General features: G+C 40.6%; 16 protein-coding genes across 33 annotated transcripts; 9 read left to right on the top strand and 7 right to left on the bottom strand.

Moving 5' to 3' along the window:
- Nucleotides 1-123,383: 123,383 nt before the first annotated feature.
- On the top strand, nt 123,384-133,471 carry LOC139989109 (diacylglycerol lipase-beta). Of its 5 annotated transcripts, none has more exons than XM_072007082.1 (15): nt 123,392-123,528; nt 123,639-124,055; nt 125,327-125,425; nt 127,124-127,336; nt 128,448-128,764; nt 129,754-129,897; nt 130,026-130,194; nt 130,507-130,630; nt 130,714-130,857; nt 130,995-131,106; nt 131,726-131,818; nt 131,926-132,080; nt 132,187-132,333; nt 132,437-132,552; nt 132,658-133,471. In XM_072007082.1, the coding sequence occupies exons 3-15, from the start codon at nt 125,331-125,333 to the stop codon at nt 132,812-132,814; spliced, it is 1,986 nt and encodes a 661-aa protein (XP_071863183.1). In that variant the 5' UTR covers nt 123,392-123,528; nt 123,639-124,055; nt 125,327-125,330; the 3' UTR covers nt 132,815-133,471. The 5 variants fall into 5 exon arrangements, with proteins under 5 accessions (XP_071863185.1, XP_071863183.1, XP_071863184.1 ...); XM_072007083.1 differs by having other exon boundaries at nt 123,416-123,528; nt 123,917-124,055; XM_072007084.1 differs by lacking the exon at nt 123,639-124,055 and having other exon boundaries at nt 123,384-123,528.
- Nucleotides 133,472-134,110: 639 nt separating this feature from the next.
- Nucleotides 134,111-136,999, top strand: Tif-ia (RNA polymerase I-specific transcription initiation factor RRN3 homolog Tif-IA). Its single transcript, XM_072006477.1, has 8 exons — nt 134,111-134,285; nt 134,485-134,688; nt 134,788-135,007; nt 135,082-135,190; nt 135,372-135,524; nt 135,606-136,091; nt 136,164-136,342; nt 136,440-136,999. Exons 2-8 carry the CDS (start codon nt 134,485-134,487, stop codon nt 136,787-136,789), a joined length of 1,701 nt encoding a protein of 566 aa, XP_071862578.1. The 5' UTR covers nt 134,111-134,285; the 3' UTR covers nt 136,790-136,999.
- A 575-nt stretch (nt 137,000-137,574) lies between these two features.
- Nucleotides 137,575-152,092, top strand: LOC139989116 (uncharacterized). Of its 5 annotated transcripts, none has more exons than XM_072007092.1 (20): nt 137,575-137,766; nt 140,620-140,970; nt 142,723-142,847; nt 142,983-143,149; nt 143,220-144,113; nt 144,190-144,356; nt 144,430-144,469; nt 146,627-146,797; nt 147,013-147,151; nt 148,188-148,391; nt 148,518-148,652; nt 148,744-148,920; nt 149,408-149,559; nt 149,629-149,711; nt 150,031-150,363; nt 150,469-150,736; nt 150,830-150,912; nt 151,001-151,220; nt 151,309-151,742; nt 151,836-152,092. In XM_072007092.1, the coding sequence occupies exons 2-20, from the start codon at nt 140,729-140,731 to the stop codon at nt 151,963-151,965; spliced, it is 4,164 nt and encodes a 1,387-aa protein (XP_071863193.1). In that variant the 5' UTR covers nt 137,575-137,766; nt 140,620-140,728; the 3' UTR covers nt 151,966-152,092. The 5 variants fall into 5 exon arrangements, with proteins under 5 accessions (XP_071863193.1, XP_071863192.1, XP_071863194.1 ...); XM_072007091.1 differs by having other exon boundaries at nt 140,598-140,970; XM_072007093.1 differs by having other exon boundaries at nt 140,584-140,970; nt 149,632-149,711.
- A 486-nt stretch (nt 152,093-152,578) lies between these two features.
- Aqp (aquaporin) lies at nt 152,579-156,565 on the top strand. Of its 3 annotated transcripts, none has more exons than XM_072007106.1 (5): nt 152,579-152,906; nt 153,797-154,026; nt 154,317-154,591; nt 154,863-155,001; nt 155,998-156,565. In XM_072007106.1, exons 1-5 carry the CDS (start codon nt 152,863-152,865, stop codon nt 156,192-156,194), a joined length of 885 nt encoding a protein of 294 aa, XP_071863207.1. In that variant the 5' UTR covers nt 152,579-152,862; the 3' UTR covers nt 156,195-156,565. The 3 variants fall into 3 exon arrangements, with proteins under 3 accessions (XP_071863207.1, XP_071863209.1, XP_071863208.1); XM_072007108.1 differs by having other exon boundaries at nt 152,591-152,914; XM_072007107.1 differs by lacking the exon at nt 152,579-152,906 and adding an exon at nt 153,578-153,711.
- A 522-nt stretch (nt 156,566-157,087) lies between these two features.
- Nucleotides 157,088-165,826, bottom strand: LOC139989117 (1-phosphatidylinositol 4,5-bisphosphate phosphodiesterase). Its single transcript, XM_072007095.1, has 20 exons — nt 165,584-165,826; nt 165,260-165,319; nt 164,998-165,138; nt 164,825-164,904; nt 164,335-164,470; nt 163,816-163,916; nt 163,556-163,722; nt 162,778-162,988; nt 162,038-162,296; nt 161,355-161,540; nt 160,970-161,147; nt 160,398-160,555; nt 160,120-160,323; nt 159,660-159,858; nt 159,247-159,417; nt 159,023-159,163; nt 158,549-158,723; nt 158,232-158,435; nt 157,437-157,683; nt 157,088-157,201 (listed from the first exon to the last, which is right to left on the bottom strand). Exons 1-20 carry the CDS (start codon nt 165,752-165,754, stop codon nt 157,133-157,135), a joined length of 3,258 nt encoding a protein of 1,085 aa, XP_071863196.1. The 5' UTR covers nt 165,755-165,826; the 3' UTR covers nt 157,088-157,132.
- A 379-nt stretch (nt 165,827-166,205) lies between these two features.
- Ine (solute carrier family 6 member inebriated) lies at nt 166,206-182,161 on the bottom strand. 3 transcript variants are annotated; one of them, XM_072007096.1, is made up of 12 exons: nt 181,854-182,161; nt 180,197-181,001; nt 176,071-176,267; nt 172,112-172,246; nt 171,575-171,800; nt 171,109-171,376; nt 170,517-170,745; nt 170,055-170,167; nt 169,789-169,929; nt 169,378-169,578; nt 168,361-168,537; nt 166,206-168,269 (listed from the first exon to the last, which is right to left on the bottom strand). In XM_072007096.1, exons 2-12 carry the CDS (start codon nt 180,985-180,987, stop codon nt 168,099-168,101), a joined length of 2,649 nt encoding a protein of 882 aa, XP_071863197.1. In that variant the 5' UTR covers nt 180,988-181,001; nt 181,854-182,161; the 3' UTR covers nt 166,206-168,098. The 3 variants fall into 3 exon arrangements, with proteins under 3 accessions (XP_071863197.1, XP_071863200.1, XP_071863198.1); XM_072007099.1 differs by lacking the exons at nt 180,197-181,001; nt 181,854-182,161 and adding an exon at nt 179,802-180,113; XM_072007097.1 differs by lacking the exons at nt 180,197-181,001; nt 181,854-182,161 and adding an exon at nt 178,965-179,317.
- A 4,098-nt stretch (nt 182,162-186,259) lies between these two features.
- On the top strand, nt 186,260-189,448 carry Cpr17 (cuticular protein 17). Its single transcript, XM_072006487.1, has 2 exons — nt 186,260-186,466; nt 188,900-189,448. Exons 1-2 carry the CDS (start codon nt 186,455-186,457, stop codon nt 189,365-189,367), a joined length of 480 nt encoding a protein of 159 aa, XP_071862588.1. The 5' UTR covers nt 186,260-186,454; the 3' UTR covers nt 189,368-189,448.
- Nucleotides 189,449-190,657: 1,209 nt separating this feature from the next.
- On the bottom strand, nt 190,658-192,247 carry Cpr18 (cuticular protein 18). The gene is made up of 2 exons (XM_072006488.1): nt 192,088-192,247; nt 190,658-191,363 (listed from the first exon to the last, which is right to left on the bottom strand). The coding sequence occupies exons 1-2, from the start codon at nt 192,097-192,099 to the stop codon at nt 190,977-190,979; spliced, it is 399 nt and encodes a 132-aa protein (XP_071862589.1). The 5' UTR covers nt 192,100-192,247; the 3' UTR covers nt 190,658-190,976.
- A 7,326-nt stretch (nt 192,248-199,573) lies between these two features.
- Cpr21 (cuticular protein 21) lies at nt 199,574-201,214 on the top strand. The gene is made up of 2 exons (XM_072006655.1): nt 199,574-199,733; nt 200,473-201,214. Exons 1-2 carry the CDS (start codon nt 199,623-199,625, stop codon nt 200,857-200,859), a joined length of 498 nt encoding a protein of 165 aa, XP_071862756.1. The 5' UTR covers nt 199,574-199,622; the 3' UTR covers nt 200,860-201,214.
- Nucleotides 201,215-212,395: 11,181 nt separating this feature from the next.
- Nucleotides 212,396-214,810, top strand: Cpr22 (cuticular protein 22). The gene is made up of 2 exons (XM_072006475.1): nt 212,396-212,550; nt 214,094-214,810. Exons 1-2 carry the CDS (start codon nt 212,536-212,538, stop codon nt 214,472-214,474), a joined length of 396 nt encoding a protein of 131 aa, XP_071862576.1. The 5' UTR covers nt 212,396-212,535; the 3' UTR covers nt 214,475-214,810.
- Nucleotides 214,811-217,556: 2,746 nt separating this feature from the next.
- Nucleotides 217,557-219,067, bottom strand: LOC139988677 (endocuticle structural glycoprotein SgAbd-2). The gene is made up of 2 exons (XM_072006353.2): nt 218,954-219,067; nt 217,557-218,445 (listed from the first exon to the last, which is right to left on the bottom strand). Exon 2 carries the CDS (start codon nt 218,417-218,419, stop codon nt 218,033-218,035), a length of 387 nt encoding a protein of 128 aa, XP_071862454.1. The 5' UTR covers nt 218,420-218,445; nt 218,954-219,067; the 3' UTR covers nt 217,557-218,032.
- Nucleotides 219,068-222,374: 3,307 nt separating this feature from the next.
- Nucleotides 222,375-229,745, bottom strand: Cpr14 (cuticular protein 14). Its single transcript, XM_072006352.1, has 4 exons — nt 229,592-229,745; nt 224,672-224,805; nt 223,117-223,394; nt 222,375-222,785 (listed from the first exon to the last, which is right to left on the bottom strand). Exons 1-4 carry the CDS (start codon nt 229,604-229,606, stop codon nt 222,781-222,783), a joined length of 432 nt encoding a protein of 143 aa, XP_071862453.1. The 5' UTR covers nt 229,607-229,745; the 3' UTR covers nt 222,375-222,780.
- A 10,451-nt stretch (nt 229,746-240,196) lies between these two features.
- Nucleotides 240,197-241,608, top strand: LOC139989122 (dTTP/UTP pyrophosphatase). The gene is made up of 4 exons (XM_072007109.1): nt 240,197-240,604; nt 240,854-241,095; nt 241,173-241,319; nt 241,401-241,608. Exons 1-4 carry the CDS (start codon nt 240,515-240,517, stop codon nt 241,537-241,539), a joined length of 618 nt encoding a protein of 205 aa, XP_071863210.1. The 5' UTR covers nt 240,197-240,514; the 3' UTR covers nt 241,540-241,608.
- A 425-nt stretch (nt 241,609-242,033) lies between these two features.
- Fis1 (Mitochondrial fission 1 protein) lies at nt 242,034-244,561 on the top strand. Its single transcript, XM_072007112.1, has 4 exons — nt 242,034-242,279; nt 242,742-242,951; nt 243,032-243,137; nt 243,848-244,561. The coding sequence occupies exons 1-4, from the start codon at nt 242,235-242,237 to the stop codon at nt 243,937-243,939; spliced, it is 453 nt and encodes a 150-aa protein (XP_071863213.1). The 5' UTR covers nt 242,034-242,234; the 3' UTR covers nt 243,940-244,561.
- A 1,936-nt stretch (nt 244,562-246,497) lies between these two features.
- LOC139989123 (uncharacterized) lies at nt 246,498-255,327 on the bottom strand. Its single transcript, XM_072007110.1, has one exon. The coding sequence runs from the start codon at nt 255,325-255,327 to the stop codon at nt 254,809-254,811; it is 519 nt and encodes a 172-aa protein (XP_071863211.1). The 3' UTR covers nt 246,498-254,808.
- Nucleotides 255,328-255,438: 111 nt separating this feature from the next.
- LOC139989119 (uncharacterized) lies at nt 255,439-520,040 on the bottom strand. 6 transcript variants are annotated; one of them, XM_072007100.1, is made up of 5 exons: nt 519,398-520,039; nt 451,004-451,069; nt 338,675-338,758; nt 288,786-288,854; nt 255,439-257,112 (listed from the first exon to the last, which is right to left on the bottom strand). In XM_072007100.1, exons 1-5 carry the CDS (start codon nt 519,488-519,490, stop codon nt 255,439-255,441), a joined length of 1,986 nt encoding a protein of 661 aa, XP_071863201.1. In that variant the 5' UTR covers nt 519,491-520,039. The 6 variants fall into 6 exon arrangements, with proteins under 6 accessions (XP_071863201.1, XP_071863202.1, XP_071863203.1 ...); XM_072007101.1 differs by lacking the exon at nt 451,004-451,069 and having other exon boundaries at nt 519,398-520,040; XM_072007102.1 differs by lacking the exon at nt 288,786-288,854.
- Nucleotides 520,041-532,695: the final 12,655 nt, after the last annotated feature.

Genomic DNA, 532,695 nt, shown 5'->3' with positions numbered 1-532,695 from the left:
AAACGCGACGTATACGTAGACGTAGGCGTAGTTGTTACGAAGTAATCGTCGATGAAAATTTGTTGAACGTTATCGCGCGTATTTGTTCCACGTGGTCGTTTAAAAACGAAGACGAAAAGTACGCTATTAAAACGTTGGTTATTGTCGCAAACACCTTCGAACGTAGTTCGTCGTTCAAAGTTTCGCGAATGAAAGCCAAATCACGTTACTAGTAATTATACCAATAGAATACAAACTTGCACGCTCGTGCCAGCGTGTAATCTCGAACTTGCTGTAATTATATATTCGAAACGAATACGAAATCTCGGATGAGTTTCGATCGATCGTTGACAAGTAAAAGACCGAAAGACCGTATTTTCGCGCGTACGCCGTGCGCGTTGCGAATCAGGGAAAAAAGCGCGCGTCCTTTCGCTGAACAAATTCTTGTACGATTCCAAGCACGTTTTACACGTTTACGTACGTTTAACGCGTTATTTTTACGCGACGTAAACGAGAGGCGCGATCGCGTGACGAGCGATATGAACGTAGAGTATTTTCAAAAATTCTTCGCTTACCCTTAGAATCGGACAACTTTGTTCGATACGTTACGATACAAGGCGTATGCTTATGACGTTGGATAGCGGGGCAACGCGACTTCAAAATTCCAATTTCAACACGGATTATTACCTTCGCTGTTGCTCGTCTTTCCGTACACGTGATACCACGAGGGTTTTTCGACGTGGATCCGGCAACGCTCAACTTGCCGCAACATGTCCACTAAAACACTATCCACTTATTGTTCACCTCGTTGCGTGTAAAGAATATCACGAGTCACATCATCCTATTCGATACACGTGCAACTTGATAGCTGTTACGCGAGAAACAGCTATCACACAGAACGGTGCAAGTCGTCCCGTGACGAGATCCACGTTCGTCTCGGCACATACGACGAGCTCACCGGGCAAATGCTCGATCGTGATTTATCATCGACTGGCGTTCCCGCGGGGATGTTTTATCACAGTCGTGTCGGACGGCGTGGCCGATCGCGTGGCACGCGTCAAGTTCCGCAGGTGGTGGACGCGCTGCGTCCACCCTCGACCTCGGATTTCTCTGTGAATGTGCAAGATGGACACATGCACGCACACACGCACACACACACACGCGCGCACAACACGCGCGCGCGCGCGCGCCCGTACGCACGAGTTCACACACACACGCACGCACGCACGCGAACAAACAAACAAGCAAGCAAACAGTCGCGTAAACAAACACGCGAACAAACACACACGTACACACGTGCATGCACACCAACACGAATACGAATACGAATACGAACGCGACTACGAACTCGCACGTACACCGGGGTACGCGCGTCCGTAAATACACTATTTCCACACAGGTGTGCGGTGGAGTGGCGGCGGGCGGCCTGGCTCTTAGAGCAGTCGCGTTGTGACTGCCTCTTCGGACTTGCCACTGAAAGTGGAGAACGAGGCGAAGAGTCCCACCTCCTTGTGCCACCTCCAACTGGGTGGGTACCAGCCCATCGGACCCTCCCTCTCCTCTCTTGTCTCGTTCAACCTTTTGCTCCAGCGCTACGGACACGCCGTCCGTCCGAAGAGCCGTCGAACGCGTACAGCCGATTTTACGTGTAACGTGCGTGCCTCGTGTCGAACGTGAGCTACGCTACTGCCGAAGGTTCGCCGTCCACGCAGCCGATTAGTACGCCCCTTACCTACGCTCTTGAGATTCTCTTCTACCTGGTTGCGAGTGGAGGGGGGCATTTTGCTACCTACTCGGCTAAGACTCGTTAACCGTGCCCTGAATATTGCCGCCTTCGAGGAAGATGCACCTGCTCGGCAACCTGTGGCCTTTTCGTCCCTTTTCGCTCGCTGACCATACACAACCTTACGAACTCCGTTACGAGCGATTGTTTTCTAACGTGTTTAACTCTCACCGAAGGATTCGTAAGCAGGGCTCTTTCGCTAGATCCGCAGGATTTTCCTTGACGCTTCGCTAAGTCGCTTGTCCGTCGTCGAGGTACGCAGGTTGTTTCGGTAGATTTTGTTCCACCGAACGATGATACACGCTTCGGCAATTCTCTTAAAAGGTATATAGGTAAAAGTGTATAGTTACGGTATTTGTCTTTTGTCCGATGTCGTTCGTTAATCGTTAGCAACAGAACTGCCGGCCGAAACGAACCATTCCGATGCTGATTTGCGGCCAAAATCTGCTTCTACGTACTTTCGATACTTGCAATTTTATATTCTTCCATTCCGTTCTATTCCGTTCTATTCCGTTCTGATACCGCAAAGATTAATCAGAGTTTGCACGTAGGAGGGGTAATTGTTTCCACATCGAAAGCGTTATCTCGTTCTTTCTTATTTCGAATAAGATTCGATGCAAGTAACGACGCTTTTAAATTTTACGCGTTAGATGGACGACCGGTATGATTCAACGTATAAGAGTACGATTCAAGCGAATCGCTAAACTCTTTATATCTGCTAACGGCTGAAATCTCGGTAGAGGTTTCCACTAGAGTTACGACAACGTGTTGCATCGACATAGCCATGTACGTCAAGCATAATTATATTTTATATATTTCATTTGTCATGTCGAATGTGACACGTAACGCGGTTGTTGATATCCGTAATATCAGTTAGGTTGAACGAATTACAAGTATCGCGCGAAAATACACAAAATACGACGAAAGACGTTGAATATAGTCGTTTCTATTTTGTTATTAGTTACTTTTTGTTACGTACGCCACCAATTACTATAACGCATATTACGATAGGGTGTAGGTTCGCCTGAGAAGTTGTTGACATCGTATAATCCTGTTACGGAGTAACCCGTTACGTCCGTTGCTTTGTGGTAAGGTATTCGTATGTGCGTACATATTTTATATGTACGCTATAATGTTCGTAATTAAGGAAGAAAATACGTATATTTCGATTACTATCGATACGATAATCGTGCACGTTCGTTTCGACGATTGCTGCAACTTTTCCATTATTCAAATATATCAAAATGAATAAATATCACAGTACTAATATACTAGCAACACACGTATTATACACGGCACCGACAACGAGGTAGCTAATGTATAAATAAATTTGAACACGTATATTTCCAGGGTTGTAAATTTCGCGTTATCGAACAAACTTCCCGTGTTTAAATTTTATCAATGCCCTTCGTAATGCGTAATCGATGCGTAAAGGACGATAAATCTTTAACCCGATACGTTGTCATTTATTTTGCCGGCAAAAATATGCTTAAAGTTCGGATAATCGGTTCTTCGATACGCACCTGTTTCGATACACACGCGTATTGAATATTATCGCACGAAAGAGCGATATATAATTTTATTAATTTTTAATTTTTCGAAGCGATCTTCGTCACTGCACTGTCATCTTAACGCATGATCCGCCTTCAACGCTGTCAAACGCTATACGGTTAAAAGACGCGCGAAAAACATAGATATAAATTCCTTATAATCGAACGATATTTTTTTTATTAACGTTCAACGTGTTCATCGTTGCTCGTTAAGCGATCTCAGCACGACGATATTTACTACGTTCGACGATTCGATCGATCTCGATAATTCCGAGAATCGTGAAAAGCAAGAAAGCAATGAATTATCAAGTTGCGCTATCCATGATCTTAAGGCGATACGTTTGAAAATGCGGACGTTTAGCGTTAGACTGTCGGTCGTGTTTTACACGAGGCGTTCAAATCACAAAATTTCTCGAAAGGATGTACGACTTCTTCTACGATTTCTCCACTCTCTACGTTATATCGAATTTTTTATAAAACGCAGTGTCTGCGATTACGATAATATCGCGTTAAATATCGCATTAAAACTGTACTAATTTTCTTGCTTGTCTGTTAGACGGACTATCGTTTGTTTCGAGGCGCGAAATCTACGTTTTTGAATACCGATTTGTCTCGTGGAAACGCGTGTAGCGAATTATTTGCTAAATAAATTAATTAAATCTATGAAATAATGATAAAAAAAAAAAAAAAGAGAAAAAAAGCTATGTGCAAATTTTACACGAGAATCTCTATAAGAACGACGAAACGGTTTACGTTCGTTTCTTCGCGAACCGTTCTCTCGATGATTTCTCTACTAAAAACCGTATATCGTTCGTGTAGTTAAACGCGCGTGTGGACGTTACGATAAATCAATGATATAACTTTTATTTACGATAAACGTAACCTTTCGAGTACTGCAAATTATACAATTTGTACGTGTATAATTGAGTGTACGTAGAAACGAATACGAAATTATTGCGAATTTGTTGGGAATAATTTACGCGTACTTGGCCTGTAATTTATTACGTACGATCGGGCGTAAATTAAAAAGCTGTATTCGGTTTAAATACGGAGACAGAGATAACACGGGAATGTAACGTAAAGGCCGAACAACCTTGATTTTGGGCCGAACGATCTAGACGTTGATACCGATGTAACCGATCGAGACCCGTTTAATAACTTTTCATGGAAAACTCGCAAGCGTCGAACGACGGTATTTTTTAAGCGAAATTTTTAAGCTTTTCTCAAGCTACCGCTTTTTTAAGTATCCGTTATACGTGGAGCCGTGAAAAGAGATGTATCGCATCGCGAACAATTTACACGACGCACGATGCGTTTTATGAATTTTAGAAAATGTCGCCTCCCTAGCCACGCAGAATGTTATAAACAACGTGCGTGCGCTCTCTTCTATACCTTACGGCTTGCAAATTCACTCGCGCGAATGCTAATGCGTTAACCGTAGCTGCAGCAGATACGTAAAGTAACTTTCTCGAAACTTTCTAAGCAAGGAAACGCAAGATTTTGAACAAATTCCTTCGAACCTATCGTGGCGCGACGTTGAAGAAAAGTGCAGTTATCACGATTGTGTATAAAGTATCGTTAACCACTGTGGCGCGTAATTACGGCACCGTATAACTCGATCGAGTCAAAAAACCTTGTAAAAAATATGTTTCAGAATTTTAAGTAATAGTCCTTCCATAAAACGTCCGGATTCGTGGTTCGTGCAACGCTCTGGTCGTCCCCCGGAAGCGTGGAGCGCGGATCCGTCGTGTCCGCCGTTCGCTCGCGGTCGTCGAACCTTCACGAAATATAATTAACATTCCATATCGCGTTGATAATCGTGACGATCGAAAGACTCGCAAAATCTAGTTGGCCCGTCGTCGTATTTGATAGAATTTGAAGCGTCGTACGAGGGAATAGGTACTACGAGCGATGATTGTAGGGCGGGGGGGGGGGGGAGGGGGCACCGAGCAAAGGTGGGGCAACACGGTTAGCCGGAGGACAGGGGGGAGGCTGGCGGTGAGGGGGAGGGAGGGTGGCGAGGTGGTCGGAGGAAGTACCTACTTCCGTACCCATCCACTCGTCCTTGTGTCCCTGTTTAAGGGTCTCGCCAGTGCAGCCTGGTACCACTGCACCCCTCTCCCCCTAACGAGCCAGGCTCAGTCACCCCCTGCCAGCAGCGTTGCTGCCACTACCACCGCCGCCGCGTCTCTCCAAGCCCCGAGTCAACCCCCGTGTCGCCCCACTACCCACGAAGAAGCGGTGCCAGTGGTTCTCAGACGGCTGGTTGCCGCGCATACACCTATATAGATGTACAGATATATACGCGGAGAGGGCTGGTGGGGCGGGTAGTGCCGAGCACGCGTCACGAGGCGCTAGAAAAGCGAAGGTGCCCACGGATGTATTTTTTAATTATTGATTTTAATGACGAGGGGAGCCGCTGCCAACGCCATCTTGGATGCTGGGCGGAGTAAGAAGCGTCTCTCCCCCTCCCCCCACCCACCCACCCACCCACCCACCCACCACCCGCCCCGTCGCCCTCCCGCCCTCATCGTCCTCATCCTTCTCCGGTCTGGTACACTCTTTCCGTCTTTCTTCGCCGTTCGTCCAGCGCTTCCTACGTGGACTCTTTCCTCCTTCGTTCTTTTGCTCTGCACGCGTTCGCTCGCGCCCACCCACCCCTTCCTTCTGTCTTTTCATCCTTTCTCTTTCCTTGCCTCTCCCGCTCCCGCTCCCCCTCGCTTTTCTCTTTCTCCGCTTCCTTCTTTTGCCTCCTTCTACCGTTTCCTCGCTCTTTGTACCCCGAACGCTGCTCGGCCTTTCCTCCTGCCCTTTTCCCTTGCATCTCCTTCTCGCTTCCTCTCTTTCTCTCTTTCTCTCTTTCTCTCTTTCTCTCTTTCTCTTCGCCGGATTCCTCGTAGGTTTACCCCGCATCGTTGCCCATCTCCTCTTCTTCTCCTCGACTAATGCCGAGAGATAGACAGATGATGATTAAGAAAGCGCCGCTACGTGTGAGGACAACGCCGCGACGCTCTACTCCTTCTCTCTGTGCCCCGCTTCGCCCCGCTTTGGCCCGCTTTGGCCCGCTTCGCCCCGCGCCAACTCGCGCCGCGACACTCCGGACCCTCTCCCCTCGCTCCCTCCCGCCCATCCTTCTTTCCTAGCCCACACTCCGTTTCCGTCGAGTTTTCTTCTTGATTTTCCTACGCTTCCTCCGTCCGTTTTTTTCCTCGTCGCTTGATTTCCCTTCTAGTTCCTTCTTTCCTTTTTCATCTCGTGTTGCAGCGTTTTCTCGCGGTTGCGTCCTTCTCCCGTAACGGCCTGACGATTCCCGATGACGGTTTTACGTTAACGTTGGTATCCATCTACGATGGTACGGGACACGCGGGATCGGCGACGGCCTGTCGTTGTCCGCAATTCGTTCCGGTATGCGTTGCTACGTTGTCGAAAATCCAACGTTGACCAGGTTCGAGCGAAAAACGTTGTTGATCGATTTTATACTTAACCTTCTGTTCTGTGTAACTGCTGTCATTGGGTCGCAGCTAACCAACGACAGTTTGTTTGCGTTAAATTATGTTACGCCTGTAAAATATTCAGTATACAAATTAGAGTCGAATATCGAAAAACTTGCCATTTATATTTATATATCGCGACTTAACGATATCGTTGACGAAAATACTTCTTTCTTGCCCTATATTTGCGACGGAAATCTAATCGGAACAAAAATAGTAGAAAATAAACGTATCTTTGTGCGATTAGTGCGTATTCCAATTTTTTCTTAAAGTTATAAACTCTTAAAGATATCGATTAAGATACGATCGTTCGTGAGCTACGATCGATCTTTATTTACTTACGTCGAATTATTGATCGTGCATCGATATGTCGAAGATAAGCGTAAATCGTCGGAGACTAAGTCGAAAGAGTGGCAGTTTTAAAAAGATGTAAAGGTACGTTTTAAGAAGCTGCAGTCGAAACGTACCGAAAGCCACGGTAGGACTTTTAAAGCACGTTTCCGTAGCTCGTGTGGCAACAGTAAGCGGCCAAGCGTACGAGTTTACTCTGTACGTATTACGTACATACGGTGCCTGAAAATTGAGCCTAGCACGCGGCGAACGTGAACTACGCTATCGGTAAGCTTATGCGCAAGTTGTAACGTTTTCCTGCGTCACAAGCTTCTTTTCGCATCTAGTCCATACGTCCTCCGTACGTCGTACGTCGCTTCCTTTTTTCTACTGCTACGAGTATAATCGTATAATATATGTAAAATGTAAAAAAATGCCAACTTTTATATTGGAATTTATTCGTCGAAACAACAGTTTAATCGGTAAGCTTTCTAAAAGAAATACTATACTAAATTATTACCGAATTAACTTATTTCGCTTATTACTAAATTCCGAATTGATACGGTCGTCGTACCCTAGTGCAAACGGTGTACGGTAGTATCCACGGGACCCCGTGGACGTATCGAAATTTATAGATCACTGGAAAATCAGGAAGAGATTTTAGTATCGTGAATTATATTTGTCGAAAAATTGTTCGAGCTATAGATATCGAGTGGTTAGCGGATAGCGATATGTATAGTCGGTTGGCGATAGGTATTTTCTAAATCACCGCAAAAGTAAAAAATTATTTTTTACTTTACTACTACTACTTACTAGCGGATCGCATATTGCCATTCACGGTCTAAGAGACACACTTTGTTTGACTTATCCGAGCAGATACTAACTCGTCGCGAACGAAGCAAATAGGTTCGTACAAGATGGATAGACAGTGATACAGTTCGCAGATCGTGGAACATCGCTTATTGTCGAGTATGGCGCGTATTTAGAAGATAGCCCCGTGCTAGGACTTTAACGGCACGAGAACATTAATCATAACCGATGAGTGTTTCGTGAAAGTTACCGCGGTTGTTTACCACTTTTTCAGGTTAACGTAATTTCCAACATTATTCTCCGTGTTTAGTCATTGTGCATATACAAGGGGCAAACAGCGAATAGTCAAAGTTTAAGTATATATATATGTATATATGTTTTTGTAACTGCGTTACAAAACCGATTAAGATTATCGACCAAGTACCGCACCGATCGCATTTTCTTATAGTTTAAGCATCGTATGATTCATAGACCCTAATAAAAGCGAAGCATGTTTTTTCTTCGGATTGCGGTAGTTCTTCTCTGTTTACGATCGGCGCAAGTATGTTTATCTGCGCGTGCACCTAACCATACAACGTCCTCGTGCGCAACATACAGCTGTTACGAGTTTCTTGGAACATGGTCGTTGAAGAGGTATTTCCGATCGGGTCGAACGCTTTTGCGGATCGTTAATCAGCCTTTTGGAAATTCCTGTCAGTTTTCCGGTAGGTGTTGGAGCGAAGAAAGCTGACGATCAATTTCCAATCTTATCGATCGTTTTCTTCGATCACGGGTTACTCACGGTGAAGTTGCTACGGAGAAATTGAATTTCACACCTTCCGGTGGAAAGAACGCGTTTTACGATTGCACGCACAGTTCCTTATGTTTTTGCACGGTCGAACGCGGTACCGCAGATTTCTAAGGAAACGGTGAAACGCGTAAAGATACGTATTCGAGCGTATGGTAGAAACGGCCAACGTCGTTTCCTATTTAAATCGGATTTCTTATTATCATTCAGATTCCTTAATTTCCGTAGACAGCAGCGTTAAGTTAATATCAGTTTCGTTGCCTCGATCGCACGTTCCTGCCTTTCAAACCTGTTCCATCGATATACGTATCTAAAGTGTGACTATAATAGCGGAGCTTTTGAATCGTTAATTTCTTCGTGGAGCGATAGCTGCGGTAAATATAGTAGACATATTTCTTGTTCTCTGTGGCTGTAACATCGTTACGCGTTTCGTTAAACATGTAATCGCTACTATTCGCATTTTAATATCGTAAACTGTATCGTGAGCTAAACAAGCGCGGCAGGATAATATTCATTTACATGGTTGTGCTAGATGGAAATATTAACTTGCAAAATATTAAGCTTACTAATCCAACGTCTTAACGCACAAAGCAGAGACTATAGAATTGCCGCGATGTCCTAACGGAAGTGTGACATTAACCGGCAACATGTACGCGACGATACACGCGATCGATAACGTTCGATTAGAGAAGAAAGTTTTCGAAGTTCAACATCTTATTCTCAATTTATACCGGTGTGTTACGCGTAAACGTGAAAATATATCTTTTTCTTTGCGTTTTCTTCAGAAAAAAACAGTAAATCAGAAACGATTACACCAATGTATCGAGAAATACCTGACCATTATTACTATCTATAGGCTGTAAGAATAACCGAATCGAATTTCTTTGAAGCGTCCATGTCATCGATGAGGCGGCCAGTCCTACCTCCCTCCGTATCTGTAATTTCGGCGACCGAATTAAAAAAACGTCGCTCTATCGTAATCTGCGTGAAATTTCGCAGAAAATTCGCGGCAACGATCCTTCGATCCACCTAAAGCCTGTTATGTGTACGAATTGGCCGAGGGAGGTATTTAAACGTATGCAAGATCGATAGTAGCGCGAAGACGAAGATTCATACGCTAGGTATGCGGAGAAACCACGAGAATACGAGTTACCTACAAAGTGTATCACGGCACCCTATCGCCAATTAATTGACCAGAATCGTTGTAGGGAGAGGAGGCAAACGTATTCTTCTCACTTTGCGATAACGTCGAGTCGCGATGTTATCAACTTGTTTTTACAACGCGTCACCAGTTGTATGTGAACCGGATCCGGTAACTTCAACGCTGCACGTACAACAAACAACGCACGAACTTTCCTTTTGTTTATAATGTGGTAAAAATAACACGCGAAACGAAAAGATTTCTAAGAAGAAACGAATTCGGACAAAGAAATAGTTTTGTTTGTTTTCTTTCTTTTATACTTGTAATAAATTGTTTTATTAATTATTGCACTCGAAGCTAGTGGATTCAAAGGCCTGTCGTATTTTTAGTTAAAATTTGTCATTTTTTAAAAGTTTTAAGAGCCAAGTTGTCGGACGAACCACCCTGTATCTCTCAAAGAGACGATGAGAAATCATCGAATACGTCGTAAGCTCTCGCTTCGAAAATAATATTAAAATGTCCTTTCGTAAATAATCTTTAGCGCAGATTTTATTTTAAATGCAGATCATTTTGCATCGATGTCTCTCTATCTTGAGACGAAGCGTTTAAATTTCAAACTCAAATTTAAAATCCGTTTGTTAAAAGAGAAACGGGTAAGGCAGAGGGGTAGGGGGGAGGTGGAGAGGCAGAGATTATCTCTGTTCGGAAAGTTTGAGAGTTTGATAGCAACTTAACAGGTGTCCAGCTCATAACGCATTAACGATTTGCGAAGTGTTAAACAGAAAATTTGAAGCGTTGTACAGAAAGTTTCTTCGGCACTGAATCGGTTTACAGATTAATCGTCAGAGGGTCAGCGTTTATCTAATCCGGTGTCATACCTGCAAGTTGTTTTCCTTTGTGATATATTCGCAATGAGTCTTTAGAAATAAGCTTTAAACGAAGTAAAATCGTAGATATTGATCGTGCGCGTTATTTCTATAAAGCGTTGTATCTATATTAATGTATCACGGCAGCAAATGAAAATGTCAGTTGGCGAAAATTTATTAAAAGTGGAAACTTGGTCGAAACTAGTTTAAGAAGCGTCGATCGGTGGTTTCTACTTTGAGCGATTTACTCGACAAAATATTCGAAAGATTATTTTGCCATACGTTTCGTAACTCTATAAACAGTTCGTCGCGAATTACGACGAAAAGATGTTACGACTTCCACGAATTTGTGTCCATCGGAAAATATTTTTCCGCGTAGAAACGCTAAATTCTGATTTATCCGGCTGTATTTGTCGTATAAATTGAATAGACGATAGAATAGAAGCGATTAATTTTCGGATTTTCTAAAATTATTTTATCAAATCAATTTCATCGTTCAACGTAGTATTCTTTCAGGTATAGAATTTTCATTTAGACGCGAATAAACTCGACGATCTATTATTCGACTTTGTAATTTTAGAACCGCGTTTGTCTATTTTATAATTGAATCTTGCTCGATGTATGTGTGAAGAATCAACGTACAAGAATAATATATTTTTAATATGCTAAGATCATCGCGAAGACTTCTCTTTGAAAAATATCGATTTCTCGCGCGAGTGAGATTTTTACCCGTCGTTCTCGGGTCCAGAATCGGACAGTGGGAAATCAAAGAGTCTTTTCTTGATTCGTCCGGTTACACTTGCCAGCGAAACCTTTTATCTTCTCGCTCGTTCTCGACCGATACGAGACAGCGAGGGCTGATCGGCCGGAAAGAAGAAGCAGCCGTCGCGTGATGTGGTAAAGTAACGGGAAGTATGTTTGCGGGTGGAGAAGGGATCGGGAACGAGGTGGAGACGGTGCAGGGAAAGATACAGCGGGATAAGAACGGGAAAGAGAAGAAACGCACGAGGAAATAAAACGAAATCGGATCGCGGCATCCGCCGTGGCTTGTACGAAGCCTGTCGTGGCGCTTCGACCCTGTCCGAGCGAATTTCTAAGCAGCCTCGAGAAACCGCGTGGACCGGGGCTAGCTTTCCGTCTCTCCCCGTCCCCCCTTCCCCCGCTCTACCTGTATTTCAGTCGCGTCCTAAACTTTCTGCAAATAACGTCTCTCCGTTCATGCAGGATTTTACCGCTTTGCGCAGCAGCATACGAAACAACGGACGAGGATGACGAGCGTTTAACACGCTCACTGCCGAACGAATTTCTTTGCTTTATCCTCGACGCCGTGGTATTGCCGCTTATTTCACTACGATGTACAACGATCGGACTTGTAGATTTTTACGCGTTTATGCGACATTTACGCGACATTTATGCGACATTTAACGATGCAAAAGCTAGAAAAGAATATACGCGAAAGACGATGTGTACGATTCATCGAAGAAAAGAGTGGAACTACGTTATAGAAATAACGTTACGTGCGGCCGTAATATTTCAAATTCGTAAATTTTTCGTACGAAAAATCTGTCGATATCCGTCTTAATGAACGTTTCTTAAGGGAAATACGTAAGTATTTAATACAGGTAGGAAGACGTGTTAATTATCAATTGAGTTATGCTGTTGGGTATAATGTTCTCTCGATCTACCTGCACCCTTCTCGTTTCTATTAGCACGGTACGTAGCTTGGCAAGTGTCCAGCAGGGAGACTCTCCTACTTCTAATGGAAGTCAACGAGGGTTGCGAAGATATCGGTATGCGAGAAGATTATAAGTTACTTGTGCACATACTTTTGTTCCTTATACTTTGATTTTTAAATCGCGTTGCACGCTTTCGTGTATAACGAAGCTAGTTTTTATTATATTCTTTTATCGAAGATTAAGGATTTACATAATTATAATTAGAATTTACCAATGATCAAAGAATTAAAATATACGAGTAATAAAGCGTCGCAAGTGTATACTTGTTGGTAATGGAATATCGCGAAGAGCATAAGAAAAGCTTAAGCGCAAGTATATGGCATAGCCTGTTCGTAAGATGCAAATTGCATAACGGGGCTCGATTCGTTATTGAAAAATGTGAAATGATCGACGAGACGTCGTCGCGTTGCTTCGATCAATAGGTTTTCGTCGCGTCCAGACGACACTTTCGAATCTATGCCTGTATCTTTACGTCGGAAACGGACTATGAACAACGCGTTGCCACGTACGGGTACGTGAGTGAAGCGGAGGCGAAGAAAACGAAAGATCTGAACAAGTGGACGTTTAGAAGCGACCGATTCGATAAGAGGAAAGTCGTTGGAAAACAAAGCGAGTCGACTCGGTCGGATAATTGTAAATCGCTCTTGTGTCTGACTGTTGGTACCATGTGCTTTAACGAGAGCCGGAGTTAGATAAAGAGAATCCACGTTGACACGGATTACCGACTGGCAGACGCAAACGCGTGAAAGGAGCACAGGGTTCGAAGAAAGGGGATGTAGGAACGCGTAAGACGGGATAAAGTAACCGGGTAAACGAGAAAGTAGAAGGCGAATATTTACAGTGTTTCGTTGTTCATTTTCTTTTCAAATATCGAAGATCTATGGGAAAACTGTGACACAGCTATGGGAATATAAACTATGCACGAACTACGTATTTAGTATGAAAATCTTTTAGGAAGTTAAAGTGGCAAACTGAAAGTAGTGGAATTATTTGGCGGACGTTTGTTCGCGGACGGAGAGGAAAAGCGTGGGAAAGAAAGAGGCAGCGCGCGCCTATATCGCGAGAGGCGAATGTCGTGGCGAAGAGCAGGGACGAGAATCAAAGGTTAGGATACAGGACCACGGACGGGGTTCGAGATGACGCGGAGCAAGGACAGGAAAGGACGGTGGAAGGAGCGTCAGATTTTCTTAAAACGCGCCCTGCGCTAACTCCGGCGAAGACACCGCGTTGCGAGCGAGCTGTATAGCGGATCGTCGAATTCTCTTCGCCGCGCGTCGTCGTCATCGTCGTCGTCGTCGTCGTACCCTTCGTATCCGGCTGCGTGCTCTCATAGGCGCCGAGCGTTGATGAGTCGAGGCAGGAAGACGCGGAGAGGAAACGAGGGCGTGTAGGATAAGAGGGGGCAAGGGGGAATGTGGAGGAGTCGAAACGAGGCTGAAGAGAATGAGCGGGACCGAGAGGGTGTACTAAGGACACCGGCCAGAAAAGGAACGAGCCAGAAGGGTGGAATGGGTGAGAGACGGAGGTGGCGGAGGTGGAATTAATGCACGCACCGGGCCACGCACCCAAACCCCTTACAGTCAGCCAGCCTACTTCGTTATACGACAAGTATAAGAGGAGAGCATAGAGACTTTTATTGATCGCCTGGCAAAAACTCAGGAACCCTCATTTCGTGCTCCGTACCCCCGACTCTTACCCAGCGAGCTTCCACCAACCATCTACCCCCTCATCCTCCTTCTTTCTCACACCCCTCCCACACCCCCCCTTTCCAAAGCCGTTCCCCTTTTGAGGAAAAAGTGGGCTGCCGACGACGTCGTCGTCGTCGTCCTCCTCATCGTCGTTGTCGTCGTTGCTGGTGCCGCCGCCGCCGCCGCTGTTGCTGCTGTTGCTGCTTCTGCTGATACCGGTGCTCGGTGCTCCTCTGCCTTCCGATAATCTCTTACACTTAAGGCCTCTGTAACCCTTTCCCTTTCTAAGAATCAGCCCCGCTTATATGCCGTTCCCCCCTATCCAACCCCGTTTTGTCATTCGTTGTCCTCTTCCTTTTCTTTTCCATCGTCCTTGTTTCCACGCTCGTCTCCCGCCGGCCTCTCCGGACCTCTTGCTCCTTTCGTCCTTCGTTTCTCGTCACGCCTCTGTCGATGCTTCATACTTGCACCATTATTTAGCACCTGCGAGGCTCAAAGAATTCGTACCTGACCAAAGTGTACCGTATACGTGACACGCACGATTCTACGTTTCTTTCGACTCGAATGTATGCAAAGTCTTCTCGCTTTCCCTTCGCTTTCCCTTCGTATCGCTCCTCTTCTTTTTTTCTTTTTCCCTTTTTCTTCTTCTAACGCGATCTTTGCAGCGGCTCTGTTTTGTTTCTATACATCGACATCGGGCAACTTATGGAACGACGAGGACGATGATGCGCGAGGGGAGTGGAAAGTTTTTGGATGGTCGGGCGAAGTTTGAAGTTTTATCGTGACCGATTTACAGCCAAGCCGCGTAAAAGCGCCGATTATGCGTCCAAGTAACGAACAGATCGTAGTTTATCGAATTTTCGGATCGTCGGCTAATAAGAACGCGATTACAACCAGATTACAACGTAATTATCCTTTATCGACAACGACAATTCCGATAGAATAATTGACAACTTGCGTTATAAAACATATTCGAAGGTTCGTTCGAGAGACGTTATTCCGTAGGTGCGAGATCGCGACGATTATAAATCCACCATCGGAGATCCAGCTCGGGCTTCTATTCGTAATACCGATGGACGGAGCGTTCCGATTTTGCCGATCCGTTCGAGGAGAAAGAAAATGAGAATCGTTTCGCTGGTCTCGGCGATTCGATGTAACCTCGTTGCAAGCATCCCACTGAAAGAATATAACGTCGGATATGCTTTCGATTTCTGCTTCGTCGGACGATAGATATCGAGCGATATCGTTCGTGTTCGTGTCCATGCGGCATTTGCCGCTATTTAAATTTCCAATCCGCGTACTCGTGCCTTTTAGGACTCGATTATACGCGAGTTTCGGTTGTAATTTTCAATAAACAAACAAACGTTAAAAATAACGCGAGACGCTTTTATGGCCATCTGCCTACAGCGAGGCTGTATTAAAGATCGATCGTTAAGGAAGAATCTTCGATTACTTCTGTTTGTAAAAATTTATTATTTTTCTCGCTAATACGATAATAACGTTGTAATATCAATTTGTTAAATGATAAGTTTTAATTCGTGGATATAAGTTTTTGTGAAAACGTCGGACAGATGCGTAAGCTCGAGATACAGGGACGTTTTCTTGCGACCGTTAATATCTTTCGCGCGATCGTGTTCCAATGGACGAGTCGTTAGGTTCGATCTTGTTCTCTCGTACGTTTTGTTGTATTTTAAAAAAGGTTATCGACTGACACGAATTTGCAGACGCGAAGTACATATACGTACGTATACGTAGAAAGCGTATAGAGTATCGTCGAGAGAGCTCAAAGCGAACGATTATCGTTGAGGAATCACGCAACCGCAAATTTCAGTGGTTTACGCATCTCTGATTTAGATAGAAAAATTACGGCGAATCATTGCGAGTACGACTGCTGTCCACCCTATTGTTCCGGATTGTGTATAGGAGGCAGAGAGCGATAGAGCTTTTAAAGCTTGAAAACGTAAGTATGTGAAGTCCGGAGGAGAATGTAGCCCGGAACGATGGTTTGGCTTGTGCGCGAGGGGACATCGGCGAGGCGTAGCTTCGGCGGCGTAGGGGAGCGGGAGGAGGGAAGGGGAAGGATAAGAAACAGCGAGACGTGTTTGTTCCACACGAGCTATTGTCTGCCAAGACTACCTTTCCATTGTTTGTTACTGTCTCGCCCCTCTCTCTTTCAACAACACGTTCTCCCCTATCATTCGGTATCTTACATCACGGCAAGCTTTATACGCTACCCTTCGTGACAGATATTTCTAGAATTTTCTACGTCAAAAAAGTTGCCCAAAGTTTACCAGATCGAACTCCTATCGCGTCGTTTTTCGCTTATTACGTACACTCGTACGATCACGTTTCGCGATACGCTTAGTTACGATTAGAAATACGAAGGCGTTCGGTATACGTGCATTCGGAATGTCGTAGAATTTTAACGTTAACGGCCGCGTATTCAAAGGAGGAAAACATACCGACGAGACTAAGCAGGAACAAAGCGTCGAACGTTGAAAAGGAAAAGGCAAGCGAACGTTTCCCAAGAGAAAGTGTCAAGAAGGAAAATTCAATTCAATCGGCGACAAAAACTTTCCCCGGCTTGTCTGCCTTCGTCTTTGTCCCTTTCGCTGCGATGGTTCGGCTGGAACGAAACGCGTGGAGTTTGTTCTATGACGTCACGGTAACCGAAGAGGCGACCGCATGATCGCGGCACGAGCCCGCGAAACTTCGAAAAGCGTACCGCTCGCTTTCGACGGAAGCTTTGGCCCGCGAGACACTCGCGCGCCTTTACTCTTCGCGGCATATTATCCCGCGTCAAGCCGTACAAATTCTAAGCCGACCGATTACTTGATTTATTACGAGTTCAAAGCCCGAAAGCGTCCGTACGCTTTCCCGTGTAGCGATTCTAAGGGGCAAACGGCCACGAACATAACATAACGTAATACGGAAGGTAAGTAGCAAGACGAGAGAGAAAGATGGAGCGCGAAAAGAAAAGCACGTAGAAAAGCACGAAAGATCGCGATCTGTGAGTGTTTCGTGGGAGCAAAGGATTTGCGTGCGCGCACAGAGTCGCGTCGATTGTTCGCGTATGCGAGCACGCGGCAGCATACGCGTCCACCGGCCGCAACTTGTACACCTGCCCGAGCGAAGCACCGACGGTGCTCCTTATTGTCATACGGTCGGCTCGTCGGCCCGCTATAATAATAATTAAAGTTCCGTGCACACAATCATAGTAATGGCCGCCAGTGGCAACGGCGTCGACGAACGGCTAGACGCTTGAAACGAGAGGTACGAGCGCGAGTAACCCGACCGACGGCGCAGCCCAGTGCCGTCACACTTGAGTGCACGGACTTACCCCTGCCCTGTGCCGCGCCGCGCCGCGCCGCGCCGCGCCGCGGACCAGACCAAGGAGAACGATGACGACGAAAGGCGCAAGCAAGTTGAACGCGCGTTGTCGACGGTAAAGAAAGAGGAAGAGGAAGAGGGAGAGTGGGTGGGAGGGAGGGAGGGAGAGAAAGAAAGAGACGAATGGACATCGACAAGAGGAAAGAAGGACCGGTAGAACGCGAAGCGAGCGGAGGAGGGTGTAGTCGAAGCAAGAAGGGGGAACACCTCCTGGAAATATTCTAATAAGCAAAATTTTCGCTTTTGTGTTTAAGAAAAGAGAAAGAAGTGGCGGCCAGAGCACCGTTGAAGAGCGGGAACAGGAAGGTACGAAGCATAGGACGAAAAAGGTGAGAGCGAGAGGGAACGAAAGAAGGCTCCGAAGGAATTCTGGCTCGGCGTACTCTTCTGGTAGTCGCGATGCTGATGGTAGTGGGTGGCGATACCGGTCTTCAAGGGGTTAGGATGAGAGAGAGAGAGAGTGAGAGAGAGAGAGAGAGATAGAGGCAATGAGACAGGACAAGGAAACGAGCGGTAGAGAAAGAGAGAGAGGGACGGATGTACGTGTAAGAGTTCGACGGATGAAGAAGAGGAAGAAGAAGGCGAAGAAGACGGACCGTGGCAGGGGGTGAGTTGGTCGTATTGTCTCAGCGGGGTGGTTGCTCGCGGGCTGCGCGGATCGAGGGGACATCGCGGAGAGAAGGCGAGCGCGGGGGCTTGGTCGGGTTGCCGTCGGTAGGATGAGATAGATGAGGAGGGGGCAGAAGGTTAGGCAGCCGAAGGAACGAAGTGGGCGGAAGAAGAAGCGAAGGTAGAAGAAAGAGAAAAGAAGAGGGCGACCGGGAGAGGAACGGTGCGGGGTCTCGGCGGCGAAGGGGGTAAGACGCTGCATGAAGGGTTGGAAATGTAGATAGAATTTCTTCATTTCGCGTCCTTCGCCCCACACTCTCCCCGCTCACCCTCGTCGACCGCCACCGCGATCTCCACCGTCCTCCCCCTTTCACCCTCTCTCTATCCTCCTCCTTCTCCTCCCATACCCACCCGTCCCGCCGTCCTCTTCGTCTCCCTCCTTCTTCGTCTTTTCCTATGCTCCCTTTTCTCTTCTTTCCGCGCCATCCCTACCCACCAACACCCTCGACACCCTCGCCAACCCCCGACGCTCTCCTCTCATTTCACCCAACCCCGCCATTCTTTCTCTTAAGACTCCGCGGCAGAGGAATCGTTAAAATCTGGCCGTACCCTCGGTACCCACCCTACCTAGCCTACCCTCCACTGGCCTCTTCTCTCTCGCGCTTTTCCCTCGTCCCGATCTTTCTTCTTTTCTCTTACTGCCTACTGCCGCTGGAGCTACTGCCACCCCTCTCCCCTACCTCCCCCATAGTCACCAACCCTTGAATGCCGCTCACTCACTACTTACTTTCGCGGGTGGCTCAGAGGGGTTGTTCACGGGGGAGGTAGTAGCACCGGTGGGTCTGCCGAAGGATAGTGTTCCGGTATTAATCGGATGGAGAGGCTTGTATGGGAATTTTCGATCGGTTCGGTCGTCGTTACTCCGACGGCCGGAACGATTCGATTAGTAATTACTAATATCGGTTTATCGTCGTTAATAACGCGAAATTGATTTTTCCAATGCCGATCTCGTCTCTCGTATGATTCGTTCGATGATTATTCGTTTCACCGTTTCTAGTCATCGCGTATACGCCTGACGAATAAAGCGCGAAACAAAGACGTACGATTAATTAGGAATTAGGAGTTCAAGTTGCTTAGGAAGTACGAATCGAAACGCCGATAACCGTTGGATTCGCCAGCATCGATTTAATATATTCGGCTTTGCGCGAGTACAAGTATCGAATAAAACCCCGTTATTGGAAACAACGTTTTACTCTTGGCGAGAACAAGAGTTCGGCCAAGTAATAAAACTAAACTAAGATAGGATCGAGATACGTTTTCACGATTGTTAAATACCTCGGCGGAAATGTGTAATACGGAGAGCTAGCTCTGGTCGATATCAGGCGAAACTCGTTGCACGATCGATTCGTTACTTAAAAACGTATCAACGAACAATTATGCGGGGCAAAGTTGGTTCGAATCGTTCGACGAATGTTTTGAAAACTGGTGGCAGCAGTAAGCTTCGACAAACGTTGCGATATCATAATTTTAATTAAGCTGTTTGCTGGTAAAGGCCGAGTTGAACGCGCTGGCTGCCGAAGTAGTAAATCAGTCTCTGAAGTTCACGAGGTAGCGCACGGATTTAGGGTCAAAGACGATCGCGACGTCGGCTCTTCTTCCTCTTTTGCTCCCTCGAAGCAAGCAGCGGCGAGGGGTAACCAGAGTGTTTTCGAGCGACGCTCAAGGGTTATTGTTTCGGGTACTGCGAATTTACATTATTTCCTCCGACCGGTCTCATTGTTCGTTCATTTTTGAACGTTACATTCTCAGTCACGAATTCGTCGTTGTTCTTGCATCTCGTGATACATTTGTACAAGCGTAATTACCGGTGCGATGGTGCACCACGTTTTTCATTATTAAAATCAGAGTCGTCTCTCTCCACTTCCCTTCTTGCTCTTTTCTGTTGGGACGCATTGTGAACAGTGCGGCTCTACCTACGACTACACCTTTATTATCATATTCGTTAAATTCTTTAGCTGGTATTCCGATCGATCGAACCCTACGGACGTTGATTCTCCTTAGATCTTTTACTCGGCGTCGTTGTTCGCGACTTTACGTTTCAGAAATATCGTTTCGTCTGTCGGTATCTAAATGTGGCGTATTTTATTGTTTTCGTTTAACGTATAACCGTAGCGCTGCTTGTGGCCAGTCTTTGACGGTATAACGAATTCTTTAGGAAAGTAATTTTCAAAGCGAGTATTCGTTTTTAACATAACCCGTGGTAGCGTTTTGCCGACAAATACGTACGACGTATAATCCTTTCTAGACCGATATATCTTTCTATCGTATTATTTTCTACACCACTTTTTAAAAATTGGGTTAAACGGCTTCAGCTGTTTGTCTCTCTTTCTTTCTTTTCTTTTTTTTACAATTTCGAAGGATTAATTTACCAGATGGCGCGCGACAAAGGTTCGAGAAGGTTGCAATTTTCAGAATCGCGAAGAAACAGACAAAGATCGCTTTTTAAAACTTTTCCATCTGCCCCCGTAATGAAAATTTAAACAACACGTTTCGAAGATTTATATATATATACATATATATATGCCGAATGATTTGTCGATGTCGGTTAATACGGAAAGAAGCAACAGGCATCGGAAAGATGTAAGAATCTTTGGATTCGTTAGAGTTATAGACATAAAGTGATGAAAAATTCACCGTTTTTAACCGTTTCTAGCTCGTAACAACGATAATCGATTTTAACGTAATACACCTGTAGCTGACATAAATCCGCAAAACGGTATTATTTATAGTTACGTTACAGATTCCGATCAATTGCGATTCTTTCAAAATTTGTCTCACATATCGTCCGGTAAATTGGTCCTATTAACTTCTCGAAACACGCTCAAGTCCTTTAATTCCGTTTTAAGAAAGTTATTCAGTTTTAAATGATGCAGGAATATAGACGTGATCGATCGATCGTACGTGTATCAGAAACGTCACTGTTCGCTATTAGAACACGGAATTCTATAGAATTCTATAGATTCTATTATCGTTTTTGCACGATGCGATCCATATTCATCGTTGAAAATTTCGTTTCATTTTCACAGTTTCGAAGAAATTAGAGTGGTAATAGTTATTGTCTCGGTCTAATAGCGAAACGTGTTCGTCTATATCGATCTTAATAAGATAGATTGGAGAACGTAAACTGGTAACGTTAAAGCGATAAACGATCACCAGCAGTTACGTTTCCGTTTAAGTAAAACGAAGTTTTACGCGTAGCGACGAACGTTTGATAGAAAACAATTTAAGGAACGTTCTACAATTTCCTTCTTAAAAAGTAAGTTTCAAGTAAAATAAACGTATCGTCTTCGATAGGAAAAATCAGCCGTCTAGAGCTTGTGATTGTTAGCGGACGTCGATAATTCCGTTATAAATGTATGCAAAGCGGATGATATTAATTAAAAGGGTGCGTGTCGATAACGTATTCGATGGTTAGCGATCTTTATACACGAGCACGTTACAAAGGTAAAGTTGACGTGACGCGAACCGCGGATGACAAGATCTTTCACGAGCGTTCCGTTCGCGTTCTATTCGCGTGTGTTTCAGCGAGTAACGGTGGCCATTGTTTAAACTTTAACAAAGTCAATTCGCGAGTAAAAAGCCCCGGTGTCTGTAATTATTTGTGCGCACGTGTTATACGACGTCTGCTGCCGTATGAAAAGGAACGGAGGAGACCGTACGGAAACTTGTACGGGATCCAGGGAAAGCAACCCTCCAACTTGCGTGAAAAATATGTAAAGTATTGATTGCATTTTATAATTACTTGGGAGCCGGTCGTCTTAGCTACCCTATCCACTCTCGTTCCGTTCGTTCCCACCCTCTTCACGTTCTCGCACCCTCCACTACCAACCACTGCCAACGTTTCTTCTCTTTCTCTTCTTACCTCTCCTCTCCTCTCCTCCTCCTCCTCCTCCTCCTTCCGCCCCACCTCCTCCTTTTAGCTGTCTCATTTTCTTCATCGTTCTCCCTTTCAGACGTTTGCTTCTCCTTCGGTCGGTAAGAAAACGCGGCCGCACCGCCTGCCGCGTGTATGTTTCTATTCTTACGCGTTTACGCTCGAATAAGCGGAGAGATAGTCCGCACCGTGCCTCGCTGTTTCCTTACATCCGCGTCGTTTCACGGTGCGTCCGTGTTCGCTAGGGATCGAATTAAAACGTCCCCCCGTCGAGTCGCGTGTATTAAAAATTGAAAGCGCCCGTCGATTAACGCTTCGCAAGCGCATTACCGTCTACATACGCTTAATTAAATCGTCGAGCAACGAAATCCTTCGCAAGGATAAGAATATTTTTCGTTGAAAGTTACTGAAACATGCGTCTGAACTTGAAATTGATTTGTCGCGATGGGTTGGCGAGAAATTCGATCCAGTAGCATTCTGCACGTGTTTTGTTTAAACCGAGGGACTTTGGTTCGCGCCGTTCGGGTAAAGCGCGATGGAGCGGGATGGAGAAGGACAGAGATATCAGCGCGAAGCAATTCGAAAGATACAATTAAGATTTATCTAACGGAGCAAAGCGGATTGATTAAAAGTTGAAACAGGGCTTTACAAACAATCTGTTAATAAGCTCGGTTTTAGATAGATCGGCCAAGCGATTTGCGATAATTCTTCGGGTATAACCGACGCGTCCGTAATTCATCCTTGTATTTACCATTGAGCTTGTAATATATTCCTATATATTATATACTACTTATGACCCATAATAATAAATATTTATCATCCTTAGTAGTGTTGCGAAGGTTTTAGCTGGTAGCTAGTCGTTTACTAAAACGTTATTATCAAAAGTTTACTCGAGACTGGATAATTTTCCGCACGCTATTTACACTTAATAGAGCGCAAATAACCAAGAGCGTTTGTTTAGGAGACTCGAATCTAACCCACATCCGATTCAGACCAAAATCAAGAAGCCTCTTCTCCGCCTTCCTTTTTATTTATCGTACTACGGTATCAATACGCAAAATAGCTTCGCGAAACGTAGCACAGTTCTATTTCGTTTCATTTTCTTTGCTCGCTCGCATTCTCATTTACAGGATACGTACGTGCCGTTATTTACAAGGAAACGATCCGATCGTTCATCGAGATCAAATATTTCTTTCGATGTAGATTCTGTCAAATAGTGGTTAAACGCGTAATTTATCGATCTTCCGTATCCCGTATATACACCCGTATCTGGATCAGCGAAATTTTTTGACCGATCCACCGTGCGACATCGATACGCGTTTTTATCGATTCGTTCGTACGCTTTGCGGCAATCGTTATAGATTATCGTTCCAGGAGGAATCTTTTTCGAGATAAGAGGCGGCGACGCTTCTGCTCTGCTCGATAGAATCGTTCTATATCGTTGTCTTCGTCGAAAACCGATTGTCCGGTTACAAGTCGTTCACGATCGTACTTTCAACGTCCAAATTCAGCTTCATCGCTACTTCCACGATAACTACGTCTCAACCAATTTGGATTTCAACCATCGATACACGAGCTGCGCGATTATCAACGAATTGCTCGAATTGAAAATATTTCCCGATCGCGGACATTTTACCGTTTCGCGAATAACATCTTTCGCACAAAATCGTTCAACGACAAAAATTTAATTCGACGAAGGCAAACAACCAGAGATCGTGGAATTCGTGTCCGCTTAACGCATTCGTTGCGTGCGTCTCGCGTTCGAATTGCCACCTAGTTCTGCGAGACGATGTGGGACGTAAATCGAAAGGTTCGAAGTTTGAAAAAAACATTTTTACATTAATTTAGGTAAGTCGACATACGTAAGGTTTTATACGATATGAAAATAAATTTTGTACGAGAACGATGCGTTAGGAAGGACGTTGGCACACGATATACGTACGTATATACGTAAATGAAGTTTCTAATTCGGAGACGAGTCGATTAATGCAAGTAAAGTATTTTATGTTTTAGTAAGGCAGATATGTAGTATAAATGTATATGTATATATATTATAGCGTATTTTGTAGTGAAATAAGGAAAAGCATCGTTGCGAATTAGGGATGCAACGTCTATCCGATAATCCACGTGACAATAATCACGACGAATAAACGATCGGAGCGTCTTCTCGTACAGATATCCATCTTAATCCCCTGATTATTTCGTAAGGCGAAGCTCTACGTGCGGTTGTCCAACACGTTCAACGGACGATCCTCCAGTGGTCCACTCTGTCGGTTCAAGAGTTAGTAGGTATGGCGCGCAGCAGGAACAAACCTATAGCGTGCAATAATTCGTCTCTTTTCCTGAATTTAAGACGAACGAATCTTAGGTCTACGCGCGAGACTCTCAGGAATGGAATATCGGAAAGGTAAGGAAAAGGAGGAAATCGTAAGGATAGGAGAGCTAGAGAGAGAGAGAGAGAGAGAGAGTGTACGGTGCGGGTGAGCCAAGGGAGTTGCTTGAGAGAAACGGAGTAGCGCGGCGGGGGGTAAATTCGAGGCGAGAGAGAGTAGCGGGCCAGGAGAGTGGCCGGGGGTGGCAATGGAGGAAAGGGAAGGTAAAGAGGGCCACTGTTTTTACCAAGCAGCCTGCGACTGCCGCGCACTCATTTACTCTCGGTAAACTAACACCGCCTCGCTCGGCCGACGCACACCCTCGTCTATCCACTCACACGACTCCCTCGACGGCGTACGAGAGCAGGTTTCTCCTGTACGTATATGTATAGGCGATGGCTGAGCGCGGCTCTCGGACGGAGCAAACGTACGCACGCTCACAACCGCGCGAACCAACGCGCGTTACATGTACATACGTATACACGTGCGAGGTATAAAATTGAAACGAACGAAACTAAAGAACGAAACGAAACGAAAAGAAAGGAAACGAAACGAAACGAAACGAAACGAAACGTAACGATAGGAAGCGACGAGCGAGGCAAAGGTAGAAAAGGCCGCGAAAGTAAGTTTTGCCGCGGTCATATCGTACGAACTGAACCACGGGTCAAAATCCAGCATACGTACGATGGCGAAGGATACGTTGCATCGCGTTTACGTGTCTTGGTTAATGCGTGCGTGAAACTCGCGGAGCTCGCGAGCTGGTGATTAGGACGCGTAGAGGAGGATAGGCGCGGGTTTGCGAACGGGGCGCAACGTACACTTGCAGCGGCGAGTGGTATCACGGGGTGGTTGGGTGAGTGGTGGCGTTGGCAGTAGGAAGAAGGCAACGGGAACGCACGTAAGGGTTTTCTCGGTTTCTTACAGCGAAGGAGTGGGAGTTTGGCGGAGGTTGGAGCGCGTGGGGCCAACAGGCGGAGGGTGAGAAGGTGGCCAAGGGTGGGTGGGAGGGAGGGTGGCAGAGCAGCTCTGCCTAGAAGTTGCGCCCAGCATTTTAATCGATTTCATTTGCGCGCATGTGAGTGAGAGCGAGCGGCACGCGGGCTGTGAGACACAGAGAGAGAGTCGGGGGTGCTTTCGAGGGAGCGCGAGACGAGTAAGCGGAGTGGCGTGCAAGCGAGAAAGAATGAAAGAGGGACGGAACGAAAGAAAGAGAAAGGGGAAATAACGGAACGAGAGAGGAAGAGGAAACGAGCGAATCGAGAGAGCGAGTCGGTTGCTGTACCGAAAGGGAGACGGGGACGACGAGGACGACGACGACGACGACGACGACGACGAGGACGAGGACGACGACGACGACGAGGACGACGAGGACGACGAGGACGACGACGACGACAACGACGACGACGACGACGACGACGACGACGTCGACGTCGACGTCGACGACGAGAAAGAAAGAGCGAGAGGAAGAGAGCGCGCGCGCTTCTCCGGTGTATAAACCTTTCTTTGTTTTGCTTTGCTTGCGTCATTAGGGGTTGGGGATGGATGAGGCGAAGGCGGTGGTCGGGTGGCGGATGTATGGACGGGGGGAGGGGGAAGGCCTCCACAGGAGAGGGCGTGGTTCTTCTGCAATCTACATATAGGCATTCGTGCAGACGACTTTAGTACGTGTGTACGTATGTGTATATTTGTGGCGATGCACGTGTGTTTTCCGTAGATGCACACGGTACGCTTCGGAATTCCCTGTCCGTGAGAGTTGTCGCCGTCGTCGTCATCCTCCTTCACGTTGTTGTTGTCGTCGTCGTCGTCATCGTCGTCGTCATCGTCGTCGTCATCGTCTTCGTCATCGTCGTTGTCATCGTCTTCGTCGTCGTCGTTGTCATCGTCTTCGTCGTCGTCATCGTCCTCGTCCTCGTCATCGTCGTCGGCGTTGTCGTCGTCGTCGTCGTCGTCGGCGTCGTAGTCGTAGTCGTAGTCGTAGTCGTCGTCGGCGTCGTCGTCGTGTCTCTACTTATAATTCGCATGATGGGTCGACACACGCTCGAGTTAAAACTTTGTCGTGTATCTCGTGGCAAGGGTGCGCCAAGCCCCCTTTCCTATTCCTTGTAAAGGGCGGCAGCCATACGAGGGACCGCTTTATATTCGCATTTCGCGTCGAAAGAGACTGCGAAAATACGGCTACGAATAATATCACCGATACCGGGACGTTGGGAATTTTACGTCAACTTTTAATATCCACTACCTGTGGTCTCGGCGTTCGAGTTTGCGATTTTTAGCGACGGTTCACGCGGATTCGATGGATTTCGTTGGAACCGCGTTTGCAACAAGCTCGTAAACTGATTTACGGTAAATTAACGAAACGAAAATGTCGCTTGGACGTTGAGTTTACGACAGACTCGGCGGCCAACCATATTTCGTTCGCAAAGGTGGACGTTTCCGACAAGCGGATTGAAAATTTCGCTTGATTTTCAACGTTACCGGTGAAACGTTATCTCGTTGGCCTCGCATAAATAGATCGACACTCGGGGGAGAGTGATATTGCCGAGATCCAATTGCGCGGCAAGATTGTATATAAGTTGCGGCAACTTGTCCGTATTGGATGTCGAAGTCGATGGCCTTGGTAAATAGACTCTAAACATTAACCTTAATACCAGAGGATGATAGTCACGTCTCGTAATTTACGTACATGCGTGCCGCCGAGCAATTTAAAACCTCGGTAACTTCGAAATTGCCCGTCTTCCGCGGTAAGACGCAATCCATCATCGACTACTTATATAAATCGATATTCGGTATCGAGCTTGACAGATTATCCAATTAAAAATCCCTCCTCGTGGATTATGTCGTTATCTTATTTTCATTTGCGTTAAATTATATACAAACGTATAGATTATTTCGCGTCGATATCTGCTTGGCAAAGATCGTATCCTATCCCACGTAAAATATTTTTTTAAAAATCCTGACACTCGATGCAACTCGCGTTTTTCTATAAATTTCGACTTTATCGCCGGTAAAATCTGCCTAAAATCGATGAGATGGAACCGCGAGGTTGCGTCGAAACTTTGCCGCGCTTTTTCTCCCGAGGAAGAGACTCGGACATTTTCCGCCGCCCTTCCCATACAGATCGACGCTAAACGCGTGTTTCGTTCGCAACGCGCACACACCTAGCTACATTCGTCGAACGATGGTAACGAAAGTATGTAAGGTAAAGACTTACTTTACCTCTGTGTAAATCCAATATCGAAGATCAACGGTACGAGATTCAAGACGAAGGCAAAATACTTACGTGGGTGACACGTACCCCAATCCGATCGATAATGATTTCTGCTCTCGAGAACGCGGAGCAAAGTCGACTGGTTTTGTTCGATCGAATATCGCGAGAATGTGACAAGATTTACGCGTGAACGATACACGCTCGAAAACCAACAAGATTATTGACTTTTCATAATCGCGGTGTTTCGTTGATTAAGATACGTTGTATCGTTGCATAAAAATGTAACGCGTTGATCGTAAAAATTCCATTTTTGTAAACGTGCAACTTTTAATACGAGCGACAACGAGGTTTCCAGTTGGTCATAAATGGACATTTGGACTACGTTACATTTGACAAAATTAATTTTTCGACGCTATATTCCATATTATATGGAAGCAGAAGCGATAGTATTCACGGAAGATGATTCTACGAGTAAATGAAATATTAACGTAGCAAAGTATTACGCTTATTACGATAGTACGACAACTCATCCCCTTAACTCTCTCGCTTTCTCTCTCTCTTCAAATTTTATTTCATTCTCTCGTACTATTCTGCTCAACGTATCGCACGCCATTCGATCATTTATCACCAGAAAATCGTATATATTTCCATAAAAAGAGTTATCACGTCTCCACCTATGCGACGTTAAATTCTATCATCCCATTTCGATTCGAGATAATAAACGGTAGGAGAGGAGAAACGAAAGAAAGAGAAAGAAAGGAGAAAACGAAAAGAAAAAAAAAAAAAAAAAGAAAAGAGAGAAAAAAATAGCAGGCGGAAGAAGAAGTCGGGCAAACAGGTAGATAACGGTCAGCTGATGGGGTAGCACGAGCAGTAGTCACGTGTCGTGTGGCCAGCCGGGTCTGTTCGGGTTGAGTTGGGTGGCCGATGCCGGCCAACTGGCCTGCCCACGTGGCGAGCAGCAAAAACAACGAAAAGGAAGAAAGGCTTTCCGACGAGCCGGGCGTGTGGTATCGTGGCGTGGCAGCGAGTTCAAGGGGGGTGGGAGCGTGGCGGGAGAGTAACGCAGAGATTTTATTGGCGTCGGTACGGGATGGTCCACTGCGTGGTCAGCTGGCGTCGGCGCGGCTTTACGCGCGCGAATCTCTTCTGACAGGGTAGAGAGCGGTAGGTGGCTGTGAGAGGGGCTTCTGGGGGTGGGTTGAGAGGGTGCGAGCAGTCGTCGGTAGGAAGGGTGGGGCTCGGTCACCACGTGGCTGAGCACGTGGTCTTTACCCTCCGACAAGTCCCATCCTTTCTCTTTCGCTCGTCGTGTCGCTTCCTTCTCCTTCTCTTTCTCTTTCTCTTTCTCTTACTTCCTCGTTGCAGCATCGTCGACGATGTTACTCTCTTCGATGCTGCTTTCTTTGCCGCGTCCCTCGAATCACGAGCACCGTGTGACACACCTGCTCGTGCGCCTATCTCGCACGAGATGCGAGATGTCACGCACATGCCCGCGCGAGGTTGCTCCTTTGCGCGATCACCCGTTCTTTCGTCGAGAGTTTTCTCTCTTTTTTTCAGACTACGCTGTACGCTATGCGGATCTCGCGTACGATTCTACCGAAGCGATTCCAACGAAACGAACGACGCAACAAGCGGTGCAACGCGAATCGCGTTTACGTTTTCAATATGATTACGTTGGAATTGAGGATGAGCCTTGAAAAAGCAGTAGAATTTCGGAGTACAATTTTCGATACGTTGTAGCAGCGAAACGTATATCTGGCGATAAACGGGTAAGACGTTCGTTTCTTACGTGTTTCACGTAACGAGCGAAATCGGTTGCGTCGAATAATTCAATGGGAAATGCGTGAAAGATATCGCGGTTGAAATTATGCCTCGTAGGGTGACTCTCTGTTCGCGCGTTAAGAAACAGATAGATAGACGAACGATCGATAAAACGTATAGAGGGTGAGATGAGCGTTTGAGCGAAAACGTGGTACGCGAGGAGTTTTTTCGACTCGCGGACGATCGATTAGACGCACGAAAGATAAAGCTTGCAAAGATAAATGCAAAAGCGTGAAATCGATCCGCGTATAGGTTGAAAAATGGAACTGCGTTCAACAGCGATCGTGTTCTTTTGATGGATAATACGGGAACGATGGCAGATGCCGTGGCATCACGGAAACCAAGCTCGTTCGTTCATTAAGTATGAGGAAACCTGCGCGTCTGCCAAAATTTTCCCTAAAACCTGGCGAATCCCCGGTGTCGACTTTGCAGATACGCGCACACGAATGCCTCGTAAGAGTCAGGCGAATAAGCGTAGCGCGCGTCAGCTTATTAGTAAGGGGAGAAGATGGGGTGAATGCGCGAGTATTTTACGTGTATACGTATACATATATCTCTAGCCACACTCGCAGGTATGTGGCGCTTGAGCGCGAGTAAGAGAAGCTGAAAGAGGGGGTGAGAGGGCGAACGAGGAGGTGGGTACATGACATGTCATGCTGTGCCTGGCTCGCCTCCACCTTCTTCCAGCCACCTCGGCCCAGCGTTCACCAGCGTTCACCCATCCCCCCCCGGAGGCAGCCTCATCCCCTTGGCGCCGCATCCACTGCCACATCGATCCGCCTTAATGAGTGGAAAGAATAAGACAGCCTCCCCTACTGCGAAAACGGAGTTTCACCCTCCCCTACGACGGCGAACGACGCCGTGTATAGGAAAGAAGGGGTCGCGGGAATCGGAGACGAGCGAAGGAAACACGGGACTGGAGCCGAGCCGAGGAAGCAAGGCCGACGAGGAGGGAAAAACCGGAGAAAGAGGAGTCGGAAAGAGAGAGGGAAAAAGGGAAGGAAAAGAGGCTGGAGAAGAGCGAAGGAGACGGGCAAAGAGGGCTGAGTTTCAAGAGGTGAGGAGGTGATGGAGTTGGAGGCAGAGGGGTGGTAATGCTCCCGTTGTTTCGCGAGTGAGGGAGGCACGCACGCACCCCCGACTCTCATCCCCTTTTCGTCCGAACCCGACCCCTTCCACCGTCGGCCCCCCTCACGGCTCCGAGGAATGTTAATTCCCGGCGCTTTAATTCTTACGAATATTTCCCCCGTGTCTGGGGACGATCGTGGCAGATCGAGAAAAGGCGGCAGACGAAGAAGAAGAAGAACGAACCGACGTACCGACGAACCGACGAACGAACGAACGAACGAACGAACGAACGAACGTACCTACGCTGTCGGAGGGAAAGAGACAAGGGAGGAGGACACAGAGAGACAGAGGATTGGGCGAAGAAGAAGACGAAGAAACAGAACCCCTAAAGGCTCGTCGTTTCTCACCACCTTGGCGTCAGCTTCCTCTCTTTCCTTCTTATCGTCTTTCTTTGTTCGCATCTCCGTTTTCCTGTCGTTCGTTCTCTCTGTCCATACTCGGCGGTTCGTATACAACGCCACGCGGATTTTAAGACCGACGGTAATTTTCGGACGCGCTTCCTGCCATTCCAAGCTCGAACGTTTTTCAGAGAGAAATTGAACTCGTGACTCGAGAAACGCGAGTTTGATACGTTCCCCCAGGGGAACAACAACGTGTCGAACAACAGCGAATTTTACGTTCGATTACGCGATTCTGATCCAACGTTTGCACGTTGTTGGTGCATCGTTGTTACGGTATCGTTGTTATAATATTCTAGTAACGTTTGAAAAACGACGAACTGCGAGCACCAAGGTCTACGATAAAATAAAGTAGTAGATAAGTGGTAAGTGGTTGTAGTAATAGGGTCCCCGACGGAATTACTAACTTCGACAGCCTTCTTCGTTTCCCCTTTGTCTTATCTATAAACGAATCTTACAATGGCAATAATTATCGTAATTTCATCAGATTTTTATAAATTTAACACGTTTGCGTTTTATATGTAGGCAAAAGCTAGATCGGGTCTCTATTTTAATCGTCGACGATGTTATTGTACTCTTGATCGGTTCTGTTCCTCGTTCGTTGTATTTTAAATCTAATTATTCCATGTTGCGCGCTGATATTATCGAGGGAAAGAAAAAGAGCGTCATCTTTGTATTCCGCCGATATACATACGGTATACATACGTTTTGACTTTAATTACCAATTAAATTACCGCGTATTTTCAAAATATCAAGTACGCGTCGCTCGTAGGTCACTGATCGACATGGTTGTTCGATCGGTTCCGTGTCCGCTTTCGTCCTCGATTCGTTGCAAAAACCCTTTTATTTTGTCTAATTTAATATCATTTTTACGCTATTACGTTCGATTCCCTGATATTTCTTTCTTACGCGCGTTTATACTTAACGTAATGTAACGAACGAAGCTCGATTTCCGGGAATACGGATCACGGGAGCAGGCGAATTCTTCCTCTTAGCATGTAAGAATGTGACGGTTAAGAACGCGCAGGCGGCTACGTAACTTACGACGAATGCATGCCGTGCTTTTTCTCGGTCGTACGAAGAAACGATGAAAGATCGAACTGGATTAATGGGAGAGAGAAAGGATGTTGAGGGATCAAGGCAAAAACGGACGGGCAAGAGAAGGGACATTCGCAAATTATCGAGTGTAACGGAGAAGGCTGCGACCGATGAACAAAGAGCCGAGGAAGAAGCAAATGGAGAGTCAAATAGAAAAGCGTAACTACTGCGGTTTTTGCGAGTCCGTCATATCCGGTCATCCGTCTATCGTAGCACTTATTCCTGTTCAGGTCATGGCTGAGAGCGTGTTTATTCGAATAAATCATCGATATACTTCGATGCTTCTATATTACCTCTAATGGTTTCTGTAGATTTCGTTGCATTCGCAACTTTGAAAGGATGAAATAATTTTCAGGAAAATTATACACCGATTGGCACGCGTCTGAAACGTATGCGGTTAATGTATCGTAGAAAAAAAAAAGAAAAAAAAAGATACTCGTCGTAGCGGAGTTACGAAGAATTAGAAGCAAATTTTTCAGCGATTATCGAACGATATAAAATTTGCGTGATTTTGGTTTGTTGTTATTTGTATTGTTGTTATCGATTCGTGAAACTCGGCATGTTTTCCTTGTTTTTCATAAATATTTCCTTACGTTTCTTCGCGAAAAATCACAAAGAATCGCAAGATCTCGCAAAGACGGTGATAAAAGTCTGATCAGATACGCGGTACTTTAATCGTAAAGAACGAATACTGTTTGCCTGTGTAACGTGAAATTTCGTCTTGTAATTTTATATCATAGAAGCGAATAGAATAGAGATACGTATAATAAACATTTGGATCTGTTGGAACGATGTCACGATCGATGCGGGAAAGGTTATCGGCTTCGTTTCGAGAATGCAAATCCATTAAACTAGGTTGGAACATTTCAGCAGGAATTTCTTCGTATTAACATGATTTCTAATGTGCCTTGTTTCTGCTCGGCTTCCCTTACGGCCGACATTCTCTCGTCCCCCTTTATCTCACTCAATTCCACGTCTCGATACATACTCTTACCAGACGAACCAGGCCCGCAGTTTTGTGCGATATTAAATTATCGGGGGAAAGCATCCCCGCCTGTTTCATCCTTCGAGCTTAAATCACATATTACGTAATCCTTGCTTCGTAATTTCCCTGGAAAAGAATTTCGAATCAAAATTTATTGTCAGCCATTCCGCCATACATCGTTTATTTAAACATTCCACGTTTTAATGTATAAATAGTAATCGTAGTAATTTCATTATCAAGTTGAAATCGATCGTCGGATATTTATTAATTATAACGTACAGTTGCACAAAACTCTGTATTATCGTATACGCGTACGTATATATGTACAAATATTACCGACAACGAGCGAATATTTCAAACGCGTAGAAAAAATTTGAGAAACTTTCGTCGCACCGCGAATAAACATATAGATACCGTGTATAGCGACGGAAAGAAAGAAAGAAAATTGTATCGGATGTATCTAGGACAGACTGGACGTAACGTAACTTGTATCGAATAGATTTACTCCGTAGGATTCTTCCTCGTTTTAAGGTGATATTCTTTGAGCGGTGTAAACGTGTATCCACGTTGGAAGTCGATCGTCGATGACATACGATGATCGATTATCGCGGCGAGATACGCGTTATACCATCGGACTGAAGCGCGTTAAGCTGTATTACGCGCGTAGATAAATAATATAAGATCGTACGAACAGTTGTATGGCAGTATGAGCGGATGAAACGCGACGAGAGCGCGAGCGTGTATCCCGCTGACAAATCGGCGTAAAATATCGGGCAGTGATTCGCGTCAGCGGTGAATAGCATCTTAATCTCCACGGTGCAATCTCTACCATAAACAACGTGGCTCGCGATGGCTGCACGTATACACGGTGAGCAGACACGTTGCACGTATCGAAGCACGCCGTGGCCTGATCTAAAGTCACTACGGACGATAAATTCAGTCGACGAATAAAATAGATCTCGACTAATTGCGAGAGATGCACGACTCGCTTACTTGCACGCTCCAACGCTTGTCCCATCTTTATTCGTCCCGTCGTGTTCGCGTATCGCTGTCCTCCGCGGGATACTAGTTGGCGTCTCCCTTCGCTTTATTCTTCTCCTTTCTCTTTCTTTCACCTACACATCCTTGCCGGAGAGTGGCTTCGTCCGTTCGGAGCATGGTATGCGCTTCTTACACTCTGCACTGTCCTATGTGGGGATGATAGCAGAGGAACGAGAGGGAAATAGGCGGAGGTAGGCTTCGGTGCTTGGGTTAAACCTCTGGAAGATCGGGTTATGCACACCGCGTGTTCGTCCGCCGATTTACCAAGCGATGGCTATGAGCGATGGATCGATGTGCCGTTTTCCATACTCGCGCGTAACGATTTCATTGAGATACAACGTGGTACGTTAGAGGCAAGCAACAACTACGAGCAGGTTGATTAAATTAATTGGCGCTCTTTTTGTCCTACGTAACGGGACGATCGGTCAGGAGTACGTTGATCGTACGTCGTATATTACCGACTGTCGCTACCTTTTCACCTAATCTTTGTACAATGTATTACGATCACGAGAATAAGTACGTATCGTAACGTAACGTTTATTGGTATTCGATAGTTAGATTGTCAAGTTGTTGGTAAATATCGGTAGAACGCTCTCGTTAGTTATATGGGGTTCGCAGAACGCGCGGCAGATCGAAGAGAAGGTGGATATCGAAGGAACTGACCATTCTCACTTCTCTTCGACGTGTTCCTCCCCTTGAAGCGCGACAGAATGCAGAGGAAGAAAGAGCGCTAGAGCGAGCGAGATACGAGTTCGGACGCTCAGTTCCGCGAATCGTTGTTGGAAGGTGGTGGAAATGACGATAGTAAACGTAGCAGCTTAGAAACCGGTATCGTAATACGTTGATATCGATAAACGCGTGACAAATTTCGTAAGACGATCGATATTTATTCGATACTGCCTTTAGTTCCGTTCGCTTTGTTTAGGAGGTAGCAAGTAATTGACTAGGTTTGAGTTTCCTTCTAGATTTTTGTCGCGTGTCGAGTAACGATACTTTTGAAGTAACGTTTCATCCATATCGTAACCTTGGTGTTTTTGAAAACCTTTGCTACTTTTAATCAGCTTTATTTACAAATCTCTCGAGCGAGCAACTTCAGTTGGAAACGCTGCAAATTGAATTTTAATTACGGTTGGAAGTATTTTCAGAACGTTTCGACAGCAATGTTTCTTACAAACTATAAATAATACTATAAATTTATAAGTAAAACTATAAACATTTAAATACGTAGCGATTGTCTTTTCTCCGATTACCACTAGCCGGTGAACCAAAACGTTCGACGGTAGCCTAACGTTGTTTGGCTAAAAGAACGTGGCGAAAGTAAAGTTGTTTCGGAATTAACTAGAAAGGAACGTGTATTTATCGTAATTCCGTGACTTTTGAATCTTTCCATGATTATACCGTTAATATTTAAGTCGATAGGATTTGCCCTTCAAGAGTAGCAGTTTCCTCGTAGTTCGACGTTCAGTGAGAAATTTCGAAGGACGATCGGAACTCGGACAGCGACGTTGAGATCGTTCTAACGCGAATGAAAAGCGTGGATAATGCAAGAACGTCGTGTATATGTGCGCTATCGTGTACGGTCCCGTTCGTGGGTTAAAGAAGTCGGGACCCGACACGAAGAAACAAAACAGCCGGTCCCGTGGCCCGGCCAAGGCAAATAACCACGAACAAGACGTAATCGCGACGATGTTCGTAGCTCTCGGTAGGTCTCGTGAGGAACGAGAGATCGCACGAGCGCAAAGATCAAGCAGGATCGTGCGACCCGGACCCCTCGACCTGTATGCCTCGAACCAAGAGCAACGAAAGAACGAAAGAACGAACCGAACCGGCGGCCCCCTTTCGCCCTCTTCTGTCCCTCTCGTCTCCGCGGCAGTCGCGGAGTCTGCTTTTCTCTCGCTCTTTGCTCCTCGCGTTCGTCCACCCTTTCTTCCGCCCTTCGCCCCTCATCCACCCCGCACAACCGCAAGGATCCGCGCCAGCTCTTTGGCCACCACCACCACCACCTCCTCCTCCTCCTCCTACACCTCCTCCTCCACCCCCGCCTCACGTGGCAGAGATGTGATCCACGCCTGTGATGCAACAACTTGGATTGTGTTACTGCACCGGTGCCGGAGTCGAATTATGTCGGATACGGTCGCGGCCTCGTATATACGTTTGTTGCGATCACGTGTCCGCCAGTGCCGAACGAGTCTCCGGTCCGGGATTGGCGGACGGATCGTGGGCACTGGGATCGTCGATAGCGAATCTCGTAAACGGCCTAACCGCGGTTCTACTTTATTGCACCGGCCCGTTTATTAATCATGCCTTGACATTTTTCACCCGGTGTCGGAGAGGTGCGGGATATCGACGACCAGACCAGACTACACCGGCTTAGGTCAGCGGAGCATCGTCGATCCGATGTTTTAGGATCGATATCTTTCTGTACTTTCGCGACCGTCGTTCCGCCGATCCACTACTTGCTTATTCGTGGTGTTCGCGGACCCCGGATCTCTCGGATAGATCGATCACGCGTCGAATATGCGAGATCTTTTCGGTCGATCTTATTTTTAAGTAAATTTTTCAAGTTGCCTGTTGCTTGCACGATCGATGAAGAACGCGACATCGTTGCGTTCTAGACTCGTTGGTAGAGTTTCGTACGGTCCGATTTTAGTAATCAGTTCATCGTCACCGTACAGTTATGCGCGCATGTCGAGTTATTCGCGAGATCGATGCGTAATACGATATATTATCTATTTATTATTTGGTTATACGATTTCTTGTGCGAACATATGGAATCAAATTTTATCGTTCGACGCGGTAAATAAAAATTTCAGTAAACTACGATTTAACCTGGCTCGACTTAAATTTAACAAAGATGTTAGAACGAACGGAAACAAGAGTTTAGAGTTACAACGAATAATAGATATACTCTGTACCAATATATTCTGAATTATTTCCATCTGCATTTCCGTTGCTAACGAGTCGCTTTCTAAACTCTAAACTGTCGTAGGGTACCGTGCTCGTTTCTAACTTGCAATTCGATATAGTTTTGTAAAACAATATTTAACTTGCAAAATAGATAGGAAGTAAGCTATTTCGACCTATGGGCAATTAAATTCTTGTATTTTTATCGAACTTTTATATCATGTACAGCGCTTAATAATTTCGAAATATCGCGAACGAAACTTTTCCTTTTTATGATAATTTTGTAAGATCGGTTTACAGTATGACTTTTTAAGCGATATTTCGCAAAGGATTGCAATTATATATTTAAAATCATGCGTTTAAGGGTTAAACGTTCTCGCTGTTATTTGTATTATAAAACGCGAAAACAGCGAGAGAAGATAAAAATCGGTATTATCCACGTGTCTCTTATTTATCGTACTAGTCCATCCGACGGATGGGAAATTGGAAGTCAATGAAGATATAATGCGATTCATTTTCGTTCCGCCACGCTGGTGGAAAGTTAAAAACGGCGAGAGCGGCGAAGAAAAACAAAACGCGGTCGTGCAATCTTTGGCCGCGTCAGCGGTGTTTCAATTTTACGGCTGAAACCAGAGAGTCGTACAAGTCGTAGCCGGAGGCGTCGTCGCCTACGTAGCATCTCGCGAATGGCATTAATGCGCTGCAAATATAATCGCTTTTGCAATCTCGGAGGGTGGATGGAGGGAAAAAAGTGCGATTCGCGGCTCTCAACCCTCTCCCCTTCCGTTCGGAGCTGGACGCGCGCAGGTATACCAACGGCGGCGATCGACACGAGCAGAACGACGAGGACGACGACGACGACGACGACAACGAGGACGACGACGACAACGAGGTACGACGACAACGACATCGAGGACGAGGACGAAGAAGAAGAAGAAGAAGAAGAAGAAGAAGAGGGGGTGGAATGCCGGTAGTAGCGGAAGCTAAGATGGCGTCGTGTTTACTTCGTTAAGGAGTTAATTACTCCTGGAGTCCCGGGTCCTGCCGCTACGGAGGACGATGGACGTGGGAGTGGCGGATGGTGGAATTTGATGTAGATGCAGAGAACGTAGGTAGAAGGAGAAAATCTTTCTCTCTTTCTCGGTCTATCTTCTTCTGGCGGCGTCGCGGAGAAGAGGGTCGCGACTTAAGTGCCCCGCCGCTCGGTAAATCCGATCGAGGCTTTTCCACGGAATCTATTTATCTATTTATCCCGGCCTAGAGGTAATAAGCTGATATTAAAATGAGTAGGTAGGCACTGGCGTTCGGGTTAACTTAGCTAGCCCGACACCGCCACAGAACGATTTGCGGACTTACGGTGCCAATGAGATTTACCACCGGCCGTAGACCGGATTCGCGATCGATGCTGCAACGATCGCCGAACGTAGTATCGATTCTCGCCGAAGATCCATCGGTTTATGCTTGTTTTACGCGATTCAGGAAAGACTCTGGCGAACAGATGTTTTTACGCGTACGACAGACAAATTTTATCGTTGATATCGTCTTCTATCGACGGTTGTGGATAAAAGACGTTTAACTTAACGACGATGTTAACGATCTTGCTTGCTTGCTTATTTACTTACTTACTGGAAAGAAAGGACCAGACTCGTCTAGAAATGGTATTTAAATAACGAAACGCATTTAGTTCTAACGAAATCTTTATAGATTAGCGAAAGCGATGGATCAGCGAACGGTTGCGCGTTTTATCTTTGATATGGAAAGCCCGGTAACAAGTATACGACCGCGGTACTTGAAAGTATTCGAAACAAGGAGGCGAAATGCAGTACCTAGCTCGTTCACGGACGGCTGAATACGAAGGCAAGCAAGAGGGAGTCTGTAGTACGGTGGGGGTGTGGTGTAGCGCACTAGGCGCTTCTAGCTTCCATCAGCAAAGTAATTAATTTTTAATGTACTTTGCCTGCTTATTTCTTTCGTATCATGGGTTTTTTCCTCGTTTGTGCCTCCGGGGAGGGAGAAGGGGGCGACAGTGGTACGGAACGAGAGAGGCGACGGTTATGAATTTCTAATGAGATTCCGTGGGAGATCTGCGAGAGATTAGCGTAGCTGGAAGGTGGTACGCTCGAGGTAAAAGTGTGTACCTTGCGTGTCTAAGACCGCGGTAACGTTAAAGGACTGTTTCGCGAACGAAAACAAGATACCGATGATAACCCCGAGGACGAGTATCACGGGTAACGTAGTAGTACCGTCGAATCGTAACGAGTCGCTATAAAATCGCTCGTCGATGAAGCGACGATACAACGGAGCGAAATTCAAAATGTCCGGGTAAACCCGTTATACAAAATACGTCGGATACCAAATACGATCGAACAGAACGTAATGCGCGTAAGATGAAGAAATTGTTAACGATATGCAGGAAACCAGATAAAATATTGTCGGCTGAACGGCTGTCGGCTAACGGAATTCCAGTTAACGCGAAATTCAAAACGAATTCACGATTTCGGATTGTCGTTTATCGTTTATCGATGGTGATCTTTTGCGCTCGGTTCGCGAGGGTGCTTTCTTACAGGACGATTCCGATGGCTCGAGTGGAACGCAACGTTTCCTTCGGCGAAGATAAAAGAAACTTACGGTATTGTTTGACGGAATTTTTACGAAAGTAAGTTTGTACTGGTGGTAGTAAAAGAATACACGAAGCGTGTATTCTTTTTTTGCAATGGCAGGAACCAAAGTTTAAGCCGGATGGATTTTCTAAACAGAAATTAACGGCAGAGCCTGGCGCTCGCGAAGAAAGGCTTGACGTAAATTTTTGTTTTTTCGTTACGGTTACGTGATAAAAACGACGAATACGAATACATAGCGGATACATTTTCGTTGGATATATTCGATCAGAACGTAGGTATAAATAACTACGTGGACGTACGTGGAAGCACGAAATAACGCACGATGGAACCATACGGCTACAAACTATGCACTTTGCAGGCTACTTTCATAAATTTCCTCATTCAGCCAGGTAGAACAGATCGTGGTGACCACTTGCTGTAAGGAAAACAGGTAGGTAGACGTGCGTTTACGGTACTCTGTCCCTTGAATAACGTGCATAAGTACTTGCGCGGCCATTTACGCACACTTACATACCGGATAACAGAAGGAAGCAACGGCCTCGGTGCTGTCTATGCGAGTAACGACGCTTTAAGGATGACCACCGATCCGGTGGTCAAGTGCTCGTGCGTGAGTCCAGGCACCCTGATGGGCGCTCTCGACCTCCCGACAGGATCTTCGTTGGACTTTTCCTTCCTACCTGCCACGATGTTGTTACTGCAGCATCGTTAGAATGACTCGTATATTAGGAACTAATTTGTTCGCTCGGATGTACGGTCGATTTCGTCTTGGTTAACACGCCTACGAACATACATGTAAGAGAACGAGCGTTTCTAACATCATTTCTAACAGCATAACAGCATTTCTAACACAACGGTAACGTAATATCACGATCGTGTTACCTTTCTAAAAAATTCATTCGAGCAGATACCGCGCGCACCGTCCTTTCCTACGATTCTTTTACAAAGGAACTACGTCATTCTTTTCGCTAGTATTTTACACACACCTACGTATCTCTCTACGTTTCGGATAGTATTCGAAGGAACTTTCTTAAATAGAAATAATTCAAATCGATGGTAACCTAAAGTTTTATATGTGGTAGCACGCGAAGTACGCTTTGCATGCAATAAGAATGTGTCGCAGCGCAAGAGAAACGCAACATGGAACGAAAGTCTTTCGGTTTAGCTTGTCAGCGTAGGTAAGCGGTAGGCTCGTAAGCGGACGAATACCGACGATCAGGTGTTCGTGTATAAGCGCAAACATCCCAATAGCTCGACCTTTCGTAGGTATTACCGAGTTGGTCCCTTTACCTGCCCTGTTCTTAACGGTGTTGCACCGTTAATACGACTCATACATTGGGCGCTAATTTCATAATCCTCGGTACCGTGAAAACCTCCATGTATTTCTTGTCTAGTATATTGCACAGGTATATGTCTCTACATAATAAATAATAAAATAAAGCGGTTCGAAGGTTCGAGGCATTCTTTGCATGTCTATATATTATTTAAAGTCGCCCATTATCCTGCAGTCGGGTTTTTCTTTCTCGCAGTTGGATCTGTGCGTTAAACCATTTGTCATTTATGCGAGTGACAAGATTTGTCTGCTTTGCGTACGACAGGGTCGTACCGTTTGTTCCAGTACTTACCCGGATCGATGAAATCTCGACGATATACTAGCAAATATAGACATTGGCGAAACGCGAACTACATGGTAATGAGTAACGCCTGACGACGTGGGTGGTCGACGCGTGATATAGGAGAATCGTTGTTGCGCGGTCCAACCAGCGTGCAGAACGTATCGAAAGTTCCAACTATAACGTAGACCAATTTGTTCGCTATACGACCACTATAATAAACGACTTGTGCGTTCAAAATGGCTGTTTCGATCACCGTACCTGTTCTTATCGTTATTACGCAAGTTTAAGGGCGTTTATTTCGCACGAGTGACCCAATTGAAGTGGTAACGCGAGATATCGGTGCACGCTCGATATAAACGAGGAGTATGTGGAACGAACGAGACGAGAGCCGCGAAGAGAGGAAAGGGAAACGTAGAGAAGCAATTAATAAACGGGCGAGAAGTAGGAAAACGAGTTAAATATTTCCTCGATATCGACAGTTTGGCAATAGTTATCTAGTTTGCTCGTGCAACTGAGAAAGTCTTTTTTTCTTTCGAAAAAAGTTCTTTTTTCGAAGGTTTTTGCCAATTTCGGATGCCACCTATCTATCTAGACCATCTTCACCGACGATCAAATTACTCTGTGCGTATCCGTACGTAGAAACGAATTTATTCGACGGAATACGAAACGCTCCTTCCTCTTTCGTCATTAGACACCCGTGAACGATAAATTTCCGCGTAATTGCAAGTTTCAGCATCGAAACAACGTAAAAGATATCCTCTTCGCTCTCGTCGACCAAATTTCAATACTTGCCATCGAAGCGGACGCGAGAATCGTTTATTTCCTTCATCGGGCAACGATCTGGCATTTCCAGTGTGCCACAATACGTCATTCAAATATTTACCAAATACTTGTATCCGTATTACGGATGCAATTATCGGGCGATCTGGAAGAAAAGCGCGCATCGTGATTCCGCCGGCGCGGCGTTCGGTTTCCCTCGGGCCGCGATCCGCCCTCTTGCTCGCTCGTCCACGAGTCGTTTTCCACGATTCAGCAGTTCCAATCTTGCCACCCGGCCTTGCCGATCGGTCAGTCTTCGGAGAACACGTAAACCCTTTCTTTCCTCGGCATTATGTGTTTATCCTTTATCCACTTTCCTTTTGTTCTGCGCGCCTCGTTCTTCTCGTCACCGCCTGACCGTCGAACGCGTTTCTTTCTTCGACGTTCCATCATCCGCAAGCAGGTAGTAAACGCGGTTCGTAGGTACAGGTGCAGCTGCACCCACACGGACATTGTAGCCCCTTGGCTGCAATAGCGTAACCAGAGTTTTTTCGGAATTTTTTCTTTTTTTTTTTTTTTCTTCACCAAGAACACGAATCGTCGGTGTTTTACGAGCAGACGATGTTCTGGCTTATAAACCGTATTTTACAAGGGCAAGTCTGTCAATTGGCAAGTAACGACCGACCGACGTGTGCGTATGTCGAGTCGCGTCGAGTCCATAATCTCGTATCGTGTCTCGTTTTTAGCGAAGCTGTTTACAATCGGCTATTACCAGCGAACAGGGAATAAATAGGATATCTCTGACTTAAATCGTGCTTGATAATTTGACTGTATAAGAAATGTACGTATAAATCCGTTATATAGAGATATTCGTGAACTCTTATCGATACTAATCGGTCTTTTCGTTTTCAATTTTAGCGTAACGTTTGAGAAATGCAGAGAGCAGAAAACCTTTTGGTTCGACGTTCGAAAGGAAAATTGAGATTTATGCAGTTTGCGGAAAACCTTTACATCTGACACGTGCTATTTCGTCTATCTGTTCCCTGCGATACGAACATCGGGGCTAAGGGAACAAGTTAGCGTCGGACGTTGAACAAACAACGAGAATCGCAAAGAGTATTTTCTTTTAAAGTTTCTACGTACGATCGAATAATTAAATGTTTTCACGGTAGGACGTGAAAGTTCGTTTGACCGGGTATCGTTGATCAGGCGCAAGAAGAATAGGAGGAGGAGAAGCGAGCTACGCAGAGGGTTGAAACGAAGGTATAGGTAGCGTAAAGTAAGTAGGAACGAGTAATAATTATGAGACATAAAGTGACGAGCGCAAGCAGATCGTTCAGGGAATAAGACAGCCCGCGAGAACGGTGAAAAGATGGACGACGTACACGCAGAATTCCGGGAAAAGTGGAGGCCGGTCAGGACAATGTTGCGATTCTCTGAAGGTCCAAGAGCTCGAGCCATTAGCGCGAGTTTCATACCGGTGGCCGAATGCCAAGTGCCCTTCGTTTCACTAAGCTTCATGAGAGACACGTACCGAGCGACTAAAAGGTTGAAGGATGAAGAGAGGCGGAACGGAAGAAGCTGGCGGAAGACACGGGGTTCGCCCGAGAGAAAGAGAAGACGAGAACGAAAGAAAAGGGAAAGAGACGGAAAGAAGGGGAAACCTAAGGAGGGACGGAGAAGCCAAGCGCTTAAGGATGGCCCCAAGGCCTTTTGCCTTAACCTTACTCGTCGAGGCAATGCCTCGCTTCTTCTTTCTGTCCTCCTCTCCTCCTTTCTTCCTCCTTTCCCTTTCGAACGGGGACTTAAGTTCTGCGCGCAAGGCTTTGAACCCTTTCACGCACTGTTCCGCCACGGAAGTCGAGTGGACCGCTCCGATTCCCCAGAGTTTTTCGAATTCAGATCGTGGGTACTAAGTGGAGGAGAAGAAGTTAATTGTGTATTTAAGTATGCATAATTGCCGAGCTTGCGAATGAATGGAGATGGCTAATTACCACCGGAGGTGCCTTTTTACTCTTAAGAATTATATGCGTATTATATAATGGCTTTGTACGATGGTCCGTGTATCCGTGTGCAAGATTGCTCGATCGCTTTTATTTAGTACTCGCCATCGTTTCAGACCCGTAGAATATTTGTGCCTAGTCCGTAAAATATAACGAACGAACCTGGCCAAGGAAAATGACGCGCGTTGTCGCTTCTACTAATTTACCACGAATCGCTCTATGCCCTGCTATAATTTCTATCGTCGCGCTAGCAATTTCGAGCGTCGACATTAATCCGTCGTTTTACGAAAATCGTTCAAAATCCGACCAATTCTCGAACGATGAACCGCGAATGGCGGTAACCGCATTATTTTTTTATTCCTATGTACGCATATACGTACGCTATGTAAGTACGTGTACTGTAAGTACGTAAACATATCGCGATGCGAATTGTCTTTGAGATAAGAAAAAAAGTAATGAATTTCGAGAGAACAAGATAATAGGATAGCAAGTGATAATAAGATGATAGCGTAGGCATAGGTATACACGGTGTAAGATGGATAGGATGTTTCTAGAATAAATTGTATAATAATCGTAAGATATCGATCTGAAATTGTGATTTGAAAGTAGAAAGAAAATATGCGTAAACGTTTTGTATTATATGCTCGTGTTACCTTAAGAATCTCCGCAAACGTCTGACGTTTGGTTGAATACAGTTAGCTATAGGAGAGCAAAGGAAAGGAAATATCGAAATATGTATATATCAAGGTTAATTGATATGTATTAAAAATATATATTATATAAGAAGCTTTTAAAACGAATATTCTAAATAAATATTACGTGGAACGTATAATGAAAAATGTTTGACAACTACGAGCGACAATATCAATTTTAATGGTTATTATACCTGGTTTAATAATCCGACGTAAAATCGATGGCATAGTTTCGTTCTCGTAATTTTCAGTTTCTTTATTTTACTGCTGTTTCTATTATAACCAAGTCTTACAAAAGCTACGAAGGGTATGGAACGTAACCGGTTGGGTTACAATGAAATTACACGAAATATTTATGAAAATATGAGAACATATTGTCAAAGTTACTCGGAGAAATACGATACTTAACACGATTTTTGCTTGTAATTGTTTCCGCATCCTCAAGGTACTTTTCGAAGCAGGTAACGCTATAAACCGATGTACAGTTTCTTAGGTATCTGCTTGTCATTTAGAAGAATTATCTTTCTAGATATATGACTGACACTTCGTGGGATATTCACGAAAGCGAAAGCGAACATTTTATGCTCGGTAACATTTCTGACAATTCGAGTGTTTGCACAGCCGTTTTGTTAGAGATACGTTGTGAAGTAGCCCTAAGCTTTATTGTTTACAGATAGTTGTTATTTCTTCCAAAGAGAAATCGTTATATACGATCTTAATTTTTATTCGCCTCTCTATTAATTCCTATTAATTCGTTGATCGATGTATGTTCCGTGTCGTTGGATCACATTGCCGACACTCGAATAAAGCATTCGGCGTACCATATTTCAAAGGAAATGATTTTAGCGGAATTAAGGATCGAATGTTCGTAGATTTCAAACTAGTCTGTTAAAATATCAATGTCGAATTATTGATCGGACGAGAAAACCTAGTCAACGTGGAAAATTAATTATCGATGTCACAGGCGTCAAGAACCAACGGATAGTTAGGGAAATATTTGTTTTATTTTTTAAAGAGTCTTTTAACGCAGCAGGACACGCGCAGTTTCCGCGATTCGATTTTCTATGCCGTTGTATGGAGAAGCACAAAAGGGCTGTGGCAACGTGTCAAATGTTTCAACGAAACTCGGACAAACTTTGTTTCGAAAACTTATGACTTATACGTAGCTAGAGGTAAAAATGCGTAAAATATATTCCAGACGATAGCTACTATATTTTATATCGTTTCGTTTCTTTTTTTTTTCCTTTCTCTTTTTTCAAAGTATGTTTCGAAGGCCTGTATATCCTGCGCAATACGAAAGAAAACATGTACGATAGGGAATATACGAATCAACGTTGCCTTATACGGTGACACTCTCTCTCTCTCTCGCCTTATTGTTTATCGTCGCTGAAATATGTATACAAATTGCCTAAACGGAAGGGGTTGGAGGAAAAACGTAGATGGATCATGAACGAACCTTGACACGACGTCGCGAACTCGACGCCGATCCTTGAATGAATCTAACTATTCCCACGCAGTGTTTCATGAAGGTGCAGAATTTCCGTAGCTAGCTCCTATCTATGAATGAGCATAGGAATAGCCGTGACAAGAAGCGGTTCCGTAATAAATACTTCGTCTACCGACTTGCCGTGCTAGATTTGCCCCTTCTCCGTTCAGTTCCGCTCTTGTCTCCTTCCGAAATGAAAGGTCCTTAATAACGATAATGAGAACAACCGTTCCGTGTTTCTCGATCCGACTAATTCGATCGTCCAATTCCAGACAGGTCCTTCACCATCGCAATATTTCTGTATGCGCGTCGACGATATCGTCCGTTGCACGTCGCCTTGGAATAGCGTTGCCAGTTCCAAATATATCCGTTAACGGATGCTCGTATTTAAAATAGATTTCGCGACACGATCCTTCCCCAGGAAATACGCTTTTTAAATATTCACGAACCGCTGTCACTTTACGTACATGGACGTATTTAACGCGTGAACTATTTATTATTGATCTCCGCGAGCGATGAACTTTCGTTTCGTTCGATCGTCATTGATTCTTATCGGAGCTTTCCAACTTTACGGATGTCTAAGCCGATTAATCGAATTCTACGTTATAGGTCGCAGCAAGCTGTATCGCTTTCATCGCCTGTTATGCTATCAAGCGAGGCGTTTTTTCCGAGATCCTTGCGATCTCGACGGATCTGGCGAGCATATTTCCATGCAAATCGTATCCAAGTGCACGAGTTTCGAACAACGTGGACGTTCGCACGATGTTTTTAAGAATCGCAGCGAATACATCGATCGAACGATGGTCGTTGGCAGTTTATACGAGTGGATTCGAGTAAGCTTTCCGGCGGCTCGTCAGCGGACAATCTCGTAACACGGCAATACGGTTGGAAGGTGTTCGATGACTCGAGTCAGCAGCCCGCCAGTTGCCGAGCGAATTTATCGTTCGCAGGACGACGCGGCGTTAGAAGGTCGACGGCGGGTGGGTTTCTGGGGTATAGTTCCATCGTTAAGGAGTCGGAGTGGCTGTGGGCTGGATAGGGAGATGGTTTAGGGTCCATACATAGAAGGAGCCGGCACCAGCACCAGCATGTATAAGGACGGAACGTGTGGGGTATTGACTAGCCGGCTGGTCCCGGCAAGGGTTGCGGCTAAGACGGAGCAGAAGAGGGACGAAGAGAAGGAGCACCTGAAGAGACGGAAGGAGGTGGTGGATGGAAAGCAAGATAGAAATGGACGCGAAAGTGAGAAAGGAGCAGAAGGAGGAGAGGACGAGAGCAACGGAGCGAGAGAAGAGCTCGACAAGAGAGGGTATGTAGAGGGAAGGGGTGGAAGAGGAAGCGAGAACGCGAACTCTCTCATTGCTAAAGGTGGTTGGTAGGTTGGGAGGATGAGACGCGTAGGGTGGTTGGGTGGACTACCTAAGACTGATATGGATTGTAGATTATTCTGGACCTCGGGGTGCGGCTTGGCCAAGGGTTAGTATCTCAGAACCCTTGGCGTTCACCTCCACCTCCTCTCTTCTTCTGCCTCTGCCTCGTTCTCAACCAGCGTTACCAAACCTCTCGGCGGCCACCCATACTCTCTCACCCTTCAGCATCCACCGATCTCTTCGTGCTTGCTGCCAGTCCTCCGCGCGTTGCCCACCACCCATCTCGCGGCTCCTTCTCGCAGAAGTTGGTCCGCTCCGACGTGGCTAGGCCTGCGGCCGATTACATGCCTTTCCGTAATCCGATGTTGCGCGAATCCCGCGTTTCACATCGATTCCCTGTGTTCTCGACCATTCAAAACCTACGAAATTTCCTTACCGATCCCTCTATCCACGGTATCGTTGATTTACGCTGCTCGCGCATTTTCAAACCACTCTTGCGATCAATCTTCGAAACTTCGGGCGTTCGATGTCGCGTGAACGGTTGGCAAATCGACGATACGAACGGACCCTATATCGTATATGATAAAACGACGAACGGCGCGTATCGGCTCCAGGTCAAGTCGATTTACCGTGGCAAGTTTTTCAGTCTCCGATCTTAATTTTCTAAGCTTCCGAGCCTCGTGTCGCGCAAGTTTGTCTACTTCGAGGTACATAAAGTGCAACCGTTTACGTGTTCTTCCCTTTAATCCGATGTTGCGAGTAGCTACTCTCTGTTTCAGGCTATTCCCTTCGCGCTAAATACCTCTACCGCAATTTCCGCTTTCTATTTCTGATCGTACTTTGCCGTTTCACTTTTCAACCCTGCCAAACATTCGACGTTCTGACCGTTTCCATCGAATTGGAAATAACGTTGTATCCATCTTTACCTTTTATATAATTATATTACCCTTTGCCTTACTTTGAGATACGCGACCAACTCGAACAATGATCATGCGGATTTCCCTCGCGTATCCCGCCCCCCCTCCCTCCCTCCCAATTTTTTTACGACAGGCTCGCGAAGTAGCGGTGCGTTGTTAATGACGGTTAATGACAGTTGTTACAGCTTAGTTGGCGACTATTAGTTTCTCGTGTACCTGGCACGCCGCGGCACACGCTCGGTAATTAGCTGTACGTTCGGTCGAGCACTGTACTGGAACGTAAGGTTACCACGCTGGAGGTACCGTCTTTGGAGCAAGCTTATGTGTGTCAAACGAGATTTAAAAACCGTTTACGTAAGATTCGCATTTTTCCGTTAATCCGTGTACCGATCTCGCTTACGCAACATCGTTTGATTTCATTTTCTTGCTAGCCCCGTTGTTTTTACAACCGTATCTCGCAACCGAATTACAGATCGAAACCTTGCACGTACAAATGCTCGTGACGTTGTCAAATCGATGGTTGGACGACGCTTTTCAAGCCCCCTTTCATTTACGTACGTTTACGCGCGAATAATTTTCACCGATACCGTACGACGTATACATGGATTCGTTGAAACGTCGATGCGTGGCATAAGAAAGGGATCTCGTAGCGAAAGGGATAAAACGTTTCCAAAGTTTTCGTTCCGGTTATCCGCGATCGATCTACCGTTCTCGAGACCGCCGAACGAATTAGCGTAATCGCTGCATCACACGATCGTTGTTAGGTTCCAGCGTGTGCACCGTCGTGTATACCGAGTGTATATCGAGCGTTGTATGGTAATCGGGCTGCAGCCGGCGCGCAGGCCTATCAATCGAAAGCCAATCTACGAAAGTCTTTATCGCTTATCGCGAAATCGTTTATCTCGAACGATTCGTTCCGCCGATAATTCCTCCGCTTGCAACCACCGAATAACAATTAGTACCGAATAACGATTAATGTGTAAATAGCTCGGATATTCCGTGTATACGCACTCGCTGAGAAAGAAGCGAGCATCCCGTTGTTCGTTTGCTTTCGGATGTCTGGATTAATAACTGCCGCTGTTCTTTCGGCTAAAATTTTAAACGCGCGAACGCGATACATCGCCGCTTTCGTTGGATAACGAACGTTTACGAATCCGTCTAGAAACGTCGTAGAAACAGGATGGTGGTGTTATCGCGCGTATAAAATTCGACGAAGTACCATATTTCCGATTCTTCGATCGCTGAATCGAGCGCGATTCGGAGAAGATGTCATAGTAGTATAGATGTCGATTTTCGATGCCTGGTTCGAAACCAAACGATTTTATTTGTAATTTTTTTTTATGTAACGTACCTTTTAGGCGCCAAGTTAGACGAGTCACGTCGATACAAAGAATCGAGCGAACGCCAACGCGTAGCCAAAACGTAACTTGTAAAAAATTATATCGCGAACGTGTATTGTCAATTGTAAACGTAGGGGGACGAACGTAGGTGGGACGTACGCGACGCAGGTTCGTCGCTTAAAAACGGTCGCGTGGAGCGCGGTTCTCGCTCTTACTACGGGGCAATCTTTCACATTCTACGCATACTTGCGCCCACCCAGGCCATTCTAGCGGATAGGTGGTATAACCGAGGCGAGCTGCGGAGCTCGAGTCGAGTTCGAGCTACGCCGTAGGAGCCTTGGCAGTTTCGCGGAAGCAACAAGCTGTTTATGGCTGTTCCTTGCGCTCCTCTCGTATCCTCTTGCCCCCTTTCCCTCTTGCTCTCTTCTACGCTCGAGCCAGGACGAGGTTGTTGCTGCTGCTGGTGCTGCTGTCGGTGCTGCTGTTGCCTCTCGCGCGTTACGTCTCCTTGGTATCGGTCCTCGCACACCGGCAACCGGCGGCACTCTCTCCTTCCTACGAAAGGGTAGATTATGGAGAAAGAGAGCGAGCGAGAAAGTATAATAGCAAGGAAGACCATGGGGGAACCCTCCAGGGAGTAACGTTCGGCGCGAACAGCGTGCCAAGTGGCTGTTTACATCAATTTTATCGCCGATTTCTGAAACCCGCTGTCGGGACAGATCTCGCGTCTCGTCGCATCGAGTAAATCGTCGGCACGTTCGTTTTGGAGGTAGCGGCGATGCGATGTCGGTATCGAAGGTAAATCCCGAGCGGCGTTTCGTACGCGTACATACGAGAGACGTTCGCCGATTTCGATGTCGATTCTTTCGAAGAAATCGCGTTGATCCGAGTGACGCGCGTTTGACACGAGTAGAATCTCCTCTTCTTTCGATCGCTCCTCGATAAAAACGCAGTGCGGATCGCTATCGTTTCTAGAGAAACGCGCGTTTTGCTCGTGATAACCGAGGCACTGTGTAATAAATTCTTGTACGGCGTGCGAGACGGTTCGGCGCAGCTCGACCGTATAGAGTACGCTCGAGGCTGGATAAAATAATTAAAACGTTGGTCGCGAAACTTTTCACCGACCCTTGACACGAACGGCATCTTCGAATCACGCTTCTCGACACGCTGCACAGGCCGATACAGGGAAGAGTCTATTTGTCAAAGGAGGGAAACAGTCGGCGCGGAAGAAGGAAAAACGACCGAAGGGATTATCGGTTTGTATCTGGCGAAGGAATTTATCCCAGTAAAGCCACGAGAGACGCGACGATCAAAATCCTTGCCTGAAACTTTATCGATCGCGCGCCTCGCGTGATTCATGTACTCGACATGCAATTCCTGATCACCCTACGGAGCGTCCAGATAACAGAGGAAGGACGCGTCCGCGGTGTACACCGAGAAGCATGCACCGATGACCAGGAAAGGCGATAAAGGAGGACGAAAGGACACGTTGGAGCGGAGCGAGCGAGCGAGCGAACGGACGAACGAACGAACGGACGAACGAAGGAAGGAAGGAAGGAAGGAAGGAAGGAACGAGCGAGCGAGCGAGCGAGCGAGAGCAGCGAGTTCGGTATACGTTCGCATCTCTCCGTAACCCGTTGCATCCCTCTGTCTAAAGCACGAGCCATCCTCCCCTGGTGCTTCGTCCTGCTGTACACACCAGCGTCGGATAGAGGGTTGCTCGGGAGCCGATCTGGGACGTGTGCTGGGCAGAGGCGAATACGAAGGTGGTCGTAGAGTAGAGCGGGGTAAGTCGTAAGACGGCGAGCGAGAGCCAGCCACCGGGAGAAAGACGGAAAGATATACATGCGCGCGTATACATGTAATAGAGAGACGGAGAAACGGCGAGAGCGAGAGAATCGTAGGTGAGCGAACAGAGAGGGAATTCGAAAGACGGCTAGGGATCGGTGGTAAGAGAAGGGCAAGGAGGAATACAAGGCGGAAGGACGAGCGAGAGAGGGAGAAGAGAGAAGCAGTAGGTGGAGAAGCGGTGGAAGGAGGAGGTGGTGGTTCGGGTAAGAGAGCGGAGGGAGTACCGTTAATTCCCCGATACAATGCTCATATCACCTTCCCCTCTTCCTGACCACCCACCGCCGCCACCTTCGAATCGTCCCTCCCACCTTGCAGGTTCGCCTCGCGGACGTTCCTTGTCTTACTGGCAAACTTAATCGATATTTCACAGTTTCTTACCCCCTCCGATCCCCACCTTACCGTCCCTTTCTTTCTCTCGTCCTTAGACGTCCTCTCCTTCCAGCTCGAGCCGCTCTTCGTGTCCGGCCGCAGAAAGCGCAAGGAGGAGGGTGGTATCGTTGATCGAACAGAGAGCGGCAGAGGCATCTTCCTTCCCTCCAATCGCACTTCCGAGAGCAGCATGGGGCAGCGCCGGAGCGCGCCGCTGCTGCCTGCGGGAACTCTGTGTGCGAGTTGCAAATATCTATCTGCATATTGTATTACACGTCACGATAATGTACGCCCCCGGCTAAGACTTTCTCCCTGCCCTCCACCTTCTCTCCTTCTCCGTTCCTCTTACTTCAGCCTCCCCGTACCACTCTCTGCCGCCAGCTCGTTTTTCTTCCCATGCAACTTTTCGCCCCCGAAATAGCGTCCTCGTCCACCGTCTACCGTACGTAACATATCCAACCACCGTTACGCGCGTCCGTTTACGTGTCTCGCCTCTTTACTCGTCCGTCCGTTCGTCCGTCCGTCTGTTCGTCCGTTCGTCCGTCCGTTCGTCCGTTCGCGGATAATCCGCCGTTTGCCTCCTTCGTTTCTCATCGCATTTGTCGGTGGCAACGCGCGTAACGCGTAACACAGTCGTGTAAGATGGTCGAAACTCTTCCCTGGTTCGCTTCCTTCCGATCAACTGAATTTTTCACGACGATAAATTTCCCTTCCTTCGATGTCTTTCGCCGCTTCGTTTCAGTTTCTCTATACGGTATTTGGGTGTCGTAGCGAACGCGCTGCGCCGTTACGTTGTTCATCCAGCCGTCCAGACGATCCGTTTCATTCTTTACGACGACCGTGTCTCATTATCGTAATTGGACGCAACGCGCTTCCATCGGTCGAGTCACGCCGGCAATCGTTGTACTAGCTGCTGATTGCAGCAACTGCTTCTTCGCGGAGATGTACGTGTTGACCGTTAACGAAAAAGAAAGATAAAAAAAGAAAAAAAAAAAAAGAAAAAAGGGAAACAGAAAAGAAACGATCGTGAATGACCATCGTTTCGAAAGGTACCGTTCCTCCCGTTTGCGAGATATATTTGCAGAATGGAGACGATACGATTACGAAAGAGCAGCTAGCTTGCATGTATATTATCGCGTGCTCCAATGATGATTTAAGAAAGCACGATGGTTTCGTTCCAGCTTTATTATCTTTGATATATCGTGCCCAATAACACGAACTTGCGAAACTGCAGTTTTCTTACTCCACAGACGCAACGTTCGTAGTTTCTACGCGAAGGATGTATTAAAGGAACAACTTCCGGAAAGATTATTCAAAAGAAAATCGAATTACACAAATCGCGTCACATTTTTTTCTTCACCATGAACATCGAACCACGATTATCTCCGGTACTACGTTTATATTCTTACGTCTGTCCTATCTTTGAATAATTAATTTCATCCGAGAATATTTTATAGTCGATGAATTATTGCTCTTTCTATTGAAATATACCAAGTTTGGGACGTGTATCGTGACAGGTTAGAAAGAAATCTATCGTTCTAAGAATACACGTGTTATCTGATTTGACTGAATTATTAACGGGGACGGTTATTTGACACGTTGGAGATCGATAAAAGTATAATTTCGAAATAACCGTCCATAGACAAACGGAAAGTAGCTCGGTGGAGGAGAAAGCTCCGATTCAAGAGTACGAAAATGGGCTGACGACTGCGAGCATCATAGCATTAGCGTGTCCGTCCCTCTTACGCGTATCGATGGTACTTCATATCCCACGGGTCATCTCGGTGTTCCGACTAAGCTTAAACGATACTATACGTCCGACTCGATCGGTTAAATCTTCGTTTTTCTCGCTTCTATTCGGAGATTCGACTAATTTCCATGTACACCTACCTAGCGTGTATTCAAGAGAGGGCGATTCATTGGTTGGAATACTAGAGACGTCATCACCGTTTATGTTCAAATATCATGCGCATAAAGATCAATAATATAAACTATCTGCGTTCACGATGGCGAAGGTAGGTAGGTCGCTGTACGGGAATATTTGTACGATTTTGTATCATGCGACGAATGTTAATCCATTTCGACGAGACTGAACGCTGCAACATAGAAAACTACGAGAGGTTAACGGTTTCTGAAAGTTCTATAAAATATATCGGATCTCTTTGACTTTGAAACCAGATTTTGAAACTTTGATTAACGATTTGAACGTTGTTTGTTCGTAAATTCGTAAATTCGTACGCTATGACAAACTCTAAAGTACTTTTTAATAACTAGAAATAATAATTTAGTATTCAAATTATTCGGAATCGATACTTGGCTGTTTAAACGTTAACAACGACGATACAAGTATACGCGAGAAAATTAAATTCTACGAAACGTCGTAATCGCAAATTATCGTGCGTCGTGTTCCTGATTGATCAAAGATAGGCAGGATTCGGTCACGCGATCCACCTCGATCTCTCGTTTTAATCGATACGTTATCGACCAGCGAGAAAGAAGAGGCAAGTCGAAAGTTTTTGCAGCGAGGTCCGACGTAAAAGTCAAAGTGTCGGCCGGTTCCCATTCCAAAGCGTTCGATCGGACGCTTAAACGTGGCATCCTAGCCGGACTTTTCAAACTCCGTGAGAGACACCAACGGAAGGTACAAGCAGCTGGATGGTCGCGCGTTCGTCTAGGTATCTCGTAGGACGTAGAACGCAAGAGACGAAAGATGGTCGACGACGGAGAAGCGGAGAAGCGGAGAAGCAGAGAGGGAGAGTGAGAGAGAGAGAGAGAGAGAGAGAGAGCGACAAGGGGAGATCCGTTACTGTCAAACAGTGGCGGCCGTCGGTGCCGCTTCTACCCAAGCACCTTGTGCACGTGAATCAATAGCATTAACCCATTCCATCGTATCAAAAGGGGTGAGGTGGGTGGCCCGTTGGGCGAAGGAGGAGAGGGTGCAAAGGGGTGGCAATAGTAACAATCCTGAGGTATTTAGCCGCTCGCCCCCAGGACAGCGAGGCAGCCAAGATACCGCTAAGACCGTCCGCGTACTGTGTAGCATCCATCCCATCGCGCACACCACCCCTTTCTCCTTCTCCGTTTCTCCGTTTCTCCGTTTCTCCGGCTCCCTCTTTATCCCTCTATCGGTATCTGCTTCTATCTGCTCGTTCCTCGTTTCACCCTCTTCCATCCCCGAATGTATCGTGGTGTACTCTCATACGGACTCGATCTCCCCGTGGTTCTTGAACCGTGTGTTAGATGCGCGCAAGTGTGTCCATACCGGGTGATCAGCCGGAAAGCCTCGCTTCGCAGCCAGGTCAACGCTTCCGAATTCACCAAACCGCCATCGGTATTATCAAAATCTTCGACAGGACTTACAACAGGCTTGTTTCGCCTAATTTTCTGCGCCACGCTCGCTACTATCGACCGATACGTTCCACCGATGAAAATCTGCCGGACGCTGGCCAGGCTATGTTAAGAACGAAATACATATATCTATATATTTTATGTGCGAATAAGAACAAGAAACGTAGCGAATGCGTCGTATAACGAGGAGGTGTATTGTAACGTTGTTCGAACAAGATATCCTTTATTTCTCTCCGAAACAAACGTATTTATGCCACTGTAATCGAATCGTTGACTCGTTAGCGCCATATCGTTTGCCTTTGCTACCGATTACCTCGATAACAAGATTTTTACCGAACGATAGATTATTTGTAGAAATCGAATCGTGTCGTCCAATGAAACGACGATGAGACGAGCACAAAGACGATCGTTTGGTCGATGAACAGCATGCCTCATCCATAATCCTGAAAATCAAGGCGATCGTGCAGAATGTCGACGAAATGCGACGACTGCTTCCGATCTTTTCAATTAGTCGAGCACATTAGTCGTCGCATCGCGCTTTCGTTATCGTGCCGGCGGCCGATATTTACGTGTAATTTTTTGTATTACGGTTAGTTCGATTCGCGAGGGAAAAAATAAGGAGAACACGGGCACGGGGAAGAGAGAAAAAGGAAGGGAGACGGGAGACGGGGAACAAAACGAAAACGGGAGAAAGAAAGGAAGCAAGGAAAAATGTGAACGAGGCTGGGAAGAATGGCATTAATGCAGCGATCTGTGCAGTCTGGTAGAGCGGCGTTTCTGACTGTTGGTGCCGCAATACGCTCGCTTTGGTGCGGCCAGTAGAAGCGTGCTAGTCGCTTTTGGATTTAACCAAGACCTTCCTTGTTCTAGCGAAGCGGAGCCCGGCAGAGCCCGGCAGAGCCCAGTAGAGCGCGGTAAAATTCGCCGAGCATTCGGCTCGAGTAAACCACTCGAGTATGACATGAATTTTTTTGCCTCTCCTCCTTCTCTCTTCATCCTCCTCGTCCTTCTCCACCTCCGCTACTATGCGTACACTTCCACCGAAAATATCGCACGGGGCACCGCTTTTTTCCCCTCGTCGATGCTTCTCGCTCTTTTCTCCGCCCAGCTAAACGCTGAAAATTAATTCACTCTGTTAATTTCTATTCTTCGCGTATAATCTCTCGTAGAAATTGACAGGTTGCGTTTCCGTTACGTTGACACCGAAGCCACGTCATCTCGCGTCGCTTACCGATATTCGTTAGTCTCGGGTTTTCCATCTACCTACTCCAGACTCTGCTATTTCGATGGATCTACGATAAGAGATTAACGGCGAATCAACGACCAGAAGCACCGCTACTTGGTTAAGTATCGTTGTATCCGCAAATGTAAATTGTACGTCGCGAAACGTTCGAAGACAAATCGATACAATTAAAGAATATGGCGATAAACAAAGTGGAACGATGCGCTATAGAATCGGGAGAATCGAAACATCTTGACCGAAACGTCGTTTGAAAACTGTACGGATGATAATAGTGGACGGATGGTGGGAAGGCAGACGATCTGAATTTGCAGGAGACGGTCGATGATGCCGGATGTGGACTGCGGTCTGTGTCATGCATCAGCAATTCACATCTCTTTCGCAGTTTCGTTGTTTGTGTCAAGGCAATCCTGGAATCCCACGTCCACTAAATCCATTGGCATTACGAACAGTGCTTCGACATTCGTCCTATTCCGGAAATGCCTTTTTACTATTTTGCACGTGAACGATCGTTTTTCATCGTTTCCCGTAACACTTTGTACCCTTCGTCGCCTCTTCCGCTGTGCTGCGAGGTTTATCGTCCAGCGTTTTTGTTCTTCGTCTGTAACGAGCCGATCGAACGTTCTCGGAAGCGAACGAATCGAAATTTACGCACAACCGAAAGCGGTAGTAACTCGTATTCGCTTCGCCTTTGGTGTTTGGCGTAGAATTTAACGATACGTAGCCTTGAGATATACGTAATGTCCAGATATAATATGATTATCCGAAGAGAACAAGACGAATAGCATGGAACGATTTTATCTTTCGTACGGTTCTTTCGCGCGTACAAGCTTTTCACGCTACAGAGTGTAACAGAGAATTTAACATAGAATAATATCCTTCGTCGTACGAAGCGAGATATTTGTAACAATTCGTTCGTGCAACAATAATTAACGTAACATTCGCCATTTCATAGCGTACGATAATACTGGAGCGCGATTAACGGTCGAATTAAGGTATTTCATAAGCACGTGAAAATGAAAAATACGATTTACATAAACGTGAATTACGTGGATGTCGGTGACGGACGATGAAAGACGACCGGCGTGTAAGGAAATAACGACTCTCCTGTTCTGCGAATCAATTTCGCGTCGATAAGAAAGAATGTTATCTGTGCCGTATTAATTGATTCTTAGCGTTTGAATAATTTTGTTTTGCTGTCTGAACGAGAAAGAAGAAAAGGGAAAGAAAGAAAGAAAAGAAACGGTTCCGTGAAACACGAACGTCTCTATCGAATTATTCTCGGCAGATCGGAGATCGGTGATGCGAGCTTGTACGTTTGTAAGTGTAACGAAATCTGGCCGGTTAAACGAGTCGAGCAGTGAAATCGAAGTCGAGGAGGAGGTCGAGAAGGTTAATGGTGTACGCATACGTTAAATGTGTAATGGTTAGCACGTAAGCCCGTAGGGCTGCCAGTACGGAGTCCACACCGGGGGTGAAATTACACGCGAGGCGTCGAGCCAGGCACGCGAGGAAACGTTCGCGTGCGTTCCTTCTTCGCACATGTACGAATTAAAAAATCCAGGCTCTGCTTTAATCTCTTCCAACACCCCTGGTCCTCTTAGCCAGATACCTCGATAATTCGGCCGATTTCCATCGACCAAGTGCCGCGTACGATTATTACACGTGGTCGTCGGTCGAGTGTATTCCGAGATTTACTTCGCGGAAACATGTTACGTGGACGAACCGAATGCGTGCGAAGGACAGGTAAGACTCGTTACGAGCTACGGCAAGAAGGTTACCTAAGAGGTATTTCTGTTCCACGTATAAAGTAGATGGAACAAAATCTCGATTATCTCGCGCACAAAATGTTGCGTTTTCCAATCATCCTCGGTTGTAACGTTTCCAGAGATTTTAAGAGCGCTTCAACGAGTCCGTGTAATTTTCTAATTTCCTAGTTAAACGTTTCGTTATTTATATTGCCTATTTATAATTCTTTCGTTTAACGTATCTACTTGATTCGCGGCAACTCTTACGATTAAACGCTTATATCCAACAAATTTTGCACACGTACCGTAAGCATAGTAAAAAGGTAGCCTGAAACGAATATATGGCGTTTCTCTGATACGGATAATAGTTTACGAAAGAATTACTAAACGCTATCTATTGTATACGGTTGAGTTTGCCGTCCAAATTCGGGAGAGCGTTTCGCGCGTGTACCATGAAAAGCGCTAACGGTTATCCGAGACCGGTCGCCTTTACGTTTCGCGAAATACACGCGTCGACGAAATCGGATCGCGTCGATGAGATAGAGACGGACGCATTTTCTATCCGACGTTTTAAGGCAATACTCGCGCGTAGGCTGCCGTAAGTGTTCGTAACGACCATTTTACTCGGCTCAATATTGCGATTGCAAGGAAAGGTAATGGCAGAGAGGACAAACCTGCACGTGATGCGTCGCACACTCGTGAAATAACTCGCTACTTTTGTCACCCCTAACCTCGGCCCGCTTTCGCCCCTTCGTGCCGCGTTCGAAGAAACGCGAAGGGTGAACGAGCTCACGTGCACGCGTGTACGTGTGCCGGTAGCTACGTATGCGTGCATGAGTTTCAGCGGGAGTTGAAGAGGCGCCGCGGAGAAGAGGGCAAGGGGTGGAATCGGCGGGGGCGGAGGAGAACCGGTAGGAGGACTAGAGAGGAGGCAGGCTGCTTGGCATGAGAAGCGTTCATCAGCCCCGAGGTTTTAAATACGAAGCGAGGAAGGGAACTAAGGAAGAAACCACCCCGTCTCTCTACCCTACCAGTGACGGATTGATTAAAAATCTAAGGGGCGAAAATAACATCGGGCGCCTCTCCGTTGCGCCACGCTCTGTTTCCTTCTTACCGATCTTGCGACGCGAACATCGTGTCCCTGTGCCAAGTGTTTCTCTTTTCCTCTTTTCCCCTTACGCCGCCTCTTTTCCTCTTCTTCTCTCTTTCTTTTTTCTTAGCACGTTTCGATTCGCGTCGCGGGCACATCAATCGAACGGGCACCCGTTCGTCTTTCATCGTCGAAACGTCCCACGATCATCGGGTCGTCGTACAAGGGGAAGAAAAGCAGTTACGGTGTTACTAATAATTTCGCACGATAGAACGAAAAAGTAAATATATAATATTATAAATATATTTTAATTATAAATATAAATATATAACAAGTTATCGAGCTCGGTAATCGGACTTTTTAATTTCGAATATCGAATTTTGCTAAAATCGGATACCGTATTTCCGGATCGGAAGCGAGGTCGTAGTCCGTTTTCCTTAACGACCGATACCGTGTCCGATATAGATTTTATCAGATTTCCCCAAGACGAACGCGTTCGATCGTTCGCGCGATTCCTATGGTTCGAAGGACGACGATCGTACGCCACTCGGCTACGAATTGGACGGCAATACGTCCGATTCGCGATGCATGTCGATCGAGTTAGATTTGCATACGATAGATACGCGGGAGTGGCGGCTAACGCGGCCAAGCGGGACGAGCAGGCTTGCCTGCTGAAAAAGCCGAAAAGTAAAAATCGGCCGTGGCACGTTGGTGGGTAGCTCATTGGCTTACGTAGCGGCTACGTGCAGTTTTAAATAGTCCGCGAAGGGTGGGTGGACCGACTACGGTAAGACGAGTATACCCCACGCTTTCTAGGAATAGGGGTTGATGTGGGTAAGTTGGATGAGGTGGGCGAAGACTAGCAAAGGAACGGGTCTGGCGCACGAGGGAAATAGGGAGAAAAAGGGCGAAAGAGATAGAGGCCGAGAAGAGTAGACGACGAGGGCTGTCGGAGATAAGACGCAAACGAACCCCCTTTCGCGTGTCTCGATCGATAGCTCCACGCGGAAAATTCGAAAGTAAGATGCAATTAAACAGCGAGCGAGGGTAAGCAAGAAAAGGGGTGAGTTTTCCAGCCCCGTAGGCCCTGTGCTCCCCACCCCTTCGGCCCAACCAACCACCCACCCAACCACCCATCCACCCTCCTTCCTACCTTCCTCCGGTTCTACCTCTCTCTGGCAGCCCTCCGACTCCGTTGCCATCCCCGCGGTACACCCTTAACACACCCCCCCGCCCCCGCCCCCGCCCGCCAATCCACCACCTATCCTGCGAGGCTTTCCATCCTTCTTACCTTTCTTCTTCCACGATGTACACCGTCCCTCTCTGTTGGATGGTCCTTGCTCCGCTGTCTTTCTTTCGCGCTCTTCTTGAGCGTACACGCTTCGGCCGGCGTCGTCGGCCCGAAGGGAAGCAACCCTTTTTCTCAACCCCCTCTAGTATTTATATTGAGCGTCTTAAAGCATCTCCCTGTCCTCCCCCTTTCTCTTTCGCCAGTTTACTCTTTCTCTCTTTCCTGTTGCCCGAACAACCCCTTCCCCCTCGACTCTCCTCCGCCTCTTCTTCTTCCTCCTCCTCCTCCTCCTCCTCCTCCTCCTCCTCCTTCACGTTCTCCTCCTCCTCATCCTCCTCCTCCTCCTCTTCTTCCTCTTCTTCCTCTTCTTCCTCACCTCCCCCGTCCCTCACCGCGTGACGTCACTTTAAATACTCTTTTCGAGGGTGGTGGGTTGGTGGCTGGTGGGTATAAGGGAATTGGTAGTCGTTGCCTCTCCGGAGTAGAGGGAAAATCGTTCTATCTCGTTTCTCTTTCCCGTGTTTTCCTCTGTCCGCTCTTTCTCTCTACAGATGTCTTACCGCGATTCTTTCTCGTTTTGCGTACACCACTGGCTCTCTCCTTCTTCGCCGCGCGCGCTATCTCTACACCATTGTCCTGCCTCTTTCTCGTCCTCCTCCGTTACCTTGCCTTTTTCTTCCGCTTCTGCCGTTTTCCGGACCTACCGTTGGCCATCTCTTTCTTAGTCCGCTCGACGTCCTACGACAACCGGCTCTTCTTCTCCTCCACTCTCCTTCCAACGTTATCTCGCTACGCAACGGGAATTAGTAAATATTCTCGAGGTCGGTGGCAGTGCAACGCAGACGGTACGTGGTGCATCCCTTTTACCAACAGAATCCCGTCTTTCCTTGCTCGTCGGAGTGCATGTCGTTAGAAGCACACGGCTTCATTTAGGTGCTTGGTCCTACCGCGAGTTCCTCTCACGCTGAATTGCGGGGAATTATGGACAGTAGAGCGTTCAACTTGATGTGACCAGTTCCGGACGTGGTTTGCACGCTGGTGTCTTATCGATTCGTCCTTTCGTTGTACGCCGTGACTCTGCTGATATTGAAACCAAGTTGATTTTCTTTATTTTGTAATAATGGTATTTTACTTTACGGAAATTAACGAACATTTGGAATAACGAACAATCTCCTATAGATACGTGTACATTAAGATTTGAACGCAACAGAAATTATCGATATATTTGTCGTTGCTTCGTTTCCAAGTCGAACTTACTTATAGGAAATACAATCCATAATTTTCATTTCAGTTTTAACAAAGTCTTTATGCTGTCGGTACGACGTTACTGAATTTCATTGATAAATCGTATTTATAATTTCTTCCGTAAGAGTTTTCTTTCGTAACGTAACTTGGATACATAATTCGATGTTTGATATGAAATTAACTTCAACTTTACCAACGGTAAGTAGTAGGTGTAATGTAAGACACGAAATTCCAACATAGTATACTCCTAACACCTTCGTGTTCTGGAATTTGCAACAGCAGCGTTTGTTTCTTCCAAATTGCAAAATGTTCCACCCTCTTGCTATTTCTCCTACCAAATTGGTACTTTTGAGGTCGGCTGACTGTAGCGTCCACAAAAGGCGACACATTTTTTTTTGCCTACAACTGAAAGGCTGCAGGTTTCCCGCGCAACGTTGTTAAACGCATATCGGTTAAACACAGCTTCGTTTTGGTCCCTGGTAAAGTTACAAAGTTAAACGTCCAATAATATCTAATTTCGGACGAATGTAACTTCGTTGTTATTGCGATTTCAAGATGAATAGATGCTCGATAAACGTATGTGAAAGTTGGATGATGTAACGCTACAGCATCAACGGCTGTAAAGTCTCGCAGCGTTCGAGCCAGAAATTTATGGCCGTAATAAAATGATTACGAAAGAAATATGTATAAAGAAAATATTCTTATCGTTAGAAACTGGCTACTGTGGGATAGACTGCGAGCGGTATACCTACTTCTGTTACAAGGGGAAGTCTAGGAGGAGACTTTGCTCGGTGAACTCCGTGTCGTTAAAGACACACGGTTTCATTCAAATACATACCAAACTCTATTCAGTCTTGATTTCTCCTCTTTAAACTGCTACGTAAAAGCATGCTGCTTTCTTCGCCAGTGGAAACTTATATATACACACGCGCGCGCGTCATCGTTTATTTAAAAGAGAGTTTTAGTATTTGATATATATCAAACTTTTTGAAGTCCATTTTTTATGCAAAACCACGTCGCGAAATGTCGTCTACCTTTGCGCGAAAGCAATGGCCTCTTTGTTCGTCGTTTAATCGAAAACACGTATAAATGTTTAATAGATTTGAAAATTTCACCAACGATTATCGCCTGGCTGCGGATTTTTATGTAAATTCGTATCTTTGAAGACGCAAAGAAAGAGAAGCGATAGAGCTTGGATGGAAAATTGTTTTGCGCGCGAAATATTAGAAAAAACGCTGTACCTGTTCCCTACTATAAGTTTAATCATTATCATCCCGCAGCTTAATCATTCAGTCACTGTACTAATGACACGGATATAAAAATATTTCGATAGCGCGTCATTTTAGTCGATAGATTGCAAACTAATTGCGAAATAGGCTGTTTTAAGGAATAAGATTATAGATTGGATAATTTACATTTCGTTGTCGATATCCAGCGATAAGATATTTCACTGGAATCAATACGTAAGGTTTCGATACTTATGAATTTGATAAAATACGAATACCTTATGATTTATTCATCGTTGGAGAACAACGCGACAAACAAAACGTGATAAGATTTCTATGGCTGCGTTCGCTTCATAAAGTTTGATATAGAAAAGCATAGATCGGTGGTGGTTGTTCGTTTAGCGTTGCCATTCGTAAAACTTCTCACGTAAGAACGTAGATGTTCGGGGATGTTACGAAAGTTTTCGATGCCACGGATACAAAGATACGGCGGGCTTCTGGGTCGGCGATCCACAATGTTTGCTCCACTTTGGCCTCGATAACGTTCGGTATGTGCTCGCGAGATCGAAACTAAGCATCGATACGTAAGGAGCAAACTACGACGATGAATCATCGCGGTAAGAGAACATTGATTATCCGAATATTCGTTGTTCTTTTATCGTTGTCTTACGTTTGTCGTTTTCCGATGTTTCGCCGCTGCAACGTACTCGTTTCTCTCGTTGAGCATTTTTAACTGCGAAATACGTAATTTCGATATTGCTAAAACAAAAAAAAAAAAAAAAAAAAAAGAAAAAAACGAATTGTCCGTTTTTAAAGCAACGTCCAACGTAGGCAAGTCGATGGAAGAGCAAAAAGAAAGCGATCGAAGGAAGAAAGCGACGAGATAAATAGGTGATTGGAAATTTTCAAAGTTAATTATCGTTGAGAAGGAACGTCAACCAACTCTATCAGCGTAATACTGACGGAGTCGCTCATGGAAACGCTTTCTAGAGATTGGCGATCGTCCAACTTCGTGGAAGAACGCGAAAATATCAAGTCAATTGAGACAATACGATGGATCGTTCGGCGAAGAATCGACAGGTTCTCCTTGATCCGTGAAAGTGAACCGTGTGCCCGAACACAAAAGGCAGGCTGTAAAGGTTCGAGTACACGTATGATTGATGCAGGAAGTAAAGGAACAGGGGAATTTTACGACCTGCCATCGAGATTTTTGATTGACCGTGCGGCACGAACGAGGCCAGAGCGAATTCTTCGTTACACGTGCTACAAGCGAGGAATTCCTCTTCCATAGCGGACCATCGGGCATGTTTCCATACGTATGCTCCGGTAAAATGACTAGGAATGCTCTCCTCTTTCCGGGAGGCACGAGGTATGCGCGAACGTGGTAGCTGCGTTACCTGGTACTCGTGATTTATTCATTCCACATACATAATCGTTCACCCATAAACCAAACGGCAGATACCTCTTGCTCGGTTGCCTACATCCCAGCGAATAACTATCTTCGGTAAATCTCTATTTTCCCGGCCGTTTAAGTTTACTATATAGGAAACGGTTTTCTGACTTTTAATACGGCTCGTTTTTTTACGAACGAGATATTGCTTTTCTTCGCGCCGCGTAACATCCCTTTCGTTGATATACGCTTTACCGATACTCAGCCCCTTGGTAACACGTATACAGATATTTCCTACGAAATTAACATCGCGATAAAACATCAGCTATTACGTTACTACGTGGTTTCGCGTATATCGTTGATCGTACGCAAAGAAAAAAGTAAGCACGCGGGAAAGAGGAAAAATATTGCCTGACTAGGATGCAAAACACGCCGCCACATCGTCGGGCTTACCCGACAAAGAGAGAAACAAAGAGAGAAACAAAGAGAGAAACAAAGAGAGAAAGAAAGAGAGAAAGAAAGAAAGACGTGGAACGTGGCCATGGATGAATTATTTCATCCATCGGACGAGACTCGATCCAGGGACTTGGGCATTAGGCAGTTCGGGAGCGTTCGGGTCCGTGGCCGGACGAGACACGCTCCCCGACGAATCGGCACAAGAAACGAAACGAAACGAAACGAAATGGATCGCCGTAGACCGCTCCCACATCAATCATCTTTCGCAGTTTCGTGGTAGAAAGGATCGGTTGCGGAGCAAATCGTTCCATCGGGGGTCAGCCCCGGTTGCGCAACGAGTCAACTTCGGGCCGTGCTGTGAGACGGGATCCGTGGTACCGAGACGAGGAATACACCTCGAACGTATAACTGGTCTTGTTGACTTAACGGATCAATTTGATGCAAATCACTCGTTTGCGATATACACGCCGGGTTACAGTGCCCTCGGATTTCTCTATTCGACGTAATGCCACGTAGGGTGAGCGGCTCTCTCGGCAATGTCTTCGTCGCTTACCTATCGTTCGTCGTTGTCCACGTTCTACAGCCCTGCCGGTTGTCGTATCCGCGACGGGGCATTTGGAAATTAGCGAACGGTCCAATTATCGGACCGACTAGCTACGTTAGTGGGGGGGTGGGGGGGGCGATTGCGCGACTCGGCCGATCCACTCGAGCTACGCGACAGTACCGCGGGTCATGGGGTGACTGTGGGAATCCTCACGACGCGTCACGATCGTTTAACGGACCTGTGTGCTCCATCGATGCCCTATCTTTTCGTCGAATCGGCAGAACGAATCGACTTGCTTCGATCTCGCAGCGACGTATTTTTCCAGTTTGCATCGTCTCTTACTTTAAACTCGATGTCACTACGCTTAAAACGTAAGTTTCTTTTAACGTGAAACCCCTATGTATAAGTAATATATCGAATATCTTGATAGTATGTATCGTTACGTTTCAGATAATAACTGAACCGATATACTCTTACCAATTTATCGGTTCTCTGCTCTCTCTCTCTCTTTTTGTAAAGGTACTATCTACGATCAACATCATCCATACACATTTTCAACCGTATTTTTAACGATCATTTTCTAGTTGCTAAGTCGATAACGTCGATTGCGATTTAATTTAATCGTTCGAGCAACGGTACAGACCATTTTACGAGAAAATTAGATACGTCGTAAATATGTCGCGGTGACGCATATTTAAATATCGGAATGTTAAAAATGTAAATCTAGCATCGGCAGCGGATTGTTTCAACGTTTGAATAAGTCGATATGTCAGCGAAATGAAAAGAAATTGCGATCATTTATTCAAATATTAACTAAGAGAAAGTTCTATTCGTAAATCGATAATAACGGTTTGAGAAATATTATCGAGAACGATCCATGACAGACAGCAAGAAAAATAGCGCTTTCGACTTATTCGTTGAATTCGATAAGAAAAGTAACGAAAATGCACGTATGATCTCTGTATAAACGATGTAAGTTAAATGGAGTATAGTTTGCTCGACGTTACTTCAAAGAGGAGAACGGAGTCTATCCGATAATGATATGATTATGCGGTATGTCGAACAGTCGTCTGTAAGATTTATACATTGTCATTTTCCCCGAACCTGAGATTATAGTTACACGAGCAATGCAATGTTAATAACGATCGATGTATCCGTGTGGAACGAATAAGGAAAGAACCCGTGTTGCCGAACGAATCGAACAAAATGAAAATATGAAATTCCGCGACATCGATAATGGTTTCCTCGATTTTCTACTAATTTTTAGCGAACGAATAATTTTCGAGTAAAAAGCTGTAAAAACCGCGTTCAAAGAAACGTTTAATTCCGGGTCTAGGGTCGTGCATTCGGTAAATCTGCTGAAATATACATCGTCCTAATACTATGAAACCAGGTTCGTCCGTGTGCATCGTAAAGAAGAATCGAGCATATTACCGCAAATGCGTTACACGATGTAACGTTATTCTGCTAGATGTCTCGTTTAAAGTGTTGTAAATCATACGCTGTTCGAGATACAGGCAAAGCTTTCTGCGTGTATCGGAGCTCGCTTGATTTGTAAAATATCGCGTTTGATGTTCAAAGTAACGGAACAGAGGTCGCTTCTTTTTTAACTCGATTATAACGTACGTGTAAGAATAACATTTTCCGTTGAAAAATATCCCATATTCGACGATAAGGTGCTCGATACTACGCCTCGTTAAATCGTGGAAGAGAAATCGCCGACGACACGGCATGAAACACGTTGAGCAGGTCGCATTGATCTTTGATCCCTTTCATGTTTATTAATTAATCGTTTCCCCAACAGGTTACTTAACCACAGCGCGCAATGCGCCTAAACTGCTCTCCGATCGCGATCCTTTCCCTTAGCGCTTATAAATGTTAAAAATCACGACCGTAAGTTGCGCGTAATCTCTGTAGTCGAAGATCCCATAGTCGTACTACCGAGTTACTGTTTCGTATTAGCGAAAAAGTCGATGTCGCGGAAAAGAATGAGTCGAAGGGTCAACGGCGATGCGACGAACAAGCAAGAGAGGCAACGAGTATAAAGATGGTCGAAAAGTCGGTCGCGTGTGATGATGCGAATTCAAAGATGGTCTACAGCCGAGGAGTACGGAGTCGATCTTGAGTGGCCGTGGCGCGGAACAGCGTTCGATGGAGCGGAACTACTAGTCACCTGCTCGCTTCCGGCACGTCGCTGTGGTCGTCCTCCCTCTCTTCTGCCTCGTCCGCTATCGCGCGCGAACCCTCGGACAGTTCTCCGAACGTCTCCGCTATTTCCGTCTCCGCTAGCCTCGCCTCCTCCCTTTACCATCTACCATCTTTTTAATTTCGTCTAGAGATAATACGCGACCGATCTGTCAAAACGACACGCTTCTCGTTACGTACGTGTTCTCGGCTCTTTAGCAAGTACGCCACGGTTAAGTAACTGAATCGAGAGTCGCAGCACGAAAAACCAAGTCAGTCGTTGCCTTGAGACGAATTGGCAGCCTAACGCTAATCGCGAGTGGTTTGCGAGAGGTTCGGAACGTATATTTGCCAGACGTGTTTCGTGTAATAAAATCGAGACAATGTCGATGATATGTCGTTATCACGATACCGTTCATTCTCGAACAGCGTAAAATTATTACAGACCTCGCACCTCGCTTCGAGATTAGCGAAGCCTAGTAAAAGAGAGAGAGAGAGAGAGAGAGAGCTGTCGGATACAAAAAAAAAAAAAAAAAAAAAAGAAAAAAGAAAAGAAAAAAGAAAAGAAAAAAGAAAACTGCCATTAAAATCATTTCATCTTGATTTACGGTAAAATTTTGCACCTACTCCATACTGCGCGTCCTTTAAGTGTAGGCCATCGCTTTTCCGTCGCAACGATATCGTATTTAAAAAGTGTGTTTGCTCGCCGAGCTATTAAAATTACAAGAGAAACGGTCAATCACGAATTTGACGTATAAATTCCTTTGTAGTCCTTTGCGGTCATATATAAGTTGTTACGTGACTACGAAGCTTTGCGGGTATGTAGGTACCTGGATATTTATATACGTACATATATACGATGTATCTATATAGAAGTCTCGGCCACACCGCTTGAAGCGTTCCACGCCTGGGAACGTCGAGCATGACTAAGCGTTCCGGTTGCTTCGGATCTGGACTGGACAAGCAGATCGAACCATCGACCGATGGTCTCTCGTTTAATCGGGGCACATTCAAACTCGGAACATGGAACTTGTAGTAGGCGACGAATACCAGGATTTCGGACGGTCGGTTTATTGTATTCGTTGCTCTCTCTCTCTCTCTCTCTCTCTCTCTCTCTCAAGATGCTCTCTCGGATACTCATTAAGTTACTTGATTAAACTTTTACACGGCTTATCTAGGGTATCTTAGAGTATAGGATACTCTGAGAAACGATGTTTACGAAAGTGCGAAAAAGGCGCAAGTTTTAAACGAAACCTATGTAGATAAATATGAAATCCGACCTTCTGTCTCTATTATTACGGAAGAATCTTTTATCGTTTCTAAATACGTATTGTTCGAGCGGTACAATCGATTCGATCGATTTTACGAAATGTAAGCAAATATAACGAAATAACCAATTGTTTATTTTTATTTCTATTATGGAAATTTTAAGTATGAGTGACGCGTAAGAGACATAACGAAATTTACTACACTGATTCGTTAATGGTATTAAAAAGGTACAAAAATATGCATATCGGTTGTCGTATCTTAATTTCGGAAATTTCAAATTTATACTTTCAGCGGGAGACGTCCGAATATAAATACGATCGGAGAACATGCCCGAATAAACGGAACTTACTGTCGCTGAATGTCCTTTCCCTGCGTCGTTCGTCCCTGCTTGTGTCAAATTATCATGGTAGGTACGGTAAGAATCCGCTCTGTTTCGGTCGGTCTTCAATTAGCGCGTTTAAATGGAGGATTTAAAAGGATTTAAGCTGAGAAACGGTCTCGTTTAAAGTTTCGGTCTCGCCGACGTTGATCTTCGACCGAGGCTTAACCACACTAACCTTTCGCCATCCACTTACGATTATGCGTATAAGCAGACGGAAATATCGGTCGTCGAGGACACCGGCAAGTTATTTCATTAGGAAAGAACCGCGGCAACGGCCCGAATCGAGCGACGTCGAACGATGATGGGCAAAGTTCTCGATCGCGTCACCGGAAATCGTGGTCGATGATCGACGCTCGGCGATCGATTCGCGCGAAACGATCGCACGTGCGCTCTTTCCGTAGAAACTGGCTAATAAGATCGAACTTTCGAACCTACTGTTCTTGCTATTACCGCGGAATGCTTCGAGCTCTTAAGATCGAATTTATTATTCGAGGAAACGTTTCTCCGATCTAGCGAACATGCGCTTTCTCGCCAGGTTCTTCTACGGGTGTATGGTGCGAGACTGGTCACTTACTCTTTTGCACGACACCAATTCGTCCGATTTTATATATGTACGCGTTATAAAACTGTACGACTATCGTGTTTGTGCATGATTTATTTTATACGGGTGTAGAGAGAAGATGCAACGAAGTAAACGGCAAAACGTATCGTGCCATTGTCGAGAGGAAGCTTGAGATTCCTTCGAAGCGATAAACGTTACGATACCAATTAAAACGAGAACGATGTAAACTTGGTTCTCGATTAATGTGTTGCAAGTATGATTCGTATACGGGTGAAAGTTTAACGATATCGCGTAAAAACGGGAGTTAGATAAAATCGATAAAATCGATACCGTAACGAAAATCAGACGCTCGACAAGGCCGATTCGAGATGGTGGTAGTTTTGGCGAGCGCAACAAGACGCGTGCGTAGAAACGGAGAAAACGGCAGAGGTGAGCGAGGATATCGGGACCTCGGGTTCGTATTGCTGTGCGAAGGCCCGGGTAGAGAGGCTAAGGGGCCCATTACGCGGCCATAAAACCGTAGGCTAGGCCTCATGCACTGTTATACGCATCTCGTGGAACCTCCGCAAAAAAATACCACATTGTTCTACCCACGACACTCGCGTATACCTGGAACACGAGGCGGCCAGGCTATTCGGCAGGGGATATTAAGTAAAAAAAGGCTATTACAGGCAGCCATCCGCGAGAGAGCCGCCTCGAGCGTGCTTGATAACTTGGAGGATTCTGGAAATCGTGAATCGCGTAGGTACGCTTTGTATCCGTTCGCGTGCTCCGGAAGAATTATTTCGGATGTAAAAAGTACCAAGCGTTCGCGACGAACGGAGAAGTCCGTGAAAGAGCGAATTGCCGCGGATATTGCTTCTGAAGTATTTACTGTTTTGTAAACGTAGAAATATTAAACGAAACGAGGAGAAACAAGGAACGTTTGGTGAATTTTTTGGAAAGTTGTTACACAGACGTAGTCCCGTGTTTTATCGTGCCTATTGTAAGCGTCGCTGCCTCGTCTGCGATTTCGCCGGTGGTGCAACGACGATGACGAGCGGCCGAGCGAGCAGGTCCTCGGCATCGGGTTCTGCACCTGTCATCGCGAGCTATCAAACGGTCCAAGGGGGAGAAATCGAAATGCGAACACTGTGTGTGCGGCAAGCGTGAAGCACAAGCCGGCTACAATGCCGCGTTTCGTTGGCAATGTGCTGTACGACCTTCGATGCCAAATACGACGCGCGCCTGCATAAAGTTGTTTCCGCATCGTGTTCGCGAAATCATCGAGACGCAAAATTTAGCCAACCCGAGGTTCGTCCGCGGCCGATGCGTCGCTCTTATACATCACCTGTATACGCTCGACTATACGCGTATAAACATAGCAGTGGAATTTGTTTGCTTGAAAATCAAGCGAATCGTCGTGCGTCGTCGATACGATAAACACAACGATAACGTAGAACGTTCGTTACGCACGACTATTAAAACTCATACCGACACGATACCAATAAATGGATAAAATAGATTAAATTAGATGAAACTAAAATAAAGTCTAAGCTTCGATCGTTGCTCGTAAAATTGTCAAGGTAAAAACGTTGCGAGGAAACGGCCGTTGAGAAGATGTTGCGTCTCGATGCAACTTCGGTATCGTACGACGCCGCAACTCTGCCATAAATGTGCAACTATAAGAAGCACTCGAATCAAAGACACATGCTCGATAACTCGTTGGTATAATCGAGGCTGATTGTAATATCAAAGTTATATATAGAACGCCGAAGAAAGGAAAAGTAGATATAATGGTCGCGTGACAAGAAGGAAATCTTATATCGGTTACATAAATTATCAGGGATATATGATATTCGCAGGAATATACGGTATAACAGGAATTGTACGCCTCAAGATATAATCCTATATAATCGTATATAATCGTATATAATCGTTTGCAGACAAAAATAAGGTAAGATATTGTAATAAGGTATAATAATACTCGAATGGTTAGAGTACCACTTAATTTTTAATACAGAGTTCGGTCGACGTTTGCACGCGAATGTAAAAACGCGATATCGGGAACGAGCGTAACGAATCTTCGCAACGAGCCACGAGTACGTCAAGTGTCGTCGCCGAGTTCTTCTCTGTTATAATAATCCAGTGTGAACAATACGTAGAGCTGACAATCACGACGGTGGCTTGAAAAATATTTTTATTCTCCGCGACATGAGGTTGGCTGAGTTGCTTGAAAAATTATGCGCCGCTCTTGAAAAACAAAAGGAAATACCGTAACATCCAAAACCTACGACGTTATGCCACGTTAACTCGGGCTATCTCGAATAAAATGATTCCGTCCGCGACGAGAAAAGAATGGAGGGAAAGGGGTTGGGAGATGAGCTGGGATGGCACGGAGGTTAGGATAAGGGAAGCGGCGGGAAGCGGGCCGTCATCGGTAGGGTGCAGGCGCGAGAAAATCGCGGTGCCAGGTATCGCGTTACTAATTCAGCAACCCCTGAAATACACCCATTCATCGGCGCACACCAGGTACGCGGATGTATACAGGAGAAACCGAGGCCTCCTACTCGGATCTCTATTCTATCTCATCGTCGTCAGCCATGGGGTTCTGGAAACAGAACGACCCAGTGTGCAACCGAGATTCACGAAAAAGAAAGAAAAAAAAAAAGAAAAAAAAAAAAGAAAAAAAAGAGAGGAAAGAAAAGGAAAGAGGGTTCGCCGTAACGTCGATCGGCGAGACGAAGTCGGACGTAACTGCGAACCAACGAAAAGAGTGCGACGCGAGATGTTGAGAGAAAGAAAAGCGGGAAAGGACCAAGAGGGAAAGGAACGAGGGAAAGCCTGGAGTCTGGAATGAGAAGGAAAAACGGGTCTGTGTCTCTCTATGTATATGTATACGTATATACACGTATATATGTGTGTATATATATACACACACGTATAAAGCGGGAGAACGAATCGTGTAACTGTGTAGATAGAGACGAAAGGATGAATAGAAGAGCGGAGCGAGAAGCACGCGAGCCAAGGAGAAAGACAGAGCCGCCCGCAAACTAGAAAGAAGAGAGTGGAACGAGGAACGGGAATCGTCAGAGATAACAATGCGAGCAACAGAGAACCGAACCGGAAGCAGAGTCAATGACTGGAGCTACGCGAGTCAGTCCTTTCGAGGTGACAAGAAAACATACGCGTAGATTAGACGCTTCTGGATCACCGTCATGCCGTACAAGTTTGATCCGATCAGTCGTGAGAATGGAACGGAGATTATTTGAAGTTTGAAAATTATAAATAAAAAATAAAACACAATCGTATTACGCGATTCAGCGACCAAACGAAAGTTCTTTTTTCTTGATTTTTGCTGCGTAAGATGGAAAAACGAGCAACGATAGCATTAAGAACGTATAAAGAGTAAAAAATTAATTAAAAAATTAAGAGATAGTAACGTGGTAACTAAAGGTTTGATAAAAATGGAGAAAGTTTCGGTAAAAGCGGAATTAAGTTGATTTCGAAAGGAATTTGGCGCGTAGCTCGACGTAGCTCGGTAAAACCTTCCGTCATGAATGAAATCGTGGATAGGAGGTTGTATCGAGACGCGAATCAATTTTCTTCTTCAGCGAGAAAATCCACGATCGAGCGTGCGACCGTTCTTATCGAGGGAAAAAATGCCGCGCGAATTATGCAGCGAGCGGATGCGAGCGCAAAAAGGATATATACCGTGCTGTGAAAACGAGAAGACCGTCGAGTGATCTATGCGATTTTAACGATATCGCGACTCCTTAATAATCGATGACTTTACGCGTAAACGGTAAACGGGGGAAGAGAAATTCGATGAAATATTTTATCGTTGCTTGAAACGAATGAAAATGAAAATAAGTCCACGACATCGTTATTTGCACCGTTCGGAGTAACCTTCGGTAACATCGAAGCTGGTATTTCACCGATAATATCATCGGCGAGCGATCTTTGGACGATCCTTTTCGCGTACAACAACGAAACGCTTCTACACGTGCGTTGCGATGACTATAGTTTTATTGCGCGTCAGTTTTTCAGCGAGTACGCGTTTTTTTCCGGATCGATGGCTGTCGATCGAACAGAAGCTAGCACGGCTGTATCCCGAGTACTCTGCTTCCCACACTTGACTCGCACGACCCCACATTAACTTCATTCGTAAGTCGTTGGAAGCCGAGATGCGAGACTGATGCATGTCCGACAAATACAGAAGAAGAGGAGGACGCTGGAGCTAACCATGCCGGAGTGTATTACGAGAATCGATCGGCTTCCTTCTTGTTCTTGTTCTTCTCCTTCGTCCCCATCCTGTTCTTCGACCGAGCGCGGTGGTAGTTACTTCTTCTAACCGACGCGACGTCTCCCGAATGAATGCTGCTTCTCCTCGTCGGAACTTTTTGTCCCGTTTGTTTTCTCTTAGTCGTCGATGCTTTGTGCAAATTTTTCCTTCGATCGCAGAGTATACCATCCGATTGTTCGAGAAGAATCGCGAAGAACCGCGGTTAATTAATTCCATGGGTCATATTCGTTGCTCGAATACCCATTTCGATTTCACGCCCATGTCTTCGTTTCACCGTTTCGTACAGAATTCGCTTATGGTCGCGATAGAAGGAAGCAACTCTTATCGAGATTTTCGATTTTCTACTTACCAACGTGTTCGTATTTATTAAAAACTTTTGTAAGAGCAAAGTGGCCACCGCTTTTTTCCCGGCTTCGATCGTTCAGTCCCTGTGAAGATCTGCTAACGCGAACGTTCTTCTAGCTTTGCTAGAACTTTGGAAACGTCGGTTCTTTCCACGACTTGTGAACGGCACGAGACTCGAATTTTCTGAGCCTTTAACCCCGTAATGCGAAAAGCTCTGGTTTCCTTATTCCTTTGATCTTCAGCCAGCACAACTTACCTAACCCGTGGATCCAGTTCGAACATTTACATCAATAACCTCTGGCGACCGATAGTTTCGACTCCGAATTCAATTTATAAAAGAGATCTCGTCGAAGGATCCCGGGTATCGCGACGACCGATGGAAGAAACAGTTAAGGAAATCCGAGAAAAACCTATTCCTTTGTACCGTTTCTATTTAAATTTCAGTGAAAAATTAGGAAACTCCGTAAAAACTTGTACTATTTTCGTAGATTAGACTCTGACCAGATAGCCAATAATTAACGTTGCCCGTTATTATTATAACTATTATTTAAGTTTAATGATGTTCTTTGTACGATCGACTTGGTCATTACGTTATGTTAAACGTTATAATATTATGGATCTGGTAGGATTATAATTTGTTGAAATTGATCAGAGATACGCTTTAAACGAGTATCGGAATCTTTAAAAACGTATCTTCTTCGGAACTATACCGGACCTGCGTCTTTTTATTAATTAAATTAAATCAGCGGATTAATCGTTTTCAGCGCGTCAAACTCGAGGAGAGGCGAAACACTTCCAATTCTATCTCACGCTACTTGTTGTTTTAAATCAATATTTACAGCGGTTCTACTCTTGTCTGTTGAAATATTCTCGATTACGTCTGTGACGACGCGTACGTAATATAAAATTCCGTTTATCCAACGCCTAAATATACAAGAGAAGAACACAGAAAATACCCTAACGAAGACATGATTTACTTGGATCGCGTTCGATACGTAGGTAATTGGTTTTGTCGATAGAATTCGGGAGGAATCTGGTGGATATAACAAAACTGCTCCGTCTTTGTGTTCGCGGTTCGTATCCGTCGAGAGTTCACATATCCACAGGTGTGAAATTACCTGCTTTCGACGCGCTCCTCCTTTTTTCTCCGACTGCGATTTCACAGTTGGGCTGTGGGTATGGGCGTTTGTGCGTGTCCTGCACGGTTGTACGTAATCATGACGGATAAAATCCACGGATTCGGCTCACCGTTGCTGCCTGTTAACTCGTGAGAATGTACCGAAGGATAAAAACTGGCAGGATACAGATGTAGACGAGAGACGCGGGGAGAAGCAAGTTGTTTCTTGTCTTTCGTTCGACGAATCCGCCTACGTTTCATTGGCCACGCAGCTGGCCCGCACGTCCCTGTTTAAAGTTCTGCGCACATACCGGAACAAACCGCATCGTTTCATGTTACACGAAATATACGAGTTAATTACATGCGTTGGATATTTCATCGTAATGAATTTCCCGGTGGTACGTTGTAATTATTCTCTCTTCTCGATAACATTCTTCGAACCGATGAAAAGTAAGTACGGCGTTCATCCTTATACGAATATCGATTTTAAACTTTCGTAGCAAGACGCGGCTAATCCGAGAGTCATCGATCGTGTTTTAATTTCCAATCGATAAAGTCGATTATACGTTTAGATCGTAGAGTCGAGATCCTACAAATTTTCAAGTCTCATTCTGATTTTGAAAGCTGCGTTCAGTTTGTAGCAAAGAGAATTAGGCAGGTTGCGATAATGATTTCCTTTTGGGTAATCGCGATATTTTCTCAAAATTCTCGAACGTTCTGTTCGACTGAGTTTAAATTGCGTCGCGAGACGCAAGTCCTAAAATTTTTTGACCAGCTGGGTACCTTCTAGATTTTGTGCCGGCAATTTTTTCACGGTTGACCGATCGGTTTCTCGCTGTCAATTGTTTCGTATAAACGGTACGTGGTACTCGTGGACACAATAAATCATCGGTTAAAGATTGTTTCACGTAAAAAGCAAAGAGAGTGGCCTACTGCAAATTCGAAATACTCGGAACGAGGTGACTTACGTTCTTCGAATCGACATTTATACAGAATACTAGAGAACATTTTTAAAGCTTATAGGTTTTACCAAACGGAGTAAAAAGTTCTTAATCAAGGCAGATTGTAAAATCGATACCTTTGTCGTACCGTCATTTCCGATTTTTCAAATTTCATACTAATCGTTCTTAGAAAATAGCGCGATTCTATTATTAATTCTCTTTTATAAGATCGACAATTTTTACCGCTCGCAGTGAGCGCTATAAGCCTTTCAAACTGCAGATCCTTACTTTTCTACACCGTATAAATGACAAACAATCAATAATATCGAAATTATTCGACGATTCGTTCTTTTTAGTCATTTTTAGTCATTCGTTATCTTCGAACCCGACAAACTCTCATCTTACGGAGCGTTTCCAATGGTTTCACCGTTTGTCTAACAAATTCGCTTGCTCGCCGAGCAGAGCTACGCTGTTGGCAGAGAAACGCGATTACAAAGAAGCGATCGGCTCGCTACGATGCATTTACGCTGCGTTCCGTCATTGAAAGAAACCACAAAAATGAAAAGTTCGTAGCTAGCAAGCAGAGCCGTCCGGCAGAAGATTCCCTGACATCGCGGTAAGGCGTAAGGAGAGAATGGAAACACCGGTGAGGAAGAAGCAGGGCGAGCCGTACGGTTAAATTGTTATGACATAATTAGGGGAGATCCGAGTAGCGTCGGTGGTGGTGGTGGTATTGGAGGATGACGGAGTCGAAGACGAGAGAAGCGAAAGAAGGATCGCTGAAAGTCGAACTCGGAATCGAATGAACCTGCCGGCGCAACCATTCATTCTTCGCTCGGCCGTGGTACCATTTGACCAGTTCATTCAGGGATTTAAGACTTTTCTCAGAGCTCGGCCCCCTGGCTTTGTTTCGTTGCCCGTTTCTTTTTCATCCGTGGATCACCACCACTCTCTGTTCTCGTCTCGTTCTCTCTTTCGCCACGTTCTGTTCAAGACGCAGTTACGCTATCCGGCGTCACGTGAGCGCAATTTTCTGCGCCGATGACGGGTCGTGCAGATCGAGCTACGAACGCTTCGAACTTATCCGCATCGCGTTTTACAATCCAACTGCGAGTTCTCGGAACGCGGTCCGTCTCCTGTCCATTGTAAATCCATCTGGAAGCCCGGCGTTCATATTTTATTTCCAGTTGTCCTCCGCTAACCCTCCGCCGGGGTTAAACGAGGTGAACGTGTCGCCGTGCCACCGCGTAATGGAAATTGAGAGCAAGAGTTAATGACCGTTAACGCGAAGCAAAATGGAGGCTGTATCGACGTTTTTCTTTTTTTTTTTTTTTTTTCGCCACGAAGCGTAACCTCGAGTCGAAAGCGTTGGATATCTATCCGAATCGATAGAAAGCGTAAGACTTTGCGATTATTTATGGTGTTTTCACATAGATGTTTGATATTGCCTTCTCCAGGCTAAACGCTGACGACCTTGCGACACGTAAACAGGTACAGAGCTCCGATAAAGAGCTTACTACGAGAGAAGAGAGTATAATTTGCCTATACGTCAAACATAAAATCTTGCGGATTTTTAAATTATGTTTTACAGAGTTAAAACGCGAATGTTTTCGTTCTTCGGAATGTGAAAGGTAAGTGATTTTAATTTTTTTACGAAAGTGAAAACTTTCCGTGCAAGGAACTTTCTGCAGATAAAAAGCTAAAATGAATTTCATATAAAAAGGAATTATAAGCAAGCGTACGCCGCGGACAGAAAGTTTAGAAGTAATGCGACGCTTGAAGAATGGACCGCGAAAGATATGCATAGTGCTTCTGCTTTCGATAGTAAATTGTAATTTATCGATCGTTCTACGTGCTATGCAATTAACTTAACAAAACGTAGGAAAATTGTTTCTTCGGATATTAAAATTGTAGAAATGAAAAATCATCGAGAATACGTTAGGATATATTCCTTTTGTGTATGAGATTCAGTTTACCGAAGTAGTATCGAATATCATAAAGATACTAGAATATATATTATTCAGCGGATGATGAATTAAAGATTGTATTAATAACATAGTAATGTTAAATGTATCGACCAATTTTGATACCAAAACGGTACCTACCTTTAAGCGGTTCATTTAGTTCAGAATCCTTGAAAGTTGTAGAAATTTTAAACTGACCACTTGCCGGATTTAAACCTCATCAAATATTCGTGAAGTGAATTAGAGCATCGAGCGCGGAGACTCGATGTATTCAAATAAGGGCCAATTATTTCCATTTATTTAAAAAAAAAATAAATGTAATCGTATTCCAAATGACCTGATTAATCGATCGATCGAGTCTGTATATTTCATAGTATATTACTATTCTTTATACAAGGAGCATAGTATCTCAGGTAAGATGCCGGCGCGGTTGTAAATTAATCGGATACACCGATAGGACAGGATAGGAGGATAAACGAATACGTTAAAATGACGTACAGGATTCAAAAGCGATGGAAAGAAATTCGACAAGGTGATATATCAAGCAGTAACGGCGATTCGATTCGCTCGGTACCATACAGTATTCTTCGACGCGATATTCGACGAAAGAAGCGACTCGCGTAACGGTTACTAAATCCCTCGATGACTCGTGATATGTTCGACGATGCTGTCACTGTACTTATACGACTGGTAACGCGGACTTTTCTCTCTCTCTCTCTCTCTCTCTCTCTCTCTCTTCTCCATTATCTCTTTATCTCTATTACCTGGTAACGTAAATAAATACGAATTCGATATAAAAATGAACGTGAAAACGAGTTTCTATCCGTTGACTAGCAATCGAATCTAATTGAAACGATAGTACTCGACATAATGGGACTTAAACAATCTTCTCGCTAGTCACGGTCCAAGAGGTCTTGCCATCTACCGCTCGTGAAATTAAACACACGTTCTCACGCGAGTACGACGAATTAAGATCCATACGTGATAATCGTTCGTTCGGTCTTTTGCCCCGTCACTGATTTCATCTCGAGAAGAGCCTCGCGTCGCTCGCAAAATAGCTCGCGTGATACACAATGTAAAAGTTCCTTGTTTTCTTTTCTTCTCAATGTCGGGACGTTGCTAACGAGTCGTATTCCTGCGAGGATAGAATCGATCCACCGTACAAACTCTGGAAACGTTTCAAACGATGGTTTAGAGAGGTTTCGAGCAACGATCTACGCTCTGTTTTCCACTTACGACTAGACCAACGCGTTAACAGAAACTGAAGAAAAATCTAAAGTCCAAAAATCTCTAACAAACGAACAATGTTGGATATAACTCGATATCGAATGTAGAAATACGCTACGATACGGACGGCGCGGATCACGCGTCGTCTCTCGTAAATACGAGAAGAAATGGGAAATTTCGGTTCGCATGTCGGAGTTTTACGAGCCGAAAGAAACGTTAAATGTTAAAAGCAACAACGTATCGCGTTACACGTTCGAGCACTACTTGAGCGATTTTATTGGAGTTGAATCGTATTCGCGGTTTAATTCGAAGGCAATCTTCCGGGAATAGCCAATTATGTATTCCGTTAATTACCGAAAGTTTCGGCTTAACAATCGATTCAGTTTTTCCTCGATTTAGCTCGTATCCAACGGCGCTTGAAAGTTCAGCGGACTTTTTCACTTCGTTCCCTATAGCATACGCTGCCTCTACCCTTCGCAAATGGGAATCAACACCATACGAAAGTCAGTTTCGAGGGTAGAACGCCTAACCGGGAAAGTCAGCGTTTTCAGCGTCGACGGAAGAGCCCGCCAACAGCGCGGTACTTTGTTAACTTACACGCTGCCTAAGCTCTGCCATCGCTCAGCTATCTGTAGGGACCTTTGGCATGTAATCACATCGTGAACAGCATTGTACGACAAATCGAATCAGATCCAAGAAGGGAGAGGAAGAGCGAGAGCGAAAGAGAGAGAGCGAAAAAGAGAGTGAGAGAGAGAATACTTCTCGGCCGGAGAGGGTTGCTCGATGAATGGATAGAAGAGGAGGAACGAGAGTGGGATGAAAAAGACGCACCGATAGAACGGAGAGAGATGTTCGGAACAGACGGAATCGGCTCTGTTTATCGTATCTATACCGATAGATTAAGCTTTCTGAATGAAAAATGTAATAAAAAGGATCACGGCTACGGACTAATTATAGTACCCGCATGCATACATATAAAATGTCCTCCATTTTTGTTTGTTTCTTTTCAAGTGAAATTTTATACGTGTAAATTCTATATCAGAGAAAGGATAAAACGATGTCGTGAAAACTATGACGAGGGGATCGTGGGTAAATGGGTAAATGCGCGTGGCAAATGCAATGGTGGAACGTTCGAGCGATTATTAAGTTTTCGAGAAAGAATATTTCATATTCTTTGTTTATAGAATGGCCCGAGCAATCGATTCGTGCGAAAGAACTCGTACGATTCCGTTTAAAAAGGAAATTTAATTGCCCTTGCGGAAAAGGGTCGCTTCACAAATCGACGAAGCTCGTTAATCATTCTGTTAACGTATATTCGTAATACAGCTCGCATACATATGTGTCATACTGCGGACTGCGAATCACGATACCAGCGAAGCGAGAAAGATTTTCTAGCACGAGATAAATTAAAACGTCGGAATAACTTTCGCGATATTTGTTTCTCGGAAAACGAGCATTTGAAAGTTAATCTAATTCGCGCGTACTTTGCTGATGGGGATATCTCGGTGATGCATGTGGCTATAAACCGCCACTATGACACTTTCTGTACACAATGCGACGTTACAGGGTGTTTACTATCAGGATTGTCGCGCGTATTACTGGTATTAACTATCAGTTTCTACCGAACCGGCGACATAACACGATATAGCAACAAAGAGTATCTACATAGATATGCATCTTACATCGGAAACGTCTAGTGGAAATGCATCTGCTGCAACGTGTTATTATGTTATCGTGAACAATATCCTAATCCCTTCCATGCAGAGAGAAGGCTCTCAATGGATACGATTCTTTTCAGCTGCTGCGCGAAAGTCGTTACGCGAATCGAAGAATTCGTGATTCGACGTTTTCTGCGTAATACTAAAACTATACCGCGGGCACCACAATCTCCTTCGATACCGATCAAATACGATTCATTTATGTACAGTTTATTGTCACCCGTTACGTTCATCATTTTTACTCTGACATCTTGAGAACCAGCCGATAGATATGTATCGACAATGAACAAACTTTGATACTACGTTATGTCTAGGAACAGTCGGGATAATAAAATTTGCTTTGTAATCAAATTTATTACATCGGATATCGATCAGAAGGACACGCGAACTCGATCGGCATTCGAATATCTTTTTTGAAAACCGAAGCTGCGCGGTATAGAATGTCATTCTGCCGTTTCAACTTATTTTCAGCCGTAGAATCTCTCTCGTTCCATCGTGTTTCACGGTGCGCTTCTCGATCTAAAAGCTCCGAAAATATTCATCTAATTGTTTATCGAATAAAAATTATTAATCAAATAGCGAAATTATTTATCAAATAAACCTATAAATTACAACTAAGAAAATATTCACCGTAGCTTGTTATAAAGAATGCAGCGCGTTTCTATTAAAGGTAACAATAAGATCAATAATAAGCGAGTCTAACGCAAACCCATTAATAGAAATTTGCGATCTGGCAAATAAGTAGAATCACCGTCTATTCCTCAGATTTATTTTATCGGAACACGATTGCTATACAACGTATGTATGTACGTAGAATCGTTACGAAGAGTCCAGATATATAATAAGAGTTTATCTTATGGTTCGTTTTAACAGAAACCTAAAAAATACCTTGGAATGTTACAATCGTTCTTTCCGAAGCATACTCAGATTGTTATAAATATCGCTTGGATCTTAGCGTTCTACGCACTTACGCGCTATCGCTCAAAGGTATATTATCGCGCGATTTACAAAAATTCACCCTCTGCTACGAATTCACCAAAATATCCAAATACCTAGGCGCGATGGTGTACGGTACACCCGTTGATATACACGCAGAGACTGTGGAATCGGAATACGCGCATACATCGAAACACCTCCGTGGGGGTCTTTATCGCTGTAATTCGTTTAAAAGGAACTACACGGGCGGGCCGTGAATGCCCTCTTAAGTCATGCTACGCGAGCGAATGTGGTTACCTGTGCGCGTCTGTACGATACTCACACGCCGCCGAGTATAATTGTACGTCTCACGAGCGTTTCGTGACGCGGTTAAATACATTTTTCGGGCCGGATGATCGATGAAGCCCGATAAGCGTGTTCAATTAGCGTAGCGCCTTTGTACACGAGGGCGACTCACCGAATTTATTTATCACGATGATGCACCGTCGATCGGAACGGTTACACGAATGTTTGATATGTCTGTTTAGCGATTATCCACCGCATTGTCCCTTATTCTTTTCTTCTTCCCTTTCCCATCCTCAATCGTCTCATTGTTCCTTCGTGGACCGACGAAACCGAACGCACTAACGATCGAGCAACTGCCACGATTAAATTTACACGCGTGACGTTACACGCGTGATGCGTCGCCGATCAGCCTTCAAAGCGGTGAATTCGATTCGGTCGACGTGTAACTTACGGTCGGGCGATTTTTATTTGACTCGTCCGCCGCTGGATTTCGTTTGCTCTCATTCTGGTCAACGGATCGCAACGGAAGTTGCCGCGGTCGACGAAGAAAAACTTTCCTCGAATTTTCCCCTCGAAAATAAATATTCGGCTGCCCGACTGATTTATTCCGTTGCAGAATGCGTACGGACTTGCAACGAAAACAGGCCGGCGTTAACCCACTTTCCCGACTTTTCTGGCCAGCTCTATCCAAGTAAAACGAAAATTCCTGTCTCCTGTGTAACGTTATCGTTATCTATTAAAAAAGAAATTTTACGAGATTCGCGTAAACACCATACGGATTTGATCGATCGGTTGCCTGTGTACGAAGATCTTCAATATTTTCCACTTATTATATCGTTGTATATTATATTCGGCGGATAATTTTTCACCATAGACAGTTATACGATCGAATCGTAACGTGATGTTTGGATACATCTATTCGTTTAAAGAGAACTGTATCGCCATCGCTCCGTCTGCTCCGTCTGCTCCGTCTGAACATATAGCCTTAAATCGTTTCCTTATAGATGTTGGAATCGCCGCGGCCGTTGGAACGTTGTTCAACGACAGTTACGAGACTTTTTTTCGAAAAGCCGGATCGAATTGTCTTCGGCCATCGAGCCGCAAATAACGCCTGATCAGTCGTTAATCGCTATAGACAGCGGATATTATTAGCCGTGATCGGTAATCGGTGCGTTGGCGCGACCTGTATCGCGAAGGCAACGGCTCGTGAAGTTAGACATGCTTCGGTAGCAGGTAAACGCATATACCGCCGATGTTCTCTCGTTTCTCGTCGTTGTTTCTTCGCGTTCGAGAGATATTTATGTATATCTATCCGGGATGGACGAAGACGGAGGATTGGAAGCTCGATTTCCGTTGCCGATGCGTTAAATTACGATTTAAACTGCGAAATAGCTGATGGCGAGGCTGCCGATAGCCGAGGCTTCGAGATGAAATTCGTGACCTCCCTTTCTGCCCATTCGGCGCACATAGTTTTTCAGTCGATTCGTTTGACGAAGCGCGGCCAACGGTGGCAGATGCTCGGAAGTATTTCACGTTTAACTCGATTTATTTTTCTTCCCTCTCTTCCAGCGAAACTTGCGCCGTGAAACGTTTATTTTAATTATTGTTCCAAACGAAGGAACTTTTCGAATTATTGTTCTGGAATTGTTGCTCCTCCCTCTCATTCGCTTTTTTACGGCCAAACTGGACATCGAGTAAATCGTTTCTGTTCCAAGCGTTGCTCTTCTAGGTTTACCTAGCAGATTTCACCGCGCTCGAACGGTCACGAATTTTTTTTTTTTTTCCACCGTACCTACACGCCGTGTCATACCTTTTGATACGGTGAAACGAGAATCGTGAATTAAGAGAGTTTCTCGCCGCACGAAGTTTTGCTCGTTCGCGGACAGATACCTATCTCGATTTAATATCGCGTGTTTACATCTGAATATTCATGTTTCGCGCGAGATTAAATTTCAACGAATTGAAACGTATAATTTTGTCGATTTTCGGATCGTCGGTTAGTAAGTGCGAAACGTGCGCGCACATAGTTTTTATGGAAGAATCTGTGGATATTTTTAGAAACGACGCGGATGTGTCTCGTTTAAACGAAAAGCATTAAAACCAACAGGATCGTACAACTACAAACAGACATCTTTGCCGGTAACCGCAGAGAGGCATTGCTTCCGTATTAATCCGCTACTTTGATCATAAAATTTACATTCACGTACCTCGAGCTTCTTCCGTATGCGCCACGCCATCGTGAATTTTCCCTTCCTCCTCGTCCTGGCTGGCCCCGAATCCACCAGATCCGACACATCTTACAACCCTTTTCCTTACTTAAATCCAAATAAAGGTTGAGATTCTTGAGTCTTCTCTTCCCTGTCCTCCCCTCGCGATCCAACGTAGGCGGCGCGGCGTTTTACGAACCCCTCCGGATCAGAACTACATTCCTGTCTCTGTTCGTCGCATTTGCTTTATAGCCCTTTTCTTCTTCCTCCTCTGTTCTCCCTTGCTCTTTCTCGCTCTCACTCACTCACACACTCTCTCTCTCTCTCTCTTTCTCTCTCTCGCTCTCTCGCTCGCTCGCTTTATACCTCTCCTCGTCTTACACCACTGCCCACCTTCTTCCGCCGTTCCAACTTCTCTCCCTTTCTCGCTTATCCACTTTCTCTCTTTCTTTCTTTACGATAACCTTCTCCCGGTCTATCCATCTTTCTTCGACTTTCGACCGGCTTTCATCCTTTTCCGTCTTTCTCCATCTTTCCATCCCTGTCCCGCCGCCGCTTGCTCGCTCTCCGGTAACGAGAGGAGAAACACCCTCGCTACTTTTAATCGACCCGCGCTTTCTTCTGCTTATACATACCTAGCCAACCCAGCCCCCACCCCATACTCATCTCCATTCTCCTCGTTCCACCTTCGAGCACTCCCAACCCCCTCGCTTCTTACGTCTCATCTTTACCACCAACATCGTATATAAGTACCTAAGGGCGTTGTCTTTGGTCTTTCGCGTATTTTGCGCTCCGCTCACTACGAAATACGCGAGGGTAGTTCCAGGATTAAATGCGAAATGAAGGCCGCCGGGAAAGACGTTGAGACGTTTCCGAAGGACGGGTGCTCGACTTTACCGTTCTCCTTCTTGTCCATAGAGTCCGTCCACTCTTTTCCCCGAGCTTCTGCATAATTTCTGTATAGGAGAAAAAAAGAAAAAGGAAAAATAAACGACGAAACAGGGCATCGATGATCATCAATTTTCGTCGATACTTTAACAGATAGACGTCTGACTACGACGGTATAGGGCATCGAAATTAGAGACAGCGACCGATAACGTCGATATTCTTTGCAAGCAAGTAGTACGAATTATCCGGTCTGAACGTCGTTCCTTCCGAGTCACGCGATTTTCTATCCAGCAACGTATAGCTTTCGAACAGAACAGTCAGAACTTGCAGCCGCCGGAGAAGGAGTAAAATTACAGTAGCGATCGAAGCAATGAAAATTTCTAACCGGCGAGTCCGCCGAACGACTTTCAATCCCGACGATCCGCCTCGATCCGTATACGCGAACCTAACGCGGAGGACAATGAAACGCTTTGTTCGCTGACTGTGCAGACGAAGAGGCGCAAACTCCTTTCTTACGTTCCGCTTCTGCCGGTATCCGAGAAAACACGACGATTCCAATAAACAAAGATCGAGTGCAGGTGCAGGATGGCAGATGCACAAGCATCTCGACGCGTATGTAGAGATAGTTTCGCGGTTTATGGCCGATTACCATGGCGGTCGTAACGTCTCGTATGTACATAGATACGTATGCGCGTAAAGTACATACACACACACACATATATATATATATATACACATGTAAGACGAATGTACGATGCATAGTGGAATAGAACCGCGGATCTCCGTGTATCCGTACATGGTGCAACTCGCGACTTGCGTGCGTGTGCGTTCGTTTCTCGTGCGGCCCTCCTGTACGAGAGTCGGTAGAGATACATCACCTTGCACACAGGCCGTACACTTCAAATACACTGCGAGTCAGTCAGTTAACTCCGAGTCAGACCTTTCACTTCGTGGTCCAGAGAGCACGGCATGGTGCACGATGGTTCCCACAAGTGGGAGCCTTCGCTGTCCGATGCTACAGTTTGTTCCTTGTTTCCAAGGAGCATGGGGAGATGGGAATCGGCCAGCAGTCCATGGACATCCATGGTCCCTGATCGGTGGACTTACGGTTCTTTCTTTCCTTTCTTTTTCCTTTCTTTCTTTTTCTTCGCATAGACATTCGCACGACCGCTCAATCGTGAATCACAGCGAGACAGTTTAACACGTAATATTTTCTTCTTAACGACGGAAAATCTCTCGTCGTTTGAGCGATGTTTCAAATGACCCGACACGGAGCGTTCTAAAAAATTGCTCGCTTTAAATCGTACTTCAATCGTAAGCATGCTAGTTGCGGTTAAAATTCGACGTATTCACGTGCGATTAGCGCTTAACCGTAGCGAATTTTTCTGCTAGCTTCCTTATTTTCTCCTTTCCAAGAAGCAGACTCGACGTTACGTTTCTGCTAACTGGAATGTCGATAGTCGAACACGTTATATGGGTCGAGATACGTTCCTAGTATCGACGTACATCGATTTCTTATGCACACGCTGTTATTTATCGATACGTAACGAGCTTGTGGAATGTAACTTCCAAAATGCTATTTGCACGAATAAAAATCGTACGACGATTGGCTGTATGAAACGAACGAAAGAAGCGCATTCCGATCGATTATTAGTTTCGTAATTCGGTCCATGAGTAAAATACGATTGCCTTTCGTTGCGTACCGCGCGGGCGAATATTTTAATGGAATTTAATATTTCGATTGTTCGTCGATGTTCCCGATGTAATTATCGAATAAACGGAATAAAGACGTTTCTTCTACTTTGTTTTTATATCCAATCAAGCAGCAGTACGCCGATGCATGTTTATATCGAAGATAGATTTTATCGTTGCGTTTGTGGTTATTTCTTATTGTCGATATTCCTTTGAATAGTGGTTACGTGTAACAAACGATAATTAAAAAAGGAAAGAATCGTTCAAAGTTATTACCTTTGATGAAAAATTCCAGCGTCGATTATTCGACGGAACGTATTAAACATAGTAAGAGAGAATAATTATTGCCCTGTTCTTCGATCAACTCGCGCACTCGCAACAAACATTTTCGCCTACTAATTAGTAAAATTAATTCATCTTGTCAATTTTTAATCTAGAAAAGCTGGCAATAAAACGCGATATTTATCTTTCAGACACGAAAGTCCGTATTTCCTTGGTTGGTTTACTAAAATCAATATCTTAACGTAAAATACGTTTCCATTTACATTTTAACGTATCACGTAATGTTTCGTGGGAAATCGATTTAATAGGCATTCGGAAGAAAACGAAAATCGTGTGTTTTCTTACATCGTTCTTTACGAGCTGCACGGTTATCTCAATGAAAGTATCTGTTTCTATCGACTTTGGCGAGGCACTTTTTCCCTGACGGCAAACGAAGGCGTGAAAATTCTGATTAAAATCCAACGAACGTCCGTGTCAAAGAAGAATCAAGAATAGAGGACGACGACCGCGTCATCGGTTCGGTAAAGAACAAACATCCACCGATACTTTATACTTACACGACTTTATGAGCAATCAGCTGGTGCTGCCCAGCGTAAATTGTTTGTTCCTCAAACCCATTTAGCTCCATTCCGTGAAATTCTACTCGAATAATCACAGCTTCAGTGCCTACCAATTACGTTTTTGCGAGCAACGCCGTATACGCGTTGTTGCTCGTTTCAAAGAAGCCTATGCTCCGGATGTGAATACAATACTGTTCGTGCTCCAATTCGTCGAAGCTCGCTGCCTAACGTTCCGTGGCTGTACGTATGGTATCTTAGACGTTCGCTCCTCTCCGAATGACTCGACGTTATCTCGTCGGTATGGTTATTGGTACACCGCGTATCGTTGTAGTTTCATCGTCTACCGAAGAAGCATGTACCAAGAAATCGTTCTTTCGGACAGCCGGAATGTCTTTTGCACGCGGTCATCGATGCGGACTCTATTATAAATTATAATCCTACGTTTCGAGTTTGAAAAGTAATTTTCAGTTTGCAGTTTTAAAGCTTATCTCGTAACTATTAAGATTGTATCGCGTCTTAATTTAAACGCTGTTTCGACACTGAACAACACCGGACTACGGAGCAAAGTAACAAATATATACTGTATTTCGTTACTCGGATTCGTACCGATATTATCGAGTATCAAAGATATCGGTGAATTTGATTTCTGAAAAATATGAAAAAATTGAATGTGCGGTAGATAGAGTAAGCGAATAACGACGAAATACAACAGCAAGATACGATAGATCGATAAATGCGATTCGGATAAAAATGTATCGAGTTAACTCTCTAGAAGCGAAAAGTCGTTTTACGAATGTAACCTTGCGAGAACAAATTCAGGGCAAAAAAGATTCGAAATTACAGGGCTTCGAACATTTTTGCCTCTAATGTTCCCGCCATCTAGCTAATAACAAGGTCGATAATCACCGACAATAATAATCACGCTCTCGGCACTTTCGTACACGCGTTTCAGTAAATCATTATATCATCGAATCGCAACGCACTTATCACACACACGACGTACATGCGAAAGGAAAAGCGGCGGTAGAAAAATACCTGTTGGCCAGAGAAATACGTGGCCGAGGAAAAGGGGAAGGTACGAGCTTGGCGAAAGAGTAGGCAGAAGGCAGATATGGTGGGGAGGAGGAATGGGGAAGCGAAGAGGTGCCAGAGAGGAGAGAGAGGAGAGTCGAGAAAAGAGGAGCTGTCGCGCATTGAAGTCTCCGAAACGGCAGGGTGCTCTCGCCAAGAGTAACACGAACGAACGAAGTAGAGTTGAAACAGCGTATGTGGGGAGGAGACGATGCCTCTCACGGCGGAGGAGGCACAAGGGGGAAAGAAAAGAGGTGGTACGAAGCAGAGCGGAGCGAAGCAGATCGGAGCAAAGTCGAGGCATCGAGCCATTGACCCGTGGAATGAGGGGGTAAGCTCTGGGTACACCAAGAGTCCGTGTAGGATATAGAACGCTAACACGTACATGATCTGTACCTAAGTGTCCATATAAGATGCATAAATACGTATGTAATGGACGTGTACCGGTGTTGAAATTACGGTACGGATAGATCGAGAACGATTAAGAAATACGTGACGGGCGTTGTGTTTGTTCGCTCACGTAACGCCCGTGTCTGCACCGCCGAACCGTGTGTGCCGCTTGATTTAGTTACATTCGCTGTGTTGCCTTTGACTCGAGCTTCGATCGGTAAACGGCCGCTATTCGACGCGCTCTCGAGAATACGCACCGTCCCACCGCGTTACCGATGGCTACGGGCTATTCGCCAAACTACGCGAAACAATCGAGTTCTTACGCAATCCGTGTGAAATTATTCCCAGGCTATCGATATTCGCCTTCGAGTAGTCATCGTATGTCGAAATCGTTACAAGATTAACCGTATTTTTATGCGTATCCCTTAAACGATTCGAACGGTGATCAATCGGCGTTAAGCGTATTTCTAATATACATATATCTTTTATAGTATCGTAGAACAAACTTTTAAAGAATAAACAGTCGATCGTTCAACGATACCGTCAACTACGATAACGCGTATTTCGACTAAAAAAAATACTAAAGCATCGCAATAGCCGTTTGTCTGAACGGGGGTGAAGCTGTTAATACAAATGGAGTATAAATAATTAAAATTTGTACAGGATGTCGTTTAATCGGAAACTAATTAAAATTACGTTCCAATAAATGAAGTTGTAATCGTAAAAATGGCTATATCGCGATAATAAAAATGTCACCAGTGATATGCAGTCTTAACGAACAAAGATGGGTATTAAATTTTCCGCAGAATTACGAGATGATGTGAAAATTGACGCCATTTCGACGAAAAAAGGTACGCAAGAACGAACGGACGAGAAAGTCGTGGAAATTAAGTTCTCGATATAGGTATCCTTCCCTGTGTCAGAAAACGAGTAGATCGAGAGCGATTAAGAAAGCCGTGACGGTGCATTGTGTTTTCTTGCTCTCACGAGACCGCGTGTGCTCGGTTTATGCTGTTCGAGCCTACATCGTTCTTGCGGATCGGTGGTTGAGCAAGGCGCACGTGTGCGTTGCACGTGTGTAGACGTAGGAACGTGGATGGTGGCGGCGAGGCTGCTGTGGTACCGATCTTCGTGGCCGCCCAGGGTCATGCCCTACCCTCTCGCGCTACACAATAATCTTCTTCCTCGTCGTGTGTGCTCTGGTATCTCTACAGCGCAGACGACTCCATAGTCGCTTCGTTTTTCTCCCCGCGAGCCTCTGCCCTTTCGCAAAGGTCCCGTGATCGGCGTTGCGGCCGTACGCTTGTCCTTCTATCGTTTCTCTTCTTCTCTGCCCTGTCCTTATCTTCCCCACCTGCTCTTTTCCCGCTCGTCTGTCCAATATGTGCAACTCTTTCTCTTTTCTTTTTCTTTTTCTTTTTCTTTTCGGTTACGCTCGTTCTCCTTTCTTCGAGGGAATGAAACGGATTTATACGAGGAGACGTAATGTTCGCTACCTGAGACGACAAGCTGGTAACGTTCCAATAATTTTTTCACATGCAAATTAGATCGTGTTTGGACAATTTTATTTCTGTTTCATAGGTAAGAGGCTTTACGTAGCAACTTTATGATTCCGGTGATAATGCATGCCAAGATTTGCAACACGGCTTTATAAATAACTTGGCGCATGTTGCGGTCTCTCCTTTTGCAAATCTCGTTCGATCGACATTGCGGCGGCGCACTGGCCCTCTTTTCATCCTTTCCATTTGCTTCGTTTCTTTCTTTTCTCGTCCTTCTTGTTTTACAGCCTTGTCTGGATTTTTTGTCCGCGCGGGCAATTTTGTTCGGCAATTCGAACTGTACGTGAGGACGCAATCAGTGGTAAGACGAGTGGCTCGATTCTCCGAGTACTACATATATCAATGTGTTAATTTTACTTTCGTTCTTTTCTTCCGTTTGTGTTTCGTGTATGTTGATCTAACAACAGCGGTGTGTCTCGCATTTTCCTTGCCTATCGTGAATATAGACTGTAACGTATCCGATTTTACTTATCAGTAACGATCGTAGTTGCGTGAACCTCATCCCGAGTTACGAGTTTATGTAAATATTTGAACGTGTATACGGCGAACAATAATTGTAATAAATCGTGACCAAATTGATCTTTAATTCTTAACTTACGTTTATTTAAAATGTTACGCCATATCAGGATAATATTTTAATTTGCTTTTGCCTTCTATAAACAAATCGTTTATTTATGTATTTGTAATAGGATGTACTCGATCCTATTTCCGTTAAGAGTGAAATTTCTAATTCTTACTGTAACATCTCGATGGGTTCCTTGAACTATCAAAGCGAATATACATAAAGTTATTCTTTCACAACGAAGAGTACGCGTATGTCTGCATATCCGATCGAATGGAACGAGAAAGACGCATTCTTCCACTTCTTGTCGAGTTCTCGTTATAGCGGAGATTCTTTGTTATAATAAGAAGCACGGCTGCTTGTACATAGTACGTCTTTGCTTCATAAATTTTCTTCGTACGATTTTGTTTTCTCCCCTGTAGGAATAAAAATACTTAACAGACGGAAACGTTTGAAAACCGTCTACTTACAAATTTTTCTTTACTTTAATAAGTTTGCCACAGCAAGATACAACGACGACTGCGTCTTTCGACATTTTCGTTTCGTATTGTTACAAATATCTTACAACTTTAGTTTATGATATTGCAATACTTGAAAAAAATTCTTTGATCTTTATACTCGTGTTAATTTTTCTCCTTTGTGTATATTCTACTTTCTGTTCTTCGCTCCTTTCTTCGCGCTTTATCCTCGTCTCGTACTTTACTTACAATGAAATAGCTTGCAGACAGTAACAGTCGGTATTATGACTTACGCTTTCTTCAGCAAGGCGCCCCCATTGATCAAGTAGTTCATTAGCAGAATAGTACCGCCTATAACTTACACATTGAAGCTATATCTTTACGTTAAATCTTAACCTTTCGGTATACCTGCAAGTCCATATTACACCAGGATAAATCAACGGGACGAACGAAGAAGGTACGACGAGCATCGTGTAAAAATATGGCTACACTTTATACAGCAACGAGGTTCATTATGCGGCAATCCCGAATTTCAAGTCATACGTACAACGACGCGAAAGCTCGCGAGAAAGTAAGTTGAAAGAAATACGGACGATCGTTTCACCGGTCGCGTGAAATGGAACGACGCGCGCGGCTTCTCGAGCAGCAAAAGGGAAGATAGAAAGCCGAGACACCCGTAGGAGCTCGCCGATTAACTCTGAGGTCTCAAACGAAAAGCAGTTAGGTCGTCACGCGTTGCGGTTTTGCAGATTCGCCGGCGTTGTCGCGGAAATTGAGCGGATTCGAGCTTGAACCCACGATGGAACGGAGTTGACAGAGCAAAGGACGGAGTAGAGGATATCGCCGTGACGGAAAAGAAGACGGGGGAAGGAGAGGTGGAGAGAAAGAAGAGGAGAAAGAAGAAAAAACAAGTAAACGGAAAGACGGATAGGTACGGTGAAACGGGGATAGAAGGGAGAGAAAAGAGAGTCGAGGGTGGTAAATGAAGGAGAAAGGAGCAACTCGATGGAGCAAAGGAAGAAAGAAGAGGCAGCAAACGGCAGAAGCTTCAACAACCGTCGGTGAAGCGAAAGGAGACACGACGGGCGCCAGCCCAAGAGACACACAGGTGGGCGTGGCGCCTATCCCTACGCGGCGCACCGGGTCGCCACGATATGAAATTATATACGTTGGCTAAGGGTATATTCGTCTTTGTTCCTTTCCCTTTTCTTTTCCCGCCGTCTCGTTTCGTCGTTCGTCCCGGCAGCTCCCTGCGTCCGCATTTGCTTGCAGTCGTATCCCGGTTGCAGTCGCAAAGCCAAGCAAGAGTGCGGCCGCCTAGCACAATACGAATAAATAAGAAAAACCTTGTGCGCGCTTGTTCCGTCACGAGCTGTGGTCGACAGGACGGACGCCGCCGTCTCATCTCGCGGCGGCCAATCAGCCTCGTAATCACTGAGCTCTCTGAACGTTCGTTGTTGCCGGTGACTTAGGCTCTACCTACTGGCTTAACGCGCCGCACCGCGGCGACGACGACGACGACGACGACGGTGGCGGCTCGATGGTTCCTTCTTCCTTCTACTCCTCTGCCATCCTCTCCTCTCCTCTCCTCTCCTCTCCTTTCCTCTCTCGTCGTTTATCCTGCACGACTTTACTCCGATCTCCGATCTACCGGGGTTACCTTGCGTACCTATCTAGTACCTAACTCAGCCTCTTACGTACTCACGTGCCCGTTCGTTACTCGCCGCTGCTACTCACAACCGAGCTTCACCCTCTTTCCCTGCCCAACGAGTAAGGAACGAAAGGAATACTTTATACTTCTCCGCTGTAGCTTCTTCGGCAGACACGAATCGACACAAGGACCACGAGTTTATGTTTTAGATTTTAACGATTTCAACCGAGTAATGCGTGCCTCTCAAAAAAATCGAATATCGGTATGGTTCTCCAAACTACACTCACACGTACGTATCCGGTAGAATGAGATAAAAATGCTTGTTCAACAAGGATGTAATCTTTTATCTTTTCTCTTTTATCCAAACTCCATTTACTCGAACAGAGTAGAATCAAATTAAAAATAGAGGAGCAAACTGTTCCATGGTTCGTAAAATTCAATTATTTAATTTTAATTCCTGATATAAGAGGAAAGATGAATTCGATATCAACGGTACAATTCTAGTGTCTAAACTGGCGCTAATGTAACCCGACAAAAGCCACGAGTTTTGCCCTTCGAGAGGACAACTTGGGCAATAAGTAGGCAACTTGAATGTCACGGTTGTCCTTCTCGAAAAAGCAGAAACAACTTTCGAGGAAAATGAAAATCCAACGTTCGAAGGAAGGACCGAGAATCGAGCCAGCAAAAATTGCGGATAATCGAACGCTGGAGCTTTTACGATTTTTTCAGTAGAACGTAGATTCGATGGAATAACGGAGGTTCGACCTCCTCTGGAAGACGAACGGTTTGTACGTTTAAGAATTACGAAATGTTTCGTCGTCTTGTTTATATTTGGTATTTGAAAAATTTTGAGCATTTTTCGCCATTAAAAAGAACTTGGTTTATACGGAAACGAATTCCGTAAGAAGCTTTTTGCGTACGTAGATTCTTGATTATTGCGAAAGCTTGTCGTAGAAAGTATTAATTATATAGCCAGCATCGTCACGGTAGACGTAACCATTTCACATCCTTAGTAGCGAGTTTTCATACGAGCAAGCATTGCTTCATGCTTGGTATGCCATACAATCTCGAAGAGGAAGGTGACAATTAAGGCACTGCGCCTTCTGTCTGTCTGTTTCTCTGCTACAAATGTTCAGCGCGTCCCCAATTAGCGGTGTTACCTTTTGAAAGGTGCACCTATTGTACCGTATGCATGTGACACAGGAAGAATACGAGTGTGCACGCTGATAGCAGTGGGTGGGTACGAGGGAACAGGAAAAAAACAATAGACGAAGACGGTCGTTCCAGGTGTAATCTGTATGTGGAGGTAGCCCAACCCTTGCTTTACGAACCGAAGCACACCTGCTAAATAGTTTGAAACACAATCTCGATGCTCGACCGTGTGCGCGAATTTGCAGCTGCGTTCGACCGGGATCAACCTATCTTTTGCTTAGGGAGTCGATAGATGCAAAAAGTTTCCTTTCTATCGACCACTTCCATTTGTTTCCCTCTTCGTCTCTTCGGATGACAGATGACATTTTCTATTATCGACTTACGATCGAGTTTCTCATGGAATAGATAATTTATTCTGTTTGCGAAAATACAATAGCGAGATATAGTTCATATTCGACGAAACCCGTGTTACGGAGATTGGTGTCTGCGTAGAACCGCAGATGGACTGATATTGAAATGGAATCACGCCCTCGACAGATCGGACTACGTTCCATCTCCAGGATCTTACACGCTTCAAGATAGCGTACGTATTTCGTGTTACAGCCACCACGATTCTCCTATCTGCTATCGTATATTTCCATCGATCTGTCTTGCGCGTTCTCTACGTTTTTCTACGTGTCACGATGTACGCACGCCTTTTATCGCGTTTTATCGCTATTTTACGCAATTTGTATAAGCTAAATTTATGCGATATAAAACGCTCGACCTCGTACAGTTACTGAAAGTAGCCGAATACTTTTCTTTCAACGATCAACGTCGGAAGACGAAGAAAATAAATATTCACATTTAATGATTTAATTAAGCGGCGATTTAGATTCATTCGTTACTATCATATAATAGATGATCGATGATTCGACGATGATGCAGCATTTCGAATAAAAGTTTGTTTGTCGTAAAAGAATGGAATAACGCCGTGTCTTTGTGATAGAACCGTATATTTTTTTTCTTCTTTCTTCTTTTGCACGCTTTTACGATTCGTTTGTGAGTTGCGCGAGGCCCATGAATATGTTGTTCGTATATGTGTCCAAATAAATGAAACGTTTGTACGCGCTTTCATTCGCCTAATTCCACTTCCCCGATATTTGATAAACATCTTGTATTTAACGGGTCGATAACTGTTTGCAGAGATTCACCTTTAAGCTTTCATAGTTATTTACATAGACGTATAGCGCGATACTACTTTGGCCGAGCGACTTGTAAATTGCAGGAAGCCTGGCAGTTCCGAGTAATTTAAATCAGAGGATACGTGTATTACCATCGATACCGCGAGATATGCATTCATTTGCGGTGGAAGCTCGTGGTCGCAGCAAATCCTCGTTCAATTTGCGATGTTACAGATGAAGATCTTCCGTTACCCCTCCCTCCGTTGCTACCTTGCCATCCCGCCTATTATCTACAACCTTTCCAATCCTTTGCCTCGCTTCGTTCTCCCGACCGCGTGAGAAAACGCATCGAAGGTAATACGTGACGCGTGGTTTCGAATCAGCTCTAGCGCCAAGAATGCAATTCGATCAAGAGTTACAAGGGGGGAGCATTGTCATGGTCGAAGATACAATTTCGAGACTTTTAACTTATTACGTGCCGATCTTTCGGATATCGTAAAAGAAGCTACATCGTATATCTTTATTAAATCGTACGACCGGCTTCGTCGTCGCTTACCATCGCATATCTTATTAAACGTTGAGAAACCTACGGAGTTGTCGATGTAAATGAGATAGATCGGAGTAACGACAAGTTTGTTTTTTATTATTAAACGTTGCTTTCCACCAAATTGAATTCTGTTAAATTATTTTTCTGGTAATCCATACAAGCGTTAACAGTTAGAATCGCGTTGAAATCAAACCTATCGATATTAATCACGATACGTGTAATTTCTCATGGTAACGCTTCCCCGCCTATCACAGTTGATAATTTGCGAAACGATACAGGTATCGCACTGATCGTACCGAAGAAGCGATAACTTTTTTTCGTCTCCCGCGTACACTTGCTGAACAAGGGGAAAGACGACGATCGAGCCCGATAATAATTTTTATCGTCAACGGCCCGGCTAAATTTGTTTGCTCGGCTGGTTGGTGGATGATGATCGCTGGTAGTGTGATCATCGGGGTAACCGAATGCCGCGTGGAAAGTCCGTGGCAGCTTCGGCCAGAGATGTATGTATAACGTGAGCGTGTATGTCACGGGCAGTCACGACCGCAGACACGGCCTCGTCTTTCTCTCGGCTCTCGGTGCCTCTCTTTCCTTCTCTCGTTCGCCGATGCACCAACGTTCCAATGTATCTGCCGAGATGGCCAGCTCCGCTCGGACCTCGCCGGCGCGTCCGTGCGGTTGCATCCGCACGGTCGCGTTCAAACGTGTTACGAATCCCTTATACGCGTATATACGAACAGTTTAAGGTGTTAAGTTACACGTGCCGGGCCCCTTGATAACCTTTATGGCGGGTGAAAGAGTTTCGCGGATGATGCTGCTTCTTCTTGCAGCCAACGCTTACCCATGGTCGAGCTTTGCTTGACTTTTTAACCCTCGGCCTCGCCTCGAACTGATACATCAGCCTTTTTTAAAGCGATCATTAGGAGCGTGGCTTCCTCGAATAAGCGAGAAACGTAGCTTTTTGGAAGGCGACCGAAAGAAATTACCGAATCTTATCGCTGATCTATCGTTATCACTGTTTGCTTAATTTTTTAAATAAAATAGGAAATAGACAATTTTTCGTGATTTAAGAAATCGTGAAACTTGAGAATAATTACCACGTAACAATTCTATATACGCGTGTATGTTACAGCTACGTTACAGCGAAATGTTGCATTAATTTGTCTTTTACGTTTGAAACGTTTAATTTTCACTCAAATCCATGAGAGACATTTAGGATGTATACGTAGGCAGCAGGTAGTAATGCGAAACTGGTAGGTAAGCGTATAGTTCATTGTATGTTTAATGTGTTGTTATAATCCAGACGTACGATCATTCGTACGAACATATATGAATTTAAGGTGTTACGTTACACGTGCCAGAGTCCGTTTATCGTAGATAAACCGTTTTGGCGTTGCTGCTGTTTGTCGTGATGAATGCTCCCGGTGCTGCTACTCATTATTTACACATGTGATATCTATACCCACGAATAACAACTCTGAATTAATCCCTTCAAAATAATACAGAAATTCGTTTCGTACGCTCTTTGTTGTAAATACAAAAGCGGACCGTTTTACAGAAAATAATTCTCCAATTTGTCTTATTTATTTATTAGATTATCGCTTCGCTTCGTAGAGAATTTTGTCGCAACAATCGTAGTACAAAGTTCTTCGGTTTGAGTAAACGTTCAGTGGCGCGATATTTGATGACTTTTTGACGAAGAAATTGGTCTTTGTCAATCTGTACATCGTCAAAGTAAATAGCCCTTTAACCATTGCGCGTATTACATAAAAAATCAGTCTGTCGTAATTTTGTGTTTTGCTATACGTTTTTAAGGATCAATCCGCGTCTTTCTTCGCACGTACCACTGTTCCGCAACAGTTTGCGTAAAAATTCCGTGCGACGTTCTACGTATACAGCATATATAATAAAATGCAATCATCGAGGAACGTGTTAAAATGTATACGAATGGCAAAATTTCGATTCAGATGGGTGCATAAAAATTCACTCGAGTGTAAGAGTAAAATGTAGAATAGACGTTGGAACGATGCATCGGTATCGAGTGTCTACGCAAAAAGCGTAACTGCGAGTATGTACTTAAGAAGCGTGCACGCACCCATCTTCAGGTGTTAAGTTACCCCTGTTGGGTCCGGTTCGGTTGCTATCGCAGATAAAAGGTCGGTTTTACCGTGGCTGCCGCGGCGCGATGCTCGACGCGTAAACGTGCGTAACGGCTCGATGAGATACGCCGACCGTTAAACGCGCACACGATATCCAAATAAAATCAAAGAAGAGCCTATGCGAAATAAATATTAGGTAGACGATCGTTTGGGATAAGAGAGGCACGAAGGAGGGGCGGTCCGGGTGTAAGAGGCCTTCGGGTCGTGGCCGCGGGAGATACAAATGATATCGGCTCGAAAACCTGCTCGGAGCCACCTTGCCTCCTGGATAGATATACGCGATTCGTGGCCTCCTCTGGATTCGTCGACCGCGACTACGCGTGCAAACAGCCAAGAGTACTTTCGATCTTTCGGAAAAAGCTCGATGGGACGGGAAAGTTGTCGGTGATTGATCTCGCGCGGTTTAACCTTTGTATCCTGATATAGTACAGAGAAAAGCAGCGTGATTCGGGCAACGATCATTGAAATCTGTACAGATTACTAAATTCCAGGCCATTGTAACAACGCCCCGAGTTAATCTTCTCGTTGATCTCGCTGTTTGCGAGATAAACGAGTAACGTTGCATCTGTTTAGGAAATAAAGGTTCGCTCGAAGAAACTTTAAATTCCGACTATTCGACTTTTACTATGTAAGAGTTGTTTAAAATCTTATCATATCGGATCGTTGATTTAGAATTGCTAGAAATTGGTGTAACTTCGACTGGTTATGAGTGTTGAAACGCGTGATAAAACATAACCGATATCACGATTCCTTTTCTTTTTTTTTCTTTTTTTTTTTTTTTTTATATAAAAACATTGATCTTGCGATGAAATACTTTGAAACAGAGATATATGTAAATGTTCCGTTTAAATATCTTGTACGTAAAAAAAAAATTCGTCTAATTTCCATCGCGTTTAATTCAAAGTACGTCACAAACGTTACATTACGGATACATACCTATAATTAGTTCTAATGTTCCGATCATATCGTATCCTGTCCGACCGCTATTACGTAGCAAAGATGTAATTGAAGTAATTTAAACATCGTCAGGCGCTATTAAAGTAACACGTATCGTCGGTAGGATCATCGACGACTGTCGTTAGGACAGCTAAATGTTCAATTAGCACGTAAAACGTTAATTATGCGAATGATGAAACAGCCAAAACATTCCGTGCGATGAGCCATTCTAACGACTCTAATTAATAAATCCGCAACACCGGTGCGCGGATTGTTTATTCGTACGAACGCTCGGTTAAATCTGAAGTGTCCGAGTTCTTGAAGCGTGCATAAGTCCGGACCCCACGCTGGCCTGGCCTCAACATTTTTTACCCCGTCCGGTGGAATAGGTGCACCGTACGGAGGAGCTCCAGTAACGATGGATTCGAACGAGCGTTCATTCCGCGCGATCAAACCGTTCCTATTGATCCCGATCTAGCGGTAAATTCGCGAAGATCAAGAAAAAATAAAAATCTTACGTTATCGCGTTGTCGTGTCCCGTTTGAACTAATTTGTTAACGTAGCGCGAACGATAATGGTTTTTCATCGAATCCGATCTCAGACTCGAGAGCGTTAAAACCAAAGTTTATCGATCTCGTTCCGTTGAAAAAGCAGTGCTTACGTGTGCCAGGTGCACGGTAATATACAATACTTTCGGCGTGATCGTGCGACGGTACGTGCACATAGCGAACTACGCCAGAGATCGATGTAACAGAAGGGCATGTATACCTACGGTAAGTAGATACGTATATACCTGCAGCCTCCAAATACACTTTATGAAATTCCATTTTATGGTATCTTGTCGGAGTCGGGGCCTTCGATTTGGTGCTAAGAACTGAAGCAACAGGTGCGACGCTCCAGCCTTTACGCCGTTACCCTCAGAAGCTCAGGTAGTACGTACGTTGTCGAGGCAAATCATTTTAAGAAATCTTTTATTCACCTTGTTCCTTCCGTTGTATAGCCGCGTGTATCTATTGTATTCCTCTATATACGATATATCCTATATAGTAATTTTATATATGACTGTCCTTAAAATGTGCATAAAATTTCAAAAGTATCTCCAATTTATATATACATATATATATAATAATTTTCTTTGGTGATTTAAAATCGATACAAAGATTCCACAAGCATGTTGTAAAATATCAGTAGTTCAACGATAGCCAATGAGAAACGAATTTGTTTATTCGATAAGTAAAACTAATATTTATTCGATCGTATTGTTTGGACGAGCTTGCGCGATGTCGTGGAGCCATCGCTATGGCTATGCTTCGGATCTTTTAAGCGGCAAGCAAACCACTCACGCAGCGCAGCGGACCGCGAAATCGACGCTCACATATGAACTGGGAACGAGAGAGTTTCCTTTTCTTCTCTTTCGCTTCTCTATCTTGACGTGGAAACGAAAGAACAACGAAAGAACAACGAAAGAACGGATCGTGCACGATCTTTACCGCCAATTTTCCACTTCCATTCGTACACCTTTTCACCATTCTCTTTATCTCTTACAATTATTTCTTAACGCCGACCGTTTCCTTGTATATCCTCCGTGTACGTTAACAAAAATTATCCTCCTATTATTTACGCATATGAGATTCTGAATTTTTCTTACGATATTTCTCTCTTTGAAATATTATCGTCTGAAATATCATTGTACGATACTTTCCCGTATCGTTGATCATTGTTGGGCCGTCGACGATCCGTAAGACTTTAGATCGAGCTAATTTATACTTTTGTTTTACACGGCAAAAGCCACAAGTGACGATTATTACGTAAGATATAGGATATAGATTACAATTAAATATTCTAAAATTCAATTCAAAAGCTGGTATCGTCTGTTGTGCCAATCAACGATACCGATCAAGGGTTTCGGTTAATATCGTTGCGTATATGTCTGTGACCGGTTTCTTTTATCGTTCTAATAAAAATATTTTGTAAAGAAACAGCTTTAATTAAAAATCCGCAGAAACGGTTGTCGATTAGGAATATACAGAGTGTTTGTAATTACGTATGACAGCACGGGGAACATCCGTGCTTCAGGAGGTGAAAAATTCATTGGGGGAGAAATTTTATCTGATCGAAACACGCCACAGTACTCGTGACACCCTTCTGGGGTTGCTCCGAACAAATTGCTTTCCCTCGGACCAATATGATTAATTAACGTGGAAAACTAAATCGATATAATGGCGCGTATGCCAAGTACGAGCCGAGGAGGAATGTCAAAATTTAACTTTGGTCTAATTTTCTCGTCCGAAGGTTATATATAAAAACATCGCTATTTCCAAGTTGATTAAACGCGTTTAATTCTCCAGCAATTTTTAACAAGTCGCTTTGATAACTTGCGAAAAGCATCTATCAAGATTTACGTCATTCGACATACGATTGCACGTATTAATTTATATCAACTGTATCTGAATTGTATCTCACTTGATAAATCAATCGGTAGAATGGTATTGGTATGTAGCGTACATATAACAGTGGTATCGATTCCATTACAAAAAAAGAAAAAAATAAAAAAATAGTTTCTACGATATGGCAGAGCTCGTGATCGAAGAGGAACAGGCTCGTTCGAAAGACACGTATGCGAACGTTTCGTTCGAAAGAGGGAAGGGAAGGGAAGGGAAGGGAAGGGAAGATAGATTTATGCTGGATCGCCAGGCACCGCCGTGTTCGTGTCACCCCTGCAGGGAAGGGTGACTAAGAAGAAGGAGTGGAAAGCAAAGCAGGGTAGGGGGGCGAAGAGGGAGTTTTAATGTATGCCTACCGAGAGAGGCTATAAAAATCAATACCTCAAATTACCAGGCAGTACTTAATTTTCTTGGAGCAACCAGCCCCGGCACGCTGCCTCTCTGTAACTCCCCCTTTACCACCACCTCCCTCCTCTTTTCGCGAAACTCTGTTCCGTCGGCGGTGGATCGACCAACGAGACGGATTTCCCTGCATTCACGTGCATTTTACTTCCAGCAGGTCCTGCAATTACGCGACGCGGAAGTATTTTTAAATTTTAAAGGGAAGAATGCGGTATTAAAAATGCAGCAACGACGACAAGAGCCACTCTCTCTATCCTTCTCTCTTTACTCGTTTCGTTTTTCTTTCCTATGCTCCCCTCTCCCCCCCTCCTCCTCCCCAGCGCCTCCTCCGCGCTCGTCTTAATCATTAAACCATGGAGAAGGGAGGGCCAGAAGCGGATCTGAATTACTTACAAATAAGTGCCGATCTCGGATGTTCTTAAACTCGTATTGAAAGCCAGAATTATCGGAGATACGAGTGGAGAGTGCTCTTGTGGCTTATTGAATTACAGAAATTAAAGTTCATTTGCGCCAGTGGAAAGATAACTTTTGATATTGGTTGGAAAATTACTCGTGTATAAACCACTGAAAGGTTGTGCGTTTCCGTTCTCGTAATTCTTCGCGGCTCCTCTGAATATCGTGCTTTTTATAACGTACCGTCGTTGTTCCTGGCGATCGATAAAATCTTCATATCGATTTTAACGGAGCTATTACGCGCATGATTAGGGGAAAGAAAATAAATTAAATTACAAAAAGCTCACGTATTTCGATCGATCGCTATTTACCATGTTTACTTTCGCACGGATCGGATATTCAACACGCAACATGTACGTCGCGTGATTTAACAGAGTGACGCTAATTAATTACCCTGGCGGAAAAGAAAATGGGATCTCGTAGGCCTCGACCCTTGAGTGGCAAGCAAGATTACGACTCGACTCTAGCGGAAGGGTTGAAGCCCTGCCGCTTGATTTTATTGTCCGCTTTCTCTCTCTCCTTTAACCACCCTCGATTCTAGCCACCGTCGCGTCGCGTTGCGTCGCACCGTCCTGCTTTCCTTCCTGCCTGCCCGACCCGTCGTAGCCTTTCGTTTCTTTCCCTTGCTTTCCCTTTCGTCCAGTATACCGATGGTTACCGATGGTAGAAAAATTTTTTCCGCTTACTCGGTTATGTCTTTTCGTCTACGATCGTGCGCCGATGTTAGCTTGCCAGTGTCTGCGATCGACTGACCCGCTGCAAGGCTGACCAGAAGAAAGTGTTTTTGTACCAGAGGTCGATACGCGAGACGTCGAGATTTTTGAAAGTTAACGCGCGTTATTTTCCCTTCTATCGAACTTTTGCGTTTAACGCACGGTCTCTTAATCGAAGCTTATACAAGATGTTGACGCCTGATGTTACGCGAGTAGATAATTTCTTCTACAAAAGTAGACGAAAAATGCGTACCTGCGGTAAAATGTTTCCATTTGATGTTCAATTTTTATGCAAAAACACGTGCGCTTACAACCGCGTTATATCTAAAATTCGATTTATCGGGCAGTAACGTATTTTATATTTCTTGATCTCCTGTACAATGTTTAGAAAGTTATCTCAGAAAATACTGAGAATCTCGATCAATTAATTTAATAAAGAGTTAATTACGCGTTTAAAGACACACGATCCTTGATCGCAGAGGGGACCCGAAAGTGTATAACACGTATACGTAATTAATTTATAATTATACAAACCGTATAATTAATTTAGCACGTACGAATCGGATTTTTAGGCAAAGTCGGTGCTAAATCGTAGATCGCGTCGCGTCGTTCCAAGTAACGAAATACGAAACAGATCTCGAAGGTAGGATAACTTTTATCTTTAAAAAATTGAAAACAAAGTTCGCTTGCCTTCGTTCGGGCATTCGTAACGTTTCCCGATGAGTCGTAAAAGCGAAAATCATGCACGTCCTTGCTCGTCTATCCTTTTTCGCGATCAGAATCGTTCAACGTAAACGGTTCTCCTCGGTGCTCGACGAGCCAAAGAGCAAACGGACTGATCGCGACGAGTAGTACATACAAGCTATAATCCTACAGCGTGAACTGACCACCGCTAGATTGTGCTGGTCATGGTTGTTTCGACTCTGTTCGTGTTCCCTCTTTTCTCAGAGTAGTCTCTTCTTTCGTGGATCGAAAAAGGATGAAAGAAAGACAGATAGGGGAGACAGGGAGGGGTGCAGAGGTCAAGGGAGAGGTTGGGCGACCCGAGAAAAGAGGGAAAACGAGAACGAGGTCCGAGAGGGAAAGTTGCGAGGGTGGGTGATAAATTGATAGTGGACGTGCGCCACGCGCCCTTCCCTAGGCCAACAGACCGACAGACCAGCGGACCGAATGACACCCTCACCCCGATCGACTGCCCCCGACTGTTGATACTTTTCCTCGACTGGAATTAAATGATCATCGCGGTCGTTCAGTCACGTAAGCTATCACACTGCTTCAGAGTCGGGACATTTGATAGAAAGCATCTAATTCGGTAGGGTCAATCCGTTTCCCTTCGCTTTTATAGCATCACGCTTCTACGGTACAGGATTTTTTTCGCATGCGTAGATTTAGACACGTTTGCCATTGGTATATGACTTTACATAGCTTTGTTAAAAGCCACGAGCACGTGACGTCTCGAGGTATTCGCAGACTCGCAGATATATGACATACTGTGAATCGTATTTGTATCGTTACCAAAAGCTATACACATATGTACGTACAAGTACAATGATGAGAAAATACAAGACACGATAAGCAAAGCATGTATTTGCTAATTTTCTGATTTCGATGTTACTTTATGATTGGATGGAAAGCTTTTGATAGGACGCGATTAAACGTGAAAAGAATCCGCGAGGTTCAAGATTGATAATAATAAAATAACAGGAGAAAATGCGCAGACTCTTCGCAAACAATGTTTGTAAATCCATGTATACATATAGATATGTATATGCGTGACGATGATTTCGTTCGATATATGGATCGAGTAATGAACGTTTTAAGGTCGTTTAGAGGGTGGAAGGTTTTGCTTAATTGATTCTGGGAGGTCATAAAATAATGTAAGACGTGTTACGTGTAAAAGCGACGAAAGCTGAAGTTTCCAGTCAGTGAGAAAGGATGAGGTCGAACGGGTCGAAAGGAGAGAAAGTGGATGGTAAATCCGAAGCCAAGTTTCTGACCTTGTTCGGCTTATTTACATAAAGTATCCTTGAATAGACGTAACGTACATAAAGAAATAATCGTGTTTAAATCTGAATGAGAATGCGAAGAAACGCAGTGTAATCGTTGTTGAATATCATCGTGATCGTCGGAACTGCAGAAAAACTAAAAAGATCGATTATCGTAATCGAATTACCTGTTCTCTTTAACGAATACTGTGAAAAAATGAAATTTTTTACTCGTTGATCCAGAAGTCGATGCGACGCTAAAACTTTAAATAAACAGAGAAAGAATCGAATAATTGCAGTTAATTGCTAATAAGTTTGTACGACGGAAAGAAAATATATCGTTTATATTACAGGGGGGAAGAAAATTGCGAATAGATCTTTCACGTATTTTAGATTAGTTTCGAGTTTATCATAGAAGAATAAATTTATGGTAAATAAAATCAAAATTTTGTAATAAAATCAAATAATACGATATATTCGATGCAAACGCACGCTAGAGGAATTATTATTGTTATTGAATATATATATATATAGATAACGACTCGGCAAGTTTCAACGACGTATTTTCCTTTCTTCTCGTCTTTTCCCAATCTGCCCGCCAAATCTCTCTCTCTCTTTCTCTATCTCTATCTATCTATCTATCTATCTATCTCTATCTCTTCAAAAGGAACACGGATTAAGAAGGAATAAATACACAGAGGCAAAATATTGAACTCACCCGCTGCCGAGTAGCAACGGTAGGCTGGTCGGAGGAATGTCGGATGCGACCTCCGTTTTAATCAGTACGAATCCGAGTTATTAAAATTCCTGCAGAATTTTCGCGGTTGAATAGAGTGGGTGGCCGAGGAGCGGCGCGAAGGAGCGCGGCCCGGCCGCTGCGAAGGCAGCAGCGTCTGAAAGAAAAAGAAATTCATTCATCGCGATAGACGGAAGATATAGAGAGTAGAGTGGAGCCGAGGCTGCGTCGGACAGAATATCGGCAAACTAAAAACGTTAATTTATTCAATGGTAAAGGGGCACGAAGACACGAGAGTACTGCAGCCTAAGAGACGAACCTGAGAACGAGGAAGAACATAGAGCGAGGAGGAACTCTGGAGGAAGGCTGATTGAGCAAGGACTTTCGGTAGGGTCGAACAGGGGCGAAAAGGGTGGTTTCACCGGAGAGGAACCGATGAGAGGGCGGCAGGAGGGGGGGGGGAGAGGGTGAAGGGACTTTGGAGTCAAACGAAAGCCTCCGGCAGTTTTTCTACCAGCTCCGTTGGAACTCTTGAGTTTCGCAAGTTTTTTCTTTCTGATTTTTCTAATTAATTATCGGTATTGATTGGTTCTCGATTTGACTGTGGAACGCCTTTGGCTACAGAGCGAAGAGATGGAAATGACCGCATAGAATAACCGTAAAAGAGAGGAGAAGCCAAGCGAATTAACTGTCCATAATTTGCCCCGAGTCGTGATTAAAGAGTGGCTTTACACTGAAAGCCGAGCGAAGGATTTTTCGATATCTATTCTTTGCTTTTTCTTCTATACTTTACGAAGAGCTACACCATTGTGCCAAGTCTTCCGGCTCGTACGATTGTATTTCCTTGTCGTAATTACGATACGCGTAACTTACGCGCAATGTACACGAATCACGATACACCTGGAATATCGTAAGTATCGGATTCGTAAATTTAGTGACATAGTTTAGCGTAAAATAATTTAATATAATCGATCATCGACACGAAAAAGTATAATAGGAAGGAAAACTTCTTTTCTAACTACGCTAAAATTTGCCATTTGTTTCCCTCGAGTTAAATCAAGAGTTACCGTTAACTTCGAACGTAGAAAGGTAAAAGTTGTTTGAAATGCAGTCAGTGCATCGCAAAAAGGAAGATAGATCGCCTCGGATAGTTACCACAGGAAGAAACAAGAATAGTATAATGGTGGGGAAGAAGGAGTTGGCAAATATTACGATTTCGAAAGAAATTGAAATATCGAAATAACACAGATGTATCGTTTTGTGAGAATATCGATATCGGGATATATCATCGATACTCGATAATCGATACGAGCTTGTATGCTTGTACGGTTAACGAAGAAATGATTTATTTCCGTGAAATGTTGTTCGGTTAAACTTGCATCGCGAGAACACTTGGAAGGTGAGATGTGCGAGAAAGGGGATGGAAAATGTTTGAAAAATCGAGCTGCGAGCTCTGTACGGAAGAATCGAATCGTACGAGACAAAAGGCGAAGAGAAGAGATTTCGGTGAAAGTAAGCGAACCCGTTCGGTTGGAAAGTAGAACAATTATTTCGACCCTGGTGAAGCACTGTTTCGTCGTTCGCAGCCCGGGACAATGGCAAATAAAGCAAAATCCAGTGCAGCGTTGTCCGCAGAACCGACGATTAACCATTCACGACTTTTTCCTCAAATCCATCTAGCCACGAGTGCCGGTGGAAGTTTCTCGGAAGGTGGTCAGTACGTTGTAAGACGGAGGATTGATTGCCTCGGAGGTTTCAGGATGAAGCGGCGGGAAGAGAGGGCGAAGGGGACGGGGGAAGAACCGCGAGCGAAAGCAAGAGAGACAACAACGGAGAGTTAAAGCGGACGAGTGTGGTGCAAGGTGAAGGAGAACGAGAAGGAGATAGGTAAAACGACGAAGGGGTGAGCCAAGGGGTGAACCGTGGGGCTGAGAATGCGGCCAAAGTACGTGAGCGGGGGGATGACTTGTGGTTGTGTGTCGCAAGATAGGGTTGCTATATATAGCGCGTGCTCTGTCCTACGTCCGTCGGTCCGTTCGTTTCTCGTCGTACCGTCCGTTCCTAACCGCTTCTCTCCTATCCTCTTGCTCGAAGGTCCTTTCCAAGACTGCCCTAGGAGAGGATGGACGAGGTGGTCGAGGGTGGCTTGCAGGGATGTTCTTGCACTTCGGACCGTTAGTTGTGTGCACTACCGTGCCGGTGAAATTGTGTGTGAACCCGCACGTGGCTTCACCTACGGTGTCACGGACGCGCGATCGTGTGTGCGAAGAACGAAATACTGGCCGAGGAATTACATACTATCGCACGAGTCTTGCCATTTATTTCGAATAAGAGCGTCAGCGAGGCTCGATCTATCAGGTGGCACGACCGTTCCAACGCCACGCACGATCGTTCCCCAGCGTCGACGCGTTATGCGCGTTACGCGTAGAACGTAGTACGTAGGTTACGCTTCTGCGACTTTGTTTCCATCTGACGAGGCTGTTAAAGGTTCGCGTGTCGACCTATGTAAAGCAGAATTTTAAAGCGTGCCCGTTCCACGATCCAACGATATATGGTAGAAGGATTCTAGTTGCTGAAGTTAGTACAATCGATGGTATCGAACCATTACGGTGTAATCGTGCAACGATTTCCAACCACTTTGTCAACTTTTCTTCCAAATGAAAGAAAATAAACCGATCTTATTGTTAGATGTTCGGTCTCGCGCCTTCCACTCCTTGAAAGTGTTTACCCCGTAAAGCTTCGCGAACAGCTGTTCTTCCATAGATATCGTTAGCCAAAACGAAAGTTAAAGTCGAGCGTTCGTTACGTAAATTCTTATCTACGGAGCAGCTTCCATTTCGCGCGTAGTCCTTATTGCGACCCTCGTTTTCCTCTCCGTTCGAACGACTCCGTTCCACGGTTTATATTTATAAAGTTCGTATTTACGAAGAGAGTGTAAGAAACAAGCGTGGCAGAGAGGAGTGCGTGCGTTCTGGGAAAATTCGCTAATTAGCCACGGTCAACGAGGAAGAATTTAAAGAAACGGTGGCCGGCGACTCGTAGAAAACATTTTGCCGGAACGAAGTGTCGGTCGGGACGGGTACGATAGGACGTTCCGTACGGGTTCCTAACGAATGGAAGTTCGCTTTATAGGATGACACCCGTTAAATGCCGTAGCTCGCTATAGGAACCATCGGACAAGGCACGTAAGGAACTCGGATATACGTGTACAGGGTCTTTTGCAACGTGTGTGCGCTCGCCCGCACGCATACCATCTTGCGCGAAATCTCACGACAAATACACACATGTGAGAAGCACAATAATTACTATAGGGGTAGTAAGGAGGGCACCCCGCGGGGTAGCTTGGCCAGCAATCGATATATACACACACGCATGGGGGACACGCGTACACATACATAGAGAAACCGGTAGGTGCCAGTGTGAACACACGCGGCAAGCGAGCGCGCACACCGTTACACGGTTTACATAAGTGAAGTTCCTTGGCCACCACCCTCAGTCACCACCTCTTATATACCCCCATCCAGCCAGTGCCACCCTCTCTATCCTCCCACGCTACCCTGGCCCTCTTCCTCCTGCTTTCTGCCCAAGCGTTTCTAATTTGCATTCCCCTCCGTTTGCACTCCTCACCCTTTCTCTCGCTTTCTCCTTCGCTCGTGCCAGCTTCTCTCGCTCCCTCTTTCACTTTCTCTCCTTCGCCTCCACCTTCTTCTCATCCTCTACACCTTCGAGCCATCCACCCAACAACCCCGTTGTCCGTCTTGCGAGGTTTCACGCACACGCGTGCCTTTCGTCCGTGTAGCACGCATACGATGGGAAAGAGGAGGGCGAAGGGGCGAGACAAAGAGACCACCCTTAACTTCGGGCCAGGGAGTAAGACGGCCACGGAGTGTGGGTGTAAGGAGGATGAGGATCGGTCCAGGGCTGCTGCAGTTAGGTTAGGGCTGCCTGTACCTTCTTAATACCTTTCGTCGGGCTCGCTTGTATACCTATACGCTTTGGATCTTGATCGTTAAAGGTGCCGGGGCGATCCGTGTCTTATATAACTTCCATGGACACCCTTGATCTGTTCTAATCATATTTTCGTTGGAAAGATGATTTGCCCTTGGGGGAGTGTTCTGATTAGTCCGTGGGAAATGAAGATTGTATCGATAATTCCATCGGATGTATGGCGCGACTCAAGTTTGATTCGTTACGAAAACGGCTATGACGTTGTTGCTCGTCGCTTTGTAATTTTCACGGCTCCGACTAACCAGTCGGCTCTGGGTAACCAGCCGAATGGCAAAATCACGAAACAACTTTTCAATTTACAACGACCATCCGTTCCTTTTTTCCAATGTAAATTCTCCGTAATATAAACGTACAGCCGACGCTTGTTTGGCAACAAAGGTTCCACCGTGGGCTCTTCTATAGCGATTCGACGCTATAGATGCCGTTCTTAACCGCAACTTGACATTCACGTTTGCATAAATTGGAAGCTGATAATTTGGATCAAGGCGAATTCGTTCGATCGCGTCCAGATTACGTATAACGTAATTCGCAATCACGGAAATAATTTCGAGTCGTTGCGCGAGAATGTATCCTAATCGCAGATATTCGTTACCATCGTTCGTATCGTTCGAAGGAAAGATGTTTTTCTATCTCGTCGAACAAACCTATGCACGACGATACGACGATATAATTGATCGTCCTTTTACTCTGGAAGGTTCGATGCATGTCCAAGTCCGCTTAGAAAATTCAGCGAGGAAGAAAAGTATGGAAAATCAACCGCGAAGGAGGTGCGTCTAATTAAAGTAATTGATACGCGATTCACGGCAACATTGACCGAATACGGAGGATCTTGGACGAGATCGACGAGAACAATGGTAGGAATGGAGATAAAGAAGGGTCGTGGCGAGCATAATTCCCAAGTATGTTAAGAGATCCGACTGACTGACGTATCAGTCAGGGATGGATGGCAGTAAGGGTTACGAGCATCACTCATCAGTAGCGGCCATATTGCCTGCCGGTACCCCCAACCCTTCGCGAAGAGCGCGAGCCCTGATAATTCCCCGACCCCCTTCACTTTCTATCTCCTTTTCTTCTCTCTCTCTGTTTCCCACTTCCTCTCGCGTTCGCTCGCCTGCTCACCCTTACTGCCTTAGTCTTACCGGTTTCTTCTCCTTTTCTCCCTTCTTCCACACACATACACACACACACACACGCACACACACACACACACACACAGCAACGCTTCTTCTTCTTATTTAAACCCCCAGAGCGCGGTGCCCGGGCTGCTTAATGAGAACCTCCACCTCTTCGTACCACCACCACCACCACCATCACCACCATCACCGCCACCACCACCACCACCACCACCACCGTCGCCGCTGCTGCCGCCTCCACCGCCGCTGCTCACCACTCTTACCACCCCCTCTCACCCCCTGGTCGCCTGCCTGTTCTCCACCACCCTCCCCTTTCAACCAGTAACGCGGGGTTCACCCAACTCCCAACGTCGAGCTATGACCCCTACACGCGGCCAGCTTGCCACACACGCTACACATTTTAGACTTTTAATATCGATTACACGCTAGAGATAAACGCTTCGTGTTGGCAACAACGATGATCACCGCGAGCGTCGGATCTCGTGGATCGGTTTCTTCCACACGCGAACGAGTATCATCGTCCGAGACATCCCTTCACGCCGCCGATAAACTAGACGCTTAGACCCGCAGGTGGATACGAAGCGCGATGGAAATTCGAAAGTAATTACGCGTGTCCATACTTTTGACAAAACTGCTTGGTCGTTTTTAGTCGCTGTTAATTTTAGTTTGTATAAAAATTGAAATTCCCGTAATCGGCGATAAAATTTCTTTTCGATAAACAATAAACGACAGACGATATTTTTATATTTATTCTGTGTTATAAAATTGTTCGATTCCGTGACTCGCGAATGCGATAAAAATTTGTTTAACGACGTTACGTTCTCTAGCTCTTATTTCATTGACAAGAATGCCGATGATCGGAAAGTCGAACAATGGATCGGAGAATTAAATTTTTCGTCAGTTTTATTAATTTGTAACATATTTTCCGAATAAGCGAAATACGAGGTTCTGGAAGTAGCGTAGATCAATAGACCATAGTTCCTATCCTCTAAAAGGTTTATCCAAATTTAAGTCAATTCGTAGCAAATATATACAAACTGATGACATATTTGGCATGGTAAGTTACAATAATGGAACACGCGTAATAGACACACGTACGATCGGTCACAATAATATTCCGACACTCCTTGAAACAGGAATGACGTTTTTAAAATTGGACCGAACGAACTCGAGCTTTTATCGAAAAGCGAAAGGGTTTAGTTTACTAAATAACGCTTAAGGAAAATTTTGAACAAATTCGTATCGTACCTGAGTGTGTAACGAAAATTTTAACAAAGCTCGTGTCAGTTAGGTATTGTAGGTGCTGAAAATTTCATCGAAATCGGTTGATACGGTAACACGCAATTGGCGTCGAAAGATGTAAGAATCTTTGGTCTTTATCGCAGTTATCGACTAAAAATGACGAAGAACGCGTACACGATTGACGTAGATCTACAAAACGTATCGTGCAAATTTTCATTATAAGCACGGATAAAGGTAGTTGCAAAAAGAGGCGATCACGAGCAACCGCAACTTTTTTCAAAAATTTTTCTTAGGCATAATCTAGCAAACTGATCCTGTTCATTTTTTATAAAAGCTTAAATCGTTCGATCCAATCTTAAAAATGTTATTCGGTTTCGAACAGTGTCCGAGTATCAATGCGATCGACTGTACATAGTGATAGAAAAAAGGGAAATTTTTGACGTACCCTTTTTGAAATACTCTTTTGCCAACTGAAGTTGGAAAAGTAACCGAGTATCGAAGGTTTTCGTTAATTTGAAATTTATTATGAAAAACGGAAACTAATTTGGCAATGGAACGAAGCAAATCTCAACGTTAAATTGAATTGTAATATTGTCAATAGCGACCTGATTACGAAGTACTGCAGGGTGACGCATATTAAAAGAAACACGACGATCGTTGACTTTCGGGTTTCGTGATCGATACGATCCCTCACGGTGCCTTAAATTTGACCTAGGAGGGGTTATTACTGTTTCGTGTGTAGTTAACCAAATCAGAGTTTTAATCTGATTTGTATGTCTTGGTCATTGATTACGTTCGGACGAATTAGGTCACATGTAAATGAAACTCATAAATCTCTTCTTTCCCTTCGCCGACTCTTTTCCTATTGTTTGTAAGCATATTGCTCGAAATTAACGACGAACACGACATAAATCATTTATCTCGAACCGTGGCTCGTTAAATGCTAATATCGCTAAAAATAGTATACCTGTATTATGGCAAATAACCGAAATTTATCCGACTCGTATTTAAGTCGAAAGATAAATTGATTTATCGATATATCGCACGATAATGCGTATCTAAACTATCTTGCGTCAAACGAAACAGTCGTGTACGTTCTAACGACATCTTTCGTCTATTCTCCTAAAAACACGTAAACTAACTCGGATGACTCACCGAGATTTTAATTAGATGCGCTTTTTCGCCTAACATTGCCTCGATAGCGTTAAATAATTACATTTGTCCGTTGCGAACCGATCGACCAATTGTTTTCTTACTTTTCGCTAAGATTATTTCCTACGAAGCACGAAAAACACGAAGAAGGAACAAGGGGAATATTAATTGCGAAAACTTTGACAGAGGTCTACAGATGTATGTAAGAGTCACGAGCAATATCTTTCTCTGTCCACCTACTTGCATAGTACAATATATCTAGGACATATTTACGACTGTTTTCTCCGTTGGCAATTGATCAACGGTCTAACGGTTCATTGTATAGCGTACTAACAAATAACTAAGGTTTTTCCTTGACACGAGAATTACCTATACATATACTCGTATACATATACGTAGGAAGATCTTCGCTGTACGAACGTAGACGACAAGGGAGAAACGATACGCGGCAATAATCGTTGCGTAGCTTCGTCGTATAATTTCGTAAAGGACGTACATCGATTTAGATGTCAAACGGGTGGGATGGTAATGCGTTGCAATTATAGAAACGTACGTGTGCCGATTAAAAAATGTTTAAGCCTTTATAACCGCAATTCCGTTTGTTTGCGAGAGAAAAAGATGGTAATTCGGTAGAGTTTGTCGTTTGAATTTGAAATTTAGAAACGAATAACTATTGTTATTAGGAAGCGATCGGTTGATGCCAGCGCGACGCTACTAACGAGATACTAAAGAGTACGATGGTAATGAAAGAAAATATCGAAACCGAAGATACGTATACGCGTCAGGACGTTGGATGCAACGGCGGTAGAAAAGAAGACGATTGGATCAGCGATGACCGATGTAAATATCGCGGAGAAGACGCGTAACGAATAGATGGACGCGTAACGAATAGCGGATCTATGAATCGATGGAAATATAAAACGAGATTAAAGGAAAGAGGGAAACGTTGGAGAATGTCGCATAGAAGAGAGAAAAATCGCTAACGAGCTGTATCGTTTGATTAAATCAGCTTGCCGAAACTGCAAGGGAAGATGAACACGTGTAGTAGAAGCGAGCCATTTATCGTATTAAAATCTACACAACGACGTCATTTCTGTCTGCATTCTCGTCTAATCGCGGCACCGAGCCATCCCTTCGGCAAGAGCCCTCGGTTTGCATGTATACATACATTCGCAGGCTATTACGGGAACGGCATTTGTATTTCTTTGTGCCGGGAAAAGCGAATAATAGCAGGGACGTGGATTAAGACTGTACGGATAAGATCGTTTCAAGGATCCACTCGAGAGCCAGGACCATTGTCCCGATCGAAACGATCTACTAACCGATCGTCTCCTCCACTCGTCAACCCTCTCTCGTTTCCCTCCCCTGTCACCGTTCCTTCTCCGTCCCTTTCCGTCCGTCTCTGCCACTCTCTTGCTCTCTCTTGACACCGACTAGCAGCATCGTATCCCTCTGCCTATGGTCTCATCTCAGCCGTGCAGTCACGTCTTCGAGAGAGCAGAACGAAGAAAGACGGAGAGAATCTCGGCTGAGACGAGGAAAGAGAGGCGGCGAAAGTTTAAAGGACAGAAAGAAAGAGAAAAGAAGATAGAGGGATAGTGGGCGGGAGTGGCAAGGAGGGAAGAAAGAGGGGAAAGAAGCGGAGAGAGAAAGGAACGTTAAAGGAAATAGCGAAGGTGAAAGAAGGAAAGACGGTACTGCCGGTGGGTCGTTATTTTTGTGCCTGCTTCGTCTTTAATTTCTCCCCTCCTTTTGCGCCACGGCGCGGACGCCGCGCCGCGACGCCGAGCAGAGGAGCTGTGGCTGGTTGGTGTGCGGTTGTCTTAGTTCGTATGCATATCTCAGTGCCTCACATATTGATTCAGGGCGTCATTACGCGTCTTAGCTCGGCCCACTCCCACCATCGCCTAAACCACCCTCCCCCTTCCTCTTCTTCATCCTTCTCTTCATCCTCATCCACCTACTCCGGCAACCTCCACCTTCGCTTCTACCTCCTTCTTCACCTCTAGTCCTCCTGTGGCTCTCCTTCGCCGACACAACCACCCACCTACCCTTGCCCGAACCTTTACCATCCGCGACTCCAAGAATCTTCTTGCGGACCGCTTCTTCCCTCTCTCTCTCTCTCTCTCTCTCTCCCTTTCCTTTTCTCTTTCCCTTTCTCTTTTCTCCTTCTCTTTCTTCTCCTCATTCTCTTTCTCTCACTTTCGCACCTAACGACACACAACCGTCCTCATCTCACTCTTCCATTCTTCATCACCTCCCTTCTCCTTTGTATATTTTTTGATCTTCAGGTTTTCCGCGTGCACACGTAATACGCGTGTATACATGTTACCAGTTGCCACTTTTTCACACGGACGTGCCTCTGTCGTCGCCTGCTCCCGTGCAATGAAGCGCGTGTACAGTGTACACACGTCCGAGCGTAGCACGATGTTACAGGTTGTACGATCGATACTCGGATAGTTTCGATCGAAACTGTAACTGTACGAGCCGAGATCTACGCCAGAGTCTAATGCGAAGCGTTATCTTTTAACTATGGTACGGCGTGGTTCCTTAAAATTCGCCAAAATTTAAAACAGATGAAAAAAAAAAAGGAATACGAGTTCATTTGTCGTACATTTCGCGCGATACAAATCGGAGCTTTTGTCCTATTTCGAGATTTTTATAATCGCTGCGACAGCCGCTATAAAAACCTTGAAGCGCGTGCACTGACTTTGCCGAAGTAGTTCGAATCTGTAGCTAATCAGACCAGTGACTTTGGTCTGACTTCGGATCTACCGCTTAGTTACAGCATCGTGGATTCTTTTAAATAATGGGTAGATATTTTTTAATAATAACAACAACCGTGTATTAGACGTAGTAAATAGACGTGAAACGTGTATAACGTTTCGAATATACGTACATTATTCTAAGATAATATATATATATTATCTTACTATAAGATTGAAAGTAACAGCGTTTTTCAAATAGTCGATCGTTGTTTGCTCTGTCATTCGTTTGCCGCGTTAATTTACTCTGTTAATAGCACTATTGATATCCAAGTTTGTACACACTGTGTTACAGATAATACCAATTGTTATACAACGATGGAACTAATCGTTTAAATCGATCAAACAGAGTGCTGTTTCAAATGAAAAGTATTAACTTCGTATCACTTCTGAACTCAAAAACAATTTATATAATATATTTAACAATTAGTTGATAAAAGCTATTATTTATGTTAATTAAGTATACTTGTTTTTTAATCTGTTCGTTATTTCGCGATTACAATTATCTGTTTGTCGAAAAGAATTAAAATCGAGTGCTCTCTCACTAATTTTCACATAATATTTACATATATATTTGTATAATAGAAACTATTTATTTTAGCATTATATGCATCGCGCGCGTTACGATTCAATCGTAATATACCGTTTATATTCTCGATGCCCATGGAGCCATCTATCAGAAGTTCCATTAACAAAAAGCTACTCCGTATATAATTCGAAAAATGTTTAACCAAGTTCCTTACTTTTGCAAATTATTATTTTTAATAGTAAAAGAAATTTATGTTCAGCAGATCTTTTCGATTAATTTGTATTTTTACAGAGGCTCGATCTCTGTTTCCGCAGTAAACTATATTGTAACGATTAATTGTTATAAAAATAAACTATAATAAGAAACAAAAATGGGACTATAGTAACGAAATAAGAGTTAGGACCTAAATTCGTATATATGTTAAACGTTATGCCGCGATTTGCTAATTATCGACCGATGGTAACGTTATCGCCATAGAATAATTATTTAATATAGCGTTATACTTTCCTCTTTTACTCGCGTACCTTAAATTTCTATCGATATATATGTTATGTAGAATCACGAGATACGTAATGATAATATTTTGATTTGTAACAACCAAAGTTGACGCTTTTCCGAACGACTGTTTTTGGATTTTATAAATATTAATCAAATTGTTTAATCGTCGGTCCTTCTATAACCGATAAACTTTATTTATGTCTGATTCATATGAAATTAAACATTTTAAATAATTATCTAGGATCATCGAATCAATTACTAATGATTAATCGTTTAATCGATATTATAATTAATTCATAGTTAGGGATCGATTAATTTACTTTGCTCTTTTATTCTTTATTTTATTGTAACGTATGACATTGTAATATAAAATTTTACTTTTTATATGTATATCGTTCGATCGATGTAAAAATATTATTATTTACGTAATTTCTGCATAGAAAGAAGACAATTCTGTTTCTAACATCGTTACCGATAGAAATTGGATTAAGAAGCTGTTCTTGTTATATCTAATAGACGGCATAGTATTAATTGTGATAAATCGATAGAATATGACAAATATGTATTATTAATATAGACTTTCCAAGTACTAAACATGTTACGCAAGATGATTTAAGACCTTTATACTTTAAATATGCTCTATACGACTCGACTACAGATAGGACAAAGGAGACTTTACGATTTGACGGAAATAAAGATCAAACAAAACGAGGCTGCGTTAAAAGTATGATTTTCCATGGACTTTACAAGATTTCGTGATTTATCAAGATTATACAAATTATATAACTATGATATAATATAAACAACGTACATGTATGCATATAGTAATAGTAATATAATAGTTATATAAAACGATTCTTTTTTTCATGAAAAAATATAGATTTGTTCGTAAAATTGACCGAGTCGTTACCGGGTATTACTCGGATTACCGGGAAGTAGGTAGTATTTGAGATCTACAAATAAAGTCGAGATTACATTACACCTGTATCTATATGACTATGTAGAATACTATCGAACAGTTTGGTTCGATGATAATCGAACTCGTTCCTTAAGCTGCCACGCATATGTTATTTATCAACTTTTTAACGTCAATATTATTTTAATTTTGTTGCGTTGTTGATCATACGTACCGCGTCAAACGGATTGCGACTATTCTAACGCCATATTTTCTTAGCTCGCGCTATAAAAACACGGTCTACACGTTACATTCAATTACATTACAAAAATTGAATAGTCGATTACTTTCGAGTTCGTTTATAATTATTTATTTGTAACTGTCGAGGTTATTCGACGTATGTGAACAAAGAAACGCGTGGATAAATTGTAAGGTGAAAAATATATTTTAATACAGAGGTATAAATACAAATCGAAATATAATTGAGCTGGTCCAGATCCGCGCGTTAGCAGCGTTACCCGATGACCGAAAGCCCCGAAACCTGTCTACAATTTATGGTCTGCCTTCGTCCCAGTCATTTGTCCATACGCTATCGATGACTTCGGTGCTTGAGAAAACTAAACGACCAGATGTACAGTTTTCTTAGAAGTGGTGACCATTTCAACGGTAATTAAATACGATAGGAAGAAATAATGCCGGTACAATGTCACGTTTATGTCACATTACCCATTACACAGACTTTTTCATATATATATTTTTGCATCTGTGAGATTATAATTAGTTTCAACAATTGCATCATATCTCTCCTACGTTTAATATTTATTGGTTGATACGAACTTTTTTTTTTTTTTGGAATTTGTACTTTTAATGTATTTAGAGACTGTTTTCGTTTTAACGCTATATCTCGTTTGCTCTACGTTTACTCCAAGTTTGTATACTTTTGCTTCCAACGAAAAAGGGTATGTAATTAACTTGAACACATTGAAGTGATTCACAAGAGGTACAACAACGTTGACTCCGAGGTCTACTTTCGTAAAAATTGTGTTGCATCCTGTAATTAAAGTAACTGTAACGTAGCTTCCTTGTAACTCGTCTATCATAGTTAACGTTATAAAAGCGGTCATTTTTCGTTTCAGAGCGAAATTTAAGAAATACGTGAACTCGGTGACCTCGTGAGATAGCGACAGAAACAGGACACATGCCAATCTTATTCCATTACGATACGATATCGTATTAATCGAACAAGGGAATATTATACAAAGAGTATAATAAACATTCTATAAAAAATTTAACCGGATAAAAGCAAACTTGTATATTTTAATAAGAAATTATGCTTCTAAATAATGAGATCTTTTTGATAACGAAAACATATACGTGATAATGAGAACATTTTTATTTCGAAGCGGTGAAACGAAGTTTGTATTCGGAATTATCCAACGAGATATTTATAACAAGAAAAGGCATATGGCAATGGAATAATAAAATAATAGAAATAGACAATGCTTTTGTCACAGTGCATTTAAAGATAGTCCGATAATACAATATCGTTTTAAAAAATTCAAATGTCGACGATATTTTCATTAATTAATTTTGAAAAATTGTCGCGTCGTTATTAAACTTCATTGATAAAACCCGACTAAAATATTAATAACAAGTGTAAATCGCTAAAGTTCAGTCTGTATCATTAGATGTGCGTTGCTGATATAAGATTGTAAAATATAACGATATAACGAGATAATTTATTAAAAAATAAGATGTAGCAATTACATATATCAAATAATCTTTTCCTTGTGTCGTAAAATATTTTTCTGCTCATATATACATATACATATATATATATATATATAGGTATTGAATAGTTATGTTATTATATATCATGTAAATTATTTTTTAATCTACGCAAGATGATATTTGAAAAATTAATATTAAATAATGTATATTATTTTTAATTCTATTTTTATATATTTTTATCGATGGTTCATATTGAATCCTACCTATTGAATTCTTATTGGATTTCAATATTGAAATGCATTATTAATAACCGGACTAGTGAAAAAAGAAACAATTATGCATCTGACGTACGATATCTGTCACCATTTTGGAACTAGTTTTTCATTAGCTTCACCACGCTGTTTACTTATAGCGCTATATAAAACGGATTCAATAAAATCAAGGCTATTTTATAGTATTACACTCGAGTCCACGTATCTTTCGAAGCAATTTGTTTTTTTTTTTTTTTTTCTTTTCTAATTTCTAGCAATAGACGGATATTTGTTAAAATTCGTAAACAGATATTAACGAAAAATATAAAAGTTCGTGTTCCTTAATTCGTTTAACGTTTTAGCACATTTTTTAAAGGATTTGTTCAAATCGATATTACAGGCTATACGTATATACGTATATAGTAAAATATTCGTAGGAATAGTTAACGAGCGTAATTTATACATGCACAACAATCGGTGTAGTTAAAGTGAAATATGCATATGAGATGGAGAAAAAAGAGAAAAAATTAAACGAATGGAATATTCATTAATTACTTATAAATACGTGTGTGGACGTTATGTAGTCAGACATTGAAAGGAAAATCATGTTTTATATAGAAAAATGTATAGTTTCGTGGCTTTATTCGTATTTTCTTTTTTGGTAGACGATGATATCCTGTCATAGCATAATATTTTTATCTCCGTTTCTATAATTAAACTCTTTATTTTTTACACCGATAAATTACTAAAGGAATATGTAAATTTTTTCAATTGCCTTGTTGAAAGTTGTCTTTTAAAGTACTAAGCGAATATGTAAATCTCTTACACGACATTAAATTACATTTAATGAAAAAGTTGATTATAGATTCTATGTTAATTTAATGCTTTTTACACTTCTTATAATCAATGTATCGTACAATAGAAATAATTAAAATTCTTTGTTTTCTGACATGCTATAGACTAAATTGTATCTTTATTTTGCTAATTTATCTTAGGATATTCATATGTTTTCACGCTGTTTTTTTAGTTGGTAGTTTTCAACAGATAATTTACGAACAAGATAATCACAAATGCCGTTTATTTACGTGAATCAATTTACATGGAAATTTATATAATATTGCTTATAAGCGGATGCTGGACTGCTCGTATATAGATACGTAATCAATGTGCATAGAAAATGTTACATCTTATCGTTTATTCTCCAACAAGATATAAATTGCTTACTAAAATTAATTATTATTTATTGCACTGGATATACTTTATTATATTATTCAATTATATTTTCGAAAATATTTTTCTGCTTTCTTCCGTCGCGTAAATTGAAGGAATCCGCAAGAATTTTTATAGTTTTACGATAATATTATAAACTTTTTTTTGCAAAAGAATACTATATATTACTAAACGCAGCAAAGATAACTATTTATGCAAAATTTCTTCTTCCACCTTTCAAAAATACTTTTGCACACTAATCCGGAAAAAATATACACGATATCGATTAACAAAAGGTTCGGAGAAAATCCATGATATCGCACAGCTTCTATTTTCGGGACTATAGATAAAATGAAAAATGATAAATAAAATTAAAGCATTTTAGAAAAGCTAGATCGTTGGTTTCGTTTGTCTCTTTTACATGAAAACGTCACAAGGATTTTAAGGCCACTAGCCTTTCTCGTAAGTAGAACAGTTATGCTTTTAAACGTGTGTAAATCCCGTAGCTGTAGCGAATTCACGTGTAAAGCATAAAAAAGAGACGCAAAGAAAGTACGCTAGAATATTAAATGTATTTTGTTCTATTAGAATATTAGTTATTTTCGAGAAAAAATATTTGATCCGATTCGGACTGTTACACTAAGCACTGATACGATTAACGCTGTTTCGTGGAACGCTGTTTGAGGCTTCCGGGAAACGGCCGTGTCCAGAAAGGAAAGAATCGGTCTCACCGATACTGATACTTATATTAATATTATTATTATATCGCATATTAATACGGCAGAAAATTTCATATAGGTAAGAAATAGTAGAATATCGATCAAACGATATACGATACACATACGCAGGCAGAGAGCGAATATAAGTTTTATACTTTTTTCTAAGAACAGCCATGCGTCATCGGAAAAAGAAACTTATATATTTACCGCCGTACCGATCACAGAAATCGGAACGTATTAAAACTTTTTCATATGTTATTTATAAAAGTCGAATATAATATAAATTATAAATATCGTTTCACAGTTCTGGTGAAAAATCGAAGCGCTCGGATTGTCGCAATCGCGGAATACTAGGGACACCTATATCCCTACCGTTACCGTATATCCCCATGAGGAGCTATTGGTTTTTTCGTAAGCGAAGGAACGTGTGATCGAGAGGAACGAAGGGAAAGTTGTGGCCGTGCTGGACAGTCACCGCCAACCAGCTCGTGAGATTCGACGCGGGATGCTACGAAACAAGGTGAGCGGGTTACGAGTGTATTGTATATGCATTTTGCCGATCCAGTGTCGCGAGCCGATGCAATTTTCTACCAGACGAGCTCGACTCCATTTCCTTTTATTTCGCGCTAGCTTCGCAGCCAGACGAAAATTCGCTCAAGGCGTCACATTCCTTGCGAACTGACCTCAGCGGCTTTCGACGCTATCTCGCGTTTCGCGTACGCGGGATCATTCGGAAACCATTGGATCGACTGGAGCGGCTGGATCGGCGTATCGCGATCGATGGTTAGATCGTGAACGACTATGGATGTCGGTGCAAGCGAGTCTTATCTTTTCCCTCGTTAGAAGAAATTAAAAACTCGTCGTGCGAGTAACTAAAACGGTAAATACCGGACTGCATCCTGTACCAGGTTGGCGACGATACTCTCGAATACCGATTGTGCTTGTGGAAAAGTGGCATGTTGTGAATGAGCCGAAATTCTACCGAGATATCGAGACGTTTTGTTCGAGAAGCGAATATATCTCGAAATTCAAATTTTTCTCCAAAAGGTGAATATATCTTAAAATTCGAATTTTCCCAATCGATTAAGCGTTTCTTTCGTTTCACATCGTATTTCCTGAAATTTCCGCATAGTATTGTCAATTTATTGCGCCAATAGAATATTATGCTTCTTTCTCAAGGCCTTGCACGCGAGAGCGACGCATTTAAATTAGACAAAAAATCGAACGACGGCTATTTGCTGTACGAGGATAGACTTTGTTACATAGGATGTTGTCAGACTAATGAAAAACTGTTTTTGCGCAATTTTAAATTCATGTCAGCGTTTACGATACGAAAGGTAGTACGAGTTGCGATAGAATTATTTATTCCAACTATAATAATTGAGTGTAAAAGGAATGTTGCATTCCTTGAAGATCGAAGATGTAAGACCGTAAGATGTTTCCGGAGTATATTCTTGGAAGAAATACTATAATAAAAGAAATACTATATCTGGCATTATAAATATCTTAAGATTCGGCATGTTTATTAAAGAAGCGTGTACGATGATAAGGCGTATAATTAGTAACTAGCGTGGTGTGAAATTCTAGTTATAACAGTGTCGAAGAGTAACTATAAAATCACTTAAGATTTCGCTCACGATATATCACCGACAAATTGATTCGATCTATCGCTAAATGTAAGAATATATAGAGCATATAAGCATTTGCTTATCGAAAAGATAGTCATCCTATCTAATTAAGCGATGCGATGTAGAAAAAGTGCTGAATCAATAATATTGAATTGAAAACAAGAAACGTCACGCGACGAAGGAAACACGAGTCGTCTCTCTTTTAAACGAAAGATGTGTTCGCGTGTGCAGGAAGATGTGTGCAGGTGATTCTAAAAAATTTGGGACAAAGATTTGATGTTCAACAGGGTCAGGGTCCAGTTACGATTGCAGTTAAGTTATGTCAATAGTCTCGGATGTAGGATAGACAAAGACTTTCTCTCGGCGCTTTCTCTGATCCGTAATTTACTATCAAAGAAATAGGTGCGTCGCGGTATACTCGGTTATCCAAATCCTATGAAAATTTATACTCGTAAAAATATCGTGGTCGTTATTGCATGCTGCTTGAGCCTGCTATGTATATTATAAAACGTTGATCCGAACATTAAATTACACGTTTATTCGTTCAACTATATGGATAGTAACTCGCAAGAGTAAGAAACGCGTATCGTTTCGTTCATCTATTCCTTTTCGAAATATGTTTTACGCGATACAAAATTCAGTCGGCATCGATAAAGAAAGTAATCTTACAAATCGCGATATGTTCCACAGAAAAATGCCTGCGATAAAACTCTTCGGCAGAACGTGGCTAGCTGCGAGCGACGACCTTGTTTATCCGGGTATCTTTGAAATTTTCATTCGATCCATTTGGTAAGTAGTTCGTCTTCTTTCAGTTTCAGCGCTAGAATCTTGAGAATTTCATCCAACGTGCAACATTGCTACAGATTGTATATAGACTCTAGACTATAGTACTCTAAAGCCTCAACTGGTCGACGTATTTTACTTAAAATCCCATATATTGTAAATTAACGTAAACTTGCAAAGAAATAATGCTTTTAAATGATTAACAAAACAGTTTAACGTTTAACTATTGTATTATTATGAAATTATGATAAACGGGGTCATAACTTTGCTCTCGAGGCGTGGCGTTAAATTTAACTATCTTATATCATGCCTCTCAAATAAAATGTATAACTTATAAATTCAGATTTTTATATTTTTTATCAAGATGTATCAAAACATCGTTGATTAAGAATCAATGAAAATATAAATATATAGTTTCTTCTCTCCTTCGTGCAAATTAAGATTCATAAACAATGATATCGTGATTTCTTAAGAACTATTCGTATATAATTTGCATAACTCAATATCTTAAAATAACACAGCTAGAACACTTGGAAGAAATAATATGTAAAAATAGCGAAATAACGAAAAAGAGGAGAGTAAGAATAATCAAATTAACCACATTCAGAATCTTAATATCGGATAATTAATAGCTTTATTTTCGACGTGTATCCTTGGCAGAAATGACGATCTTCCTTCAGAGGAACAGCTCTTTCCCCTGTTTGTCTATTCCTCCGACATATAAGGAACCAATCCTTTCTGTATTTACACATTTTACTCGATTCCTTTCCATTTTGTATTTATGCAAATTTTACGATCATTATAGATTTTTTACGAATTGGAGACTCCCAAGTCACCCATAATATCTATGTATAGAGCGACGGTTAGTCGGTTAAATAATGCGTGTATCTACACATATAACATTATTTAAATTTACTCAATTATTCCAGGAAGATGACGAAAATGTACGCAATACATTGTACATAGATAGAAGTATTCAAGAAATAGTTTCATGTTCTATAAATAACTAATCGTCTCTCGTTTTTATAAATTCTATATTAAATGATAGATTTTATATTAAAGAGATCTAATTAAGGATAATATAATCATATTTCTTATTTGTTAAAATAGATTATGGTATTTTACATGTCACTGATATATAGTAAAATCCCTTTTAAAACTTCCTGCAGAATGGTTAAATCAATGGACGACGTTTACGAATAATAAAAAAAGGCTTAACTACATACATTGCGAGATGTTTAGAAACAGAAACCAAACTTCTCTCAAATCTTTACTTTCACACGTCGCATATCGTTCACAGATCGTCGAAGTCGAAAAATTTGTAAATGAATCGTACGTACATTAAGTATGCTACAAATATAAAAGATAGTGTTTGCTAGGAGTGTGCGGGTACCTAAAACGCGTATAAGTAAGATGCCTTTGCTTAATTTCGCGATCAGACTTTGTACCTAAACTTTTAGCTTCAGAATGATTTGCACTATTTCACTATTTCGCTATATAATAAAAGATACGAGACCGCGGGTATCCGAACGTTACAAACTTTCGGGGTCCTAATACGATCCCGAGTAAAATTCCCGACAGTTCCCTATAATTATCCTTGATTAACATCCATAAATAATTATCCTTACTACTAGGAAGAGTTTCTTCGTTTATTAAACGAATCTGAATAAATTTTAATTCTTACGTAATTAATTCTGTTCACAGGTTATCCTTGATTGTAACCGTTTGTGTCAGATATTACGAGCATACATGGAGTTGTCAGTTAGGTGGAGAGTTAGTTCGCGTGTATCTGTTAGGAGAGATAGCATTTCTTGTCGTGTCTATACTTTTCATGCTCATCATTACAAGACTGAGCGCAAAAGGATCTATCTTGGAAACGCACGCTCGTAAACACGTTGAACCATTATTGACAGTTAAGTAAGTAGACGTTTGAAAATTATACTGCAATTTACATATCGTTGACGAACAACGCCATTCATTATAAAACACCGCTGAAATAAAACAATGTTCTTCGCTCTGACATGCATCGCTTCACGAACTACTTCGTACTTTTATTATTCTTATTATTCATTTTCTCATTGCAAGTACAAACTTCAACCACTATCATCGATCATAAACGGCATCGTTTATCCGTAATTATGTATTGCCAATTAACGAATTACTATACAAAATAAATTCTGTTTGCGATGTCTATTGACGTAAACTCTTTTCACTTTTTAGTACTGATGCATTATACTTTATTGACGTGGATTAGTAACGATTGATAGGTACTGTAACATACACCATTTCTGAATGTTACAATGCGACATTATCGTCGCATATAGTTTATTATCGCAATAAGATTGTTTTTCGTAGGTTCGTTGCTTGTAATAATTCGATAAAACTTGACTGTACTATCTTAGCGCGAAGATATAAAATGTGCACGCGTTGTAGAGATCTCGACGTTATTCAAGAAATTCTAAATCCAACTTCAAATTAATACGAATAATAAAGTTTTATCGCGCAAATAATCTTAACAATTAGTCGATCTTTTACTTCCCGTTAAATTCAAAAGGCAGATGTTCTAACATGCAGGATGTTTTATAAAGGATCATACAATCGAATAGGAAATACGATTCTACGAATAATATTTTTCCATTCGTAATTTTCTTTTATTCGGTGTTCGAACCTTTTTTTTTTTTTTTACAAAGAATCTTTCCTGCGGGCAGTCGAGTTTGACAAATTTTCGTAACTCTCGACCCATTAACCAGGTTAAATACATCTACTATAACGGTTCGGTCGTCGACAAAGTATCGACGAGTACTATCGCTTCGAACCGAATTTTCTTACAAAGCAACTTTCGAATGCAAAACTTCCGTTCTACGTTTTCGATCGATCTTTGTTGGTAAAATAATTTTCTGATCGGTATTGTATCATTCGTCTTGAGGCAGCTTGTATACGCGTAACAAAATTCCGCAAGAGCGCGTTCTTCCCAAAATTGATGTTTCTTTTCTAAAATTATAATTAAGATATTATTATGATTTTACAGAATATTGTTCCTCCTACCTGAGATATCATGGAATATTTTAGGGAGTTTATGGTTGTTCGGATCAAACGTCAAATGTACTTACGAACATTATACGATCATGATAACCCGGGCCTTGGTGTTCTTCGACTGGATCCTTATAGGTCTCACCGTTTTCGGCTTGGCATTGATCTTCGATCCTTTAGGATTATTAAATAAGAAACATTTAGAAACCTCTGTCGAATATGGCAAACTCTCGAGGAACTGGCAACGGAGATTCAAGTTTCTCTGGTGGATGAGAAAAGACGAGAACGCTAACGAGACTTTTCAACATGTTGCTGGTGAGACATAGGTACGACTGGCCTTAAAAAGGTTCTGTCGTGATTGAAATCGAAACCGTCATTTCTTCGTCATATATTTTTTAAAAGAAAGCTTTCAACGCCGGAAAAAAGATCGAACCAAACGAACGGAGATTTGGCTTAAACTTGTATCAACTTGCAATACATAAAAATAAAAAGTCAAGACGAGAGCTACACCAAGTGGAAGAGGATAGAAGGTCGTTGATTAGTGTAAATATTGGCGGTAATTTTTTGTACACATTGATAAAATGTACTTTGTATATGTAAATAGTTTCCTAGTAGAGATTTTGAACTCTTATCTAGACACATAACATATATATATATATCGGTACTTAAACTTCTACGTACACTTCCTTACGAACTGATATGAAAAAATAAAATATGTTTGTCCATTACAAGGCATGTAACGAATCGCGTATCTAACGAATTAAACGCGACAACTGCGGGATAGTAAAAATAATTTGTTGTACCGTGCGCAACGCACGCGTTTTATGCGTCACGATATTTACAATTCGCGGCGTTGATCTCTTTCTGTTTATGCCGAACTTTTGAAAGGCAGAATTTTCTTCCGGAGGGTAAATGTGCATAAATAAATGTCTACGACGTACGTCTTAGTATACATATATATAGAAATTAAAGATTCTTTGTTTTACTAAACAATTATAGCTATCGATAGAAAGAAATATGTATAATCTTTGTAGAATCTAACACAGTTTGTCAGCATTTCCTTTTGTCGTGATTCCGTTACCGACGATATTACAAACTTTTAAATACAGCGAACAAAGTAATTCTTCAACATTATCGCATACCTCTCCGTACAAAACTATCTATCTTTGACTATATTTGCCATTTAACGCTTCGCCAAACGTCCAACACATTTTACATTCTTTTTTTATTATAGGCTATCTTATATTTATCGTCTGTCATAGGAGTAATTTTGACACGATAAAGAAATTATCGCTTTTTTATAGGTTTGCTAAGCTCTCTGTACCAGGGAACAGATTTAGTTCCTTCAGATATCATCGCAGGCTGTATCCTGCTAAGAATTCGGCAAAAGCGAGAAACTCGTGAATTGCGCCGGCTAAATATTCTTCCTGTTCCAAGATATACTTCCGGTATATATTTTAATTATAATAATTCTCTTCCAAAATTTAATTCGCGGGAACTCGTGTAACTAAAGAGTTAATTATATTATTTCGAAACTGTACAAATAATACAAACGATCTTAACATTATTGTTCTAGATGCAACTGTAATTTTTAAAAATGCACCGAGTTGGATGTCTTTGGAGAACGCGGCTTACTATATAAAACTTTCATTAGCTGCTTACGGATGGTTATTAGTTATGTATTTACATATATGCACCGGGTGTTTTCATATTCTGCCGAATTTGACATGTTGCGCTTGTTTTCGGTAAGTAGAAAGATCATGACGATTTCTCGAAGAAATCAGATCGATTATTTGCAAATTTCTGTCAAATATTTAAAATAAAGCAGAGTTATTACGATTAATCAAAAGGAAATTAATTAGGAGAATATTAAATAAGATAAAAGAAGAATAGACTCAAAGTTGAAATACGATTCGGTAAAATATTATTTTAAATAAAATATTGCGATATAGAAACGATATTATACTGCGCTTTAAGAAAAGAAAAAAAGTATAAAACGTGTACTACTTTAACTAATATTGCGAGACCCTATCTTGATCAATTCATTGTAACTACAGAACAAAACGTATTCCAATTATCGGCGACAATTGTTGCTACTGTTATTTAGCCGGTATGAAAACTTTATCAGATTTATCGACGGATGACATCCTGTATGCGTCGTTTAAAAACTATTTATGCGAGGTTGGTATTAAAAAGGAATATCGTATGTTTATGTATTCAATAAAGAAACAGCTTTTTTAATCGTTTTTATAAAATACTTTTAGATACCGTTCTGTGTAATAGCAGATCAGAAGAAAAATAACATTGTCATTGTTATACGGGGTAGTCTCTCGATGCGTGATTTGATAACCGATCTTGCCGCAGGTTCTAACGTTTTTGTATGCGAAGGTGTTCCATCGAACAGCCATGTAAGTATCTCAAGTCCAATATGAAACTAACGATAAGAATATTTTTAATCGTACTATTTACAAAGAAAATTGTACGCTGAATCGCGCGTTATGTTTCCTTTTAAATTATTCATAACCGTCGAATGTTACGTGTATAGGCACACAGTGGTATGATAACGGGTGCTAGGCTGATTTTCAAGAAATTAGACGATAGCAAGATTTTAGAACGAGCATTCAATACATATCCTCATTACGATTTGGTTATTACAGGTAAATAGGAATGTTATATATGCGCTAGAAAATTTTCCTTATAGGTTTACACGTATTAGTCTCTATAATAATTAAATGTTTTCGATATTATGTTACGAATACTTTTTTGCCTTACTCTTTTCGGTTGCACGATCAAATGTTTATTGACAAGAGAAACGATGAATTGAAAACGATCGTATTTTCGAGGTATCAAATATTTTAATTATGTAGACAAAATGTTAGAACGATATATGCATTGTATATTACCAGATTATTAAATTACCCTACAAGATAAATAAAAAAGGAAATAAAATCTGTATAGAATTGAGCAGTCCTCTATATTTTAATTCCTCGTTGATATTCGCGTATAGATAACAAATGACACGCAATTTACTTATTTGTATCGTTTTCGTTAGTCATCTTACAGATATACATGGTTATTCTTTGAACGATTACGAAACGATTTATTTCAATTACGTTGGAAAGATATAATTTCTTAAAAATGCCATCGTGCAAAAATAATAGATACTTTTCAAGTATTTAACAAATAATTTAAAACGAAATCTAATTTTACCGATAAACTTTTGTCTATATGTTTAAGATAATCTTTTAACAATTTCATGTAAACAAATACGTGCAGGTCACAGTCTAGGTGCTGGTATAGGTATTCTGTTAGGATTTTTATTACGTCCACGATATCCATCGCTGAAAGTTTATGGATTTTCCACACCAGGTACGAAATCTTTGGAAACTTTGATTCTTCCTCTTTATATGGTTAATTGTTTTAATTAATAATAATTATTATTAACGAACCTTTACCAAGAAAAACTTTTTGTTCAGCGGGTCTTCTCTCGAGGGAGCTTGCCAGAATAACGGAAGAATTCGTTTTCACAATAGGCATTGGAGATGACCTAGTAATGAGATTGAGCGTCGATAGCACAGAAAATCTTCGAACGTCTTTGCTCATGGCACTTCGTGTTTGCCCATTACCTAAGGTGCGATCCTCGTCCTATTTCGAATATTTTACATTCTCACATGTCTATTTTACCATATACTATCTGAAATATTTTCAATTTTATTTCTTTAATATTATTGTTGCAGTATAGAGTAGTATTAAACGGATTAGGTTACATTTTATTCGGCATTCCTGAGAAAGATCTTGAAAATACATGGAATGCCTATAATATGATTACCACTGTATCGGGGGAAACACCTTTACTTAACGACCGAGATATAAATACGGTGGAGGTATATACTTACATACGTGTCGATATAATTTAAATTATTCATTTTTTTGTCTATCCACATATAAAACCTAATAAAAAAAAAAAAAAAATGATTTATATTATAGGAAAATAGGATTTACGAGCGAGATATTTCGAAAAGGAGATATTCTAAAGTAAAATTATACATAGGTGGTAGAGTACTTCACATAATCAAACGTAAACCCGAACAATCAAAAAACAGGTTTGCTACTTATTTCATATTTTACCCATTATTTATTTTCTCCAAAGTCGAAGAATATTTTAGAAGCGCCAAATAATTAACCGTATATTGCATTTTCTCTTGCAGCAAGAGTCAAAATAAGAAAGAAAAGGAATTCGAGATGCGATGGGCGCAACCGGAAGAATTTACGGAATTAGTTGTGATGCCACGGATGTTATTGGATCATTTACCAGAATGCATAGACAAAACTCTGACCGCCTTGTTAGAGCAACAAAAAGACTAGCTACAATAGTTTAATCCTTGACATAAGTGATAAAAAATAAATTGGTTTGTCATTGCATTATATCGTTAGTAAAATTGTGCAATTTTCCAAATAGTACGGGACGGACAGAGTTTTAAATTTGAATATTTTCTGACTTAAACATAACATAAAACATGTATAAGACGCAACACCAAAAGATCGAATGATAAATGTAACACTTTAAAAACGTCTAGAAAATGTTTGCAGAAGAAATGAAGATTGAATTGAAAATCAGTTATGTTCACTTCATTATGATGATTATAGTCGTTTAATATGGTGATTATACATATGGTGCAACGATGTCATGGAGTATCGCAATGCTTGCGATTAATTTCTGATCACTTTGTAATTACTTTTAATTGTTACTTTTCGTTACTTCAAAAATCCCAATCGTGTGATTTTAATAGATTATATGTATATATATTATATTTTTTCTACTATAATAATGGTGGTAAAAATATATAATACAGAATACGACTTGTTCTTGGTTGTAATATTTTAACATGCCCACTGTGTTGCACTTATAAATTGGTTGGTGTAATTAATTATTTGCATTGTACTTACCCAAATGTAACCAAATGTAAAAATGGTTACGTTATATTTTATTATTGAATACATTCTTCTGTTCTGTTATAGAAATGTAACACATTTGTAAACCTTTAATCGTTAAAAAAGATTTGTTTTTTTTTTTTTTTTTTTTTTAGTGTAATGATATTTACTTGATAATATGTTTTCTTTTTATTTCGCTACGAATTTTATAAAAATTTTATACAAAACGGATAGGTACATATTTACTTCCCTTAAAAAGAATTAATTATTCAATGTTCCTAGTTAAAATAATCTTTTTTAAAATCAAGTTAACGTAGATAAAAAAGAACGACGTAGATATGTATATATCACGGTCATGTAGTTACTACTTACATAACATTAATAATTACGACTAAGGATAAGGTACGCACGACTAAATAATACACGACAAAGTAAATACATATGTACATTTCACATAAGCATACGCATATGTATATACGCATAGGCAGGTACAGAATATCGGACTTCCTGTCTCATGTTTTAAAAGACGGTGTCTGAAATACCGACTTCAAACAATCAGAGTGTTTCTTATGCCCTCTGTGATTTGTTACGGTGAATTATCATTTACATTCCACTACTATACCTAATCGATAATATCGCATGCAATACGAAAATTATAAGATGGTCAAGTGGCTCCAAAAACGTGAAAACGGTGAAAACGTATTGAGTATCAGGTCTATCTTGTACTTAGTCAATGGTACGTATTCGGTGGAAGCGGTTGTCCAGTCACATGTAGGAAGGAAAGGCGAGTGAGAATACTTAGTCATATTTATACAGTAATACGAGTTCGAAATGTAAACAGATGTATGATTTAAAATTATTAAAAGTATTATCACGTTAGAAAGTTATAACTATAATTGTAAAAGTAAGTATCGTTCAAATTTTCTCGTACCATATATCATAACCTCCTTACTTTTCAGCATATGTGTGCTTGGTAGTTTTAATAAATATTATAAGCATTACGTAGTGTTTTTTAAACAATTTTAATATTAGTACATTTTGTGATATTAGAATGATGCTTTAGATAAATTACCTTAAACGATAGATATATTATTTTTCAACAGATGTCAGTTGTATCTTCAAGAGTTAGCAGTGTCTCGTCGATTCTAAAAACTCCTGGAGTTAGATCACAACTTATTAGACAATCTAATAGAGTACATTTCAAACTTCCAAAAAATCTCAAAAGTATTATCTATAATTTTGAAGCTGGTAATGGGACAAAAGATTATGAAGATTTAATATGTATTCTACGAGATTCAAATATAAAGGTATTTAAGTAATTATTGAAATAGTTTATATTATCCTAGTTTTATTCGATCGAAGATTATTCGATATTTCTAATTTGAATTTATTACTTTTCAATTTAGGACAGAGATTTAATAGGATTTTTATCGAATGTAAGACAATGTATATCGTTACTTGGTCCTATCCACAAAGTATTTGTAGAAACGCTTCTACAAATAAAATGGACAGACCGTTCTATAGATGTCACATCTGCTTACAAAGCATTTATCGAAGATTTAATTTGTATGCAAATTCATTATGCTAAAAATACAATAGACAATTTAGTTGAACAATTTAAACCAGGTATATTTTAAGAAATTATTGCTATATAAGTGGCTCTAACGATGGATTGTAACTAAAATTTTTATTTCGAGTAGATGAAGATAACGATGCTGAATGGAAAAGTGAAGAATGCAAAGAAGAAGATATTCAAAGATTAAATCATATACATAATGTCCTACAAAAAATTTTAAAAGTTGTACCAATGTAAGAATTTACTATCTTGTTTTTAGTACTTTATAAAATATGCTCTCCACCCTTCTCTCTCTCTCTCTCTCTCTCTCTCTCTCTCCCTCTCTCTCTTTCTCTCTCTCTCATAAATAATGTATGTACATAATTCATAAGTAAAATTTAAAAATATAATAATTTCTATAAAAATCTGTTTAAGGTCGAGCAAACTTCTATTGCAATCTCTTAGAGCAAGGTTCCCATATATTGTTCATGGAACTCGTACGCATCAAGTTTATGTTTATGCATTGATTCAAATAATAAGTTACGCGCCACAGTTACGATCTGATATTCTATCTCTAATTATTAACAGGTAATATCGCTGTAATCTAATTTTATCGTTTTAGGATAAAAAGCAAGTTCTTTATTGTAAATGATTTCTGTTTCATAATAGGTTAATGGTATTAGATGTAAATATACCACGTTTAGAGATAGAAAATGAAGAAGATGAAGACTTAATGGATGATAGTGAATGTGACAGTATACTTGGTAATGTGAATAATGTTGTTGAAGAAAATAATATAACAGAAACAGATAAAGTACATCCAATAGCTCATAAATTGGACATGTGTATGGAACTGATCCTAAAATACATGTACAACTGTTGTTTTATTAACGGAGTTTTACAAGTGGAATGTTTAAGAAGTCTCTATTTTGATATATTGCAAATATTTGAAACAGTAATATTACCCACGCATGCGAGTCAATACGTGCAATATATTATGTTCTATATTTGTAGTTTTAAAACAGCTGTTGCGGAGGCTTTTGTAGATTGGTTATGGCGGAAAGCATCCAATCCTAATGTACCTTCTATTATACGACAATCATCTGTAGTATATATCGCTAGTTTACTTGTTACAGCAACATTCGTTACAACTGGGTATGTTTTTAATAATATAACGCATAATACAAAAGGTATACATATAGATTTTATATATTTTATTTTTATTAGGTTAGTAAAAGCAGTCCAATTTAGAATATCCAAATGGATACATGATTATATCAACATGCAGGATCATTCAAACTATATAGAGGATGAAAATAAAGAACACGGTGTATTTTATTCTGTTTGTGAAGCACTGTTTCTTATAATTACTAAAAGGCATAATGATTATCCTGATTCGAAAAAATGTAAATACATCATTTTAATTAATATTATCATTTAATTAATATACATCTTTTTTTTAATTCTACTAACGTTCGATATTATTTGTTTATTTACTTTCAGACATGTTATATTTACAAGAGTTGGATCTAGCGAAAATTGTAACTTGTAAACTGAATCCATTGAAAGCTTGCCATCCTGAAATTGCGCATAGTTTTGCAGAAATTACCCGAATATATCAATTGGCATATTGTTATACCGTAATTGAAAATAATACACGGAATCAACTTCCTCTTTTCGATAGTAAAAAGGGGACAACACCTACAGTTGAAATCTTTTCCCCATTTAGTTCTTATACGTTACAACGAAGTGGACGGAGGATAATTCCTGTATTGCGTGATAACATTAATAGCAGGCAACATAGAACAAGTATGAAATATAGAGAAGATATTGAATACATGACTGAATATTAGATTTAGTTCTTAAAATTTAATACAGAGTGTATTTTAATATACTCTGAATTCATTTCTGTGTAATCATCATTTTAAATAAATTGAATATTTATAAAAACAATATTATACTGTTTTAGATCAGACAAATATAATATTTCTAAAATAAATCTCGAAACTTGTATAAAATGTAAAATTTTAATTTAATAAATAAGTATATGAGATTTACGCAAATTTGTTGTTACACTTATAAATTCTAATATGTAAAATAAATATTAATATGCAAAATTTCACAATTATAGAAGTAGAAAAAATATAATCTATAATTTGTATTAAATTTCTAATTACATTTAAGTACATTTTAGGTATATAGAAATATAATATAAACGCATAAAATAAAATACATAATAATATAAACGCATCTGTGAATTTTACTTCCTAGTTCCTTGTAAATTTAAAAACATCAACAATATATTTATCTTACAATTCATTTTCTCTAAAGATATTAAAATATAGAAAATAAATCGTTTGTAATAAATTGTAGTATTATAACGTGGAATTTATTATAAACTTTTGAGAAATTTCCGTTAGAAAGGTTTGACAATTATTACCTATATTCATTACTAACTCTATTCACATGCGTGAGTGAAGTAAGATTTTAACAATATAACGACTGTATCACTAAATAATGAACACGAATTAAGTATACGTTGTATTGGCGTCTCACAGAAACTGTAGTTGGCATAACATACCAAATTTCGCGCCGTTAATGTTTTAGAAAACCGGACCCGGAAATTCTACTTCAGTGACGCAGTGGCGTAATCTTTTGCGGTCTATCGGTTGCTTTGCGATTCTTTCACGTAAACGGCAACGTAAAATGGCGAATTGGAATTGTTATTTACTTGCGCGAACTATAACGAAATAACTAGAATACAATCTAAGGAATATTTACTACTGCTGAACTCGGAATTGTGTATTTATTTCTTCCTCCACAAACAACTGTAAGTATCACGGTTGTCAATTTAATAAAAAATTTATAACGTGTGCACTAGACGTCGGTTCATATTCAAGTCGGTAATTCCGCATGTTTTTTTATATGAAATTGACAATAAAATAGCTTTATACCATAGCAAAATGTAAATGTTCTTGGTGCTATTTCATTATAATTTTTGCTTAAGATAATTGAAATTTTGAAATAAGGTTATGGTAAAATGCTCAAACAGTTCTACCGTCATTCACTTCGCACGTTTCGATGTTGAATTGTAAATATATTTTATTATACATAGTAATATGTGTATTTCTAGTGCACGTGTTTACTTTTAATTTATCATTTTAATTTCTTAACGGATATATGGAAGCCAGGTCGATTTGTTTCTTTGTTTTCTAGGTTATGATTCTGTGAAATTTAACTATTTCTCATAATTGAGATATTATTTCAAATTCTCATTTTGTATTTACAAGTGTAAAAACAATAATAATGTTAGAAATCACACACAACACACACGCTCACGCACGCATGCACGCACGTACGCACTCACCTACACACACATAGTAGAGATAATTTTTACATTCAATTTTATTCTGTATTTACATACTTACATGTTATAATTCAATATTTCATATTAATTATTAACTTATATCACATGTGTTATAAAAACTCCAATAATTCGTTAGAGATTTCCTCATCTGAATTTCAATTTATCTCTTGCATTTAAATCTATTGAAAATTTATTGTAACTGTAAAATATATATTCAAATCATGTATTTTTATTGCATTGAATAATAATTATTATAGTTATTGACTATTTACAAAGTGATAATAAAAATATACAAATTTTCAAACAAAATATCTTAGAAACACATTTTTACTACAATGTTTATTTTATTAACAATACTTTATATTTTATTAAATATATTTTATTAACAAATTTCTTCTCTGTGTTCTACATTTTCGATGATTTTTTATACTTGATTAGATTTATATGGTATTATACATGTATGTTGTAAACTATATTACATTTATTCAGAAGTACTCTATGAGATACTCTATGAAGTATTTGAGTATATTAATTAAATTATTATTATTATTATTATTATTATTATTAATATATATATACTAGACAAGCTATTTCCTTAACTTAACTAGAAAATGTTTCATATGAATTTGATTTTGGGAGAGAACAAGATTTTTTTAGTTTTTTATTTAAAGGGATTTTCAATGCCAATATAATGTTTTTTAAATTGAACTATGCATTTTTTTATATATCACCTGATGCATTCTTTAACTCTCTATAAGAACAAAAGTACATATTAAAGTACTTGGGTTGAAAAATGATTAGTTTAAAAGATATTTTAATCTTAATTTTGTAAAACTTATTGTTTGGAAGACAAAGAAGTCAAACAACTTTCATATGAAATATTTTTTAGTATTTTCAATGATTAAGGAAATGTAGCGTATGTACAAATAAACAAGATATACTGTATGTATATGTGTTACATTTTTGTAAACAGAAGATATATATAAATATTTTATATTAGCGAAAATGCACAAAATTTTGGAAAATATTTAGACAATCATAAAAGTTTTAATTATATATAAATCAAACTATTATGTAAATTCTATTAGTTACTTAATGTTATTAGAAAATAGTGAAATCATTACTTTTTAATAATATAGGGGTTTTGTAGTAAACCTTTTCTTTGTTAATGAAGTATTTATAGAGGACATTAAACATCATATTCTCAATAATATATTATTTACATTTTTATTAAGCTATTGCTATTTATATGAGAATACGTATTATATATCTGATAATAGGACGTATCTCACAATGTGAAGTAAAATAAACCTAAATATATTATAAAACTTCTTAAACATTGTATAGTACAGAAAATTGTGTAATCTATTATTCACATAAATTTGTTCGTATGCTACTTAAATAATTTCAGGATCATACAAATTCTCTTTCTTAAAATTTTGCATGCTACTATAAATTAGAAAGATATTTTTGTCTATAAGGTTTATTAGAATATTTTCTTTACACAAAGAAAATAATAGCTTTTTATTGTTAAAATTGAAAATCTTTGAAGCACATGTTGTACAACAATTTTTATATAGTTTGATTATGCAACAGAAATTTATGTTTAGATTTAATTTTTGTGATAATTGCGATGTGATTTAAGGTAGTTTTACGCAATATTTAAAAAGCTGCGTGTAGGAGACTACTTAAGAAGTTTAACGTTTCACTTTATGTCTATTTATAAATAAAATAAAATATTTTTGGTATGGTTTTTATATTTCTTAATGTTATGTTTTGTAGTTCAATAAGATCTTGTTCTAGTTTCTATATACATATATAATATACACCTATTTTAAACATCTATCATAATACATGAAATGTAATTAAAAAAAAGATTTTATAAAGTGAATAGTAAAGTATTAATTTAAGAAAAAGTATAATTGCCATTAAGTTTGGGAATAAATTACTTTTTGCAAATATGTGATTTTTTATCTCTAATTGGTATATGTAATTCTTTTGATATAGGTAAACAGTTTTATCATCAGTAATGTTATTATTCTTTGGTTTTACAAATGTGAACAAAAATTTAATATGACATGCATTCCAAAAAGCAGAGATACAAACATATATTATCATTAACCAAGGTTAATTTAACCTGATCTAATATTACAATACATTTTTATTTTTAATGTTTGTTTATGTATTTTTATCTTCACATTTTCTATGAAGTAATAAAGCTTAACTTATGTAAACATATATCATAGAGAAACACAAGTAATCTTAAATTACTTTTAATAGGTTTTATTGTGCAGATACTAATTCATCGTTCTACAGATATGATACTGATGGACTGGTGTAATTTGGCATAGTAGTGACATTGATTCATTTGATCTACATTGATTGACAAAAAATCATATTTGCAAGCATTTAAGTCTTAAATACTATGGCACAATATTATAATTTCGTGACCAATGCCAGTGGTACATTAACACTTGAAGAAGTGCAGAGAATTTGCTCTGTTGAGGGACAAAGTGTACAATTAGTTGTTGAAGACATAAATAATGGTGGTAATGGTTCTCAACAATTTTTGGCTTATACCACTGCACCACAAAACAGCGGGCAAGCGATATTTTCACAGCAAATTAATTTAGGGAGTCAAATTTCTGCAACACAATTGGATCAAGGGTAATTTGTGCGCATGCATTTTAATTATCCAAATATTGAAGTAGCAGTGTAGTATCTTCGTGCTTTTAGTCTTTTTTGTGTGTGTCTGTGTGTGTGTGTGTGTATATATATATATATACACACACACACATCACACACATTAATATACATATTGCAATATAAAAACTATTAGATACTCGAGGAAAACAAAGGGGGTATTGGTATGTGGTGCTTATTATGAAAATTAAATATCAATTATTCAGCATGTTATTAGAATATAACAAATATTTTTATTCATGTTGCATTGTGAAAATATATTTTATAGTATGTAATATGATTGCAATTATATAATAATTTAAATAAATTATTTTAATTACACACAATTTTGTAAATAGATCTATATAATTTCATGTATATGTATAATGTGTTTAGAATAAAATTATATTCTGTCAGCATTTAAATTTGTAATTCTAACAGACAATTATGTCTGTTTTGATATGTTTTATAGAAATATAGCATATTAATAAAAACTTCTTAAGGTTGTCTTCTAGTTATATATGTAGAAACATGATGTATTAAAAAAATTATGAATTTGCTTCTGTTAATAAAATTATTAAGAATAATAGTGCATTGTTTATTTGTAACACTGAAATGTAAATTTAAAATATATTACACTAGTATATATATATACACACATATATGTGTATATGTATATGTATATGTGTATGTTATGTATTGTACATGTGTGCCTCAAAGAAATCTTTTGTAATTATACAGTAGGTTTTCTAGCTGATTTAATAATGAAATATTGTATTTAGGTGATCTAAATCATAGTAAATTTATATAAGCATGTGAAATCTGGGCATATCATATCAATTCCATTATTCACTTTGTATCACTTCAGGAAATGAGTAACAACAAACAAGTATAGAAATGTAACACAACAAGTAATTGTAATTATATCATTCATTCACTGAATATCGAATGTATTAATAATTTGCTAAAATTATAAAATATCATATATTTATAATCATATAACATGATAGGAACACATAACTATGAAAGAATAAACCAATTTCAAATATAAAGTATAATATACACTAATAAACCAAATATTTTTAAATAATAATATGATGATGAAATATATGTTTCTGAACTTCTTTATTTTACTAAATATTAACATATATTTGCCATTTGTTTTGAAATTTGTTTTCCTTAAATTTTTTTTTAATGATTTATATGCATCTGTTAGCTCTATGGGTTCTATAATTAATTGTTCACATAACAATAATATTACCAAACTCATCTTTAAAAGTTCGTATGCAATAAGCTTTAATACAAGTACACTAAAATGTACTTTCTATTAATATAATCCATTTAATAGTATTTGCGTTAAAGTATCATGGTACTGACCTTATAAAATTAAGAATTTCGTATTTGGTAATATAGTATTTGTATCAGAATATATATGAAATGGAAGAATTAATTATATTTTATAGAATGCAATTAAAAATATAGCAATGCACCCCTTTTTCCTCGTGCTTCTCACTTATAAACATTATACATATAATTGACATGTAGGGACCATAAAACGTATCTTTAATCGCAATTTATTTATGTGTTATCAGAACCATTCATTAGAAATATATTTAGTTGATTTATAAATGTATTCTAATGACTCAGACAAGTAGTTTGCACTATTTTGTTAAAATATTTGCTATTTTGAGTTTTCTCATATTTCAACTTATTGGAATGATGCATTTTTACTTTCAGACAAAACGTTTTTATAATCAAAACAAATACAAATGAATTAACTTCACCCCAAGGTATATTAAAGGCTACAGCAGTAAATGATAATACTGTAGGAGGGAATATTGTAAACATTGTGGACAATAAAGGTAAATTTAATGAATTTGTATAGTATCTTAATAGTATATTAAATCCAAGAATTTACAGTAATATGTAAAAGGAAGTGTTTTATGGTTACAATGAAAGAGTAAAGCAACTTATAAGAACATTGTATTCTTATTTAGGTTCTAAAACATTTATAGGTTGTAATAATGATGGACAACAAATACAATGGATAAAAATGCAAGAAAATAGTATTAATGTAAATGCAGTTTCAAAACAGAATGCATTGATATCAGAAAAAATTCAAACTGGCAATTTAAATGAAAATCAAAATAATACTTCTTCACAAGTAAGTGTAGAGAATCATAATAGTTTTATTTTGCAAATTATTAAGTGCAATAACAGTTATATATTTTTAGAATTTTCTACATGGACTTTGTGAATTATCTTCATCGAATACTGAAACTGTAAAAAGAAAACCACTTAAATCATACCAAAACAGAAATCGATTATCAACAAATAGTGTACAAATAGGAACATCATCCATTGACAAGGTGAATGTAACAAATAACATTGGAACTCAAATACCAAACGCTAATGCGTCTATCAGAGCATCTACACCACTTTGTAATAAAACAATTAGTCCCATTGGACAGAATGTGACACAAATTTCTACACAAGTACATTCTCCTTTGAGTACAGTTCATAGTAGACCTCCAGCACCTACCTTGCCAAAAAGTTCCTCAAAAGTGCAACAGCCTAAAATGGAACAAACAAGATTAAAACAATTGCAAAATCAAAGACAAGTGCAAAATGATCAAAGATTACAAGGAAATAATATGCAGAGATTATCAAATATTGCTTCACAATCAGTGCAAAGTTCATTAAATAATCCACGGCAACAAACAACTACAAATTCAGTACACCAAAAACAAATGTCATCGTTATCACAATTACAATTTCAAAAACAAACCACACCGCAAAAATCTCAGTACGAACCATCACCACGTTCACCTCCATCTCAAAATGTGCTTAATACTATGGATGTTGAATCTCTGGAATCTTCATCACTCAATGAAAAAGACCCAATAAATCAACAAAGTTTTTCTTCGCAAACTGATTCAGAAAATGGTTCTACTGAAAGTATAGCTTATCTTGAGAAAGTTATTCATAATCCAACAAATACTAAAGTTCAACCTCAAATACAGGGAAATACTGCAAAAATGTTAGTTATGCTTTCGAATGGTGAACAGAGATTAATTACATTTGACATACCTAATGAAGATTGTACAGTTCAAGATTTACTGGAACAGGTATGTTTAATAGTTACCAAAAGAAATTTTACAAAAATTATTAATTGAATTAATTAAAAATCATTTGTATTTGTAGGCAAATATTGTATTTTGTGGAAAAACAAGTGTCTCTTTAGTTTCCGATCCTATGTTGGGTATCAATTACATTGTAGAAGCTGGGCCTGGTGCAGTTGCTTCGTATGATACGGGTGAAAATGATAGTTCTCAAGATAGTGCAAATACTAATTTAGACAATTCTCATAGGTAAGCTTTTAAATATATCACTGATTGAAGTTAACACATAAAATATTTTTATATATTATATTGAACATTTCAGTTTGCCAGATGAGAATAGTAATCCTGTACAACAAAATGAGGTAAGTTGTAATTTTTTAGTTTTATACTGGTTTATGTAACAACTTCTCATAATATATAAAAAATTTATTTAATTCTTGGTTTGTAGTAATAGAGTTTATATAAACATTTTTATAATTATGTATTTTATATTTATGCATAAAAAGCAGTAACACAGTAAGCATGTTTTGCTTAACTAAAATGAAATCATGCTAGAGAAGTATCCAATGTCTTTTTGAAGGAATAATAAACTAAAAATTATTTTAATTTTGATCTATGAAATAAAATATATTACATAGATGTATATATTTTTTAAGCCTAGCTTGTAAGCTAGTTTGTAACTGCACTAAAAATCTATAAAATTTGTTACGTCGCGTGAGTCGGTACCTGCGACGTCCCTCATGGTCAGGCCGCCGAGGCCTGCACATCGTCACACTGACCCGCAATAAACCCAAGGAATCACCATAGCCCACATCTGTTAACAATAAAGTTATATTCTTTGCACACATTCGGTCTATGAGTGGTCCCTTAAATGGGTCCTTAGGTTTATTGCACGCTCGTACTCATTACGGAGAAAGCGAAGGTTTGCCCAGCGAGGTAGTGGGTTTTTCCCAAGGACAGAAACAAACGTGATTCATATTTGCCGAGGACTGTCCCCTCGTATTTAATTCATTAACATTGGGAATACCCAATGGGCATCGCGGATCGTTACCCTCACTTTTCTATCGAAAAGTGTGAACTACGAATCCGCGTTCTTAGTTCATCAAGGATACACCCACGACGAGCTTTCTTCCTAAATAGTACGAGACGGGTCAATCACTGTTCTACTAACCCTCAGACAGTCAAGCACTGCTCTAAGATCCCTTGGACAGTCAAGTCCACCGTTCCACTAGTCCTCGGACAGTCAACTTCAAGTTCTAACATGTCAGTCAAGTTCTCGCCTCTATAACTACCACGTCTAGCAACCTTCGGGTTCATCAACACGCTTTCCAAACACGGTCTGTTCACATCAAGTAGTGTAATCCAGTATAAATAAATATATATATAATATAACTGTGAAGTCCAGTTATATTCCAATCCAATCACCCCTTATTCTCCCACAAGAAATAAGGGGATCGTCTAATTCGTGGTGTTGATTCGTGCAATCGTAGCGGGAATTTACGACTCCCGTTGACGCGCTATAACGCGACCGTCTCCCCGCGACTGGACGAAAATACAAAATTTCTATGAATGTTAACGTCATAACTAAGTTATATAACTTAGTTATAGAAACAATAACAAATCAAATTATCATAAGAATTATATGAAAAATAAATGTCATAAATAAGTAATATATAAATTTTGGTTGATACATGAATTTTTAATGCAATTAATACGTGAATTGATTGAACCATTTTTTCATGGAAATGTTTATATAACACACCTCTTCGTATTTGTAATGATTGATATTGCATGCAAGTAACAAATTATTTAATATTGACGAAACAGTGTGTAAAATGCATGAAGCATCTTTTTAAATTGCTTATATATTTAAACATTGAAAAGCTACACATAGAGATTAATTTTAGGGAGTAATTACATATCAAATTTCTCTTTCTAAATCTAAATAATAAATTCTAAATTTATTATCTTAATTTCAAATCTACGTATAACAATATAAGTGTAACATCTATCATGTATTGTTAAATCTATATATTAAATGATATAGTTATATTGTTAAGTATAAGTGTAAATTAGATATTTAATTTTTATATTTTGGCTGAGAATGTTTTTTGCATGAAATTTAAATTTTTATTTCATTAAAGGCATATACATAGCATTTCTAAAAATTTTAACGGAATTACTGACAAAAATTATAATATTAATTAGAAACATCATATAAATCATCATTTACATACATTATTTGTCATACAGACAAATACTATTATTGAAACGATTAAATGAACGAAAATGTAGAATGTAGAATATTAAAATTATGACTACAGTGCACACATTGAATAATCCACGTTTTTCGTAAATTTTAATCATTCTGTTATCATAGTACAATTATATTTATTTATAATACGGTAACATATTATATAACAATGAATTTTATTTTTTTTTATATTTAATAAAGATATATTTTTAATATGAATGTATTTTTCATATCTTTTATTTATTATTTTCGATATGTATTGCAGGAACCTATATACATTGATGGAATGTTGGCTGTCTGTTCTCATTGTGGTATCAGTTCTATTGACTTTAATCGATGTCTAAGATGTAAAAGAAAATTGCCCAAAGATGTGAAATCTATATCAATGACAACAATGGGTATGCAAGAAAAGAGAGAAACTATGCTAACTATTGACGTAAGGATTATAAGGCTCTAAGAAATCAATATTCTAGATCTATCTAAGATTAAAATTTGTGATATTAACTTGTCACCTTTGTGTAAATTTAATTTAAAGTCCATTGTAATATCTATTGTACGAAATGTAATATAAATACTTTATGATACAAATATAATTTATAATATAAATTTTTAGGTTTATATTATTATGTTTTATTTTATAATTTTTTATAGACTTTTTACAAGAAAAATAACGAACGAAATTCATCGGCAAAATTAGAGAAATTGGAGCGAGATGGGTCTGTGTATAAACGTGGAAGGGGAAGAGGAAGAGGCGGCGTTTCAAGACCAAGGCCTATTCATAAAGAGCCAGGTAGAAAAAATAATTTATATGATTTTATTCAACGATACAATATTATCTTGTGTAAGTTTAAACAGTATGGCTGAACATCTCTGTTGCATCTGAATATAGCAGAAAGAAAAATGAGCAAAATAACACAATTTTCCAAAAGGAAATATGATAGTGGAAGGAATATTTTTCTCAAGGTCATCAATATTTTTTTAAATGGAACCATATGTTTTGTTTAGTGCTTGAACTAAAGAGAAATTAAAAACAAAAATCAATGGTATGTATTTACATTGTATGCCTAACACATTGCGAGATATTTGATGTGAAAGATATATAGAAATAAATGCTTAAGAAATACTTATTTGAATGTACATCCTAACTTTACTACTTTGTATATTTGACACATTATTCAAGTAATATCTACAATACAATCATGTCTACACAAGAGATTATATTCATGATTAAAAGTGATTTATTGTTTAAAATCATAATAATGTGAAGTAACATATTTAACTTCTTTTGATTACTTGTTAAATGATCCATGACGATAACACTCATGTTAATAATGACATAATTTATATAGTAAACACTACTACATATACATATGTATTAATTTTCATTATTATTATTGTTATACGTCTAAACATGCTAAACGTCTAAAATATTAAGAAGTTTATGTTTCTTTAAATTTGTAAATTTTTTTAAACTTTATATTTTCTTCTTTTTTTTTTTCGAATTTTTCGGAACTATAAATGTGTTGTAGGTCTCGTCTCATATATTATTTCGCGATGTGTCTAAATATATAAATAAGTTAACACTTTCTTTTTCTTTTTTATTGTAATGCTAGAGGTTTGAATAAAGGCATTAATAATTTAGAAAAACATGGAACGAATGACCTTGGGAAAAATACTGTTTCTATTATTGTATTTTTATGTCTTACAATTAAATCGAATAATCTTTATTGCTATAATTATGTTTATATGTAACAAAAATTTCGAAGTGAATTCTTTTAAATATCTTATGACATACAGACAGCTCAGACATGATATTTCTTATACAGAGTGTCTGACAATATCATCTGACGAAGAGGACGAAGGCAAAGTTAAAAGATCGGACGGCTCTAGGAACAATATATTTTCAAACGACGCAACTAATAGTTTTAGTGAAGAAATGGAAACCATTCTTGAGAAGGAACCAGTAATTACGAACAATTCTACTTCCAGCATGAGTTCTGATTATGCTATGGAGAGTGAAGATATTAAAGGTATCTTGCAATATGCTTTATATTTTACGTATTTTACAATTTATTGCAATTAATACAATTCCAATTTATTGCATTTTGAATGTAATTATATATAAAATGAGAAAATGTGAAAATAAATATTTTCAGATAATTCTCTTCAATCTCCACATACTTCTTTGTTGTGTCGAACAGTAAGGATAGGATCTTATAAATATGTTCCTCGAGAGAGAGTCATAATCTCGCAAACTGGAGTAAGATTTGGTGTACCCCTATTAGAGGATGGTAATCTTTTACTAATTATTATATGTTCATAATTATATGTTATTTTGATAGGTATTTGTCATATAAAAATATTGGCGCATTTTTATTACAGATAAAACTTTTGTAGCATTAGAAGTTAAAATCCAAGATATAGTAAAAGTGCTAATACATTTTGGCAAAGCAATGCCAGTGCTTTTCTTTTATACTTCTACTAATACTGGAGCTATGATTCGCGAATTATTAGGAATGCAAGATCCAAAAGGGCCATATTATGATCCTGCTGGAAAAGGTATCAGCTTTAAAATATATTATAGTTTATAATATATTTTACATACACGCGCGCGCGCGTGTGTATTCGATAACGAATACGCTGTCAACAGGATGACGATTGCGATTTTGAACTCGACGTACGTGTTCACTGGACTAATCGAACTTATCGGATTGAGAGTCCAAGCGAAACTGCCCTTGCATACTCCTCTCCGTATCTCTCTGTATCCCTCGGGTCAATCTTTGTTTTTAAGCAGTTATTTAATTACTTTATTTTACCTCTGTTAGATACACGTCTCTCCCGTGATCATGGCTACGTTCAGTGACCCGTTATGTCACTTCGAGCCCAAGTTCACTGTCATAAATCTCGGACAATCATAATTGACTTAACTCATAAACAGCTATTTTTCAGTTTTATTGTTTAAGTACGGCTATAATAAAAAGTCTGGACTATATATATAATTATAAATATATTGTTAATTATAAATAGAATGTTAACATTTTTACAGACCATACACATAAACGGATAACTTTGCTACCAGAGAAATTATCCGAAGAATCGAAAGTTGTGCTAAAATCTTTGTTTTCACGAAGACGCTTGTTAGAAGAATTAAGCTCAAAGGAGGCAAATGATATTCTTGTACGAGCATCGCCGAAAGATGTGTGTAATATATGTTATTGATAAGTATGTAAAATTACTATCTCTCAAATATAATTTGTTTTCTTTCAGAAGCTAAAAATACAAAGTTCATCTAGAAAGGAAAATCAAACTGGAACGACAACTAATTCAAATGTCAATGGTGGTATACAAACGTAAGAAACAAATTTAATTATAGAATTAGAATAAATAATCATATTTATACTATTTCTTTTTTCTTTATTTTTATTTTACTTAGGAACAAGTTGATAGTTACAATTAATTTTTTAAATTGAAACTTCTACCTTTTATTATATTTATAGTTTCTATAACTAATATTGAAACTTCTTCATTCTCGGGATATTCTTCAAAGTTGGTCAAATAAATGTTAACATAATCTGTTCCTCCTAATATTCTCCACTTTTGTTTGAAACATTTCCTTTTTACAATTAACAGTTTTCACTTTTCGTATAATGTACGATTTGTTATTTACAGAATAACTGTATATCCTCCACCACCTGCAAAAGGCGGTATAGCGATTAATACTGAGGATTATTTATGTCTTGGGGAGGATCAGTTTTTAAACGATGTAATTATAGACTTCTATCTAAAATATTTGACATTGGAGGTGTTATCAGAATCTGATCAACATAGAACTCATGTATTCAGTTCATATTTTTATAAACGATTAACAAGTCCACATGCTCAAGCAGGTGAAAGTAATGTACCTCTTTCACCCGCTGCCAAGAGACACGCAAGAGTACAAAAGTGGACGAAAAACGTTAACATATTTGAGAAAGATTTCATTATAATACCTATAAATGAACAGTAAGTAGTTATCTTTCTCAAATGCTCAATTCCGTTTCTATGTCTCTATTTAATCTAAAATATTTCCAAATGACATTTATGATGTGCCCATTAATAATATTACAGTGCCCATTGGTTTTTGGCTATTATCTGTTTCCCTGGTTTAGTGGGTAAAGTTTTTGCACAGCCAAAACGAAGCGACGAAAATGATGTTCGCAAGACTGTACAAAAAAGTAAAACATTAAAGGAAGTAAAACTACAAGCTGTTACGATTGGAAGTACAACTCTCAAACCAGTGACAACTACTGTGACTATAGATCAAGGTGATGATGGTTCAGAAAGAGACGAAGCTGAAGGTGATGACGAAGAAATGGAGATGGATAGCGAAGATGATGTAAGTGTGCCGCAAACTAAGTTATGTTTTAATATAGATTATAACAAATTATAAATGTATCAAAGTATATGCTATTGGCAATTTCTAATGTAGGATGAATCAGAAAATGCAGAAAATAAAGGTTTATCTCCGAATGTCGAACCAAATATACAACAGGAGAAAGAGAATATAAAAGTGTAAGTATTTGCATATACTTTTGAAACAAGTGAAGTTTCAAATAGGATACTATATTTATTTCATATTTTTATTTTATTTTTTTTGTAGACCCTGCATATTAATATTTGACTCTCTTGCGGGGGCAAGTAGAGCACGCGTAGTAGCTACGTTAAGGGATTACTTAAGCTGTGAGTATGTTGCAAAAATGGGAAATGAGAAAGTGTTTTCGAAAGATACTATTAAAGGAGCATCGTTGAAAGTTCCTCAGCAATCAAATTTCACTGATTGCGGATTATATGTATTACAATATGTAGAGAGCTTCTTTAAAGTAGGTTTATTTTTTTAACTTATATCATTGGTATAATTGGTAGACGAGGTAGCATTACAAATTGTACAATAATAAATTTTTATTCCAGAATCCCATTAAAGATTATACGTTGCCAATAAAGACACTGAAAAATTGGTTCGAGGAAATAGTTGTAACAAGGAAAAGGGAAGAACTCTCTAAACTATTGATTAACTTAATGATCGCAGGAAAAGGAGATAGAAACATAACAATACCAACTGTAAATTTTCCCACGCAAGATGGTAAACTGAAAACTAAGGCTGAGAATCACGTCGATATAAAATCTGTGAAAACAGATGTCGAAGATAAGAAAAAGCCTATACTAGATGGGGAAAATCGTATTAGTAATAATATGCCAAATCAAACAGAAAATACAGAACCAACTACTGAGGTAGTTGGTAGAACTACATACCAGATCATTCCGTATTCTCCATGTACAAGTTCTAATTCATCCGAAAGTAATTCAACAGAAATGTTTACTGAGACTAAGACTCCGCATCCAAGGTAAATACAAAATTTTACAATTTAAACTATTGTTAAATACATATTATTCTGCGATAAAACCGACAAACTTTGATTAATTAATTTTTATCGTAGATCATCAAGCGAAACAATGTCCTACTTAAAGTCAAAACGGATTTCCAGGTTAATGATAAAAACTGAGAATCAAGATGATTCTCAAGTGGCCAAAAAGCACAAAGGAGAGTCATTTGATTCTTGTAAATAAATGTTACTTTCTTTTTTACAATGATAAAGTTAGTCCACACTCATAAATAAACATGGAATCATTTACCTATGTAATAAATGTAGTTTATACTTCATAAAACGAATAAAAACATCCAATCATAACTATATACACTGAAAGTTTTATTTGCTTTTATAACGATTATCTTTGTGTTAATCAGAAATAGACAATCGTATTATAGAATTTATTTATCATTTGCGCTTTAAAGATATTTTTGTAATCTCAAGTAGTCAAAACATTTAGTAATTTAAATACGTAAAACTAAGTATTTAGTTGATCGGTTGAGCGTTAAATTCGTACTTCCATTCGGGCATACCGATTTCATTTCGTTACAATTCAGGCCAACTAACTGTATCAATGTCGTTATGGTGTAGAATTTACTGCATTCGGTAGTCTGAATTGTTTGGAAACAAACGAATGTTACGAAATTAAAAATTTATAACCCATCAGATCAAATTATTCTTTAAAGGTTGTAATTCTTCTACACGCGTACATAAATTTGCTTTTCGATTTTTGAAATACGAATCAAAGTAACGATATGAATAAGTAAATTGAATAAATAAAACGAATGAAATGCTTCTAGTTAGTTGCAAAACAATCGAATAATACTTGGTGACAGGTATAATTGTTATTCATATTTACGAAAAATTGTCCCACTGTTCAGTTTCGTCATAAGATTATTTTGAAACATATTCGATATCTAACGTGATGCGGATGTACAACCAGGTAATTTGGGAGACCAGCTATTTAAAGCTACGCGACATATTCACACAAATATATTCAATTACACTCGATGGTTTTAAATAACAGCTAAGCAAAATCTTACTGTGCGCGAAAGAAAGGAAGAGATCGAGAAATAGATTTACAAGCATTGTGTGAATGTTTACTCGGGAAGAGATGAGAAAAACGAATGAAATTTGGTGGTAAATATGTAAGTTTATATTACGTTCACTAGAATCACTTGAAACCATAGTTTGTCGAATGCTGTTTTGCGTAATATTTTGCTGTTGCATAATGTTCCTATATTTTGTATATACATACATCTATTATAATGTTAATGTGTAATAACTTATAAACTTAAAGTTAACTATATTTTGATGCTAAATACATTATTTTTCTAAATCAGAATACACGTAACAATATACTCGCGCATTGTTACTGCAATAGTACGACTAAATTATTGTGGTAGATTGTTTTTAACAACTTTTTTAGTATACGAAATATCGACAATAATTGCATTATGATTTCTTGTTATGCTTGTAGTTTGGGCCACGATATAGGCAGCCTGGATTAAAAGTATTCGTATAGTATGAACGTGAAAATGGGGAAGACTGTGTTCTTTGTGTTAATAATTAAATTGATATACGGATGATCGTACGTTATACAACAATGTTAGCAGTAATAAACGTAACAAAATGAAAGAGTTAACTGCGGTACTTTGTAACTTATGACAATCGAAAATTCACATTACGATAGATCATCAATTTATATTACAATTAATATTTTGTAAGATTGCCCTTTCCACGAATAATCGTTTGCATTCTATTTGGCATGAAGCGTATTAAGTTTTTAACAAAATTTACCGATATTATTCATTTACTTTACTCCGTTGCTCTCGCAGAGCCTCTTTAAGATATTTTTTTACTTTCATATGGTGTTTTGTTATTCTTTTTCCCAATTCCCACTATATGTGCGCACGTTTTAAGCTCGACGATTACGGTCGTATAGGTAATGTATGGGGTGCATTATACCAGCAGCCATTGACATATATAAACATTTATTCATGATTTTGTAATTTTGTTTTTTCTTTTAGTTTCCGTTTTACGATATCGAGCTTGTGCATACTATATTCGATCAACATCATGGCTGCAACGATAATTGCTTTGGCAGTTTCTACACTGTACATTGTATTTACGAGTCTCATAGCTTACTGGATGAGAAGATATACCAACTATTATATACAGGATCCGTTTGTAAGGTCCCTATTTTTAGAAGGTATTGCTACCGGTGAACTTTGCGGAGCATGTTTCGAATTAATAATAAGTAAGTTTATAGAATTTATCGTCAATAATTTCTAATTGGTAACTCTATAAATTTTACAAAATTCGATACGAAATTTATTAAGCTAATAATGTTTTTACTTATGTATATGTATACAAGTATCGAATTTTATTCTTTTTTCTTTTTTTATGTGTACCCGTAACAGCTAATATTTTTTAATGGAATACTATGTACAATTACAATTCTATTAGCGTCAAATTATGAGAACGTTATATTTTTTCGGTATAATTTTTTCAGTACATATTCTCTGTTTTAATTATAATGTACCTTAGTTGCGGATAACTGGGGTGTTTCTATGTATGGCGTATATTTATTCGTACTGACGATTTGGTGGTCTATGAATTGGGAAGAGGCCACCGCTTGTCCCTACACGCACATCGAAGACGTTGTCAATGGAACGAAGTCAGTGCGCGATGCTTTCCTTTTAATATGGGCTGAACTTGTCGGCGGTCTTGCCGTTTTTAGATACGTGCAATTACTTTGGGCACTGGAAATTGTTTCGACGCACAAACACAAAGCGTTCGAAGATTGTACTACCGATCTACAAGTAAGTGCGATAATAAATTACAAACTTTTCCCAACTGTTTCTAATAGGCTCGCTTCTTTCGTTCGAAAACGTAACGAAAATAGTCTTTTCGCGATAGTGACGTATGCAAGAACATAAGAAGACTATTACAGTACAATACGATACAATATAATACAAGACTATTATAATACCCTCGTTAACGTTAGTACCCTATCGGGATATATGAGATTAAAAAATCATAGTTTTCATAAATTCTAGCGAAAATTATGCGAGCGTCTCTTCTATCTTTAAGGTGCCTGTAATATTTGGAGCATTTATAGAATGCGTGGCAACTTGTATATATAGGGTGGTCTCGCGTGGCTTGAGCGAGATAAATTCGAAGATTAGCGTTATTCTTGATTCCTTCGTTGGAACAACTTTGGTTATTGCAGGTTTGATTAATTTATATCACGATTCGTTTTGTAACAAATTTTTTTCATTCATTTACCTACGTTAATCTTTAGTTATTTACATATTCCTTTTACTTTCCTAACTACAGGGTATCTAAGCTGTAAAAAAATAAGAACTTTCATTCGTTCTTGTACATATATTCTTTCGCGGTTTATTAACATTTAGATTTAGACGTTTGATATGACTTTAATAGGTCAACGCAATCGCCTTTGACAAATTAATATAAACTAATGGGAAGTAACAGCTGAATCGATCCATATTTTTCGAATACATGTACGTACGTTGTACACGTGTATCCTTATATAATATATATTTCTTTATTCACTCTTGAATTCTTTCAACTCTTTTCTTTAAATGTGGAAATTGTGTATAGACTTTTCGAGCGTAGGGATATATTTGAATTATTCGAATATATTCGGATCGTAAATATAATCTTTTTCGTGTTTAAATATACAATAATGTAAGTTTTCCATCGAAAATTGTCTGCTTCGATCATTCGAAGAAATTTCTCTTATCGAGCAATAATAAGTACGAACATAACAACACTTTAAAGTCCTTTGAATTATTACATTTTTTATTATTTTTACAGATGCGAAAAATAAATTCATAAGTTGTTTGCTTGCCCAGAAACGATTAAAAATTTGCTTGGAATAACGTTTAGTTTTTTTCACATTTTCCTATATTTCTGTTATTCTCGTTTGATTTCCCTTCTTATTTCGAGAAAAATTTCTTTACGATTTCACCTCGCTACGATCCTTTCACCTTAGTAAATCTGGCATCTTAAAGAAAAGGTATTACACTTTTCGCAATTTAAGAACTGAAAATATTTGCGAGTAATCAAATCCGTTCGTTGCAAATATTAGATACTCTGTATTATCGTATCATGGCCATAGACTAGACTCTTGTTTTCGATGCGAACACTTGTTGATGATCGTGTTGATACGCTTATACTCGATTTATTTTCACGCTGATTTCAGCTTTCGATTATTCCGGCGGCTACTTCAATCCCGCGCTGGCTACCTCCTTGAAATACGGATGTTTAGGAACTTCCTTTATGGAGCACGTGATAGTCTATTGGGTGGGTGCGTGTGCGGGTTCCATCGCCTCTTTACGAGTATATAGGCTACCGTTTGTTCAACGATATGTGGAACAATATAAAGAGAAAGCGCTTTAAGTCACCGATAGTGAAACATCGGGTCGTTGCACGAGTTTGTTGGTTTTCTGTTTGCCCGACTTTCCCGTTGTTTGTTTTATCTTATTCCCTGTTTTCTGTCTGAGTTACCGTTCTATGAAGTAACGTCTAAGTTTATACATACTTGTATCGAGTCTCTCAGATTGTTACAATATTTGCGCACAAACAATTTCTCGAAAGCGGTCCACCCTCCTCGCGCGTTTACAAAGTAGCAACATTTTTAGATATTGTAGGGTGATGATAGTGTTACGATGATTTGAGTTGAAATTAATGTAAAATTATCCATAGCGAGCGATGCGTGTAATAATGCGAGCATAATGTATCATAACTGTACGATAAAAGTACAAATAAAAGTTTTTGCGAATAAATTGGAAATATTACATTTTGAGATATTTAGCAAAGCGACGGTATATGTGTTAGACTTTTAAAGAATTTAAAAAAACTTGAAACGCAATAAATAATCTCACAAAGGCTTACAGTAGTAAGCAAAATTTAGTCATAATTACAATAAACTATTTCCAATAAAATAGTATTGGAAAAGAAATTGTTTGATTTACAACTGAAAGAATATTAAATGTTAAAAGTTAATGTAAACCAATATATATCGCAATATATATCGTATAATTTCGAAACTTGGAGGTATATATAGTTCGTAATAATTATCCTTTATAAAGGAATACAAAACGAGTCGCGCATCCGTGAATTATATGTAAATGTTATTATAATATTTATCAAATAATATTATATAAAGAATCTTAGAGGTAGTTCAAAATGTGATCGAAATGAAACAGTGCATAAAGAGGAAGAAAAAATTGAAAGATTTAATAAATTCTACAACGGTGCCAAGGTATGTATATCGAGCAAGTATGGGTAGAAAATTAAGTACAAACTTTCAAGTAGAAAACTTCGAGATCTAATAATTATACAAAGAATTCTGTTTTAGACGACATGTCCAAGTGAATTGCTTCATTCTTGTACATTTCAATGGTCTGTAACAAAACGATAATCTTGTAAGTATTATCAGCTATTAGAAAAAAAAAAAAAAGAAAAACGAGCTTGACACGTTGGTGAAAAAGTACGAAAATAAATATGCGTCACTCGCATGCGATATCAACGATTGATTTAGAAGAAAGATGTGCAATTTGTCGATTATCTTGTTCTTAATAAATCTTAATAAAAGATTAAGAAGAAATCATCTTTTAAAGTAAAATTATGAAGCATTACCGCGTTAATATTGCCATCTAAGTCCGCTACTTGTTTTTCGTGAGAAGCTTTCAATTTTTCTTTTTCACGGCCTTGCTTGATTTGCACGGTTTTCCTTTCTTGCATAAATTTCTTCGTATTTTGTTCCTTCTTCTCACGAAGTCGACGATCCTTGTCTCCTTTTGTCTTTAACGCTTTGTCGTTCATTACTTCTTTAGCCGTTTCCACGGATACTTTTACCTGATTCGCATTCATATCTTTAATATCTCTGAGAAGAAAGAAAAAGGATATTATCGTAGGAATAGCAATTTTGGACAACTAGTTGGATTACTAGTTGCGAGTTTCAAGTAAAGTAAAAGAAGAGTGGAAAGATGGTTGTCGTCTAAACTTTCCGATGAACGTGATCGAACATGCCATGAAAATGTCGGAGTAGATTGTCTAAAATGAGTGAAAGAGATCGTAAAATGTACGGACAATGTGCAGCTGAATTATTTTGTATTGTGCTGTACTGTTGCAGCTTACAGTTGTTTTACTATATCGAATCGTACGTTTACTTCGATGTTGAAACTGCTTCACACGCCTACCTTCCATCATCCCCGGAATCCAAAATTATATTACCCCGGCGGTAAGGAATAATTTTATAAACCAACTATCACATGTCAAGTATAAACTTTGTTCAATTTTACGTATGCTTGAACATTTCTAATTTTACGATAATTTAAGAAGTTTCTATCTTTCATTTTTCAAGCCAAAATTTCGCGTGAGAAGCGAACGAATAAAAATACTAGAGAGAAATTAAAAATAGAATCTACACACTTGTCGTGTTTTGCCTGTAGCTGTTTAACCTGCGAGGCCTGTACAATTTCGATTAATTTTTTGAATTCCTCCCGACCGGCCTCCGTCTGATTCTTCAACATCTCCCATTCCTCTTTTCGTTGCCGTTCTACCATGGCGGACCATTGCGCGGTTTGTTCGCTTATAACTTTTTTCACGTTCGCGTCCTGGAGCAGCGCGCTTTTGCTGTAAATGCGAGATTTGTCATTTCCATGTGGGATTAAGTGCGATAACGACGTTAATCGCGGCAATTCGGTAATTTCTAGTTAGCGAAAGTAATGTTTTAGTACACTACGTACTCCTTTCCCTTCACCAATTTATCAATGGCAGCGCAATGATTTTTTTGCATTGTCTGTCGTTCCTTCAGATGCTTCTTTCTCATTGTATCCAAATCCTTCTGTTGTTTTTTCCCCAATTTGTACGCTTTCTCCTTCTTTAGCGTGTCTATCGTAATTGGCTCTGGCTTCCATTCCTCTAAAAATTTTGATAACCAACAAATATTTTATAATTATACAAAATATGGTATCGTATAGTCTTACGGTTTATTATACGGAATTGACTTACAACTGTCGCCTTAATAAAAATATTTCCCAATTGTTCACAAAAGTTTTACAAACTGATTAGAATCTTAATAAAACTAACAGTTCGAGCAAACGATTTAATTCCGGGAGCGATCAAAAAAGTTTACCGGCGACAATTTCAAATAATGGCACGTTAAACGTTCGTTTCCCGTTTTAAGTTTTATGAATGAAAACTTCGAAAAGAGGGTATACCCTTCTTAGCCTTTTCCTCTTCTTTCTTCTTAGCCTCGGCCTTCGTGTCGGTTTGCTCGATTCCTAGTCCCTTCATAGTTTCGGCTTGTTTCTCTGCTCCTTTGCTGAATCCACCCGGATCAGACAAGGCTGCCATGAAGTCTACAAGTCGAGAAAACGGGCTCGCATCAGAGGCATCGTGATACACTTCTATTTTTGCTCGGCGAACTTGCTCAAGAGATTACCTTCGAATCCATCGGGTACGTAAATCTTCAGCTCGATGTTACAGAACAACATCGGCAGTGCCATGGGAAAATTCGCCTCGGTTTTCAACGAAATATGTCTATATCCAGCTTGAAGGCCGTCCAGTGGTAAAATTCGTTGACCCAACAATTTTCCGCTCTCTTCGTATACACCTATGCGAACAACCAATGTCAATTTATGTCGTTGTTGCAGCGTGAAATTGCATTCTTTGAATCGGTGAAAATGTTTAATAGAACGCCGATAGAGTTGGAAACTAACTAATTAAAGACGCTTAGCTGATTAATTTTTTGGAAACAATGATTCTTCTATAGATAAAAGTAACGATAGATGAATTTATTAAAAATTTATGTGCTTTAATATAAATCTGTCAAAACGATTAGAGTCATAGAATTACCAAATCTGAGTACAGCCAAGTCGGGAAGCACAACTTTACGGAATAGAAACGGTTCTTCGTTATAAACTGGATTCAATCCGTTCCCAGGAACCATTCGTGTTCGAAATTCTTTCTTAATTGTGTCTGCTGGCAAACCGTACATATCCACTTCGACGTAAGTGCCGACCTTTTTGTCGGATAAGAATTGTCCTGCTATTACCTGACAAGTGGAATTTATCAACGATTAAACTTTTCAAAATTCAATAACTCCATTTACTTAACTAATAATGCGTATTAATATCAATTAGTTTATATTATTATTTCAAAGATGATTAAAAATGTGATTAAATGTTACTCGTATCGTTACTGTGATCGCTTGTATATAGTAAAATTAAATTTTTATTCGAATAAAACAAATCGTTTCACAAATATCCTCTAAAAATATTCCGACTAAATAAAATATCGCATATGCAAAGTTTACTTGAACGGAACATTGAGCTGTGATAACACCGTCTACGTCCTCGGAGAATGGATCGAAAATTTTATCCGATCTTCTCATAAAATCAGGCTTTAGTAGATATCCGGTTGTTGCGTTATACTCGAATTTTCCTTGATTTAATTGCATAGGCAAATCGGGTGTTTGAAAATTTAACGCAACCATTTGACAGCCTGCGTTCCAAAAGACCTAAATAAATACAAACCCGATTGATGTACCGAATAATATCAATTTTTCCTAGCTATAATTAACGACTTACTTACTTGTGGCATGTAATTCGACGAATCAGCCCTCGTACCTTTTGGGTAAATTCGACTCATCTGACGTTTGTTATAATTAACAAACTCCACGGCATTCGTTTTCAGGTAGTTGAGTGCCGCAGTCTCCGAAAACGAGGACATATTATGATGTATGTTCTTTTCTGTAACAATAATAGCGCTTATATATCTCAATAGCGAATAACGATATATCATTGTAATTGTTACGTGTATGTTGCATAACCGATTTTACCTAACTTTAGATCCAAACTCGTAATGCGGATTACAATTTAATCTTACATATTAATTTTACTTACTTACTGCTTAATTGTCTTTCGTGATAAATATATTATCGTAAAAATTCCAATAGTACTTTTGTATAAAATTAAAATAAAAATACAAGTACGAGAATCAATGATACTATTCGTTTGTTGTATCTCTGGTACAATGACCAAGATATAAGATATGGCGAATACGATGATAAATATGCGTAATTGTACTTTCTTTATGAAAAGACTGAAATACGAATATAACGCTTGTATGTTAATATAAATGAAAAGAAAGCACGCTTCACATACTTTCCGCAACTTCAAAACTTTGAAATTTCACTGGCTGTGCGTAATTAATCATAGAAGAGAGCCATGGATGACACGCCATCGTACTGCCGGTATATTGAACTGGAGGCGCTTCTCCTTCAGCACCCGCTTCACCTGGTGCAGCACCTTCGGCCGGTGCAGCCTCGGGTGGTGGTTCCTCCTAGAATGTCGTCAAGATTTTGTTTTCGAAAAAAAACGCGCTGTATGATATGGCTGTGCGGTACGCTAATAATTTAGGAACATGATTATCAAGAGAAAATTTTCTAAAGAAAATCTGGTAAATCGTAAATAAATTATATCTTAGTTATATTCTAATAGAATTGAAAGCAAATTTTTAAATAAGCGATAAACATAATAATAGGAACACCTTTGGCGGTTCCGGTGGTCCAGAAGGTGCGCTGGGATCCTCCACTACTTCGTCTTTCGCCTCGAATTGCCCGGAGCGGAATAACTCGAGCTCCACCTTTTCTACCTCCGGTTTCAGTCTTTTATTCTTGATTAATATCTTTCGCTTCAGTGCACTTGGTGGTGGAAGTGGATGCCCGGGTTCAAGCTGTGCCATTTTATTTACGATTACAAAATAAACGTATTTCTCGCGGGACATTCATCCGTGCGATAAGCACGCTCCTCATATTTTCATTTGATCTGTTCCCTCTGAATCGGGCAAACTCGTATTTTCCAGCGGGCGTGTTAAAAATTTATAAAATTCTGCTGCTACTATTACTTGTCCGTTCGCGAGGAAAAACGCGAGTTTATCGAGTCGCACGAAATACGAATGGAAAAATGTTTTCATAAATTGAGACAACAGGAAACAGACAATTACCGACTTTCGTTTTTCGAACAAATTCTTTAGTATGTTATTCGAGATAACTTCTAATTCACTATGTGAAAACGAAATTATTTACGATTTTATAAATATAAGCTATATGCAAGAAGAACTTGTTAAATGCGGAACGAAGATTTATCTTTTATATGACGATATTACATATTACTGTTTTATTCAGCGTCGTGTTAAGAGATGCAAGATATTTAAATCCGAGTATCACATACCGGATAATCTTTCAGAGGCTCTTTCAGTAGCAAGTCACCCAATATTTCATCGCAGTATTTGGCTAACTTATATTGCTGTTTCAGGCAGCAATGATTTTCGAAACTTAGAATTATAGGATACTCCGATGTGACGAACGCTGTGTCCCTTAAAGCGTATATGACATCTTTGAAAAGGATATCGGTACACATAGCTTTGCCGTGAGTTATGATAGGCTCTTCGTCTTCACCCTTCCCATCCCAACAATCGAGCTCTACACATCTGTCGGGCAACATATTTCATTATCCTTTCTCAAATTGTCCTTACTCCCTCGATAACTTTATCAAATATCAAAAATTTCTCCAACTTACACAAAAAACAGTGTGATCGTTATCATTCGCAATATGTATCGTGAAAATTACGGAAATCATAGAACAATTGTCCTACGTATAAGATGTAAAGCATTGTATTTAACATACAAATAGTCCTTATAATTTTTAAATATTTTTGCTATTAATTTTTAATCATAATTAATCAAATACGTTTAAAATAATAATGATCACAGCAGAATCTTTTATATAAGCAGGTAGAAATTAATTTCTCCTACTAGTGACTAGATTCAAAATGTAAAATATGTACAAAAGATTTAATCCGATTTAATAAACTTTACAGTTTAATCTGACGTCTTTAAACATTGATGATTTATCGATACGAATAGAATTTATATCGATCGTATTAAGAATTACTAATGATTAATAATTACCTGCAACCAGCTAACAAGACTTGTCTGTACATCTCAACGGTACTTTTACCACCGATTTGTCTGCCACTCAGATAAGTATTGTGACTGGAATTAATATAATAATGGGCAAGAGGTTGATCCATGTCCATCCATTCTTCCAATTTGTCCAAAAATACGGGTGCATTTTCATCAGACATTAGGTAACGAATGAAACCCTCCTTGGTTAAGGACTCTACACACGGAAATAAAGAAAATAAAAATGCATCAAATAAATATTGCGCAAGAAGGAGAAATTAAAAAGTAATTTGTAATCATATATATACACGCATTAAACTTTTAAAATGATATATACATAATAAAAATATAAATAATAATAAATATAAATAAAAATAATTATAAATAAATAAATATGAATAAAAATATAAAATTATATGTACTTTCTCTTGCTCGTCTAATCCTCTAATCGTACTTTAAACCAATTAATTTAATCTAGATTTATTAATGTTTTTTTCCAGACTACATCAGTTTTTAATATTTTAAACGATAGGATTAAAAATACAAAACGAAACTGCGATGTACGCATTTCATAAAAAAGAAAATACATAAATATCAATGGCATTTTATTTTGTAAGTGACTTTGTAATAAATCATAGTTCTATATACTAATGATTTCGTGACTAATGACTACATTGATGTAGCCTAGATGTGACGTTAAAACCAATTAAAAGAGAAAGAGGAAGGAAAAGAAAAAGAAATTTGGTGATTCTAGAACGTAAATTGTTTTAGCAAATAAACTTACTGTCATTCCTTGCTTTCTCATCTTGTTCGTAATCGTTGATTATTTCTGTGCATCGTTTCTCATCGTAAAGGGGATACAAAATTTCGTTCAGTCGAGGGTCTCTTTGTTTCTCGTTCATAAATTGTACTAACTGACCCAGACTGATCGTATCCGATTTTCCTTTGGTTCTGAAATATACCATTAGTACCATAATAAACGTTATTTCAGAAGATTTATGACGCCATTCGCAGTAATTTTACCTCTATGTAACTAGTACTTACATCGATTGGAATAATTCCTCGATATCGTTCCGAGGGCAAATTTTAAAGTACAAATTCTTAAATTTCTCGAACGTAAAATCCTTAGGCTCGATTTTATCGCTCTGAAAATGATAATATCTATATAATTATTTCTACTATTTCTTGTCTAGATTAATTTTTATTATTATCGACTAATTTTTACTCGTAAACTTTCTTCTGTTCGAAGTAAATAGCTTTAAAGAAATTATCAACGTCTTGGGAAAAAGAACTTTTGTTCAACTAATCGTTTAACTTTGTTGCACGGATGGAACAGGATATCGTTAAAATTGAGAACCTGGTATTTCTGTTAGTAACGTTTGAAAATTCTATGAGACATAGCGGCAAAAGGTTTAGTTCAAATAAACCGAACGTATTATTAACACGCGTAACATTCACGGTTACTTTACTTATTTTATTTTTCATAGGCTGAAAATACTTGACATTGTCTATATACATCTTTACAAGGATAATAAGATTGCTCGTATCGAAGAGGAAGCTTACCTTTCCACTAGGTAAGCCCATGTCTGCCAGCCCCTGATAAACTAATTTCTCTGTTTTCCCAGAGGCAAATGTCTTTGATATAACTTTCACTGGCACTTTTCCTTTAGGATCTACTTGAAAGCTCAATCTCATCCAACTGGTAAACAAATATATAATTAAAATTATAATTTAAACTCGTTGGTAACACGCGTATACATCGCCTATATCGAAAACATGCTAAAATTTATAACGATATTCGTTTCGAAATAAAATTCTTAGCTAAGAATAAAAGAATTATCGTAAATGTGTATTAGAGCGTAAAAGTTTTAGAAGCGTAAAGGGTTAAATTTCGTGAACGGGAACTCTCGCAGCCTATTTATAACGATTGCGAATGTGTAGCAAGTACTGTAGTAGTAATATAGTATAATCTAATAAAAGTATAGAAAAAGGCTAACAGCGACTAGCTAGATGATAATGCAGAGACGATTAAATTAACGTAAACGTTACGTACTGCTTCATTAGTTGTATCGTCGGGCAAACATTCGAAGCTTTCGTGTTGTGCGTAATTAATCGTAACCCAACTTGCCAATCCTAGACCAGATAAATGTTCAATTTAAGAAATATGATTTAAATTCTCGATTAAATCTAGAAGAAGAATAGCTTATTTCTTTTCTGTTTTACTACCTTAGCCGTTTTTGCGTCTGCACAAATAACATGCTGATAATGAATATTAGTGTAATCGATACCCGAGCATATAGTTAAACTCTTCTGGTCTATTTCTTCCATTGTCCCGTGTTTACTTATTTTATGGCACAATTTAGGATCCTAAGCAATTTTATCGTCGATTATTATACAGATTATATCTAGTATGTATAAAAAAAAATATCGATTTGATATTATACAATCCTTTCGGATACCTTAAACAAATAGTTGTCGTATTATTTACCTTTGGCGTGCCGCCATAACGAATATCACTCACTTGAGCCAGTTCTATTACATCGCCATCCTGCGTAAGAAGATTTATGATTGAAATATATTTATTCGAACGAAATATCGTTAATTAAAATAATTATAATAGTCAGCTTGTGTTTTATCTTTTAATACTATTTCTATTTTCTTACTGTTATATTTCTTATTTTTATCCAATTTCATAAAAGAAAATATCTTTTCATAATACTCGAATCTTCTCTCGAAATGAACAGGTATGCAAAAAATCTATGCAAAATTTGTGTTTTAAAACACGGGATAGACAGTAACTTGGAAAATCTACCTTGCCGTCGCTCTTCCAATAGATAAAAAATCCATATTCATCGACTTTAAATAAGCAGTTTGGTTCGTATTCGGTGTTTTCCTTGTCTTCGAACCAGCGGTCGAACGTCGAACCATTTCTCAAAAGTTCCGGTACCTCGATTCGCCAATTGAACTCGAACTTCTTTGTCATATTGCCGACTTTTCCGGTTTGTCGACAAAGTGATCCAGCTTCTGACTATTTTGAAGCGAACTTGGGATGGTAGAAGACTCGAATGGCTCGATTCTGTCGCGAAACAGTGCACGAAGGCTCATAATGCGATTAGGCAAATCCAATTTAGCATTATATGAGGATTCGCTCGCGACTGTGTAGGGAGATCGTCGCGTAACAGATTTTTAACTTACATAAGATCGATGCATCGGATTTTGTAAACTATCAAGCACAGCCAAGTGCATCGAAAACCAATTTTTCTATCTTATAAAAAGAAAAGGCGAAAGAACGGAAATAATTCTTAATCAATTCTTAAATAATTGTTAATTCTACCTTACGGATAGAGCGTTTTTAAAAATAAGGACGATAATACATAAGACTCTTGATAATAAACTCTTGAACAGATTATCGTAAATATATTTGAAAGTAATGGTAACGTGGCAATAGGATAATTTATTATAATTTTGAACGATTACAAATTAATGTGCTCCATGTCTTTTTATAATTGTCAACTTAGTTTTGTACACTACTTTATTGTCTTTTAAATTTTGTACACGACGCATCACGCTCGACGATATTTATTCTTATCACGTGTACAATCACGTTATTAACGAGCTTACGCAGTCGTTCTTTGTCGTCTTCGCTTAATAGTCGCTCCTGGCGGCGCTACTTACCCAATAAAATGAATAAAATGTACAATTACGACGAAACGTTAGCATTTGTACTCATTATCGTTTAACATGTTCCTCTAAATATACGTCTATCGTTAATCGTAGTATATTAAACGATTATTGTTTTACCTTTTCGGTGCGTTTGTATCGTATCTTATCAAGGTACCCTTCTATTATGAACGATGTTAAGTCGAACGATGATATTCTTATTATTACGTAATAGGAATGATTAACGATGGTAGTAACGGTGCTCTGTTTCGACAATTAAACAACGCGTATACGACTTAATAATTGTAAAGTATGACGAAATATCGAATCTCTTTATATATACGAAGCAGACAAAAGTTTGTAAAATACAGTAACGTGTCTCTATGCCGTTAGACGTAACTACGATCTTTTCTAACGGTAATTTTTCTTATTCTAGCCTACCGATATGATATTATATTGTATTACATCCAATTTATTGCGCTTTACATTCATCGTCAGTCCTATCGAAATAACTAAATATCGATTGATTTTAAAACGTCGTGTAAAAATATGAAGTGATCCTAAAAGTTATGGAGTATAGTGGTTTTCATTTAAGTAAACAGAAAAACGGACAAAAAATAATGTTGTATTAATTAATTACTGCAACAATACGTAACCATATTCATGGTAACTTACTTACTACGTGGTAAATACTTTCGGTTTATTATGTTGTGCACATTTCTTTATTCACTTTACGATCAGCATACACATAAATGACATCGATCTAGTTTTTATATGGATGTATGAAAAAGTTTTCATTTCAAAATGACATATTAAAATGTGAAAGCAGAATATGCACTTGAATGTTTTCGGGAACGCGAGTCAGTTTAAATATCGTCCTCCATCGGCTCTGTGGAGTATCATAATTTTCTTTTTAATAGAAAATGAATAATACAGCGTTTAAATATTATAGACGTTACACGATATTTTGTTTTGACCAGTGAAATACAAAGTGCAGACCACAAAATATTTGCGATACGAATGTTACATTTCAGATGTACGTATGCAATTTTCCAAGAAATAATTTAAAAAAAGAAAAAGGAAGGGGGGAAAGTGACACTATATATCGTAATATCGTAAATTTACTGGTAAACGTGAATGAATGTATTTAATCTTATCATAAATTCACTTGTTTGCTAGAGTATAACGTCAACGTTGGTAGGTTTGAGCAAAACAATACTATTCTACTTTAATCGTTTGTTTACCGTAAAACCATGTATCCAGCTGCCGCGCTAAGTGGCTCGCGAACGTTCACGAGCCTCTCTCGTGGTTGGTGGATGCGCGTAGTATACAGAGCGAATTTTCTTTGAATTACTACTATGTATTATCTTCGGCAAACGTAAAAAAACGGTTTTACGTATTTGTGACACTTTTCTGCGACTAATGGCAGAAAAAGTCAGAAAGAATTACGAATTAGGCAATTTTGATACTCGTAAACCATCTTACCGTCGGTTTTGATAGCTTTTGTACGTTTTACAAATTTTTATTAATAAACTCACGCGTGATATTAACGAAGAACAAAAAATTAACGGATATCGATTCTATCAGCTAAACGCATCGTTCATCTGTGTAAACACTTTATAAGACTCGTAATGAGTAATTTCGAATGATTCACGTCTGTCTGGTCGTCATATCTGAGATTTCGACAAAGGAGTAGCGATGCTCAATTGTATCGGACTGCTCGCGTCCTGTTGTTCTTTGATCATGTTGTCCTCAAAATTATGCAAGGACTCGTTACAGTATTCTTGGCCACAAATTTTGCATGCTTCGAAATGCGGCTTAATAGAGTTCCGTAATTTCTGAAAGACAAAGTAGGCAAATTATGGAGAGTGATGGCGCGTGGAATGAAATTTTAATCGGTGGCTCGCGCCATGGTTCGCGTTATCGTACCTCCGCACAAGTGTTGCCGTTGGCTCTGATGAACTCGTAGATAGCGAAAGCGGGAATGCAAATGAGCGAAAGAGAAGCTATTCCCCAACCGATCGCCTCTGCCCACCACGGGTACTTGTATTCGCCGTTGTGGTAGGTCGGTGGTTCATAATCAATTACGCTGAATACCCACACAGCCTGAAACAGAGATTTATGGGAATTTGGTGTGCGGCCGACGGTGAGTTTTCGTACAATTTTAAATTATCACGCGTTTATAACGTTGACAATTGCTAACGTTCAGACGAAAATATCAGATGCGTTTCCCTGACCGATTTCTTAATTATATATCTATGTATATTATTTTTATATAATTAATGCATTGAAATATAGTTTCAAGATAAAATATTCCACAATTATCTATTCTATATTTATCGACCTACATTTACATGTGATTATTTGTGATGATTACTATCAACATAATCGATCTTGGGGACATACATATCTAAGATTTTAAGATTTATGTTTACGATGACAGCTTGAATCGTTGAAAGAATATTAACGTTTCAAAATGAAACGTGTGATTACTACTTCGTAAAATTAATAAAATGTTGACAAAGAGTTTCTAGCTTCTTGAGTACATTCGTAAAAACAAACTTCAGATGAGATTTATTTCTTTGTCATAAAATATGACTTACAACTTTATCTTTTAAATTATCTTTATATAAAACATCTTGATAATATATTATTTAAAAGGATGACATTTAAAAAGATGACAAAATCATTCCAAGAAAGCACATGAAATTGTTTTCAATGTCTATATATAATTATATATAATATTTTTTGCTAGTCATAAAATTATTTGATGAGGAGATTACGAATAACGACGACAAAGTGGATGCAACGAAGGAAATCGATACGATTGATTAATGCTAATTTCCATCGTTGATTCTTATTTCAATTTAGGTTTATTTTTACGGTTACTTGTTCGGATAAATTTAGTCGTTTACTTATTTTTAACAACATCAAAATTAACTTTACCATGATAAGAAGAGGTGCAGCGATAAGCCAACAAAACCAGAAATATGAGGACGGTGCACGTCCAGTCATTTCTTTTACGTTATTGCACAGTCGTCTTACGCCGTAACACCAGGATATCGCAATTACTTCGAAGAAAGCGAGAAACATTATCGATATCGAGGCAGCATAGTGATCTATCAGTTGAAAAAAGTAAATGCCTCCCTGGAAATAGAAACGATACGAAAAATTTCGTTAGTGTAATTTCGATTATTATTCGCTTAATATTTATATAACGTTTAAAAAACAGTTCTTTTCTCTGTCATGATAGAAAAGTATAGATTTTTATAGTTAAGTTCGACGCGCAAATTTTCAGAACCAACTTATCCTACCATTATCGCGAATTAAATTAACATTATTAATAAAGCATCTTACCTGTGAGATATTAGGCAGACCAAATAAAAAGGATATGACGCATACTAAAAGTACTAATATTTCGTGACACAAAAGATGACGTTTTACCCATTTCGGAAAACCATCTTGTATCGACGTTACAACCACTTCCACTATTGCAAACTGAAATTGTCGTAAAATAAAAATATTATAATATAAAAGGTAAAATTATTCGTGCATTTACCGTCAATCTTTGTAAACTTAGTGTTAATCTTTCACGCTATAGTAATTAAATAAGTGATCCCTACCTGACTATTCAAAGAGAGGCAGACTAGCATAAAGAAAAATAACACGGCCCACACTTGCGATGCTGGCATCTTGGCTAACGCTTGCGGGTAAAGAACGAATACGAGGCCAGGTCCTTGAACGGAAATTATGATTTGTCTATAAAATTGTAGGAGAAGTTAATCTGACATTGATTGACACCACCCAGACGAAAAAAATATAGAATATTTTAGTTATATTTCATTAAGTAATCGATATTTTCACGCGTCGTGTGTTTTCAGACGATAAAATTTTATTTCTATCAATAGCGATACGTGTTAAAGAAATATAGAACGTTACAAGAAACGGTAATTTCATTAGCGTCATCATATTCAAAATAGTATACATATCGCTGACATTAAAACATTTTACTAGAATATGTTATTTGTAACGTAATATTAAGACTGAAATTAATTGCTAAGTACGAGATAGATGTTTTTACGTACCATCTGTTAAAACAGCTTCGACAGACATATTTTGTTCGAGAGCGATGTTGCCGATGGTTGCGAATGAAAATATTCCAACGAGTAGGCTACTGAACGCGTTTATGAGAGAAACAGCCACGCTATCCACTAGGATGGTGTTATGGAACTTGTTGTAACTGGCAAAACATATCATTGAACCAAACGCTATGCCTACAGAATTGAAAATTTGAGCGGTTGCGTAGATCCAAACCTATATACAACACAATAATTTCATGAGAAAGATACCATAATTTTACATTTACGTATGTGGAGTACACAAAACTAAGATTGTGATATAAAAAATGTTATATTATCCAACTTGGTTAATATCGATAAAAGTATAGCTAATGCTTTTTGTCAGAATGATTTTTCTAATTGAACGATCGACAGAACAACGAATACGAGTTAGAGTATTAACGGTGATAAAGATAATTAAAACACGTAAATAAAACGAGCTATATTCCTTGTTAGCTTTAAGACTGTCACGTTAAAATAATTCGGATCTTGCGTGCATCGTCAAGGCGATGTTATGAAGTATATTTTAAAGAGCGAAGAAAGAGAGTTCTTGGGTTACCTTTGCGTCGCCAAGCAGCTCCCAACGAGGGTGAAAGAAAAATTGCAGGCCCTTGTCAGCACCTTCGAGGGTAAGGGACCGCATGAGAAAGACGACGATTAAAAGAAGTGGCAGAGTCGCGGTCAGATATCTCACTTGTGCCGACGATTTTATAGACTTCCAAACGGAGAAATATACCATAATCCAGGCAGTAATCAGGCAAGCAACAAGCTCCCATCTTAAGGCCCCGGAATTTTCGATTCCATTACTAATTTGAAGAACTTTGTTGCTAAATTGCCAAAGACAGGGCAAAAAAAAAAAAAAAAGAAACTAATGAATATTCACAATTTACAATCAATTCTAAATGATTATAATTAAATATTCTGAACAGTTGCTTAATATTGACGAAACTATTCTGACCTGTAGGAATTTACTTAAAAGTCAGAAATACGTGACCGATAACTAATTTCGTAACTAAAAAAATTACTCAAAAAATTCTTCGGCCGGCGTTCTAGAAGCGTTTGGTCTTGTTCTATTATCGATGGCACTGTAACTAGGTAACCAACATGCCAGAGTGTTCCATGAGTTGCCGCACTCAGACCACGGTTGCTTTGCTTTGAACGCCGCAAAGAAATAATATATGGCGTAGGCTATTATCACGTTATTGTAGGTTGACATCAAAAATGATATTACTACCGAAGACAAGCCAGCCCCTGTTTTAAAAACACAAAATCGATTTGTTTTTGTTCGCTTTCTAATAGTATGGAAGGATTAGCGAATAATGATCGTGCTACTGTCAACAAATTTCGGTATAAATATTATCTTGCAAATGTGTACTGACTCCAAAGAAACGACACAAGAAGTATTCAAAATGATTTCTGTCACTAAAATATTTATATCTTATTTAATCATTTTTCAGCTTTGAAAGAAAGCGATTGTTTTATTAAAGAGTTACTATATCTTTGTCATAAATAAGACTAATGTTATAGAATTCTATGATAGAAATAAACTGTTGATACGATACCTTTAAATAAGGGACAAATTTGACCGAGAGCACCGATCGGTCCTCGTCGTGTGAATTGTCCAATACTAAGTTCCATGTACAATAATGGTACCCCGCATACTATAAGTATTAGGAAGTAAGGTATCAAGAAAACCCCTGAAAAATTTTATAAAAGATATCGTTTAACTTTAGTCGATCGAGACGTTTAAAAATAATTTCAATGTAGCGATTCCATTCCATGTAGTGCCATTTATGGTACGCATTATTTTCCTAAACGTATAACGATATCGAAAAATGTTTCAGATACGTGTTTCTTCTATGTGTCCATTCACAAAGGAACTAATACCAGTTCAGATTATACGTCGATCGAAGCTTTTTAATTTATATCTGAAACTGTTTCTCGTATCGTTAATAGTTGCGAAACTGGTCGATTTAAATGGGGTACTCTATATAAGTTATATTTACTGTTACAAAATAGAAAAAACAGCAGGCTCTCTATAACTCCGTTAATTAAAAATTGTTGAAAAGCCTGAAAAAATCCTATATATTTCAGCCAAACTTTACAAACGAGATAAAAAATCTATGAGATCAAAGTTTGACGAATTTATCTAACAATTTTGTAACATTCTCTGCCCGTATTTTAAGCCGGCGTTCATGACAATGACAATGATTTTGAACTTTAAATTTATTTCGAGTTAAAAAGAGGCATATATCGAAAGGATTTTATCCAAGTATATATTGTTATTAATTATATCAATGTTATTATTTAAGCATATATTATCGTACATTCTATAAAATGTAATTACGTATAATGTTTATAATTCGTCATTATAGTGTACGACCTGGCATTCCCGTGGATTAATCCTACCTTTTCTAATCCTTTTATATGTTCGTGAAATAAAAACGTTGTTACTAAATCTGCGTGTAATGTGGATATATTAAAGGTTGCATTAAACACGACTCATACGTAATAGTACTCCTCGTTAATCGTCATTCTGTGGGCAGTAACAAGGTCACTGGATGTAACTCTTTATTCGTAATAAACGACGATCACAGTCCGGTGGATTACGACTTAATTTGGGAACAAGCATTTAGTTCGGCCAAATTGCTGAAACGCGTTATTGCTTTTTACGACAGGTTGTATACGCACGAATCTCGTTTTCAAAATACTGTCATATTTCATATCGATTAACTTCGTGAGCGGTGGCTCATGCCGCGAGGTCCTACAATTTCTCCAAATTTATTCGCTTCTTTCTCTCAACGAATGCCGTAATAGATCCGGAAGCACTTTTCCGTGTTAGTGCAGTGTTTCAGACAACGAACGTTACTCGTCCAATTGATTAGAAACAATTAGACAAAGTTAGAAACAGCTGAAAGATAGATGATTTAACTAGATGGGTTAAGGATATTAGAATATGCATATTTGTGTTTTCTCGGAGGAAGGCAAAAGTTCGCGACAGTTGATCGCTCCTTTGTCTCAGCTCCTTTTTCCGAATTCAAATTTTTCTCGTTAATTTTTTCTAGAAAATATTTTATAACAAATTTTAAGAAATACCTGTTGCAATATTTCGAATTCATTCTCTACATACTACAGCGATTATCGTTTCCGGTTGTAGCACTGAAATAATTCGTGTCGTATCATTGCATCTCACGCACATGTAAATTAATTCTACGAATGTTGTATCGTGCTAGTCGAACGAATCAGGCAGCAGTCTGATTTGACTTCGTGATTCACGCTGCAATTTAATTAATAAGATAATCGTTCTATTGATTTATCTTCAATTGTGATTTTTAAAAAAAATTCTTCATTTTTTCATATCTATCTTTGGCGTCCACTAGCTGAATATTCGTATTTCGTTAATTTATGAGCGTAGGGATAGCCTCGCAAGTTTTGGTATTTCATTCTTTGATCAGAAGCGGATATTTGAACGTGAGAATTCAGCAGACACTGTAAATATATGTACCTGTCTAAGTAGAAGCGATAACGTTAATTTTCGTCGAGTTTTTCACTCCTTCCTTTTAGCGCGGATTTTTCCATGAAAACGTAAATGAACACCGGTCGCATAAATGCGCCACGAGCCACATGCAAATCAGTGTACTTTATCTCGTGTTCTATGAATCTCCGTTTCAGTCAACGCTTTTTCAAGATTCTTTATATCTTTTTGGGAAAATAAAATATTTATATGATGCACAAAGTATGATCTCTTTCATAAATAAAAAATGCCACGCTTCTCTATCTTTATTAAGAACTGTTATTTCAAATCTCGTGCATAAATAAATTTTGCATATGTATAAATTACATATCTATTTATTATTTTTCAATTGCGTTATTACATTTTATTAGTACCTCGTTATACTATTTATTTATATTTATATCATTTGCGGATTTGACATTAAAAACAGAGATTCTATCTCTTTTTGCTATAAGTAACCAAACTTTTAATTATAGATGGATAGTATTTGAAGATATCGATAAACGATCATTCCGTTATAAACGAAAATAAGCAGCAATAATCTCTCGAAAATCATTATGTCTAAATGTTAATTCGGTGTTCCAACTTCCATCTTCGATTTAGAGATGCTCGTGACAATTAACCGAATCTTCTGGTCAGCGGGATCGATCGCCGTTTGTTATTAAAGGAGGCATGCTAGTTGACCAGGTTGAAATCAAACCGTACCACACGCTCTGGTTTTCCGGTCGTCCAATTTAACGAGCGGTTGGTCGAAATGATACTTGACCGATTATTTCCATCGGTGTCATTGAAATCATTTACGATGCTCGCTGGTTTAGCTACGTTCCGGCAAGGTCATGTATCAAGTTCCGCGGGCGAATTGCTCCATGTCCGGACTTGGTCGAGATGGTCTCGGACTTTGAAAATTACCGGTAACGAGATACGCACTCGTGTTACGGCTTGCCGAACAGAGAGAATGCATGTCCTTGCTCTGAATATGTTTGGTATAATGTCGCGCAAAGGGGGATGTTGCAGAAAAATGGCCTCGAAACGCCCTTGACAACTGACATTCAGACCATCCGCGAGAATATTTTTATGGAAAACTATCGCCTCCTTTGTCTTCTGCTTTACAATTAGAAAGCTAATACTTTGGTATTTATTTTCTTACTGTTTTAGGTACACGTTTAGAGAAAAATGATTCCTTGCCGCGATAAATATTAAATATTTCCATACAAGTTTTAATTTGAACGTGTGACACCTTTATTGTCATGGCATAAGATATACGATATATCGCGCGCTAATGCGCGCCTCTGTACGGAAAGTCAGTTATATATTACAGGAGAATAACATTGAGTATATCGAAGTTTATATTGAAATAAAACAGTTATAGTCTCGATTTTTTTTTTTACTAAAGTGAACTACGAAATGAGTAGAAAGTTACAAGCATACGTGAAATTTTAAACGTCATTTCTCAGACAGCGATATAAGACCGAAAACTCATACATATTATGTAACGTATTGGTTTAGAAAATTTTCTTTCGATAATTATTCGTTCGTTCTTTATTTAAGTGTCACCAGTGTCACGTCTAGCACCAGCAATAACAATACTAAACACGTATTCTTATCACTGGCACACTAATTACAGCGAGCGTATGTATGTCACAATGACGACGATTTAGCACGTACAAATTTGTTTTAAACTATCTGCTTGAAGTGTTGTCGCGAAAATAAATACGCGATAAAAGCATATTTCTTACACGTATCGTGCATATTGCGAGAGAGGCGATCAAACTTATTTGAAGTAATTGCGATTATACTTGCCTGATTTTACTATTCATTCTAGATCCTATTTGTTTATCTCGACTTTTACTTAATTTTTTATCGCTATTTAGAAACGGTAGAAGATAAATCTATTACAGACTCTACGTTACTAGATTTCGACTCGAGATAAAAGTGAAATTTTCTCGAAGAGAGAGAAAGCTTGTTATCCTTCCGAGTGAAATTATGTAAACGTATGCAGATACTCACCACCGCCACTTTTGTAACATAGGTAAGGAAACCTCCAAACATTTCCGAGACCAACGGAGTAACCGATACAAGCAAGGACAAATTGAACTTTGTTGGCCCAGTGTGGGCGTCTCGATTGCCTGTAGTCCCCGGGGTCTTCAGCGTCATCTTCAGCATCATCGAAGCTGGTACACACGGACAGATCATCCTCGAACGATCTGAAATCGGATCGACATCCACATGTAGATTATTATGTAGAAATATAAACTTTGATGTGTGAATTACATTATTCAGAGGTACAAATCACATAAAATTTTACAGTACAATTAATCGAAAATGCAGGAAATCGACGCCTGCCTTTTTTTAAAAGAACAAGATATTTTCAAATATTTTATATAATTTTAACTAGAGAAGCTGATTATTTCTTATTATTTAAGAACTATCGTAGATTTTAGAAAGTAGAACATAGACTTATATATTTTTTAGAAACTGATTTTAGAAATATAATTAAATATTTTTCATCGATTATTAACAACGCAAGTTTACATTAATATAATCCCCCTTGTTTAACTGCTTTATTAAAAAAAATAGAAGTAATAAAGATTGTCTGAGAACAAATACAGTATCTCCATACTGTATATACGTATAGTTTTATCATTGAAACAAGTCATATTCTAATTTTAACATGCTATTGCATTACACGTACATCGTTAGAAATGTCAAAACAGTTCGAACGCACTTGACATAAATTAGATATTGGAGGGACAATCAGTTTACACAGAGCATATAACGAACGACGTTATACGAGTTTATCAATCTCTCGATATACGTTCTATTTGTCGATCTGAAGACCACGTGCCTTCTGTCAAACATGTCAGGCATAATACTAATTGACATCATATTTTACGAACATTTATGGTTAAAAAAGCGATGGAAAGTATATCGTGTTCCATTTAAGCTACATTCAGAAATTCTTCTCTTCTCCATACGTGCTTCTATGTACTTACGAAACATATGACAAACCGGTTATCTTTATCCGTCGTTTCTTCTAGAACCAAGGATCCTAAACCAACGGAGGTTTACGTGTTTGATTTATCATAAACGTTAGGAGGACGTGAAAATTTATCGCGCATTTATTTTGATGAACGCCAACGAAAAAAAGAAAAAAAAAGAAAGAAAGAACGAAAATCGAGCCACGAGGGGTCCTTATTATGATTAACGATCGTGCGAAACAGGGGTACCTACAACCGTAGCGACGAACAACCTTGATACCCGTGTATTATATAAGCGGCAAGAATGAAGAAGAATTTTTACGAGTATATCGTGTTTATGGTATCCGACGTAGTAGATGCAAAAGTGATGTCGTACTATGACGGTGAGAGTTATGGCAATTGACAGAGCACGATAATACATACGACACACCTGTGTAAATTCCCCGGGCATTTCGTAATGTAAAAACAATGCGTAATGGCTATGCGACCTGCAGGGCAATAATAATAAGTTATTACATATATATATATACGTGTCATAACTAAATTACAAACGAAGACACAACATCCATTGCAGCATAATTCCGACGTTGTTTTGTTTGCAAGCGCGTTAACAGCTATAGGAACGGTTGTCGTAAAAATAGAATTCTAAATCTTTGCCTTTTTCGTGTGAAATTTAACCTGCAGGTTCGCCAGACGTGACAACGAATTGAATTAACGATTTGCGCGTAGATGGAAAATCTACGAATGTCGACGAAAAAGAACCGTACAATTACAAAAACTGAATTCGCTTGTGTAGCACTTTTGAAAAATCTAGTCCATGATAAACGAATTTATTCTAGGAAGAATAATAATATTTAAATACGGAATGCACGCTATTGATCACAGAATAATTAACAATTGTGTAACGATTACAATTAATTTTTATGATATTACGAATCCAATAAATTTTATTAACCGTGCGTCCTATCCATACAGTAAATTTTAGCGGATAACAAATCAAACAAAAAAAATAATATTTGGTTAGCATATCACGGTGATTAAGTACGTTTATATAAGGATTGTACATGACATAACTGAAATCGGAATCAATCGATTTATGATATGTAAACTCGTTTATCACGCGTCTAATTAAACACTTTCTTATTAGTGTAATGCTTTGAAGTTATTTGGATATAAAGGCAAATATTTTATCCCTGCAGCCGTTTTCTTCTCGAATATTTCAAATGTTTTAATACCGAACTTAGCGAATCCTGATTTTTAACTCGAGAAAAAAGTTTAAACGGTATCCTACATGATTCTTCGTCTCTCGTATTTGACCTCCTAATGGATGATTTGAAAACTGAATTTAAAAATTTGTATGAATTTTATCTAGATAATTCTTATAACGAATCGTAAAGACGAGGACAAGTTTAATAGAATAAACTTAATAAAAAATCTATATTAAACAGTGTTTTAAATGTTACCGATTGTTCAATGTTCAAAAACTGTCAATGAAACGTATTAAGGAATAACTAAATAATTCGACGAAAATACAAACTGCGCTCTAACATTCGACCAAGAGATTGACTTTCGATGAGAATTAAAGCAAAATACCTATCAAATTTCATCAAATTCGCTATACGTTAGCTACAAGTTAGATTCATTTTTCTCTAATTGCAAATACTTGCTTCTTAACGATAAATAGACCCGTTTAAACTTTGCTAACTGCAGGTGAAGTCAACACGGGCAATTAGGCGAGTCGTTTCGCGTTGAATTCATTACCGTGGCCTATAGAAATTTCGAATGTGGAACAGCAATTACGACTCTTTAAACGGACCACTCGGATTTCAATGGAGGAAGCGAGGCAGCTACAACAATATACCGCATGAACACCTACTTATAGCAAAAGTATGGACTTACATTGTACACCTATTATCCACTTACTTCTCTGGGACAATACGCTGGAATTGCAGTGCCTGGATGACGAGACCATGCTTTACAAGCAGTTCGGATGTACGCGGCATCTCTTGCCACCGAAATCTTGACTTAGACAAGCATAACAGCTTGGTTTATATCGCCAGCGCGTTTTAAATAAATTTCCGAGATAAGAACTTATATTCGCACTGCCTCTAACTTACGTGTTCCTAGATCCGAAGTGCAGTTCGCTCTTAACTCGAAATGCAATTTGCTGGATACTACTCGCCAATATTTGTCTAACGAAGAGAAGTTTAAGTACGCGAAGATAACTGAAACGAAGGTTATTGGTTATCGAGAACTATATATCGCGAGATGCGTGTTACGAGCCAACTGAACCAAATGCATCGCAGGTCTTACTTTTATGGAGCTAAGCTACCGCAGGAAAAGAAAACAGCGTCTTCTGTTGTTTGTCCTTATCGTTAGGCGGCAAATGTGAATCATTCGAGAACCATGAAAATTGAACATTATTTTTTACTTCTTGGAAGTATTCCGACTTCTTTTGACTTGCGATTCGATCCTTTTTTCTTTTTTTTTTTTTCTTTTCAGTATATCGATGAATCATCGAAATGTAACATTTAGTGGATATCTTCTGTTTCCTACATCGTACAATCCACGTATAAACTAAACTACGTGAGAAACGTATAATCTACATATAACTGGAATAAGCTGTAGCACAACGAGATTTTTATCAGCGTAATATAGACGATACCTTTTACCGCTAGATATATTGTCGTCGAATACTTTGTTAAAAACGTTCGTTGGAAAAAGCACGGTTTAAACAAGTTTTAATTAAAGTAAACTTACTTCATCGTTAAAACTATCTCTCTTGCCGATTTCGTCCGAGTTACTCCGTTACGTAGAGAAACAAACAATCACAATCAATCATCTGCATCTAACATCGCCGATTACCAATTATCACTGAACAACATCGTAATTATAAAGTAGCTAGCGGCAAGATAACGGTTATCTTATCAAACTCCATCAGCCTAGCCTAATCTTGCCGAACCGAATCCTCTTCCGACCAACGAGCGGTAATCCTCGCTATAGAGCAAAGCGTAAGCTCCGGCAAGCGTAAAGGCATCGAATGAAAACCGCATGCAGGAAGTTGGAGAAGGAGGAACTGCGGAACATGATTCATAGTTCGCTCCTTCCGACGCTTCTCGCCGAGACGCGCACGTTAGATAATGTGGCTCACTTACGGCGGCGGATGTACCATGTTAAGCAGCTCCGACGGCGAAGTGAGAACTCTACGTATCGTGAGCTTCCGGCCGTTGGAAGAACCCATGCCGATCGATGCTAGAGAGCGTATAGAGACGGAATCGGGAAGCGTTCGCACGTGGGTTTGCCCGTTTCCATCAGAGAACACGATCGATGCCCAGCTGGCCGCCGGTGGATGATACTGGTGCTGATGTTCATCCATCGTCGGATTAGATTTCACCGATCTTACGCTGGAGCAGCGATGTCGTGTACCATGCGAGTCGATCTCTCGAACGGGTCTAAGTATACCCTGTGGAGTATCGCGATGCAGCCTATTCTCCGTTTGACCGACCTGGTCCCCTGACTTTGATTGTTGAAGTCGAGAGTACGTTTTTTCGTGGATGCTGTTGCTACTGTCGTTTCGAGGGATGGTTTTCTTTACAGTGCCGTTACAGTGCAGGTTACTCGAGCTCGTAGGGGTAATGGTGATCTTTCGAGCGGTCGACTCGGTAGCACTTAGTAAACGACCCCTTTCCTCGGACGGTGAATCCGAATCGACGTCGTGATGCTGATGATGCTGATAGTGCTGGTGTTCTATCCTTATCACATCAGGATCCATATCGTCCGAGGTATCCTCCTCCTCCGGCATAGTGCTCATCTTGCGCACGCAGCTGCTCTGCTTGCCGATCACGCTCTGCAGACGAACACTGTTGCCGTGCGCATTCGTCTTGCCCGCGATCGTGTTGTTGCTGTCGTTGCCGTTGACGCCGCTGTTGCTGTCCGTGGCATTCATGATGGCATGGCGATCTAATGGAAGAAAGAGAGAAGAGGAGAATCACATACAGACAGCAGACAGAGAGAGAGAGAGAGAGAGAGACAGAGAAAAACATACACACACACACACAGAAGTAGCGATCGAGTCAGCTCAGGTGAGAGAGGGAGAAAGAAGCGATGTGTGTGTAGAGAAGAGTCTACACAGAATACTTGCACGAACTTCCGGTAATTTCATTGATGTAAGGAAACGCGAAAACATTCACGGACAATTCGTTGAAAGATTCGATCAGATTTGATTCTTACCTTACACGATTGCAATGAAAAATTGTTCGAGACTTTTGCGGATTCTTCATGTTTGTATCACAATCGCTTGAAATTTCGAATTACCAATTTTTACGATGATTTATTATTACCAATAAAGATTTTAATTACCATACGTGTAATTATTTTTATCTCACGCGATGAACCCATTTACCAACATACATTTGTACTTATAACGCAACCGTACACAAAGATAAAGCGTATGAAACACCTTTAATCGCGTCGTATTAAGATTTACCGTGACGATATCAAAGACCGTACGACGTGACGGCCTCCAGTTGCGACTCAGAATCTGTCGTCTTTTCTCGAAATTTATAAGCACCGAGTTGAATGAAAACATCAGCTCCGAATCGATGCAACGATTCATTCAAAACTAATTCGAACAGAACGTTCTTCTTGTAGCATGCAGTAAACACAGCAAGCACGTTGCAAACGAGAAACAAAAATTAAAACGTATACTGTTGATACTTTTAGCGTAAAATGTCACACAAAAATACGTATTATGAGACAAAGATACGCGTACATCAACGAAGCTACAAAGATCACGTGTTATCGAGTCAGTACCTGTCAGATCGAAGAGGGCCCCGACCGGATCGATCGCATTCCAACGAAGTCACCGAGATCCATCGATGTACAGAGAGTTGATAACAGGGATACGCAATTGTCCACGTAGAACTGTGACGCTTTGTGATTGACGAAAGTTACAGTGGTCGTTTGGGAACGTGAAATACGTCCCGGTGGAATAGTCGCGAAAATCGGAACGACCGTTGTCGCGGCTGCACGCGATTACTATACGTCGACGTCGCGTCACAACGGCGTTGTGTATGCCGATCTTGCGTCAGCAACCGTGACAAACACATGCATGGCTATCGCGTTTTCAATTGACAGTGCCTTCTTGTGGACATTACGAGTACTAGTGATACGAAAGTTGGGACTCGGACCTGACGCACCTCTGTCGGAATCGTTCGTGAGTTTTCGTCAGGCTAACACTCCCACTACATAGCGATCTAACTTCGCTACAATTTTCTAGTAGCTGAATCGATCGACGCTCTACGCGATTCTTGCCGTTAGTTGATGCGATCGATGGATCTTCCAAAGTGCAACGGATGGGAAGAAAGTCGGTTTGCAAAGGCGAACGATGGAAGATAAAGCGGTATTTTACGAATACTATTCGATAACTTAATTAGAAAAGGATTCTCTCGTGGTAATCACGACGAGGATGAGAACGACTCGAGTGAATGTAAATAGGAGAGATAGATAACGAAAAAAGGTCTTTCAAAATCTTTGTCTCGGTGAAAGTTAAGATCGAACAGCAATCTGATAATTCAATGCTTTAGAAAATGCGTTCGTGCGTGAATATTTTTTCAAACCTAACCGAATTTATAAAATTCGACTGCAAATTTGGTTTCAATCAGTCGTCTGGAAAAGATAATTTTTATGCGATAGGGATTACCTAATTAAGTATATTTATTTTAATTTGTATCGTTTTTCTATAATGATTTGATAATAAATTAGGAAACTCATTATATATTAATTTAAAAAAAATTAATTTACGTAATTTTATTAACGATACAGAAAATATTACATGTTATTCTTAAGGAATATTACTGTTATTTATTTCATGATACGTAATGTAATTTTTTAACAAGGAAACGTTGATGCTCAAATATTTAACAAACAAAGGTAATAAATAATTCTATTAGGTATAATTTTGTTCTGTAAAGTATAAATTTTATCTATAATAGAATGAAGACACCAATCATTATTAATCGAGCAGTGCTACCGCCTGTAGATAGACAACCTATGCTACTGCAATGTCGTTTGTACAGCAATGGAATCAGTGAGGCAAGTCAGACATGGTTTACTATTAAAGTGGTTCAATAACATTGAATGATAGAATTAAACAATAAAATATAATAAATCTTATTATTCGAAAGATTATCTAATAATTTATTTCAGTACGTTCCTGTTTCGCAATTTTGCTTCACCACAAATATCACGATTAAGCGCACGAGGTAAGGATGTACAGTAGTACTATAACGTAGAAAGTTAAAATGTCAGGTACAAGTTAAATGATGTAGTTCGTGTCGTACTAAATCAACAAATCAATGTACCGGCACGATATAATGTATAATAATAAGTAAAAGGTCTCAAACGTTTGACGTCAATTTACCACGTTAACTTCAACTTACAGTGTCTGATCAAGAAACGAACATAAAGTATTTCTTAATTTACTTTTCTACGTTATTCACGTAGTTCGTAAAATAACAAGGTTGAAATATAAAGTTTATTTCGAAATTTTATAAACTTTAGTAATCTTATATATATCAGAAAATCTTGTAAAGTCATCTAATATTTCGTTCGATAATTTTATGTACGTATATGTCTAGAAATATTCATTACAATGTATATGTACATACACACACATGTACCAACGTCGTGTCTAGTTGTCAATTAGAAAGAGAATTTGTGATTAGTTAACTGCAACTTTTATGACTGCAATAACGTTTGATATAACGTGAAATGTAGTAGGATCAACAATATCAATAACGTAAAGTTGGTTTGCTCGTAAAAACTAAACAAGTATCAACAGCTTGTCGAGTTGGACATCACCGGATAATGTATACTACTAACGTATACTACAATACTACTACCCGCTCCTACCTTTTTCTTACAGTAAATTGTAATATTTGTTTTTAAATAATCAATTTTTTCGAATCGTAAGTTAAATTATATATATATATATCTTGATAAATGTTTACTATAACTGTAATATCGATCTCCGTATGTTCCCTGTGGAAGATGGTGATTTTATTCTTCCATTTTTAAATGCAAAACCTGTCCTCCCAACAGTGTGTTTTACATTGTCGAAATGTATCGACGAAAGTATCTTTTCTTAAAAATTTCCTTGCAGTTCCTGGTATGCAGATTTTAGCGAACCAATAACGAAACGCATAAATAAATATGAAATCGTTATTGAAACAAGATTCAAGAGGAATGAGAACGAGTTTGTAAATGTTCATTACTTTTAGAAATCGTTTTTATTTCTTTTTATTAAAAACGTACAACGATCTTTCGTCTTTCGTCTAAGATCTTCCATTCGCAAAGATAAATATTGACTTGCATATATTAGGAAGCGGTTAACGCAATTATATGTACGCTGGTTGTCGCACGCAGCACGCCGTTAGGATCACTGTGCCAAGGACTTGTATTCGTAGAGTTCAATTCCCACAGAAGTGCAAGTAACGGGCATTCGAGACGTCGAGTCGATGTCATTATCCTCCTGATAAATAACAGGTACAGCCGAACGTAACATTTCTTGCTTACTTGTAACTCAATAATGTGAGCTCAGCGTATTTTACGACCGAGTAAACAGTTTCGTTTTCTGCAGATTCTAGTTTCTAACGAAGACAAAACGATCCTAGTCGTGTGTGTTTCGCAAAAAGGAATATTATTGCGTCGAACTAATTTGAACGACTCTCAACGAACAACAGCTTCCAAGATCTTTATCATGTTTTCCTACCGTGCTTATTATATTTATCTTTGGAAATTATTTTCAAACTTTTAACAATCAGGATTTGTGTGTTTTCGAAGAGTGTTCCATTCTGCTTCTTCAAAAAAAAAAAAAAAAAAAAAAACAAAACAAAAAAAGAAAAAGGTAAGCAATTTTTAGTTTAGCGATCATCGTGTAAAACGATTAATTCTATGATACATAAACTTCTTATTCAGTATTGTGAATTAGATAAAGCTATGAAAATGAGATCCGATGAAGAAATCTCAATTCGTTCTGCTACTACCTTGCGATTGAATCTTTGCTATGTAAAGACAAGCACAATAATAATCCCGATGGAATGTAATTGTCTTTGAATTTTTTACTCAGAACATGGCGTATCGAATTATCATCGTTTCTTCAAATATGTTGTCGGTCTTTTTAATATAATCTGATACTCTCGAGGATCCTGATATTGTAATATAACGCAATACATATAAATCACGTTGAAAGAATTTAACGATGGCGACGCGCGGTATTAACCAAGATGAGAAATTTATTTATCGTGTCGTTCACGATGCACACTAGATTGTAACTACAATACCATGAGATTGTGAGTTAAGATGTTTTCAAGCTAAGATATAAAGGTTCGTTTGCATTTGACATTAAAGCCCACACGAACATATATCAAGCTTTTTTGAGCGCATTTTGTTTTCATCTTTATCGATAATCCGAAATATTTCATGAATTTATTCATAAAGTCTTATTAAGCGTCTGACGATGCTTGCAAAGTATTTACATAGAATATAAGTACGGTACTAAAAAGGTAGCGTCGATAAAAGTAGTAGAAAGCTTTCTTTACCTTTTTTTCCACTGGTCGGGTAACCGATTAAATAACCACAAATATCAACGCTGTACCATTATCTGGTTGCGATGGCTGTCTCGATCACATTGAAATTACATAAATCTTCGTCGTTTATCGAACCGACGTTTACCAGAAAGTTTCGTCTCTCGAATGACGCATATGCGCGAACGGACCAAGAGCGGATCTCCAAAATCGGTGTCAGCTTCATTTCGGGTACAAAGAAATAAACCATAATCATTTTATCTTCCGGTGCATTGTTCGGGTTGGCGGGAAGGAAAAAGGAGAAGATACCAGAATACTCGCGATAATTACGCAAGTGAGAGATTACGCAAGTTCTCCTGGTATTGGACTGGGACGGGAAAAGTCACGGATGACCGTGGTGCGGCGAGTACAGTGGCCGGTGAAATCGCGTTAAAAAGCCGCGCGCAGGTACGATCGAAGGACCGATCATTTCTGCTCCTTTATCTTTTTTTGTATTTCTACGGGGGTGTGGATCGTTCGCTGTTAGAAGTGGTCTAGAGCGAGACGTGGGTATCCCGAAATAAACTTTCTCGGGTTATGTAAAGGCTGGCAACTGGCTTGTGTAGACTCGCCGGTATAAAGGTCGGCTGTGCCCCCAACAGTCCAAGAGTTGCTCACGAACTTCACGCCGGCAACCATCGGGAGAACATCGACGCTCTATATGTGACGTTGCCTTTTTATCTGACGCAGACTTATCTCCATCGTTCACACGCATCGTAACATCGCACTTTCTCGAGAGAGCGTTGTGCTGTTGCACAGGCACGTGTCCCGTCGCGTCATTTCGGCAACATGCGTTCTTTGGTAAGTATCTTCTTTTGCCTTGTGCCACTCTTGTCCTATCCTACGCTGTGTTCAACTTCCTCTTTCGTTTATCGCTTCGTGATGCAAACCAGGGTTCAAGTCGTTCTTGAACCTCGCGTCTTTGTCTCTTTCGCAGTGAATCCCGACAATTTGAGACCGAAATTTCAAAAGGTAATTAATTTTTAACGCGACGAAGTCAATGATATCGAGTCATTTGTTTAAGTGTTTTATTAGGCGCCCAATTTATTTGATATTCAACGTGAATCGAGCATGTCCTAAAATTGTATTTACAATTCGTGACGATCGATAGAAATTTTCCTCGCTCCTTGAATGTCCAGTATGATTCACATTTCGAGACGAATGCTGTCGATGCATACGTGGTTCGATGCTTCCTTACGTGACATACAATTCTACTAGGAAACTTTGCACAGTTTTCAGGATTATTATTTAATTATTTCTTTTATTAATACGATGTACGTAACAATGTCTAGATCTTTCTACGAAATCTACACGAATAGCGTTTTAAATACAGTCGTTGAACGTCGACCAATTTTCTTCGTTAGTTTTCGACAATTGGTGTAAGAAATTACAGAAAATATTGAAAAATGAGAATTTTATTGAGAAAATAAATAGAATATATCTAGAGATAATATACTACATATCTAGAGATAATATACAAGTATTAAAATTTATATAGTTAATTTATATTCCTTGTTGATAAAGTGGTCGTACTTTCCTTTTTCTGTGCTACTTTCTCTATCATTTTCTACAAAAATTTATAGACATAAATATTTATTCAAATTACTCGATTAATTATAAAATTACTCGATACTTTAACTTAAATTATGTATTATACGACAATGAAAATGTATAACATAAAAAGGGAGTCTACGAAAACAGTTTCAAGTGACGTAATGAATATAAATTTTCTATATTACCGCATCTCTCTTCTAACAAATTTTCTTCCAATTCGCACGGTGAATTCAATATGACTATAAAGTACGCAACAGTGATTGATGAAACGTTTGAAGAAAAATATTTGAGAAAGAAAATATTCGAAAGAAACTATAGATATTGATTGAATTAGGTTGAACAATTTTTTACGGATAACGACATTAGAGCCAGATTTCCTTCGTCCCTTTTACTGCTTACAATCGTAATGACTATTCTGACCTACCTACGAACACATTCGTCTTGCCCTGACCTTTCACGGGGAAAGGCATTTCAATGGATTTACAGGACAGACGTAACGAGGATTAAAGCATAGCTGTATCGACTTTTATTTCTTAACGTTCCATAGTTACGCTTTAGTTCGATCACTGAGAATCGGATACGAAGGACGACTGACAAGAACAAACGAATACGTACAGACAAAGGAAGATGTAAAAATGTAAACGAGAAAAAATAGAGTAGAAAGACAGTGAAGCGAGTGGCTCGGTTCTATTTAACTTTACGGTATCATACAATATTTCAAACAAGAATCGATATATAAAGATTTTAAGTAAAAATTATTGCCGATTAAAAATTTAACGATTTTTCAATACGTTTGACGCACATGGATAATACGTACAACCATTACGATCTTACCGAGCTTTCTTAGGCAATCGTTGTGTATAATGCAGCTTGCCTACATCAAACATCGATGCGTTCGTGCTAACGATAACTCTCTATAATTTTGCTACTGATTATCCACTTGAATAAATAGCTGCTATCAGAATAGCATTGGCATCCTGAAAGCGAACATTAAGAACGTCAAGCGTGTTTTTCGACTAACCGAACATTAATAAAATGATTTGACGAGTGTGCGACGAAGAAAGAGAATTTCAATCAACTTTGTGAATTGATGTCAAAGTAAAAGGAAAAGCATCTTAACGGTAAACGGATTTAATGATTTGAATTTTGAAGAAACAGAGAATTTGCTAATAATCGATATTATAACTGGTACAATAATTAATTAGAAAGTAGTAATTCAATCGAAATACCTCGTAATTTTGAATATTTTCTCATAAATATATTTTACAATTTTGTCAATAGACATTAGGCAAATCGTTTTAAACGTGGCAAAATAGACAGCGTTTCTTTCGAAACAACGTCATTATCGTTAAGATCAGTCGATCTGAATCGTTTGCAGATATTTACTTGTTCGTTAAGTCTGCAGGGTGTGTTCTTTTAACCGAATACTTCACGCGGGATATATCGATCGTATATATTATTGACCGACATTTTTCTTGCGATTGCCGGTTACCTCAGTGCGACGAAGTTTAGGTCTTTTCTTATTTCTTCCTTTCTAACGAGCCACGAGGCGTAGGATAAGTCCATATGTAGCGTCAAATATTTATCCGTGATCGTTTAGGGCACTTTGGTATCGTTTAGTCCTACTTCTCACATTCGACCGTTTCTTAAGGCGATTCTGAATGTACCTTCACTTTTCAGGTCTTCCTTACGCTTATCGCGGTGGCTCACTGCCAGGAATATTTCCGGCAACCGGAAAAGATCGTCAGCGAAAACCGGAACCTTGGTGACAATCGTGGCCACTATTCGTTCACTTATGAGACCGAAGGCGGTATTGTGCAAACAGAGACCGGAAGCCGAAAGTACGCCGGCACGCCGTCTGAAACTCAGCTGATTCAAGGATCCGTACAGTATAATGCTCCAGATGGTACTCCGATAGCAATTAGCTGGACCGCCGACGAATTTGGTACTCAAGTAGCAGGTACTCACGTGCCAACACCACCACCAATACCGCCAGCCATACAGAGAGCTCTTGATTGGATCGCGAAACAACCCTCGACTCCGGAACCCGAGGAACTCGCCAAAGACTCGCCGAGTCAACAAAACGCCGTTCCAGCAGCCAACACTAATCGACTATACAAACCGTTAAGGACGAATCAACGAAACTGATTAATTGTGATACGAGCGTTAGAATAGTTTGCATGTTAGTTTTTATAATGTACAAAATAAACTTCGTATTTTCGTAGAAAACTCGTTTGTCACGAATTAACTCGTTTCATCGACGATCGTTCATCTTCAATTCGCTTCCAAACGCTTTTATTCGGCAACTTTGTTTAACCATCGACGTATCACGGTCTCACGAATAAACGTAGGAAATTACTATCGTGAAAATTGTCTGTATGTTTTCTAAAGATCTATTGTCGATTTTTTCATGTATTCGTCTTTTTCTTCGTACGCTAATGATTTTCCTAATGCCGTTTGATCGTTCTACTTTCCTTGTCGAACGATGTTTATTAGCTTCGGGAAAAAATTTCGCTTCTCTATCCGTATCGCAAACACGCACAGAATCGAACGCTTACACGCTCCACAGAAGCGCTTTTACGCGTTAACTAGAAAATAATTTATCGACATAGAGCGCAAAAAGGCGATGGCTGCAATTGAATAAACACGTGCAACTTTATACTTAAACTCGCAACACGCGTTGCATAACTTGGACGGAATTTGAGGGAATCGCTATTTCTGTGATGCTTAGTCGCGCATATTTTCTAATTAAAAAGAGGGAATATCGACGAAAGTTTAGATTTTAATTTTTAATTTTCTCGCGAAACTTGCTTATCGATAGGGATATTTCTTAAAAAGTTTATGATACTTCTACGAGCTTTCGATCTTGAAAATCTGCTGATATTATTTAATCGTAAATCAGTATTATGTTCCTTACATCGTAAGATTTATAAGGCTTATAAAATAATTCGAATAATTCGAAACATGTATCAGACTATCGATTAAACGAAATAATTTCATATAGAATTGGGAATTGTCATTTTAAGAAGATATTTTAAATACTTGGTATTGCCCGTCTATGGTCCTTCTTGATGTGATTTTGCTTGTGAAGTTATTTAAGCGAAGGAAAGGAAGACGAAAAGGGAAATCGGGTCTCAAAAATCAATTAATTAAATTCAAGCATCTTGAAAATATCGTTAGCGTCACGGGAAGGGAAAGTTACACGGAAGATTAATTACGTTCTATTGCTTCACTCGAAACGTCTTTGATTTCTATTTCTTTGCTTTACTATTTTCTAAGAAATAACGATGAATCGAAACAACACCGAGAGGCAACGGACCAAATTACAATTAAAATAACGCCAATTCTTACGTACTTCTAATAAATACTGATAAGTAATAGACAAGGTATCTAAATGATACTGTAAAATATTCTCTTGGATCGCTAAAACAACAAAGATAAAGGTATCAATGTACAATTTATTTACAGTAATCCTCCTTAACGTTCTCTTACAATCTCCTTATTTAAAATACAAAAAAACTGAATCGTAAGCAGTATGCACAAATACGAAGCTAACGTACGAATCGAACCTGAAGACTCCGAATGCGAAAATTCGTAAACGAATTTCTATTCAAAATGTCACTAAAACGATCGAGAGTCGTGCCGAATAAAGAACAACGTTTCCATTTCGTACATCCTCGACTTTGGTTCAGATATAAACGTCGAGAGACTCGAAGACCGCTCTTCTTGTCGTATACGGATCCACGTTTGTCTCCTTTCATTGAGCACCGATATGCTCCTCCCGATGGACGGCAATGTATTCGAGTGCTTTGAGAATGGCGGGTGGAATGGTCGGGATATGACTACCCTGGGGTTGGAATCCGTTCTCGTTAGCCACGTAGGACACTTGGATAATTTCACCGTTTGGCGCGGTGTAGCTGTAACTGCCCTGAGCCTCGCGAGACTCAGCCTGGGTGCCTGGGTAGTTGAGGTAGCCGATCTCCTGTGCCTGGATACCATTCGCCGTCTCGTAACTGTAGCTGTAGCTTCCGTCTGGATTTGGGCCGTCCGCGCTCTGCCTCAGAATGGGAATCGGCGTGGTAGAAGAGTACACACCCAGAGGAACGGCGGCTGCCACGGAAGCGAAGGCGCATAACACGATCGTCTGAAACGTACGCATTTTCTTCAAATAATCCAATATTTTACTTATAAACAGGTCAGAGGATTACAATGGATCACGATGGATTCGCGTTGCTGCAAAGGAGCGTTTAGAGGAAAGCAGTGGGTCATCGAGGAAATTGATCGTAAGTTCAATCGCATCGAAAGAAAGACATCGCGACGAACGTAAGCGGATGATTCGGCGAACGATCGTCAAGCGATGAAAACACGATCGTTTCTTAATTTTACAGGGAGAGAAGAACGAACGTTCGCTCGTTTGATCTTATCGCGCGATCTACGATAGAAAGTGACTAGTTTCGAATAGAATTTTTTAAATATAGACAACGTAGAAAATTTTCAGAAATTCACAAAAGATATAGTCGTGTAACGAACGAACGATGATCTCAATTTTCTTCGTAACTGCTGAATTTGAATACGAAAAAGAGTAAGAAAATATATACTTTAGTATCCCACTTATAAAAGCAGTAACACTATGTCGGAGCAAGAAATTCTAGAAATAAGCGGTACTCTATATGCTTATTACTTCTCGGAAATTTTCATACGGATATTCTGAATATTCCCGGACACACCGGTCATCTCAGATCGTGTAATTACGCAATGGCACCGTACCACGCGTTATGATATAACATCGAATCTTAAAATTTCATATCTACCGACCACCCGTTAAAATGAAACCGAACACCATGCACCGGCACTGTTACTGAACTCACCAACTGGTTCATGATGATACCTCGGACTTTTTGTTTTTAGTCTCGAAAGAGAAATTCTGGTTCTTCCACAAGGAGGAAACTACACTGACTCGTAACATGGGGCACAGGATCCCTTTATATATCCATCAGCTGAACATTCGGTGAATTTCTGGCAAGCCGGTGCCTTATTTAATCCCCCTCCATCCCTTTCTCTCCCACTCTGTGAACAGGACACCTTCAAATTTTGCGGATGATCCAGACACGTGGCCCGAGGATGATAAAACGGTTGGCTGATCCGAAAGTCGAAGTTGTAAGGTAAGCCTATATCTTTTGCATTCTCTGAATGCCCTGCTTAGAATATGCAGAATAAGCGATGACAAATAACTCGATATCTTTTTAGGAAGACACGTGTAATGCGAAGACACGATATATTCTCAATGAAAATTTTTTTATTCGAACGGAATTTCGTATCGGACGACGAAATTTCGTTAAAAGCGCTCAAGACAAGTCGTTGTTACGTATCATCGATCGATAAAAATAAATCGATTTGATCTCATAAATATCTCAGAATGCATCTTCGTTTATGACGAAATATATATAATACCGCAGTGTAGATTTCGGCACATTTGCGTACTTGCGTAACGTTATATAACAGATCTACAAGCGCGGTATTTCGATATTTTAAGGCTGTAGGGCGAATTTGTAACACGCAGAACCTTTAATTCCGAAATTGGTCGAAGTAAACTGCAAAATTCGTGGTACTTGCGATGCATAAATTTCATGCGTCTTGATCGCCTGTACATACGGTTACGGAAAAGAACATCGCTGTTTTCCGTAACACAAAGTTTGTTACGTCTTTCGGTACAACGATCTTCGTACTGCAATTTATGTAAATTTTATACTCTAAAGTTTTACCGAAATAAACGATAAATTATACTATTGATAAACGTGATTGCATTTATTTTCTATCGAAACTACCGTTTCTTCGTTTCGATACGTTGCACCCTGTCAGTTGTCTCGATAAGAATTTAAATTCGCGCGGATACGTCGATTATTCGTGCCGACAATTAAAAGAAAATTTTATTGTTGTTATTATAATTCGCGTGTTATAGAAAATTTTTCACTTCTCTGCTGGAAGATCGACGATAGGATGAAATTTGATGGACGATACGTTAACTCGTGAAATTCAAGCTCCGGTGAAACGACATTTTATTTCAACGTAATAGGATAGTTAGGGATATTTGACGACTTTCTTATACCGAAGAAATAATCGTTTAAATCGCAAGTATCTTTTTAAGAAATTTGTATGTAAAATGGTATAACTTTATTTCTCGACGAGTGAATAGGTATATTATATCGACCAAATGATCGGTTTAAGTGCATTTATGGAAATCGTATACGGCGATATCTGTAGCATAATTATTCTACGATTATCGTAATCATTCGCATGCTACTGGAAGCAAGTAACGAGAGAATAACGATGTACGTTAAACGGTTGAACATCTTAAATTGTAAATTTATACGTACGTGTGAAAACGCGATGAACTTGTTATCTCTTAATTCGTTAAAAATTGTACGCAGCGATCACGATACGTAAAGAATTCTTTTGCATTCATCGATGTTTCGAAATGCTATTCAAAGTGTGATTTCTTGTAAAATTTAACGATCAAGGGGAACCGAATGAATCGATATCGTAATGAATAAATCTTGGCTCTGCAAAACGATCGTTACGACGTTATTTTTAGTTGCATTTCTCTGCTGCAGCTAAAAATTTGATAGTTTTAAATCATTCGATCCACGCTGTGTTGGAATAATAATTAAGTGGCTCGTAATTAAGCGATTCCATCTTTGCAGGGACGCAACAACGTTTCTCGATCCAAATATATCTTTGGATCTCCGTGAAGATATATGTGAGCGACTTGACGACTCGAATGATTAATTAAAACTTTTAATAAATTGAAATTATAGATCTCGACACGCGATTCAATTCCGAGCCGATAAGATTCCAGATATTTCGAGATAGCATCGTATCGCGAAACAGTCGTATTGAAACATCGTTCGCTCGTCGCGCTCGGTTATCAATTATCCCGATTAATAACAGCAGCGAAGAGTACAACGTGGTGAAAGTAATTTCACTTGTTATGTATTTAACAAACGTACGATCACGAGAAGGAGAAAGAACGAAGAAGGAAAAACGAAGAAACAAGAATGACAGGATGAATTATACGAGACAAATTACAGAATTATTAAAACAGCCAGTTATATGCGTGTCCGGTACACGTTGCTCGATTACTAATAAATACGCTCATCGTCGTCGAGACAATTTACGAGGCACGATAATTAAAACGCCTTCGGTCCTCCCTGTTCGCGCTTTTATTCTTTCCGGCCTTACGTGCTCCAAGTAGGTCCCGTTCGGCTTGCACGCAACGAAAGACGAAGAAGACATCGTAATTCGTACCGAGCAGCTCATCTCGCTAACCTAAATACTACACGATGTTCTTACTTTCACAAGGTGAACGAGCCAAACTCCCTTTAGTTGGTTCAACGAAAGTTACATAGCCAACGATTAAGGAGCCGCGTACGACGAGTTATGATAATTTATCACCTTCGTTCCGTGGATCCACCTTCGTCCAACGAGACCTCCGCCTTTATTACGACTTAACGACCATGAGAAATTGTCTTTCCCGATTCTCTTATCAATTTTCACTCGTACGCTTAATTCTGAAAATGTACGTGATATAACCGGCGCTCGGAATCACCGTCCTTTCCTCCAAACGTACCTGTACAATGTAGATACAAAAATTATAGCTGCGCGCGTGCAACAAGAAATCGAACTGTTTTCCGAAGAAAGAAATGATTCAGGTTGTCGAGATACGCGTTCGTCGGATATTCCGTCGTGCCAAGAAAGATAATCTTGAGATTGAAATAAAGTTTTGCCCATGTTAATCAAATTTAGTCTGATAAATGCTGATGTAAAATTTATGTATGATCGTCAGATTATGTCAGCTTCAAGGATAGCGAAACGGATAGTACGTATGCATCACGAATATACATAGAAAACGGACAAAGTTCAAATATACGATTCGGATGTCGGTACATTTTCTACCGCAATAAAAACGGTGTTTTACCGTTGTATCGGCATCGGTATTTGCATACTTGCAGTCAATTAAAAACCGGACAAAACATAGTAATTTGTAAATGCGTCGCTACTTCGTATCTGTGACTATGTTATCTCGGCAATATACAAAATTATCCGATTTTATATAAAAGTGTCGGTAAAAAAAAAAAAAAAAAAAAAAGAAATTTCTAACAAACATTCGTTGTTCTACTTTACAGGGATGATCATACATACATCTCTATCGACATATTTGTAATTGTTGTTACGATTAAAATTTGTCTAAAAATTCTTAAAATCTGTTTTAAAGGTATTCGAAAGAGTTTCGAATCTTTATTGCATCTTAATAGAACGATTCGATGGTACATTTATTTGTAATTTTTTTCAAGTTCAGCGACAATTATTTAACGCGTCAAGTCGCGTATATAGGTGAAATTATAGGCCGTGCAGGTTTTAGCTCGGAAGAAAGTCAGGGTCGTAGGTGGAATTCTCACGAAGGTTTCTCGTTAAGTGGTTTATAACATGTTGGGGGATGACAGGAATATGAATTGGGATCCATTCACTTTTTCCTTAAAAGCTAGGTTCTGGCAACTTCGTTCTCGTATCAAGGTAATTTATAGCATGCTTATTATCGTTACCACGATAATACGAAAACGAAGAACATTTAAAAGCCTTAGGAATCATCGGTATCGGAATAAGATTTGACAGAAACGAATACCTTGTTTTTTTCTCTTTTTTTTTTCGAAATAATAACGGCAATAAACCAGGTGTTTTACGAATCGTTAATTAAAATCCTAGTAAAAAGCAGAAGCTGAATATTAAGATGTCAGATTTAAAACGTTCATGTTCTCAACGAGCAACCTGTTTTTCCCTATTTGGAATTTTTGTAGATGTTATAGAATCGTTTTATCTGTTTTACGATGAAGGGAATAAGCTATTTTAATAACTGAATATCGTTAGAAAAATAGTTGAGAATTTAGATAATTATCACGAAAATTAACTCTTTTCTTTCCAATTGACTTCTTTTAATAATTGTATCGAAAACATCAATACAGAATTCATACGAAAATACTGTTATGTGAAAAAATAATGAGACGATTGTACCGAAACGGAAGGACGATGCTGGATTTATAATATAATAAACAATTAAAAAAACAAACATATTTAAATGGATTAAAATTAAAAAAAAAATTAACGAAAAAGCACGAGTTTCGATCAACTTAACAAGCTTAAGTTTCTTCTAATTCTAAAAATACCGAAGCCTTTCTTTTCTCTAACGGAAGCTAAAAATATCTAAAATTTTGAAGAAATCGTTGGCTTAATTTCCCCTCGACCCCTTTCTTACTTGCAACCAGATTTAATTTTCTATCTTACCGACGGTAAAACGAAGATTGGCGAATAATCATACGCAGAAACTGGTAGATGACTCAAAAGCATATTTCTCGGTGTCCGCTTCCACCGTTCACCGCGTCTCTCGAGACGAGAGAGCAAAGCGTATTGATTACCGATCAAGTAAAAATCAGCGAAGATAGCTTGTAAATTTTATACAACATTCGCGATCGAATCTTTGATGTAGAAATAAAATAAAAAAAAAAAAGCAAGTCATAGATCTTCGTAACCATGGCGAAATAGATAAAAAAAAAAAAAAAAAAAAAAAACGATTTCACGTCGTATACTAAGTTCATTATCAACCAAATCGCCTCGGATGATCAAATTCCACATTTCGAATGACCAAACATAGGAGGATGACCTATTACCAAATTTTTGCCGAACCTTCGTTTTCGCGTAACCTTAGAAAAAGAAATCCTATAGCCGTGGGTTATAAGGACATCTGGGCGTTCGCATCTGTTGCGCGCGATCCTTCGCCTCTCTCCTATCCTTTTCTCCGCGCGAAGATTTATTGCCGAATTACAGAACCATAAGACGACGTGCATTTGCGCGGCATGTAGGCGTAACACGAAAGAGAAATGAAGTTTCGCTGTTTAACGGCGAAATTTGAAGAGCAAACAATTTAACCATGTCACTGTGCGTTTGACGAGTAGTTGCGAGAGAAGCGGGATTCACGCTTTCGTTTAGGTTCGTTGGATCGCGAACGGAGATCAGAATCCGCAGATGAGCGAGAATTCTTAATGGAAGTTAAATTTTTCATTTCGATCATTTAGCTTCTGATTTTGAGATACCGTCTGCGGCGAAACCTATGTGGACGCGTGTAACTGTTCAAGGTAAGATTTTATTGAGACGAAGAAGAAGAAGAAGAAGAAGAAGAAAAAAGAGTATTACATGGTGGTTAAGAGACGCGGGAAACACGCGAAAGCGGAATAATAACGAAATAAAAGTTTGATTTCGAGATAACGTGTCTATAAATTTTAGACTCGATAATATTATGCCAGCCTTTTTACTATTCTGCTAGTTTTTACATATAAGATTTGGTTAAAAATAAACGCAACAGTTCTAGGAAAGAAGTACAAATATAACGTATTATTGTGTAATTATGAGAAACGGCGCTTGCCACGATTGATGTACAAACGGATAAGCAGACATTTTTTATTATGCTGCGAATGGTTTCTTGTTAAATATATGATTATACGACTATATAAGGTACACACGTAGTGTAACGAAGGTAAGGTATAAAATTTATGAAGAAGTAAGGCTATGCATAGATTACAAATTTATAAAGATAGCATCGAGATGTCATTGGATTTCGTGTTTGTAATCACAATTTCGTGATTCGTTTCGTCAACGAGCAAACTTATTAAACAGAGATGGATTATAGGAAACGTAGCATAGACGACTGAAAAGCGTTAAATAAAACAGAGTATAGTGAACAGAAAAAACAAATTGTAGAAACGCGCGAAAAATTGATGACGGTCTGAGAGAAAAAAAAAAGCGACGCAACGGTGCATGCCTTGATAAATAAATACCGTTATGTCGGTATGTATGCAGTTGGTCAGAGAGACGTCAGAGATACTTCCTAAATGAGAAAGAATTTAACAGTGATCCCCTTGCCACGATGAAGATGGATCAACTTATATATTCGGTTCACGTGGTCCGGCCAAGGCTCCAGAGATTCGTTACACGGCTGAATTTATAATCAACGCGAAATACGAAAATTCGCGCAAAGAGATCACCGGGTCAATGGAAACATCGAAAATGTATTCCATATTTGGAAAGCCTTTTACGGATTCGCCTTACGTGCAAACCTCAAAAGGCATTTAAAAATATGACACGCGATCCAATCGTCCTTTCTTATTCTTTTAATCCATGACGATTTTTGGAAACGTGCGTTTCTCGTTAAAACTTAGAAAAGACGAAGTTAGAACGCGCGAGATAAAGTTAAAATAGCTTTATCAGAAAGAACGGTGAATTTATTAACTGTCATTGACATCGATGATTATAGACACCATCGATGAAATAACATAAATTAAGGTATTTATGATTTTACGAATAAAGTCCCACGAACTACTATAATGATAAAATAATATTCGAATTTAGAGCTCGTTTAAACATAACGACTTTGACACCTTTATTATTTAATGGAATAGCAACGAATAAGTATCTTATTATGAAATTTATGGGCATAATACGCTTCGATTAAGCTCAAAGAACATTCCGAATTCAATTTTATTCGTGTTAATCCAGTTTGAGCGCTTTTACGCGAAACGTAAAAATGTTCGAACTTTTCCTTAAGAATAGGAATTTTATAACAAATCGAACCGATCAATTTTTCAACTGTACGCACGATCGAACGTTCTCGAACTTTTACAAAAACTCCAAGCAATAATTCTTGTAGAATTTCCAAAAATTCTCCAGAATTTTTCACGTACTTCTACGTCACAATGGAACGCGACGCGCTATTTAAAGCATTATGTAATAAAAATTTAGGATAAACATAAACGAAAGTGCCGCGACTACGCTACAATCGTTCCGATATTTGCGATAATATTAACGATCAGATTATCAAACTTCGCTCTTACTCTACGTTCCACGCGAATCGTACGAACGCGTATCAACCCCTTCGATAATATACATCCCTTTTCTTGCTCGCGTTGATCGCTGTTGCGTCGACCAGACGCGATCGCGCTTTCAAAGTAACGTTGTAACGATATCGCGTAAATTTGATATTCCTCTGATCTTTAAAATACTCGCAAGAAAATTTAAAACCTTTTTTCCTTTTATTTTCTTTTAAGTTAACCATCTATATTATACTCACGTAATACAGTGGTTGGAAACTTTCTTCAACCGCGAGTTGTCGAGCCGACGCAAACGTAAGTATTTTTTCCAGGAAGACTCATGAACATGTCGCAGGGACACGGTGTTATGCGTTGAGGAGACATCGCGCGTCTGTACTGCGGTCAGCACTCTGGTCGCCCCCCTATTCAGACCCCTGTCTGAAAATTTCGTAATATTTGCCGGTGTCTAAGCCTCGGCCAGAAATCTATCAATGAGAGAGAGGTCCTGGCACCTTGCAAGGTTTCGGCAGCGCTATATAAACGCGTCCATTAGACTAGCTCTTTACAACCAGAAAACAACTCCGATCAACATGAACGCTTTGGTGAGTTCCACACGATATCCAGATTCACGGGCCACCCAGGCTGTCGCGGAAATCGTGTTATCGTTTTACAAATTTTATTACCTTCGTATCGAACATCTTGCAAACATTTTTCTTATCGTGTATTATTCGACTCGTGAACTTGAACGATCGGTGAAAATTTCAAAGTAAATCTCTTGTAAACGATTCGTTGCTTTCTGATCGGCTTTTTTATTGCGGTGTCCTATATCCTTTATATATATATATATATATACACGGGAGAAGACCTTTTTCATAATATCTTTACAGTTTGTAGTTTTTCCTTATTATCGTTTCATCGTTTTACGCTCGTTTTCTTCAAATTATTATATCTTTTAAACGTCATAAACTATATAACGTTATGTCACCGAGCAAACGTTTCGCGTACTCGACGACTCTTTTCCTTGAAATTGCAATCGTATTTTCACCGAGGAATCGGGAGAAGAGTATTCGCAATTAAATATAATCTATGCAGAAATTTAACCTGGCAATTCTACGAATCGCTTGTCGTCTGTTACTTATTGCAAGCTTATGTATCGTTCGTATATCGTGGCAGTTTATAAAATCAAGTTCGCTGTCCGTGTATAACGGATTTACTTTATCGTTACAAAGGCTACGCGATGCACGCGCAAAGGCTTTACTTCTACCGAATTTATTCGCAAATTCTTAAAATTTATTTCACAAAGTCATCGAATAAAATTGCAATAAAAAATCTGTTTTCCAGTCTTGCGCTGTTCTCGTCATCGTCGCGGCTTCCGCGTACGCCGCGCCGCTGGACAATAACACGCCGGTTCCGATCCTGGCGTACACCGCCGATGGACCCAATCCAGACGGCTCGTACGCCTTCAAATACGAGACTGGAAATGGTATCAAGGTAGAGGAACACGGTCAACTAAAGCAAATCAACGACACGAATTCGGCGATCGTCGTTCAAGGATCCTACGGTTATTCGGATGATGAAGAGGTTCCTGTTGTCTTGAGCTACGTCGCCGACGAGAATGGCTTCCAGCCACAGGGTGAACACCTTCCAACCCCTCATCCGATCCCCGCTGCGATTCTGAAAGCCCTGGAATACATCGCCGCACACCCCGAACAAGACAATGCACGCTGATCGCTCGTCACGCGGATCGTACAGTAGAGATAGGACATAATTGACGCGACGATACGAGTCAAGTGCGAAAGTTTTGCTACTCGTCACGATGCAGTGTATTTTTATAGACTCGTTTCACCTACTTTCTCCATTTTCGTCATCGAATCTTCGTCCAACGTTATAACGATCGTAAGCGGTAGCCGTGTAACAACTGCAACGCAAAATCACTTGACATTTACGTTTTATGACGATACAGCGTAAACATCGCGATGTTGTACCACTTATCGTTACTAGCATTGATATACAACGTAATATCTGTGTAAAATATGTCGATCTCAATTGTATCGTGTAATAAATGTTTAGACGTTCAAGCTGATCTTACGAGACTCGTGATTCTTCTTGTTTCCTCGTATCTCACTGCCAATCGATTTTCTACGAAGAAATGCGCGTCGAACAATTTCCAATACACCGAGAGACTTAGTCTTACCGTTTATGTACGTACGTCAAATTTTGTAACATACGTGTATAACGCGTGGCTTCCGTATCATAGAACAATATCGCGTAATTGCATAATCGGGTGATAAATTATCCTTGCTTTTAGACGCATGAATTCGATTATTCATGCGGATTAGTCGGATCTTTCTTCGAGGAACTGATTAACGCTTCTTACGTCACATATAAACGTCGTTCGTAAACAAAGCTGGAGATTTAGATAATAATCACCGAAGCAAATATCAAAATATTTATCTAAATTATTAAGAAGAATATGATGGAAATTAATCGGTAATTCGCGAAGGTACAAGTTCATAGACTTTACCGAGGATACAATTCGTTTGCCTCACCGACGAGTTCAAATAAATGCAGCTCTGTCGTATCGATCATTGAAACTAATTAAGTTTACATAGGGTGTGGTGATCGAGCAAACGCGAGTCGACGAATCGATATGGTTGCAGGGGTACGATGATCGAAAAGCGTAAACAGAACGATCGGCGAATACGCGGAGCGAATGCAACGGATCATTCGCGATGATCGAATTTTATCGCACGACCGATTTTCGCGTAATAATTGGATTGATAGTCGACAAAGAGAATCTCGTTCTTCCGGTTCCGTCGAGTGGAAAATTATTTTCCAAATTGTTCGATTATCGATTATTACTTTCAAAAAATTAGAATCGGAATGCGTTTTACGTGCCGAGCTCCATTTGCGAAACGGTTGTCGGCACGTTCGTCTCAATTACGTTGGCGTATTTTGGGCGTTCGAAACGAACGACGAGCGAGGAACAAAAATGAAGGAAACCAGGGATCCAAGCAGGAGATATACGGCTGCTATGTCCTACGGACGTGTTCGGCGTACGAGACTGATGATGTCATTAACCACTGACCGACATCGGTTCAGAGTTGTCACACATTACGCATAAAACGACAGTGATGCATAGCTGCACAGGGAAAAAGGCGAGTTCCACGAAAGTCGCGCGTGTTTCACGTGACGCGCGTTGTTCGTTGGAATTATAATTAATACGGTCACGGTTGGAGTTGACCTGTACGACACGATGTGAAAAACAGGATGGAAATAACGTACGGATTGAAATTCTTTTCGGTGATCGTTTCCGACCATGGGTTTGCCAATATGTAGATCAGCGTATCACGATAGTTTGTATCGATATATTTAAGTAATATATTATTTCATCTTCAAGGAGTTGAAGATTTCCGAAAGAATTCCGTATCGTTTTAGACGGTATACACGATCGTAATTTATAACGATATAAGCAGTAAGGTGTACTAACCCGAAGTAACTAAATCGTCTAGGATTTAAAAAGCGACGTTCGTAATTGAAACGAGCAAGAAGGAATTGATTAAATTTTTTCGCTACGTGTCTTTTCGTATATTTATTTTTCTAAAAGAAAAAATTTGTACAGTGTGTTTCGCGTTCATCGACGTAGGAAGATTAGCTTAGAATCAGCGAGAAGAAGCAACGAACTCCTATCGTATGATGTTATGCGAATTATTTGCTCGACGACGAACGAACGAAGTTCTATAGTAGTTATAAAGGAACTACGTACTGTAGCCCTCCTCTGGACACTTTGTGTAAGAAACGACTAATTAAGCGAACAATATTTGAACGAGAAACCAGTCTTCGTAACTACTCGGACGATGTCCTTGGAATTAATGTATTAGTTATTTTCCATATTTAACGTATCGTCGATTAAGCCGATTAAATCGTCAATCTGTTAACTGCGGTTAGCTACTGCATGGTATTCGTGGAATTAATCGTTGAGCGTGGTACGAGATTATTCCTGCGGATGATTCTTCTGCTTGCGATAAACGTTTTATAACGCTTATAAGAGAAAGATGGGAAGAGAGAGAGAGAGAGAGATGTTTATTAAAATTTTGTCGACAAAGAGAAACGCGGTAAATCGATCTACTGAAAATTAGAGTAGGATTAGTCGGGAGTAAGATGTTCCTTTCGTGTGGCAAGTGATTTTAATATCGATGTTAATTTTAAGCGAGATTATGACAAAAGTACGGAAGCCTGCGTTTGGACCGAAGAATTAGTCGTCTCGGCTAGGCTGGTAAATTCGTGATACAGCTAAATGTCGGTAAAAATATATAGACGGCGGCAAGAGAGTTTTGCGAAAGGCGAACGCATAATTCACCCTTCGATTAGCAATCGCGGTCGTGCAATCCATTTATCAAGAACTAGCCGTGCTCCCTCGATCCGCGCGCTCTTCGTAGAAATTCACGTTCCAAGCTTCAGCCGAATTTACACCGCGTCGCTTTCATCCCCGATGAAAACAAGGATGAAAGCAGCGTCCGTTCGTCGTGTTCCCTCAAAGCGAAACAGCGTAAATTCGGCTTTATGGAGTTGCGGGTTACGAGTATCTTTGCACGAATCTCCAGTGGTCGGGAACACGCTGAACGCGGAACAGCGGAGAACTCGAAATATCTAATCGGCGCGGCGATCATGCCGCGTCCTCTTCGTGGCTAGGGGTCGCGTCATTGCACGGACAGAATAGTCCCAAAGGTCGTGCAACAAGCTGGATGGCCAGATTTCGCAACCGCAACTAGACCGGTAAATCTAATTGCTCGTATCGAGCGAGCTCTTCGATCGTAGCAAAGACACATAGCGACGGAGAAAGTCTTCTATTTATCGTCCGCATGGTCGAGATGCGGCCCGTTCTTCGCTTCCTTGTCACGACACCCGCGGAATTCCACTGACGAGAAAACGTCGCAAGAATAGCGTCGTGGATATATCGGTCGAACGATTTACGTCGAATTTTTCTACTCTGATCACGATGGCGTGACTGCGTATTGTTTTGAAGCTTACGTAAATATCGTGATATAAGCGTAAATACACGAGTTAATTCTATGCGTTAGGAAATATGCTAGAGCAATTGAAATTAACATGGAATAGAATCGATCGATTACATGGATCAGGGTAATTAAGTTTGTCTTAGGTTCGAGCCCACGGATTACGTAAAAAGGAGTATCGTTCGCGCGATTAACGATGCTCGTACAACCGCTGAGCATTGTTATCGCAATCGACACGAGATAAGAACTTATTCAGCGAATCGTTTCTTAAATATCACCTGTACGTTGAAGTGAGTCGTACGGGGGGAAGAGCCGAAATTTCTTTGACAATCTCGAGTTATAAATCTCGATGGCTTTTACGACTTCATCTACGAAGTGATTAAATTTGAGAAAAAAAAAAAAAAAAAAAAACGAAAACGACGGAGATAGTATGAAAAAGAAAGATATTTCTGATTTCTCCTCAAATAAATTATTGGGTTTTGATATAATAATCAGATAAGAATATAATAAAGGAAGAACGAAAGATCTTTTCGACTGCTTATTAAGGGAATCGTTAGGCTTTGATTATTAAGAAGGAAACGATACACGAGAGAGGAAGAGAACGAAGAGAGATAGAGAACGAAGGAGCGAAGGAAGGCTTCTGCCGCTCTCTCAAATTTTTCTACACGCGCAAATACGTTTAAAATATAATGACAGAGTGGCTCGTGGCTCGTCCATCGTATTATGTAACGGGAGGTGCGTGGAAAATCATTGTCATGTTATGCAACAAAGTAAATAACGCGACACTTTAAAGATACGAAGCCTTTAAGCGAACTCCTGCTAGCTGCTCGTCGTGCCTTCAAGCCGAATAACTCTCAGCCAAAGGCGACGACGAAAGCTGGCTGAAATTTCAGAGTAATTTTATGCGAGAACAGAATTTTCGGATTTATGCGCTTAAACGCGGAACACGTAGTAAAGCTGATAGCGCATACGTGTCCCGTCCGGATAAGAACGTATTAAGTAAAATACACATACTCCGATATACTAGCCAGCGGCGGACCGAAACATTATTTTAATGCTAGAAATAACATTTAGAAACAACTTGTTACGAACGCGTTGCGCTCCCTGTTCCCTTTGTTCCGGCCATAATGAACATGTACCGTGAAATATCTCTGTAAACATCTGTAAATATCTGTTTTCTAACAGCGTTAATATTCTAATACATCTTTCATGATATATTTGAAAATGCGAAGCGAAAGTTTGAGAACAAGAGCTAGGTATTTTTTTAAATTTCAAAAACTACAAGTTAGACGAAAAACATTTTTGAGAACCGAAATATTTCTAGTCATTGAACGATCCTCCGTTCGTGTCGACGATTTACATTGCTCTTTTATAATTAGCAGATAATTCCTGTTGTTTCTTACGTTCTTGAACTTCTTGTATCTTTCAAGACACGGTTAATGATCGAAACGAGAGATGCGAAACGAATCGTATTTCCCCTCGTAATCTTTGACTAATTATAGCGAAAATAAACAGTCGCGCGAGTGAGCAGTATCGGATTATATAAAGCGGTTTTAATTAATAAAACGTTGTTAATGTACTCCACTCGAGAACCGTTAATTATCGACTGTGTAACATCTTTTCGTAGACGTTTCCTCCATAACGGAGAAGGTTAAGAGAATCCGCGATATCTTCTCGACTATGGCGTTCGAACGTCGCGAGCCTGGCTTCGCGATTCAATTCGCGCGAAAGAGACGCTTTAAATCGACCGATAAAATAAAATGTTGCATCAGGAATTTCCAAAGGAGATGATCGATAGCGGCTTCGCGCGAGTATGTCGAGCCTCGGGGAATCGAAGATGGTAATGAGCGCGCAACGCAAATAAATCGTAAAACTGACGAAGAAGTTATGGTAGAAGACGACCTTGACATATAAGCGTATACCGCGAGCATTCTAAGAGAGCGCCTAGCCGCAGGCTAGAAGACGTAACCCGTGCCAAAATCAATTTCACTTTCATCCGTGGTGCAGGTAGTGCGACGAACGCACGTGTATCTTTGTATACTTTGCCTCGAGGACGATTCTCGTAAAAAAATCCTGTTGGGAAAGTCACCGATCGACCTGTGTTTGCTCTCGTGGGCCTAGGCTCCGCGAGAAAGCGATTCGACCGATCGTTACATGGCAATCGTCGATCCACAGCTCCGTAATTCAGCAGTCGACGATGCTTGAAACTTAATAATCGATTGGGCCGCCTTTCCAGTATTCTCGGAGCATTCTTTCTTTCTTCATCTTTCCTGAAACCTCGACCATTTAGCAATTTAAAAAACGCTAGAATTTAGAAGAAAAAACGGAAATAAATTTTGTTCTTAGGCGTTGTAACTTACGTATACTGTTTCGATATTACACCTACGAAATAGTTTAGGGTACGTGCGAACATTAGTGAAGTAATCGACGATGAATCAGACGTCAAATTGAAAGCGTCAAAGTTCCTTTCCAACTTCTTAAAATATTCGTGACTCGTTTACTTTTCTATGTACCAATGTACTATGTACTATAATATTCTATGTAATAATCGTAGCGTGTACTCTACGTACTACGATTTAGCAGGGTAGTTGCTTGAAACGTACGAAACAAAATAAATCAATTAATAATTTTTTTCAAAATTATAATCTCAAGGATTGGTATCTCCTTCTATCGGAGTTCTATTTCGTTGAATAAGCAAATCGTTGTAATGTAGAAAGAACGTAATTTGCGTAAAATATTCCATTTTCTAGCTACTCTATCTGCAAGTATTTATGAATGTAAATTGCTAATTTATGTATAACTACTATAATCTATCTGAAACGTAAAATTACATTTTTATCTCAAGTAGATACGCCTTTACGCTTTCTTTCGGCATTTCATATGCGAAAAGTATAAAAGTTAAGAAAAAATATACAGGCTGGTCCGAGTAAATTGTCGTCAAATTACGTTTCTTTTAAAAAGTTTACGCTCCGTTACAAAGGAAGACTTGGTAACTCACGAGAATAAGTACAACGAGTGCCAAAGAGATTGTTGTCAAGGGTTCGATCGCACGACTCCAAGAGTCTGAAACTACCGCGCAGACTGCTTTCGAAAGTTCGCAAAGGAAGAACAGCGAGGAAATTTAAAATATCAGATGGCAAGGTAATGCATTTCCAACGGCCTTATAAGTACGATACGCGGCACGGTTGTTGCAATAGAGGTTTTATATTTACAGAAAGGTTACACGCGGATGCACTTACGAGCCCTGCGCATTCCGAAGAATGCGCACTTGAATGAAAACCCCACGCGAATGTAGACGGATAGAACGAGAGGGGCAGTGGGATGAACGTTGAAACGGAGATGGAGATACCGGCTTGGCGAACGTTGTACGTGACACGAAAAAGGATGAAAGGAGAACAAGACACGGAGAAAGAGGCAAGGAGATGAATTAAAATATGTATGAGCGCATAAGGTGAAATTTATAAAAGTCGATGAGAGGGAGAGAGCGAGAGAGAGAGAGGGGGGGTGGGGCGGAGGAGAAGGAAGATAGAATAACCGAAGATTATGAATCAGAATGCGAAAGAATGTGAAAGAGAGGAAGGGAGAGGGAGAAAGTCAGAGTGTATCAGCGACATTCGAACAAACGAGTCAATGAAAGCAACGAACGGTCGAAGAGAATCATCGACTTTATCGCTGGTCTGTCGTACGATTACCTTTTTTCGGAGAGTCGAACGACTTGGTCCAACGAACATCGGAGTTTCTATGTTCCGTAAATATGGTCGGCTCTTGACTCTCGGGCAGTTCTCGTATTCATCGTTGACATTTTAACGATGATCAATGCCTTCGTTTATTTCTTCCGAGGAATTTTTTTAAGCCAGGTAGTCCCCTAAAGTAAGAAAGAGGTTCAAATTGTTCGACCATCTGCTTCGTAACATCGGGAATTTGTTTTTTTTTTCTTTTTTTTTTTTTCTTTTCATCGGACAGGACTATCATAGATCGTCGTTATCGTTCACAGATCGAATCACTTTATTTTTTGCTCTATTACGAAATTCGAATATCGATTCCATTCGTACCTTCGCGTATTTACCGCGAAGATGCTTTCTGCCATAGGAACGCGATTTTACTTTACAAGAAAGGAAAACAAACATCGTAATAGGATAAGGAGCTAACGGATCTGTCTACCGAGCTATAGCACTTTATAATAGTGACAAATAACACTCGTTATTGTTTTTAAACTCAGTTTTGTCATTCGCTTAATCGATCGCTTCAGGCCATAGAACGTTATTAATCGGGTTTGTACCAAAGTGTAAGCAAGATGCCGTGACGCAAGTACATTTGATTACTCTATACATGTTGGTTATTCCCTCGGAAGACAAGATAATGCTCGAGCTATTGCATCACTAAACTATTATATGTTTAAGTGTATACGTATAACCTTTCGATCTACCGTTGACTCTTAAATTTTAATCTCGCATTTAGTAAATATTTTGCGTAATATCGCTGAACGAGGCAGGATATAAAAAGAACGTTGAAAGAGGACGGCATACTAATGAATAATGGAAAGTGAAAATAAGTGTATGGTAGGAAACGAAAACAATGTGTGTAAATATCGTAGGTTCGCTAGGAAGATAACGTGTTTACAAAATCGAACAGATCCTTATTAAAGATTTCCAAGGTAGCGATCGGTCCTCGCAAATTCTCGATGAGTCGGTTATTTCGAAACGAATTTTGACAAGGGACAGAGAGAAAAAAAAAAACAAGATAAAAATGAGGGAACGCGAAAGCCTTCGCCGCAGCGAAATAACGAGAGACTACCGAGCATGTTTAATCACCAATTAAAAAAAAAGAATCGCAGCGCTTCGTTAGAGAAACGAAAATTCACGATTCCTTCGCATCGATGGGTTTCGTGTCGTTCAGTCTGTGGCTGTTGCTTGCGTGGGCTGGCATTCAAAGCGGTATAATTTACAAACCGTGAATTCAGCTCCCCGAAGTCCGGGTATTAATCTCGAGGAAGAAGTTATTCCGCGAACGAGTCACGGACGCGGTGTACCGAATACAGAATAGTTTGCCACGATGCTTTTTGCTCGGAAATTACAGTGGTATAATTTTCGATGCTCCCTTTCTTATTCCTCAACGTTTCGTAATACGTATCGTGTGAAAGCGGCAATTGATTTTCAATTTCATCGAGGTGTTTTATCGTCATAAAGTGGAAATCTAGCTACTTTTGTAATTTATCTATCCGCTTCCCGCTGCTTTATCGCGTCTCCCACATCTGTGTTGTACGATATCCGCGAATACAAGATCGAACGATTAAGATTGTAGTATAAATTTACCGTATTCGTCGTACAGCAAACGTTCCGTGTAAAGTTATTTTTACATCGATGCGTTGTTACAAGCAGACCTGCTTGTTAGAAAGTTTCTTAACTTCGTACGAGAAAAAGTAAGCTACGGAAAGTGAATTTCTAACGAAGTAAGAAAGTAGAAGAACGCAGATGTAGAGACGACTCGGTTCAACCCCTCGAGCCACGCTCCGGTCGATACAACGATATATTTTCGAAAGATGGTACCTAGTCCGCTACTTTCACGAGTGATACTTACGCGCGTATCTTTTGTTTACACTGGTCGTATTACGTAAGCCGGCTAATTAAAACTCCAAACATATCGCGACAGACTTTCCCCTATATTTGCCACGCTACTATCTGGTATCTGGTGAACCGGTGACTATTTGTTTTGCATCTTAACGTGTCAATCGGTAAATCGTGGGCGTACACTGTGATTTACAGCTTTCGTTGTTCGTTTTGTTTAGAGTGCCACACCGAAAGACTACGAAGTACGAAGATTATAAGACTCTACGATTATAAATTACAATAAATCGTAAAATAAAGAGTATTTGTTTTATTAAAAAGCAGAAATTTTATTTCCCCAACATATAAATTTCACTTTACCTCCAATTACATTATCGTACATAGAAATTCTCTCGCTACAACGAAACAGCCGTAATTTGTAGTATTTTTTGTGTTACTATATCTATACTATATCTTAGCGATTAAGTTTTACGAAACTTTCATAGAAACGAAACAAAATTGTCCTCGTGAAGCATATGCGTGTTAATTATGCGCGATGGACTCTAAATGTTAGTTTCTTCTGGTTTCAAAGGGTAACGAAATAGAAAAACGTACGAAAAAGCGTTTCCATTGGTCGGGAAACCACAAGTTATTTTTTCTCGTAGTTGCTACCTCGTGTAGTTAAGAATGCCTGCATCCGGACAGAAGCATCGCTCGAAGAAGATCGTCCATAGATATCGATGACGTGCCTCGGTGAATCACGCACTATCACGACTGACGTTTCCAGCAGGGTACTCGACATTCCTAAGAAAACGAGAATTTATTACAGCTTCGCGTATTCCTTGTATTTTCCATAAAAGAAGCGGAATAACGTCTTCTGGTATATAATTCATCGTTCTTTGGACGATTTAGTCGAGTGATTTATCAGTCGATTCGATTATAGTCAGGTCTAGCGATCGTAGAAGGAAGATGAAAACTTTTCTTCTACAAGTGGAAATATGATTAATATCATCGAACACGATTATACGCTAGTTTTTAAACCGTATTTACGCTTTAGTACACGTCATTAGAGACAATCGCTCATTTTTCTCTCGAGAACATCTCCGAGGCATCGGAGAAAATTAATCGTAAAGGTAAATATTCGATCGGATTACGACCTTTTGTATTTCATCGCGTAGCTACATATATCGTTGATTAAACGCAGATTTTAAATGCCACGTTCTATTACAACGTGTACGGCAAGTACCACGGTCAGATTAGATTAACAGAAATTTTTCTTTATGCAAAGCAAATTTGTATGGAAAAATATTATAATTAATATACAATCGATTAATATCTACCGACGATCAACTCTTCGAGTTCCAATCGGGTAACATTGATTAAACAGATGCACGCCCATACTTAATTCAAGGTAATGGTGACGCATCTGGTATGTTTCAAATAGAATAGAAAGATACACGGAAAGTGTTGCAAAGTACCTTCACTTTGTCCAGAAGGAACGAAAGTGAAATGCATGGAATAATGTCGAAGAAACGAAATACGACGCAAACGCGAGACATAAGAATTATAGAATGTAATTGCGCGTTAAACGCTATTTAAACAAAATAGCAAAACAATATATGCTATTACGTGTCACGTAATTATCGTCATCGACGTAAAATTCTATCTACGCATTACGTGTTCGATTTAGGCGTTTTACTCCCGAGGAGGAAATCAACGACGATGTAAATAGTTGGAACATCTTACGCGTACTATCGCGTATGATTAAGGGCAAACAACGAAAGACCACCGCTAAACAATTCGCGGTATAATATTATATAATATTCAGATAAGTAAGATTTATTCGATGGTATCGGTAACGTAGTGTCGACTTTGTAATTCAATCAAAAATACGAATAAGAAAAATTTACACGTTCGTCAGAGTACGAATCGTCTCATCGGTCTGTCGGTAATAATAAGTTATAAGTAATAAAGTCGGTATTGATTGTGTAGATAATCGTTATACGATAATTTGCATAGTTTCGATTTTCTGGATACATTGAAAATATTTTTCTAGTTAAAAAAAGATAAACTTATTATATTATATACGAGTATGAGGTGCGTCGGGAACTAAACTATATACATCGGTATCTTCGGACAGTCATCGTTGTTACTCGTTGGTTGTACAGTATCAAATTATACGATCGAATCTTAAGCTGCACGATTTCCGGCTCGACTGTGCCAAATTATAAGACAGGGCCGATATAAATCATTGTCCAACGTACTTCTATTAGAGCTCTTATCTTCTATTACGCGTCTCGGTTACCAACTCGTAACCCTGTCCGAATCGGTTTGACGCGAATCGATAGATCGCGAGTCAACCCTCGAACTCGTCTGACGAACGTCCACCTAAAGGGTCTCGATGGCATGGTGGCGCGTCGTTAAAGAAATTATGACAATTGAGCAAGCATCCTTTAACGGGGACCCGATGACATTTAGCGTAATGTGACATGCTGATCCCCGGCAAGGTAATCTCTCTCCGGGTGATGTACAATGTGTTGCTGTCCCTGTACGTTTCCTCGCATAGATACACACGAACGCGTATCGTGCGCGCGTTAAACGAGGATCCGTGTAACCCCTCTTAAGGTACCTCTGCCTCTGTGTCACTATCGTTCCCTCTCTGTTCCTCTCGATCGTGCCTCTCTGTCTGTCGCCGTGTCGCCGTGTCCCATGTGCGTCCTCCTAGGAGCACGGTGGCTATCGTTACTTGGCCAAACGATCGTATTGGTGATGCCTCCAGGGGTATATATACGACGAGCGCTGCGGGGCTTGATAAACACTTGCCCATCAGCGATTACTGCTGCAACATGTACACGTCACTGGTAAGCGTAATTAAGAGAAAAATCGCCAGCGGAAAGATCTCGGGACGAGGAAACCTAGGGTGAAACTCGCGGAAACGAAAATCCGGACCAATCGGAACGTCGTCGGAGTGAGCTCTCTGATCCACGGAGAGATTCGTCGAGTGATCCGTCGAGACCACGATTTTTTCGTTTCTGTGCGTGATACGTTTCGGGATACTGTGATACGCGTTGCCTGTGCCGTTTGATTCGCTCGATTCGGGGACGTATTGCGATTTCCTACGCAAGTCTAACGAGACGAATGGTCGAGAGGTGAGTAGGGTGAATGTAGAGAGGCCTGCGGTTTTAACAAGGATCGTGCGCGCTTGGTGTACATCCGTCTCGAACTTTAAGATCTCTAAATTATCTCGTTAGATAGTCGATCGAAGTTTTCTAACTCACCGCACAATCTAAATAAACACGTACGTTCTTGGCACGCGATTAATCCTTTGGTACTTTAGTTAGTAGTTATAGGTAGTATTCCCTGTTTCACGTGTTTCGTTATATGTTCGTTATCAACTCGAAAGCAGTCTCGGTTAATCTTTACTTATATATTTGTCTAATTACGTAAAGAGTTAGCAGTTTCGATGTTTACGCGGAAAGGTATTGATAGCAGAGAAGAAAATGTTATTAACGCGATAAACGTTCGAACAGTTACGAAACGCCGGCGACTACGTCTGACTTAATAACCGTCATACTACCATTCGAGTAGCGGCTGACTCGAAACGGTATCGCTACTGCGGCAAGCTTCCCGCCGTTTTCGACAATACGAGTTACTCGCAGTGTACACGACCGGATTAAACGACGGGTAATCACGCAATCGATTTCTCGAATCGATACGTGATCCGTTCTACCGTTTAAATCGCGCTTCACAGGCGCGTAATTACGTGAAAATCGATCTTTCGCGACGTAATTTATAGGTGTTTAAACGCAATAACGTAAACACCGAGCGAGTATACGTATACATAGGCGCGCGCGTTCACGACAGTATTCCACCCCGGTCCATTTGTCCCGACGTCTTTACGCGAAATTACGTGTCGCGTTTGTTTTACCGCTCAGCTATAATGACCAACGTTGCGTTAAGGACTCGAGCAAACTTTGAAATCGCTTCGATTAAACGCGTGTCTGCCGGTTCGATGCTGGTGCAAAAGCTAGACGCGTCATTTGCGAGCTAGAGAGTGATTCGCGCGGGACGTTCGAACGTTGTTTCGTAATTTTGTTCAAATCGAGGCAACGTAAACGTACGCGAGTTGATAGCGCGTTGGACGAATCGGACGTCGCTTACGATCGTACGAATTCGTAGAATATCGTATAAACGCGAAACCATATCGAAACGATATCCGAAAACCGCATTCACCCTACTGAAACTGTATAGATTCGACTTGGAAATAACAAAAGTCGGTTTCCTTGTTCCGAGCAGTGTTCCAACGTGAAAACGGACGATAACAAAACGGAAGAACAATACGGCGCGATCGGCGAGAAGGATAAAGGCAAAGTCGCGACTTATTTCTGTTTTTCGGATGTTCAGGTAGCCGTGATCGCGCTGACAAGCTGCGTGGCAGCTGCCCCAGCGGAGGACGTGATACCGATTGTCAGCCAAAGTCAAGAGGGTCCAAATCCGGACGGCTCGTACAAATGGAGCTACGAGTCAGGGAATGGGATCAAAGCGCAAGAGGAGGGTCATCTGGAGAACGCTGGCCAAGAGAACGAGGCGATGAACGCTCAGGGTAGCTTCAGTTATCCGAGCGACGACGGTCAACAAATCTCGTTGACGTATGTTGCGAACGAGGAAGGTTTTCAACCACAGGGCGCTCACCTACCTACCACACCGGAAATACCGCCGCTCATTCAAAAGGCGCTCGAATGGATAGCGGCGCACCCGAGCAAGGAGGACCAGAATCAGGTATAAAGGATGAGACGTGTACCGTCAGTGATCTCAAAACGAGCTACGTTCAATTTTCTTCTAACGTGAATTACGATGAATCGCCCCGTCGTCACCTCTTGCAGTCCAAGCTCTAACGAAACGCGTACTACTCTGGTTCAATCTGTTGTAAATATTTATTGTATACTTTTACGGACGTATATGTGTATTGTATATCGATATATTATGTCGTATTATATATGTATCGTGTATTGTAACACATGCAGACGCGAGTACGTACCACGGGCAGCGAACATGTACACGATCGTTGCCAGGTACGTACGTATTACGATGCATACGAAATAAATGTTGCAATTCAAGACACACCCTCGTCTTATCTCTTTGCCTGTCTTATTTACGTATTTTTATTCCCGTACATTTACCTAGAAGGTATACGAGAACGATACAGAGATATCGAGACTGATTTTTACCTTAACCAAGATTATCACAAAGTAGAAACAACTAACGTTACCTACGTTGTTGCGTCGAGTTGTACGAAACGTTTCTCCGATTACCGAGACGTCTCGCTTACCGGACGCAGCTTGAAAATTTGACGACAATTTGCTTCTCCGCTTGGCAAAACAAACTTGTCGAACTGACAACGTTAACTTCAATCGTAACTTTGTATCAAAACAGTGTTTATTCTTTGGCCCCGAATTTGTCCACTTTGGCCGGAACTGTTAGCTGGATCGAATGTAAACGCAGATCGAATTAAGGCTAGTTTACAGTCGCTTTAGGAAAAGCTAGGACAGAACGGGTCAACTACGGGTGCAGCCTGCAACTACAGAGTCACGTTGTAAATGCACGCGAAATTCTCTTCTCTGTTGACACTTCCTTGTCATTATTTACGATTCCGCTCCAATTATTCATATCAACGCCGGCTCGTTTCCACGAAATAATCCCGCGGCACTGCAATCGTAAATACAAAATACAAATTCCGAGCGCAGTCTGAAAGAGGAGCGTAGTTTCTTCGAGGAATTTGATTCGTTCTCGTTTGATCCGTGCACTCTAAGGTACGCGCTGATTTACGATAGAAAGTTTCAGCACGACGCGACGTAGTACAACGTTTTAAGCACGTGCTCGCTGTAGAATTGCCTCGACATCGTTAATCAATCGCGATACCGCGGACATAAAGGACGTCCTCCGGTAATTTATTCGAAGACGACGGTCTTGTGGATAACGCGGTCTCGTTTGCCTTTTGTTGCATTTCCTTGCAAATGAAACAGCAAATTGCCGTAACTTAAGAATTATATTCCACGCAAAGTTCAATCAACATAGTAGTAGTAAAATTGATAAGAATCAAAATCTTTATAAAGGGAACACGCGCGTTTTTCTATATGCTTGTATCGGGTTATGCTTAACGCGTTCGCATCGTTTCGTTTAAATCAACGGTACGATATTATAAATATAAAATGTTAAAGAATAGGAAGAACGATCGAGTAACATTAGCGTATTTCGTCCTCTATTTTCTTAAATCTCGTCGAGTTTGATAGACGCGAAATATCATGGAACGATCTTAATTATTACTAATTGCTGGCTTGATCTAAACACGTGTTAGTCAATTAGCTACACGTAACGCCAAACTTTCTCAACGAATCGTCTTATATCGGTCTGGTGCGTCAACGTCTCTTCGATGACGCGACGAAGGATTATCGATTGTGTCTGAAACTTTCGTTGAACTTTCACGAACGACAACGTTATACGCTTCTATTTTAGTATACCTGAGATATGTTGCACGTTTACAATGGAATTACATAATGCTTGGCCGTTCCAACTTCTGTCATCTATGCAAAACCATCGGTGAAACTTTTATCTTGGTATATACGATAGCCTTCCGAGGGCATCATTAGAGTACGTGTCAAGAGTCATAAATCACGTCTTAAACAAAGATGAATTACCGAATATATTTTCATACCTTCCTTCGTGATATAGAATAATCAGCTTCATTTACTATATCTTAGAGTATCGCGAAGTTCGAGCTAATAAACTTTATATATTCAAAGCCTATCAAACTATTAAACTTTAGCGTCGGGTATACTAAGAAACTTTTCACCGAATCTACCGTTTGCGTTATTAGAAAATCAAGATTTTCTAATAAACGCAACAGGACATTTTGCCATCTATAGCATAATGCAATTCGATAGCATTGGATGATATTTTATTACTTGTCGATGGATACATAAATTTGATAAAGATAGCAATTATTCTTCTTCTCCTCGTAAGTATCTCTTCCGACATAAATTATCTTCTTTGTATTAAGTTTCAACTTATTGTTACTTATTTAGTCGTCGACTAATTTTAATTACGAGTTATGGTAAGTGATAAAATATTAACAACAGAGGGGCGTTTTCTGACAACGCTGAAAACATGATAAAACAACATCAACCTTTTGATCGAAACGAATCAAATGTTCAAATACTTATGAACGCTAGTTTACCTACGGTACTTTTGTCGCTGTAACCACAGTACGTAAGACGTAAGAAGAAACGAGCACCACTTATCGCACTTCGACCGAATGGCATTTTCGTATTACAGCGCGCATGAGTCTATAGTATTTTCATTGTCGCCATGCTAGCGCAAATAATTTAACGAAATAATCTGTAAATAGGCGTAACGATGGGCGCGTGCTATTTACACGGTTAAACGGTTTTCTGCGTCTACCAAGGCGTGTGTAATCCAAACGAACGAGGACAACATCGTCGACAGCAACGATGCAGGTGCTGCAACGAGCAACTTTCGTACTCTGACACTTACGCCATATTTCTCTGTCTCCTTCGCCGCAACGGCAACCTTCGACCTCGACTTCCGTGCTATCGCGTTGCACCTGTCGCGAGCTATTTTGCTTGCAAATAGATCGTCTACGAAATCCGCGTGTTGTTTCGCCGAGATTCCAGTGCCACGACAACTCGCAGAACCGACGTTCGCCTTTTTCTTTTCAGTTTGTCATTTATCGTACACCGAGCTAGCATTATAATTCGGAATGTCGTTAATCGCAGCGTGTGAATTTTACTGCCATATTTTTGTCAAAATATTTCACTTAAATGGAATTAAGTAACGACGATGGATCATCTTGTTTGATGATCTTTTATATTTTTAGTCCATTTTCCACTTAATTTTATACAAACACGATTTATTTCTCTATTACCGTTGAATACCCGTCGCAAGAACACGAACGACTTTATTAATATAAATCGACTGTAAAAGTACTATATTACTTACGTTATTTACAAAGCAATCTTTTAATTAATCGATAGAGAGGTACGAATATTTTATGGCGATCAATTAATAACATCGGTTCGTTAATCTATAATACGTTTAATCTAAAGTTTTTACATCTTAGTTCTTACGAAATGCTTTTCTTCGTCGCATATTCTTCGAACAATTTCCACACGAATAGCGTAGTTCGATGAATTCCAAGAATGAGAATTCAAATTTCCAGAGAGACGTACGTACTTAAAGTCAAATTCTTTAAATCATTCGGAGACTTCTTCTTCGCGCGATATTGTCCTGTTAAGAACGAAACATAGTGGAAAACTAGAATCCGTTTCACGCGTCTTTGGAGGGATGAGCGGCTATCCAGTCGAGGGCACGCTGAATGAGAATGGGTATTGGTTGCGTGGGTGGTGGCGTTGGCAGATGCGGCCCTTGAAATGCGGCACCGTTTTCGTTAGCCAACCAGCCGAGGTTGATTCTCGTACCATCCGGCGCGGTCCACGAGGCCGAGCCGCGAACTTCTTCGGCTTCCGCGTCCTTTTGACCACGATTCTTCAAAACACCCTCTTCCTCGACGGCAATGCCATTAGCGGTTTCCCATTTCGAGTAAAAGCTTCCATCCGGATTGATATCCTGACTTTGGCTGACGATGGCGATCGGTTTGTCCGCGGCTAGCGCCATAACTACCATACTCAGCAGGCAAATTGTCCGAAAGTGCATGATGCGAGCGATGGGTGGAAAAATGTCTGAAAAAAGTCATTACTGTCGTGACGCGTTAAGGTACGTTATTCTAACTCGACTCAACAGCAGAACTTTGTTCGTCCCAATTCTATTTATTGCAATTTTTATTAAAATTAATTAAAAAGTTAATAAAAAAATCCACTAAAATTCACTAAAATTAGAAAATAAACGATGACGCGTGTATGAACAGCTATATGTCGATCTTTTTCATATGTACTGTATCTCCGACGAGTAGATACGCGTAATTCTATCTGTATTGCGTATTATACTTTCGTGTCGGTTAATTATCGCGTATCTCGTTAAAACCGTGACAAGTGTCCGATCATAAATCTAAGTAACGAAGTAGTTATCCGTTTAGGCCGGTTAATTCAATTAAGTGGTTTTGCGAACGTGATGATTAAGTTAAGCGTTCAAATGTGGCGTAAGTAGTTGCAACGATACGCCTGTTAATCGGTAATCGATGGAACGTGCGCGCGCTAAGATAACGATCGAAAGTCTGTCTATCGATCATACTTGGTTATTGACGGTGTCGACGCGATCGTCCAACCTCGTTTTCTGAATTTCCAGATAGCGCGTGCGAAACCCTACTGGCGAGTGAACATCTATCGCATGCACCTTTTATAGTTTGAAATACTCTCCGCTATCACCGACATTTTCCGTTCAAATGTCACTCGGTGATACCGGTTCAGCCTTCGTATGACCGGTATCGCGTAATAAAGAAAACCTCCCGGCTGGATTATGGCACGAGCAACCTGCAATCAATCCACGCCTAGATCGTCAATTATAATAACCGTTACCACTTGCTATAAATATACAAATTGCTTGGAACTTGTATTTTCTATCGCATTACTTCTGGAGCTTCCTTCGAGTAGACTGGACAACACGCGCAAGCACCGTGTCAACGAGTTTACGTCTCTTCTCTTTAAAGAGCGTGAGAAGTCACTTTTACGTACTTTATTCGTTGTTTATGTATCGCTTATTACCTTTATGAACTACCAGTTTCATATTTTCTTACGCAATATACGAACAAAACAGATTCCTGTTTTCACGTTTCCATGTTTCCTTTTATGTCGCTTGTTTTTATACAATACAAAAGCAAACCTCTGTGCGTTGGACTAGCTTGAAAAAGCAAAAAACCCTCGCTTTTCGATCGTACGATATATATACGTATGTCAGTTTTAAATATATACGCGTGATCGTTCCTCTAAGAGTATCGAAGTACGAGAGGTAGCGAGAAGTATTTCGAATGAAAGTTGTTTGACTTCATGGACCAAACTTAACGAGATATCTTGATTTCTCTTTATGTTCGTCTTTAAAGAGGCTTCAATGCCAATGTAACATTTTTTAATTCCCTGCAAAAAAGTACCAAGGTACTTTCATCTTGCAAAACATGTCGTACCAAGGAAAGACACCGTAGTACTTTTATGTTTATGTTTTTCTTGTAACGTTATAAACAGAAGGTTATCTTCGTGCGTCTCGAAGCACAACCTGAACGGAGAAGATCCAGCATCCTCTGAACACAAAAATCGATTACTCGCTCATCAAGAAAGAAAAGGACATTTCGGATTTATAAGAACCAACAACAGTTAAGAAACAAAAGTTGTGGAAGAAAGGAATCATAGATGGTATGTGTGCTTATCAGGAAGAATATATTGCGGAGCACTTGCAAGAAAGTTGTACGTACAGGGTGCAATAGAGGGGCGCTCGAAGACTGTAGAACAGAACAGAAAAACTTGACTATCTTCGATTTTATCGTTGTTAATTTACTTTAATCGCTAATACCGTACAATGTATACGGTTTTATCCATTCCAGAGGTGCAAAATCGGGAAAAAAATAGAGCTTTCGTTTTATTCTTATTTCAAGTACTAAAATGCAATTTATTAGTTCTATTTTCTTTTTTTCTCTTTCTTTGTTTTTTGCTCGTTATAAAAGTATTTGATAAATACAGGTTTGCCCTATAGTAAAATAAAGTACAGTATGCTATACGACACTTTCCTTGTTATCGACGTATCGTTATTCACGTTATCAATCGTATCGATAATGCTGCTACGTTTTGACAAATACTTGCTGTCAGCTACCTCCAGATTCGAAAGAAGAGTATTACATCATAACGATGTATATCTGACGTCGTCGACCGTTAATTTTTTAGCGACGGTACGCCTACGTAATGGTTCAGAACGAACCTGAATGTAGAAACATTTTTTTTTATAAAAGAAAGATATATTTGGTAAAGGTATATTTGCGAGAGGAAAGAATGAGATTTTAGCAACAACGAAAGTTTAAGAAGCGCGCGTGTCTCAACAAACAATGATACATACGTGAAAATAATTAATCTCGTGATTTACGGTGACGTTTCGCACATCGTGGACTGGTTCCTTTAAAAAATGATCTGTCAAAGGAAGCACAATTCTAATGAGCGGAATCAGTGGCTTTTGAACATTTCGTACAAGGTATTATACTGTCCGACAGCACTACCCAGGATTTTTCATTGCGACAAGTGCAATTAGTCATCTCTTTATTTAAATATTCGACGCACTTTAGAAACCGGGTAACTCGTAGAAGGAAAGAAGAAGATTTAAGAAATATGTGTTTCTTTTTTCTTTTTCTTTTTTTTCTTTTTTTAGGAGTCTGTGAGGCAACGATGGGTCAATGTCGAATGAGTCACGGCTCAACCACGGTTATTAGAAATTTTGTAATTATTTCACGACCTTTCTCGTTCTAACTATCAGTTTGCGTGCTTCGAACGGTTTCGAAACTTCTGACGAACCTAAATTACGCGGGGTCCTAGGGAGAAAAGAATTCTCGATGAGCTAGAATTAAGAATTCTTCTAAAAGATACTAGCAAACGCGAGGACGTATTGCTTCGAACGTAACAAGCTAGAAATATTTTAAGGATAAGATGATTAATTCTACGAAGAAGATTTGTGATTTATAATTTTAAATCGAGTTTGGAGGACAACGCGTCTTCCGCGCGAATAACCCGTACTTATGCGATCGTTGCTCTCTCCCAAAGTTGAAGGAAGATTTTACAAGCTCGCTATTTCGGTTCTATCAGGTATACGCTGTTATATAATTTCATTCAGGTTCCTAACAATAACTAATTGATATAAGCATCGACACGCGTTCAAAGTTGTTACTTTAATTAATTAATAGCTTGTACCATTAATGGCATCGACAATGTCTTTCGGTTCCTTTCACAAAGTTACTGCTTCGGATGTTGGTTGAAGCTTCCATCAAGCTTGACGCGTTCGCCGCAGAGTTTCGACATGCTCGCTGTCTTGTAATCGATATCCTTCGAGCGATAACATTTTCTTCCCGTGATAATTCCCGTGTTTTACTCCTAGGCAAGAAGCAAAATTACGCCTGACTTTCGTAACTCGCGGCTACGAAACGATGTAAAACGAGCGTGCTACTGTAAAATTTGGGGCGATGATCGGGAATTATTAAATCTTACGTAGCAATTGACTTTAAATATGAGAAGAAAATTAGAAATAATCTTCGTATTCTTTTTTCAATGTTCAAGTACATAACGAGAAAAGGTATGTAATTTATAACATGTTATCGCTTTCGGAGCCAAGTCACAGCAAAATATTGTATAAAAATTTATTCGATGTACGTGTTTCTTCAATTAACTAGACTTCGTTGTCTTCTTTTTCTTTTTATTTCTCATATTTTAGAGCGATTTAATTATTTTACACGTTTTATTTCCGTTTACTATACGGTTTGAAAACACGCAGTAAAATTGTATAAGAACTACCTGCAGAAGTTGCCGAGATACAACAATTCGGACCGATAATTGTTTTCGTGATAATCTGGATTAATTATCATCGCACGATGCGACGATACGTATAAACGAGGGCCATAACACGCTCGATGAGAAGGAGAAAGGGAAAGTGTGAATTTCTCGAGGCAGATAGACAGACAGACAGAAGATTCTTCGGCAAAACGTTTTTATTTATATACAAAAATCACAAGTTAAAGTATACGTATATTATTATGTACTATCGACGCTCGATACGCGTCTTCGCAGCTGCGATGGCGTCGTCGTGTTTTCGCGTTTTACGTTTGTGAAAGCAGCGTGCGCGCATCGGCACGATCCTGTCGTAAACTGTTGAACAGTGCGCATTACTTTCATCTATACAGGTAAGATAAAGAATCTCGAAGTATACAGTTATTATATACCGGCTGGCTCGCGCCTTATTTTTTTCTGTTATGTATAATCCTAGATTAATATACCACACTATATTTATTTTTATGGTCGCATCGAAGGCTCAGGGTCGGTTCTGTCCATGGCAAGCTGGCTCGAAATCAGGTCACGTTTGAGGTATAGTTGGGCTGATTAACCTACGGGACGAGAAACCTGTTAGACTCGATCGTTGGAAAACATATATTTTGGCCGCTATAGCCGAACGTCACCGCGTATACTATCACCGAGAAATTTCATTTTAGTCGACGAATATATAATACAAGCATATGCCAGTAAAGTAGAAAATGTAAAAGCGTGCCAAAGGATAAGAAATACTTTTTGCTCTAAAATTGACATTTTGTAAGAAAAACCAAAGAAATAAATAAACTGCGCAACGTACAAATTCGAAGCGAATGTAAAATGTGAAAATCGATCGTACAGAGAACGTAAAAGCGTCGTTAATCATTAGGGTAGGAAAAGAAGACGCACCTCGGCCAGGTGGTCGTGGTTGACCACCGTCGTCTTCTTCTGGGTGAGCCGCGTTCCACTCGAGCGCCCTTTGAATCTCTGGTGGTATCGGTGGTGCCGTGGGGATGTGAGATCCTTGCACTTGGAAGCCATTCTCGTCCGCCACGTACGTGATACTGACTTGCTGACCATCCGGCGCCGTGTAAGAATCAGAGCCTTGCGAAACAACCGGTGTCTCGTTGTCTACTTGTTTAGGTTGTCCCGATTCTTGGTGACTGATTCCGTTGCTTGTCTCGAAGCTGAACAGTAATTTGTAGTTCGATTAACGCTTGACGCTGCTTAATGTCCGCAGCGAAGGCTACGTCCTTTCGGAACAGCAGATACCTAATGTTTCATCGGTACTACATTTAGCTTCGTTAACACGATGCCGATGCTGTACCGATGCCGCGTCGAGACGTCGAGCGAAGCTAAATACAACGCTGACGTAACGCTAAAACACTCTTCCGAAGAGACGCTTTAAACTTTCATAACTTGGGACGGTATTCGTTTTCGGACCAGTACCGAGACATTTTAAAGAATGACGCTTTAATTATTTTATCAAACGCTTGTGTAGATATAATGTTATTTAAATATCCGACTAACGAATAACATATATAAATGTTCGGTAAAATTTCTTGATCGATTTTCGAACGAACGAACCAATTTGACGAATTGAACGAATTCGATAGAGAGAAGCTGAGAATCCAACGGCGTTAAAAAAAAAGAAAGAAAGAGGCACAGCATTCTAATTGAAAGGAAAACATTCAGCTCGGTAGCCCGTCACTCCTACTTATGAATAGCTACGTATTTATGCAAAACAGAGATTGCAGTTGGCGACAATCGCGAATCGTGTGAATAAGCCAGTACCATTGGACTCGAATACCTGTTATCCTCTGTCTATTGTCTTCAACGTCTGTGATTACTTTGTTCGTTGCACGTTCGCGTTCTAGCAATGATCAAAGGTCTCGTTTTGACTCGTTACATGGCAAAGTGTCCGGCGGACGATTCAACTTTGAACTCGATTTTCTTTACGCTTTCCGCGAGTTGATCGTTTGTAATCCACGCGACTGGTCCGGTATGAAATTACGTTTCTACCGTGGCGAACGAAATAACGATGAAAACGAAATTCTCTCGAAAAAATGGAAGCTAACTTCGTATTAAATGCTTTAAGTTTTAAGAACTGGCACACGACATTTATCCGATACAAAATATGTTAATGAAATCGAAACTTAAATTTCTAAAAAGAAATCTAGCTAAGAAAACTTCGTTTATTATATTTGAATGTTGCGTATTTGTCCGTAGAAAGCAAAAAATATCGTCGCCGTCTCATTTAAATTAAAAACCTACGATATAATTTCTCTTATACAGAAGCTACGCCTTTCTACGTTTCCTGCGTTGCCCTGACCTACTTTTGTTCTGTAAAACTAACGTCCTACATTAAGAAATAAAACGACGAGATGAGTTAGCTGTAAACCTTTTTGTAAGAAATCAGTCGCGACAAATTACTTCTTTCGACGATATTCTCCCATGAACTTACTTATTGACGTAAGTGCCGTCAAAGTTGACTTCGAGCTGCTGAGATGTAATTACCGCATCTTTGTCAGCGCCACCGCTAGGTCGTTGAGGAAGAGCTAATATCGCCGTCGTACAAAGTACGACCGCCACTAACACCTGAAACAATCGTGTTTCTCGTTAATATATTTTTCAATTTCGAAGAACTTATATATATACATATACATATAAAATAATCGGACAAAGAGGGAATATGTAATCGATCGCTGTATCGATAGGAGACGGAACGTCGTATCTACACGAAGTATGAATTTTGTAAAAAAAAGCAAGAATAGAGGCCGTTTTGTGAAAAAATAATTTCAAAAAAAAAACAAAGTGATCGCAGCTACACCGACCACGCTACGAACGGGAACGGAATATACAAATGGCGCGAAATCTCACATATCCAACCTGCAATTGTCTTAATTCGATGAATAATCGTATTACGAGCACTCGCGTTACACGTTACACGGCGTACATTTACAGCAAAGCAATGGCAAATAAGCGCGATCGAGCGAGCGTGGTTCTTGAATCGGCGTCGAAATGGGATTCGCACCAATTAAGTTTAATTGGAATAGGAGTTTTTAACTCGCATTGTCTCTCGTGACTGGCAAAGTGGGGTAGCGCCTGGGAAATCCGTAGACCATGAGAAATGCCGATCGCTAACACCGTTTGTAAAACCTTTCGTTCAAATATTCATAGAATTCGTGAAAGTAGCGCTTGGCGACGATGGCGTGGCACTGTGTGGTGCGGCTGCAAAGGGCAAGCGAAGACGATAATGTCTAGAGACTGCACGACGCGGTTACATCAGTTGCAAATGACATTATGAAATACAACGTAATGGCAGGACGAAAGCGGTATCCGTGTAATGTGCCCGTTTTTCTCCGCACGACCGTGGAACGTGTAATTTCATTCAAGAATTCCGTCAACCGTGAATCTGCTCGAGGAAAAATTCGCGAATTAAATGTCAGCCCGATCGGATCGCTTTTCATCGTTCACTCTTGTCTTTTACAAGTATGCACGGCCATCTTCGTACATCGCACTCTATACCGGTCTTCGAACACGATGAAACATTTTCACTTCTATTCACCGTTAAACGTACAATCCGACGAACTTTCACAAAATTGTTTCGCGAAATACAGAAATTTTTGTCGACGTCCGTCCGCGACTGTTTAAACTTCCACTCGTGAATGACGCGCGCAAATGACAAGGTGCTAGTCGTGCAGCACGATCAAAGATCGAATTACGGTCCGTAACGCGTTTCTAATTACCAATCCCGAGCAACAGCGCCACATCAATGAAACGCTATCCGAGACGAGATTTCATTCTCGTAACAATGTAATCGATATTTCGATTCTCCTTGACCGTATGACCGAGCTGAAACAAGCGATCGCTTCCTACGTGTCGTGTTCACCGCGTAGACAATGGAACGCGCGGAAGGCCAAGCGAAGCCAGTCACCAAGGGGGAGAGGACATGGAAGGAAATCGAAGAGGTATGCCGGAGTGTACAAGCGGACGTAGCCTGTCTTCGTTTTCCTCTCTTTCTCTCGATCGATATCGGCCGTTTCTCGCTCGCGATTCCTTATCACGACGCGCGATAAAAACATCTCGATACGAAGGAATCGCTGCTCGAAATGCTAATTGCACCGGAACCCGTTGTTACGCGGTTCAGTCGCGAAAATGACAAGGCGTGGAAAGTTTCACAAGTGTCGCGCGGAACGAAGGAGGAATTACCAGTGGCGGTAATGATGCGCCGCGTAACGTGCAATCACACGGATTATGAAAGAACCGGAGAGACGCGAAGGTGCTTCTTCTTTTCATTCATAAGGTCAAACGATCACCGAGGAGACCCTGTCTGAGAGGTGCACCGACGCGTTTCGATACGTTCGTTGATTGTCAATTTCGCTCCGCCATCGCTCCGCCATCCGTCGTAGTTGTGCAGTAACGATATTGGTATTGGATTTCGAATCGAAAAACTAATTCAAAACCATTTTTGATCTTCGACGGTGGTACCTTTTTCGTATTTACTTTTAAACGCAATCGATGTTTTTGATACGGATGCATATATCTTTCTGTCGAATTTTATTCCTTGTTTTTCATCGAACATTTTCCCTTAGATTTTCTTTCCCTTCTTTTTTTGGAAGTTTTTTTTTTTTTTGCGATAAACAATCGAAAACAACGTGACTAACGAGAATCTATTGTTTCTTTCTAATCAATTTTAGCTATTCAAAATTCACAAATAATACTATTTGCATTACTTTTTCTGCTGTTTCGTTGATACTTTGTTTCATACTTTACTTCCTTGGTATTCGTTCGTATAGTTATCTATATATTATACGTATATATATATGTGTGTGTCTGTATGTATATACGCATATTAAAACTAGTTAAGCCGCCTTTGAAATTAGCTATTATTTTCTTGTCACGACTGCAATAAGCAATCATTTGTAACCTCGATAATGCGGAAGAACGATTTTGCGCTATTGAGACTCGCGAGAAATTTTATCGTCAACGTGGAAAACATACATGAGATACAAAAGATTTTAGTTAGGATAGCGGCGATTGTTTTTCTTTTTTTTTTTTTTCATAAAGACTATGAATAATATTTCTTTCGTTGCTCGATACCCGTTTGTCGAGCGTATTACCTGGCCCAGTTAAATGGCAAAATGGCACGAGATGACACAATTGGAATGCACGCGTGTGTGTACGCGTACACGAAAGTATTCGGGATGTTCGTTGGTGTCATGGTTTATTCCATCGCAATTGTCCTACCTCGAAGAAAAAGGTGTCGACACGAGTGTAACGTGACGCAATCGTGCTAGTCGTTCGTCGTTCGTCGTTCGTCGTTCGTAATTGTTATGATAATTCTATTCTTAATTTCACGCCTGTCCTCTGTTCCCTCGTTCGAATTCCGTTAATTTTGATTGTATGCAATCGCAACAGCGATTGCTAACGAAGATCTTCGAACGCCTCCTTTTAAATCCTGCATCGAGAACGAATCGTTGATTTGAAAAAAAAGATACGCACGTAGCGTAAGAGAAGAATAACGAGCTTATCTCGTCGAGTCTGAATATTTTTCGTATCATTCGCAGAGTATTATCTGTACACGTTTGACTACGAGTTCTATTAATAAAATATATTTTCAGCTCAATTCGATTAACAGGTTCGTTTCAACTATCGTCGAGAGAATATGTTATGTACAATTTCTACAATTTGTTGAATAAACGAAAAGCAAGGACGATTCTGTTACGAAAAAAAGTTTCGAGTGGAACAACTGTGCGTAGAATATTCTTGACAATGTATGTAAAAATATCTTTAGCTCGATGCTAATAAGGCAACAGCGATACGACGAAGACACTGCTATACGAACGAAAGAGAAAAGTCGTATCCGTATATAAGTGACATAACGACAGCATCAAAGTCGCACGAGCAAGTAATCGGCTTTAAAGTTATACTGATGTAACACCTATCTAATTGGAAAGTTACACGGAGCGAAGGGATAGTAACGACTTCTGTCAATAAGCCAGTACATGAATTCAAGTTTCAAAATTCGATTCGGTATTTTTTTTTTTTTTTTTTAGAGAAAACCATAGATATTAAGGTTTATCAATGACCATTTGTCTGTCTCGTTGTTTCTTTAATAGAACAGTATCGATTAAAATATTTTAGGTATACGTGCAATTCCATTTGCGCGGCACGAAGATTTTCGCTATCGTTGCAATCGCCGAAATGAAGAACAAATTAGTACAAAGATTAATAAAACGAGCACGTAAAAAATGTCACCCACGTTGCGTGTACAATCGATATTGGTATTGTATTGCTGTGGTTATTGTACGATACAATACGAGATATTTCATGAATTATAAAAATTAATCGGATCGGTTCACGCGGAAGAGCTTCCGTCATCATCAAACTCAACTCTTATCATATAAATATACAATATTTATATACATTTACATTTTTTATTATATAATATTAATATACGTTTATAACACGAATATGGAATTTCGCGGGAACTTCGATGTTACAGGTACATATGCCACAGGTACCGTCGCGTTTCAAGCTTTCTATCCCTTTTATTTTTTTAGAAACACGTTTCGATTGAGAAAACCGTTTCGTTACACGCGCGTTCTGTGTTTATCCTTCGTGTTTCGTTTCACAATACGTAGATAATTTTGATAGCAACGCGGTATGGCGAGTCATTATCCCATTAATGAAGGGCGATACAACGAAAAAAGACAAATTATAAAAAATTATACGATTCGAAATGCGATATTATGTCACTCGGAACAAACGCGAAGGGTTTTCTATTCTGAAATAACCGTGTTTATCGCTAGCACGACTATTTCACGACGGAATACTCGTTCGTCGATCAATCCTATTAATTCGACATTGATCGTTCGCATGTACGTCGCCGATATATTTCAAGAATAAAATAAGAATAATTACATAATTCGATCGAAAGTAAAGTCCAAGATTCCAAATAATCGAAAAAGAAAAAACACCTACTTGAATATTATTTCAGGCTTGTCAAACTACAAAGGAATAAAAGAAGAGTATATAACAGTTATTTCATAGATACAAGTAACAACGAACAGTGACTCGAAATCAAGTTGAAATCACGTTTAAACGATATCTCGATATCCATAGACGTTCCTCCGTGCTTATCGTTAGAGTATTACACCGATCGCGGGAAACGTATGCGCGACGAGGGACACGCTACCAACGAGAGTAGCGAATTTTTCCCCATAGCCAGCGTAAATCAAAGCTCCGACTCGTGTACCTAACACCGATGGTAATTCACGGCCAAGTCGGTGGCGTTCGAGTCGGAGGACTTATCTCGCCGTATGAAAACCGTGTATCGCGGACTACCGTCGAGCGCGTGTATTACGGACTGAGTACCTACCTTGATAGTGAACATAATCTCTCTGTCACACGGACACCGGCGATGAAGCGGTTAGGATGCAGATGGGTTGGTACTTGTGCTTCTTCGTCAGATGCTTCGCCTCTTTATATACACGACCGTAGCAACGTGGTACAGTGAAAGGGGTCATCCCTGCCCTCTTCACAATGCACTTCTTCTGACCAGTGCATCTTCGGAAAAATGTGCTCGGATGAATCGAGGAATTGGAATTTTTTATCATGACGCGCGATACGTACAACGATGATCCATGGCCCGTCTATTAATTTCGGTACATCGAAATTATCCGTTATATGACTCGTGACTACGGATGATATCATCTTCATGGCGGATTTATTCTTCGCTCGTTCTCTGCAAGAGCAGCGCGTCAAAGAATTTCGGACGTTTCGAGAAACATACGAGGACCAGAGATCGAGTGACGGTTGTCGCCTTATACATTGGCGAAAGATTTTTTAAAAGCTGCTTTTCGACGGTTTAAACGAATGATTTACGGATAAAACATTTAAGGATTTGAATATCGGATAAAACAAGGTGATCGTTAAAATGTGAAAGCAAATTGAAGAAACTATTTGTGCGTATGGAGCAAGCTGTAAAATTAATTAAATAAAAAATGCCAAATATAACGACGAAAATTAAAACGAAAGGTCTTCTTATCGATCTTGGATAAAAATGTACTAAAGAATAAATTATTTTATGAACGAAATAAGATACGAAGTATTGTTCAAAAACGAGTATAATACAAAGAATAGATTATTAAACAAAATCGAAATTTTAAGTAATTACTGGTAACAATAATGAAATAAGAGAGAAAGTGAAAATTCAGGATTAAATAAAAAATTACGATAAAAAATTACCGTGAAAATTGTGTTTCAATGAACAAACCCGAGTTTATGATTCATAGCACAGAATTTTAATTTCAATTTCGTCGATAGCATCAATCGTGAAATGCGGTAATATAACAGAGAAATACAAACAAGAAATACAAAAGATACGAGAGAAGTAGGAAGATAATTGCCATTTGTTGCAAGGCTCTACCGGATATTTGTTCAGAATTTTTATAAAGTCAAACAAAACAGGCTATGATTGAATGTATGAAGGGATGCAGTGTCTAGGTCACGTACAATTGTGTTAGCTGCGATTATAGAAGAGGAAATCTTCGTTTCCTTGAATCGTTTCTGCACGCACGGCTCATGACACGTTTATACGTATAGATGTACGAGTTATATACATATAGCGTCGTTTATTAACATTGCATTTACCTGACGCAATATTAATTTCATTTCGATTACTTTTAAAAGCAATTTCGATATAGAGTTCGCGCTTTGCCATTGCTTTTAGCAAAATTAACACGAATAACAGCGCGCTTTAACGTTCGAATAGTAATTAAGAGTTTTAAAATGTTGCAAAAAAATTACGAATCGTTGTTATAATTTATTTAGCAATTTTTAAATTTCATAATAAATTGCATATTTGATATAATATGATATTCAAAAGACAGAATTTTGGCTTCTTTTCCTTAGTAAATTTATTTAGCAAAAATCTTCGATAATCCAACAAGTGAAAGTCTTTTAGTATCTGAGTAAGTAGAAACGACGTAGTCTTTTCACTAGAACTATTTATATCTACTACCTAGATTCCCAGAATTAAAACCTCCTTTTGAGGCTTCGCCGATTTAAAATAATATTTAGAATCCTTTTGCCGATCGATCGAAACGACTTTTAACGACGATGAAATTTAAAAATTGGCAGGAATCAACGTAAAGGGTCGACTCTTTTCCCTATCGTTGCACTTTGAAGTTTGTTACTTCTCCCGTTTCTTTGTCTTAATTATAAAATATTTTCAATATGTACATGCTGACATTTAACAACTACCTATCAGCTCTGCTATTAACATATTTGCAACGTTTCAAGCACGCGATACCGAAACAAAACTCGAACGAAATAAGAAAAGTAAATTACCCAGAATTTCCCGCGATATTGGAATATCGGTGTTCTAATGCAACGGTCTTTTGCTTAACCCTGACATTTGCGGCGTAAGTTACAATCGGCGATAATGCATCAACGACTATTTGAACGTAATTTTCATAAATTCGCTAATAATTGCCTTTCTTGCCTCATCAAGCAGATACGATAATAATTACAAATACCTTTTCCTTTAATAGAATCGTAACTTTTCTTGCTTTATAAGTTACCAAATACAAATCTTCCTTCTTTCTCTCATTTACTACAAAGTGAAATATGCAAAGTGAAAATTACATCTAACGCGACAATATTTTCTAAATAATATCAAGCAAATTTGGATAAACCTAGCCGAATTATTTATTTATTTGTTAATTGAAAACATACTAACCGATGGAAGATCGATTACGCTTGGATAATGAGAAATTTACCTAATATCGTTAAAAACTGTAATATCGCTTTTAATTGTGCCTTTAATAGAGATTGATTTCCTTTCAAGAATCACGGTAATTAACGGCATTAATTTAAGTAAACAACGTTTGTAGTTAAAAAATTACAACTTTGCTCTTATCTGAAAAATAACCGCGCGTTATCTTAGATCAAAGCCCCTACCCGCATGTTATTAAGATGTAATTTCGCGTATTCCGTGCATCGGTTTTATTTTTTTTTCTATCTTTTTTTTTCTTCGTCGCCTTGAATAGCACGAGTAATCTGTATGATGCTTCTTCGATTTCTTGTTACGTGATAGATTTGATCTCGTAATGATTAACCGTTGCAGAACCATTGTAAGACGAGTATAACGCAAAAAGGTGCAACGGATTTTTATTAGTCTTCGTTTCCTGCGGCAGACATGAACATATGTACATGGCAGTATGCCACGAAACAAGAGAAAGGTACATACACACTAGGTATATTGTTTTGTGAATATGAAAATTAATGGTTCGACCATCGATTCGTAACTTAATTATTAGAATTCGCGTGAATCCAAGTATAACGAACCGAATTGTCGGTTCCATGGATATATGTATACGCGGTGAATATGGTATGATCGTACGAATCTCTTGTTTGATTGGGAATTGTACCGAAATCATAATAAAAGAAATTCACTTCGTAGACACGTTTTTCATTCGTGTAATCTTTTATTTTGTTAATTATTTGCATAGAAACGAAACGTAGGACGGAACATTGAGAATAATGTAAAATATTACGTGTTTGACGATGTCGTAATAATACCACATTTTTTATGTACATATAAAATCCGATTTTATGTCGAATGTCGTATTATTGCGTAATTAAATTGAACGATGTAAAGTTTATTAGCTTTTGCGTCGTAATTTAAAGGATAAATTCTAATACGAGATTAACTAACTGTTTTATTTATATCGTTAGCAATCATCGTCGACTTCGCATTATGAATCACTGTTATATCGTTCAGTGATTCGAGGATCGACTCTCGCGACAAAGGCACATTTTACTTGTATCCGCTTTCGTATCTCTTATCTCGACATGTAAAATCGTCTTACCTCGTACAGGTATTTTATATGGGTCATCAACATGCTCGGATAATGCTAATTTCATGTGTATATAAATATCGTAATATGTATTTTCAAAATCGTTGGTAAATATATTTTAGTAATTGTCGTGTTTATTTTATTATCATTCGATGGAGATTTCGCTAACATACTTAAGATTTAGAAAACAAGCTCGAAATAAATTGTAAAATAAAGAGGAGAAATTATCACGCGCTATTCAACTACAGATAATTTGTTTAATATTTTCAAATGGTAATAGTTTATTATGTAAGTACGTTGAGATTTTCTTAAACTCCCCCCTCCCCTTATGATGTTGTTTAAAAATCTTTGAATACAAGTTGCTAAAAATATCATACAAAACTTTAAATAATGAAAACGATAAAACAAATTATATCTTCCATTTCTATTGCTCGTATCTTTCCTTTTTTAATTAAATCGACAGCGATCACAGCTACCAAAGTTGTTCGTTAAATTGTTCGATAGAGTCAACGATCAATCACTTTCATCTCTCGTTAGATACGTGTTTCGCTGATATCTTACACACTTGTCTTCGTCGTACAACTTTATGCTTTCAAAAATTCGGCGCGCCATCGACGTTGATCGCACGAGGTCAAAACGGGAGCATTCGTTACATAATTTGTCACTGAAATATGTACGGTACGAAATCATCGCGTGGAGGTTTTCGGTGAAATTCATTTGTGACGTTAATGCTGACCGGAGATCTTGATTTGTTATTAATGTTCGGCTCGAATGTACCAGCCTTTCTCGTAGGATTCCACGGCCATATACCGACATTTACATCGTGTCATTCATGTGGCGCGACACGACGTCCTACACTATACCGTATAATCGTACAGTATGCACGATCCTTTGGAAAACAATCTGCTTCCACGAACTAGGGAAATCGTGTACGCTTAATAAATGTAACAAGTTCATCTATTCAGCTGTTGGACGCAACTAGGCTCCTGGTATACGTCTTTTCGAGTGGAAATCATCAGGGCGACAAACGAGGACGCGCAATACCGTGCGCTACCGTGATGAAAAGCGAAATTAGCTCGCCTCATCGACAATACGATTTTTACGGTATGTACATATATTAAGCGCAAATAAACAATTAATCCTTAAAAATCGAGAAGGCCCGCTGTTAATACATCTCACTTGCGTTATAGAAAACAAAAGAAACGAAAACGTATGAAGAATTTCTTATATTTCGGTACATTTTATTTGTCATGACTATAACTCGGAATAACATTTCGCATTATATTGTATTACATTATTATAATGTCAGTCGCTAATAAGATAATATTAATCACTATCCGCTATCAGCAATTGCCGATCGTTAAGAGTCGATATCTTATCGTTTTAAATTCAGTTCTAAAAAAAAAAAAAGAGAACGTTACTTATGGGATGACCTGATAGAATGGTAGGACCTTTTCCTTGAATCGTTGGAGAAACAAATGGGAACGAAGGGTAGACAGAGTATATCTGTTTGAAGATTGAAATGCCAGTGTTTTCAGTCCTTCGCGGCGGTCGACCGCTGCTTTGAAACTAGTCGAACCGCAATTCCGTTTCACGTCAGCCGAGCTTCTTCTTTCTTTTTAATGACAACTGAAAGGTCAGAAAAATACTCGCTATTGTGACAGAAGGTGTGTCATGTAGATGCTCGGAAAGTCTGCGAATGCGCCTTTGAAGTTCGACCTATCTATCTATCTATCAGAAACAATGGTGATAATGTGAAATGTATTTATTTATTCATTTAGTCTTGAAATTTTCGGAGGAATCATAGTATATTGGAATACGTGTACACGTACGTTTAATATCGCAATTATCGTGATGGTAAAAGTAAAGAAATTAGTTAATAAATATTTGGCAGTTATCTTAGTTGCGAATGCAAAGAAGTTAATGAATATTAAGAAAGAAAGAGAGAAAATATACGTGATATCATTGATGATGAAAGTCAGGTACAAAGAGGAGGCGCGGGCCGTTAACGCATAAGCGAGGGAAGATTCTTCTATCTAACAACCCTAGAAAGATTAGGTTACCAACTATGACGAAAAGAAGCCTGATGCTGCTTAAGTTACGTGTTATAGAGGAAGAGGCGGTAATAAATTTATGTGTGACGCTTAATATCTCGTGATTCTATCGCAACAATTCGTTGCAACAAATCATTCGTGATTTCAATTTTTGCGCTCTTTTTTTCATTAATTCCCATCGGTCTGTTGCCGATGACAGTCAAAAGAAACAACATCCATCGATTGGATGAACCGCTCGAAGACTACCGAATCTCTTTGGTCACGGTAGCTTTTAACGATCAGAGTTAGACCAATTAAACGTCATAATGTGCTTTGAAATGTTAAGTTACGTAGAAAGGGAAGTGGTAAATTCTTTCAGTTTGTTTCGTATAAAGAAATTATAACAGATATAGCAAGTGTATGTAGATATGTAACGTCTCTGTAAACGAATATTTTTAAACAAACAATTCGGTTATTTATTCTTCAAATCCATTTTACATCACTTCGTAATTATTTTGTAATATTACCTAATCGTATGACTGCAGAATTTCTTTAATGACTATATTGCATTCTTCGCTTGGAGATATTTTAATCCATCTTCCCGTATTCGAAAAGTGCAATTTACATTCCATTTCTATTTCAAAGTAGGTATCGATCAAGCGCGACTGCCTAACGAGACTGTACACGCAAGTATGGACAAATCATGCAGCTGTCTATAGCCTGTAGAGTCAGCTGAGAGAAGATGAGACGATCAGGTAAGTTATATACGAATAGATCTTTCGTGTACATCATGCAAGTGCTAGTATCGATGGATAGGAGCGGATTAACAATAATTATTTCTTATAATAATTTCGATAATCTCCGTTTGAACAAAATGCCATTAACTAATAACTAAAAAATTAAAAATAGATATAACAGATCGTTCATTTGTTCTCCTTCGTTCGTACGTTAATTAGGACTTTATCCGTCCTACGTTAATTCTTGCATCGTTAAAGTTAAAACACCCTTTGAACCAATGGTTTTCGGACACAAGTATTTTATATATATATGTTTTTCATACAAAATTAGGGGATACTTTAATCGATATATGAAAAAATTCCATTCCACAGCTCCGTTAAAAAAATTTGACGTCCTTCAAATATTTGAAACGCCTTCGGAGCAAACACACACCTACACTGCGTAATCCATCATTTGGAAGAAAGAAGTTATCAATACACAGTTTTCAATACGAAAACTGTAACTTAAAAATTATAATTCTGCTGAAAGTAAACTGCTATATATGTGTAAACGATGACTCTCTGGAACTACCTACGGTATCAAATTCCGCTGGAAAACTTATACTAAAATAAAAAACGACGCAATAGTATCCAGCTTAACAAAGTGATTTTATCATCCGCGAGCTTTAATCGCGGTACAGAAAAAAAAAAGGATCTCCGTGTTCCGGGATCGAATTCCGTCTGAATACGCCCCTGTTCGCAGGCGTATTAGCTGTAATGCTAAACGCAGACACCTCGAGGCATGACGTAGCGCCCCATAGAAACGGCTACGTGCCATAGTGTCATAATGCGCGTCCTTTGAAGCCACTTTTCGAGTTGCGTAATCACATTTAATAACGACAGCCTGGCGATTACCACCGCATCTCGACTCACCAGCCACGATTTTACCTGATTTTACCATACGACGCCTTAAGGCTTAAGGGATGTCGGGAAGGTGAATCTTTACTGTTTCAACGTCGAATTAAATAATCATAAATTGTTACGAAAAAGCACGTTTCAAAATATGCTGACCAACGACGATAACTCACAAACGGGATGAGCAGTAAGCGAACTCGTAGTAAACAAGCGAGCAATTAATGAAACGAGCAATGAAATTATTCGGAATCACCTTTTTAAGTAATAACGAGATTTTTGTACAATGATTTTGAAAAAAGTTAATTTTGCTTCAATAAAATTATCCGCACTTTTTTCTACGATCAAAAATAGTATCATCGGCGAAGTTTTACAAGTCACAAGGTATAAATTAGCAATGCTGATAAACTTGCTTATGTAATAGTAACTTTCGTAATAAAATATGTAAAATTCTACGAATGAATTTTACGAATTGCAAGTTGATCGTCGACGTAAAATTACCGTACAATCATTTACTTAGCAATCTGTTCTTTGGTATGGCGATCGATAGAAGAAAAAATTAATAATTTTAGAGATAAAACTTTCAATAACTTTGATCTAAGCGTAGGACGGTGTCTAAATGCGAAGAGATAAAACGAGAGAAAAAGAACAGCGATAAAACCAACGCAAGTTGTTGGAAATTTGTATCAATAAAATTCGTTATTTGTATTCGATAACGTTCCAAAGTCGATATATAATACTGTTATGTAATGTCCAATGCAGAAATGCGGTGCAGCGTGGTGATAATTAATTACTCAAACGATTTTTACGATATCCACGCAATGTTTCATCATACGCGTAGAAATAGAGGTTGACCTATACCGGTAATTTCACTTATTAGCTAATTCACTAATTTCACCACTTTTAGTACACGACTTCGCAAATCCACCAAACTGGACGAGCCAGAACATCTCACTTTCTTTTCCAATTGTCGGCTCAAGGATTGCATACCACATACTTATGATGCAATTCTTGTCATCGTTTCATAGTTTTTAACCAAAATTGTCTTATTTAACTTAATTTTCCTATTAACCTTGATTATATGGTAAGGAACAACTTCAGGATACGGATGAGGCAAATTCAGACTCGGCAGAGATAAGAAGGATATGTAAAGTTAGTGAAAGTACGAGAAGACGCTTCGTGCTTATTAACGTAATTTATTTCTCCGTGGGACCGAGAATACTTTCATAATTTTTAATTTTCATAATATCTTACGATCATTGGTCATTCATTGGAAGTTCCAACGTTCAGAAAATAAATATATGAAAAACGAAAAAAAAGAAAGCGACATCTACCTATCATATTTTCTTGTTTCTTTCTCCTTCTCTTTTAATATACATATATTATCGGTCGTATTGCGGTATTGTATATTAGTACCGTATGATATATATTAGTATAATATTTAGTTTACAGAAAACGAGATCCTATATCTTATTGTTATGCGTTTCCTTAACTAAAAGTAATAAAGAACAAAAGGATTCTAAAGCTTCTTCGTTTTATTCCTTTTTTTCAAAGATACACCTCAGATTTGATTATTAGGAGCTACTTTAGCAGAATTTACACCAAGTTTCACTGTTTTTACAAAAATTGCAACAAATTTCCTCTTATTGAAGAATGTTTCCCGCTCTCCTAAGATCTTTGTTTCCATTTACAATTCCGTAAAGAGGCAAACGTATGAAGTAACAATAGCGTACATCATCTACGTTTATCTTGGCATTCTGTCTATGAATACTCTTTAATAACTGGTTTTTAATATCCTGCTCGTCATAGTCTTTGATTATGTAGATCTTCAGATAACCAATGTTGTTTTCATGAAATCATCTTCGAGAATTCCGGGTAATTTACATCTTCAGCTGCGATCAATACGTTTCCGCAGATTTCAATTTCTTTGAAATTATAGTAGTCTTTGTGCGAAGAAAGTACATATTTTAATCGGTTCGAATATTTTCCGTAAATGAAATATAACTATATAACTGAAAGTTTCTTAATGACTTCAAAAGCAATATGATTCTAGACGGAATTAAGTACGCAAGTAATTTATTCACAATGAACTCGATTTTATGATATTATCTCGAGTACGGTCGATCAAATATCACCATGAAATGTCTGTTGTAAGATAAAAATCATAATGAAATAAAATAATACAACAGATAAGTATTACAGATGCTGTTAGAGGTAATTATAAGAATCGTGACAACTCCCACCCCCCCCCCCCCCGCCCGCCCGCCACACTCAAGAAACCGTTTTGAATTAATTAATGTAACTGTTAAGATCGTTGCACCGTCGAAACAATGCGAGGTATGGCGAAAAAATGCCACGAAATCTTTGTTCAGTTGGAAGGCTACGGCGTAAAGATGGGTCAACCTTTCGCCTTGCGATTATGTAAGACCTCGGACTGACTGACCTTTAGGTTCGTTCATGGCATGCGGCATTTACGTAATTTACCGATTACGATGTATTAGAATCTTCTGTGTCTAGAAAATAGTTCTCCTTCCCGCTTTAATATTTTTAAGCTGCGCTATATATTCACCCTATTCCCCTTTTACTTACCCTTTACGCTTTTAATCATCTTCTCTTTTGTCATCCACGTTCAATTACCATCCCAACTTCTGGATCATTCCAGATTAAAACGCGTAGGCTTAACACTACGTTCTCGATGTTAGTTTTAAAAAATTCCATCCATTTTTTTTTTTTAATTGTTAAATTTTTTATGACAGTATATTTGATTTACAAATTAAATATGTAACACTGAAAATACGTTTTACGATAGCAAGTAACAAAAAGGTATAGTAAGGTGTAAGACAAAGTTCGAACGATATGAATCGTCCGCTTATCCTTCACTTCGCTTTCTCGTAACAGCCGTTAATGAATATCACGAGTGCGTGTTGCCATGCCCGTCGCTTTTACGCACTTTTAGTCGATTTTAATTTGATCGATCTGATAAAACGGTTTGACGATATCTTGTTATATGCCACCTCGTTTGTACTTCTGAAACTGTTTTAATGTAACCGGCGATATCTCCTAAAAGTTCAACATTTTGTGTACTTTTATTTATTTATGTAGATATATGTTTAATTAAACGTATGTTCCTCCAATTATTACTGATTAAATTTAAAATGTCCAATTGAAATATAATTTTGTATAAACATAGTCTACTTAGTAATAAACAAAATATTTTTATTTTTCTATGAATGCTATAAATTAATATATATATATATAAATACTATTAAACCAAACTTAGATAAGTAAAAGATGTATTCTCTGTAATCATATTAAGATAGATAAAGAAATAAAGATCTTAAAATTGAAAATTAAATTTAATTTGTTACAGTGAAAAATAAAATGTTCCTTTCAACTCAAAATGCCAAATAGTTTTCTATGGAGTATTAAACTCAGCAGAAAACTTCGTAACTAGCGACATCTGGAAACATTGCATTTATCTTATCGCGTAACAATAATGTGACAGCATTGACTAATTGTAAGGACAGTTCTGTACGTCTGTAAACTATGAGTCAGTACCTCGTCGGTTGACCCATGCAATGATAGGTGTATGTATTCTGTATTCTGTACCTCATGAGTGGTTATATAACCATGTTGATTGAATAATAAATTAATTTGTATTCTTAAAAATGATAAAAAGATATAGGTAGAAAGATTACATAGGAAACATTAATACTGAACTTTTGCAAGGATTTATTTTTAAAGCTGGTTCATTAATGCAGTCTGAAAAGAAAAAATAATGTTTGAACAAGTAGTGCAAGTCTTGACAGCAGGTAGAGTTGTATTAGCCAGTGGATCTCCTAGAAGATATGAAATAATGAAGCAATTGGTAACTTCTTTATAATATTCATAAACACAGTTGCTATAATATCAGGAAATATTTATGTATTATTGTAACCTTAGTAAATAGCATAATAACCTATTTAAAAAAGCAAACTTTACATGAGTTTAATTTATTATAAGTCTTAATATATATATACAACTAAAGTAATATTACTAATTTGTGATAATACTATAACTATACTAATATAACTATACTAGTACCGTAGTACATGGATATATCTATTTTGTATGTTAGGGTATAAATGTAGAAGTAGTATCATCGACATACGATGAAAATTTAGATAGATTTGCGTATAAAAATTCTGGTGACTATGTACAAGATTTGGCAAAATATAAAGTGCAAGAAGTCTATGATAGATTAAAGAAAGATGTTAAGCCACCTTCCTTAATAATTGGTGCAGATACTTTGGTTACAATGGGTGATGTCATTTATGGTAAACCAAAGAATAAGTTACATGCATTTGAAATGTTATCAAGGTAAAGTATAAATATATATTACTTTACACATAAGTAGTATTAACGTCGACTTAATTTAAATAAAAATATGATTTTAGTTTAGCAAATAGGGAACATATAGTTTACACCGGAGTATGTTTAAAAACGCCGAAGGAAGAAGTAAATTTTTATGAATCTACAAAAGTAAAATTTGGTGACATATCGGAAGAACAGATATGGGCATATATAAAATCAGGGGAGCCACTGTTAGTAAAATATTTCATCCTTTTGTAAATGTTATAATCTTAATAATGTGAAAATATTGCTAATTGTTTCTTTTTTTGCAGAGATAAAGCTGGAGGTTACGGCGTACAAGGTCTTGGCGGTTGTTTAATTGAAAGAATAGACGGTGATTTTTATACAGTAATGGGCCTGCCATTGTATTCATTGACAAAACGATTAAACGAAATGTTTGGTAATAACTAATATGAAAAAAATACATATTAATGAATTACGACTAATTGATTTCATAATAAATGTTTAAAAAACAGGATAGCTTGTGTTATTTGTATCTTCTTTCGTTCAGTCTCCCATTTTCTTATTTATATTAATTTTAACACAAAATATACATTAGGATTTTATCTACAGCAACAGCGTACATTTCTTTTTATATCATTTTTTATTTTTTATATGAAACGTTTTTTACATATAATTTATGAAAAATAAATTAATTAATTTATTTTTAAATCAATTGTTAACATTTTTGAGTTACCACCATAGCGCATGATTAAACGAACTTTTTCTTTCCTTTATTTTAAGATTAAACATATACTTATTGTGTTAAGCGAAAAGTTTTATTTTTTAATCTAGAGACGTTTGGTTTACTTTGGCACTGCCAACATCTTAAAATCAAAATGATCTTGTTAAAAGAACAAAGTCCGATATACATGTACACCTTTATGGTCGTTTAAACCATACATACAATGACGCCTTGCTATTCTTACCAATAAGTAGCGACTGTAAGTGGAAGCGCATATGTGCACTTGCTTGTTTCTTTGTCGTTGACAGCTCAATTGCCGGACCGAAGTTGGTAGTTTTCTAATGAGTTCTTTGCTTTTAAGGTAGAATTTAGAGCAGGATAAATTGTTTTTCGTAGTTTTCTTGTGGATTTGTATTAGAAGATGGAGGACGTTCTTGAAGAGGTTGTTTCTTCTGACGATTTAAAGGTACATTCTTTTGATAAAGAATACACGAAAACCATTCTTACTTGTCGACTCCTTAATGTCGTGTAAATCACATATTTTAAATATATAATAAGTAATATAATAATATACAATTAAAATATGTAGTATGAAATATTTTTAAATATTTGATTATTAAATTTGGAAATAAAGTTTTCATTTACTTATACTGTAAAGTAACACTGAATGTGTCTATATAATAAGAAAGGTTATGCGATTTCTATTCATTTTTCTTTTGATATAAAATCATGGTAGGCTTTCTAAGGAATTTAGTAATTATATTTAATACATAATATTTTTGTACGAAGCTTGTAATAAGTCTATATATTAAGCTCTAATCGAAAGAAAATGACAACATTATTCATTGGTTACTCATACTTCAGAGATACACAAAAGTATTGCGTTATAAACCGAGAGATTAAAAAATGATTTGTCTGTTTGTTTCAGAAATTTGAACGTATATATAACGAACAATTACGTTCATCTGTTATAACACAAAAAGCACAATTTGAATATGCTTGGTGTCTTGTTAGAAGCAAATATCCTGCGGACATCAGAAAGGGAATAATGTTATTGGAAGATTTATATTGCAATCATAACGATAGCGAGAAACGAGATTGTCTCTATTATTTAGCCATTGGAAATGCTAGAATAAAGGTATGGACATTTACGAGCCTACTGAAATTTTTCAAAATAAACAGCGCTGTTTAATTAGTATTTATTTATTTTCTTTATAGGAATATACGAAAGCTTTAGCGTATGTCAGATCGTTTCTTCAGGTTGAACCTGGAAATCAACAAGTACAACATCTGGAAACGTTGATCAAGAAAAAGATGGAAAAAGGTGTCCCTTTTACAAATTACTATTGCTTTAAACAGATACAGCTTGTTATTCGTTCCAATATGATGCTTTTACAGAAAATCGTTTTATATTCATTTTATACAGTACTAACACTTTTATGGGTTAAAAGTTTTTACATTGCCTTTAGTCAAAATTGAGCGACATTAATTTCATTTAATATCTTATACCTCTAAATAACTTAGTTGTTATACCATGAATGAATCAAGAAGTCTGCACATTACGAACATGATAATTTCATTATGTTCTCTATATTAGAAAAGTACAAAAGCTCTGTACCTGTGTATACATGTATACATGTATGTATTAAATGATATAGAAATTGCATTTTGCATATCTTTGATCTGAATTATTTTAATGAAACGAATAAAGAATGGACTTGCGTATTTCTAAAATGATAACAGATAACAGATAATTGACCTTTCCTTATTAATATAATTATATTAGCTCTTCGTGTTAATGCTATAAAACTGTGTTTTCTACACTTTCTGTGTGTATATTTTACATGTTTAATAAAAGTAGTATTTATATGAAATTTTTTCAATACCTTTACAGTATTCAACTTGTGTTTGTTTCATATACTTTAATTCTAATCGCAAGCATATCTTTTTCTTTATGATATTTTGTAATATGAATGAAGCAAAAAAGACGAAAATGTTAATTTTTTAATTATTGCGAGACTTTTCTTTTTACAGAAGGTCTGTATGGTATGGCCATTGCAGGAGGGGTTATTATCGGTATTGCAAGTATTCTCGGCCTCAGCTTTGCTATGGTCAAAAGAAACTAACTCATTCACGTGAAAAAGCTTATGACTATTGTGTGATATGAAATAGTTACTTTGTACAATGTGTTGTATACAATTTGTTAATTAATATCACCAAAGATTTTATTCAAAAAAAAGAGACAGGACGAAAGAAATAGTCTTGTGTTCAAATTAAGTAAACTGCAATGCGATTCGTAATGTAGAATGTCAAATTTATTTTTACAAAAAAAACAAATACGTCATATAAGCAATATACAGTAATAAATATGTATGTGTATTATTTTTTAGATTTTCGTAAACTTGACTACTCTCTCTCGTGTATCATAAAATCATATGTATCCTCTTTTTAGATTGTCAAAAATAATTTTTTAATAATATATACGTTAATTTATAAAAGAAAGACATTCCGAATGTTTCGTGTTTTGCTCTGTGTTTAGTTGTTTATAAATAAGATATATATATATATATCAATGATTTAAAGTTTTATTTAATTTAAATCCACATACGTCAAAAAAATATATTTATGCCAAAACCGCAGTGCAGATAAACATAGCTTTTGTATATAAAAATAAAAGTATTGTATTGTCTTATTTATGTGTATTGTTACTTAAATCTTTGATGAAATAAATATATTACGTCTATATTACATCTTACGTTCACTGATCTATATTCCATAACTATGCCCAATGCCTACGTTACGCCTTAAATATTTAAATAAATATTGTATTATTTGTATAATACGATTAACATATTCTCACACATGAGACACATCACAAACTATATACCAATTTTTCCACAATATATGTTTATTAATAAATTTAATAGGTTTGAAACGGATCGATCTAACACTTTAACGATCTCATTTTACTAATCCGATGTATGGAGCGAGTATATTTGAGGAACTATATAAAATAGGGGAATAGATATGGAAAAGAAAATTATACGGATTGTCTTTTTATATGTAGATTTATTGATGACTTCTTAATATCCGTTGATAAAGTTGTTTATGTACAAAATAACGCTGAGATATTCCTATAATATTATTATATTTAGTGACCTATGTTATGGCCCAGGGACTCGCTAAAACCACTTTCTTCCCGTTTGGTTTTACGAGTTTACACGTTCGCTTAATTTTTACGCCAAAATACGGAGCGCCGCTACTATTTTTCTCGAGCACCGTCGTGTTTCCCTCGGCCTCCTCTTTATTTTGTCTTTTCACGACACATATTTACATGTTCGACGGTGTTGAACCGCGGCAAAAGCGGCGAAGAGGAAGCTGATGGAACCGGGACTGCACTCACGTTTTCATTATATACTTTAATAAAGATTCAATAAGTAGGAGAAAATTGTATCGTATAGGCGATGAATAATTTTTATACGTACTATTTTCGGTAGTGTATTTACATACGGGGTGGAGAGGGCTTTGACTGCCGCCCACGGTAGCGAAAAACGCCGTTTCATTGCGAACGTGAATACAAGTGTAAAAAGTGAATATCGAAGTAAATATTAACCCAAAACATTGATAAATTATCGTATGAAATGGCCTTTATAATCAGCCAATTTATAATCAGCATAATCGTACTGGTGTTTACTGATCTTTGATACAAGAAAAAGTATAATCTATTCGTCTTTAAACACACAAACGAACAAAATAGCTTATCTTTCGTAACGTACTGTTCATAGGCTATATATATATACATAAATATATATATAGGTATGCAAATATTATATTACGCGATATGATATAAGCTTCGTTTGGTACGTTCGAAAAGAAATATTAAATTTGGTAATTTTTTGTAAAAGTACATAAATAGTGAAAAGATTAGGTGGCAGTGTGAACGATCGAAACGACCAGTTGGCTGTGAAGAAGAGAATGTACGTATAAAGAAGTTTGAAGTGCTATCCGTGGGTTGCATCGGTGGTCCTCCAAAAAGGTGATCTTCTTCGGTCAGTTTCGCGATGACGAAGCCGCAGAAGACGATCTCCATTTTTCGAGAATCCACATTGCCTCGATATTACTTAGCATAGGAATTAATTATTCGAGTAGAATTAGCAGCTTGAAAATACTTTAAGCAGTTTTTTTTTTTTTCTTTAAGGATGCATATTGCTTTCTCAATAAGGCTCCGCTATGCTTTACACGAATGTACAGTGTGTCCGCGTGCATGTTAGATTTCGTTTGCCGGCTGATCCTCTAACGCGTTTCCTCGCTCCTTCCTTCCCATGCTGACAGTTTCGTGAAGCCTCGCGAGTCCTTTAGTCTTTCTGTTTGAAATTGGAAACGATTCAGAGTGCACGTGGTCGAAGAATTGGGATGGACATCGAAGTCAGCCGCTACTGCATAGATAAACTAGCCAGAGTTCTTACTTGTTCCAGTGTATTATATCTTCCTTTAATTCTATTAATTGCCGTTTCAATGATAATACCATCTTCGTGTATAAAAAGTCTTTACGAATGTTTATACGAAGATGTACTTGAAGAAATCTTGCTAAATATAGTCAAAATTTATCTCCACGTATTAGAGAGAGAAAAAAAAAAAAAACGAGAGAGAAAGAGAGAAGAAAGGAAAAAGAATTTGCTTTCTGGTGGGAATATTGTCATCGATCGTGATTTTTAAAAAATGGTCGGTATAAAATACATTGATATGATCCTGTGTTACTATCTTTTAAAAGCTACTTAAGTCAACTTTAGCTATTCGCTGTTTCAACACCATGTTAGATATAAAATATGAATAAATTATCATCAAATTATAGTTCAAAGTATATTCTGTTTCAAATATTATATAATCTGCGTTTGTTGAATCGGAATCATAATGCGTACGATAGTTAAAGAAACTTGGGAACCAGTCAGAACTCCAGCTTGTTTCTCGTACGCGAAAGGAACGTGAATAAATCGTGTGCATAGATACGAGTTTACGCGCCATTCAACTTAGCACGATAGTATCGAATAGGTCGTACGTTATAAACATAAATGGATCTCGTACAAGTAAAACGATAGGCCTTACAAACTATCGGCATTAAATTTTGTACAATAATTTAATATTTGTGAGATGATTAATTTACTCGATCTTGCTCTTTACACCACTCTCGCCGAATCGTCGTTCCTTCGTCTTTATTTTTCAACACGTGTCGATTGACTAGCAACACGATACGATACGACGCAATTCGTTTACGTAATTATTTCTTCTTTCTGCTTAATACGACAGCCATATCCTAAAATATACAATTTTCTTCGCCCATTTTTTTTTCTTTTTTTTATCATAATAGAGTAATACTCTGTTTTTCTACATATTTCCCCGTCTATCTACGATATTTGACCCGACATTTACAATATATTTAATTACAATCGGACATTCTACTTAGGGTTCTTTCAATGCATTCGCAGATTCGATCGTGGAAAACACAGGTCATGAAATTCAGACATCGGTTCCCTGTGTTTTCTTACATTCGCTCTCAAGGCGTCACACCTTTGCGCCCGCAAACTCTTGCGTTGCTTAAAAAATAAGATCTGATATATTTAATGCTGGCTTATCACTACATTAATTTTTGAGTTACTTGAATTCGATCCCGACCATCTCGTCGGAATACGTTGGATAGGATATCAGCAGTTTCTCCCTCGTACAGAACAGACGTTAGGGACGTTTTGCGAACACGTTTCGTCATTTCTTCCACGCCTGTTACGCGATCTCTGCGAAGAAATTTCACGAATTTATGAGCGAATTTTTACTACATTTTCGATAACGGAGACGATCGATAAGATTTACATTCGCGATTCTATACGTTTCACACGACATATCGCGCTCAAACGAACTTCGCTACGTAGATAAACGTTAGATAATAATGCGTTCGACGTATAGAAAAGAACGTTCGAGATAAATATTATTCTGCCAACCTGATGTAGACATATATATCCGATATTAGGTATAAAGGGAAGGTGATTACGAATGAGGTAAAAAACAACGGTTTAACACGCTCACAGATCGTGTCTCGGATTCAAATCGGCGTAGAGTTCTTCACAATGCGTATGCAAAATTTTCTACGAGAAAAAGATATAATTTTACAACGTAAGATTATAGTTTGGCAAACAGTGGCATCGACAATGGAAATTGATCAACAATGAACGCGTTCATGCCGATTTCTCTATACGATACTCTTTCACCGGTGTTAGCGAACTTGGGCCACTGAAAAGCTACGCGTGATAAGATTTGTGCGAGTATTTTGGAAAGCGTCCAACTTACGAAACTAGATGCATCGTTACTCACGGTTGATCGCTTTTATATGGATTTAACGCGTATGACGATCCATTTGACAGTTCGAACGCGAATCACCTTCGATTTGCTGTTTTCGTATTTAGTTCCTTGATTTCTCAGACGAGAATCGACAATGGATAACGAGAAACGGTCGACACTCGAGATTCTGCTTACGTTCGAATGACAGTGGCGATTCGACTTCGCGTTAAAATCATTTCTAAAATGCCGCGAAACGATGATTCTTACGAACACAGAGGGTGTCGGATATTTCGGTTAAGTGGCAGTACACGCGATCATACAAAATTGAAAGCGAACGGAGCAAATGCAGGTTTTCATGTAAACTTCATTTATCTTTCTTTTTGCTTCAACTAAACATGCTATTTTTCCCGTTAGAATATAATGGAAGAAAATTTTGTAAAATCTTAAATATCAAAGGCTTTTGCCTCGAGATAAATTTTCTATCTACTTTGGTGTGTGCACGTGTAAAGGCGATCTGTATTCGATTGGCACGGATTCCAGATTAAGTACGAAAATTAAAATACGGACGTTTCTAAAAAAAAAAAAAAAAAAAAAGAGTTTCTTAAAGTACGTATGTCCGCATAACAGATGCTTACGAATGTTTTGTTACGGATATTAGGTTGTTTCGTAAAATATGCCGCAACTTTGATTACTTATTCCGTTTTCAATTATCTCTTAACCACTTGTTGAAAACGCGTCTTGACACGCTACATCGAGCTTTTATATACGCATATCTTTTTCCTTTATACTTCTATTGTCCGTTTCGCCGTCTCAATAAAATAAAGTTTTAAGATGTTTAATATTTTCGGAGACACATTAGCAGTTAATTGCTGATCTATAACAGCGAACAACTGATCATAACGCTTCTCGAGACATCGATCGAACATATTTTTGAAGAAATAGTCGAAATTTTAGTAATTACGTTGGATATTTAAATTACGTTACGGTTACGTTAAAAGAAATATATATTGCAACATAAAAATACCAATTTAGTATAAGATAAAATATTTTAATTAGAATAAATAGATTAGCAGGTAAAAAAATATAGAATAGAACGAAAGACTCGCAATCTACGTACGTATTTTTCAAATACGTTGGTAAATTGCAATGGCACTCGATTTCTAGTATATTTAAATTTATAATTTAAAGGATCACGCGAGAGGATCGAAGTCGATTAGTTTGAAGAACTAGGTATATGACATATACGTTGGTTTTACAAAATACAAAATTTAATATATCCGTTATTTAATCTCGACTATTCGAGAATATAGATTCGTGTGTTTAATTCAATTGCCTTCGGTTGTAGAAACGAAACGAAACGTTTGTAATTTTAGATAATTGGTTTAACGAAATCTATGGGATAACTTTTTGAATTGTTTAATTATTTTTACCATTTTGTCGCAAGTTAAAGCAAATGGATATCGGTCACGATTAAACGAAACATCAAACGTATCAGGTACGCATATCGGTGTGCAATTTTTTCTCTCTCGTGTATAGAATTGGGAATCCTCTAACAGTCATCGATTTAACGTTCCCAACAAACAAAATGTAAAATACTACGTACACGCGTGTTAATCCATTTTCGAGTTAATAAATGTTTTTCACTGACGTTTATGAATGAAAACTTCCCCAAACGCGATAGTGCGATCGAAACGGATGGGTCAGACTGGCATGTACCGGATAGATACTGAATTTTTAAAAGCTACTTGTTGCGAACACAGATACTATACTGACATATACTGTCGGACAAAGTTTGTTCAATTCTGAATGAAGCGTTGAATGGCGAACCGTTTGAATCGCTCTTTGCATTTACCAGCATCCACGCAACTGATCGTACCGCGCGTCTATCGCTGTATTATCGTTATTCGATTACGGATCTTCGACGAACGCTCGATGATTCTTAATTCTTCGAGTAAACGAAATTATTAAATATCGTCGATTTAAAGCGAAGAAGCCCGAAGAAGTAAACCTTTCAAAATGTTCGTTTGAAGTAAAAAATCTTAAATAGGGAATTTGCAAGCGCGTTTTCTCGCATGAAAGCGAGCGATTAGAAAACGCGCACAGGATTTTCTCGTTCTTCTTCGAAACAATAGCTGGCGAATGGTTGCTCGAAACCTATTCCGGAATCGAAGCTCGTTCAAAGGCCTGAACTGGAATTTAGCTTCTCGACGGTCGGGATCCGCGCGCGAGAGCCGATTCAAGGTGCAGTCACCTTTCTCGACCGGGGTGACCGTGGAATTCCACAGGGTACACTCGGCCGGAAAAATAATCTCGCCGCGCGAGCTTCTCATCTTTTCCAACCGAGCTCCGCGCCGAGTTGCGGCGCGATACGTGCGCAAGATCGCGTACAATGTGCAATCAACTAGACCAGCTAAACCGTCTAAATATATCTTTTGTACGATTTCTATGTTCTTTCGCGTTGCCGATTTTATTATAACGAGATTTTAAGTAATTTCACTCTCAACGAGCCCGTCTATCGATCGTAAATGTCAGTATAGCGTCTTTGCGTTCCGTAACGTAAAATTCGTTCGTCGCATGTATCTTATCATAAATTTGCCTTTCTGTATTTTCGTAAGAGACGAAATGTGTCTTCCAACGTCAGCGACTGAAATCGTTGACACGAATTATTAATTTCAGTACACGAGCTAAGTCGACTAAAAATTTGCTCGCTTATTTTACAGAGCATTATATATAGTTATCGATTATTATTTCAAAGTTGGCATTTCTTTTCCGTTTTATATCCTGAATAGAAAAAAGTTTGCGTAGACTCGAACTGGATAAAGAATGTCTCGAGTATCGTGTCAGCAACGAGAATGCTTAACGTTGTTGGTTGGCCGATCGAAAGAGAGATATCGTTCGTGCTGTTTGAAACAGGATTTTGATGGCTATCGAGGGACGAATTTAAGACGTCTCTCAGTCACGGAACGTCGGTTACTTTCGATAACGAGCCGAGCTATGGATCGTGGTTTTTCTCGTCGAAACTTTGACTTTAGAAATTAGAACGACGTTTCTGACAACGTTCGATCGAATACCGATAAACTGTTTTTATCGTATCGTAGTCACGTAATTGCAATCGCGTAATTAGCAAACGGCGAGGCAGCGACAAACTCGAGACGACGAAATACCGGTAAACTGAGTTATCCGAGCGATACTCCGTACTTGACGAAGATACACTGTATCGTACGCGACCGCGTGAAAAATACGTATACACCTGTTACAACCAAAGGAAATCTTTACGAGCTGTAAACGATATAGGTAATGTTATTTACAATCTTGTGATATAATATCGCATATATTCTTTCATACGCGAGTTTGATTCCGAAAAACAGCGGACGAACGAACGTGTCCGAAAAGAAATCGAGAGCTATTCGAATATCGTTAGCTTACACGATCGTTTTTCAATGCCTGTGGCTCTATCTCACCGCGGTCTATCATTGTTCACGATATTCCGTATCTACACGGAACCAATAATTTTGCATCGAGATACCGAACACCCTACACCTTTAATGTCCACCTATGTCCCAGTGGGATAAAAACGACCGCCAGCTATTCTCAAATGTACACGGTTCTGAATAACAACGGAAAAGTCTGCTCGAGCTTCGATCGCTATCGAGTTGGCGGTGAAACGATCGTGGTTAAAGTACGAGAGTACACGTAAATCGTAAAATACGTTTCAATACGTTGATAAGTTTTTGCTTCTAGTCGGTTAACAGCTGGTCCGGGCGACCAGAATCGTGTATAGGTATCGTGTCTTGCCAATCGATTTTCACGACGGGTACAGCGTTGCACGACAACCGAAATTTCTAGCTTTATCGCAAAATTCTTTACACTCTGAGGTATTTCCTTGCCTTCTTTCCCTTTTTTTTTCTCTCTCTCTCTTTTTTCTGGTCGTTGCAGTGAAATAGCGAGTTTAAAAAGCAAAAGTTTAGCAGCCAGGGAAGCTTACAGGCTGTCGAGACGCTTTGATCAGCGATACGGCAGCTTCGAACGGTAATCTTTATATTCGACGTTGGCAACGATGTACGTATCTTCATCGACGAGACGCTACAAATTAATCCTTAAATTTTAACGATCGAAGAACTACGACTCGTACGGTTCGCTGAACTACGTCACGCGTCTACGTATTCGCGTTTCGTTTGGAAAATAAAATTCGCATCGTTAAAATATACTATATATGGTTAGGATTCTACGTGAAACGAGAATACATCTCTTACGATACGCCGTTTTAGTTTCGTTCTGCACAAATGAAAGCGTTTTCTAACAGTTCAATTTGTTAATGCAGCCATTGTCCGATGCCAGAAAATCGAAGGATCTCTGGATGAACGTTCGATCGCATACGCGTAGCTTTAGCTGTCAACTAGAACGTCGACTCGTCGTTTAACCGGGGCGAGTTTAAAACGAATAAGCGAAATGTACGTTCTATCGAATGAAACGCATGGAAATTAACATAGAAATTTCTTCTGTTCCGTAGTTGAAACTTTTCTTTAGAAGCAGAGAATAGAATAACAACGGTAGTAGTACGAATCAAAGACACACGGACTTAAATAGAAAATTGTTTCGAGCGCTTGTTTTAAGTACGATTGGATGGCGATCCGAAAGAGCGTGAGACAGTGTTGTCGTCCTGAATAGTTGAAGCCTAAGTTCACGATCAAGTTCCAGTTTCACGAAAGTTCCTTCCGGTCCAAGAAAGTTCGTTATACATTTATGTTCCAGATTGGCGAAGGAGAATATATTCCAGTCGAGCGATTATTCTCGGTAGTCAACTTCGTCCAAGTTACTTTCGATCTTGAAGGTTCCTTTGATTTCATCGCGTAGGTTGTGAACTTGAGACCGTCCTTTGTTGTGATATTTCACGTTTTAGGTATAATTAAGCGGTCGACTTTTTATTAGATGTCAAAGTACACGGGTACATGCAGCGGAGTTTCGTGCGAGCGTTCATTTATTACGAATCGTACTCAGAAAATAGGTGTTCTATTACAAATTCGTACATTTTTTCTTTGTACACGACTAAATTTAAAAAATATCTTTACAATAATTTACAAGGTTAATCGGCTCGACTCTTCCGGGAGAAAAAATGTACAAATCTCAAGGAAATGTGAAAAAGCAGTCGATTCTTTCCTTAAATAATACAGAAAATACAAAGATAGATATAAAGTTATCTAATACCACGCCAATAAATACGAAATATATGATACATACGTATAACGTATGATAACAGCCGGGCATATACGATACAACGAATGATCGAAACGCTTGGTAGAGCATTCCGAATACGACTCGGCGTCTTTCTTCTCAAGTTATTCGCTTTCTAAGGCGCTTGAAAATTCATCGCGATTCTCACCGTGATCGCGGTATAATTCCCGAAATGATTTTGTCGGATCGTTCGCGAACGACAGCGACGAGAAGGGAGCGTAACCGACGAGTCTCGTTTCTTTGGATTTCGATTCGGTTGTTTCGCTCTACGAACTTTTCAGAATTACGTTTACAAACGAGGTGCCATTTTACGGTTCGAACATTGGCACACGTTCGTCGAACGTCGTTCTCAGCAAGTTCGTCCGCAACTTTCGTCTTCTCTCAACCTTCTTCTCTTCCGCTTTCGCCTTTACGAATTCTTCGCGAAAGATCTTCAAAGTCATCGATGTGTCGAACACGCGATTTTCTTCCCGTTCAAGACGAAGACGACCGTTGTATAGTCGCGCGTAAAACCATTGCGGTAACGTACACTGAACTCGTCTTTCGTCGGTCTTTTCGACACAGTTCTAACACGGACGTTTCACACGCGGGCGTTCCAATCTGATCCATCTTGCTTCGCAGAGTCCGGTTTTCTTTTACCGTGAAGTCCTTGGAGCGCTCTTAGCGTCACTGAACTACAACGTCCACGTCTAGCGAAACGTATCGATACCTTCTGATAATTCTCGATAGCCGGGTAGGCCTTTCTTCCTATCGACCAAGTTTCTTCGGCATCGTGACGTTTTCATTATCGACTCTCTCGTTCGATTCGCACGCGCGACTAATCCTTCTTTCTCTTCTTATTTCCATCGGATATACTCTCGTTCTTCGTATTCCTCGCGCGAAGCATCGTTCCCGTTAAAATAACTCGCGTATCTTTCTATACGTTCCTTTCGGTTGTTCTTTTTAGCAAAAATTGGCGATTTCTCGTTGAGCCGTTACAACGACGCGGTACAATCGACGTTCGGAGAAACTGTATCGACCAAAACGTTGTAATTTGATTGAAATTGGTGTTGGCCGATCCCAGCGAAGACTGGCAGACAGGTGATTGGAATGTACCGGTATCGGTTAATTACTTGTCGATATTGTTCACCGATGTCCGTCGTAATCAGTCTTCGATTTGATTTAGTCGTGAGTTGGCCAATTCCATCGCGATTGCATCGATATCGTTCGCTGGCTAACGCTTCGATGCATCTTTGCCTCTTCGACCGTATCACGTGCGTGCGCGAAAATCGGACGGAGACGCGTAAACTGCGGACTATTTGAATCTCGTTCACCCGTCAGATAGTCTCTATTCGACGTTCGAATTCAGTCTTCGATTCAATTCGCTCGGCCTATTCGCGCCCTGGCCTTCTCCGAAACGAGTTCACCTTGTTCCCGTTTTCGTGCTGCGCGTATCTTTACGCTCGATAAGTGCCTATTTCGCCCATGTCCAGCCCGTCGCGCATCTCCATCTCCATCTGAAGATCTCGGTGCTTGTCGGACCGATGAGGGACGGATTGCAGGCCTACGTCCCGATCGCGACTCCTCTCGCGAGCCGACGATCTGTCTTTCTCGCGTGGGAAATGATGGAACTGGTGAGTCGCGTGGCCGTTCATAGGCAGGGTAGGGTAGGAAGATTGGCTGCAGGACGATTGATGTCTGGAAGGAAGGGGCGGAGGCGCACGATGGTGTCCGGGTATACCGTTTTGAAGCCTCGAGTCGTTCTGCGTTCTTTCCGAGGAGTTGTCGGTGTCGCGAGGTGGCAGATGGGGCGGTTGCGGCGTGCGGCGTAAAGAGTGATTGGAATAATGTAACCTGGCGCCGGTCGACGAGCAATTATCGCCGGCGACGCTCAATGGCGTGGTGCCGTCCTCTATAGAGGCGGCAGCACGATGACCGGACGTGCCGGAATTGGGCAGCGTTCCCGGACGGCGCATCTGACGCGCCGTCTCCCCGTCGATGTAGGTGAAGCCTTCAGCGAGAGTAGTGCTGCCATGGGGCAAGAACCAAACACCGCCGGTTCCAGGGCTCGCCGCCCGAAGTTCTAGCTACAGTTCCGTTACAGGTATAGGTTTAATACCCGCCGCTATCTGCGAATGTTGTTGCTGTTGTTGTTGTTGTTGCTGCTGTTGCAGCTGTTGCTGTTGAAGATGATGATGGTGATGATGAGAAGGGATCTGTTGCGACTGAGGTTGATGATGATGGTGGTGATGGTGGGTGGACGCGGATCTCACCATGTACTCGTCCTCGGAGAAAGTCTTTTGATACTCGTGTTCCTTGCGGGAGATGCCGCGATTCTTCCATTTGTAGTCTTTCAACGCGTCCCTGACGTGTCTGCGACATCTGTAGTAGAGAATCAGGGCCAAGCCGGTGAGCAAGGCAAAGCCAGCGGCGCATAGAGTCGCTAACAGGGCTTGTTTCCGGGGATCGGAGAAGGCGCAACCTAGTTCGTCAGGTGTCATACCCTTGATGGGTTTCCCTTTTGATTCCGGAGGTTCCGCGCATAATACCGGACTAGAGTTTCTCGGGACGAGAACCTCGGCTAGCCAGAGCAAGCTACAATCGCAGACCAAGGGATTCTCGCTTAAATCCAGTCGACGCAGTTCGTTCCAGGCTACCAAAGACTCTGAGAAGCCGGTGAACGCGTTGTCACGTAGCATTAAATGCCTCAAGTTGGGTAAACCGGCCAGAGAACCGTCCTCCATTGTAGTCAGCCGTTTGTTGCTGTTCAACACCAGAGTCTCTAAATTGGCGTTGTCCGAGAATGCTCCCCGTTCGACGGTGGTTAACAATTTCGCCGCGGATATATCCAGCTTCTTCAACTTGGATAGACCTTGAAAGGCTCCGGATCTCAGAGTCGTGAAGAAGTTTTGACCCAAGGTGAGTTCTTCGAGGCGAGGCAGAACCGCCAACTGTTTCGTCGGCACTTCTCGTAACTTGTTTCCATCCAGTTCCAGCGTACGCAGAGCGTTTAAGCCTCGGAAAGCGCCGTCGCTGATGTTGTCTAAACCAGCACCGGTAATATCCAGCACGGTCAACTGTTCCAATCCCTTGAACGCGTCATCCGGAAGCGACGAGAAGGCGTTCCAACCTATATGCAACTCAGCCAAGGCGTTTAACGGCGCGAGAGCTGGCGACGGGATGGTTCTCAACTGATTATCGTCCAGATGCAACACTCTCAGCGTACCCAATTTCTGAAAAGCTCCTGGCTCTACCTTAGATATGCGATTCTTTCCCAAGTCTAGTTCCTCCAACTTTGATAACGAGGCAAACAGACCGTTCTTCAGACTTTCCAAGTAGTTGTCCCGTAGGTTCAGTACCGTCAGAGATTTCAGACCTTGAAACGTCTTCTCGGTCAACGCTGAGATCTTGTTGTGTCTGAGATGAAGCTCCACCAGTTGCTTTTGCGCGTCGAAACTCCCGTTGGGAATGGTAAACAGGTGATTGCTCGATAGATCGACGTTTTTCAGGTCCCCGTAGAATTGAAACGCCGCCGCGTCCACTATCTTTATCCGATTTTCCTTCAACACTATCCGCTGGATACTCGGGTTCAGGGCGATCGGTATGACGTCCAAATTCGCGCCTATACAGGATACCACGAGGTTGTCGTCGTCGCAGATGCAGCCGTTTGGACAGATCGCAGCCGTTCCCAGGGCGAACGTGACAGCCAGGACGAGCAGTTGCAACAGCGTAGCCGATACGGTCACACGGCAGCGTGGCCTCTGCGAACGATAAACAAGAAACTCTTTATTAAGTAGGTTCACTGACTACGGCTTATCGTCGAACGTAATTTAATTTATCGTCGAGTTTTCTACCAAGACTCGGTCAAACTATCGTAGAGCCGCGATCGTCGACTACCGTGATCGACGCAAACGAGCAACGTTGTCTTTGCTTCGGCTTAAGTTTAGAAGATCAACTTTTATACGTTACGCCTTCCGCTTATTCCTTCGTACGGAGTTATTCGTTTTTCAACTATACAGGCCAGTCGGATACATAATTACGAAGATCACGGATATTTTTCGATCCACCCAATACTGTCGGAATTTGAAATCTATTTCGAAAAATTGGAAGTTTCTCAGAGAGGATAACGCGCGATAGAAACGAATCCTAGAGAAGATTCGTTCGAAAAGCTAGGTGGGTTGGGTTCAACCGCGATGAACGTGAAATTAGGCTCGCTGTTCCGCGTACGTACGTTAATCTGTACATGAAATGCGCGGAAAACACGAGAAGGCTTGCTTTTAACGGTGCTGTACGATTGCGACGTGTCAGCCGCATTTAAGGCTAAAAACGGGTGCGTCATTAGGAAAGGATTATACGCTCGCAATATCGAACTTACTTGCGAGGTCACCGCCGCACTCGACTCCATTACTCATTTCCCATTTCAACCGTATCACGAGATTCAGCCGCCATTTAATAAATCGAGGTCCTCGAACGTGCTCTGATATTATTTATTCGAGCATTTCTGCATACTTGCTGGCAGCACGCACGTGTTTCGTGTGCAAATCTTTAGCGGCGTGTGTGCTGAATAAATCGACGGCACGCTCGCAGATGCCGAGTATGATTAGGCGACGTTGTAATTTCATGAAAATATCGCCAAGACTCTCAACCTAAGTGACCATATTCGACCTCTTTGTTATCCGCTCTAATCAAATGTAATATGCAAATATCATCGCTTTTTGGTTTTTATTTAACGAGCTTTGCTAGCGTTATTCGATTGTTGGTTGGTGTCGGTTAAATTTGATCAAAATTTTTATAAAAACAATATCATAAATTCGATCGATTGACCGTGATCGCGGGTCTACCATCCACATCTACCCTATCCCTATCTATCGTCGGTTCCATGCTTAAATAAATCGTGCAAATGCGCAAATAACGTAATACCTTCTAACGATATATAATTAACGAAAAATTGATCGCTGCTTGCGACTTGTATTATTTCCGAACGCGTGATGTACGTAACGATACAAACACACGTTTATCGCAATACGTATAATTTCCTTTCGATATTTTCAATTTAACACGGACCGAATTGCTTCTATTCGTGTATTATTTACTGTTCAGCAATCAGTCGACCGTATTCCATGATTCAACATGATTAAAATTAATACCATACTTGTAACTACAATTATAACATAACGTAATATAATATCGGTAAAATGTATCATATTCGTAAACATTTTTAGGTGTTAAGTAAAGGACATAAAAGAGATGGGAACATTTCGAAATAATTAATTTCAGTACTGTTTTCTGTGCAACGAGTTTTAAAAAAGCAGCGCAGTAGCAGCTACGAGTCGAGAGCAACTCGTTAATTTAGAAACAGAGCTTCCCTCTTTCATTAAAAAAAAAAAAAAAATAAATGGAAAATAACGCTTTGAATTTATATTCATATAAATAGAGCGCTAAACGAATTGGCTCTCAAATTCGAAAGAAGCTCTTCGAACGGCTGACTTTTCGTATTCTGATGCGATCGAAAGTTGCACGGGATCGAACTCGTTTTGATTACTTTAAGACCGGTAGACAGCTTTATTCCTTCGAGGTCAGCTGTATTCGAATGGGAAGAAAAACAGCACTTCGACGTTGCGGCAGGTCGATACAATTATAAACTCGACAACGAACAAGGGGGAAAAGAAATTATGCAGTGTGTATGGAAGAAACGAAAGCGTTTCGTATTCGTGGAAACTTTGGCCGTGGAAGGTTGTCCGCCGTGGTGATTATTAGGAACGCCGCATTGCTCGAGTTATACGTAGCGTTAACGACATCGCTGTCGCGTTAATCGGGTGAACGACGTGTTAATCAATCACAACGACAGTAATAATAGCGACGTTTAATAGCGATAGGGGAGACGGGCTTTTATCGCGGCGAGAAACGAGCCAATAAAAATGTGACACCTGCTAAAACAGGGTGAGAACCTCCGCTAAAAGCGGCTTTGCAGTCTGACCTAATACGAATTATAATAGGGTTAGCCAGAGATAACGGTGCGGTTACTCGGTGTTGCGTGAGTTCACGAGCATATAATTACGATTGCGTTGAGATGCTAATGGCGTATTGTTTCGGTCACGGAAGCAACCGGCAATATTATCGCGGTATGTTTGGTTAAATTATCTTGTGTTAATCCAAAGTCACGTACAGGAATGATTTGAATTTCGATTCAAGAATCATGTTTATCGACGATCGTGCCAACGTGCACGTGGAAATATATTATTTCTACTGATATTTTATCGGCTATCGATCGTTGCGTCTTAGCAAAGTTAATAAAACTTGCTACAAAAAGAGAAGAATATACGTAATGTTCGTTAACGCTTATGGATAGCGTATGGCAGGTTATACGCTACAAAACAACCTGTTATACAACATTGTTTTGCTATGTATATATGGATATATCGTAACATAGATGTATTAGCTTAACAAATGTTTTGTTATTGTGGTTTATCGTGGCACGTGTTTGATCCTCGTTGTTGGTTGTATTAATGTAAAATCATATGCGTCCGGTAAATTATTATGGATATCAGATGAGCAATTAATCAGAGTAAAAATAATAAGCGTGCACGAGGTTGTATGAACTTGCATTGCTCTTGTCACTGCTGGCAAACAACGGCAACGATCGTTAATTCTGTTGCGTGAAATTACCATAAATGCGGTGTCGGAGTGTCATCGAGATTTTATCCGACTGTCACTGTTTTCTCACATAGAAATTTAATCGCACGTTACAAGTAATTTATCGTTTTCCAAGATTTATCGAACGCTTTCGTTCCGAAGTTAATGCGCAGAACGATAAAATTTGCAAGAGACTCGAGAAGTTTCTACCAACGTAGGCCATGGTAAAAAGCCGATCACACGACTTCTCTCGATAAGATGAATTTTACGAGTAGCGATATGATCTATACACTCTTAAACGTATCTCGTACAGAGGATTCTTTTATCATAGATTACTTCTCCTTTCTTAAATTAATTAACTTTTTTACGCGGTAAGCATATCGCACGTTGTATCACGTTTTAAGCATCCCTGTTCTATTTTGCCCATTCTTCGTAATTTTCATAACGATATAGCGCTATTAATCTGCATTAACTAAGTATCTACGATCTAATTAGAGTCGCGTATCGTATTAGATTGGTGTATATGAAATGTAATTTTTTCAAACAGGACGTGAAAACTGTACACGTAATTTGTCCGCATCGTAAGTTCAAACGGCTTCGTCGTTCTTAACTTTTATCGCTATATATATTACGTATGTATACGTGTATCTGTTACAAAATAAACTGAAACCGTCATATTATTCCAATCACAGTTTTGAAAAAGAAATTACTCTGATAGAAACACTAAAGGCTAGGAACCGACACTGATTTCGATCGATCGCGTCTAACGTACGTTTACTTCTCAAAATTCCTCCAACTAATAGCTACTAATTACGCTATACTCCGATCGTTTCTGTACGTCGATCACCAACACGTCAAAGGACCCGATGCTAACTAATCGAGCAAACGGTCGATCAACAGCGAACGCAACGCAGACGCTGGACTCCTCGTGGATCTCGACAGCCGCTCTAATTCGCGCAGTCTGTTTGAGAATAACGTGGCCGCGCGTTCTATCGCGATAAAATCTTGGGTCGCGTAACGAGCACGCTTTTCCAAGACGGGCCCCAGGGTCCACCGGACAACGGCTCTTCGGACGAAGAACATCGCGCGTCGATATCACGTATAGCGTGACACTTACACGAGAAGTTTTTGTCTTAATTACGCGCGGTGTTCCACGCAACTAATTACAGCCAGATAACAGCGCTGAGAATACGTCAGACGTCTCGACTTATCGTTCGTACTAATCATACCGACCTCGGACGGTGGCAGGGTGAAAGGGCTGGAACGGAGGGTGGCTGCGAATCGGTGTTCGGGAGAGGGATAACGTCACGCGTACCACCGCTTTCGGGGTGAACACGTCAGATTTAACTGGATGTAATTAGCGATTACAAATTACCCTTTTGTCCATTAGCGCGACCGCGATACGCGCGGCAGATTTGCACAGCTGCCGCTGCGAATGAACATGCTCTATGGACAGGAGCTTCTGCAACCCTCTCCCTCTTCGTCTGTCTCTTTATCTCGCACATACACACCAACTGCCTTTTTCCGTTTAGACGTACAACGTTCTCCAAGTTACTGAAAACAAGAGTCGGAGTTGTGAAATCCGTGGGAGCTTTACGAAACGTCAGTCATTTAGCACAACGTTTTCATCCCTCTGTGTTCCTCTTTTTCTGTTCGACGGTTGGATCGCGGAGAAGATGAACGGAAAATTGCGAAAACCGAACGAACTCATCCGTAAACTGTGACCATTTAACGCGTTCACGAAACAGTTGAAAAGTAGGCCAGCGGTAGCATCGTGTAAAGCTGAAAGCGCGGAAAACGTGTGTTTGAGTTTCTTTTTATCGCGATAAAGCGAGGGCGGCTATGGCAGAGGTAGAGCACGGAAGGTGATACTTTATACGCGTGTACCTTTTGAGATATCGAAGGTGAAAACTTTCAATTTGATGAAATTCCGTCTTCCGCCTTTCCTGTTTCTCCGTAACAAATGTTTTCAAAGCAACTTTACAACGTTATGGAAGAGAAGGGAGCGTTTATGTTACTCGCACCGTAGCAACTCGCGCGAGTACGAGAGTTTGCTTTTTAACTCTTTGCCTTTAAATGACGCGTGATTTATAGCGTGGCCATTCCTTTCGACGTCCGAATTGGTATCACTCGTTCGAATTAACTAAATCGTATCGAGCTTCGTAGTAGCTATTCAAAGTGCCGTTATTATTCGGTCAAAATTATGTATTCGTATAGCGAAAACATTTACTTTCGCGTAATATCTTCACCCCTGTACTTCAACGAACATGAAATCGTAGTTTCGCGAAGCCGAAATATTCGTCCGTCGTATTGTTTTTCAAAAACAGGAGAAAAAAGCGAGATGCGGAGGATGGTAAAGCAGAGTTGAACATTGATTTTCTGACTGGACAATGGATACACGTCCAAGTAACAAGCATCGACGATTTTTTGAAGATACTGCTTACAAACGAATTCCGTCAGCTTTGTCCGCATTTCATTTTTGTTTCGACTCTTTCGAATTTTCCAAGCGACCGTTTAAAACATTCTGTAACATCCGACGTATTTGCTGTGACAAGCGAAATGTTATCGAATCGACGATTTTCCAGGCATGGATAAAAGTTTTCAGGAACGGATCGCAAATCGGTTTATCGAACAATTTGTTGTTATTTGTAGGTTTTCACTACGAGAATCGGGCGTTGTTGGAAAACTTTTGAATATCAACGCGTGTCAGCACGCTTCGGTGTTTCATTGGCTTTTAAGTGAGAGCATATGTAACCTTCGCAGATGTAGACTAGTGTTTATATAGATTTAGAGAACGTAGACGAAATACCGCAAAAGGAAGAGATACGCTATTATAATAATTCTATCAATTGCGATTCAGTTTGATTTTCAAGCTCTCAAGCCTAGCGTTAGGCGAATAGGACAAAGAACGGACGATTTATTCGCACAACAGGTAACTTATCCCAATTACGAAAACGAACAGATTGGAGTAAGCGTATCGATAAAAGTAAATGAATAGATACAAGAAATTCAAGTTGTACAACGTTGTCGATGTTCGATCGATTGTAAGCAGTAAGTTTCTTATATAATAAAGACATTTAGATATTGTAGCCACGAAGCCAGTAGACCCGTTGTTCATATTTTCCAAAGAAAGTTAATACAATTTAAGTAACGTTTTACGTTTAATTGCAAATTCTGCTATTTCTATTGGTTCATCTTGGCCACTTCAATTATACCGTTTCTCTCGCAGAAACTACGTATCGCGGTGGCAGCTCCTGTCTAAACTCGTGTTTCATTCGCGTGGAAATTAGAGTGACCCGGCCTGTATCGTAGAATTAAATAAAACCAGGTTTCACAATATATCCTGATTACGTTTCATCGAGCTGGTGTTCGTGTTGCTCGGTTGGTTTTTAGTAATTCGCAGTCGTTTCCTTTTCACCAGAAATGTACAAAACCTGTATGTCGGCTACATCGACGGCTCAGTTACGTGCGATAATCAACGTAACACTTTGGAAAAATAAAAGCTAAAGTTCTCCTCTATCGTGACCAAAAAATGGGCAACCCGCGGATGATACAAATTTTTCGTATTACTTTTCTGAACGTACAGACGGAAGATATCGCGGTCACAGTCGCTAATCCTCATACGTCCGTATATTTTACATATTTTATGTGGTTCGACCGATAGACTGATCGGATATACTTACAGATCGAAAGTTATCATTGGCTTTAAAACTACGAAAAGTAGGATTCGTGTCGTGTAACAGGGACGACGCGGGTACCACTGACCGCATCGTTTCGTTTCGTTTCAAACATCCAGTCAAAAACGATATATCGCCAGTCCGCGCTTCTTGGATTCATACGGCCTGGCGAGGTTCGTCGTAGAAACAGCTGGAATTTCATTCCTCCCATAACAACGCCGTGCAACATATTTCTCTCTAGAATTGGCTTCGAAGTTTTCAATTTGGTTTCCCGACAAGTTTCGAATTCGCAATCGTCGCTAGACCAGTCACCATGTAAATGACGACATAAAGTTTTCTACACGAGTTTTTATGATTTTTAAGCTTTATACAATGAAACTAAGTTTGCCGAATTCCGAAATGTTCACAATATTGCAAGTTGGAGAGTCGCGGAACTTTGAGTTATAAGATTCGAATCGTTTTGGATTTCGAAGGCGAGCGAGTTCGACAAGTTCGATCGTAAGGGATTAAAGCGGGTTCTACTTTAAAAATTAATCTAAAATCAGTTTCAGACTTTTGACACTTTTCACCGAGATATTCTTGAAGAATTTCTAGGTGAGACAGAAGTGCGAAAATATCGATAAAGGCTTTCGGCAGCGGTTGCTGAATGTTGTATACGCCCTGCATAAGCTTGGTGCACGGTCATAGAATCTATACAATGCAGCGACGTTGCTCATACCCCTGACTCGGGCGACTGGTCAGCGGTGCCACGATCCTTGTCCAAAGTTTCACGTTCTCGAAGGCTTACGATATGTAAATTGTCGTATAAAGTCAAAAGATTGTACATCCTTCGAGTTTCCAAAAGTATTTCAAATTTCCAACAATATCTTTCGTTTTCCAGATATATAAAAGCGAAATTACGCTTACGTCGAAATAGATCGAAGGGTACTATCGGAAATTTTTTTAATTTTTTAATAAAAAATTATTTTTATGACGCGAAATTTGCCTCTTCGTAGAAGGTATTTTCGACGTTCGACGTTTTCTCTTCTTTCTCTTGTTCGAGATAAGGAAGAGTAACTTGTATCTTGATGTTGAGCGTTAGGAAGTTTATCCTGTACAATTTAATCGAACAGAACCATAGATAGTGAATACATAGGTAAGGAATTGCGATAATAAGAAGATAACGTAGTCATTTTATACGTTAATTTCATACATCGACGATATTGCTTCGGTTTAGAAGAAAAAAGGAAATTCTTTAAAACGGATATTACCTTCTTGCAGAGACATGTACGTAAATCTAATTGACTCGACGATGAAATAATCCTGATATACGCCGTATATTGCATTTTAACAGATACTATAATTAACAATAGCGCGCGATACAATTGCCAACGAAGTGTTAACCTATCGAGGTCGCGAAGGATATTAATTCTTAAATAGGTCGTAATGTACCAACGTACAGTTAAATGACTACAACTGCTGTACGACTGTTGTAATAGCAGTAATGCATTTTCAGTAGTAGTTACGAATGTTTACCCAATACTGTTATATTAATCATTGTACATTAATTTGATAGAAAATTTGTATATTTCCTGTTTAATGGAACGAAAATGGTTAGCGAGTATTAATCGTTATTTCTATTATCAAACAAGTAATTTCACGATATCTTCCATTATCGTAACAGCGATAGAGAGTTAAAGCGAGCGAAGAATATGCGATCGTTGCAAAAATTTGAACACATTTTGTAATACGTACACGCATCATAGATACCTATTTGTAAACGCAAGATTCTACATTTTTAGCTGGTTAGATGGAAAAATGTTGTCCGTTGAGGGGTTAATTTTCATGCTGCGCACAGGAATCATTATGTAATGAAAGAGTGGCTCGTGCTTGGTTGAGAGGAGCCTGTCCGTCCGGCGTTCAATCGTGCACCCCTTATACACGAGTCGTGCACACCGACTGTTATTCGCGCTGTTCTATCGGCGATGATACAGCCGAGCTGTTCCATGGCTGTCTCCCGTTCCATTGGATAACGCACCGTCTGCTTCGGAAATCAGCCGGGGTTCGTGGCATTTCGCAGTTTTCTCGTTGTTGCTTCGTCTCCTTTTCCCTGATACGAATGAGACGCGTAATGAGGCTAACGGAATCGCGGAAAAATAACGAACGGTCGCGCGCAACCACTTGTTCAGACTTCCGGCTGACTTGCTCGAAAATCGTCTTGTATTTCCTACTGGATATCCACGAATACGGTATGGAACTTCGTTGCGGTTGTAAAGGGATTTATTTGGCGAATTTTGCTTGCATTCTGCCGCAGACGTTACTAGTTTAGTAGGAGTCGAGTACTACTTTTAACATAGTTTTAGAAGTAGAATGGTGTTGGGAACAGAATTGCTTTACAGCTAGAATAGCTTAGGTGCCGGTGAGCCGCGGCACAAAGGTCAAATCGTGAGTTGAAAGTAATTTTCGTAATTTATGTTTCGTAGCTTCTATCTTTTTGAAGGAACAGTTTCAAAGGTGAAATGCGTAGGAAAAATCTCATTACAGATCGCTAAATCGCGTTCCAATTAAAGCGAAACAGGCGAATTAACCGGTTAAACTTGGGATTTACAATCACATATCTTTGTTAACCGATTCTAAATGAATTTTTATAAGATTGCATATTTCACGATACAATTGCTGGCATATAGCGCCTATCTGTAGTAGATAAAACACAGAAACAGAGAATTTAATATTCGTTTCATTTGAAAGTAATTAAGAAAATTCGTCTCGTGCTACTTTATTGGAGGGCGAAAAAGCGCATATTTCATAAATATCCTGCGTTCACCTGCTATAAAATCTTTTTCTCAGTCGTACATCGCAGATCTTTGCATTTCGTTTTTCTAACGCGTATGAATAGTCGAGAATAATTTGTCTCGCTATTATTCAGCGGGATGCACTATATTCCGAGTTCTCTTTTGCATATGCCCATTTAATACTCTAAATAGCACGAGCACTTTAAATTAATCTAACGCACGGATATATTTTATCAAAATATTCTGCCGTGTTTTGACAACTAAAAGCGGTCAAGGAAGATTATTAGTCCTGGCGTTTTCGCATCCCTTACAAAAATAAATGATAAAGTTGTTTTACGTTTTAATGAATTTATTCATAATTTTTTCACAGCAAAAGGATAGTTTGGACACAACTTTCCCTGCAGATAGAGCACCAGTAAATATGTATAATGTAAAGCATAAAATAGTGGGTCAAGTAATATACCTTGCTGTATTTTCAGCTTAACTTTTAAAAGCTAATTTATATGGATTAAACGGATTAAGATTAAAACACAGATGATTATTACTTTCTCTATTTGTCAGTATCATTCGGTCTTCATTTCGATTTAAATAACATTTGACTCGGCATAAATAAACGGTGTATTTACCTTTGTTATCCTAATCTCGAAAGGGAAGCTACGATATCTAACTACCGAATGAAAAGAGTATGCTGCTTCGAAATTATTAAGACACTTTAGTTCAAAAATATTTACGAAGAAATATCATAAAAGTAAACTTTTATATCTTGATATTGAAATTTTGTTTCATCCCTTGTAACTGTCTCAACCAATAAAAGAGAAGAACGATATTTGGAACTTTCACGTAACGGTAAACCATATTTCAAAGCTATTGAAATTTAAATATGAAACACGATTCGTGCGGCTCCGCTATTATTCTCAACTTTCTATCAAAATTGTCCATTTAGTTAATCGCCTCGCTTTTTCTCGATCCTGTAGTTTTTGAAGAAAATCTTTAATAACTTTAGCTCGCATAGGTCGATACCAATTAATGTAGCTGTAAGATCGTTTTATTTTTTTATTTTTTGCTACCTAACTGCATGTAGTTAGACTACATGTCTAAATGCCATTACGCTTTTACAGAGGCAAAAAAAGCGAAAAAAAAGGAAAATAATAATAATAATAAAATCCTACCACCTTTTAAATTTTTAACGAAAGTAGCTAAAAGTCATTTTAATACCTCTATTATTAATCCTTTCGCCATTAATAAAACATACATGTGATTTACCACGTCTTTGCCTCGAGTTCTCTCTTCAGTCGATTACTCAACGATATTCTCTTGCCCACCGTGAAAATCAATTCGGTCCTATTATTCGTTGTTTACTCATATCCGTTTCGGAATTCAACTCGAGACTATGGATCGGTAGATTAAGGAAATCGACGAAAATTAACAAGTGGAAAACAGCAATGGCATTCGAATCAAGTATTTATCGTTAATCACTCGACGGAATTCCCTCGTTAACGACAATAATTATCGTTATCCAACGATCATAATAACACGCCTACTTGGGTAACACGGTCCGATTGTTCCCGATACTCTTTTGGTCGATTGGTTAACGATACTCCTTGTCTCTCTTCCGGAAATCGGCTCCTTTTAACGGATGGCGTTTTCTTGTTTGCTCGTCACTCTGTTTACGTTTTTATCACATCGAACCAATTGGAACGTCGAATTTATGGAAACTGGTTAGCGAAATGTTTAATTATTATATACACATTGAAACCGGAGGAAGTTGATTTATATTTTCCTGCCCATCGACGTTTCGCTCTCTGTTGCAAGCGAATACGAGGAATCGTGCGAGAGACACAAAGAGACATTATTGACATATTTCATTGAAATATGTCAAAGAATAACAATCGAACAAATTGAAAAGATAAAAGGTTGGTAGCCTAACGAAATGGTAAATTTTGTGCTATTATTCGTTTATAACTGTGACTCTTCGAAATATCTATCTACACAAAAATTCTTATGATTCTGAAGCTGCTCTTTGTATTTCTTCCATATTATTCGATAAAATTATTAACGTCGTGATAATCGTTGTAATTATTAATCAAGCAAAGTATCTTAGTTTATCTCGAAATATTTGTTATTATACACGGTATAAATATCGTTTCACGATATTAAGTTACTTAGCACGTCGTTCTTATCACCTTCATGCCGTTTAATTTCGCTTGACAAATAACGCAAAGATTCAAAACGGCGGTTTCCTTTTCGTGCCTGTTTTCGAACAAAGTTGTAAGAGTAAGTATGATATCTCCGTTATTTTTACGAGTTGCTGCAAGCACGTATTTCGACGTACGCGTACTGAAAACCTCGAGGAATTGAAAGAAAAAAAGGACGATGAGAACGGCAGCGATTTATGCAGGTTTTTAAATAATTCGTTATACGATTATAACCGCGTTTATTCGAACAATTGTGTAAAATCGAGAAAGACTACTGTTAGAACCATGACCTAATAATTTCACCAATTACGTAAAATATAATTAAACTTTTTTCTCCTCTGTAACTCCATAACTATATCGACTCTTACACTTTTGTCATTCGTATTATGAAGTCCTTTATTATACCGATTGTTATTTGATTCTATAGATGCTGCAAATGAAAATGTACAAAATACAATCTCGATATTACGTTTAAACGTTTGTTTGCTTTATAATTGAAAATATTGATTTCCAAGTTGGATAATTCCGAAAAATAAAAGGAATATTATAAAAATGATATAAACGGTGCGGAATAAAACGTCGATGTACGATTCTGCGATCCGACTGCGTCTAACTCAGAAATTTGATAAAAGCGCAAAGTGATAAAAAGTCGAAACGATATCCTCGTACATTTTGAATTTCTAAGTAAACGAAGATCGCTTTATCGCTTTGGCCGAAGCGAATCCAGCTGGAAAACCGTAAAATCGAAGCACGTAATAATTCAAATTGAAGAGCTACTGGAAATTATGGAATGTATTATGAATTACGTTTTCTTCCCATTAATTTTTTAAGCGCATTAGTTCGTTATGGATCCGGACAAATATTTGCGTTAAACGATATAACGTTAACCGAAGCGATCCTTGTATATCGTTTTGAATGTTTATCTTGTTTTCATTGCATTAATCCCTTGCAGAATAACTATCGAGCAGCGTAAGAAAATGGAGAGACAGTATCGTTTTAGCAAGTACTTTAATTAATTTGCTTTTTCATTAAATTCCATATCCATAAATTCTTTATACGCAGATCTTATATTTCGAGCGATTGTCGCTTTCAAAACGTTCCATTTACGGAATATACTCCTTTATACGTCGAGTTTAAAGTTCGGACTGATATGAAATAAGCGTCAAAGCGGTAAGAGTGATTACGAAAAGTATATAACGATTGGAATATCGGTCGACTGAATTTCAAAACCGAGATTTAATTTATTTGCTCCGTACAAAGTACTTCTAAAGTAACATTTTAAATACGTAAATTCCTTTAAAATATCATACATCTGATTAACGTAATTTTCATGCCATTTTATTTCGATAATTAACTAATTTCATTATTTAAAATTCAAAAATTATCGCAAAACTGTCTTCGTAATTTCATTATTACGAAACAATTTATTCAGCCCTTTGAAGTAACAAAAGGCTGTTTCCAGAAAATCTTGAAACGCGTCATTCTTGAAATTTTATTATCAAGTACCTACGCTTCGTATACGGGCCGATCTAATGTTCGTCGCTTTTTATTCGTTCAAGCATTCCGGTCAATCAAGCTATTTAATCTGTTAGATGTAAATTCTTCCCCTTTTGTTGGCTATCTCGCGAAGAATAGGTATTCGCTTCGTAAATAAAACGGTACAGTTCGCAGCCGAAGAGAACGAAGGACGCTTTGAAGCGATTGAAGGCAACCGTACCTACATATTCCAATAAATACGCATAATAAATGGAGCATGTTGCTTTTATTTCCAACTATGTGTCCGTACCGCGTATTGAAAATAGCTACGTGTTTCAGTAATCGCATGAACGATCGGAAAAAGAGGAAAAGGGTCGCGAGACTCTCGGCGAAATCTGGCGTTCGTGAAATTCTTTTCGCTCGGACGACTGCTTCGCTTCCCGACGGTTCCTGTCTTTCGATCTTTCGGTCATTTATATTCATCGACGATTATCGTCGTCGGCCATCGATTTTCGGCGAAAGCAAATCGCGTTCGTCCGTCCGAAACGTATTTAAATCTTTGAACGGTTTCAGTACCCTGAGTATTCAAAAATTATCTGCCGCGTGTACATGTTTCCTTTTCTTTCTCTCTTTTTCTGCCAACCTTCTGGTATCGTTTTTCCATTTATATTATCCGCATTAAGTATTATTCGTAGCTTCGAACAACAGACGTGGCGCATTCGAATCGCGGTCAGTCCAGCTAACGATTCGATCGTTGTTCCGTTTTCCACAACGACAGTTTTTTCTCTTCTCTCTTTATTTAACTTTCGATAAAAAAAATCGCCGCTTCACAAATTTACTCCGAACGAGCGAAACGCGTGAATATTTTTCTCTTGAACGAATGTTTCGATGTTCGAGGAGCTACGTTTTCCTTGTACCCATGGGTATCGTTCGTTATTTCGACAACGATAATGGTGTTTCGACTCAAGAATTCGTAGATCCTTAAATGGTATTTGTCGAACAACGCGTGGATGGTGTAAACAAGAAAAATTGGTTTTATGGAAAAATTTAGCAAGTACACCCGTATATAGTTGTGGCTTGAAAACAGAGAGAGAGAGAGAGAGGGTAATAGAAAATTACATGATTTTAATGCATCTTACATACATGTATAATTAAATGACAGGTAGGTAGCATATGTGACCGACGATTACTTGCTCCTTGATGCTGTGTAATTGGACTTTAATCTAATGGAAGCATAAGACGTTAACTGATTAGCTGGAGATTATTCGAAACCTGGTTACTGCTAATGAGGGTGAATGCACAACGTTCGAGCTACTGATTTGGCACAAATTTAGCACGCGGTTAATGTACGCCACGTCTACCAGTGTATTACGCAGAGGTGCGAGGTTCGTTATTTATATTGTCGTAAGAATATACCGTTTAATATAATCGAATCGATAGCTAGCAAATAACGCTTAAAACGCATCTTCTGTCTTTTTATTTTCACCTTATTTTCAGTTGCGAAAGTAGCTTTCCAACTATTTGTTAATTACGGCACACTTTGCGTATTTAATATCACACTGATCCACAAGATTCGCGTTAACAATGTGCAAAGTTTAAACCATATTGCTGACGCGGACGTTGCGTATTCTCATAAAGCTGACTTTAGAAGCTTAATTGCTCGTGTAAATAATTCTGTCCTATGTCTAATTACTCAGTTACCAGCTAATTAGGTTCTAATCCTCTCCGACGGAACTCAAACCTTACCCGTGTCATACCCTTGGTGCATTTTTCGCGAGAAGGCAACGTAAACCTATTGTAGCATGTTATGAACCGTGCATGAAGCTTTGGCAACGACGCAAACTTTCTTTTAGACTTTAAACTCTCCGTCAAACGTATCGATTCCGGCAACTGTTAAAAAGTAATTTCTATTTTACGGATTTTACGGATATTTCTCTCTACGGAGACTGCCGAGTTTATCACGCCTCTGTTAGCTATCGGTGGCGGCAAAAACGAAATTTCTACGTTTCAAGCGATGAATTTTGCTTTCCGTCGCCGGCCAACGATCTTCGTTTCGTTAAACATTTACGTCGATCGTAAATAACAAAATTGTTACATTTTTAGATACCTATGTAACGTTAGTTCGGTAATTTCGCTGGAAGAAAAATTTGTTGCCGTGTAAAAGAATAACGTGGAAAGTGTGACGTCGAGGAAAAAATTTAATTAAAAGTAGAACGACGAGCTTTATTAAAAAAAAATATCTGCAGTCGATTAAATATCAAAAGCAAGTCTCGCGTCTTTGCCGGCGTTTATATTTCGCGTTGAACCGCGAACGATCGAATGAAAATACGACCGATATCATTGGTTTCGTTAAACAATTAAGTGTCTGCGTGCACAGTTTCGACTTTCGTTCGATCAAGTTCCATGTATTCTTTCCAACCGAACGAATCAACCAACCAACCAACCAACCAACCAACCAACGTCTCGAAAAGTTAAAAAGCTTTGCATTTACAATGGCAACAATCGCCCGGCGAATCATAACAATTTTGACCCATTTTCCCGGCTGTTTCTCTCGCTGCAGATCGCCTGAAACATTAATGCGTTCGTTGATTGAAAGCCACGTCGATAGTCGGGCTCGGATTTTCGTTTTAGCCAAACCATTCGGGTGTAACGGTTCCGGAAGCACGTATAATTTCGCGAGATCGCCACAAATCTGCTAACGTTCGTCTATAAAACGTGATTTGAACGAAGTGTTCGCGAATGACGAGGGCTATTTAGCTCCGTAGTAATCGAACTACCCTCGTTTCGCGAAAATCTTAGTCACGCTTTGATACCGTTCGATAAACGACGAATCGTGTTAGTTACTCGCGTTAATTATCACATCTTTCGAGTTTTCTTGAATTTCCAGTTGCCTGCGCAGCAATTTTAAGAAATTGACCAAATTAATTTGCATCGCTTAGAGAAAGAAATGAGACAAGAATAGGGCATTGTTAACCGTTAAGAGATAAGTTTTTTAAAGATGTAAGAATTGCTAAAACAGCTTTATATCGTTAGCCGAGATCTCGTTATACGTACATATTACGTTCAATGTATAATCATGCAAGATTAAGGTGACACGTGACGTGTATGCTGCTATTGCGATCTACTTGCAATCTACGCAACAACAAACGGGGCAGAAATTAGAAGTCGTATCTTGTACGTTATTCGCATTCTTAAAACACGAATAAATAACAATAACGCGAAACGTATCTATCGACGATGTATTAATTGTAGCACGACGTTTCTTACTAAAAGCTTTTGATGCGAAGATGAACGCGGAAGCTTGAACTTAAATCGGCCAGTGATAGCAAAACGACAAACATCGACGTCTAAATGTCCTACTAAATGAAAAGACGTGTATATTCAAGGGGATAACTTTTTTTTCGGAGCTTTTACAAAAGAAGAAAAAAAAAAAAGCCACGCACTTGGACCGGGGTTTAATTAACCTAATTTGCAACTTATTTGCCGGTGTCGAGGAAAGCAAAGCCGTTGAAACTTTTGCAATCTCGCATAAACTTTCTAACCAAACTACGCGTTTCGATTGGCGGGAAAAAAGGACATCAAAGTGTCGTTTTTAATTACCGGTTAAAACACGGTCTCTGTTGCGCTCTCGATGCATCCGTTATTCTACGAGGAATCAATCTGCCAAACACAAGTCGAAAAATTTTTGGAAATCTCGAACCTCGGCAATTATTCACGATGAAACACGGGGAAGAAGGAACCGGCGTAGGAAAGCGAAACGGCACGTGTTTTCGTGTATGTACGCGAGAGAATGATAAAAGAGGAAAATAGAAGAAAAAGTAAGGAGAGGCTTTGTACACGAGTACCGGTATTTTTATGGCAATATCGTCGCCCCGTTTGTATTCCGACTGTCAGGCAACAGTCTATCGACATTTGGCCGATAGTCGAGCCAAGCGTCCGGATATGGATTCGAGGGAAATGGCACGTTGCTTCTTTTCCGATGAGAATGAAAAACAACGTCACGAATCCGTTTTGTGCCGCTAAAAGCGATACATTTCGCCTGGCTTCGCCGAATCACCGCCCGTTACTCCGCCAATCTGGCCCTCGGATTTCCCTCTTTTTTCGTCCCGGATTTGCCATTTTATAATCGCGATCAAAGGGGGTGTAATTGCATTTGCCGCGAATGCGGTACCCTACGTTCGTGTTACGAATCCTCCAGTCTGACCTAATGTAATTTAACCTTGACGAATTTATTCGGTCGAGACGCGACCGACCGCTATTTATTTGTTAAAGCTACCTACCCCTCTGACTCTCGCACGTGCGACACCCTATGTCCGGCATTATCCTTGTTATGCCATTTTCAAAAATTTGTACGCAAGTATATTTGGGATCGGGCTTGCTTAAGAAGTTGTACAAACTTGGACGCAATTTGTACAGAGAATAATACTAACAGAATCGAGCCAAGTTTATCTTTATACGTCGTCTTCGCAAACGCGAATCCTCGATACAAAGTTCAACGAATGACGTGCAAGTTCGTTCCTTTGTTTCTAATAGAATTTTATGCCGATGCTTCAAGCGCAGAAGGAAAGACAAAAACGTCGTTTGTTACGGAAAAATTAGGAAAAAATAAATAAGAGACGTACGACCGACAATTCCGTATTCCTAATTTATATTAACATTTAGAATTTTAATGCTCCCTTCCTCGGGATATTTCTATATGAAATTTATTTATATCGACGCAAGAATTAAACGAATGATTTAAATGCAAATGTATCAGATTTACCTTCGCAGGTTTTACGATATATGAAAGGTCTGAAATATCTTTGCACGGATCAGGAGAACTGCGAAACTGGTCGACGAAAAACCGTTCGTGCTTACGAGAAGGTTGGACGTGTGACATTTCGGCGAGGGAAGCACCGAAAAACGGTCGATACGAAAGTATCGGTAGCTCGCGCCAAGCGAAATATGCGACGACACACATAGCACCCCACGCTTCTATCCTGAGGAGACGGTAGACAATAAACCGAGGAAATCCATTGCAGCTGCTTCGATCGTACATAAATATATCCGAGTCGTGACTCGGGACGAAATTAAATTTCGCTTTCGTGCAAGTTGAATCACTTTGGCGGCTAGGTTGGGTACACGTCAATTAATCCAGCCTGATACTTGATATAATTCAAACTAGAAGCGAACCGCCCTGCATATCTGTCCCTCCGCGGCCGCAAATTCCGATCAATTCCGTGAATTATATTTCCAACGCGCGTCACGCGTTTAGAATATTATTCAGATTCTCCTGTCACTAGCGATTGCACGTTGTTTTAGCGGGATTATGTTTGTCCACGGATGAGATTTGCCGAATGGAATGTTTGAATACGCGTTTCTTTTTTCCTAACTGTTGGATGTATGCGGAAATAATGATCGTTATATAATATTTGTGTTGGTATCGTTGACTCAAGATTTAGTTCAAACACGGGAAAACGTTAGTCAACAACGTCGGACAAGCACCGGTAACCAGATACGAGGAAGAAAATTTTAACAAGGGAGAAGGTGTGCCTGATCGCGATACCGGATCACGACGAGTAAGCACATGCTTGTCGTTACAAAGCAGTTTCTTTGAAAAAGTTGAAAAACTTTCTGCGAAAAGTTGTAACGAGCGACGGGGGACGAATGCATTCTAAGTCAAATGTCTACATTTATGCCGATGCGATACGCAGTAACGTAGAAAATGTACGTAGGGACTATGTAGGAGATATGCTATATGCTATATACGCGGTGTGGTGTTTCATTTGTCTCAATTTATTATCATTTAATATTACAATACGTGCGTTAACGGTATAACACGTATTCTAATGATGTAAGCCGATACCACTTGTTCCTTGATTCTTTCATTTCCAAATTATCGATTATTCGATATTTATTATTTATTGTTCGTTATAAATTAAAAATGTACGCGACTCGTTCTCTGTGAGAAAATCAGAATAACGAAATAGGAAGCTAACGAAAAATTGTGCAAACATCTCGTATCGTAACACCACGAAGAATACTACGCAAAGTATAATATTTCGTGAAATTAAATTTTTCCACTTATTATTTAAATATATTTCATCACGGGAACGCCATCGCTTCGTACTTTCTATGCACGAATATTTGCAGAGAAATAGCACCGGCACGAGGAATTTATTAAACAGGCTAACGAGACGATGTTACCAAAACAAAGTAATTAGCAAGCTAGAGAAAAAAAGAAGGGACGATTTTTGCAACCTCGACGATTCGAACCTCGAAGCTACGCCGAATATTTCTTTCCGTCACGTGACTTTGCATTTTCGCTCTTCTCACCTTTTCTCATTGTTTCGATGCACCCTTCCTTCGCTGGCCGGAACTGAACCCTCGTGAGAAGCTATCTTTCCTTGTATCTCGTTATGACGGGTCGTTGCCACGCACGAAGTCGCATTTCCCTCTTCCACCCACGAAAGCTTTTCCCGCTTATCGGCTCGAACGCCACCAACTTTCGACGATTAATTCACCGACGAGTCGAAACCGCCTCGTTTCCGGCTCGTCTTTCGGACCTTTTTTTTTCTCCTCTCTGCGTCAACGATTACCTCCGCCCATTGTAATTCAACGTAAAGCAACGCTTGGCGCGAAAGGATTTTTCTGCTCGTCCGATTATATCGTTTGCTCGATGTATTCCATCGATAGAAGCAGTAATTACCGAGGCGAATGCCATGACATAGTATCGACAGGCAGCATTGTTGCGAACTCTATTTATTATGCAATTAACCTGCAAACTAGATTTATAAGTGAACGTGCCACGGTAGTGTAATGGAGTTATCAATCGTGCGATTGTAATTACGACTATCGAATAATTGTGGCATCGTTTTCACGGACTTCCGACAGGATGCCATTATATTTTTCGCTTTAAATCACTTTTCCGACAGTCTCTTAAAATCTTTTATGCGCTCGCTCCGAGTTAATATGTTACACGGTTCGCGTAGAATTCGAATACGGTGTTTCAAAGGAAGTAGATCGTCGTAACGTTATCTTCTCGAATCGATTTCAGATATAAAAACTAGTTTATTAAATATACGTCCGAAGAAAGTGGGTCATGGGGTCAGAAATAGAAACCGCAGACTGTTATTTCAGAATTTGCAATTTTGTTTAATCTCTTCACCGCGATACTCGTTTCTCATATTCCGAGTGTTCATTTCTCGGTCCACGCTGGTAACGTCACGCGCAGAAATATATTTTCGCTTCGCTTCAGCGAAACGAGTTAACGAATCGGGAAAATAGCGCTGTGCGAATAGTGTTACGAATTTAAGCATTAATCGCTTGGATATTTCCACCAAACATGCGCTATATTTAATCTTTGTTTTTATTAAATATAATGCGTTATAAAAATATACGATTAAATTAAAAAAAAAAAAAGAAAAATAGAGGCTATCTATCTCGTGCTTCTCTCTCCCTATCTCTCTCTCTCTCTCTCTCTTTAGCTTATAGAATGCTTTAAATTTATCAGTGAACTGAATTCATTCGTAAAAGAATTTTATCAAGAGAAATTAGTACATCTTCGAATCGGCGGAATAGAAATATTCGATCGACAAAAAATCGCGAGTCAGTGTGCTTCGACACATTAACGAATGCAAATTTTCAAACAAATTGAGGATATTATTTGTGTCATACGGAAAGTAGGTACGAGGTCGTAAAGATAAGAACGCGCGTAAAGGTAAATTTTCGGCGTATTATCGATATACGTGCTTCGTTTATGATCTTGTTATATATACGAAGGAGTGAAATTCTTACCAGAACGAGGAAGGGAGTGACGAATAAACGGGGTGATAAATTCTTTGGTAAAAAGGGCGGCAAGTTTGAAAGGAAAGAGAGCGAGAGGCGAGAAGCGAGCGAAAGGAAAACGAGAAGGAAGAGGTTATCGACAACTCGTCACTGCCAAGGACCAGGGGGAGTACGGTGATAAAACAAACGACGAAGCACCGTAGCTTCGCGGGGCGAAATATCGTTTCAACAGCCAACGAGAGGCTGTTCAATATTTCGAGAAGTTCTGGCTACGAGGAGCAAGAATTTGGCAGGTCGTCTTCTCTTCCAAGTGGTATACAAGACGTATCAACGAGAGCTTTTGAAACATTTTTTTTCTGAAAAATTATATATGTATGAAAATAGAGATATCCAACTATATCGATCTACACCATTTCTATCCCGTAGAAGTACGTTAATTGCGCGTGCTGATGATCACAAATATCATAAATAAATAAGATAAATAACAATTTGTATGATTATTCGTTTGATATTCCTTTTTTCTTTCGCTGCTTGAAAAATAAAGCGTCTTTAACAAAAGTGCAAAGCGACGGACCTTTCTTTCACGTTGCCGATGAAGATAATTCGTCGTAACGAATTTACAACGTTCTGTGAAACATCCTGTACATCGCGATTCGCTTCTTACCAGCTGTTTGTCAAAGTGTGACAGAATATGTGACGGCAGGATTGCATTTCGTAGAGCGTCTCGTGGAAAGCGAGAAAACAAGAAGAAAGAAACGCTCTGTCGACGAACACGGAATATACATACGTTGCTTCGTGACGTCAACCAAAACGCATGAACGCTCTTTCCCTCTTTGCTACGAGAGCCGAGAGTTACTTTTTCTCTTCTTTTATGCTTTTTGTAAATGTTCTACATAAAATATCGGCCGCGCTACAGTCTCGTAAATTCCTAACTCCATACCTACGTACAGTTGAACGGAATCGAAGATTTTAGTGGTATTTTGTTAAAAAATGAACTTGGTAATATCGATACCTATTCAATCGCTACTACGCTGTTCTTTCAATCTTTTAGATGTCATCGCGAAAGATGTCTAAAGCGAAAGAATTAATAAAATTCTCTATTTATTTCATTGTTTAATTATTTATACTTTAATTCGAATAAAATCAACAGAAATTTTCCACAGAATCCAATTAAATGCCCCTTTCGTACCGAAAACATGCTACGTTTCCTTTGCTGGCGGCTGTTTCTTTCCGTCGGCAGGAAACGTTTCAATCAGCTTAAGAAGGATTACTTTCCTGATTCGAAGGCGGTGGCAAAAAAAAGAGGGTCGCATCTTCTCGTCTGTGACAAAAAAAGTAGCTAGATACGGCCATAAACGGGACACTATATCTTGATACAAGTCCTTGGGCTTGTATCAGTAACTGAAAGGGATATGGGATAAATTATGCTCGCAACATTGCTAAAAGATATCTATCGGCGATAATAAAAATAGTACTATACTTTCCGTATCTAAGAGATCTCGATAAAGAATACTCGCAACTTGTTCGACCGTGGAGAACGTATTTTTCGCTCTTTTCTTCGTTCGCTCGCTTCTTTCGTATTCTCGTTGCCGTTCTACGCGAGAAACGCTACAGCGGCATATATTCCGTTACGATTTAATAAGTCACTACCGCTATATCGCAGGTTGCTGTATTTTTCAACTTGCACGAAGAGGTAAGCAGCCGATCCGTGATTGTGGCCATTTATTCGAATCGATGTTAGTACCACGTACCAATTAGTTAGTCTACGTGCATCTAAAAGGGCGTCTCTTTTATTTTGGAAATTTCATATCGTTGCTCGTTTTGCGCCAAACGGATAGCAGTTAGGTTACTTAACAGTTAACGTAATCACCTGAAGGCTCGCTATGTTTGCGACCAAGAGACACGTAAACTATAACGGTACACGTAGCATGTAGATATTTTTCGTAATATTGAAAGAAAAATTGACAAAATCGTTTGTACAATTTCTCGTTATAATATAAAACAGCACCGAAGGTATATAACAAAGCAAAATTGTCTTTTTTCAAAGTACGGAAAATGTTAAATCTTCTCTTGAAATTGCGTATTTGCCTGTGAAAAGACATAAACGCGATGTTAATTTCGTTACGTTTTCATTCGATATTTAGTGGGTTTTTCTTTATTTTCGATTACTTTCATTAGTCTGTTAGGTACGCTATCCACTAACTTACTCGCAGTTTCGTTTCGACGAATAGAGAATATTCGCCAACGCGTATCTTATTCCTCTTTTAAGTTCACCGATATTTTCTATAGGTGGCTTCTCTTGACCGTAAACTTTTCTTGCTAAAATTTCCTACAGGTTCTCGATCGAGTTCGGGTCAACGGTTCGGGACTCGATACTAGCCATGGTAATAATCCTATTCCGAAATCTTAAAAGCACATCTTGCAGTGGCAGCTGTACGAAGGGAGAAAAATGGTCTTTTATTTCAATTGCGAAAGGCAATAATTCGCCATGTACCATCTCCTGATATTCTATAGCGTTCGATTTACTCTTTACAAAAAGAATTTCATTTAACACGTTCAGGCATGATCGGTGGTTTCTTGGAAATATCGAGGAAATTGTGTTCGAATCGATAATTATTCACAGCGTCGCCTGCGAATAACATTAATTTGCGGTTTGATGAATATGAAATCGCATAGAGTGAAATTATAGAAAAATCGCGTTCTATTGAAAGAGAAACGCTACGAAGCCACGACGTTGTTGTAAGTTGCTGCTCCTCGGAAGGACGGGAACAAGAGAATTTTTCGAATTTCCATCGGTTTCCTTAACTTCCGATTCTCGTTTCCAGGCGAAATTCCGGTGAGCAGAGTCGTAGTGGCGCGCGAAGATCCACCCCCGTTGCACCTTCGACAAAGCGTTTGATGAATTTCACCGAGATCGAAACGTGCTTTATACAAGTAGCGAAAAGGTATCAAAGTCGTCGCGAGAAAGGATAGCTTAACGTTTCACGGGCAGATCCGCGCCATCCAAGCCAATACTCTCTCCACAATCGGACGGTTTTATTCCGTTTCGCGGTACGATCGATTGAAAATTAACCGTCGTGTAAGTTTCGCCCGAACTCGAGTAGAGCAACGGACCGAATTCAATATCGGCTTTTAATCGTTCTGAAAGCGTCCGAACTCTTCAAGGGCCGACGTTCGCGGTCAATCGAGTTGTACGCGAGTCGAAGATCGATGGTGTTTAGCGAAATCTCGCGATAAATAACTTGCCGGAGGCAATTTGGAAGATCGACGAGCGCGAAAAGGGATGGAAAAGCGACGTTACGCGACGACAGTTCCGCTCGTAAGAAATGTATCAAAGCGTTTGCAACGGTTACATCGTTTCGCCGAGATCTCGCTTGGAACAAATTCGCCGACTGGCTGGAATTTTACGTGTACGAGTTAAAGTTTCGAACGTTCGGTTAACAGCGTTAATCCTCCGCGACAGGGACGATTGCGCTGAAAAATAAAGGCGAGGGGGCAAAAGAAAGCGGAAGTTTTCGCGAAAAGGGGAAAAAGTCGGGCGAGCGTCAACGGCGAGTCGCTGAATTTAAGAGCCTCGCAAGATAGAAGAAGCTTTGATAAAAACTCGTCCCGTCGACAGGAAAGTTCGCATCGCCGATAAAGGCAGACTGTATTAAAATAGTATATAATTAAAACGAAGTTTCCCGGGGATGGTGCGATGCTTATCCGTGGCTTAAACCGAATTTAAGCAGCTGGCTTGTCAAACTAAAAAAAAAAAAAAAAAAAAAAAAAGAAAGAACGTCTGAGTGGAATACCCGGAGTCTCGGTCTCTTTTCGATCTACTCTCTGTTGGTAAAAACAGCGGATATAACTGAAAAGGCGATTTATAACTGGAAGTTCCTTTTTTCGTTTTAGAGAACGGTCTGGCGATTTGGATAGAATTTAACCGATTCTCTGTCGTTGAGCGATTCTAATCCGAAATAAAGATTTTTCTTTATAGAAATACAGTTTCTTTTTTTTTTTTTTTTTTTGTATTTCTCCTCTTAACTGCATAAGTGTAATCCTTACACGTATTCGAGAAATAGAAATATTATATTCGTCGTATCTTGTACGTTATTCGAATATTCGCGAATTTTTAGTTCGCCTTATAGCGATCAAAGTTTGAGTAAAATTGAAAATAAGTCTGTCGAATTCCGTGGTGTAGAGAATTACGAATAAAAGAAATCTAGGCTTTTGAGTTGGAGGATTCGGACGTTTACCAAGTTTCGTATTAGACGAGTTTAGCAAGTTGAGCCACCAAAGTTTAAAACGCATCTGACCCTAAAAACTGATCTAAGATCGTGCATAACTTTCGAATATTTCCTTCGAGATATTCTCGAAGGGCTGTCGCTAAAAATAGAATCGCGAAGAACGTAGATCGTGCGATCTGTCGTTTTTCTTACATTTTATACGCATTCTGTGCAAACTTTTCGACGAAACGCGTATATTTGAAACGAAAGCACGGATCTTTTATTTACGATTCCGTATGTGTATGCGTCTCCCATGATATCAAACTCCATATAATTAATTCCAAACAAAACCACTAAAAGATATTTTTAGCTAAATAAATATGTATGTACCGTGACACGGTTTCTCGTTAGAATAATTATTTTATAACGAAGTCGTAACAAAGATTAATATTAACAGAGAATATTTATGCAGGAAATATTCTTGAAAAGCTTTTGAAACAGAAAAATGAAAAGTTTTAAACCATTGATAAAATGAAATATAGTCAGGTAGTATCAAAATTTCAAATTTCGAAGCGAATCCCTCATTCGGAATATGTAGGTATATCATTTTTTATCTCGTCTCACACCTGTCAGCATTCTCAATATATGTATACACATTAATCGAACATTTTTCACTCAGCTTCGCGAGGATCGCACGCTGCTGTATTCGTTAATCCTAAAACGAAATAAATAAGTAAATTTCACTGTTTATTTTAAATCAGCCGGTAATTTAGAAGCGTACGAGGGAAATATTTATTGGTTTAACGTGTCAATTCTTATTTACGGAACAACGCGATAAATATTTTCGTTAGATTCGCAAGTTGTTTGACGGAACGTAGGACTCGAATAAGAAACTGACTGTTTTCTCTCTGCTCTCGACACTTCCGTGTTTCCTATCCGCGAAACGTTTCGCGAAAATGCAATCGTGTCGTATCTCGCTTTGTAGACGTCACAGTTTGACAGCTGTCACGAGATTCGGCAATATTATAGCTTATATTTTTCAGCCGAGAACACCGATTCGTCGCAGTTTCATCGATCCGGCGCGGCGTTTCCATTACAAGAGTAATACGCGTTTATTTGCACGCGTCGTTTTCGCGCACAACCATTACGCTGAAAATTTACGACATATTTCGAGCCCTTCGATCGATATGCCCCTTTGTTGTACTTTCCCGTTAATAATAAATGATCGCGTTGCTAGCGCATGGTTTTACAGCATCGCGAAATCAAGTATCGGTATATACATATCGAGACGTCCAGTTATAAGGTCTATTATAGAAATTTGTAGTCAAAATTATGTTGCTTTTTATTTAAACCGCAACCAACTGTATGGAAAATTTTGAAATTTGACGGTATCGACGTATAATCAATAGTAAGACAACGATCGTATAGCAGGTATAATATTTTTCGTTAGCATCGATAAAAGTTTCGCGCTATACACGTACTTCTTATTTGTTGGTAACGGAAGATTAAATTAGGGCGTGATGCTGAAGATTACTGAAACCAACGTAACGCTAAAAACATTAAACTCGCACGATCCTCGAGAGTACATGACGCGAAAACAAGTTTGAACCTTGCCGTACTCTCTTGAGACTGACTGCGTTGCAACGTAGTGAACTGCACCACTCTTGCTCGGACTTTGATGCCGCGTGCAATGAAGGAAAGTTCCGAGCGACGATGTACAACGACGATAGACAGATACTTATTTAGAAACAATTTCGAGATCGGTAACAAACAAAATGTTTCATCGAATAGGCGTCTTTTTTCGAATGCAAGAAAATGAAGATGAGCACCGACTGAGAAAAGAGGGAAAAATTCTGACGAAAAGACATTACGTAAATTTCTAACGTGTAATTTCTCTTTCTGCGTAGGATATTATACGAATTACTTTTTATTACCACTGTCCTTGGAATTTATATTCAAAACAACGCACACGCAGATCCGCACAATTATTACAGCAGCAATTCTACGTAATTTATACGTTCCGTGTAATCGTTACAATCGTTGCGATACGATTGTTACGAATGTTACGTATTACTCGGAGCATATTGGCATTAACTCGTGCAACCACTTGTTTACACGGATCTGTGTTATCAAATATATTTATTTATGTTTGAAAACATAAGTTTTACTTGTATGTGTGATCTGTCAAATTATATTATTTGCAAAGGGAATTTAATTACTCGTGACGTCGAATCGTACAAATACCGACACATGTAAGCGATGTATTTTCAGCAAAATATCATGTACAGTAAAATCGACGATTGTTTTTGGTATTTCCAGACGATCACCGATATAAAACGATAAATGACACTCCACCGACGCAAACGATTCAACAGAATATCGTTATGAAGTTCGTACAATTTCGCTGTGTAATTAAATTAATTGTATGATATTTCATTTACTCTGAACAAGTTTTAGAAAGTGGTGAGAAAGTCTGCCTCTCGAATTAACAAATACATAATGGACAGGTCGAATATTTTGTTTGAATATTTGCAAGTTTTTACGCCTCATTTTACGAACCATCGTGTTTTGTAAAGTGCATTAAATCCAGTAAATTTCAAAGTTCCGGAGTAACAAGTTTGAAAATTGTAGAGTTCAGAAGTTGCAGGTTCCAGAATGTAAAGTTCAAATAGCACGGGTTCGTAACAGGCAAGTTCAAAAAATATGAAACTCACTTTTGCTGTTACGATGCTGTAAACGAAATAGATACACAGGATCGCTTTGCGCGATACACGTGAGAAATCGCTGCATAATGCATATAACACGACCGATGGATAAATTTCTATAAATTCGTATAAATAGTTAATGAATTTTTCTAAAATGTAATTTTGATTCGGAGCTAAATATAGAATTACTTATAAAATATATGTTTTTAATTTTCCCTCTTATACACGACAGGTTTCATAGATATTCGTGTGAATTTTACCGGGGCTTCGTTAATTCAGGAAAAATTGGAACGTTAAACAGTGGAAATGTTTGATTACTTTAGAAAGCGGGAAACAAGCGAAGCATAGTTTTATTTAAAAGGATTGACAAACGCTCGGTTTCATCGAAACCGAGGGAAATTTGGGATAGAATCTGCAAGTGATTCGATGGCGAATTCTGCTGCAACGCCTCTCTCTCTCTCTCTCTCTCTCTCTCTCTTTCTCTCTCTTTCTCTGTCTGTTTCTCTCTGTATCTCGCCCGCGTCTCCGTTTTCATGCTTTTGTGAAACGCAATTCCGCTCATATGAGACGACCGTGCTTTGACAAGCCGCAGATACCAGAATGAAAAGTGTGAAATTTTTTAACAATACCCTTTACGTTGTTTACTCGTGTTAACGAAACTTTATAATGCACAACGTATCAAGGAAATGGTCGATGTCAATGTTGCAAACGTTAAAGTGATTGTACAATTAAAAAAAAAAAAGAAAAAAAAATAAATAAATAAAGAAAAAAAGGAAGAACGAAGGAAAAAAGAAGAAAAAGAAAAACGCAAGAAGTTCTCTTTATTCGATAAATACTAGGACAAGAATAAAATAAATCGAGTAACAAGGATGAAAGATCTAAAATTGAACGATAGTATACAACTGTTCTTATATATCGTATTATTACACTTACTGATATCTGTAATTGTTTATGGCTATTTATGTATTGGATAGCAAAATATTTATGAGCAATCGAACCTTACGAAGAATTTTTACTATAACGTATTACGAACCAAAAAACTCAACCGCAGCGACCCTTCGTTATATCGTACGAAACCTTTAAAAGGCGTGTAATATCGCAGATTTAAAATAAATTCAGAATTTGAAAATTTTTTATTTCGTTGTTTTTTAAAATAAAACGTAATAAATCGCCGCGCACGATAAATATCTCAACATGGAGAACAATTCCTAATCGTATTTATTAAGAAAAGACACGAATGCGGTAAAAATGAATTGAAATTCTTGATGTATACTTTCTTTTATTAAATAATCGTGCTGCATTTTAATAAAATTTGTCGTGTACGTTATGATCGTAAAATAAAGAAAAGTATCGCACAGAATGCTCCGCATTAATGTTAAATGAAATGGAACAGAATTAAATCACAGCGGTATGTTTTTAACACCGAAAAAGCGCGTGCAGGACGTGGTTTTACGTTATTACGAACTTTCATAATTATTCAGCACGCGGTAAAGGTAAAAAGATGAAATGTAATGGAACATAAATATAAAATGGATAAATATTTGAAACAGAGGGGCATTTCAATTAGAAATTTCTAAAGAAAATAACTCTTTACATTGTGTTTCTTTCGATGGGACAGTGCGATGAAATATGAATATACCATCTTATAAAACCTGTTATTGTCCTTACCGTGTTACTTTCACAATGATAATAATAATTTTTGTGATACGCTTTATAATTAGGCGAATACTTAGGTACGCAAGGTACGACGAAAATTTCAACGGGAATGAAATATATACCTCGACTCGATATTCCAATAATTTCATACGCAGCAATGCGAAAAGTTGATACTCACGAAATAAACGCAAGCCAGTGATAGTGTCATAAGAAATCAAGAAGAAACATAAATGCGAGAGACGAGTGAAAAAGTTGAGTAAAAGATAATGGTCTCTCGATAACAAAATACTCGCAGAAACCATATTTGACGGTAACAAAATTTTGCGCACACCGGGTACAACCACTCACGGGTCCTTTTGTGCAAAACGAATAAAGTGGTCAACAACGGCAGCTGTTCTGAATTTATCCGGACCTAAAAACGCCCCTCGTTATTCTATGTCGACCCTAACAAGCACGTAACGAAACATTAAAATGTAAAAACTATCAGAAACGTAACCATAATTCGTGGCACGGTATTCATCATGGTAATGAAACCGCTCCTATCCGTAAACCTTTCACAAGAAGAACGGATCTAAACCTCCCTTTTGTTCCTACTGCGTGGTTCTAATATACGTTGCGGTAACAGTGTAATTAGCTCGTCTTTTTCTTCTTTTTTTTTTACAAAAGTATTCAGGAATGTTAATATTAGCAAATGGAAAAGACAGTAAATCGCGAAGAGTAAAACTATCTTTGAACAATTGTGACCATTGATTTCGCGTGTGCGCATTGTGCAAATGTATCGTTGCCTTTGTACTCCGCATTTTTATTACATATAACATTTTTTTTTTAATCTTTAAATGGTCTCCTATGTTCGTATATCTTTTGTTCCGTCATCTACGTTCTACAGAATGCAACTACAAAGTTTAACTGTTAAACCCTATTATGTATTTACATTCTCACTGTGACATCCACGTACAGTCAACGTAAAATGTATTCGTGCGTTTTTCAAAGCGGAATAAGTTTTTCTGAAATTGGACCAAACGACACGATTTCCCATTTTCTTTTTGAGAATTTTTAACAACAAGATAGTCGGTTGATTTGATCTGCGAGCGTTTAAGAATGGCAAAAATTACAATTTTTCACGAGTTTTGGCTTATAACTCTAAAAATCTACAGATTTCAACATTTAGCGCTGTTCCGGTTCCGATGAAGTTTCCAGCACGTATATAATTGACATAAATGTACAAAACGTACCGTATAAATTTTCATTATAGACTCAGACGAGAAAGTTATAACGAGCGATCTTTGCTATTATCTTTACGATTCGGATCAACTGCGATTTTTGTAGAATTTACTTTACGCGTCAACTAGTGGACTAATCCTCCTATCTTCTCGCGAAAGACTCGAGTCGTTTGGTCGAGTTTCAAAATAGTTATCCCATTTTAAAGGTCTTACAAATACTTTCTTCACTGACCGTATAGTATCCGTGCACACGCAATTTCGTAACTGTTAGATCGTACTTTAACGAATTTCGAGTAGAAAGAGATGCGACAGAGAAGATAGAGGATGGATGGGGGTCGGAAGAGATATCTCGGAACGTGTTACATTTTTTAAACGATGACAAGGCACACCACAGTCTTCGGGTCGGCCGGGCACGCTTTTCGCGAGAGACAGCCCGCACACCAACCGGAAAATCGGATTACGTGCAAACGCCAGCACCGGGTTAAAGCCTGGCCGAAGTTGAACGGGGTTGCATCGCTCGGTGAATCGGCATCGCTTCAAAGTAACGTCTGTAACTAATTACGAGCCTTATCTATAGGCTATCTAAAAGGCGCTGATTAAACGTAGATTCTCGTTTCACCAAGACGATTCGATTAGACAGCTGGCCTTTTTTCATCTGCTCGGAAGGACCTTGCCCGCAATCTACGAGCAAACGTATCTTTGGAGCGAGCCGCTGTTTGAAAGAAAAATTGCGATACACGATCCGTTGATGTTTGTTAGGAGATTTACGTGTTTTCAGTTTCGTGAATGGAAAGCAGACTCTTTTCTTTCCTTTTTTTTTAGCCGATAATGACAAGGGCAAGCAAGGGGTAAAGTCTGTAAACGAGTTGAAATTTAGTCGTCAAAGAGAATCTCTCTTTTCCAAGGAAAAAAGAAAATGCAAATAATGTCTCGATCTGCTTGCGACAAAAGCGCATCGCTTGAAGTGTTTTAAAAGGATATTCGTTTGATTATACACGCGTTACTTCTCGAAGAGACGATTAATAACGATATAATACATCGTTAAATCCGATCTTTCTTTTTCGTGGTTTATCGCTGTCCGAAATAACCGAACGTAATAATAATATATTAGAGTCGAAATATTTACCTGTAAATGAATGTCCGACAATCGGCTTGATCGCTTCACACCATGATACGTCGTAGCATCTGACACAGCCTGAAAAATAATGGAAAAAATGTAAGGAACGTGACTTTGAATTTTACTTAAATCGCTAGCGCAAGTTTCCGTTTAGTTGAAGAATCCGTGATTTTTTGACAAAAGAAACGCGTCTATTTTTAATCCCAGAAAGTCATGAAACGAATTATAAAATAACATTTACTGCGACGAATAATCAGATATTACTACCGGCTGCTAATAATAATATTACGATGTATTAAATTGCACGATTAATGTTATTATAAAAGTCTCGTAATTGAATTATATTTGTCGAATCGAACAAAGTAAATGTTATTTAAATTTGAGTAACATGGCTGACCATCGATAAAATAAAAGTTGAACGATTGTTCTGGAGCATGTGCGCAATGTAAACAATTCAGTAGAGCGAATCAATAATTTTGTAATAAACATAGGAATAAATTAGATTTCTATGACGTTCGTTCAATGAAATCGACAATTACGTCCGTATCGATATAAATTACTTTCGTTCTTACCAGAGATATACTATACTTAAGTCAAAGATGATACATAATAGATTTAAATTAAAGATATGCCAATTCGCAATGCCGCGCGTTCTGTACCTTGCGGAAATTGAATAAAATATTCAGGCCTGTTAAATGATATTTGACTGCAGGCAATTTCCCCAAACAATATTTAGAGAGGGAGATGGTATCCTCCCTTTTGAGCACATCCGGCCCAGCGATGTTTAACTGTTGACTGCTGACTGTACGCTGACTACTAGTAGCTGCTTGTTTGTCCTACTTATGTACTCTAACTTGTTTACATTTTGACATTCCGTCTGTTATATAGGATTTCAGGAAATTGCTTTTTACTCGTTTTTTAGATACACTTTTTACGTATTCCATTACTTTTAAAATATATCGTAAAAGATATACATCGTAGAATACATACACATATAGAAGAATAGCTTTTTTCCTTTTCCAATAAAATATATCTACTTTCTCGTCTTATTTTTCTTTTTAAAGAAAGCGATGCGTTCGCTTCGTTCTTCCCCTTTCAGAAAAATTAATGTATTTTATTTGTTCCTTTCTTTTACGTAACGATATACAGTTTCTGTACTTTGAAAGTAGAAGAAGGAGAAGGAGAGCAACAAGAGATATTTCATATTCTCTTCTCCAATTAGAAAAAATAATGTTTAACTTACTTTCTGTACGATATATAAAATGGCTGCGTAGAAATAGCGATATTAAGATTTTTCCAAAAAAACTGCACTATTCCATGCAATAGATACGATGTAATTAATAATTTCAATCTGATTATTGTAATATTCGAATAATCAAATAGATGTTATTATTAATTCCGATATGATTTCCTAAAATTTACACGAGACACAGGTCCTTTGTGATCGTAATTATGCTTTATAGATTATCCAGTAGGAAATCTAAAATCGCAATATCAATTGTAATCATATACCTGCATAACAAATTATTTAGATACCTATTTATATCGTTAGAGAAGTTTTTACCACGTTGATAATATTCATCTGTTACATTCTCGCATACATATTACATACATCTATCCATTGTACCTATGAATGGTAACTTTTTTATTGTAAAACCATGACGATGATACGTATGCTACAAGTTTCAAGGCAAAAAGATAAAAAACTCAACGACGTAATACGATCGTCAAGCGTACGCCGAGTAGCAACGATAGCAACAATAACGACGATATCGGTGTACGTCTGCGTTTTCAAACAAAGACGAAACACCTAGTTTCATTGGTATAGCTTTATTATCGCGAGTTTAATTGCATTAAGGTCGCTCGCCACGAAAAGTGACAATAAGTCAAGCGTTTTCAAACTGTTGGCCAGCGGGATGCACGAACGACGCGCCGTAATTTCGTGCTCGCTTAAAGTGTTTATTCGCAAACGGTTTGAAGCCCGTCAAGGGTTCCTATGCAGAAAACACGAACACGCCGATACATCGACGATTTACTTTCGCAGAGCAACTGCAAACGAGAACGCAACTTTCAAGCTGAAACTGGCTTTACTGCTCGCTCCATTATGTGGGTTAATCGGCTTTCATGCGCCAACATACGTATAAATACGATTTCGCGGTAGACCTTCGACAACGCAATTAACAAAATATTCGAGAATATCGTCAAAGTTTATACTACGAAAATGGAAATCTACTATTTCGCAAACTTTTCGCATATCGTAAAAAAGTACTACGGAAGCGATAGGATTTCGTTGAGCGGTCGAAGAGTCTTTGGAACAGAGCGACGAACGGTGTAAACGGTGCGTAACAACCAATCAAAATCTATCTCTTGAATCATCGTTGTTTACCTAAATTTTGATACTTTACGAAAACGTACGTTCGTGACACTATAGCGACGAAAATAAATAAATCCTGACGAATGAAATTACAGTTGACTATTGTACGCTAACATGTATATACCATACAGGCAATCCCGAAGAGGAACTCGGAGGATGGACAATGCGGATACAACGGTACCGAGTCGTCATGAAAACCCACCCACCTTTGTTGAATTTCCGTACAACTATGAGGCGGTCGTGGAATCGATGATCGATCAACGTGTACGAAAAGGAGCCACCAATCGTAACTACGGAAACCGTACTCTCAAGAGATGCAAATTTCAACGTCAGCGTCTAATCAAGTCTGAAGACTAGAAGCGGCTGATAGTAGTAACGCGATTAGTTTCTTTATCTTGTTTCGGTCAAGAGAGAATTCTTTGGAAAGAATTACAACAAGTACAGTTACGCTTATGATTATACATTCTTTTAAAAGCAAATATTTGGCAGGAAAAAATTTCGACTCGGTTCGTTGGGAGAAACGAAATTTTTGTCACGAGTTTGCCGTGTCGTCGACAGAGGAGAGTCCGGTAATCGTTTGTTTCGATTGTAGCGCGTTAAGCGTCGACGGAAAATCGAGAAACAGAGTAAGGAAAAAAGGTCGGGAAGAACGTGTAGCCGTGGCGAGGCAATTCGGCGCCTGGCGTGGAACGAAACAGGCATCCGTGTAATCTGGAAGCAAGCAAGGAAAAAAAGTTCAATTTGGCGCACACCTCGAGACTTGGCGAGGAATCACCGACCTAGCCATTCGGAGCGGTCCTAAAAATCTGAAACAGCATTCGCGTCAGAATCTGGTGGAGATGGAAGATGCGTGGAAATTAGAAGTGTCGAGTCGATCGTGTCGGTAAATTGGAACCACTTCTCTTGAATTTTCAGGAAGCGTCGAGAATCGAATGTTTTCCTTTAAATAAACGTAAAAAAAAAGAGAGAGAAAAGAAAAAAGGAAAAGAAGAAGAAAGGAAGAAGGAAAGAGAAGAAGAAAGGAAGTAATACATACAGAAGAGAAGGGAATTGGGAAGCGTGTCGGCAGATATTGAAAGTATTAGCATGTTAAGAAGTTTTAAAGAGAGATCACGAAATCACGAGCGCCGACATCCCACGCCCAAGGATAATGAAAATCTCTTCCTCTTCTGCTTTTTTCAATTTGTTCAAATTGATGCTTGAACTCGCTCCTTCAGTATCGCCCGTACGAATCGAAGTGGGAAATCGGATTACAGAGATGGACGAACCGGAACAAAATTTGACATCGTTGTGAACGCGGATGTAGGTAGTACTTACATAATTTGCTTCGGTTCGTTCAATTTGTGCGAAAAGTGTTCGAGAGATTGGCAATCGAAACGAAGAGGTAAGTCGTAAGTCGACGTAGGTGTCGATCAACGGATTGATAATAGTTCCAGTCCCGTCATAATTTCTAACAACATCGTAACAACGATATAGAACATTCTGAAATGATAATATTTTATTTAAACGCTGTATCACGTACTTTAATACAGAATGTTATCACAATTATCTTCAAACATTTCATCGTCAATTTACAGAAGGAATAATTAGACGTTTAGACGATGCGTAAAGCTGATTATGTTGTCTCACGAAACTCTGCATACAGCAAGTGCTAGATTTAAACCTCCTGCAGAAATTATTAGATCATTTTGGTTGAAGATCGAAAAACTACAAATACTCTTTTATCCTTTGTTAATGAAACGTTTCTCAAGATTTAACAGGCAATGACGAGACTCTTTTATATCTTTAAACATTAATCGTCGACACAGGAGAAAAGAAATTTTTCTCTGAAAAGAATCAGCGACGATTTCGATATTTAGAATATTGACGAGACAAGAGCAAAATATAATATATTATTATAACGGAAATGAAAAAGGTATTACCGAATATTCTTATCGAAAAATCTGATTAGCGTACCATCTTTCTACGGAGATATAACGACTATATGAGAATATAAGAACTATGGTTTTATGGTACAGCATAAAAATGCAACGGAATCTAGAAAAAAAAATTTAGAAAGAGACTTTATTTAATGGAATTACGTGATGTTATGGTAGAATCACATTTTACACGGAAAACGATTACCATATGGTAGACCAACTAACAGCATTATGCAAAAGGTTCAACAAAATTATACGAATGGCTCGGCAACTCTATGTCCTCTAAAATTACGAAAAGGGGCACGCTGTTTTTTTGTCTATAAACAAAAAATGCAAACAACGTTGCTGAAAAACGTAGGTAATGGATTTACGTAGAACATCACGAACAATGAGTCACGTATGTTAGAATTTACAAAGGAAAAAAAAAAAAAAAACGGATATTATGAACTTGAAATTATACGTATATTACATAAATTTCGTGTCCCAGAAGCGTAGCGGATATTTTGATTTTTACGAGAAATTAAGGATTGTCAATGATCGTAAACAACGGGAAGGCTGTGGCAACAGCTATGATAAACATTCTTTCAAGCGCCTACGATACTGGATGAATAACAGCGTGAAATACTAATCGCGCAATGAATTTCTTGTAACGGACCTTATAAAATTGAAACGATACGACGCTGGGATCAAAATTACGCGCGCTTCGAGCGTCGACGCAGAGGCATAAACTTTTCCAATTATTATGGCAAGCGAAGCTCGGTCGAAAAATATCGCCGTGTCCTTTACGCGAGCACTTGGCGAAGGCATTCATCGCGTAACGCAAACCTATATTTCCTCGCTTTTTAGTTCGCTCGTCGGTTACCCAACACCAGTCGGAGTAGCACGTAGTCGGAGGTTGGTCGAAAGCGGGCAGGATAAGAAAAGGGCTAAGAAAGGAGAGGAGAAGAGAACGAGCGAGAAGAAAGAGAGAAAAGGGAACGAAATAGGCAAGCAGAAAAATTGTGTAGGTTTTCGTGCACGCATCTGAGCGCAGCTTAAATTTTATTACATACAGGCCGGGTCTTTGGTGATTTACATAAATGAATTTCCTTTTGCAACAACATCGCTACCCTCCACTTCGTTACGCACTCGCCCGAAAAAAAGAAGGTCGACTATACGAACCGAGTTTCGACACTCGTTACACGCTAAGATGAGATCAGCTACTTATATTGCAAATAGCTTGAAATTTGACTGAAAAGTTTCGAATACCTCGAGGGAATGAAAGAATTACCAAATAGCTGGAAGATAATCAGAAACAACGACAAATATTATACTAAATACCGTTGAATAGAAATTTCATATTCTTTAACGGAATAATAAAGACAAAGACGGAACGTTCCGATCGATTCAATTATATAAATACATTTTCGAACGTCGCAGGTATCGTTTGCGTGATGCGAGCAACGAAACGTCACCTTTTAACGATAGTAATCGAATTGTACAAAGTGAAATTTTTGAATATACTGGAATAACTTGAGGTAGTAAGTTTTTCTTACAAACGAGCTTCTAAACAGCGTCGCCGACAGCTACGATTAAGATGAACATGGAAGAAAAACCGTCCAAAATACAGGGGCGAAGGTGCGTGGTAGAGGAGAATAAGGTGGAATATTTCCCCGTTGTCGATTAACGGCTTCCATTCGAGGCGTGGGATTCGATTATTCCGCGACGTCCGCTGTCAAGCAGAAAATCGGATTACAGCTTGCTGACGGACGGGACGGGGTTTGGAAGAGTGGGACAACTAATTACGCCTAATTACTCGCCTTATCCCGGTAAAATGCGCCCGCTAAAAGACTATCCGTTGTGGAGGTGTCGATCGAGCGTCGAGTTTGACGCTCGAGTTTCGTCGATAAGGCTTTTGAAGAGGAAAAACGGGACTCGAGAATCGTACGCGTGCGGCAGTTCCCAGTGTGACCGATAAGCAATCTCGCCAGAAACGACCGAGACATATCTCTTCTTTGACGCACGAACGGCCCGCGATTGGAGAGAATCGGGCGAAAAAATCAAATTTTCAAGCGATCGAAGCGATGCGATCGGCAAACTGTAAAGAATTCCAACGATTGTCTTGGTATAAATTTTTCTGACGATGAGCGCAGGAATTGCTTCTGGATGTTTCGCAAACACGCGATCAACCGTGTAACACCTTTTTGTTTGTCGTAATTCTTTCTTTTATTTTAATCGCTCTATTAATCGATGCTTGCGGATCTCTAAACTACGTATTAAATTATTTACTTTGGAAAAGATATATCGTATCCAAATTATTTTCCTATTCGCAGAGAGAGAGAGAGAGAGAGAGAGAGAGAGAGAGAGAGAGAGAGAGAGAGAGAGAGAGTTCGAAGGGAGAAGATAAAAATAAGACAAGATCGTTCGAATATTTGTTACGCGCATCAACACATATGTCGGCGAATTCCAAACTGTAGTAAGCTTTTAGTAGTTTTGAGATACATGTGCGTGTACTATAGAGGATGAAAAGTTTCACTCGGATTAGTACGTATAATCGGAAGTATAAAGTTTCATTAAAAAGAATGAAGCTATAATTACACTTTTAAAATGTAGCGATGCGTTAATAAATGCCAAATGTATATTTCATATCCGTTTCGAAGATACAGTCTGCCCCAGTTGCGCGAAACACGCTGTGGTTTAACTTTTATTCGTTTATAAAGTTTTTAACAAATGTATTATATTTATCTGCGAAATGTGTAACACGATGAGAGGATCAACGTTTTCCAGCTGATGCACGGTGCTCCGCTATTCTATGCCAGATAGCGAAATTTCGGTACAGTGCCGTTAATCTACCGGCAAAAGTCACGGTATTTTTACATGTAAGCTTTTCCATCGCCATTGCGAGAAACGTACCGGCGTGTTTTTATTTTCTCGACAAAAACGTTCTAGCGACATTCGACCGGTAATGCATCCCGACACGTTCCTCCATTGTTACCAACCCTAAACCTTTCCATCGTCGAAATGTTCTAACGGTTCCGCCTACGTGTCAGCCAACGAGTTAATCTTTCGGAATTTGACGGAAAGAAGATCAACGTTTCGATTCTGACCTAGTTGCTATCTATCGGTTTGCATATTGGCAAACGTCGACGCGCGCTTCATCGACCTGCTTTTTCTCGTTTTGCCTTTCGAGGGTGCTCCAGGTTACTGTATTATTATCGAGACGAAGCATTATTTCGCCTTGGAGAAGGAAAACGCGAAAGGGAACGAGAATTTTTAATTAATAGAAAAGAGGGAACGTTTGCCCGAGTGGAGGCAAAACATTTGCATTTTATTGCTTCCGATTCAGTCCGTTAATATCGATAATTAAAAGGGAAATGCTGTCAACCATGGCAAATTGTTTGAACTTTTTAGTTTTCAAAAGGACAGCACCGAAAATAAACTCGATCGAATAATATATTTGGCCATCCGATCGAGTTATATGCAACGTATGGAGAAGACGGAAAGATTCTATTTCTGCGTCCTTTATATACGATGTTGAACGACATACTCGATGAAATATCAGGAAGAAAAATTAAATATCTGTTTGACCTGATTTTCTTTAATGTTGCGAAGCTTTTCATCGAGATCGTAATTTTAATTTCGATCCGGGAAACCGCGTATCATTTGGAGCGCGTTTCTTCGTTCCGTGCTTCGCCATGTATATCATAAATATACTTTCCGCGTTAGCTTCGTGTTCACCTTTCAAACGAGTCTCTTGCATTATACGTGACGCCAGATTTACTAACTTTTCTACTATGATAAAAAATCGTTTCGAATAACAAAATTTCTAATCCAGGTAGCGTGGTAAACGTCAGAGATACGTAAGTAAGATCTTGAGAACTTTTCTTCTCTTGAAAATTTTCTTCTTAGCATCGTAAATTTATAGTCTGTTAGTTAAGAAAGACGCTGATTGTCAATATCATCGTTTTATCATGTACCGTCTGTGTTGCGTTTAATCGTTATATCGACATGTATCGTACGTCCACGGAGATTCCTATCTAATTTTTCACGGTATAATGATAATTCTTACAAACAAATAAATATTCCAGATATCTGTTACGCAATCGAAGAAAAAGCTTCGGGAACTGTCAACCGCTTCCATTACCGTGAAATTACTCTAATATTAAGATACGTCGATACGGTTACTGGAAAATTAATTCACCATCTACTGAAAACTAATTACGTCAGGCTGGTGAAACTAAAATACATCGATACAAAATTCGTTACCTCTACTATACTACCAACTACGCGTTTCATGTACCACAATTGTAACTCTCCCTTTTGAGTCTGACAGCTAGTCGATTCGAATCATTATTTCCTGCGATACGTTTCTCTCTCACCAGTGGAGACATATCGTTGAAACGAAACCGCGGAAACTTAATTACATTTTTATTATCGTCTTTCAACTTCGTTATCATGCAACGAGATACACGGGGAAATGGATACAACGGAAAAAGGAACGGGCGACCGATAGACATTTTTTCCTACTTTATTTAAGACAGCTGTAAAGCTCGTCGATTAAACGAATATTCGTTTCTTTCGTATCATCGGAGTATCGATACAGGTAGCTAACTTTGTTACGTTCCTTCGCCCTTTTTGGGCTATTAATTTCCAATCGCTTCTCTGTGACGAAATGAGAATGCGCGGTCCCTGAATCCCATTGAATCCGGACATCGTAAGCAATAAAGGTAACAAGCAAATATTTACCCGTACTATGTACTGCGACCAAGTTGCGGCAATTCGATTTTAAGGAGTATCCGCGTGCCCTTCTAAAGACGATTCCTCGTACAGCTACCGTTTATTCGATACCCTTATATCGAGGCAAGTCGAAGCTTCCTGCGGTGAAATATGCTGCAAAAATATCGACTGTTGACCTGTTTTCCTCTGTATTTGATCTCGTGTTTCGGATAAAGAAATTTGACAAAAAGGTCGGTCGGGGTTTGTCCGTCGGAGAAGGCACATAAAATAATCTATTGGAGCGAACCTTTTGCCCATAGAACGACTTACACGTGTTCTAATAAAGGTTTTATTCTGATCTTTGAATGTATCGCGGCAATGCGAAAGTATCCTTTTTATTCGTATACGATCGCCGAAAAGTCATCTTTGGTCTTCCTATAGAATTTGATGGAGAGATTTTGCGACACTTGTTGAAATGTGTATGTGCGTGTGGAAATCAGTTGCTGCGAATTTTATAAAGCAGATAGTCGCTTCCCATGAGTTGCTCCGAGAACGGAGAATTTTTCGCGAATACCGGAGCTACCGAATAAGATTTATTTTTTTGCCGTTTTATATTTTCGCGTTCTCCAGAGTGTCGAGTATTGTACTTATGCCTTGATTATGTTTCTTCGAATCTTACGTTTCTTTAAAAAACACTCGGTGTATTACAATTTACTTTTAGTATTAAGTTTGAAGCAAAGAGCTTGAATAGATGTTTTACAAAAATATGTTAACCACTTCCAACCGAATTGTTTTCCTATCGTTCGGATTACTCAATAGATCACCGGAAGTATATCTACCAAAGCTCTAAAATATAGCAGAATTGTTTAAGTATCGCGTGTATTAATACTTTGTATTTTGATACTTTGATATTCAATTTTCTGAGATAGATGTACGTAAACTCGAATTCCTATTTGCGAATGAAATATAATGTGTTGACGATAAAGTTGCCCGTGGAGTTTGCAGTTAATTTTGTGTCACAGATTTCAGATTATTAATGTACATTTAATTTCCCACGAGGAAGATTGTGTTAAGAAAAAGTGAAAACTAATTTAAGTTTATGGGAGCTTTTGGTCGGGATTACTCGAAGACTAATTTGCGTGGCTGCATAAAACCGATACTGGGTAAGAGATACGTATTTATCTAAGGCGTAAGTTTCCTCCGATGAAACATTTTAATGTAATTTCACCGAATCGTACAGAGACAAAAGATCTAAAGATCGATAATTCGACGTGGGAAAATCGATCGGAGAACGAAACAAAGAGATGCGGTAATTTGAAAAAATTGAAGAAAAAATTGAAGGCGGCGTTCTAAGGAAATTTTACGGAAATTCGACGAGCAATTTGCGACGACACGCGAACGTGGAAGAAACGTAGATTCAACGAGTAGTAAGAAAAGTAAATCTAATAAAAGAACTAGTTTTTGTCGGTGAGAAACCAGCAACGAAACGACGTGGATTTATAATCGCTACTCTGTCGGAGGATGTAAAACGTTACCGTGTGATGTAATCCCGGAAACGACAGGGATAACGGAGCCTTCTATACCCTCGTATTTTCCCCATTTACGGCTTTAAATTTATCTCGACCTGCGTCGCTTAAATCGGATTACAAAACGTCATACCTGAATCGAGCGGAGATTTCGTCGCCAGCACGATAAATAATAATCACGTGTAATTATGTATTTCGTGTTCGCACAAACCGTTTGCGGAAGAGCAATCTTCAGAACGAGAAAATGACTCGATCGAACGATTGTTTCTCTAGATTAACTTTCGCTTAACGCTACATTTTATTGGTATGAAATGCAGATGAAGCGAAGCTCGAATGTTTTCTTAAACATCTTGCGAGAAAAAAATGTATCGTATAACGCGTATCTTGCAATATAAGGTTTATGCCGGTTAAGAGTATAAGATGATATCACTGTATTTCGTACGATATACATATTTCACAAACGTTAATAATTTATCAATAAAATGATCTTTAGCTTTCTATTATTTCTTATTGTTATTACGATCGTATTTAGAGATAATTAATACAAGAAATGGTTTTGCCTCTTATTACGAACTTTATTTCTTTTTAATTTATTCCATTTATTTAATTAGAAGTTATATCGCGTAGTTTCTTAGGAAATATATTGTCAAGAACGTTATAACAAGTTATAAAGTACGTAACTAGATTTCATTCCTTGCAGAATCACGAAGTCTATAAATCCGTAAAGGTAGAGTTCAGTATTTCGTGATAAGTGAAATATGACCTGCGTGGAGAAACTGCCTGAATTTGTCAGATAGATACATCAAGAAATGGATTTTTCTCACAGACGTTTGAAAATTATTCCATCTAAGAATGATATACGTTCGTGAGAAATATTACAAGTTATCGACAATTCTATTAAACACGTTCGGATGAAAATCTACGATAGATGGTATTCGAATAAGTTGGTACAACAGCTTTTACGTAAGGGAAATGTAATCGACTTTTTATTACTTGCTAAAGAACTCGTACGCGAATAAATAAAGACTTAGGACAGACACGGTGAGGATATATTTTATATCACAGAACCATTTCTTCGCAAGAAAGTATTTATATGATAGAGAGTTTTCATTTATGCATATAAGGAAATTGAATAAAAATGATAAAAAGGTAAACATTTAAACATACATTTAAATTTAAAATTAGCGATATAAACAATTCGGTAGTAATAATTTAATATTATCAGTTCAAACAGCAGACCTGCACGAGTAAACTGTGTAGAATATTAAATTGCTTTACTGTTATTATTTAAAATATAAACAACTTTACAAATATAACTCTATAAATATCTATTAATAATTTTAAAACAATACGATAAAATAATATTATTGTAACATGTACTTTAAAGAAGGATATTTAGCAATCCCATAATCCTTGTTAGATGAAAACACAACTTAGAAAATAACCTCGACTACAGCCTGATTACATAATATACGTAGATAAGAGAAATAAAGTTATTTGCATAATAGGGTACTCACTTTTAATAGGGTTACATACTATGATAAAACTAGGCGAACGATATATGTACGTACTCATTATTTGCGGCAACTTGCACTGCCTGTAAATCATTCTAATAAAAATATAGATTTATAAATATCGTTATTATGAAAAAATGATATCCATACCAACGCTTTTTATCGTTACTTTTCAGACGAAATTTTAACGATATTCCTTATAAATTTGCAACTTGAAACGATACAAAAAAAGTTTTCGCAAAGGATTTTATTATTTCTAAAACACAGAAATCTCATTCAATCGAGAGGAATCTATAACGAGGATCTTTTAAAATCTTATCGCGCAAATTAAGTTACGTTAGCGGATAAGACATATTCTAAACAAGCTTGGACTAAATCCAAGCGGGACGAACAAAACACGATGAAAACTCATCTCTAACTTTGAAATGCTGCTAATTTCTTCATTTTGAACTTCTTGCAACGGATTTAGATCCATTTTCGCATAAATTTAATAAACTACGAATTTATAGCTTCGTCTGCTTAATGCTATTCTTACTGTTATATTTCTTTTTTTTTTTTTTTTATCATAGGTACCGTATCGCAAAGTAGAACCGGTTTAATCAAAATTCCCGAAAATAATGAAAATTAAATTTTTCTTTACTAACAAAAATATAGTTTAACGTTCGATATATTAATTTCGTAGCGCAAACCGCTCCGTGAATATCGTTCTTCAGTTTTATTTTAAACGGTGTCCGTTCAGGTCAACGCTTCTCTTCGAATCATAGCAACAATGGACAACTATCCTATGCTATTATATCGTTGTCGTTTCTATACTTGCGCGTATTATATGAAGTTTAGTAGGTATAATTCTTTATAATCGTGCGAGATTATTCTACGCGAGAAAACCAATTGAACCGCGTATTTCCAATAAGTAATCTTGGTGGCTATAAAAGCTTAGACCGTTTGAAAGAATAGTCACAAAGGGCTTTCGGCAACTAATCATTTCGATTGGAGGTAGAAGCGGCAAAGAATCGGGGCAGAGAAGCGTTGTTAGTGCCACGGGAAACATGAATATTCCAGCGGAGAGCGAACGAAAAGGGCGGGGATGGGAGGGAAACCGCTTTCGTAAATTTCAAAGCGCACCGGAGCCACGGACGTTTCGCATCATCGTAGGAGGCGAAACTTATCCCGTTCGATCGATTGCCGGCACACGTCGGTGGCCGGCTTCCAAAAGGTAAAAATCATTTGGACCAACTGGTGGCGCCGACATGCCACCAAGGAAAAGGGTTTTCCACGATCGAGCGCCACGGCAACCGATTTATGGAACCGTCGTAGCCATAAAGCGGCGCCGATAAATATTTACGAGACTTTCGAGGAATCGAACAACGGCCGGCGAGCTCGCAATATCGGTTTAATTAATTAATCCTCAGGCTGCGCCGCGGCGTGCCATTCGATCACCAGTCGCGTTCTTTCAATCGTGCCGATTTAATTTATTTCGTCCTCCTTTTTCGAGCCTTCGCCTACTACCTTCCCCCCTCTCGCTTCCCCTGCCCCTAACCGGCCCTTGCGCCGCTGCACCCGTTCTTTATTCCCATTATGGACCCCCACCAGTTCCTGAACCGTAGACGAACTTCTATCCATTTGCTTTACCGCTTCTACGTCGAAACACCACGGTATTACGCCTGGAGATGCCGTTGCCGCACAATTGCGAACGGGCCAATTACTCAGTTCGAAAACACGCGTATCGCTTCGAGACAAGAACGTGATAAAATAAACCCAAGATCCGATTACGTTCACCTATCGGTACCAATCGGCGCTAAACGACCGATTGCGGGCTATCGAGAGTTTTTAGAAGAACGACGGATCGCATCGCGTTCTTTCGTTGTACGTTTGATTCGACGATTCGTTCGAAACGATATGAATCTTTTAAAATGTTCGTCGTAAGTGTAGCCTTCGATCCGTTAGGGTGAATAAATGGTGTTGGTAGGTATGGTCGACTCGAATGGACGGGAGATATGAATAAGACCCTTATACAGCATGAATTATGCAACTGGGACAGGTGATATCGATATTATCCCTTTTTCGGATACAGATAGAAGAAGAACGAACCGAAGAAAAAGTTGAATTTTCAAGAGGCGAATCCCTGAAGGACATTTTCCGATCTTACATTTCCACACTGACACACATACATAGATTTAATGAAAATACAAGTTGCTTTGCATAAATCGATATTTACCACTCTATCAAATAGTAGCTCGAGTCGCAATCGTCGTCCCAGTTTTCTTATTTCAGGCCGACTATTGCTTATCTGTATTTAAGAACTTTTCGAAATGCCGAAGAGCAACATGGACGAAAATACCAACGAACATTGAATAACACGGTTAAAAGTTCCGTGTTATCGCAAATCGTACTATACGGGACTTGGAATTCGCACAAATGTGATTTTTCGATATATTATTTGATATCCATTTATACGTCCTTTCTCGTTTCATTAAAAATAATTTTAGAAAATTAATTGTCCTCTTCCACGAACAACGTGATAGCTTAACATACTTTACACACGTATATACGTACATCTGACAGAACGTCGAAAGTATTATCTACGAACTATACGAAATTTATAGTTTAGCAATTAACGGCAACAGCGTTAATAACAGCTATGATTATATACTATGACATTCTGCCGCTATTTCATTAGCATAGTATTATCATTAATTACTGGAATCAAACCTCATTTATTATCGTTATGATCATCGTTTATGCTTCATCCCTATTACTATGTCCAATCTATAAATCCAACTTCCTCTCATTTACTTTCAGTCAAACGTCGTACAAAGAATCGAAACGGATAAGAACATTCTTATTCTTGTACTTCTTTCATCGAATATTACAAAGACACTGGACGAAACGAGCACGGAGAATAAGTCGCAAATTTTCCCTACTCGTAAGCAGAAACGGTGATAAGTAGAGGAAGAAGTAAAAATAAAATAGAACGGACGTAAGGGGTCCGCGAAATTGAAAACACGAGCACGGTTTTCGACTCTCTCTCTCTCCCTCTCTCTATTCGCAAGGCAATTTCACTCTCTCGTGCACAAAAACCTTCCAGTAATTTCACAAAGCTCGGTACTTGACCTGTTACCGCTAGATACGATCCGCGTTTCTGGTTGCGCGGACTAGAAAGTGGTACGGCGTGATCCGGATCCGCAAATTGCCGCGTTCATTCGACTCATTAAACGCAAACGAGGTGTAAAAGAATAATGCAGACAAGAGCGGGCGAACCGACTATACACGTCCAAGTAGTACTTGATTCGCCCAGACATTTTTTTCCCTGAACCGTTCACCGAAATTCCCACGCACCAACGCCGACGTAGCATTTTCGCCTCGACGCTATCCCCGAGCGTTTGCATTAACGCGGACGTAGCTCGCCGAGGATACAGCAATAATATAGATTTCTCCCAGCAAACTATCACAGATTAGGATTGGATTAGGTTTAAGTATCCTGATATCTGACGAATAACCACACGGGGAAAACAGGCGTTGTATACACAGGTTGTTTCTACTTGTCCCAACTGGAGAATCGAATCGACGTCGAGATTAGACGACTCGCGACGTATCTACGCGTGTACGGTTACGTTTATTATCAAAATTGTAAATATTTTGCAATAATTCCGCGCTATCGCGTTTACGCGTAATTGAAGTTTATGCAACTTTTACTCGCTCTGTTACGATTATCGGAGTCATAATGCGAGCAGCGAAAACTCGTAAATCTGTAGCTTTTCGTAGTAGCTGGGTCAAACTGGCCTTGAAGAAAAAAGAAAAACAAAGGTAGTACCTAAAATTTTATTGCGCGAACTTATCAGAATCATATTTAGGAACAAATCCGACGTGTTTTCCTCTCGAAAAAGAGTACACGTACAGGTCGATGTTTAACAATAAAGACGGTATTAAAAAAAGAAAAAGTTGGTCTTCTTTACTTCAGCGAACTTTACTTCCACTATTATCGATTTTCCTAAAGTCTATCAAATACTTGGAAAATAGCAGGATCCTTTCGCGTAATATTCGTATTACGCAACGTTGAAACGTTGGAAGTTAAAAATTTATTTACTTTACTTATCAGCACTGTCGTTGACGATAAATTTTAGACAATGCAGCTACAAATCTTCTATATAATATAAAAACGCTGAAAGATGCATGAAGCTATTTTTTACGTTTTAACAATCGGACATTGAATACATATAATCCAAAGAACTGAGCAAAAATCACGCGCTATTGTAATATATATTCAAAGTAGTTTTAATAAATGATCGAAAAAAAAAAGATAAATAAAAAGACAGAAACACAAGGGAAAAGAATAAAATTATGCACTGCGCGAGAAGTTATCGTGCATCGAATGATTTATATTTCCGCGACATTCCGTTCCACGGTCTTATACATAGATATATCGTCGAAAACACGCAGTATTCGAAAAAAAGTCGTCCTTTCGCGCGGTTTAGTTGTATTTAGATTAACAATAAAGGAAACTTAGTAGGGCTCCTTCGTCAGAGGCAATCCGTTGAATGCAACGCGACATAATCTTTATAATGTACATTATTCGCGGAATCTGTTTATTTATGAAGTGGAAATAAAGGTAGCACAATTTATAAAGTAAGAGTACCAGTGATATTTTGTAATTAACGTTATTTCTTCAATGATTTTTAAAACTAACAAATATCAACTATTTCGTTTTTCGTACTACCTTTTGCGAGAGAAACGACGCTTATCTGGAACATCTTTTATATAACTTCGATATTTTTCGTTTCATATTTATATCTTGTATTTATAAGTGAAACACCGATACGCAAGAATAAACGAAAACATTTTTTATACTATATCGATACTAAAATAAAAGCTGGAGATTAACGATCGTTTTACGGTATCGTTTCCATTACCTGCCACTTACTTTCATCTCCAACTATTACGTTATATTATGTCTGCGATCTCGTTTCGTAAAATTTCAGAAACGAATTAGCAGTAGTCTCCGACAGCGTTCGTGAGAATAAGTCGCAACGATCTTTCATGGAATAAACTTAAGGTAAAAGAGACTCGGTAACGAGCGTGCGTTGGTCTTTTATCTGTACCAAAGAACATCGCTCCAAACAATGGATTTAATTCTTCAAAAGCACACCTTTGTCACCCTTTTAGTAAACGCCTCTCTAATTTCCGAATAATGAAACGTTGCGAGTCTCGTTTACACGCACGTACTATCAATTACTACAGCACGGAATAGGTCGGCAATTTCGCACAACCGAATTCGCTAAAGTTTCGATCGAAAGTCAATAATTGCGCAAGCGGATTTGAACTCCGTGTAATTCGACGATGAATCGGATGACCGCTTTCGTACTACATTTTCGCTTTATCTTCGCGTTACTCGACCTTATACGATTCCACTGTCTGTCACCGGACCGATTAAAGCTATTACCTTAACGCGGTATCGATAAACGCAGACTCCTATCACAACCATCGTATCCGCATTCGAATCAAAGAATCTGTAGAACGATCAGCATTTTTATATCTGGCATACGTGATCCGATCATTCGACGTGTAGTCGGTTCGTTGATTCAACCCAGTTTCCGTTCTTTCTTCGAAACACGTGTATAGGCATGGAAAATTTCCATGATCCGTGACGTTTAGTTGTAGCTTGGTGAATGCCTGTAACGCAAAATTGCGGCGCATAAACCAAATAAAAGTACCGAACGTGAAGCGAATGAAATCGAAATTGAAAGTTTATTGTTTATCCGTGATGCGTTCAGTTGGATTCCATTCACGGTACCGGAGATGTTATGTGTCGGACGTTCGTATTATTCGGTATGTTGGCAGTTTGACGCAGGCGCTAATCAGTCGGTGCTGTTAACAACTTACACGTCTTTAACGTCAATTAATGAAAGCCGTGATTGGTAAAAAATATCCGTTTCAAAAATCCTTACACGCGACAATTTTTGTTATTTTTCTCACTTACCAAGAAAAAGAACATCTCGATAGTGTTGAATCTGTTACGGACAGATACTTAATCGCATTTTGCGACGCAAATGTATCTTTATGCCAACGAACGATCCAAGATGAACACGTATTATCGTATAAGTAATGAAATCAATCGAATACGATATTACCATAGTACCAAAAATCCGTTTTTATAAGTATCTACGTTTTACATACTTTTTGTACATTCAAATGAGTTTTATTTGCATAAACGCAAATTACCGTGGAATATACCGACCGGTGATTGCTAACACTGAAATAATTTTTCATTTTCATTGCTCGGTGCATGCAATTACTTGCGTAATAACGTTTAATGCATTATAGAGAATTAACTGCATTTAAAAATATTGTCGTTTTCAAGAATATATTTTCGAATTATTTTGAATCTGAATCTGAGCAACGAAATAAAATGTAAAATAGGTTTTCTACAATGTATAATATTAATAACTGTGTCATGATAAAAATGAAAAGGATTAATAGTATTATATAATTGAAAGCGCGTAGCATAAACTGTTCTCTAATAATAACCCGATCGCATCTGATTTTAACCATGTGCAAAAGAAACGTAGAACAAGCCAACAGCGTATTTGCCAAACGTTCTTCTCCATGTAAAAATACATCTGTATAAAAAATAATTATCTGCGAGTGTACTTCGAGCTCGATGAATGGTTACGTTTTACGCGATCTTCGAAGAAAAAGGTATAATCGCTTTTTAACGAAAGTCTTCGCAACGTTTTGGAAATCACCTCTTCAATAGCTCGTAATAACTGAATGGGATCATCGGTGAATTACCATTCGCTTAACGACAAAACGGTTTCTTTTTGAGGTAACCTGTCGTTTATGGACGTGACACGGCAAAAATGGGGGACACCGAGGCCGCGGGAATTGTTCCCTGAACCCCGAGGTCTTCGTTATCGAGCTCTTTCTTCGGGACGTTCTGATATATGCTTCTGAAAAGTCTCGAAGTCGGTCAAGCGAGAAAGGAGAGCCGTAAAAAGCCCCGGTTCATTTACTCGGTTCGTCTCTGTCCGTAATTTTTCCACTGCGAAGATCGACCAGTTTGCTTTCGTCCAACGTTCACCCCGTTCGCTTCCTGACACTTTTTCGAAAGTTTCGACCGCTGAAGCTCTCTCTCCCCCCCCTCCTTTTCTATCCCTTCCTCCTCCTCGTTCTTTCCTTTTCCGAAAAAACTGTCTCGAAACGTTTTCGAAACTGTTCCAGGATCGTTGGTCCGCTTCTCGCGTAACCGTCCAACTTTGCGCTGGACCCTTTTTCTTTCTAGTCAAGTACAAGAATCATCGATCCATACTCTTGACGCTCGCCTTGATTTACGAGACGAAATGATAAAAAAAAAAAACATAGACGGAGCTTTAATTTACGCTGATTCTTTACGACTAATAAGAGACAACACTCGAAAAAAGACATTTTAAAGTCAAATAAATGACTGTGTTCGTAGGTGCTTAATAATTCAGATAATTCGACTGATCCGAACGGGGAACGCGACCTATCTCGTGGAAAGTGTCGCGTGGACGACGTTTCGTCAGAAAATATCTTACCTAAAGATATAGAAGCGAAAAGATTTCAAAATACAAAGGGACGATCGTAGTCGTTGTAATACTCGAACCGTGGCGAATAAATTTTGTATTCCCGACGTCACCAGGCGTTCTCGGCTATTCACGTTAATGAAGTTAATCGATCAACCCATCCCTTACTCTGTGTTACTCTTCTTAATTCAATACGCTTTAATTCCGGCAACGAGCAGGAAGAACTATCGTAAGCGGATCAGGGCCCGTCAAAATCGCATTACGCTCGGCTTAAATAATGATAAAATAGGCTCACAGCTTGTACCATCGCTTCGTCATTCATAAACGGGCAACAAGATTATGTATTTTCGATAAACTATATTCGATGTAGATTTCATCAGGATCGAGGATTAAGCTGGAAGTTAGTCGCGATCCGGGAAACAAAGAGACGAGTGTGTTTCTCGACTGGAAAACCGCATCGATTATAATAGACAAACCTTGTCGAGCCGATGAGATTATTCGACAGTCATTTGTCATCCCTTCTGACAGACGGTTACTTCCGCTTAATCCATAGTCGTTAAGATTAATTTCGACCATTTGCTTGTTAATAGTGAGATATACAGGACGTAGGACGTTGCAAAACGAAAAAAAGAAAAAACAGGTCTAAGATTTGGCGAGTTTAATATTTCTTCCCATACCTCGTATCTTATATAATTTATCGGCGATGAATCTATCGAGTAGCGTTTGTGCTTGGATGGTATTCGGCGATGATGGCCGTACTTTGTTATCCGTCAAATTAATATTGGATGATTAGTTCGGGAGTGAGAGTAGCGGATTCTCGACTGTTACACCATCGAACGATTAACGAGAGATTTTACGATTCCTGTTACACGAATAATTTTACTTTAATCTTGGACAAGATGTTGAAAAAATCGGACGATCTTTGATGACCACCGACCGTTCCGGATATTCAAACGATTCTTTTCGTTCAACTGCTCGAACGATTCTCCCCGAACGTCGAGAGATGTTAACAATTTGAGAACTCGAACGATTCCTATAAGAAGATTATTCGTTTAAGCGGCCATTATTTGCTCGATTGTTGGCGCAAATTCAAGTTCGTTGTAACCGTAGGTAGCTTCGTATTTTCCGACATAGCTCATCATCGAAGACTTTGAATAAATAATCGATCAAATTGTGGTAACAACGTATTCACCTGTATTCTGTCTTATAAATATAGAAAATAATACAATTGAAATATAAATGCTCTGAATGGGCACTATAATCTCACTAAATCATAGATTCTCTTTTTGTAACGCTTTGTGCGAAAACGGGGTAGGTACTCGTAAATCGCGTCCCACCGGCGTCTAATTGCAATTCACACTCGACCATATACGCTAAAGATGTCATTTACACGGACGCGGTATAATTTGCCAGCATTAATAACAGCTCGACGCGGCTTGTCGAGATACAAAACGAGAGACGACTGTATAAGAAGTATCAACGGCTGCGCATGTTAATTAGTCGGCTCGTGGATCATCAAATATTGTTATCACGATGATTACGATTTAATCTAGCCACGTTTGGGTTTGTCGTACGTTATCGTACCTTTGTTTGTTTTACAGATGAAATTGATAACATCGATAGAACGTTATATCGTGTAACTCTGAGTAATTTGGGACGAACGCGAGTTGGTTATTTATAATATTAATTGATCGTAGCAATCTTATCGTTTTATCGATAAAATTCAATTTCCCTCGTATCAGCTATGCGATATCGATTTTAACTTCGATACGTGAACATATTCATAATGGAACTTTTTACTTTACGTATCATTTATTCCTAATTTTAACTTTAAACGTGGAATCAAATATCAACTGACTTTAAAATCACTGCGCTGTGCAATTCAAATATATTTGTAAATTTGCATACGTTCAATAAATTGAAATTACTTTATATAAAAATATCGTTCAAATATCCTGTTATTCAAAATATAAAATCGAAAATTATATTTGAAAATATACGTATTCGCGTAAAACAGAGAACACGTCACAGAGTATATGTCTAAAACTAAATAAAAAGAGATATTTGCGAATGCGAGAAACAAAATTGTTGGCCAGTAATTACAGGATATAGGCATGCCTTCCAACACACGATGTAAAATAAAAATTTCCCAACTCAAAAATTGCAAAAGTTATGAAACGATAGAAACGCGTGCAAATTGTTATCACAGTCTAGATAAGATAAATTCCATTATGTAGGTAAAATAATACATTTACAGAATGAAAAATGAAATCGGCTGAATGTGAATTACGATAACAGGTAAATATATATCCGTGAAAGCATGTTATAACGTATACAAATCAAAAAGAGATAAGATATTCCAAGGAATTTATATTTATAAAGTATTATCTGGTATTTCAAGAAACCGAAAACTTCATTTTTAACTTTCTTTGTAACGAAAAAGAAAAGATTCCACGCATTTCGTATGCATTACTCGATAACGGTATTAAACGAGAAGATAGAAATTATTAGACTAAAAATTATCAGTTTGTATACAAAATTTACATATATTTGATATTCCTCTTTTTTCCTCTCCATTCGCTTCTTATATTTTCACTATAAATTTTATATGACTCACCTCTTCCAATACTCTGCACGTGACATGTTAATAAAATTCAATATTTCCACGAAATATCGAACTCTATAAATTCTCAATGCCTTTGAAACGTCTTTTCTATATTCTCGAAAATCGCGAAACTTTTGATTTTTCAAAGCCACGATCTTTCTTTTCGCATAATAGCCGTTTTCGGAATGAAAAAATATTAATTATTTCGAAGTTCCTTTCGTGCTACGTGACACGTCGTTCGAGTGAAAAATCAGTCTTTATATATATTTTTCGAAATTTTTCGGAAAAATGAGAAACGTTCTTCCGTAAGGTTTGACGATTGGCGTGTGCCGATCACAGCGTCGAAATCGCTCGAAAAACGTAACTGTGCGCGACGCGAATGGTATCGTGAAAGATGAGCACATCGGAAGGCTGGCGGCCAAAAAACAACCGAGCTTTGAGAACAGCGAAAGATGCGTGCGTAATAAACACAGAAACGTCCGTTCAAAGCTTTCCTCGGCTTCTGAATCGCGCGAACGAGCACAAAGCTGCACGCCGATCAAAAGACTGCGAGATCGATCGGTCTACGCGAAAACCAACTGAAACTCGTCCGACTCCTTGCATCTACGCGACCATCTAAACGGCAAAGACTCTTCAGGAGCACCGTTTTATCCTAAAACGTATATTATGTAAGCATAGGTCTGTGGAAATTTGATCAAAAGCTTGACCAAAGATAACATATAAAAAAGATCGCGATAACAATTGAAAATAGTTTCGTCCTGTTAGTAGCAGAAGATGCAACGATATATGTATATACAAGGCCAAATACGTCTGTCTTGCTTCTTTCGTGGAAAATTCTCGGAAACGAACAGATCGTCGTCGGATGCGGGTCGATAAAGTCAAAGTGTTTTCATCGCCAGTAGTTTGTCTTTGTACTTTCAACGGCCAAAGTTTAATCGTTCCAGCGCTGACCATTCTGCGGAAATGTAATCGTAAAGATACAAGTACGCCAATAGGACAGATAATCGCAGTTAATGCGAATTCGTATTACGAAAACGCTTAAAACGCTTAAAACGCTTTTGAAAAAATAGAGGATATTCGTACATGAACCAACAGACGTAGCACATATATCACGTTGTTGACTATTTGCAGCTAGAGAGCAGCTTTTGTTTCTTCGCATAAAGCAGCTATCTTTTCTAGGAATATAAAACGTCGCGTCGCTGGCAAAAGCTCGTGTAATTTCAGTTTACCTGAAACGACGAATCTATATTTCACTTTTTCTTTCTCTTATCCTTTCGTTTTATCCGTTCGCGGTATTTTATCTTAATTGAAATAAAATTAATCTTCGTCCTTTATTGCGTCAATTTGATACGTCGCGACATATTTAAAATAGCGATATACCCTGTAGATTCTTTTACTATTCGCGAATACCGCGAACAATTTTATGCCCGAACGTACAGAAAGCTCGTTCCTCGCCTTACGATAAAAAAAATTAGATATTTATGTTTTCGCTGCGTTGATCTTTGCTCGTTGCGTAAGCGTCGAAATCGAGGAACAAATTAAATCTGGCAAATGAAGGCTGCGTGAGAGACGAATACGATGGAAAGACACGATTCGTTTGGCGTGAAACTTCGATTCGAGTTTCAAATTGTTTCGAAGAAACGGTTTATCTCGGATAAGACACAAGAGCCTATCGAATCGCACTTGTTTCGTTATTTGCCAACTGTTTTCGCAATTATCCTCGATTATCGATCACTCTTGGAAACGTAATCGATAAAACCGAGTTCGTCGAAAGAAACTCTTCGAATTTAAGACTATCCGATGCCAAGAAATCTTTGATACAAAGTCGCTCTTTTCCTCCTAGCTAAACCACTTGTACGATATGAAGGAAATTAAGCGGAAGACGCTTAAGAGAGAACATCGATCGACCCGGTGTTTCGACTGGAATTTGCATCCCATCTGGCGATCGCTACGCCGTCTTTCCCTCTGAATTCTCTGGGGAACAATTTCCTCGGGAAACGTTCGCGGAACGGTGGACCCTGGTCTCCGAGTGACATTTTCGCGTTATCCCGTGCTTTCCGCGGAACGAGCTGGTGAATAGCCGCGAAACGGAACGGGGAAAAAGCTAACAACGTCGGAGAGAAAAGGAGGTGGAACGCGAGAGCGAACGAAGCAGGGAAGAGACAAAGGCAAGGTGGAAAAAGCCAGACCGAGTAGCATGCTCGCGGTGAGTTTTCACGCGAACGTCGCGACCGTCGCGACCGTGTCCCCTGCGTCGACGTCGCGACGCATTTTTCTCTTCAGACCTGTAGCAGGGAGCTGCTATCCGCAATAACGATCAGAGCCGCACACGAGCGTATATACGTGTCAGTTTAGTTGCCATGGGAAACCGGGGTCGGGGCTATCGAGCAAGAGATAGACCTCGGGAGGCGTCGTGGCGCCAAGACCAGGGGCATCCTCTGTTCCGTCACCGGCAGGCTTTGAATTTTCCCGGAGACGCGGATGAGAAGTGACTGGTGCAGGCGCGACTCCGAAGGGCCGTTACTGTTATCCCCGATGAAGCCCGGCCACCAAGGGAATAACGCGTTAAAGCTCCGGAGGAAGTCGACTGGAAGTACAACGAGAGCGGCGGAGTGGAGAAGCTGCTTTTGACTTTCCAGTTTCTCCCACTCTCTTCTACTCCGGCCATTGGCGAACGAAACCGTTTCATGCCGAGTGCATCTAATTTTATGTATTATTAAAGTTAAAGGTTGGACCGTACGATTCGTCGGATGAATCCTGCTGCAGGGGCTTCTCCCTTCTTTCGGCGTTCACCGCGATCCGAGTGTTCCTTTGCGAACCTTTTGTGCCAGGGAATAGAACGTTACCGTGGGGTGTCTCGAAAATGCAAGTCTCAAATTGAACGGATGAGTCGAACGACGATGATGATCGTGACGTGGGTAAAAATGTGTTCGTTGTTCGCTGTCTGTGCAAACTCGCCGTTGTATAGACCGAAATAATCTGGATCTCTCAGATTCGTGTAATCTTGTACGGTTAGCGCAAGTGAAATATATATATATATAGCGGAGTCTTGTTTTCGAGACATCGTTTAAATAACGTAATTACCATCGCCGTGTACTTTCTTATCGAGATTCGTTTCGGACAAATCTCGGGACCGTCTTTCGAAAAATGAAAAGCTGATCTTTTCAACGTTTTATCAACTACCGATCATGGAACATGGAGTAAGAGAAGAAAAAAGACGGAGCGTGAGAGCGTCGATTAATATTTTTATCAGAATTGGAAATTGATTGTTAACAGTGACATAATTCGTAAAACGATATTATATCTAGTAGCTGTAACTATCGATATACTGGAATATGCATCGCAGCGCAGCTTCGACCTTTGTATGGTTAATAACGAAATACGGCATGGTTCGGTCTTAAGCAAGTTTGGTCTCTTTGGCTAGTCACCTTCGCGACCTAATTACGTTTTAGCTTCCTGACAATTTCGTCACGCCTTTAAGAGAACCTCCATTCCTTTCGATGGAGATGGTTACAGGGGATTTGCATTCTATCGTCCATATATTTTTATCCACAGTTACGTTATTTCAATTAAGAGGTTTTTCGAACGTAAGATACATGAAAAAATAACTGTATCAGATGCGATGTATCAGAGCGTATTATTGTTACTGGTATTATCTAATCCTATTCTATGAATACTTTTATAAGATTAGGTACCAAATATCTTATATTATATATAATATAATATAAGATATTTAGATTTCTTATATTTTTCCTATAACGTCTGCCAGTAAATAAGTTCGTATTGCCGACTTTCAAACGCTGCGGTCGCATTGATCGAAACGATCGTTTATTGCAAATTGCTTTCGTAGCCAATTCCGCAAACTTGTTATAGAGAACACGTCAGTTGCAAATACTGCATAACGCATAATATGTATGTAATTGTAGAAAGTAGATTTTACCGTTCGTGTGAAATTCGATAGCATCGCGCGAGGATTACGCGACGTATATAAGACAATTTTAATATTCGCAAACTCACCGATACAGGTAACGCTGACGGGTAAAATGCTTTTGGGAAACAGGTTCCGTAATAGAATCGGCAACGGCTATCTCAATTTCTCCAATTTCCCTATCAAAATTTCTCCTAACCCTTATATCAATGGCACACAATCGCACGTAGAAATCAGTTCCATATGTACCGTTCCGAGCACATTGTACGTGTATTTGATTGGAATTGATCCGATCGTATAACTCCACTAAAATATAAAACGAAAGATAAAGCGAAATCGTTACTTACGTTGTTTGTAACGTTCTACAATTTCCAATCAACTTTACAGAGAGTATATAACAATATTTTACACTTGGCAACTGACAATTTCACAGCCAAGTTATACGAGGAAAATTGCAAGAGCGAGTGAAAATTTTATCTCGATTACCTGTTACTCTGGTTCAAGGGAGTCGTTTATCAGCCAAAAACTCCTTGTAACTCGAAATTAAAAATTAATGAGGCAAAATTACTTTTAGCCGGTTTAGTTTTCTTTAGAATTTCTATTCTTGCTTATACAAGTGAAATTTTTGTAGCGAGTAAGATTCTTTCCGTGTCTATACGTTCGATATTAAATTGATAACAGCCAAGTTTATTAAAACGATCTTTCGTGTGAAAATGGCGAAATATTTCAATCGATCGAACATACGGTATTTTAATATGATTAAGATTTTCATGTACTCGGGGGAGTATTTAAATCGATATATATGTCTCGAATACACCGCGAGTTTGTACGAAACTTTCAGGCCACGAACTCGCTGGAATTAATTTTAGCTAACTAAGAACTCCGTTTTATAGAATTTAGATGTTACTACGAGCAAACGACATTGCATAATTCATCTAATTAAAACGTAAAATTCCAAATAATTGTTTCCCCGAACCAACGAAGCTTAAGAAATATACGTATTTGTCGAGCAACATGATCCAAAGAGCGCAAAGTCTCGTCGAATTTCCATGAGTTACTTTAATCCTCCTAATTGTTCTTGCAACCGAGCAAGAACTGCAACTTTTCAGCTCCGATGTACAGAATCATTGGCGGCGGAACAGCGATGGAAACGCTGGCAAACAACAAGCTAGTGCGTGCAGCCAAACCATGTATACGTTTCAATTTCAACGTACGCTCGTTACGAGGAAAATTAGCTTCGTTAAAACGGCAACGCCCGAAGAAACAACGCTTCCGTCCGGGCTGGGGCGTAAGATTAATTGAGAATAGAGCTTTGAGACTGCAAAATTGACTCGGTGATTCGCGCGAGTTGCAGCTAATGCAGAAAGCAGACTTGGAAGGGCCGCCAGAGTTGCATTATCCCCTGGCAAATGGAATCTGAAGGAGTCGGTACGAATAACACAAGCCCAACTAACGAGTCGAACGTATTGTTATTTCGTTAGTTCGTGTCAATCGTTGTTCTATACGTATATCGACATTTGAATCAACGTTTCAAAGATATACGTAAGCTTGGTGAAACGAAAAACGACGTAAAAGGGTTCGACGAGCGTTTAAACGCTTTCGCGAGCCACCGTACCTGTATCTGTATCGCATCGTGGTACACGCTTTCAAAGATAAACCAATAAATACCTTCGCTTTCCTTCGTCGTTAATAATTCCGTATTTTGCTTCCTGAAAAAAGAAGATATCGGATAAAACGGTGGCAAAGTACGAGTTGGTCGGGACACTGTTCGACCGTGGATTCGTCCGTGGTATGTTTTAAATTTGAATCGATGTCCTAATGGTCGTATAAACATGGCGCAAATATGGATTGTCGGTCGACCGTAGTTGGAACACGTGGCGCGCTTTATTGTCGGTTTAATCTGAAAACGCGGTTACCGCTCGAAAGAGACTGCCTGATAAATTCGTTGCGAAGCTTAGTGCCTATTTACCGGAGCAACGAATAAATATACATATCGAGGGCAAATAACAAGGCCAGGGAGGGCAGAGAGCGAAAGACCGTGGCTGGTTGGAAAAATCCTGGCGAGAAATCGAATATCTCTCACGGATATTCCGGTACGCGGTAATAAACGACAAACGAGCACCGCCCAAGCCCCAAGAGATACCTGCTTCTTACACGAGATCGAATCAGAGTTATTAAAAAGCGGCGGATATCTCTCTTATTTATTTACCTTTCCTTCTGACTTTTTCCATCTTTCTTACTACTACCGTTCTGCTGGTGGAAGCGAGAAAGGCAGGTCGAGACAGCGCAGCTCGTAATTTTCGACGCGCATTTCCGATAATACACGTGATTTTAATAAATTACCCGAAGGGGATACGTAGGAAATTACATCGTGCACCGTCACCCCGGATTTACGGAGCGCGTTTAATTTACAAATTTAATTTCAGGACAGGAGGGATACTCTTAAAAACAGGGAAAAACGATACCGGCAGACAAGATATTGCTGACGATGGAGTAGCATTTCAGCGATAAATCTACGGCCACCGCCAACTATGGAAATTAAACTCTCCGAGTAGGAAGGAAACGTTTCAATTATTTCAATCTTCAGAATGAGAACGCTGGTAAACCTATTAAGTTCTAAGTGTTCTAACAAGCCTGTCAAATTGTAACACGTACAACGTATCCGAGTAGCGATGTACCGCTGAATTCGTAACAGGAAATATTACGTTGTTATATACAAAAATAGTACGCTTCTAGGAAATGCCTTCGGATCTTTAATATCCCTCGGCTCGTTTTACTCCGTGTTCTTCCATTACTCATTATCGCTAAGCGTATCGTGTGAAAAACTCAATCGAAACGCTATATCGTATATAACGATAACAGCGACGATAACAATAACAGTAACAATAGCGGTAGCAATAGTAAAAGTAATAATAATGAAAATATTCATATTTTATTTGTAGCAGTCTGCTGGAAAAAATATTCTCCTTTCGTATCTTTCAAAAGGGACATTTTCGAATAGAGAAATAAAAGCGATTTAAGATCAGCCACGCAAAATATCCAATGCTTAACGTTCCACGGAAGCTGTTCGTTCTTTCGTTTTCTCGTTGCACGTGAATCTCCAACCAACCACGCTCCACAGACTCGAAGATGATTAATTAGAAATTTAAGAGTTTCGTGCGATGTTCCCGGTAGTCTGGAGGCATTATTGAATCACAGCAAGTAGTCTTTGAAGCAGTTGCAAGAGGATACATTCCCAAGAGGAACGAGCACCACGCCCCTGCCGCGGGCTAACTTGAACCAGAATAAACGGGGGAGATTCTCCGTGGATTACGGAAACACGCCTTACCCGTATATCGAGATCTGTGATGAAATTGCGAAAGAAAGTATGAAGTAAGTAAGTACAATCGACTCTATGATAAGAACGAGTTACGACGCCTAACGAGCTGTAATAACAGTTCGACCGTATCCTCGCGCTTTTCCTTCCACGAGAGTTTCTCCTCTTCCGTCGTCCCATTTATTCCATTCCAATTCGACATCATTACATAAAACACGATAACAACGAATCAACGAGAAGCACCGGTTATTTACGTAAAATAAGATACGATCGGTATTATGGTCGCGTTTCGTTCGATCGATCTCCGTAGTAAAAGAGTCATGAAAGTCAAGATTGAAAACATAATCGTGCACCGCTCGAGTTTCCGAGAACGTCGTCTAGCTCGGTAAAAAAGCGGTCAACAATGTGTTAATATCATCGGCGGAAAGAAGGTATCGCGTCGCTCGAAAAGCACATTTCCGGCAAAGCGATGATCCAAAGTTCACCGAGTCAAATAGAAGCTGGCAAGATTGCGGTTTCGTCTGGCGGGAACTTTCTTAAAACCGTAGAAATTAAGGTTTTCCACGGGAACGATAGCTTTCTGTGCGAAAACGTTTAATCGCGTTTCACGGCAAGTTGTCACGGTGCGAGTAATTTCGCGAAACTATCGCCGAACCTGGCAATCGAGAAAAAACAAAATTTCCATGGTCGAACCGTAAAATGGTCGGTTTTCATACTCGAGAAAGCAACCACGTAAACGAGAAGCAACGTGGCTTAATTCGATCCCTTTTCAACGGCGATCGTTCTTAAGAACCTGACGAGTATTAACATTATTAAATTCTTACGGTTCGCGTGGCGCGTGGCGAATCGCGTTTACATTCGCAACGATCGTCTGACCGGAAAAGAATTAATTGGTAAACTTGGGATCTTGTAAACCGAAAGATATTATTATTGGATCGCCGTGAGTCGCGTACCTACGCTTCCAAGGACTTGCAACCTATCATTCCCCAAGGCAATAGGTACTACGAGAGTAACATGGCATGCGGAGAAGTCGAACTGAAATAAACGACGGAGACTCGGACATGGGATACGAGAACAAGGTTCAGTTCTTGGATATCGGTGGCGAAATGCTAAGGTAGAGAACAAAGCGTATTACTACCACTAGGAATTCCTAGTCACCTCTATTATTACGTAACTGTGTTCTCCCAAATTGGACCGAGTATTTTGATGTGTTCTATTCGGTCGTGTTGTCAGACGATATCAGACATTTTTTAACAATCCCGTGTTTCATACGATACGCTATTAGCCATTCGTCTTTCGTTTCCCATTTTCGATTAAAGGGCAAAAACGGATTCTCGTATCCGTTTTTTAACGAATTTATCTTAAACCTCTTGTCGTCTCTCTTCGTATTTCTTACATTTCTTAACATTTTTAACACATTTAAGATCAAAGGACATTTACGCGATAAATAAATTGCACAGTTAAAAGGTGCTCGTACTATGCAAAGGTTAACGCAATTAGTGATTTCAGCCAAGTATATAGAATCACTGAATGCGAATATCCACGTTATATCAATTATAAAATACTATTCATACGGATAATACAGGATATTATTTAAACATAGATAATTTAATTCTAAAATAATATGCGTATATATAATTTCGTTTGGATATGGTGTAATATACATAGTTGATAATGAGAGGTAAAATTTCAGTTGAAACGTTCCGCAACCGTTCTATTCAATTTCACTTCCATTATTTTGCAAGTACAATAATTTGAAGTTTTAAGAAAAATAACGTTATAGTTCTACGATACGAATCGGGGGAAAGACGTTCGGAAGAGCGGAAGATATTTGTAATTTCTAAAAATCACATACAATACTCTATATTTTCTTTAAAATTACCAAGATTTCAAAAGCGGAAGCCGATTTCTGTCTCTTGTTATTCTTATATCTCCATAACCGCAATACCGAGGAAATACAGTTCGCAACTATTTCTCACTATTATTTGTCACGCGTATAATGTTAAAAATTTTAATATCGCTTTTCCCTATCAATTCATCCCTTTTGTTATTTTTCTCTGTGCATACGCGGCGGACTAATTGCACATTATGTTCGATAAAGCCGGGAATCGTTTTAGACCGGCGGAAAAAGGACATGCACGAGCATTACGAGCAGCGATGACGGTGGTGGCGCATCGCCGCAATTTTACCGATCGGTATGGTTCGCTTTTAAAAGCGATTCCGTCGTTAGTTCGGACGTCCCGTCGAGATTCGACGAAATTTTCATATTTAGAAGAAGGCTGTAATTAATTTCATTCCAGATGTCGATCAATAGCGGAGCGGTTATTAAAAGCGCTAATGAGGGTCTGAAAAACCGAGTGACACGGTAACTCCGTTATCGCATTATCCAAGGTTTATCGCGACGTAGCGAAGCGAATTTAAGGTGGCCGAAAAAGTAATTATCGGTTCCCATTAGCGGTGGAGTAATATTAAGTTCTGTGGTACGGCGCGCTTTCACTCTGTCGCCGTTATTGGAAGATAATGGCAAAGAAAAACGAGAGAGAAAGAGGCAGAGGAGGGAGGGCGGGGGTTGGTAGAAAGCGGAAGCAAAGAGAAAAAAAGGCGCGATGCTATAGCTTGCAGGAAAAAAAGAAGGAAAAAAAGTTATTTTCCAGGTATTTTCGTTGTGCGATAACCGGAAATATCTCCGTTGGTCCGCAGAAGCATCGTGTTCCATCGTGCGAGTTGCTTCGCGATATATCTGGTTTGTTGGCGTAGTACGAAGTATAACACAACGTTTGTCAGACGTAACGCAGAATTCGAGACTTCCGACCTATGCAGTGACCGAAAAGCATGGAAACTCGAGTAACGTCCACGGATTAGCATAAACGGTATTGCCTTTGGAGGATCAAGTAACAGCTATAGTCAGCAAAGGACTCGATAGGATTCGGAGACTCGGTTGAAATAAGCAAGCAAGCAAGCTTCGATCTAACCCTGTGGAAACACACTTATACGAAAGGTCCTGGACGTACGACGAATCGCGGAAAAACAACACCAAACGGACCACCGCTCCTATTATATATAACCGCTGTATCTCGCCCCATAGTCCTTTGCCTTTCGCCAGGATTGCTGCTAGAGAAGAGGAAGTTTTGATTAACAAAAATAACTGATGGATAGCGGTACTGTCGATATTGTCCGAACTTTCTTCGGTGATAGTTTTTTCGGATAAACTAACCCAACCAACGATAAAGATCTATAGCTCGTTTAACGTCGAGATTAAAACAATTCTCGGATTACTATATTCTTGTTATTAAAATAGTATAATGTAATTGTATCGGATGGAAAAGCGGTACTCTGATCCTACGAAATAGTTCACTTTTACGATCACCTTTCGCGTATTTACGATTTTTGAAATATAGATGTATGTCAGTCTTCCAGCGAACCGACGATACATATATTCGTGACAGTTTCGGGTGATCGAGACAGAATTTTCCGTTTACGTCTCCAGGTATATCTCGGCGCACGATGGGAGTATCGAAATTGCGTACTACATGATCTACATACGTCATGGGTCATTCCACGCTTCGAGATGAGTAAAAGAATGTATCGCAACGTCGATCGTGACCTTAGAATAATGTTCTCGACAGAAGCGGTGTGTGTAAACGTAAGGCACAACACGGAAGAGACAGCGGAGGTCCCAGGTATTTCCATATCGCTTTTATATTATTAGAATTTTCTAACCGAGAATCTCGTAGACGCGGGAGCACCAAGCTCTTAACAGAACTCCTTAACAAAACTGCAAAGTCTCGCGGAATATGGTAGCATCCGAGATGCTCCTTTCGAGAGGGATATACAATGTATCAGCTGCGACGTTCGTACAGATATTGCCTGTTGTAATCCAATAGTTCGGATCCTGTGCGACGTATAGAGTACGTACTGTAGAACTCATGATGCGAACGGAATATGAGTCGGAGACACTCGCAGATCCCTGGGAATTCTGAGATTTATATAGCGTACCTACGTACAGAGATATTTTCCCTTTTTCACTTTTCCCACGTCAAAAGTCAAAACGAGTCTCATGAAATATTCCATGGAAAGCTACGTGGCAAACAGGATTAATACAACGACGATATTTATTCCATAAATTCTATCGCTGGTTCGGCGGAAAAACACGATAGTTAATCGATCGAACGAACGGATTTTGTCTCCGAATGTGAACACGTGTTTTGACGCTTTCGTCAACGAGGACACAGGTATCGACGAAAAATTTTTCTCGTTTCCTTCGATCGAGAAAAAAGAAAATTATCGTGACACAGGATAAAAGCTTCGAGGACTTACAAACAGTCGGGCTCCCGAGAGACGCGAACGCCACGGGATCCTGCGTGTCTGGAAAGTTGAGCGAAAATAAACGAGAGACCTTCGATGTAGGTTGAGGGAATGAGGTTAAGTTCTAGGATACCGGAATCCACGATGGAGGAACAGGTAGAATACAGACTTGGACGAAATTTATGCCTCAGACTTCGTCCAAATTTATGCGTCAGACTTCGATGAAATTTAGCCTTCGAACGGGACGACGTTCGATGTCCTATGGTGTGGTCGATTAACAAGCAATGGAATTTTAAAAACAATTTTTAACATTCCGTAATATGTTGCTCGTTGTCGAATGTATTTTTTTACAATGTATTTCTGGAGAAAAGAGATGTGCAAACATAAACCTATATACTTATCTTACACCTTCTACTCTACGTGCTAATACACGCATACCGTGGTAAGTGTGTAAAAACAAAGCGATGCATTTTCTCGTAGTCAAAACGATATCGTTCCATTTACGAGCCTTATACCATAGAACGCGTGTATCTTAGTCTGAAAGCATCATAATGTTAGATATAGCGTTCAAAGGATCGTCATGGTTTACGACCGAAGTCTCGCGACGAGTGAATAGCATTTCTTAGCGCACAATTTACAATTTCTATCTTCTCCTTCTTTGCGATCTCAAAGTTGTTACATTTGTTTGAAACACGCGCGTTGTATCTCTTGTTGCGCAGAGTTTATTCGAACGTGGTTAACGATCATCCGACAGTCTATAAAATGTATTATCGTTTCTTATTCTCAATGTCGACGATTCGACGAAGTTCACAAGTACGCATGTACGTATCTACTATGTTTTCTTTTAACGAATGGCAGATCTTTTAACGCATATAAGTATTTAAATAGCTGCTATAAGAACACACGTTCGTCAAATTTGCGGTCGTTTTAACAACTTTTTCAAGAAAAGTTTGAGGAAAAAGTAAAAGATTATTCGTTTCTTGTTTCCTCGTCTGACGTGTTTTTATTTTGACGAACAGCTGCCCATCCCTGCGAGAAAACACAAAAATCGTCGATAGCGGCTTACACGCTCAACGTCCGTTTTATTCGCAAACGACACCAGAGGGAAAGTGCAGCAATCACCGATTATCGGTTAATCGAAACTTTCACGATGAAACTGGAAGAACTTATCGCGGAATTGGATCGAAACTCGATCAAAAATATATTTGACGGACGATGTGTTCCTCGGAGTTGGGAATTGACCCGCTCTATTCATCTCGCGAGGCTCGTTGAGAAAAGAGAGGAACTTTCCGCGGTTTAATTCATAACGAGCTTATACGACAAGCTTATTATTCGGTTGGTGGATGACGCGTTTCTTCCTCTCGAATTTTTCCCCTCGGAGAGACATTTTCGGACGGTTGATGCACGTTATCGGATTAGAGGGCGAAGCAAGGCGAGCCGCCGACATGCGCGTGTCACGCCGAATATATACGTATTATCTGGGAAAAGTGCAGCGGTCTAGTCACCAAGCTGGAAACTAGACGAGAATAAACTGGAGAGCCGTGAAATGGATCACGGCAACAGGGTCAAGTTTTCGCTTGTATCGGGATTCACGGCAAGGTGGAATCGAAACGAGTACCGAGCACCGGGTACCTACCAGTGCAAAGGAAATGATATTTTTAGAATAATCGGAAAAACGCGGCAGCTGGAGGCAATACACGACGTACGGATGAAACGTGCCGGGGACGAGGAGAAACAAGAAAAAAAAAAGTTACGATACAATCGTACAAACAATTTTCATACGAGTATTCGTTTAGAACGGTATTTTCCTTAAATACCATTGCCACCTGCTTAAAAATAGGAAACTTGTACAATAGCGTTTTATCGAAACGCTAGAAAGTATCGCGAAATTAATTCGACTGTAAATCTGGTACGTTTGTTTAAGCTGTACAATGACTTCGTTAACGCAGATCTGTTTTAATGAAAAAAGAGAATCTCGATATTCCCGGAGACGATGTCTTTGAACACGTGTCCATTATCCCAACGTAAAATCGATTTATCCATTCTACGTATACTCTGCATTGAAAGCATTAATCAAACGGAGCACGATTAACAGTCGCGTGTTCCCTCGTGTCGTGCATCTCGGAATGAAGGGAACAGTCGTTCCACCGCACTACACAATACCGCAACGTGGACACCCAGAAGCTAGGACGTATTCCCGTGGAAAAAGCAGCCTGTGCGAAGGTAAATGTCAAGCTGGTATCGGGTAAAGCGACTGGGAATAAAGTAGGAAAAGGGACACGGGAGACAGGGAAAGGGTGCTTTGAAACGGGGCTGCGGGCACAAGGTTAAGTACTGAGATATCGGAACGGCTGCGTCGGTAGAAAAGGGACACCGTTTGAATACCAGATGGTAGCCGAGCGAAAACATCGAACGAAACTGAAATCTCGCATGTTCAAACCGCGGAATTTAACGTTCAAATCTTAGACCATGATATAGGGTAAATGTACACAATGCGTACGATGATTGTCGATAAAAGAAGAAGGAATAAATGAGTAACGGGCAATCGTCATTGTAAATATTTCGTTTTAGTGTGATATGTAAGTAATTTTCCTTGTGCGTTTCCGTGCCATTAATAGACGCTTAAAGAATGCGGAAAGCAAGTTTTTCAGATTCATTTTCCATTCGGTATGGAACAACGAATGGCGACTGAATTGAAATTTCACTTAATCGCTACGATTAACGTTCGAACGTAAAAGGGTCGGACGTTGCTGAAACTTATGCAGACTTGCAAATACCTTTCGAGCGTAACCGTGTTGAAAGACGATGGGAAGAGCGGTAAATGAAGAAAGTTGCGCAAAGATTGGTAGGTACGAGGAACAGGGCCAATATACAAATTAGTTTAATAACACATTCCATCGATTCGTAATTTGCTGCCGTCCGTCGATATAGGACACGAACTACTAATATCTTTCGATGGGAGCACCTCGTTGCCTTTTGCAGCGAACCGTAACGCGCGACAGATTTTGGAGAGAATTCAAGAACGTGATTTGTTCGATTGCAAATATCGCGGCAAGAGTGTCGTGTAACGACGTCGTACAATAACAAGACTGGTGGAATTAATGCCAGCTGAACTGCTCCTTACTGTTTAAAAAGATACAACGGCAATTAAAGCGTTATCGTTACTGCACGTCTTGTTCCATACCTCTGCGTTGTCTTTTACTTAGCAGACGTTTCTGCAAATTGCGAGTCATCTCGTGATAGAAAACGTGCCCTTGGAAGGCGATCCTTTTCTATCGTTAAAGTACACATGTACGTATTTACCTTGACAACTATTTTAAAAGGTACCAGGAGATTGAATTTTTGCGCGTCATCTGTACTTACGTTGTTGTACCGTCGTTTCAATCTCGCCGATAATTCAACGTTAATTCTTGTTAACCGATTCTGTCTCTTCTGGCACAAAAACCTTATTATATTTGACTCGATATAATTTCTTCGAACAATTACGTATGAACGTTGGTCTTAGAAAAGAAGGGAAGAGAATAAAAACGAAGCCGAATATTTCAATATCGTTAATTCCATACGATTCGATCGACGAAAGAATTTGCCCGAACCAATTCCCAGACTCGAATGTAATTACCGAATCAGGAATACTTAAAGTTCCCGAACAAGAACGCGAAGACAAAGACATTGAACGGCATGCCGCAATTCTATTATCCTGCCGTGAACAACTGGCACGAGAACTCGCGGCAGCCAGTGAAAACCATAAGACAGTGAATAAACAAGCAAATAGATAGAGAGGGAGCCGGATCGATAGAACGGTAACGATGTAAGGAATTCTCGTCGGAGATTTTTGGTTAAGTTGATGCTCGAAGCAAATACGTTTCCAAAGGATAGAGCGGTGCAGCCGCGAATATCGGAATTCACAATACACGTATAGCCGGGTGAACCAAAGTAACCGCGAGAGTGCTTTGAAATGGGTTGCGGGAACAAGGTTGAGTTCTAGGATATCAGAATATACGGCCGAGTAACGGTGCAAAGTACGTGGCACGATGAAATTTATGATACGAACGGAAAGAGCTCTCTTTCTCTTTCTCTCTCTTTCTCTCTTTCTCTCTCTCTTTCTCTTTCTCGCTCTCGTTCAACCGGCGCACTCCGTTCTCCAACGCCTTCGAACAAAATTTTTCGGTCTTCGTTGCATTTCTGCCGTATAAAATCTAGGATCTTTACATGCCACGATCGTAACTTCTTCGTTGAACTGCTCCTCCTCGTCGACGGATATAAATTTCTGCCGGTCGAAACGAGAAAAATCTCGATACTCTTGCTCTCCCGCGAGAATCTCACGAGCAACGCGCCGATCGTCGAGATAATTCATTTTAGAATACAGAAGACGATAACATCGCGCGAGCAAAAATTATCATTCGATGGCGATCCTTTTACGTTCGTCCACACTTTCATCTGGATCGGAGAGATCCACGCAAAGACAAAGTGTCAAAGTCTTCGACCAATCGAATCATATTCTTCCTGTGAAATACGTTTTCCGATACTTTGGTTGCTGCTGAGCTTTTTTCAGACGTATACTATACATTTTTTTCTTATCTATACGTTTATCTTATCGTATAGCATCAACACCTGTACGTTTACCCCTTAGAATCTATTGCCATTGATCGCGTAGTTAAGGTAACTACGAACCGACATATAGATTTGCAAAAGATTATTCATATAGACGATAACTAGATATTCGTGTATATCCGATACTGGATAACATCAATGTGCCTATTGGAAACCTACTCAGATATCGGTTATTTCCAACTGCCTATCTTTCAAGCTTCGAAACGAATAAACATTTTATTCGACATCTATGCGGGAAGATCGAACACATTTATTGCGTAGTCAATACCGAACGCATCAAAAACAAATAAATACTTCAATCAGAACGTATATAATAAGCGTTCGAAAAGTTTTCCTATTTAAACGGAAACGCAAAACGAGCTTTCAGTGGAAATGGAATATACGCGTGCGTCGAGAACTCTTCAAAAAAAAAAAAAAAAAAAAAAAAAACAAATGTTGAATCACATGAAAACTTTCAAAACAATCGTTGCATAAGGGCAAACGAAATGACAAATATATGAAAATTAAAAATGTTAATAGATATCAGCGGAAAAGAAATCGTCAAAAATTCATATTGCACGAGTTACAAAGATTTTGACTTACAAAATGAACAACGTACGAAGATCGAAGTATTCTTAAGCAATTAGCATCGTTGTGCGAGAAAGTTACCTAATTAAAAAGCTAAATTATAAAGAAAACTATCGAGTCGTTGATTACCGAATAACAGGGTACACATTAACTTTATAATCGAACTGTTCTTCCCAGAATTACCTTTAATAGATTCGTGTATGTTCGTGAAATGTTCAAACTGTCCATAAAATGACACGGCAAACCCTGCGTTTTCCTAAGACATTCGCGTTTGGGAAAAGAGATTTCCTTCGAACGAACCAACAGTCTCGTGGGAAACAATGGGCAAGTTGCACCAGACAGGTTTTCGGAAGTTCTCCAATAACAGCCAAGTATTCGGTATAAATATTTGACGAACGCCACGTTCGTTATACCAGGCAAGTTCTATTTAAACTCGAACGCGACACAGCCTGCTTCCTGCGGAGCAAAGACCGGAGCAGACTACGGAAATTTCCATTTCAGAATATCATGGTTCTTATTACATATTTGAGTATTTGAGTAGACGCAGACAGCTTGAGACTTTCCAGATAATGTTTGATCCTCGCGGCAACGACGGAATATTTCCTTAGCGTCGTGTATTCGCGCGGCTAAAAAGCGTTCGCGATAGTCGAGTTCGAGCAACGAATTATCCTATTTATGACCAATAAAACGACACTTTGAATTAACAAAATCTCCCACTTTATCCTGTCCGCTACTATTTTCCGCCCCTGTGTAAATCTATTTTCACCCTTTTGAACTTTTCTTCCCGGAAACCTCGTAACACGTTCCTCTGCGAAATAAACACCGAGGATTTCAATCAAAAAGCGTTAACTGTACCGAGGTGATACCATAATCGATACCATAACCAGCCATTCGTTCGTACGCTTTGATAAAATTAACATACTACTACTACTACTGCTACAAGTCGTAGAGAGCGTAGAAAGCTTAGGAGCGGTTATGAGCGATAGCGTAAATTCCAAGGAGACGAGGAAAACGACAACTTTCGTCGGATATTTTGCGGAAGAAAAAGTTCCAAAAGCATCGGTCACGAGCAACGCTGGAACTTTGCACGTGCAATTTTACTCTCACACTCGATTACGTACACGAACGCGCGAATATGCTAGACACATGATAACAATTTCATCGTGGCACCATGTACAGTTCTGTAATTTCAGCGTAGCATAAAATATCCGTGATAAAACGCGTCGAAAAACGGGAGTCTCGTGAGTGGAGGCAATTATAATTATTTTTACAAGAATTGCTCCACTCGCTATCCACTTACTGGACAATTTTGCGCGCGCTATTCGACTATTATGGACGGGTATTAAAACGCTTTATTTTCGCCAACCCCGAAAATTATTCGATATGTACCGCGCGTTGAAAAGAAACTTACAGCGCGTTTAATACTACCTTCAAGATACTCGCAAATACGCGATAAGGATAAAAAAAAAAAAAGTTTGGTCGTTTGAATCGGAGTGACAGAGTTTGAACGGTAGTTTCAGAGAAGAAAGCTCCGAACTGATTCCGATCCACCGCAGGCCGATTCCGTTGAAACGCAACCAACTTGCAACTATTCGAAAGTATCGATCAACATCTATCAATGGTATCCGAGTATCATTTTGCAGGTTCTACTTACACGATTCCTCGATTATTCAAACACTAGGTATCGCACAGCTCGCGCGCAAGATCAGTAACTTTGATAGAAACTACCCAGTAAAAAAAAAAAAAACAAAAAAAAACAAAAAAAAAAAGGAAAACAAAAAACAGCGGAACTGCTATCTAGAATTACTGCTTCGTCGAAATAAAAAGCAGGTTTGATTGAAAATGGTCAATTTTATGTAGCTCGGGCACCGAAAATATTTATAGGACTTCGATATATAGATTTCAAAGAATTGTACAAGTACGATATTTTGCCGGCAATATGATGGAAAAGTTGGAAAAAAGCAGTTGAATTATGAAGCAAACAGAGCGTAAAATTGGTAGTCGGTAAGTTCGGATGATCGTAACTTCGTAACAAATAGATGAAATTCAAAAACACAAATTCCACTGATATCGTACGTCAAATATAATTGACAAAAGTATTTCTTAACGTTCCTAGAAAGAGACCTTAGTGTCTTTATAATTCATTGCATGCTACAGAATAATGTCCTATAAATATTTTTGGTACCTGAACGACACAAAAATTCAGCATTTTCTATCATCCTCCTTTTTGTCTGCGAACGAAATACGTAGCTCGCTAATGTTACATTTAAAACTAGCGGTTCCGATGGAAATTCGTATAACAAGACAGAGAAAGGTTGAAACTTGATAATTTTGGTCCATTTTAGCTAAGACACGTGTTATGGTTTTTAATATTGTCCGCTTGCAACGAAACGTTTCTTCCAACTATATGATACACTAGCAAAACGTGATCCCACCGGAGGATACGAAATTACACGCTACGTTTCAAATAACACGTTTCGAATAGCAATAAAAAGTCTACTTTATGCGATTCTTGCTTCCACTCGATGTTTCTTCTGCGAGGAAACCTTTCAGACGAAACACAACGTGTATATCTCGTCGCTCCGATTACTAACAACTATTTTCAATTAGTAACGATATATCGAATTAACGTCTGTATTCCTGTGTTTCGTGCTAATCTGTACTAACATTTTCTGCAGTTTTTGATCGTTTCTCGAACAACGAAATTTCTTCGACCAGCAACTTCCAAACTTGCAATTTACGCAGATATAAAATTTCGAAAACTTTCGTTTTACATTTAAATACAAATCGATTAACCAAGTAGCATTATTAGCTAGTATTTTCAACGACATAAGACAGTTTAAAGAAAGATAGCTGGTACTAGTACGTATAGTACGACGAACCAGTCTTAAAAGGATAACGATCGACAGATCGATTGGTAGAATTTAAATCGCTTTCCATTGGATTTTCCAAACCTACGTAAAAATTATTGTAAAAAAAAATACACCAACGCTTTAACATCAACGAGTATTTTATACAAATTTTTTTCTATACAAATATTTTATATAGAATACTTCGCTTCGTATCTAAATACAGCATGATTGGAAAAGAGGAGCAAGCAGCTGAACAAAGCAAAGAAAAGCAGCCAAGGAAGCTTTACTGGTGTTCGTTGCCCTAATCGAGGAGCAAACAATGATCCTCGATTCGATCCGACGGCTTTCTAAAAACGCGCGAACTCCTCTAAGACAATGTTTCCCGACTGTCTGCACGGTAGCGGCGCAACAAGAAGATTGCCGTAAATTGCCGTAACGATCCTCCTTACGACGGCTCGGGTGGCTAGTCGTTCCAAAGAGGTGAACGAAGTACCGCGAATTGGCTCTGGTTCAAGTTGAAACTCGAAACCGACACGACGAAAAATGCACGTGAGGGCGCCGTCGAAATCGTTGATAAACGCTTTGACCGCGTTCGAGAAGAGCGAGCACGATTCTCCAGATGCAGTTCGCCAGATTTCTTTGACCTCCGCGCGTCTGGCTATTTCTCGTCGAGGCGAATGATCGGAGCGACCAGGTTCGCTCGTTTATTCGGCTGAATATTACACATTCCGTGATTAGCCACATTTTTTAACCGATACATACTATATTAAGGGAATATCGTAAAGGATAGCGTCGTTTCGAAACGATCGATTTTACTCGAGATATAGGTTTTCTCGTTTTCTAACAGAAAGTTCGCGTATCTATGAAACGGAGAAATCGAGATTTAATGGTTGCAGTTTGGCGCTTGCGTTCCTTCTACGCTCGAAGAGAAAGCAAATATGTCAGAAAGCTAACACTACCGGAGGGCAAAGCAAATTAGTTTTTAATGATTGTTGGAATCGATATGTCTGGTGCTGGGAAGCTGAAGTTCCACATCGTTATCAAAGTTTCGTCACCACAGAACTAAGGACAAGTACTACCGCGATCCTTCCTCGGCAAAGACACGATATCGCAGACAACGCGTCCTCGAAACCAAGAATCAGTTAGATCGGTAACAAACTGAGCAATTTATCTGCACAACAACGATCACCGACCGATCCTGATTTGTTCCGTAGCGATAAAATTTCAATCGTAGTTAAAATAATCGAACAATTTGAACAATCCGTTCTTAGTGATCTACTATTCGCATCAACTCGTCGGGATATCGACTTATCGTCAGACTCATTTTCGCCGAATGGTCTCGAAGATTAAACAGGTTTCCCTGTAACGATAACTAAGACTATAATAATTTAAAGCCACTTCGTTTCTTGAAAAGGCACTTCGCTTACCAACCGGTAGCTGGCATTGATTTTTTCGCGGTCAGAATTGAAATGTCTTTCAAGAAGAACTGTGTTCTCTTCACGGATCGAGGTAACTCTCGACGAAATCGTAAATTCTCGCATTTCGCATGGAAATAAGAGGGGAAAAGAAAAAAAAAAAAAAGAGTTTAACTCATTCTAGTTCCGGAACCGACAACTTCAGACTTTAGGGAGAAAGTTTTCCATTATGGACCCATAATTTCGACTTTATCGGTATTCGGAAGCGAATCGCAACTCCGGCAAACTGAAAGTGGAATCAAAACCCTAATTTTTCTCCGCTATAAGCTTTATCTTAATCGCGAAGTTTTACGGAGAATAGAGAAAACCACTTTGCAGCGTTCTACTTCAACCACGTGCGCATACATCGGAACGATCATCCACGGATTACGTATAACGTGTCAAGATCACAGCGAAGAAGCTTGCGATTAGTAGATTTTTTTTTTATTGATTTCGTATACTATGTATCGAGGTAGGCCCGTTTACACGATCGACCAATACTACTACCATAGTAGTGCTACATTCGCTAATACTATCGGTGAATACTATCAGAGACTTTTGCAAGTCAGAAACCACACTAACGCGGAGGATACTTTTTGACTTTTGCGAAGCAAAACTGCCGTCTTCGAATAAGAAACATCGCGATTAGTTTCACGGTATAAAGAAACGGATTTTCTTCGATACGTTTCGACAACCCTCGAGCAAATAACTGTGAGACAGTATGCACCGATAACAACGTTATTCTTCGCGAGCGTAAACGCCGGTTCGCGTTTCGTTTCGGTTCGTGTATCGTTCCGAAATTGCTTCAGCGATTACAAAAGATGGATCATTCGCATCGGGGTTGTCGTTATCTTTCAAATCGACAGAAAGTGGAAAAGCGAAAAAGAGAAACCTCTTTCGAGAATCGAGTATAACGTTTACAACGGAACGTCGATTATCTAGATATATCGATTGTCTCGACAACTACTATTCAGAACGTCGATTATACGGAAATTGATTCTCTGATTATCGATTATTGGGGCATGTAAATTGGAATTCCAAATCAGCACCAACTGTACACAAACCAATAACAATATACAATCGTAGTAATACAAGATTACGTGCGAACATTTTTCCCCTATAGAAACGATTCGATAATATTACAGATTAAACGTTCGTTAGATAGTCGACTGTTTGTTTCCTTGTACCAGTGCCCGCTGCATGATTAACCTACGATACAAACGTACGAATCCTCTGTATCGCAGTACGAGCAATCATAATACCTACTAATTACAAAGCCCACTTATCAGTCCGTTTGATGAGCCGACTTTGTAATATTAGGCACAATTTTCAATATCGATAATACTGACAATTTTTGTAAATTAAAAGGAAAGCAAACAGAAGGAGAACGGAAATGTCCATCGACTGTTTTCAGTTACGGAATTGTTCCCGGAAACCGATAATTGACTGTGACACGAGATATTGGCCGAGTAATACGAGTTGATTGACAGAATAATGATATTCTTGTGTCGTCGAAAAATTAGTTTCGTCCGAGCAACGAAATTTTATACCCGTGAAACGAGAGGCGTGGTTGTCATTTTATTAGGAGCTGCAATTCCCGTCAAAAAAAGCATCGCACCAGACATCCTTGCCACGTGTGGTATTAAGGAGATATTAACGTGCCTCGTATGTAGGCTACATTATCGCTAAAGGAACATTTTTTACGTCACTCTTTTCTTTTTTAAATCCTTTTTACTACATTTAGGATGAAATTTATCTACTAAAACATATTTTATGAAATATGATGGTAGGAATCTTCAAGATAGGAATATTCTACTTTGCGCGCAATCTGTCGGAAGAAACACTCCGACTAATTCTGCGATACCAAGATAAGGACCGTTCCGTTGTCTTCGACAACCTTTCGTTTCCATTCTGACGAAACGCTTCTTTCAATTTCATAGACTCGTTCCAATAGCGAAACTTAGCATCCCAGAAACTCGAGCCTCACGATGATAATACATGACGTTCGTGGCAGAAAATAAACATAGTTATAATATCACAGTTATCATAACAATAATATCATATAAGGTATCATAATTATATCATAGTTGTAAACACGAAACAGCGTTGTATACCCTTCCTCTGGTAAACGTGAAACGAAGCTTCGAACGAAAACACAAACAACTCCATCGTGCTTTGTACACACAGCGTGTTTAAAAAACGGCGTATCGATGGGCAAAAATAAAAGAGAACCGAATGAATCTTAATGAGCAAGGATTAAATATACCGATGAAAATTTGCGTCGCGGGGGTACGGGTGCGCGTGAGTCTGCAAATAATCGACTAATTATCGAGCCGATATATTCTGTTTCACGAACCGCGTAAATTTGAACAGGAAAACGTTAATAAAACAACTAATGCGATTAATCATACGCGCGTAGACCCCCGGCACTGTCGACCTAATTCCAGTCATCTCTTTTTCGTTTTTCGATCATGCTCGGTCTGTGTTATTTAACGTCATGGAGAGGACAGTGAGCGTATAAATAACAGGAGGATTTTGTAAAATCGTACGATAAAACATCGTTTTCGTTGCAGTGGAAAAACTTCCTAAACATAGATACGGTTTCTGTGACGAATGTTTCCTACGTTTATCGATGTAACGATCGATCACGTACACGCGTTCTATAAAATACCATTTTCAATCAAAGTAATGAAAGACTTGGAAGAAATATTCACAAGAAGGGCGATTAATTCGCGTCAGAGATAAAAAAAAAGAAAAAGAAAAAACATGATCCACTCGACAAATAAATCGAAACGTTTAAATAAATTATCTACATAGAATGTTCAATACAACGATCGGACTACTTAGATTATCGGTAAATAATATTGCTCGAAAGTGAATGTTCGATATGTAAAAAATATTTTCCTGATGGATAAAATAGTTATTACATAGCTTGTAACTGGATTTTTTATTCGATTCGTTACATATCGCGACAAATTACAGTTTTGACCGATGTAACCTGCCACCCATAATTAACGATAAAGTTATTATTGCCGATAATAATTCTTTGGTAAAAATTAAAGATTCGATATTTTTATACTTTCTACAATTTTGCATCGAACATTTTCTAACCGTTAATTTACAAATTAATAGCAGCATCGTTTCTACAGAAAGCGCTTTTCTACTAACGCACGCTCGCTAATCGCTTTTATCGGAATAATATACGATTTTTCTGTTTCAGTAATACAAATTATACATGTGCTTTGCTTGCCAATCCCAAAGCTATAAATCAAGAAAAATAATGATTTGTTGCATCAAACTCTTTTGCTGTTTTCTACGTCTGTTTGTACGATTGTTTTCACACGACTTTTGTTATAACACGATTGTTGCTTTCTACCGCTTTCGTTTCCCGTAACAAAAGAGAAAACGAATGCCCTTTTCTTTTACCGAACAAAGAATAGTGCTTTGAAACACTATATATTGTATTTATAGATTTTCTGATTAACTACATAAGATCCTACGACCTTTAAAAATTTCATTCGTAAAACCTTAAAAACTTTCTACTTAACGTTATATATCTATTTTCCATGATATACTAAAAAGGTATATGCAAGTAAATCTAACAAATCTGGCTTCTTTCGACTGTCAAATAATAATAATAAAATATCGAAATTTTTTAGCTAATTTCGCAAGATTCCCAAACTCTCAAAACTTGAGAAACCTTCTTTTTAATATTTTAAGTATTTACCGTGATTCCTCCTGTTTCTCTTTCTATTAAAAAGATCGTAATAAAACACAGAAATCAGAATCTGTCGAGACAGGACATTAGCCAAATTAATTGGCAGTGCCCACCGCGTTGACACGGTTCGTTTCTTCGCAAAAACGAAACCGGAGGTTAATAAGCAGTTACGTACCGCCGAAATTGGCATGCGTTCAGCATAAAACTCTAAGGACTCTGTGAAACGAGTACTCGGGTCATCGAGAACACCGCGCTTTCGTTGAGATTGGCGTGCTTTCCCCCAAGCATTCTCGAACGCAAATTTCTCCCATTTATAAATTTGTTTCTTCGTTTTTTTTTCTTCTATTTTTCACCCTGTATCGCGGGTATTATCGACTAATTTAATACGACGACAACCTGGCGCGTTGTTAATCGAGCCGAATGCGATAGTAACCTACGTCGATTTATGATGTATTATTCACGCGTTCACGCATCGTATCGTTTTTTCCCGAACGATGATAACGTAATCCAATGGATCCGACAGGATTATTAACGTTCGTAAAATTGCCGAGTTAAAGTTTTGGTCGAATTCAATGTACCCCGCGATGTGCATTTGCGTCGTGTAGCTCTATCCAGTTGAAGTATTTCCGTTATTGCAAAGAGTACGCGAGAACGTACGCGAGAGTGTTTAAAGTTAAGACAAGCAAAATCGTATCTCCTGTACGTATCTACTTTCAAGAAACCGCTATCGCTATATTATGTATTCCGTTCAAATTTCTGATTTTTAACAAACACATTTTCGCGTATTGCTTGAAACAACGAAGATATTTCAGACGGACGAAATTGTTGCGACACGCTGTATGCACACGTAGCTATATTTTATCCTCCAGACAATCGGAAAACTTTTTCCTTTCCTCGTACTTCAAGCTAATCGTACGATATCGATGTCGATCAACGCCTTTTCCCTCTAACGACGGTTAAGATTTTTCCAAGATTCACTGGTGGTACGTTATTAGTAAATATGGCGCTATTGCGGTCTAATCGACGTGGCTCGTTTACCTCATCAAGGAGAAACTAACAGCTGACATGCAGTTACACGTATACCAGAAATTGGCCAGCGTTCAAGTCAGGTCTCGAAACAATATGCCCGGGAACATGGGACGCGAGATCATTCGACGACACGACTAACTTCCTCGAGTGTATTTTCGTCACTGTTCGTTCGGCAAAGTCGAAAGCGACTTTTAGACAAATACGAAGAAATTATCGAGCTGTACGCCTAACGACGAACATTTTGTTATCACACTAGAAGGAATATTCGACGTATCGAGCGTTGCGAAGAGAATTCATATCGTAATCCGCAGATAGAGAAGACGAGAGAACGCGATTGACGATAGATTCGTGAAACGAGAGACGCGATGGATGCAACGGTCGTTGACTTGACAGATTTAGTCATTTCTTTCGAAACGTCTTCTCGCGATCCTGCAAAAGGTCGTCTTCGTTGATTAAACCCAACGCGGAAAATACAATTATCTGCAAAACAATTGCGAAAATTAATTAAAAGCCACTTCGTCGATAAAGCATTATTTTCGTCAAAATTTTAACGTCCTGTAACGTTAATTAAGTTAATTGGACGGCCCCGGCCGAGCCATTTTATCCTCGCGTCTCCGTTTATTGCGAATCGCGCCGCCACGTAAATGAGATCGACTCCTGAAGATACAACTTCGACGGAAGCTTTCGTTAATTTCCAATTAAATCAGCTCCTTCCCCTACCTCTTACCCTTCTATCATCGATAGAATAATAATTCCACAACGCCGTCGAGGACGATGAAGGCGATATTCAACGTTTAAACGAGCCACAGCGACAAACTGAACTGCCGACGATTTCCTCGGGTCTTCTATTGTTCCACGCATCTTCTGTTTATACCGCCGGCAAGTCGCTCACGGAAATGGCGACCCCACTGAGCTAACTCGGACAGATTTACGATAACGTTTCGACTTTCCGCCAAATCCTTTCAACCCCTTATAAATTTCCTTTTGCGATCACTGCTGCAGCTTATGGTGGTAAATATACAGAATTTTCAACGACGCCATCTAGTCGTACGCCATTATGGTTTCCTATGTATGATTTAAATCCGCGAGATATTCTCATAAAAGCATAAACTCGCGGTTCGATAAATTTCAGTACACTATGAATATCATGAATACAATTATGGAAGACACAAGTCAAGTCGCATGTAAAGATGGAATCCTGTATTACCTTTGTATTAACGAGTGCGAAGAGCTCACCAAGTTTCGCAAGATATCGTACAATGGAGATATCGCGTAACTATTCTTCTTGGATTAATCGTCCAACTCGGAAACAAGGGAGAATTATTTTAAAAATTTGCAAATTTATAGATCTGTTACGAGTTCGTTCTAATAAAAGCCGAGCCAAGTGTCGAAAGAATAACCGTAAGAATAAGAAAATTCTTCCACCGTACATATACGTAATTAGCTTAGATTGAAAGATTATTTAAAATCAATTTTGAATAATTTCCTTTTTTCTTTTTCAATGCGACCATAACGTATAAATCGCGATCTATATTCAAATTTTGTAACGTTAGTAAATTTACTCGATCCTTAAACTATATCGATAAGCAGAGCGATTAAAACTAGGGACGAAATATCGACTATTGAATTTAACGATGAAAACACAGATGGAAATCTTTATCGACTATCTCGTGGCGTAATGTATCGAATCCTTGATAAGTGACTCGGTGTTAACAAAAAAATTGTGACATTCGACGATCTTCGACTTGAAATTGCTGACTTTGTTTCTTCTTTTTAAGAATACGCTACTGGGAAAGCATACTCTCGCGTTGTAACGGTTAACTGAAATATTTATAATATTGCGGCGTTTTCTATTCACGCGAGTAGAGAGACAATCCTCTGTAAACGCGATAAAACGTTGTAAAAGACTGTTTGAAAGCGCGATACAACATTCCGAGCTCGTCTTACCCTTTCTCGACACAGTCGAAGAAATCCTTTCATCCCTGTTACCTCGGTTCGACTCTCTGTGTTTATTCCGCAGAATGCGGGCATCTAAAACAAAAAGAGGAGAAACTGTTAGCTTCTATCCCATATGAGGCCGTATCGTGCAACAACGAGACGATAAATAACGCAATTCCCTATCGTTTACAGGTTCGTAAAGAGCGAACAACAAAGACGATGATATTCAAATTTTATGTTATTTTTATCCATCCCTCTCCAGCTAGTTTTCAGTTGAAAACGACGAAGCAAATCTTTTTATTTTCCTCGTCGTTCCCTGCCCTTCCCGCTGTTCTTATATTCGTTCTCTGAAACGTTTCCGTTAAAGAGCAAAGGCGACACTAAGCTTTATTTCGTTCAAATCACAAACGGGCCGTATATCCGCGATATTTGTTACCGAACGCTTGTCACACCGATCTTTTATCTTTATTCGATCCCCCTCTCGTGTAGCACAAAATAACATATACGCTTTAAGCTGTCCCTTTCCTGCGTCGTTCTCTCCGTACACATGGAGGAATCCGAACGATCAAAGTTGCAAGTTCTTCTGCCCCGTTCCTTTTCTCGATAACGGAACGAGACGATTTGTCACTTTCGTCGAAGAAATAGGCCAGCCTGGTACTTTGGCAATTTACAAACGTTGTTTTAAGCTATCCTTAGAATTAGCTTTTAAAACGATTGAAACCAGTAGAGAACGCTAGACGTAGCGCATTAAATCTCGCATGAAAATTGCTGAAAACGCCACTGTTGGCTCTCGACTCTCGCTTTCCTTTTAATTCTATTACATTCGACAGGGCGTGATTGTATTTTCGGCGTGATTTTCGCGGGAAAAATTAAACGCAATACTCGTGAGCACGCGCTCGCAACGATTAAAAACACTAGCGTAGTTCTCGTATGAAACTGTTATCGACGCAACATACTTATTTCGGTAATTATTATTATTAGGATCGCCGCGTTCAAATTTCTACGGCTTATTTTCGTCGACAAAGTTTGTAACAAACCGGCGAAACAAAAAAAGAGAGAGAGAAAAAAGAAAGAAATTGCCGCGCGTTAAACGTCCGCCGTTCAAAATTATTTACTCGCTAATTTTCAACATGGTCGGAAACTAGTCAAAAATAATTACAGCCACGCGAGCAGCAACGTATAGAGGGAAATATCCGTTGTGCGAGCGGCAAGCGGGTGTGCATACTTCCAGGCAATATTTAGCTCGGCGTCTAATGACTATTTATACAACGATTAAGGTACAAAGTATCCTCTAACCCAACCGCTATCACGACGCCCTCGTCCTACCGAACTCCGTCAAGGCAACAACGACGATATTCAAATTTCATCCAGCTCCCGCCCTCTCGCTCCTCCTACCCTCGGTCGCTAGAAAGCTCCAAAACAAATCCTTTTATCCTTCGCGTTCCCTCGACGCTGCGTCTAACCATTCTGTAGGATGTGTTGGAGCAAAAGGAAGCGCTGCTGCATTTCCGTGCCGAGAGAACACTTCGTCAATCGCCGGGAGGAAGCGTACGTACGTATGTTGCGCAACAACACGGTAGATACATCCAAGCAGCAGCGTGTTCCATTGCGATCCGATCCGTTCCGTTCGCGAGCACGAGCAGACAGGCAGAGCGAAATGGTGTGAAAGCCAGACGATATGTAACGCGAAGGTTACCATTCACCTCCGGCACGCTGGTAAATCACGCATAAACAAAGTACTCGTCGTTGTTTCATCGAACGGTCATTGGATGGTTCAACAGGTACGTTCCTCGGAACGATACGCGCGTTTCGAAACTGGAGGAAGCGGCGAGAAGCAAATAACGAGAATTAAAAGAAAGGCGAGAAGAAACGAAAGAGGGAAGAAGAGGTTACTTAGTAGCAAGGTGCGCGCACACTCGCTGGCCCTTATTCGCCATCTTTTTCTTCAACGATACTGAAACGAGACAAGAGGGGTTGAACATCGAGAGCCTTCAGCGGAACTGGCCCCAGGCCAAGGCATTATTTTTCGAGTGAACGGCAGAGAGAAAAGGAAGGAGAACGATGAAGGTACAAAGCATGAGCGCGTGACAGGCGAGAGAGAGAGAGAGAGAGAGAGAGAGAGAGAGGGGAAAATGCAGGAGACTAGGGTTGGTAGCCCAAATGAATATTTAATTTCTGCATATCTCACCCCGACTAAAGTTTAGCACGACGAAGCAGCCGTCTCTCCCAAGGGGGTGAAAGGAAGCTACGTATCCCTTGTACCCGTGGCGCAACCCCATCTCGTGATATAGGGTAAAGTCCTTGCGGAAATCGTGTGCCCCTTCGTTTCAGTTTAGGAGACCCGTGCACAGCCTATTTTTCTTTATCGCGTGTTTACTTATTTTGCTTTCTTTGTTCTTTGCACGACCACCTTGCTTTCTCTCCTAGTTTACATTTTTTAACCACTTCCCCTAGCTCACCGTGCTTGTCTTTCGCGCAGTTTCTTTTCCTTATTTTTAACCCGTCTTTCTACCCGTACGCCTTTCTTGCCGATACAGTTTGCGTTTTTACGTCTCTTTCTCCGACCGCTCTTTGCTTCCCTTCCGTTACTCTTTTATAGACGCAGTTTCCACTTTCTTTAATTCTTCATTCTCGTCGCTGCTCACGTACTTTCTCGATTTTTTACTTTCCCCCACTGCCGGCTTTTCCTCTTTTTCGCACATAATTTCTCTTGTCCCATATTTCTCTCTTCACCCTCTCGAAGTTGGCCATTTCTTCGTCCCTTGCTTCTCCCTCTCTCCCACGCGCTCTGGTTTCTTCTTTTTCCATTTCCCTGTCCCCCTCTCCTGGTCCGGCTTTTAGCTCCCTGTTTCTCCATTCCCACCCGCCCCTCACCCGCACCCTGCTCTCGTTCCGTTTCACCATTTCTCTATTTCAAACTCTCCTTATTTTTCCCTACTTTTTTCCCCGCCAACACGAACTTCTTTTTGCACCCCTTTCTTTACCCGCTCCCATTTGTCCACATAGTTCCCCATTCCCTGCTTTTCCTTTTACTCTTTTCCTTTCCTAATTACAGTTTGTTGTTGCCCTATTTTTCTCTTCACTTTCTCCCTCTCCGTCTCGAACCGCAGTTTTCCTACTTCCACCCTCGTATTACGCCTCCGTGTTCTTTCTCCATCGATGCAAATCTTTCTGTCTGTGCCGCCATTCCCTTTTTCGGTTCCCGTCCTCGCCTACTCGTTTCTTGCTTTTCTTCCTCTCTTGTCCCCCATCCTCCACCTTCCATTCACTGCCCGCCCCCCCCACCCCACTCACCGATTTATACAGTTTCTTCCTCGCTCTATACCGACGCTTTTCTCCTCGTATCTGTCCTTTCGACTTCTTACTTCTCCGTTCGTCTACCCCCTAAACACGGGTAGCTTCTTCGACTACTACCCTCGGCTCGCTCGACCCTTACCCATTCGCCGCTCCCTTTTCGACTTGCCCTGAGGGCCGGTCGCGGTCCAAGGGCCAATTACGAGGTTCCTCGCGATAGAACGTGGCAATGTCGAGGGCGGAAGAGCGCGGTAGGGAGCGAGAAAAAAAGGACCAAAGGGGAGGAAAGGTCGGAAGATGAGACGGTGGCAAGATTCGCAAAGATGGAGCTGCCGCTTTGCCAAGAACCAAGGAAAGTGAAGTACAATTGCGAGGGGACGGTCGATTCGAGTAGTCGAAGGTCGGGCAAAGGTACGACGAGAGGACGTTGTTGCTACTGAAATCCGTGGTCTGTGAGACTCACGCTGTCCGAGTTAAGCTTCGGCTTAGGAAGCTTCGCCCGTTCTCTGTCTTCGTTATCGCGATATAGGAACGCTGCGCCGTTTTATAGAAGAAATACGTATTATCTGGTGAACGTGTTTGCTTGTCGTAAGAACGCGTTGCTGCTACTAATGACAAGCGGAACGAGTCGTTCTTCTTCGATGAAATATTTCTCTGTTTAAGTACTTGTTCGTTCGTGCTATTTAATTTATTTATTTCGTTTAAGTTACGCGAAATAACGGTCTCCTTTAACAGATTTTCGATTCAAAGTTGGACCATTAATTACGCAGAGAGAAGCTCTGTGTATCGTTACTCTCGGCACCACGACCACCATAACGTCGTTTAAAAGAAACGCGGTTACGTTGGCGCGCGAAAGCATTTCCTTATAAGATAAATAGCATTTCGTAGAATGAAACGCGTTGACATAACACGCCTGCATGGTCGGGATGAAAAGTGGAAGAAAGATTAAAGCGGTGAACGAACGCATAAAATTTAAACAGGCAGATTGAAACACGAAATATTCTCCGTTCAGTCCCCTTACGTTTGTACGGAGATTAAATAAAGAGGGGGAGGGCAGGGGTGACGAAAGAGCTGGCGAGGCCAGAGAGAATACAAAATATGCACCACCGTGAGACGAAGTTGGGCGATAGATATAAACCAGCAATGGAATTAAAAAGTCCAAAGAAAGAAACACGGAAAAAGGCGAGAAGATAAGATTGGACGAATGGACACACGGGAAATTTTTTTTTTTTTTATGTGTACCTACAGGGAATAGCAAATGTCAGACAAGGAACGAAGAGAAATGATAACGACTTGATCGAGGGTCGATAGAGAATAGTCGCTACGAAAAGAAAACGGGAGATATATGCGGGAGTTTAACAAAAATACGACACTGCCAAAGATAATGAAAGTACATATCTATATGTGTGTGTATACGGGTATTGACTGAAAAAGAAAACAAAATAAAAAATATAAAATCTGAAGGGGAACGATCGTACGTTTCGATCGAAGGTCTCTCGACGTTATGCTATTCGCTGGTAAGAGTATACGTCAATCTCGTCGAAACTTTCGGAGAAACGAAACTGTATCTGTATAAACATCGTGTAATACTAAAATGGAAGTGGGGTAAAAATCATCGAGAAGGATTAAAACTTATACCAGGGAAGATGAGAACGTAGTTCACTGAAAGCAAGAGAAACGTAGAAGAATCGAAGAATGCCGGTGAAAGGGAAAAAGAGAAAGGAGAAACCCCGTGGTGGGTAATCCGGATTTAGTCGTCTATTCGCTCGAATCCAAGACGATATTAACGGCAACCCGCATACATTCGTTTTTATCAAAGTCTACGTTAATCATCCAAGATATTGTATCAAAAGTTTCGTGATTCCATTGCGTTTCTTTGCGCAAGGCACGTTTCGTTGTATCTTTTACATGACAATGGACACACGAAGTAATATAAAAGATGGAAATGTTAAATATTTGTTGAAAACTATCGCAAAGAGTATAAAATTGACATCTAATACAACGTATTACATTCTTGATACTCGAATAAGTCTCTATCCTATTGTAGTTAAAGGATAGTAGATAGATCACGGCATTTAAGAAACCCAAGTTCGAGCAATCAAATTTTATGTAAGAGAATGTTCCGAAAAGCAATAAAATCTTTATATCGTATCGTAAAATACTATACTATAGTGTACTAGACAAATTTATATATTACGCTATAAATTTTTATAAATTTATTTTAATATTTCACGTTTAGTATGTTATAAAAATTCGTATATACTATGTTGTATAAAAGTTTATACCTCTATAAAGAGCGAGACATACGTAAGAGAAAGGTAAATATCGCTATTATTAAATTACTATAAATTACTACATTCACTTATCGATCCTAGATAAGACAAGCTAAGAATAAGAGAAAGATAAACAAACATGATCGGACACCGGAACTTACGTAAAAATATTTTAAAAGTATTTTTGAGATACTTTGCAATGACCAAATGCAATAAAGACAACGACGATAATCGATTTCTTATTCGCGAGTGGATCTCCGTGAAAAGCGATAAGCAGCGTAAACGTCGTCGATCGATAAATCGTTCTTTCTCGGTCAAAAATGCTGACAGCTGCGGTGCTGGCCAGATACAGAAATCTTCCTCGGATATGCCAGTGTACGATCACCGATACCCATATCGTGTAATATTAAACGCACGAAAACGTATAACACCGTTATACGACGCGTATGTACGTACGTAAATTTCCAAAGGGTCAGTGAAGTGAAATTCAAATAAAGAATACTAACGGCGAGGCGGTATTTCCAGGTAGCGCGCAAGAGGGACGAGAAGTTAGACAAAAGGAGGTGGGCGGGCTGTAGCAGACTGGAAGAAAGGCGATACGATGGTCGAGAGAAAGTAAAGAAGAAATCTGGTAAAAAAGAAGGACAGGGTTAAGAGGAAAAACGCAGGCGGCGAGAGGGAAGAAGGAAGAAGAGAAAATGGAGACCGGTAATACTGGCCAAGTCGACCGGTTTAATTCAAGTTGCCGGTGGAATTTAACGTGACCGTAGTACCGCGACTAAAGCCTGTGTACTAATCTGCGTAAGCAGACACTTCGAAGGAAGTGACACGAGTATAATCTGAACACCTGTATCCGCGTGTATGTATGTATCGCTCGTAGAAGGAGCAGCGTCACGTATAGGTGTGCCTCGGATACGATGTCTTCTTCCTTTCGGTAACGTAGTCGAACGACGTCAGTCGATAAGACGGAACGTATTCAAAAAGTACGGGAAAAAGGTAAAAGTTGGTAAAAGCGGAGTGGCGCGTACCGGATGAAATGAAATCCGGACGAGCGAAAGAGGAACAAAACGATGGGTATATGGTAACGCGAAGAGAGCAAGGGATCGTGATAAGCAACGGTAAGAACGGCCTAACGAAAATAACTAAAGAGATGAATACTACGTCCGGCCAAATTACCTTGTAAAGCAAAACCGTACGATAAAATTAGTGGAGGAATTAGTATTCCCTAGGAAAAAGACGAATATTTCGTAAAGCTGTCTGACAGGATTATACGCGGAGATAGGGATATCCGGCGAGACCAGGGGCTATATAACCGTACGTTCAATTATAAAAATTATAGAAACGTTGTAAGAAGAAGGAACGTAATTATCGAGCAAGAAATACAAATAGCTCTGAATAGAGAAAGAGCGCCAAGAGGAAAGAGCTTCTTCTGGAAAAAAAGAAGAAGACGAGCAACGATAAGACTGGAGAAGAAATAGAGGAAAGGATGAGAATGGAGAAAAGGTAGAAAGTGGAGCCTAGTAATTCGGACTGAAGCGACCATCTACTTTGAATCCAGGCTACTACCGAAACCGGGCTACTATCTACGGGGAACCATTCTTGCGCTCCTTCGTCCTTTCATCACGATATGCCACTGGCACATCTCCGTCCTCGTCGACGTCGTCGTCTTTCCAAGTACCCTAGCTCCCATGAGAAGCCCCGGAAATTGGAATCTTAAATCGATCTAAATCTTCTTTATCGCCGAAGGAGTCAGCGACCGATCACGGACGAATTTTCTACGGTTCCAGGATTGCCTATATCGTCGCCTGCTACTCGACCTGTAAATTTAACGCCGATTGCGTCCTTCGATCTTTTATTAAAAGGGCTACTGCATCGTGCGCGACGATTCTTCCGTTGCGTCTGTCAAACTGCGGGAATTTAAGGAATGCGACGCAAACGTTCTTATAATTCGATTTCCTTGCCGATCGATCGTCGTTCGACGCATCCATTTGCGTCGATTGTCCGTTCGCAGCATAACGAAAAAGTGATTGAATTTATGCTAGCGTTCTAAAACTGTCTCTCGCCATCTAAATTTTCATGCACAAAGTAGGTTAAATCGCTGGAACGATTGGGCAATTCGGAGCGATAATTCGATCGATCTCGATCACAGTCTGTTTTCGAAATTTCAAGTTAGACAACGAAATACCTACTTTGGAGAACTTTCGCGTTTGTACGGGGATATCCAGGCGTTATCCACGACAGTTATAACAAGTTGATATTTCGATGTATGAGAGGTTTACTCCAGTGATTTTCGCGTTTCATCTGAAATCCTATACTCTGCTATCCAGTAACAGATGGTTACAGTTGCCAATTTGATTGTAAAAGTGCAAATATACTCCAAAATTTATACTTACGAAGAAGTATCCTCTTTTGAAACTATCTTCGAGTTGATCTCTCACAACGAGCAAACAAACAATAATTGAACTTGGCTCGTTATATTCAATTTTGTACGTTTACCTCGGAATAAGAGATACAAAGCGTAAATGAAACAGAGTATCTTGATATCTAGAATCGCGTGCTATAAATATCGCCTATTTTTTAATTTCTTGTATAGCAGCTAGAAAATCATTAAGAACCATTTAAATTTTTATTCCGGAACGATATCGTCAACAACGCGTCGTAAATAAATAACTTTTAGATGAAATTTAACGAGACTTTTTTTACAATTGACCGAAGCTAATTAAAGATCAACTAATTAAAAAAGACTAGGAATCGCGTTTGACTTTACGCTTACCAAACGGAAACACGGTGAAACGCAGATACTAGAGATTCGCTGCATGATTTGCAACGTGTTCGTTCATAAATTAATATCGATATTTCATCTAATACTTCGTATTTCCCTGTATTACTCGCAACACGCATCCATTTGCCTCGTTGCGGTCCTCGTAACCTTGGCGTCTGCCACATTCTCATCTAGTACACATTCCCCGTTCCTTCATCCAGTAAAATCATCACGAAACAATCTACAGCACCGGTACATCGCATCAAAATACGCAACTGAATTAGGTATGAGTTTAGGCTTCGCAACACCAAGATACTTGCTTTCTCCGAAATTACACTAGTATCTACGTTGGCTTTCGTTGGCAAACTAATCGAACTTTTCAAAGACAGTTTGTCAACTCGTCAAACCCGGAGGTCGTTTGACAAAGAGGAGGACAAAACGAGAGCATTTTGGATAAAATTGAATTCGATCCGTGTAGATCGGTTTGATTATGAAATAGCAGCCGCATAGCAGGTACATTCTCATCTTACGATATCTGTTTGTCTCCTTATATCGGGCCAATGCGTTTTCACGTGTAATGTGATCACACCCTTGCCCTCTTAAGCCGGAACCACCAACGCTATATACGGAAACAACCACAAACACGGGTCGAGGGTGAATCGATCCACGTGAAATGTATCCGCGCGTCTCGCGTCACGCTGGAAATTTCGAGCACCGCTATCGACACGTCCCGTACCTTGAACACCGATAATGTGATAGATTTGCCGATAGAGAGCCGAGCTTCGTACGTATACACGCGAGCGTGTAGGGTACCGAACAATACGATCGATTAATCGTTCTTAAAGACAGCGTCTCGTCGTTGCGATTGCTTGCCATTGCTTGCCATTCACGGGACGATACCGTACCACTTTGGAATCGTTGCTCCGGGAGCCTCTCGCTTCCATTAATCGATCAATCCACGTATCGTCTTTTTTCTCTTCTTTTCTTCTTTCGTTTTCTTTTTCTATCGGTTCTATCGGTTTTGCCATTGATCGCTAAACGACGCTCTTTACTACCGTGATTTTTACTCGAAGGTTTGTATTAAGCGCGAATACAAACGTCTACGTATATTTTAAAAGCGTTCGTTTTAATCGAGTTATCAAAGACACGCTTCGACCAATTATCGACTTCGTACGTCGAGTTCCGATAAAAATATACTGTACGGATCGAGCCGACTTACGGGCGGCATCCTTGTTATTTCACGCTTGTATTCAGTTCGAGCCTTTTCCCAATGCAAATAAGCTTGAGCTAGAGACTGCATTGTCCACGCTGTTTGACGCAAATATCACCAGAAACCGTTTGCTTACATCGTTGTTGTTCCTCTCTCGCGGTTAAACCGTGTTTCATGATCAAACGAAACTAACCCCGTGAACCAACCTCGCGCAACGGAGTTAAAATAAAAGCAACGCGGTCGGAAGAGATAAAAGGAAATGCGCGAACAGCCGACCACGTGGATATTTAAGTAATTGCGATAGGAGGTGCTGGAGGATGAACGAACTGAACCGAAACGCAGTGCGAAGAACGCTGTAATATGGAAAATAAATATTATATCGATCGACAGTTTGAGTAACTGGATGATGGAATCAGGACAATCGGGCATGACGCAAGGTGTCGAAGTAGATGCCAATCGTGTCTAACATCGCGTGTCGCGTTGTAAGCGTCGAGGATCACGATCGACGCGTCAAGCATCTTGAAGGCTGACAATGTCACGAGAGAGTTACACGTTACAGAGCAAACAATATACGGTCGAGTTTGAACAGCGCCGGATAGGATGTATCTTATAATTTTCTACCGTATCTAGACGCTTCGTTTTATTTCACTCCGGCGAAGGTCTGATAATATTTGCGCGTGTGCTGCGATGCATATAAAACGCGATTACCGCCTGACAAAAATATCGATTTATCGTCCTGTGCCACAAATACATTTCCCAGCAAAATCATGCGAATATTTCGCGACGGATACTCGCACGCGAACGCCTGTTTTTTCCTTTCTCTTTTTCAAAAATATCGGATCGCTAAATGAGAATCCATTTCGATCGAACGCAGTGCGTCAGTGGTTGTTCGAACATTGCGAGCCAATTTCGGCAGAAGTCGTGAATCGTTTCCTCGATAACGGACGAAGGCTAATATTTCAAATATCGTCCATACATGTATATACGATGTATCTATCTTTTTGCTCTTTATCGTCGCACCAGAGAAAATTCCAACTTACATCTACTTTACTGTTTGAAGAATAAATAGAATCGACGTTATCGCCACACTTTATTATTTTTGTCTCGCGATATTCTAATTCCGCAAAACATAAAACGAAAAGTAAAATACAGCCAACTGTCTAATGTCTCTGATAAAAAAACGCAGCTCCGCCCTCGTCTACGTTTTTAAAGCTTATCGAAGTCTCATGCCCGCTGTACGAATGAATTTGCATAGCAACTTGCGACAATTTCGAAATCGAATTTCCTGTCGCGAGAAACTTGTTTTCCAGTGATTCGTTTAATTAAAAACACCTCGGTCTCGTAGCTAATTACGCGGAATGCAGCTATAAATTGCCAGGCCGAACGGATATAAGCGCGTTTCTATTATTTTCATAATCGACTGACTCGCTTCCATCGCTGTTTCGTCTATTCGAGATCTTCCCGTCGTGTCGAGCCGTTCGATCGATAGAATTTCGCCGATTAAGCTTTATCAGACTTTCTTTTAAAAACACGTTCGATATTTTCGTTCTGTCATCGAAACTCAGTAGTTTTTTCCGCTCGAATACGTAACAGATCCATCCTATCGCGTAATCGGATTGAATCGATCGCGTATCGAACCACGCTTCCGAGAATAATACACGTTCCTTGGACCATTTATTACGCGCTATTAAATATTCTTGAAAAATTAGGAATCTTATATCTTTTGGCATATTATTTAGTCGTTATTGAAAATATCGCGTTCGTATCTGCAAAAAATAAAACCGACCAAACTGAAATTTATTCGTCTCTGTCAATTTTTAATTCTCCGATTATAAAAGCTTGTGATTAAGAAACGACACGGATTAACAGATTGAAACTGTATCGATTCCTCTACTTTTATTACTTTTACTTTCAACTTTGTCTTCGTACAACGCGACGAGATTTCGTTCTTCCTTGGAATTCGCGTGGACGAACGATTCCTCGTCTTCGTACCCATGTTATCACGCGCAGTTACCTTCTACAACCGGACTTAATAAATTAGTCTACTCCGCCCACACTCCTTCCTCGCATTGGCCCCATCAATTCCGATGTCGAGTTTTATGCGCTGGATATGTGCATACACGCACGCCTTGGCAATACCTAATAGTCTGTGCCGAGATGAAATAAATTACAGCCTTCCAGGGAAACTATACCGGACTAGGCAATTGGCTAATTACCGTTACAACTCTCCTCTGCAAAGTGTCAATCAGACACTTGGCAGAATTTGCGATCGTTAGAAGCAGACGCTTCCTTGCGTTGAAAAACGTGTCCCTTGTTCAACTATCCCGTTTAATGTAACGAAAGTCAGTACCTAAGCAAGTTAATTTTTAACAACAAACTGCTACGATCGGTACAACGGAGGATATCTCACCGATTTCGACGATCTCGAAACACGTTGTCAAGATGAACGTTCTGAGTATTCTTTCCTATACGTATAATAATCGTCGCACAGCCTCAGTTTCCAAGATATTCAAAATAGAAAACTTTGATTTTTTAAATTACGATTGCGCACAGATATCCAATGTATTATTCCGATTGTTAAGGTGCCGTTCATAATAACTTGTACGTGACAAAATTAGCTCCGAATGAACGGAAACAAATCACGCAGATAATTTGTTTGTTAATCTTCCGTCGTAAATATTTTCAATCGCTTTATGAAAACCTATTTCAAGCGTGAAACTTTTAATTACTATCTGACTTAACGCACGATAAACTTGATGATCGATTAGAAAAGATTCGCGTCGTTTCGTACAGCTGTTGCGAATAAAATGTTTGTATCGAACTACGACAGTCAGGTACTAAACCTAGCGGCGGATTTTTACCACTGCTGCGAGCGAATCGCGTTAAACGAGATGCGTGCAGTATGAAAATCCTGTACCAAGACCAGACAAACTACTCAACTAATTTTCCTCGAAATTGCGAGTTAACGAGCTTTGCCTGTGCAACAACCGGATGTCTTTCTACGACCCGAAATACCAAATTTGCTTCTCAGCACGGCGACGGCTTTATGATGTCTATAGACGTCAAAGCAGGAGCGCGAAGTTTTAATATTTAACCTTTTCGCATGTACGAACGAAACAACCTCACGATGAAATGTCATTCATGCGAGACTAGGGATAAAATATTTCGCATAGGCATCTAGCTTTTTCTTGAAAAAATGATTTTATCCCGACTAAATTTTGCAGAAACCTACAGAGTTTCCCTGCAAATCTATCGATCTTTCTTTCCTTTTTTTTCTTTTTTTTTTTGCGCTTTGTATACAGCGTACAATCAATGTTTCAAGTAATTTTATGCCAATATAGAAACATACGATAGAAATATATGTATATGTAACGGGTGAACGTAAAGGTTAACGTATCTATAGATAAAAGCTTCCACAGTATGTAATATCGTAATTTATATTTAATATAATTGTTGAAACTTTTTCTGAAAATATTACAAATACCTTTTTGTTCGCTGAAATGAGAGCAAGACTGAAATGTAAAAAATTCAAGTATATTTCATCGAAATATCCCTCGTTCGTTCAAAGCGTCGCGTTAACGACATCGTTGCGACGTATTTCGTTCGTGGATGCAAGGTAATTAAAAACTCGTCTATCTCGGTGTGTAGTTATTTAATCCGTATAAAATGTAGTAATATATAGTTCGGTATAAAATGGGATTAACGTCGTCTGTAAAATGTAAAACCACAACAGAGAATTCGATTTTGATAGGAAAATTTATTCAAGTAGATTTGTTCGAGTGTTAAACTCGTCTCATCGAGATTACGAAGCCCCGTAAAATATTTCTGTTTATTTGCGAGTGTTTGAAAGAAAGGGCTTTTTGCCCTTGAATATAACAATGTTCTTCCTCGAACGAGGTTTGCTACAAGCTGCTTGAAAATTCTTTAATTTTCTTTATCAGACGATAATTATCAAAACATTTTCCTACTTTGCATTTGATAATTTTCCGTGAAATTGGGTGGTATTCTAGTTTAGGTAGGATGTGTATATGTTATAAACGTATTATGAAAATAACGACATAGAGTTTCGGATGTTGCCGTTCGATACCCAAAACACGTTGAGAATAAAATTCACCGTGTCAATTACTTTCTCTTCTGGAATCATCTTTCTACGCGTTCCAGACACCTGATTCGAAATTCCTTGTAATCAAACACGTAGTAGCAACGAACGCACGGAGCACAACGGTTTGCAACGGCGAATCGAGTTTCAAACGACTACCAAATGTTAAAACACGTTCGGCAACGGTTGGTGCTGTTGTTACACCAACAAAATCTCCTTGTTTTCCAACATCAACTACGTATGTCGGAGAAGAATGTCAGGCGCAGTAATCCGGTATCTGGTTTGTTTAATCCAGGACATTAGGTAAAATCGTAAATGCGAAGGACATGATATACCGTCGATGAATCGATACTGTATTTTACTCCGAAACGTTTTATTTCTTACGATGCAACAATCCTAACCGAGTATTCAATGTACCACCTTGTTCGATCGGCGAAACCTTATCGTCCGAGTCATGAAATTCTCTTTTCATCGATCCAAAGAGGATCGATCACGTCGCGTGCATACATACGTTCAATTCGTGTAACAAAGAAGCTCTTTGAGAAGACGGGGACACATTTTTCCATGATTTCCGACGTTTTATCCGCAGCCGCTTAAGAATTGCAGCTCGAAAAGGTTTCGAGCGTGAATCAAGTCGACAACATACGCGATGACAACGCGACCGGTAATCGTCGAGCATAACGGAGAGAAAGAGAGAGAGAGAGAGAGAGAGAGAGAGGAGTATAACAGAGTCGGAATTCGGTGGTAACCGAGGCTCGATACGGGCACAGACACCGACCATGTACATTCGCCACACAGGATTTACTGCCAGATAGTCGATTACATGGTTCGCTTGCTTATTGCGCTTTGAACGGGCGAACCTTGCCGTCTACGCGTATAAATGCTGTCTCCGCCCCCTTGATGTTGGCAGAACTAAAAGATTCCGCGACTTTTCCGAAAAGGGGAGATAAAAAACGCGACTGTGCACGAATTTCGACGCTGCGATACGCCTCCTCCGCCTCTCGACCGTGTCTACGTTCCCCATTGTGTTTCCTGCTCCTTTTCATTCCGTGATTCCCTCTACAGCAAGAAGAAAACTTGAATTTTTCTTTTGTCCTTAATTTCCTGCCGCTTTTTCTTCGTTTCTATGTACTTTTCCTTCCTCCTTTTATCTTCTTTTCTTTCCTCTCTTGTCTAGTTTTCACGAGAATGCACGGCCAGACGCAACGGACGTATCGAAGTCGAGGATCGTCCCTTTCATTTTCGAACGCCGAATGACACGTGGCTGGGACAAACGTTTAATCGATCGAAGATCAATCAAGAATCGTTAACCTGGAGCGAATCTAGTTTCGGGACCGTCGAAATTCCGTTAAATGCGTCCATCGTGGTTTCTCGTTATTCCGCGTTCCCGCGTCGAAAATTCGTTCGTTTGGTCTTTCTTTGATTCACCGCCATCCGCTTGAAGTTGCGAATTAAGGACAGGTTAACGAGCTAATGCGGTACTCGCGAGCGTTTCACCGAAAGAAACAAAAGCATATGCGCTTGGCTTTGCATCGGACAGCTTTCACAGCGAGCGAAAAACTCTTGCGTTCAAAGTAAATTTTAATTACGTGGATAAACCTGCTGAAAAGAGGCCTGTATAATCCGCGATACGAAACGAGAAAGGTATCACCGTTCTAGTTGTTCGTACATAAACGTTAAGAACGTGATTCAAAGTAACATCGATCAAACGGTTCTTTTCGCTCGTAAATACCCTCGATTCGATCTTCGATCGACCGTTTTAAAGCATGGAATTCGTTAATTTTTCTTGTAACATTCCTCGACACTGTCTCTATCGCGTTATGCCAGGCAAATTCAAAGACGAAGAAAAAGAAGAGAGCATGGCAGAAACCGATTTCATTTGCAAGAAGGGACGAGTTAAAAGAGTCCCTCGAGCCCAGCGAAATCAGTACTCTTAGCAACCAGAAATCTACTTTAAAAGTCGACCATAAAAATTCTCTAACCGAAGAAAGAAAAAGAGAAATAGAGAGACGCCGTTTAATCCTTTATCCTTAGGTTACTACGGTAACTTCAGAGGCGGCCACTGCGGTGCAACATCGTGCACTTATTGCAATTCCGAGGGACGGAAAGATGGCCGTTCAGGAAGATATGCAAATTGCGCGCCACAGGGGTGGTTAAACGTTCGTGAGTTTGAACGTAATAGGATTGCATCGATTGCCTTTGGCCAGCGGTGTACTTTCTCTCTTCGTTTGCTATCCGTCGGATAGAAAAAAGGGGACGCATCGAATGGGTGGCGATTGTAATAAAGTTGGCGTGCGTCTGGCAGCTCTAACGATTTACGTGCAAGTATCGCGAATTTATCGGCCGTCTGGCCGGTAGATGGTCAGATTTTCGGAATCGCCGGTTTAAAATCACACGCTGTATCGATGCGGCTGATCTTATCCGGCTTTTAACGAAATCCAACCGTTCGTCCATGCGGGAATCGGCCAAAAATTGATAATTAAAGTATCACGGAAATTGAACCATTCCGCGCGTATTTCCTCCGATGTATTTAAATTGAAAGCAAAAATCGCACCATGAACTTTAGCGAAAGAGTTCGCGCAATTTATTAACATATATGTGTATTAATTTTTCGATATAGATCGTTAAAAAACGAAAAGTAGTTTTGCTCTCGTATCTTACCTTGGATTCCTTAGGTAGATTTTACGTGTAATATTTGAAAACTCGATCTCTTTGTTCGCGTAAATTGGTTTTAAGTATAAAATTCTAAATCCTAAGCTGTTAGTCGCGCGACCAATTTAAAGCTTTAAGTTCTTATTGTCTAAACACCTTATATCCTTTTTCAGAACGATACCGTATCCGCTATTAATCACGCGGAGGAAGCCCGGTGTTTTATTCACGAGTTGTAGCCGTCGCTTTAAAAGTATTATGTTTTGCGATTTGTCAAACGTTGTAACGGGAACAAGATTACGGCCGAATCTAGGGGAAGCTCGAACGAAGCAATCCAGATTGGTAGCTCGGTCAAAGTAATGCGACGGACGCGAGGATCGGCAAGTTTCGTAGAGCCGCGACTAACCAGACAGGGGACAAATAGTTTTCGCGTTGCACCGCCGGTAATCCTGTTTACAATAGCTGATTGCAATAAAATTTACATGCACCCGTCCACTTTGCCCTTCCCTTGGTCCCACCGCCACCATGGCCGGTGCGCCTCTCAAAATTTACATGCTGCCCGGTTAAATTCATGCGCGTCCAATCCTCCACGATTTACATTCGCCATACGCGGTTGCGAATTTTATGCTACGCGTACCGTTCACACGTGCTTTATTTTCCCTGCTTCTGGCCAGGTTCAACGCATTTTCCCCCCCGCTCTGTTCGCACTATGCCCTGCTACCCAAACGGATAACACATACACGTGCGTGCATTGCACAAAAAAAAAAAAAAAAAAGAAAAAAAAAAGAAAAATAGGTTTCGAATCGGAGGGAAACAATTCGCGATACCGATACACACGCGACGAAACAACGTCCAACGTGACACGAAAGTGTCGTCGACGATTCGTTTGCGTCCATCAACAATGACGTTTATTACTCTTTTTAAGAGCGCGAGAATCGCGTGAACGGTATACGCTTAATGGATCGCAATTAAATCGACCTGCTGTCTGTCGATGCTCTTCTAACACGCGTGCGTTAGATATAAAGCGTTCTCGATATATTTTTGTTTTTCTTTCATTATTTTGCCGATCGTGTACACGTACGCACGAGTCGCGAGGAGGTGGCGGTAAAGCATGGAATGGATATCGATTGGGTGATATGTTAATTCAGGAAAAAACACGAGCCGTCAAGCTTTTACGGCGAGATTTCCGTAGAACGACGGTGGAAAATGTTTGCCTCGCGTTTTGTTGACTCAACATAAACGCATTTAAATTTCGACCGTAATAAAAAATGGCGCAGGTGTGCCGAATGAAAATTTCAAGCGAGCTTTATAATTTCCTGGCCGGTGTACGACTATCAAGGGAAAAAGGTAGCTGGAAACGTTGGAAAATTGAACGCGCGGGTACCCTGTGTTTATTCATCGTCGAATATTAGACAAACCGGCGTTGTAATCGAATAAACTATTAATTCCGCCGAGAGACTAATTTGAGTAAAATTCATGATTAAACGGTTAACGATGCCGAAATAAGAGAGAATCGAATCGAGTTGTACGGAGATAATTTTGCAACGGAGAATGCTTTTTTTCAACGCTGTAGCTTCCATCTACGGAAACTACATGGAAATGCAGATATTACGATTCTTAGAATTTCTATTTAGAACTCGTGTTATGAAATCGGAACGATAGATTCTATATCTAAGCTACGTTTAATTCTATTACGAGCAAAATTCGTTCAAAGTTTCGGGTAAGCTTTACCTCGATCGTAGGTAAACGTGGAATGAAACTTTTCGCTTTCAATTTTATACTTTGTTGCTTCAAATTCATCGCTTTAACGCATCTACGGTGCAAAAAATTCAATTTCTAGCACAACGTATCGTCCAACATACCGAAGTAATGGTAGATAATTAAAAATATCCACATATTTACGTAACGTACAAAAGATGGCGTTCTAAGAAACTCGACTAGAAGAATCACGCTCGAAGCGTATAAATTCGAGCGTCGATTCATTCTGCTCGCAGCTAGGTACAAGGAATTTTTTCCATTGCAGAATCATAAATCATAAGTAACGATCGTCCCTTTATTTCCTTTCAATTATTTCGAACGGATCGTCACGGACCATCCTTAGACGATCCACTTCCTTAAGAATACATCCATCCTTTGATACATTCATGACCTAGATATAACCGATATCCGGGCAAGAAATTTTATTATTTCTGCCGTAAAGTTTACCGTTCGAGACACGTAGGACTAGGTGAACCAGGAGGTCTATCCGCCGTCACGAATATCGTCGTTAGAATGGTCACTGCGGAACCGTGTCAAAATTGCGCTCTATATTTGTAAAATTTATTATCAAAATTTTATTGCCATCGATACGACGTCAACCTTATCCGTATCTCTGGACAGAAGATCGCACGCATCTTTGTTAATGGTTTCCCCTTGGATAAAGCGATACCGTCTCTTTCTACTTTCCTTTGTATTATCGAGTACATTCGTTTCAGACAATTCGAAAATTTAATCGAAAGAACGACTATAACGCGGGAAAGGAGAATAAGAATGCGAGTAAATTAAAACAGAGAGAAAATAGCATTTCCAGAGCACAAACAGCTTTTTAATGTGTAAATTCCATTTAATCGTGCCGGATACAGAAATCTAAACGAGTCACAATTGTTTCGCGTAGTCGTGGCTATATGGAACATCGCGATTCAATGTACTAGTATCGATTCTTTCTCCGGCAAACACGAGTAACCTTCTTTTCTATTTGTATTTAAAAGAAACAATTTTAAGAAATATATATATATATATATATACATGCAGTATTTTTTTTTAATTATGCTACTATAAATGCTAAAAAACGATATTACACAAAGTTATAAAACAAATTATAGAATACAAAGACTGAATACAATGACCTGTACGGCAATCTGGAAACATACGAGAAGAAAAGTAGACGAAGAACAATCGTGCAAACGCACGCTAGAAAGAAGCTTACGTTCTTTCTTTCGTCACACGCCAAATTAATATTATGGAAGTACTTTAATGGTAGGTAAGAGGACACGTTCGTGTTTCAAACGAGAGTAACGCACGCGAGAAGTTACTTTTTTCGTACAAACTTATTTGAGGTATAACTGCGTTAATTTAAAGCATAAGATACAAATAACTTGTTGAAAATTAAAATATAACTGGAGTCAACGCGTGCTCGAAAGAGACTAATTTACTTACAAAGTAGGATAGGGTAAGTTTTCGAAAAATTTCAAAGATCGATTGTTGTTACGTTGCCATAGCAGAGCAAAATGTCATCCCTTCGTACGTTACGTACATTCTCGCAAGTTATTCGTGTAAAAAGTTCTACTATTTAACTAGGAATTACGCCTACTTTTAAAGCATCCGATGCATACTTGACTAAATGTAAATAAATAAATAAATAAATAAAGTATTAATTTGTCTACAGAATTCTATATTTGTTTCGTTGAACAAATTCGTGAGAATAAAATCCAAGAATTTTTAATACAGGACTGAAGCAAAGGGAAGCTGGCGTATCGAGAATTTGAAGAAATGATTCGATAACTACAGCGCGATTAGTCCTTTAAATCTCTTTTCGTAATCAGTGGCATTTCGTAAACAAATGACATTTGCGTAAAAGTCCGAGCGAAGCGCGAGTTTTGAAAAGCAACGAATATCGTTGGAATACACAATCGAAAGAATAACAGCGATCGTGGACTTATCGCGATCGTATCAATCGCGGTAGCGCATCGATCATCCAGCGACCTCTGTTGATCGCATTTCGGTGGCGGAAAATGAACAGTCCCGTGACAGAATTGGAAGCTTCGTTGGAAAGAGTGGCTCGAGCTTTCGAAAGACAATCTCGTATAGTCTCGTATCTCCGCGACGGAGAATGTGGAAAAGAAGCGAAAGATGGCGAGAGAAGGGAAAATTGGGCAAGCAAGGCGAAACAAACTACGCCGTGGAGAAAATAGGGGAACGCTTCGAACGTTGCTACCGCAGACTGTTACTGCTAATAGGTAGCTATACGGGCGCGCGACAACGACAGGATTTCTTCTATTTACTCGGAGGATTAAAAGTAACTCGCGAAAGGGGAGCAAAGACATCGACAGCCTCTATCTCCCTTTCGGCCCTCCGTCGTCAACTTGAACGAAAACAAGCGAAACATGCGCAAGAACCGGCCGAAGAAGCTAACAGGGCATACCGGAGAATCCGTCGTAGGCCACAGACACAACGAACGGCAGCAGCGCGATACAGGATGCGAATCCTATATTACGACCACCAGGCTGTTGCCTCTACTTCTTGCGCAACGTGCATAGAAGCATAATGGGCGCATAGTGGTTGGCTGACTGTTACATTATTAAGTAGTTGAGTTCGCGTTAGCTGCGAAGTGCTGTCAGCTTCGATCGAGATGCGAGCCAAGCAAAACCAGTAATTTCGCGCCAACCACATACTCGCGCCTTCCCCATTGTCTCGCATCGGTCGCCGACTTTTATTTTCGGCGTTTTTCTGCCCCGGTCGAGAAGTTTCGAGTTTCCACGCACCGCGTACGAAACAAGTCACTTGGCTTATCTCAACTAATCCTTATTCATCCACGTCGGAAACGCCACTTAGCGTATTACAACGAAACAATCGTATCGCGATATATGTACGTATCGTATAAACGTTCAAAACGCTTTGGCCCTGACAAAATTGTAAAAGTGTCTCGTCCATAAAACGTTAAGTTCCCTGTAATCGTTATTTTCTCTTTAAATTATTTTTTTTCCGGGTAAAGGCAAACTCTTGGAAATTTGTAAATTTGTCAATTCCACCTACGCGTATATCGTTCTATCGATTCTCGTCTTGAAACGGCAGTTAGAGAATTTCGTAACGAACTTTCTTCCTTTATCGCTTTCGTTCTATCGTAGGTCGTTGGAAACAGGCAAGTGAAACCGAACGCCGCGGCGCGCCGTAGGTTTCCAATTGCCAATTGTAAAAATTATATTTGTCCTTCAACGATTATTCGCATCCCTCACGCTGGAGGAGTAACAATCGTTTTCCTCCAGAATTTCGTTACGTTTGCTCCTTTTTCACGCTACATTTGTAGCGAAAGTTTACGTCGAATAACATTGGTTTGATCGAATTATTTCACGCCTAAACGACGTTCTTTTCGCAATATCGGCCGCGATATAATCCCTTTGAAAAGAACGCTGAATATAACGGATGCATTAGAGAGTCCTCTGTCCTTATTAAAAATTCTAAAAAGTGGGCATCTACTAATAACTCGGCGCTAGTAAAAGACAGCATTTGCGCAAAGAAAAAATTAAAACCTTCGAGCTTTATTAAGCTTTATGAGTGATATTGGAGAGCTTTTAATCGTCTCTGTATCCGTGAATTTTTACTTCGAAACCGGAATTCGATGAATATCTTCTTTCCAGTAGATTTTACGCGTAAATTAACAATATCGTGGAACGGCGCATAAAAGAAATATAGCAATTCTGTGATAATAAATTATTCTTCTTAAATTACAACTCGAAATAACAACGCAACTACAAATAAAAATATTAGCATCGAACGATACGAAGAGAATCATTTTTTCCCATGTTTCCTCGCAAAATGTTGATTATAACGTTTAAAGCAACGCGTAATATTTGAGTCGGTAGAAGTATATGCGTACTATCTGTTGCATAAGAACGGTATAAAAGCATAATAACGTATCGATATTTTTCTTTTTGTTTTTTTTTAATTAATCAATATCGCATGAACAACGTGGTTAGTAGCGACACCTTAGGGAGCGCGGTGCGGAATAACGTTTTACATTAAACTTATTTATCGACCAATCCTATTTCCTTCGAGAATTTTAGTTGAATCGTGGATTGTTCCATCCCCTAAGTTTTCCTCGAGGCAAGACTTCCACAAATGTTTCTCGCGGAGTGTGTTATGCTTGCGACAGTTCAAGATTAAGCGTTTTATCGTGATTCGTGTACCGTATTCTTTTGCTAAGGACTGGATAGGCGTCTGGGCGTCGGTGATCTTGGAACGCCGTATTCGAATTCGGCTGATAACTGTTTGATCTCTTCTCGGCAGTACAATAGTCGCCTTGTATTTTGCCATCGATTATTATCGATGTATAGAGAACGTGAAAATATCTCGAATTAGATACTTGCCTTGGAGGCTGCGAAGTTGTTTTATCGGTGATGATTCGCGAAACACGTGGAATGATCCCATCGTACCTTATTGAATCCTAATTATTCTCTTCGCCGTCTGTTCCTCGTAAAGGGGCATGGGACGCGAAGAAACGAAAGGAAGCATCGACGTACCGACGACTTCCTGAACGAATTCGCGACAATCAAGACACGGATAATAGAACATCGAGGGTCTGTGTCGTTCGAAACAATCGTGGAAAGCGATTAATCCTGTCCACGACTCGGGTAACCTGAATACAACAGCTTCTACGATGCCACCCTTCCTCCTTTTCGACGTCCCTTTTTACACGTAGTCGAAACGCGATAATTTCTCTGCCAATGCACGTACGTACTTACATAAACGTACAGCCATGCACGAGTGTTCGAGTTGTCGTCGACGACGATAGAAACAAAGTTGGTTATCGATTTAGCGACTGCTGACTTAACTCGTTCGTTGCGCAACGTAGACATCGAACTACGACCAAGCTTATCTCTCGCTCGTATTATACCAGCCCAGATATGTTTACGCGTCGTGGATTCCATTATGTTCCCCTTAAGTACGTTGCATTAAAGTTCCTTGCCCCGCCTTGTCGCGCAGAACGTCTCGTCTCATCTCGTAAACGCAGGATTCTCTTCGTCTGGTCGCGCAGGTGGATACGCGAACGTACAACAAACGTACGTACCGACATATTGGAGGATCTTGCTGCAAGAAGGAACCGCAACTTTTTAAACGCGCTCCTTGACGGGTATTTAAGTGGACGACGTGACACGCTTCTTCCACCGGAGAAGATTCCTCCGATTTAACGCAGGGATCCAGCAAGCATCGGAAGAAACTACGCCGTCGAGGCTTTTCAATGGAAATTCAATCTCGCGCAGTAACTGGAAAATAGTTCCATGAGCAGAGCTTTTTGCCGTTCCCGCAGCAGCGTTCTTGAGACGCGAGGATTAATCCTTTGCTGCTTGACGAGCTGAAAGCGACAGTCTACGGTATTCGAGTATAATGTTTAAATGACATGCTTATAGGTTCGGCTAGAGGCAAACTGAAGTCCGAATGAACTAATTTAACGCGCAGAATTTTTATTAATTTAACGCGCTGGCGACGCTTTAAAGTATCACTTTCATTTAAAAATGTACCTACTACTATCGTATAGTTAGATTCGCAGTACCGTTGCTTGCATCTTGTAACTGCATAAAAATGCAAACAATTCTAAAATCTGCGTTTTGGCATTTTTGCGAACGTTGCGAAATACTGTCAGAAATGAAATCAAAATATTTGTTAAAACGAATATTGTTTCGTGAAAACGGTAGGAAAGAAAATAGAGAATAATTAACGACCGATCATGTTGAAATTTGCCGATAACTTGTGTTCCTGTCGTTGATTGAACGAAAACCATCAGAATCGTCCAAACGTTTCTATTTCCTTTACGAGGGAAACTGTTGTGCACGAGGCGGTTTCTATGTCGCGTTGAATCATACCGCGTGCTAAAATTAGATGCGGTTCGCGCGGTTTAACTGTGGTTCGCACAGTGGATGGAAAATATGTCCCACCCGAACGAACAATCGACATGGTTAAGACTTTAATACGATTCGATGAAGCAAAAATAATCTTCTTTCTTACGAAAATCGACCATCCTTACGAAATTACAGACTTCTCGTGAACGAATGAATATTCTATGGTTGGAAAAACTAATTTTCCGCAAACGCACCACCTAAATTCAGGAGTAATATTATTACGAAGAAGATTTAAAGCACCCTTCGACTTTCCAATTTCGTGCAGCGCTGTTTTTCAAGTGTATACGATCTTTAGCCATGTAGTATGAGAGAATAACAATGTCTTTGAAGCGACGTATAAGATGAAAAAGCATCGAAATCCAACGAGTATCCCCTAAAGCCGAAGCAGTAGGGAACAAAGAAATCTTTCCGGGGTTTTGAAACGCCGCTTTCAAATTCCATTCCAATCGATTAGCCGCAATTACACGGTAGCCTATCGAAGGGCCAGCAACTCAAACCGATATTTATCATGGCCCACCTATCCACCTATCGACGAACGAATGTCACGAACAGCAGAAAACGGTGGATCGTCGGTGGACAGTCTCGTTGCATCAATTACGGATATCCATTAGCTTAATTAAGCTCCGTGACACCCGTGTAGAGCGATTCGGTCAAAGCGAACAGAAGCGATAGAAAGAGTGGATGACCGTCGAAAAGGGAAGGGAGCAGAGGCGGAGAAAAATGCATTTTCGATCGCCGCATCGAGATCCATGCTAACGGACAACTCGATGTTACTTTAAGAGATGTAACGACGTAGACGCTGCGCTCGTACGAAACACACAGATACAAATACGTTTGACAAAAGCAAAGTACAAGCTCTCGATCGGTCTTATGGGAAATTACAAGACGAGCTTTGCGGATTACTCTAACCTCGTCTTCGTAACCTATCTCCGTTCTACGGCTTCTTCTTCACCCTTCAACGAGCGGCACTCCTATCGTCTAACCTCTCCCTTCCTCCCTACTTATAAGCTATTCCATATCCTTCCAGTTCTATCATCTCTTAACGCCCGCCACGACTTCTCGCTAAGCATATTCGAAAGGTATTGATGCGATGCTTAAGTAAAAGTGATAGCGGCAGGAAGAGAGGAAGGAAGAGGGAGGAAGAGAAAGAGGAAGATGGAACGAAGATGATAAATTCGGAGATCAAGCCAAGACGATGGCAATCCCGAAGCGGTTGTCTAATTCGAAGTAAGCCTTGGAATAAGGCTTTAGGCCGTGAGGCTGAAATTCTCTTTCTTTTCCTTCTCCTCTTTATCTAGGCAATTTACTTGGGAATAAATAGAAATATGTGCAATTGTAAACAAAGTTCTTCTCAGTCACAGAAATTCTATAAGATGTCTAAATCTAAGATGTAAGTGAGAAGCGATGGAATTAATAGGAAGTAAAATATCGGAATAACCTTATTCGCATCGAGATATACACTCGTACGTTTAATCGATTAATTAACCGATTTTGGACATTTTACTGGAAAGTGCAATCAATTTCCGCATCGGATATTAGCGAAATTCTCTTTTCTCTGCAGTGAATCTCCAACCAATGGCACTTGATTAAACGTACTTTCTGCTCGGATACGAAGCTAGTCGAGTAGTTTGAACATCTCCGATGCTTAACCTCAGTCATTTCAAGCATCCTGCATCCCGTAGTATTGTCCCCATGAAGCATCGATCGCGAAGTGAGATTCGGTCAGCACAACACACGCTTCGAGTTCGATATTTGGGCGAGGTAAATGCACCGCTTTCGCGACATCGAAATGAAAATACCGAGAAAGGTAGCGTGTCACAGTTTCAACGAACAATCGTTAAAACATTTAAAAATAATATGTATCCGTTTGAAAACAGAAAAATTAAACAATAGCCAACAAAATCGCCAACAAGGAAGACAAAAGATTTAATTTTATTGGCGAAATTCTGCTGTCCAAAATATTTTCGATATTTTCATAAAATGATGAAATTACACGTATATACGTTCCCTTTGTTAATGACACGATACCAAATCCAATATCCGAATTCTTTTACCAACAACTTCGGTTTGTCAAAATTTAATCGTGTTAAAACATATCGTACTACGCATAACTCGATGACGCCGAATATTTTGCGTTATATTTAAACAATTACACGATTCAGAGAGTTCGTTATAACGGAAAGAAGAGACGATTCTTCGCGATATAATATCTTTTTCAAGCGATAATCGTTCTCATAATTGGACGTGTACTTTCGACAGATAAATTGCGAAAGGAGGAAACAAGGGAATATCTAGGGCCCAAAGTGTTTCCAGACGCGTCGACACGAGTAATCAAAACGACGATCGGAAGAGAAAGAAATCGTAGGTCCCGCGTGGACGTAATTAGAAGCGCCACACGATGGCAGGCACCCTCGCCGATGAAACTTAGGCGAAATCAGACGATGATCCTCCGTTAAGCCCTCTTTCGCTTTTGCGACGAAGCTGGTCGAGCAGTTCGACGATCCTCGATGTTTAAACTCGCTTAGTCCAACTGGCATCCTACATTCACAGTGCTTGTGCAGCCTAGGGCGTGGCGGACGAGTAAAACAGAGGCGGGATGAAAAAGAGGAGAGATAACAGAAAATCGGAGAAAGAGAAATGAGGAAAACAAATAAAGGCAAGGAGAAGAAAAAGTGTGTGTGTGTGTGTGTGTGTGTCAGGCAAAATGTGTTAGGTATAGGTACTCTTCTCTCCGAATTCGATCTGTGGTCTAAGCCCTTAATACCTGCTTATTCGCTCGCCTGGAAGAGGATCCCGAAGAGGTATCTAAACTTTTCGAATGTTCCTCCGAAGAGAGCTAAACGGCGAACGATTTTGTAGCTGCGAAGGCGGAGGAAATACTTCTTTTGATCCATTGACTAAGTCACGGCAATCGTCCGAGTCGACGGTACATTTTTCCCAGGGCTTCCGAGGACCTGGTATATCGGCGTTTCTGTTTGATGCGTTCACCGAACTAAAAACGTAAGTAAAGTGGATTTTTGACCTTGTTTGACCGAATTTCAGGAACTGGGAAAAGCAACTCGGAAAGATTTCCAACGAGTTTATCGTATCGATACGCGCCGACGTGTTTGTCGAACGAGGATTATACGTAGAAGACGAGCGCTGACTTCCGTGTGTCTAACTGCGATTTTCACGAAAACAACGCACGCGGAACGATATGCATCGAAGTTGGATACGCGAACGTACGAGAATTTCGCTCTTCATCCTCGAACAACGCTAGTTTCTTTTATTTGTTAGTCATTATATCACGGTAGATCAAATACGAGACTACGATCCGGTATAAATGTCAAAATAATGGACAAGTAAGCCGATTACGTCCGGAAGAAGAACGTTTATTTTCTCTATAATTTACTATTCCGTTGACATAGTATAACTGCTTTTACCTAGTTTTTTACCGACTGCGGTAGCACGCCGCAAAACTGGCACATTTTTCATTACTACAAAGACAAACGGTGGAAACGTCCAATAATATACAACGCTCACACGATAATAACACGACGGCATATTTGTTTCGAGTTTATCTAGCGCCACGATAATGCGACGACTTAGAACGTTAAATGGTGTTATACATTGAAAAAAATTCCTCGCTTATTTTCCGCTACGTGTTTTTTTTTTTTCCGATAAAACTCGAAACTGGGATCGTCTCTTTTGTCGGAGGTCAACGTTGGACGTTGTTGAATAATGGGAACGCAAGTGGGAATAGGGCGTTTAAAAAAAGGAACGAACAAGATTGCAGTAGTACTGCTAATGAAAATGCTTCTTGCTGGATGAATGTTTTCTCGCATCGCAAAAATATCACTGGTATTAGAATATTTCTACCAAACAACGGAAAACTGTTTTGCGTCGCAACGAGTATTTTGATTAAATTGCATCTTTTGTATCAACTCCGTTGAACGAAAGGGACATTTTTTTTTTTATCATTACGCGACACGAAAATTATGATCGAACGAAATAATAATACAATTTTTTCCTCGAAACTGTAGCATTCTTATACCGCCTAATGACGTCGTGTTAAAAAACGATGGAAATACGAGACAGCATTTATACTGTAAACATCGCAACTTTCGATTATCTACCTCTATGTTTACCCAATTAATGTATACCGATAAATAAAAGCAAATATAAACAAATAAAAATAAATATATTTTTTAGCGTTTTTTAAACTGTAGCGATCAAATAGAATGTTCGTCGAATTCGTTCGAACCAAACGGAATTATCGTTATCTCTAACCCGAAGCTCGATCATCCTCCCCTCGAAACTCTCCAACTCCTATCAAATCTTATCACGCTAATTAAGATGAAACAATCAACATCCCCAAAACTTGGTTACTCTGATCTAATCGTTACACGCGTCCACCATTCGCCAATGATCGGGATACCAAAGCGGTAACTTGTAAGCAAGAAAGATTCAGAGCCGGTTCTACGCTCCGTCCCATCCGAAACGACACGTCGATTGCCGTTTCCCCTATCCGCCCCCTTCTCCTTCTTTTTTTTCTTCTTTTTATCAAAGATCCGTAGCACACTGGTGTTCACCTACACAGCCGCGCTTTGACGTTCGGCCGAACGCTTATCGATCGTGGAATTTATTTCTTTTCGTATCTCTCGAGTCTACCGCTATTGTCCGCCTCTATCACTCGCAGGTTATTCCGTTTCTCTTGCTTTAACCCCAGCATCCGCACCACCGTCGTTCTTCCCTCTCTCGTTTTCTCCTTCTCAAATGCTCGGTTTCTCTCCGGAACGACCTCTCATCCAGCCACTATCACCGATCCCGCTCTTTATCCCGAATCACCGAGAGCCCGGTCGGTCTCTCATTCCCATTTTGTTTCCCACTCCCCCATGACTGTACAGATAGGTGAGATTAAGCTCCACAATGACGCCGCTGCGGTTATCAGGAGATTGCATTTTAGCATAATAGGTACGAGGCTGCATTGCAGCCGTTTCGAGCGACGCGCGTCGCGAGAGTGATGTGCGTCGGGCATTTATCATGGTCAGGTATTCCACGTTTCCAACCGCTCTCTTTCTCTCTTTCGTCCCTTCACCGAACCAGGATTACCGCTACGCATACGCGGAACTCTATGCAGAGGGGCACCTGACGCGTTCATCCCCGATGCATGGCTACTCTCCGTATTCGATGCATTTTGAGAGCATAATACCTGATGGAACACCGGTGTACGCCTTATTTATGCAAATCGACCTGTGTGACGTAGCGCCGCGCAAATCTTGCGTTATCTTGCCGGTATCTCTCGGTTCGAGCCAAGTCGCGTCAACCTCGACTCGCTAGACGCATTTCCGTAGAATTTTGAATTCGCCTGTCTTCCTTTGTTTTCGTTTTGATCGTAGATATAGAAAAATCGAAATTTTCATTCTATACGAATTTACGCCATATTTTACTTTCTAGGTTAAAGGATCTCGTTGTACTCGAGATTCAAAATTGTCATCTTATCGCAGCCCTTCGAGAAAGAGATTATCTCTCGTTCTTTCATTTTAATCAGAGCAAAATAAACAATACGGCATTCGTACGGCGTCAAAGTCTCCATTCGCTCATCCACGTTAAAATCGTTACGACATCCATATCGCTATAAAATTCTCTTATTCTATTTTGCTTTATTTCGCCTCATCGGGTAATTAACTACATTCAATGTGCACACGTGCCACCGGAACGACGCAATTTTCGCACTTTAAAAGCTTGCTTTGGTTACGAGCATAGCCCGATGACATGATAATGCGTATGTAAATAAATCGCGTGCAACATTTTAACTTATTTACACATCCCATAACTTTCATACGTGTATTATTAAACGATATTATAAAACGATCTATCAAGTGGTAAATTTCACTTTCTCTTGAACGTAAAATATTTCTACTCATTAAATTGTAGGTTATTAATAAAAAAAAAAAAACTCGTTTAAATCATTAGTAGTCTACAAATCCAAGATCATCTAAAGTACAAACGAATTAAGATCCACCGAAGAACGATATCGACGAGCTGAATCTTTCCATCATTTTTATTCGACAAGCATCCGTGCCTCTCGTCGTTGAAAAAGATATCATCGACGACTCGTTGATGTCCACGTATCGTATACCTGAGTTTAATTAACTCGCATACGTATAGCAGAGACTGATATTTTTTTAATGGCGGCATAATAAATTTCTCACTTTATCCCATATACATACACGACCGTACAGAGAGACACACGCGCGGCACAGTCGCGAATACGTATACAAGATGAAACAAGAGTGGCCTCGCCGCGCGTCGTTTGCCTTTGTCTAGTTAAGGAGCACTCTCTCCTTGCTGGCTCCATGAGAACTTCACTTCGGCGGTGGAAACAGCCGTGTTTCATCGTTATGTAAGCTTAACTTGGATTAATATTTCTTCCTTTTAAAGCCCCCGTCGAGGTCCGTGAATTCTCGGGGCCATCAGGAGACTACGTGACAACGACGTCTTTCGTGCCGCACCCTCATCTTGATTCTCCGAAAGCACTCGTATTCGCATCCATATCGCGACGACTTTCCATTTACCTCGCTGCCTTCCAATTTCTTCCCTCCGCGATACACTCTTATTAGCCGGGAAACAGACGCGTTGCCGGCCAACAGTTCGTGACTCGACTTTTTTCTCTATCCTTATCGTCGGATATTTTTAAGGCCGAACGATAATCGTAAAATGGGTTGCGTTGCGATCGCATGGTATCAAGGTGTTTCCAACTTCCTACGGATCGGTTCGTTCCGGGCTAAAGTTACAACGTACAATTTTTATATAATTTCTACCGCCACTATTCCAACGAGTCTAAAAACAATATGTTTATCGTTGTAGCTTGGATAGTAATGCCTGTTTATACCTGTTATATACTGTTTACGACGATATCGTGAAAATGATAAAATTTTGAGAAGTGCGGATGCTCGGAAGAGAAGGACGAATGTGCGAGCGACAAGTACGTATCTTTCAGTTCTTCCAGTTGCTGTAAGCTTTTAAGTAAGAAGCCGTATATCGTTTTATGAGATTCGCGTTTATAGAGATTCGCTTGTAGCAAATTATTGGAACATCGCTTATAAGAAAGTGGCGCGAACTTTCCGGATAATCGAGTGCCTGGCGCGTGTAGAGTGGAGTAAGATAGTCGCGCAGAGAGAGTTAGTTAGAAAAGTTACCGAAAAATTAGAGGTGGAATCCGAGTTAAGAATATAGCGTTAGTTTGAGAGAGTGGAGAGTAAGAGTTTTGCGAGATCGTATCTTTTACTATTTTATTTAACGTCTCGCGAATAAATGCCTGTCCGCGCGCAGCTCGATCTTTCTATTCTGCAAAAATGAAAAAGTTTTTATGACTTCGCGAGTAAGCTTCTTATTTTTCTTCAAACCTATTTCATACTACTTAACTTTCTATCTATTCGTTAATCTCTGCCTTCAGACTCTAATTAAACTTACTGCTTCCATCTGTGAAACTATTCACGACTCAACCTCGTTCGAATGCAAGCAGTCGTTCAACTTTTTCAACTCGTTATTTGAAAAATTCAGTTTACGCCTGCTCGAATACATTCACCTAAATCGTTAAACTAGGCTAGTAAATTCATCGATGTTTTTTTTTTTTTTAGCTTTTTACAACACGCGCACCTATCTTTTATGTTAATGAACCGTGTTATTATTGCTCTCAGAGAAACCATAATTGTCGCTCGACGCGCCATTTCTATTTCAGAACGATCAGCACGTAACATAACCCTTCGTTTATCCGACTTGACGTCTACCGACTGTTTTTCGCGATGTCGCGTAGCGTCGCGCCGCGTCGCGATAATTTGCTTAATTGCCACTGGCTGTTAATCATCTTGATCGTAGTAAAGCCAGATTTCGAGTGCCGCGGCACGATCGTTTCCCTGCTTCGTTCAACGATGATAATTTATTAACCATAAATACAACGAAGTAAAGCTATTTTCTATAATATCCTCCGGACGCGACTCGAATCGGCACACATTGACGAGCGATAGGATAACAAGACGAAATAAAAGGCTAAACTTGGACACCTTGGAGCCGAGCTTCCGAGGAAAGTAAGATTTTCGAAGGACGAAAGAAACGCGGTAAGAAAAACGAAACTCGATAAACCGCGCGTAACCAGACGTGTATATCTAAAAGAGTCACGTTCCTCGCGTACCTCAAACACCGACACCGACGTTCGTCTCTCTGTCTGCAATTTCAACCTCAAAAGACTTGTAAAGCAATCCCCGAGCCTTCGTAACCCGTGCGAAACAATCTCTACTTCCAGCGCTTGAAACGCTGCGGGAACCGGCCTCCGAGCATTGCCCGACTTGATACTTGCGACGTTTGATTCTTTACACCCGCGTAGCGAACGAGCGACGAACGAAACTGCGAAGAATCGGCCAATTTACTCGCAAATTTTTGTTCACCGACAGCAACTATGTCGATAGCTGCAGGTGGTATTGGAATAACATCGGGGAATTGCAGTTTTTCTAGGAAAGTAAACGTAATAAAATCCTTTGCCTGAAATTAGATTCGAAGTCTAATTTTACGGATAATGAGTTTTGAAAACCGAGAATATCGATCGGCACGTAAGCGGCGACTGACGAACGCGAAACGCAGCGTAGACTGGATTTACTGGTGATCGGTATACGCGTTAATTGTACGTTTCGAAACACAGGGTATGCGAATAAAAGAATTTCACTGAAACGACCGTACGATTCGTTTCTACTTTTTCCGTCTCGCTTGGATAGAACGGTGAAGCAAACGTTGTAAATAATGAAAATCGCGCGTCGATAAGGCCGTGCGACGATCGCTTTGCATCCCTAATCTTCGTGGCTCATTACCGCTTTTATTAAGTCCTGGAATTAATTTCCGCTCGAAGCTTTTTCCATAAGATTCCTTGCGAGTTCCCGGTTCGACCAGGTGCAAAAATTTAACATCCATTTGCAACGGAAAATGAAATTTTACGACCGATACCGCTTGATAATTGCTAGAAATTTAATTAGATATACGAGATGCGACTTACATTAGGACAAAGTGTTCGGAAATTCAGAGGATCTAGCGGAACTCGTCATTTTGCAGTTAACGGAACGGGCAACGTAGATACAAGTAGATACGCGCAATTACATTAACTAAACAAGCAATCTTGCAAAAAGAATATTTATCTTCTACGTTTACTTTTTCTGCTCTCATTACGGAACTGGTAGCGTAAGTTAGAACTACCACTTCATATAATCTACTTTTACTATGACAGACTTAGAAAGCTAAGTTTTATGAGAAAATGTGTTTGTTCTTACTGCATCTTCACAAACAACGCGTAAACGTGACAAAGAAAAAATACTCTTCTTTTCTATTTTACGCTTTATTATAATCCGCTGTCTTTTACATATCTCGTTAAAAAAATGTTAAAGAAACTTTTAATACGCAAAAAAAAAAGGTTACTCTCTCAAAGTTCCAATGTTACGAATAAAACAAATAACAAACGTCCGATAATAAGCTCATAACTGATTTAGGAAATTTGCAACTTTATCCGATGTGGTAATTAGCACGATGGAACTTTGAATAGATAAGGCAACTACTAACGCTATTGTAGATGCTACAACAATTATCCGCCTCTCCGCTTCTTCTTAATCACACTGAAATATCATTTTCTATTATATACGTATCTAGAGCGAAATCTTTAAAATTTGTGGCATCGGAACAGATTGCGATAAACACGAGAGCGGTGTGCAATTTCTCAGCCAGTTACCCTTTCGTTATATCGTCGAAAGAATAATCGAATAGTCACTGATTACAGCCGTTTTCCAACGATATTTACCCTATTAGAGGTTTCATTGCCGTGCCGAACTTTCAAACGACATCAAATATTCGTTAACCGGTGAACCTCGATGAACGCTAAATATCTTACACAGCTAGAGATACGGGAGGACCCAAAGGGAAGCAAGCGCGACAGCAAACATAATAAACTAATTACCGCATGGTCCCGTCGAATTCAGTATCGAAATTAATCCGAATGTCCCGGTCGGTAAAGTCAGATATCATCGATAATTACCGGACACGCATTATTCGTTGACATCCTAATTACAACAAACACAGAAGCGTTATAAGCGGCACGTTCCGACGAATGCACGCTGATTGGCCGAAACCAATTACCCTCCGCTGCTCGTTCGCGTGCGCGCGTGAGCGAGCTAGCGAGCAAGGAAGGGAAGCTTTCGGTTAATCGGTATTGCCGGGATGCGTACACGGCGCGCCAGTCCGTGTTTCCAGCTAAATAAATAACGCGAAATCTACTTCTGTAGCCTGTCGTCAGGCAAACAGCGGAAAACATTTCGAAACGATCGGTGACAAGAGAGCGCGCGGTATTGTATCGGTCGCAACCGTAAGAGGAAACCACCAACCCAGTCTCTCTTCTCCTAGGCGTCGTTCGGGGCTTTCTGTCTGGAGGTGCAGGAAGTCTGTAAATTTGATTCAAGCCATCTTTCTCCGTCCGTCGAAGGGGGTAAAGCGTTCCTTTCCGTCTCGTCTCTTTGCTCCTCGGCCGTATATCGTATCCTGCGAAGTTACGGTTGCGTGGTTCCCGGCTCTCGGTTATAACGAATTCGGGGATCGCCGGACGAGGGAGTGTACGAAAGGGTAGATTGGGCCGCGGAAAGAGAAAGAGAGAAGGGGAACGAGAGAGAAGAGAGCAGGAGACCGATAGGCGGAGTAGGACGATGATTCGAGGATATAATATGCCTCGACGGACTTGAAAACGATTCGCGCGATTCGCACGAACGACGGAGGAACGGGGAACGGAAATTAATCGGCGGAAATCTCTTCTTTTTCCCTGGCGACCCTCGGTATTTTATTCTCCAAGATAGTTTGGGGGCTTTGATAGAAGAAACAGAGAAAAAAGGGGGGGAGGAAAGAGGGTGGGAGGACGGGCCGGATGCGCCATTTCAATATTCGAATCGCAAGAAACTGAGGGAATGTGGCCGACTTCGAAGATGTATTGACCTGCTGCGGCTTTGAGTAACGTACATAATGCATGCGGTATTCGACGAAAGCGATTTCAAGCAATAAAACGTTATGGACTTTTTTCATGGGTAAGCATGCAACGTACGTTTTAGACTGTGCTATCTGTTCGTCGTATTTTATTAACGATGTGGCTACCTTTTAGCTAATTCCTACATGGTAGGAATTCGTATGGAATCGGCAGCTCTCTTTTTTTCTTTTTTCTTTCTTTTTTTCTATTGACTTTTATAATATTCATTTACACATTAAACGAATATCTATTAAGTTATGTCAGAAAGTAGTACATATGAAATATTTTTTCGAAATTTACGTCGTTAGAAATAACGTTAGAGAGGAATACATTTCCCCATAATGTACGTCTTGAATATTATAAAAAAATCGTGGAAATTCCATTATTTGACAGTACATTATTTCCTGAATTTGAATTCCATTATTTTCATGAATCATCGCGCAGGAATATTCGCGTAACCTTTTTATGAGTTTAAACGTTGAAAAGGCATCGTAATAGCTACAGAGAGTATGAATTTAGCATTCGAAGAAGCTTGTGTAAATGTTAGGATAGTTCAATGTTCGTTTGTAGAATTCAACGCTGATCATCTCTTACTGTGAAGATACAGAGAAAGATCGGGAAATTCCATTGATAATATCGATAAGGGAAACAACGATATTTTAATAAAAAAGACTACAGTTCTTCAAAGTTTTTATCGTCCGATTGCGCACAGAAACCAAACGCAGGAGGCAAATGTAGGTACGATTAATTTCTCTATTTCAAAGAAACAAACAGGTAGGATTAAAAATACGACGTTCGATCACTTTTCCTCTTCTATCGCTCCAGTTTCATATTTTTGAACTGAGAATTTCTCGAACATCGAGAAATGTACTATTTATAAGAACCTAACATCCACCTGCTCAAAAACGTTTCAGGGTCGTCGTACATCAAACAGAGGCCAACTCGGTGCACGTTAATAACTTACGAAGAGTTAAACAGTTTCCTGGATGCTGGATCGAACGAAGTGCAGACATTTGATGGTTTACGCGTTCACCAGATCAAATACTAAACCTTTCTCTGCCAGGTATCATAAAAGCGAAACTCTTTGCGTACTTTACGTCGCCCGAAAACATACGAAGCTACATTAAAAACCGCATGCGCCGATATTTATAAAGAGCTATTGATTTTAGCTACAATGTTTTTTTCGATCAGAGGTGCAAAGATTCGAAGTGAAATTGGTGCGAATAAAGCTTAAAGGAAGGAAATGGTTTCGAATTCAGCGTATCGCAAAATATCCAACAACGTGTGGTGAGCAGCGTGAGTTTAAGAATAATACGGTTAACAGGACGAATGAAACGACACGAGTGATAAAATAATCCATAAAAGTGTCGTATTTGAAACTCCTTGAAATCGACGATTCGAGGGAACCACCTCCCTTTCCCAGATACAAATAATAATTAATCTCGAGAAAAATGTAATTTATAAACTATGTCCGAGCTGAATCACGAAAATTACGACATCGTCTACTGCCAGGCGGAAACAGCTTTAAATATCCGATCAGCAGGGTGCCCGTTAATAAAGAGCCTCGAATGATTTAATATCAGAGCGGTAGGTCGAGACAAAACGCAATAGTGTGCCTAGGATATAATACGCCTGAGCGGGCCCGAAAACAGTCGAGCACGATTCGCACGAACGGCGAGCGAAAGAGAAACGGAAATTAATCGGCGGCAACCTTTCTCTCTTTCTCTTTTTCTCTCTTCCTCCGCCATCCCGGCCGCGACAACTCACGGCATTTTGTCCGGGTAGATAGAGATCGTTCGAAGGACGACCACGATGACTAGAAAATGTATCCATATGGTAGGAAAATCGCACGAGAAATCTGCGATTTTGTTCCCAAAGGGGAACGGGAACGTGAAATCGCTTACCATCGAGGTGAGGCGACGTTCGATTTTCCAACCCGAGGAAATGACGCGTCTCTCGAAACTCTCACCCGTCAGACAGATTACACGGTACGCGCGATATTCGAAACGCAGCTCGGCTTAATTACGAATCAATTAACGCGGAACTTTCCGCCCTTCGACGATAGTCGAATTCGAAACCGTTCGAACGTAGAGAAAAACACGTTCGATCGAACGAACGAGAAAACAAGAGAGTGAAAAATACGAGGAGTGAAATTTTACCACGGTGAGTCGATTTGCCAGAGTGCGGGGCAACTTCCATCGCCATTAATACGTATTTTTATAACGAAGTATTCAGAATCCACATTTTTATATCTGCATGCATCCGATTCGTTGCGAGAGATGGAAATGCGTGTCAAAATTAATAATGTACGTATCTACGGCGCACTATAATCGAAAAGCGAAAAGGGCGAATGTAACTTAATCAACGATAATCTAAACTGCGAGATTTCGTTCCCAGAAAGTTCATTCGAAGGATATTCCTGAATAAGAAAGAAAGAATTCGCATGGCCGAGAGATAAATTATACATTGATATTAGCGCACGTATCTGCCCGTAAAAGATCCGTGGAATTCGCGTGGAAATCTCAGCCGTTAGTGTAACGATACTGTGAGTGCTTGTTGAATACATATCACGGGAAGAAGAGAATTACAAAACTGTTAACGTGAATATATCGATTGCCAATCAATACGAGCAGCACGTTCCTCAATGTGTTTCCTTATAGTATTACGATATCACATATCGGAAGGTATTATTGCAGCGCGTAAAGACAAATTCTCTTTGTGCCGGTAATAAATAATATACAAGTGGCAACTTGTTACGATGATTGATTAATTTCACGAATAATTCAACTTTTCGAGCCCTAAACGCAACAGGAGAATGCATTTTGAACATTCCACGCAGTAATTATCGTAATTATGTTTTTTTCATAATTTTATTGTTCTATAATTTTTCGTTACATGACACCATATATCGTTATACGATAGGACACATCGGAAAATTAAATCAAAGAGTTGGAATCGGTTGGATCCGACAAATAGTAAGAGTATAGTAGAAAATTACGAGCTCGTCGCAGACGCGCATTTATAAATAGGCAACGACACGACCGAATGTTAAAGTAATCAAGAGACACGCGTCGGACGAGGGAATAGAGAGAAAGGCAATAATGAATGCCGAGTACAGTTCTGTGGACTCGAAAATAGACGTTTTAGACGAACGGCGGTGCACAAGAGAGAACCGGAAATAATGGACGAGAATCACTTTTTTATTTTCGCGTTTAAGTCCGCCGAGGGATAAAAATCATCGAAGAACGGTATCGATGGCCAGACTAACGAGACAGGTGTAATACGTGTGCACACACGCGGCTACGTAACTACCCGATGACCAAGTGCTAAGCTACGGTCGCGGTGCTAGCAAGCATAAATTACATTTGCATCTTGTACCGTATTTTCTATCTGGGGATAACCGCGCCAAGGGATATGCAGATCAGGGTATGAATAATATATTACATTCTGAAATTAAGCGGATCGCCTAATCCCGCGACTTTTGTAATTCAGATAGAGGCTGGGAACGCGGTCGAAACGTTGGGAGACGGAAAGGGACGACAGGTCACGTTTAACTCGTAACAACGATTATTCCACGCCTGGCCGAATTTTACGATTCATGATAAATTTTTCATCCGATCATTCATCGAATCATTCCATCTGGTTATTCAATTAGCGATCGGCTCGACCATGGGGGATTTAATTCGAACATTAAACGAACAATTCCCGTGCTATTCGTATTATAATTTCAGTACAATCGCATTTGTCCTTTATTATACCCAGTTCGCTGTCTGATCCGTTTCTGACGATTTTGCGCTACGAATGCACAGAATCGAATCGACGAGAAACGAGAAGATACTTGGTCGATCCGAGATTCCATCTGGATAGTTCATTTCGGCCGATCGCTCGAGTACTACACAGCTACGTTTCCAACTAATCAGTGGAAAATAATTTGAAAATTTCCTTAAAAACGTCAATAAAATACCTAAGCATTTTGTTCAAAACATCGCAACTCTTGGTACTTCTTAAATTTAAGAAACGTAACATCACGAATAAAACTTAATGTCTAACTGTTATTTAACGAAGCATAATCTTTTCGACTGTTGCAATAATAAATTCAACGTGAACCCCTACGTTTAAAACATTAGCGCCAATGTAACAATTTAAGGCGTACAAAAGAGCAATCCAACGCAATTATGAGCGTTCAAGAGAACGCTGTGCGACAACGGACGCGAAAATGGAGGCGAATTTAACGCGAATAGTAGACGATAGAGCAGCGAAAATTAATCCCGGAGGAACTCCGTTCTATCGAGCTTCGACATTTTCCACCAAGTGATGAAAGCCATACAATAAGAGATAACGAAGCTTTCCGATGAAAAGTACGAAGAATAGATTAGTCACTTCCGAAATGCATAATCGACGACAAGCAGCGTAGAATTAAAATTGAATCTAAATTAGTCCTAAGTTGATAGCAAACGTGTTGAGCTATTTAAATATGTATAAAAAATTGCAACTCTTGCTACAATTCTACGAAAATCAAGATTAAGATAGACTACATTAAAGTTTAACAAATTAGATACTACAAATTACGGTGTAACGTGCTTCGTACTTAATTCAAATTTTATCGAAGCTATGGAATATGTGATAATTATAAGAATACATTAATAAAGAATTTAAAATATGTATTATCAAAAATTCGTAGTTTAATTTAATCTTCTACAAAGCCAGAAAATGCAAGTAATAAAATCGCTAATGTACATAACGTTTTAATCGATGAAGGTTAAATCGTTTTATAATAATCGGTTTTAGTAATAATACCGGAAATTAAATTGCACGTATGTAATATTTTCTCTAAGTGTAGGTTATGAAATACCTGTTACAAACTAAGTAATTAATAGCCATCGAAATCATATCGGTGCTTATTTCATAATATTCGATCTATCTGTAACAAAAAAGAAGAAAAAGAATAAAAAAAAGGAGAAAAGAAAAGAAAAGAAACAAAACTTCAATTACATATGTATTTACAATATCGTGTTTAAAGCGGCTTAACACTTAGGGAACGGTTTTAAAGATAAAAACATGGAATACGGATATACTCGACCTGTGCAATGAAACACGCAGTTACTTATCATAAAAAGAAGAAAGAAAAAACGATACACTATTCCAGAAAATCAGCTTTCGTAAATTTTTCATCATCGAATACCTTTGAAGACGTACCACGATATAATATAAATGTAAATACACGTGCGGCGTAACTTTAGAACTGCTTTCCATTACTGTATAGCCCACCAAGACTATTATCCGCGAATTGCTCGCGGTCACGAGATAAAAGTTCACAAGGTGAAGGAAAAGATCACGTAGATAGATAAATCATATTACGTCGCAAGATGCATGGAATGGTGAGCAAGTTTCAAGTAGGTGATGCACTTATAAATAATTAATAACTCATAATGCATAATACAGGAGGCAGGAGAAAGATGGAACAGCGGTTGAATAAAGGGAAATGATGCGATCGAGGATATAATACGGCTCGGAAGGATGCAAAAGGTGCAGTTCGCGTACAACAGTAAAAGAAACGAAGATTAATCGACGAGAATCGTTGTTCCTTTCTTTTTTTCTTCTCCTGCTCTTCCCTTTTTTCTCCCTCGCTGCTTCTTAAGCGCGCTTTTTCGCCCAAAGTAGAAACATTTGAGGATCCGACCACGAAATAGCAAACCTTTACCAGGAAAATTTATCGAGATATCGAGGAAATCTGGCGCCGCGGAAACGCTTGGTCGCTTCAGGTAAAAAGCTTGGTTAGAAAAAAGGAAAAAGGAGGGAGCGACTCGACGTTAGATACTCTTGCGCCAGGTGAGTATTCGAGAAGAAAAAAATTAATCGAGGGTATGGAAAGTGAAAAATATGGTCGACGGTCGTTACGCGTCTTGAAAAACCAGACCGAGCTCCGGCCCATTCGCTTTCATATAAAATATCGTGTCATTTTCTTCTTGCGTTTTTCGTACATTTGACCGGTTTGAACTTTCCTTAATATCACAGGCGAGAGTAGCGGCACGGTACCGACTCTTTATCGATATTTAAAATTATCGCAAGAAGACGTATCGCGCGGTGTCCCTTCGCGTATCGAATGGTCAAAATCAACTCGAACCATCAGATTTTACAACTGGAAATAAAGTTTGAAAGTTCGTAGAGAGATGAACTTCCGTAAAGGCGTTTCGGAATGTTAGCCAGAGTCCCACGTTCACGACGTTAAATCGATCCGATCCGTGCGTGCACCGTTCAGAAACTCATATTTTTCCGAGCGTGTTTGTAAATCGCTTTATTTCCGAAAGTTAAATTCCGAGTTTCTGAGTGAACATACCGGAGATATCGAACTTGAAACATCGAACAAAGTGAAAGGCAAGGGAACTCCGCACGGCAATGTTCGATAAACGTTCCGCTTGCTTTACCTGACGATGCATTCAAAGTAGCGTCACACTACCTGCATCTTCTCAGGTAGTTGGAAAATTCCTATGGTAAGCTGTATTTACGATCCGGATAAGCCCTAAAAATGGTTTGAACAGGTGATACCAGTACCAAACATTGACGATTTACAGTGATTTATAAAAAGCCATTTAGAAGCTGGACGAAATTAGATTAAAAAACTCGCGCGCTCCTTTATTTCCTTTATCGCAAAGTAGATACATTCGTAGAATTTGTTTTCAAGAAACAGTTTTCGTATCCTATACGCAAAATCATGTAGTATTTTTACATCATGCGTTTCTCGCTTTGTAATAAATTCCACATCATTCGGAATAAATAAGCCAGTTTAAGAGGAAGAAATTTGATCACGACTTAGTCGTTTATATCGCTTTCTTTGCAAAAAATTTTGAATTTCGTAATAGCGTAAGGTCATCTGTCGCCAGACAAACCAGGTTATAAATAGCGATTTTGATTAGTGATCTTTTAAAGAGTGGAGTAGATAATGGTGAAAAGCATCGTTCTCGTCTCAAACCAACAGACCCATCGATCAATTCATCTTTTCTTTTCTTTCACAAAGTAACTTCACTAGAATAGAGAAGAGCGACCTTCCCTTTCGAATAAAATATTCTACTCGTTACGATTACAACTCTGACTCGTTCGAAACGTGCTAAGAAAATAACAGTTTTTTTGCGAACAAATATCGAAGGTATGAAATGTTTATTAATAATTTTTAACACATGTCACATACATTTTAAATATTCGCGATTTCTTAAACTCTCGTGTCTCTGCTAATTTTTCATTCTTCGAATATACACTGGCTACACGCAGATTGTAAAACTTTATAAAGCAGAAAGAAACGAGTTCAACGCGTTCTCGATAAAAAGTCAATAAATTCACCGATAAGCGAACGTGATGTTACAAAGTGACATCTGTCTCCGTTTGTGGAGTAGACTGATCTAAGCGGCCGAATGACAGGCAAAGAACGACGAGATAAACGACAAGACTGGAATAACTATACCGCGAGATGCTATTCTATTTTCGTTGATTATGTATTCCTATCCGCCTGTGTATTTTTTCGATCTTACGAGCCCTCTTGCGCGCTTATCTGATAAATTTCGAAACAGCCGGCTGTCGGGAAATTCTGCCGCGACGATGATACCCGTCCGTTGTTCCATCGCCGTAACTTCTCTATCCTGTTTCGTGCTTTTTAAAAGGACCGATGCACGGGACGACGGAACGTCGCAGGTAAGAGTCTCGACGAGAACTCTTCTCGTCGCGCCACTTTACGGCGAACGAAGTTTGATTCGGTTAGCAATAAAAAGAAATTGAAAAATCAAGCAACCCTTGACATGGAAATTGAATTTCGCGAAATCCACGCTGGCAATTTTTATAGACTGGCAAAAATTGGACATTTGGTGAGATACACGCGCGAGAACGAATCAGGTCGGTCGAAAATTTTCTTACAGTTCTTAGTCTCGTGTACGTTAAAAACTCGCCAATTCGTTGCGCAAATATGTAAATCGTAGAGTATGTATTTGCGTTTTTAATGAAATAGACGGAATACACACTCACCGCTTATCAGCCGGGAATCGACGAATATCAGCTGTCGCACGAGACACGTATTCCACAATTTCGCTATATTCATTGTCCGCACTCACTTTGAAAAGGAACCTAACCTCGTATGAAAATATCGCTCGATACATCGCTCGCGCTGTAAAACACAGAGTCCGAATATTGCAGTCATCGTCCGGCTGCGTCCTAATTTGTGCTGAAATTAACGACTCCTTGGATAAAAGGTTCGTTCTGTAACGTACACGAGCAAGAAACTACGAGCGAAGGACGCCAATCGCCAACGTAAAATAGAAAATCACGACTAAAGTGCGCTAAAACGAACGGTTTATTAGAGGTAAACAAGCGTAGACTTCTGCGATGGCATTCCGAGTAACGGTCCATGGCAGCGTACGATGCGATGCGATCGTTAGACGGCAGAGCCATCTATCGATGCGAAAGATCGACCATGATCGACGCATCTCGGTCGTCGTCGCGTCGAACGCCGCGCAAACAATCAAACGAATGCCATATCGATACGCTCGTCGCTATCCTTGATCGTTCGTTAAATTCTACGGTCGAAGATCGCTTAAATACGTGGAATGCCGACCGTTTCGCGAATCTTTCCGTTCGATCGTATCGAAACAACCATATCGCAGATATTCGACTTCGCGGATATCCGAGTACTTAAAGCCTCGGCAAAGTACCGTTCCAGATGATCCGCTACTATTCCTCTGGCTCGCGATCCACAGACAAAAGCGTAGCGGAAGTTAATCGACGGGAATCCCTTTTTATCCGTTGCCAGCGTTTTGCTCGGCGAGATAAAATCATTTAAAGAACGACGCTGGATTCACAGTTATCGATGGAATTCCGTTTTCTCGCCGTTTCTCTGGAAAAACGTTCGAGGAATCGAGCGGCTATTCGCAGAGACGGAATGAAACAAAGCGCGAGGCCGTGAAGCGAAAAAGAACGAGAGAGACAGAGACACATATACATATATACAATAAGTACATACGTGTATAGAGAGAGAGAGAGAAAGCGGATGAGTGTACGAGCAGGTTAGTACATACGTCGACTTTAAAAGAGAAAAGCCAGGAAAATGGAAGACCGGCGAGATCGATGGGTGCCAGAAAAATGTGCACCGAAATTTATATAACGAGGAATTCCATTATGCCAGGCCTCGATACCCTTGAAGCCAACGGTGATGGCGATGGTTGCCTAGTATCGGAATATCGAACGACGTGTTTCATCGACCGAGATAAGATCCGTTTACATTTCGAACCCCCCACCACCGTCCAGCCACTTCGTCCGTTCCCATGCATGAATCACGTCACTGTCGTAATTTAACGGAAAACTAATTTTTCGTCTCGCCAGTGTTCGCCAACATCCTTCGAGCGGATCCTCGTAGTCGATGTTCGGTCGACCCAACGATTCCACTAGATAATGGAGGGCGGTTGACGGTCAAAGTAGAACAATGTGTAATACGACCAAAAGCAGATCCCCCCGGCATTAGAGTAACGTTTAGAAGCCGATTTCGGACGAAGAAGAATAGTCGAAACTCGTTGCTTTGTACACGATAAACGGAGGACAATGGGGATTCGCCGGAAATGTACAGTCTACGGAATGCTGATGAAAACCCCTACTAAGTGGACGGGGAGGAAAGAAAGAGCGTAGTGGCGGTATTACGAAGAGCACTGACCGTATAATTACCGGCCTATTTGAATTAAACGTTCCAACGAAGTTTCTGATTTGCGCTCCACTACGACGAACGACGTATCTAAGTTATGTCGATTTTATATATTTATGCGCGTATATGACGTGTATCGCTCAGCTAGTGGCACATAATGCAAGAAACCGATTCTACTTAAAAAAATAAGAAATATCTATCGCGCAGTTTATTTCGTTCGAAGTTGTCGAACTGACGACGTGAAATTGAAAGAAAGAAAGGAATACTCGAAACGGGAAATTATTTACAAAAGCGAAAAACAGAATCCTTGACAATGTTTTTACCGAAGAAAAATACGCAAGCCATTGTTATACCGGCGAAAGATAATTTGTTGGCAAAATTTATCGTGGTTTTATTATTTACTGCAATATTTATCATTTGTCTATAGAACGTTGGCCGAAAATGCCCACATTCGATAAATGTACGATAACTGTACAACGAATCTTTGATTTATTTGATTACCGTAGCTTCGATTGAAAACAGCGTTATTCTACATCTGTGTTCTAATTTTCTCACGTAGAATCATTAGTCTTCGATGATGTTCCACGTGTTTATAGGATTACCATCGCCGTTAAAACTCGTTTATGCAAAAATCCGCAACTTTCGGTACTTCGGGTACACTCCGAGTCTAAATCACGAAAGAAAAACAAAAGCCGACATTGCGAAACTAGTGGTGAAAAGAGACGTTTACAGCGAAGCGGAGACGAACGCATTAATCTGGAATTAAATCGCATTAGACCGGACAGCTGAGCAGTAATCGTGGCAAGAAAGGAGTAATTTGGATAAACGAAAGTCATTGTAAAGGACTCGAGGTGTTATTATTTTAATGGAACCATTAGAATTCTATTGAAACAGAAATAGTGTCAATACGCGTATTTGAAAACGACAAACTAAAGGTTCCGCGATAAGAGATAAAACGAACACACAGAAATTCGCTAAATTAATGTTATATGAAATATTCGGCGACTCTTCGGAAGTGAGTTCAATTTGACAGATGCACCGTGAGTTTTGGGAGCAGCGGCGTCAAATTGAATTTTAACTCGAATCGTCCGCCTGTCGTGAGCAGTTTTCCCTCTCTCGTCGTTGAAACCAGTTTTCCAGTTCGAAAACGAGCGAGCCTAAATCACTTTTAATTAGAAACGATCATCGAGTCGCATCAAGTTGCACTTTTGTCCGCCTTTCAAGCGCTTATTCCACTTGAGGTGCAGTTCACGTCGATTTTCGAGGTGCGTGCCGCGAGCTTTCGGAACGCTTGCAAATAAAAACGACAGCTCCGGATAAAATTTGCAGAATTAAATATCGAAGGTTTGGCGAAAAAACAATGCGGCGAACCGATTTAGATTTCGTTTCCTTTCTGGTTTTTTTCTCTCCTTGTTCCCTCTTTGTCTTTCTTCGTCGTCGATAACTCTACGATTATCAACATTCGCGAATTACGAATTATCTAGTTCCTCGCCTGCGATCGCTGCTATTTTGTCACCGGATTAATCCTGCGTCTATAATTAACAAGTTTACAAATACAATGCTTAAGCCATATTTAACTGAAACTGAATTTTCGATGGGTACACCCGTTAATATTCAACGTGTTTAAATCCATATTACGATAATACCCTGTCGTATATAATTTTCGTTTGCGCATACGATTGCGCCACCGGCTAATTTATTCGGCTGCGGCAGATTCAACCAATTTCAATCAAAAGAGGAATACTTAATCCAGTATTAACTCTATGAGCTGTTACAATATCGCTGGTGCGTATTTTCTATAGATCCTTTCTGCAAGTATCCGGGTCATATCGATTATCGGAATTAAACGTAATGCTAGTAATGGCTATCGGCTTACGTAGTACGTGAGCTCGTATTTGGGAGGAAATTCACGCTGTCAAAGATAGTCTGACGAATTAAGATGATTAACAAGACGTCGTTTTTATGATGTAGTTTATCCCCGTTGATCGTGTTTATTTAGAAATTTGAAAATCAATTTATAATAAAATAGAGGAGATTCTTTAAGTATTTACATATAAGTCATGTATAAATTAAAAACAATAAGACAAAGAAGGTTTCAGGGAAATTTGAAAACGGCAAAATTCCTGTAGGACTGACGTTAGCAAACTTCGTCTCGTCGAATCAACGAACTTCTCGATAACATTTTTCTTCGCATGATCCACGATCGCAACGTACGCGTTGAATGCGTACAATGATCGATGAATATTCTTGCGTTCGCGCTAGTTTTTCCCGCGGACATTCCGATGTTCGGTTCGTCAAGTATTCCACGACGCCAATAAATTTTATAAACGTCGACCAATGTAATAGAAATTTCTCATCCACGAGCGGTAGCAGTCCCGCGGAACGGTTTGAAGCGCGCGGTTTGTATCGAACGAAAACTGCACGACGACACGCTTTCAGGATGCGCGCATTAATATTAAATATATGCGCGTAAATTGATACGTATATACTTGGTCGGCAAACGTGTGCGCTCATTTGGACGATTTAAATAATTCGTATAATATCGAGCGATGGAAAGCGTGGCAGCGGCAAAAGGAAAAAGAAACGAACGCATATCGTTGCGATCGCCGAGAAATATTCATAACGTTTAACGCGCATCTCGTATTTCCGTTCAATCGACGAGTTAATAATGACACCTCGTTGGAGCAGAACGAATTAAAATGTTTCGATCTCGCGTTTGAACGTCGGTTTTCAGGCGTAAAATTTCGCTGGTTAGATCCGACGACCATAGTTCGTACGACGGAGGGAATTGGACCGATCGAAACAGAGAGCGTAAAGGGAGAGCGGCCGAATCGAGCGTTAAGCAACCACCATCCATAAGCAGCGGGCCAAGGGCGCCAGATTGTATTTTAAGGCGAATCGATATTTAGCCCGGCGTGGCGCGAGTCGACGATCTTTCCTTCGTTTCGATGGCCACAGATGTAGTGTTCTTGATAGCGCGTCGCGCACGAGCTACGATGTGGTCGTTGCACGCAAACGAGCATCGCTGCTTCGTATATTTCTTTTTTCCTCTATTTCTGATATCGAGTGCCCTAGATGAAGATTCTTTGAACGCGCTTATTTCGTCGTACATTTTCGATTCTGTGTCCAAGAGCGTCGAGTCAAACTCGTTCGGTTCAGAGAAGAAGAAAAAAGGAAAGGTGGAAAAAGGAGCGAATGGAAGCGGGGAGAAGAAAAACGCTACAATCGGCATTTTACTAAATTTAATTGAAGCATGGATATTGTTCCGTATCGCGTTTGAAGTTGAATCGAACGCGATTTAATTTCGGCGCGACCGGTTCATCGAATTCTATGATTGAATTTCCTAGTTGGATGGAGCTACTTGCGAATTTAGATGTAAAAATGTATACGTTGGCGTCCTTTCTTTCTCTATTTTCATATCGGCGTTCGTCTTCCCTATATTTAGAAAAGAATTATGAACGAGGATGTTGAATTTTTTATTGCATTCACGTTTAAATGCATACATCGATGCCTGAGAGCTTAACGCGAGCATAATTTGTTTTATATGCTTTTAAAAGCATGGCGGAGTAACTAATTGTGTTATATCAAGTAATAAAAGATGTAAAAGCTACTATGTAAAGTGAATGAAATGACGTTGTATCGTTATTTAATTAAAAATTTCAATAGATTACGAGGTAAACAAATTAATTAGGTTTTCCCTCTATGCTCAAGTAGTTAATTTCATCGCAATTTACCGTAAACTAGGTTTACATAGGATCTCTGTCACATTTATCTTAGGCAACATCGTTCGGCGCAGTTGTCTATGGTACAATTAATAGGGAGCGTAACGGAGAAAGTTACAAACTTGTTGGAGCACGTTACGTCGAATAATAAATCTATTATTTATTCCAATAGTCGTAATTTCAAAATTGCTCGAGTTTTAACCTTACGAAAATATCTAAATATAAATCATAGTTTCTAGATTAATATTTCCAATGGAATAGTAGTGCTTTTTACGAGAAAGTCGATCCTTAACGAGGCTAAGTACAAAAAGGAAGTAGAAAGTCCGCAAGCACTCCTTGACCCTCCTAAACTTTCCAAACGAAAAAAAAAGCAAAAAAAAAAAAGAAAGAAAAAAAGAAGAAAAAGAAAATAAAAGAATTTTACAAGATACCTACGAAAATGTGGTGAATTAAAAACAGATTTTTGCAAAATAGCAAACGATATTTGAAAAATGTTGCATAAAGAATTTAAAGCTTCGTTATAGGGGACTGTTTCTCGAAGAACCGGTGATATTTCGAAAGTGAGTTCTACTCGTCGACGGAAGTGCTTCCGTTGCAAGCCGAGGAACTTTATATTTCTAAAAAAAGTAGATAAAAAAAAAATACGCCTCGCAGCTAATTAGTAGCTGCACAAACGTGACTTTGTCAACCCCGTTTCCGGAATGATTTTTTAATTTCGTTCGTTTACTAGTTCTGCCGTCGAGCGTTCCTCTCTAAATCTTCTGAAAGGGTACGCGCGATTACATGCCGCATTACCTGCACAGAATTTTCGTAGCAGCATTTTTGACATAGAGATTATGACTAACGATAATTTGTTAGTTTACTCCAAAAGTATGGGATGAATTGGTAGTCGTTGCACGAAACTTCTATACAAGGTTACACGCATACTACGAAAGCGCAAACTAAATTAAAGGAAATTAAAAAGAGATTTCTTGAAATTATAATTACGTAGTAACATCATAAAACTAAACTACTTATACTTTTTTCACTAATGATTTTGCTTGGAGGATGGTAGTAGTCGAGGTTTACAGCGACAAAATTAATGTTTCCTCGACGATGGGCGAAAAATGCTTTGCCAGATCGTCGTGTCCCTTCCAACGAAACCATCGCCCTAACCACTTGACACGCGGGCATGGGGCAACGTCGGGATTGCATGTGGATGCGTCGAGGGCAGACACATAGAGACGGTGGAGGAGATGACCGGAGGTGAAAGGATCGAGTGCCATGTCCACGGTATGGTACGTGGTATACGCTCACGTAGGCCACGAACTGTGGGCGACACGACATGTCTGAGGGATGCAACGAACGGCACAGCATGGAAAATGTAAGGCGATAATAACGCGCTTTAGCGCTCGATCAATCGGATTAGCCGATATATACGCTATAGCCGACTATTATTACGGGCGCGCTCGTACCTCGAAACGCTGTCACGCTTCGTTTTATAGAAAGGTATTTTCCATGGTAGTGGGTGTGCACACGTGCGACACGGGAACTCGCATACCGTCTCTCGGCACTCTGCGCGCAGACTATTTCGACCCTGTCGGTTTTATTGTCCGCTATGGAAAAGCGTATCCGGGACCGAACGATTACATCGATCAGGTAAAATAGATCAGAAGAAAAACCGGTCCGATCACACGGTGGTTGTGTCTCGAAATTTCTCGTGTTTCGGCGCGCCTGGATTTTGGCACCAACGGAAGCGAGTTATTCTCAAGAAACGATCGATCTTTCGCCCTTTGGCATGGGCAGGTACGCGCGCGATTAACGTTGAATACAACGACCGGAAAGTGTGAAATTGTGGCAATAACGTTAATTAGGATTTTACATGGCTTAAACTTGCCTCCTTCTGTCGTTATAAATTATAACAAAATATTTTGTAAGCCGCTTTTATATCGACGAAATTACTTAACGTCTGTCCTCTAACATTTTCATTCTGTATGCGTGCTTTAAGTCTTTTGTAGAATAGAGTAAATGTTGCATAATAAAATGTACAAGTACGAGAAACACGTTTCAATATTACGATCGAGACGCGAACAAAGGATAAAAATAACGAGCGAAAGAGGACGATCGTACAATATGTATGTCTTGCGAAGCAACGAAATTAAAAATAATAATAAGAAACTTGACAATTTCAATAAGAAAATATGTTTGAATCGCAGATATTTGATTAAAGACGAGCAACACGCGGCTGCTACACTCGAAAACGGCAAAAATAGTAAGAATTTTTCGTCTTCAACGGTAAAGATCATATAACGTCACAGGAAATGCTTACTACGAAGAAAGAAGAAAAGCGCGCGTTAAATATCAACGATCTGAAATACCCAACGTGTTTAACGTTGAAAGGCGAATGAAATGCGCCAAGGAACGGTTGTATATAGATCTTTATGGTGTTAACACGGTTTCAATTTTCCGGACGATCCCTGTGGGAACGAGCAAATTTTGTTTTCATACGCGTTCGTACTTGCACTTCCCCTGTGATATAAAGAAGAAACATAACGACGCGTGCTCTGAATATTATAGTAACAAAGGGGATGTAGGTGTAACGTCGGAAATGTCAACGAAAAGAAGAAGGAAAAAGAAAATAAAAGCGGAAGAGAAAAAAAGGAGAAAAAGTGGTCCCGTGAGTGGATCAATCGTAAGCAATCGTTGCAACAGGACTTCCCTTTAATTTATAGCATGATTCGCCTGAATTTCCCTCTTGTTGTACCCACATGCGCAAGGAGAATTGAATTCGTTCGTTCCGCGAGTAGCCATGGATTTATCTTTTTTTTTTGGGGGGGGGGAGAGTAGAGGGGATGGTAACAAAGCAATCGGAAGAGTCGAGAATTTTAACGATCGGTGGTCGATTATCGTGGAAACCGCTTGGGCGTTTCGGAAATCGCGAACTGCTTCGACGTTTCTAAAATGTTTTTTCCACGAGACTCGCTAACGAATCTTTGTTTATCGGAACAACGTGCATTCGTATTTTGTCCCGTCTCGGCATTGAAGAAATTGACCGTGTGAAATATATAGTTGTCTACATACCGTTTTAGAAATACCGATATTCCCATTTCGGTTTCGACAAGAAAAGCGGATTATCGGCATTTACAACGTTCGAAACAGATGAATTTTCGCAATACTTATGTGTATATTCGTTGATCGTTTGATCTGTATCGTCACAAATGGGGCCGGTGAAAGTAAGACAAATAGCACCGCCTATCTTACCGTTATCTCGCTCCCCCCGACGATTGTCTGAGAATATCCGCTTCCAGAAATTCGGTGAATTCAGCCTCTCTATGTTGTAATCGCTGTCGTTTCCACGTGGTCTCATTCACCACGCGCAAACTGTTCTTCGTTTACGAGCAGATTGGCGGCGAAGCGGGGATTGGTGGCGGTTTAACAATTCCGGTCATATTTCGAGAGTAACGAGCCGTTATCCATCATGCGATCGCGAGTCAATAAATTAATCGCGTGCCGTGTGCGGCCTAGCACACACATAAACCGACACAGTGGAAGCCTGTTATCCGCGAGATTCACCGCGAATTCACCGGCTGATTTTCTGTAATTGCCACGAGCGGCAAAATATAGTTTCTCTTGAGCTGCTTTCCGCGTGCATTTAGCCCTCGATCCCTTTCCTCCCCTGTCCGGCTAAAATCCAGTTACCTGGCGGCGTCGATCGAAGTGTACCTATCGACGATTGTGTGTCCCTAGCCTTACCTAGACTTTAATGCGACTAATGAAATTTCAGCGACGTAATTGCCGCGGTAATTAGATAATTGTGTACCAGACTTTACGACCGCTCGACGGTGAATTCGTAACGAAATAATCGTCCTATAAAAGTCGGCCTCTGTAAATGCATTTATCAGCCGGCGCCGGGAGAGAAGAGAGCTTTCGCCGTGTCGATCGGTTCTTACATTGTTCCCCAGAAGTGGTAGCCCGTTTGAAACCGAGAACCAGCAAATCATACACAATTCATCGCGCCGCGCCGATCCGTCGCTTGGACGCGATTGATTGAATTCGTCTGGTTGCTTCGCCGAACACGGGACCCTGTCAATTTCCGACTCGTTGTTTTTATTAAGCTGTCCCTAGTGGCTGTTTTAAGCGATAGCACGCGTTTGTTGGCGTTGCTTCTTTCGATGCCCGCCTTTTGCCTCGTTCCAATTCACGGCCAATCGGTCACCGTCGGATCGATTAACTTCTGGGACTACCGAATTTCTTCGTCTTCGATGATACAATCTGTTCCCTTTTGAGAAAATAACGAAATCGAAACTTTCAAATTTCGAAGACTCTCCCGTGATAGAATCGAAATTTTACACTTGATATAACCATTTTAACGCATGCTCTTGTCTCGATGATACGTGATTTTACTCGTCGGTTAACCGAACCACTACAATATTTTTACGTTTTCGCCAGAAATATACTTTTGCATATTTTACTTCGCGAGTGGATAATTTCGGAATTGCTCCATTAACGTCGACCTCTTTGTTTTATAAGGTTGAGAATCTCGTTCGAAGTTCGCCAAGTGCAAAGTTCACAACTATTTTTCGCGAATCTCAAGAATGTGTGCAGATAAAATTCATATTGGACGCTTCGTAATTCCATCGACGAAAACTATATCACGACCGCAGAAATGTAACAATTTTCACGCAAACGATAAAAAAAGAAAAAAAAAGGCAAAAATACGCAAAAGCGTATGAAAATTATGCGATAAACGGTACCTGTTATTATTTCGAAGATATCGTAATTCGTATCCTAGCGAAAATAAGCTGCCCGCGAAAGGATAAATAAGCGAGAGAAGAAGTAATCAGGGAACCTTTTTCTTTGAAAGAATTACTTTCGCACCAACCTAATAAGCTGCGAATAAGTAAAAATGGAATTCTAATTATGCGAACGAGGGAGTCGGAGAAAAACGAAATTATTCCCAACTAATTACATCGCGCTTCTTCCAATCCCAATTCTCCTCGGCGTGCATTTCTCTGTCGTCGGCTTCTCCTTCTTCTTTGCCGATCCATTTCTAACGAAAGGTTCTTTTTATTAACTCAAGCCGGACGAACGAACCGCGTTCGTACGAATGAAAAGCCGCAAGATTCCGCAATATGCTTCGAATCGCGTGGAGTTTGCGCGACAACAAGGAAATTTATCGAAAAGGAATAGCGCGCATTCTTCCTTTTTCTTACATCTGTCTTGTCAAGCCTCGACTCGAGCTCCGTTGACTGAATCTCGATCAAAGGGGAGGAAATTTTAAACAGATTCGATAGATCGACGAAAAACGTCGTTTCTCGTCTGAAAAACGGATATTCGATTACTCGTATGATTTGTTCCATCGTTCGTTCGACTCGTGCGTCACGTCGAAAGAGAAGAAACAACTAATTTCTGCTGGTAAACGTATTTTTGATAGTCGAAGCGTATATATTTCTTGCAAATGGAAAAAAATGAATTTTGTTCTGTTACGATACGGGAAAAATATTAAACTTCGGCTCCTGTATAATGGCGTGGCGCTTCGATCAAAAGAAGGAAGGTCGGCATTTTATTGTTTTAGATAAAAAACATTTCAAGTATGGCTTCTTCGAAGCATTTTTATAAGAAGATTTTACTGGTTGGCATCCTTCCACGATGTTCGATGTTATATTCTACGTATAGAATACTATGATGCAATTCTTCTCTGTATTCTTCTCTTTTACCGTGGAGTATTTTCCATGTTACCAAAAAATAATGGAAATTACGATACTACTACAGAGTAATTTCGATGTCGTACAGATATCTGTGATAAAACATTGCGAAAGATAATATTTTTCAATGGATGTTCGATATATTTGAAAATTCAACCGTACAAACGAATCAAAATTGTGATAAAATAAACTTTTATTTCAAACAATCGAAATATGCGATTTAGTTCTGTAACGTAACATCGAATTATCGTCCATGTATATAAGCGCATATTTTTATTCGACTTTTTCTCTCTATCAGAATTATCCCAATTTATTTGCAATGTAATAAACAATTAGGGATCGCAAGCTACAAAGTTAAGTTATCAGCGATTATATCGCGGAGAAGCCTTATCGGGATTAACTGGATAGGGCTGGCGGTCGACGAAACTTCGATCAAAACTCTTCGATCGGACGATGCCCGTTATTCCTTGCTTCAGCCATTAATCACCTCGTCGAGCACGCTCATAGGAACGGCATAAATACGAAGAGGTAATTAACGTGTCTAGACACCGTCTCGCAATATCGTGTCAACGAATTTTCGGAGATCATTCAGCGCGCGAAAGAGTGGGGGCACAATGGGCGTGCTGCGCGGATAGCGCAAACTCGCGATCCAAACCGTTGCAAGATCAATACCTTAGCGAGAACCGGTTGAACATTTTCGCGCTAACGAATATGTTTCTCTCGCGGTTGCACCGGACTATCTTTCTTGATGACCCTTCATCTGGATCTTGGCGGTGAAAAATTACTAAGCCGCCTCGGTCCTAAGTACTTTGTTCCACGCTGTTCTGTATCCAGTTATATATGATGTATGTATGTCGCGAAATACGCGACCGTTAGAAAAATAACAGCATCGTTATTGTTACGTTATTGACGCGAACGAGAGTGGCACGGCAGACGAATAAGGTTTAACGAAGTCGTTTTAGAAACAAATAACGCAGTTTGGAAGATTCGATGTTCGGTCGGATGCATTTTATCGCGAAAACCTCGCTTCAAGTGTCTTTCTTTCTCGGGTCGACTTCTGGAAGCTAGGTAATTTTGCTCCGAGAATTTCATCCTTATCTTAATTAGAACGAAGGATAAGAATTTCGATCTGATGTGTATTCTCTATCTAGATCGCTTTAAATAGATTACGAAGCAGCAAAATGTTTTCTAATAAAAAGCAAACTACCGAGGGAGCCATGTACGATATTACGCACCGATTACAATGGAAATTTCGCAAATGGATAGAAATTCAACGAATGTTTATTTCTGCTTGTTCGCGTAGAAATTCGATGATTTTAGCATATGCAATAATAAGCATCGCGGCCACGAAACGTTTCGAACACAATTTTACCAGTTTTCTCGTATCTTTAATTCATATAACAGCTTACGAACGATGATTTAAATGTTTTACAAACAACTGAATATTTACGGAAACAATTACATATTTTTTAATCCTAGATTTGATCCATCACCTTCTTAAAATTATCCTCCTGCTTTATAGACGTTCTAAACGTTTTCTATCGTGTACTTTAACTTCCTATGTGACGAAATTAAATCTTCCGCCCTTTCTACGCGCAATAATAATATATTAATAGATTCTTTCGTTGTACAAAAGAAATACGATAGCTTCTCGATCGATCCTCGAACAGGTACGAATACTTGAATTATCGAGGTATACTTTGCAAAGCTAGCAATATTTCTCAAAAATTAGGGAAAAGTCCCGTTGTAATCGTTACGAGTCACGGGCCATCGCGTGAAATATTACGCTAACATTCTATGCATACAGAATATTAGTGCAAAATAGACAGAACGTAATCGATGCAACGATAAATCATGGTAATTTACGATGTATCGTAACGCATTTCTATCAGGTAAAATGACCAAATAGATGGCTATTTCTGCATTCTATATATACATATCTATCATTTTACATATATCTATGTACATTCGTTCTTTTTTTTTTTTTTTCTATATATGCGAACAAATAGCTATAGTCCGAGAAGATAGAGCAACGTCAGATTCAATTACGATCTTCGGGAAGGCTTCGGTTAAAAAAGAGGGAAACGCCAATGGTTATTACCGCGTTGATGGTTTAATTTCGCGGAAAATCCTTCGATTTATTTCATCATGATTTAAGAAGCATAGGAAAAACAAGAATGGTACAGGTGCGTTATCCGGTCCGTAAACGATCTTGTTTACTTTTTCCACGCGTTACACGCAATTACACGCAAGGATATATCTTGGTCGAGGAAAGCATGTGGTAGAAAAACCACCCTTGATCTATTTCCTTGCCTCCGATCCACTCTCCACCCACGCACTTTCCCCGCCTACAACCACGTTTCTATCTATTCCACTGATATATTTCTTCCTTTCCTCAAGACGTTCTGCAGTGTGGTCATCACGGCTCGTCGTCCTCGTAGAAAGATGTAAAGAAATTCAATTTCGTTTTTTTCCCATTATCTCCGTTCTTTTCTTTTTTTTTTTTTTTTTTGTTTTTATTTTCCTAAAGGAAGGCAGACAAATGAAACGGACGGTATCAGTAATTACGCCATCGATCAGCGCGGGTGAACGTTCTTGAGCCACGAACTTGCCATTTTTCATTATTTTTGAAAATTACGAAACGCTGAAATATCGTTCACATCGAACGGGCAATATATTTTTGCACGAGAAAGAAAATATTTTTTCGACGGTACGATTCGATTCGATTTCTCTTGAGCTCGCGTTTCCTTTTTTTTTTTTTTTTTCTCGAATTAAAAGCCGAGTCAAAGAATCGAATTGGTACGAAAATCTTCTTTAAGATAGATACGTAACGAGAAAGCAAAGCAGAAGCGTTTTCGATAAGTCGGTTAAGCGATGCCTGTTTCAAATAAATACATCAACGACGAGAGCTTTCGTTTGCGAAAAAAAAAAAAAAAAAAAAAAAAAAATGGAACAAGAAGCGAGTAAAAAAGCTATGCAAACGACGTTATTGTAAAATATAGTCAAAGCAATTAACCGAGCTTAAAATATCACGATAGACTAACTCGACACGCGAGTGTTCGTATCGTCGAACGGTTTGTTCGTGAATTAACAAACGTTGTTCTCGTAATCGTCACACGTTTCGGTTCTTTGCGATAGCTAGCAATTTACGTGTCAAACGTACGGAACCATTCGACGTGACGTTTGACTTACGGTACTGTGATTTTTCGCATCGTTCACGGTCTTGTTCACCTAGTTTAGAAAACAAAGTGAAACATCACAGCCACATCCGACTGTATTTTCAACCGTTCTTCGCTTCATCGCGCATTAGCATGCGTCTTTTTGGTCCCTACTCTTCGAACTCTTGTCTTTCCTTCGCTCTTTCTGCACTGTTTCAAGTCCACTTCACTCCCTCCTCTCCACCCACACTCAACTCTTTTCAACCTCCTTTCCTTTCATTCGTCCCTTCCAAACGATTCCTCCATGTTTATTCCATACCTTTCCGTAATTTCTCCTCCTATTGTTCCAATCCACATTCGTACCTCTCGACCTTTTTCGTTTTTTCTATTTATTTATCGCGATCTATTACCATTTCACAGTCTCCATTCTAAATTCTACCCCTTGTTTCTACCCTGTTCTTCGTGCAGCTTTGCTACCCCGCCCTCCTCTTTTCCCCTCTCATTATTCTTTACACCGTATCAAGCTCCGCCAACTCCCCTCGATCTCTCATAACCATTCGTTCAACTCTTCCTCCGTGACAAATCTCTCGTACTTCTCCTCGCTTTTATTCGCCGTTTTCCAGGTTCCGCGCGTCCTCCTCCTCTGCACCACCGTTTCCCTCGGTATGTTCCTCGCGCATCCGCGCTTCCGCTTCCCTCTCGGAGCACCCCACGATGCAGAGTACAGGCGAAAAAAGCGCGTTTCGCGTTGTCACTGGAGCTTTCAGCGTCCACGGAAGCAAGGACAGGAGGGGCTTCGGGAAACGAGCGTAGCTGCGAGGTTCGTGGGGGTGGTTTTAGGGAGCGTCTCTTTCATCCTTTGCCCAGCCATTCGTATCTATCGAGGTATAAACAGAAACGTACGACCAGCCCCCTATTTTGCGAATGTAGCACCAGCAGCAGCGAGTCGTCGAGTGTCGAGCATTAATGTCGAATGCATCGCGTTCGAAGAGTGAGAGAGAGGGGGGAGGGGGAGAGAGAGGGGGGAGGGGGAGAGAGAGGGAGAGAGTAAGATCGGCAGCGAGCAGAGCTAGTGTGAAACATTGATGGAGGGAGACACAGATGGGCAGACGAGAGAGCACATGACAGAATGCCAGGAGAGGGCAGATGCAGCGGTAATGCACCGCGTCGGTGCACGTGATTGCATTTATGCGCAGTTGATAACCGAGGGATGTGTAGGGAGATGCGAGATGCGAAGGGCGGACGAAACCGTGCGACCGTTTCCCTTCGTCCGCCACTCGAACGTGTATTGTATCGGTGGAAGAGAGAGTTTTCCCAGGTTGGTGATAAATCGTTTAATTATTGGTCGTTTTCTCGAGAAAACCGCGGACGAACGAGGATGCACGGCTGGCGGACGCGTGTCTCCGTTGATCACCGCAATCCACTTGTCTGGACGGGACGACGATCGTTTGTCTTCCAATTTCGTTGGACGACCAGCGCGCCACGATGTTCCGTGGAGCGATCGTGTCGATAAAATCGAAGCGTATCAATGAGGAGAATTTTACCAAAGGACAGGGACAAACGACTGTTCGCTATGACGCAACTGACGCGTGATTTTCAGATAAACGGATTATGTGCGCGAATCGATCGGCCATTGAAAGCTTCGTGTAAAGGCTAGTTCAGATACGTTCAGTAATTTAGTCGAGTGGCGAGTAGCCGCTTAATACGAAACGGTTTAGTGCGTAGAAAGTGTTCGAATTAATACGGTCGAGCTCTGGAAATCACGAGAGATGGACGGACGACGTGATCGTGCGGCCTAACTAAATAACGCCATCGGAAGCGTTGCTCAGATTTTATTAGACGGAACGAACCGTGTATGAGTTAGAAAATGGACAAGTGGAAGAGATTCGTCGGAAGGTTCGAGTGGTCTGCTCGAACAATTAGAATTAGAAGATGCTACGGGATGATACTTGGACACACTGAGAACGTCGAAAAACTCTTTTCATTTGTTATCGAACAGAATCGAAACTCGAATTCAACCAAGAGACGGAACACGCGTTCGAAGTACGATTTCAGCAAAGACGAAACGGCAAATTAAAGGATTAACAAGCCTCCTCGACCAGAAAGATCTAGCAAAATGGATCCACTCGACTAAATCGTTTTACTAAAATGCTCGATTAAATTTCATCGTCCGCGCACACGATAAGTTACTAAATTACTCGCTACTCCGCTAAATTAGCGGACGCGTCTAAACGAGCCTTGATAGCGAAGTCACATTAGGACGCGTGTGATTCGATTAATAATGCGCGCTTGTGTAAATTTAGGTGAAAGTTTCGGATTAGGCGGGGAGGCTGGCATGGTTAATTGAAAACAGATATAATCGAATCGCACGAAATAATACGTTAAATGGAACGTGCGCGTTCGATGAGCCGGGTAAACGATCGATTTTTACGCACAGCTAATTCGCTTGGTTATTTGACGAGGTTAAAAGGCTCGCGATCGAATCAACTACCAGGTCCCAGTTCAACCAGCTACCTGTTCAACCTTTGCACGGATGTTTATTTTCAGCGGAGACACGTTAATGGAGCTGCTTCGAGGCATGCCTCTCAGCTTTGCGGCGTTCATAAAATTACAGGCCGCTCTTATACAAAGAAACGAAGGACATTTCCATTTGTCTTGGAAGAAAACGACGACCTATAAAGAGCTTTGGTGAGCGACTGAAATCCCAAGAGCCGCTCGACTGCATTACTTTCTTTGCTGCCTTCCAACGAGTCGTCGAGAAAAACCTTTCGACGTGCCCGTTTTACTTTTTGTCATCGCTATGATAATACGCGGTCCTCTTCACGGATATTAGAATCGAACGCGCGCATTAAGGATACATCTACGGCTGGATTCGAAATAACGCTCGCGTATAGTTTTATAACTCGACGATGGATATTTTCGCATTTATCGATTTAAACATTTTTGCACGTGATATACGCCAACCTATAAAATATCCGAAGTAGAGTAACCCTGCCATAAATATTTATAAAACGTGAAATATATAGATTTAAAAAATTAAAAGCGAAATGGTTTTTGTTCAAAAATATACTAAAAAGAAGAAGATGATTTTCTTCGTCAGATGTCATTAGCGATCGAATGTAACGATAATATGCAGCGAAAACTGTATCTTATGTCGATCGCACGCGATAATTATATACGGACAACCTGTGTAATTTGTTGCTGTTTTATTGGATGAACTTTTTGGATGAAAAAATTCCTAAAGAATTTCTTCGACGATTACAAGGGGGGAAAAAAAATTGGAGAACTCGAAGAATTTTCGCTCAAATCACGAATCCGAGATTTATCCCGTCAAATAGAGAGTCTTTGAAAGCGTAAAAATTCGGAGAACTTTGGAATTAAACCAACGAACCTGCCAGGTTCTTATTTTTAGTCATACGAGTTGGACGATCGAGCGATATTCTATTATGAGATTACCGCGTGTGCTTAACGTACATAGATTTCCCTGTATACTGCTATCACCTTCGATTACTTAACGATACCGGATTGAGAAAACTACTTTCTTCTTTTTACTACATTTTTAAATAAAAACCATTTTCTTTGTCATTTCTTTAATTTATATATTTTATTGTTCACTTTTTTCTTCTGAAATGTCATCCGATAATATACATTGGACCCTATTGTAGGATAAAAAGAGTTTTTCAATTTCACCTCGGCTAACCAGACAATTATCTCCGATAAAAAAGTTGTCAATTTTTTGAAATTATGTCGCATTGTCATGGAAAATAAGCATGCGTTCCAAATTTCAGCTTTCTAGCTGGTCGGGAAGTGGGTGAAATTTCGATTACAAAATTATACACGTACAAACAAACAAGCAAACAAAAGAGTAAGCTAAAAAACGTTATCATTTTTTCGAAACTATATTTTATCGTCGTTGAAAATGAGCGTGCGTTTGAAATTTTAGTCTTCTAGCTGTTGCCGAAGCGAATGAAATTTCGATTACAAAATTACATCCAGACATAGACAGACGGATAGACAGACAAATAGAAAAGCAAGCTAGATAAAAGTCTTCGAAATTTATATGTCTCGTACAACTTTTAGTATGTATTTTAGAATATTATATTCCTTTGCGAAAGAATCGTTGCCTGTTTCATAAAAATGTTGTTTGTCAACATCGGTTCTCGATATTGCGCAAAATACTTTTATACGAATATCAGTTGAAAAATTCAGGAATTCGCGGTTAATAATTATCATCGAGACCGCACGTGCAACCTATAGATTAATAATTTCCATGGAATTTAAACACAAGGCGTGGTCGATATACGCGGTATATGCCAATGCGTAAAACGCTTCGGACACACTTTTCTGCTAAAATAAAGACACGCGATATCGGAAAATATAAATGTTTTTTACCACACGCGTGGATAGGCGGAAATGTTCGATCGCGTGTGTTACCGGGAACGCGAAATTTCTTCAGAACTCTAGGAAATGGAAACTCGAAACGTACATACCTACATGAAATCCTCGAATACCTTAGTTAGATCAAGCTCAGTTACACTCGAATGAAATCATAGGACGTATTCGCTGGAGCATTTCCTCTCAAGTTCCGGCGTTCGTTGTTTTCCCGTATCTCGATTCGCTGCGTCGTAGTTTAAATAAAATGTATAAATTCGCGTGAACGAGAGATGCCGGCGATTCGCCGACTATTCGAACTATCCGCTAGAAGACGAAAAAACGAGAAAGATCGGCAGAACGCGGGAATAATTACTCGCGAGAAGTATTTGCTCATTAAGGAAAGAAGGCATTCCTTCGTTTTGCATCTAATATCGATCTCGGACGTTTCTCATCGTTATACATTCCTTTCGTCGGGGTAACGAGAAACGTACGAAAGAATTGCTGACTCCTTCGTGTAAATTACTTGCAATTCCGTCGACCTTTCACCTGCGTTTGTCTGTTCGACAAATATTACCGACCAGCTGGATTCGATCGTTCGAGGAAGGGTATCGAGCTCTCTATCGACCGTTAAACCCTCTTCTCTCTCGTCAAATACATCCCGATACCCATCGCCTTATGTTACCCCAGATTTACGCGAATAAACGAGACGTAGCGTACGTACGTATACGATCCACCGAACACACGTGCGAAGGGAACGAAGGGGCGCGTTGGGACACGGGATTAGTCTACGGATCTCGTTGGTTCGATGCCATTTTTTATTTGGTCACTCCACAATTGGTTCACCCTTTCAACGATCCCGCGGCTGTCACTGTATAAGTCAAATTTCGACGTTGACAAACGATTAGCAGACTATAAGCGTATTAATATCTCGCCGTTTATTCTCTTCCATATATAGACTACGCGTCGGTATTTAGTTGCGGTGACATTCGTGAACACTGTGTTAGTTCACTGCGATGTACGATCAAATTCAAGGAAATTCTCAATGCAAGTATAATTTAATTTCCTTCGTTTTTGCCTGATATTCTCGAATAGCGAACATTCGAGTGAAAAACGAGTCAGAAAGAGTGACAAAATTAAAATATTTCTCGTTGGTGACAAGCGTTACTCAATTCCTTGGCGACAAATCACGTTTCTGGTACGTGGTTGTATACTTGGACGATATAAAAAACGCAAGATATGCTAGATGTTGCGTGTCATCTACGCTACTACCCTAACGCTACGATGTTAATTCCGATTAGATATTTTGTGGTAAATATGTGGCGGGTAGACACGTGGTATGATGTACCGTGTGCAAAATATCTAGCTTAAAAGTTTTAATGAATGAGAGTGAGTTACTTGGTTGTCTGCATTGTTCATCGTACACCGAATTGACAGAGTGGATGGTGCACGGTGGCGTAGTTTCGAAATTCAAAATTTACGTATTCGTTTCCCTGTTGGATTTATCAATTCGTCATGATTATAATAACTTTGGAACAGAGATATTTGTACTGTTCGTGTAGTAAAATATTTTTGATACGCTACAAGGTTTAACTTTTCAAAGTGATCAACTACATCGAGGTAGCGAATTATCCGCGCAAAGCATTTTCGTAAATAAGCAAATTCCGAATCAAGACAAACCGTGTACTACGATATGTCGGTTATACGGTAGAATACACAGAATATCCGTCGATCTGGATAATCGAGATGCGTCTTCGACTTACGGACATCTTGATACGACGTAGCGTTACAAGCATTTGCGAAACGCACAATTCTGACGTTCTTCCATAAAAATCCAATCCTATGAAAATGAAATTGGATACGTCATCTAGCAGCGAACAAAGTCGTTCGAGACGATCGACTACGCGACGCTTTATTATACACTTTCTGCCAACAAAACGAAACAGCAACGCTTCGTTAGTCGGAACGGAACGACGCAATTATCTCTGGCCTACGTTAGAATTGAATACTCGAAATGTCCCAGTACGGTCCGTTTCCCTGCATGCCCGATGGTCGTCGTTCGCGCTCAGAAATCTACAACAACGTAGCACGGCCGATTCTGTCCGTGACGTGATATATCCGCGTTTAATATGGGAACTCGTGCACGTGGGCCACGTTTGTTCCGATTTCAACGATACCGAACGACATCGAGGGTCGGATTTTGATTAATGGTCCTTCGTTTACGCGAGCCCGTGCGTTTCCAGACGAACACCAGGACTTCGACCCTCTTCTCTGCTTTTTCTCTCGCTCTATCCATGGCTCTCCTGTATCTTCTCGTTGTTCGTTCGACGCGCGTGTTTGTACATACGTTCGTTCGCTACCTCTTTTTCATATTTTTTTCTTTTTCACGTTACACAACGGCAACGGATGATGTTACAGCGGTTGTAATGTCAAGTATGAAACATTACACCCAGGTACCTTCGCGCCGGTAGTGTCGAAGGGAAACAGGCGAGACCGTGCGCTTCCGGTCGCGGTTATTGCCCAGGAAACCAGTCTTTCCACACGGCCCTTTCTTTCTGTGGTTTCCATGAAATTGGGATAGAGGAATCTCGCTGGTGTTTCATTGAATTCGATCGACAAGCACGAAGGCGTCGACCAAGCCGGTTGCCTGGGCTTCGAGAATTTATTTCCGTCGCTCTGCTTTCGTGGTTCGCCGATTTTTCAAAGCTCTTCTTGCGTAATGCTTCGTAAGAAAATGGAGATGCTTCGTTTCTCTGTACGTCTCTGCGTGCATTCCTTGTCGTCGTACTCGTTATAATATCTTAAGATTCCAACTCAAAAATGGCCCTTCTTTACGATCATGCTGCGAGCTTTGCCGGCGGAAACCTCGCGTTGTTCTTTCCCGTTTACCAAACGGAATAAATTTCTTTCGAATCTTCAACTGGAGAGAGTAATTTGCAGAAACCATCTTAGATAGACGGTAGATGGTTGAAAGAATCGTCAAGAGAAAAGTATCGTTATATCTATTGTTATCGAGCCAGCAGCGTTCGAGAAAACATCGAAACGCAGGTGATTCCATTTTTATTTGAATTTTAACACGGTTATTTATTTTTCATTAATGCCAGCACGCATTTATTTTTCATTTTTATTATGGTCGTTACGCTTGGATTATCATTTTTTCACAATTCTTACGGTAAATGGTATTTATTTGTATCAAATTTCCAATTCAATTTTTCAAACCACCCAGAGAATATAATTCGGTTGAACGAAGAATATCTTTCGATTTATCGATTCGACTAAACTTATCAAATTGGCAATTTTAAATAGTCTGTCCACGTTCTATCAATGATTTTAATGGTCTTTTGAATTTGAGAAAGGAGAAAGAATTCAGTAACAAAAGCTATTCGGTCGAGCTCTATTTTACGTCTCTAACGGTTAATAGAAAACGTGGCACTTCCAAATAGTTCGGGGTCGTTTCGATATGTACGTTTAACCTCGTCCTCTATGGCGATCGATGTTTGTTACGGGATATCGACGCGAATTGGTCGCTCCAACGATCTAATAAATCAGTAATTTTCAACCAAGAGAGTCTGAAAATGGAGGATAGCGAATTATTCCGTTGTAATTGCAAAATTAATATCGTGAGACCTTTTTCAGCTATTAATTCGAAAGACGAGATAGTAAATCCTTTTTTCTTCCTTTTCGACGGAATAGTTCGTTCACCCAACGATACTCCGTTTCATATGGTATCGGTTTACTTCGAATAGAAATAATATATTTCAAATAAATCGTATTAGCCCGATATTTGTACGAGATTGAAATCTTTATCAATTTGTAATTCGATTAACCTGTTAAAATAAATTAAATAAAGATTGCTATTGATTATATCGCTGTATAAATAGCAATTCGTAAGGATCGTACGTATATATTTGACGAGCTTTCCAATAATTACGAGTCTTAGGACCAGACATTCCCATTATAATTTAATCCTGCATAACACCGCGTGATTTATAAATTAATTATATACGTGTATCTATATTTCTTGATTTCTTATTTCTATTTATCTACAATGTTAACGTTTCATTCGCATCGTGTTTGCGTTGTCAAGCGGACAACGTAGAAAAATTACTCTATAAAATTATACCAAAACGATAAACGATAAACGATATACGATAGTTTTGTTTTTATACATAAGCATAATAGCAGTTACAGAGGATTAAGAAAAAATCGAACATCGTACCAGAAGACCAACTACTATGCGACAGAAAATAAGGAGAAAAGTCTTCGAGCTTACTTTCGATCTCCAACAACGAAATTGGAGATGGAAAGTCCGGTGAAAATTTCGTTTCACGAACGAGCTGATATTTCTACCGGCGAACAAAAGTACAGGCTCGCGGTACCAATTGTCCGATAAATCAATGTTTGTCATCGCGCGAGATGCCTTTAAAATCAATACCGTCTGGCCCGTTTGAATGACGAATTTATGCACATCGGAATGTAAATATCGCTGATGAATTTACGATCGCGTGCAACGGGAGCATTTACGCCGTGTCTAAGCCGACGAGCGCTTGTTATCGGCTGCTTTTCAAAATTAACGCCCTTCATACGACCGGACGTTCGAATTTTCTACCCCTGCTCGTGCGAGCGCAACCGCGAAATTGCGCGCGTGTCCTCGATAAGCAGCCGGTCACTGACACCTCCGTTTCGCTTTGCCCCGATAATCTTATCACCGCCGAGAAACAATAGTACTTCTTCGATCCCGTCGCGACATTAGATAACATTACCATCGGTGACCAACCGAGTCGATAAAAGTTATGGCAAGCATCGACTATCGTCTACGGACCATGTGACATCATATACTTTGTACTTTCGTAGAAAAAGTAGGAAAACATTTGCTGTTTCTCTTTATCTTCGTTAATCGAAATGAAAGGAGAATGACGGAACGACGAATTTGTATAAAACGTGTAACGAAAAGTTTTCTCTTGTGTGAAATTAAATGAAAAGCAAGCAAATTAAATTAAGCGGATCAACGGAATTTTTAGAAACGTGATTACCCGTGATAAAAAGAATGAAATTATAATGGATAATTTTACCGAAGAACGAGAAATGATTCGATCTAATTAGCATCGCGCAGTTTGATGTCCGATATTATTAAACGAATGTGTATTAACGAATCTGGAGCACATCTTTTTAAGAAACGACCGCGTACGTAGTAATAAAGTAGCCAGGTGCGCGTAAACGCGTGTTCTTTGTTAATTAGATTTTATTTTCGGATTACGCGTGGCAACACCTGCGAATGTACGACACGTAAAACACGATCCATCGTTTAAACGAAGGAGAAAGTATAATATTTTTGCACACAATTATCTGGAAAAAATGGAAATTCAAATAGAACAGCGTACATTTTAAAATTCGAAACGATACGAATCTGAAGCGCGCGTTTCTATTACGTTTCTATTACTGTTCTATTACTCGTCAGAGACTTTTCGTTTCTATCGCTGTTACTTTACGCCAAAAGGTAAAATTCATATACACATTAAAGTCCGAAAATGAAAAATCATGCTGAAACAGCTAGCTCGCGTCCGATATTTTTTTCATCCCATCTGGTCTAATTTAACGAGGCATATTTGATCCATTGAACAGAACGAAGTGGAACGCACGTGCAAGGGCAAGAATGAATTGGTGGAAAAAGCGTTTTATTCTCCACCGATGGCGCGCAAGAGTGAATCATATTATCGCAGGACGATAGCGTACCGAACAACTGTTATCAATCGCGGCATGTGTCACGCACATTATCGAGCATCGAATGAATTAATACAAGCGACACACGAGACAAACGCCTCGCTTAATCCGATCCTGTAACAATTCCTACGGTAAAGGGATATATTTAATTATTATCACGCTTTGTAACGTGTTTCGCTTGGATTATTATTTCGGTCACTCTACGTAGCGACGCAATTTTTCGCCCGTTGCCCGATTAAAATGTTTTGAGAGGCAAGAGTCCAAATATCAAATATTCACCAAATGAACCAATTATGTACACGAATCTGTATCAATATATTACCAATGTATCGTTATTCCACTACATATAGGTAGTAACAAGCGTGTTTGAGAAGTAGGAAATTTACTTCAAAAATTCGTTAAGCGATCGTTCGAAAGTAATTCGTTCTTCTTTTCTAAAGTAATTTTAAAGATTATTTATTATCGTTGTTTGTATCAAAGGGCATCAGAAATTTGCGAATTGTTCCTTACTTTCCTACGCGTACAAAAAGAAAATCACCGCCGGCGTCTGTCACTTACCTGAAACAGAGAAAAAATTATACGCTTAGTAAATCGTGTGTTATACGTGGAACAGCGAACAAGTATAATATATCGAGCTGGTATAACTAATGAAATTAAATGCCTGGCATTGTAAATAAATTGTAAGTAAACTGTAAATAAATTGTAAATAAATAGTAAATAAATTTCATGCGCTATGTAAAAAGTAGGTAAAAATTTTTTCAATTTAATTTAATGTTTACCACCGTGTGAAGCGATATGACGCAAATACATAAGTACATACACATGGTCGTATGTTTTCGTTGCAAGTGAAACGCACCGGGCGAATGTAAAAATCGCAGTTAGAGATAAAAGCAAGCGGAAATAATTTTTCGCTAGCAAACATGCGAGAAAAAAATGTAACTTCTCTTATCTACTCCACAAGAACATTCTTCGTCGTAAAAAAAAAAAGGGGGTAAAAAGAGAAGAAGAAAAAAGGGAGAAAAATTATACAAAAGAGACAAGCGAAAGAAATGTTCCGGGGGAATATCTTCAACGCATTCGTTTTAATTCAATTATCCCGCTGGATTATTACATTTATGAAATTCGCCTGGTGTTAGTAGTTAGAGAATTAAACGCTTGCCGAATGTTACGTTAAGACGCAAGTGCGATGCCAATTAGCCGTAAAATACTGGAAACCACGGTCAGCGTGTCTTACGTTATAATTTCAGAATTATAATAATGTCGCGATGAAAATGATTTTCCGGGATATGCCGGCGTGCATGCGAATCGAGATAAAACCGATTAATTTCCGCGCGCTCGTAGATACTTGATAAACCGATATCGTTGTAAATTCAATGTTTGACATCGTTGTGCCATCTACGTACCCTTAAATTGAAATGGCTCGTGTTTCACGGAAAATAAATCGATATTAAGCAGTGGAGAAATTACGTGCCATGTTAATCGAGGAATGTAAAGCAGATTAATTTAATTGGCTATTTCACCGTTGAAAATCCATTAAGATTTATTCTAATCCGATTAATAGTGTTTCATTTCACGCAATCGTTTGATTAAACTTCCACGATCAGATCGAACGCGGTTATTCGTCACCCTCGGGCGGCGAATTAAAAACCGCGAGCAAATTTGAATTTCATTCGCCGAGCGAAAATCTCCGAGCTTGATCACAGCTGGTTGTCCGTTTTGTAGATTTTACTCGATCAACCTTCGCGCGGTGCGTTTCGCTTTGTAATTGCTCAACGTATAATTTTAAGATCACCGTATATCAACTTTCTCGTTCTTTTCGATTCGGCAAGCGTATCGTATCTTTCTAAATTGTTTTCTAATTTCTGCGATGCAATTTTTCCCTACGTATCTTCTTAACGATTAAATACGATCAGTTTTAACAAAGGTATATGTATGTCTCTACTATATTAAATTTCTCCTTAAATTTCTTACTTCGTGATTGCTAAGATCGCGGAATAAATATAGATCGTAGATTCGATAAATATTTGGATTATGCGCGAATGGAAAAATTTGATCAGATTTCAACGGTATGTTAATGTATACGTAGGACCGTCTCGGATTGCAATACCAATAAATATATCGCATAAACACAAAGATCGTACGTAGTTTTTATAATTTCAATATTCCTGCTGGGAAATATCGATGTTGTACGTTACGTACTTGAAAATGGAAACTAAGATCGAGCGAACGTACAATCGAACTTGAACTGCCAGAGTCGTGTAATTCTCCCTCTACGCTCCACGTAACTCTATTTACATACATATAGTTTAGTCGCGTAGCAACTGAAAACTATGTTTCCATAACAGGAGTATCTTCACTCACACCTCAGAAGTCAAACTAATTTCCACGTGCACCGAAACGCTCTCGCGAAACGTCTTTCGTTTCCGGAAACCACGGTTCGACCGCGATATCCGACAGGGACGGACAATTCGTCGTGGCTGTCCGCGGGACATCGATCGCGCAAGGACGAACACGAAACGTGAAAAGCGCAAGGCGGTTGCCGCGTGGATTGCTCGTCAGGATTCGGGTCGACGCAACAAGTTCGCGGACGACGACCAGGGAATTCGAGGTCTGACACGAGCGCGGAGAGTTCGGAAGACAATGTTTCGAAACATGCGACTAGTCGCCGCGTCTGGCCGACTATAACCGTAAGAACGACTCGACTATATCCCTATAGAAGGATGCGAAGCATCGTGGAAACGTTATTCGGATGCCTGTCGTTTAGACGAACAAGTTTATAGCTCAGCTCGGTCGCAATCTGGTTTTACTCGCGCTACACGCGTCTTGCGATAATCCGTGATTAGGATTCAGATATTCGTTCGGTCGACGAGCCGCAAAAGCAGGTTCGTGTCGCTAGCGCGAAATGAACGTATACTTAGGCGACCCAGAAAGTCGACAGAACGTTTCGCCACATTCGTAATATTAATGATGCGTCTAGTTCTGCACGCAGGAATATCGCGTTTTTTAAAGAAATGGATAGCAACGGTTTCCGATCGCGACGACGAGACGCGACGCGACGCCGTCGATATCGAACTATGGTTCGCCTTTAAGAAAGAACTTGGACTCTTGGATTTAGAACAGATATATTTGTTCTCGTGGTATCTAACGTTAACAGAGTAAAACATTCGCTATTCGTACTAGTAGCAAGACAGAATTGTCTACAAAATAGTAAAATCTTTTACGATTTGATTTACAGGTAATAAATTCTTTTATCGTTTCTACACAAGAACGTAGATTTTTTAGACACGCACGCGAAGCTTTTCGTTCGATGTGTAAGTTGTTTCGTATCAAGCGCGCGTCAAATCAGATCACAAGCGAAGCAAATCAACTCGGCGACGCTACGTTCGCGTTGCTTTTATCTCGCGAATGTATAACGCGCAGCGTTTTATACAAATTCGATTCTTTCTTGAAGTTCGTTATAGATGATTTCGAGTCGGCAACGTTTTGAAGTGTTGGCCCGTGCCAAATAAAACAGTTGTTAACAATTGCGCTGACAAGTACAGCATACGATGAAACAAATACGAAATTGCTTCTGTTCTACTCTAATTTGACACGCGCTCTCGTTTAACGTGTTTTTAAATAGTCAAATCGTATGCCCTTTGTATTTTGAAAATACCGACACACCGATATTCTCTTTCGGTGTCCCTTTATCGACGATCTGACTTTCGCATTTTAATTACAAATTTATACACAGCCGTACGCGCTAATCTTTCAATTTATTTACGATTTTTAAATGTTATTACTGTTCGGTAATGTGTCGAATATTGAATTTTGAAAAATTTAACGAAACGCGAAACGAACGATTCGAACGACGCTAAAGCTGTGTTTAAATATGGAAAGCGAAGGAATAAATTCATCGAACGAAAATGATTCGTAGCGCGTTTTTACGCTTCATCTAATTTTATCGACCGTGGATTATTAAAATTTGAAGCTGCTTTCGGAATTGTAGAATATTCAAACGTGGAAAAGTATTGAGTAATTATTACTACACCCAGGAGTGGAGTAATTCTGAAAATCGCGATACGATTATTTGGAATGTTAATGCTTTAGATTCAACCCATTTAACTATGTATCGAAGTTGGACGGATACGAGTTTTTATTAAAAATTACTTAAAAATTTATACGTATTTATACGTATCCTCGTACGTATAAATTGTAAGTTTGAATTGTTTCTTATTCGTGATTTTAGTTTTCCGAACGTAATTCGTGATATCGTCAATTCCTGCCTCGTATAACGTTCAACAGTAGAAAAATAAGAAGCCAGTTTTGTTTTAATTTTACCGTTAAATCAAAATATTTTGCATTCATAAGGGCAATCCCGGGCATAAAACTGTTTTCGTTCAAACGGTCAAAAATTTGAATACGCGTTTGTTGTTCTGCGCGGTACGCAATTTACAGATACGAAAGATTCAAAGTTTGCAGAGCCTATAACTTATTATAAGCTACTGACAATTACGAAGTGATCGAGAATTTTTCAGAATATTGTGGCTATTCGAACCCGTAAAGTATAATAAATCAAACTTGATCTTTTCAGAAACGAATTTACTAAGATTAGAGGATCAAAATTATTTTTTATGCGACTGAAACGAATTATAGATCTCCGTTCGAAGATTTAAACGCTTAAATTCTGAAAAAGAAAAAGCTTTTTCATAAATTCTTTTGTAAAACCGCGTCGTTGTTTTAAAACAATTTTCCGCTTGTTGCTCGTAGAACGAACGAACGTTCGGAATGAACGAACGAAGAAAAAAAGAAAAGCACGGTATTTCAAGGTAAACGTATAATCAACGACACAGGGCAGAAGGAGTTGGATATACAGGCGTGCACGGTCTTATGAAAACGGAAATCGCGATGGAATCGCGCAAGGATCGCAACGTTCCTCCGGTGATTTTCATTTCCTACGCGTAAAGAGTCGTCATAAGAGCAATGGGATACAAATTCCTCCATTTAAGTTTCAAATTAGATTTTTCCTTGGCAATCCCGGCCGAGCACTCGGCTTACATTCAAAGCCCTCTCTTTGATCAGAATGGCTGATCGATTTGGCATGGAACGTCCCACTTACTTTCCGTCGTTCGTTCGTTCGTTCTTTCGTTCTCTGGCTTCGTTTCTCCGTGAGACTCCCGTGGCTCGTACCTCTGGCGAATCTCAACGACGTTGCTCAATTTACGTCACGCCGGAAGTATATGGCGCTACGGCACCGTTCGCGTTGCCGTCGTCGCGATAGCCGAAAAAAAAAAAAAAAAAAAAAAAAGAAAAAAACGAGCGAGGAAAATGGAAACGAAGTGGCGTGGTGAGTGGCTTTATTAGACCGCTCGGTAATGAATCTTCGGAGAATGGCCGTGTCCGAGTAGATCATAAAAAGCGAATTACGACCGCGTCGCGCCGTTGTCGATATACTTACAGGTGTGGTGTCGTTGCAACGGCGAGACGAGCATCCGAAAAACCCAGCTACCACCGATATTCTCCGCGAAATGAAATTTCGTGCTGGGAAACTTTTTGGATCGATCGAACAATCGGAAGCTGACGGTCGGTATATAAATATCTCGAATATTCAAGGGCTTATTTCGAATTTATTTGACGAACTTTTTTACGGACAGTCGATGGAGCTTCGTTTCGACTTGGTGAATCGAAACACACCGCGTTGTTGTCCGTCAATGAAATATTTTGCGAATCGGTGTACAGCAAATAGTTTTATCGATAGATGATTGGAAAACCGTGTGACAAGCTTTTGAAACGGCCTTATCTATAGCTTAATTTAGTAAAATATCGATACATCGTACCTACGAGTGTATAGAATTGCAACGCGTAGAATAATATCACACGACCAGATATAAATTAGCTATGACGTTCGATATCATAGGTGAAGGACATATCCATTTATTATCGACCAATACCGCTACAAGTAAAACTAATTTACAATGTAATGCGTTATGCATTCGTTCCGATATCGTAATTGTATCGATCCGATATACGCGCGGACGTTTCTATTTCAAAATAATCTGATAATTCCGCTACGAAGATAAATCGGTTTTACTTTTACTTTAAACTATATTTTCCGTTATTTTAGGCACGGCAACGGATATCGATCGACCGTCGTTGAGAAAGTTCGAACCGGCATGACGGAACAAAGGGGTGTAGGTATTTTTAATCTACAAAATTGAAAAGTTCTCGGCGGCGCGACGAGTCGAGCTCGAAGGATGGTGTTCGTTTCGAGGTGCAAAGCTGCGAGGAAGAGTCGTATACGACCGTGAAATATCGTTATTGCGTAGTTTCTTGTAGCCATTTAGAAGACACCGGGTATCATCTTTATGCGCTAAAAGTTTCCCGAAAGATAAAAAGTTCTCGCCTCTCGACAATGAAAGAAGGTAAGGCCTGTAATTATTTGTCGATGATACGCAAGCGGCGATATTTTCTACAACGGATTGCACAATGGTGAAAACGAGGCACGAGTAGGGCGAAAGGGATGGTACAAGGGTGGTTGAGGGACAAAACTTTCCACGGCACGCTGTAGATTGGTAAGAAACCACCGGAGCGTATGGCGCCAAGTTTGCGTGACAGATGGCGACCAAAGTCTGGAATTTACAGCAAACGTCAGCTGATGTTGCAATTATTTCAGCCATCTAGTTTTGCTGTAACTTGGAAACTGGCTTGATTGTGAATCGCGTTGCGATTGATAATGTAATTTCGATTATACGATTTAGAGTGGTTGCTCCGTTTCCGCTGCTTCAGATCAACGAGCTTCGAAATACCCGTGCTCTCGTTAGGATTAAGCGACGGTATATGTTCCGAATTTCTCCTATTATTAATATTGTACACGTAGGGAAACGTCATCGGCGTGTTCGGAAATTTTAATTCACGTAATAATTGATCTCTTTGATTATTAAATACATATATAGCTACTTAACATTTATGCTTCGATCTGTCATTTTCGACGAAAAATAATTTATTCGCGTTTCATTGCGTTTATTCTAACGTATTGATTCTGAGAATGATACATTAATGTAGCGAATTTTTCCCGAATTTCCAGTAAAATATCGCTAGCCGTTAAAAAAGAAAAAGAAAATGAATCGATACAGTTTATGGGTTATGACATGTTTCTTATTAGATAGTATAATTTTAGTAGACAAGATTACCCTCATTCTAGTAAACCGACGATACGATCTCACGACATTATTTTACATTTTTCCCGAGTCGTATTTCTCCTGAAATAAAGAAACGATTTCTACGAAAGACGACCAGTTGACTTTAAATACGATGTTACGAACCATGTAATAGATACAAATAAAAATAAATATGTTTAATTCAATAAGTACGTCCGCTCGGCGCGGCGCCCAGATACATAAACGATTCATGCGGGCCCAGCTGCTTCGTCTAATTCAATACCGAGGTTTGCTACGCGGGTGAAATAATAAAATACCCCTTTCGAAGCGCAACACATAATTTTTGATTTATATCTTACGCCAACATTCAACAACGCGTTACGTCTGTGCGCTTAAAGTCGTCGCTTCTTTCTTCGTTCCTCTAACTTTCGAGTTCGTCCACCATCTAAATTTGCCCGAAACTACTTTTAACGACTACTTTATTCCCAACAACAACAAAAAGCAAAAAACAGAAAAAAAAAAATAGAAGGAAGAAAAAAGGAAATTCTTGTTCAACTTTTAATTGCCCGTTAAAACGGGACGTTAGAGATTAGAACCAAATTAGAATCGCTTCTCGATCCACATCCGCAACAGCGAAACGAAACGAGCTTTTCAATCCCGGCGATATTCAGCCGAGTAAACGGTGTAAGTGGATCGCGCCAATTACGAAGAATGATTTATACTCGTCCGGCGTTATCAACCGCTTATTAAGGAACAGTATGCGTGCATAACTGTCTATCGGTTACCATAATTCATGCTGACCCCGTATTATACAATACGATATCAACATCGTCGCGACCGACTTCTACTCGTTTTATCGTATATCGGTGCAGGACAAAATCCCAAGCTCGCGTAGGTACACGGCGCCGGCCGCGTCGTGCCGCCATCGTTACGGGACGATTATCATACCCGCCACCGTCATTAACCTCTGATTTATAGACATCACTGCGTATCCAGTGTCACCGGTGGATCGTGCGACGCGACGCGACGCGACGCGAACCGAGCTGCGCACGTCGCGGTGGCATTAGAGAAAATATCAGAGTTGACTTTGCACGTAGGGTTCGTCCGAAACGATCCTCTCCGCGATTAGCAGTAGGGCGATCCGACGTGCAGTAAAATAATCAAGGAAAAATACGTTCGGACGGTCTCGAGCCGATTCTCGTCATGATGTCGGGGTACTTTCGTAGGGCTCTCATAGGGGTTGGACGAAAACCATAATGTCTAGCGACGATAATTCGCAGAAGGGGATCGACTGGTCCCTCTCAGCGTGGGGCATGAAAATTTAGGGTGACGCTGGTCACTTTATTCATTGAAATGTCGAGCGACACGCGTACAGCTGCCTGACAGTTTGACCGAACCACGTGTAAATATCGATTACGGGACTGCCGCGATTGAACGACCTGGCAAACGCATTGAACCGACTGCTCGCGAACCTCGCGTTAATTGATTCTGCCGAAATAATGGCACGCTTCCCAGACAGTCGTAGTTTACATTTTTCTTTTTTTTTTTTTTTTGATTCGTGTATTATTCTTAAATAGCAATCGCGTTGTTATTACCTTTTTCACGTTTGATATTCCTATTGCAACTTTCTAGTCAAGATGCTACGAGCGACGTAAATAAAGCTTTGTCGGAGGACGATAATAAAATTTGTATGGAAACCGTTGTGCCACATTGTGCAAACAAGAATGTTATTACGTTTGTGAAATTTCGATCGTAATTAATCATACGAGAGTATCATCGTACGAGGTATCATATTCGTTGAAAACGATGTATGCAAGAAACGCGTAAAATCGCCGATGTATATACCGAGAAAATGCTACCGACGGATTTGCCAAGAGAAAATATTGTCGAAAATCGAAAATCGAAAATCGAAAATGGGTATGTTTTACTCGAAGACAACGAAGGCTCTACCGAATTGGCGGTAGTGTGATCGACGACAACGAATTTACGGAAGCGATTGATCCTCGAATGGAAGCAAAAACGGAAGAGAGATTTGCAGTTCGGAAGACAACTGACCTAGGAAATATTCATTGCCTTGAAATGGCTCTTGAGTTATACGTATGGGTTTCGCATAAGTGGATCGCCGAAACCTACCGACTTCGGCTATCATCGTTCTTGCCAAATTCTCGATTTGCTTTATCGATGTTAGTACTACGTTGCGTTTATCGATTGACTTGTATCGTATGGCGATTACCAGGAATCGTAAAATATAAAAGAAGTTGTTAACAATGATATCAAAATAGCTTATACAAGATTCGTACAAATACATGCTCTATCTGTCTCCGATTGTATCTATCGATACAAAGAATTTCGTACACGCAATTGAAACCTATTTAAAATATCAAGGTGCGGAATAGAACAAGCTTTACGACGAATTCGGGAAATGCATAATTCAGGAACCCATTCAGAGTGTAACCGGATTCACGACAACGAGTCTACAGGCTTGCCTCGAAACGCAACACGATCGTTTCGAGCATCTTCCGTAAAGATAATTAGATAAGGCAAAATCGAAATAAAAATTTCGTTATACTTATCTCGTAAACGAAAACGGATAGAACATACGATTGCCTGAAGTTTTTTTCGTCGTTTTTTAGGTTCCACGTGTACCGTTACAACCTGTATAATAGGTTCCATCCTAAGCATGAAAAATTCGGTGGTAGAGAGGCGACGAAAAGACACGACAGCGATAACGAAGAGTACGCAGCTGGGAACGAAGCCGTCTGGCGGTCTTTCAATTTTCCTCGATAAAACGGAATGAAATTTCCATATTCATCTAACGCGGTATTCCGAAGATTCGCACGTTATAAGATTTGGCAACGAGCTCTCTAACGTCACCGCGACTCGACACTTTCGACCCTCGATGACTATGCCGTAATTCCACGTGTAATCATCGTGTCTTTATCGATCGAGGGCAGTTCGTCGAATCGATTAAACAAACACTGGTTCGGGTATTTGTCCGGACGCAAAGACCGAAAGCACGCTCGTGTGCTCCTATGAGTATCGGAGCGTCGTTCCGCGATCGAACGAACGGACAAACGCGTTCCAGTTCAAAGCGATGACGATCAAGATCGCATTAGCCGACCACGTTCCAAGGGTATAACGATATTCCCGTGGCAATAACGAAAGAGCAAGCTAGACGAAGAGAGGGAAACAGAATGGAGAATAGAGGGAGAGAGAGAGAGAGAGAGAGAGAGCGGAGAGGGGGTCTGGTCGGAACGAGCGAACAATTTCCACGTCATTCAGCGGCCAGAAAATGATCAATTAAATGTCTGGCGAGGTCGGCATCGGCTGATACGTCGCTCGCTGCCCCTCTTTGTTCCGTCATGGAAAAACCTCCAGGAGAATTTCCGCGGACAACGTGTCCGTACCGCGACGAATTCGTCGAGCGAGAAAATTCAATTTCCGTATCCGTGCGAGCAAGTCGTCGTTTGCCCGGAATCTGGTTGTCGGAACCACATCGAACATCAATAATTCTGCCGATGGAACGGCATAATTGGCCCGCCCCGTGGACCCGATTTATCGTTTACACGCAGCTGGCCCGCGCGTATTTAGCGTCCCATGGTACCGTTTCGCCGGATGTTCGTCCCACCTCCCTTTTATATTTTTCTCTCTCTTTTCAAACTCTTTCTTCTTTCTTTCCGCTCCTCTCGCCTTCTCTCTTTACTTTTTCTTTCTTTTTTTATTATATACCACGATATCGAATTGCGTCCTGCTACGAAATAGCTAAGCGAGCATCATCTCGGCTGCGCGCGGGCGTTATTTGCGATTAACTCGCGAGAATTTGCGCGAAAACGGTCTTTCGTCTGGAATCTTCCCTGGAATTTCGTTCCAGGTCGCGGAACATCGATTTTCCCAGATGAGGAGACAGAGAGAGGCATATATAAGGCAGGAACCAACCGCGCCCGTTTGACGAAAGATTCTCTCGCTTCTCGCCCATAACCCCACGAACTATACTTTTTCCGCAACCTTTCGTATTCTCCGGTTGTTTCTTTCGATTCTCTCCGCGGTGTCTTCCGGCTGGCAGGTCCCTCGAGACTCTTCCGTTCCCGCGAGCTCTCTTAATTTTCCCTATTCCCAATTCCCCTTTCTTTTTCTAACACTGCTTTTCATTACCCTGTTCGTACTCATTTATTTATTCGCTCCTTTATATCTGCAATTCGTCTCGATCGCTTCTCAGTCTTTTCGCTCGTTTATTTTCACTTTTGTTATACTTTCTATCGAAATAGAGCGAAACAAACAAGTTTCCTTTATAGATCGAGTATTTTCTATCGATTTCTTTTTGGCCTTGCGTGGCAAGAACTTCCACCTTTCGTCGTTTGTTAGTTTTTTTTTCTCTTTTTTTTTTCATTTTTTCACGCGTGTCACTCGCCGGTTGATAATTCCACCCTTCCCTCCAGCCTGTTTCTCTCTTTCGAGCTGACAGAAAATCAAGCGGATCCGAGTCTCTCTCGCTCGGTCGGTCGACGCCGTGCGGTGAAATAATTTAAACTTTCGATAAACCGCTTCTGTAACTGAGAGCAGAGCGAGGCCTCTCGGCTAGGGAATCCAATAAGAGTCGTGGTCGCTCCGCTGCACTAAGAGAGAGAGAGCGCTGGAAATGAATTTCCGTCTGGTGCAGTCCCATCGTCGCGTGTTTAAGCGAAATACAAAATTAATAGCTGACTAAAGCGCTAGCCCTGTGTCCCTGTCTTTGCTCCTTTCTGTATCCTCTGTTTGTATTCTCTCTCGACGGTGCTCTCTCGCCCCGTATTCTTTCTCCTTTTCTACTAGGTGCACAAAAGGTTCAACACGTATGGCTATGACAGATCTATATGGCGACAGTCTCGTTATAAAGTGCAGCACGTGTCAAACCTTCTTTTTACGTCAGTCACGGGAAACAAAAACCTGTCAGGCAAGACTCAACAACGATGTATCGTTATCACCGACGAAAAAAATAAAAAAGCAAAGGAAAAGAAGGAAATTTGCCTGAACAATTTTTATCGATGACGACAAATGTCTCGCTGATGTCTCAATATAACGATGCAATTTACGATCGAGCGAATCATTCTTTTTTCGAACGTTCTCCTCATTCGAGTAACGCTTTTTGCGCGGACCGATTTTTATGTCGCGTATCGACATCGTTGGAACGTTTAAATGGACGAGACACGTTCGTAGCCTAAACACGCCTTTGATCTCTGTAGAGAAATTTTTATTAAGTCACGCGATTTTAAACGCGAAAACAAATAACGCAAAGAAATAATTTCACGAGGCGCGTACTAATTAAGATTTAAGATTTAAGAAACAGTTAAGCGAGATAAACGTATCGGCACGACTAAATATCGTTTTGCGGTAGCAAAGAAACGGGAAAGCAGATTAAAAGCTCTGCACGATAAGGGGTCTGGATCTAGTAGCAGAACAGCAAGGGAGATTCTCCAGTGATAAAACGTACAGACGTTGCCTGACCATCTTTGATCTATTCATCAGCCACACCGTTATACCCTCTCTCGAACCCGTACTATCCCATTTTCACCCCGATATCTGCGACGGTCGCCCTGCTTCATCTTCGAAACAAGATTTCCCTCACCAATTCCCCTCCATTTATCGTGTCGAACTTTTCGCTTTCGTACATCTGTTTTACCACCGGTCGTGTAGGATTGACATCAACGTATCGAATTTACGAGTGTCAGAAACAAAAAAGACGAAAGATATCTTACACGCGAGTGTCCTATCTTTATCTCCGACGATTTCCACCGGATTCGCGTTTGTAAAAATCGACATCGATTTCAACGAAATGGAAACTTGTTCGCGTTGCGCGAATAAAAGTGGATAGTTTCGATCGGTTCGCCGGTCATTCCCGCTTTTCAAGCTGCGAACGGGCGAATTTTAAAAGCGAGTCGCAGGTCGAAAAACCTGTCGATCTTCGAACAAAGTAGCTAGATACAAACCGATTACGACGAACGATGGTGAATTTCGAATAGGTTTCAGGGGCCGCTCGATCTTGTCGGGAAATGTGAAATTAATAATCCAAAGAGGCACTCCCTCGGAAGTGCTTTCACCCTTGCCGACCGAATTAGCCCCGGTAAAAAGCCCGCTTCGTCTTCGACGAAATTAAAGACGAGCGCGTCTTTCTCCTTCGTTCGCTCGGCTGGCACGGGTCGATTCTCTACAAAAGCGATTACGATCCGTCGCGACAGGATTACCGAAAATTTCGGCGGACGATTTTTAATCAGTGACCGAACGACGCCGAAAGTCAAACACCGGCAGCCAGATCCCGATCCCTCCGCTTTTCGTCTCGTATTAAACGCCGTTTAACTTGCTCTCCTGGCGTAGTCGAACGTGTCTAATTAAGCGCAAAGAAGCGGCGTAGAGGGAAGCAGAGTATACAACAATTAACCGGATTAATTCACGTGGCGTTCCAGTCGAAGACGTTAGCTTAAATTCACGGTAAGCTTGCGTCGTCCTCCTCGTCTACTAGTCCGCTTTGAGTTTCTCCCTTCTCCCTTTCTTCCGCTTTGGCTCCCTCTCACTTTGCCGCTTCTCTACCCTTCGGCATATATACAATCTCGGATAAGTATACGAGCGTGTATCGTCCTGTATAGTTTCGCACGGCGGCACAGAGAGATGCAGCCGCCCGCGCTCACACCGACGAACCAACCAACGAACAGGCATGCACTCCAACCCAGTTAAGAAAGACCCAGTTTCCAGCTCTGCAACTAAGAACGACGTGGAGTTGGCTCGCGACGACAAGAAGCAACGAGTACAATTAGCTTTCACGGGAAACGAGACAGCGTCAGAATCCGTAGGACACCGACCGCCGCGTTCTGATGAGACGAGCGCGCAGAATTACTCGGAAAAACGAGACTGAGAAACCGGCCGAGGAAGGGGCGAGGAAAAAGACCGCTACAAATACGCGAAGCTGAGCAGAACCGAGGGTAGGGATAGCGGAAAATACAAGAGGCAATAAAGACGGAGCGTGGAAACGAGAAGAAAAAGAGGAAGAAGGGAAGAACCGGGGGAGAACAAAGACAGGGGTTGTCGCTCGGCTTGAAAAAAGGCCAGAGAAGAAAGTAGAGGCGGGTTGCGCGGGAACAGGAAACGTGGCTCAGGGAGCGCGGAAGTGCACGGAGATCGTCGAGGGTGCAAAAGAGGAAACGGCAGCGAGACATTTTCCGAGGAAGCCGATAAATAAAAAAGTTGCTCAGATTCGAGCATTATATAGCCAAGAGGAGCGGAAGAAAGGGCGAGAGACGAAGGAACAGCGACGACAACGATCCGGAGGACACGTCGCGTCGCGTCGCACCGCCCAGAGAATACACGACGAGGCAGCATGTATCCAAGTTCCTCGAGTTATGATATCGATAACTCGTATGTCGCGCGGAACACACGACTGTATATTCCTTTCGATATCCAACCCTTTCGTCGTCCGCTCGAACACGTCTCTTCTCTTTATTCCGCTTCGCTTTCCCTTTCTCCTTACCTTTTACGATCCGAGCAGCGACGGTATACGTCTGTTGCCATATTTACAAAAAACCACGCTTTCCCCTCGACTCTTGCAGCATCGCGACATCACCGTGTCTCTTCGTCGCGGTTCGCTTTTTTCTTACGCTTCGGCGTCCTCGTTTTTCCACTTGTCCTCGAAACTCGAATAGCGATTATACCAACAGCCGTAATTCGTGTATTTTCTTTTCGGTGTTAAGCGAATCGTATCAACGTTACGTATCTTACGATCAGTTTTATATTTTTACCTTACGGTAAAATTTCGTCGTATTTCGTAAGCCGTCGCTCTCTTCCACAAATACCTGACAATAATAACTCGTTTCGTTTAATCGGACAAAAAGTTGGCGTGGTTCGCAAAGGCAACGTTCTTCCCAATTGTAATTCTCAACGATGATATTCTTCGATTTCACCTTCCTGTCTCGTGACAGGCGATTAACGCCTTTCTATTCGTTAACGCTGTAAATTCGGCGCGACATTTAATTTCCATCGACGGTTAATTTCAAGGGAGCTTGTTATAAATTAATGTCCTCTGCCGCGGCTAACGGCGGCCCACCTAACTCTTCCTTCCGTTTAAACTAATTTCACGAGATAATAACGGAGACGACGAGCTTTGAAAATGAACGATGGCGGATAATCGATGCGCAGCGACAGAGTGCTATTTAGTTAGCCGCCGATTTTCTGACCGGCCGCCACGTGTTAATAAAGTAAGCATCGAAATCATCAATTTCGCTACTTCCGATGGTATATCGGCCGGTTGCTCTCTGTATAACGAGAAACTTTTCGCGCTTCGAGCATCTCTATTCAACCGTTATTTTCGTCGTTCGACTCTCGCTCTCTCGTTTCAAACTAATTCCAATAAAACTGCACTCTCGGCCCGGCTGCTGGAACGATAACCCCGTATTGGTTTTCCACACTTTCGAATGGCGCACAGGTCGCGCATTAAACGATCTGCGCTTGTTTTTCATCTTGCCTAGATGAACACGAATCGATACAGCGTGCAACCATGGAACAACGTTTGTCTTCGATTTCATATAAATATATATATATAGCAAGTCGTTTTACGAATCTTGCGCCAGAAGATTGGAATCGCGCGGAGGAACGCGCGAACAGGAGACAGATGCGCATCCAGTAAGAGGGATGAGCGAGGAACGCGCACACCGTGGGGCTTTGACGAAAAGAGGCGGAGAAGAGGGTGATTAAGCGTTTCCGTTGGATGTTTCTGTTTTAACCGAACCCAAGCCATGGAACGCTTAATGAAGCGAGGCTGTTCGGTATTGGCCGCAACGTGTAACAAGTGTGCGGCAATATTTTCGAAAGAGGATTTCATTTAGTATCTTCCTGAATACTCGTAATAAACAAATATTACTCGTCCACTTGTTTATTACGTTATTTAGATCGAACACGAATACCGATGGCAGTATTATGAAATATACCGAATAAAGTTTTCTCAGTAAAACGTACCTCTCTATTTTTTACACGTACAGTTATTACTTTGCTTTCCAGTCGCAACATTCGCTGATTCATAAACGATTAACATCTACAGGTTAGACTGTACGAATGTGTATCGTTTATCGTGTCAGATAAGTAGGAATAAAAAATGGACACTTTTTTGTTGAAAGAGTTAATTCGAAATATAAATCCTCGAAGGTGAAGTTAATTTAGTTCGGCTGTACAATTTCTCGGTGGTCTTATTTAGATCTTGATTAACTTTCGAAATGGTCTGCTAATATCAAAAAATAATACACGATATTTTCTTTAAATAATTTAAGGCAATGAAACGAAAACTCGAATTACGTTTTAATACTTTCTTTTAATATGAACGTTCTACGATCTGTATGTAATTTTGACCACGGAATCGAGATTCGTAATTTTTTTTAGAAGGAATTGCGTGTTACGAAAAGATTCGTTGTGTTTAAAGGATATTGGCATAAGATTTAATTTATCTCCTAAGTACTCCAATTTCGAGCGAAAATCGTATTTTATCGAGCCAATAGAAACGCCCGTAAAAGTCCATTACGAAAATATAAACCCGCGTTCACATTTTTATCGGACCCATAGAAACTAGTTTTATCGCGTTACCTACTTGCGGACAAACAACTTTAATCCAATTTCAAGGACCGCAGCACGAACATTGCCAATCAATTGTGCAGCTAAAAAGGACAGAATACCGGTTGACACACCAGTTGTCTTTATAAACCATAAACACAAATACTTATCAAAACACACGGCCACCGGTAATGCCGGCTGTTACGGCGTACACGGTGCTCTGGAAGCGTGCCATAAGTCGCGCACAATTTTCTCCCTTAATTTTCGTCGAGCATCTCCCCTATCACGCGTCATTCCGTCTTTGTCACGCTCCTATTTTCTGTTCTATTTATCCGCGCATCTGTTTTTCTCCTTCTGTCTCGATTCTGCCGCCCGTGCTTCTTCCCGCCCCTATCCGCTTTCCTCTGCCAAGATACCCAACAAAACAGAAACAAGCCGTGGTACGGCGCGAGGCAAAAAATTCCCCGTAACTTTCGAACCGGCTCTCCGAGGCAGGCACGCACCCGCCCTCGCGTCACCGAACGCATCGTGGAGAAATAGATTCGAGCACAAGGATCGGCAGGCAACGCGCGCTAAGCACGGACCAGAAAAGAAAAAGCGATAAGGGAAACCGAGCGAACGGTGCAAATGAGAAACGAAGGGGAACGAGAGCGTGGTAAATTCGCGGAATTGTGGCAGATTAAGGGAGGAACGAAATCGGACGAAGCAGGAGGAAGAGAGACAGGGCGAGATTCGGAGCATTAGGAGAAATAGAAGCAGCCGTGGGCCTTTGGGCCCTTTTAATCGCGCTTTGTTCGACCGTGCGGTCGTTTCGCGCTTTCCAGAACGAGATGGCCGTGTGCAGAAATTTCCTTTACTACGTTCGAACGTAACGTTAACGTTCGGTGGTTTGTTCGCGTGAGCGCGTTTACGATTTTTTAATCGGTCCGCGGTACGATCTGGGCTGCTTGATACCACGGCTCGTGCGGCATTAGCGGATATTTGCTAATTTTCGAACGGCTTGTTTCGCGGCCGGCTATGCGCACTTCGGTATAATTAACAACGTTTCCACGTGTATTACGCGTAACGGCCGAACCTCGCTGCCTGTACATCTCGCTTGTTCCATCATACAACCGTTCTAGTTTACCACACGGATTCTGGAAACGATCAATCCGCGCGCGTTCCACGCAAATGTGAGCATTACGCGGTTGATTCTTTCGAATGTCACCTATAGTCGATGCTCGAACAGCGTGCATCGACAAAACCACGAGATAGAAGACCACGCATTTCTCACAGCCTCGTAAACGAGTCGTTTTCATTCGCAAGAAGAAATGGAAACGTCAAACGTTGATTATCTCCGACCTTATGAATTTACCGCTGCGACGTGTCTTAACGCTACTACAGTGGATTTGCGGAAATCGGTGGCGAAATGGATGTAAGGAAAAGCTGGCTAGGAATAGAAATTGTAATTTACATGAAATTCGAGATCGATAGAACCACCACGCTATTGTACACGAACACGATTGTATTTGGCATACACGTAATACACGTACACGAGACATTTAATTAAATGTTTCGATGTAAAACTCGCCTTCCCTTTCCGGTTATCGATACGTTTCGTTTTTAAACGACAATATTTTAGGAACAGAAAAATTTCTGCAAGTTGAGCGTTTCGTCGACGGAAACGTTCGTTAACGGAACGTTCGTGGCTCGAGTACGTACTTTTATCAAAGATCGTAGAAAATGTGAAGAAACAGTTACGTTTACCATGCGGTGATTACGTGTAACCAATGTAGGAGATTAAACTATGCTAGGAATATCCTGCGTTCGCTTAATATCTTGAAAACGCACGCGCCAGAGCTACGAATTTAAAAAATATCGAAACGAGAAGGATTCGGTTCTTTCAAGACGATCGCGAACTGGCACGCTAGCAGTTTCTTTTCATAACCGTGCCACGGTCTTCCAAGCAAGCTGTAAAGCAATCCAACAGTTGGAAGACGAATGCCGACAGGTATATTTACGATCCTCGTGCTCCTTCATCGGTCTCGCAAAAATATCGGCTCGCCACATTCATCGGGAACTCTCAATTACGCGCAAAATGCACCAGCATAGCGAAACCGCAATTCCAGATCTAGCCGTGCAAAAAATGCTCTACAAATAAGTAGAGCATATTCAGATATACCTGGAATTTTTAGAGATAAGTCTTTCATGAGTTTTCTTCGTCCGTAAATTTTTTACTGCACCACGAATTACAGCGGTTTCGAATATAAAACGTCTTCCTTATTTGATCGTATTCGAGTTACCCAGATGAATGTTAAAAAATTTTAAGTCATTTAACGGTGGCTATTGTTAAAACTTGCAAAGCTTCGATATCGATTCAAGCTTCCGAAGAAAATATCTTTTTATAGTCGTGAAATCGACGTTGGAAAATATTTCGCTATTTATTTTAATAAAATTCGGATGAATTTCCCTTGCCCTCTCTCTTCCTATCTCTCTATTAATATTCACGTTTATGAATAATACGTTTCTTAGGACGTTTTCTTGTCGCCAAAAATAATAAAGAATTATCGATATTTATTCATAGCGTTCCATGTTGCGGAACGAGATCTTGGAAACAACATTCTTGATGCGAGGCTTTACCTTCGTGCTCCTTTTCTAAATGTAAAAATATAATTTTTCCCAATAATAATACGATCGTGTATCATTGCGACTAAATTCCTCTAAAATTATACTTGCAAAACTTCTGCTAATTTCAGCTGCATCTAAGAAAATGTGAACCTTTATCTTTATTATTTTTAAATTGACAAAGTTTGAAAAATTTCGAAAGGCTCGCACCGTGAACAGCTATTAGAACGACTTTAGTGAATCGAAATCAGTAAATTATTACGATCAACGTACACATACGGATTTTAACGAACGAGAAAATACTTCGATTTGCGTCGTAATCAAACGTTACGGTAAGAAGATTTTTTTATTCTTCAAGATAAATTTATTGTGTTCTTGCCGACTCTTTAAAAACGAACAACGATGATAATGAAAACAAAGTAGATTTATTTTTCGAAGCAATTAATCATATTCTAGTTCTGTATCGTATTTCCAAGGATAACGATGTTCGTATGTATCCGTTAATAGTTACATGTTACGATCAACGAAGAGCAGACACGCGGAGATATTTAAAGTTGCCAATAGGTATGTTTCGAAGGAGCTTTATCTGCCTGATTCCATAGAGTATGCGAACTATCGATTTTTACGTCCTTCCTGCAGAGTATCGGGAAGTTCCCAGTGTTCCTGAAATTCACTGCCAATCCCTGACTGATCCGATTCCCTTTCATTTTCGAACGAAAGAAACTTCTCGAGGAAATATTCTCCGACGAATGGAATTTCCTAATATTACATATTTTCTATCGTGCGATAGTATTAGGTAGTCGTAAAATTTTCTTGAAAAGTAACATAGACTCTTTTCTTGTCTCCGGTTTACAAGTTTCGCCTTGTTATCGATATTCGTTTAACCGGTCCGCGCTAAATGCTCGCTCCTGCCGATTAGTCCATAAACGATCTGAAAATAAAACATTCGCCCGACACTTTCAACATAAACGTTTCCTTCAATCCTGATATTTCGTCGCAAAGTATTTAAGCAGAATATCCCAGCACGCGACCAGATGGATGTTCTCACGTCGATGGATCGTGTTGCACGGATTCGTAGCAGCAACAAACATCGCACACAAGTCCGGTGTTTAAAACCGCGCGATGAAATACGCTGCTTCGTGACCAAAGCACAAGTTCAGCCCCCTGCCAAAAGTGTGCAGCTTAATTCCTTTCTTTGGTAAAACGATTACGCTTTAATTCCCCGTGATAGCCTTTCGTATCTAACCGCGTTATTCATGCCTCGTGCGCTGCGTCTCGTCGCGTATCGCAACCCTTTTGGCTGCGAACGTACCAAACAACGGCGAAATGGCACAACAAAAGTATCCCGCGTACGACAACCGCCGTCTCCATGAAGAATTATCCGCCGGAACAATTAAACGTTTTCCAGCCGTGCGGAGAAGATATTTTTCCTCGGTTCTTCCGCAAAAGCAGTCACGTTTGCATGAGTTTAAGCGCGCGTTTCAAACGAACCACGCCGGATGTGACTAAACGGCAAACTTTCTGCTGCGACGCAATGTGACGGAAGGCCGGGTTTACGACTCTCGGATACATCGCGGTTTTCGAATAAATTATCAACCTAAGCGGAGCTCTCGAAAGGATGACGCTTCGCGAATGATTCGTTTGTAAGCGTGTTCTATGTTGCAAGAAAGAGAGAGAGAGAGAGAGAGAGAGAGAGAGAGAGAGAGAGAGAGAGAGAGACGAGATAAAAGAGAAGATGTTTTTATTGATTTTCTGATTTTCAAGAATCTCCGTCGCGTTTCGTTGTACTGGAAATCGGTTCTCGACGGAGAAACGAACGACGACTAATTTCCCGTGGAACGTTCGACAAAACGTCGGTGGTCGTGCGCCGTTAGCTCGAGCGGCAACGAAATCTTCCGAACGGTTCGAGCACATGGGCAGATATTTTAACCGCAAGCGGATACATTCCGGGGCAGTTTCATTCCCGGCAACAGCGTCGAAAATTCGGACTGCAGGGCACGTAGGCTATTGATTGGCGAACGACGAGCTCGTATCTCGCGTGTGTGCACCGGAGAAGACTATGAACCGGACGGAGATAGAAAAAGCACGAGGATAACGCGGGGTTGAATCGAGCCGAGAGGGACAACCGAGGTCTCGATTTGACCCTTGTATGATAATACGACGGCAGGTAATTTCCGGATTCTGATACACAAGGGTAGAGTAATGGGAAAAACGGTAACCCTTCTGTCATATCCGTTATAGATTCATTCGATTCGTCCTGGCAGTGGATGCGAGACTGTTCGTATTTATACGCTTTACACCCCTGTGCGGACCTCCACCCTACGCAAACATATATTCAATCAGTGTTCAACGTTGCGCGTATACACAGTTTGAATGATAATTGCTCGTTTCAGGGGTTAAGTTAGGAACAAATGACAGCCATTTAGCGAGATCAAAAGGTTTAGTTTTCGTTGTGCGTAATAGCGGATTTTTATCGTTGAAATTTCACGCGAATGTAGCAGATACGAGGTTCGGTTAAAAAATACTCGATCTGCAAACAGATTTCAATTTTTTAGCAAATAGAGAAAAAGAAAAAATAGATGACACGATAGTGTCACGTTACCTTTTAACTATTGACTATCGTCGAATTTTTAAAATAAAAATATCATTTATAATTTCATTTTTTCAGGCTGGCAATGTTTCGCAACTCTGCATCTCGTACCTTCCTTTTTCATTCTCCGTGTACTTTATCGATTTAATTCGATTATCCAATATTACTGAAAGATCTTATTCCCAAAAATAAAGAAGCGTCGTCGATTTTCACCCAACGTTTTCCATGACAGTTCTCCGTAGATCGTTGATCGTAATTTTAACAAATTTAACGGACTCGATCGTAGGAGATATTTACATTTATAACATGCTGGAAATTGCACGAGATAATATTTGTAGTAATACAAGTAAGCAACGACCGTTTCTTTTAGTTATTAACGCGTTATATCAATTACGTATGTGTATGTTTATTTTAACGTAAAATAATTTCCACGCTTCATTTGTGCTTTGTTATCGATGCTGCTCGAGCTATTTCTGCGTTCCTCGTATTTATACCTGCAAGAACATTTAATCATTCTTATGAATGAATGAATCTTTTTTTGCCTATGGGTTAGTTATAGAGCTAATTTTACTCTTATTTTTATACTCGCGCCATGGTAAATACTTGTAAAGCGTAAAGAACGCTTTATACTCGATTTAAAGAATTACATATAAATACGGGTTGCGTTTTACTTCGTGTACGATCAGCTTGTACGATTAAAACGTCGACTTTTGAATTTCAGTTAACGCACACACGTGCTTTATCCGGTATCTATACTCGTATACCAACATAGATGGATCTTGTCGATTTCCAAATTTCATTAATTTTAATCGTATCGTTTTAGCTTCGATCGGCAATGTCACTGTCACCAAAATCTTGATCACGCTTCGTTAATCATCGATTGGAATATTCGATTCACCTCGACCATCGTGTCTTCCTGGTTCCGCTATCGCTGCCATCAAAGTCACATACTAACCACGCTCTTTCCGCGATTAAAACGGAAACTTTTAAACGTTTGCCCTAAACTGGCCGTTTGTTCCTCAACGACGCCCGGTCGTAGCTAAAGCATCGGCGTGTTCTAGCGAACTTCGCGTACACGTACAGCAATACGTTCTATTACGGTAATAAAAGAAGGCGGTAAAACGCGTTTCACGTAGCACCGACGCGGAAACGCAACGCTTTTATAACCGCGTTCGATGCGAGTACGAGCACGGGTCAAGAAAGTTTGCCGTTCCATTGTAAAGTTGCGGTTTTCGAATGGTTGCGAATTTGACGAGCGAATATTCGATATTTGGCTAACCGGCCGAGTGTGTGAAAAATACGTAACGGAGGACAAGAATCGGCGTTGTTCGCGACGATCGTATTATTCGTCACGGATGTTCTTACGGACAGTTGTCCGGATTGAAAGGACGCGGCGCTCGTAACAGTGGTTCGCGTCGGTCGTTACGAAAATACGGGCCAGTAAATATTTTACTAGTCGGTGTCGGAACAAACATTACATGCCGCGGTAGCGTTCTTAGGAGAAATTCCGGCTGGTTGACTGGCGTTTACGATACGGTCTAGTCGTGAAACATTTATCGAAAGCCACGCGGAATGCTCGGGTCTCGTATTAGCGGCTCTCAACAATTACGCGTCGTTACTATTTGATTATCGTCCCAGGGTATGTTAAACGACGATTCTCCATGGGGTTTAGGTAGCCAGTTCTTCCATTAAAGCAGGGATGAAGAGGCCTCTCGAGCGTCGGCGGCATTATTCACCGGAGGTAAAGACTAAAGAGTTCGGTCGATCGACCCAATTCCTGTTTTTCCGAGGCTCCGAGATTTGCCTTGCCTCTGCACGCTTTTATCCGTATAAGAGCGTCTCTCTATTCACGGATTAGCGTGGCTTATCGATGTAATTTGTTTGAGGAGAACGGTAATCAGTTGGAGGTGGACCTTTCGTACCCGGGTCTTTAACGGTGCTTCGCGAGCCTGCGATGCCGTAGAACGCGCACAACCTAATCTATGTGTACGCTTTTAATTCCGTACACTCGAGTATTTCTTCTACCATCGACGGCACAACCAGATCGATGCGATACGAATACCGCTTGGAATTTCGCTTTTAAACAAATACGCATCGTCATATAATCGATCTTTTTCGAGTATTTAGAGAAATTTCGATATATCCATTTCAACGTTACAAGAAATTTTACGATCGTTCGAGAATATTTAAACAAATTTCATAGCCTTTCACGCAATTAAACGTTTTTGTAATAGGATAACGAATGTCAAAAATTAATTAGTATTTCTTTCTTCCTTAAGGATTTTACTTTCCATCGAACGCTCAGCTTTTCGTTGAAAAAAACTTGTGCAAGAAAATGCACAGTCATTTTATAACTCGTTTCATCGGAGCATCGATTTTCACTTTAATTTGTATTTAAAGTTCACGTGGGAAGTTCAAGTAATTACGCGAGAGTTATTTTTGCTTCGAACTCGTCATGGCCCATCAAGTGTGGCGTGCAATAATTATTTAAACGGCTGGCGAATTCCGTTCCATCTCAGGGCGATTAACGATCCCCTGGATTCTAGAAACTACCTTCTTCTTGCTTTCCAACCAACGTCGAGTAATTTTTCTTCCCCTTTGACGAGTGTTTGTTTATCGACAAAGGATCGTAGTAAAAATTTTGATAGCTTCCGGAAGTCCCTTCCTATCCTTATAGAATCGCTGTCAACAAACCGATAAACGACCCACGTATTGCTCGTTAATGCTTGATTAGACGAAGCGAACGTTGCTGTTTCATTTCCGGTTCGTATTCCGTGTTCGGGGACTATCGCCCCGAACAAATCAATTTCCAGCTGCTCCTCAATTCTTATTCACGCTTGCAGCATTTTCCAGGCTACGTTTCTTTTCAGGAAAGTTGACGTATCGTTGCGCGATAATAAGAACCAGCTGTATATAGGCGCATATAACGAAGAGATCGGGCCTCGTTCGTGCACACGTAATAATATCGGCCAGGAATTTATTTGACGTACTATTTGAACACACGTTTATGGATGTGTAACGCAAAATGATGAAATTGCACAAGTGCCTTGAAACAACGTTTTTCCAGGTAATAGCTTCAATAGCTGTCAAATACAATGTAGTAGATATTTATAAACAGATTTTTATTGCGTTTTACGAATAACTCTCGATTAAATGTTATATAAACGTATGTGTGAAAATATTTTTTGGAATTTCAAAAAAAAAAAAAAAAAAAAGAAATAAATATAGAGATTATAGATATCGAAACGAAGTGATTCGTAACATAATATATACGAATGGGTTTACACTCAAAATGTAAGGGAAAGCGCAAACTGACGTATTTATACTGTTCGTTGTAGCTAAAAAGTGCCTACGGTTACTATTACAGTAAATTGTACTGAATTATGCGCTTCAGCGAAGCTACGTTAATTAATTAACGAGTCCACGATGATTTCCGAATTTCATTAGAATCGCAAGCAATTTTGTAAGCAAGTGATTTTTACTTAATCCACTTGCACCGTACGATACGCGCCTTTACAGAAAGGATTACCAAAGTGGTCTACTTGAAAAAACTACGTAATCGAAATTCGAAATCGAAATCAATTTCTACATACGCGCATATATACGTTCGAGCGACAAGAAGTTACATAATTGCGATATAAAAATCTCATTGCACGAAATTTATCGCTCGTAAGAAGGATGTTTCGTATTCTGTATTGGTTAAGTACTTCGATCGTATAAGTTTGCTGTCTCAATTACACGCAACGATAACGAAAAATACTGAACTTTATGCGTTAACAGGCAGCCAATGAAAGATTCGTTTTATTAGACGGAAAGCTATTTATCTGCCTCGGTAGAAGGGTACGGTAAATACGAATTACCAGCCGGGTGCAATGCGTTTCACTGGCATTCGGGATCGTGCGAAAATTTCACGCGCAACGAATTTATCGCGGAAACACGTAATATCGATAGTTTAATCGTTCTGGTGTCAAGTCCGCCCGGCCAGGACCAGCGATATTCCACTTACAATTTCGTTCGGCAGGCGGCTGCGTCGCCTTATCGGAAACAATTTATCAAGCATCTCTGACGATACGATGGTTGCTGGTCCCCGGCACGATCCACATAATTTACCCGGTTATTTTACTATTTGCTCGATATACGTCACGTACGATTACGTTTCTCCTCTCAATCGGATTTGGATTAATACGATTACTTTACCGCCGGATGATTTATCGAAGAAACAGGTAGTCGCAGATTCGGTCACATTCAGTCACGGCCTTCTTCTCGAGACAATCAATTTTGATCGGAATCTACCCTGGTCGGTCGTTCATCCTTGTCAGACGGTAATTAACGTAAGCAAAGATCGTTATCTCCTTTGAAGCCGGCCGTCTTCTCCACCTCCGTCTCGACTCCCTTTTCTCTCCCCTCTCTCTACCGCGTCTCTCCACCCTGTTTCTTTTCACCCTCTTGCATACGTACTACGTATATATCGAGCCTCTTCTTCCGTGCCGCTCGTCGGCGTTCCCTCGTGCCTTTGCTCTCCTCAGTCAGCCGACACTCTTCGTCCCTTTTAGCCACCCTCGTGCATCCATGTTTCTCGTACAGTCACCGGGCATCGCGTCGTCGACCGTCTGCAACCTCTCCAATGCACCTTCCGATTCCTCCGCGTCTTCCACTCGACCCTCTTTCCTTCTTTTTCCTTTCTCCTATATTTCCTCTATCTCTTTGTGTTCTTTCAATTCCACGACTTTATTCCGCGCCTTTCTTCCATTCTTTCTCTTTCTTCTTTCAGTCACATATTTGTCCGGTTGCTTCGATTTCCTGTCGCGGCTCCAGCCTTTATTCCAATAATGTCATACCCGGATGAGTAGGGAAATTAGAGGGAATTCGAATTTACCGTGCGATGTGATTTTCATTGGACCGCAACAAACGCCGCGTTCCGAGCGGTCCAACGTTCGTGTATTAGTGCATGTGCGCGCAAAGTAGACGCAAGTATTTAAGCGCTTGATCAAACAGCCGGGGAAAAGGGGCAGGGAATGCTGTCGAAATTTCATCGTAGTCGTTTCAGGTTTCGTAGCAGCGGTGTTGGCTATTGAAAAATTAGCCGTGGTTGTCGCAGGATTAAAAGCGCTGGCGATCGAAAAGTGCGAACTCGAATGATTTATCGTTTGCGGCTTCTGTGGTTGGTTTTCAATTTATAAATTATAAACAGACGTCCTATCGTTTTCGACGTTTCGCGCGATGAAAGACGTCGCTGCTGAAGCAGTTGCGTAGATACGCACCAACGTTACTATCACAACGCGTTAGACTCTCTTTCTTTTTCGTTCTTACTTTAATTCTTGTTTATTCGTTATCGTTCGTTTCACCGATGACGGCTGATTACGCAGCAACTGTTTCTGCAGAATCGTCGTTCGAATTATTCGGTATTTAATCGTTCTTCTTTCTTTCTACTTCTCCTTCGAAGGAACGTTTCATCTTCGTTGACGTTACACACAGGAAACAGGGAATCGTAACAGTGTCGTTTACGACGTATTGACAGATTCTGTTAATTCTAAACCACACAACCAAGCGCTGACCCATTTGCCCGATAAACCGCGACGTACTTCAGTCGTTTCAACGAGGACCGCAAAAGCCGTCATTTTATATCGCGCTTTTTTGGAACGTACCAACTACGCATAAACCTCGATTGTTATTCTTTACTACTTTTTGAGGTTGATCCGCGAAAGCCTTCGTAAAATCCACTTTCAAGCTTTACGAGTTAATTCGATCCTGTAGATGCGTATCTAGCCGCTGTTCCGTCAGTCAGTGCGATAAAAATGGATGAAATTTTCTATCGCTAGTCGCGTGCATACGTGTATTCCACCGAAACTACGTATTTGCTGGCTACAGTTTTATACACGCATATGCACACTAGCCAAGGAATGGTAAGAAATTTTCTTCGCAAAGTCCGATCAATTAAATAAATTTTGTCCCTTCGCTTGCTCAGCTTTCGCGAAATTAAACGGGGATATCAGTTTTACTTGTATGTAAGTTTAAATCTTAGCGTGGACGAGGAGATCCTATTGCAACCACGATTTCCTTTTTAAGAATACGACTTGCTCTTTAACCGCTTAAAAATTTTTCGGGACTTAGTACGCGAGAGTTAACCCGAGCAATTTACTCTGCCCTGTAACGTTTCGTACTTTAAAACTAGACCCATTCTTCAAAGGATTAAAGAAAAGCAAACCATTATTCCAAGGTCTACAATTTACTTCGCGGCAGTTCGAGGTTTGCAATTACAGAGATCTCATTCTTGCTCTTATTTACTATTTACTGAAAATTTAAGCTCAAGCGATCGGTGTAATCCGCGATCTCGCTAGTTTTCCCAGCTTTGTTGCGAACAGCTTGTGAAAATTGTTTTCAAACGAGTCCGCGTTAATCTTTGACGGAATATATCCACGATCGTTAACGTTCCTGTCTATCCTATTCGCTCGTTCACATTTCACTGTTTCCATACAAACGGAAACAACGTAGCGTCGCCCCTGCGTCGCGAGCTACCATAAAACTCGGCCGAGGGGAAACCCATAAAAGCTGGTGTGTTAATCCAGGGTCACTAAAAAAAAAAAAAAAAAAAAAAAAGACAGCGAAGGAAAAGAGAAAAAAGGCCGCACGCAAGTTAGTAGGCACGAAATAAATTGACGAGGAACCGCGTGCCTTCGGAAAGTGGAAACGAGCACGATTCGTTTTTGCAAATGAAATTTTTCCCCTCGCGCGACGTTCCCTCGACACGATGATGCGAAGCACGCCGCGTGAAACGGATAAAAACGTCGGACGTGAAATTTCTCATCCGTGTTTCGCGTCTTCTTCGCTTCTCTCTGTACCTATGCTCTCCGCGTTCTTTGTCCATTTTCTCCTGCGGGACCGCGTTTTGCCACCGTAAGAACGGCAAACAAAGGCGAACCGTAAAACTCCATGCACGAACAGTTCGTTCTTGCTCCCCCAATCTATGTCGGATCTTAAAAGAGGGAGCCATCGCGAGTGGCGGAAGTGACGTCAGGGATCAGTCGCGGTGGCTCAGCTCGGTTCAGAAAACGGGCGTGGAACACGACCACGCACACAATTACCCGCGGCCACGCAGTCTGTCGCTTGGGGGAAAAGTGGTCGAGGATTTTGTTTAACGACGTATAGGACGTTTCCCAGTCCCGATGTTTTTACGCCGAGATTTTCAACTGTACCGTGTCAGATCGGAGAAATAGCAAACGCGATTCTTTTTCCTCTTTCACGAGTGAAATCATCGATTCTTTGGCATACTGCGACATCGAATCGCTTTCGATTCGCTCGGTAGACCGCGTATTCGTTGAGTCAGAGATAAAAGGTGAACATAGTGGTACAAGGTATAAGGAATTTGATATAAATGCGAATCGAGCATGTAAAGTGACATTTTTTGGCAATTTTATTATTATTCATCGTCAATATTCGCCGTCTTAGGGATTGATTCAATTTTAGACAGACGTATTAAAACAAACGCGCTGAATATCTTTCTAGGTAAGGAAAGTATCAATAACGATTATATATTCCCTTTTAAACGCGTTCCACTTCCCAAACTCTCGTTGTAAATTTTTAAAGTACTCGAACTGTCTGGTATAGGGAACACACCCCCATACCTAGTTACATACATTCGCTATATATGCCCGTCCTTCCAGTACGGTATGTAACTTTTCTCTCGCAAATATTAACATTAGCCGAACTTAAATCGGACGCTAATTTAACACTTGAAGAACTTTCAGTTCCTTTGTAAATGTCGAACAAACGATTCCTTAACGATGATACGTGTAACATTGTGTAGGTAACGCTTTAAATTCGAGAAGCTATACAACGGAGATAGGCGAAAGAAGATGTAAAGAAGAAGAAAAGCGCGTAGAATTACGATTAAATTTCGTATTTTCTAATGCATCTTGGGACTGTATTATGTACCATACCATGCAAAAGTATGGTAGCTCGAACGGCATCGTGTAAATAGGCACGAATATCGACTTGATTTCGCGAACGCGTGGTTACGATTAGACGTTGTTAAAAGCTCGAAACAATTATTCGTTATACGCATTCGTCGCCGACGAGTGCACGCGAAATGATTCGACGAACAAACGCGTCATCTATCTACCTAAAGCTCGCCTGCATCTGTCACGGATGGGGAATATCGGAATTGGGGACAATCTCGATCAACTAGGGACATTTGGTGACCATGATTACTATCCTGATGAGGAAGATATTAGGAGGCTATAATTACAAATTCGCGATAACCCTCGCTGCTATAGAGGTAATGATCGACTCTGACCCCATGATTAATAGCCACCGAGGACACGATAAGGGTAAATATGAACTGTACTGTATTTTCCACTCCGTGGAATGCCTCTAAGCCGTAATTACGCTCTTTATATTTACCGAAACATTACCATAATTGGATTCTAATTCCGGCTTTATATTTAACGCTCCGAAACGTTCCGTGATGTATAGCCTTTACGTGTTCGCAATAACCACACGCGGATTATCTTGCAAAAATAATGGTCGACATCGAGGAAAGAAATGGGCGAGAATCGAGTCAGTAGCAACCACCGGCTGACCAGTTGCTATTTATTACCGCCCGAGTTTTAGATAGTATCAGCGGAAACGATAATAATATGCGTTGTTGTACGGCTCCTTACCGTAACAATATGCGTTTTATCGTATTAGTTACATCGATCGTAATGCTGGTGTTTACAATAACTTGAATAGATCGCTGCCTTTTCCGATTGGTAATTAAAGGATATTATGTTCGCGCAATATACCTTACCAAAGTTATAATAAACATGGTACACGAACGATCGTTACGCGGTGGATGTGCGTTGTCTGCGATATCCCTCGAGAGGATAACTGCTTAGACTCTGATAATCGTACATGGAATAAAACGTATTCTTGAAAAGTATTTATGCGATACAAAATCATAAAAAGGAAATACTTTATGTTTTAATAAAATATACAAATTTCGATTCGATGCTAAATGTATATCTTCGCCCGACAGAATTCACAACTGGAAATGGCGTACGTACGATTTTCTTCGATCGATAGAATCTCTATGCTTGAATTATTATTTCATATTAGGATCGTATTAAGACGGTATCTCGTTGTTTCCTTTTCAACAGCGATATTATATTCTGTACGATCTCGAACGGATTCTTCCGCTACAATCTGTTCTCTCTGATTCACAGAAAAAGTATAATAAATTGCTCGAAATGTCGGGCATGCACGTACCTACGCACAACTATAAATGCTCTAAATTAGAACATCTTAAACCTCCTCGAAAAAGTCGAGCAAACCGTCTACGAAGGAACTCTCGGAACTCAAACTCACGAAATAATCCACGAATATCCGTAAATCTCGGTAATCAACGTTTCCCCTTGCCAGATAACAAGGTAACTCAAGCACGGATTTTCTCTCAGATTTTCAGATTTCCATTTTAACACAACACCGCTGAAAAGCTAAATATTCGAACTTGTTTAAACGGAGCAGTCGTTTATTCCTGTTTGTATTTGTTATCGTAAATTGACCGATACGTGTTTCTTCGTATTTTCCGAAATTTGTACACCTTATCCATTTCAGTGCGCGAAACATTTGATCTGCAAACACGAAATAAATAGTTCCTATAAAATAGTCGATAGATGTGATCTTTCGATAACACGTTCCGCAAGAGGAAAGTTAGCCGTTAATGGAAAATAAATTTTCCAGGCCTATGGTAAATTACTTTCAAAATTCTATTCAACGTATATTTCTAATACTCAAATACGATCGAATGCAATGGATAAAAAAGTCGTTTCATCGCACCGTGTTACGAAGGAACGGTTATAATAAATTAACATTTTGTCGCAAGCTAGTACATCGACTCGGTACGTATAATTTACTCTTAAGGAAGCCGTACATTAGGGTTTAATAGAAAACAGATGTTTCACCGACCGTACTGATATTCGTGACATCCAGCTATACTGGAAACTATTACCGTGTTTCGGAGCATCGTCCCATTCAACGTCCCATGCATGCTGTGTGTTGTCGAACTTGTTTCCTACATTAACCATGACATCGCGTTGATAAAGACGTATCGCTTCGTTTAAAAAGAACAATGTCGCTGACCTTGCGTAGACGACAACCATCCAGATATCAGACACAGGGAGAGAGGATCCACCCGACCAGCTCAATTGACCGGAGCAGTCGTCCGACAAGGGAAAGTGTTATTCGGTCTGACTTGGTTTGATGAGACAAAAAATTGCAAATACAAGGTTCTCGCAATTAAACTCGTTGTTCTTACAATTTCTACGTCGAGAACGACACTGTAGACTTCCAACATCTGAAAATGTGTTCTCTACCGAGTGTAGACTCACGTATGCGATGTTACGCCTGTGACTTTTCTTCTTCGCAGGACAACCTTCTATTTCTTTCCAACAACCGTTTATATCCTGCGTTCTATTTTTAAATACTGCTCGCATAGCCAAAGTGAAAGATAGTTCTTCTTAACAAATCGAGGCGTTAGAAATAATCTCCGCATATATGATTCTGTCACGTGCGTTCGATACGGCTGCGTGCATATCATATATTCAGGTAGGACAACACGTTTCTATTCTTATTTATCTCGCTCGTCTCCGTCCTACATATATACGTTTAACTTTTTCTTCTGCCTCTCTTAAATTCTTACAAGATGCAGAAGAAACGTAAACGACGCCATAGGAACGCGATCCTTTCGCTGCATAGCCGAACCGTACGATTCTTGTACGATCGAAACGTAGCATTTGAAAACTGGAATTAAACTGTACGTATGTAAATAGTCGATACAGTTTTTACACGATGCGCGAAGAAGAAATTACGATTATCCTTACGGTTAGAGTATTTGAACGTTCGATTTCCGATTTGGCAAAGAACGGCGATAGCCAAACGGCGGAAGAACGTTCGTGCTGCGCTTTAATTTGATTAAAACAGGGAGGTGTAATAAGCACGATTTCTAAAAGCAGTTGCCCGAAGGACTTCTGTATTCGATTAACGGGCATATCGATCAGGCCGAAAGGAAACAATTTCTCTGTCGAAGGTTCGATCGTGTCACGAAACGTGGGGATATTCGGTATGGTCAGGATAAACTGGAAGAGCACCTCGTATATCGCACAGGTGCGTACACTGATTACTGACGTATATTTCCGTCACGTACTAGTGTTTGAGCCAGGGGTGTGTGGGCTAAGGTATCGTGATGATTATCGGGAGCGGGGTGAGTCCGGGTGGACAATAAAATCTACCACCTAATGGCACGGCGCGCCGGTTATCAACGCCACAGAATTACCAACGAGCACGCACCGACAGTGACACTGGCGTGACCGCGTTGCGCCCTTAATAATGGCCACTCTTCCAAATGACGCCCCAAGCTCTGCCTTCGTTCGCATTAATTATAATTATGCTCGTGAAAGCGTCACGTAGTACACCAATGAAGTAATAAGCTCGAGAGCGTGCCACGCGAACTCTTCGTACTGGAACCGCGGACGTTGTTACGATCGTAGTTGTCGCGATAAGGTACCGTGACGAAACTGGTAATGATAAACAACAACTTTCGAAACATCGAATATTCCGAGCGAAGTCGTACATGCGTCGAAATGTTTGATTCGCGGTACGCGAGGCGAAAATTTCCTTCGTGACTGCGCGGACTATGAGAGAAAAACAATTATTCGAACAAGATAAGCGAGCAACATCGTTTAGAATTTCAAATAAATATCAATTTAAGCTAAAAGTACAAACAACTTTCCAAATTGAACGACTATTAAAATATTACGCGAAGGAATTTCTAACTAACCGGCGCACGCATTGTGTGTGATTAAGACTGTTTCCGGACCCGGTGTCTCGTAATTTAATTATTACTCTGGAATTAATGGTAAGAGACGATACACGCCAGCCGGCAGGACCGGTAATTACGTTAATTTAGCAAGTTGCTCCGGTATTTTCATTACGCCACGTGGACCACATGCAAAATTCGACTTTTCGTTTAACGGAGACCATAACCAACGCGGAAATAGTCGCGCAGCGATGAATTCCTGCGGCTCCTTGTTCGCCTTGTTAAAGGAAGGCAGGCGATCGGTCGGTCGATTCACGAAGAAAGCGTGCTTAACCAAGATGCGTTTCGCGAACGGCGACTAAAGTCGGGAATCGCTTTCCTGGAAAATTCAATCCCATCGAACGTTCCTTCCTCGTGGTTCGCTTGGCCTCGTTGCAAATAATAACTGGCAAGGGAGCGAGTACAGATTCCACTTGCAAAACTACAGCCGCGAACTTTCAACGCTTCAACGATCCGTGAAAAAGCCCACCAAGACGCGTAATTCGCTGTTTCTACTTTCGATTTACGACTTAGAAAATTCGAAATAAATTAACATTTTCCTCCAGCAAATGTTCTCTCGATGATGTTTTCCCCCACGGGGAATGATTTACGAGCTCGGAACACATCGTTCTCGTGCAGGCAACGTATACTTAATCCGAGGTGAGTGTAACGATCCGTAGAACGGGCTTGTCGTGTCTATCAGGTTGCGCGTCGTGAAAAATGTACACGATGTTACACACGAGGCGATATTCCAATTGTACACAGAGCTTGTGAAATTATTAAACCGCGTCTCGCGTGGTCACTGGCTGCCGCGCACTCTTTTATCGAACGGTTTATTCAGGTAAATAACCTTACGATAGCCCGAACAAAGGTTTCGATTATCGTAGAGAGTACAGGTCGTACACCTTTGTGTCTATACCTGCTGAATCGGCGAAACGGAACGAGATACGCTAATCACGTTACACCGAGATGACGTTTCCGTTGATGCTTTGCCTCCTGCAAAGGGACAACCGGCTTTGCTTCGCCCGTTCCTTCGCCCTTTTTCTCTCTCTCTCTCTCTCTCCCTTTTTTATCGTTGCTTTCGTTCGTTTAGTTCCAAAACGATGAATTTCAGCCTCGTTCGGGCAAAGCAAGCAAGAGTCACCGATGTCGCGCTGATACACCGCAAAGGCTGCTCTGCTCGTCGGGAAAATCACATTAGTGATGTTTCGGTAATCGCTTTTATATCCGCCGCTCGTGATTGACAGCGTCGACACAATCAGTTTTTCCGCCGCGTACAGGGAAATATCGCTACGCGCTGCAAAATCGACTTTTTAACTCCCGACTCGACGACCAGACCCGTCGCGATATCGCGCCTCGATTTGTTCAAAATGTTCGACTACTCGTGAATTACAGCCACGCAACTGATTCCACGATTATACATTTACGAGATAGACTTTCCATTCGCGTCTACTTTTTTTCTTTGTTTTTGCTTATGTTCGTTGCTTTTTTCGGTTGGTTCGGCAACTCGACTGGTTCTTGTGGTGGGTAGTCGAAACGAGGTGGTCGGATTCAAGGCGAGATGTATCATTTCTCGATTAATCGAAGGAGGAGAAATTGTTCGTCAACGGATTAAGTTCGTTTCGCCTTTCTCTGTTTTCGAAGTAATTTTCGCGTGAATACGTATATGTATGGGTGGATTTTAACGTAGCATCGTATTTCCGGGCAACACAACTTTATTCCAGAGCAAATTCTATCTTCACGAGCTTACGGAAATTATTAGCGTGGAGGAGTTAACTCGTTTCTCTACCTATCAATTTCGCGGAAAATTATTTAGGTGGCCTATTTCTGAAACGGAAAACGGAAACTCTGCCTGATGCAGAAACCTCATTAAAATTTAATTACATTGTACGCGGTATCCGCCATGTATTAATACGTCATGATGCAGAAATTAATAAAAAAAAAAAAAAAAAAAATCACGCGTACGAAGAAAGAAACAGTCGGAACGCAAAGGAATTGAAATTTTTGAGCTTTCGAAGTAAATGCACATGCTATTTCGAAGTAACGGTAATATCAGGTCGGATAGTCGATATCTTGCAATAATTCTCTTAATAATTATTTAATTCGCAATTTTAATTACGTTTAACTCCCCTCCAATCTTTCCATTCGTTCTCACGCAACTTTCTCATCAGTTACGTTCTTACTTGCAAGTCCCGATTCAACAACGTTCGCTAGCCATAAAGATAGAACGACGCGAAAATTAAAATCAATTTTTCAACCCGGAAATCACATTTCGCGCGATACTTGAACATGTCGCCGCGAAACGAGCAATATGTTTAATTCAGCGTCGAGCTTCGTTATCGTTTCAAAGCCAGCAAAAGAAATACATGAATATGTATGTTCGATGCATGTCTCCTCATCTTTCCACTTTTCGCACACTTACGCAAAACTCGTTGCAGCGGGCCGAGCGTTGCATTTTCCCAGCGTAGCTATAGTATCTTTACGCGATAACCGTCCGTTATTATCTTCTTTATAGCGGTGCTTTCGTTGACGCGTAATTGAAGTGCAAATGACGGGCAGCGAGGTATCGCGCCGCTGAAATTACGTTAGCCAAGTTTCAACAATCGCATTTTTATCCGAGCTCCAGACCGTGATTGACGGTGTCGATGCAATCGAGTTTCCGTGGCGTTTCGCGTCCACCAAGATATCGCTGGGCCACAGCGTGGAAACTCGAGTGCGAATAACAAATCAATCGAATCGATCGCGATTAACCTCGAGTACTGTTCGCGTCGAGCTTCCGTTAAATATCGATGTCACGCGCGTTAAAATCGCCGTCCGTGTTCGAATAATTGCGGCGACGCTGTATTTTGAAATTTGTCTTAATCCTTGTGCTTCTGTAGGCCGATTTTAGCCGATTTGATTTACAGCCGGTTACGAAAAAAAAATTTTTTTTTTTTTTGGCAAAACCGAATTATGCGAAACTACCAAAGAAGCTAGAAACGCGCTTTGTCACGATATTATGCGCACTCGTATACCGATAGAACTGTGATCGATATATTTCTAAAAAGAATCAAGCAAGTTGAAACATTTAACTAGCAAAAATCTTGGTATAAAGTTACTTCAAGTAGATGGGATAACGCAATATTAACACGACATTAAATCTACTATTTTTGCAATTCTCTTGTTGAAATTAGTTAAATAAGTGTTTCAGAGAAAACCTGTAGACGAATTCGTACAGCTGGCGTGAACGACGAGTTTACGTGAGAAAGACGCGGTATTAAATTCCTACTGGGCTGAATATTAAAGGTGTGTACGAATTAGCGTGAGTGCTGGGTGTGACTGGAACGTTTTAACAGATACGGAGATCGTGTAATATACATATTTCAAATTGTACTAATTAGTCTTGGCCGAGAGTAATCGTTCTTGGGATCTGATAATGCGAAACAGATGGCAGAGAGTGAGAGTCGAAGCAAACGGTTAATTCGGTACATTTTGCAAAGTATCGTACCATATTGTACCACAAACACAAGTTTACAGTATATTTTCGGAATTGCTCGCTTTTACCGAAATTCATGCGATTTTCTTTTTTTTTTTCTTTTGTACCTATGCAAATTACGAAGTAACGGTGGTGCAGCTATTGTTAATACAAACAAAATATTTAAAAGAAACATCGTTAAGAAAGAAAAATACAGCCGTTCTTTGCAAAATTCCGTTCTTCTCTGATTCTTCTCTGTGAAACGATTTGTGCGATATACCTAATACTTCGGTAGATGAGGATGCTTTAAAAGCACTGAGGGAAAACGATCCTCGTGAAACGCGAAGAGAGTTTGCTATAAAAATGGATGTTCATCGTTCAACTATAATACGTCGTCTTTCTTCGATTGGCAAAGTCAACAATCCGAATGAACGGGCATCGTACAACTTAAAAGATCGAAATAAATTTTATCGTTATCGATTCATTATGATAATTCTGAGCAATATTCGACGACTTAACAAAGTGTCCTACACATACTTTGAAACTATTCTTTTATTCGCGAGTCATATTGTTGGAATGCGACTGGAACAAAAGATGACATCGCGAAGCAAGTTTCTTCGTACGCTTAACCGTTCTTCGTATTCTAGTCGCTGGTTTCTTTCTTTGAATTTTTTATATCTTTCTTTTGCTTTTCTCAATTCCGAGGATTGATAATTACAAGAATTATTTTTTCGTTTTAAACGAAAGATACATGTTACAATTCTTTGCGATAAATCAGTCATAATTAAATGGCTTTGCGATCATTATAAAATTCTCTTGTTCATAAAAAGATTAATTTATACGAAGCTGTTTAATACAGTTAAATATTCTCTTGTGTATTACAGCGTTTCTTTCAATTAAGGCGGATATTTCATTGTTAATAATCGCATTTATTCTCTCGTTTCTTCTTCTAGCGCTTCGGGTAAATTGACCACCGAACAATGAAGTCGTAACTGTATCGCCGTTATAATTCTTTTGTTTGCGCCAACTTCTTCTTTCCAAAGTTAAAAACCAACGATATGTGCGTTCACCAAGGCCAGATCTTCTTCTACCAAGTATAATCTTATTTAAATACCGAAATAATAATAAGTCCACGATAGTGAGTTTCCATAATAATAAACGTTTACGCGTTATTAAAATCCATTTATAGTTATGATGCAACAGGAATTTTGTAAATCTGCAAATCCCGTACATTTCAGACACTAAAATTTCTTGGTTTAAGGCTTTATTTTCGAGAAAATCACGTTTGAAAAGTTGTCGAATACAGACCAATACGAAGTTGGCGTTTGGAACGAAGAGCGTAAGGACCTTTAATAAAAATCAATAACGAAGAATCGATTCTGACGGTGAACGCATGATTTTTAACAAAATTGTCCATGCTGTAAAATACTCGGACGAAAAATACTTTCACAACGAAGGAACCAACGACAAACGACAAACGCCTTCGACTTTCCCACATGCGTTCAGCTTTGATCGATAACCTCTAATCAAACTTGTACAACAAATTATCTCGTATCGATTGCTTGTTGAACATACGATACTGAGTATCAATTTTAGACGATGCTAGGTATCAATTTGTGGCGTGGCAAATTTCTGCAACCCGGCTAATAACGATTTTCGCGTGCAAATAATGTCTATCGAATGCGCGTGCTTCTCTATCAATTCGTTACATATCTGACCGGTTATTCGCTAACGCGCGGTGTATCAAGCGACGGAACGAAAGGCAAGAAAATTGCATTAACGAAATTTCGATAATCGCTTTTATATATTCAGCTAGCGGTGATTTACGGCGTCGTGGCGGAATCAGCTTTCGCGCTTCTTCGCTTCGCTCTGTGTGCTTCCGCGAAGAAACGAGAACCGAGGAGGAAAAGTCCATCGCGTGGTGGCAGATCGATCGCACGCGATCGTGACCGTGATCGCAAACGATTTAAACCCGAAGGAACAAGGTCCGTGTTTCGTTGTCCTGTAACAGCGAATAGAGGAAATGTGACGTCGAGGAAAACACGTAGCGTTATCGTTTCGACCTGGTTGTTACATCCTGACATCATCGATTCAGTCCATCGACCATTTACACTCGTGGAAACTAGGTGAGTTAATACAGCACGATGTTGTCGCTTTTAAGCTTAATTCCAACGAAAACAAAATCATGCCTTTCCTCGAACGTTTGCACGCATTGATTAACCTCTTTGAAAAGACACTAGTCGGCTAGATTAATCGTATAAATATTTTTTATCTGAAAGTATGTATTCTACGATAAACAAAAAGTTGACAGACTATATATATATATATATGGTGGAAGGGTAGTCCTTTTATTCGGCTTTTGAGTTACGTTGAATAATTATTAACAACGGATAATGAGTGATCGAAAATTCGTTACGGAATGTACATGTTGCTAGCTGTTCGATAACGATGCGCATATATAATCATTATATTTAATTAGGATCTAATATCGAAAAACTCGAGTTTTTAAAGCTAAATAATTATTATTACCATTACGAACAAACATGTAATGATACTTTAATGATATACATATAATGCTTCACGTTGAACTACTATAATCCATCACTGTGCAATAATCTGAAGTAAAATAATTTATATTAATAATATTTTACTCGTACGAAGCGGAATTCTAAAAAGAAAACAAAAAAAAAAAAATAAAAAAAAAGGCAATAATTTTGAGATACCGTGGGACACGTGCGTTAAATACATAATCGCATTATAACACGTATGCCGATTAATCGTGTTACTGCGTTAAACACGTTACGATTTATTATATTGTAGTAATTCGCGTAGCAAGTATATCGTGGTAAATAATCGTTCTTCAAGATTTTGTTGACTTTAGGATCGATGTAACGTTCCATCATGACGCAAAGATACACGACGATCGAGCTTCGCGTATTTTAAGATCGAACGTTTGTCCTTAAGAATTATATCGACTGTAAAATCTTTTCTCGTAGAATAAAGTATTTAACGAAATCCGTTTCAGAAACTTCGTACCTTCTTCTCCTTTTTGCCTTATAGTAATAACTCTTTGATTCAGTTTATCAACGGTGTCAAGGTGATGCCCGCGAAAAACAGGTTTTTACCGGTTTCTTCGTGGAAAAACGTGACTAATAAGATTAACGCTTCCTACGAACCATCCTTACGACGTTATCTTTGGCAGAGAACAGCGCATCGAAAGGGACCAGATTCTTCCGTCGATAGGTGTGATTTACTGGCAACGTGGGTATAATCGATTTCTCTATCCAACCGGCTATATTTAGTTTTAAGTTACGGAAACGCGATATTATTGCACCGGTGGCGTTATTTTCACTAAATTCAGTATGGTCGTTGTTCCATACGTTCGTTGTTGTATTTAGAAGAGTAAAGTGACAGGGATCGTAAGGATATTTTAAAATAGAAGCTATACGTTATATTGTATATTTTTACTACTTTCTATATGGAATAATTCCCCTAAATCATTTTGATACGTATAAGAAAACGTCTACCATTTGTCCGGCGTAGCGAGCTATTGGCAAATGGAAATGTGTTTCGAGAGAAAAGTTTCGCATGAAGAAAAGGAAATCCTTCGTATTATCGCTGTGTCGATCGATCTTCCATCGACTCGTCATGAAAAATGTACATCTTTTAACGCGAATGATAAATCGTCTTTCTCTATTGGTAGCGCCGTAATTTATTCACGTGTAATCCATTGTTTCCACGAGTGTATTAATATTCATTGCTCTAGGCCGCAAACAAAAAGATGAAAGATTAATTGCGCAAAGTTCTCCGCTGTATGCGGTGACGCAAAATCGAACGTAGAGAATTATAGGTGTATGGGAATCGATATCGGGAGACGGTTGCTTGATTTTTCTGCGATACCCTCTGGCTTATACCGTACGAGCCTTCTATTTTTGATGGAAAATTCGCGAGTAGTTATTGTGATCGAATGTCGATAACGATAGCTCGCTATACCGATGCATATATCCATTGGATATCTCGTAGGGTAAAGCGAGTAGATGGACGTGACGCGATACCTGACGCGTTTAATAAGGTCGTGCGCCTTATTGCCTCTGGATGTACGCGTATTCGCGAGACGCCGTCAACGCACAGTTCGAGGAGCTGTTCAGCCGTTCATACCGCGAATAATAGAGCGAAGAATGGATAGAAGAAATCTGGGCCGTGAGGAAAACCCCGCTGAAAATCTGGCGTTCGTCGAATATCACGTTGTCAAGCGCGAAATGCTATTGATCCTTTCAGAGGCCGTGGACTTAAGCTTCTCGCTCGATCTTTCACGAAACCTGAAAGACGCGCATTCACATATTTCTCGCGCGGATGTCGCCGCCCTCCTTACCACCGCGATCGAATGCACGGCAAATTTATATCCAAGTATCTACATAGGTATGTACTTCTAACGAACTCTCGATGAATTCCGTTTCTGTCCCATTTTTTTGTTGTTTCTACGAGAAAAGTTCAAGCGTAAAACAGATTGCGCCTGTTTCTCAGAAACATCCGACTTTTTTCGTGCACGTCGGTCGTTAAGCGGTATTTCGACGGTTGAACGTTTGTATTTCTTTTTAAGTGTTTGTTGAACGGTAAATAGGTTATACACGTACATAGACATACACGTGCGGAATAATTTACGCGAACGAAATTGGTTTGCAAACTTCATAACGATTAATCGAGAGCTATTATTTTTAATCAAAGGGAAACCATAAAATGAAACATATCCTGCCGCGCCAACCTTCATACTTCAACGTTTCTTCAGTCGAGTCGTTCGTATCTTTCCTTCCTGAATATGTAACACGTTATTTATGCGCTTTTAGAAGATAACTTTTGAACGACGAATAAAACAACGTTACTAATGTAAGCATGAAAATAAACGTGCAAACGTCTTAGTTTAAAGTCACTTTGTCAGCCGCAAATTGTGAAAAAAAAAAAAGACCGCGATCGATCGTTTTAAACCGTAAAGATTGGAACGAACAACGCGCCACAATTTCCAGTTCGTATTACGACACTCGGCTCCGTCGTCCATAATCGCGCTCGACGAGAGAACCAGTTCAGCGGGCATTTTTAATAAGCCGCTGTCGCCCGTAATGAAGTCTCCACCGCTGGCAGACATCTCGCGAAATTTATTCCCGCGTTCACCGTTACTCGAGCGGAAACGCTCTGGATTCAAGATATAAATCGTTTTCGACGACGAATGCGACGTTCGCGCGTCTTCCCCATCGAAACAGCGTTGCTGCTTGCGGAGGCTGTTTGCGAATTACGTATCACGATTCAGACGTTGCTTCGAAATCGACCTGGTTCGCGGTAGCTGGTTGACGTCACTGCGAACGCGGCGCGAATCGGTCGAAGAAAAATCGCGCTCGACGAAACCAAGGAAAGGGCGGGCCGCGGTGGCAAAAGTTCTCAGGGAGAAGACACGAGGTAAATCGGTCGAATTTGACGAGGTTGTTCGCATCGTTGCAACTCGTTTCCGGTCTCGTATCCTCGCGTAGACGTCGCGATCGACCAGGTCGAATCCGCAGGCGACGGGTCTGGCGAAACCGATGGCGCGCGGCAACCTGCGAATTACCAGCTATCGCGCACAATTAGACACCTGCGACGTCGCCTAGGCATCGCGTCTGTAATTCAAATCATTATCTCCGTCTTTGAGGAAGATTCGCGGCCCACGACGGAGGTAGTAAATTTCCAACCGTACAACGTCCCGTCTCGTCCAATCGAAGGACAGATAAGATAAAGCGAGGCAAGGGTCGAGAGACTCGGCACCCGGTATACCGTGGAAATTAGCCGATTTCTCCGTTAACGCGACGCTTCGCCCGACGATTCGAAAGTTCGACCTTAACCTTCGATCCGGCCGTAACCCCAATCTGGCTTCCATAAGATTAACGACGCGTTCCTTTGAACGCGGAATCTCCGCCACGATAAGTCTGATGATACAGACCAACGGCAAAAAAGCTATTTAACTTTTACCGAACAAGAGGGTGGCTTTCACGGACTATCGGCCGTTGACACGATGACAAACGACGGATCTCTCTGGCGATAAGGACCCTCGAAACTAGGTGACTAGATTAAAAACAGTACTGGAGAAGAGGATATTACGATGGAGGCGCACCCTAAGCCCCAAGGAATCATCTTCGTTGGCTCTCCGAAGACGTATACCCGATTGATCGAGCAGAAAGGGAGAGAGAGAGAGAGAGAGAGAGAGACGGAGTCGCGGTAGGACATTCTTCGATAACAGACCTTGCCACGATCCTTATAGACGGTAATCGAACGTGCAGCCACTGTGAGAGACCGTACTCGGGGTGCAAGCGGAATAAAATTGCCTCGGTACGGGATACATCCTCGAGATAGAAACACACAGGGGACCAGAATGTTAGACGAGCAACATCCCCGTGGAATCTATGGAAAAGGGAGGGAACAAACTGGAAAGCTACTGTTGGGCAAAGAGAAAGGAAAGCAGGCGAGATAAATCTGTTTCCAGGCGAAGATCATCGAAATTCCGGAGACGTAGAAGCACGAGGGTAGAGGAGCGCACGTAGGGTAGGCGAAACCGAAAGCAGATGGGGATTGATTGGCTCGTGTCTCTTCGGCGCTGGTGTAAAGGCAGCTTCGTCGAATCCCGAGCACACAAAGGGTCTTATGCACGCATGCACGCAATCACGCACACGTCGACTAGCGCGCGACTTGGTTCGCTCAGGCCGAGCCAACTGCGCCTCCGTGACTATAGCGACGACGCGACGCCACGCCACGCCACGCCATGCCATGCCATGCCATGCCATGCCATGCCACGCCATGGAGAGCTGGTAAACACGCGTGTATCGCCTACATAGCCACGTTAGCTCGCTTCGCGTCATTGCGCCGCGCGTATATCCCTAGGTCACGCGCATCCTAATATACGTAAATTCGCGTGTGCGCGTACTCTACCCACGGTATACCGAGTGACGTATATAACGCGTACAACTCCTAGACACACGCAAAAGTACACAGCGCGCGTACACACGGGTTAACAGGCGTTTCGCTTGCGCGAGATGGATATCGCAAGGGAAGACGGGCGGGCGGGCGAGCGAGCGAGCAAACGCGCGCGCGTACGCTCGCTGATTTACGCACACCCGACCGAATCGCTACTCACACAGGATCGTGAATCTGTGCGGGACGCGTAACACGAAGCGTACACGAGCACAGGCGTATACGCGGCCAAGTGGAGGCGCATAGATCATAGAGACACATGTGCATGGGGAAGCACGCACACGACCCTATATATCAACTGTGTGAGGACACACGCGATAAACCGGCCGTAGCTACACGTACATCCGCATTAAGAACACGAACACACCGCGGACGAGCTTTATGGACACGGACAGAGGGCATAAGTGCAACGAGAACGAGCTGGAACGAGCTGTATCGAGCAGCGGCTATTGTTACGGGTATTATTTGCAGCTAATCGGAATGGCCGAGCGTACGTGACAGAGGGCGAGGGGAGAAGCAAGGGAAAGTCTCGTCGACGGTGAATGCATTTGGCGAGTGAATGAGCGAATGGCAGGGAAGTTCGTCGAGCGACATGGCAGGTTAACCTGATTGCGGACCGGCTCGCTACCACGCCCTGACCCACGAGATTTTCAAGATATCCGACACACGAGCCACAAGAGGGTCGCCAAGCACGAGGTCAACCAACTCGAACCCTCGCCGTCATCAACGTCGTCGTCGTTATCGTCGTTCTTGCGCCGTTGCAGCACCTTCTCTTTCGCGCAGCTTTCATACGCGTACTTTTCCTAACTTTTCTACGTGTTCGTCGCGTTCGTAAATAGTAATCAGGCTCTAGAGTGCGTAGATCGAAATAGAAACTCACCCGTGACGAGCGTAGTTGCGATTCGGCCGACGAACGGTGCTCCGATGACTCGCGTTGGTGATTCATCTGCAACAAAACCACCGGTGCTTGTTAGATTGATCTGCAGCCTGGGGGATTTCGAGGAACCGGGGCGCCGAGTGCTGCCACTCCAGACAGAATCCGGTATGCACCGCAGGAAGTTATAATTCTAAGCAAATTTGTATTTTTCACGTCGTTCGTTTGTGTTCTACGTTTAATAACGTATAATTTTCCGATAGACTTTGATATCGATCGTCGTGTGTCATTCTACTTTGCATATATCACTAAACGTTTATCAGAACTTGTTCTTTACAAATTGATACGGTTTTATCGCTTCTAACGAATTAAAAGCAACCTACAAAGACGATTAGTTTCTCTAGGCAGAAAATGCCGATCTAGTTTTCGAACGATGTACACGACGTTTAATGCAATAATGTAACGATTAAAGGAAAGTAACGATTAAAAGATCGTCGTTACTGTTCGCGTATAACATTTTCCGTCGCGAAGCTGTTCGTACAGTTGGACATGTACGATGAATTAGTCCGCTATTTAAATTCAGATTTCGGTTAACGAAATATCTGCTAATCGCGCTTATATGATATACGCGAGATTTTATAGCAAACAGAATGCGTTACGAACGATATTACGCTTTTTGTGCGGTCCGATTAGAACTTTGATCACGATACAGAGAGTTTAAAGAAAAATTGGGCAAAAAATTGAATACGAGTCCTATAGTTATATTTCAAGCTAAGAAACGAAATTCACATAAATTCGCGTCTGCAAGCTGAAAAATGTATTTATTTCTTGGAAAACATAACACCGGTGTTTATGCAATGCACGTAGTTCTTATTGTTCATCTTTTACGAAGCGCAATTCTCTCGTAAAACCACCGAGAATAAGAAAGCGCTCGTTACACAAAGAGACGTAGAAATGTTCGTTTTGCGTCTCTGTTCGAGGAAAGGCAACGCGAGTCGGTGTATCGGCGAAGCACGAAACAGCGTAGAATCATTTTGCGCGTAAAAAGAAATTTGCACGACGCGAACCGTCGCAAAAAGTTCATCGAGAACGAGAGGCCAGGTGAGATGGAAAAATTGCATCGTTAACGATTTAAGATTGTCGCCGCAAGAAAGTTTAGCAAACGCGACTACTTTAGCAAGCTGAATGCGAAATCACCGCGATGCATAAAACATCGCTGACAATTATTCTTATTACATGCTATCTCTCCGACGTTATTGTCGCTTCTTGCTCGCCCAGTACCCCTTTGCATCGTCGAATTTCCGTGCAAAGAAACCGTTTCTACTCGTGCCGCTCGGATTTCCACGGTTCCTGTAATCGCCGGAAGTCATCCTCCGCCGCGGAGTCGAGAATAATTTGCTGGAAACTCGCGAAACTGCAGAGGGGAAAAATGAGAAGGAGCCGAGGAGGAGAAAGGAAAAAATGCAGCAGCGTCTAAAACTTTGGTTCCTAGCCTCGTTTGTTTATTGTTTGAAACTGCGAAGCTAACGGGCAGAAAGGTGAAAAGTTGCTCGAACTCGTTGGAACATCTGTAACGAACGAAGATCGCGTTTCAATGGCCGAATCGAAGGGAAATTTTTTTTCCTCGGTGGAAAAAGAAAGAATTAAGAGCGTTCGTCGGCGAGGTGATCGATAAGCTTGTTTCTTCTTCGCGAATCTCGCGAAGCGAAGGAAACCTATCGAATACGAACTGAATAAGAATGAAAAGTTGCTCGGTTTGCGAACGAAATTAATTAAAAACAACCGCAACTTTATCCTATCCGTCATTAGAAATATATATATACATACAATTGAAAGCATCGGCTGAATGCAACGAACGATCCAATGCGCGTTACGATCCGATATTTAACGCGCTGTGTCGATAGAGCCTTTCGCCCGCGTTTACCATTTATGTACTCTTCCATCTTATTGAGATATCACCTTTTGTTATCGCATTATACCGCCTAGCTTCGGTACACATTCTTACGAAAACAATTTCAACGAACACTACGTGTCGGGATTGTTGCGCTCGTATTTCCCTCTGCTATCCCATCAAGCAGAATCGCAAGACGTTGGAGAATCGCAAATCTCCGTCGAAGTCATTGCTCATTGTGCACCGAGATTCCGTGTCTACGCTGGAATTCGATGAAGAAAGTACAGTGGCGTTGCGAGATGGAGGAGAAGGAGAATGAAAGGGGCGAGGAAGGGTAGCAGGACCGATCTAATCGACGGAGCTGGTTCTCGGTCGGAGTGTTCGGAATAGTTGCCGAAGAAAGCTGCAAAACTGACACCGTGCGCCGCAGCTATGTAAGGGCGAACTGGCGCAGTAAAACCGACAACTACGGCTAATAGAACGGGAACCACCGTTTCACCGTAGATTGTACACACCGTTAATTCGATAGCTCTGTCACGGACGTCAAGAATGTTCCGGAATTCCATTCGAAGCATTTGGTATATAGAGGAGGATCAGCTTGGCGGCGACCTCGATCTAAAGATTTTTGTTGTAGCTAGCGTCGCTGACTGGCATCCGATCGATTTCTATTCCCGTTGAATTTACCGAACCTCTTCGACTATTAGCGTCTACTCGTTGCCAGCGAATCGCTTTGAAAAATTGAGCAGCGGTAAGGAGAGGTGGGTCGTCGATGCTTCTCTCAAAAAATGCATTACTCGTGTGGTCTGCGAGAGTTTTCACCGCTGAATTCTCTCGTTTCCGATGTGCTCGCCATCGTGGAAACGCACCGCGTGATTCATCGGAATAATATATTCTCGACGATAAATCGGAATCTCTGCTACCACTTTTGGTCAGCTTTTAATCATTTATCGATTCTTCGCGTTTCCATTTAATTTTCTCATTATCTTATCTATCGCCATTAATTTATGACGTACAAAATATAAAATATCAAATAGGCACGCGACAACTTCGAACAATTTATCATCGATGTTTCATCGAAAATTACAAATCGCATGTAAATTGGTTTTCGTAACGTATATACGTAGACGTTAATTGCTATTAAAGTACATTAATTCGAGAACTACGAAATCTGCCAAAATGGTAGATTCCAGAGAAAAACAGATTTCCTGTTATTATTATCGTTAAGAGACAACAGCTACTTTTGGTAAAATTAATTCTAACTTTTATTCGAACGGAAACACAAATTATACGAACGTATTTATTTTAATTATCCCTTATTAATGTTATTGCTTATGTTATATTATTATTATATTTAATTTACACTAATTGTTATCAATTTAATTATAACGATCTATACGTGCTAAGTTTAATAAAAATTTAATACCACGAAATAACTTCGAACATATATCTATGAACATATTAATCGTTTGTTAAATTATATACTATAGACGTTCGAATCGACGTTTCCAATAATACTATTAACGGTAACTGCTTTTGATACAATTGACCGTGAGTTTCTCGCGAAATGTAGATAGAAATAATAATTGAAAGTACGTCGCGAAAACCCAAAAATTGAAAGAGGGCGCGGTTATCGTTAGGTTACGAGTGAGGCACGTGTACACACGTATCTGCTGATTTGAATTATTAGTATGTACGCGACGAACAAACAGATAAGACGCAGCGTAACGTTTCGTATATCGATAGATGCATTGAAAATTATTTCGTGCCAGCGAATTTTATTGTTGGCCGAACACTACTACAGCCCAACTCATGACCCATTCGTTTCTCTTCTTTATGTATACGATATTAAAAATGGTTATTTCTCTCGTCAACGAGTTAAGTTCGTTAATTGCGCCCGCCTACTTCGGAATCAACTGTAATCGTGACGTAAATCGCATCGAAGCTTTCCGCGAATATCTCGAGAAGCCAGGCCGAGCCACGGTAACTTGTATGGGAAAAAGTTGCGCAGAACGTGGACCTGGACGACATATTTCAAGATCATCGCAATCGGTGAGGTGTATCCTCTTCTATATAATTATCACAAAACATTATAAACCGATGAGTTACAAACTGATTTGTTTATGGAATATCCGTGAAACGGCATAGCGTAGCTGCGAGCGATAAATAATATAGCGAAGGAACGCGAAGATAATGAAAGGCCGAGAATGAAAACATTCAAGTTCAAGAGATTCCGTAAGTCGTATGTTTTCTCGTTGTAATTTGAGCAAGAGGGTAGAATGTAACGAGAATCTCTTTCTCTTCTACGTGTCGCTGCATCTAAGGTTTCTAAGATAATCTGTTATCGTTTGCAGGATTACGTAGTAACGCGAGTGTCTTCCGTTTTCATTCGCGCGACGATCGTTTCTTAAAAGATCGTTGTAACGGCGTTCAATTTAATAACCTGTCGCGTTTCGATATAAAATATTTAACATAAATAAGTTGGATAATATTAAAATATCTGCGAAGAACTGTTATTATCTGTATTTTAAAGATGCCATAAATAAAAATCATTTCTACGATTTTACTCATTGGATAATAACAATTTCAAATTAAATTACAAGTGTCCACGAGTTAAGTAAAAGAAGCAGAATTATGGTTAGAGAAATCGCAGCAAAGTAACGATATTCCTCGTTGGGAAATCCATCGATAATATCGTAGTTCGCAACGTGTTACGATGCGGCGATTTAACTTTTAGTCAACATTTCCCTCTGAACTTAGTTTAACTGAACTTAACCCAGTTTACTGCTGTAAATTTCATGCCTTCTACTATCGCTTCTCACCGGTACAACGAAATATGTACCCCGCGAACAACGAAGACCGAAAGAACGTAAGAGCGGCCCTCGGAAATTCCGCCAGTCGTAGACGCTGTAACACGAGTCCGAAACTAAGGATAATGCCGCTTCGATCCACCCTCTTCGCTGCTACTCTTCGCCCTGTAGTTCGATACGTTTCAACGAAAACCTATAGCGTCGACGGACGATTATTTTGTTTCCCGATGTGTGTCTGTGTCGAGCAAACTCGAGTAATCGTAATAAGATTAAATTCAATGGAACTTCCTGTTCTCCGCAGAATTCGACCCATACTGTTTGACTAACAGGCTTTGAAACTACTATGTACCGTGACGAACACTTTGAACTGCGAATATCGCTCGCGTGTTGCGACTCGCTTCCCAATCTTTCAGTTTCTAAGAATTTGCACGCGTTACGTGAATTAATTTACATTCTTTTGTAGATCTCTTTAATTTTAAGTTAAGACGCATCGTGACTAGATATTACGCGCATCTTTAACTTTCCATGGAATTCAAGTTCTAACACGCGAAACTGTACGTACGTTCCATCATCTTCGGTCTATTATTTCAAGACAAGTTTTCTCTTGTAATCGAAGTCGATAATTCGCATAGACAACCATAAAGCCGCAAACAGTTTCGACGATGATCTTCTACGAATTTTTAACAGATCCTCGACTCTCTTAAAATACACGGTTAAGAAGTCATGCATGGCTGGAAAACGTTATTTTCCATTTATGGCTTCTGAGTAAATGGGTTTATGGATTTATGTCGGGTCATAAATTTTTTTGCCAATATTTCGTTATCCGTGTAGTTGTTAACCAACTCTCCTTTGACGCTTCTCAGCCAAAATACCCTTAAAACCGGGGTAATGACCAAGCGGGAAAATTTTCGATCAACTAACTGTTTCCGTTTTGTTCTTGCACGCGTAGCCAGCAAACGTTAAAGGAAACACAACCCAACAGCGATAAAAATCGTACCATCCAGATGCTATATAAAGCGTGTTACAGTCCCGTGATAAGTATAAGTACACGTTCGTCCAACTAATCGCGGAAAGCAGACTTGGCGTGTAACAACGCGTATTACTAATTTACTATAATTCACGATACGTTGCATAAAATAATCGCGACTATTAAGATCAACATACGCTATACGCCTTATCGCCGATCGCACGTTACAAAAAAAAAAAAAAAAAACGCACTACTTTCTACTGCCATAACAAACTACGTACTCTTTTCCGCCCTTTTTTTTTTTTTTTATTATTTATGACAGTAGCCTTTCCGATGTTCGATATATCACCGACAGACTTTCCCCGCAACAAATCTACAGCCATAAATCCACCGAAAACAACTGTTTTGCACTTTCCCATAAATTCCGCGAAGAAACCAAGCGGTTAAAGCTTGCGCAGGCGGACAGAACGTATCGCGAGAGAGCAGCGGGCGCGATTATAATTGCGCGGAGCGTTGATCGCGTCGGGCAAAGAGGAAACGTCGGGGGCGAAAGCGCACGGGCCATCGTAGCGTTGTCGAAGGGAACGGGCGAGGATGGTGGGACAAGAGGCAGGATCGAGGGAAAGACGAGGCGAATTCCAGTTTCGCGGGAATTCTATGGGCCGTAGATTTCAGCCCGATGTAACGCGAGCTTCGGGAAAGTAGAGGGTAACGCGGGACCCGAGCGTTTCTGCCGCATGTATTTCGATACGTTACCATTTCCAGAACCTATAGCCGTGGGGTCGAGCTGGGAGACGATTGCTTTGCACTTCTGTGCACGCCCCCGGGGCAATCGTAAGTTGAGATACCTACTGAGAGTCTCCCTTCTCTCCTTTCCTTCGTCTCCCTCTCGTTCTATTTCTCCGTCCCCTTTCTACCCCGTTTCTTGCCACCCTTCGCCTTAGCTTTTCTCTCTCAGCTTCTCTCTCTTTCCATTTCATCTGCCCTTATCCTCTTGCAGAGGCAGGTCGCGCTTCTCTCCTTGCGACGTTCGAGTCTCGAGCCCCGAATGCAACCGGCACCGCGAACCGAAGGAGCTCGTGTTGGTGTAAGACTCGCTAAGAGGGTGGGCCAGACCGAGAGATCGATCGCTCGAACGTGCTTTCGGCATCCTCGAATATTACCCTCCACCTATAACCGACCTATATCGGTCGGTGGGTGCACGTAATACCGTTGCCTGTTTGTGCATAGCTATGTATTTACTTACGTAGGCTCGAATATTGGACATATTGATGCTTATATGCGCAGGCCATCGTCTTACACATGCACTTATGTATGTGTGCTCATATAGATATATGTATATTATATCATATATGCTTATATAACATAGCGTCTGTATAAATGGGTTACTATGTTAATGCGTCTTCGTATATATATATCTATATCTATATATATATATACAGATGTAAATGGATTTTAGGGACGTGGATGGACGTGAATGGACGTGAATGAACGTGGAAGGGTATCGCGTTCGATGAAAGATCCACGCAAACAAAATGCACTCGGAAGCTTCTAAATTTTAAGCTGTTGAAATAACGTAGAGGATGGAATAATAATATGAAAAAATTATTCCGCTTATTTTGTAACTTAAAATAGACCTAAAATAGACACTAGAGTATTATATTCGATAGCGACGAGAACCTGTCTGCAAAGAAAAGTGCGTCACCCGGAAAATGAAATTTTCCGCTCGTTTCTATAGAATATCGCCATCGAGGAGCGTAAACGTAGTCGAGAAGAAACTCGCTCGGACAGCACCGGCCTACAGGGAAGCTACAAGCGGATCGCTGTGCTACGCAGTACGTAGACGGGTCCGTAATTTCCATTATTAGGTCCGCGAATCTACATATGTATGTAATCACCTTGTGCGAAGGTAAATGTGCGCACGTACTGATAAAATATGGCTTTCTATATGGCGGTTGTATAACGTATATGGTATACGTATAACGCGAGTTCTGGGGAAGAGTTATAGAAGAAAGTGCGACGAAGAGAGAGAGAGAGAGAGAGGAAAAAAAAAGAAAGCGAAGAAAAATGACGCGGTATTGTCGAGTGACGATAGATACGAGTCGCGAGCCATCTGTCCACTGGTGGTGTGCGGAAAATCGAAAGCGATGTTGAAGGGGGCGGCATCTGGTACATTACGTCCCTGGTGTTATCGCGAGTGCAGCCCTCCGATATCGTGGACTCCAACTTAGGGAAAAGAATTTTCGTTTAGCGCCGGAGAGAAAACCTTGTCGGTAGAATCGAGTAGAAAATTGGAAAATGGTTTATCGCGAGATTCGATGCATTTTTGTAGCCGCCAGATTTCACCGGGTGTCGATACGTTCTACCGCATTTTAATAAAATTCCCGCTTCGTCTCGATTATGAGCAGTCGCGCGCGGCGCCGATAGCCTCGGAGTACTAAAAATTTTATCGAAACGTATAAAAGTTATACAGAACGTATGATAAACATTCGTTGGAAAATCTCTATAATTTTCTATCGATCTCCTAATGAAATTGTATCGATCGAATCTTGTTGGGCAATGCTGGTCCAACAACGGGTGCAAATCCCCCGAAACTCCAACGAGTCAACGCCTCTTTGACATACGACGCAGTTGACACCAGGGGATACTAGAGACAACATTGACACAACGGGATAATAGTGGTATATACTGGAATTACATTGGCAGTTACGAGTTCGTACATTATTAGCGAAATTGTTACACTTTTTACGGAAATGTCAGAGAACTTGATCAAAGTTTAGGATATAGGAAAAATTGATAAGTGTTTTCGCCGAGAGGGAACACAAACCCTTCTTTCGTTCCACGTGGAGATTCAGAATGCAGAGTGAAAATTACAAGCAAGGTGGAAAGGCGACGTTTAATTTTCGTGAAAATTCGCGATGGCCTGCGGTCGGATCCGGCCAAAGAGCGCACACGGCGTGGTTCGTTTTCTTTTTTTTTTTCTGGATAACCCATTTACTTCTAGCAAAATGATTTCGCGTTTGGTGCAATCAGCAGGCTACGCCGCTTTTGTAGTCTCTGTGTCTAGCGCGAGTCGGGTCGAACTAAGCTGGCAAGCTCCTAACAAACGAAGCAGTAACTCGGATTGCCACGATAATTGACTTTTTCAACTCGTTCCGATTTTTTGTCATTTCTCTTCTCGCCGACGAAGAACGCTAACCGTCGACTACTCCTTCCACTTCTTTCGCTTCTTCTGCCTCTACCACCGCTATCGCTATTCTACTTCTTCCCCCTTTTCTTTTTCTTAGGACGCCTCACTATCCCGCCAGAACTTTATTTTCCCTTCGCATTGGCTCAAGGATCCCTGGCGCCGCGTTTTTAAAGTAAATAAAACTTTCCGCCAACTCGTCCCTCTTTCTATTTGAATCTCTGAGTACCGATGACAGACGCCGTGAATACGCGAGAACCCCTATGAACAACCGAGACGTCCGACGCTTTTGCATGGATCTACGCGAGTCTCCATTCTCCATCGGTGACGTAAGAACCGAAGGAACAGAGAAAAGGGTGGCATTCTCGAGTTTCGCGTAACACGTTTCACGATCGTACAAAGGAAACGTACCTTCGATGATTCTTTCTCGAATTACCGCGGAAAAATATCGGGCCAACGGTGACTTGATTCACCGAGACGATCGCTTTATGGAGCCACTGCTATCTCTACGGGAAAATAAAAATTTCATTTCAAGCGTTAGAAACGATCTCTCTGTTCGCCAACCATTGATATTGCCTTTACATATTCTAGAAATCATTGCTTTGATATTCTTTATCGATCTATAAATTCTAATGGGAAATTTCGCACCCTTTGCCTTTTCTAATTTTCAAGCGTTCTTGAAGAAAATCTTCGTAAACGCCTGACCTTTGTATCGATGTTACTAAATCGCTACAACCGAGTTTGGTAAACGCGTATAGGCGGTGATCAAACACAACTGACGTTTGTGATTGAACACGGGTTCCCACACGTCAGATGCTCATTGTCGAAGATCTGCCGTCGAAATCAATGATCGTTCGCAATCGCACGTTATAACAGAGGACGTTAAAATATAGATCGTTTAATCGATATATAATTAATTGATATTGTTCGAAATGTAGAGAATAATTCTGTATTGAAACTGCCATTTAAGAAAACAATTGCTACAGTCGACTATGACAATTTTCCACGTTACAGTCGAGAGCATCTTTCTGATATTATAAATCAGTTTTATACTTTTTGGCCAATTTCGTTTCACACTGCGGTAATTTAAAGCGAAAGTATTTAAAAAATATGGATTTTTCGAATTACCGCGGTAAAAAAACTGTAAACAAAGATTACGGAACTATCGCAAGCGATAAAAAAAGATCTTCCTTCGTAGTGCTCGGTTTATTGGCACGGTTGATACAAAAATTGAAAGTTTTACGCGCTATACGTACGAATCGCGCCAATCGAAGTCGAAATATCTGTACGTGTTATTCGCGAAATTTGGTTTTTCGGTTGTAAGAATGATTTAACGATTCGTGGACCGAGGTTACACATTGTCAACATATTATTCTGTATAACAGTTGCATGACGGAGTAATACCTGTTCGGACCTTTTAACGTTGTTATTGTAACAGACGAATTGTTATCGCAACAAAGGAAAAATGCAACGTTGAATAGAATCAATCGTTGGAAAAAGATAACGGAGAATACCTCCGCTTCGTCGGTATACATAAAAATTAAAAGCTCCCTAAGGGGATCAAGGTAATCCGAAGGAAGTGGCTCGATGAACGTCGGCTAATACGCTTACAAGCGGCAAAACAGAAACTGTTTAAGTGGCGTTCCGTTAGGAAGCCAGTGTCGGTTGAAAAAAATTGCCAACACGCCGGTGTTAAAGCCTCGTATCGAGCAAGCAGGTATCGATCGATAATTAAGGTTGATAACATATTCGTCGTCGCGATCCGCCTATTCGTTACTCTCTTACGATATTCGCTGGCTACGCCGCACGACGTTCGTTCGTTCGTCCTCGAGCCAGGAACCCTCCAGACTTCAGACCGACGAACCCTCCAAGGATAAGTGTCGATTTAAGCAGAAACGCGCGTAATTTGCGCACGAACCACGGGAAGCGATCCTCGGATATACTTGCATGGATAAAATTGAGAGGGCGGTTCGCTGAAAGCGCGTTTCGAATTTCACGCTATTCTTCTCGTGGTTTTTCTTCTGTTTTTAAATCAATTTACACCAAAGTGCAACGTCTGTGCCTATTATAGCGACCATGGAAATAGCTTATGTCGATGAAAATTTCAACCATCCCGAAGATACTCGTCTCGCGTTATGACAAATTCACTTCGGATGGGGAATCTTAAAATAAATCGTGAAACGAATTAAGCAACGCAAGCGAGAAAATTTAACTGCGGTGACCATGCAGCCCGAAATCACGGCTGCCGGTTTTCAAGGGTCTCCAAAGTGTTGATGCAATTTAAGCGGATGAATGCACTGTTCGTAACGTTGGTCCGTTAGCGAACACACGCAGTAGCCGGAAACTTTAGCGAGGCGCTGTTTTGCTCGATTTAAATGCGAGCAAACGAGCCCGGTAACCGTCGTTCGAGCTACTTGGAAGATCTCGGCCAAGAGCTATTTCGTGGATTGCTCCTCTGGGAACATAATCGAAGACTAACTCGCAAAAGCCGCCACCAGAGATACCGAGAGGTTGTTTTCAAAGTGCATCAAGCGCGTAACAGGATGTCCGATACTGCTTGTTTCGCGACCCCGAGTTGCGCCACGTCCAAGATACGTAGCATACCATTACTTATAACAGATTCTATGCCCACGTATTTACCGTATTTCGTGTGTACCTTAACGCATTCGCGATCGGTAATTTTATGGAAATCCTAGGAGATCCTGCAAGTTTCTACGATTAACTTGTTTCACGTTCGTTAGCTGACAATGTGCCGCGATAGCTGTGTCGAAAATTTTAGAAAACGTTATTTTATGTGGCCTCTGTGTATAGTACCCACGTTACTGTCCAGAAGCGTTTAGACATTTTGTAGCAAAATAAGATGCACGAATTAACGATGAAACTAATGGTCGAAAGCGATATATATTTATAATCTTTCAAAGTTATTGTAATTTTGCTTATCAATCGGATTCCGGAATATACGTATCTAAAATATAAATATTAATATAAATATAAGATTTAATAGAAACCTCTTTGCAAAGTCGGAATTTCAATGAGAATACCACCTTAAAGCTGTAGATACGAGACAGCGAAAGTAGCGATGAATCGTTGAATGTTTAATCGTCTCGATCTTTTTCCCCGTCCAATATGCGCACCCGGTTTCCCGATTTTATCGATCAACTTTGGTTACTGTATAATAAATGCATGGCTTTTTTTCTACTCGTCGACGATTTATCGTCGCTGGCCAGTTCGTAAAAGTTGGGAATGTAAACTCCTCGTTACAGATTTAACAAACGCAGATACAGAATGGAAAACGGCTTGAAAGCCTTGAAACAATATTCAAACTCCGCGAACGCTTCCTAATGATGCGCGACATAATTCGGACGACGCGCAGCCGAAGCTAAAGTCGTCGAGTTTCGTCTCTAAGCAAAGTAATTAAAACGATTAAAGGGCGAAAAAAGTACACGGTTACGGAATAGGCACGTACGATGACTAAAAACGGTGTGTAACTGCAGCGACGCGAACAAAGCTGACTACGACTATAAAACAAAAGAAACGATAAGATAAAGAAAAAGGAAAAAAGAGGAGAGAAAAGGAAAACACGTACGAGCAGCGATACGAGATACGAGTGTATTTCCGAAGTTTGTTTTACTAATTGGACCGTGACCCGAAACTGTCGTGTTAAAATTGCCTATCGCTTAAAGCGTGCTAAACGAGCAACGCGAAAATAGGGTAATACACGGTGCTCCAAGTTTCAAACGACGAAAAACTCGACACGGATGAAATCAAGATTTCACGATTGGAAGATCGTTTGCCTTTCGTTTGTTCGAGCGACTCGAGTTTGGTTGTCGAGCAATTTGATGGTACGACCGACGATTCAACAACAATCAGCTGCCGCGATTGCCTGCTGATATATGCGATGTTCTCCAGCGCTGGAGAGGTGGATATTTACAAACCGCCAGCATGGAACCGTCAAAACGCAAAAGCATGTATCGCCGCGAGCGGAACGCCAGGATATGAAACGCGGCGCAGATAACTATTGTACAAGGTGAAATACACCGGGTTCCGGAAATCATGCAAATATAAAATTAAATGGTGGCGTCTAGCCACTGAAAAGCCAAACTGGCTGGCTCGCATTACCGCAACCACCGTGTCACGGATTGGTTGAACGATTGGACTCCGGCTCGTACGCGTGGAATCCTCCGCTCGAAAATACGAAAACGCGCAGGAAGAGACGTGCCGGATGTCGCGCGCGTAGTCGCGATAAACAATAATTAAAAGTTACAAAAGAACGAGCCAGCGGCAGGGCGTGTAATAAAAAAGAGTCGCATTGCCGGCAGCGGTATGCAATACGCGCGCGTAAATTCGCCGGAAATATGTGTATTATTGTGGGCTGCGTGTTGAAGTTCGTTAAATTCGCCATGATTTATCGTCATGCGGGGGATAAAACACGTTCGACGATGCAACGTCGACCAGCTCTCGTTGGACGCGACAAACATTACGCGTGGACGCGTTGTAACGCGGAGCTGGGTTGAGTAACGACGCGCATTTTTCATCGTTTTCCTCGCTCGCGCGTTTTTGATTTCGGCTTGGTTTCCGGTTCGAAGGCATGTTTCGTGTTTCAATCGCGCAGCTTCCATCGAACCGGATCCGTGTCCGCGTGAATCAGCCCGGGAAGATCATCGTTACGAGTTCTTGGCAGTGATTCACCTTCTCCCGGTAACCCGTTGCGGTCGCCCGAGGCTAAAGACGCTTTAAGCTTCGTTTCGAGTGGACACCGAAGTGATCCTCAACGTCCAAGAATACAACGCCGATGATATTAGCTGTTGGCCCGTGTACTCGCTGATCGCACGCTTCTCCAACCACACAGCCGAACGTCAAGAATTAATTGGCTAGCGCTACAAAGGTCATTGACGTGTTCTTTTACGGTATCTCTATTTCTGTTTTTAGCAATACGTATTAGTCGTCCCGCCGAAGATAGATTAATCGTACGAAATAAAACGAACTTTATTTTTCCTATTTTCTTCGTTTCGTGCGTACGCGTGCGTTACTGGATCACGGTCGAGCAAATGTCCAGCGGAATTCGGCTTTCGGTGTCGTGTCACCGTTACGGGGTCGAGCATAGCAAAGTAATTGCGATCCAGACGTGCTCGATCGTGGTGGATCCTAGGAGGAACAATAGAGCGCCTGCCGAGATCTCTTGCTTAGACGCTATGAAAGCACCTTTATTCGTTACCGGCATTCCGATGAAACTGGCGATGCACGCAGGCGCATCGCTCGCCTCCATCCGAACGAGGAGTCATCAGCGAGTCGGCGACAGTGGCAGCAGCCAAAACAGGTTTCAGAATTTCGGGAAGGAGAGGAAGATACGGGTCGACGTGGCTCGATGCGATAAGCACGAACGGCTCGACGGAGTATGTACACCGACTAGCTTGAACTATACACCCTGGTTGTATAGTCGTGATTCGGGCGTTACCCAGGCCTCGCAGAAATCTCACGTGCGAGCACAATGCCTCTTTTGTCACTCGGAGCTGGCGCGCGCGCGCCAGTTACTCGGGGGTGCTTTGCCAGTCAGTGCAGCGGCAGACGTCTTTTCTTGCGACTTTAAAAAATTTTCTTACCGGTCGAGCCCGATATTCCTGGTCCTTTGTCGACGATACAATAACGTAGACGTAGCCCGCTTCTTTCGACTACTCGAGAGACGGTGCGATGTTTTGAAACGGGCATCGTCGTTGGACCGACGTACAACCTTGGCAATTTGGTGAGCGGTTTCGCGATTACCATCGGCGCAACGTCTAGTCGAGAAAAAATATTTTCGTACGTGACGTATTTGCACCAGTTTCTTCGCTGTGTCGTTTCATTTTCCATCGTAGCGAACTTTTATTCGTATTTATTTTTCCATAATCGAACGATAGAATTGGAAAGTTTAAATCATCCGATCTCTCCCGTATCTCGTATTTTTGATATTCTCCTTCCTTTATTTCTTTCTTTTCTTTTTTTTTTTTTTTTTTTTGTTCAATAAGTCGTGTTTTTCTATCTTACTATCAATAAATAAAACCTGAAGTTGGAAAATATGTCATACGGAATAATATTTTTATATTCGGAGAAACGTATTACGTACGCGTGTACTTAAACTATTTAGCGAAGCTACGTTAATCTAATACAGCTATAAATTGAATAGGAATAACGCGATACGCTTCGATCGAATATCGATACGAATTAGTAAACGAGCATGACTTTTTAATTAATTGCGTTTGTAGAAACAAAGCGCGACTTTATCTGCTCGTGTAGCTAGGCATAACGATTAACGCAATTAGTTCTACAGGCTAGAGCTAATTTTAAGCGCAATTTAGGTCGCTTTACCAATTACTTTATGAAAAACTCATCGGCAAAAACCAAACTACGTAATACCTATGGATTCAAAAAACGGGCCGTTCGTCGTAACGATGTTATTATTTCGAAAGTACACACAGACTTACTCGCAATTTATATTTCCAGTTTACTCACTTTATCTCGACTGTTAAATACCTAGCTACGGGTGTTTAACATTTCCACGTGTTTTCAGCATTTTTACGAGCGTCTGGTGCTCCCTGCTTCTCGCGAGTGCAGCGCTAAAAACATAACGTAGTTGTTTATATCTCTTTAATCCCGTAATAATCGCAATTTCGTACGTGCCTTCTTCCCCTGGCTTAGCGTTCCGCAAATAAAAACGAGTAGCCCGTTATCGAAGCATTCCTTTTCTTCCAAATACAATTTCGTCCAATGGGAAAGCGTAATTTCGTGCTCGGATACGATGCAACTTTGCACCATCCTCGCAAAGGGAAATGTCCTTCTACGGGACGGTAAAAGAATAAAAGCTGGTTTCGTGCGAAACGTTGTAATTCCGATCAATCGACCGCGTGTCGTTGACGTTCGCAATTGGAAATAACAAAGGGAGAACTTAGCGGGCAAGGAAAAGTGTGCTAAATACGCGTTTGCGGAAATAGTAACACGAGTATCGCTCTTACAAAAGGATCCTAAGGATCCTATTTTACGTACGAATATTTTATATGTTAATTAGGAATTTCAGCAACATTCCGTGAAATAACGAGGATACGTTATTTCGTGGTTACTTCGTAAACCGAGTAAAACGTCTGCGGTACTATACGGATCGAAAAATTCTCATTTTCGGAAAATATATAGAGACACGACCAACGTCGTACGCAACTAAATCTGTTTAGCGATATAGAAACGATTATCGTATTTCACTTAGTTATTTGTTCGGTTATTTTTCACCATGTACACAATGTACACGGTGTATCATAACCGTAACGTTACTGCGTTTCTCAGCGATCGAGTACACGTATATGAACGCGCAAACGTACATAGATAAGTGTATCTGGCCTTACATTACAGTACATAACCTTTGGTATATCCGAGGGTGAGACCATTCTCTCGCTCGAATATCATGGTGGTCAGCAAGAACGCTGGTAGATACTTATTCCACATCGAGACTTATGAGCGGACGTGTTCGTGCTTCAGAATCGACGACAGTACGATAGTCTGACCGAATTTCACTCGCTTTTTCTCGCCTGGGATTCAGACACGGGCGCGGATCGAGGCGACATAGCGTTGGTTGGCTGGGTGCAAATGTCATGGAAGTTCAAAAAGAATATCGACAAGTTACTTTCGAGGGTAGCCCGAGATCGGTAACGAGTGGGTTTTCGAGTAACCCAGTCGTACGATTTTATAGAGGACCTTTATGACCCGCCCAGGATTCTCGATTTGCTTCCCGCACATAACTGGATCCTTTCTTTTTAACAATAGACCCTGATCCCGGCAAATTACACGCCGCAAAGTGATTTTGAAACTGGATCGGAGAGAGAGAGAGACCTCCTATTACACCTCCTATTTGAACGAGGTATACGCATTTGTCTTGGTGCTTGATCTTTAAACGTAATTTTGAGATTATTTATTTAAAAAAAGAACCTAGGTTAAGCAAGACGGTGTGAAAATAGGACGAGAAACTCGACGTTTAAAAAATATACTTTTTCTCTAAATCGTCTGATACTGACGATTGAAAATATTTGAAATTGAAAATATTTTGTAGTCAGCTGATATTTTGGAATAGAATAGATCCTAATAGCAAAAGCGACGCAATTTTAAAAACCTATTCTTCATCGTCGAAAGATTTTTCCAGGTATAAATTGAAAATGACGAAAACCACGCTTAATCCTAACATACCATCATTAATATTACCAATAGTAATATTATTGTGTCCAAATTCTTTGCATTTATTTTTCTTTTCCTTTTTTTTTTTTTTTTTGTCAATTTCGAAATGAAGATGCAAAGTAGAACGAATAACGACATCGGATGATAAATCGTTCTAAAGGAGAGCACAGGTTAGAAAGGAAAGCACACCAATTACCGAGAGAAAGGCAATTTCGAATAGTCGCCAAATATTTGACGAAACTTTAATGAGACACGTGCGCATTAATACGAGACCCGATGCATCGTCCTTTGTGCAAACGTATGACATAACGATGCTGGACGTGCTCGACTAGTTAGTTACTCGTGCCAGTTTCTCTGTCTAGCGTGGCCTTTATTTGCACGCAACTATTTCCAATCCAAGAGATGTATAGAATTAGAAACAACGACGTGCAAACTCCCAATGTCCCTGAGATAATCCTCGAGTTTGTTTATTTACAGCAACGAGACTGGCGCAGCAAGTTACTGCAAAGGATCGCGTACGAAAGAAACGTAATACCTGAGCGGAAGACTGTTTTGCATTCACGCGGCGAGATTCACCCACTCGGGTGGGAAAAAAAGAAGGTAAAAGGAAAAGGTTGCGCGGTTCGTGCGCTTTATGTTTATCACGTTGTTCATTAGCGGGCTTCCTCTGTTTTACGTGAAAATGCATTTCAATTCTCCCGGTTAAACGTACTCGTACCGAAGTTTTGTTATCATATATTTCTCGAACGTACCTTTTGTCTCTCCATGTGCATCGTTAAAGGATAATGCACGTGACACGATGCATCGATCAAACGATAGGAAGGAGTAGTATCGCGTTCCAATTTATCGCCGTTTATATCCACGCAGAGGGACGCAGCGCACCTTTGAATAGTCAGTCACAACTGCCTTGTGCGCTGAAACTTTATAAAAACGAAAGAACAGCGAGGATTCGCGCGAAAGGATGTAACTCTCGTTATTCCTGTTAATTACTATATTTATAAGGAAAAGGCGAACTAAGCGAAGGCGTGAAGGAGAATTGCTATGAGAGAATGCTACGAGAGAACGTTCAGTTCTAAACGTGCTTAGTCAAGGCAAATCGTTAAAATGGTTCCCTCGGTGCGAAAAGTGATTCCTTGTTTGAACGCTGTAATCCCAACGGTACCGGACCACTAGCTTCGATTACGAGCAGCTCTATCCATTAATACGGGCATTAGACAACTTGAAGAAACCAATACGAAATCCTGAGTAAACCGCGCGTCTTTATCAAAGTCTGTGAAACACGAGCAAAGTCATCGTCGACGCTCACCGGCGAAGGGAGAATAGGAAGACAGGAAGAAACAGAAAGCACGGCCGTTAAACTGTATACAGTATCGTTTCCTTTCCGTTAAAGCCGTCCGGCACTTTGTTCGACCCCCTAATTAATCGATAGGATCTCGCAGGAAGCCGTCGGTATCCTCCATCGGAGAGGCGGACGGACAAGAAACGGGGGAAAAAAAAAAAGGAGCACGGCGGCAAACGATAAGCCAGCGACAAGCTCTCGCATGCAAGCGTCGGTGATGCAACCGACCGAACATCTTTCCTTGTCGTAACCTTTCCCTGACTAGACCGGTAATTCCAGCGAAAAGAAGAAGAGATCGTAATTAGGTAGCTGTCGCTTCTCGCGAGCAGGTCACAAGACGATGGTGTGTTGTATCGAAGCCGGGGAGACACCGCTCTCGAAAGGGAATAGGAGGTTCGGGGAACCCTCTATTGCCGGTCGCGTGGTACTCCAATTAGTCGATAAGATCTTTCGCTGGGGCAGCCAAACCCTCGGCGCTAGCCTGCCAGGCAGAATCGTAGCTTTTTCAACGAGAATCCCCGACCGCCTCCTTACGGACACGCGCCATCATCTCGGTGTATGCGCGTACTACGATCTTGATCGGCGAAAAACAGCGCAAAGATCGTTCCGGCGCCCCTGAATCGTGTACGTTGCGCCGTTTTGCGTTATTTCCCGAGGCTAGATCATGACGGAAAACGGTTGATCGATTTACGAGAACCGAAGACAGTTACGAGGTACGAATTCCGAACGTTGGTTAGAAGTTTCGGCTTGTTCACCGATAGTTCGGTTAATGTCGCTCGACTGGTACGACTGCGATACGGAACTTCTACTTTCTCGTTTGTCGTTCGCAAGTAGTCTCGTGGGTCGGCGTTCGAATTAAGACTATTTCGATTGGCGATTGGCACGAGACTGCTTCTTCTTCGAGCGGATCAAGTTTAGCATCTTTATTAATACGTGTATACCGAAAATTGATAGAACATTCGGATCTTAAGTAATGGTTTCTTCGGATTTTAATCGCGTCTTTAGAACAGTTTTTATACCAAAAAACGTCGAAACAAGGCGCAACGTGCTAATACAAAAACGATTGAAACCCGAAGAGCCACAAATATGTCATTTAATCATCGTGGAAGTTTAGAATTTAAAAAGATGTGACTTCTTCGGAATTGTGTTGCGACAGTTCGAGACGGATCACGCTGTTTCCTGTTACGCGTTAAACTTTCCCGGAGAAGTTGCCATTTTCGACGCTCTAAGAAGAATGTGGTCGTTCAGGCGAATCTTAGAGAAACGCGGTCACCGATAGCGGAAGTACGAGAAGTTTGTTTACCGTGCAACAGAGAGCAGAGCACGATTTTCTGGCTGAATTTTAAAAGCCAGCAGATCCGCGGGGAATTAAAATGCAATGGCCCTTTTCAACGGAAATAGGTTGCGCGCTGGCGGACACGCGGCAAAGCAACATCGTTCCCGAGAAATGGGTTAAGATCAATATAAATATTTAAACGAGCTCGTGAAAGCATGGCCAGCGATTATGTGTCCTTTGAAAGCATAGAGCGTTACACGTGGTATACGTAATACACCTTGTTACCCGTTTCCAGCACAGCTATCCCGATATTGTGTTTTTAATGGCCGCTGCCGTGTCGATTTGGCTCTGCCATCGTCCGATTTCAGTGTTAAGGGAAAGTAAATCATCCACTTTGAAACCGTTTGTCACACTTTCCCCTTGGTTTGACGTCGTTGATGGTTTTAAGAGAAGCGTACACAACGATATGTGTACAGCGTAGTAGCTTAAACTTACGGAACCGGGTGCAACAATACGATAGTAAGTTAAGGAAAATAAAGAAGCGTTAAAAAGTAGTAGGTAGGAGTAAAAATTAATTTTTCATCTTTTACCTATGATGCGGAACAAAGGGAAACCATTTGACGTGTACGGCGTATGGTATTTGCAAACAAATAGCCGAGGTACGATACGAGCGTTAAATTTCTCATCTTGTATATTCTGGTATTATATAAAAAGCATTTTTTGCCTATTACCTATATTACTTATTCAAAATTATTGTATTAAGTTATCTTTTCGTATCTCGTTAGAGATGTTTAAAGGTAAATTCAACCTTGAAGAACTAAACTTTATCAAAAGACAGGAAACGCTGGAACAACGCGGTTAATAATAGATGCAAATGCTCTATGAAGAAAGAAACATACTTTTGATCTAACAAATTTTAATCGAGTCACGTTGCGTGTACGTTATACTGACCTAAATACAAAGGACGTAGTATCCAAACGTACACGAATCGTGTTTCATTTATACGTATCTTCCGTATTTCGTATTTAAAAAATTTCGTATTTAAAAAACGTTGTATTGTTTTCTAAGAGTAACATCCCGTTTCCGAGAAAAACCATTTTCCATTTCCGAGAACATTTCCCATTTTTTCTGTCCAAAATAGTATTTAACGTTCGTAAAAACCGAAAATATCAAATAATATTTCAATGTTAAATTTGCAGCTTGTATCTCGGAAACTATTTTTCACGAAACTCGCGGTAATTTTCGTGTTGGGAATTGGAAAAATAAGATGTTATAAAGATTTTTCATCACGAATGTAAGATACGATAAAATTAGATGAGCGTGAGCTTGCGTTACATTGACACTCTGGTTTTCGATACAAAATCCTCGTAAATTGCCTAGTATAAAGCTAATACTATTTCGTTTGGAGTAGCACGAGAATTAACCCACTTTCTACATTATTCGTTTCCACCTCTACGTTATTCTACCATCAAATAATCTACGATATTTATGGCGATTATCAGCTTCGAAATCTTAGAGCAAACTAAAAATCTGTAACCGGCTATAGCTTTCGTTTTCGAAAGCAAACGAAACACCAATTTTAGAGGGTCGAGACACTGCCGCAATGACATGCACGAAGCAAAGTATCGAACAACCGCGCCCTATTCGAACGTTCGACGTCCGCCAACCGGAACGAAATAATTCATCGGATAACTAGAAATTGCATGCAAACGAGGCAGCGTCTCCCGCCGCGTAGACGCGAAAGTGTTCGAGGAATGCCGTAACGACATCGTTTTGACATATGGTAGTTTCTCGAAAGCGTTGCAGCCGTCTATCGTGAGAGGACCGTCTGCGTCTGTGGGACTCGAATTACGTATTGCTAGCGTAACGTGCTTCGCGCCGGCTTGCTTACTTCGCCAGCCAGCGGAGACATCGAGAGTCGAGAGCGGTGCATTTCACGACGATCGGGTCACCATCTGCCATAAACGTGCATAAGGAGTCGAACACGCTGGTGCACGTGCCTACACGCAAGCTTTCGCACCAGCTGTTGGTCCGTCCTAAAACGAAGCCACAGCTGTCGCTGAACCTGCGACGATCGACCCATCGAATTTTTATCGCGGTACATTGGACGGAAAAGCGAGCCAACCGAGACGGAAGCAAAGAGAAAGGGAACGAGATGATTATCCGCGTTGTTGCTCGCGTAATGCCACCTCCGACCGTGTGATTTCAGCTGTGAATCGAGTCGACGAAACGCGCTCTCTGTCGAACCGTCGAGTAATCGCGGCGAAGCAACCAGTCGTGACATTTAGTCGATTCGAAGCTGGTCGGGACATTTTTGTTGACGTCCTTGCGCGATCGAGAGTCTGCCGGAAAGAGGTCACGCTTTCGATGTCGAAACTGTTCTGCCGCCTAGGCTGTTCATACGAATAAAATCGATTCCGTGGAGAAACTCGATCTACTTGTCGCTTATCGTCAGTAGGAACGATCGTGGCGTTATACTGACGACGATACGGATAAACATTAGGCAAATGAATATTTTCCTTCAAAAGTATTTCGTTGGCGCGTTAGATATTCGTAATAATTCGTACGTTGTGACGTGTATTTCGCAGACTTTAGCAAACGCCGTAAAATGAAGAAGCGAGCTCAACTGCGCAAACTCTTCTTCAAAATTGAGCGCGCGCATCGTCGCGTTATTACATGATATATTCAAGTTCAGACGCGAACTTTCATCCAGCTGTTATCCCGAATACAGGCGCAGCTGCTACTAAACTTACAACGACCGATCCTTGGCATTCTGTTCGATATTCGGTCTCGCTGGCGGGATAACAGGCAGCAACGGCGATGATATCGAATTCAAGACGAACGAGAGACAGCTACTTCAGCCACACGATAGGTTCCCCAAGATCGAAATAGAAGATGGTCGTGCATCCAAGAATGGAGCTTGATGAATTGCCGACACGCTGGATTAACGCGCTTAACGAGACGTTTAATTAGTCGGGAAAAATTGGTGCAACGTCGGAATCGGACGTCGACGTGGCAACAGATACTTTAACGTTTCACACGTATGTTGGAATTTTGGAGTATCTCAAATAATAAAGTTTATATAAACGTTGTTATATTTCGCTAGCGGTTGAAATGTTTTACGCGATAAAGACCAGTTTACTATGCGACTGTTAAGCGATAAAAATCCATATGGCGTATAGATTAAAATTCATTAATTTAAATTACATCGCTATCGTGCGATTATTAACGATCCAGTTGCGACACCGGTCGAAAGTACATCGGTTGTTAGTTCGCACGGGCAGAAGAACGATCGCGCTTCCGACGATCGATCCTCCGCGTTGTCGTCGAAATCCAAAGAAGAACGAGAAGCAGAACACTGTTGCTCGCGTGTACGATATTGTGCGCCGCGTGTCGTCCCACTTGGCACACGCGCAATGTTTTAATCTTTGCCGGTGATCGTAAACAGAGAGCAGATTTACACGAACGAAGGCGCACACTGCCATTGCCTGGAAAACAATTCCACGGTTAGGCAAATAGATACGTGCCTGGCAAAGGACGCCATGAATACGTCGACCTAAATGGACGCGCGTGAATCTTGCAGTTTCGACAAAAATCCTGTTTCCAAGCCTCTGCTTCGTGTTCCATCAATTTACTGGAACAATTTGATCGTCGAAATGGCATCGTAATACGTAGACTGCGAACAGTTATGCAAGTTTTTACCTACTAAATATTATTACGAGTACTTATACCTTGGACATTCGTATATTTTCGCATATAATCTATATTCTGTATATCGTTGCACCTTTCAAGGTGCCATAAATGTATAAAAATTCGCGGTCTAGTAGTTTGATTAGCAACGATTAATAAACTATTTAAGACGTTACATCGAGCAATCGTTAAATTCTTGGAGGATATGCATATCGGAGTACAGACGTAGACGAGAATTTTGTCGTTCAACGTATAAAATACTACGATGACTTTTTAAGCGTAAATTGACATATATCGTTACATTGTACGAAATGTCATTGTACGAAATATGAAAAGATTAAGAGAGCTTGGAAAAAGTTAATAAACGCTGAACATGCTATATAAATTAATATAATTCAAATCAAATAATACAAACACCCATCTATATATCACGCGTATTTTATACTTTCGTTTGTTTAATATTTGATAAATTCATACTATATTTTTTAATATCATCTGGCGTAAGTGCAGTTTCAACGTCGTCGTTCAAATCGCATTGGCTTTAAATCGTGTACGATACGAACGAACCGGGGATTGCAGTCATATAATCGCAGAAAGTTAATCTCGTACGTTGCACGGTACGAGTATCGATTAATAGCTTGATCGAAAACACCATGCGCGGAGAAACGTTTAAAACATTTACCAGTGACACTCAAAATTCGATGTGTTTAACGGTGCGAATAGGTGGCTCGCTAGAGATACGAAACGTTAATTCGCGATCAATTTCCAGCTGCGCTCGCCCTTTCGCTTGGCGAAGACGGCCGCGTGCAACAGACACGGAGCAACAGAGAAAAAGAGAGAGGGCTCCTTTTAAAAATCGCGCGTGTATTATATTAGCGTCAGTCGCAAGATCTCGCGTGTTGTTGATTTTGCTTAGCATCCGAGGGAAAAAAAGCTTTAGCCCTATGATTCAAAGAGGCCGACGAGAAACAAGAGGAAGAAATGAACGACGGACAAGAAACGGACAAACGAGAGAGACAAAACAAAGAGAGTTAGAATAGAAGGGTTGAACAGCGACGCCAGAGATACAAGTGAAAATTATTCTCAGAGAATTTCACTCGAACACCCGGTGCTGTGATGCGATGCCTACGGAAGAAGAAGAAGAAGAAGAAAAAGAAAAAGAAGAAGAAGAGGAACAAGTAGAAGAAGAAGAAGCAGTGGTTCGCCGGCCTTTCCTCTCTTTTTTTCCATCCGTCCCTTCGAGCCTCGACCGTTTCTCTTTTTGTTTTCACGCTAGGCGTCCCGAGGGGGATGCGTTAAAGCCCGGCTGTAATCCGGCCGATGCAATCAAGTAGATGAGACGGGACTGTAACCTCCTCTCTATCCTCTCTCTTCTTCGCCTTTTGCTTCTCCCTCTCGGCCTGCCTCCTTACTCTCTTCACCCCCCTTGATGTCACCTTGCTCTTCCCACTTTCCAGCAGCTTCTCTTCGTCGCTCCACGGTTTAAAACCGTTAGATCTCTCTTCTATCGCACACGCTCGTTCACCGATGTCACTCTCCTTCTCGTTCCTTCGCCCCGAGTCTCGTATCGGTCTCGTCTCGGACTTGCCTCCTCGACAGCACGGCAGCGCACGGCACACTCGCCTCTCCCTCCCTCTCCTCCCCCCCATCTCGCTCGCTCACCCTCCTTTCAAAGCAACCTTCTTCGATCGTGTGCGCGCCTCCATTTGCCTCACCGCGTAGTAGAGCCGCGGCGGTAACGAAGCTTAAGCCACCCTCGCAAATCATTCGTTTTAGTCGCTGGTCGGAGCATTAGTACGTGCCGTGTTTCGGTCCCTTTCCACAAGCACGGGATGCACGCTGGAGGAAAGATAGAAACGAGGAGACGATGGTAAAAGCGGAGGGTGACGTCGTTGGCAGCGCCCCTTCGAGCAAGCCGCGTACGACGCACTGTGAACGAAGTCGCGCAATGGTTGTCCGGAGTGCAGCTACGATAAGACCGTCGTCAAACTCACGGCGAGAGACATTCCGCGGAAGATTCCTCTCCACCCCGATTCTTTCTTAGTTGGCAGACAGACGACGTAGGGTGGGATGCGAGGGAAGAGAGGTTTCAGGGTAGAGAAACGAGTCTGGTGAATTGCCTCTCGTTCTTTGAGTGCTCATTGGCGCATAACCAATGAGCGCGCGTTTAAAGAAATTTTTTGCACGGCTCCTTCGTTCACGGGACAAAGGGGGAAAGGACGAGGAGAGAGGGTGAGAGTGCGTTAGAGAGAAGATAGGCGGGATGATAGCGGCGAGATGCGGGGAGTCCAGCCACCGTAATTGTGACGGCGGGGAAGAGAGGGTGGAAAGAACAGGGTTTCGAGTAAATAGAGCGACGTCATAGTTTATGAAACACCCGTATTGTAGCTATGGACAGTGATTTAAGCTACCTTCTTCTAATTAGAGGCGGTGTTTGTTAATTGCTTCGTTTACGGTGCGATAGCTCCTCTTCTTCTTTCTTTTCGCGACCCCGTTTGAGGACGAACCGTTCGCTTTGAACGAGTGCACCTGGATGACAAAGAAAACCGAAGAGAACCGGAATCCTTTGAAATTGGGTCTAGAATTGCTTGGACGCGAAGTAACGCGCGTAAACGTAGTTTTTCCCTCCAAGTTCGGGTATTAATTCAATGTTAATCGAACTTGTTGAACGCGATTAAACGAAAGCGGTTTAAAGCGAACAACTGTGAGAGCGCAACGAGCTAAAATCTAGATGGTGAAAAGCGAAATTGCCGATAACGCGCCTCGAATAACCGCTAAAGGGTCCCATTCGTTGAAGACGGTTCAACGTACTTCGATAATTAATTATAAAATATACGAATAAGAGAAAATCTCGGCTCGCGGATCGGGCGGCTTCGCAATGAAATCATTCGTCACTTGGTACAACGTTAACAATGCAAGGCGCAAATTATAACCGAGAACCGGGGAAAAACCAGCAGCAGAACCGACGAATATTTTACACAGTGCGTTCATAACGCGTGAACAATAACACGTTGCTAAATGTAACAAAAGAGAAAAAACCGTTCTGAATTTTAACAAAGGATCTCCGATCGTAAAAAGCTTCTATTATTGTTTCCGATTTCGTTGTTTCCTTGTATTCCTCTGTCGCATTCGAACGAACGCGTTATTATTACGCGGCGCGCCGTTTAGAATAATCGCGTACGTGTTTCCAGGTAATCGAATTAGATCGTTATCGAACAACGGTGGCCGCTACTCGTATTACGAAAGTCGGTGTATCCCCGACTAGATTGACTTCTGGACGATGGTAACGAATCGAATCGAAAATTTTGTCCAAAGTGGCGGAGAGCAGCTCAAATTCCGAACGATAGTGGCAAAATCGTACACGATTTGACGAACAGGAAAAGAGATAACGAGATGGATGGGTCGACAGAATAATATCGTCGAACGATGTGCATGGTACGGCGACAGACACAGCTGACGAGCCGGAGCGTCGAATGCGGTTTGGAAAATCGGGGCAACGCAACTATGCCGCAAATAATTATTGGCTGGGCCAACGCGAGCCCGCGTTTAATCGTCCGTACGAATGCATATTAATAATGGAGAGACGTTCGATGTACGCCCATACAGACACCGACTGCAGTTACTCTCAACGAACGTATATTTTTTCATCGATTCGATCGATATACGTACTCCGAAATTTTACATGCTCTACTTTCGATTCGAACGGCGCTGTCTCTTGATAGAGAGACATCTACGACGTACATCTTTACCAGCGTTTAGGCAGAGACCTTAACGTCGCGCGAGCAAATATGCACGTTTTGTGCCGATCGAGAGAAAAAGACCTCGTTAGAAACCGGAGCAACTTGTGTTATATATCCTAATTATTATCCTGGAAACGTGATCGCACCAACGTCGTTCATATACCATTAGCGTGGCATTAGTTAGGTACACGCGGAAGATCGCACAAATTTATATCTTTCTGGCTAGTGAAAGTTGTAAACCCCGATTTTAATTAATTTTCTAATTTTCATTAGCGATATCATAGCGATCAATCAATGAGGCATTGATAAAAATGTTGCATTATTTGCTTGATCTAAAGCGGTGTTTTTTTTATGACTTCGTTACGACTTCTTTCCATATAGTTGCCGATACAGGTACAAAGAAGCGTTATTTCTAAAGTTGCCTGCACTCCGTTCCAATTTATCGTTATTCCTTGCATTCAAATTTCGTTTCATTCAATTGCGCTAATCCGTGCAATTGTTCAAAATGAACTATTATCGCGGAGAAACAGCGGGATACGAGATACGTACACACATGTTGACCTCGCGATGAAATATCCAGCGGCGCTGGAACAATTTGTCGGCAGACGCCTCGCGGAAGATAACAAAATTTATACAGAGAAACACGTAAACAGCCGTATAGAACGAAACATTTGTTCCGTGGAAATTAAAAAGCAGCCGAAACGATAAGGGGTTGGTAGGGGAGAAGGCGTGGCGCGTGGAACGATAAAACAGTAAATTAAAAACGAGCAAGATTTCGCGAGACTCGTACGAGCATATTCGTACAGCGGTGCACGTTGCCGTTTCAACAACGGGAATACGCGAAGCGAAACCTGCCCGACGAAAATCCTGTTGGATAAACCGACCGACGGGGTGGAGAGCGCACACCGTACGTCAACTATCCACGCTCGTTATGCTACACGGATCCTCGTAAAAGAGAATAAAAGATCCGCACTTGGACGCCTAACGTTTTCGGAACAAAAGCTACACAGATACACGCGTGGATACGCCGTTATAAAGAAACAAAGGAATTCTAGACACGGACACGGACGTGGAAACACAGACGCGGCTCGCTATCGTCGCGCGCTAGCGCGAAATCGAGAAAGCGATATCGTTTAAGGACTTTAAGGACCGCGTGGCGAGATTTTCCAACGTTGTTGGCGACACTGGCGTTATAAACAAGCGACGGTAAATACACGCGACCGGCGTCGTCGTAACGTTTCGCGAGCGCCGCTTCGAGCGCGAACGTTGCTCGAATCGGAGGAATCCGAGCGGTGGAATGCGGAAGCCGAACATAATCGTCTTATGAGAACGAGCTGAATGCCAGGGAGTTGCTATCGGAATCCATATAAAGATGAGTCTCGCTTTTTTATATCTCCGCTTGCCGCGTTTAAAGAGCACCATAAAGCAGCGTAAATACGAGCTGCACGTCGCGAGGATCGCTCTTTCGCTAAAATCGTTTCCCGATTCCCCTCGCGCTTTCGCGCTCCGCGATCCGTAAGAATTAGCGGAAATGCGATTTTTATGGACGATGAATTCGCGCGACCGCCCTCGAATTCTGATAGAACGGTCGATTGGATTTAATTCGATCGGCAGAGGCGAGCGTAAAGGTTCGATGCGACCTGGATCGTAGACGGTACCTCTGGACGATGCTCTCGATCGTTAGATTCGCTCGAACTAGAAAATCGACCGGAGCACGATTCATATCGAAGACCGGTCAATTACTCTGATCTCTGGCTCGTTTAATTAAACGCAATCCAGATCCTAACTAAATAGGAGAGAATCATCGCGAAAAGTAGATTCGTTTGTCCAACGGTGAATCGTGCTATGAAAATAGAGGAGGAGAGGCAATTGCTAAACTTCGAGACAGAAAAAAAGAAACGATCGATGGAGTTTGATGTAATGTCGAGTAGTTTCATGGAAAACGTCTGAAAGCGAAGTCGAATTAAACGAAATTAAAGAACTCGGTAAGTTGCACGAAAATAACGAGAACATCGCTTCGCGATCTTCTCTCCTCGAATTTTCACCAATGATACTCCACGCATCACCGGTAAAAACTCGATCCGTGGCCAGGAATTGTCTGGATCCTTTCCAAGGGTTCATTTCGCAAGATCCCCGACTCTTATCCGACACTCATCGCCATTCATAGCATCCTCGTCTTCGTCCCTACGCCGTCGCGTCGGCCCGTCTTCCTCGCAAACAGTAGCAATAGCAATAGCAATATCCCATCTTCTTCAGCTTTACAGCTTTCCAGGGGCTTTATGCGTGTGCGCGTGCGGTTTTTTTCACTGCGTTGTATTCACCGCTGCTCGCTTAATGCAAACGCAACTGCGTGCAGGGATAATAGCCACGGTATATCCCTTCGCCCCTCATTTAATCCTATAGCCGGCAAAACAGCGAGACTTAGAGCTTTGCATTAAAATTTAAGGACTTTTCAAACGGCTGCACAACGCACGGCCCTTTATATCAGAACGGCCACGTGTACTAACACGCGCGAGAAATTCACGCGAGTATTCGCCGCCATTGCCGCCTCGGCGCGTGTGTCTCGCGCTTCCGGACCGCCCCGACAGGAAACGCACCGAGTGCTCTTGCTTTATACTCGCTTTTTTTCTCTATGCACGGCGTACGAGCGTGCCTATCGCCGCGTCGGCCCGATCCCTTTTACTCTCGTCGCCTGGCCGCTAGTCGTCTGAAAGCCGCCGTCCTATGATGCTTTAGGTTTAAGGTAACTAAGGGACGGCGGATCCAGTTCTCGCGGTTTCAGGCACGCCCCAATGGGTCCGACCGACGCGTTCGCTTTCTCTCCTCTCTCTGCCCTCTCGTGCATCGAGCTTTAGCAACGGGCATCCGAAAGATGCTCGCTCGCGGCTAAATCGGCTCTTTACGCGGCACTTTTTCCGAACTAACGTCTCTTTAGAAAGGTCGAAGAACGAGGGAGAGAGAAAAGTAATTACCCGAATCCATTAAGCCCGATTCCGTTGCACGTAAGTTGGAGTCGCTGCGCTGCGCTCTCTCTCTCTCTCTCTCTCTCTCTCTACAAGGAACGACCAACGAATGCGGGGGCAGGAAGAGCTTTTCGATTCTTTATGATTGCCAGCTGCACCAGGATCGATGCAAAAGGAATTCTCCCCGATCCTATCTGCGCCTCTGTTTAAAGTAACCGCGCCAGTCCTCTGTTCCGAGAATAAACCGACAGGAAACGTACAGAGTGCTTTCAGTTTAACTAACGACCGGTGCCCTCTCAAGAATCGTGGTTATTCTTCGTTTCAACCGAGTTCCGGCTCAATATTTTGCGAGAAAAACCTCGTTGATTCTCCGTTGCTGATGTTTTCTTTTAATCGAAGAATGTTTCTCCTTTTCTCTATGGCCGCGCGCTACTCTCTCGCTATCGCATAAAATCGTAACGTGGAAAAAAATCGCCCCGTGTAAATAGCGTTTCTCGTAAACACCCATTTATTTTCTGGGCGAACAGAAATAAATGTATAAAAAAGAGAAAGGGAAAAAGCAGTCAACAGCTTCCAACCTGATCGTAAATAACGAAAAAAAAAGCGACCTACATTCGAGAAAACAACTTTTTGCTACGAATGTTCGGCAACGTCTTTCGCGGTCTTATGTCAGACCGAACTTAACTTCGTATTCCGCTCGGTGGCGGTCGTTTCGGTTTTAGCGTAAATTATACGCTTAATACGCGTCAGGGAAAAGTTTTTTGCCAGGCTCGAGTTTCCACTGTTCAAGAATACTTTTATGTCTGCGGTTTAGGGCAACCGTGACCCTCACCCTTTCGGTTTCGTATATTCCTTGGACCTTGCCGGACCCGTACATGGATGCTATTAGATCTATGCACATATTTGTTTGAAACGTGACTTTTCTTCTTCCTCTTATAACGCCCCTCGTTACTTCCGTCCGTCTTTCTCGTTGTTATCGATAGTTATAAAATGTTTTCCGGTGCGAGTAAAGAAACCCGCAAAGTACAAACATATAAACGAAATACATAAATCACGATAATTAATAATTCTTGCTACGTTTCGTCAAACGTTATTCGCATCGTTTCCATTTACTTTCAAACCGCCTATCAAAATGATCGATTCTTCGTTCGAAACGTCTTTTGACGTTAATTACGATGAATATACCTTTCGTCTCTTCCCGTTTCCCATCGATCGTTCCATCTCGATAAACCGCTGCCGCGCCACACCGGTTCCAAACGTCCAATATTTTTCCAGACAACCTAATAAATTCGATCGCGAACGTTTAATCTATACGTCGAACAGTATTTCGTCCCTCGTATATTTTAATCGATTGAAACCGCAAACGATCCCCTCCTAAGTATCCTCGAGGAAAAGCGTTCCGGTTATCGGAGCAACGTGTTCGCGATATCTCACGGCGGGAACGCTGCGGCGATATTTCAACACCCTATTACAGAATCGCGTCTGGAAGCTCGTCAGGATCCCTCCCTTATTTTATTCTCAAACTGGCTCGCGACGATAACTCGCGGGATCGTAACAACGGGGGAAACTCGGTCCTTCGCGCTGGTTAACTTTTTTACTGCGGAATCCCGACTATCACCGGCCTGAAAATGATTATTCCCCGCTTTACAGCTTTCTTGCAAGCGCCGCGAGAGAAGACGCATAGCTCTCTGCTCTCCAACACCCGTGGATCGCTCCTGCACGCACACACAAATACATGCGCGCGCGCTCTCCAACGTTACATTTCCCACAGGCGCACTAGTCTCTACGTGAATTGCATTAGGAATTCGGAATATCCGGCGAACTTCCTACGCGCTGATCACTTGAGAATTTCAGCAAAGCGCACGTCGATTCGAAGGAGCTTACACCATAAATTTCGTCGTACGTGTGTAACGCCCACTTCGGAAGTAACGTCGCATTACAGATGCAAAAGACGAACGTAGTCCGTTCAACCGGCAGAGTATACTCCCGCGACGGCTATTTTTGCGCGAATCGTTTCTCCAACCGTCGAGTTCTCTTGTCTTACAGCATCGTGAACCTCCGATTATAGCGTAACTGCTCCTTGGCATCGGCAAGTTTGCGTGAAAACAGGCAGAAGGAGTTCAGACAACACGGATGTGTGCAAATGCAAGTAAAATTAAAATAAACGATGCCAAACCTTTGCGACCTACGACTCTCGTCTAACAGCGAATCAAGCTTGCTGCTATGTATCTATCATCCGAATGGGCAGAAAGTACGCCTGCGTCTGACATTTCTGATGGTTGTATGCGTAATCTCGTTGAAGTGCGCTCACCAAGATGAAACGAAGATAAAATAGATACCGATCGATGGAAGTTTCAATGGCAATCGTTCTTTTTCCTTTTTTTGGTTCATCCACAAAATACGTTAACACGGACATTAAAAGAGTCCTACGACGTACGATAAAAAGTTTGATTCGTAGAATCGAGTATAGTAAATAATTTTTTCAAAAATTTGAAACGGTTCGTATTTTGCCGACCGCTTTTAAATCTCTCGATGATAACCATTCTTTCTCGGAGAGAAACATTCGTGAAATGATTTTATTCTCTGTTCGGTATCTCAAGAAGCTAATTTCCTTTTTTTATCATTCTCATCGTAGCTCGTTCATTTTAAGGAACTTTAATACGAAACTTTAGATAAATATTTTAGACAGATTATATTCTCGAGTAAAGATATTTTTGAGAAGTAAAACGCCACGAAATAGCAGGAGCCTATTTTCCATGAGGCAATGTATCAACTTAAAAATATCTATTCAGAATAATTCACTGGAACTTTAATAGGGAAAGATCTATCGTTAATAATAAATGAATTATATATGCTGTTATATGGTGATTTTAGCGTAATTCCATTGATAGATAGAAAATGGGAAAGCGATTAATAATCCGTGATAAATGTTCTATTTCAGTTGATCGTGCATTAAAACGGGTTTAGCTCTTCTTCAAAAAGATAATAGCTTACTGACGACGGCCACAGATTTATAATCGCGCGGCTCCAGTTATAGCTCCGGCGAAGATAGGCACGTTCTATTTCTCGTCAGATTTCAATTTCTTTGCTTAAAAGTAGAACTGTCTAAGAAAGATTAATTAAAATTCACTTACTCGGGTTTCTTTTGAAAAATACATTTCCACAGAACAGAGTAGGTAAAAGAGAAGGAACGTCGTTTCATTTAAAACGTTGATTGCTATAAATATACCGTGGTCGATTGCTTCTCTTGTTGCTTTATATCATTATAAGGAATATTTTCCGTTCTTGAAATATGTTTCAAATTCTGCTCCTCTATCGTAGAACAAATTGACTCTTTTTTGTTGCATTTTATGGAAACAGTCATAACGGTACGGGTACAGTTTGTTCGTTCTTCTTTGCAATAGATTTTGGAAGTACGCGTTTCTAGAAACCGAAACGACTGACAGCAAACGCGTAAATTCACGACGGTGAAGTAATAAGTACGGAAAAAGTTATTAAATAATTCGTTAGACCTAGTCTGACGCGTCGTTCAACGACTACTCTCGTGCTCGCTAAATCATTTTTATCTTTCAACGCATGACGCCACGAGTTGAATACGCGACCGCCTTTCTACCTCCAACGTTTCCGATTTTCCGCAAAAATTTCCTTCGCAGACGTCATTCTCGCCAAACTTTCCTTCGATTTCTTTCCCGCGAATTTCTCGAGTGCGGTCGTAATCGAACGACGACCGAAGAATCAGATCGGCGTATCTACGCGACCAACGTCGATGCAAATGGCCCTGCGAACGACTTTCAAGTTTCTGCTATATATAGTTGAAGGCGGAAGAAATTTAGTAAAGTCGTAAGATTCAACAGAAGAGTTAATGGTTAATAAGATACTTTCTCGGTCTAGAATTCGAAGGATTTAAGTATGACGCGACTTCTTGATCGAGTAAAAACGAAGTCCCTAGAAGGAGTTAGAGTTAAAAAGTAGGACATGGACGGATTTGCAAAATATTTCAACAACAGTTGCTCGACTAATTATAAATTTCATATCTACTTGGCCGGTAGATACGATAAATACGAATACATATATCGATGATTATCGGACTATTTAACGCTTTGATTCACGATTTTGTCGAACCTGTTATGCCTCGACTATGCATCACGTTTGACCTGTGCCAGAAAATGTAGCGCAGATTGTTTGGCGCGGCGGTTCCGTGGCTGGTCGAAATTCTCTTATGCAGCGGCGCATCGCCTCGTTAGCCTGATACACCCACGGCCGCCATTAGACGGAATAAATTATTATCAACAATACAAGGGATAAATGTGAGCGAGCGGCGTGGCCGGCAGGGTGGTTGGCGGATCGGAACGGTACGTGAAAAAGGAACGTTAATGGCATAAATTGAAGCTCCTAGCTAGTCGGTAATAGACGCGCGAGCACGTTACGGAATAACCTGGTTGGCAGTAGCCGCTTTATCGGACCCGTTGCGTCCTATGTGGCGCGAGTTAATGATTCCGCGCGCGCTCTGTGTGCACGCCATGCCCGGCCACCGCCGGGTGACACGCGTCCGTAGAAAATTCTCATTTGAATTGCAGAAGCTGCAGTTGCGCGCGCTCGAGCCCGTGCGACTGCAGTCGGCTGATTGATTCATCAAAGCAGCGCGTGCAATTACGTCACGGCACGCTGAGAGCCAGGTGCAACCGACCAAAAGATTTCCCCACCGCCGTAACCCGCTGCTGCCACACCTTCGCTTCGTCTGCGCTCGCACAGACCAATTACAGCGTGTCTTACACGTGCCTGCCGCGGTCAGAGCGTACTTACGACAGGATCGTGGATACCTGGAAAGTTGGTCGCACTGGCAGTTCCTGTACACCACTGGCCATGCACGGAGAACGGAACACACCGCTCCGAGAAGGCCGCACATCTACGGGACACGACGTACGTGCATTCCAAGATTCACGGCCGATCAGAATTACGAATTACGGCGTTTCTTGCCTAACTAAGAGCCGTACCTATCTCTGTCTCGTGTCGAAGTACACGGTAAATCGCACGGTAAGTCTCGCCATCTTCGATAAGACTCCGAAATTATTCTACCGGCTGATAGAACGACGGAGGGAATACGTGATTCCAAGATTATCGATAAATTCGATTAGATTTCTTAACTCTACTATCTCTACTACCTTTGTATCGTTTTAGAACCAATCGAGATTCTATATCGCCGCGAGAGCGCAGGTCAGTTCAAGTCGCTATTTTACAAGGATTCGTTAAACAGAAGTTGATTAAAGTCAAAATTTAGGTATAAAAAGAGTAACGAAACATTTCTCGTATGAGTTGACGCGTTGAAAGCTTTCCGATGAATAAAAAAGCGTTCCTTGAATTTTTCACTCACTGTCTGTTTGAAATTTCAAACCGCGTCATCGTATATTTTATCGTTTTAAATCCTTACTTTGCACAGAGAAATTTTCCATAAAATGCAATGATCAACCGTTTCACGTACCACCAAACCCGCCAGCGAGTACAAACTGCCCTCATAATTTACAAGCTGCTAGCATCGCGTTAAGAACGCTAGGTCAACAGATAATGGTACGACAGTAAGTTGCCACGGCGAACGTTAAATTATCGCTTTCAACGTACGCAAAAATAATGGCGATTGCACGAAATTGTTCGCTCGATCGACCAAATATGGATACGGCATCGAAACGAAATTTATCAGAGGACGAGCTCCTTTCCCATCCACAGTTCGTTACGTCGTTCGATGCCGTCAATTCAGTTTCCTACTTTAAACGAGTACGATTCCATCGATGAAAATTGACGCTTTAATCGACCTGCTACGCTCAGATGTCACTTTGCATTAACCACCAGAAGATTAAACCGTTAAACCGTGTTATGTACCTACCTATGTACGTATATCACGTATATGTCTACTCAAGTTGAAATATGTTCGATGAGCATCCGGAATCTTGCATCTAGTATCTGTATTTGTTCTTCTTCGGGTAACTTTCTTTCGAATTGAAACGTCAACGATAAAAATTAGATTCTCTGAAAAAGGTTTATACGCTAAAAGCGATATGATATTAGACAACAATCTTATTCTGGTATACGAAACAGATATTATTAATAGAATATTTATTATATAACAGATATTATCGTTGAAAGTAAATATACCAATTGTTGTTGATTAAACGATATTTCGAACAGTTCGGGTTTGAACTAAACTGCAGTGGCCTTTCAGCAAACAATTTATATCATATATTTACGTAGGTATATATTAAACTATAGAAAATCCGATAAATTAACGCAACTTTGTTTTACCGTTGTTTATTTGCTACTATTCGCGAAACGATTAATCTAGTAGAGAATTGTATATCCGCCTTTATTCACAAATTCATACATATTCAGTTTCTTTCTTGTCAACCGCAAACGTCGTTTGTTACACCGAGGCTAGTTCGCTATTCTCGCAGTTTTGCAATAGGTACCGTAGCAGTTGTAAAACCGACGATGTCTCGCTAAATAAGTTGCGATCGTTAAAATTCATTTCCCGCTTGATGCGTCCTATAAAAGATCCAGCAGCGAGCACGACACATCGCGCCAAATAGTTTCGACTATAACAATTCCATCGCAACTTTAATGGTATTTTTCAACATGAAACAGTCGCCTGAAATGCCGAATGCTTTGCAAAATTACGTACGCCGTAACATATACAAGCAATTTAGTTTTTATAGTCAGCGAACGTTAGTCCGATACCGGTGCTTCAAGGACGTATTTTTTCATCCGAAAGATCCAAGTTTCTCGTGGTATTTTTAAAAATTATAGTTTCGAAAATATATCGTTAACATTTCGTATCGTCGCATGGTAGAGAGTTTTTTTTTTTATGGAAACAATAGATTTTTTTTTAGATTGATAAATTGCAATAGATGCGGTACGCTAGACAAGGGCCGAAGGGAGACAAATAAAACGCGTATGCACATGGCCTATACATATTATATATATTCCAAATGGAAACATCAAATTTTTTCAGAATTCTATATTTTGAATTCTATATATTCTATCCAGAGGTTTGTGACTTCTACGATATTTCAAAAAGTAATCGGTACCTTTCGACGAATGTTACAAATTTTACATAGACCGAACATTTGAAACAATTTTTTCTCTTAATCCTTAATTCTCAAAAATACCTTAAATACCAAGTAAACTGCGGATATTTCCTGCATTATATATTACGATAGTATGTAGATCGTAAAATATAAAATATTTGAAGTACTCTGCTCGGTTCCATTTCTTGACTTGCGCTCATGAAAATATGAATTTGTATGGACACCGGCGGTGTGGCAATAAAAATTCAATCGCCAGTGAACGTGTTAAAAATTGATGCCTCGGATAAAATATATACCTTCGGAAGTTGGTCTGTAAAGTAAAGTGGCGATTGCGCGACACATCGATGGATATTGTGAACGGATAGTACTAAACGAGCGCGACTTCCCGTCGAAACCTATTAGAAACGATATAGTAAAGAAGTTGCCGTAGTAGCCAGGAAATTTTTCGACCCTCTCGCGACTGCTCTTTGACATCCAACGATTACACACAAATCCCCGAGTCCCATTTAACCCTTTCGAATCGTATATCTTGGATCGAAGAAACAGTTAGCGTGATGCATTACTTTCGAATGGGCTGGGCAGAGATGCCGCCGGGACCTACACGGCTAGGTCGTCACTGGCAATAATTTTAAGAAACGGCTGCGTATTGAAAGGGCTAAGAGTCATTACCAGAAAAGTCGGCGCGCGCCATCCCGACGGAATATAGGCGAGTAGACGAACGAGCCAGTTTATCTTGACCACGATCGAAGAAAAAGGGAGAAGCTGCGTTTGATGTACGATCCTAGTCGAAAGAATCGAACATCTCTCTTTTAAATATTTCTCTTGTAACCAGTCCCGACTCCGTTTCGTATTGCTGAAATGGAATCAGGTACTTTGGCGAAGGGCGCGACTTTACGACGGTCTTTGCGAGTGGCTCGTAGACGTCGAGAAAATATTGGTACGAAAATACACGGTTGTACGAAACGCGCATCGACTATAGCGATCTGGCATTGAAACTGACGAACAGCGAAAAGCAAGTGCATATATAATATCTGGAATAGTAAGTAAACCGATAAGTATATAGAACTTTTATTTCGATTAACCTGATCGATCATCGAGCGATAATTTAATTCTACTGCGATTCTCGAATTTCTACGTTTCAGTCCTACTCTCGTTTTCAAAACAATTTTGTAGTTTGAAGTCAAAATGAAATAAGAGAGAGACAGATATCGTTAAAAAATTAATCTGCATCGCGTCGAATCGAGTAACAGCTGCAAGAGCAATAAAATAACACCGTACACGCTACTACAATAGTTCGATTAAAACGTACTTACGTAATTTAAAATAATACCGATTCGTTTTCCTACTTCACAATGTTATTTTAACGAACGAAACGCGTACTTTCTGTTTTATATTCGTATTAATAATATTGCATTGAAATATATAATTATATTAATCCGTAGAAATAAACGTTTTTAAAATATCATCGTTCAAATATCTAACTCGTTCGTTTACTCGCATACAGTTGCTTATTAACTTTCATTTCGGGACACCACGTGCAACGGGCATCGCGCGTTTTAACAGCTGTACGAATCGAACGAGCGAACAAACGAGTAATTATCAGAAAATATTTGTATCGATAGGATACAAATTTTCCATCTGAGCCTCGGCCAAAACGGCCCAAAATTTGTGCAGCCAACGAATAAATCTAACTACTCATAGCTCGCGCCTAAATCAAGCGATCGAATAAATAAAACAAAACAAACGCTGCCATCAGAAATAAAAATAACGAAGGAAATCCTTAGCCGCGGTCATAACGCGTCCCGATGGCGGACGCAGTGGCACAACTCCGCCATTTCAATCTAACCGCGCAACGATCGCTTTATTTCCCGTGCAATATTCGAACACGGGATTTTCGCGGATGGACGTAATATCTGTTCTCACCCTGGGATCCGGTGTAATCCTTTCTCACCGCTGGAACTTCGAAATGCCCAGTATTAGACAGAAGCCGGGCAGCAGCGAGCGCTCGGCTTAATATTTGCGGCTCGTTTTTCTTCGTCAGGACGTTGGCGAAAGAGGGTGGGGCCGAGAAACGGCGTCAGCGTCGGCGTCGGTGTCTGCGTTAGTCGTCGTTCGTTCGAAGCACTCGATGTAAGCGTAGGTACGCGTAATTTACGACGGGAGTTTTCGAAGTCCTTAAAGCTCCACTCGCTCTTCGTTTAATTACTCGTGCCGCGGCTCCGTTCCTTTTCGGCGGGGTATTTCTAGCGGGCCGGTCGAAAAGTCACCGAGCAATTGGATCATCAGATTCGAGCGTGAAACGAGTTGATCCGATAGGATTAGCTCTTTGTACGAAACTACGTTTCAAGGAGAAATATTAGGGGATGTTGGTATGGTAGCGACCTGATAAGTATATTTTGTAGATCTTTCTTGGAAGCAAGATCTTTCCTGGATAAATCAACCATCGGTGAAGTTCGTATAGAAAATGCGGTACGTTCGCGAGCGAAGGTAAAACGTGAAACGTGTATGAAAAATGTCAGTCGAAAATGATTAAGTAACTTAATTTTTCAAACAAAAATTAAAGCAAGGAACGCGCTCGAAAAATTTAATTTTGACTATATGGATTGTTAAATTTAATAATTACGCTGCATTATAATAAAATTAATTAACAATATGGTTTCGGAATGCTGAATTTTGGTTTCGTATAATTGGAGAAAATTATATTACCGATAGATGTAACTGAATTATAATTTACGAATTTTAAATGGTGATATTTTACACTTTAAACGAATGTTCTCTCGGTTAATTAAAGTTTCCAGTATCTTGAAATTAAGTAATTGTTTTTAACGCGCAAATAAATATAAAAAAAGATTGCAATAAAACGATTGGTAGCAATCGATATTCTCGCAAGCAACTTTCTACGAGAGACAATTACGTACATATACCTACATCGTTTGCTCCTTTTTTACAACGAGGAACTTTTTAAGACGAAATATGCTTCATCCGTCTCGAGTTTTATTTAAAAATTTAAAAACAATAGGTCCCGTAAATCAGTAGGTAACCATGATTCTTACGATGGGCTCGAATTACATTAGATTACAAACTGCATATACATACGTATAATTGAATACTCTAAGATGCGCGCAATCTTTGCTCTGTTAAGTATATAATACGTAAGTATACACATATGTATAACGCATTATACTAGATATATGTATTGTACTTCAAATGCATTTAACAGCAATGCTAATTGTGCTTTTAATACGAGATACGTTTCTCTTTGTACGTTAACGAAATCATCATGCTAAACCCCGATCACAAAGTTAAGTTCAAATGTCCTCGTGTTATTGCCGTTAATCGATTCCTTCTGACACTGCGGAAGATCGTAGGCACCGTGGAAATCGGGTCTGCGTCTCGAGGGACCATAGCGTAAAATGGAAACTTATTAAAACGTATTACGGTCGGGACTAGGATCGTGGAAAATAACAGTAACGGATACGATTGGAAGTTTAGGATTAGAAACACGAAGTATGATAAAGGTTCTTTGGTTACGAGACGTATAACCGAAATCCGTTAAAGTGTTATTAACGTTTGAATCCAGGCGAAGAAACGAAAAGACCCGAGACTTAACCCGAAAATGATAAGTTACCGAGGCTGGTTCACAGTGGAAATTTACGACGGAGAAATTAAGATTCTATTGGGCCTTTAATATATCGCCTCGACGAAGAATATATTTCAACAGGATGGAGGGAATAAAAATTCTCGTGTCCTGGCTAGAGGCGTTTCGTAACGTCTTATCGCGGTAATATTCGCGCCAAGTAACTGCAACGGTACTCACTGCCTGGGTAATCAGAGTCCAACGTGGAGCAATTAATCGTTAATTCGTCGTCGAGCTACGCGATGAAGCAATTCGTTATCGCAACGAATAACTGCGATCAGTTTTTATCTTCGAAGCGAGAGAATCCGCAACGAACGTAAAAGAGAACCGGTACGCGGGAGTTCTCGCCGAATTCGATTCGACGATGAGAAATTAAAATAAATTACCGGCACGCGATCATGCGTCACATTCGTTATAATTTTATCGATAGAAACGTGCGTGTGATCAGCCGAACCTGTGCGGCAGTATGCAAAGTTATCGTTTACAGAATTTCTACAAAGCGATCAAATGAAATTCATATCGGCACAAATGACTGCTATCGATCAATGTCGGCACGCTTATTGGGATATTTTCTGCGCCGGCTCTATCGCACGGAATAATTGCGCACTAAACGTTAACATTAAATATTTGGTAACAGAGTTCGACTACGCTAAAAACAAAATTGTTGAAATAATTCGAAGATTCCGGTGCACAGTTACTTTGCCGAATAAAATCATAACGTTAATAACGTGGTGAAAATTAAAGCGAAGGAAACCACGAGACTAACGTCGGCAGTTTGTAAAAGTTTGCCGATCAAAGACAGGAAAGCGTCGTCGCGTCGCATCTTTGACGCTCCGAGCATACATTTTAATTCGATCGTGACCTTTCCCGATTTGCTCTTATGAAAGATTCAAACGGTCGTTACGCAAGAATACGGCGAGATGCAAACACGTTCGTTGAGAACGCAACACGTCGCTCGTGAATATCATGCAGTTGTCGCGGAACTGGTGCCTCGTTCTTCGAGCCGAAGGACTGGAAGGCTTGTTAGCCGGGAACCGTAACGCAAACGACGCGTTTCGCAAGAAAGAGTCCAAGTTAGCGATGCGTCACGACTCCCTCCGGCCTTATTTAGCAGGCGTGCACGTAGAAGCTTTTAATTGATCGATTTCTCGAGAGACAGTGATGGATCTCGCGTCTGCATTTCGCGGAAACGATCGCGGCGTCTTTTAACCGCGCTAATGATTCGCATGCCAATTGCATTACCCAAGCTCGGTTTTCGCGTGCTTGATAGACGCGAATAATTGTAATTACTTCCTGTGACAGCAACGATACACTTCTACGTAAGTTTAGTTCAACGCATGATAAAGGCTTAATCACATTATACGCCGGAATCACATTATACAACGGATAACGTTGATGGAAATAATTTGAAATTCGAATAGGATTCGTCCGCGTTTAATTAACCATGATCTCGAACAATTCGTTTCGATCGTTTATTCCTTGTGAAATCATATTCGATCTTTTAAAACATTGAAACAAAGTTGAGCCATAAAACTACTGAAATCATACGGTTAACAAGCATTTTGGTCCGATGTTAAAAACTTGACGTTAACGGTTTTCATACAACAAACAGAGTTACAGGAGGAAAATACACTTTGCTAACTGAATACCAATCAGGTATATAGGTTACGCAAGGTATTCGCGATCATTTATAGCGAGAGATACATCGCGCTGCCCTTGAGCCGATACTTGGAAAAACCTGGAGCTGTAACGCTACGTTTTATAACATTGATATTAGCAGGAACAGTAAGCACCGTTCTCCGATCAAATTTCCAAGAAACGGTATTTCTGTGAAACCTCAGCCGTGTTAACATAGCAAATACTAATCTCGTTCGTTGCGTCGCAATGAGGATTATGAGACAGATTCTTGAACAACGTATAGTCCAGCTCAAGATATATCGATAACGGATAAACTAAACGTCTTTACGAAAACTTGAGGATTTTAATTACCATTTGGAATAATCCGTGCCTCTTTCTGTGTCTAAGTAGCCACTAATTCGCCATAGAGTTAATATATGCAACAAAGCCGCGCTTGTTAGCGTGTGTTTCGAAGATTGAACAAATTCTTTATCACTATCCAGTAGATAAGAAAGAAAAACGATTCAAGTAAATTAGAGAGAAGGAGAGAACGAGAAAGGGAAATTGTAACGCGAGCGTGAACATCTGTTTCGGTAAATCGTATAAATTGCGTTGACAATGAACCGAATATTTTCTCACACGATCCTGGCCGAGTCTCTATATCTCTCCTTAAACATGTTCGATTTAACTCCTGGCTTATTTTACGATGCCGCTATATGTTTGCCGAGACTATATCACTGAACGAGCGCGCAAGTAGGAAATTCCTGAACGCGGTTAGTTCTTCAAACGTTGGTATCGCATTCGAAATATCGCCAACTATAAGATTCTAACACGTTAGAAGTAACGGAGTTCGCGTGTACAATAATGTGCATGAATTGGGAAGTTATAAATTAATACAGTCGGTGGCTACGAAAGGAGAAAACGCGCGTATGGAAACGCCGGCGTAACAACGGATTCTTCAAAAGGATCGTTTCGTCGACGCAGACAAATATTATTCGCCTGTATTACGTATATCGTGTGCACGATAACGAAAGAGCAGGGCCGTGGGCTGCTTCGATTCGACAAGGTAATTTTTTCTTTTTTCACCACCCTTCGGTTCCTTCCCTCGTTCTCTTGCACCGTGGAACGAACTCCGAAATACGGTGTTAGCATACTGACTAAAGAGAGCGAAAGTCGCGAGAGGAGGGTAGATAAAGGTGCACGCAAACCGATGTAACGAATGCGCAAACAAGCACGTCGGTACCCGCGACGGTCTATAATGAAGTTAGGAAAAGTACACCGTGAAGCCTGCTTGAAAAGCGTGATTCGAAGACTCGAAAGAACACGCTGGTGTGCGCGTATCCGCCTATATACAAAGCGTGTAGTCGTCGTCCGTGTTCCGCAATGGTGCATGTTTGCATCTCTAGTGTTAGCATCTAGGGGTATCTGCATCTCGAGGGTAAATACGGAGGAAACCAAGCGCCGCATCGCAAAAAGTATCACGCGATCTACTCGATACAACCAACACGGCTGATTATCGGACGAATAGGTTACTAAATTTCGTTCATCGCGTATCAACGTGTATGGCATTAACTCGATCGAGTCGTTGTTAACATTGACGTAGACGGCGATAATAGAGACGAAATTTTACCGAGTTTAGATATAAAATAGCAAGAGAGTTACCGATACGACGAAACTTTCTTGGTATAGGTAATTAACGTCGGATAATCGAGAACGTGATATTTAAGACCTGGTACGTGCTTGTCATTGGTATGGATTAAGTCTATATTTAAGCCTTCGGCGAGAAGGGTTGTATTTATATAGCACGTAAGCCTGATCTTTTTCATTCGTCGTCATCTGGCGCACTCTCTTATACATATGTCTGTACTATACTTATCGATATTATACAAAACATTGCAATTACCGAGTAAAATTATCAAAGAAACGATTGATCGGTGACGATTTAACGAACTATGTAAACGATTAAACGATCATGTATAAATTTCAAATTTATAAACAAAAGTTTATTGAAATAATAAGTAAACTTAATATTATCTATATTTAAAGGAATTTAGATAATAAGATAATTATCCAGGTTACTGTTGGCAAAGGAAAAGGAAAATTAAAGAAGAATATTACGTTCTTTCGTTCGTCCATTGACCAAAAGCAGAAAGATAATAATCGTATTTCGACTGAACTCAGGATTTCTTACTTTCGCAAGTTAAACAGAAAATAAGATTACGAGGGAGGAAGGAAGAGCGTATACTGGCACAAAAACACACAAATAAGGGCGAAGAGGTCCCGATTTGAGGGTGACATAATGAAGTTAGGAAAAGTACACCTTGCCATTGAAGCTTGGTTTCCGGCGTGACTCAAGCACTATTCCTGTGCGCGCTTCTGTTTTCGTCTGCACGGCAATGCATGTTTATACAGGCGTATCTGTATCTCAACGATAAATGCGACAGAAACTTCAAGTTGTTCCGAGCATGGTTTCCGCGATCTGTCTCGCGACTTTCCACGTATTTCTTTATTGACTACCTTTACATAATTTCCCATCAACTGTACACGTAACAAGTATTTCGATTCCTCTTTCTAAGTAAAGAATTCTCTTTCCTATTTACGTTTCCAATAAGTTACATATACGCGGTATCTATAAAAATGGTATAATTTTTTAAATCACAGAACTATACGTTTCTGATAACAAAGTAACCCAAAGTAGTAAGCAAATATATCCAAATTCAAGCTCCAAACGAATATAATCGAACCGGGGATCAATGAAAATCCCATTATTTCTTCGGCAACGAGCAACCGAGAGAAACGAGCGCACATCAAAAACCTACGGATTACGTAATCAGTAAGAAGTTGCGTGTATGCCGATGCAATCGGGAATGGGATAACGAAGTTAGGAAAAGTACACCATGGGGGCTACTCACCAGCCCAGTAATTCGAAGTCTTGCGTATGTGTGTTTGTCTCTGTTTACAGGTTCCACATGTTTGCATACGGGTATCTGCATCTCGACGGCAAATACTGCGAGAACTCGACGCGATGCAGTTTGTAACTTGTTTCTCAAGCACCTTATGTGTCCCTCTAAATTGCATGCTCTCGAATACCGTTCTGCTTCATATCGTTATATCGTCGAATAAATAGAGACTGTGTCGTTGGTGAAATCGCAAAGTTAGTTCGGTCAAATAATACTCGATACGTTTAAACAACAATGGTCTTCGAGTAAATATAAAATATTCGTAGGTAGAGAATTTTCCGAGAAAACGATAAACAAAATGCGCGCGCGTGACTTACGATAATTTTCACGAGAGAATATTCCACGTCGTCTTAAAGAAAGAAGCACGATGAAACATAGGAGAAACGAGTGTTTGCGATAAACGAACGATCGTGTTAGGAAAAATACACCTGAGTGTAGGGATGAACTGTAGGGATGAAAGTAGGGATAAACTTTCGATGTGCTTCAAAGAACCACCAGTATGCTTTCCACATATCTAACTTTTTTAAGCACAATCACGCGCAAGTTGGTGTGTATCTGCGCGGTAACCATCGCAGTTTATACCACGATTTTCGATTCACGTGTAACTTTCGAGCATATCTTTTCTTTAAACGCGACACCGACACACGTTCGTTCTCAGACATTTTGATCGAGCATCCTCGACGAACGAAACGCTACTTTACCTTCGCGTTTATCTCGAAACTTCGCTTAGTTCGCTGTCTAACCGTCGCCGTTGAACGCTATTTTGCCAGAACATCGTCGTCTCGCATCTTTCGTCGTACGCGATTAAAAATACGATAAATAAAAATGGCCTGTTTTGCTCTTAATTCAAATTATCGTGGCAAACGTACGGGACTGGCGAAAGAAAAGTCCGATAGACGGTCGACTCGCCAATACTAAGAATATATCGACATGGACGCCGATTTTCACGGTGCACCGCCGGTTCCAGCATGTATGTATTTGCGCGTACACAAGTCTGTACATTCCCATGCACGCGCGACTGATGTATGTTTGCTCGTGAATATCTGCATCTCTACGGTAAATACGACGAGTTATGCCGTACACGATTTTCGACTCACGTCCTGCCTGCTACACCTCTAGACCCGACTCGTTTCCAGATATGTATCGCTTGAAAGCGCTTTGCCGCAACTCTGCTGCATCCACGACGACGACAACGACAACGACAACGACAACAACAACGACAACGACGTCGGCGACGACTAGCGCGACGAAAAAGATTTGTTGCTACCTAGATAACAACCGTGGTAACTACTTGGACGATAACAATTCGCGTTCAAGTGCCAGTGATTCGTGTCATAGCTATCCACCAGCCGTGTGGCAACGTAGTTTCAGCCAACGCCAATTCTTGTCACGCGGATACAAACTGTTATCACCGAAACAGTTACCATCGCCGTTGCACCGGTGTATGGCCGATTTTTCCCGCCTAATACACGCTTCCAACCTCCTGTACGGTCAACTTAACTATACACATCCACATTTGCTATATCGCGTAAACGTACCACGACGATCTGTGTACGCAAATCACTTGAACCAATAGGCTATCGACGCGTGTTCGCGAGATGATGTAACGCTTGGATGCAGCGCGTGTTCTCCGATTGAAATTCGATGAACAGACTCGTGTACGATATAGCAAAAAATCCGATATCGCTAAGAGTAGACACGGTAAACGAAACGACGAGTCCCCGAGAACTATGGCTTGCATTTGACATCGGTACAACGATCGTAACGCGAAATTATCAGCATGAGGGGAATCCACGATCCAGCTACGGAAATTTGAATTTCTATCGCAGACAGTTTTCGATTTCGGTCTCGCGTCGTAGATTCACCTTTGTCGTAGCTTTGGCGCGTCTGTACCATTACCGAATGATTCGATACACAGCCGGAGTCTCTTCTATCCGTCAGTTCCTCGAAATCGTACTTGTTAGCATCGAAGAGACTGAATTAATTAACGGCGCATCGTTAAATCGAACAAACAAAGTACCGCTGTCGACCTTCCGGCCTTTGATCAGACGCAAGCTCTACGTCCACCGGGATATATCATTCTGTACATTTGTCCGCTTACCCCTACACGAAAGCCGCGTGATTCGAGAGGCAATAAGCTGATCATGAGTACCAGGGATTTGTCTGAATTAGCGCCGGTTTAGTTCCCTTAATCGTATTTATGAGTATGAAACACAAAATCTTATCACCATGATCGTGTGTTAATGATAAATAAAGGGATAGTTAAATCTTTGTTGCACCGCTAATTCATTTCTATGGCGATTAAAGAATATAAATCCGACTTATGCAGAAAAAATGTTCGTTTGTAGCGTGTTTATAAATACGATTGGAGCGTTTAAAGATATTCTTTAAGAAATAGATAATTGCATTGATATTTTTATTCATAATTATAACGTTTTATTAAAACGTATTTTATTAGAGACGACAGTCACTTATCGGAAATTTTATTTATGACTTATAAACGACAAATATTTTCTTTTCGAACGACGAATTTCCGCTGGCATAATCGGACGTACCGCCGAATCAAAAATCCCTTAATCACCGAAATCATTTATTTTCCATTGAAATTTATTACTCGTGAAAAATCGAATGGTCGAAACATTTACGAACTATTGCGCGTATCTGTTACATAAATGTAACTACCGAAAGATCTGTTAACCGTGATTAATACCAGTAAATACCGATGAAAACCAGTGACCTCTACGCAACGCTTCGCTTGTAAAGCATTCGATAGCGTTTATCGAACGCTATCGAACGAACCATTCCCATCAGTGAAATGAAAACGAAATGAAAACGATCAACGCACGAGTGCGCGCAAATTTGATTCGCGTTTCGTTGTCGGCTGACATTTTCTTCAGCCGCGACAGTTTTCTCTAATACCACCGGGATGAAACTAGCAAAAGTAAAGCTCGAAGGCTAGTCTCTCTAGTTGGAATTACGCATTTGGACGCGCCCGTATTTGTGTATCGTGCAAATGAGAAACTCGACGTCGCGCCTCGTCGCCATCGTCGTTGTCGTCGTAGTCGTCTTCGTGGCCGTGGAAAAGCAGCAAACCTGGCGAGCAGGCAGCTGCGACTACTTCCAGGCCTGATGAAAATACGGTTGCATCCTCCAACTTTGCATTTGGCTGTCCTGCGGAAACGTGTAAATGTTACGAAGCGAGATTCTGCCGCTAATGAATTAGGAATGAAGCGCATTTCACTCAGCAAGTGCGGCCGGATACGACAATAGGGAGCATCTTGTCGCCTGATTCCGTGCTCCGCTTAACGGGGAAACGCGTTCAGCCGCACTTCAGCCGCTGCTGAATTTATTTTTCCATCGTTTGATCCACTACTCTGTCGAATGCCAAGAATTTACTTGACACGAGTGAAAAAATATTTATTCCTTTATTTTTGGAAGCTAACCCAAGAATTTAATTAGTATCATTGTCAAATACACGTACTCGAGGTAGTGAGTGTATGTATTGTTACTAGTTAAATCTTTTTTCAGGATAGGAGAAATTTAAAATATGTTTTTATTAAAGAATTCCGATTTTCCGATTAAGGTATCTTGAAAGTGATATTCATATTTTAAAATTAACAAAATTAGTTTAAATTCATAATAAGATACAATAAAATAAAACATGAATTTATTAAATTAAAATTGAATTAACATTAATTTACTTTGTTTGTAACTATTAAGAGTTGCATCTATGTATATTACGGTTTCTCCGTTAAATTTCTCCTGCATATTTCAAACGCTCGCCGCGGTTCAATATCATTTGATAGCGGTGGAGATCAGTGCTGCTAATCAACGAGGTTCGCGTTCTCCCATGGCATGCTTGACAGATCCTAGCATACATGTATGAATACAGCTAGTGGAGATGGGAAAAAGTGCTCTGGAATCGGTTGTTTCCGTCACATACCTCATTTACATATCCAAACCAAAAACAACGTGGCGATGAACGCGCGACGACGAGCGACAGAGACTATAAAGAGCAGTACCACCTTTTCCCCTGTACCTTTTTCCGATCTCCGCGTTGATCTCCGCATTAATCTCCGTACATTAGTTATACAGTGTCGGTCGTAGTAACGAAGCTTCTATCGCATGCAACGTACAACAATTCGTCATTCGTGAGGCACTTGAAATCAAGCGTGCCATATCGGAACGATGTTTACAGATTCACGGAATAAAATTAATTTCCAGATTGCACAACGGTCGCGTGCTACAGAGAATTAATGCTTCATATGCAAACAAGTTCGCATAATCAGAGTTCTAGGCCAATTTCAATTTCACGTGTCATTTGCCCGCAATAACGCGCGAATACACCCTGACCGCAGCTAATGTCACAAGAGAAAAGCAAACGTTTGAGCCTGACCCGATGATTTAAATTGCGGCTGTTCCTCGGTGAAGTGCGTGAATTTCCAGCAACACTGCAATTGCGTTTTAAGAACCGAGCGATCTAATTGCGACACTTGCTTGAAATTGTAATTGTCCTTGCCAGAATGTACGTGAAATTTTATAACGTAACACAAGCGTGCATAGCTTTTCATTTTACACGTGATATTCCACTAGCTAACGAATTATGTCCTTAAAATATTTTATTGCACATAAATTTGAAATCATTACCATTTTTGTTACCGTGAATAGCTTGCTACTTATCCCGTACTTTTGTTATCTTGTTCGCAGAAGTAATTTATCGCGAAAGAAATATAAAACCATTTGCATACTTCCATGTATGTATCAAGTGGTAATTAAACTCTAGAGGCATAGTTGTATATTAATCAGGTTCTTTTAGTCGCGATAAAACAATATTATAACGTCCCGACCCATCTATCCAGCTATTAACAAGTAATAAATCGCTTGATGTTAAAGAAACATGTTTATTCGATGCCCTGATATTTTGCTTTGAGCCACGAAATATTTTATATTTCAGCTTCCATTCTACCAAAGCATCGATACTGTTTCTTTCGATGCTTTCCTTCTAATAAAACGGTACAGGAATTCCGTGCAATATTCTCCGAGAAACGTTCCGTTTCTATAAACAATACCTACGAATCTCAAACAGACAGACACGGCCTCCATCTTTCTTAAGCGATCGTAAGAATTTCTCGTCGTAACAGACGCAACAATCAGTGTCTAATTGGCAAGAAGCATCAAACGTTATACGACACGCATCAACGAGAAAGCCATCTTCCTTCGTTCAGTACTTTCGCGTACATCTAAGTAGACGCGTGTTCAGCTGTGTGGTTTAATTGTTCCCGAGAAGTCTGTTTATTATCAGCGACAAAGTCGCGCAACTATCCGGCGAAAGAAAATAGCGAGTTTCAACAGCGGCGTACAATTTATCTGCAACTGCTGGCGGATAGAAGAGTAAAAACCGGTAGAGATCGGCGGTACAATAAAACGCACACCTTCGCTCCGACTAAGCACCAAAAAGGTGGTGCGTCGCGATGGAAGGAAACGAAAACAAACAAACGATCCTCTTGGTTGCTGTTGTCGTCATCCGTGGTAGTAGTGGTGACCGTCGCCGTGGTCGTCGTCGTCGCGATGGCACGGCACGATACAATACGATAAAAACGCAACCGTGGAAACTCACGGAAATATCCGGCAAGGGAGTAGTCAAGGTAACGGTGGTTTATTTCGTGCTACGGGTAAATTACTGACGCTAAAGGGGTGATGGAGGGAGTCAGGTTTGGACGGGGATCGGAGACGCTAGGGACGTGAAAAGAAAAAGTAACGAGGATAAAAAGCGTGTTTCGGAGGAGGAAAGGTATGCGTCGACCACCACCGCGGCAACCGCTACCGTTTTCACCCTCACGAGCATTACACGCGGCTCTCTCTCTCTCTACGTTCGCCGACACAATTCAGCACAAATGTTAATTGCTGAAATAGAAAGCGTACAAACTATTCAGCCCGACGACACACAACGCGCATCGCATCGTGTCGCGTCGCAGAGTTTTGTCTACCGAGTAATTAATGTTATTCCCACCGAACCGACGCCGGCTAAAAGTTTCCACGTGTCTCGTTGATCGACGAGTAAACGAGACTACCGGCAAGCTTCGATTCGCTAGAGGATAAAACAACCAGAGAAAGATTCGAAACATCTGGATCGTGGATTTGACGAATTCTTGGATCGTATTCTAAACAAATATTTTCTTCCTTTTATCTTCCTTTGTTCACTAATATTCGTCACGTTGAATTTGTTGAAACAAAGATCATCGATTATTATTGGCTGAAAAATCATTCGAAAAATTGCTCAAACAGATATCTCGATGGTTGATATCTAATGATTCGAACAAGCAATATATTTGATACGACAAAACAAATCGGATTTCTACGCTATCTAGTACAAACGGTTAAAGAGTAAATATTGAAAAGAACATCGATTTTTAACGCGTTTTAATTCCATTCAAAAATGTGGAACACGCGCTGGACGAAATAAAGGGAATGTAGGTAGTAGCGGCACGTGCAAAAATAAATATATGAAATACATAAATAATATAACAACGAACCGCTAACACAGATTAAAAAATGTGGAAAAGTCCAAGTCGGTCAAAATTTCAAGAACTTCGAACGAAGCGTAGCTGTAAAGATACGAAAGTACATGGGGTATGTTTAATCATACATTTAATTCATTGTAATAATACCGAGTTAAAATGGGAAGTTTATGCAAACTTTTGCAAAAGTAAAAATTAATTTATCGCTTCTATATCGGTATGTACAATATGTAGCCAACGTGACATAAAGCTAATAATTGGAAAAGGAATTTCTTCGAAAGATAAATGCGTTCACGGCAGTATCGCACGAATGAATATAAAATAACGTTCACGCGTGTTAACGATGAAAAGCAGAAAATTTTACCTGAGAACGCGAACGTTTTGCGATCGAACATAAAATCTGGAAGGACAATGTATCGGGTAAGAAAAAGAGAGGAAGAGAAAAGAGGTAAGCGTATTTACGAATGGAAGTTGCTGGCGCAATTGAAAACAACTAGTAAGTCTTCGTCTCTTCGAGTTTCCTGTTCTTATTGATTTCGTGCTACCTCGCAAATTACTCGAGTGCACTGTACCGAGAAACGCAGCAGAATACGCTAAGAAGAAACCGATACATACTCTACGTGGAAGTTGTTTCTTTTTCATCGGTCGCTTGCCGGTATTATCATCGCGTCGCGCGGTATTACGTAACTTTCACTCATAAAAAACATTAATATGCATTACACTGACAGGAAAATTAATGTGACACGCGATCAATCTCTTAAACTGCAATTTCCATTAATTTCTCTGTAATTCCGATTTATCGTCCACCACCGAGATAAAAATAGACGGGAGTGGTTAGTTTTAACGAAACAATGGAAAATCTAAATAACATAAATGATGAAAATAAATGGCCCTTGAATCAAATAACTTTGTGCCGCGTGCTATCGTTATTCGATTTTTCCAATATTATCATTTTATATCATCTCGCGCGATATCTGCTCTACGCGAAATATCTCTATTTTCACGTCATTGAACATTCGTATCGTGCGTTACCTTACTTTGAAACTTCTATCATGATTTACAATTACTCGTGACTCGAAACAGTTACTCGATCTTTTTCACGGGATTCTAAATAGCCATTTCCAGCTAACGCAAAAGAACTTGGTAACTTTCATAGCTAATACAAGAAAAGTTTATTCGCTCGGATGTTATATATCAAGCGAGAGTATCGTTTCACGTTGTCACCGAAAATACGCAAACATATTATTCTAACTGTAATCTGTGTCTGCAAAGTAATTTATATTCATGCAGAGAAAGCAGCCAAGGGAAGCTAGTCTTTTGAGCTATTCGGTGATTTACTGCAGTCTTTAGAGCATTGCTGATGTTTGTTCTTACGCGATTTTACAGAGCGCATGAACTATTTACTTCGCTGTGTTACTTTCCAGCTACGCGGTCTCCGCGACTAACTAATTCCAGCTTTTAATGCCAGAATGTTTCTAACTACCGCTCACCACCTCCTGCTTCTCCCAGCGGAGATTCCTATTCTTACGTAACTCATGAATATTTATACAGCCTAATAACTTTCTGTTTTCTTTCAACACGATGCGTAAGAACTTTGTTTCCCGCGAGTATTGTTCTGCAAATCAGCCACTCCCTGAACAAGCAAACAAGGCTTTAACCTGTATGTGAAATTGGATTAAGGTTCAAAATCTTGATCATCGCCGTTTCAGTATCTTTCGTGTCATCGGAGATTACGTATAATATATAGATTTTGCACAACGAATCGTCGGTAATTTACGTTTATTTACACTGCAAATATACACAGGCGTTATTATTTTAATGTCCGCTCTATGCTGTTAATCCGTCGTAAAATAAAATTGTATAATTAATATTTTGATCAAAATTTTACGGCGAAGCGTATTTTTCTGCTTATGCTTTTCAGATATTTTATGAAGCATACATACAATATGAATCTACTTATCTACACGCTTTTTAATTTATTAAGTTTCGCGTAACGTAACGAATCTAGTGGACCGTTAGTCTTTACTGAGATGCAAATATTTTCATAATTACGCTCTGCAAATAAATCTTAAATAACAAGTTAAACGATTATAAAATATTCGAAATCGTAAAATCATCGACCTAAATCGAATCATTTTCTCTATAGATAGGAATATTTTCAAATTCTTCGTTGAATGCATAATTCCTATACACGTACCGTTCGTTCGTGAACGTAGATTCGTTCATACGCGAAGATTCCAGCAACTGTTGCGAAGAATCGTAATAGCGAAAGAAGAAAGAACATCTAGCATGTTGGTTTTTATTGCGAGTACCAGGAAACGAAGTCCGTAACGACGCTTTAGTTTCCAGCGAGTTTAGTCGTGTACGCGGTTGAACGTGCGATTTTCACTCATAGATGCTTAAGAATTCGCGTCCGTGGCTGCCGTACGGTTCCCTCGGAACGCACTAGAAGAATTCCTCTTTTCGTCGCTTCGAGATCTCGCGTTTTCTGTGTTCCGTTCGACGGGTATAGTCAAAGAGATGACGGCGCGACGACTGTGACGACGGTTTATATCTCATGTCAGTACGAGCAAATTACGGTAATGCAGTCGTGGAAAAAAAAAAGAACGAGAACGAGTAATAGGAGGAAAGTGCATTTCGGAGGATGGGGAACAGGGGATAGGGAACAACTACGCCGTACTTCTCGTTTTTTCGCGCTTACTACCCTTATGAACGTCAGACACGACTGACTTCAAAAGAACTCGCCGACACGTGTTCCCACATCGCGATATCCTCGCATAATACAGAGCAAAACTCTGCTATGCGTCGTCTTCTATCATTAGGTAATCCGGCGAAGCGCGTGCAATATTTAAAAGTCGCAGAGATCCCGTGACTAGTAAATGTTTCGTTAATTTAAAAAGGATGCTTATAAAGCTTGATTCAACCAGTGTCACGAGGAGGCTCGTAGACAACGACTAAGGCAGTCGCGTTTCATTGTCCTTCCTTGCGAACAAAGGAGCACTCAAAGAGGCAGCCAGCCGCCGTTTTGTTTCGCATCGTCAAATTATTACGGTGCAACGAAGCGAACGGTGGAAAAGGAAAACGTAAACGAGCGCAAGCATCGTATTTCGAAAAAAAAGCAAAAGGGTTGAGCGCGGCAACCTGCGCCAACCTGCAGTCGTCGCCTCGTACCTTCCTCCAACGTTCGCACCCTTTACGTTCCTCTGCGTTCGCCCCGCCATCCCCCCGGTTTTCCATGCGTACGTGTCGTTAATTGCTGGCACAGAAAGTACCAACTTTTGGATATACGAACGCGCGGTGCGCGATGCAGCGGACAGTCGTAATTAATGTCGCTTTTCCACAAAGAGCATCGGGTACGGAGAAAAAAGGCGAGGCAGGGGGCGAAATGTCAGAGAAAGTTGAAAGCAAAGGAAGAAGAACGGGTGGAACCCAAGGAGCGGTGACGCGACGGAGAGGAAAATTAAAAATGCAAAGAGAGATACGAACTGGCAGGGAGAGGCGAACAAAAAGAGAACAAAGGCAAACAGGCGAAAGGAGAAAAAAGAGGAGGGTAGAATCGATAGATAACTAAGCTAGGAATAAACTAAGCAAAGCGACGTAAGATCTCGAAGGTGAGAATTGGAAGAGAGTCGGCAGTTTCGATTCATCGACGATCTGTGGCACGGAACAAATAACCGATAATGAAATGTTTAAAATACCTGATACGCGTTATCGTAAATCATTTTCAACGAACGCGAAACGCGCTCGCCTCTCTGCGTTAAGAAAAATAAATATAAAACACGGAATATCGAAGAGCGTAAACACATTTTCCACAGCGGGTGCATAAACCTTGAAGCAAAAAGTTCGTAAAGGTGTAACAGAGTACGCAAATGCGATACAATGCGAGCTGGTATTAGTCTTGCCGGCATGGCGTGCGCAGCTACAACTGCCGCTAACAATGTTAGCTGGTACTTTTGCCGGCTTTCTCGCGTTTCCTTTTTGCAGTTGGAAATGAGATATAAAAGCGTCGCGACGCCCGTTTCTCAGCGAGAAACTCGCCGCGATAGGCATGGCTGGTCCATCGCCCTGTGCATTCTCTACTCCGTTTTCGCACCTCCATAAAATTTCGTTTCCATCACGATTAATTCTCAAGAATGTCTCTCATAGCGTGGAGAAACGCTTCTTCCTCGAAAATTGCGCTGAAGTCGTTACGTCTGGATGCTCTAGCGAAAATTTCTGACTACATTTTGTTGTAAAACATACATAGGTATCTAGAGATCGAGCTATATGAAAGTTAAATGCTTTTACTTCGACATGCCATATTATTGGTTAATTTTTGTATTGGATATATCTTGTGAATGTAAGTGGAGGAAATTTGGGTCAGGTAATTTTCTCATGTAACGCGAATAAGATGTTTCGCTGGGGAAAAACCGATCAAATCGTCGTTGAGATATCTCGAGCTTGTTAAGAGTAATGTCGCGAATATTTTCTTGCGCGCCATGGTCGAGCGATGGAGTCGTTACGCTGGAACAATGCCAATGTCTAATTTCGCAGAGTTTCGGTGGAGGTTAGCGACACGGTAGCGCCGAATACCATTCCTAGAAAACACGAGGTACTGACCTACTATATAAGCGTTATGTGTTACATACGTGACGCATACGAACGCGAGCGAATATCACACGATAACCGAGAATCGGTTTCATCGGATCACGCAGCAACTTTATACGTATTGGTGGATTAACGACTGTGTACGTTACTCTACCGAGTGATCGGTGGCCGCGATAGAGCGAGAAAGGAAAACTTTTTAATCCGATACTTTTTAATCAAACGACTAGAAAGAAATTCCATCCCGGAACAACTTCTACTTTGAAACTAAACATTTGATTTGAATCGATCAGCGCGAGGAGCACGTCCGATATTTCTCGCTATGGAATTGCGTAAACACCGATTGAGAGTCACGTCCGGACGAACGCCACGCGCATGAAATATGCAATCGCAAAAACTTCTTGCTGTCGTCTACTTCGTTCGCTCGTTTCGCCAAGCGCCTCTAAACTGGATTTTAACGTGCTTCCTTGCACGAACAGAACGAGTAATTTCCTTAATTTCATCCGATAATGGCATTCAATTGGATCCGATTGGAGAGGATTGATTTGTCCTCCTCTCGCGTGTACATACGACGTATAGGATATCCCACTCGGTCTGCGTTTGCTCCAAGTTCGAAGATCGATTCCTAACGATATTTTTTCGATAGTTTTCCTAGTTTAATTAATTAAATAGGTTTAATTTAGTTTATCGGTTGGAGAAAGCAAAGGCGAAGGAACGACCGGTATTGTAGTTAGGACTGAGGCTCGGGAGGGATCGTTAAACAAAATTAGTCGACGGTAAAATTTTCTTTGAACGGTCGAGTTGAAAACGTACGAGTTATTCGTTGTCCGGGTCACCGGTAGAACTCGACTAACGGTCTCGAAGTTTTAACTAAATTCAACTTCGAACTGAGAGTAAAAACTCCTACGGAGAATATTCGCATCCTTATGGAAAATAACTCGGCTGGCTGAGTATCAACGCGCAAGAATGCACGGACGTGACGGTTTCGAGTCACATTATCCGCGGTACCACGGCATGAATCACTCGGAACTTTAGCTGGCTGGAAGCTGCGGTAAAACCTGTCGACGTCGTCTATTTAATTTCGCGTTACAACGACCCATTGAATCACGTTGTTAAAGCGAAAAAGCTGTCGGAGAACGATAAAACCATTAGGAGCGCGTGCCCATTGTTCCACTAACTAATTTATAACGCGATAGCGAAGATAGCACTTTAGCGTTGAATGCAGCTGAATTTCGATAGGCTGGAAATATATCCGCCAACTACAATGCCGAAGACAGGTGTTGAAACAACAGAGATATTACAGACACGCTCCAATTATCTTATCGGCTTACATTTGCCGCGATTCTGGTTAATCAAACCGTGAACGGTCTCCTACCGTTACGAAGAAACAAAGATCGCGTTCGATCAGCGTATATTCGTATATTCCGTTATTCGAGCGTATTTCCTTAGCGAAAACAATAACGTTTTTTTAATTCGATACGGTCTTTGAAAATGGTTTGAACGAAATAGCGTAGAATTCGCATTAATATTAAATATTGGAAATGTTATTTTCCTCTCTATTATAATTATTCCGTTCCGTGTGATTAATTGGCTAAGGTATTACGATTGAAACTGGTAATTGAAAAAGACAATTTCTAAAACTTACTTCGTTTCGCGTACAAGAACGACCAGTTCAATTTAAAAATGCCATAACCAGGATATTCTTTTAACGGCACGACGTCAGAGGTTTCTCCATAGCTCAAAAAAACGGTGGCTGCAACCGCGGCCGTAACCGCGAAAGCGTTAATAACTCTGCTCAAACATGTTCCTCACGTACCACCCGATATCGTGCAGAAACAACACATGAAATTACTCGAAACATCGCCGGCCACCTCGTAAACACCGGAAATATATATGAAACGTTTTTATCGTCGGTCGAACGAGAAACTTGGTATCCCGGGTAGACGTTGGTGCTACAACAGTAGGCGAATGAAACGAAACGAAACGAAACGAAACGAAACGAAACGAACGAACGAACGAACGAACGAATGAACGGGCGAACAAACGAAAAGGGAGCCGCTGGACACGAGGGCTGCTGCCTCCAGGGAGTCGTGCCAAAATTGTTAACAGTCGAGACAGCCGTGTTATAGGTGGCATGTGCTTCCAATCAGTCGTCGAACGAATCAGAAAAGGAAAGGCAGAACAAGAGAAAGAGAGGCGGAGACAGGTGGTCGGCGTCCCTGAGATACCGGTCACGGAGCCGAAGCCGTTTTATTGAACTCGCACCCGATAGAAGTGCATGGACGACGCCCAGTGCTCGGCCATTCGGAGCTATCGCGATGCGCTCGCTGTTCCGCGATATTTTCTATCTCGGCCTGCGGAAATTATCCAACTTCTTAATATCCGCTTGTTTTCAAACCCGGATATTCGTATCCGTCGCAAGTACCGCGTATTCGAATGGCCCCAAGTACATCCGTGCGATATATGCCCTGTACATATCGAACGGGCAAGTTCTATCGCCCTTATCGTTCGGTAGTTGCTAGAGGATCGTGGCTAGATCGTGGCTAGATCGTCGTACCAGAATTCATCGTGTATCGCGTATGTATACGTGTTTACAGGTTGAATGGCGGCAAGCAACTTATATCGCCAGTTTCCAACTATACTTTTGATTAGAATCCGCGAATCGGATTCGACACCTCCAAATGGATTATCGATACCATCGTGTTCATCGATCGACGAGCATGCAGCCAGCCGTTACACCCGACCATGGTTCAGTAATTTATGCGATCCTTTGCGGAGAAATAATCACCGATGCGGAGAAACGCGATGATCGTCGCGATCGACGAAAATAGGGCGTTTAAAGCGCGTCGTATCTGTGGACGGGGAATGTCGTTAAGCGAAAAATCGATACGATAACGCGGTTGTTCCAGCTACTCGAATAACCGGATTACGCGCGCATTGTTATTCCTGTAGAGAGTGTAGAAGAATATCCGGGTACGCGAAGCACACGTTTTCAGGGCTTTTATTTCGAGTATCGAAGAAAACCGGGGCGACGATTTCTTTTCAGACGGCTGCGGTTCGGCAGTTTGCAAGCACGACTAGCAAAGGAACGAGAAGACGGAACAACAACGCTGCGGGACATCTGCGGTCGTTGAAGATCGAAATACGAGATACCTCTCGCCAGTTGCGCCGTATAAAGCGGGGTTACAAAACGGGAAACATCGAGACACACGGGCTGACATCGACGACGGGATATCCGAGAAATTCGTTTGTATATCCGAATAAACGGCTCTTCGCGGATACCTGGCGAGATACAATTGTGGCGAATCGTTCGAGCACCGCCTCCCTATTCTGTCGAACTTTAATATCACGGCTACCAGCCCTGGAAAAATTCGCTTCCCGGAATTTTCGCCGTATTTCTATAACGTATTACGTGAATCACGCTGTTTCCAACGCGCCCTGAGCGCCTCTGAGAGAGATTGCATTACAAATGACGCGGAAAATGCATCAAATACCTTCCGATCGTAAAACTCCATTTCAATTACCGGAAGGATACGTCTGACGTCCCGTGTATCGACTTCCTCCCTATATAGAGGCAGTTTCCCATATATGTACGAACAAACGCGTTTGGTATATCTTGACGGCAAATCCCGTAACACTCTCGCGGACAGTAACGAGACACGGTTTAATTAAGGAAACAACATCGGTCATTAGAATTTTCAGAAGACGTGCTCTTTCATTGCGTACGCGTGAGAACCCGAGGGCAGCGAGTCTAGTGTCCTTCAGAGATTTCAGACGTGCTTTTACCTTTTTCCCCTGGCTCCACTTGCTGGCGCTTTGCTTTTTCGTCTGTGTAGTGGTTTTTTAGAAGGTCGAAGGGGCCACATCCCCATCTTGAAAACATTAATGAGCTCCCAGAACGACCTGCACGCACTATACGTATATACGTACATGCATAGGTGCACTTGCATACACGATGCCTGGAAAAAGGGTGGAACGAAGAAAGGTAGGAAGAAGAAGGCCTGAAAGAGATGTTATATCAGAGGACGCGTCATCCGGACCAGAGACACGGATTCGCGTCGTAACCGATCTTTGCAGGACTTTGTCGCTCGATTTCCTCCTTGTAACAGTTGAACGATTTAATCTGAGGATAAGAGGGCTGTGAAAACGCTACGATACGTTCGTGAACCGATCGGTGTTCGCAAGGCTACTGTACTGTTCTTTTTGCAGCGTCTTGTTTCTTTTTTCCGTTAAAACTCGTTTACGAAATATAGTTGATCCGAGATTATAGTGATCCATCTAGATACAGGACCAGGAGCATTTGGCTTCTTCGGCTGCTTTCGGCCGTACTGCGGGATTATTCGAAAGAGCTATAAATATGCTGCGTTCAAACCGGTGCGGTGCGGCGCGGTGCAGCGCGGCGAGGCGAAAGGACAGAGGATTGGCGTAAATAGGGAAATATTCACTGCAGGATCTATGTATACACGCGAAGTGAATACTCTTCATGATGTCGTGAATGGGACTGCCGCGAGAAAGGTTGAGAGTTGAAATTTACGTCTTCCCCCCCGGTGTGTGTACGACTGTGTTATCGAATATCGCAGAAAATCTATAATAACCGTTCCGGCTTACGAGTGAAATTTATTTTCCAGGCAGCATTGCCAAAGCACGATAAACGGAGAAATCGAAAAATTCTTAATCGACTTAGACGTCGTTGGTTATCAATGGAATGATTCGTTCAACTTTTCCGAGCGTGACGTTAGATCGCCGCAAAGGCAGTAATTAAAACGCCTTCGAGTTCGAAACCGATCGTTCGATGTTAAGCGAACGAAAGTTTGCTATTCAAGGGTTCGTTCGCGTCTGCCCGGCCGACAAAACCATACTTAAACCGGTGAAGCGCGAGGAGAAAGAGCGAACCGATAAAAGGGAAGAAAAGGAAGGAATTTCCTTTATCGTGGAATTGTTCCAGATTTATGAGCTCCAGGAGTTCAGCCATTCAAATTTTTCAACTGCTCTTTCTTGCCTACCCACTATAAGACCGCAGCTCTTAGACGAACGAGCTGCGAAAGGCCGGGGAAAGAAACCAATATAGAAATGGATGGAAGCAAAGTCTTTACACAGACGAACGGATTTCATGTTGATGAACTTTAATAACTTCCTTCTAAAAATTTGAAATTTCTACTTTTTTCCACGAGCAATTGGCGCATTGTGTCATCTCCAGATATTTCTCGTACCTATACTACAATTGTATATTACAATTAACGGCGACGTCCGCCACTCGCTCGCAATAAATCCTCGTTCGTTATTGGTTTCTCCATTAGCGAAGTTTATCATAACCGATCGTGATTTGTAAAAAACCTAAATTCTTCGAAAGTTGTTTCAAATTCAAACTAAATAATACTTTACAAAGTTAAGTATTAAACGAATTACTCGTTTGGCGAGTATACGAGGAGAAAATAAGAAAAATTATTTAACGTTTAACAGTCAGAAACTGTAATTCCTGCTTTACTACCGTCAATCAAGCGAAGCTATGAAATTTTATCGCGTTTTCCGTAAAACTTCTCGCCTCCCTCTTTATCGATCGTCATTGATTTTTTGTTGCCGAAAGAATACGTTAATAGAAATCTAGTTCGATGTTAGTTCGAGTGTTAGAAATGTTTGTAAATGACAGCTGGAAATCCATTCAGAAGATATACATATAGTTCCGAACAATAAAGACCGACAGATAGAAAGTTAATAATTAACATTAGCGGCGGAAATTCGATATATACAGAGTAACAATGTGACTCTTTTTGCTAATAAAACGAGGTTTTTCTATTTCGACCAAAAAAGACGAACGATCCCGTATCAAAGATCACGTTGATTTATACATATTCTGCGCATTATGATAGCATATTCAAGATCTTGTCCGTGTGCAGCTTTTATCCGATTTAAATTGCGTAAAGTTGAGATTATCGCGTATAAGGTAACAATAGCATCGCGCCATTTCCAGTTGATTAGAATCGTTAACCACTCTGCACAATGGTATATACGCGCGGTAACTCAAGTTACAGATTAAAGTGGTGCCGATCGGATTGGTCGCTGTTAATCGTGTAAAAAATTAAAGCTCGTTCCAAGAGATGCTTCAATAGCTGCAATCTCGGCCTGCAGCGCGTTCAAGATTGTATACATTACAGCTGTTTTATCGTATTCGTTCATCGATTGGACGCGTATACAACGTGTTTCATCGATGTATGCCTTACCTCCTTCTACATATTACCAACGCGGCATGATTTATCGATACTTTCACGGGTATAAGTTGTTCGGTGCTTCAATTTTATGTCTGATCGTTGTATAGTATAACTCGCGTATTTCTCATACAACGTATAAACGCAATAGCGTCGAATAATAATTCGATTTAACGGTGAAAAATTGAACTCGATTTGATTTAAACATAAAAATATCAATCTTATTGTAGAAGAGAGAAAATATAACTTAATCGAAAGAAGAAGTTTAGATAGCGACCGAAAATATTCTGCGTTTCATTGCACGTGGGGTGTTTCCAATTTCGTCAATCACGAATATATCAGCGCGTCGGTTATCGTATAAGTTTATGTCAACTTGCTTATCAACGCTACTGTGACCCAAAATAAAAAGCAACGTAACGTGGAATTCGAATCGCGTTCACAGAGGCCACCGAGATACCATCTTATTGATACTGCGGTCAGAGTGACGCTGAAATTTCAAGACCGCCTGCATCCTTACGTCGCGCCCTGAATACGGATCAAAGATGATACGTTGAAAGTCGATAAGACCAACTTCGAGTGTATAAACACGAAACCGGCATATACATGCTGTTCCGAAGAGAATAACGATAATGGTTACGCGTGCAGCCCAGTGTACGCGAGAGACATCGAAGTCATCACTGAATCGTCGTTCTGTGGTAATTATTATGCATTCCACTTGCACGGCAAAGTAGAAAGCAAGGCTTCTGCATACTGCACGAACACACCATCCTTTGGAAAAGAGACCAGGTAGGCGAAGAAAGAATGGTCGAGAATTTCTGACGCGTGTCTGTATGTGTGGCCTGCGCTCGGAGAACAGAGAGAAGCAAAGGAGGGAACGGGAGAAAAAGCGGTAGTACCGGTCTAGCTTGTCCTCGGCGAGTACTTTGGCACGTAGGTAGGCAGACTGTCTTACGTCGTAGTTATGTTAGTCACATGGACGCTAAGAGTATTCTCTACTTGGCTATTTTCACCTAATTTACGACGAGCAAATCAGAAGCGAAAAGTTGAATCTCGTCCTCCGCTACAGAGACGCTCCGACACGCCCTATAATTTCATCCCTTGCTTCGTGCTAGCCTCTTAAAAGCCAAACCTTTACAACTATTGGCCACGTAGTTTCGTTCAAATCTTAGGTCATTTACGCGCATTAACGAGTTTTTATTATCTTTCATGAACGTATAAAAGTATTCTTTATTTGTTAATTTATGATATTTATTACGATGTTAAACGTTCATTAAGAGGGTAAGCGTATTTTTCGACGCTGAAACAATACCGAGAAAAAGAAGATGAAACTTTAAAGAGCTTAACACGCAGTACTGCTTTCTTGTAAGAAGATATTACGATATAATCTTTTACCAGATTTTTCAAGTTATTAAAAGGTTCATACCTCGTGCGGTCAGACAAGAACATGCCGATTAGCTCGTTGTGAAAAAAACTTTGCTGTGCTAATAGCTTTACAGAGTTTATCGATATATTTGTGGAACGTATCGATCGATAAACCTAACGATGATTTTTATACGTATTAATTATAATGTTCGTTAGCGAGATTAACGTTGATCGATACACTACGCTTAGAAACTTCCGTTTCGACTACCATGTAGTATTTCCTTTCCGCGACTGTACGTATCATATCCTAGCCACAATCGCTGCCCATAATGCAGCGACTAGCCGTGTTAATACCAATCAACGGTTTTTAAATGATAATTTGATTACTCTAATCGCCAGTGGAGATTGTATAGCGTACGTGGCTGCTGATCTTTCACATACAGAGTTCTCGTGATAAATGACTGTGAACCTATCAAACATCGATACAATGTGTTCATATATATCACCGTAATAAACTGTGTAAACTGGATTATTCGTAACAATATCATTACCCGACCGTTGATGCTTTCCGATATTGGAAACCGTATTTCAAATCCTTGTGTCAAAAATAATCGACTCTCGTTACGTCAATTTCTGCGGATTCCTTTAACAACAGGGAGTAAATGTGTCAACCAGGTGTTATTAATTACGCGTTATTAGCGGCACGGCTCCGACGCGGTACAAAAGCGTTGCAAAGGACACAATCACGAGTGCACCATGTGCGGTCTTAAATATATGGCACCTCCTATGCGGAAAGCTTATAAGTGACATATGCGCGCGGTATACGCGCTCCCCTAGCTTCTCGGGGTGCCACTGGATGCGTTAATGCAAGATAATGCTTCATCATTTCGTTCCATTTCATTTCTATTTACCCCTAAGGTTCAGGTGTAATTTTTCCCTATCGAGAAGGACGCGTAAAGAGAGAGCGCTCGTTCCCCGACACGACCTCCCTTCTCTGTTAATTCAATTATAGCTAGCTTAACGCACCGAGGAGCAAAAGTTGGTCTCCGGTTAAGCCAATTCACGGTTAAGTGCGAGACCGCGGCTCGAGCCGCCGATAAGAAAAATCTAAAATAGTAAAACATGCGCGGGTCGTGTTATCTTTGCTTCGAAAATCACGTTAGAAGAGGCACGACGCGACATGCTACCAGCTTGTTATCTGATCTGACGAATGTGTACAGCGATTCAACTACGCGCTCGGTATTTATCACCCGACTAAATGTAAATTGTACTCTCGTTCATTTGCGTGGAATAAACGGCACTAGTGGCAACCACAGATACGGATCAGTCGGTAATATTTGACTTCGACGGTTACGTTTTTATACGTTTTATATTAATTCGAGATAAACGTCGGGATTCGTTCGCGTGCGAACCCGTGGGTGTTCGCTACAAATCCTCCGAACATTTGCCTATTAATTGACGTGCAAAAGTGGACCAAGCAAATAGAACGATATGTTTTGTCGCGTGTACAATTATCGAGTCTGATGTCACGCGTTCCGTGAAAAAGAATGGCCGGTTGGGAAACGATGGAATGTCAACGCGATACGATAATAATTCGATAATCGATGTGACAATTACCTCTCGTTGGCAACAACGAGACGAGGGAGCGCAGGGTATGTCTTCGCCCCTCCAAGTGAAATTCTCCAAGGTGCCGATAACACGTTGATGAGGCAATTAATATTGATGTAACACGAGGCGAATCCCCCGCTATTGTTACCCGAATACCGAACACCGTCCGGATTAATATTTAATCCGCGCGATCACGGAGTTTCCGAGAGCCCGGGACGGACGTTGTTCATGCTCGTCGAATTTTTGACGATCGTGTCGCGGAATTCTCAATGCAGCCTGGTCGAATATTCAACGAGCTCGTCCCATCGACGTAATAAACTTCTTGAAGGTTTGCCGGTGTGCGACAACACAATAATTATTATGCACCGTTAAGAAACAAGTTCTTCTCCTATTCTCTTCCTGTTTCTCTATGTTTGCCTCCTTGTTCCTCTTATTGCTTGCGACCGTACGAGAAGAACAAAGTATAGCAATTCGAAAACGTGATCGTAAGCCTCGAATAACTCGGACTACTCGAGATAGTTTGCATGCCTTCTCGCAATCTCGGATCGCTTAGTGGAAACTATTATGCTTTCTTATGCTCCCGGTACTTATCGTTTTTATTTCCGATGTCACGAATATTTATCACGAAGGGAAAAGAGGAAGCTCGAGAGATCGCGGTTTCGAGAAATCGAAATTTCTACGATAATTAACGACGACCAGCGAAAAAATGATAAATACTGGTAAAAGAAAATTAGACGCGCCACGCGGCTTTATCTTTAAAGCGATTCGCGACAAAAAATTTGAACTCGCTGTTAAACAATATTTTATACAGTTTAGTTTGCCGAATGGTTATTATACGAATGAAACGTAAAGGAATTAAACGGGAAAATTTTTAATGTGTAATTTTACGTTTCATTCATTGATCGTACGAGGTTTGCGGAAAAAAAAAAAAAGAAATTGACAATTTAATGATAATTCGTGTTTGAAACGATCGTCTCGAATAGTTTGAAAGTTTTAACAATCTCATTTGGACAGAAACTTGTTTTTTAATCGATGTGGTAAAATCGCGCTTATTTTTACGACTAACGTAATTTCGATTCAATGAAACGAATAATAGAACAATATTTTAATAGGGCATCAGTCTTAATTAATTAAAGACACCAGACAGTGTATTTATAATTTTTCCGTCGGAATTTCGAGAAAGGATGATTAAGGCCAAGTATTTTAGAGAGACAAGGAAACCTATTTTCTTAGTCGACGATGACGAAACATCTTTGATTCGACAAGATGAACGGCTTAGGTTGGATAATCTTTTATTACTTTATTTCGTTCGTTGTCCATTCGAATAATCTCTAGACAAAAACTTTCAATTATATCCCTTTAATAAAATAAATATGAAATGTTTCTTTCTACTATTTGTTGCGATTCTAATTAGTTATAAAAGCAATAACGTATTTGCAAAGCCACACCCCTAACGACTCTTTCTATATTTCGTTTATACTTGCTTACGTAATAAAAATGCATCATACTTATTTAAAATAACTCGATTCCGATGGATATAGCGATTAACCCGTCTGGAATATCCTGTATACGTGTATATGTAATTACGTAACTAGATTTATATATACAATGTTCGTAGCTCTATGTTTTAATTAATTTTAATTATGTACGTATTACACTACGTACATGGCCGATGTTAAGCTGACTAAAAGTAAGAAAAATGTAGCGCTCCAAATACTTCACTATGAAAACATTTCGCACTTGCGAAACAGTTATATAATTTATAATGATTAGGTATAACAAATCGTGATATGCGGCTAGTGAAGTAGAGATTGCAAACGTTTGCGAAAATATTATAACAACATCCGATGAAAGTATACGAGATGATGTCAAGTACGAATACTTTTATGCGACTAATGATTAAGTAAGAACACGAGAGAAAAACGTTGATAAATTCTTGTGTGATCAATGCGAAATCTATTTAGTCTGGCAGTTTCTTTCGTAAACGACGAGTTTGTGAAAAGTTAATCGATTAAGAAGCGTGTTGAATTCCGTCAGTTAGAGAAGTCAAACAGAGTGGTATTTCCATGATGGATGAATCGTCTTAGATTTCTCAAGCACGTTTTCCCCACCGGCTGAGTTTGACATTTTCGATCCGTCTTTATCCGAGATTCTATCCCTGGTTGCGATTGACAGTTCGATCGCGCCAAAAAGACGATGCAACTTCAATCGTCGCGCGCGCGCGCGCGCGTCTTTAATCTTTCATCCGCGTAAGTACGTGATTCAATGTCGGCACGAAGCGGTCTCTCGTCTCTCGTCGAGTGTAATAATCTAAACGCGCTAGGTGTGCACATTTCGATTCGTCGAACTTCGAGGCGTCACCTTGTTCCGAACGATGAAAAAAACGACCGGAGAACGACGCCAACTTCTCTAGTCCAGTCGAGAGCAAGGAGAACGGAGCGTGACAGAGATAAAGAGAAAGCGCGCGCACTGATCCGACAGAGATAACGAAATACAATGATAAAGAGAGCGCGCACGGATCGGATCGAGAGAATTCGATGGAAAAGAAAAGGATCGAATGACCACAATAGTCGTCCTCTCTCTCTCTCTCTCTTCTTTCGATACTCCGTTTCGATCCGTAGCATCGGCGTTTTTCTTAGCCTGCGGCTGTGGTACCATCCCTAACCTGCCAAGATCGAAACAGTACCAAGCAGAGGAGAACACAAATCTATGTAATACACGGGAGAATGACAAACACATCGTACCGTAAGAGAAACTAAGGAGAAGATAAGTTGAGCAGACTTACCGTTGCGAGTGGCAGGGTAAGGTCGATTTTTCTTCTGTCCGTGGGTGTATCCTTTACGAGCAGGTCACTAACTAGCCTGTACACATCACCCATGACTCTCGCGCAACCAACTCGAGTAAACAAACAAGAATAACTTTTTTCCTTCTTTCGCTCTTTTTCTCTCGCTTCGAAACACTTGATATTTTTCACACCGAACACACTAATTAGACAGCGGATGAAAGACGGGAAAAATCCACGCGTGATCTAGTCAAAGTAGGTGTAAAAAACTCCTCCAAGATCATCGCGTCATATCGCGATTCGTCAAAGCGTCGTGCGAACGAAAACGATCATGTGGGGTCATTCCTGGAATCGTTGCCGGTTCTACCGTTGTCTTCTTTCCTCGTCCACTTTGCACCGACAATTTTTTCCTTCATGTGTCGAGTTCGAACGCGTATGAACGATTATCGTGATCCGAGATCGTACCGATCGAACGAACCGTGCGTTAATGTCACTTTTTTCTCACGCGATACCGCTAGGAGAACGTGTAACGTCACAAACAACGATGAAAATCACACCCGCCCCGTCCAGGCACACAGGGCAAACTGTCGTCTAGTCGGCGCTCAGCGGCCCGCAGCGACGTACCGAGAACAACGAAAAGCGAAACTCGATGGCGCCACGGCTCTACGGAGTCTGTGCCGTGAATGCGCTCGGGCTCGACGGTGGCGCCACTACCGACCGATCTTCGTACTACATCGCCGCTACACATTCGAATCTTACCAACACGATCGCGTCCAGTTCGGTAGCGTACACATACGGAGGCACTCGACTTGCTACACCACGACCGTATCTCGTGACGATGCCTGTACGTATACGCGATCTCGCCAAGTACAGCGTTGGACAAGTGTGGTCGTGGTCGTGGTCGAGGTGTAGAGGGAGAAGTAGGAGGGTGAGTTGGTAGTTACCCCCACGAAGAGTGTTCCAGGGCCGGCGCAACCGCAATTCGTCGATTGCAACGACTGATTGTGAGCGCGATTTAACGGAAGTCGAGCGAGCTGTCTACTTTTAAAACGCGCCTGATACGACGGAGTTATGTATAGCCGCCGCCTAAATTGCTTTGTCCGAACGATTTACATTCTTTTCATGTAAATGAGTTTACGCGATTCGTTCAGCTCGTAGATGCATCCACGCGCGAGCGCGTTGTAACGTCATGTTAAACCTTCCCTTTTTTATCTCGTCGATTGAAATTACTCGACAGCGAGACGGGGAAACGATGCATAGGTACATATAACAGCGACGTAACGAACAAACCGTGTTATTCGGCTGCTTTAAACGGAAGAGATATAAAATTCGCTCGACCGAAGACGGCCCTGACGCTAAAAGCACGTCGTGAAGCGTCAGTCGTCCTTTTCTCCTCGCCACTCGGCGTAGCATACGCAGGGAGTTAATTAGTAGTGACACATAAGCGATGACTGTAATCAGAATAGAACGAAGGAAGAGGATCGAATGGTCGGAATTAGCGCGACGTCGCGCGTCGGGTCGCAGTTTGCGTCGGTAACGAACGAAAGGCCGGAACGCTGTCCGATCCGACTGGCTCATCAAAATTCAAAGCAGCCTCGTTACAACTTCCGAAATTACGAATGCACCTTTGTCCTACAAAAGTTGCAAAATCACCCCTGAGTTAAGCACTCTAGGTGAGAGCGGACGCGTACACTCTCCGCCACGACTGTCACTGCGATTAGTAACTAACAACATTCTCGTTTATGCATTAATAGCACGTGCACGCAAAGAGAAAGACCATCGGGCCAACAGGGAGAAAATGGGTGTGCGCGCGAATAAAAGAGCGGCGAAATTGCAGTTGAAAGTAAAACGAGCGACGAAGTAACGTTAGATCGAGTTTTGCGCTAAGTAACGATTATGGGGAATGGATTTTTAAACCAGAGTTTACACTGTTTCGCGATATCAGACGCGAGGCTGGAAGAAATATTGGTTGAGATTTATGACACCATGTGGCTCGGGCAGTTATGGCTGAAACCGAGGAGAACTGTAAAATACTATGGTTATTTGTGGAACCATGCACTTCCGCACGATTTTTGCCACTGGTTTTCCCTCCGCCCCCCCCCCACCTTTCTCGCACACTCACTCTCTCTCCCTCTCTATACGATTCTTTTTCACGAAGCTCTCAAAGGCGGAGGGGCTATACGTTTGCCGACGATAGCATGGGATCGGTTCTGCCGGCAACTCTCGACCGCTTCTCCGCCCTCCAGCGTATCTCGGCCCCTTTCCACTTTCGTCTTAACCCTCTGGCCGAACCGCCGCCGTTCCTCTTGCTAGAGTCCCTAGTCATCCAACACCGGGCTGGCGCTGCTGCTATCCAAGGCCAGCCACGCTTACCTAGCTAAGTCGCCAAAAGCTTGGACTCCCCGTGGAATTCAGCTTCCGTCATGCCAGAGGGCGTATTGCGTGGCATCCCCCGGTGTCGACGATGCACTTCGATCCGCTGGGATCGAGCCTCGTAAAATTGGATTTGCGCAGACAGTATGGTACTTCGACGTAACGCGTACCCTTTATCAAAGAACCGACCAACATAACTACTCATTACAGGATCGTTCTGCCGTTACGGTTGCTTCCTACGGTGACGCGATTCCCTGCTTTGTTGCCTCTTTTCAATTCTCCATGCGATTAAACGGCGTTTCATTCGGAAGAACATTGACCGCGAGTCGTTGTAGTTAGCGATACGTTGTTGAAATGTTTTTGAACGAAAAGTATTTGCCCTTTTTTATCCTAAAATAAATTGTAAACTTGATCGATATATTCAAAATTATTTTGCCAGATTATACCATACGATACCGATAAAACTAAATCAATCTGCCTATTTCCTAGCACGAAACTATCCCTGTCGAAATATTATCTTGGCCGTATGCAAATTAAAATGGCTACACATTCTATCGGTTCTTGCGTCTCGATATCTCTGCTGTGCCTGTGATTAGAAACACTATGAAAAAGAGATGACTCTAGTCGTGTGACGCACACATTTTTTCCTGCGTACACCCGGCGTATGTATCGCGGGTATATCACGACGGTTTAATGAAAACGTACGGCATGTTTTAATTAAAATCGCCTTGACTACCGAAAACAGAGCACACAGATGAGATAGTTCTGATTAGCGATTTGTAGCAAACAAGGCAGAGCAATATCCTCTCGATCTCTAGCCTTCGTGTTTATATACGCGTCTTTAATTTTGACTTCTCTGCCACGTTATTCGTTATTGCGGCAGAGAGTTTCGGCGTTACTTTGTGTTTACTGTGACTTGCAAGAGGCGAGGCAGTGTCCAATCGATTCTCCATCGTCGAAAAAGCGCACGCTTTTCTCTGTCCCTCTCTCTCTCTCTCTCTCTCTCTCTCTCTCTCTCTCTCTCTCTCTCTTTCATACACACACACACGCGCGCGCGCTCACGTCCTTTCTTTATGTGTGCACACGTCTGGATTTCTGTGACGCGTTAAATCCGTGCCTGACTGCACAAAAGTGTACGGTCTCTTTGCGTCCGGATGCAATGACTAGTTTTTTTTTATATCGTCCTATATCATCGCCTTAAATCGCGAAAAAATCATTTGTCAGCGGCGAGCAGATTCTAAAGAGATTCTGAAAGTGCGGGGAAAGAATTTCGAGAATCTCGACGAACTTCAACATCCCGTGGATGTGTCACGGTTTTTTCTAAAAAGGAAAAGGCAACAAGAATTTTTCTCTCCTGCGGACCATTTCGCGGATATCTCCAACGGCGGTTGTGGTGGAAATACTAAACTTGTACTTGACAATGATTTATGAACATTTTTCCATCTAGAATTGGCAACAATCGTGATACGCTGAAGATTGAAATTGATCGAGCGAGACTTATCCTACGTATCAAATGCGGTTTCGTTAGCGCTTTAATCAGGACTCGTCCGTTTTCCTCCTCCATCGGCTGTTCCTTCTATCTTCTTACTTTTCGATTCAATGGGGAAAAGAAAGCGAAGAAGGGAAATGCACGTTGCAAAGGAGAAATGGAAAAACAATTACGCCATCAACAATCGAACAGCTAGTTCGGTTCCCAGTCAATTCTGCGGAAGCGTCGGACAATAAGCAATGTAGATAATAGCTTAGCGGTACCTTATCTGCCGCCCCCATCCGCGGGCGAAACGTTTGCCGGGATGATAGAAAGTATTTCACGTGGCGGGCGGATGGAAAACTTACAGAGGAAAAGAGAAGTTTTTGCGATACCGCGAAGAACCGTATCAGATTTCCTGAAGCTAGGCGAGAGAGGTTCCCATCGCAACTCGAGTTCAATCCCTCCTCCCCGCTTTTAAAGCTCGGTTATACTTCGTACTTAGTTTTCGCGGCAAGCGAAACTTACCTAACAGATACGAGTCGTTGGCCACGATATGGAATCCGAGGAACGAGGAAGTCGACGTTCCGCCCTTTCTCGGTGATGGACAAATCGTCCCAAGGACAGAAATTGAATGTCGAACTAGTTTCTAACTACTTCGAGGTGGAATAGTTTCGTTAAGTTGACTTCCGCGAAATCGCGCACGACGTGTCTTTTTTTTCTCTCTCTCTCTCTCTCTCTCTCTCTCTCTCTCTCCCTCTCCGTCTGCCAGCCTCTGCGGCGAACGAGCGCGATCCATTCTCTAGATCGTCCTCCGGCAACTTTGCGAATAATACTAATTCGGAGGAGAGCTAAGGGGAATTTCTCGCAGGTGAATTCGTACCGCGAGCGGAATCATTTTTCGACCGTCTTCGGCACAAGTGTACGTCGAACGTGAAATTGAATTCAGACACGGTTAAACTTGAAAATTCTGTTCTTATATCTGGAGGACATTTCGGTTTGCCTTTGTGCAGGCGGAAAGAAAGAAAGAAACAGAACGAGAAAAAGAGAACATAGGATTAATACCTATTTCAAAATTCAGCGAATAAGCGGACCGGTTTCTCGTTCGATACCGCATTGAAACACGATAGAGCAGCAATTCTCAAGCGAGCATTATCTTCAATGATGTAATCGAGAAACGATGTCATATCGCTAGATATCTATTTGTAGAGAACCACGAAGGAAAAGAATACTTTTCGTTATATTAATATATGCATAACGAATTCCTGATATATTCATCGAAATGAAAGAAAATCAAGAAGAAATTCGTAATCCGATAGATTCTATATTCCATCGATGTCAATTCCGTGTTTATAAGAATCGACTGCCTTTCGACATGGAGCTAATGTAAATGACGCAGTTCCGTTTCATCGAACGAAATATCGATCCACATTGCGATTTCGTATTTCTGTTAAAATCTTTTGATAGATTGGACATTCGGTATAACATATTTTTCCTTATTTTTACTAGAGTACAGTTACGTTGCTATAACAACGTTTGCCGAGTAAAACCTATATGCGTAGTAAAGACCACAGACTATTACAATACTTTTTACAATTTTTGTCCCATGCTTTTACATCGGATTAAGATATTTGTTGGAAACAGAAAATTTAATACATTGGAATTTGGAATTTGGTCAATACGCAAAGAGAGATATGTAAACTCTTAGAAGAGAATATCCGCTACAGGAAATGAAATATCGAAAAACTATTTGTCGAAGGACTTACGGTTGTAAAAGTCACGCTGTTCTTAAAGTTGTATTCATTTTCTTGGAATGGAATGTATTTTTGATATCACGGTCATGTAAAATGTAGGGCATATGAACACGAATACAACGTAACCCCAATCTACTACTTAAACTTGGAACAATTTTAATAGGCAACGCCATCGGTTCGATACTGCTAACAATCACCGTCGCTATTTAATTAAGTATTCAGCATTGCCAGTCTGAAATAGCCTGTTCCAACTTCCAAACATTTGCATATAGGTATGACGTATACCGTACAGTATTGTGCAAAAGTACACAGACTATCTACGTTACCGATCTTCTAATAACCAACTAATCGTAAAAGATACGATTAGTTAGATAAGCAGAGAACGTCTCTACTATCTGTATATAATTAACATCGATAATAATATGCGTTTAAGAAAAAGTTATACCGGTCGAGAATCGTTCTGCGCAAGATCATAACGAAATGTTATTTGGCTTTTCCATTTTGAAATATCGACTTCTACGGAATATATTAATTTCAGAGTTAACATTTAACGTTTATATTACCCGGTTATAAAAACTATCGAAATGGAAATAAAAACGGTTTTATAGCACGATATATTTCGATTAGATCTTTTAAACTGAATATTTCATCTGTCTTCGTTCGTCCGAAAAAAAATTGGAAACATTTGACAAATTTCTTTGGAAAATTTGTTTAGCAGAGTGACTTGTTTCATTTAAATAGAATAGAGCAGCTTCTATCGGTTATCAAACTCATACGTTAATTCGATTCCATAACAATATTTTACGAAATGACTACTCTCTTCACACGGAACTCGGAACATTAATTCAACGATCAGCCATGGTTCTGCGAATTTCGCTCCAATGACTTATGTTCACAAACGTACTTTAATTTTAATGCTTATGATGAGGTTTATGACGTAGTTTCTGTTCTATGCGAGTTTCATGTTAATAAGTTCGACTGCTCTTGCCGGCCTCGCTGCAGCGCACATCGCACTAAAACATGTATCGTATAGATGTAAAGCCTCGATATACTGGCAAATTTATCGCCAAATGATTGGATAGAGCGTTAGAATATGTTTTTTTACACGGCAATATAAATTGTTCGCCCCGTGGAGTCGTGTCTCTGGGGAACAATAGGTATTATATGTACTCAAATTGAGCCGTATTCTTGCCGGTTTTTCGCCGGAAGATACATATAGTAGCGCGGTTAATTAATTCACAGGTCGAGCCTCTGGTTGGCGAAGATCGCACAATTTGGCGTATCGTTACAAGCCACGTGAGCAGTGGCCGTGCTCTTGTTCGTTCCGCACCGGTTTTACGTGTATGCCATCGCGAAATAATCGTATTCCCCTTACGGCCATAACCAGGCCGCGGTAAGACAAGTACGTTTTCTGCTTCTGCGGTGAGTTTCGGAGGGTTTGTCCTCCCACGAGGAATGTTCCTCCTAATTTATGAAACGCAACGAACGTTATACCGTTTACGGAGGCGCCCTCCGAGCGACTAGGTTAGTACGAGTTGGCGCGCAAAGGGAAAACTTTGCAGGTAAGTAGCAACCACCGACGCCGCCGGCACCGATGTCTGCTGGCTACCATCGCGCGTTACACCATCGGCCAGCATTTTCTTGCTACGTCATTAGTATTCCGTGATATATACAGAGCCATCGAGACAAAGAGGAACAACGGGGATAAGAAAGGACGAGCAGTTTCAGCTAAATAAGTATCCCACGCACAGAGACACGTTTCTGTACTCGCCCTACTTGCTGCTTCGTCGCAGCAACCCTGCTTCCTATGCGTGTATACATAGCCCCGACTCTTATTCTTCTTCTGCTCTTTCTTTCTCTTCTTCTTACTGCCGCCTTCTTCTCAGCGAACTCGTTTTGTATAAGCGCGACGAGAAAGGAACGCGAACTCCCTTAACGAATGCTTTTCTTCGTCACTTGCCGTCGTTCAGTACACGACCGGTCGTCGAGTTGCCGAGAAATATGGTCTGTCTTTGCCTACCGTGCTTCTTGCAATCAACGAAATTAATGAAGCGTTTATGTTGCTCGAAATACATTCAGTGCGGTTTAATTAGTGCCGGCGAACTGGAACGCAGCGGAATACACCGGTAAGAAAGGATTATGCATAATTACGAGTCGCTCGGAGAAAGATCGTTAAGGTAGATACATGGGCGGACAACTTTTCGAGCCGTTGCTACGGCTGTGACGTACCGAATAATCTTTCCTTGAAATTGCTTCGGGCCTCGCGAACGTGCAACGTATCAACAGGCGGACGTTCGCGTGGCTTTTTCAAGTGGCAAGTGAAATTGCACGCGAAATAATTATCCTTTCCTACTCGATCGTATCTGCTCGGACATTTCGATATTTTTTCTTATTAAACGAATATTTTCCATCGTTCCTTTGTCTCTTACCGAAACTCAGTACGAAATCTCGATTAACATACCGACGATCGTATATATTGCCAGTAACCACAATTTTATGTCGATTTAATGGAACAGAGGTCGGCTTCGTGTTTCATTCCGGCGCACCTGCAACAACGCACCTGTTCCCAGAAAATGATTCGAACCAATATCAGGTCGAACAGAAAATTGTTTTTACTCCGAGACCAGGAATGTTCAACGGAAAAATTCAATCTGGAAAACGCAGGAACGCTTTGAGACGACCGGAAGCTTTCCTCGAAGCGGTGCGTTCAAAGGAGGATCGAGCCAACGGCCGCTTTCGTTTTATTACAGTTCCATACTCGTACGTTTATACGTGCGCACACATCTACAGAGCGAAATCGCGAAAACGATACGTCCATGAATTATACACAACGCGACTAGATATCACCGTAACGTCCCCGCAACGTGTTAATTGGCGAGGAAACATTTAAAACGATCGACTCGCGAATCGAACGATCCAAATTCATCATTTTCGCTGTCCAATGTTTGACCGAGGCTTTCCGGTCGATCAAATCCCTTCAATTTCACGCACCGTTCTTCGAGCAGGGAAACTTGGTAAAAGCGACGCGACGTGGCTCTACGACAACTCTCTTCTTTGCGAGTAAACGTCCGAGAGGTCTCGTCGATTCGTCCAGTGCTCCTCCCAGTCGTTATTAAACTCCAATGGGCCTGAAAAGCAACTGGAAGTCTAGCCTTAGTCGACAACGCGTCGATTTCGAAGCGTAAAAACGTGCTTTTCGAACGCACAATGACCACAATGATGTTGGAACGCTCGGAGATGCTACAATGGACGAGGACAGAATGGTAAGGGACACCGACTTCTCCGCAATTTCTGTTATTTTGGCTGAATCCGGAAAAGGTCCGAATCGTAGAAGGGAACGAACCGGCTGTAAGGAATAGATCATCGACGGGGCGATGGGGAGAAGAGTGTACGAGGCGTGAGTTTAGAATCGTTCCGAGTGCCAGGTGCAACCTCCTTCTCTTCTCGTTCCTATACCTGTGCCCTCGATGAAACCTCTATTCTTTGAAATCGTCCCCGACCATTTGAACCTCGACGATCTCAACGATATTGTGGGATACAGACGACGGTGATACTCGTGGTTCGACGAATCGATAGAATTTTTTATTTCGAACGACGACGAGTCATCGTTTCATGCTGCAGTCGAGAAGAAACGACAACGAACGTCGTATTTTACGAAATAATTCATCGCCATGCGTGTATGTTCGTTTTAATAATTCAATGATTTTTTTTTTTCCCCAGTTCGTAACTCGTTTGTTCTACGTATCCAAAGGAGGACTTTTTCATAAAAATTCACTGGCATTAGGTACGTTGCTATTACATTATATGACACAACAGAAAATAACAATATAATCACTTCGCCACGATATCAGAGGTAATTAGATTGCCGTATCGATAAATTCCAACAACGATTTAGATTACCGCTGTATGAAATTGAAATATTTACGTCGACAACGTTTACGACGAGATGGAAAAATTCATTTTGTGAACGAAGACAAACTTTGAACAGTCTAAAACAAATACTACGGGTGACATTTACGTATGAAATTTTAATTGTGAATAACGTGCGCGACGCCACTGGAATATACAATAAAATTAACAAAGAAATCGATGCTAACTAAATTACAAGACAGAATTTGCAATCTATAATTACAGATTAATTATAAATATATTTATTTCTATGCGATGAAATTCTGCTACCGATAGAATTCTCACATACATATGTAATCACGTAATCAATGTGTGATCATATAAAATTTCCTCGCTGGTTTAATTATTTAGCTGTTCGGTTAATACGACACCGGTTTACTTATCTTACCTTCTGCTTTATTTATATTTCTGTTACGTTTTTACTTCTACTTATATGTCCATGTATGTATGTACGTTATCTCCGACTGCTAATTACCTTCATTTTTCGTCGGATAACAGCGCGTGCTAAAGGATAATTTGTTTAATTTTCGTGTAATATTTGCTGCGTTCATAGATTGTTTGTCTCGTTTACCGCACGAATATTCCGCGGACATTATGAAAAATGATACTTTTGTATAGAATGAACGTAACAGTTATTTGCATCTAGATAATGTTCTGTAGCCCACAAGAAAATTATACGCTACATTTTTACATGTATTTCCATAAAAATCATAATATCAACATATTCTATCAAGTTTCTAAAAAAAATTTTATACCTGACGACGTATGCAGCAAATAGAACAGAAACATATTAGGATAAGGAAAGCGGCTAATGCAAATTGCGCGATCAGAGATAGTAATAATTAGATTGTACTTTTATGTATTTACCAGAAATTTAGAAACGTAAAGATGCACAGAAAGATCATAATATCTATCATCTACCGATACGTCTACCATTGTTCCTCTTTTTAAATCGTATCTATAAAAATATAAATTTGCACAAATATTCGCAATCTAATAACAATTCCTATATAAATAGAGGATAACTCAGATCTTTTTTGTTAAAAAATATCGATATATTCTGTGCGTGAAAATAAAAAGAAAGAGATTATACGTATAAACATAGACGGATAAATGCTTGATTAAAAAATCGTAAGAAAGGCGTAAAATAACGATAATTTAGCTTTTAATAGAATAGATAAATTTGTGATCCAAGTATTCATCGATGACTAGAACCTTGATCACTCGCGAAAAGAGCGCTTCATCGGCATCCCATTGCGTCATCGACATTCGTTATAACAATTATCATAACGCGTGGGTAAATTCACGCGTGACACAATACGTAAAACATCGATGTCTACAGCGGTAGAAATAAATACAGAGCACAATTATTCACTAGATTTATATTTGCCACGTGTAAATCAGTTTATTCCATAATACGTATTGCGAATTTAAATTATGCGGATTTTCAGCGCCTACGTTTTAATACCATCGTGCCTCGTTCATCGCAATCGTTTCTTCTCTTAAAAACTATAGGTACGAACGTAGACTGAATATATATTTTACTCTACGATCGTTTCGAAGGATCGTTTCGTTACGATCACCGACATATTTTCTTACGCAGTTTCGTGCGTAAACGTATTCGAGTTTTAGAATTAAAGATCTAAGTACAGATCTTTGTCCAAACGAAGTTATAACGAATATAACGAAGTCCAAACGCTTGAATGTAATTAACAAATACGTCATTGTGAAATTTAAAAGTAAATTTGTCCTTCGATCGACGTAAATTAATCTTTAATAATAAGAAAATAAAGAATACATTTTTCGCGAGGGAGATGATTACACGCGTCGAAACAAACGTCTTATCGATGCAAAGGGAATTAGGAACTTTAAATAATCGGAACTAATTTGCTTTGCATCGATAAGACGTTTTCGAAAGGAAGATTACCTACTACGAATAATATTAAATAAAACGTGCGAAAGGGGAAAGCTAAACTGTCGAGTATAGATAAAAGCTGCGCGATCGTGTAGCCGGTACGGATAATATAATTTTCTACCTTATCCGTTCTTGATATACACATCCTTGACGATTCTTACCGAAAATGTGTCCCTAGCCCGTATCTTGTCTGTGTTAAAAATACGTAAAAATCGTATATTCGCCGTACAGAGACGCAGATGGCGCAGAAAATACTCTTTTTCAAAGTCGGTATTCTAGAACGTAAAACACAAAGTTCGATATAACGCGGGTTACAGCGAATGATTTAACGCGCCATCGCGCCTCGTCCGTGATCGTACTACGCGAGTTAAGCGCTCCGATGGAAGTGCCTTCGCTTACGATATACGACAGAATCGTGTATAACGCCATCTGTCGATACAAGTAGATTTCTATAATGCCGATACAACAATACACCCGATAAATAAAAATTTAGTTAATTTAAAGTTTGTACGCGTGGTTGATCGAGAATTTAAGTCGCGTTAATTTTGTCGCGTTATTACGTTCGATCGCATTCGTTGAGTTAAATATCGTTCGTGCTACAACATCCGGTATGCAACAAGTACTCTGGCATATGTATATGTAAGCTACCGCGACGTTTGCTGAAAGGGTGGCCCTAAACGATCACGACGAGAAATATTTTAGCCAGGCTGACCGCGTAATCGTGGACTCGGCTTTCACGAAGGACGATGTCCCGAAGGAGCGCTGTGCGGCCGATGATCCAGTAATTGTTGGCACTGTGTCATCGGCGTAATGCGCACAGGTGCGAAATCGATCGGTCGGTTCATCAACCGTGTCACCCTAGTACGTTCCACTTTCGTCGCTCGCGTTAGTCGGCGTACAGAGTACAGCGATCCGACGCTAGCCCCGGGAGATCTGGACTCGCGCGACGTATTCCTCCTAGTAGGCTCGGACCATGCTCGAGCGTCGTTTGCGAGTTCCGTCACCGAGGAATCAACGATACTTGGATACGTGTATACTTAGCGCACACACACACGCTGCTCGCGTACATACGTAAAGGTGGTTTCGAGCCCACGCACGATCCATACACCTGGCGTGCAGAAGGGGGATGGCACGCACACGCTGAAAGTCACTCGGTAACACGTCGGTGAGCTATGGGAGTTCGCGAGGTGGTCGAGAGGGAGAGGCAAGGACCCAGCATCCGGGCGAAGGAGGAAGATGGAAACAAGGTTCTCCGGTACACGGTGGTGGGCAGAATATTGATCTGTGGGGTGGGCTTCGGGGATGGTGTCCTCGAGCCCTCCACCCCAGACCACCCACTCTCCCGATCCTACTTCTCTGTCTCACCAGAGCACCCGGCCGGTAGCCGAACCGGTAGTGGGGAGGACGCTAGTTGCGTGATGGTCCAGTCCGCAGCTTCCCGCGAAATCGTGGTGGGACCGAAGGTGAGCGGTAGGGGTAGCACGAAGGAAGGGATGGTGAATGCATAGGGTGGTGGAGGGAAGGTTGTACTCGTCGCGGAAAGCCTTCCTCGCGTCTATATCGCGGCGGTAGCTGCGAGTCGCGAGAGCTCGACCGGCAGCTCGTACACGACCCCGACCGCCTTCTATTTCAGCGTACTTTCAGTTCCGTTTGGATACCCGATCACAGAACGAGGCGGTTTTCTGCCCCTCTTCTCCGTCTTTGTCTATTACCCTCTCGCTCGCTTTTTCGCTCGCCCACTCTTACGCTTCTCACCCTCTCTTCTCTCTCTCTCTCTCCCTCACCCTAGCTATCTAGCTGTTGCCCCCTTGGCTCTATCCGCGCACACGCCTCGCTTCTGCCGTCCGCTTCACCTTTTTCTCCACCGCTGTCTCAGTGTACC

This window comes from Bombus fervidus, chromosome 7 (genome assembly GCF_041682495.2).
Source record: "Bombus fervidus isolate BK054 chromosome 7, iyBomFerv1, whole genome shotgun sequence".
NCBI classification, from domain to species: Eukaryota; Metazoa; Arthropoda; class Insecta; order Hymenoptera; family Apidae; genus Bombus; species Bombus fervidus.
This window is presented reverse-complemented; position numbering and strand designations above follow the sequence as displayed.

What these genes read in the sequence shown, in the direction of transcription:
- Ine (XM_072007096.1), bottom strand. Translation starts at nt 180,987, where the DNA reads ATGAATGCCACGGACAGCAACAGCGGCGTCAACGGCAACGACAGCAAC. An exon ending in ATGTTACAAAAGTGGCGGTG is followed by an intron (nt 172,247 to 176,070) that starts GTGAGTATCTGC and finishes AAAATTTTTCAG; the next exon opens with GGGTTTTCTTGATACCTTAC. An exon ending in GTCTGCCTAATATCTCACAG is followed by an intron (nt 169,579 to 169,788) that starts GTAAGATGCTTT and finishes TTCTATTTCCAG; the next exon opens with GGAGGCATTTACTTTTTTCA.
- LOC139989122 (XM_072007109.1), top strand. Translation starts at nt 240,515, where the DNA reads ATGTTTGAACAAGTAGTGCAAGTCTTGACAGCAGGTAGAGTTGTATTA. An exon ending in GCATTTGAAATGTTATCAAG is followed by an intron (nt 241,096 to 241,172) that starts GTAAAGTATAAA and finishes ATATGATTTTAG; the next exon opens with TTTAGCAAATAGGGAACATA. An exon ending in ATAAAATCAGGGGAGCCACT is followed by an intron (nt 241,320 to 241,400) that starts GTTAGTAAAATA and finishes CTTTTTTTGCAG; the next exon opens with AGATAAAGCTGGAGGTTACG.
- LOC139989119 (XM_072007100.1), bottom strand. Translation starts at nt 519,490, where the DNA reads ATGGGTGATGTGTACAGGCTAGTTAGTGACCTGCTCGTAAAGGATACA. An exon ending in TTACCCTGCCACTCGCAACG is followed by an intron (nt 451,070 to 519,397) that starts GTAAGTCTGCTC and finishes GTTTTGTTGCAG; the next exon opens with ATGAATCACCAACGCGAGTC. An exon ending in TTCGACTGTGTCGAGAAAGG is followed by an intron (nt 288,855 to 338,674) that starts GTAAGACGAGCT and finishes ATTATTTTTCAG; the next exon opens with GCTGTGTCAGATGCTACGAC.
- LOC139988677 (XM_072006353.2), bottom strand. Translation starts at nt 218,419, where the DNA reads ATGCACTTTCGGACAATTTGCCTGCTGAGTATGGTAGTTATGGCGCTA.
- Tif-ia (XM_072006477.1), top strand. Translation starts at nt 134,485, where the DNA reads ATGTCAGTTGTATCTTCAAGAGTTAGCAGTGTCTCGTCGATTCTAAAA. An exon ending in TACGAGATTCAAATATAAAG is followed by an intron (nt 134,689 to 134,787) that starts GTATTTAAGTAA and finishes TTTTCAATTTAG; the next exon opens with GACAGAGATTTAATAGGATT. An exon ending in ATTTTAAAAGTTGTACCAAT is followed by an intron (nt 135,191 to 135,371) that starts GTAAGAATTTAC and finishes AATCTGTTTAAG; the next exon opens with GTCGAGCAAACTTCTATTGC.
- Fis1 (XM_072007112.1), top strand. Translation starts at nt 242,235, where the DNA reads ATGGAGGACGTTCTTGAAGAGGTTGTTTCTTCTGACGATTTAAAG. An exon ending in TTTCTTCTGACGATTTAAAG is followed by an intron (nt 242,280 to 242,741) that starts GTACATTCTTTT and finishes TGTTTGTTTCAG; the next exon opens with AAATTTGAACGTATATATAA. An exon ending in TTGGAAATGCTAGAATAAAG is followed by an intron (nt 242,952 to 243,031) that starts GTATGGACATTT and finishes TTTTCTTTATAG; the next exon opens with GAATATACGAAAGCTTTAGC.
- Cpr14 (XM_072006352.1), bottom strand. An exon ending in GACGGCACTTACGTCAATAA is followed by an intron (nt 223,395 to 224,671) that starts GTAAGTTCATGG and finishes ATTACTGTTCAG; the next exon opens with CTTCGAGACAAGCAACGGAA.
- LOC139989117 (XM_072007095.1), bottom strand. Translation starts at nt 165,754, where the DNA reads ATGACAAAGAAGTTCGAGTTCAATTGGCGAATCGAGGTACCGGAACTT. An exon ending in GTCTTGTTAGCTGGTTGCAG is followed by an intron (nt 162,297 to 162,777) that starts GTAATTATTAAT and finishes GTTGCCCGACAG; the next exon opens with ATGTGTAGAGCTCGATTGTT. An exon ending in CAGCTCAATGTTCCGTTCAA is followed by an intron (nt 159,859 to 160,119) that starts GTAAACTTTGCA and finishes TCCACTTGTCAG; the next exon opens with GTAATAGCAGGACAATTCTT.
- LOC139989116 (XM_072007092.1), top strand. Translation starts at nt 140,729, where the DNA reads ATGGCACAATATTATAATTTCGTGACCAATGCCAGTGGTACATTAACA. An exon ending in GCAACACAATTGGATCAAGG is followed by an intron (nt 140,971 to 142,722) that starts GTAATTTGTGCG and finishes TTTTACTTTCAG; the next exon opens with ACAAAACGTTTTTATAATCA. An exon ending in ATCCTGTACAACAAAATGAG is followed by an intron (nt 144,470 to 146,626) that starts GTAAGTTGTAAT and finishes TATGTATTGCAG; the next exon opens with GAACCTATATACATTGATGG.
- Aqp (XM_072007106.1), top strand. Translation starts at nt 152,863, where the DNA reads ATGTTTACTCGGGAAGAGATGAGAAAAACGAATGAAATTTGGTG. An exon ending in ATGTTTCGAATTAATAATAA is followed by an intron (nt 154,027 to 154,316) that starts GTAAGTTTATAG and finishes AATGTACCTTAG; the next exon opens with TTGCGGATAACTGGGGTGTT. An exon ending in ATTGTACTACCGATCTACAA is followed by an intron (nt 154,592 to 154,862) that starts GTAAGTGCGATA and finishes TCTATCTTTAAG; the next exon opens with GTGCCTGTAATATTTGGAGC.
- LOC139989109 (XM_072007080.1), top strand. Translation starts at nt 125,253, where the DNA reads ATGTTTTACGCGATACAAAATTCAGTCGGCATCGATAAAGAAAGTAAT. An exon ending in ACATGTTGCGCTTGTTTTCG is followed by an intron (nt 130,195 to 130,506) that starts GTAAGTAGAAAG and finishes TTGTAACTACAG; the next exon opens with AACAAAACGTATTCCAATTA. An exon ending in GTGTTCCATCGAACAGCCAT is followed by an intron (nt 130,858 to 130,994) that starts GTAAGTATCTCA and finishes TTACGTGTATAG; the next exon opens with GCACACAGTGGTATGATAAC.
- LOC139989123 (XM_072007110.1), bottom strand. Translation starts at nt 255,327, where the DNA reads ATGCGCCGTCCGGGAACGCTGCCCAATTCCGGCACGTCCGGTCATCGT.
- Cpr21 (XM_072006655.1), top strand. Translation starts at nt 199,623, where the DNA reads ATGAGAGAGAGGTCCTGGCACCTTGCAAGGTTTCGGCAGCGCTATATA. An exon ending in CGATCAACATGAACGCTTTG is followed by an intron (nt 199,734 to 200,472) that starts GTGAGTTCCACA and finishes TCTGTTTTCCAG; the next exon opens with TCTTGCGCTGTTCTCGTCAT.